Genomic DNA, 456,452 nt, shown 5'->3' with positions numbered 1-456,452 from the left:
GAGGGGAGATGGGGCAAGTACCCTAGAAGTTGACAGTTTCAGTAGCAGCCAGAAAACTAAAAATAAAACTTGCGAGAAATAGCAACTTTTAACACTTGGATACTTAAGAGGCATCTTAATGAGTCATGTTTAAAATCATATCCCCAATTTTCATTGTTTTGTAAAATAGTGTTCATCCTCTAAAAGCAATGGCTTGCAATTAATTTCAGTAAAATATTTTTCATTCTTATTACAGTGATTTGAAGCTTGGGATAATCTGACAGAAAGTTGTTTACTGCACTTAATACTTTCTTTCATGTACAAATCAATAGCAAACAGGAATTCTATAGAAAAGAGAATCAGCAAATCAATGCCTCAGATCACAAACTATTTTCAAGACCGCTCAGGTACTTCTGGAGTGCTTTTCTGTAAAAATAATTGATACAATCATCTGTCAATAAAAGCATGCTGGAAACAATGCAAGTGTCCACTGACAGAAGAATGGATAAACAAAATGTGGTATATACATACCCTAAAAGGTGGATATACTACGGAATATCATTCAGCCATAAAACAAATGCAGTACTGATACACGCTACAATGTGAATGGATCTCGAAAACATTATGCTAAGTGAAATAAGTCAGACACAAAAGGACAAATGTATAATTCCACTTAAATGAAATATCCAGAACAAGCAAATTCATTCAACTCAGAAAGTAGATTAGAAGTTACCAGGGGATCGGGGGGAGGGAGAATGGGAAGTTATTACTTAATGGGTGCAGAGTTCCTGTTTTAAGTGATAAAAATTTTTGGTAACAGATGATGATAATAGCATAGCACTGAAATGTAATTAATGTCATTGAATTGTTCACTAAAAATGGTTAAAAAAGGAAAATTTGGTAGTATATTAATGGGTTATCACAATAAAAAGAAATAAAAAATTTTTTTAAGTATGCTGGATGTTTATATGAAATGCTAGACCTTGAGAATACTATGAAGATGTGATCTATGATCTCAATTATAGACAGGAGACACACTATGTACATACAAATGGTAAACTCTATAAACCCTCCTGTATCAACAGGAGTTTTACTGTGGCTAGAGCTGTCAGGAGAGAACTCCCAGAGAGTTTACTTTGAGTCAAGATTGGACAGGACTTAGACAAGCTTTATAAGAGAAGGTAAAAGTGACTGCAGTTTTTCTCATCTATTCCATAAAGCAGACCTCTAAAGCACTACTGGGCAACATATTATTGGGCCATCACTAATTGCTGAATGTTCTTGAGAACAATAAAATATCATCTCTTTTGAAATAGTCTAATTCAGTTGTGAACTACTTCTGACTGACCCTTCAACTCAATTGTCCAAACTCAAGCAGTTAAACAATGTATACAGTGATTTATTAATTTTTATTGAAAATACAAAGTGATATTTTAAAATTTAAATAAATTAAAACTCATTATCTCCAAACACTAAGACAACGAATTCAATTTTGCATATTACCTTCCACATGCAAAAATTTTTACAAACTCACAACCACAGCATATTATTTTGTAGTGTGCTTATTTTATTTACCATCACAGACATGCCCCAATGTTTCTTCATCATCTTTCAAATAATTATCTTTATTTCTCTGACACATAATCTATTTCCAATTTTTTTGCTACTTTAAATCATACAGATATAAAATTTTCATGCATTTACCAGTTTCTCTTTTGAATTATTCTTTTAGGTTAAAATACTAGTAGAATTGATGGGGCAAAGGACACAGTCATTTTTATGGTTCTTGCTATGTTATATCATTTTGCATTCCCAAAGGGTTGTACCTATTTAAAATGCCATCAGAATGAATGCCTTCAACAGTTTCTTTCCAAAATTTATTATATGTTTGTGTGTGTGGGTGCACGCGCACGTGTCTGTGTTAGGTAGCTTTAAACTTCAGTGTGCCAGTTGGTATGTATTACAACCCCCAGAAAAAGTCATGTTCTTTGATGCAATCTTGTGGGGGCAGACTTATTAGTGTTGATTAAGTTGGAATCATTGGATGAATTTGTTTCCATGGACTGTAGGTGATAACCAACTGTAGGTGATAACTCTGATTAAATAATTTCCATGGAGGTGTAGCCCCTCCCATTCAGCATGGGCCTTGATTAGTTTACTAGAGCACTATGTAAGACAAGGATCTTGCTGCTGCAGCTTACAGAGATGTTTTGGAGACGGCCGTTGAAAGTAGACTTGTTGTCGCTTTGGAGTTACTAGCTCAGAGTTTGCTCTGGAGAAGCCAAGAGAGGATAAAACTACCTCAGAGCAACATTTTGAAGAATGTACAGGAGCTGAGAGAAGAACTGGAACACAAACTGGGATCAGCTGATGCTAGCCCCGTGCCTTCCCAGCTAACAGAAGTTTTCCGGACGCCAATGGCCATCCTTCTGTGAAGGTACCCTGTTGTTGATGCCTTAGACTGGACACTTTTATGGCCTTAAGACTGTAACTTTGTAACCAAATAACCCTCCTTTATAAAAACTAATCCATTTCTGGTATTTTGCATAATGGCAGCATTAGCAAACCAGAACATTCAGTGTTCAAAGTTAAAAATAATTACTGTCTCTTTAAAAAAAAACGAAGAGTTTGGAACAGAGGGTCTTGCAAATTACTACAAGTTTAGATGAGTTTTCTTAAGCAATGTTATAGCACATGCACAAAGCGGCATTGTAGGCAAACTGAGGTAAATGGACAAAGGTGTTTCTTGCCCAGAAGCTTCAGTCCCGCAGGCCTCCAGTCCAGCTACTCCTAGAGCTGAGGTGATCCATCTAGACATCTGTATGACACACAGTGCCAGTTCACATGGGTTGGGAAGCTCTATATCAAGGAAAGGTTAAATTACTCAACCTGAGCTGGGAACTGAACTCAAATTTCTTTATTTTCATCAATGTTTTTTCTACCATATCACAACTGTTATGCATACTTTCTAGTTCTAAAATTCAATTTTATATGCAGATATGTATCTAAAATTAAGAATAAAGAATTTTCTGACATGCTTAAATTAAAGGCACCTAAACTAGAAGTTTACATCAAAGCTGAAAATTAAAAAGTCTTTAGCATTAGTAAACATATGCCTATTTTCCCTGCAATTTTTCAGATTTTCTACTATTTTTAATTGAATTTGTAAATTATTTGAACAGTAATGATCTTTGCACAGTTTGTATATCTCTGGTAGTCAGTAAATATAGAGTAACAACAATTATATACTTTACAAAGGGAAAAAAGCTAGACAAAGTAAGCCCACATTCTAATAACAATGAAGAAAAAATGTTTATTGATTTTATAGAGGTAGAAAAGAGTCCCTCTTTAAATTTCAAATTCCTGATCATTAAATGGAATCATAATATACACTGTCTGTGACATTAGAGTCACAAGAAACATTTCAGTCCATAGAATGATTTTTACCTATACCCAGTGTAAATGCTACCAAGGAGGAAAAGATTCATCACAAGGTATTTCACCTTTTACCAAGAGTCCAATGTTCCATATTAATTTTGAAAAGCAGAGATTTTAGAGGATGACCCTATTGATTCAAGTGTATATTTACATATGTTTTTTTCTTAACCATTAATCACTGGGTTTAGGGGTAATGTGAAGGTTAGGAATTAAAATTTAGTAATCCGCTACTATGTGCCCAGTCACAGTAGCAAGTAAAAGACACCAAACCCTACATTCTTTTCTTCTATGCTCCAAACAGTGATTATTCTATCATTTGTGGATTTGGTCAGACATTATACACACAAACACATCCATGGGACCGCATGGCACTTGGAAGATTGCCCACTATTTCCCACTTATTGAGATCCGGATCATATTTCTCAATGCTCTGAAGATATGTTCCCTTTGAGTAGGAATATCCTCCAGTGACATAAATACAGCCGTTCATGATGACAGCACCACACTCCATCCTCCTTTCCATCATGGGAGCTATCTCTCTCCATTCATTTTGTTCAGGGTCATAGCATTCCGTGATTGTAGTTTGTCCACCAACTAGATAGAGCTTATTTTCAAAGGGAACTGAACACAATCCATATTCTTTTAAAAAGAAAAAAAAAAGAGCATAATTTTATTAGGATAACAAACATAAGAGATACCATAGCATGGTGATGTAACAATCCTTTACAATTTAGCACATAAGAATAAAGTAGAGTGAATAGCCAAAACCATCTTGAAAAAGAACAAAGCTGGAAGATCTGCACTTCCCAAAATCAAAACTTAACCACAAAGCAACAGTAATCAAAACAGTGTAGTACTGGCACAAGGACAGACATATAGACCAATGGAATCAAATGGAAATTTCAGAAATAAACATTCACATATATAGCCAATTGATTTTTGACAAGGTGCCAAGTCCACTCAATGGGGAAAGAACAGTCCAACAGATGGCGCTGGGAAAAAAGGACAGCCACATGCATAAGAATGAAAGTGGACCTCTACCTCACACCATATACAAAATTAACTAAAAATGGATCAAAGACTTAAATATAAAAGCTAAAACTATAAAACATAGGAGAACATCTTCAGGACCTTGTATTAGGCAATGGATTCCTTGACTTTCCACCCAAAGCATGAGCAACAAGACAAAAAAATAGATAAATTGGACTTCATCAAAATTTAAAACTTTTGAGCACCAAAGGAAATTATCAAGAAAATGAAAAGATAACCTACAAAATGAGAAAAATATTCAAGACCACATATCTGATAAAGGTTTACTATCCAAAATAAATAAAGAACTCCTACAACTGAGCAATAAAAAGAGGTACAACCCAATTAAAAACTGGGCAAAGGATTTAATAGATATTTCTCCAAAGAAGATACACAAATGGCCAATAAGCACATGAAAAGATGTGCAATATCATTAGCCATCACAGAAATGCAAATCAAAATCACAAGATACCATTTCACACCCACTAGAACAGCTACTATTAAAGAAACAGAAAATCACAAATGTTGGAAAGGATGTGGAGCAACAGGAACACTCATATATTGTTGATAGGAATGTAAAATGGTGCAGCTGCTATGGAAAACAGTTTGGGGTTCCTCAAAAAGTTAAGACTAGAATTACTGTATGGTCCAGCAATCTTACTTCTAGGTATATACCCAAAAGAATTGAAAGCAGGGACTTAAACAGATATTTGAACACTGATATTCATAGCAGCATTTTTCACAACTGCCAAAAGGTGGAAGCAACCCAAAGTGTCCGTCAGCAATGAATGGATAAACAAAATGAAGTATATACATGCAATGGAGTATTATTCAGCCATAAAAAGGAATGAAATTCTGATGCATACTACAGTATGGATGAAGCTTGAAGACATCATGCTTAGCGAAATAAGCCAGACAGAAAAGAGCAAATATTGTATAATTTCATTTATATGAAATAATTAGAATATGTAAATTCACAGAATCAGAAACTGGAATACAGGTTACCAGGGGCAAATGTGATGGTGGGAAATGGGGAAGTAATGCTTAATTGGTACAGAGTTTCTGTTTGGGGTGATGGAGAAGTTTTGGTAATGGATATTGTTGATGGTAGCATAACATCGTGAATGTAATGAACATCATTGAATTGTATACTTCAAAGTGGTTATAATGGGAAATGTTATGTTGTGTATCTGTTACCACAATAAAAGTTAAGAGACAAAAAAAGAGCAGGGTGACTTATTGGTTCTGGCACACACTACAGCAATGCTGCGGCTAAAAACTCATCCCCTATCACCTGATTTAGATTATCTGCTCCTGCCACATAGCCATTAACCCCCCAGGTTAACCTTAAGCTCACTGTGCAAAATGCCAGGGAGGAAGACACCCTCAGACCACCCACTTCTGGGAATTCTCCCATATAGGCACCTTTGGATTCAATACCTACCTGTAAAAGATGGTAGCAGTAGAGCATACTATGCTCCCTAATCCCTTTCCAACCATTTTACATTCCATTCATATGTTTACTCCCAGGTACTGGAACATATCTGGAACTTTCCCTTCCGTCTTCCTTCATTGGGTGGCTTTCTGCCAGAAAACTCTTTTCTTAAAAACATTCTTCATTAATTGTAGCCATTCTTTAAGGCCTAGATCAGAACACACCTCCTCCTGGAAGCCTTCCAAGATTGCCAGAGTCCTTTTAATTAGACTGAAGCTCTCTCTACCATGAATTCCAACAGCACTTGTTTGTATAGAACTTACTAAAGATCTTCCTGTATTCTTCTTCCGTGTGTATATTTGCTAATAGACTGTGAGGTCCTGTAGCAGTACAGACTACCTCTTAATCATTCATCTGTGTGTGTTATATAATAATTTGAATAGTACACCTTTCCAAATGGAGGGTTTCAATAAATATTACTTGAGTATAATGGAATTATAGTTCCATGTTTTCAACTATACAAAGTTACTTCCCTTAAAAAGATTAAGAAACAAAATAACATTTAAATTTCTTTTTAAATACAAAAGTCATTTCCTTGTAGTCCAAGCTATATCTCCATAAGGTAGATTCAAGACTGGCATTTTACATTCCTTAGGAGGTGCTCCCAAAGTGCAGAGGAAGCATACCTTGCTACAATTCAAAGGATGCAAATCCAAATGCTTTCGAGGGATAGGAAGATAACATAAACTAGTGGAGTGAAGCAGGCTAGGAGTAGAAATGACAACCCACAGGCCCTCAAGGTCTGGCATGCAATGAGAATGGGAGGGACTGCAATGAAATGTATCATGCAAGCCTCATCTAAATGGAACAGCCACCACTTGGCTCCAGAGAATTGCTGCCAGGAAGGAAGAGAGGTTCAAGGTTGCCAGATCTTCTAATTTTTCTGAAGGCCAGAAATCACAATTTTTATTTGAAATCCCCTGACTTTTTAAACAGTGGTAACAAGCCAATTTTAAGCACTGTGAGAGCAAAACAGAACATATTCATGCGGTCTGCTACTTTGATAACTCTGTTTTTAATATCATTTATCAGGAAAAAGTTCAATGCAAATCAAAACTTCATAAATGCAATTATATGTTTCCATGGATTTACCCTATAATTTAACATTTGCCTCTGATTGATTTTTCAATTTGATAAGGCTTTATTACTTTGGCTCAAGCTTCACTACCTTTTAGATTCTCTTTCAAGTAGTTGACATGTTATATGCAACTTAAATTGCATATATGGGACATTTCGTTTTAAAGGAACCACTTTATGAAATATATATTACAACTATAATGTAAATAACCACTCTAATTTGTTAACATGATTTTTCATATATTGGATTTTCTTTGTAAAGAAAAGTCTGCCCACAAAAAAGGCAGAGCAGTATCTAAATCATAAGGTTAACATGATACTCAAATAAGATGCTCAATTATGTAGTTGTTAAGAGCATGGGCTCTGAGCCAGACGCCTGGGTTTGAACCTCACCCCTCACAAGCAAGCACTAGCTGGCTGACCTTGGGACACTTATTTAATGTCTGTGCACCCAAGTGACCTGAAAAATGAAATAATAATAGAACCTAGTTCACAGGATGATTGTGTGATTTAAATAAATTAATACATGTAAAATTATTGGAACAGTGCCCAAAACATAAGCAATCAGAAAATGTTAGTAGTTATTACTGAGTATGAGCTGTTATTATGACTTTGCATTATAACTTCATTGGTCACAAGAAAAAGTGGTGGGGAGTCTGGGATAACACATCTGGGCTTGCAGGAGGCAGAAGTCTACCTATTCCACACTGAAGTCTCTTTTTATGCAACCACCCATGGCATGTGAAGATATATTGCTGGGTTGTGAACATGCATGTGCCCCCTGTGAACAGTGAAGTGAGATACGTGATATATGGGGTAGAAGTAACTGCACTGATCAAAAGCAGGAGAGCCTGGACAATGCCAATGCTCCCTGAAGGAGAGGCAGGTTGCTTGGTGGCCACAGCATAGGTTATAGAATCAGACAGCCTGGATTCGAATCCTGGCTCCACCACTTCCAAACTATTGGCCTTGGGCATTTTACTTACCCTTTCTAAGCCTCCATTTCCAAATAAGTAAAATAAGGCGGCGGGGGGGAACCATACCTATTCACAGGGTTGAAGTGAGATCTGTGGTAATACTACATGCACAGTGGGAAGCCAGTGCCTAACATACGGTAAGTGCTCCAGAAGGTTAGCTATTACTATCACTCCCAGATGGTTCAAGCCTGTAAATTTCAATTACCCTCTCCAGTGACCCACACAGAAGCCTGATGCTAATGGAAAATGATCCAAAGTACTATGTTGATAAGGTGATATGAATCTTTCCTAATGAAAAAAATTTAAAACATACGGCAAAAGTGTAACAAGCTACAGCTTATGCTTTCCTTTGAGCCGTTCACAGAGAGAAAAGTCAAAAAGAAAAAGATGTCATGGAAGGCAAGTCACTCCTATAACACATCCCTTCTATGACTGTTAAGGTAAGGCCTAACACATTGTAGGAGTGAGTGCTTAATAGTTACTGAAACCCAGAAAGAACATGCTTCTGAAAGAGGAACCAATCTCCTGTAAACTTCAATCGTTGGGTAACCTTCCCACTGACTAGTCTTTTGGGCTGACTAGTCTTTTTTAACTATGTCTGTAAAATGTTTTATATAATGCATGTAATAAGTGAAAGAAAGCACAAAACAGAAGAATAAGAAACACAAAAGAACACCTAAGGAGAAATATTTTTTTTAAAACTACCACATTTAACCAAACAGGCTTAAAATGTGTGTCAAGCAAAGACATCAGGGAAAATATTTGTGGAAGTGATCTAATCAGATTGTTGTTTGATAGATATATGCATATTTTAATCATTTTAATTATACCCATGTGTAGTCTACCATAAATTTAGCATTTTCTATCTCCAGCCCGTTTTTAGCCATCTCTTATGCTGATAAGCTGTTATCATGAGATATTTTGAGACAATATTTTGTTACCTGGATGTGGACTGGAGGTGATGAGACTCCATTCATTGATATCAGAATTGTAGCTTTGGACCTTGTCATAGGTGCAACTTCCTCTGTAGCCACAGTGGCCGCCAATGACGTAGATAACATCATGTAAGACACAGGCAGTAGCATTTCCCACACCTGTATGTGAATTAAAAATCACTTCTTTAGATTTATTTTTCATTCTTTTTTTGCAATAAGTACCGATGAGCTAAGCTTATTACTTTTTTAGTTAAGCTTGACAGTAGATTGAAGGCATTGTTATTACGCACTTTTAAGAGTGAGACAGACACTCTTTAATAATTAGAACCCAAGGTACGGAACGGAAGAAGTACCACAAAAAGACAAATGAACAGTTATGAATGTTCAGAGCAAGGAGACATTGCTTTTGACTAGGGATATCACAGCAGGCTTAATGGGGGTGGCAGAATTTGACTTTGTTCTTGGTAGTTACAACGCAGGCAGGCACAGGAGAGGAAGCTATTCTAAGCAGAAGGAAAGGCGAGCGCAAAGGCTTATGGGGCAATGCCAAGTAGCCCAGTTTGACCAGTGCACGTGGCATACAGTGGGGTTGTTGTGTGGGGACTGAGGCTGGAATGGTAAGTTGAAACCACAAGGTAAAGGATCCTATATGTCCAATTAAGAAATGTGGACTTCATTCAACAATTATTAAGGTTTTTAATCAGAAGAAGGGAGGGACTGTAAAGGTGGAAGGACAAGAGGGAGAAAGCTCTTGGTACTGGCCCAGGTGAGAAATATTAAGGGCTCAGATTAGAAGGGGGGCTTGGGTATGGAGGGAAGGGCATGGAGGCAAGAGATCCCAGTAAAATGGACAGTTTTGATGACTGACTGAATTAGAGACAAACAAGACTGATGCTGAAGTCTTGAGCTGGGAAAACTGGGAGATACTGGTGCCACAGAAAAGTAAGAGAAGGAAGAAATGGGTTCAACAGAGGAAGAAGAAAGGAAGGAAGATGAGAAGGCTCACTTTAGTTGAAAATGTCCACTTCCTCTTTCAACCAATTTTTACTTAACACTGCTATGTGCCAGGTGCAATTCCATCTCCTTGCTCATTTCTATTCTCAAATAAAAGTGGGTTTATAAGCAAGGCAGTTAAGACAAGGGGAAAGAAAAGATTTGGGAGTTCCTAAATAGCCAAGTATTTATTTGTTCTTGTTGCATCCTTAAACCAAAAAAGGAAACGAATTTGAAATTTGACTACCATGGAAAGCTGCTAGTTCACTTCATGACTATAAAATAAAACAAACTGGGAAAAATAATTTTACCTGTTGTACAGAAAAATGAAAAACTAAAAAGTCAGCGCGAGTCCACCTGTCAGAACCAGTATTGGTCAAAACAGCACACAACTGATAATGTGTTACCCTTTCCTGAGGTGCCTAGATTTAAATAAGAATCAAGACTTTAAGCTAAAAGTATAAAACTCTGTAAATGTCAGACCCAGCTGGTAGGTAGGGAAGGATTTTGAGATGAGGGTCTCCCACTCCATGCAAGGCTAAGGCAAGAACCCCACACAGCTTTCTTTCAGCATCAATACACCACTGTGGCCTTTTCAGCAATTACTGTTCAAAATATGATAAAAAAGAATTCAGGTACAACCTACTCTCAAACATTGAGAAGATAGATAGACAGATAGGTAGATAGGTAGATAGATAGATAGAGCAAGGGAGGAAAGGAGGGAGGAAAGAAGAAAAGAGAGGAATGGAGGGAGAGAGGAAGGAAGGAAGGGTTGGGCAAATGTGGCAAAATGTTAAAAGTGGTACATATGGGTATTTGAGGGAGAGTTGTTGGAGTTCTTTGTAAGGATTTTGTATTATTTTTGTAACTGTCCTGGAAGTTTGAAATTATTTCAAAATAAAAGGTTAAAAAGAAAGAATTCAGAAAAGTAATAAACTCCCATCCTAAAAGAAATAGAATTTAAACTACAAAACCATTGAGATTATCTTACCATTAAAAAAACAGAAGCAGAAATGTGTATCAATTTATAATAGCTGCTAAAATATCTGAACTTTCCTTGTTTCTTTTGTAGGAAATGAGTAAGATGGACATTCAGAACCACCACCCTGAGAAGGGGTTAAGGAATAAGCAAGTGGGAGTCAAGCTCAGGCGAACCAAGTACCTGGGCAGAAACAGTCATGGGCTTTAAGCTACCTTCTCCCACCCTACCAACTACTGCTGAACTTGCAGCATGTTCTATGCATAGGAGAGTGGTCACGATTTTAAATATGGAAAATATTTCTATCCAATCAAAGCTGGCAAGCTCTTCTATGTTCTTATTATCTGTCTAATGATATCCACAATATCACCTAATATTTACTGAGTGCTTACTCTGTGCCAGATACTGTTCTAAGTGTTTCATGTGCATAAATTCATTTATCCTCTTGATAACCCTAAACTAGGTAAAGTCATCTCCATTGCACAGACGCCAAAACTGGGACACAGAGTAGTTAAGCAATTTGCCCAAGCTCACCAGTGTGTACGGAGAAAGTCAGGATTTGGACCCAAGCAGTTTGGTTTCACAAGCAGCGAGCCTGATCATCAGCCCTCTCAGGCTTTCTGCTTGTCATCCAAGGATCACACCAGGTCAGATTCCCAAACCAGGTCAGATTCCCACACCCTTGCTAGCATTAAAAAAGAAACAGAAAAGCCTGGGAAGAACATTTGGAAAAAAAATGACATAAATTTGGTAACAACTGACCAGTTTTTGTACAACTCCCCAGTACCAGTGAATAAATGTAATTAAATAAGAATCCAGTGTAACTTTTTGCCAGTGAGGAGGCAGAGAAAGGATAATTCATTGCCAAACACAGCAGAAAATACTGTTTATCAGATAGATAGTGAGACCCAGTGGTGCGCCTGGCTCTCGGGCCTTAGGAGGAAAGGCATGGATTCTGTCCCTCTACTTTACTGAAACAGGATTTGACTGACAAAAAGCAGAAGTTACTTGTCTGGAGAGATTGTACTTCGTTACATTCTATAGGATCCAAACTCTTCAAGATTTTAAGGAAGGGCCTCTTAAATGACAGATAATCAAAGCATTTTGAGAGGAAAAGAAGTTTAATATTTAAAAGCAATTGATCTGGTACAGAATCAAACAGGATTAAATTTCAAGAGCAATAAAACAAATACAATAAATATTTAAAACATAAACTGATAAAACCACCCAGCTTTCTCTCTCCATTTAGACCTTGACTTAAATACAACTTCTTAAGAGTCAAAGCAAGATTTAGGCTCAAAATAGGCACAAGAGTAAGTAAAATATGGATTCTATGGTTTTCTTACATAAATATTTCTTTTCTAGCCTGAGTATTGTGTTCTAATCACGTAACTCTGACACGCTATGCTATGATTTTACTTGGAACATTTTGTGCAACATTATTTTTGTAATCCACTATCGTTCTCAGCATTCCAAAGTGATAAATTCTTTTTAAAGTTACTTCTTTAAAGAAGTGAAACCATTGACCTAATCCCAAACATCTAAAAAATACAGAATAAACATAATCTGCACTTACCTTTAATCATGTTTGCAATAGGAATCCATTTCTCTTTTAATGGGTCATAGAACTCGGCCTCTTCTGCTGGAGCCCCTTTTCTATAACCGCCTAAAGCATAGACACAGCCACCCAAGGTGACCGCACAGTGGTAATACCTGGCATTGAGCATTGGCAAACCTTCTGTCCATTCATCACTTTCACTGTTATACAGCCACACTGTGTCAAGAGCTTCTATGTTATCCGTCCTGTAACCCCCAGTTACATAAATGTGGGGTCCCAAACATGTAACTCCATAGCTTTCCCTAGTGTAATCTGGTATTTCTGCTCCTTGAATCCAAACATTTGTCAAAGGATCCCATATGTGAACCTCTGATAAAGGATGCCAGTAATAGCCTCCAATGATGTACATTGTGGCTGTGGACCTCTGGGAAATCTCTTTATGCATGGGATTCAAAGCGTTGTATATTAGAGACCGTATTTTATTTTCGGTTAATAGGCAGCTTCTTTGAAGACCTAAAGCTGTTTTTAAGAATACTGGATCTACATCTATGTTGATATAGCTTAGTAGATTATATAAGCATTCAATTCGGCTTTCTACATCATGAGCAGTCCACTTAATAACTGGCTCTATGATAGCTTCTTCTTTCCAAACACTAAGATTCTTTCTGGACAAGATAAAGAAAAACTTTTCAAGGCTGATTTCCAGAAATTCTTCTTGTTGCCATACTTCCTTAAACCTTGAACAGAGTATTCTTTGAGATTCCTTCTCTAGTTCTGGACACACATGGAATTCTGCAAAGGAGTGCATTCCAATACAATTATCAATATCCAGGTGCCTTACCAAAAACTGCTCACAAGCCTTCTTTACTGAAAGGAACTGTAACAGATCTGCTGCTTCAAGCAGGCTTTGAACATTTCTTTTAGTTATTTCAATTTGGGAAGTGTATGCATAATTTACAAGGCCTTCCAGAATATCATGGTGGATACCAGAAAGTTTGATTTTATTTTTAAATTTTTCTTTCATGTCAGCTGTGAACATTGCCTTAAAATAATTGCTGCAAGCAGCTAAAACAGCTCGGTGACAATGGAAGATTATGCCTGAAGGGCACTGAAGGGTAATATCAGTAAATAATCCATCCAAGTAAAATGTTCTGAATGCATCCAGAGTATCCACTGGATGCGACGAATCCTTGAACAGATAAATATAATCTTCTTGTCCTTTCAGAGCCATGGCTGCAATAAATATGAAACAATAAGCGTGTTTTCAATTTTGTATGTTAACCCAAACAATCAGTGCTAAATATTCCAATCATTTTATTGATTAGCACCTAACATACTCCAAAATGAGACTAAGTTCAGCATTCTAAATAACAAATGCAAAATGTGGACGGACTGCTTTGTAACTGACATAATGGTTAATTTAAATTGAGGGAAGCTCAGAGCTTGAAATGAAGCCCCCAGGTTTCTCAATATTCCTTTTGAGAAGAATTATTGATTTGCTACTCCATTCACCCCGTTTCCGCCATCCGCCCTGGGCTGGCGGTCTGGGAGGAAATCCCACATTTGGCAAGCCAAGTTCCCCAGGGGTTCCCCAACTCAGGGCAGGACCTTAGTAGCCTCTGTTGGCCGCAATACAACCTTTCTCCCTAGCTCCATCTCCTTTTTAAATCACATCGAGATGCCAAGAAAGGGATAGTCGAAATACAGCTGAACAAGAAGAAATCTCGGAAAGAAAGGGAAACCTTGTGCCTTTTTTCTTAAGGAGAGAAAGGAAAACGGCCCTCCCCCGCGGCAGTCGGTCCATTCCTGCACCCCCTCCCCCGCGGCAGCCGCAGGGGTTTCCGCGACGCGGGCCCAGTTTCCCGCCAGGAGACCGCCCCGCCTGGGGCCTGGTGCGGGCACAGGGCTCCAAAGCTCTCTCGGTGCGCCCGCCCGCCTGGCGGTGTCGGAGCGTCCCTGCCCCGGGCTCTGCACAGGTGCTAGGAGAGCGCCGCGGGCGGCCCCGCGCACCGTGCTCGGTCGGCCCAGAGCCCGCGCGGCCATTGTCTCCACGCCTCCACCGCGGAGCGGCAGGGAGGCTCGGTTGGCAGCGCGGCCTCGTTCCCCCGCGCCTGGCCCCGTTCGCTCTCTGCCGGCCGGCCTCGGGCGCGGGCCCACGCCGCACCTACCTCCGGCGGCGGCTCCGGGGCTCGGTGCTGGCCGGCGGGCTAGCGGCGAGCGGGGGCGGGGGCGCCTCCGGACCCTCTGACCATCTTTGGAAAAGGCGCGGCGGAGGCTGTCTGCAAGTGCAGCTCCAGCCCACAAGCGGTTCCTATTTTGGTGCCCCAGCTCTCCCCCGCCTCCAACCAACCCCCCAGCGCGTTCTGGGCGCGGGGCCACTCGCGGGAACTCCCCCGTCACCCCGCTGCCGGGCGGGGGCGGGGCTGGCGGGCGCTGCGGGCCCCCCCTGGAGGTCTCCCCACACTCCTGGACGCAGGTGGGAGGCTTCCTGGAGGAAAATACCCGCGCCCCTGACTTGCTGGTCCCTTCTGTGGATTTCTTTATCTCTTACACACACTCACGTACACACTCGTGCATTTTCTCTGCTAAGCGAACTTTTTAGGTCCGTAATTAAGACCATATGGGGGGAGGAGAGACTTTTCCCCTTCCTCAATAGTTCTCGCCAGGCTGCGCCCTAAGGGTGAGGGGAGAGGTGGAGGAGAAAGTGTAGAGTGAGTGTAGCAAAACTAAAGTTCTAGGGTTAGGGTTGCCAGAAGTTGCGGACAGCTTTCCGTAAACGCCATCTCACCCCCAGCAGAGCAATCCGGGGCTGATTGGCACACCATGGGTTAACCTGGAATCTTTGAGAAAAGCTGGGGCCAGCCAGGGCCAAAGCCAAGTCCCTGTTGTACTAGGATTCAGGTTACCGCATTTAGAGCCTAGAGCCGCGTAACTGGAAGGAGCAGCCTTCAACTTTTCTTCCTAGTGATGGCCAGCCCAATCAGGTAAAGTCGTCCCCCTGCTACAGCAGAAAGTTTCTTTTCTTATTCCAACAAAAGACAAGATCAAATATTTTCATTTATCGACATTCACTCTCTAGCATGGTTTTATTAAATGCTTTCTGAGTGTCTGACAGAACTAAGCTCTGGTAATAGAGTGGTGAGGGATGGCCCATAGCTCTCATGGAGCTCAGTCTAGCCATCTTAAGGGAGGAGGGCTAGATGAAACTACCACGACGGTCAGTGTGTTTCTCAGAGTATGGTCTGAAAGGTAGAATGTGCAAATGGACAATGGCCAACTATATGTGACAACAGAATGAACCATATATGATGCCCAAGAAGCTAAACTACAACCTCTGAAGCAATTGGACCAGAACTGTCAGGACTTGGTCAATACCGCCAACTTCCCTATTTATACCCCTACTTCCAACTCGGGACCAACCAGAGAAAGTCAAATATACTCCCTGAACCAATCACATAAGATGTCCAGCTTCTAGTTAGCTCCTCTGTAGTTTCCCCATGCCCAACAACCTCCAATCAGTGCATATCTAAGACCGTCCCTTTTTTTTTTCACTACAAAATTTTCCCACTCCCCAGCCTGCCTTTGAACCTCTGCTAAAAGCTAAAGATGGTGGCTGACCCTCTTGCTTTGGCAAGCTCTGGACAAAAAGCCTGTTTGTTCTCATTCTAGTGGTCAACACTGAATTCCATAGATCAGACCATCTCAACTGAATTATATGGGATCCTGGTTATGCAGCAGTGCATCCCACTACCACCACCACCCAGATTTCTGAATCATAATCTCTGGGGTGGAGTCCAAGGAATCTGCTTTCTAATAAAGGGCACCAAGTGATTTTTCTGCAGAGTTAAGAGAATGTGTGTTGAGCTGCAAATGGAAGAGAAATGAAAGATTTAACTTCTCAACATCTGGTAAACAGTTTGGTGGAGAAGGAAAGCATATGAGATTTAGTTTCAGGCTGAAAGTTCATCCCTGCCACTCATCTAACATGTAGCCTTGAGCAAGTTACAATATTTTCTCAACCTAATCATAGTTATTGAAAAGATAAAATAAAATGATGAATGTGAAAGCACTTACGGCATGCAAATGTTAGCTATTATAATGAAGGGATGTTTATGCTTAACTCTCCATCACAATGTCAATTTAAAAATCAGTATCTTATTGACATTTCTTCAGAAAATCATGAGCTTTGTAATTAATTGTAACTGTAGACAGTTTAGCCTTCAAAATGGATAGTGATGTTATTGTCAGTGTTGCCATTCAAGGATATGAGCATGACTGATTGAAGATGGTGTTTCTTTCCATTTTTGCCACTGAAATATGGAGATGACTATTATGTTTGTGGCTATAATTGCTGTTTGCCAAGTCTGATGTATAAAAACATTATGAGCGCTACCTAACAGCATAGGGATGTCTAAAACTTACAAGTGCAATAGATGTTTTGTGTGTGTGGTAATGAAGGTGTCAGGGATTGATTTTGGTGATGAATGTACAACTATGTAATGGTACTGTGAACAATCAAATGTACGATTTATTTTGTATGACTGTGTGGTATGTGAATATATCTCAATAAAATGAATAACTTTTTAAATAATAATAAAAGTAATAACTTTTTGCTTTGGCTAAAACTTAGTACTTTGCTAATCTGAAATTGTTCTTAACCATAATTAAACTCTCTTCCCTTTATACAGTGATTTTCCCATATCAGGAATTAAAATAGGAAAAAATAAATGAGGACACTTAACTAAAAAAAAAAGTACAATAGATGATTTTTGAAAATAGAATTCACTTTATTGTCACTTAAGCAGAGTTATTTTAAATTGTTGCAGGGACCAATGAAAACTTTTCCTTCTATTGCCTGACGTTCCCTGGTTGTGAATTATTGCTCAAAGATGTGTATCAGCATATCCTTCAACTTGCTGCAAGAAGAACAGGAAGTGCCAGGAACAGTTCTCTTTACCACATGCTTTATCAAAGAGACTATTGCAAATGCCAGTAAATTTGATGCATTCAGAAACATATAATTAGTATTCATAAGTTAAATAAGTTAATGACAGTGTTCAAGAAAACAGATGTGCCATCTGTGAATCCCAATCTTCAGGAAATAGAGTCACCAAAGAGATGAGACATGAATGACTCTTGGCAGATATTGAGCTTGGCATAGAGTTATATGCTTTGTTGGCAACACACTTCACCTTTTAAAGAACTCGTGGTTTCTAAAAATAACTATTTTATTTATTATTTCTACTTTATTAGTACATCTTTCCACTAAATATAGCCATGTCATTAAATGTTTGATATGCAATTGTGATATCATTATCAACATGTGTAGATGGAGAATATATATAGGAACTTTGTATATTTCATTTACATACTGAATTAAACAAGTTACTGCTAAGTAAAGAAAAAAAAAGTAGGCGTACTTTAAAAGACTACCACATACAGCTGTGTAAGTTGTACATTACACAATTCCAGTGCATGCCACTCAAGTAAAGTACAATATGAATACTGACCTTAGGGACTGTACAACACACAACCAGCATAACTTTATGTGACTGCCCTGGATCTGATATATCTTGGTATGCTTCCTAGAAAATAAGAAAATGAGCATTCTAATAACCAGGTAACAAGTACTTTTCCAAGTCAGAATGTTCCAATTCCCTTCTTTTCAACAAAAATGAAAGAGTATTTTTGAGAAATAAATTGGAATGAATTCAAGAAACAAGTGGCACTGTTATAATAAAACTCCTTCCATTCCGATCTATTTGTCTATGTGAACACATTTTCTCAGGGATTATTACACTGTAAAAATGAAAACCAGGAATCACTGATCCTGAACCCTGTCTCATTCCAGCAAAAAGCAATACTCAGTCAATGTTATATGATCTAAATTAAGCCACTCTGGAAGACAGTCTGGCAATTCCTTAGAAAACTAGATATAGAGTTACCCTTCGATCCAGCAATTGCACTTCTTGGTATATACCTGGAAGATCTGAAAGCAGTGACGCGAACAGATATCTGCACACCAATGTTCATAGCAGTATTATTCACAATTGCCAAGAGATGGAAACAACCCAAATGTCCTTCAACAGATGAGTGGATAAATAAAATGTGGTATATACACACCATGGAATACTACACGGCACTAAGAAGAAACGATGCCGTGAAACATATGACAACATGAATGAACCTTGAAGACATAATTCTGAGTGAAATAAGCCAGGCACAAAAAGAGAAATATTATATGCTACCACTAACGTGAACTTTGAAAAATGTAAAATAAATGGTTTATAATGTAGAATGTAGGGGAACTAGCGATAAAGAGCAATTAATGAAAGGGGAACAATAACCCAATAAGAACAGATAAGCTCTCATGGATAAATTTAACATTCTGGGAATGCCCAGGAATGACTATGGTTTGTTAATTTCTGATGGGTATAGTAGGAACAAGTTCACAGAAATGTTGCTATATTAGGTTATTTTCTTGGGTAGAGTAAGAACATGTTGGAAGAAAAGTAGTTATTTTAGGCTAGTTGTCTTTCTCTTTCTCTTACTTCCTTGTTATGTTATGGTTTGTTTGCAATTTTTTTTATTGTATGTTTTTTTTTTTTTTTGATATAGTTAATTTAAAGAAAAAAGAATTAATTTAAAAAAAAAATGAAAAAAACATGCAGAGCCCCCTTGAGGAGCTGGTGGAGAATGCAGGGGTGCTGGGCTTCCCCACCTCAATGGTTGCTGATGTGCTCACAGACATAGGGGACTGGTGGTTTGATGGACTGAGCCCTCTACCACGGGACTTGCCCTCAGGAAGACTGTTGCTGCAGAGGAGAGGCTAGGCCTGCCTATAATTGTGCCCAAGAGTCTCCTCCCGAATGCCTCTTTGTTGCTCAGCCCTCTGTCTAGCTAAGCTTACTTGGCAGGTGAACTCACTGCCCTCCCCCCACAGTGGAATCTGACACCCAGGGGAGTCAATCTCCCTGGTAAGGTGGAATATGACTCCTGGGGAGGAATCTAGACCCAGCATTGTGGAATAGAGAACATCTTCTTGACCAAGAGGGGGATGGAAAGGAAATGAAATAAGCTTCAGTGGCAGAGAGATTCCAAAATGAGCTGACAGGTCACTCTGGTGGACACTCTTAGGCACAATATAGACAACCCCTTTTAGGTTCTAATGAATTGGCATAGCTAGCAGTAAATACCTGAAATATCAAACTACAACCCAGAACCCATGAATCTTGAAGACGATTGTATAAAAAGGTAGCATATGAAGGGTGACGATGTGGTTGGGAAAGCAATATGGACCACACTCCCCTTTGTCCAGTGTATGGATGGATGAGTAGAAAAATGGGGGGAAAAAAAAGGCACCCAGTGTTCTTTTTTACTTTAATTGTTCTTTTTCACTTTAATTTTTATACTTATTATTTTTGGGTGTGTGATAATGAAAATGTTCAAAAATTAATTTTGGTGATGAACGCACAACTATATAATGGTACTGTGAACAACTGAATGTATGCTTTGTATGACTGCATGATATGTGAATATATCTCAATAAAAATGAATTAAAAAGAAAATAGCCCCAATCTTCAGATGGAAATAATCTTAGAAGTTGTTACTTTCGGTTTAAACATATTTAAGTTGTTTTATCAATTATAATAATTGTAATGTTAATCAAGACCAAATTTTTAAATACTTAAGTATAAAGGATATAAAAGTTTAATTTATGCACATTTTTGTTGCAGAGAAGTTTAAGAGGTGATTAATAAAAGACTTTCATACATAAAAATATAAAGTCAGTCCTTACTTCCAATGGATCTAATATGCATCAGTTTAAGTTACCAAGATTTAAGTCCCCCAACAACATGGTTCAAATAAGTTACCATGGTATATTAATTGTGAGTAATTGCAAAGTACAAACTCTGATGCTACCTCTTCCATCCACAAATTACTACAAAAATAACATAACACATTATGATTGGTGTATCTCTTATTTCAAAGTCTGTCAGTGAGTTGTCCTGCCCATCCCTTATTCAGTTCATATACAGACAGCAAAGCTTATAGTTGTATTGCCTCCTTGTCTGTTAGTGTTTTTTTTATAAAAATAGGTAAAAGAGGAAATTGGCCAACAAAGATGAAAGTGCAGCAAAGAAATGAATGTGTTGATTCTGCAAGTGAAATTTGAATTGAACATAATAAAGCTAAACAAGAAACTGCTGATCATGGTAATGCTGACATGCCATCATTCAAGAGTCTCTAGATGTGCAGTCAGAGGAACTTAGTGAAAGTGAACTTATTAACATAAATGAGGAAAAAGTGGTTGTGGGGAAAAGGATGAAGATGTGCTGGAGGAAGTGATGCTGGCAAAAAAAAAAAAAAAAAATTCACAGTAAAAGACTTTTGAGATACTTCAGGACCTTGAAGTGCAAAGGATAAAATGTTGGAAGCTAATCCAAACTTAGAAAAGAGGATGACAATTCACTTATGCATAGAAAACTGGTCACTCTGCACAGTAAGTTATATGAGAAGAAAGCAAGAACTGTTTTAAACTACTGTCAATGGTTATTTTTATGAAGAAATAAAAACTTTCTCAGTGTTTCTAATGCTTTAAATTACAATATACTAAGTAAACATTAGATATATTATGTTTTTCGCTTCCCTATATATTTATAACTGATGGTAAGACAGTTTTTATGTTCCAACAAAAACTGTCACAGAACAATTGTAATTTTTCCCATTGATTATTAGGATCACTTTGCCCAGTTTCAGCTTGTGTAGTCATTTTTTAGAGTCCTACACTACTATGCAAAATGAGGACTGCCTGTATTTTCAGTAGGATAACATTCTCTGGGAGAAGTAGTAGGGAAATATGAGCTCAAGAAGAAAAAAATAATGAGATAATTTCCCACTCTTAAAAAACAACTGTTTATATATTTTTAAATGGATAATGGTGGGTTTCAAAAGTTAGTTTTTCTTAGATTTAAAAGCGTGATTTAAAAGGCTAGTAAGTCCCAGCCTGCCCAGCAGATGGCAATCTTCGACAACCTATTCCCAGTGGTCCTACAGAGGAAAGCTATTTTTTTAGCCCTCTGTGCCCCTGCTTCTGAAGTGGGTGGAAACAATGGCACCACAGGTGCTGCTGGCATCTGTCCGGAATAGGCCAAGGCTGTGGAACCCAGAGGAGCAATTTTGCCAGCAAACAAATCAGAACTGTGCCAAGTGCCCCCCTGTTCCCAGGTTGTGAGGCCTTCCCTCTCACCATCTGCAGCAGCCTGCCAGGCAGGAACCAGGCTGACCAGAAGCGGCTGGACTCAAGGGTGGGGGCTGGGCACAGGGAGCCACGGCCAAGCGTGTCACTATGACAGTCTTGGGAAGCTGCTTTACAGACCCTCTCCTCAGGGCCCTTTGGAACTGCTCTGCACCCCCTGTGTGGGACCCTGGCCCTGTTTTGGCTGGGAAATAGTGATGAAACAACTGCCGAAAGAGCTTTACATAAACCCAATCAACAACAAAATCTTAGATAAGAGAGGGAAATTAATCTTCAAAATAATTTCATCAAGATAATCGGATACCCAGATACTAGGAAAAAATTACAAGACATACTAAGAAATTAAAATATATAGCTCAGTCAAAGAAACTCAGAGGAGATACAGAATTTGGAACAAATAATCAAAGATGTTCAAACAAATCTCCTATATCAATTCAAGGAGATAGCTAAAGAGAGAAAGGATATGAAGAAGACATTGGGTGAGTATAAAGAAGAATTTGAAAGCATACAAAGAAAAATAAAAGATGTTATGGGAATTAAAGACACAATAGAGGAAATAAAAAATTCACAAGAGACACACAACAGCAGTTTTGAAAAAAAAGCAGAAGGAAGGACAAGCAACCTAGAAGACAGAGCATGTGAATTCGAACAGACAAAAGAGCAGATGGAGAAAAGAATGGAAAAATTTGAGCTGGGTCTCAGGGAAATGATTGACAATACAAAGCTCACAAACATACACATGATAGGTGTCCCAGAAGGGAAAAGGGCCAGAATGAATATTTGAGGGAAAAATGGCTGAAAATTTCCCAACCCTTATAAAAGACATAAATATGCAAATCCAAGAAGCTCAATGTACTCCAAACAGAATAAACTCTAATAGACCCACTCCAAGACACATACTATTCAGAATGTCAACTAGCAAAGATAAAGAGAGAATTCTGAAGGAACCAAGAGAAAAGCAATTCATCAGTTACAAGGGAGCCGCAATAAGATTAAGCACTGGTTTCTCATCAGAAACCATGGAAGCGAGAAGGCAGTGGTCCGATATCTTTAAGGTGCTGAAAAGAAAAACTGCCAGTCAAGAATTCTTTATCTTGCAAAACCGCCCTTCAAACTTGAGGTAGAGTTAAAATTATTCACAGATAGACAGAAGCTGAGAGAGTTCATTAACAAGAGTTCTGCCCTACAAAGAAATACTAAAAGGAGTTCTGCAGGCTGAAAAGAAGGGACAGGCAACGAGAGTGTAGAAATGAAGATTATCAGTAAGGGTAACTAAAAGGATAAAAAGAGAAAAAATAGATATAAATAATAAAATTGTTGAAGTACTGCCTGTACAGTGATAACATAGAATGTTAATAGATTAAACTCCCCAGTCAAAAGACACAGACAGGCAGGATGGGTAAAAAAAATATGATCCATCTATATGCTGTCTACAAGAGACTCCCCTTAGCCACAAATTTACAAATAGGTTGAAAGTAAAAGGCTGGAAAAAGATATTCCATGCAAACAGTAATCAAAAAAGAACTGGGGTAGCTATACGAATATCAAACAAAATAAACTTTAAAGGCAAAAAAATGTATAAGAAATAAAGAAGGTCACTATGTATTAATAAAAGGGGCAATCCACCAAGAAGAAAAAGCAATCATAAATATTTAGGCACCTAACCAGGGTCCCCCAAAATACATGAGGCAAACAATGGCAAAACTGAAAGGAGAAATAGATGTCTCTATACTAATAATTGGAGTCTTCAATACTCCACTCTCATCAATAGATAGAACACCTAGACAGAGGATCAACAAGGAAACAAAGAACTTGAATAAAATGATAAATGAACTAGACTTAACAGACAGATGAATTCTACCAAGAATTCCAAGAAGAATTAATACCATTCCTGTTCAAACTTTCCAAAAAATTGAAGAGAAGGGCAACCGAACACATTCTATGAAGCCAACATCATCCTAATACCAAAGCCAGATAAAGATACCACAAGAAAAGGGAATTACAGACCAATCTCTCTAATGAACATAGATGCAAAAATTCTCCACAAAATACTTGCAAATTGAATCCAACAACACACTAAAAGAATCATACACCATGATCAAGTGGGTTTTATGCCAGGTATACAAGAGTAGTTCTACACAAGAAAATCAATAAATGTAATACACCATATTAACAAATTGAAAGGGAAAAGCACATGATCAACTCAATTGACACAGAAAAAACACTTGACAAAATCCAGCATCCTTTCTTTTTTTATTTTTGAAATAAATTCAAAGTTATAGGAACAGTTGCAAAAACAATACTAACCCCATACACAGAATTCCATCATACCCTGACCCCCCTCCCCCGATAGCTCAATCCACCAACTTTAACATGCTATCACATCGCTATTTCTTTTCCTCCCTCCCTATCTATCATCCATCATCTACCGCTCTGTCTTCTGAACATATGAAAGCTAGTTGCGCACATCCTTGAACATACACTATAATTCACGTATACACTTCCCATGAACAAGAACATTCTTTTATGCAATCCCATTAAGTGCAGCTAAGAAGTACAAGAGATTCAACAATGATACAAAGTTTACATTCTATATTTCCTTTTCTTTATGTCTCAACTGTGTCCCTTTGAGCCACCTGTCCTCTATCCTCCTGTCCCATCCAAGTTCATCCTTGGCATTCAATTGTCATCTATTTAGACTGTCTTTTTTTTTTTTTCAATTGTGGAAACATACATACAGCCTAAATCTTCCCATTCCAACCCCTCCCTAGCCTTCCGTTAGTGGGATTAATCACATTTAGAATGTTGTAATGCTCTTTCCCACCATCCATTACTAGAAATTTCCCTTCACCTCAAACAGCAAGCCTACACTCATCTCTTAACTCCTCATTGCCCCTTCCCCCATTTCTCTTAACCCAAACTCTACTTTTCATCTCTATGGTTATATTCTCTGATAATTTCTTTGTGTTTACTGTGGGGCTTAAAATTAACCTCTTAAATCCATGTCAATCTTGTTTTTCTTTGATATCACCTGCACTTCAATAGGACACATAAACTATGTTCCTATACTCCTCCATTCCCCCACCTTTATATAGTTGTCTAAAATTACATATTTTACATTGAGTCCAAAACCACTGATTTGTCATTAGAGTTTCTGTATTTTATATCATGTAGGAAGTAAATAGTGGAGTTACAGTTCAAAAATTATTGAGTTATATTTGTATTCCATTGTGGTTGGAGAATGTGCTTTGAGTATATTCAATTTTTTTTTTTTTAATTTCTTGAGGCTTGTTTTATGTCCCAGCTTACGGTCCCTTCTGGAGAAAGATCCATGATCACCGGAGGAAAATGAGTGTCCTGGTGATTTTGGATGTAAGGTACCATATATGTCAGTTAAAATTCTCTATATCTCTTTCTCCTTTCTTTGTTTCTCTGTTGGTAGGGCTTCCTTTAGTATCTGAAATAGGGCAGGTCTTTCATTGGCAAAATCTCTCAGCATTTGTCCGTCTGTGAAAAATGTAAGCTCTCCCTCAAATCTGAAGGAGAGTTTTGCTGGATAAAGTATTCTTGGTTGGCAATGTTTCTCTCAGAATTTTAAATATGTCATGCCACTGCCTTCTCGCCTCCATGGTGGCCGCTGAGTAGTCACAACTTAGTCTTATGTTGTTTCCTTTGTATGTGGTGAATTGCTTTTCTCTTGCTACTTTCAGAACTTGCTCCTTCTCTTCAGTATTTGAGAGTCTGATCAGAATATGCCACAGAGTTGGTTTATTTGGATTTCCTCTATTTGGAGTTCGCTGGGCATTTATGTTTTGTGTATTTATATTGTGTAGAAGGTTGGGGAAGTTTTCCCCAACAATTTCTTTGACTACTCTTTCTAGACCTTTACCCTTCTCTTCCCGTTCTGGGACACCAATGAGTCTTAAGTTTGGACGTTTTATTTTATCTATCGTATCCCTGAGATCCATTTCGATTTTTTTGATTTTTTTCTCCATTCTTTCTTTTGTTCTTTCATTTTCTGTTCTGTGGACTTCTAGGACACTGAGATGTTGTTCAGCTTTCTCTAGTCTTGTATGGTGAATATCCAGCATCCTTTTTAATTTGGCCAACAGTTTCTTTCATTTCCATAAGATCTTCTATTTTTTTTATTTACTCTTGCAATGTCTTCTTTATGCTCTTCTAGGGTCTTCTTTATGTCGCTTATATCCTGGGCCATGGTCTTCTTTATGTCCTTTAAATCCTTTGCCATGTTTTCATTCCTCGATTGTAGTTCTTTGATTAATTGTGCGAGGTACCTTATCTCTTCTGATACCTTGATTTGTGTGTTTGGAGTTGGATTCTCCATATCATCTGGTTTTATCATATGCATGAAGATTTTCTGTTGTTTTTGGCCTCTTGGCATTTGCTTTGCTTGATAGGGTTCTTTCAAGTTGTTAAAAAAAAAAATACCTATCTAATTTTCCAGAAACACAGTTTGGTGGTGTACACTTTCTCTAACTAACCAGCAGATGGCATCTGTGAGTCACCTATACCCCTCAAGTCAGTTCTCCACCTTGTCCCCGCGGTGTATGGGGAAATGATTCTTGTGGGGTTCAGTTGGAGAACTCAGTTTGGGTGTGTTGCTGGAGCCATCTGCCCTGAATGTGGGGCGTGTGTACAGGTGGCCAGGAAGGAAGGACAGCTGTAATATTCAAATCCCTCAGGTTCCCGGAGATTCAAGGCCGCCGCAAGAGTCTAAGCCTTCATTTCATTTCAGCCCCAGACCCTCTCTCTCACTGTCCCACAAACCACCGGACTTGGCATAGTGTCCCTGGGTTCTCCGAGTGGGTCCCCCCGCCCAGCCGCGATCCTCCAAGACCTCTGCCAAGGGAATGCCGTGCTATGTCACCAGTGCACGCCATCCCTCAAGGGAAGCCCCGGGCCGCTGTGCCGTGCCGGAGCGCTTTCAGCTTGATGCAAAGATGGCCGAATGGGGTGTCTCCACACCCCCCTCCTCACACAGTTCCTCCTTCCCAGCTCCAGGACAACTGGCGGGGCTCTGGGCTGTGGGCATGGCCCCGGGCAGGAGTTCATCCAGCCCTCCAGGGAGCCAGCTGCTAGCCGCGGGGTTTCTGCTTCCGGCTCTCCCCTCCGTTCCCCCAGCTCCAACGGTATCTGCAGCGGGCTATCTTCCAGGCCAGACACCGAGAGGCCGGCCCAGCCCCCTCTTGCTGTGTTTTATGTGTGGTTCCCACTATCACAGCTGCAGCTGCTTCTGGGTTTTTCCCTTTTTTTTTCTCTAAAAAGAGCCCGTCGGTCTCCAAACAGCAAACCCTGGCTTCCCCAGACCGCCGCACGGCTGCGGGTCTTCCAGCCAGCTCACTCACCTGTTTCAGAATGCAGGCTCCTGGTTTCACCAAGTATATGGCCCCTTTGGAACTAGCAGACCTCGTCCAGCTGGCGCATCGCTGTAACTGGTATTTTGGGTCACTCTCTGGTTTTTATCTAGTCTTTCTCATGGAGGTGTCTTTTTGCCCTGTCTCACCTAGCCACCATCTTAGTTTCTCTCCCCAGCATCCATTCTTAATAAAAACACTTCAAAAGAGAGGAATAGAAGGAAACTTCCTCAACATGATAAAGGGCATATGTGAAAAAACCCGCAGCTAATGTCATACTCAATGGTGAAAGACAGAAAGCTTTCCCTCTAAGATTGGGAACAAGACAAATATGCCCGCTGTCACCACTCTTATTCAACATCCCGGTAGAAGTCTTAGCTAGAGCAATTGGGCAAGAAAAGTAAATAAAAGGCTCCAAATAGAAAAGGATTTTCAAACAAATCTCCTAGAAGTAAAGAAGTAAAACTTTCACTATTTGCAGATAACATGATCCTATATTTAGAAAGTTCCAAGAAATCTACAACAAAGCTACTAGAGCTAATAAAGGAGCTCAGCAAAGTGGCAGGATACAACATCAACACACAAACACTAGTAATGACCAATCTCAGGAGAAAATCAAGAAAAAATCCACTTACAATAGCAACTAAAAGAATCAATTATCTAGGAATAAATTTAACCAAGGATGTAAATTACCTGTATTCAGAAAACTACAAAATATTGCTAAATGAAATCAAAGAAGACTTAAGTAAATGAAGGGAAATTCCATTCTCATGGGTTGGAAGATTAAATATAGATAAGATGTCAATTCTATCCAAAATGATTTACAGATTTAATGCAATCCCAATCAAAATTCCAATGGCTTACTTTGCAGAAATGGAAAAGCCAATTATCAAATTTACTTGGAAGGGCAAGGGCCCCTGAATAGCCAAAAACATCTTGAGAAAAAAGAATGAAGTTGGATGACTTACACTGCCTGACATTAAAGCATATTACAAAGCTGCAGTGGTCAAAAGAGCATGGTACTGGCATAAAGATAGATATGTTGCTCAATGGAACTGAATTGAGAGTTCAGAAATAGACCCACACATTTATGGCTAATTGATTTTTGACAAGGTTATCAAGTCTATTCAACTGGGACAGGACAGTGTCTTCAACAAATGGTGCAGGGGGAACTGGATATATATATACACACACTTTTATTGTAAACTTTAACATATATACATAACAGTGATAATTTTCAAAATATGTAGTTAGAAAACAAATTTCTAAGAAAGTCAACAGTCACAGTTTCACAACTTCAGCTATTTCCATTATTGTAAAATATAATGTACATACAGAAAGGTGTTAACTTTTGATGTACAGCTCAACAAGAAGTTATATAAGTAATTTCAAAAATTGTTATGAGTTACAGTTCCACAGTTTAAGTTTCTTCCTTATTATGCAATATAGGATATATAGAGAAAGGCAAAGACTTTCAAAGTACAATTCAATGAGTGGCCATAGAGCAAATTTCAAAGTATGTTATACATTACAGTTCCACCATGTCATTTATCCCCTTCCAGCTTTTCCAACACCACAGCATCTAAAAATACACACACACACACACACACACACATATACACACATATAAAGTTTCAGTATTCATACACCATTGTTAAATCTCTTGTTTGTTGCTACCCATTCCTCTCACTTAATCTCTTTCTCCATCTTCAGGGATATCTAGGCATTGAGCACCCTAACCTGTTCATATTGAAAGGGGGTATCAACAGTATGGGGAAAGGGGCTGCATCTGAGTTTTGGGACTTGTCTGGCATAGGAACACTCTGGTGGATTTAAGTTTCTGATAGATAAAACTTAGTGAGTGGATCTTTTATAGAATCTCAGGTAGGGGCCCAGGTATTTGGGGACTACATTTGGTAAGAGCCTGGCATACTGTGGCCATTTGGGATATTTAGCTGGAACTTGCCTAACAGAAACCTCCAGGATAGCCTCTCAACTCTATTTGGGATCTCTCAGGCACTGTGACCTCAGCTTGTTACCTTTCTTTTTTCCCCTTTGGTCGAGCATGCATTTTCAATCCATCACTGCCAGGGCCAGGCTCATTCCTGGGAGTCATGTCCCACGTCTCCAAGGAGATTCATTCCCCTGGAAGTCCTGCCCCTCATGACTGCAAAGTAGGTTGTTGGAATTTTGACTGGAATTGCATTGAATCTGTAGATCAGTTTGGGTGAGACTGACATCTTAATGATGTTTAGCCTTCCTATCCATGAACATGGAATATCTTTCCATCTCTTTAGGTCCCCTTTCATTTCTTTTAGTAAAGTTATGTAATTTTCTGTATAGAGGTCTTTTACATCCTTGGTTAAATTTATTCCTAGGTATTTTTTTTAGTTGCTATTGAGAATGGAATCTTTTTCTTGAGTGTCTCTTCAGTTAGGTCATTTCTAGTGTATAGTAACATTACTGACTTATGTGCGTTAATCTTGTATCCCACTGCTTTGCTGAATTTGTTTAATAGCTCAAGTAATTGTGTCATCAATTTCTCAGGGTTTCCAAATATAAGATCGTATCACCTGCAAATAATGATGGTTTTACTTCTTCCTTTCCAATTTGGATGCCTTTTATTTCTTCATCTTGCCAGATTGCTCTGGCTAGAACTTCTCACACAATGTTGAATAACAGTGGTGACAGTGGGCATCCTTGTGTCATTCCTGATCTTAGACGAAAGGCTTTCAGTCTCTCACCATTGAGTACTATGCTGGCTGTAGGTTTTTCATATAGGTCCTTTATCATATTGAGGAAGTTTCCTCTAATTCCTAAATTTTGAAGTGCTTTTATCAAAAAGGGATGTTGGATTTTGTCAAATGCTTTTCCAGCATCAATTGAGATGATCATTTGGTTTTTCCCTTTTGATTTGTTAATGTGTTGTATTACATTGATTGATTTTATGTGGAACCACCCTTGCATGCTTGGGATGAACACCACTTGGTCATGCTGTATGACTTTTTTAATGTGTCTCTGGATTCAATTTGCAACTATTTTGTTGAGAATTTTTGCATCTATATCCACTAGGGAGATTGGCCTGTAGTTTTCCTTTCTTGCAAAATCTTTATCTGGTTTTGGTATTAGAGTGATGTTGGCTTCATAAAATGAGGTAGGCAGTGTTCCATTTTCTTTAATTTTCTGAAAGAGTTTGAGTAGGAATGGTGTCAGTTCTTTTTGGAAAGTTTCATAGAATTCCTCTGTGAAGCCATCTGGCCCTGGGCTTTTATTTGTAGGAAGTTTTTTGATGACTGATTGGATCTTTTTACTTGTGATTGGTTTGCTGAGGTCTTCTTTTCTTTTCTGGTCAGTCTTGGTCATTCATGTGTCTCCAGGAAATTATCCATTCCCTCTAAATTGTCTAATTTGTTGGCATACAGTTGTTCATAGTATTCTCTTATAATTTTTAAAATTTCTTCAGGATCCACAATAATGTCCCCTCTCTCATTTATTATTTTGTTTATTAGAGTCTTCTCTCTTTTTGACTTTGTCAGTCTAGCTAAAGGTTTGTCAATCTTGTTGTTCTTTTCAAAGAACCAACTTTTGGTTTTATTTATTCTCTCTGTTTTTTCCTGCTCCATCTCATTTATTTCTGCTCTAATCATTTGTTATTTCTTTTTTTTATTTGCTTTAAGATTAGTTTGCTGTTCATTTTCTAGTTTCTTCAGTTTTTCATTAGTTCTTTGATTTAAGCTCTTTCTTCCTTTTTAGTATGTGCATTTAGTGCTATAAATTTCAATACCTCAATACTGCCTTTGCTGCATCCCAGAAATTCTGATATGCTGTGTTCTTGTTTTCATTCATCTCTAGATATTTAGCAATTTCTCTCACAATTTCTTCTTTGACCTACTGATTGCTCAGGAGTGTGTCATTTAATCTCCAGATATTTCTGAATGTTCTAGATCTTTGATGGTTATTGACTTCTAGTTGCATTCCATTGTGGTTAGAGAATGTGCTTTGAATAATTTCAATCTTTTTAAAATTTATAGAGGCTTGTTTTATGCCCCAGCATATGATCTATCCTGAGGAAAATTCCATGAGCACTAGAGAAGAATATATATTCTGGTAATTTGGGATGTAATGCTCTGTATATGTGTGTTAAGTCCAATTCTTTTATCACTTTGTTTAGGTTTTCAATTTCTTTATTGGTTTTCTGTCTGCTTGATCTATCAATAGGAGAGAGTGGTGTATTGAAATCTCCCATGATTACTGTGAAAACATCTGTTGCTTCCTTCAATTTTGCCAATGTTTGTCCATGTACTTCGGAGGAACTTGATTAGGTGTATTAACATTTATGATTTCTATTTCTTCTTGCTGAATTGTCCCTTTTTTTAGTATATAGTGTTCTTCCTTGTCTCTTATGACATTCTTGCATTTTAAGTCTATTTTATCTGCAATTAGTATTGCTACCCCTGCTTTCTTTTGGCTAGCTTGCATGGAATATTGTTTTCCATCCTTTCACTTTCAATCTCTTTGTGTCACTGGGTCTAAGATTAATCTTCTGTAAACAGTATCCTGATGGTTCATATTTTTTAATCCGTTATGCCAATCTATATCTTTTAATTGAGGAGTTTAATCCATTCACATTCAATGTTAATACTGTGAAGGCAGTTCTTGAATCAGCCACCTTATCCTTTAGTTTTGATTTGTCATATCTATTTTTTCCCCTTTCTCTGTATTTTCTTTAAGTTACCCTTACTAATACTTTTCAGTTCTGTGCCCTTCTCCATGCCTCTCTCTCCTGTCTTTTTTTCTCAGCCAGTGGAACTCCCTTTAGTATTTCTTGTAGGGCAGGCCTCTTAACAAATTCTCTCAGCATTTGTTTGTCAAAATTTTAAGCTCTCCCTCAATTTTTTTTAAATATTTTTAAAGATTTATTCACACACCATACAATCGTCCAAAATCTACAATCAATTGATCACATTACCATCATGTAGTTGTTCATTGATCACCCCAATCTATTTAACATTTTCCTCTACCAGAAAAAGTGATAAGAATTTAAAAAATATATAGTGAAAAAAGAACACCATAGCATCACCCCCACCCTATATTTCCTTTAGTTTTTTGCACCATTTTTCTACTCATCCATCCATACACTGGATAAAGGGAGGTTTTCAAAATCACACTGTCACCCCTTGCAAGCTACATTGTCATACAATCGTCTTCAAGAATTAAGGCCACTGGGTTGGGGTTTGATAGTTTCAGGTATTTACTTCTAGCTATTCCAATACATTAAAACCTAAAAAGTGGTATCTATAGTGTGTAAGAATGTCCACCAGAGTGACCTCTCTATTCCATTTGAATTCTCTCAGCCACTGAAGCTTTATTTCATTTCATTTCACATCCCCTTTTTGGTCAAGAAGATGTTCTCAATCCCAAGATGCTGGGTCCAGATTCATCCCTGGGAGTCATATCCTGCATTGCAGGGAGATTTACACCCCTGGGAGTCAGATCCCACATGGGGGGAGGGCAGGGAGATCACCTGCCGAGGTGGCTTAGCTAGAGAGAGAGGGCCATATCTGAGCAACAAAGAGGTATTCAAGGGGAGACTCTTAGGCACAATTATAAGCAGGCCTAGCTTCCCCTTTGCAGTCACAGACTTCTTCAAGGCAAGTCCTGTGATAGAGGAAGTTCCAGCAAAATTCTCCTCCATGAAAAACAGTAGGTAAAGGACAGAAAGTGCTCCAGAACAGCAGTTCCAGGGTTTCCTTGGCTGGGCAGGGACTTCTGCACCCATAGTGAGTGTATACTTGGAGAAGCTGAGAGACTGCTTTTAAGACCGGTGAGTGTTTGGCCCAGAACACCGCTGGGGAATAGGCAGTTGGAGCCAGCTGACAAGTGCAGAGGGGAGTGGCCTTTCATGCCTTGGCACTCTCCTCAGCACTTGGCTTAGGTGATAACACTTTGCAGACCTGCAGCCAAGAGCCCCTGTGCCAGGGACCTGCGGTTGGAGCAGGCAAACAAGTGCAGAATGGGGCAGCTTTCCACACCCCATGCAGCCATCACGGCAGTTGGCTGGGGAGATGACTCTTCACAGCCCTGCAGGCAAGAGCTGCCTTGGGGGAATTTGGGATTCGGCAGGTTTATAATGGGCAATTAATCAAAGAGGTGCACAGAAATATCAAAGTCATGGCTCAGGATATAAAGGACATGAAGAAGACCCTAGAAAAGCATAAAGAATAAGATAGGGAAGTCTGGAACTGGATATTCATATGCAAAAGAATGAAAAGAGGACCCCTATCCCAAACCTTATACAAAAAATTAACTCAAAATGGGTCAAAGACCTAATTATAAGAGACATAACCATAACACTCCTAGAAAAAAATGTAGGGAAACATCTTCAAGATCTTGTGGTAGGTGGAGTTTTCTCAGACTTGATACCCAAGGTCCAAGCAACAAAATAAAAAAATAGATAAATGGGACCTCATCAAAACTGAATAATTTGTGCCTCAAAGGACTCTGTCAAAAAGGTTATAAGGCAGTCTACTCAATGTGAAAGAATATTTGGAAATCACATATTCAATAAGATTTTAATATCCAGAATATAGAAAGAAATCCTACAACTCAACAATCCAAAGACAAACAACTCAATTTAAAAATGGGCAAAAGACTTGAATAGACATTTTTCCAAAGAGGAAATACAGATGGCTAAAAATCACATGAAAAGATGATCAATATCACTAGCTACTAGGGAAATGCAAACCAAAACTGCAAGATATCATTTCACACCAACCAGAATGACCATTATCCAAAACAAAACAAAAAACAGAAAATTACAAGTTTTGGAGAGGATGTGGAGAAACAGGAAAACTTATCCACTGCTAGTGGGAATGCAAAATGGTAGAGTCACCGTGGAAGACTGTGTGGTAGTTCCTCAGGAAGCTAAATGTAAAACTGCCATGTGATCTGGCAATCCTGCTACTAGGTATATAGTCAGAAGATCTTAAAACAGGGATGTGAACACATATTCGCACATTGATGTTCATAGCAGCATTATTCACATTGCAAAAGGATGGAAACAATCGAAGAGTCCATCAACTGATGAATGGATAAACAAAATGTGATATATACATAAGATGGAATATCATTCAGAAGTAAGAAGAAATGAAGTCCTTATGCATGCAACATGGATGTTCCTGGAAGACATTATGTTGAGTGAAATAAGCCAGACACAAAAGGACAAATATGATATGATCTCACTAATATGAAGTAAATGTAATGAGTAAACTCATGGAGTTAATATCCAGAATCTAGGTTACCAGAAGACAAAGGAGGCTAGAGAATGGGGAGCAAATGCTTAATTTCTGCATAATTTTTAACAAGGTTGACTGTAAATGTTTGGAAGTGGATGGAGATGATGGTAGCACATTATCGTGAGTATAATTAACAGCGCTGACTTGTGTTTGATTGTTATTGAAAGGGGAAGTTCACAGTTGTGTATGCCACCAGAAGAAAAGCTAGAGGATGAAACATGGGACTGTATAACATATTGAACCCTGTTGTGGATGACAAAGGTGGTTAATAGCACAAATATAAGAATGTTCTTCCATGAACTAGAACAAACTTACGTCACTATTACAAGGAGCTAATAATAGATTGGTACATGGGGAAAAATACACCTGACACAAACTATGGACTATAGTTAACAGTAATGTTATATTCTTCCATCAATTGTAACAAAGGTACCAGACTAATGGTAAGTGTCAATAATAGGGTGGTATACAGGGTATGGGGTTTTTCTTTTTGGAACAAGGAAATTCTAAAATTGACTGTGATGATGAAAGCACAACTCTGTGATTATACTGGCAGCCACTAATTGTACATGTTGGATGAATTGCATGGTGTGTGAATAAAAGTGCTTTTTAAAAAAAATGCACATGGCAGCATCTTCTCCTTTCTCTTCCAGCTTCCATTGCCTTCTAGCTTCTGGGGGCTCTTGTGGCTTCTCTCTCCATCTGACTTTCCCTTTGGTGATAAAAAACACCAGCAATCCAGACTAAAGCCCAGCCTGATTCAGCCAGGCCACACTTAACGTGAAATAACATTTTGAGGAGATCTTATTTGCGATGGGTCCACACCCACGAAAATGTAGACCAAGAACAGGAACGTGCTCAACCTGAGTACACAGTTCAATTCATCACACCTTTCACTCCTAGTTTTCTGAGTGTTTTTATTAGGAAGGGGTGCCAAGATTTGTTAAATGCCTTTTCTGTGTCAACTGAGGTGATCATGCGGTGGTTTTTTTACTTTCTATTAATGTGGTGTATTAATTGATTTTCTTATGTTGAACTACCCTTGCAAACCTGGGATAAATCCCATTTGCTCATGGTGTATAATCCTTTCAATGTGCTATTGGATTCAGTCTGCTAGTATTTTGTTGAGGATTTTTGTATTTATATTCATGAGGGACATTGGTCTGTAATTATCTTTTCTTGTGAAATCTTTATCTGGCTTTGGTATTAGGGTGATGCTGGCCTCATGGAATAAATTGGGAAGTGTTCCCCATTCTTCAGTTTTTTGGAAGAGTTTGTGTAGTACTGATGGTAATTCTTCTTTGAATGTTTGGTAAAATTCACCAGTGAAGCTATCTGGTCCTGGGCTTTTCTTTGTTGGAAGGGTTTTGATTATTGATTCAATCTCTTTACTTGTTATTGGTCTGTTGAGATCTTCTATTTCTTCTTGAGTCTTCATTGTTTTTTTACTTGGTCTAACATTACTGTAAATCAAAGTCTTTTTCGGTCTTTCCTTCCATAATTTCTAATTTGTACTGGCCTCAACAAGTAGGCAAATGACAAACTACTAGTGTAAATGTGTTTCAACATAACGTAACCTATCAACTTTAAAGGAACACAAAGATTTGCTTCTTCAACTTAGCAAAACAGATTAGAGAGTAACAATTTTTCCCAACAAATTATACTCAATCATTTTTTGTGGCTTTCCACAATCTGGAAAAGAAAATCATATTATTATTATTATATACTGGATATTTATGCCTATGACACAATGAGACTTCAGAAATTGGCATGAATTTATGAAATTATCTTGATCAGTTGATATTTTGCTAATATCCCTATATGAAGTAGTCTCTTAAATGTTGAACATGCTACAAATGATACATTTTATCATTCAATACTGCACCACCAGATAGAAATAGCACACATTAAACTAGCACACTGGAGTTTTATTTTGTGATGCTTATATTAATTTAAAATATTTGAAGAACTTTAATTTGTATTTCATTTCAAAAAGAAAGCCTGAAATTAGTGAAAGTCTGGGAAACAGATACTGTATCTCTATTGTTAAGACACACTGATTTATGAGTGGGACACTATATACATTTGGGAGCCTTTTATTCTCATATGAATAAAGCATCAAGCTCATTTTTAAGACATATAACTCTAGATAGGCTTTTGAAATAAATATCTAAGAAAGTAAAATATACAACTATTTTTTCTGGAATAAAAATTATATAATCTACCTATCTGCCACCTTTGGTAGAGACTGCTATTTTCACCTACCTCAGTGCTGTATTCCACTGATTTTTTCCCTTGACATATGACCACCTCAAGTAAAAGCACTAATTTCCAAACTTGGAGGGGAGAATTGTGACTAAGTTTTGGCCAATGGAATTTAAACAGAAGTGTTGGTTCCAACTTCTGGGAAAATTCCTTAAAGAAGAGGGTGTAACCTCACCATCTTCTTTCTTGCTGGCTGGAATGTTAATGTGAAGGCTGGAGTTGGAAAAGCAATTTTGGACCATAAGAGTGTTGGTACAGCAACACACCAGCCTTGAGATATTTACCTCTGAAATTCTTTTAAGTGAGCGAAAAAAAACTTTCTTTTTTAAACCCACTAGTATTTGGGATTTTAGTTACAAACAACTGAGCCTAATCTTAACTGATACACATTTCAATTGTTGGCATATTACTTCTTTATTAGAAATTGTAAATGAGAAATTATTTCAATACCTGAAGACCAAACTACAACAGAGGATTCTACAGGATCAAAATTTTGAGACATTCTGGAAAGAGTTTTCTGCAAAGTATATCCTTTCCGTGGCATGGCAACATCATTGGTCTTTAAAAAGCTTACTGGACAGAAATCATTTCCACCATCACCTATATAAACAATCCGTTTATAATTCACTCCCTGCTGTAACTGTTTATCTACAAATTCTACCAAAACTGCTTTTTTGCAAAGATTTTTTGGGCACCTAGTGCAAGAATGAGAATGATAATTTTCCACAGTGAGATGACCATTATTATCAAAAGAGGCTGGATTTGTAAATACTACATCAAACACATCATGAATATTGGCAGCTTGTAAAACCCAATCTATGAAGATGGAATTTGAATCTGAAATAATGATACAGTCAAATTTATCCTTATTCTTTCTTATAACATTTAAAAGTTCCAGCATTCCTGGAGTGAAAGGCATTGATGCTACTGCTCTTTTCATTTCATCTTCTCTTACACCTTCTTCTCCCAAATACTTAAAGACTCTGCCCATAAATTCTGTCCAAAATCCTTTTTGATAAGAATCTCGTAGTTCAATAGGAAGCTTTTTCTCTGGAGCACACTGTACAATCCAGGTGTCACTATTGTCATTTACAATTGTACTATCAAAGTCAAAAACCAGCAATATTTTCATGGTTCCAGAGATAGATTTGGGTGCCCTGAAAAAAAGAGAAATATTCCCTAAACATTCTCTGCTTCACAGATCTAGCTTCTGTGCTTACTTAATAAACATTACTGAGTGCTAACCATGAAACAGGCAATATGCTAAAACAAAGGAAAAATAAAAACAAGTTAAAGTGATTAACTTTTTTCCCATGAAGCAAAGTTCACATTTGAGTATATTATGTGAAGGAAAAAACAGAGTATCTATGAAGCATAGTCATAGTATTAGTGTTCCTATTGTGGTGATACTTTCAGCTTTCAGAATGAAACTATGGAGCCATCCAGACAGAAAAGATGAAATGTTACTATTCTCTTAAAGTCTAATTTGTACCACTATAATATAAGAACAGAAAAAAATTTAGGTTAATATTTTTTATTATTTATGATTATATTGGCAAGCACAATTATACTTACTTTATCATTTAAAAAATATTTACAATAATCCTCATATCAAATAACAGGTCATGGTCAATATAGATTCACTGTGAACTAATCAAATTCCTGATCAAATTTTTTCCACATGAAATCTTACAAAATGTAAAACAATTTAAAAAAAAATGTTTAGCTTGAAATCAACTTCTAAATGCTAATGTCAGATGAAATGTTATAATTAAATGATTGCCTGATGCTCCACATGAAATTCTAAACAAATTATTTGAACTGGAGATCATTCAATTCCTTCAGACTTGAAATAACTTTTATTAGTAATTTGACATATTCATTTACATGCTGTAGATAGTTTAGCTCTGCACTGGCAAATAATCTGATTATATCTGAGTAATAACATTGCTAATGACTTGACAATTACTTAAATCTCTGTTCTCAATAGAAGATAAGGAAATTCATTAATTATAAATCTGATGCAAAAAGGAAAGAAGATGGTATCAATGAAAATTTTCATGTAAAAAAAGATAAGAAATTTTACAGTATAACCAGGAAATGCTACAATTAATGTGTATAAACAAACAAAAAGAATATTTTGTTTGTTTAAGAAATATTTAATATTTTTGAGGGCTCACTATGTGCCAGGCACTGGGCTAAGAATTTTACAACCATTATCGCATTGAATTGTCATTGCCCTATTAAGTAGGAATTATTATTATCCTCATCTTACAGATGTGCTAGATAGAGCTTAAAGTGGTTAGGTATTATTTAAGTGGCAGAGCTGGAATTTTGCACTCAGATCTGCCTGACTCCAAAGTTCTCACTTTTAAGTCCCATACTACAGTACCTAGGAAACTGAATAAAGACTATCCATCAGTTGAAAAATAAAATATTAAGTAGGTCATTTTGGCAAAAAGATGTTTAATTACATAAAAATATTCATCAGTCTCAAAGTACACAATAACCATAAAACCATAACTGTGATAGTAGAAGACAGAGAATAGAGCTCCTGACTCACATGAGAGTCTCTCCATTTAGAATATCTGGAGAATGACCAACCTAGAAGATTAGGTGAATTTAGATGGTAGATAAATTCCTTTATCTCTAAATGCCAAATACAGGTTTCCCTGCCTGGCTCCTAGAGATATGAGTGCAAAATTCACTTTTCCACATAAACAACGTAATACATAGCAATAAGGCATAGTTGACTATCATATTAGTACCGTACCTTGGCATATTTTGAATTAAACATGCTTTCTTAGTATTCTCAATTCAAGCAATTTAGAAATAAAATGTTCAAATGTAACTAACTCATTGTTGGTTGAATATTGTCTCAAGCCTGGATTTATTTAATTAGCTACAAGTTACTGAAATTCTTGAACTATTAAACTCAAAATAGTAAGATGCATCATAAGCCTGAAGTTAACATGGTTTGATTGCTGACCTACTAATTTCTATCTAAGTGTACGGTTTCTTAATTTCAGATCTGTCTTTTTTCACCACTCAACATTTCTGTTATTTCTCAAGTATGAACACTTTAATCATCACATGAACAGACCTCTATTAAAAATACTTACCCAAAGTAGTATTTCCAAGACAACTAATCTTAGTTCAGTATAGGGCGTTAAGGTTAAACAGTCACAAAAATCTTCACTTTTAAATACTGGTCAGTTGTTCCTAACCAACACATCTCCTGCTCTGTATGTAAGGAACAAAGTCTTCTGGTTTGGAGCAAAGGAATGGAATCTTCTTAACTCCTAAAATTAACAAAAGCATTTAAAAAATTTTTAATTTGTGTGTTCTAATTATCCTGTTTTCTCTTACATCAGAAAAGCATTTATTGGCAATGGGAAAAACAAAATTTTGATTACACAGAAACCTTAAATAAAGACAAAACAGGGAATTTTACGTGAAAACAAGTTGTTATCCAGTGGATAAAATCAACTATTTTACAAGTGTTAGGGTGATCACATTGAAATCTCCAGGCTCCATTTTTAAATTTTTATATGTTAAATAATAAAGGAATACCATCTTTTGTTGCTAATAAATATTCAGGGATTTAGTGCTGTACTTGAAATAAAAATGTCTCCAAAAATTAAGGATGCACAAAGAATTAGTTAGAAGGACATAAATCTATTTTGTAATCAATGTTAAAATTCCAAAAAAGTTATTTAACTATTTTCTCCAAAAGCCTGAGGAATGTATATTCACTATGTCTGCAATGTTTCTATAGTCTAACAATAACCTATGGGCTTTACAATAACGAAACAAGATACTACATAGATACTCAAGAATTAGGAATTAGTTAAATAAAGTATGTATGTCATAGTCATGTAATGGAGTATTATTCACCAATAAAATTAAGACACTCAGTTTTAAACTAAAGAAGCAAGTCACAAAACAGTGTGTATAGTATAATTCATTTTTGCAAGAAAAAAATCTATGTGTATAGTGGCAGGTTTATGGGTGGTTCAATTGTTGTCTATACTTTTTCTACATTGATTTTGTAATAAAATTTTTTTCCAGAATAATTAAACTCTGTATCAGATCAGAGTACATATGCTACCTTCTTAAGTTCACAATAAAGAAGAGAAGGGGGATACAGAGGGACAAATTAACTCTAGATTGACTTGGTTGCAAGGATTCTTGGGTTAGGATTGGAATCAGGCCTTGGAAGTAAAATGATATTTGACCACAATGTCAAATTGGCAAATTACTAACATCAAATCTTATGAGATTCAATACTTTTTGTACCCAATTTAGTTTAAAACTACAGTTCTTTTCAGGAAACTATTCTTCAAGGGTCTCTTGTGGTTCTGCAAGTCTCATGAGCAAGACACTGACTGCCCTTTGTTCTGGGCAACATTTTTAAAGATTTTGTATAGTGAACAGCCTTGAAAGGCAAGCCTCCTCTCAGTATAATAAAGATTCAGCTTCCTTAAGCTCAAGGCTCCTCTCTTGTAATACAACACACTGCAGGTGCAGGTTATGTCTGGCCATCTTTATATGGACCGGTGGGAATTGGGGCTTGGGGAACCGGTGCAAAATTGCTGATACTTGGTTACTACTATTTCTGTAAGTCTCTGACTCAGAAGCCTTGTATCTTCTACCAGAATCAAGTAACTGTGGCAGGCTAACTTGTTAGCTTGCAAGTAGGGTAAAACCTCTGACTCTTCCCTCTTCCTGACACTTTTTTAAAAATGCCTCCAAAAAAGTACCATTGTTGTATGTGCATACAATAATTTCTGTCTACAAATATTTTATTAATCCTTCCATACTTACCAACATCATTATGGTGGGACATCTGATAGAAAAACCTTAAGAAAAATAGTACAACTATGTGTTAGAACTTGAGTTATTAAAAAGCGACTCCAATTTGGTGCCTAAAGTGTACGTGACCCAGCCAACTAGCTTGTAATGAAGCGATGTGCTAGAAAAAGATGTTAGAATAGGATCTTCTGAAACCAAGCTCCCAGGCACTCTTAACAGATTTTAGTATCCTTACAGGTCTGATTGCTCCCCCAAAACATTCTCTCAGTTGAGTATCATCTATTTACCAAACAATTTAAAACATCTTAAAGATCCTAACATAAATATTCTGGAGAAAATATCAAGTTTTAACATTTCTATGTTTAAAAACTTTGCCCCTCAAAAACAAGACAAAAAAAACTTTGCCCCTCATATCCCAGATCATGCTTCCCAATCCAAAGGATTTAAAAGCAGATTTTATGTCAGTTAATCAGCTGGTTTCTAAAGCTAAGGAAGGGCGCTGCCCTTCACATTCCACTCGCGAGGTCTGCGGGACGCACACAGCGAGCCCAGGCCCCGCTCTGTCACACACCTGCCAGGTTCGCCCCTTACTTGAGGGCCTCCCCCGTGAAGCGACCGTCAGGTGGGGACGGGGAAAACAGGGCAGCCCAGGTCCCGGGGACCCCTCTCTGACCCACGCCGGGCACTGGAAGCAGCACTGCAGACCGTGCTGCTCCAGCAGATTCAGTCCTCGGGCCTCGACTCAGTGGCCGCCAGCGACCAGACGTCCCCAACCAAGACAGCCTCCGCTTCCCGCGCAGGCGCAACCTCCCTTCCTCGCCCCTGCGGTTCCGGCCGCGGCGCGTACCTTGTTACTCTGCGTCAACTGGCGTCACTTCCCGTCAGCGTTGCTAAGGGACCGAGCGATTTGAGAAACACTCGGCCGGCGTGTGCTGCTGCTGGGCGCCTGGGACGTCTTTTCAGGTTTGGGAGCGCCATGGGCACCTCGTCAGAGATGCTGGTGCGGTTTGGGCGACGCTGTGGACAGGCGAGGGGAAACAGGGGTAAGCTAACTTGGGCTAAAACGACTCAGAGATTCTTTCTGGTCCCCATGTACGGTTTGAGAAGCCAGGATGGCCAGTGAGGCTTTTATTTGCCCTCTGAAATTGGCTTCACGAAGTCCAAAGCAGCCCCGACAGGCATCACTGGCCAGTGAGGCTTTTATTTGCCCTCTGAAATTGGCTTCACGAAGTCCAAAGCAGCCCCGACAGGCATCACTGGATTCTGTGAAAATTATACAGATTTTCCCTCGATGAGTGAGTGGAAGAGAGAAAGGGAAAGTGAGGGTAGGTTGGGAGAAAGTTTACAGAAATAGGGGTGGAGGAAGACAGACTCTTAACTCATTGGCTGATGCGATCCGCGAACTGCGCATTTGCAGCTCTGAGGGTCTGGGGTTTGCTGAATTTTTGCACACTTAAGCTTTGTTATTCACTAAGTGGATTGGAATACCCTTTGGAAATATCAATGACCACTTTCTAGAGTCTTGATTCTACTGCAAACCTACTGCGTGGTCCTAGGAAAGTCTCTGAAGGATATATCTCAATTTCCCCATCTCTAAAGTCAAATGCCTTGATAGAGTATTAAAAAACATGCTACTTCAGGTATCCAGATAACCTGTTATAAACATTTTGTTTTGTTATAGAAATAGCTTAGTGGAACTTCTAAAAGAGCTTTTTCAATTTCAAATGACAGTTTCTTAAGTGTGTAAATTCCCAATTAATATCCTTGTAATGGTGACAACTAGAACCTTGGGAAATTGGACTGTCTTCATGTCATTGCCCGTTTCTGTACCAATAGAGCCTCTTACCCAGATGCAGTTTGAGAGCCATCCATTCTCCCACCAATGGACACTTGTAGGTATTTGTGCAGTAGAAGCCTTATGAAGTAGCAGCAGAGGGTCCTCTCATGTAGGAGGAAAAAGACAATAATATTGCATGCATAATAAAAATACAATTACTCTCACATTCATTTTTCTGTATATGCAGTTGTTTCAGTATGCTGAAGCTGTGGAAATGCAATGTACCAGAATTGGACTGGCTTTTAACAATGGGGGTTTATTAGCTTGCAAATTTACAGTTCTAAGGCCATGAAAATGTCCAAATTAAGGCATCAACAGGATGATACCTTCTCTGAAGAAAGGCCTCTGGCATCTGGAATTTTTCTGTCAGATAGCAAGGCACATGGCCAGCATCTACTGGTCCTTCTCTCCTGGGTTTCATTGCTTTCAGCTGCTAGCTTCAGTGGCTCTCTCAGTTCCTCCGGGGACTTTCCTCCAAACTTCTCAGGGTGATTCTCATTCTGAGCTTTTTCCTGTCTTTTATCTTTATAAAGGACTCCAGTAAAGGATTAAGACCCGCCTTGATTGGGTGGGGTTACATCTCAATTGAATTGTTTCAATTGAGACCTAATCAGCAGGTCCCACCAATAATGGGTTCTCACCACAGGAATGTATTAAAAGAACATGACCTTTTCTGGGGTTCATAACAGCTTCAAACTAGCACAAAAATACTGCACCAAAAGACTTTAATTTGCTTAATTGGTGTTAAATGCTGTTTTGTTCAACTAGTCCAGAAGTTGCCATCTGAAGTTATATGTCCTTTCCCTCACTGCTAGATAATCTCCATTTGAGGGAGAGTTCAGATATGTAGAAAGTTGTCTGTAATCCAAATAATTATATAAAGATTTAGTGGGGTATTGTCAGCTAGAATGGTTGAATAAGTACCTCTGAAAATCCTCTATAAAATCAGTAAATCACTAGCAAAAAATTGTCAAAATCAACTTTTTCAGAACTCTAACTCAAAGCATGAAAACAATCTGGAGAGTGTTTATTCAAGAAAAATTGCCGAATCTCCATTAAAACAACAACAACAATAACAACAACAATACAACAGTGAGCTTTTGGTGTTTTAACTTGCCTTAGACTCATAATCCTGTTCCAGACCTGTGGTGGCCTGGCAGCTTCCAGGGGGTGTGCTTCCAATGCCCATTTCCCAGATAACTGTCGTCATTGGACCTGGAAAATTCCACTTGCAAGTCTTGCCTTTATTAGACCTGAGTCTTACCTCATCCAGTGTGAACAGCTGTTTTCCCCCGGTGTTGTCAAAAACAATCCGCAGCAGTTATTTAACATTACAACTGCCTGAGGCAATGATAATAGTTGGGGGGAACAACAAGCTGACTGTTCTAGTTTGCTAATGCTGCTGGAATGCAAAACACAAGAAATGGATTGGCTTTTATAAAAGGGCGTTTATTTGATTACACAGTTACAGTCTTAAGGCCGTAGAGTGTCCAAGGTAACGCATCAGCAATTGGGTACCTTAACTGGAAGATGGCCAATGATGTCTGGAAAACCTCTGTTGGCTGGGAAGGCACGTGGCTGGCATCTGCTCTGGAGTTCTGGTTTCAAAATGGCTTTCTCCCAGAATGTTCCTCTCTAGGCTTCAGCTTCTCTCCAAAATGTCACTCTCAGTTGCTCTTGGGGCATTTGTCCTCTCTTAGCTTCTCCGGAGCAAAAGCTTGCTTTCAAAGGCCGTCTCCAAAATATTTCTGTAAACTGCAGTTCCTCTCTCAGCTCCTGTGCATTCTTCAAAGTGTCCCTCTTGGCTGTAGCAAGCACGCTCCTTCTGTTTGAGCTTATATAGTGCTCCAGTAAACTAATCAAGGCCCATGCTGAACGGGTGGGGCCACACCTCCATGGAAATTGTCCGATGAAAGATCTTGCCCACAGTTGAGTGATCACATCTCCATGGAAACATCCAATCAGAAGTCTCCAACCCAATCAACACCAATACCTTTCCTGCCCATACAAGACTGCATCAAAGATAATGGCATTTTGGGGGACATAATACATCCAAACCAGCACACTGACCAAAAAACATGAAAGGAAAAGCTGGGAAATGAGATGCCCATAGGAGACTTTGAAAAGCTCTGGTATATTCCTGAGAGTCTAGAAAGCTGAAAAAATACATAGGACTGTGCACATGCCCAGGAAAGACGTGAGAAGACTGGAAGCTCTCACCTCTGTCTGACTTTGAGGTTCTGTGAGAATAAGAAATAAAGGCTAAGATGGAGTTGCAAACTGCTTTCCTGAGCATTGAAGGCATGCTCCAAACACTCATGGACAGCCCTTCAGCAAATGCTTGGAAATGGTTTAGTTGTAGGCATTTAAGGAAATCTCTGTCCAATTATTTATTAGTTGACCTTTAAGCTAAAAAACAAAGGCTTTAGTGGCTATACACAACAAAGAATACAGACTTTACAGAATTAGTTCAAAAAAGTCACTAAACAAACAGCAACAGCAATAAACAGCAAGAACAATAAACCCTTGGGGTAGAGAGAATCTGACTCCAGATTTGCCACATGATATTATTTAAAATGTCCAGATTTCAACACAAAATTATGAAGTATGCAAAGAGAGAAGAAAGCATGGCCCATACACTGGGAAGAAAGTTTCAATAGAAATTGTCCTTTGAGAAGCCCAGATGTTGGTCTTGTTAGACAAAAACTTTAAATCAGCAATTTAAGATATTTTCAAAAAATTTTTTAAAATGTCTTAAGAGCTATAGGAAAGTATGAGGATTCTCTCTCTCTAAATAAAAGGTATCAATAAAGAGATAAAAATTATAAAAGGGAACAAAAAAGAAAATCTGGAGTTGAGAAGTATAATAACTGAAATGAAATACTTACTAGAGGACTCAAGAGCAGATTTGAACTTGTAGAAGAAGGAATCAGTGAACTTGAAGATAAGCCAATAGAGATTATCCAATGTTTCGGTTTACTAAAATTGCTGGAATGCAATATACCAGAAATAGGTTGGGTTCTACAATGGGGATTTATTAGCTTACAAATTTACAGTTCTAAGGCCGTGGAAATGTCCCAATTAAGGCATCAACAGGATAGTACCTTCTCTGAAGACCAGGTACCAGCAAGCTTGGGTCCTGTTCATTAGCAAGGTACATGGCGATGTCTGATTGTCCTTCTTGTCAGGGTTTCGTTGCTTCAGCTTCTGGCTTCTCTGTGGGTTTTTTTCTCAAAACTTCTCTGGAGCTTTTTCTGTGAGCTTCTTTTAATTTCATCTCTTGGCTTCTGTCTGTGTTCTTCTTAGAAAGAACTCTAGAAAGAGGAATAAGACCCACCTTGAATGAGGTAGTTCACATCTCAACTGAAATAACCCAATCAAAGGGTCCCACCTACAACAGGTCTGGATATACCCACAGGCATGGATTATAAGAACATGACCTTTTCTGGGGTACATACAGTATCAAACTACTACATCCAATTTGAGGAACAGAAGGAAAACAAAGAAAATTAACAGAGCCTCAGATATAATATACCAACATATGTATCAGAAGAAGAGGAAGTAGAAAGGGCAGAAAGAGTATCTGAAGAAATAATTGCTGAAAACTTCCCAACTTTGATGAAAAAAAATCTAAACCACTTTCAGCCCCACCTCAGTCAAGATGGTGGAGTAAAAAGCTTCAGTGCTCCATACCCCCCACAGAAGCTTTGAGTGACCAGCTACCACTGGCAGAAACAGCATTCTCAAACCTCCAGAAAAAGTTAAAGTATAGCAGTAGCAGAGTGAGCACTGAATCAAGAAAAAGGCCACTTAAAAGTGATAGGATCTATATAGAAATTAACTCAAATTGGATCAAAGACCTGAACATAAGATCCAGTACCATAAAATATCTAGAAGAAAATATAGGGAAATATCTTCAAAACATAACGATGGGAGGTAGCTTCTTGGACCTTACACCCAAAGCACAAGCAATGAAAGAAAAAATGAATGGGAAATCCTCAAGATTGAACACTTCCGTGCTTCACAGGACTTTGTCAAAAGGATGAAAAGGTAGCCTACTCAATTTGAGAAAATATTTGGTAAACATATATCTGATAAGGGTTTGATATCCAGTATATATAAAGAAACCCTACAACAATAAAAAGACAAACAACCCAATTATAAAATGGGCAAAAGATATGAAAAGACATTTCTCTAAGGAGAAAATACAAATAGCTAAAAAGCACATGAAAAGATGTTCATCTTCATTAGCTATTAGAGAAACGCAAATCAAAACCACAAGGAGATATCATCTCACACCTATAATGGCTGCTGTTAAACAGGAAACTACAAGTGTCGGAGAGGATGTAGAGAAGTAGGAACACTTATTCACTGTTGGAAGTGTAAAATGGTACAGCTGCTGTGAAAGACAGTTTGGCGGTTCCTCAGAAAACTAAATATTTGAGTTGCCCTATGACCCAGCAATTCTACTACTTGGTATATACTCGGAAGATTGGAAAACAGGGACCGGAACAGACATTAGCACACTGATAATTTATAGTGGCATTGTTCACAGTTGCCAAAAGATGGAAACAATCCAAATGCCCATCAAAAAATGAATGGATGAATAAAATGTGGTATATACAAGTGATGGAATACTATGCAGCAGGAAGAAAAAATGAGGTCCTGAAGCATGTGACAACATGGATGAATCCTGAGGACATAATGCTGAATGAATAAGTCAGACAGAAGGACAAAGTGTATGATCTCACTGACATTAACTAACTGGAATATATAAACTCAGAGACTTAAAATGTAGAATATAGGATACCTAGAAATAGAAGCTAGAGAAGGGGAAGCAGTAACCTAATATGTTCAGAATGTATAACCAGGTTGAACTTAAAATGTTTGGACATAGATATGGGGTGAGGGTAGCTTGTTATTGGGTATATAAGGAATAGTTCTGTTCTGGTTTGCTAATGCTGCCATTATGCAAAATACTAGAAATGCATTGGCTTTTATAAAGCGGGGTTATTTGGTTACAAATTTACAGTCCTAAGGTCATGAAAATGTCCAAACTAAGGCATCAACAAGAGGATCCCTTCACTGAAGAACGGCCAATGGCGTCTGGAACACCTCTGTCAGGTGGGAACACACATGGCTGATGTCTGCTGTTCCCTTGCTCCCAGGTTGCATTTCAGAATGGCTTTCTCCAAAATGTCTCTGGGTTTTTGTCTTATCTCTTCTCTCAGCTCCTATGTGTCCTTGCTTCTTTCTCCCAGGATGTTTGTCTCTGAGCATCTGGGGGTCTTCTCTTAGCTTCTCTGGGGCCAACTCTGGGCTTCATCTCTTAGCTTAGCATCTCCAAATGTCCTTCTGTCCACAGCTCCAAGCATCTCCAAATGTCAGCAAGTGTCTGGATCCATGTTGGCTCTTATCTTCTCTCTTAAAATTTCCAGTGAACTAATCAACACCCACCCTGAATGGGTGGGGTCCACACCTCCATGGAAATAATTCAGTCAGAGGTTTCACCCTGTCAACAGGCTAATCATTCTGCTCCCACAAGATTGCCTTAAAGAACATGGCTTTTTGGGGGACATAATATATCCAAATCAGCAGACCCAAAAAAAGACACTTTCTTTCCAAATGCAAAAATACATTCATTCTATCACAATATAGAGAAATACAAAGTCCTAACATTATTCTTTGGCTGTGGACCCGTAAAACTCAGAACAAGTTATCTGCTGCCAATATACAAAGGAGGGACAGTCATAGGATAAATGTTCCCATTGCCATAGGAAGATACTGGAAGGAAAACAGGGGTCAAAGGTCTGAAACAGTTCCTAAAACCTGCAGGGCAAACTTCATTAGGTTTCAAAGTCTGAGAGTCATCTATAGAACGAAGTTTTATCTTGGGGCTTGAGACAGCAGGAGTCCAACCCTTTTAAAGGGTTGTAATCAACATAGATGCATTCAATTCACTAATGATTTAAATCCATGAAATACCTTACAGTAACAATTAGGCCAGTGCTTTCTTGACCAAACAACTGGACTCCATAACTGAGCCAAACTGACACATGAACTTAACCATCACAGTTGCAGAGTCAAGAAATGTGGTACTGGCATAAGGATAGACATATAGATCAATGGAACAGAACTGAGGGTCCAGAAAGAAACTCATATATCTCTGTTCAATTGATTTCAACAGGGCTGTCAAGACAATGCAATGGGGAATGAATAGTCTTTTCAACAAGTGGTGTTGGGATAACTGGATATCCACATGCAAAAGAATGAATTTGGACCTTTATCTCACACCATATGCAAATATTAACTCAAAATGGATCATAGACCTAAATGTAAAACCTAAAACTATGAAACTCTTAGAAGACAACTTAGAGGTAAACCTTCATGACCTTGAATTAGGCAATGGCTTCCTAGAATATGACAACTTAAGCAGAAATAACCAAAGAAAAAATAGATTTGGAATTAGTGAAAATTAAAAACTTTAGCATATCAAAGGATACTATCAAGAAAATGAAAAGATAATCCACAGAATGGAAACAAATGTTTGCCAGTCGTTTATCTGATAAGGGTTTAGTATGCTGAATATAAAGAACTGTTAAAACTCAACAATAAAAAGGCAAATAACTGAATTTTTGAAATGGGCAAAGTATTTGAATGGACATTTCTTTGGAGAATATATTATGCAGATGGCCAATAACCACATGAAAAGATGCTCGATATCATTACCCATCAGGGAAATGCATAAAAACAAAAAACAAACAAACAGACAAAAAACAAAAACTACCCCATAATAAGATACCACTTCACACTCACTAGGATAGCTATAAAAATTTTTTTTAAAGGGCAATAATAAATGTTGGTGAAGATGTGGAGAAATTGGAATCCTCATACATTATTGGTGGGACTGTAAAATGGAGTAGCTGTTGTGGAAAACAATTTGGCAATTCCTCAAAAAGTTAAATATAATGTTACTTTATGAACCAGCTATTCCACTCCTAAGTGTATATCTGAAAATTGAAAATAAATGTTCACACAAAAACTCATACATTTTCATAGCAGCATTATTCGTAATAGTCGAAAAGTAGAAGCAACCCAGATATCCTTCATCTGGTGAATGGACAACCAAAACATCAAATATTCACACAATGGAGTATTATTCAGCCATAAAAAGGAATGGAGTACTGATACATACTACAAAGTGGATGAACCTTGAAAACATTATGTAAGTGAAAGAAGCCAGACATAAAAGGTCACATATTGTATGATTCCATTTATATGAAATGTCCAGAATTGGCAAATCCATAGAGACAGAAAGTATATTTGTGTTTGCCAGCGACTGTGCAAAACAGATTGGGGAGTGATTGCTACTTGGTACAGGGTTTCTTTTTGAGAGTGACAAAAATGTTCTGGAATTAGATGGTGATGATGATTGCATAACCTTATGAATAGATTTTTAAAACCATTGAATGTAACACTTTAAAATTGAGCAAATGTAATGGTACATGAATTATATCTCAATAAAAAAATTTAACAATCCATGATTATGACAAAACATGTCAAAGATGGCAGGCACATGTGCTAATTTCAAATACCTTTAGTCCATTTGCCACTGCTTTTCTTCTTTTCTACTGCTTGAGAATCTGTAGCTCAATTCTCCCTCATTCTCTCTGTGTGTCAAGTTGAGGTGTCTACACAATGCCTATTGCCATGGACTTTCCCTAAAACCTCAGGGTGTGATTCGTTTGATGTTTCTGGATGTACAGCTTTCAAGGATGACTCTCTGGCCCTCCAGGAGATTCAACAGTCTATCTAAAACCTCTTAATGAATTCCTTTTCTGCTTATACTAGCTATATAACCATGAATCCTGAATGATTAAAAGGGTGGGTGCAAGTTTCAAGGAGAGCTATTGTGAGCTTCCCTGTGTCATTCAGGATGCTTTCAAATTCACATACTTGAATACTCAACTCAATCATGTTTAAAAATAAGGAAATTTATTCACTAATGAAACAGGAGCTCCAAGCTTTAGTTTGGGTTGGTCTAACAGCTCAGTGGGGACACCATTGCCACAAGTTCTTTCTGTGTTTCTTTACAATTCACAGTAATAGCTTCATTCTAAGACTGACTTTTTTTTTTTTATTTTTAAATGCATTTTTTTGAGTTTTTAAAACTTTTTTTTCAATTTTTAGAACATTATGATTACTCCAGAAAAGAAATAAAGACAAAAAAAGAAAACTCAAATCCCCCCGTACCCCTAACCAACCCCCCTTCATTATTGACTCATAGTATTGGTATAGTACATGTGTTACTGTTGATGAAAGAATGTTAAAATACTACTAACTGTAGTATATAGTTTGCAATAGGTATATATTTTTTTCCTATATGCCCCTCTATTATTAACTTCTAGTTATACTGTCATATATTTGTTCTGGTTCATGAAAGAGATTTCTAGTATTTGTACAGTTAATCACAGAATTGCCCACCACAAGGTTCACTGTTTTATACATTCCCATCTTTTAACCTCCAGCTTTCCTTCTGGTGACATATAGATGACTCTGAGCTTCCCCTTTCCACCTCATTCATGCCCCATTCAGCACTGTTCGTTATTCTCACAATGTGCTACTGTCATGTCTGTCCATTTCCAAGCATTTAAGTTCAACCTAGTTGAACATTCTGCTCATGATAAGCAACCACTCCCCATTCTTTAGCCTCATTCTATATCCTGATAACTTATATTTCATGTCTATATGTTTACATATTATAATTAGTTCATATCAGTGAGATCCTGCAATATTTGCCTTTATGTGTCTTCAAGGTTTCTTCCTCAACCCATTTTTTTAAGACAGTTTTGTTTACGCACCATACATTCTGTCCTAAGTAAACAATCGGTGGTTCCCTGTATAGTCACGTATTTATGTATTCACCACCATCACCGTTATCTATATAAGGACATCTCCATTTCTTCCACAAAGCAGGAGGAAGGATCAAAGAAGGTAGAAAGGCAAACAAAAAAGAAAGAAAACAAACAAACAAACATGACAGCTAGGAAGCAACAAAAGGAAAGATAGAATTTAACTGAAATAGAATAAAGAGTCAGACAACATTACCAATGCAAAGAGTCCCATACCCCTCCCTTATGTCCTCCTCTTATATGCATTTAGCTTTGGTATATTGCCTTTGTTACATTCAAGGAAGCATAATATAGTGTTTCTGTTAATTATAGTCTCTAGTTTGCATTGATTGTATTTTTCCCCCAGTACCTCCCTATTTTTAACACTTTGCAAGGTTGACATTCATTTGTTCTCCTTCATGAAAAAACATATTTGTACGTTTTATCACAATTGTTGAGCAGTCTAGGTTTCACTGAGTTATATAGTCTCAGTCTTTATCTTTCCTTCTGGTATCTCACATGCTCCTAACATTCCTCTGTCAACCATACTCACAATCATCTTTGTTCAGTGTACTTACATTGCTGTGCTACCATCACCCAAAATTGTGTTCCAAACCTCTCCTGTCTTTTCCTATCTGTCTGTAGTGCTCCCTTTAGTATTTCCTGTAGAGCAGGTATCTTGTTCACAAACTCAGTCATTGTCTGTTTGTCAGAGAATATTTTAAACTCTCCCTCATATTTGAAGAACGGTTTTGCCGGTTATAGGATTCTTGGTTGGTGTTTTCTCTCTTTCAGTATCTTAGATCTATCACACCACTTCCATCTTGCCTCCATGGTTTCTGCTGAGAAATCCACACATAGGCTTATCCTTTGTATGTGATGGATCGCTTTTTTCTTGCTGCTTTCAGGATTCTCTCTTTGTCTTTCATATTTGATCTGATTATTAAGTGTCTTGGTGTGGCCTATTGAGATCTATTCTGTTTGGGGTACACTGTGCTTCTTGGATCTGTAATTTTATGTCTTTCATAAGAGATGGGAAATATTCATTGATTATTTCTTCTGTTATTGCTTCTGCCCCTTTTCTCTTCTCTTCTCTTTCTGGGACAACCGTGAGTTGTACATTCATGTGCTTCATGTTGTCATTCAGTTCCCGGAGATGTTGCTCATATTTTTCCATTCTTTTCCCTATCTGTTCTTTTCCATGTAGGATTTCAGGTGTCTTGTTCTCCAGCTCCTGAGTGTTGTCTTCTGCCTCTTGAGATCTGCTGTTGTATGTCTCCATTGTGTCTTTCATCTCTTGAGTTGTGCCTTTCATTTCCATAGATTCTGCCAGTTGTTTTTTCAAACTTTCGATTTCTGCTTTATATACATCCAGTGTTTTCATTATATGCTTTATCTCTTTTGCATATCTTCCCTCAACTTTTTGAATTGATTTAGCATTAGTTGTTTCAATTCCTGTGTCTCAGTTGAAGTGTAAGTTTATTCCTTTGACTGGGTCATACCTTCGTTTTTCTTAGTGTAAGTTATAGTTTTCTGTTGTCTAGGCATCTGGTTTCCTTGGTTACCCCAGTCAGGTTTTCCCAGACCAGAACAGGCTCAGATCCCAAAAGGGGGAAATTTTCAGTATCAGGTTTCCCTGACAGTGTGTCTTAGAAGATTGACACACCGTGTGAGGCCTCAAGCTGCTGTGCTTTTCCTAAATTTCCCAGTAGGTGGTGCCTGTCAGCCTGTAGCTCCTGACTGGTGTAAGGAGGTGTGGCCTCCTTAGTTTCTGTTTTTGCTGTTTTGCCTCAGGCTCTGGGATCTTGTTCTGAATGGAAAGTGGGTAGTAGAGTTGGGCATCACCTCCTTCCTCTTAGAGGAGATATACCCCCTAGGGAGTTATCATTTGCATTTAAATAGCTTCTTTGTCTCTCTGATTCTGCTATCTCCACCTTTGTCTGGGTCAGAGAGCTGCGAACTGAAAATGGCTGAGGCTTTCTCCACTGCAGAGTGCTGTGAACTGGAAATGTCTGAGGCTTTCTCCACTAAGCCGCTCAGGTTGAGAGAGAGAAAAAGGGACAGGAAGCCCCTTTCAGGGCCATTCCATGGCCCCCAGATTCACCCATCAGCCAGAGATAGCACCTGGTCTTCTGGGCTCCCCCTCCTGGGACAGAGAAGTCCTCTGGCTATTCAAGGTCAGTCATCACTAAAAGCCTCTCTCTGCTTATTGGGGATTTGTAGCTTGCATTGAACAGTCCACATTTGCCAGTTAAAACCCCAGTGGAGGCTGAAGGTATATTCGCTTGTTCAGAGAGTGCTACTCCCTATCACAATGAGGCTTTGCAGTTTGGGCTGCTGTTGGGGGACGGGGCTCCTGGCTCGGGTCTGCAGTTTCTACTCACAGATTCCATGCTGTGATCTCAGGCATTCCTCCCAATTCAGGTTTGTGCATGATGTGTGGACAGTCACGATTGTCCCCCAGCATTTATTCCAGATCATTTACTAGTTGTTCCTGTTTGTTTATTAGTTGCTCCAGGGGGACTAACTTCCATTCCTCTCTATGCCACTATTTTCTTCCGTCCCTCTGTCACAGTCGGAAATCTAAATGCATTTTTATTATGAACTTTAACATATATACATAACAGTGATAACTTTCAAAGTACAATTTAACAAGTAGAGAGCAAATTTCAAAGAATGTCATGGGTCCCGTTCTACAACTTCAGCTATTTCCATTATTGTAAAATACAACATACATACAGAAAGGTGTTAACTTTCAAAGTACAGCTCAACAAGCAGTTATATAGGTAATTTCAAAAATCGTTATGGGTTATAGTTCCACAGTTTCAGTTCTTTTCTTAGTATGAAATATAGGGTATATACAGAAAGGTGAAGACTTTCAAAGCACAATTGAACTTGTAGTTATAGGGCAAATTTCAAAAATGTTATAGGTTACAGTTCCACCATTTCATTTACCTTTTAGCTGTTCCAACACCCCAGCATCTAAATACATATATATATTTATATAAAATTTCAGTATCCATAGACCTTTGTTAAATATTATCTTGTTTGTTGCTACCCCTTCCTCTCACTTAATCTCTTTTTCCATCTTCAGGGATGTCTAGGTAGTGAGCCCCCTAACTTGTTCATATTGAAAGGGGTGTCGACAGTATGGGGAAGGGGGCTGCATCTGATTGTTGTTCTTAAAGAGGCTGTTGCCTCTGGGTTTAGGACTTGTAAGACTGGCTCCTTTTGTGGTGGTAGGATGGCTGCCTATCTGGCCTTCAAGCTTCCTTTTTCATATCTCACTTGATATATGGATGTGTCTCTCAGGAGAACAAGGAATCAGTTTTCTAAAAATTTTAAATAAACCTCTTCTCATGTTTTTGCCTATTACCAAATTAATAATTTGCAAGGGAGATACAAGTATTCTCTACAGCTCTTGAGACTGTAGTTCAGTCTGCAAATGCATTGCTCTTGCTCAATGGAGGGAAGGGTTAGAGTGGCGTCAATCACAATGTCTACAACTTGAAAAGAGGAACACCCCCAAAGCACTAATAAACTACCATTTAGTGACCTTTGAAAAATGTTTTTATAACAACCCATTAGGGGTAGGTATTACTGATCTCAACTTCACAGATGAGGATACTATGGCTCCAAGAGGTTAAATGACTTACCTAAGTTTACTCAGTAAGGAAATGACTAAGCAAGGGCTCAATTCTGTCTTCTGATTTCAAGGTCTTATGTTCTTTCCAGTGTTCTAAAGAGAACAAAAGATAATTGAATACTTGAAGTAATTTCCAAATATCATGTCAATATAGAAATGTCTGTGAAAAAATTGAATAAGTTAAATTCTTCTTGAAAGCCTTTAATATTCAGTTTTTTAAAAATTTTTATTAGAAAAAAAGACTTCTAAGGAAGATCAAGTTCCCTATCCACCTCTTCTACCTAGCAAAACAGATCTCCGTCAAGTCACCATAATTCCACACGATGAATGGAAAAGGATTCAAGATAGCCTTGACGGTTTGACAAGAGAAGCAGCATGCCTTCGTGCAGAAAGAAAGGCAAAGAAAGAAATGCATTTCAAATCCCAAGAAGTGGTAAAACACTGGACTAATACATATGCAGTAAGTATTAACCATCCAGGAGTACACATGTACCAAAACTTTCTCTTGTTTTTTAGTACTCTTTTATACTTCTTTTGTAAATATTTTGTATATGTAAAATATAAAAATTTTATGATATTATGTAAGATATTGTAACAGCTTTATTGAGGTGTAATTGGCATTCAGTAAGTTGTAAATATTTAATGTGAACAATTTGATAAGTTTTGACATATGAATATAACTGTGAAACCATCATCACAGTCAAGATAATGAACATATTCATCGCTGAAGTTTCTAGATGCCCCTTATCACTCCCTCCCATTCTTCCCCACTCCTTTTCCTCTGTTCCAGGTAGCTTATAGTCTGCTTTCTATTATTATAGATTAATTTGTATCTAATTACATTTTCTATTTTATGTGAATAGAATCATATAGTATATACTTTATATAATTTTTTTGGTCTGCTTCTTTCACTCGGCATAATTATTTTGAGATTCATGCATGTTGTTTTCTGTATTCATAGTTCCTTCATTTTTATTGCTAAGCAGTATTACTTTGCACGGATATACCATAGTTTATTTGTTCACTTGGTAGACATTTGGGTTGTTTCCAGTTTTGGGGTATTACAAACAAAGCTGCTGTGAATATTCATGTACAAGTCATTATATGAATTTATACTTCCATTTCTCTTGGGTAAATATCTAGGTATACAATAGCTGGATCATATACTAGATGTATATTTAACTTTTTAAGAAACTTCCAAACTGTTTTCCGAAGTAGTTGTAATTTAATGTTCCTACCAACAGTGTATGAGAGTTCTGTTTCCTCCACATTGTCACCAGCACTTGGTATGACCAGTCTTTTTTTGTTGTTAACTTTTTTTTTTTTTAATAATTTCAAACTTTCAGGACAGTTGGAAAGATAATACAAACCCCATCATCCAGAGAATTCCAACATATCCCCACCACACCCCCCCCAGATACCCAGATCCACCAATTTTAACATTTTGCCCCCTTGATGTATCATTCTTCCTTCCTTCCTTCCTTCCTTCCTTCCTACCTACCTACTTACCTACCTACCTACCTACCTACCTACCTACCTACCTACCTACCTATTTTATGAACATTTGACAGCAGGTTCCATACACTATACTCCTTAAACACATGATACTTCCATGTACCTTTCCTCCGAACACAGATATTCACTTATGTAATCAGTCACCTTAAGTGCAAGAAATTTATGTTGGTATAAAGCCTACATTCACATTCCAGTTTGTTTCTTATGTCCCAACAGTGTGCATTTGATCTTTTTCTCCCCCATTCTTAGATCCCATCCAGTATCGTTTATTACATTTAATTGTCCTTATCTCTTTATTTTCTCTTTATTATTTTTTAATTGTGGAGAAATATATAACACAAATCTTCCCATTCCAAACCCCTCCCAAGCATACCATTCTGTAGGATCAGTCACATTCACAATGTTGCAGTACCCTCACTACCATCCATTACTATTACTTTCCCTTTACCTGAAACAGAAACCCTACACCTGAAACAGAAACCCTACACTCATTTTGCATTAATGCCCCATTACCTCAGTCCCCCTCCCCTGGTAACCTGCACTCTACTTTCTGTCTCTATGAATTTGCATATTCTGACATTTTTCTTTGTGGTTACCATGGGGCTTAAATTTAACAGCCTGAATCTGTAACAATCTCATTTCTTTGATACACCTTAACGACTTCAATTGCATACATGAACTATGTTCTAAGTCCTCCCTCCCCCTAGCTTTATGTAGTTCTTGTCATGATTTACATGTTTACACATTATGAATTTAAAACAAATGATTTATCATTACATTTTATGCATTTGCCTTTTAGATCCTATAGGAAGTAAAAAGTGAAGTTATAAATCAAGGATACAACGGTATTACTGGTATTTATATTTACCCATGTCATTATCTTTGTCCAAGATCTTTGTTTCTTCATGTGGCTTCAATTAATTGTCTACTGTCCTTTCATTTCAAACTATAGAACTGCTTTTAGCATTTCTGAAGGCTGGTCTAGTGGTGATGAAGTTTTCAGCTTTTGTTTAGCTGGGAATGTCTTAATTCCTCCTTCATTTTTAAAATGAAGTTTTGCCAGATATAAAATTCTTGGTTGGCAATTTTTTGTTTTCAGTGTGTTAAATATGTCTTCCACTGGTTTCTTGCCTCCCTGGTTTCCAGTGAAAATTGGCATTTAATTTTATTGAGACTTCCTTGTATGTGACATATTGCTTCTCTTTGTAGGTTTCAGAATTCTCTTTATATCTTTGGCATTTAACAATTTGATTATAACATGGCATGGTGTGGGTATTTGGTTTATGTTGTCTGATGCTTTTTGAGATTTTCTATGCTTTACTGGTTTTGAGCAATTTGAGTATTCTGTGCCTTGGTTTCATTTTTTCCTGCTTCTTTTGCTTGAGTTTTTTGGTGATTCCTGGATCTGAGGGTTGTAGTTTTTTTCATCATACATGTAAAAACTTTGGTCATATTTCTTCAAGTATTCATTCATCTCTTCCTCTCTCTCCTGTTCTTAAGGGACTCCAATTATATAAATACTAGTCCACTTGAACTTGTCTCACAGCTCACTGATACTCTTTTCTCTCTCCCACTTTGTATTTATATATTGAAATAGATATTTATTTAATCTTTTTTCTCTGTTTTTCATTTTGGATCATTCATATTGCTATATCTTTGTGTTTACTGATCTTTTCTCCTGCAGTGTCTAATGTGACACTAATCCCACCCAGTGTATTTTTCATCACAGACATTGTAGTTTTCATCTCTAGAAGTTTGATTTGGGTCTTTTTACTTCTTCCCCACCTCTGCTTAGCATGTTCAATCTTTTTGTTCAGAGAGTTTGCACAGGATTTTTTAAAAAAGCATTGTATATTTCCTTATATCATTGCTATTTACACTATATTATTGGAAGGGACATAGAAAGCTTATGGTACCTTGCTTTAGGAGAAATGTTCACACTTTATTAATTCTCTTTTTTCTATAATAATGAAGAATTATATAATGACTGACATCATATATGTTATGTAAGACAATCTGAAATAGGCAAAACTAAAGGAAAAAAACACAGATTAATGGTTGCCAGTGGCTACAGGTAGGCAAGGGGTTGACTTAAAGAGGACATAAGGAAATTTGGGGTTTGGGAGGTTGAACTGTTCTATACACAACTGTATGCGTTTGTAAAACTGTGCACTAAATATTCCAACAAACCTGATTTTATAAATAGCCCCTAGCTCATAAAGGAATGGGGGTATGCTATATTTTCTCCATGTTATTTTACATAGAAGTAGCACATTATTCTCAATGCTCTACTCCTCCATGTTGTTTAAGAGGTAGAAGAAGAAAGGGAAGTACATCTTACCAGCAAGACTTACTATAAACCTATAGTAGTAAAAACTGATACAAGCACAGAAATATACAAAATTATAGTTCAGAAGAGAGAGCTTAAAAACAAGTCCATGTTATATATGGGAACTAGACATATGACAGAAATGTCATTACAAATCAAAAGGGAAAAGATGGGATATTCAATAACAGATACTGGGATAATTGGCTATCCATATGAAAAAAATGAAATTCTATCACTTCACTACAGAATACACAGAAATTAATTTCAGCTGGATTAAAGAGCTAAATCTAAATCTAAAAAGCCAAAAAGTAAAACTTTAAATAAATCATAAGAGAATATCTTAAGGGTATCAGAGTTAGTAAGGGTTTCTTAAAGAGATTGCATATGGAATTTGGGGTTGGAGGGAGAGTTTACACTGTACACCTCTATAATATTTTGGGATTTTGAACAATGTAAATATATTACCTATCTAAAAAATTCATTTAAAAATTAGCTCATAAGTGTAACCTCATATTTTATTTATTAATGATAATTGAAAATACAATAGAAAATCATAACAAAAACTCACATTATCACATGACAGTGTTTCATTTTGATAAAACTGAATTGGGAAATGAAACAAAAGATTGCTTTTGTCTTTTTTACAGGGCGTGAAAGAACAGAAACTTGAAGCCAAAAAGAAACGTAATGAAGAATTAGAGGCAGAAAGAGAAATTCTCGGTATGGAAGAAGCAATACACAAACAAGGAGAAAGGAAAAAGGCCATGGAAAATGCAAGGCAAAATCAGTTTTACCAGACAGAAAGAGTGAAAAAATTTCATGTACTACTTCAATTTTCTCTTATTTTGTTTGTTTAGCATATCTATACATAATTAAACTTTATTTTCTTAAAGTACTGCAATTTCTTTTTAGTCAGGACTTCTTCTTAGTCGAGTTATGAAAGAACGTGATGCCCAGCTTGAATTCCAGAAGAGTAAAATAAAATCAGATAAGATATGGGAAGAACAATTGAAACTCAATATAGAAAAAGCTTTTAAGGAAGAGCAAGAAAAAGCAGAAAAACGCCGCAGAGATAGAGTGGCTCTAGCTAATGATCATCTAAAACAGTATGTAACATAAATTACCCTTTTTTTATATCCTCTTCTTTCTCTCTTAATGGGTAAAGCTTTTTTTTTCTGATTATAAAGTGCTGAAATGTTTATGTTAGTTTTCTAAGTCTGCTATGACAACTACCATACAATAGGTTGGCTTAAACAACCAGAATTTATTGTCTCACGATTTGGGAGGCTGGAAGTACAAGAGCACAGTCTTGACATACTTTCTCCCAGAGTCTGTTCTGGTGCTAACTTGCCATAATCCTTGGGGTTTCTTGATTTGTATTTCTGCCTCTAACATGGCCTTTTCCTGTGGTTATATCTGACTTCTGGACTTCTTCCTTTATAAGGCCTCCAGTAATATGGATTAAGGCCCATCCTGATTTAGTTTGGCCACATCTTTGAAGATATGTTCACAAATGAGTCCACACCCTGACTCACCTTAACATATTCAAAGATACTATTTACAAATAGGTTCACACCAATAGCAGTGCAGATTAAGACTTGAACATGTCTTTTTTTGGGGTATCTGATTCAATCCCCGACAATGCTAAAGTACCTTATCAGTAGAAAAATAAAAATAAAAAAAAGTTAAAAATTGCTGTTATCTCCTTACCCAGAGAGAATATATTGGTTACTATTATCACAGTAATACTACATAACATTCACACAATCTAGCGTCATACAACAGTAAAGATTTATTTCTCATGCAGCTGGAGTTGGCTAATATAGACTGACTCAGGTAACTCTTTTTCAAGCTGCAGGGCTGGCTGGGTTTGCTCCTTGCTGGGTAGGGCTCTGATCTGTTTGATGTGTTTTCATTCTGGGGTCCAGGATGAAGGGGATAACAGCCCCCCTCAGAGAAACTTTTCTTATGATTTTGATGGAGGCACAAGAGAGCTAGCTAAAGCTTGTTAGCACATGGCTAAACCCAAAATCCAGGGGCAAAGACGTATACTTAACCCATTGTGAGTCTAGAGTGAGTCACCTGGTCAAGCCCAGCATTGGAACAGAGAAGCAGACTCCCAGGGAATTGGTGGGTGAGGGAGCTAATCTTTTTGAACATTATCTACCACAGGAAATTACTGTGATTTTGGTGTGTATCCATAAAGGCTTTTTTTGGGGGGGTGGGTTTATTGAGATATAATTTACATACAGTAAAATTCATCTTTTAAAAGGCATATAGCTATATAACCACCACCAAAATCAAGACATAGAACACTTCCATTACCTCAGAAAGTTTCCTCTTGCCTGTTTGTACTAAATTCTATCTCCCATCTCTGGCAATCCTTGATCCATTAATACAGACTTTCACCCTTGAGCACATATGCTCACATTTTATAAAATTAACTTGGATCAACAGTGTCATTTTATTAAATGCTTTTTCCACTTACACTCTTACTCTTGCTATGGTACCGGTAAGTACCACTTACTCTTGCTATGACAAGGACCAATCTGATTTTTTTTTCCTAGTTTTTTTTTTTTTAATTCAGTTTTATTGAGATATATTCACATACCATACAGTCATCCATGGTGTACAATCAGCTGTTCACAGTACCATCTTACAGTTGTGCATTCATCACCCCAATCTATTTTTGAACGTTTTCCTTACACCGGAAAGAATCAGAATCAGAATAAAAAATAAAAATAAAAATAGAATACCCAAATCACCCCCCCATCCCCCCCATTTTTCTGATCTTTTTTTTAAAGCAGCTACTATATATATACATTTGTGTGTGTGCATGTGTATAATTTCACTTTTTTTTCTGATTAGCTAATATATGCAAATGATTAAAGGCATAAAAGGAGATTCGGTAGAAAGTCTCTTCCTTATCCATCAGCCACCTGTTTCTCCTGTGTGAGACTACCATTTTCTTTACATTGTAGTTTAAATATGCATACATTGTATGGCTGTGTCAAAAACTTTTAAAATAATATCGATGGACATTTTTCCCACTTTTAAAACAAATTTTATTTTTGTGGCTTAAAATTATACCATTAATATGTGATCATTATAGAGTTAGAAAACAGAGTTAAACAAAAATAAAAATAAATTTAAAATTACCTGAAACCCTGTGAGCCAGAGTAGGCACTGTTAACATTTGATGTACATTCTTCTACTCTTCAAAATTATTTTTTTAAATTTTGCAAATACAAAGGAGAGGCTAGGCCTCCCTATATTTGTGCCTAAGAGTCTCCTCCTGAATGCCTCTTTGTTGCTCAGATGTGGCCCTCTCTCTCTGGCTAAGCCAACTTGAAAGGTGAAATCACTGCCCTCCCCCCTACGTGGGATCAGACACCCAGGGGAGTGAATCTCCCTGGCAACGTGGAATATGACTCCCGGGGAGGAATGTAGACCCGGCATCGTGGGACGGAGAACATCTTCTTGACCAAAAGGGGGATGTGAAAGGAAATGAAATAAGCTTCAGTGGCAGAGAGATTCCAAAACGAGCCGAGAGATCATTCTGGTGGGCACTCTTACGCACACTTTAGACAACCCTTTTTAGGTTCTAAAGAATTGGGGTAGCTGGTGGTGGATACCTGAAACTATCAAACTACAACCCAGAACCCATGAATCTCGAAGACGGTTGTATAAAAATGTAGCTTATGAGGGGTGACAATGGGATTGGAAAAGCCATAAGGACCAAACTCCACTTTGTCTAGTTTATGGATGGATGTGTAGAAAAGTAGGGGAAGGAAACAAACAGACAAAGGTACCCAGTGTTCTTTTTTACTTCGATTGCTCTTTTTCACTCTAATTATTATTCTTGTTATTTTTGTGTGTGTGCTAATGAAGGTGTCAGGGATTTATTTAGGTGATGAATGTACAACTATGTAATGGTACTGTAAACAATCGAAAGTACAATTTGTTTTGTATGACTGCGTGGTATGTGAATATATCTCAATAAAATGATGATAAAAAAAAAATAAAAATAGTTGAGAGGATGAACAAAAGTGTTTTGTCTACTTTAGAGTGCTAGGTAACATCAATTAGTGTTGTTACTAAAATAATATCTTGAGGAAACATTATACAGATACAAATTGTCATGGAATTGTATACTTTCAATACACATGAAATTATTTGGTATGTGAATTATAGCTCAATAAACCTCTTATTTAAAAAAAAATTTTGCAAATAATTTATGAATAAATACTTATTGTTTAAAATTCTAACAACATAGGAAGATTTGGAGTAAAATTTATAACCCTACTTCCTAGATAGCCTTTTTTTTCTTTTTTATGTATATTTTCTATACCATTATTTAGTAACTATAATCTGTTTTTGAGGGAAATTTGGATTTTTCCCTACTTCTTCCCACCCCTACTATTTCTAACAATGCCGCAGTAAGCAAGAGTGTAAATGGAAAAAGCATTTAATAATCTTATATAGGTTGTTTCATATTGATATGTATGTTTGCCATTGATTAATAATTAGTTATTATATATGATGGGTATTAAAAATTTATTAGGTATATTGAACGTATTTCATAATAGTTTCTGAATCATTTTCATTATTTATATTTTCATTTTTATATGCTCAAATCTACCTCTTTTTGTCATTATGGTTTTTTTTGTTTGTATGTTTGTTTATATGTGTATGTATATACATGTGTGAATATTTTAATTATTTCTAAAAGTCACAGATGTTGAAATGACATAAACATCAATTCTCAGGATATATACGTTACCAAATTATGTAAATCATTCTTTAGTTATTTCAATCCTTAATAAAAAGAGAGGAGAAACTTTGGATTTATTGTGATTTTTCCTTTCCCTGTAATCTTTGGAAATAGGTTACAGGTTTAAGCAGGTTTGGGATTTGTTTCTTAGTTGTTTCTTTGGCTTATTTTTGCTGCAGTCTAGGAGATGTTCATTAGACTCTGCAGGAGACAAGTATGTGACCTGTGAAAGTCACCTTTATTTGAGAAATCTCTCATATTGGTCTTTGCAACTCAGACACAATTTAAGGTAGTGGCCTGATCTCCAGCAAGCTCCCTTACAACTCCCAACACTTTCACAGGCCATCTGCCAACCTACAGCCTTTGCATGTAGGCTCTGATTGTGCAATAGGATCCCCTTTCCCTGTAGTCTTTGATAATTAGAGATTCAGACTGGTTTGGATTTTGTTTCTTAATTGTTTCTACAGCTTACCTTCAGTGCAGTCCAGGAGATACTCATCAGGCTTGAGGTCAGCATAAATTCCTTAACTTACTCCTTACAATGGGCTCTAGCCTTATATATGGTAGATGGTGGCCAAGGTGACATATCCTCACTGCACTCTCAACTGCCTCATTTTCCTGAAATTTCTTGAAAATTCACATAAACGGTAGGAGTCTTCTTTAGTTTCGAGTCGTGGTATAGAATTTTCCCAGTTACATTAGTTGCATTATAGGAAATTGGGAATAGATGTTTGGCATGTGCGCTCGGATTGCCAGTTTGGTTCCAGAAGTCCTACATCTCAAATTTAATAAGAAAACAACCTGAGAAAATGTAAATATATTATAAATATTTTTAAGGACATGAATTTACAAAATTATCACCAAGTTGTGTTCTGTTGACTGTTGATTTTTATGGAAGTTTTATAGAACTCAGAATGCATGTTACATTAAATACCGTCAGGAATAGTTATGAGCCCATAAAAAGCTTATTTAAGCCAACAATGGAACTGGAATAGGCGCACTAGTATTAACTTGTGTTTGGAACAGAGGACCATATGACAGAAGAGAGAGAAGAAAGAAAGTTTCCTTCTTCTTTTTTGAATAATAAGGGATTGTTCATGGGCAAAATTTTGAAATAGGCTATTTATTCATTCATTGGTGTATTCATTCATTCAGTTATTCATTCATTCATATAAACATTTATTGTACAACCTCTGAGAGTACAAAGATGTTATGATAATCTTTTTCCTTAGGAATTTCACAATCTGGGAGAGGGGAGTACATAAATGGCGCAACTAGAATATGATGATAAATATTTTGGCAAAGATATGAATGGGTTTCAGGAGCATCTGACCCTGGGGTGATTAGAGAAGGCTTTTCAGAAGAGATTGACTCTTGTACTTAATTCCAAAGAATAAGTAAGAATAAGCCATGCAAAGGGTGGGATGGAGAGGTATTTTAAGCAGAGGAAACAGCATAGGTGAAGGTCCAGGGGTGAGATATAGCCATGGTGGATTTGGGATTACAAGTAGTTAAAATGGCTATAGTATAGAGGACTAAAGAGGAAAAGTCCAAGATGAGGTTGGAGAGGTAGCCTAGAGCCAGATCATGATGCGTCTTGTAAGCCGCCTACCTTAGTGTCTGCCAAAGTTGGGAAGACTCCCCTCTTTGAGCAAAGACCGTATTATAATTCTTTTTATTCACAAACGAATAGAAAGTACAGGATACCATAAGTTTTATGCCTTTTTAATTATATTACCAAGTGCTACCCAGGGATCACCTTGCAGTGGTTTGAAAAATATCCATGTATTTTTTGATGCTTCACCTGTTGGAGGTAGAGGCCTAATTCTTGCCCCTCTCCCCCATCTTGAGTGTGGGCTCTACATAATGACTCCCTTCCAACTAATAGAATGTGGCAGAAGTAATAGTGTATGACTTCTGAGATAAGGATATAAAAGGTATTGTGGCTTTCTCCTTGCTATGTCTTTTGGATTGCTCATTTTGGGGGAAGCTAGCTGCCATGTTGTAAGGACACTGTATTAGGGTTCTCTAGGGGAACGAACAGGAGATATCTGTATTATGAGATTTTTATAAGAATTCTCTCACATGACTATGGAGATGGGCAAATCCAAATTCCAGAAGGCAGGCCTCAAGTTGGGAACTCCAATGAAGGTTTTTCAATGAATTCACCAGGAGAAGCTTGCTGGCTGAAGTAGAGATGGAAATTCTATTCTCTGACTGCTGAAATCATCACTTCTCTCTTTTTTTAAAATATTTTTTTAATTGTAGAATGTAGCATATATATATACATAGAAGTGGTAACTGTCCAAGTGCAATTTAACAAGTAGTCAGAGAACAAATTTCAAAGAATGTTATGGGTTACAGTTCCACAATTTCAGTCATTTCCTTATTGTGAAATATAACATATATGCAAAAAGGTAATAACTTTCAAAGTATGATTTAACAAGTAGTTTTATAGGGATTTTCCAAAAATGTTACGAGTTACAGTACTGTAGTTTCAATTATTTACTTATTGTAAAACATAACTGTGCCAGTTTGGATATATTATTTTCCCCCAAAAGCCATATTCTTTAATGCATTCTTGTGGGGGGCACACATATTAATTTGATTAGGTTGGAATCTTTTGACTGAGTATTTCCATGGAGATGTGACTCAGTCAACTGTGGGTAAAACCTTTGATTAAGTTATTTCCATGGAGACATGTACCCTACCCATTCAGGGTGGGTCTTGATTTAATCACTGAAGTCTTATAAAAGAGTTCACAAACAGAAGTAGCTCAGAGCAGCTGAGAGGGATGTTTTGGAGAGAAGCTAAGAGCTGACACTGACGCTGACACTTGGAGATGCTTGGAGATGTTTGGACATGCTAGCCCAGATGCTAAGAGAGGACCCCAAAGTTTAGATGCACAGGAGCTGAAGAAGCTAAGAGAGACCCAGAAACATTTTGTAGAAAGCCATTTTGAATGCAACCTGGGAGCAAAGGAACAGCAGATGCCAGCCATGTGCCTTCCCAGCTGACAGAGGTGTTCCAGACACCATTGGCCATTCTTCACTTTTTTGGACACTTTTATGGCCTCAGAACTGTAAATTTGTAACTTATAAATCCCTTTGATAAAAGCCAATTCATTTCTGCTATTTTGCATAATGGCAGCATTAGCAAACTGGAACAATAACATACATACAAAAAGGCGATAACTTTCCAATTACAATTTAATAAGTAGCTTTAGAACAGATTTCAGTGGATGCTATGGGTTACAGTTCCACCATTTCAGTTCTTTCCTTCTAGCTATTATTATTATATTCTATTACCCTAGCAACTAGGAAGAAGAAAATTATATAGAAATTCAGTATTCATAATCCTTTGTTAAATTCCCACTTCTTTTAAAGCCTTCAGCTGATTGCCTTCTCTTATTGTTGAAGACAATCTCCTAAATTGATTGTAGATGCAATCAGACATAGATGCAATCATCTTACAGATTATTTAAGACTACCTCACAGTTACAATCAGGCCATCGCTTGCTTGTCCAAACAACTGGGCATCATAATCTGGCCAAGTTGACAAGTGAACTTAACCATCAAAGACACTCAAGCAAGCTTTGTGGAAAGTTGCATATGGCAAGGAACTGAGGCTCCTGCTAGCAGATATGTGAGTGAGCTATCTTGAAAGTGAATTCTCTAGCCTCAGTCAAGCCTTCAGATTACTGCAGACCCAGCTGACATAATTTGACTACAACCCTAGAAGAACCGTCCAACTAAGCCTCCCCATATTCCTGACTCAAAAGTGGTGTCAGATTTAATAAATATTTGTTGTTTTAAACCACTAAGTTTCAGGATAATTAGTTACTCAGCAATGGATAACTAAAACACATTGTACAGCTGCTGGCCCAGTGCCTGAAAATGAGATTCTTGACACACTTTATAGACAATACATGGGCTTCAGACCTGAACAGCCTATTCCACAGTAGGGTTTTGACCAGTAAAAAAGTCCACTTGTAATTCACAGCCCATTGGGCATGACGGGGATAGGGCAAAAAAGGGACACACTATTACAACCTTCTTTTAGATCCTGAGGGACAATATTCTCCTCTCCCCATATTTTCATAGAAAATCTGTTCAGTATATTAAGAGTGAGCAACCGTGATTTCTAAACAGAAGTATTCTGATTAAAAACTATAAATACAGTTAATGAAAAGAAACTTTTAACAAAGTATTTATAGATACTGCATAACTCTCCTTCCTTCTGTAAATTGGTAAGCTTAGTGCTGAGACAGGACTCATAGACCTTGTTTAAGAAAAACTCAACTAGTTAGTGTTAGTTAATTTTATCAGCTTCCCAAAAGAGGAAAAAAAAATATCATATGGTAGTTCACATCGCTTTCCCCTGGATGAGATTATCCAGGGAAAGCGCAGAAAGAGGGAAGAGTGCTTAAGTGATTTGATCCATTCCCAGAGACTTCAATACCATCCTAAATCTGTTCTTGCAAATTTGCAGCTCTAGTCCAGACCACTCCCCTGAGCCCAGCTTCATGTATCTAACTGCCTCCATGATATCTCCATTTGGATATCTCATAGATATCCCAAACTTAAAATGCCTAACAGAACTTTTAATTTCCCCTCTCAAATTTCTTCTCCCCATGGATTTTACAATGGTATGCTTATCCATCTAGTTGCTCAAATTAGAAACTTAGGAATCCACCCTGATTCCACATTTTCCTTTATCTCCCACATCAAATTTATCAGCAGTTCATGTGGATTTTTTTCTTCAAAATGAATCTTGAATTTACTGCTATCATCTTAGTCCAGACTACCCTCATCTGCCATATGGATTATTGCATCAGCCTCTTAACTAGCCTCACATTCTCTCTTACTCCCTAATCCTTTCCCCATCGAACATCCAGAGAGATTTTATTAAACTGAAAATTGATCATATTATTCTCCTGCCTAAAACACTTCAATGGTTTTCCATTCATTTAAAATAAAACCCAAACTTTACCAAATACTGCAAGGCCTTATATAAGCTGGCCTCGCCTGCTTCTCCAACCTCATATCCTACCACTTCTTACCCTTGTTTATTTTTCCTCAGTTACACTGATCTTCCAAGTCCTCAAGCATTACCAACCCTTGTCTGCCTTAGAGCCTTTTCCTATGCTTTTTCTTCTGCCTGGATTTTTACCCTCCTATTCTTCACCCATGGGTTTGACCAGGACTCAGCAGGAAAGAGTGTGGGTTGATTATTGATTATCTGCTTTAGGCACAGGACTTGGAAGTAAAGGAATGAATGTTACATATTTCTTCCCTGGTCTAGAGGATTGCAAATTTCCCTCAACATGTTAACTTGTCGTTAAGTCAGATTAATGGCAGATGGTTGAACAGTCTACCCAAGCTAAGTCTGTACTGATAATCAGGTAATTAAATTTTATTTAATTCTTACAAATTATTATATGTCACTGACAATATTACTTCCTCATTAACAGTAGAGACATTTTTATTCTTCCCATTTATTGCCTTAGAATAGGTAACTTTTTTTTTTGCTAAACCAATTAGTTATCTAATATGTGCATAGATTTAATGTTAATGATTTTCAGATTTGCTAAGAAATGTTCAAAGTTACAGATTTTTTAATATCTTGTTTTTTCCCTTAAAATAGCAATTTAAAAACTTGAAAATTTTTTCTCAAAACTGGATACATCTCAGCCAGAAACAAAGGCAAACACTATAATGCCTCACCGATATGGACTAACTACAATGTGTAAACTCAGAATTGAACTTAGAGCATAATCTAACAGAGAAATGATTATTGTAATGGTCCCTAGATTGTAAGCTCTTACAACAGTCAGCTCTATTCCTGAATTGTAATGGCTATCTCCAAACTCTGAGATGTTGATCCCTTGGTGTGTAATATGATTGATCTCTGGAACATTGGGTATCTGTGTGACACCTGAAACTCAGAGCTAGAGCTCAGCAGGTATGAATGTCAGTATTAACACATACAGCAACTGTTAAAAGAAAAAAAAAAAAAAGCTGAAAAAGAGCCCAGACTTCAATTAGAGATATGAATGAGGCAGATCTCTTTAAGAGTAGGGCAAATCGGGCCAAATGGTAAAGGTTGAAACTGACTGTGTGTTAAAACTTCAACTTCCATGTGAGACCAAGGGAAGAGATGTGTATTTGGTGCAGGATCTATATTTTCTAAACAATATAACTTCTACAGTCAGTTTGTTCAAACACCATAATTACATGGAACTTTGAATAGGAAGTGAGATCTGGTAGGTTTGTATAGGTTTGTGTCAAATAGCGACATAGCCCAGAGAATAAAAATTTATATGCAGGACCCCCCTGAGGGGCTGGGGGAAAGTGCGGGGTGTTGGACTTCCTCACCTGGATTGTTGATGATATTCTCACAACACTGAGGACTGACAGTTTGTTATGCTGAGCCCTCTATCTTGGGGTTTACCCTCATGAGGCTCATTACTGCAAAGGAGAGGCTAAACCTGCTTATAATTGTGCCTAAGAGTCTCCCCCTGAGTATCTCTTTGTTGCTCAGATGTGGCCCTCTCTCTCTAACTAAGCCACCTTGGCAGGTGCTCTCACTGCCCTCTCCCCTACTTGGGACATGACTCCCAGGGATGTAAATTTCCCTGGCAAGGCAGGATATGACTCTGGGGGATGAACCTGGACCCGGCATCATGGGATTGAGAATATCTTCTTGACCAAAAAGGGGATTTGAAATGAAACGAAATAAAGCTTCAGTGGCTGAGAGATTTCAAATGGAGTCCAGAGGTCACTCTGGTGGACATTCTTATTCACTATATAGATAACACTTTTTAGGTTTTGTTGTATTGGAATAACTAGAAGTAAATACCTGAAACTACCAAACTCCAACCCAGTAGCCTTGACTCTTGAAGACGACTGTATAACAATGTAGCTTACAAGGGGTGACAGTGTGATTGTGAAAACCTCGTGGATTGTACTCCCTTTATCCAGTGTATGGATAGATGAGTAGATAAATGGGGATAAAAACTAAACGAAAAATAGAGTGGAATGGGTGGGATGATTTGGGTGTTCTTTTTTATTTTTATTTTTTATTCTTATTCTGATTCTTTCTGGTATAAGGAAAATGTTCAAAAATAGATAGGGGTGATGAGTGCACAACTTATATGATGGTACTGTGAACAGTTGATTGTGCACCATGGATGATTGTATGGTATTTGAATATATCTCGATAAAACTGAATTTAAAATAAAAAAAAAAAAAACTGAAAAAAATTGGATACATCTCTTCTTTTTATAGTGGATACACTATACAGATGAGTCAATTAGGGATCACCTGTCCTGAACTGGCTTACAACAGAGTGAACTTATTGGCTGACATAACTGTATATAGCCCTTCTTGGTACAGAGGAAGGGATATTTTCCTCAGGGACTCTAAGAAAAACATTCTTCAGATCAGGTACATATTAGGAATGAATACTCCTGGTGAACAATAAAGGTTCATTTGTCAGTCATATGTCTGTAGGTGTATCTACCCCATACCTACCTGTGCAGGAGAAAAGAAACTTAGAGTTAGATGGCAGATAGGTTGTGGCCTACACACTTGCTAATTGGCATAACAAAGATGTGTGAGTTTCCCATGGGCTTCAGCTATCTTGCCAATATTACAGAGGGTTGGCTTCCAGATGATGGGCCTACAGCAGCCAGAGTCTTCAGTAAACTTCTGATGGTCATAGCTCCTGGTACTATTAGGGTAAGAAAGGATAGGGGTCAACTGAAGTGGCAGAGCTGGAGCAATACCTCCCAGATCAGGGCTCTGCTGGGTAGGAGTGGGGGGTTCCTCTGAGACCTCTGAAGAACCTACAGATAAGCCCAGAGAGAGAGAGAGACAGCATCTGGAAGCTTATCACTTAGAGGGCATCAACAACTAGTCATTTTTGGCCAGGGAAAAAATGACAACAGAAGTGGCCAATTAGATAAAAATACCTTGTTTCCTCTCTTTCCATTAGACTCCATCTCCCGAAGGGCCATTTCCACACCTTGTATAGCATCATAAGTCCTGAAATTGAGAAGCTAGGATTAGGAATTTTTCTATAAAATAATATTACTATTTCCCTTTACTGTCATTCAGTTAAGTTTTTCCTTCCAAAAGAAAGGAGCACTTGAATCTGGTTAGGACTTGTTTTGATGAAGAATGAAACAAATTTTGAAGAAAGGATAGTATTGGCAATTCTGAGGTAACTGATATTGGATTTGGTTTTAATCTTTGCTATTATAAATGTCTGTTCTTTTCCCCAAAGAAATTCACAATTCTCCTTTGCAACTTCACTTCATCTCAGGTAAGAATCTAATTCATTCCTTAAAAATACATCATTTTTCTGCTTTGGTCTCAATTATAATTATGTTTATACTTTAGAATAAAGGAACATGAAGAGAAGGAAGAAAGGAGGAGAAAAGAAGAAGAAAAGGATGCTGAGGAAATAAAGCAACAGAACTCATTATATGAAATAGAAATGAGTAAAAAGCTAAATAAGAAAAAAGAAGAGATACATGAAAGCAAGAGGCTGTTTTTTGTAAGTTGCAAATATAGCATATCTTCAGAAACTATACAAAGTCAAATACCTTTTAATTTTTAAAAAATAAAAGTTAAGTAGTATAGAAAACAAGTTGCTATTAAGTTGGGTTTCTAAGAGAATACATACTTTTTGAGAGGGCTATATTTGCTCTGATGTAATGTGTGTATACTTTCATGCATGAAAGAAGGCGGAGAATGAATAAAATATGCATGGAATTAAAATACCTAACAGCACCAAATGGCTTAAAAGAAGATTGGCAGTTTTTGCTTCACCCCTGTTCCCTGGAGGCAACTTCCATGTTTTTTTTTAGCTGCTTCTTCTAGTATAAAATCCTATTCTAAATATATCTTAGAAACACATATATTAATTTAGCAATTTTATACATTATTTTCTGCCTCTCTGTTCTGTTGGTTGAGGGGTGAACTCTCTTCTATAACTGCCCTCTCCACTTCTCCTCTCTCTCTGTAAGACAATGTCCCAACTTTAGTTAAATCATTGTTATGATTATGTAAATATTGTTTTCTGCAGAGCCAAGTAATATACTCTGTATGTATTTCTTTGCTTGCATGTTTGTTGCTCTATGATTCAAATTATCTTTTAGTTTACTTTGTTGACTATTACTTCAGTGTTTTCTAAATGTTCCATAAGTTCTGTTAAATATATATTGATATTATTTTTCAAATGGTCAACTAGGTAATATTATCTATTGATTCCATGTTGCTGTTTTTCTTGGAGTTTTCCCTTCCAGAGTGTTCCATCCTTTTGTGGACTGCTTGTTCTTTAGGCCTGCTGCACAGCTATCATTTGGGAACTTCTCAGTGCCGTATTCCTTGACTGCATGTCCTATTTCCTGGATCTTATGTCTTCCTCTTTCTTGTTTTACTTTTTCATCTTGCTGAAATACATCTACAAGCAGCTTCCTGAGAAAAGGTGTATGGGAGGTAAAACTTTTTGAATTCTTATCTGAAAAGATTATCTTCTAGAGTTATACTTGATTTTCACTTTGGGTATCGAATTTTGTGTTCAAAATTCAGAATTTTTGGTTTTGTATTAATCTAATTCTGGTATTGCTATTGAGAAGAATGATGTTATTTACTTCATCCTTTGTATGTGATCTTTTCCTTTCTCTCTCTCTCTCTTTGAAAGATTTTAGGATCTTCCTTTATTTCTGGTGCTCTAAAATTTCACAGTGATGTACCTTGATATAGGTCTTTTCCGTCCATTTTTCTGGGCACTCATTGGATATTTTCAGTCTGGAAACTCATATCCTTTAGTCCTGAGAACTTTCTTTATTTCTTGTATAATTTTTTCCCCTTCCATTTTGTCTATTTTCTTGTTCTAGAACCCCTCTTAGATATATATTAGACTTTCTAAATTGATACTCTAATTTTTAAAAGTCTTTTAATTTATTAGTTAAGAGTAGGTTCAAAAGCATATAAAAGAAAACCCAAAATAATAGTAGCTTAAACAAATACAGGTTTAAAGTACAGTGTTAGTCATTCCAGGACTGACCTTCAGAGTCAACAGGGACTGAAGCACCTTCTCTTTTCTACGCAGCTTTTCTTGAACCATGGATAGCTTTTATCTTCAGCATTGCCTGATGGCCCTGAATAGCTTTGGCGCTCCAGCCCTTATGTCAACATTCCAGGTAGCAAGAGGGAATAAAGGACGAAAGACAAAAAAAGAGTACCCTAGTTAACTATTCTTTTAAGGAGCCTTCCCAGAAGTCCTGCTTTCCAATTTATACTTAATTCTCATTGATCATAATATAGTCAAACCTAGCTGAAAAGAAAACATGGAAATGTAGTCTTTTAGCTGAGCATATTACCACCGTGAGTAAAAATTGGGTCCTGTAACTAAGGAAGAAGGGAAGAAAGAATCGGGGGTAGGCAACTAATTTTCCTCCCACTTCTGCTATTTTTAATTTTTGTTTTTTTTGTTCTTCTTTGAGACTTTTCCTCAACTTTGTCTTCTAAGCCTTCTAATTGAATATTTTAGCTATCAAGATTTTGATTTCTAAGAGTTTTGCTTATAATATTGCTACTCTTTCATGTAATCTTGTTCTTAGCTAAAAGGTTCAAGATTTTTTTCTCTCTTTAAGTCATTTTGGAGTGGGACAGACCTGGTTTTGAATTCTAACTCTGAGCTTGACCTTGAGCTGAGGCTTTCGACTTTTAAAGATGAGAATTAACTCTGTTAATTAACTCCATATTTTTTCCTAGTATAAAAAGTCTATATGAACATTACAATAAACTTGGAAAAACAGTAAAATAATGCTTTTTGAAAACTGCTCAAAATAATCACTTGTTGTAAGTTTGGTGTTTTTATTCGTTTTTCATATTGACTAATGTATCTTCTAAACAAATTCCAGCCTTTTAAAAGTAGCATCCCATAAAATAGAAGAGTACTTAAGATGCTAAGCACATAGATCCTGAGTTGTAAATATATTGGAAGAATGAATGCTATCTCTAACAGCTCATCAGTACAGTTTTCCCCTTGAATTTGTTTCCATTTATAGTAACAGAAATACACGAATATATCTATATACTCAGGCTATTGTATTTATAGGCACCTATTTTTATGATTGCTGACTCAGGCTGGGGTCATGGAACATATGCTGATATTAACAGATTTTTATTTTTTGTTTAAAATAATAGTGACCTATTTTTAACTTTGTTGTTAGAATATACATCTGTATTTGCTTGTATATATATGCAAAAAGAAAGTCTAGACAAGAAACTAGTAACTGTGATTATTTAAGTCTGGTAGGGGGATCAGAAATAGGCAAATAGTGGATAGGGTAGGAAGGGGACTTTATAAATTAAAAAAAATTTGAACCATGTGATTATTAAATATTCAAAAATTAAATGAAAATTGTACATATTTAATGTATTTTTTCTGACTATACAATTATTTTTTATTACATATTTTTAAGGAAATGAGATGTTTGAAAAAGAAATACAGAAAGGCCTTAAAAAGATGTAAAAGTCACCCATAATCTCATAATTGAAAGATAACTACTGTTACATTTGATACATTTATTCCAGCTATATGTACATTGTAAATTTGTATTGGTATATCTTTATAAAAGTGGGATATATTATGTAATGTTTTATATTCTCTCTTTCCTCCCACTTATTGATTATATTATTTATATTTTTCCAACATAATGAGAGTATGTTTTATTTTACCATTTTTCTATTGAATATTTAGCAGTTGTTTCCAATTTTTGCTATTCATAATTTTGATATAAATTACATGGTATATAAATCTTTATGCACATCTCTGATCATCTCTTTAGGATACATTTCTAGGAGAGAAATAACTGTGTCAGAAGTTGTGATCATTTGACAGGTTCTTGTTAGACATTGGTATGTTAAAAGTATTTTCTTTGTGATAGGATAATACACATTTTTTTCCCTAAGGAACACATGGAGAATAAACATATCATCAAAGCCATAGAACAGCAGCAGCAAGAAGAGGACGATGAAAAGATCAGAAATTTTATTAAAGCAAAAAAGCGTCTTACACAAATGGGAAAAGAAAAAGAAGCTGAAACACACAGGTAGGCTACATTTTATATAACTAATGAAGCAGTTTATGAAATTATTTTGTTACAAATTAGAAGTTGTGATTATGAGAGTGGTTTTTAGGAATAGGGAGGGAGCTCATTGTTTTTTATATGACTAGGGTTTTCAGTGACATGATGATTTAAATTTGGGGCATATGGGGTACCCATGTAATATCCAAGACATCTGTTTGGTAGGTGGTTGGAAATATCAGTCTGCTCCAGGAGAAAGGTGTGAGTTGGAGGTGGATTTGGGAACCATTAGTATATAAGTGGTATTTGGAACTGTGGATACAGATGAACTCACCTAGAGAGAGTAGGTAAGAGGCAAAGGTGATGTAGTCTCTAAGGTCTACAATGGATCAAATGGAGAAAGAATATAATATAATGTGAAGAAGTTTCCAGAGATAGGAGGAAAACCAGAGAAATGTCAAGGGAGGAGAGTTTCAGTAAGAAGGGAGTAGTTATCAGTGGAAGATCTATATAGGGTTTAAATGAGATTTTAAGAATGAAGTGTTCATCAGATTAGAGATCATTGCTGTCCTCAGGGAGCAGTTTGGGATGGGGGTTGGGGTGGAGAGAGAAGAGGAGTGGGTGCCAGATTGCAGTACACATTGTTTCTATCCAGATCATTCTGTTCTCTTGTGTAAAAGCCTCTGATTGTTTCACATCTCAGAGTCTTTACAGTGGTCCATAAGGTTCTACCCCAGCTCACTCCAGTCCTATCTCTCAGACTCTGTCTCTTACTATTTTCTCCTGCCTTTTCTTTGCTCCACTCACATGGGCCTTCTGTACCCTCTCTGGAGAGTTCTGCTACCAGAAACCATATGGCTTGCCCTCTTAACTCTTTTCTGGCCTTTGCTCAAACACTACCTTCTCAGGCCTTCCCTGACTATCCTGTATAAAACTGTACCTCTCCCACTCCAATTGTTTATCCCTTTAATTGCTTTCTCTCTTTTTTTTTTTTTTTTTTTTTGGTTGCATGATACAACACCATGTATTTTAATTATTTTGGTTTTTCCCTCTCCACCAACTATAATGAAAGCTCCATGAGGGCCAAGATTTATTTTATTTTTTGATTATACTTTCAAAGTATATTGTATAGACATACATATTCTAAGGTCATAATATTCTAAAGATACATAGAGCTGCAAAGAATTCTAAAATTTCATTCCACATATGCACTGTTCATTGTAACATTGGTAGAATTATTTTTAAATAATCAAACATTCATTGTGGGATAAAGCATCAACTATTTATATTAATATTGCTAGGAATGAAGAGGGCACAGATTTTTGTTCACTGTGATATTCCCAGCTCCTGGAATAGTGTCTGCACATAGTTGGTACCAATAAAAATGTTTAAAATATGGTTTTAGAAAGGCTAAGCGAAATATCATCTTATCCATAAGGCCTTCCTTTCTTCTCCTTTGTCATTTCACTTTATGAGTTTCTCATGGCATTTATCACCCTTTCCCTTGTTAATGATTTGCAGAAATGTCTTCTCCACTTTAGATTCTAGTTTCCTTGGGGGCATGACCTGGGCCCTTTCTTATCATTTCTGCTACCTTGCTTTGCACTTATTCAGTAAATTAGCACTGAATGAAGCATTCATTCAATAAATCAATGAATTTATCACATATAAATTTTTAAGTATTTTTTGCCTAATTTCCCAGTGAATATGCTTCATTCTTTCAAAAAACATGTATTTATTGTTTATGATATGCCAGGCACCAAGCTTGTCCCTGGACTAGAGAGAATACTAGCCAGTCTCTGACCTCAGGATTCTCATAGTGTGTAAAAGGAGATAGACATATAAACTGATTAAGTCAATAAAGGGCCATGAGTAAATTGCATACAGTGTGTAGTAAGAGAATGGATATTTATTCAGGATTTTGATAACTTTTCTGTAGATATTTTCATGGTTTTGTTTAAAGAAAGGCCTTTGATATAGTCACATACCACGCAGTCATACAAAACAAATCGTAATTTCAATTGTTTACAGTACCATTACATAGTTGTACATTCATCACCTAAATCAATCCCTGACACCTTCATTAGCACACACACAAAAATAACAAGAATAATAATTAGAGTGAAAAAGAGCAATTGAAGTAAAAAAGAACACTGGGTACCTTTGTCTGTTTGTTTCCTTCCCCTATTTTTCTACTCATCCATCCATAAACTAGACAAAGTGGAGTGTGGTCCTTATGGCTTTCCCAATCCCATTGTCACCCCTCATAAGCTACATTTTTATACATCTGTCTTCGAGATTCATGGGTTCTGGGTTGTAGTTTGATAGTTTCAGGTATCCACCACCAGCTACCCCAATTCTTTAGAACCTAAAAAGGGTTGTCTAAAGTGTGCGTAAGAGTGCCCACCAGAGTGACCTCTCGGCTCGTTTTGGAATCTCTCTGCCACTGAAGTTTATTTCATTTCCTTTCACATCCCCCTTTTGGTCAAGAAGATGTTCTCCGTCCCACGATGCCGGGTCTACATTCCTCCCCGGGAGTCATATTCCACGTTGCCAGGGAGATTCACTCCCCTGGGTGTCTGATCCCACGTAGAGGGGAGGGCAGTGATTTCACCTTTCAAGTTGGCTTAGCCAGAGAGAGAGGGCCACATCTGAGCAACAAAGAGGCATTCAGGAGGAGACTCTTAGGCACAAATATAGGGAGGCCTAGCCTCTCCTTTGCAGCAACCGTCTTCCCAAGGGTAAAACTTATGGTAGAGGGCTCAACCCATCAAACCACCAGTCCCCTATGTCTATGGTCATGTTAGCAACCATGGAGGTGGGGTAGGCGAATACCCCTGCATTCTCCACAGGCTCCTCAAGGGTGCACTACATCATTTTTTTTCCTTGTTTTTCTTTCTTTCTTTTTTTTTTTTTAACTTTCCCTTCTTTTTTAAATCAACTGTATGAAAAAAAAAGTTAAAAAGAAAACAAACATACAATAAAAGAACATTTCAAAGAGACCATAACAAGGGAGTAAGAAAAAGACAACTAACCTAAGATAACTGCTTAACTTCCAACATGTTCCTACTTTACCCCAAAAAAGTTACATAATATAGCAACCTTTCTGTGAACTTGTTCCTACTATATCCATCAGAAATTAACAGACCATAGTCATTTCTGGGCATCCCCAGAACGTTAAAAAGCTTATCTGTTCTTCTTGGATTATTGTTTCCCCTTCCTTAATTACTCTCTACTGCTAGTTCCCCTACATTCTACATTATAAACCATTTGTTTTACATTTTTGAAAGTTCACATTAGTGGTAGCATATAATATTTCTCTTTTTGTGCCTGGATTATTTCACTCAGCATTATGTCTTCAAGGTTCATCCATGTTGTCATATGTTTCACGAGATCGTTCCTTCTTACTGACGCGTAGTATTCCATCGTGTGTATATACCACATTTTATTTATCCACTCATCTGTTGAAGGACATTTGGGTTGTTTCCATCTCTTGGCAATTGTGAATAATGCTGCTGTGAACATTGGCGTGCAGATATCTGTTCGTGTCACTGCTTTCCAATCTTCCGGGTATATACCGAGAAGTGCAATCGCCGGATCGAATGGTAGCTCTATATCTAGTTTTCTAAGGAACTGCCAGACTGACTTCCAGAGTGGCTGAACCATTATACAGTCCCACCAACAGTGAATAAGAGTTCCAATTTCTCCACATCCCCTCCAGCATTTGTAGTTTCCTGTTTGTTTAATGGCAGCCATTCTAACCGGTGTTAGATGGTATCTCATTGTGGTTTTAATTTGCATCTCTCTAATAGCTAGTGAAGCTGAACATTTTTTCATGTGTTTCTTGGCCATTTGTATTTCCTCTTCAGAGAACTGTCTTTTCATATCTTTTGCCCATTTTATAATTGGGCTGTCTGTACTATTGTCATTGAGTTGTAGGATTTCTTTGTATATGCAAGATATCAGTCTTTTGTCAGATACATGGTTTCCAAAAATTTTTTCCCATTGAGTTGGCTGCCTCTTTACCTTTTTGAGAAATTCCTTTGAGGTGCAGAAACTTCTAAGCTTAAGGAGTTCCCATTTATCTTTTTTCTCTTTTGTTGCTTGTGCTTTTGGTGTAAAGTCTAGGAAGTGGCCGCCTAATACAAGGTCTTGAAGATGTTTTCCTACATTATCTTCTAGGAGTTTTATGGTACTTTCTTTTATATTGAGATCTTTGGTCCATTTTGAGTTAATTTTTGTGTAGGGGGTGAGGTAGGGGTCCTCTTTCATTCTTTTGGATATGGATATCCAACTCTCCCAGCCCCATTTGTTGAAAAGACCATTATGGCTCAGTTCAGTGACTTTGGGGGCCTTATCAAAGATCAGTCGGCCATAGATCTGAGGGTCTATCTCTGAATTCTCAATTCGATTCCATTGATCTATATGTCTATCTTTGTGCCAGTACCATGCTGTTTTGGCAACTGTGGCTTTATAATAAGCTTCAAAGTCAGGGAGTGTAAGTCCTCCCACTTCGTTTTTCTTTTTTAGAGTGTCTTTAGCAATTCGAGGCATCTTCCCTTTCCAAATAAATTTGATAACTAGCTTTTCCAAGTCTGCAAAGTAGGTTGTTGGAATTTTGATTGGGATTGCATTGAATCTGTAGATGAGTTTGGGTAGAATTGACATCTTAATGACATTTAGCCTTCCTATCCATGAACATGGAATATTTTTCCATCTTTTAAGGTCCCCTTCTATTTCTTTTAGTAGAGTTATGTAGTTTTCTTTGTATAGGTCTTTTACATCTTTGGTTAAGTTTATTCCTAGGTACTTGATTTTTTTAGTTGCTATTGAAAATGGTATCTTTTTCTTGAGTGTCTCTTCAGTTTGTTCATTTCTAGCATATAGAAACATTACTGACTTATGTGCATTAATCTTGTATCCCGCTACTTTGCTAAATTTGTTTATTAGCTCTAGTAGCTGTATCGTTGATTTCTCAGGGTTTTCTAGATATAAGATCATATCGTCTGCAAACAATGACAGTTTTACTTCTTCTTTTCCAATTTGGATGCCTTTTATTTCTTTGTCTTGCCGGATTGCCCTGGCTAGCACTTCCAGCACAATGTTGAATAACAGTGGTGACAGCGGGCATCCTTGTCTTGTTCCTGATCTTAGAGGGAAGGCTTTCAGTCTCTCACCATTGAGTACTATGCTGGCTGTGGGTTTTTCATATATGCTCTTTATCATGTTGAGGAAGTTTCCTTCAGTTCCTACCTTCTGAAGTGTTTTTATCAAAAACAGATGTTGGATTTTGTCAAATGCTTTTTCAGCATCTATTGAGATGATCAATTGATTTTTCCCTTTCGAGTTTTTAATGTGTTGTAATACATTGATTGTTTTTCTTATGTTGAACCATCCTTGCATGCCTGGAATGAACCCCACTTGGTCATGGTGTATGATTTTTTTAATGTGTCTTTGGATTCGAATTGCAAGTATTTTGTTGAGGATTTTTGCATCTATATTCATTAGGGAGATTGGCCGGTAGTTTTCCTTTTTTGTAGCATCTTTGCCTGGTTTTGGTATTAGATTGATGTTAGCTTCATAAAATGAGTTAGGTAGTGTTCCATTTTCTTCAATGTTTTGAAAGAGTTTGAGTAAGATTGGTGTCAGTTCTTTCTGGAAAGTTTTGTAGAATTCCCCTGTGAAGCCATCTGGCCCTGGGCATTTATTTGTTGGAAGATTTTTGATGACTGATTGGATCTCTTTGCTTGTGATGGGTTGGTTGAGTTCTTCTATTTTTCTCTGGTCAGTCTAGGTTGTTCATATGTTTCCAGGAAATTGTCCATTTCTTCTACATTGTCCGGTTTATTGCCATACAGTTGTTCATAATATCCTCTTATAATTTTTTTAATTTCTTCAGGATCTGCAGTTATGTCACCTTTTTCATTCATTATTTTGTTTATATGGGTCTTCTCTCTTTTTGATTTTGTCAGTCTAGCTAGGGGCTTGTCAATCTTGTTGATCTTCTCAAAGAACCAACTTTTGGTGATATTTATCCTCTCTATTGTTTTTTTGTTCTCTATGTCATTTATTTCTGCTTTAATCCTTGTTATTTCTTTTCTTGTACTTGGTTTAGGATTGGTTTGCTGTTCATTTTCTAGCTTCTTCAGTTGATCCATTAGTTCTTTGATTTTGGCTCTTTCTTCCTTTTTAATATATGCATTTAGTGCTATAAATTTCCCCCTTAGCACTGCTTTTGCTGCATCCCATAGGTTTTGGTATGTTGTGTTCTCATTTTCGTTCGTCTCTATATATTTAGCAATTTCTCTTGCTATTTCTTCTTTAACCCACTGATTGTTTAGGAGTGTGTTGTTTAACCTCCAGGTATTTGTGAATTTTCTAAGTCTCTGATGGTTATTGACTTCTAATTGTATTCCATTGTGGTCAGAGAATGTGCTTTGAATAATTTCAATCTTTTTAAATTTATTGAGGCTTGTTTTATGTCCCAGCGTATGATCTGTTCTGGAGAAAGTTCCGTGAGCACTAGAAAAGTATGTGTATCCTGGTGATTTGGGATGTAATGTCCTGTATATGTCTGTTAAATCTAATTCATTTACCAGATTGTTTAGGTTTTCAATTTCCTTATTGGTCTTCTGTCTTGTTGATCTATCTATAGGAGAGAGTGATGTGTTGAAGTCTCCCACACTTATTGTGGAAACATCAATTGCTTCCTTTATTTTTGCCAGTGTTTCTCTCATGTATTTTGTGGCACCTTGATTGGGTGCATAGACATTTATGATTGTTATTTCTTCTTGCTGAGTTGCCCCTTTTATTAGTACGTAGTGGCCTTCTTTGTCTCTCAAAACATCCCTGCATTTGAAGTCTGTTTTATCTGAGATTAATATTGCTACACCTGCTTTCCTTTGGCTGTAGCTTGCATGAAATATTTTTTTCCATCCTTTCACTTTCAGTTTCTTTGTGTCCCTATGTCTAAGATGAGTCTCTTGTATGCAACATATTGATGATTCATTTTTTTTGATCCATTCTGCGAATCTATATCTTTTAATTGGGGAGTTTAATCCATTTACATTCAACGTTATAACTGTGAAGGCATTTCTTGAATCAGCCATCTTATCCTTTGGTTTATGTTTGCCATATTTTTCCCCTCTCTCTATTAACATCCTTTATTGTACCCATACCGAATCTCTTTAGTAATGAACCTTTCTCCAAGTCTCTCTGTCCTGTCTTTGTTTCTCTGTCTGTAGGGCTCTCTTTAGTATCTCCAGTAGGGCAGGTCTCTTGTTAGCAAATTCTCTCAGCATTTGTTTGTCTGTGAAAAATTTAAGCTCTCCCTCAAATTTGAAGGAGAGCTTTGCTGGATAAAGTATTCTTGGCTGGAAATTTTTCTCACTCAGAATTTTAAATATATCGTGCCACTGCCTTCTCACCTCCATGGTGGCTGCTGAGTAGTCACTACTTAGTCTTATGCTTGTTTCCTTTGTATGTGGTGAATTGCTTTTCTCTTGCTGCTTTCAGAACTTGCTCCTTCTCTTCTGTGTTTGACAGTGTGATCAGTATATGTCTCGGAGTGGGTTTATTTGGATTTATTCTATTTGGAGTTCGCTGAGCATTTATGATTTGTGTATTTATATTGTTTAGAAGATTTGGGAAGTTTTCCCCAACAATTTCTTTGAATACTCTTCCTAGACCTTTACCCTTTTCTTCCCCTTCTGGGACACCAATGAGTCTTATATTTGGACGTTTCATATTATCTATCATATCCCTGAGGTCCATTTCGATTTTTTCAATTTTTTTCCCCATTCTTTCTTTTATGCTTTCATTTTCCATTCTGTCATCTTCGAGGTCACTGATTCGTTGTTCAACTTCCTCTAGTCTTGTACTATGAGTGTCCAGAATCTTTTTAATTTGGTCAACAGTTTCTTTAATTTCCATAAGATCATCCATTTTTTTATTTAGTCTTGCAATGTCTTCTTTATGCTCTTCTAGAGTCTTCTTGATTTCCTTCATATCCCGTACTATGGTCTCATTGTTCATCTTTAGTTCTTTGAGTAGCTGCTCTAGGTGCTGTGTCTCTTCTGGTCTTTTGATTTGGGTGCTTGGGCTTGGGTTATCCATATCGTCTGTTTTTTTCATATGCTTTATAATTTTCTGTTGTTTTTGGCCTTGTGGCATTTGCTGAACTTGATAGGGTTCTTTTAGGGTTTGTAGACTTATTGAAGTCCTTATCTCTAATTTATCAGGTCTACAGCTTCGTGGAGTACACTTTCTCTAACTAACCAGCAGATGGCCTCCACGAGCCACCTGTTCTCCACAAGCCAGTTCTCCCCTGCTTAGCCTTTTTGGTGAGTGGGGGAGTGAGTCTTGTGGGGCCCAATTGGTGTACCAAGCTTGCGTGTGTAGTTGGTGTTGCCTGCCCTGTATGTGGGGCGTGTTTCTGGGCAGTCGGGGAGGGGGGGTGGCCCTAACAATCAAATCTCCCTGGTGATCCTAGAGTTTTAAAGCTGGTGCAATAGTCTAATCCTTCAGTTCAGTCCTGCCACAGTTTGTCTCTGCCACTGACCCACAAGTCCTTGGTATTGGCGTATGGCTCCTGAGACTTGCAAGTGGGCCCCTCTTCCAGGCTGTGCACCCCGGGTCCTCTGTTGAGGGATGACTGTGCTATGTCACAGGTGAGTGCCGTCCCCCCAGGGCAGTTCTGGGCTGCAGGGCTGTGTAGGGAGGCTCCCAGTCTGCTCAAATGATGGCTGAATGGGGCTTTGTTAATTCACACTGCTCCACCTTCCCAACTCTGGGACAATCAGCTGAGGTTGCAGGGAAGGCTAATGTCCACACCCAGTTTTGTGGTGTGTGCCTGTTATTTGAAGCCCTTCCATCACACTGGGTTGTCTGGGGCAGCTCTGGGCTATGGGGCTGGCGATGGGCAGGTGTGTTTCCTGTCCACCAGGATGGTGGCTGTGAGCGGGCACCCCCGTTTTCTTGGGAAGTTTTGGTGTTTAGTGAATTTTCTCAGCCACTGAATTATTGCCTTTTGTCTCAGAGCTCTCTTAGTTCTGCTCTTGACTTGACATGCCCAAATTGAAAGTCATTGAAGCTTTCTGTATTGGGATTCTTAGAGTAATTGTTTTAGAAAAAGAAAAAGGATTAAAAAAAAAAAAAGGGTCCTCCTCAGAGATCTAATGGGTTATTGAAATGCTAAGAGACAAAGCAACCAGGGCCATTAAGGAAAGGTCCACAGGGCAGAGAGATCAGCTTTTCTTCGGGATTTGCATATGCGCCTTAGGGCCTGAGCTCCGCCCTTCCCCTTTCTGTGTTCACCAGAACTCTAAAAATCCTCTGCTTTTATTTTGGAGTTTTTCGTGTTGTTTTTTTTTTTCTATGCCTGTCTCCTCTCTGCTGGGCTGGCTGCTCACAGATTCTCTGGTGTCTGGTCTCTGTCTATCTATGGTTGGAGTCTGGATCAGTAGAATGAGTTTCCGATAAGAGCAGCCACTGCAGTTCTCCCTTCTCCTTCCCGGAGCTGACAGCCCCTCCTCCCACGGGACTGAGCCTGGCAGGGAGGGGCGCGGGTCCCCTGGCCGCAAAAACTTACAGATTTCGCTGATCTCAGCAGTTCGACATTTTCATGAGTGTTGTATGAAGTATGCCCAAAGACAGATTGCTCTGTGGTGTCCAGTCCACGCAGTTCCTGGCTTTCTACCTACTTTCCTGGAGGAGTAACTAAAACATACAGCTTACCAGTCTTCCATCTTGCCCCGCCTCCCAGGGCATCTCTGATTTACCTTTGTAGTCTAAGCCTTTAATGCTAGAGTAAGCAGGATAGTCTAATAAAGTATTTTAAAATATTTTTCATTGTGGAGAATTTTAATGCACATATTTAAGTAAGTTCATATTATACGTATTATTCCTTTTGGAGTTTTTAATGGCTTTATTGAGATGTAATTTACAGTTCACCCATTTAAAGTATACAGTTCAGTGATTTTTAGTATAGTCACAGATGTGTGCAACCATCACCACAGTCAATTTTAGAACATTTTCATCACCTCAAAAAGAAACCCTGTACCCTTTAGCTATCACCCTCCTAACCCACCCTCTATTATGTACCCCTAGTCCTATGCAACCACTCATCTCATTTGTAATTTCCTCATTCTGAACCTTCATATGGAGGTTCATCCACATTGTAGAATATATCAGTACTTCATTCCTTTTTATGACCGAATAATATTCTGTTGTATGGATGCACCACATTTTGTTTATCCATTTGTCCTTTGATAGACATTTAGGTTGTTTCTACCTTTTGGCTGTTATCAACAGTGTTGCTATAAACTTTCATGTACAAATTTTTGTGGGAACACTTGTTTTCTTTTCTCTTGTGTATATATCTAGGAGTGGAATTTCTGGGTCATACGGTAACTCTATGTTTAATCATTTGAAGAACTGCCAGACTGTTCTCCAAAGTAGCTGTACCATTTTACATTCCCACCAACAGTGTATGAGGGTTCCAATTTTTCCACATCCTCATTGACACTTTTCTGACTTTTTTAATTCTAGCCATCCTTGTAGGTATGAAGGGATATCTTATTGTTTTGATTTGCATTTCTTTAATGACTAATGAAGTTGAGCGTCTTTTCATGTCTTTATTGCCCATTTATATATCTTTGGAGAAATGTCTATTCATATCCTTTGCCCATTTTGTAATTAGGTTATTTTTCTTTTTATTATTGAGTTGTAAGTATTTTTTATATATTCTAGATGAAAATCTCTTATCAGATTTATAATTTGCAATTATTTTCTTCCGTTCTGTGGGTTGTCTTCTCACTTTCTTGATGCTGCTTTATAATTATGAAAAGTTAAATAATTTCCACTTAAAACAATTGATGTATATAAGGAGCAATGGGACTCCTTTTAATTTTTGTGAAAGATTGTAAGATATATCACACTCCCTAATTACATTGTATTGGCTTCATAACAAGTCTCTTCATGAAGATTTGAAAAGTTATGGTTATTTTTGTTATAGGCTAATGGAAGAACGGAGAGAAAGAATTAATAACTTTTTGAGCGAACTAATAAAAGAGAAACTTGACAATGAAGATTTGATTATTGCCAGAGATAGTGCAGAAGCTGAAGCTGAATGGGAAAAAAGAGAAAGAGAAAAATACGAAAAAAACAAAGCGGAATTAAAAACGATTGCAGAATATAGAGCCATTGTGGTAAAAATTCAATTATGACAAATAAACATAAAAAGACAAATTTAAGTCCTTTCCACTGTGCTTTCCATCTCCCTGACCAAAAACTGGAAGAAATTTGAAAAACAGTGCATAAATTATCTTTTTATATTCTTGAAATCAAATCATGTTTACTCTAACAGATGATGGCATGATAATTATAAGTAAGATATTTATAGATGTAAAGTAATAATCTTTGCTGTTTCAGAACCATCTGAAATGGAAAGATTATTAAGACAAACCAAATGAAAATTACCCTATTGTGTTTCTGTATTTCTTAATCTTTCAAAAATTGTCTCCTGGATGATTGACTATTACAACATTTAAATTGAGTAGTTTACAAACCTCATTCTAATTAATCTATCACATACAAATATTTCCCTACCTTGAGAAGATCTTACTTTTGTATTGCTGTATTTTCTTTTATAAACCTATAGAGATTGGTCTTCATCACTCTACTTGTGTTTTCATTGGGTGTTTCCTGCTATTCAGGAAATAGAACAAAGCCAAAGTAAACCGGCCACATGGGAACAAAGCAGGTGCATACAATATTCTACTCCTCCATCACTCCTGGCTGACTCTGGTTGGAGCTTTCTAACTCCCATGCCTTAGAGAACACTGTATGTTAAAACAGGTTTTAATTTTTTCCCCTTTGCCTTTTAACATCTAGATGAAAAATAAAGAGGAAGAAGAAAGAAAAAGAACACTAGAAGGTAAAGAACAACTGCTGGCTATCATGAAAGCAAATCAGATTTTCATGGAGCATGAAAAGGAGAAAAAATGCAAAGTTGATAAAGAACGCAGAGAAATTCAAGATGCCCATATTCAGCAAATGGTAATTATTCCTAAATGTTTATACTTATTTAGCAATAAATACAGAATTTATGCTACTTTTCTACCTCCTAAACAGTCTCCTTTCTTAAGAACAAATGGTTGTTATGATTATGACACAATAAATATGCCAAAAAATGTGGAGAATTAGTTTTGTTATCTGTATTGAACATTCCATACTGTTTGTCTTTTGCACAAGTATTTATCCTTCTGTGTCTACTGTGCTTTTTTAGATATTAAAGAGAAACAAATGCATATGACAAGCCATGAAACTGATCTTTGTTTTACTGTTTTACCCTTTATAACTGTTTCCCAGACACTATGTTGATTGGGTTTTCATAGGTTTCAGATTTGAGATAAGTGGGAGTAACAGCTTTTAAATGTATGGACGATCTGTCATCCATTCATTTATGACTAAAACTTGTTTTCCAAAATGGCTGTGCCATTTTCCATTCCTACCAGCAGTGCATATAAGTACAAGTTGTTCCACATACATACTAATACTTGGTATTATCATCCTTTTTTTGCAGTTTTTTAAAGATATATTCACACTTCATACAATCCTTCCAAAGTATATAATCAGTAGCTGATAGTATCATTGCATAGTTGTGCATTCATCACCACAATCAATTTTAGAACATTTTCATTACTCAAAAACAAAAACATTCCATACCCCCTAATTTGCCCCCCATTATTGATCCCTAGCATTGGTGTGGTACATTTGTTACTGTTGATGAAAGAATATTAAAATATTGTTAACTGTAGTCCATAGTTTACAATAGGTGCATTTTTCCCATTTGCCACTCTATTATTAACTCCTATAATAGTGATATATGTTTGTTCTAGTTCATGAAAGAACATTTTAATATTTGTACTATTAATCACAGTCATTGTCCACCACAGGGTTCACTGTGTTATACAGTCCCATGTTTTATACTTTAGCTTTCTTTCTAGTGACATACATGACTATAAACTTCCCCTTTCAACCACAACCACACACATAATTCAGTGCTGTTAATCATACTCACCATAATGTGCTACCATCACCTCTTCCCATTTCCAAATATTTAAATTCAACCTAGTTAAAAATTCTGCACACATCAAACATCTGTTCCCCATTCCCTACCCAGATTCTATCTCCTGGTAACCTATATTCTAATCTCTGTGAGTTTACTTATTATAATTAGTTCATATTGGTAAGACCATACACTTTGTCCTTTTGTGTCTGACTTACTTCACTCAACATAATGTGCTCAAGGTTCATCCATTTTGTTGCATGCTTCAGGAGTTCATTCCTTCTTACTGCTGAATAATATTCCATCATATGTATTTACCATATTTGGTTTATCCATTCATCGGTTGATGGACACTTGGATTGCTTACATCTTTTTGCAATTGTGAATGATGCCATTATGAACACCAATGTGCAAATGTCTGTTTGCATCCCTGCTTTTGGTTCTTCTGGCTATATACCTAGTAGTGGGATTGCTGGATTATATGGCAATTCTATACTTACCTTCCTGAGGAACTGTCAAACCATCTTCCACAGTGGTTTTACCATTTTACATTCCCACCAAGAGTAATTGAGTGTTCCTATTTCTCCACATCCTCTCCAACACTTATACTTTCCTATTAGTTTAATAGTAGCTGTTCTAGTAGGTATGAAATGATGTCACATTGTGCTTTTGACTTGCATTTCCCTAATAGCTAGTGAAGATAAGCATCTTTTCATGTGCTTTTTAGCCATTTGTATTTCCTCTTTGGAAAAATATCTATTCATGATTTTGCCCATTTTTTAATTGGGTTGTTTGTGGGTTTTTTGTTGTTGTTGTTGTGTTGTGTTGCAGGATGTCTTTATTTATTCTGGATACTAAACCCTTGTCAGATAATGTGTTTCCAAATATTTTCTCCCTTTAAGTAATCTGCCTTTTCACACTTTTGACAAAGTCCTTTGGAGCACAGAAGTTTTCAGTTTTGAGGAAGTTTCATTTATCTCATTTTCTTTTGTAACCAGCACCTATCACAAACATCTTGAAGATGTTTCCCTACATTTTCTTCTAGGAGTTTTATGGTCTTGTCTCTTATGTTTACGTCTTTGATCCATTTTGAGTTAATTTTTATATATGGTGTGAGATAGGGGTCCTCTTTCATTCTTCTGCATGTGCATATCTAGTTCTTCCAGCACCATTTATTAAAGAGACTGTTCTGTCCCAGTTGAGTGGACTTGGGAGCCTTGTCAAAAGTCAATTGATGAGTGAAGTTAGCCAGAAACAAAAGGACAAATACTGTATGGTCTCACTAGTATGAACTAACATTAATGAGTAAACTGTCAGAGTTAAAAATTGATAACACAGGCTATCAGGAGATAGAAAGAGGGTAGAGAATCAGGCATTTGATGCTGAAGGACTACAGAATGTTCAGCAGGATTGATTGTATGGATCCAGAAATAGATAGCATGATACTGTGTGATGGTAGCACAAAGAAATCTGTGAGTAAAACTGAAAGAGGTGGGCTAGGGGCATGTATGACACCAACGGTAAAGACAGATGGGACTGTATAACTTAGCAAAAACTGGAGTGGTCAGTAACTGTGACTAAATGTACAAATATAAAAATGTTTTTATGTGTGGGAGAACAAATGAATGTCAGCCATGCAGAGTGTTGAAAAGGGATGGTATTGGGGAAAAAATATAATCAAAGCAAATTGGAGTCTGTGGTAAACAGTAATGTTGTAATATGCTTCCATTAAATGTAACAAAGGCAATATACCAAAGCTAAATGTATATGAGAGGGGGATGTAAGGGAGGGATATGGGATTCTTGGTAGTGGTATGTTGTCTGACCTTACTATTATATCGTATTATAAGATATTTTATTTTTCTTTTTATTATCTTTTTTTATTATTTGCTAAAAAACACTTTTTTTGGTAGTAATCAATATGTTCAAGTGCTGACTGTGGTGATAAATGCACAACTTTATGATGATACCATGAACAACTGATTGTATACTGTGGATGATTGTATGGTATGTGAATGTATCTCTATAAAATTGTAGGAAAAAATAAAAATAGGGATAAAAGTCCTGAAAAAAACATGGAGAGAGGGATGTACCTATTTACTGTTGATGAGGAGGCAGAATTTGTGTAGCCTTTCTGGAGGTCAGTGGGGTGGTTCCACAAGAAGCTAAGTATGTGGGGGCCATAAGGTCCTGCAGCCTCACTATGGGGTATGTACTTGGAAGGTCTGAGAGCAGAGATATGAATGGACATTTGCACACTGGTGTTTTTGGAGGCAATATTCATGATTTGCAATGGGTGGAGGTGGTGGAGGTGGCCTAAGGGTACATCGACTGAGGAACAGAATGGTGAACTGTGGTGTAAGCATATGAGGAAATATTGAGCAACTACGAGAAGGAGTGAAGCTGTGAGACACGCAATGAGGTGAATGGATCCTGTAGACAGCATTTTGAGTGAAGTACTCCAGAAATGAAATGATAAACATTATAATGTCTCACCAGTATGGACTAACTACAATGTGTAAACTCAGAATTGAATCTTAGAGCACAGCTTATCAGGGGAACAATTGTTGTAATGGTTCCTAGATTGTAAGCTCTTACAGCAGTCATATCTATTCCTGAATTGTAATGGCTGTCTCCAAACTCTGAGATGCTGCTCTCTTTGTGTATAACCTGATCGGTCTCTGGGTCGTTGGGTATCTGTGTGACACCTGAAACTCAGACCTAAAGCTCGGCAGAAATGAATGTCAGTATTAGTGCATACAACAACTGTTAAAAAAAAAAAAAAAAAGCTGAAAAAGAGCCCAGACTTCAATTAGAGATATGAATGAGGCAGATCTGGTTAAGACTAGGGCAAATCAGGCCAAAGGGGTAAAAGGTTGAAACTGTGTGTTAAGACTTCAACTTCCATGTGAGACCAAGGGAAAAGATGTTTATTTGGTGCAGGATCTATATTTTCTAAACAATATGACTTCTACAGTCAGTTTGTTCGAACACCATAATTACATGGAACTTTGAATAGGAAGTGAGATCTGGTAGGTTTGTATAGGTTAGTGTCAAATAGCGACATAGCCCAGAGAATAAAAATTCACATGCGGGACCCCCCTGAGGAGCTGGGGGAAAGTGTGGAAGTGTTGGACTTCCTCACCTGGATTGTTGATCTTCTCACAAACATTGAGGACTGACAGTTTGTTATGCCGAGCCCTCTATCTTGGGGCTTGCCCTCATGAGGCTCATTACTGCAAAGGAGAGGCTAAACCTGCTTATAATTGTGCCTAGGAGTCTCCCTCTGAGTACCTCTTTGTTGCTCAGATGTGGCTTTCACTCTCTAGCTAAGCCAACTGGGCAGATGAACTCACTGCCCTCCCCACTATGTGGGACCTGACTCCCAGGGGTGTAAATTTCCCTGACAACGCAGGATATGACTCCCAGGGATGAATCTTGACCTGACATCATGGGATTGAGAACATCTTCTTGACCAAAAGGAGGATGCAAAATGAAATGAAATAGTTTCACTGGCTTAGAGATTTCAAATGGAGTTGAGAGGTCACTCTGGTGGACATTTTTATATACCATATAGATACCCTTTTTAGATTTTATTGTATTGGAATAGGTGGAAGTAAATACTTGAAACTATCAATCTCCAACCCAGTAACCTTGACTCTTGAAGATGATTGTATAACAATGTAGCTTACAAGGGGTGATAGTGTGACTGTGAAAACCTTGTGGATCGCACTCCCTTTATCCAGTGTATGGACAGATGAGTAGAACAATGGGGACCAAAATGAAATGAAAAATAGGGTGGGATGGGGGGATGATTTGGGTGTTCTTTTTTACTTTTATTTTTTATTCTTATTCTTATTCTTTCTGGTGTAAGAAAAATGTTCAAAAATAGATTGGGGTGATGAATGCACAACTGTATGATGGTATCGTGAACAGTTGATTGTACACCTTGGATGACTGTATGGTATGTTAATATATCTCAATAAAACCAAATTTAATTTTTTTAAAAAAGTTAATTGACCATAGATATGAAGGTCTGTTTCTGGACTCTCAATTTGATTCCATTGATCAATATGTCTACCTTTATGCCAGTGCCATGCTGTTTTGACCAGAGTAGCTTTGAAATATGCTTTAAAGTTAGGAAGCATGACTCCTCCCACTTCATTCTTCTTTTTCAAGATGCTTTTGGCTATTTAAGGACCCTCATCCTTCCAAATAAATTTGATAATTAGCTTTTCCATGTCTGCAGAGTAGGCTGTTGGAATTTTGATTGGGATTGCTTTGATTCTATAGATAAATTTGAGTAGAGTTGACATCTTAATGACATTTAGTCATTAAACGTTTAGTCTTACAATCCATGAACACGAAGTGTCTCCATTTATTTAGGTCTTTTTAAAATTTCTTTTAGCAATGTATTCTAGTTTTCCGTGTACAGGTACGTTACATCCTTTGTTAAATTTATTCCTAGATATTTTATTCTTTTATTTGCTATTTATTGTAAACGGAATTTTTATCTTGATTCCCTTCTCAGATTGCTTGGTACTTGTGTATAGAAATCCTACTGGTTTTTGTGTTGATCTTTTATTCTGCCACTTTGCTGACCTTGTTTTATAGCTCTAGTAGCTCTCTAGTTGCTCTTTCTAAATACAGGATCATGTTGTCAACCAATAGGGAAAGTTTTACTTCCCCTTTCCTATTTGGCTGCCTCTTATTTCTTTTTCTTGCCTAATTTCTCTAGCTAGAACTTCGAGCACAATCTTCTTCCAAGTAAAGTGAGGGGCTGTGTAATAAAATAGCTTTCTGCTGATCTGTGAGGGGTACGACAGATCAAAGAAAGACTCAGCTTGGTGAGAAAATAAGCAGATTTATTAGGGGGCTTGCAGGGGTCCTTGTCCTCAGTGGCAGTAGGAGAGAGCACTTTCTTAGATCAGTTGTCAGCACTGACCAGAGGAGAGGGCAATGTTTTATAAGATTTGAGCAAAGGGAGGTGGGGTTGAGGCATTGGTGCAGTGTGGTTGGCTGTGTATGCATTCAAATTAAGGTTTACAAGTTGGCCTGTCAAGCTTCTCCAACACTTTGTGTTTTCTTCCTGGGCATAACTTCTGATGAAGTGCCAGTTCTTCTACAGGGCATAGTTTCTGACATCACTGCTGTTTTTTCCTCAAGCTAAGATTTACTGCTTTACTGATAGGGGAATATCTGTTCTCTAGGGCTTGTGGGAAAGGGAAGAGGTGGTGGATAATGCAAAAGTTCATTTATGTTACAATGTTGACAGTGGGCATCCTTGTCTTGTTCCCGATCTTAGAGGTAAATCTTTCAGTTTCTCACTGTTGAGAACGATGTTAGCTGTGGATTTTTTTTATATGCCCTTTATCATGTTAAGGAAGTTTCCTTCAGTTCCTCTCTTTCAAAGTGTTCTTATCAAGAAAAAGGATGCTGGGTTTTGTCATATGCCTTTTCTGCACCAATTGAGATGATCATGTGGTTTTTCCCTTTCAATTTGTTAATGTGGTATATTACATCAATTAATTTTCTTATGGTGAACCAACCTTATATACCTGGAATAAAAACCATTTGGTCATGGTGTATAATTCTTTTATTGTGCTGTTGGATTTGATTTGCAAGTATTTTGTTGAAGATTTTTACATTTATATTCATTAGAAAGATGGGTCTGTAATTTTCTTTTCGTATAGTATCTTTATCAGGCTTTGGTATTAGGGTGATATTGTCTTTATAGAATGTGTTAGGTAGTGTTCCCTCCTCTTCAATTTTTGAAAGAATTTGAGCAGGATTGTTGTTAATTCTCCTTGGAATGACTGGTAGAATTCACCTGTGAAGCCATCTGGTCCTGGGCATTTCTTTGCTGGGAGGTTTACAATGACAGAGTCAATCTCTTTACTTGTGATTGGTTTGTTGAGATCTTCTATTTTTTCTCCAGTCAGTGTAGGTTGTGTGTTTCTAGAAAATTGTCCATTTACTCTAATTTGTTGCCTAATTTGTTGGCATACAGTTGTTCATAGTATCCTCTTATGATCCGTTTTATTTCAGTGGTAATGAAACCCCTCTAATTTCTGATTTTATTTATTTGCATCTTCTCTCTTTTTGTCTTTGTCAGTCTAACACTTTGTCAGTTATACTGATTGTCTCAAAGAACCAACTTTTGGTTTTATTGATTCTATTGTTTTTTTTCTCAATTTCATTTATTTCTGCTCTGATCTTTGTTATTTCTTTCATTCTGCTTGCTTTGGGATTAGTGTGCTATTCTTTCTCTAGTTTCTTCTGGTGTTCAGTTAGGTCTTTGATTTTAGCTCTTTTTTCCCTTTTAATGTAGGCATGAGGGCTATAAATTTCCCTCTCAGCACTGCCTTCTCTGCATCCCATAAGTTGTGATATGTTGTGTGCTTGTTTTCATTGGTCTTGCAATATTTACTGATTTCTCTTGCAATTTCTTTTTTGGCCCACTTATTATTTAAGAGCATGTTGTTTACTTTCTAATATAACCTGTATGAGTCAGCTTATTTAAGCAACATGGTTATATGGAACCTAGAATGAAGAATGAGATCTTGTTATTTTGTACAGGTTAATGTGATACCCTGATGCATCCCAGAGTATTTTGGGCAGAAAATAAAAAAGCATTTGCAAAGTCCCCTTGAGGGACTGAGGAAAAATGTGGAAATATTAAACTTCCTCACCTGGGGAATTCCTGATATACTCACAAGCATTAAGGAATCCTAATTTAATAAGTCAAGGCCTCAGTCTTGTGGCTTGCCCTTATAAAACTTATTCCTGCAAATGAGAGCTAAGCCTACTTATAATTATGCCTAAGAGTCACCCTCAGAGAACCTCTTTTGTTGCTCAGATGTGACTTCTTTCAGCCACCTCTGCAAATAAACTCACTGTCTTCTGCCCCATATGGCACATGACTCCCAGGGATGTAAGTCTCCCTGGCAACAAGGGTCGGGACTCCCAGGGATGAGTCTATCCCTGGCATCGTGGGATTGAGAATGATGTCTTGACTGCAAGGAGGAACAGAAATGAAAAATGTTTCAGTGGCTGAGAGATCTCAAATACAGTTGAGAGATCAATCGGGAGGTTATTCTTCCACATTATATAGACATTCCTTTTTAGTTTCTGGTGTATTAGAATAGCTAGAAGGAAATACCTGAATCTTTTGAATAGTAATCCAGTAGACTTGATTCTTGATGATAATTTTATAATTATATAGCTTTTATCTTGTGACTGTTTGATAGTAAAAACCTGGTGACTGACAGTGTGTATGGGCAGTGTCTGGGCAGATCAGTAATAAAATGACAAAAAATATTTTTAAAAAAAGAGCGTGTTGTTTAACCTCCATATATTTGTGAATTTTCCTGTTCTCCACCTATTATTGATTTCCAGCTTCATTCCTTTATGATCAGAGAAAGTGCTTTGTATAACTTCAATCTTTTAAAATTTATTAAGACCTATTTTGTGCCCTAGCTTGTGGTCTATTCTGGAGTATATTCCATGAACACTTGAGAAGAATGTATATCCTGCTGTTTTGGGGTGCAATGTTCTATATATGTCTTTAGGTCTAGTTCATTTATCATATTATTTAGGTTCTCTGTTTCCTTATTGATCCCCTGTTTAGATGTTCTATGTATTTATGAGAGTGGTGTGTTGAAGTCTTCCATTATTGTTGTAAAGATGTCTTACTCCCTTCAGTTTTGCCAGTGTTTGTCTCATGTACTTTGGGGCACCCTGGTTAGGTGCATAAATATTTACAATTGTTATTTCTTCTTGGTGAATTGCCCCTTTTAAAATGTATAATGTCCTTCTTTATCACTTAAAACAGTTTTGCATTTAAAGTCTATTTTGGCTGATGTTAGTATAGCTTCCTCAGGTTTTTTTTTTTTTTTTTGGTTGCTACTTGCCGGGAATACCTTTTTCTAGTCTTTCACTTTCACTTTCAACCTGTTTGTATCTTTGTGTCTATAATGAGTCTCTTGTAAACAGGATGTAGATAGATCACATTTTTTTTTTTAATCCATTCTGCCATTCTGCGCCTTTTGATGGGGCGTTTAATCCATTAACAGTCAAGTGTTATTACTGTAAAGGCAGTACTTCAACCATATTATCCTTTGGCTTCTATTTGTCATATCTATTTTTTCTCTCTTTTTGTCCTTTTTTAGAATGATAATCTTCATTTCTGTACTCTCCTATTAGCCCCTCTCTCCTGTCTTTTCAGCCTGCAGAACTCGCTTTTGTATTTCTTGTAAGGCAGGATTCTTCTTAATAAACTCTCCAGCTTCTGTTTATCAAGGAATATTTTAAACTCTCCCTCATTTTTGAAGGACAACTTTGCCAGATAAAGAATTCTTGGTTGGCAGTTTTTCTCCTTCAGTATCTTAAATATATCATACCATTGCCTTCTCACCTTCATGGTTTCTAATGCAAAATTGGAACTCAGTCTTATTTGGCTTCCCTTGTATTTGGTGAATTGCTTTTCTCTTGCTGCTTTCAGAATTCTCTATCTTTGGCATTTGACAGTCTGATTAGTATGTGTCTTGGAGTAATTCTGTTAGGGTTTATGGTTTTTGGGGTACATTGGCTTCTTGGATTTACTTATACCTTTTTTAAGGGTTGGGAAATTTTAGCCATTATTTCTTCAAATATTCTTTCTGGCCTTTTTTGCTTCTCTTCTCTTTCTGGTACACCCATAATGCAAATGTTTGTGTGCTTCATGTTGTCAATCATTTCTCCGAGACCCTTCTCAAATTTTTCCATTCTTTTCTCCATCTGTTCTTTTGTCTGTTGAATTTGGATGCTCTGTCTTCTAGCTTGCAGACCATATCTGAAGGGTCCTGGGAGAGGGTCAGGAAAGACTCCAAAAAGCCCTTTTATTTTTTTCCTTCCAACTCACCAGGGTGCACATTTTGGCCTGCCCACAGATGGTGCTCTTTGGTTGCTTATTCTCCTCAGCCCTACAAAGACTGGCTGTTATGACTGCCACTTCTGGCTCTGACACAGTCAAAACGATGGAACTTGGCAACATCTGACTGGGACAGGCTGGAGCTTCAGGTTCCCACATTCTAACTTTGCCAGATAATATCTGGCTCAGTGTTGAACTGTGTCCCCCTCTGTATTTGGGGTGGAAGGTCCCTGCAGCTGTCCTAGGCCTCCGCCAACCCCCAGGCAAGGATTGCCCCCCGCCCCCACTGCTTCCCTCTAGAGTGGGGCAACAGCACCCGGAGCTGTGAATGGAATTATTCAGTTTCTGACCATGATTTCTCAGTCTCTTCATCCTGCACTTCCCTGTATGTTGTACAGAATTCGCCTGGTCTCTGGAGCCCTAAAACAGTTGACTCAGATAGTTTTTGCGTGGCTACTCACTGCTTTTGGGAGAGAAGTAGGTTCTGCTGCTCTTCCCCAGTCCTCTGTTTTCTCATCATCCTTTAATTTTAACTATTCTAGTGGCTGTTAGTGGTATTGCATGGCTTTATTTCACATTTCTCTAATGACCAAAGATATTGAACATCTTTTCAGGTGCTTGTTAGCCATTTGTATTCCTTCTGCTGAGAAGTGTCTGTTAAAACCTGTTACCATTTTTCAATTGGATTCTTTGTTTTCTTATTGATTAGTTTTAAGAGTTATTTATAAACCCTAGATAGAAGTACTTTGTCACATATATATTTGCAAATATTTTGTCCCTATCTGTGGATTGCCTTTTCATTTTCTTAATGGCATCTTCCTGAACAACAGTTTTTTATTTGGATGAAGTTCCACGTATCAATTTTTTTATTTTGTGATTTATGGTTTTTGTGTCCCTGCTAAGAAAACTTTGCTTAAACTAGTCATAAAAATTTTATCCGATGTTTTCGTCTAGAGGTTTCATGAGTTTGCTCTTATATAGGTATATTTGATCCATTTTGAATTACTTAGGGTATGAGGTAAAGATAAAAAAAAATATACAAACAGATATTCAGTTATTCCAGCACTATTTAATGAAAAGATTATCAATTGTCTACTGAATTACCCTGGAACTTTTGTGAAGAATCAGCTGAATATGCAACTGATTTATTTCCGGTCTCTTGATTCTGTTCCATTAATCTGTATGTCTAGCCCATACACTCACACCATTACTGTAGCTTTATAGTAAGTTGTTGTAATCAAGTAGTGTAAGTCCTCTGACTTTGTTCTTTTTAAAAATTGTTTTGTTATTCTAGGTGCTGTGAGTTTACATATACATTTAGAATTAGCTTGCCATCTGACTTTGTTCATTTTAAAAATTGTTTGGTTATTCTAGGTGCTGTGAGTTTATATACATTTAGAATCAGCTTGCCAGTTTCTACAAAAAAAAAAAAAAAAAGGCCTGCTGGATTTTGACTGGGACTGCATTATTAACTATATAGATAGAACACTTTGGGGAGAATTGGGAAAACTATTTTGGGGAGAATAATTAGGGGGAATGCTGTAGCAATATTTAGTCTCTATATTCATGAACATCATTTATCTCTGTTTAGTTCTTGAATTTCTCTCTGCAATGTTTGCAGTTTGGGGTGTACAGATCTTTTACATTTTTTGTTAAATATATTCTGGTGTATTTTTATGTCCTTGTGAATGAAATTGGTTTTGTAATTTGGATTTAGATTATTTGTTGATAATATATAGAAACAGTTTATTTTGTGTATTGATTTATATCCCACAGCCTTCCTAAATTCACTTATGACTTCTAGTAACTTTATTATAGATTCTTTAGAATTTTCTACATATTTGATCATGTCATCTGTGAAAAGACAATTTTAGTTTTTCCTTTTCAAACTTATATCTTTAGTTTTCTTGCTTTAATCAACCAGTACAATACTGAATAAAAGGGCAGAGTGACATCTTTGCCTCATTCCTGATCTTTCACCATTAAAATATGATGTTAGCTATTTTTGTAGGTGTTTTTTATCAGCTTGAGGAAATTCCCCTCTCATCCTAATTTGCTGAGTGTTTGTTTTTTTTTCACGAAGCATTTGAATTTTGTCAAATGCTTTTACTACATCTATTGAGATGATCATATGAGGTTTCTTTGTTAGTCTACTCTGTTAGTCTATGTGGTATGTTTCATTAATTTATTTTTAGATATAAAACCAACCTTGAATTCCTGAGATTAACACCAATTAGTCATGGTTTATTAGCCTTTTGATATATTGTTGCATGAATTGCTGATATTTTGTTAAGGATTTCTGCATCTGTATTCGTTAGGAAAACTGGTCTTTAGTTTTCTTGTGATGTCTCTGTCTGGCTTTGATATCATGTAATATTGACCTTGTTCAAGTGTCTTTCCTTCTGTTTTTCCTGAAAGTGTTTGTGTAGCATTGGTATCAGTGCTTCTTGTTCTCTGTGTCATTGATTTCTGCTTTAATCCTTGTTATTTGTTTTCTTCTACTTGGTTTAGGATTAGTTTGCTGTTCATTTTCTAGCATCTTCAGTTGTTCCATTAGTTCTTTGATTTTAGCTCTTTCTTCCTTTTTAATGTATACATTTAGAGCTATAAATTTCCCCCTCATTACTGCCTTTGCTGCATCCCATAAGTTTTGATATGTTGTGTTCTCATTTTCATTCGTCTCTATAGATATTTTGCAATCTCTCTTGCTATTTCTTCTTTAATCCACTGATTGTTTAGGAGTGTGTTGTTTAACCTCCAGATGTTTGTGAATTTTCTAAGTCTCTGATGGTTATTGACTTCTAATTGTATTCCACTGATCAGGAATGTGCTTTGAAAAATTGCAATCTTTTTAAATTTATTGAGGCTTGTTTTATGCCCCAGCATATGATCTATCCTGGAGAAAGTTCAGTCAGCATAGAGAAGAATGTGTATCCTGGTGATTTGGGATGTTGTTCTAGTTTGCTAATGCTGCCAGAATGCAAAACACCAGAAATGGATTGGCTTTTATAAAAGGGGGTTTATTTGGTTACACAGTTACAGTCTTAAGGCCATAAAGTGTCCAAGATAATGCATCAACAATTGGGTACCTTCACTGGAGGATGGCCAATGGCATCTGGAAAACCTCTGTTAGCCGGGAAGGCACGTGGCTGGCGTCTGCTCCAAGTTCTGGTTTCAATGGCTTTCTCTCGGGATGTTCCTCTCTAGGCTTCAGCTCCTCAAAAATGTCACTCTTAGTTGCTCTTGGGGCATTTGTCCTCTCTTAGCTTCTCCAGAGCAAAAGTCTGCTTTCAAAGGCCGTCTCCAAAAATGTTTCCGTAAGCTGAAGTTCCTCTCTCAGTTCCAGTGCATTCTTCAAAGTGTCCCTCTTGGTTGTAGCTCCTCTTCAAAATCTCACCCTCAGCTGCACTGAGTTCATTCTGTTTGTCAGCTCATTTATATGGCTCCAGTGATTTAATTTAGACCCACCCTGAATGGGTGGGGCAATACCTCCATGGAAATCATCCAATCAGAGTCATCACCCACAGTTGGGTGGGGCACATCTCCATGGAAACACTCAAAGAATTACAATCTAATTAACACTGATACCTCTGCCCACACAAGACTACATCAAAGATAATGGAGTTTTGGGGGACATAATACATTCAAACCAGCACAGATGTAATGTTCTATATATGTCTGTTAATTCAAATTCATTTATCAGATTGTTTAGGTTTTCAATTTCCTTATTGGTCCTCTGTCTGGTTGATCTATCTATAGGAGAGAGTGATGTACTGAAGTCTCCCTCAATTATTGTGGAAACATCTATTGCTTCCTTTAGTTTTGCCAATGTTTTTCTCATGTATTTTGGGGCATCTTGATTGGGTGCATGGGTGCATAGACATTTATGATTGTTATTTATTCTTGTTGAATTGTCCCTTTTATTAATATATAGTGACCTTCTTTATCTCTTATAACATCCTTGCTTTTAAAGTCTATTTTATCTGAGATTAAAATTTCTACTCCTGTTTTCTTTTGGCTGTAGCTTCCATGGAAAGTTTTTTTCATCCTTTCACTTTCAATTTCTTTGTGTCCCTGTGTCAAAGATGAGTCTCTTGTAAGCAACATATTGATGGTTCATATTTTTTAATCCATTCTTCCAATCTATATCTTTTAATTGGGGAGTTTAATACATTCACATTCACTGTTCTTACTGTGAAAGCATTTCTTGAATCAGCCATCCTATCCTTTGGTTTCTGTTTGTTAAATATATTTTTTCTCCTCTCTCTCTCTATTTCCTTTAAGGTACCCTTACTAAATCTCTTTAGTTCTGAACTCTTCTCCATACCTCTCCCTCCTTTCTTTGTTTCTCTGTTAGTAGGGCTCTCTTTAGTATCTCAAGTAGGGCTGGTCTCTTATTTGCAAATTCCCTCTGCATTTGTTTGTCTGTGAAGATTTTAAGCTCTCCCTCAAATTTGAAGGAGAGCTTTGCTGGATAAAGAATTCTTGGTTGGCAATTTTTCTCTTTCAAAATTTTAAATATTTCATACCACTGCCTTCTCATCTCCATGGTGGCTGCTGAGTATCACGGCTTAGTCTTATGTTGTTTCCCTTGTATGTGGTGGATTGCTTCTCTCTTGCTGCTTTCAGAACTTCCTCCTTCTCTTCAGCATTTGACAATCTGATCAGAATATGTCTCAGAGTGGGTTTATTTGGATTTATTCTGTTTGAAGTTTGTTGAGCATCTATGATTTGCATATTTATGTTGTTTAGAAGGGTTGGGAAGTTTTCCCCAACAATTTCTTTGAGTACTCTTCCTAGACCTTTACCCTTCTCTTCCCCTTCTGGAACATCAATGATTCTTATATTTGTGCACTTTATGTTGTCCATCATATACCTGAGATCTATTTAGATTTTTTCAATTTTTTTCTCCATTCTTTCTTTTGTACTTTCAATTTCCATTCTGCACTCTTCAAGTTCACTTATTCTTTCCTCAGCTTCCCCTAATCTAATACTGTGTGTATCCAGAATCTTTTTAATTTGATCAACAGTTTCTTTTATTTCCATAGGTTTGTCTATTTTTTTTTTATTTATGCTTGCAAATTCTTCTTTATGCTCGTCTAGGGTCTTCTTCATGTCCTTTATATCCTGTGGCATTATGTTGTTGTTTGTGGTTACTTCTTTGATTAATTGCTCCAAGTACTGTGTCTTCTCTGATTTTTTGATTTGGGTGTTTGGGTTATCTATATCTTCTGGTTTCATCATGTGCTTTAAAATTTTCTGTTGTTTTTGGCCTCTTGGCATTTGCTTATCTGGATAGAGTTCTTTTAGGATATGCAGGCTTTTTTGAACAATTATCTATTATTTGTCAGAGCTACAGCTTGGTGGAGTGTACTTTCTCTGACTTACTAGCAGATGGCGCCTCCAAGCCACCTATTACCCTAAAGCCCGTTCTCCCCAACTTCATCTGTGCAGTGAGTGGGGGTCCAAATCTTGTGAGGGTCCAATCAATGCACCAGATTTCCATGTGCATTTGGTGCAGCCAGCCCTGAAGGTGGAGGGTATGCCCTGTGCAGTTAGGGAGGGAAGGTGGCTTTAAAAGTCAAATCTCCCAGCCATTTCTGGAGACTTAAAAACTGTTGCATGAGCCCAACTCTTTGGCTCAGACTCCCCACAGTCTCTCTCGGTCGCAGGCCCACAAGTCCCTGGGATTGGTGTAGGGCCCTTGGGACTTAAGCCATGCCCTCCGCGTGCCTCCACAGAAGGAAACCTGTGCAATGTCACAGGTGAGCAAACTCTCCTAGGGAAGCTCTCAGCCACGGCACTGCACAGGGGCATTCCCAGGCCACTGAGAAGATGGCTGACTGGGGTGTGGTAATTTCCCTCTTCTGCAGATGTCCACCTTCCTAGCTCCAGAAACATTAACTGCTGGTGTGCGAAAGGCTATTGTCCACGCCAGATACTGGGGCAGGTGCCCAGGACATGGAAGGCACTCCCCACCATACTCGACTGCGTGGCTCTCACTGCTGGATCCACAGCCACTTGGGATTTTTAAACTAATCCATCTCCAAACACCAGCCCCCAGTTTTTCCCAACTGCGGCGTGGCTGCTGTTTCCCCAGCAACCACACTCACTCGTTTCTGAGCGCAGACTCTCAGTTTCACCAAGTGCACAGTCCTTGTGGATTTAGCAGACCTCGTCCAGGTGGTGCAACACTGGAACTGGTATTCTGGAGCACTTTCTGCCTTTTATCTTGTGTTTTTCATGGAGAATTATTTTGCTCTGTCTCTCCTAATCTGCCATCTTGGATCATCCTGGATATCAGTGCTTCTGAAATGTTTGATAGAATTCACCAGTGAAGTCATGTGGACCTGTACTTTCCTGTGGGGCAAAGTTTTTAAATTACTAATTCAATTTATTTACTTGACATGTGGCTATTCAGGTTTTCTGTTTATTCCTGAGGCATTTTCAAGATTTGTGTTTTTCAAGGAATTTGTCCATTTCACCTAAGTGGTCAAATTTGTTCCATAAAGGTTTTCATGATATTCCTTTATTATCCATTTAAAGTCTATAAATTCTGTAGGGGTGATGTCCCCTTTTTCATTCCTAATATTGGTTAATTTGTTTCTTTCTGAGTCATTTTAAGAAAGACAAATCTAGTAAAGCTTTATTAATTGTATTGCTCTTTTCAAAGAGCATTTATTTTCCTCTTTTGTTTGTCCATTTCCTGTTTTGTTGATTTCTGTTCTAAGCTTTATTACATTTTTCTTTCTACTTAACTCTTAATTTCTTTAGAAGCTTATGTCATTGATTGTACACCATTCTTCATTTCTAATATAAACATTTGAATGGATAAGTTTCCCATAAATCCTGCTCCTTGTTAGGATCCCAAAAGATAGCATTTTACCTTTGATGATATCATTTTAGCCTTTTCTTACATTTTCTCTAATCTTATTGTGTCATTTTCTTTCTTTTTTTTTTTCTTCAAACTCCTTGTATTCTAAAACAAATAATACAATTTTGAATTGTGGCAGTAAGGCATAAAACTTTAGTTCATATTCATATGGTTGCTGTATTTCCTTATAAATTTCAATTTATTGTGGATGGATACCACATGTGGGAGACTGTTTATTCCAAGTTTTCGTTACTGATTTTGAACACATTTTAATATCAAGTATATTCATAAGTAGACAGAAATCACTCTAAGATCCTTATTAGTATTATTTTTTTTACAAACTCAGCATTTCTTCAAATGCTAGTATGAAGAAAATTACAGGCTAATTTCTCTTATGAATATAGATGCAAAAATCCTCAACAAAATACCAGCAAATCAAATCCAACAGCACATAAAAATAATTATATACCATAATCAAGTGGGATTTATTCCAAGTATGCAAGGGTGGCCCCAACATAAGAAAATCAATCAAGGTAATGCACATTAATAAGATGAAAGGAAACAAAAACATGATAGTCTTTCTTAATGCAGAAAGGCATTTCATAAAATACAGCATCCTTTCTTGATAAAAGCACTTAGAAAAATAAGAATAGAGAGAAACTTCAAAGGACATATATGAAAAACCCACAGCTAACATCATATTCAATGGTAAAAGACTGAAAGCTTTCCTTCTAAGATCTGGGACAAGACAAGGATGCCCACTGTCACAACAACTGTCATTCAGCATTGTACTGGAAGTTCTACCTAGAGTAATTAGGAAAGAAAAAGAAAGAAAAGGCAACCAAATTGGAAAGGAAGAAATAAAACTTTCTTATTTGCAGATGACATGATCCTATTATAGAAAATCCTGAAAAATCCACAACAAAGCCACTATAACTATTAAATAAATACAGCAAAGTGGTGAGGTACAAGATCAACATGGAAAATCAGTGGTGTTACTCTACATTAGTAATGAACAATCTCAAGAGGAAATCAAGAAACTTGTGCACAAAGGACTTCACGAAAATGAAAAGACAACCTACTTAATGGAAGAAAATATTTAAAGACCACATGTCTGATGAGGGTTTGATATCCAGAATATATAAAGAAATCCTTCAACTCAACAATAAAAAGACAATATGATTTAAAAATAGGCAAAGTGGACCCAGCATCGTGGGATTGAGAAAATCTTCTTGACCAAAAGGGGGAACCAAAATGAAACAAAATAAAGTTTCAGTGACTGAGAGATCTCAAATGGAGTTGAGAGGTCACTCTGCTGGAGGGTATTCTTATGTGCTATATAGACAACCCTTTTTAGGTTTTAGAGTGCTGGAATGGCTAGAGGGAAATACCTGAAGCTGTTGAACTGCAACCCAGTAGTCTTGATTCTTGAAGATGATTGTATAACTGTGTAGCTTACATGGTGTGACTGTGTGATTGTGAAAACCTTGTTGCTCACACTCCCTTTATCCAGTGTATGGACAGATGATTAGAAAAATCGGGACAAAAATTAAATGAAAAGTAGGGTGGTATGGGGGGAATGGAATGTTTTAGGTGTTCTTTTTTACTTTTTTTTTTTTTCTTTTTGAAGTAAGGAAAGGTTCAAAAATTGATTCTGGTGATGAATGCAGAACTATATGATGGTACTGTGAATAACTGTACACTGTGGATGATTATAGGGTATGTGAATATATCTCAAAAAAACTGTATTTTAAAAAATGGGGCAAAGGACTTACGTAGAAATTTCTTCAAAGAGGATATGCAAATGCCCAAAAGCACGTGAAAGAATGTTCAACATCATTAGCTATTAGGGAAATGCCAATCTAAACCACAGTGAGATACCATTTCACACCCACCAGAATGACTACTATTGGAAAAACAAAACAAAACAAAACAAAACAGAAAATGGCAAGTGTTGGAAAGGATGTGGAGAAACAGAAACACTCATTCCTTATTGGGGCGAATGTAAAATGGTGCAGCCACTGTGGAAGGCATTTTGGCAGTTCCGTGGAGAGTTAAGTATAGGGTTGCCACTTAACCCAGCAATCCCGCTTCTAGGTATATACCCAAAAGATTTGAAGGCAGGAACCCAAACAGATATTTGCACACCAGTGTTCATGGAGACATTATCCACTCTTGTGAAAATATGGAAGCCACCCAAGTGTCCATCAACCGATGAATGAAAAAATAAAATGTGTTATATACATAAAATGGACTATTTATTATTCAGCCATAAAAAGGAATGAAGTTCTGCTTTTCCTCTCTGGCTGCTTGAGGATCACCGGCCATCATGAATGACAGGGTAACCATCCGGACCAGGAAATTCATGACCAACCGACTTACTTCAGCGGAAACAAATGGTCATCGATGTTCTTCACCCTGGAAAGGCAACAGTACCTAAGACAGAAATTCGGGAAAAACTAGCCAAAATGTACAAGACTACACCAGATGTCATCTTTGTATTTGGATTCAGAACCCATTTTGGTGGTGGCAAGACAACTGGCTTTGGCATGATTTATGACTCCTTGGATTATGCAAAGAAAAATGAACCCAAACACAGACTTGCAAGACATGGTCTGTATGAGAAGGAAAAGACCTCCAGAAAACAGCAAAAGGAATGAAAGAACAGAATGAAGAAAGTCAGAGGGACTGCAAAGGCCAATGTTGGTGCTGGCAAAAAGAAGAAGTAAAGACTCTTCAATGACTTGATCCGTGATTGTGCAGATTTTACCAGAGGATTAATAAAACTAAAAACTTTGATATGTTTGGTTGTTTGAAATATATTTGAAGTTTACTGGAAGTGTTACAAAATCAGTTCTGCTGTTATGACAGATTTAGATTGATGCTCAGGGTTCACATTATCCCATTAAACATTCCATCATGAAAACTCAATCTAATGATGGGAGAGTGTTTGTCCTTCCTTTAGCTGCATGAAGATCTCAGGTGCAGAACGTTGGCAACATGGGATCATCGAGGCCAGGCTTGTGTGCATACCAGTGTGCACTTGGTCGGTCTCTGAAAGAGATCTGAATCATTTTTGGTCTTCTGGACTCCCAACTTATTGTTACTTAAATTGTCTGCTGATCACAGTGGGAATTAAAATTTCTAGAACACATTTCCATCATTTATCCTGAAGTAAACAGGATGTCAAAATTGAAAAAAAAAAAAAAAAAAAAGGAATGAAGTTCTGATACATGGAACAACATGGATGAAACTTCAAGACATCATATTGAGTGAAATAAACCAGACATAAAAGGAAAGATATTGTATGATCTCACTGATACGAAATAAATTGTATAAGCAAACTCAGAGTTTAGAATATGTGGTGTCAGGGGCCAGGGTAGGGATGGGGAATGGGAAGTTAATGCTTAAATTGTAGCGAGTTTCTATTTATGTTGATTGTAAAGTTTTGTTAATGGATAGTGGTAATGGTAGCACAACATTGTGAATGTAATTAACAGCACTGAATTTTATATGTGAATGTGGTTAAAAGGAGAAATTTTAGGTTGTATATATGTTACTAGAATTGAAATCTTAAAAATACATAAGCATTGAATCCTATTGTAAAAAACACACTCTAGTTAATAGTACAATTATAAAAATGTTCTTTTGTGAATTGTAACAAATGTACCACACTAATACAAGGTGTTAATAATAGGGTGGTATATGGGAACTTTGTATTTCATGCATGATTTTTCTATAAAGCCACAACCTCTCTAATTAAAAAAGAGAAAGAAAAAAGAGTATAGGGAAGTTTCTGTAAACTTAAAACTGCTCTAAAATTAACGTTCATTTTAAAAAATGCTACTATGAACATAAAATGAAAAGTCAACCAAAACTTCATAGAAATCTTAAGCTGTTAAAATCACCTCATCCATTGTAAATTAGCATAAACAACTAAAAGAAACATTTAAAAAATAAATATCAACAGTTAATAGAAACAAATTTTTGTAAAATTTTGATAAATTGGCTTTTGGTAGATTGCCTAACTTCTTTTTCCATCCAGCTCTTTGTTAACTTGTGCATTGGTAAATGTTACTCATTGTTCCAACTTCAAATTCTTTGGGAGAAAGAGTATGTAATGGATTTAATTTACTTCAGATATTCACTACTGATTTAATCTTATGTGGCTGGTTTATATGACATACTGGACTGACCCAGGGACTGTGGGGTTGAGTGAGTCTTAAGAATGGTGGATGTGTGGGGAACAATGATTGGTATATCTTCTACACCAATTGAAGTTCACATCTTATAAATGGTATAAACAGGATTCTAACTTGAGTTATTTGATTTTATCTAACTGAAACTTTTAACTATTTCCCTGTATTATTTAAAGATGCATTACTGAAGACTATTAAGGTAGGTTTCATTGAGCCACTACTTTGAGCATGGTACTATTCTGAGAAGTATGGGATGGGACAGTTTCTGAAATAAATTATAGAATATAGTTGTCAAATAGGTTTTGTAAAATATCAATGAGTTTAGAAAATTATACCTACAATTTCAAATGCTACATATATTTTAAAAAATTGATCTTGTTAACCAGTATTAAAATTGTATTTCCTTTCTTTCCTAAACAGGCCAAAAATCAGTTTAATGCAAAAGAAGCAAAACAAGCAGAAATAGATTATTGTAGACTTACCGAAGCTCTTGCAGTTGAAAAGGAGAAAGAATTTCAGGCTTATGCAAGAGAAGTAATTGAAGCTGAGTCCCAGTCAACAAATAAATATATTTATCCTCTTGTAAAAGCTGCACAGGAAGGACCTGGAGGTGGACATGGACCAGTTTTTGTGGACAGAGGTGGTGTAAGACCCAGCTATCAGACAAATGATATCACTGGAGTCCAGCTCCCTTTTTATAACTCTCATGGATCACAATGTAAGAATTTTCAAAAGTCTAAAAGGCGGCTAGGTTTTACTTGGTAGAAAATTTTTATTTTAAGATTTTATTTAAAAATTTTAAGACTGAGAAAGCAAAGTTGTAGCAAATATGAGCTACAAATGTAAATGAATTATATGCCTATAATTCCTATTAATAAAGGTGCTCTTCAAGTAAGTAAATTTATGTCTGATTTAATTGGTTCTTCACAATATTTCCATTGTGTATATAAAACCCCACATTAATTCATTCAAATTCTTATTTTTATTGTAAAATATGCATAATGTACGATTTACCATTTTAACCATTTTTAAGTGTACAATTTAGTGGCATTAAGTAGATTCACAATGTTGTACAGCTATCATCAATATCTACTTTCAGAACTTTTTTATCATCTGCAAGCAATCACTACTCATTTTCCCTCCCCCAAACCTGGCAATCTTTAATCTGCATGTTGTCTCTATGGATTTATCTATTCTAGACTTTTCATATAAATAGAATCATACAATATGTAATTGTGTCTGGTTTCTCTCACTTACGTTTTCAATGTTCATCCATGTTGTAGCATGTATCAGTACTTCATTTTTATGGCTGAGTAATATTCCATTGTGTGGATATACCACTTTTTTTTAAATCCATTCATCAGTTGAACATTTCAGTTGTTTCTACCTTTTGACTGTTGTAAATAGGGCTGCTATGAACATTTATATACAAATTTTTGTGTTAATACCTGTTTTTAATTATTTGGTGTATTAGGAGTGGGATTTGCTGGGTCATGTAGAAATTCTATGTTTAAGTTACTGGTGAACTGTCAAACTATTTTTCACAGTGGCAGAACCATTTTACATTCCCACCAGCAATGCAGAAAAGTTCCATTTCTCCACATTGTTTCCAAACATATTTTGAAGAGCCAGCAAGAAGTGGCAGAAACATCTTTATTGAAGCTCCAGAAAAGAATTAAAAAGGATTAAACACAACAGGGCAAGAACAGAAGCAAGAAAAAAACCTACTTAAAAGCAGTAGGATCTTGTGGTGCCCTGGCTGGCCCCTCCTGTACCTTTCCCTAGCTCTCCGAAAGTGGATCCCTGGTCCCAGTTCTGGAGGGAGCACAGGAGCCCTTGTGGACATACTGAGAGCATGTATGTGTGGCCCAATCTGTCTGGTGATAGTCTGAGGGATTTTGCTACACAGATCTAAACCTGTGTGTAGGAGGTGACTCATCAAGCTCTATCACAGAATGGTGTAGGAGAGCAGTCAAATTGTGGTGCCTGGGGCAAAATATTATTGGCTATAAGATATATAATGCAGTGCCTGGGACCAATGGGAAATTGTTTCCTAGGAAAGGGGGAACATGTATATCCACATAAATAGAGGAATTTCCAGGGCCTCATATACATGCCCAAAACAAGACACATATGCAGAAAAGATCAGGGAGAACCCTATGTTTTGGCCTGAAACTATTCTCCAAACTCACTGTATGGATAAGCCCTGAAGGAGGGCACTCACACAGGTCAATTTGCTAGGACTGGGAAAGGTGTTTTGTTTTCCTTTTTTCTTTTTCAGTTAGCTCCTAGCATTCAAGGAAATCTCTGTCATATCATTAGGTGGATACAGCTTAAGGGACAGACACCTCAGAATTTAAATTCCAGTGATAGCATATTAAAATACTAAAATGTCCAGGTTTCAACAAAAGGTTACAAACATACAAAGAAACAGGAAGCAATGGCCCAGGCAAAGATCAAAGCATCAGAAACCATTGATGAGGCAGAGCTGGAACATACCAGACTAAAGACTTTTTAAAAATGGTCCTAAATATGCTCAAAGAGCTGATGGAAAATATGGATAATGAACTAACAGAAATCAGGAAAACGGATGAATGGAAAGAGAATATCAATAGAGATGAAAATTAAGAATAGGAACCAAACAGCTCAAGAGCACAATGACAGAAATTAAAAATTCCCTAGAGGGGTTTAAAGAAGATTGTAGAAGGCAGAAGAATCGCAGAAAGTGAAGACATTTGAAATCATTTAGTCTGAGGAAAAGAAAGAATGAAGAAAACTGAACAAAACCTGAGACACCTGTGGACATCATGAAGTATACCAGTATACACTTATAGGAATTCCAGAATGACTAGAAAGAGAGAAAGGGGCAGAGAGAATATTCAAAGAAATAATGGCTAAAAACTTCCAAAATTTAATGAAACATGCATTTACACAGCTCAAGGTGCTCTATAAACTCCAAACAGGATAAACCCGAATAGATCCATGCTGTGGTATATTACAATCAAACGGGCAAATCCCCAAGATAAAAAGAGAATTCTGAAAGCCACAAGAGAGAAACATGTCATATACAAGGGAGCCTCACTGTGCTAGTTATTAGTGCAGACTTCTAATAGGAAACCATGGAGGCAAGGCAGTGAGGATGACATTTACAGTGCTGAAAGCAAAAAAAATGTCAACCAAGAATTCTATATCCAGCCAAAACTGTCCTTCAAAAATGAGGAAAAGATGAAGACATTCCCAGATAAAAGCTGGTGGAGTTCATCACCACTAGATCAGCACCCACAAGATGCTAAAGAGGGTTCTGCAGGTTGAAAGGAAAGGATAATAGACATAGACTGAAGCCACATGAATAAATAAAGATCTCTAGTGAGGGCAATGACATGGTAAATAGAAATGCCAACACTACTGTGTTTTTGATTGTAACTCCACTTTATACTTCCTAAAGGATCTAAAAGGAAACTGCATAAAGTGTAATGATCATCAGTGGTTCTGGACTCATACTGTATAAGTATATTTGTGGTAAGAACTACATAAGGGGGGGCGGAATGGACAGAGAGGTATAGTAATATAGTTTGTGTATACTATTGAAGTTAAGTTGGTATCAAACTAAATGACATTGTTATCGATTTAGGGAGTTAAAATTAAGTCCCACAGTAACTATAAAGGAAATTTTGGAGAATATGGAAGCTCACAGTTGAAATTAAGAGTGGGGAAGAGGGGGAATAGGAAATGCATAATGAATGTAGGATTTGTTTTTGGGAGATGGGAACATTTTATTCATTGAGGTTGTTGAGGGTACAATATTGTTAATATAGTTAGTCCCACTGAATGTTATGCTTGGGAGTGGGATATAGTTTGGGAAAGTTTATGTTGTATATATACTCCCACAATTCAAGACCAACTGAAGAGACAATGACAATTAAATGCAATACATGACCCTAGATGGGATCTAGCAAAGAAGGGAAAAGGGCTCAAAGGGACATTATTGGGACATAGGAAAAAATGGGAAAATAGACTGAAAGCCTTATATCAATGTTAAATTTCTTGAACTTGGTAACTGCACTTAAAGTGGTTACATAACTGATATCTTTGTTCTTAGAAAATGTACATGGTAGTATTAAATGTTTAAAAGCACGATGTATACAACCTACACTCAAGTGTTCAGCAAACAGGTTGACAGACACCTAGACAGAATGATACCACAAACATGGCACAATGTTAAAATTGGTGGCTCTGGGTCTCTGGGGGTGTAGAGATATGCTGGAGTTCTCTGTATCAATTTTGTATTATTTTTGTAATTGTCCTGTAAATTAGAAAGTATTTTAAAATAAAGTTAAAAAATGAATCAAGATAGAGAATATTTTACATGTAAGAAACCACAGGACATCTTTATGGCATCCAATAAAATCAATAATTACTTCATATCATCTAATATCTAATCCTTATTCAATCTCTCCGTATGTCTCAAATGTTTTCAGTTGATTTGTTCAAATCAGGATCCCAACAAGGTCAATATGTTACAATTTTCTTAAGTCTCTTAAATCTCGTTTAATCTAACACCATTCACTCTTTTTAAAGCCATTTATTGGCTGAAGAAACTGGGTCATTGTCTTGCAGAATTTCCCAATTTGTGGATTTGCTGGTATCTTTGTGGTAGTTTTTAATTTGTTCTTACATTCCCTATATTTCCTGTAAATTGGCTTGATTAGTTTCAGGTTCAAGTTCTTGCAGAATGCTTCACACATGGTGTATCACATCAGGAGACACATCATGTCTGGTTGTCTCACTTGATCAGTGGGTTCAGATGTTTTCAGCATGATCTATTCATTATCAAGTTCCCCAACAACTTCTGTCCTAATAGGTTTAGTAGCCACTAATGATCACTACCTAGATTATTTCACTAGAGGTTGCAAAATTTTGATTTTCTAAATCTACAATTTCTGATGCATTACCTAGAATTCTTCCATAATTTAACTTTTCCCTCTCTAGGATATGGTTATCCCAAGACAGTTTGTAGAGGGAAAGCAGGATAGATTATTGATCCATTTTTCAGAAGTTGATACCATAGCAACCTCTACAGGTGACAAATAAGCACTTCGAATATAATAATTATTAATTCATGGGTTTTCATATATATGATGTATCAATCCATTGCAGTCACTATCTTTTTGATGTTTATATTGCCCCCATTTTTGGCCAGTGAAAACCTTTCATGTTGGCTCCTGTGTCTTTAAAAAAACAACAAAAAAACCCCAGCTTGATATAATTCACATACCACAGAATTCACTCAAAGTGTACAACTCAATTTTTAGTATATTCAGTTGTACAACGATCACAATTTTAGAACATTTAGAACACCACCCCAGAAAGAAATCGTGTACCCATTAGCAGTCACTCCCCATTTTTCCCCAGTCCCCCTATTCTTGGCAATCAATAATCTACTTTGTCTCTATAGATTTCGCTATTCTGGACATTTCCTATAAATGGAATCAAACAATGTCATCTTTTATGACTGACTTTTTTCACTTCACAAAATGTCAAGGTTCATCCTGTTGTAGCATGCATCAGTACTTCATTCCTTTTTATTGTCCAATAAAAATTCCTATGGCTATACATTTTATTTATCCACTCTGATGGACATTTGGATTGTTCTTATTGGCTATTACTATTAATAGTTACCACTATCATTTGTGTATAAGTTCTTGAGATCTGTTTTCATTTCTCTTATGTAACTAGGGGTGAAATTACTATCATATGGTAAGTCCACATTTAACATTTTGAGGAACTGTCAAACTTTTCCAAGGTACCATTTTACATTTTCATCAGCAATGTATAAAGTTTCCAATTTCTGCACATCATTGTCTTTTTTATTATGGCAATCCAACTGGTTCCTGTATGATTTAGACATGACACCAGATTCCTTGCTTTAGGTACATGTCCCACAAGTCTCATCTCCTGCTGTATACCTGAATTTATTGGGAAATGTATTCTGGAGACCACAATCTGTGCATTTTAAGTTCTAACTTCTACTGGGTTAAACTGTTTCTATGCTTTTTCAGTGGGAGAGCTAGGAAATACGTATTTTGAGAAAGAGAAAAATGAGTTCAAACTAATTTTTCCAAATCAAGTTAAAGCAGCAATTATTTCTCTTCTCTTCAGCAGAAATTCACATACTTATTGCTTTATTCTTGAATACATAAATACTAGTTTCAAATAACACTACCAATATTACTCAATATTACTGAATGCAACTTAACACGTGTGGTTTATTTTGTAGACTAACTTTCACTAGACATGAGCAAATAACAATATATAAAAATTATTAAAAATTCTACATGTAGTTTTACAGGTTCAGTGGCTTTTGATGAATTGCATTCTTCTGCTCCTTTACTTTTTTAAGCATTTACATGGTCACAGAGTCTTATTTGTTAAAAAAAAAAAAAAAAAAAAAAGTTAACTTTAGTGTTCTAAGCTCATGTACCTCTTACTCCTTCTACATTTAATAGACTGCATTGGGTAGTGATTCTCTCATACCAAAGAAACTGATTCAGTACATATGGGATGAGGATGGGCACTAGTATACCAGTACTTTTAAAAGAGCACAGATGATTATGAGGTCAGCCATGGCTCTGAGCCATATTCTTGGAGGTTCAGGTTTAAAAAAAAAAAAATCTGCTGTAAAATAAATCGAATAAACATGACTTGTCATGAAGTATTAAAAAGAACACTATATACTGATTCCCAAATCGTGTGTCAAGGTGCTGAGTGATGAAGTGAACTCACAAGGTCACAACTGGTAGGATATTTTAAAAATTTGAGGGAGTGATATTCAACATCTACAGGGAGCTTTATTACTAGCTTGAGGTAGTTCAATTCTAACATATTAAATGCTCCATTCCTTTTGTTGACCTATCTTTGTAAAGCTGGATTTTCAGCACAGCCAGGACAAAACACAAAATCAATGTAGAACAGGAAGAGTAGTGGTGTCCAATCTGACTGCAAAGTTTGAGAGGTTGTGCAAGGCCAACAGTTGCACACATCCCATCATTAATTAGTTGTCGCTATTTAAGAATGAAAACAATTTTTTTTTTTTTTTCAAATGGAAGTATTTAATAAACAGAACCATTAGGTATTTCTTTTGGTGCAGGGATGCCATATAAAAACTCCTGAGATGGAAGGGCACAGTGTTACCAAGGCAGTTTGTGAACCTCTGTCATATGCCTTTTCCTTTAAATTCAGTTTTAAGAGTTGCTATTTAAGGGTAGTTACTTCCTTTGGATAAACCATTTTCCCATTACAAAACAGGAACTCTGTTTCTACAAAATGGTTAATTACACAAATTGGTTTTACAATCAATTTAGGCAAGTAAAGGATCACAATTTAACATGAAACAAGTTGGAGAAAAGAACTGGGTGGTAAAACATATTCACAGCAGAGGAAATACAACTGTTCTTATCTAATCTGATAGAAGAAACCCACAGCTAAAAACCTGTGACAAAGATGCAAACTGGAATCAAGACCCCTTGGATATTAAGAGGACTTTGAGGGGGGAAAAAGACATAAAAATTATGGACCAATACTTTAACAATAAATACAATATTAGGTTTGGAAATATGTTCAGGAATGAAACCTTGAAAGCCGTGAAAACAGAAAAAACAAACTGATGCTAAAAGTATTTTAATACTCAATTTGCACAGACCATGGGAAGCACTCACATTTTACATATTCTCCTGGCTAAGGCATTTAAAGAATCCAGAATCTGAGAATTTATTAATAGTCACCTGTTAGCACATACAGACCACTGAGTGGTCAGAATGTTTTTACCCAGCATATATATTTAGTGACTTACTCTCAAGTTAACAAGACATTTTCTCTAAATATATGTAATTTACGTAAAAACAAAGCCAAACCCAAACTAGACCAATCTGTTTTGTAAAGCTGATTAACATTTCTATGGTTTTACAATAAGTGTTATACTAAAACTGGTAGGCACAGGATATATTAGTGTTATCAGAGCTGAGAAATCTGAAGAAACTAAAAAGCAAATCATAGCATTCCAGTACATGGTAATGCAAATTCCAAGTTTAACCTTAAAAGTTTGCCGAGGTAAAAGATACAAAGCAATTTGAAGCATTACAAATAAACAATTGATCTGTAACTTATCGGCAAACCTTCGTCTACAAAGTGTAACTGCTGGCTAAATTCCTACAGAAGCAGGGTACTGTAAAACTCTTGTTCAGTTTTGTCATAATACAAATAACCCTATACCCCCATGGCTAAGACAAAAGGATATTTTAGTTGATTTATCTTCATTTTTTGGCTTCTAATAAAAATAAAGGTTGAATAACTAATATGACAATTTAAAAAATACAAAAAAACAAACTGATTATTATAGCAGTTTTATTTAATACAATGTTTAACTATAAAAGTTAATACACAGTTTTCCAAGTCTAAATTTTGTAAAATGCAGTTTGCAAAAAACAGTTCAACAGTTACTAGACTAATGATAAGAGAAGCAGCATTTTGAAACTAATTTTAGGATTGAGAAGACAATAGTTTTATTTCTAAATTTCATTAAAAAAATATACATCACAGTGACTTTTGAGCTAGGAAAAGGAAGTGCATTAACTTCATTTATGTTTCCTTTCCACAAAGAAAGCAGTCACAGAACCTTTAACATTCCCATGTACAAATAACCAGTTCATTTATCAGTCTTTCAAAATACTATAAACACACAAAAAGGGAAGAAAATATACAGCATGTGCTTTTGGGAACATAGGGAATTTGTTTAAAAAAAGAAGGAACACAAATTCAACCCCACCACTCCCCTTTGCACAAAAATAAACAAGAACCCCCAATGACACCCTTCTCCAATCTTATTGATAGAATTTTCTTACTCATTTTTCCCCTTTATTTTCTTCTTGGGTCACACCACAGACCACAGAGTTTGCATTTACCTAAAGGCAGTCGGGAAGCCCACTATGGGTAGGTATGCCAGCCAATGCTGGGCTTTCTGGGGCTTATTTTTAGATATTAATTTTTATAATAAGTATTTGTAACAGAACATATTTTTTCAAAACAATCCTTGGAAAGTTTATTCAACTGTAGAAGTATGAATCTGAAACTGTATAATTACAACAAAGAAACAGGACCAAAAGGAGATAGAAAAAATATCCATTTTAATGTTCTTTACAGCAGTCAGCTGTATAAAGTACCTTCTGACTAAGGCAAACTAAACAAATTTCAATAGAATTTATTATAAGAAATTTCAAGTGCAATGAAAAATCTTACTACCTGGAAGTTAAGAACATAGAACTACTAAAAAACATACATTAACTTATACCCAAAATACCAGAAACCAAATGTGGGCTGGCCCATAATATAAAATATTTTTCATACCTTCCATTGGGCACAAGAATCAAAGGCCATTCAGCAAAGCCAATATCACACCTGTGTAAAGATAGACTTATCATACTAATTCTTTACAATTTCTATGAGGGCTTCCATTGAAAAACTTAAACTATATTGCTCTATGAACTGTAAATTACTATAAATTATCTTAAAAAGTAATTCACTATAAATTAATTTAATAAGTAGTTTACTAAAAAGTAATTAATAAAAATGTTTTAAAGGAACCCAGTAGCTTCTCCACTGCTCATTTTGTTGATACTTAATCTCTCTGTATCATCAATTTCTGTGGCACAAAGTTTATTCAGGAAAATAATTCACACAAAATAACAATCATGAAAATTCTATATATTGAAAAGAATTTGCTCAGATATTGCCAAACAATAAAAATGAATTTAAATTTTAAAGATATTAAGTCAAAGACACTTTGAAGTAAACTCTAAGCTCAAACATAAAGACCTATGAAATCAACTTGACAGGAAAGAATTAAACACCTGACTTTCAGGAAAACAGAGTATGTTCAAAGTAAAATATAAAGATATAATGAAAGGACCATGTAAGCCATGTTCTATTCAGATGCAAGGACAGAGGTGAAGTACATTTAATTTTTTAAACATTCCTTATGTTCTGAAAATAAAATCTAGTTGATTGTCACCTCTCACCTTAATTCCTTTACCACATCTTGCTATTATAATAGTTAAGAAAGCTTAAAAAAAGGCCTATAAATAATGCTGAGCATAGTGTTACTCTTTTGATAACCAAAACAGAGAATACTGCTTATAGAAATCACTAAATATTTCCCCCTATGGTTACCTTTCAAAACTCTTGGATTTGAAAAGTACTTGCCTGTAATTCTTGGTAGTTAAAGCTCTAGAATCAGACAACAAAGAAATGTTTTTAGTTAGCATGGACTTTTTAAAAACTTTAACTGTTATTACAAATCCTTTCTTAAAATAGCACCGTTCTTGAAACTCAGTTTACACCAAAGATTTAAAATATGCAATTTACTGAATTTAAGACAAACAATAACTAGTTAAAATATGTTACTGATTATATAGCTTGGGCACTCAGACTCCATTATTCGCTAACATGGGGTTGTGGTCAAAGTCCCTAAGGAATCAATCACCCTACATTATAATAAGAATCTATTACTTTTATGATCAGGAAAAAAAACTGGGAAGAATCTACTGTAGTTATTTGTTTCAGGATATTCCAACCAATCTTGGCATTATCCTATTCATTCTGTAAACACCTACCATAATGCTAAATGTATCATTACTGTATTCATCAATAATGACAAGTATTCTGTTAAGCACTGCTTTATTCAGTACAAATAGCACTGAATACTACTACATGTACCAAGAAGCTACCTTGGTAATAAGAGTTGACAGTATATTGACAAATACTAAAGTACAAAACTTTCTAAAGGCTCCTATCAATTTGAATTTTGAAATTTATTTTCAAATGAGGCAGGTTTTGTGTTTGTTGGATATTCAATGTTTTATTTAGAAGGGAAATTACAGGATAAAAGGCACAAAACAGCAGAATACAACACAAAACTTGGTGGACTTTTGGTTATCTTAATTAAAGTTTGCAGCTTTCTACTATCTATGTGGCAATACTATACATGCCAAGTTAAAACAATGTTAACAGTAATGGTTTAAAGCCACCTGAAGAGAAACCAGTGTCAATAAACATGCTATAGCCTATCATGATACATACATTAAAAAGATGCATTTTCCTGCCATTAAAACTCACAGCTATGAGTTAGAGAAGTCACTTCAACTTAAAACACAAGAAAACATGCAGAGTTAACACTCAACTCTATTACAATTTGGTGGCCAAAAAGAGAAATCTTGGAAGTTAGTAAGTCAATACTAATAATTTTTAAAGTCTAGCTTAAGGACCTGCACAAGTGGTATGTTTTAGTGATAGTATTTTCTTTAAGTTTTAGAAAAGGGTAATAATAATAAACAATGTTCCCCAAAAGTAACAATTTCAACTGTTCAGACCAAAAGCAACACAGAATTGAGAATTAAAATATGATTTTTCTAACGTATAGTACCTGTCAAGTGCTGTGTAACAGCAAGTCAAGCTCAATCAGTACATCAACTGAAAAAAAATACTTCTATTTTTATAGACAGTTAAGTAAAACAAAACTGGACAGGGAAAACATTAACATGAAATAAGCTATGGCTTGAACTACAAAGAATCAGATATGCAGTATAAATAACTATTTTTAAAGCACAAATTCCTATAATATCAAAACTGATGCTTTAAGATCTCAAGTTATTAGGATCCTGCTTCTGGGTAATTAAAAGCCACTGCTACAAGCCTCTATTATAGATGCAATCAGAAAATCTATACAAGATATCTTCTACCTGGTGGCTTTTAAAATTACTTTAATTGTTAAAGAAACGCAAGCTTTTGTAGCAATGTATTACAACAATTCAGCTATGCTTGTTTCCATGTGGTTGATCAAACAATTTACAGTATAGTATAGCACATTTGCTATTGGCTGATTGTTTCAACACAAAAATGCACATATGAAATATTAAATACAGCACACAGTATTACACCAAAGGGTTTTTCTCATTTCAATTTTATTAAAACTTCAGCAGTACAAATTATTCAGGTTGCAGATTATCAAAAGATCAACTCAGTGAAGTCCACATTAAAAAAAAAGAAAAAAAAAAAAAAAAAGACAAACATTAAACAACCCAAAACAACAAAAAGAGGAAACAATATAAAGGAGATTCATCAGCAAGTCTCTAAAACTTAAAATTTGAGACAGAATGGAAATAAGTTTATATAACTCACTCATCCACTTTTGTCTTCATCTGTGCCAGGGCTAGATTCATGATCAAATTTTTTATTTTTATCATGTACGTGGTCATTTTCTTGACTCTTTGATATTTGGTTTATTTCTTTTTCCACTGAGGATCTAGTCTTCTCATCCTCCTTATTTTTCAATGTGTCACTGTCCTTACTGCTTTGTTTTATTTTTGAGAATGGACTTTGATCTCTATCAGCCTTTTTTTCCCTGTTATTACTTGAGCTATTATGATCACGATTTTTAGAGTACATTCTTTTCTCACCCTCAGAATTTTCTTTTCTGTGTGAACTCTTACTTTCTTGGTTTCTATATTTTTCTTTGTTTCTGCCTTGACTTTCTTCTCTCTCTGAGCTCCGTGAATCTCTCCTCCTTCTTCTCCGATCTTTACTTCTTGATCTTCCTGGTGTTGCTCTTCTCTCTCTGCTCCGTGACCTTCCTCTTCTCCTGTACTCCCGGTCTCTGTACCTGTGGTACTCTTTGCTTCGGCTGCGATCCCGGTCTTGGCTTCTAGATCGCACTCTTCTGCTCCTGTCCCTACTTCTGCTTCGTTCCCTTGTTCTACTGTTGTAACTGTGTTTGCCTTTAGTTATAGCACGTTCTCTACTCCTAGACTGTGCATGTCTATCCTTATCCTTACTTTTATTATGATCATGCTCATTACTTTTTGATTCACCCTGTTTAGATTTCTCTTTACTCCTACTCCTTTCCTGATCTTTCCCTTTAGAATCAGACTGCTTTTCTTTTTCTTTAACATTCTCATGATCTCTTTCTTTACTTCTTGACCTCATCCTCTTTTCTTCATGTCTACTATGCTTTGAATCTCTTTCCTTACTCTTTGATTTCTCTTTGCTCTTACTCCTACTTTTAGATTTGGTCCTTTTCTTCACTTTGTTTTTATTATATTTATCATCTTTATCTGAATTTCTGCTGATATCTCTGTCTTTGCTGTTAGATTTATGGTCTTTAACTTTCTTTTCCTTTTCGCTTTTTCTGTTGGGACTTTCTGATACATGCCTGTGATCAGTTATTTTTCTCTCTTTTACTCTAACTGGGCTTCTTTGATTTTCTGTTATTTCATTTAACTCACTCCTAAAAAATAAGAAAAATAAAGATGTTAGAAAATTTTATTAGGAAGAGAATGGTGTCCATTTTGAAAACACTATTAAATTTTTCTTAAGGTATTCAGAAACAATTAAAATGGCTGTTAGTAAAATAACTTTATGCACAATAGTAAAAATAATACTTGTCACACATATTTATAATAATATAGTTAAAACTCACTTATCCCCTTTGATCCATCTTTCACCACTTGATACCCTCATTCTTTGAGCTCTCTGCATCTCTTGCCTCCAATGTGGAGGAGTCTCACTACGCCTGAAACGATCCCTTGATCTGGATCTGGAAGGAGTTCGATATCGCTTAAGAAAAAAATGGAAAAAAATTAAAGTATTAAAATATAAAAGCATTACAACATTAATTACAAATTTATCCTGAGGCAAAGAGTATGTATTTCCAGGTTCAAATAAATGTCTGATATTTCTTTGCTCTTTAAAACTGCTAAAATTTCCCAATATGAAATCAATAAAGCAGAAAAACTTTAGTCACATCGCAAGATCCCAAAAAGAAGTATTAGCCACAGAATACTCTAATACCCCATACGTCACCAATCCTTTCCCTGAGAGAGTAATGCGAGAGCATAATATGTGCAATTACCCTTAAAGGTTGCCAAGTTCCAATTTGGGTGTATGTTTACTTTATTAATCAAAGCAACTATATCCCACATTATGAGAAAAACTCTTTGAGTAAACATAAATATGTTAATTTATTCAACCAATATTTACTCAGCCCTTAAGATGGCCAACCACTCTGCCATGTATTCAGGAATCCTTAGTGAGCCAAGACTTATCTGATTTTGCTCCCTTGAAGTTTATATTCTACAGGGCTAAGAGAACACATGGATGGACATAAAATCACACATATTAAACAAATATTCAACTACAATCAGAAAGAGTGCAAGAGGTGAAATAAAAGGTGCTCAGAGAATATGAGACAGAGATCTGATGGGAGAAACATTCAGTTAACTAGTAATTAAAAGCTGAGAACTTTTTTGGATAAAAAGTTTTTGTTTAGGAGGACTTAGCTAGGAAATGGGGAGGAAAAGAGGGTAAGTATAGAGGGTGAGGAAGAATATTTGAAGCATAAGAAATACCGTGTTTGAAGGTCCTGAAACAGGAAGGAACATGGAATGTTTTAGAAATGATTTGCATGATCAGTTTGGTTAGAGCTAAGAAATGTGAAGTAAAGCAGTACTAGATAATACTGATGAGGTAAGCAAGGACTTGATTTTGGAGGCTTTGTAGGCCATGGGAAGAATTCTGGATTTGTCCTAGGATCAATGGCAAAGGAGTGATGTAATCGGATTTTCACTTTTAAAAGATCACTCTGTGAAGCCGAACATGTTCGTAAATGATTGTTTAAAGCCATGTACCCACAGAGTAGCATCACAAACCCAAATAACTGCTAACATGATATACTTACACGGTATGACACTGGTGCAGAGAGTTAACAACAGAGTGGTATGGAAAAACTACTCATTACATATTAAAGACTATGTTTAATAGAAATATCTTACCAATATTATACTAATACTAGGGATGGATAATTAGCAGCTGGTAAGAGTTCTGAGACATATCATGTTATGATAATTGTTTAAGTTGAGAGAGATGAGAATAGCACAACTAAATGAAGATAAGGTAAGAAACTGACTGTTCAGCTTGGGATAGAATAAATATTAAGTGAAATTAGGAATCCACTACTAAATAAATCAAGCCCTTGACTTAAGGCTTGCTCTTATGAAACTTAGGGTATAAATGGAGGCTGACCCCTCCTATAATTATGCCTAAGAGGCACCTCCAGGGAACGTCTTTTGTTGCTCACATGTGACCTTTCTCTCTCTAAGCCCAAATAAATTTATTAACCTCCACCCACCAAGGGACATGACTCCCAAGGGAATAAATCTCCCTGGCGACTTGGGACAAGATGCCCAGGAATGAGCTGGGCCCTGGCAGCAAGAGATTGAAAATACCTACTTGACCAAAAGGGGAGGGGCAGGAAGAAAGGTTAACAAGCTGAGGTCACAGTGGCTGAGAGATCCCAAGTGGAGTCAAGAGGCTATTCTGGAGGTTTCCCTTATGCAAGCTCCAGCTAGACATCCCAATTGGCCACAGTATACCATGCCCTTACCAAAAGTAGTCCCCAAATACCTAGGTCTCTACCTGAGATGCTATAAAAGATTCACTCACTAAGTTTTATCTCTCAGAAACTTAAATCCACCAGTGTTCCTATGCCAGACAAGTCCTAAAACCCAGAAGCAACAGCCTCTTTGAGAACAACAGTCAGATGCACTCCCCTTCCCCATACCGTCAACACCCCCTTTCAATATGAACAAGTTAGGGTGCTCACTGCCTAGACACCCCTGGAGATGGAAAAAGAGATTAAGTGAAAGGAAGGAGTAGCAACAAACATGGTAAGATTTAACAAACATCTATGAATACTGAAACTCTATGTAAATATGTATATGTTTTTAGATGCTGGGGTGTTAGAATAGCTGGAAGGAGGTAAATGACATGGTGGAACTATAACCTGTAACTTCCTTTGAAATTTGTTCTATAGCTATTCATTGAATTGTGCTTTGAAAAGTCTTCACCTTTCTATATATACCCTATGTTGCATAATAAGGAAAGAACTGAAACTGTGGAACTGTAACCCGTAACAATTTTTGAAATTACCTATATAAATTACCTATATATCTGCTTGTTGAGCTGTACATCGAAAGTTAACACCTTTCAGCAATAATGGAAACAGCTGAGGTTGTAGAACTATGACCCATGATAAAATCTGCTACTTGTTAAATCATATTTTGAAAGTTATCACTGTTAATGTATACAAGTTAAAATTCACAATAAAAAATGCATTTAAAAAAAAAGATCATTCTGGCTACTGTTTAAGAGAACAGATTTGATCAATGATTCTCAGAGTATGGTCTAGGAACAATACACTCCAAGACTCAGGGGGTCTGCAAGGTCAAAAGTTCAAAACAATTTTTATACTATTATCATATTATTTGATTTTTTTCACTTCTCATTGTTTCACTATAGTTTTCCAGAGACTCCATGGCATGTTTTGATTTCAGTGCTTTCACAGATAATGTAATATGTCCTTACATATCCTTCTGTTTTGAATACAGTAAATATCAACAGACATGACCCACATCAACAAAAGCTCTTTGGGTCCCCAATAATTTTTAGGAGCATTAATGGGTCCTGAAACAAAAAATTAGAAAACTACCAAGTCAATAGTTAGGGAGCCATTGTTTACTAGTTCAGAAAATATATGATAGTGAATTGAATTAAGAAGGTGGGAGTGGAGCTTGAGAGAGGCATACGGATTTCAGTGCATTTAGGAGGTAGAACTGACAAGATATGCTGATGGATAAGAGAGGTAAAGTATGAAATAAAGGGGGAAATCACAGTGATTCTTGGGCTTCGGGTTTAACTGTATAGATGGTGGTACCAAAGAGACCAGGAATCTTCAAGACGACCAGGTCTGAACTGGAAGTGCTGTATGAACTTCATATATACCAAATTTCAGGTGTGTCTACTAGGCCACTCAATGTCTGTCAAATAAGTTTCTGGTGCTGAGAAGAGAAGATGAAAACTTGACAGTTATCAGCATATAGGTAGCCACCAAAGGCATGGAGTGATGAGTTTTTCTGAGGAGCATATGCAGAGTGAGAAGCATTGGAACCTTGAGGTACTTCAATATTTAACAGTCAGGAAGAAGAATGAACTGGCATTGGAAATTTCAGACACACTGGCCAGAAAGTAAAAGAAAAATGTCATGGAAGCAAAAGGGAAAGAGTATTACAAGGAAGGAGATCAAGTAAAAAGACTGAAGTGTTGCAATGAATTTTGTGACATGGAGCTGACCAAAGGGCAAGTATTTTTTTCAGCAGAATGGTGGGGTAGAAGACAAACTGAAATGACCGAGGAATTATTAGAAAGTGAAGAAATAAGATACTAAATAGTTTTGAAAATACAAAAGATATTTAAATTCTACGGAGCAAAATCCAGTAATGAGAAAGATGAAGACTAATTTTTATTTATTTATTTTTAACAAGAATGGAGATATAGTGGTCAGAAAGCAAGGAGGGGATCCAAGAAACCCCCCAATCCTATACCTCCTGACCCCAAAGAAGGTCTCATGGAGTTTCACTTTGGAACTACCAATACACAGAAGTTTCTGTCATCTATAAAAAGGGAACATACAATTCAATATCCACACCTCCCCTAAATTTCAGTTAATTGTACAGTAAAATAGTATTTAAGAAACATTAAAATTACTTAAGGAAGATAAACGCAATACTATGAGGATTTCCGGAAAAAGAATCACCTACCCTTGGTCCTCTTCCTTTAATCTTCCTGCCAGACCTGGTAACCAAAAGTCGCCTCTGGTACGAAGCAGGCTGGGAGTTAGGTGGATTACTACAAAGAAACAAAGGGAAAGATAAAACATCTTGTTTTCTAAAAATAAACCTGGAGAATATACCGTTATTGATCTCAATTAATACATTTTAAACCCTATATATAATCAGTGGTTCCCAATGAAGAATAATATCAACTGCTAGTTATTTGGAAAAATAAAGAAGCATTTTTAAAAGAAACTGCCAATGACTCTGTGGGGTGGGGTTTGGTGTGGTGTGGGTGGGTGAGTGCTACTGGCACTTAGTGCCCAGGAATTAGAAATGCTAAAAATCTTGTAATGCATGAGAATGAAACATTCTCCTGCCGCAAACGGTAATTGTATCCTGTTGAGAAACACTGCTGTATGATCATTACTAAGATGAAGTTAATCTGATAGTACTAAGGAACATCAACACAGAAGAGCTCAGAGTGGGCTACAGGCTGTTGGGAGAATAATTTTAAGACTTCCTATTTACAAAGTACCTTTTCCTATAAGCAGTTATTCATTGACGATACAAGTATATAAGCATATTTAAGTATAGAAAAATGGAATACGTTATATTAAGCAGGCACAGCTGATGTGAACTAGCAAAAACTTTGTATTATGGTTTATATCAAAAAGGGAAATTGTTTTCAAATAATAAGTTATATAAGTTTAATATCTAATTAGCATATGGACTACACCATGTAAGTGATGTTTCTAATATCTTTGAAAAGTTCATTCTAAAGTAGTTCAAACATTTTCTCCTTAATCTTTGTTTTGCACTTAACACACACCCTTCCCCAATATTAGCGGAAAGGTAAATGCAATCCAATCTACCTAAATTACCCTGTTTCAAATAACTAGATTTCATTTTTATATATTTATTGTATTGTAAAAGCATAGGGGGATTGATAAGAGAAAAACTTCAATTTTTTCTACTTTTGGACATAATTATAAAAATAATTAATAAAAAGTAAATAGAATTACTGATACTAATGATGTGGATTTATTTAGAAAAATTTTCAAAGCACTTGAACATGACAAATTTTCATTACTACAATATTATAACCTGGTAAAGAAAACAGCATTTTTCCTAGTAGACAAATAGAAAAGTCAGGTTTTTTACTTGCCTAAAAGTCTTAATACATACAAACAGTACAATAAAACACTGTCTTGTTTTAAATGGAATTCGTTTGGAACGCCACTTGACATGTAGTTTTTATGTATATGCAGTACTTTATCAAAAAAAAAAAAAAAAAAAAAAAAGGAGCTTTTACTCAAAATCTGCTTATAATTTAAGTCAATTTATCTTTCTAGCTATGTTGTTGGCAAAAATGAGCTTTGTTAACAGCATCCTATAGAAGAGGATTTCAATCTTTGGGATAAGATCACCAACTAAATCTTATCTAGAAAGTTTTTTGTTTTTTCTAATTTTATTTTGAAATAAATTCAAAGTTATAGGAACACTTGCAAAAACAATACAAACCCTATACACAGAACTCCAGCATACCCTGACCCTCCTCCTCAGATACCCCGATCCACCAACTTTAACATGCTGTCACACCACCATTTCTCTTTCCCTCCCTCCTTCCCTATCATCCATCATCTATTGCTCTGTCTTCTGAACATCTGAGAGCAAGCTGCACACATCCTTGAAAAAACACTATAATTCACATATACAATTCCCATGAACAAGAACATTCTTTTATGCAATCCCATTAAGCATAGCTAAGAAGGTCAAGAAATTAAACATTGATACAAAACTTACATTCTGTATTTCCTTTTTTTCTTTGTTTTTCCTTATGTCTCAACTGTGTCCCTTTGAGCCTCCTGTCCTCCATCCTCAGATCCCATCCAGGATCATCCTTGGCATTCAATTGTCGTCTATTTAGACTTTTTTTTTTTTTTTTCAATTGTGGAAACATATATACAGCCTAAATCTTCCCATTCCACCCCCTCCCTAGCCTTCCATTAGTGGCATTAATCACCTTTAGAATGTTGTAATGCTCTTTCCCACCATCCATTACTAGAAATTTCCCTTCACCTCAACAGCAAACCTACACTCATCTCTTAACTCCCCATTGCCCCTTCCCCCACTTCTCGTAACCCATATTCTACTTTTCATCTCTATGGTCGTATTCTCTGATAATTTCTTTGTTTACTGTGGGGCTTAAAGTTAACCTCTTAAATCCATAACAATCTTGTTTTTCTTTGATACCAACTTAACTTCAATAGGACACGTAAAGTATGTTCCTGTACTCCTCCATTCCCCCACCTTTATATAGTTCTTGTCAAAAATTACATATTTTACACTGAGTCCCAAACCACTAATTTGTCATTAGAGTTTGTGTATTTTACATCATGTAGGAAGTAAACAGTGGAGTGACAAATCAAAAATTACTGACTTCTATGTGTATTACACTGTGGTCAGAGAATGCGCTTTGAATATATTCAATTGTTTGTGTTTTTTTGTTTTTTTTTTTGTTTTAATTTATTGAGGCTCATTTTATGTCCCAGCATATGGTCAATTCTGGAGAAAAATCCGTGACCACTAGAGAAAAATGTGTGTCCTGGTGATATAAGGTTCTATATATGTCTATTAAAATTCTCCGTATCTCTCTCTCCTTTCTTTGTTTCTCTGTCTGTAGGGCTCCCTTTAGTATCTGAAGTAGGGCAGATTTTCTATTGGCAAAATCTCTCAGCATTTGTTTGTCTGTGAAAAATTTAAGCTCTCCCTTTGTCAAATTTGAAGGAGAGTTTTGCTGGATAAAGTATTCTTGGTTGGAAATTTTTCTCTCTCAGAATTTTAAATATGTCATGCCGCTGCCTTCTCGCCTCCATGGTGGCCGCTGAGTAGTCACTACTTAGTCTTATGTTGTTTCCTTTGTATGTGGTGAATTGCTTTTCTCTTGCCACTTTCAGAACTTGCTCCTTCTCTTCAGTATTTGACAGTCTGATCAGAATATGTCTTGGAGTGGGTTTATTTGGATTTATTCTATTTGGAGTTTGCTGGGCATTTACGCTTTGTGTATTTATATTGTGTAGAAGGCTTGGGAAATTTTCCCCAACAATTTATTTGAATACTCTTCCTAGACCTTTACCCTTCTCTTCCCCGTCTGGGACACCAATGAGTCTTAAATTTGTACATTTTATTTTATCTATCGTATCCCTGAGATCCATTTCGATTTTTTTCTCCATTCTTTCTTTTGTTCTTTCATTTTCTGTTCTGTGGTCCTCTAGGACACTGAGTCATTCAACTTCCTCTAATCTTGTATTATGAGTATCCAGAGTCTTTTTAATTTGGCCAACAGTTTATTTCCATAAGATCTTCTATTTTTTTATTTACTCTTGCAATTTCTTCTTTACGCTCTTCTAGGGTCTTCTTTATGTCTTTTATATCCTGTGCCATGCTCTCGTTCTTTGATTGTAGTCCTTTGATTAATTGCGCCAAGTACTGTGTCTCTTTTGATATTCTGATTTGGGTGTTTGGGATTGGGTTCTCCATATCGTCTGGTTTTCTCATATCTTTTAAGATTTTCTGTTGTTTTAGGCCTCTTGGAATTTGTTTTGCTTGATAGGATTTCAAGTTGTAAAAAATACCAATCTACTTTTTCAGAACTACAACTTGGTGGAGTATACTTTCTCTAACTAACCAGCAGATGGCGTCTGCAAGTCACCTATTCCCCTCAAGTCAGTTCCTCTCAACTTTGTCTTTGTGGTGTGTGGGGAAATGATTCTTGTGGAGTTCAATTGGTGAACTCAGTTTAGGTGTGTTGTTGGTGCTGTCTGCCCTGAATGTGGGGCGTGTGTCTGGGTGGTTAGGGAGGCAGGGCAGCTTTAATAATCAAACCTCCCAGGTGTTCCCAGAGATTCAGGGCTGTTGCAAGAGTCTAAGCCTTCATTTCAGTTTTGTCCCAGATTTTCTCTGCCACTGACCCACAAGTCCCCGGCTTTGACATAGCATCCCTGGGTTTTCCAAGCGGGCCCCCCTTCTCAGCTGTGATCTTTCAGGACAACTGCTGAGGGAAGGCTGCGCTACTTCACAAGTGCATGCTGTCCCTCAAGAGAAGCCCCGGGCCGCTGGGCCATGCAGGGGTGCTCCCAGCCTGATGCAAAGATGGCTGAGTGGGGCGTCTCCACCCACTCCCCTCTTTTTGCACAGCCCCGCCTTCCCAGCTCCACAACAACTAGCTGTGTATGCACCCAAGTCCACTGTCCACGGCTGAAACTGTGGCGTGTGGGAGGTGCCATGGGATACACTCCCCGTCACACTGGTTTTCCTGGCGCAGCTCTGGGCTGTGGGCACGGCCCCGGGCAGGAGTGTCTCCAGCCTGCCAGGGAGCCGGCCTTAAGCAGCGCAGTTTCTTTCTCCTTTTGGCTCTCCCCTCTGCTCCCCTGGCCTGAGGGAATCAGCAGAGGTCTATCCTCCATGCCAGACACCAAAAGGTTGGCACAGCCCACTCCTGCCGTGCTTCACTGTGTGGTTCTCATCGTCATAACTGCAGCCGCTCCTGGGTTTTTTTTTATTATTATTATTTTTTTTTATTTTAAAGAAAGAACTAGTCCATCTCCAAATGCCAACCCCTGATTTCCGCACACCGCAGCATGGCCGCAGGACTTTCAGCCAGCTTAACTCACTCATTTCAGAACACAGACTCCCGGTTTCACCAAGTGCACGGTCCCTGTGGTTTTAGCAGACCTTGTCCAGCTGGCGCATCGCTGAAACTGGTATTCTGGGTCACTTTCTGGTTTTTATCTAGTATTTTTCACGGAGGTGTTGTTTTGTCCTGTCTCACCTAGCTGCCATCTTAGATTCTCTCCTACAAAGTTTTTAACAAGAAAAGTTCTGATAAAGAGTGTAGGGTACTCTACAAGATACACACATTCACTTACCACTCTCTCTCTCTCTCTCTGTTTTTCCTTTCTTTTTCATCAGGTTTAGGAGGACTTTTTCTCATTAGGAACCTATTTTCAGGTATAGGAGGGATCTCTTCTGGACGGACTGTAGACTGGGGTTGAGCGTCAAGATTTTCAGCCTCACTTTCACTAGATGCGCTTAGTAGACAAAAACACAAAAAAACAAGTTACATTTAGTTATTATTACTTACCCTGTATTTCCAAATGTTGGTATTTCTTTTCTTTATAATAAGGTGTCACAATATTTACTCCATTCAATCCCTTGCAAAATGCTAACACATGGGGAAAATCTTCCTCTATTCCTCTGACAAACCAACTAACCAAAAGGTCAAAATATTTATCACAATCCAACAATTCTCACTATTCCTTTATTCCTCCCATAAAATACACAAACCTATAAAACTAAAAGCTTCTTTGCACTGAATGTTCACAAAATGACCTGAGTGGTTTTGTTGAAATGGAAATGAATCTGCCCAAATTTAATTTACAGATTTTAGAATATCAAAGTGGTCTTATGATACTCTGCCATAAAATATTTCTATTTCAATGTTCCCCAAATAACTGACCTCAAATCCCAAAAGAATTATTTATAAACAGAAGGGAATTAGATTACAGTATTATAAAATTAAGACCTTTTCTTGCTTTTCTTTCTCTTCTTCTTTTCTTTCTTGTGTTTTCGCGAGTTTTTTCTGTGTTTCTTTTTTCTTTTTTTTGATTTTTCTTCAGAAGCACTTTCAGAATCAGAAGAATCAGAAGAGGACTGAGAATCGCTTGAACTTTCTGAGTCACTGGATGATGATGATGATGACGATGATGACTTATGCCTTTTCTTTTCTTCTTTCTTGGCTTTAATCAAAAATGAAAAGGTTTGGTCAACAATTTTTAGACAAACTTCGTAAGCGAAAATTAAATTTCTGCAAATTCTCACTAATTTCCTTATTTAATACTTAGCTCATCCAGCTATTTGAACTGAGTTAAATGAAAAAAGTGATTTGGCTTAAATCACACAGAAAAAGAGTTAAGACATTCATGATTAGAATCCAGATCTCTACTGTCATGGGTTAGAGTTATATCTAATAACAGCCAAAGAAATTTTGAAAATAGATGAATGCGAAACACCAAACTAAGTTACTTATAATTAACATTTGAAAAATGTAGTTTTAAAAAAGGACAGAAACAATATTTAAGGGTCTCAGATTCTAATCTTGTAGTTTTTTGTTTGTTTTTACAATTTCTCTTATTATCAAGACTGGAGGTAGAATTGGGGCAGGGAAATAACAGAAAAAAGTACTCTGCATGAACGTGGAAAGATATGAAACATGACTCCATCGGCATAGGCTTGTTTACATGCCTGAGCATTCCTCCAACTATTAAGAAATTTAGCTTTAGCTGGAGTGCAGACTTACAACAAAGGGGAGGCATTTGTCAATGATGAAGAATTATATTTTGGTGTCACTATAAAAAGTCATTTCAAAGTGAAATTTTATTTTGGATTAAGGAAGTAATAATTATAAAGAGGGACAAAAACTCAAGTGTGTTAAAGACCAGGCAATTATTAAGTGACACTAACCAGGTATAATACACCAGGAACTGGAGGAAGATGACAAACTGGATAGAGCTTGATTCATCTAAAGGTATTCTAATTAAAACCACGATGGACTTGAAGAGGCTGAGACCAAACATGGGACAATACTGATATATGGATAATTATGATGACTTAGAATACATCAAATAAATAAAAATCCATCAATTCATAATTATATTGGTAAATAAAATACAAAGCATTTAAACTGCCTTTCCTATACAAATTGTATCACTGGCTAACCAAATAGTAGGTACGAGGGAAGTTGTTCTTTATAATAAGTAGTCTAGGAATAAATGAAGAAGAAATTATAGTTAGAATATCATCATTTTTCAACTCCTAATGAGGCACTCACTACCAATGGCTACTGCATAGATGACCTTCCTGTGAGACTCCTGCTCACAACAAAGGAATTAAAAATAAAATAAAATAAAATAAAAACTGTATTACTCCTGTAAAGGTTCAGAAATTGATAGCACAATACTGTGTGATGGTAGCACAATACTAAGTAACAAAGCTGAGTGTGAGTATGTTTGAAAGAGGAAGGCTAGGGTAGTGTATGTCACCAGAAGAAAAGCTAGAAGATAAAAACTGGGACTGTATAACTTAGTGAAACCTAGAATGGTCAATGACAGTGGTTAATTGTAAAGATATGAGAAAGTTCTTGCATGAACTAGAACAAATGTACATCACTATTACAAGGTGTTAATAATAGGGTGGTATACAGGAAAAAATACAATTCATGCAAACTAAGATCTATAGTTAACGATAACATTGTAATATTCTTTCATTAATTGTAACAAAGTCACTACACCAAAGCTAAATGTCAATAATAGGGGGTATAATGAGTATGGGATTTTTTTTTTTCTGGAAGATATGAGAATGTTCTCATATTGACTGTGGTGATGAAAGCAGAACTATGTGATTATACCAAGAATCACTGATTACACACTTAGGATGAACTGTATGGTGTGTGAATAAAACTTTAAATTAAAAAAAATAAGGTGAAATTTTAGGTTGTATATAAATTAGAATAAAAATTAGACATATATAGGGCTGTACAAAAAAAAACAGTGAATCTGAAGTTAAACCATGGATTATAGTTAATTGCACAATTATAAAAACATGCTTTCATCAACTGTAACAAATGCATCATGCTAATGCACGGTGTTCATGATGCAGAGTATACGGGAACTCTGTATTTTATGCATGATTATTCTGTAAACCTACAACTTCTCTAACAAAAAAATAACCTTGGGGGGAAAAAACTGCTTTAATCAATTTTCTAGATCTAATTAGCAATTTACAAGAAACGGAAGTACAACAGGAACACACTTAACACAAGAATGCCATCAGTAAAATCCTGTATGTGCACTATGGGAAATGTTACAGGACAAATAACCTAGCTTTTTCAACAAATAAATTTCAAGGCAACATAAAAAGATATGGTAAGGGAACCTATTTAAAACCAACAAACTTAAAAGACCAATCTCTATGTGTAAACCTTATGTAGAACCAGATTCAAACAACAAATTAATTAACATTAATGGAAATAAGAAATTTGAATACTGATAGGATTTCTGATATTTAGGAATATGTGTGTGTGCATGTGTATGTGTGTATGAGTACAGCAGTGGTTATTATTTGAAAAAGTAATTCTTTCAAGATAAATAATAAAATATATACAGACAAAATGTCATGCCTAGAATTTGCTTCAAAATAATAGGAAAGTAAGAAGTAGATGGAAAATAGGTAAAATAAAATTTGCCATGAATCAACTGTTGAAGCTGAGCAATGAACATGGGTATTCATTATACTATTTTATCTATTTCTGTGTAAGTTGATATTTTCTATAATTAAAACAAAAATCTAAGAGGTGCAAAAACTATATATCCGTTGACTATCTAGTTAACAGCTAATTTTCGACTTTCCTCTAGCCTCAGGAACACTGAGCATTTGACTCTTGGCTAAATCTTCCTTGTAACTCTTACCTCAGAATTTACAGGAGTGTACTAAATCCAAGATAAATGAGAGTCTGTTTGAAGTTACTATATACTTGACCAAGGAACTATGGCTCACTATCAAACTGCTAATTTGGTACTGATGAGATGCTGTTGCACTGGAGAATGGGAGCAATGTATAAAAGTTTAAGGGGTCCCAGAGGCAATGGCTTCCCTAAACTGGAGGAGACCTTCTCTCACCAGCTGGGTTTCTAAGGACCACGTACATACCAAGAATGAGATGCCTGGACATATGCAGCTGCGACTGGAAATCATGAGATCTGCGTTATGCTGTTGCTGAACAATCCATGTTGTTACCTGCCCTGTATACTTTCTTAAAGGTAAGTAAACTTAGTGCTGGGTGAAGATTATTTTGTCTCAGGAGTTTGACTGTTAATCTGAACCCATAACCACCGCTGTTGGTGAGGCAGAATGGGCGTTATAAATATGTGTAAACTCAAAAATCCACTTACATATACTAAGCACCTGAGTGAAATGCAGGGGGGGGAAAGATCAACCTTTTAAAGAAACCTAAGGAAAAAAATTTGTAATTCATAATGAATACGAGTTAAATCAAAACAAAAACACAAGACCACATAATATGCAAACAAAATTAAAATATCCCACACGAACAGAATATAGCTCTTAAAATTTGATAAAACAAAGCAATGTTTTCCTCCATGATTAGCAAAACTTTATTCACTAGCTCCAACTTCTACTTATTTTACACTGGAATTCTTTCCTATGAGAAATAAACCCCAATTGAATTTCTTTAATAAACAAGTCCCCCTCTCCCCAAAAAGTATATTAAATATTATTTCAAATGACCATTTTAAAATTTATACAGCACTTTTCATGAAAACATTTGAGTGAAACAAGGTATCATGGGAGTATGGAAGGACAGAAAGAGATTTATAACTGTATTTATGGTAATATAAGCTGCCAGACTATCAGACGACATTAACTATAAAAGGAGAATACACAAACTCTGTTGCAGGAAATGTGCCCTGGATTAGAGCTTAAGAAAGCTCTAAGGTTGAAAAGGTAATCTCTTTTGATGTTTGCCAATATTATTGTATGAGTGAAATTTAATCGATGTGCCCTTTTCCTATGAATTTGCTCACAAAAAAAATGAGGGAGAGAAATGTTTGAGAAACAAATGGCAATTAAAGAACAGAGGGTAAGAAGGTAAAAAATGGAGACCTGAAAATATCAATATTAATTCTAACACAATGTACCCTGAATTTCAAAATCTGTTGACCAAAATTAAAAAATATGATTTAGGCACATTATTAATTAACTGTAATTTTACCCTAATCAAAGTAAAAAACTATGTATAACTGAATAGTATATTTGGATACATACTCAACACAATGCTAGGAGTCTGAGATAAAGACTGTAGAGCATTTGGGGAAGTACCACAGAAAACTTTACATAAGCTCTGCTCTCACAGAGCTTATAATCTGTTTGGGAAAATAAGAAAAACAAATGTGAATCTACTAGTAAACAGCACTGAAAAATATATACTTAAGTAATAAATTCTGTAGAAAAAAACACTGACTATAAATTCTATATGGATTTAAAACTAAGTATGGCCAGTGGGGGCAAGAGTAAAACAGAAAGGTTTTGCAGAAGTACAGTCACTTCTGCTGTAGCAAAACGTGTTCCTAAAAATCACTGTGCTATGAAAAATTATGCAATAAAAACCACAAAGCTTATAGGGAAAATGGTAAAGGGGCACAATACTCAAAATCATTTGTGAGTGACACATTAAAAAAAAAAAAAAGACAGGAAACTAAAGGGCAACACAGATTTATACATGTTAAATGGTTACAATATACATAAATACCGTGATACTTTAATTTGAAAAAGACCCGAGGTTGGTTATGGAAGTGCGTGTCAGAGGGTGTTGCCTTACAAGTTATTGTAGGGTGGTGGAAGAAGGTTTCTATGAAATTGCATGGAAAGTTTTAATACCAGATTGTGGATGGGGTATGGTAAATAATGTTATGTGCTGAAATGAGGTAGTCAGTACGTATTTCAGGCCTGTCTGTGCGTTCCTATGCAGCTCAGTTCAGCTGGATATGGCTTTCTGCATTAACCCAGTGTTTCTTGTAAGAAGATCACACACATGCAAATGAGAAATTGGTGGTATGCTCTAATTGTTTTCTTTTTTTTTTTCACTTTATTTAAATTGTAAATTTTAACATATATACATAACAGTGATAACTTTCAATGTTCGATTTCTCAAGTAGAAAGCAAATCTCAAACAATGTCATGGGTCACAGTTCCACAACTTCAGCCATTTCCATTATTGTAAAGTATACATACAGAAAGGTGTTATCTCTCGATGTACAGCTCAACAAGCAGTCATAAAAGTAATTTCAAAAATTGTTATGGGTTACAGTTCCACAATTTCAGTTCCTTCCTTATTATGCCATATAAGGTACATACAGAAAGGTAAAGACCTTCATGGCACAATTCAACATGAAGCTATAGAGAAAATTCCAAGGGAGCCTATATGTCATTTACCTCCTTCCAGTTATTCCAACACTCAAGCATTCAAAAAGAAATATATAATTATATAAAGTTTCAGTATTCATAGACGTTTGTTAAAATCTTATCTTGTTCGTTGCCACTCCTTCCTCCCACTTAATCTCTTTTTCCATCTTCAGGGATTATCTAGGCAGTGAGCACCCTAAGTTTTTCATATTAAAAGGGGGTGTCAACAGTATGAGGAAGGGGGATGCACCTGATAGCTGATCTTAAAGAGGCTGTTGCCTCTGGGTTTTAGGACTTTCTGGTATAGGAACATTCTAGTGGATTCAAGTTTCTGAAAGATAAAACGTAGTGAGAGGCGGGGCAAGATGGCAGACTGGTGAGCTGTATGTTTTAGTTACTCCTCCAGGAAAGTAGGTAGAAAGCCAGGAACTGCGTGGACTGGACACCACAGAGCAATCTGACTTTGGGCATACTTCATACAACACTCATGAAAACGTGGAACTGCTGAGATCAGCGAAATCTGTAAGTTTTTGCGGCCAGGGGACCCGCGCCCCTCCCTGCCAGGCTCAGTCCCGTGGGAAGAGGGGCTGTCAGCTCCAGGAAGGAGAAGGGAGAACTGCAGTGGCAGCCCTTATCGGAAACTCATTTTACTGATCCAAACTCCAACCATAGATAGACTGAGACCAGACACCAGAGAATCTGAGAGCAGCCAGCCCAGCAGAGAGGAGACAGGCATAGAAAAAAAACAACACGAAAAACTCCAAAATAAAAGCGGAGGATTTTTGGAGTTCTGGTGAACATAGAAAGGGGAAGGGCAGAGCCCAGGCCCGAGCTCAGACCCTGAGGCTCATATGCAAATCCCGAAGAAAAGCTGATCTCTCTGCCCTGTGGACCTTTCCTTAATGGCCCTGGTTGCTTTGTCTCTTAGCATTTCAATAACCCATTAGATCTCTGAGGAGGGCCCTTTTTTTTTTTTTTTAAAATCTTTTTTTCTTTTTCTAAAACAATTACTCTAAGAAGCCCAATACAGAAAGCTTCAAAGACTTGCTATTTGGGCAGGTCAAGTCAAGAGCAGAACTAGGAGAGCTCTGAGACAAAACGCAATAATCCAGTGGCTGAGAAAATTCACTAAACACAACTTCCCAAGAAAAGGGGGGTGTCCGCTCACAGCCATCATCCTGGTGGACATGAAACACTCCTGTCCATCGCCACCCCCATAGCCCAGAACTGCCCCAGACAACCCAGTGTGACGGAAGTGCTTCAAATAACAGGCACACACCACAAAACTGGGCGTGGACATTAGCCTTCCCTGCAACCTCAGCTGATTGTCCCAGAGTTGGGAAGGCAGAGCAGTGTGAATTAACAAAGCCCCATTCAGCCATCATTTCAGCAGACTGGGAGCCTCCCTACACAGCCCAGCAGCCCAGAACTGCCCTGGGGGGACGGCACTCACCTGTGACATAGCACAGTCATCCCTCAACAGAGGACCCGGGGTGCACGGCCTGGAAGAGGGGCCCACTTGCAAGTCTCAGGAGCCATACACCAATACCAAGGACTTGTGGGTCAGTGGCAGAGACAAACTGTGGCAGGACTGAACTGAAGGATTAGACTATTGCAGCAGCTTTAAAACTCTGTGTTAGAGCCACCCCCCCCCATCCCTGACTGCCCAGAAACACGCCCCATATACAGGGCAGGCAACACCAACTACACACGCAAGCTTGGTACACCAATTGGACCCCACAAGACTCACTCCCCCACTCACCAAAAAGGCTAAGCAGGGGAGAACTGGCTTGTGGAGAACAGGTGGCTCGTGGACGCCACCTGTTGGTTAGTTAGAGAAAGTGTACTCCACGAAGCTGTAGATCTGATAAATTAGAGATAAGGACTTCAATTGGTCTACAAATCCTTAAAGAAACCTATCAAGTTCAGCAAATGCCAAGAGGCCAAAAACAACAGAAAATTATAAAGCATATGGAAAAACCAGACGATATGGATAACTCAAGCCCAAGTACCCAAATCAAAAGTTCAGAAGAGACACAGCACCTAGAGCAGCTACTCAAAGAACTAAAGATGAACAATGAGACCATAATACGGGAGATAAAGGAAATCAAGAAGACCCTAGAAGAGCATAAAGAAGACATTGCAAGACTAAATAAAAAAAATGGATGATCTTATAGAAATTAAAGAAACCGCTGACCAAATTAAAAAGATTCTGGACACTCATAGTACAAGACTAGAGGAAGCTGAACAACGAATCAGTGACCTCGAAGATGACAGAATGGAAAATGAAAGCATAAAAGAAAGAATGGGGAAAAAAATTGAAAAAATCAAAATGGACCTCAGGGATATGATAGATAATATGAAACATCCAAATATAAGACTCATTGGTGTCCCAGAAGGGGAAGAAAAGGGTAAAGGTCTAGGAAGAGTATTCAAAGAAATTGTTGGGGAAAACTTCCCAAATCTTCTAAACAACATAAATACACAAATCATAAATGCTCAGCGAACCCCAAATAGAATAAATCCAAATAAACCCACTCCGAGACATATACTGATCAGACTGTCAAACACAGAAGAGAAGGAGCAAGTTCTGAAAGCAGCAAGAGAAAAGCAATTCACCACATACAAAGGAAACAGCATAAGACTAAGTAGTGACTACTCAGCAGCCACCATGGAGGTGAGAAGGCAGTGGCACGATATATTTAAAATTCTGAGTGAGAAAAATTTCCAGCCAAGAATACTTTATCCAGCAAAGCTCTCCCTCAAATTTGAAGGAGAGCTTAAATTTTTCACAGACAAACAAATGCTGAGAGAATTTGCTAACAAGAGACCTGCCCTACTGGAGATACTAAAGGGAGCCCTACAGATAGAGAAACAAAGAAAGGACAGAGAGACTTGGAGAAAGGTTCAGTACTAAAGAGATTCGGTATGGGTATAATAAAAGATATTAATAGACAGAGGGGAAAAATATGACAAACATAAACCAAAGGATAAGATGGCTGATTCAAGAAATGCCTTCACGGTTATAATGTTGAATGTAAATGGATTAAACTCCCCAATTAAAAGATATAGATTCGCAGATTGGATCAAAAAAAATGAACCATCAATATGTTGCATACAAGAGACTCGTCTTAGACACAGGGACACAAAGAAACTGAAAGTGAAAGGATGGAAAAAAATATTTCATGCAAGCTACAGCCAAAAGAAAGCAGGTGTAGCAATATTAATCTCAGATAAAATAGACTTCAAATGCAGGGATGTTTTGAGAGACAAAGAAGGCCACTACGTACTAATAAAAGGGGCAATTCAGCAAGAAGAAATAACAATCGTAAATGTCTATGCACCCAATCAAGGTGCCACAAAATACATGACAGAAACACTGGCAAAACTAAAGGAAGCAATTGATGTTTCCACAATAATTGTGGGAGACTTCAACACATCACCCTCTCCTATAGATAGATCAACCAGACAGAAGACCAATAAGGAAATTGAAAACCTAAACAATCTGATAAATGAATTAGATTTAACAGACATATACAGGACATTACATCCCAAATCACCAGGATACACATACTTTTCTAGTGCTCACGGAACTTTCTCCAGAATAGATCATATGCTGGGACATAAAACAAGCCTCAATAAATTTAAAAAGATTGAAATTATTCAAAGCACATTCTCTGACCACAATGGAATACAATTAGAAGTCAATAACCATCAGAGACTTAGAAAATTCACAAATACCTGGAGGTTAAACAACACACTCCTAAACAATCAGTGGCTTAAAGAAGAAATAGCAAGAGAAATTGCTAAATATATAGAGACGAATGAAAATGAGAACACAACATACCAAAACCTATGGGATGCAGCAAAAGCAGTGCTAAGGGGGAAATTTATAGCACTAAACGCATATATTAAAAAGGAAGAAAGAGCCAAAATCAAAGAACTAATGGATCAACTGAAGAAGCTAGAAAATGAACAGCAAACCAATCCTAAACCAAGTACAAGAAAAGAAATAACAAGGATTAAAGCAGAAATAAATGACATAGAGAACAAAAAAACAATAGAGAGGATAAATATCACCAAAAGTTGGTTCTTTGAGAAGATCAACAAGATTGACAAGCCCCTAGCTAGACTGACAAAATCAAAAAGAGAGAAGACCCATATAAACAAAATAATGAATGAAAAAGGTGACATAACTGCAGGTCCTGAAGAAATTAAAAAAATTATAAGAGGATACTATGAACAACTGTATGGCAACAAACTGGATAATGTAGAGGAAATGGACAATTTCCTGGAAACATATGAACAACCTAGACTGACCAGAGAAGAAATACAAGACCTCAAACAACCCATCGCAAGCAAAGAGATCCAATCAGTCATCAAAAAGCTTCCCACAAATAAATGCCCAGGGCCAGATGGCTTCACAGAGGAATTCTACCAAACTTTCCAGAAAGAACTGACACCAATCTTACTCAAACTCTTTCAAAACATTGAAGAAAACGGAACACTACCTAACTCATTTTATGAAGCTAACATCAATCTAATACCAAAACCAGGCAAAGATGCTACAAAAAAGGAAAACCACCGGCCAATCTCCCTAATGAATATAGATACAAAAATCCTCAACAAAATACTTGCAAATCGAATCCAAAGACACATTAAAAAAATCATACACCATGACCAAGTGGGGTTTATTCCAGGCATGGAAGGATGGTTCAACATAAGAAAATCAATCAATGTATTACAACACATTAACAAGTCAAAAGGGAAAAATCAATTGATCATCTCAATAGATGCTGAAAAAGCATTTGACAAAATCCAACATCCCTTTTTGATAAAAACACTTCAAAAGGTAGGAACTGAAGGAAACTTCCTCAACATGATAAAGAGCATATATGAAAAACCCACAGCCAGCATAGTACTCAATGGTGAGAGACTGAAAGCCTTCCCTCTAAGATCAGGAACAAGACAAGGATGCCCGCTGTCACCACTGTTATTCAACATTGTGCTGGAAGTGCTAGCCAGGGCAATCCGGCAAGACAAAGAAATAAAAGGCATCCAAATTGGAAAAGAAGAAGTAAAACTGTCATTGTTTGCAGATGATATGATCTTATATCTAGAAAACCCTGAGAAATCGACGATACAGCTACTAGACCTAATAAACAAATTTAGCAAAGTAGCGGGATACAAGGTTAATGCACATAAGTCAGTAATGTTTCTATATGCTAGAAATGAACAAACTGAAGAGACACTCAAGAAAAAGATACCATTTTCAATAGCAACTAAAAAAATCAAGTACCTAGGAATAAACTTAACCCAAGATGTAAAAGACCTATACAAAGAAAACTACATAACTCTACTAAAAGAAATAGAAGGGGACCTTAAAAGATGAAAAAATATTCCATGTTCATGGATAGGAAGACTAAATGTCATTAAGATGTCAATTCTACCCAAACTCATGTACAGATTCAATGCAATCCCAATCAAAATTCCAACAACCTACTTTGCAGACTTGGAAAAGCTAGTTATCAAATTTATTTGGAAAGGGAAGATGCCTCGAATTGCTAAAGACACTCTAAAAAAGAAAAACGAAGTGGGAGGACTTACACTCCCTGACTCTGAAGCTTATTATAAAGCCACAGTTGCCAAAACAGCATGGTACTGGCACAAAGATAGACATATAGATCAATGGAATCGAATTGAGAATTCAGAGATAGACCCTCAGATCTATGGCCGACTGATCTTTGATAAGGCCCCCAAAGTCACTGAATTGAGTCATAATGGTCTTTTCAACAAATGGGGCTGGGAGAGTTGGATATCCATATCCAAAAGAATGAAAGAGGACCCCTACCTCACCCCCTACACAAAAATTAACTCAAAATGGACCAAAGATCTCAATATAAAAGAAAGTACCATAAAACTCCTAGAAGATAATGTAGGAAAACATCTTCAAGACCTTGTATTAGGCGGCCACTTCTTAGACTTTACACCCAAAGCACAAGCAACAAAAGAGAAAATAGATAAATGGGAACTCCTCAAGCTTAGAAGTTTCTGCACCTCAAAGGAATTTCTCAAAAAGGTAAAGAGGCAGCCAAATCAACGGGAAAAAATTTTTGGAAACCATGTATCTGACAAAAGACTGATATCTTGCATATATAAAGAAATCCTACAACTCAATGACAATAGTACAGTCGGCCCAATTATAAAATGGGCAAAAGATATGAAAAGACAGTTCTCTGAAGAGGAAATACAAATGGCCAAGAAACACATGAAAAAATGTTCAGCTTCACTAGCTATTAGAGAGATGCAAATTAAGACCACAATGAGATACCATCTAACACCGGTTAGAATGGCTGCCATTAAACAAACAGGAAACTACAAATGCTGGAGGGGATGTGGAGAAATTGGAACTCTTATTCATTGTTGGTGGGACTGTATAATGGTTCAGCCACTCTGGAAGTCAGTCTGGCAGTTCCTTAGAAAACTAGATATAGAGTTACCATTCGATCCAGCGATTGCACTTCTCGGTATATACCCGGAAGATCGGAAAGCAGTGACACGAACAGATATCTGCACGCCAATGTTCATAGCAGCATTATTCACAATTGCCAAAAGATGGAAACAACCCAAATGTCCTTCAACAGATGAGTGGATAAATAAAATGTGGTATATACACACGATGGAATACTACACGGCAGTAAGAAGGAACGATCTCGTGAAACATATGACAACATGGATGAACCTTGAAGACATAATGCTGAGCGAAATAAGCCAGGCACAAAAAGAGAAATATTATATGCTACCACTAATGTGAACTTTGAAAAATGTAAAACAAATGGTTTATAATGTAGAATGTAGGGGAACTAGCAATAGAGAGAAATTAAGGAAGGGGGAGCAATAATCCAAGAAGAACAGATAAGCTATTTAACGTTCTGGGGATGCCCAGGAATGACTATGGTCTGTTAATTTCTGATGGATATAGTAGGAACAAGTTCACAGAAATGTTGCTATATTAGGTAACTTTCTTGGGGTAAAGAAGGAACATGTTGGAAGTTAAGCAGTTATCTTAGGTTAGTTGTCTTTTTCTTACTCCCTTGGTATGGTCTCTTTGAAATGTTCTTTTATTGTATGTTTGTTTTCTTTTTAACTTTTTTTTCATACAGTTGATTTAAAAAAGAAGGGAAAGTTAAAAAAAAAAAAAAAAAGAAAAACAAGGAAAAAAAAAAAGATGTAGTGCCCCCTTGAGGAGCCTGTGGAGAATGCAGGGGTATTCGCCTACCCCACCTCCATGGTTGCTAACATGACCACAGACATAGGGGACTGGTGGTTTGATGGGTTGAACCCTCTACCACAGGTTTTACCCTTGGGAAGACGGTTGCTGCAAAGGAGAGGCTAGGCCTCCCTATGGTTGTGCCTAAGAGCCTCCTCCCGAATGCCTCTTTGTTGCTCAGATGTGGCCCTCTCTCTCTAGCTAAGCCAACTTGAAAGGTGAAATCACTGCCCTCCCCACTACGTGGGATCAGACACCCAGGGGAGTGAATCTCCCTGGCAACGTGGAATATGACTCCCGGGGAGGAATGTAGACCCGGCATCGTGGGACGGAGAACATCTTCTTGACCAAAAGGGGGATGTGAAAGGAAATGAAATAAGCTTCAGTGGCAGAGAGATTCCAAAAGGAGCCGAGAGGTCACTCTGGTGGGCACTCTTATGCACACTTTAGACAACCCTTTTTAGGTTCTAAAGAATTGGGGTAGCTGGTGGTGGATACCTGAAACTATCAAACTACAACCCAGAACCCATGAATCTCGAAGACAGTTGTATAAAAATGTAGCTTATGAGGGGTGACAAGGGGATTGGGAAAGCCATAAGGACCACACTCCACTTTGTCTAGTTTATGGATGGATGAGTAGAAAAATAGGGGAAGGAAACAAACAGACAAAGGTACCCAGTGTTCTTTTTTACTTCAATTGCTCTTTTTCACTCTAATTATTATTCTTGTTATTTTTGTGTGTGTCCTAATGAAGGTGTCAGGGATTGATTTGGGTGATGAATGTAGCACTATGTAATGGTACTGTAAACAATCGAAAGTACGATTTGTTTTGTATGACTGCGTGGTTATGTGAATATATCTCAATAAAATGAAGATAAAAAAAAAAAAAAGAAAAGAAATAATTAGGATTTAAGGCATACACAAAACAGGAAATTTGCCCCTCTTCTTTCTTTATGTGTATCTCCCTTGTGACAGTAGGATTATTGGAGACGGAAGTTTAGTATATTAGTTTGTTTTTGGTGTGCATGCTTTTATGCTTAACTCATTTATTTGTGAAATTTGAGAAGCAGTAGGGATCCTAAGAGAGACGAGTAAGCTGGAAGACAATAAAACTTGAAAATTAAAAAAAAAAACAAAAAAAAAAACGTAGTGAGCGCGTCTTTTATAGAGTATCAGGTAGGGACCTAGGCATCTGGGGACTACTTGTGGCAAGGGTACGGTATGCTGAAGCCAAGTGGGATGCCTAGCTGGAGCTTGCATAAGAGAAACCTCCAGGATAGCTTCTCAACTCTATTTGTTTCTCTCAGTCACTGTGACCTCAGCTTGTTACCTTTCTTTTTCCCCCTTGTTGGTCAAGTAGGCATTTTCAATCCCTTACTGCCAGGGCCAGGCTCATTCCTGGGGAATCATGTTCCACACTGCCAGGAAGATTCATTCCCCTGGGAGTAATGTCCGTCATTGGGGGGTAGGGGAGGTTAATGAATTTATTTGCGAGTTCGGCTTAGAGAGAGTAAGGCCACATCTGAGCAAAAAAGAGGTTGCCTGGAGGTGCCTCTTACGCAAAATTATAGAAGGCCTCAGCCTTCTATTTCAACCTTAAATTCCAAAAGAGCAATTCTCAAGTCAAGGCCTTGATTTATTAAGTAGTGTGTTTCTAACTTGACTTAACATATATTCTATCCCAAGGAAAACAGATTCTTACATTATCTTCACTTAATTATACATTCATCATTCACACATTTAAACAATTATCATATCATAATACACCCCAGAGCTCTTATCAGTTGCTAATTATTCATCCGTAGTATTAGTGTCGACTTGGAAAGATATTCCTATTAAATATAGTCATTAATACGTAATAGGTAGTTTTTTGATACCACTCTGTTGTTAACCCTCTGCAGCAGTGTCATACCTTGTAGGTATATCATGCTGACACTTATTTAGATTTGTAGTGGTACTCTGTGGGTTACTTGCCTTTAAACAACCATTTACAAACATGTTCACCTTCAGTGCATCACTGATATTGATAATCCCATTAACAAACCGCAGTCACACCTGACCATTCCCATATTATTATGATCACTCTCATTATCACATCTGTACAAAATAGATTACTGTTCTCCCTTCACTAGGTCTGACTATCTCTAGGTCCCCTATATTCTACATTTTAAAACACATATTTTACATTTTTCACAGAGTTCACATTATTGGTAACATACAATATCCCTCCTTTTGAGTATGGCTTAGTTCACTCAGCATTATGTCTTCAAGGTTCATCCAGGTATGTCATAGGTTTCACGTTCCTTCTTACTGCCGTGTAGAATAACAGCACGTGTGTATAAACGACATTTTGTTTGTCCACTCATCTGTTGAAGGACACTTGGATTGTTTTCATCTCTTGTCAATTGTGAACAATGCCACTATGAACATTGGTGTGCAAATATCTGTTCGTGTCACTGCTTTCAGATCTTCTGGATATATACCAGGAAGCGAAATTGCTGGATTGTAGGGTAACTTGATATCTCCTTTTCTTAGGAACTGCCAAACTGTCTCCCACAGTGGCTGTACCATTATATAGTCCCACTAGCAATGAATAAGAGTTTGAATATCTCCACATTTTCTCCAGCATCTGTAGTTTCCTATTTGTTTAATGGCAGCCATTCTAATTGGCGTGAGATGATATCTCATTGTGGTCTTGATTTGCATTTCCCTAATAGACAGTGAAGATGAACATTTTTCATGTGCTTTTTAGCCATTTGTAGTTCCTTTTCAGAGAAATATCTTTTCATATCTTTTGCCCATTATAGAATTGGGCTGTCTGTACTACTCTTGTTGAGTTGTGGGATTTCTTTATATATGCAACATATCAGTCTCTTATCAGATACATGGTTTCCAAATATTTTTTTCCCGTTGAGTTGGCCACCTCTTTACCTTTTGAAGAGTTCCCATTTATCTATTTTTTCTTTCGTTGCTTGTGCTTTGGGTATAAGGTCTAAGAAGTGACCTCCTACTATTAGGTCTTGAAGACAATTCCCTACCTTATCCTCTGGGAGTTTTATGGTACTGTCTCTTATATTGAGGACTCTGATCCATGCTGAGTTAACTTTTGTGTAAGGTGTGAGGTAGGGGTCCTCTTTCATTCTTTTGGATATGGATACCCAGTTCTCGCAGCCCCATTTGTCGAAGAGACTATTCTGTCCCAGTTCAGTGAATTTGGGAGCCTTATCAAAAATCAGTCGAATGTAGATCTGGGGGGGGTCTATCTCCGAATTCTCAATTCAGTTCCACTGATAAATATGTCTATCTTTGTGCCAATACCACGCTATTTTGAATACTGTGGCTTTACAGTAAGCTTCAAAGTCAGAAAGTGCAAGCCCTCCCACTTTGTTTTTCATTTTTAGAATATTTTTAGCAATTGGGGCATCTTTCCCTTCCAAATAAATTTGATAACTAGCTTTTCCAATTCTGCAAAGTAGGTTGTTAGAATTTTGATAGGAATTGCACTGAACGTGCAGATCAGTTTGGGTAGGATTGACATCCTAACAACGTTTAAACTTCCTATTCATGAACATGGAATATTTTTCCATCTCTTTAGGTCCCCTTCTATTTCTTTATTAAAGTTATGTAATTTTCTGTGTAGATGTCTTTTACATCCTTTGTTAAGTTTATTCCTAGGTACTTGATTTTTTTTAGTTGCTACTGAGGATGGAATCTTTTACTTGAGTGAGTCTTCAGTTAGGTCATTTCTACTGTATAGGAACATTACTGACTTTTGTGCATTAATCTTGCATCCCACCACTTTGCTAAATTTTTTAGCTCAAGGAGCTGTATTGTCGATTTCTCAGGGTTTTCCAAATGTAAGATCATATCAAATGTAAATAATGACAGTTTTACTTCTTCCTTTTCAATTTGGATGCCTTTTATTTCTTTGTCTTGACAGAATGCTCTGCCTAGAACTTCTAGCACAATGTTGGATAACAGTGGTGACAGCAGACATCCTTGCGTCATTCCTGATCTTAGAGGGAAGGCTTTCAGTCTATGCTGAGTACTATTCTAGCTGTGGGTTTTTCATATATGCCCTTAAGCATATTGAGGAAATTTCCTTCAATTCCTACCTTTTTAAGTGTTTTTAATCAAAAAAGGAAGCTGGATTTTGTTGAATGCTTTTTCCATATCTACTGAGATGATCATTTGATTCTTCCCTTTTGATTTGTAAATGTGTTGTATTATATTGATTGATTTTCTTATGCTGAAACACCCTTGCATGCCTCAGATGAACCCCACTTGGTCATGATGTATTATTTTTTTTAATGTGTCTTTGGATTTAATTTGCAAGTATTTTGTTGAGCATTTTTACATCTATATCATTAGGGAGATGGGCCTGTAGTATTCCTTTCTTGTAGCATCCTAATCTGGTTTTGGTATTCGAGTCATGTTGGAGTCATAAAATGAGGTATATAGTGTTCCATTTCCTTCAATTTCTTGAAAAAGTTTGAGTAGGAATGGTGTCGATTCTTTTTGGAAAGTTTGATAGAATTCCCCTGTGAAGTCATCTTGCCCTGGGCTTTTATTTATAGGAAGCTTTTTGATGACTGATTGGATCTCTTTGCTTGTGATTGGTTTGTTGAAGTTTTCTCTTTCTTCTCTGGTCAGTCTATGTTGTTCACATGTTTCCAGGAAATTATCCATTTCCTTTAAATTGTCTAGCTTGTTGGTGTCTAGTTGTTCACTGTACCCTCTTACAATTTTTGAGATTTCTTCTGGATCTGCAGTAATATCCCCCCTCATTTATTATTTTGTTTATCTGGGTCTTCTCTCTTTTTGACTTTCTCAGTCTAGCTAAGGGTTTGTCAATGTTGTTGATGTTTTCAAAGAATCAACTTTTGTTTTATTCATTCTAACGTTTTTCTCTTCTCCATCTCATTTATTCTGCTTTAATCCTTGTTATTTCTTTTCTTCTACTTGTTTTAAGATTAGTTTGCTGTTCATTTTCCAGCTTTTTCAATTGTTCCATTAGTTCTTTGATTTTAGCTTTCTTCCTTTTTAATATATGGATTTAGAGCTATTAATTTCAATACCTCAATACCGCCTTTGTTGCATCGTGTAAGTTTTATATGCTGTGTTCTCATTTTCATTCATATCTAGAATTTTAGCAATTTCTGTTGCAATTTTTTCTTTGACCCACTGGTTGTTTAGGATTGTGTTGTTTAACCTCCAGATATTTCTGAATGTTCTAGATCTTTGATGGTTACTGACTTCTAGTTGTATTCCATTGTGACCAGACAATGTGCTTTGAATAATTTCAATGTTTTTAAATCTATTGAGGCTTGTTTTATACCCCAGCACATGATGTATACTTGAGAAACTTCCATGAGCATTAGAGAAGAATGTGTATCCTGGTGATTTGGGAAATAATGCTCTATATATGTCTGTTAAGTCTAATTCATTAATCACATTACTTAGGTTCTTAGAATTTCCTTATTAATCCTCAGTCTGGTTGACCTATCTCTAGGAGACAGTGATGTATTAAAGTCTCCCAAGATTTTTGTAGAAACATCTATTGCTTCCTTCAGTTTTGCCAATGTTTGTCTCATGTACTTTGTATCACCCTGATTGGATGCATGAACACTTATGATTGTTATTTCTTCTTGGTGAATTTTCCCTTTTATTAGTATATTATGTCCTTCTTTTTCTCTCATGACATTCTTGCAGTTAGTCTATTTTATCTGCAATTAGTACTGCTAACCTTGCTTTCTTTTCACTGTAGCTTGCATGGAATATTTTTTTCCATCCTTTCAATTTCTTTGTGTCACTGGGTCTAAGATGACTGTCCTATATGCAACATATTGATGGTTCATATTTTTTAATCCATACTGCTAATCTGTACCTTTTAAATGGGGAGTTTAATCCATTCACATTTGGTGTTATTACTGTGAAAGCAGTTCTTGAATCCGCCATCCTATTCTTCATTTTTTTATTTGTTATATGCATTTTCCCTCCTGTCTGTCTTTATGTCCTTTAAGGTACCCTTACTAAAACTCTTCAGTTCTGTGCCCTTCTCCAGAGATCTCTCTCCTTTCTTTTTTTCTCAGTCAGTAGAGCACCCTTTAGTATTTCTTGTACAGCAGGTCCCTAGTTAGCAAATTCTCTCACCATTTGTTTGTGAACATTTTAAGCTCTCTCTCAATTTTGGAGAGTTTTGCTGGATAAAGAATTCTTGGCCGGCAATTTTTCTCTTTCAGAATTTTAAATACGTCATATCACTGCCTTCTTGCCTCCATGGTGGCTGCTGAGCAGTCAGTACTTAGTTTTATGTTGTTTCCCTTATAGTGGTGAATTGCTTCTCCCTTTTTTCTTTCAGAACTTCCTTCTTCTCTTCAGCATTTGACACTCTGATCAGAATATGTCTTGGAGTGGGTTTATTTGGATTTATTCTATTGGGAGTTCGTTGGAACCTTTGGTTTGCATATCTATGTTGTTTAGAAGGGTTGGTAAGTTTTCCCCAATAATTTCTTTGAATACTGTTCCTAGTCCTTTACCCTTCTCTTCCCTTTCTGGAACATCAATGATTCTTATATTTGTGCGCATCGTATTGTCCATCATTTCCCTCAGATCCGTTTTGATTTTTTTAAATTTTTTTTTACCATTCTTTTTTTTTATGCTTTCACTTTCCATCACACTATCTGCGAGTTTGCTAAGTCTTTCCTCTACTTCTTCAAATCAGGTGATATGTGTCTCAAGAATACTTTTAATTTGATCAACAGTATCTTTCATTTCCATAAAATTCGCTATTTTTTTATTACTCCTGCAAATTCTTCCTTATGCTCTTCTAAGGTCTTCTTCATGTCTTTTATATCCTGAGCCATGATATTGATGTTTGCGAGTACTTCTTTGATTAGATGCTACAAGTTCCGTGTCTCTTCTGGTTTTTTAATTTGGGTGTTTGGGTTACCCATATCTTCTGGTTTCTTCATATGCTTTATAATTTTATTTTGTTTTCGTCCTTTGGGCATTTGCTTATGTTCACAGGGTTCTTTTATGAAATGCTGGCTTACTTGAACATTTATCTATAATTTGACAGAGCTATAGCTTGGTGGAGTATACTCTCCCTAACCTACCAGCACATGTCACAAACGGGCCATGTTTTACCCTCAAGCAGTTTGTCCCCAGCTTTGTCTCTGCACTGAGTGAGGGCTCAACCCATGTGGAGATATAGTCACTGCACCAATTTCCTGTGTGTAGTGGGGACCGCCAGCCCTGTGGGTGGGGGCATGTCCTGTGCAGTTTGGAAGAGAGCCCACTCCAGGACACAGTGGTCCCAGCTCTTCCCAGGGCTGCGGATTGAGTACCCTGGGGCTGCAAAACTGTGCGTCTCATTGCCAGTTCTGATTCCCCACAGTCCCTCTCTGCTGTGGGCCCATGAGTCCCTGGGATTGGGGGAGGGCTCATAGAACTTCCGTGCAGCACCCCTACCTCCAGGCTGTGCACATTGTGGGCTTCCATGGAGGAAGAGTGGGCGCTGTCACAAGCCTGCTAAATCCTGAATTCTCTCAAGGAAGCTCTTGGCTGTGGCACTGTGAAGGGATGGATACCAGCTAGCTGCAAAGATAGCTGCTTGGGGCATGGGAACTACCACATTCCGCAAATGTCTGTCTGCTCCAAGGGCCAGTCCCTGGTATGGGGGCTCTTGGCTGTGAGTCTGCAAAAGGTTATCACCCATGCCAATACCCATGAGGGTGCCTGGGGAGTGGAAGGGTCTGGCTGGCTGTTCCCCGGCAGCTTTCCAGGTCGAACACTCATCCGTCTCCAAATGCACCCTCTCGCTTTCTACAAGTACATAGTCACTACGGGTGTAGAAGTCCCTGCCCACCCAGTGGAACTATGGAGCCACTGTTCTGGAGCACTTTCTGTCCTTCATCTAGTGTTTTTCACAGAAGAATTTTGCTCTCTCTCCTAATCCGCCATCTTGGATCCCCTTCTCTAATTGTTTTTCAACATATCATTCATATTGGAAAAAATGTTTTCAAAACAAGCAGTATAGCAACACTGATTATTAGGATTTGAAATAAGGGTGGGAGAAAGTAGTGGAAACTCGTAACTGTAGAGTAATTACAAAGGGCTAAGCATTGTTCTTTAAAAGCGTAATCTCATTTAAGGAAGAATACATTCTGGATAAAAAAGGAAAGATTTTAAAATAAGCTTAAAAACCCGAGAAAAAAGCATAAAGTGGTTCTGGAAAAGATGGAACAGATTCATATTTTCCCTATTCCTTTTAGTACGTACAATTAGAAACCCTGGATGTATATTTTATATATATGTATAAAATAAATAAACACATACATACATACATACGGAATAATATAAACAAACAAACAAACATAAGAAGTCTCAAAGGTAAAAAGAAGGCAAACTAGCCAATGAGATCTGGTTTGAGGAAGATACAGTGGTGTGTTTCCTGGGTTTGTTTTTACCTCCCACATATGCTGGACTGTATGCAAGAGTAGCCTACAACCCAGGCATCCCCACAGACAGAGACAAAACAAGCCCCAAGAAAAGCTTGCTGTCTCCAACAAAACTACCGGTAAAAGTATGCTCTAGCAGGACTGAATCTTTTTGCCAGTTCTTCCCCTACTACAAGCAAACACCACAGAAAAAGTTGTGCACACTTGCAAGTATCAATAAATTCTGGGTGGAGAACTAGGCCTTCCAATCCTCCCCAGGTGAAGCAATGCTTCTCTTCCCTTTACCAGAGTGGTATTGGCAGAGACTATTTTGGGAGGCTGGATTTCAGCACCCTTTCACTTGCCCATCTGCAATGGCAGGTGGCACAGATTTCACAGGGGAGGATCTGGAGAAAGGGATTCTTAAACCTATATATAAAAATCTTGGACAAACCTCCAAGTGTAAATGACCAGAATTAACAATGCAAGAGGTTCAAGAACTAAGCTACAGTGTGGAAAAGCACTCAGGTTTTCAACTTGGCCTCTGGGAGCACACAAATGAAAAAGATCAGAATAGCTCTGCAAGGGTTGTGAATATGAAATTATCATTTGACCCAGGTTTCACAAAAGTAGGCCAAGATCTGCACACTAAACTTCAATAGGGTGACTGCTTGCTAAAACAGAAGCCAGAGTTTCACAACATACTACCCAAATGTGCAAGATACAAAAAAAATAAATAATCAATCATACGAAGAACCAGGAAAATCAAGCTAAATGAGAAAAGACTATCAGGAGGGCAGGGGAAGATGGCAGAGTGCTGAGGTGTAGGTTTTAGTTACTCCTCCAGGGCAGTAGGTAGAAAGCCAGGAACTGCATGGACCAGACACTGGAGAGCAATCTGACTTTGGGCATACTTCATGCAACACTCACGACCCATGTCCCTCCCTGCCAGGCTCAGTCCAGCGGGAGGATGGGCCATCAGTGCTGAGAACGAGGAGGGAGAACTGCAGTTGAGACTCTCACTGAAAACTCAGACTACTTATCCAAACTCCAAGCACAGACAGACTGAGACCAGACACTGGAGAATCCAGGAGCACTCAGCCCGGCAGAGAGGAGATAGGGCTAGCAAAAACAGCAAAAAAAAAAAAAAACTGCAAAAATAAAAACAGAGAATTTTTGGAGTTCTGGTGAACACAGAACGGACAAGGGCAGGGGTCAAACAGAGTCAGGCTCATATGCAAATCCAGAGGGCAAGGTTCCTTGTCTGAAGAGTCTGTTACTCTGCTTTCTTGATTGTTCCTTAATGGCCCTAATCTCCTTGTCTCTTAGCATTTCAATAGCCCATTAGATCAGCAAGGAGGACCCTTTTTTTTTTTTATCTTTTCTACTTTTTCTAAAACAATTACTCTAAGAAGACCATAACAGAAAGCCTCAAAGACCTGCAATTTGGACCCAGAGAAGAGTAGAGCTAAGAGAGCTCAGACACACAAAGCAATAACCCAGTGGCTGACAAAATTCAATAAATACCACAGCTTCCCAAGAAAGCCATCTTCCTGGTGGACTGAGAACACTCCTGCCCGGTGCCAGAGCCACAGCCCAGAGTTGCCCCAAACAACCCAGTGTGACACGTTTTCAGCAACACATGCACACACCACAATATCGGGCGTGGACAACAGCCTTTCCTGCATCCTCAGCTAATTGTCCCTGAGCTGGGAAGGCAGACCTCTGTGAAAACAGGGAAATTAACAGGCCCCATTCAGCCATCCTTTCAGCAGACAGAATATCCCTACATAGCCCTGCAGCCCAAAACCTCCCTTGGGGGATGGTGGTCACCTGTGACGCAGCACAGTCATCCCTCAGCAGAGGACCTAGGAGTGCACAGCTTGGAAGAGGGACCCACTAGCAAGTTCCAGGGACCATATGCCAATACCAAGGACTTGTGGGTCAGCGGCAGAGACAAAGTGTGGCAAGACTGAACTGAAGTATTAGACTACTGCAACAGCTTTAAATTTCCAGGAACACTGAGGAGATTTGATTATTAAAGCTGCCACCTTCCCTACCTGCTCAGACACACGCCCCATATGCAGGGCAGGCAATACCAACTACACACACAAGCTTGGTGCACCAACTGGATGCCACAAGACTCACACCCCCACTCACCACAAAGACAAAGTGGGGGAGAACTGGCTTGAGGGGAATAGGTAGCTCGGGGACGCTACCTGCTGGTTAGTTAGAGAAAGTGTACTCTACGAAGCTGTCGATCTGACAAATTAGAGATCAGGGTTTGAATAAGTCTACATACCATAAAAGAACCCTATCAAGTTAAGCAAATGCCAAGAGGCCAAAAACAACAGAAAATTCTAAATCATGTGGAAAAAAACCAGACAATATGGATAACGCAAGCCAAAACACCCAAATCAAAAGATCAGAGGAGACACACTACTTGGAGCAATTAATCAAAGAACTAAAGATTAACAACAAGAGCATGGCACAGGATATAAATGACATGAAGAAGAGCATGGCACAGGATATAACGGACATGAAAAAGACCCTAGAAGAGCATAAAGAAGTAACTGCAAGAGTAAATAAAAAAAAACAGATGAACTTATGGAAATAAAAGAAACTGTTGCCCACATTAAAAAGATTCTGGAGACTCATAGTAAAGAAAAGAGGAAGCTGAAAAGTGAATCAGCGACCTAGAGGAAGACAGAATGGAAAATGAAAGAACAAAAGGAAGAACGGGGAAAAAAAATCTAAAAAATCGAAATGGACCTCAGGAATATGATAGATAAAATAAAATGTCCAAATATAAGACTCATTGGTGTTCCAGAAGGGGAAAAGAGGGATAAAGGTCTAGGAAGAGTATTCAAAGAAAGTGTTAGGGAAAAATTCCCATATCTTCTAAACACCATAAATACACAAATCATAAATGCCCAGCGAACTTCAAATAGAATAAATCCAAATGAACGCACTTCGAGACATATTCTGATCAGACTCCCAAATACTGAAGAGAAGGAGCAAGTTCTGAAAGCACCAAGAGAAAAGCAATTCACCACATACAACGGGAAGAACATAAGACTAAGTAGTGGCTACTTAGCAGCCACCATGGAGGTGAGAAGGCAGTGGCATGACATATTTAAAATTCTGAGAGAGAAAAATTGCCAACCAAGAATTCTTTATCCAGAAAAGCTCTCCTTCAAATTTGAGGGAGAGCTTAAATTTTTCACAGACAAACAAATGCTGAGAGAGTTTGCCAATAAAAGACCTGCCCTACTTGAGATACTAAAGGGAGCCCTACTGACAGAGAAACAAAGAAAGGAGAGAGAGAGATGGAGAAAGGTTCAGTACTAAAGAGATTCAGTATGGGTAAGTTAAACGACATTAAGAGAGAAAGGGAAAAAAATATATCTGACAAATGTAAACCAAAGGATAAGATGGCTGATTCAAGAAATGTCTTCACAGTAATAACACTGAATGTAAATGGATTAAAATTCCCAAACAAAAGATATAGATTGGCAAAATGGATAAAAAAAATGAAGCATCAATATGTTGCATACAAGAGACTCATCTTAGACACAGGGACACAAAGAAACTGAAAGTGAAAGGATGGAAAAAATATTTCATGCAAGCTACAGCCAAAAGAAAGCAGGTGTAGCAATATTAATCTCAGATAAAACAGACTTTAAATGCAAGGATGTTATGAGAGAGAAAGAAGGCCACTACATACTAATAAAAGGGGCAATTCAACAAGAAGAAATAACAATCATAAATGTCTATGCACCCAATCAAGGTGCCACAAAATACATGAGACAAATACTGGCAAAACTAAAGGGAACAATGGATGTTTCCACAATATTTGTGGGAGACTTCAACACATCACTCTCTCCTATAGATAGATCAACCAGACAGAAGACCAATAAGGAAAAGGAAAACCTAAACAATCTGATAAATGAATTGGATTTAACAGACATATATAGAACATTACATCCCAAATCACCAGGATACACATTCTTCTCTAGTGCTCACGGAACTTTCTCCAGAATAGATCATATGCTGGGACATAAAGCAAGCCTCAATAAATTTAAAAAAATTGAGATTATTCAAAGCACATTCTCTGAATACAATGGAAAACAATTAGAAGTCAATAACCATCAGAGACTTAGAAAATTCACAAATACCTGGAGGTTAAACAACACGTTCCTAAACAATCAGTGGGTTAAAGAAGAAATAGCAAGAGAAATTGCTAAATATATAGGAAGAGTGAAAATGAGAACACAACATATCAAAACCTATGGGATGCAGAAAAAGGGGTAGTGACGGGGAAATTTATAGCACTAGACACATTAAAAAAGAAAGAGCTTAAATCAAAGAACTAATGGATCAACTGAAGAAGCTAGAAAATGAACAGCAAACCAATCCTAAAACAAGTAGAAAAAAACAAATAGCAAGGATTAAAGCAGAAATAAATGACACAGAGAACAAAAAAATAATAGGATAACTAACAGCAAAAGTTGGTTTCTGCGAAGATCACCAAGATTGACAAGCCCCTAGACAGACGGACAAAATCAAAAACAGAGAAGACCTATATAAAGAAAATACAGAGAAAGGTGACATTACTGCAGATCCCAAAGAAATTAAAAAAATTATAAGAGGATACTATGAACAATTATAGGCCAATAAACTGGATAATGTAGAGGAGATGGACAATTTCCTGGAAACATATGAACAACCTAGACTGACCAGAGAAGAAACAGAAGACCTCAACCAACCAATCACAAGCAAAGAGATCCAATCAGTCATCAAAAAGCTTCCCACAAATAAATACCCAGGGCCAGATGGCTTCACAGGGGAATACTATCAAACTTTCCAAAAAGAACTGACACAAATCTTCCTTAAACTCTTTCAAAACATCAGAGAAAATGGAACACTACCTAACTCATTTTATGAAGCTAACAACAATCTAACACCAAAACCAAAGATGCCATAAAAAAGGAAAACTACAGGCCTATCTCCCTAATGAATATAGATGCAAAAATTCTCAACAAAATACTTGCAAATCGAATCCAAAGACACATTAAAAAAATCATACACCATGACCAAGTGGGGTTCATTGCAGGCATGCAAGGTTGGTTTAACATAAAAAAATCAATGTATTATAACACATTAACAAATCAAAAGAGAAAAATCAAATGATCATCTCAATAGATGCTAAAAAAGCATTAGACAAAATCCACCACCCCTTTTTGATAGAAACACTTCAAAAGTAAGAACTGGAGGAAACTTCCTCAATATGTTAAAGAGCATATATGAAAAACCCACAGCCAGCATAGTACTCAATGGTGAGAGACTGAAATCCTTCCCTCAAAGATCAGGAACAAGACAGGGATGCCTGCTGTCACCAATGTTATTTAACTTTGTGCTGGAAGTGCTAGCCAGGGCAATCCGGCAAGACAAAGAAATAAAAGGCATCCAAATTGGAAAAGAAGAAGTAAAACTGTCACTGTTTGTAGATGATATCACCTTATTATCTGGAAAACCCTGAGAAATCAATGATACAGCTACTAGAGCTAATAAACAAACGTAGCAAACTAGCAGGATACAAGATTAATGCACGTAACTCAGTAATGTTTCCATATGCTAGAAATGAAAAAATTGAAGAGACACTCAAGAAAAAGATACCATTTTCAACAGAAACTAAAAAAATCAAGTACCTAGGAATAAACTTAATGAAAGATTTTTGTAAAAGATTTACACAAAGAAAACTACATAGCTCTACTAAAAGTAATAGAAGGGGACCTTAAAAGATGGAAAAATATTCCATGTTCATTGATACGAAGGCTAAATGTCATTAAGATGTCAATTCTATCGAAACTCATCTACAGATTCAACGCAATCCCAATGAAAATTCCAACAACCTACTTTGCAGACTTGGAAAAGCTAGCTATCAAATTTATCGTAAAGGGAAGATGCCTCAAATTGCTAAAAACACTCTAAAAAAGAAAAACGAAGTGGGAGGACTTACACTCCCTGACTTTGAAGCCTATTATAAAGCCACAATTGTCAAAACAGCATGGTACTGGCACAAAGATAGAAATATTGATCAATGGAATCGAATTGAGAATTCGGAGATAGACCCCCAGATCTATGGCCGACTGATCTTTGATAAGGCCCCCAAAGCCACTGAACTGGGACATAACAGTCTTTTCAACAAATGGGGCTGGGAAAGTTGGATATCGATATCCAAAAGGATGAAAGAGGACTCCTACCTCACACCCTACACAAAAATTAACTCAAAGTGAATCAAAGATCTCAATATAAAAAGCAGTCCCATAAAACTCCTAGAAGATAATGTAGGGAAACCTCTTCAAGACCTTGTATTAGGCGGCCACTTCCTAGACTTTACACCCAAAGCACAAGCCAACAAAAGAAAAAAAATAGATAAATGGGAACCCCTCAAGCTTAGAACTTTCTGCACCTCAAAGAAATCTGTCAAAAAAGGTGAACAGGCAGCCAACTCAATGGGAAAAAAATTCTGGAAACCACGTATCTGACAAAAGACTGATATCTTGCATACATAAAGAAATCCTAGAACTCAATGACAAGAATACAGACATCCCAATTATAAAATAGGCAGAAGATATGAAAAGACATTTCTCTGAAGAGGAAATACAAATGGCCAAAAAACACATGAAAAAAATGTTCAGCTTCACTAGCTATTAGAGAGATGCAAATCAAGACCACAATGAGATACCATCTCACACCAATTAGAATGGCTGCCATTAAACAAACAGGAAACTACAAATGATGGAGGGGATGTGGAGAAATTGGAACTCTTATTCATTGTTGGTGGGACTGTACAATGGTTCAGCCACTCTGGAAGTCAGTCTGGCACTTCCTTAGAAAACTAGATACTGAGCTACCCTTTGATCCAGCGATTGCACTTCTCGGTATATACCCGGAAGATCTGAAAGCAGTGACACAAACAGATATCTGCAAGCCAATGTTCATAGCAGCAATATTCACAAATGCCAAGAGATGGAAACAACCCAAATGTCCTTCAACAGATGAGTGGATAAATAAAATGTGCTATATACACACGATGGAATACTACACTGCTGTAAGAAGGAATGATGTCATGAAACATATGAAGACATGGAGGAACCCTGAAGGCATAATGCCGAGTGAAATAAGCCAGGCACAAAAAGAGAAATATTATATGGTACCACTAATGTGAACACTGAAAAATGTAAAACAAATGGTTTATAATGTAGAATGTAGGGGAACTAGCGATAGAGAGCATTTAAGGAAGGGGGAATGATAACCCAATAAGAACAGATAAGCTATCGTGGGTAAGTTTAACATTCTGGGAATGCCCAGGAATGACTATGGTCTGTTAATTTCTGATGGGTATGGTAGGAATAAGTTCACAGAAATGTTTCTATATTAGGTTATTTTCTTGGGGTAGAGCAGGAACATGTTGGAAGTAAAGTAGTTATCTTAGATTAGTTGTCTTTTTCTGAATCCCTGGTTACGGTTTGTTTGAAATGTTTTTTTTATTGTATATTTGTGGGTTTTTTTTTGATATAGTTCATTTAAAAAAATAATAATTAAAAAAAAAAAACAATGGAAAAAATATGCAGAGCCCCTTGAGGAGCTGGTGGAGAATGCAGTGGTGCTGGGCTTCCCCACCTCGATGGTTGCCAATGTGCTCACAGACATAGAGGACTGGTGGTTTGATAGGCAGAGCCCTCTACCACGGGATTTGCCCTTGGGAAGACTTGCTGCAAAGGAGAGGCCAGGCCTCCGTATAATTGTGCCTAAGAACTTCCTCTTGGGTGCCTCTTTGTTGCTCAGATGTGGCCCTCTTTCTCTAGCTAAGCCAACTTGGCAGGTAAATCACTGCCCTCCCCCCTCCGTGGGATCTGACACACAGGGGACTGAATGTCCCTGGCAACACGGAATACGACTCCAGGGGAGGAATCTGGACCCGGCATCATAGGATGGAGGACATCTTCTTGACCAAAGAGGGGATGTGAAAGGAAATGAAATAAGGCAGCCGTGGCGACAGAGGTGGATTTGGCAAATTTGAACGTGGTGGAAACAGTCGCTGGTGTGACAAATCAGATGAAGATGATTGGTCAAAACCACTTCCACCAAGTGAACGCTTGGAGCAGGAACTCTTTTCTGGAGGCAACACTGGGATTAACTTTGAGAAATATGACGACATTCCAGTTGAGGCAACAGGCAACAACTGTCCTCCACATATTGAAAGTTTCAGCGATGTCGAGATGGGAGAAATTATCATGGGAAACATTGAGCTTACTCGTTATACTCGCCCAACTCCTGTGCAAAAGCATGCTATTCCTATTATCAAGGAAAAAAGAGACTTGATGGCTTGTGCCCAAACAGGGTCTGGAAAAACTGCAGCATTTCTTTTGCCCATCTTGAGCCAGATTTACTCAGATGGTCCAGGTGATGCTTTGAGGGCCATGAAGGAAAATGGGAGATATGGGCGCCGCAAACAATACCCAATCTCCTTGGTGTTGGCACCAACGAGAGAATTGGCAGTACAGATCTACGAGGAAGCCAGGAAATTTTCATACCGATCTCGAGTTCGTCCTTGTGTGGTTTATGGTGGTGCTGATATTGGCCAGCAGATTCGAGACTTAGAACGTGGATGCCACTTGTTAGTAGCCACTCCAGGACGTCTAGTGGATATGATGGAAAGAGGAAAGATTGGATTAGATTTCTGCAAGTACTTGGTATTGGATGAAGCTGATCGGATGTCGGATATGGGGTTTGAACCTCAGATACGGCGAATAGTTGAACAAGACACTATGCCACCAAAGGGAGTTCGCCACACCATGATGTTTAGTGCTACTTTTCCTAAGGAAATACAGATGCTTGCTCGTGACTTCTTGGATGAATATATCTTTCTGGCTGTAGGAAGAGTAGGCTCTACCTCTGAGAATATTACACAGAAAGTAGTATGGGTGGAAGAGTCAGACAAACGGTCATTCCTACTTGACCTAAATGCAACAGGCAAGGATTCACTGACCTTAGTGTTTGTGGAGACCAAAAAGGGTGCAGATTCTCTTGAGGATTTCTTGTATCATGAAGGATATGCCTGTACCAGTATCCATGGAGACCGATCTCAGAGAGATAGAGAAGAGGCCCTTCACCAGTTCCGCTCAGGAAAAAGCCCAATTCTAGTGGCTACAGCAGTAGCAGCAAGAGGACTGGACATTTCAAATGTGAAACATGTTATCAATTTCGACTTGCCAAGTGATATTGAAGAATACGTACATCGCATTGGCCGTACAGGACGTGTAGGAAACCTTGGTCTTGCCACCTCATTCTTCAATGAGAGGAACATAAACATCACCAAGGATTTGTTGGATCTTCTTGTTGAAGCTAAACAAGAAGTGCCATCCTGGTTAGAAAATATGGCTTATGAACACCACTACAAGGGTAGCAGTCGTGGACGTTCTAAGAGTAGTAGATTCAGTGGAGGATTTGGTGCCAGAGACTATCGACAAAGTAGTGGTGCCAGCAATTCTAGCTTTAGTAGCAGCCGTGCAAGCAGCAGTCGCAGTGGTGGAGGCGGTCACGGAAGCAGCAGAGGATTTGGTGGAGGTGGCTATGGAGGCTTTTACAACAGTGATGGATATGGAGGAAATTACAACTCCCAGGGGGTTGACTGGTGGGGCAACTGAACCTGCTTTACAGCAGGTCACCCTGCCAAACAAGCTAATATGGAAACCACATGTAACTTAGCCAGACTATACCTTGTGTAGCTTCAAGAACTCGCAGTACATTACCAGCTGTGATTCTCCACTGAAAATTTTTTTTTTTAAGGGAGCTCAAAGTCACAAGAAGAAATGAAAGGAACAGTCAGCAGCCCTGTTCAGAAGGTGGTTTGAAGACTTCATTGCTGTAGTTTGGATTAACTCCCCTCCCGCCTACCCCCATCCCAAACTGCATTTATAATTTTGTGACTGAGGATCATTTGTTTGTTAATGTACTGTGCCTTTAACTTTAGACAACTTTTTATTTTGATGTCCTGTTGGCTCAGTAATGCTCAAGATATCAATTGTTTTGACAAAATAAATTTACTGAACTTGGGCTAAAATCAAACCTTGGCACACAGGTGTGATACAACTTAACAGGAATCATCGATTCATCCATAAAAACTATAAGGAAAAAAACTTATGCAGTAGCCTGCATTAGGGCTTTTTGATACTTGCAGATTGGGGGAAAACAACAAACGTCTTGAAGCATATTAATGGAATTAGTTTCTAATGTGGCAAACTGTATTAAGTTAAAGTTCTGATTTGCTCACTCTATCCTGGATAGGTATTTAGAACCTGATAGTCTTTAATCAAGCCATTCCAGTCATGATGAGGTGATGTATGAATACATGCATACATTCAAAGCACTGTTTTCAAAGTTTAATGCAAGTAAATACAGCAATTCCTCTTTCAGTGTTTAGGCAGATCATGAATTATGAGCTAGCCAAATGTGGGCATACTATTACAGGGAAAGTTTAAAGGTCTGATAACTTGAAATAGGTTTTTAGGAGAATTCATCTACTTAGACTTTAAATGCCTGCCATAAATGAAATTGAAATGGTAGAATGGCTGACCACAGCAATGACCAGCCCTCATTAGGGCCCTGGATGATTTTTGGTCTAATAACGCATGCTAGTGTTGATGTTTTTTGGTCAAGAGGATATGAACAGGATGAATTATGCAGCAGGCTTTATTTTAAATGCCGATTCACATTACTCTGTTCAAGCTGCGTTGAGATGTTAAACTGGCTTACTATAGACTTTGTAAAAGTGGCTCCAGAAGAGTAACAAACTGAAATCTTTGAGATCACACAGGTTGGAAATATGTACATAACTGCACAAGGTGTCAATTCTGCTATACAGTGCAGTTTTAGTCAGTTTTAGTTGCATAGGTTTCCATTGTATTTATAGTCTGTTTATGCTAAATCTGGCCAAAGATGAGCATTGTCCACCACTAAAATGCCTCTGCCACTTTGAATTCTGTGCTGATTTTGTGGCCAGAATGCGGTGATCAAAACGCTCAGTCTTTTTACAGTGGCATAGGAAGACGGCAAAAATTTCCTAAAGTGCAATAGATTTTCAAGTGTATTGTGCCTTGTTCTAAAACTTTTTATTAAGTAGGTGCACTTGACAGTATTGAGGTCATTTGTTATGGTGCTATTTCAATTAGTCTAGGTTTAGGCCCTTGTACATTTTGCCCATAACTTTTTACAAAGTACTTCTTTTATTGCACATTCAGAGAATTTTATATATATGTCTTGTGTGCGTGTCCTTAAACTTCCAATCTTATTTTGTCTCTTGGAGATTGTTGAACGCAGCTTGTCTAGGAAGGGGATGGGACTAGATTCTAAAATTTATTTGGGACCATGGGAATGATAGTTGAGAAGAAAACTATTTGCACATGACAGATTTCTAGATACCTTTTGCTGCTAGTTTTATGTAATATTTATTGAACATTTTGACAAATATTTATTTTTGTAAGCCTAAAAGTGATTCTTTGAAAGTTTAAAGAAACTTGACCAAAAGACAGTACAAAAACACTGGCACTTGAATGTTGAATGTCACCGTATGCGTGAAATTATATATTTCGGGGTAGTGTGAGCTTTTAATGTTAAGTCATATTAAACTCTTAAGTCAAATTAAGCAGACCCGGCATTGGCAGTGTAGCCATAACTTTCTGATGTTATTAAAAACAAATTGGCGACTTGAAATTAAAACATGCCAAGGTTTTGATACACTTGTCTTAAGATATTAATGAAACACTTCAAAACACTGATATGAAATGTCCAGATTCTCAGATGTTTGTTGCGTGAGTTTTGTTTAGTTGTGTGTATTTTTTTTTTCATTGAATGTCTGGCACATTGCAATCCTCAAACATGTGGTTATCTTTGTTGTATTGGCATAATCAGTGACTTGTACATTCAGCAGTAGCATTTGAGCAAGTTTTATCAGCAAGCAATATTTTCAGTTACTAAGGTTTAAAAAATCATGTAAGAATGGATTTAAACTTGCTGAATGTAAAGATTGAACCTCAAGTCACTGTAGCTTTAGTAATTGCTTATTGTATTAGTTTAGATGCTAGCGCTGCATGTGCTGTGCATATTCTGATTTTATTAAAATAAAAAGTTCAACTGCAAAAAAAAAAAAAAAAAAAAAAAAAAAAAAAAAAAAAAAAAAAGAAATAAGCTTCAGTGGCAGAGAGATTACAAAAGGAGCCAAGAGATCACTCTGGTGGGCAGTCTTAAGCACAATATAGACAACCCTTTTAAGGCTGTAATGAATTGGAATAGCTAGCAGTAAATACCTGAAACTATCAAACTATAACCCAGAACCCTTAAATCTTGAAGATGATTGTATAAAAATGCAGCTTATGAGGGGGTGACAATGTGACTGGAAAAGCCATATGGACCACACTCCCCTTTGTTCAGTGTATGGATGGATGAGTAGAAAAACGGGGGAAGAAAAAGAAAAAAAAAGGCACCCAGTGTTCTTTTTTACTTTAATTGTTCTTTTTCACTTTAATTTTTATTATTATTTTTGTGTGTATAGTAATAAAAATGTCAAAAATTAATTGTGCTGATGAATGCACAACTATATAATGGTACTCTAAACAGCTGAATGTACACTTTGTTTTGTATGACTGCATGGTATGTGAATATATCTCAATAAAATTGAATTAAAAAGAAAAAGAAAAAGATAGGCGGGCTCATTCTCGGCCAGGGACACTTATGTTAAAGCCCCAGGTACCCGAAACCACCCAGAAATTCACCTTGGGGATTTGGTATAGGGTCGTCCTGGGAGAGTGAAAACACCACCATTCAAATGATACGCAGGTGGTCATGGGTGATGCAGAATCATCCCTGTACATTTCTCCAGCCTGCATGGGCCAAAACACTTCCCCAGTGCCTGCACACTTGGGGTGCCCTTTACATTTTCAGAGCAGGGGAGCAGCCATTACGTTACAAGCCTGTTGCTTAGCAACCCTGTGCTCAGTGTGAAGCAGCTGGGGGAGCTCCCTAACTTGTGCATGTGCATTCTGAGCACCAGCCAGAATTCCAGGCCGCTTTGGGAACTTGGGCTGACTCTCTCCTCTCCATAGTTTCTAGCTGCAATGGGATTTCTTTCCCGAGGTTTCTTAGTGCTGGGATTTCCTACTATTTTTTTGGGCACAACTTGGTACAGGGATTTCTGTTTGGAGTAATAGGAAAGATTCAGTAACACTTGTGTGTGGAGTATAGCTGATTCTGCACATAAGGTTTAGCAGAGATGTCTATATTTGAAAGTGGGTATGAAGGATGTGAAGTAGGATCATTTTAACTGGATGAAAGTGAGGAAAAATAGAAACAGGGCTGTGCAGGAATACACAAGGCCCATAAGAAAATACATGGCCTGAATGAACAGTACAATTTATAATACTAGAAATCTTCTTAAATCAACTGCATGGAAGATACCACATTAATGCAAACTTGGACCACAATGGAAGCAAAGTAGTTATTTCAGGTTATATGCTTTTCTTAAAATTGCTTTGTTTTGTTTTAAGGTGTTGATTTGTGCTATTTGTGAATTTTTTTAATTTTTCAAGAAAGTTTAAATGAAATAAAATAAAATGAAAAGAAACAAAATAAAATTAAACATTAAAAAAAAAAAGTAGACCAAGATCTGCATGCTAAACTTCAACAGGGTGACTGCTTGCTAAAATAGAAGCCAGAGTTTCATAACATAATACCTAAATATCCAGGATACAAAAATAAATAAATAATCACTCATACAAGAACCAGGAAAATCACAACCTAAATGAAAAAAGACTATCAAAAGATGCCAATGCCAAGATGACTCGTATGTTGGAATTATGTGAGAAGGAATTTAAAAGAGCCATCAAAAAAATGGTTCAAGAAGCCATTACAAACACTCTTGAAACAAATAAAAAAAGTTAAAATCTTAACAAAAAATCTAAAATATAAAGAACCACATGGAAATTTTAGAGCTGAAAAACACAATAATTGAAATAAAAAACTCACTGGATGTGCTGAATAGAATAGAATGTAGAATAGTAGAATGTAGATCAAAGACGAAAGAATCAGTGAACTGAAGAGCGATCAATAGAATTAATCAATCTGGGTATCAGAGAGAAAATACTCTGAAGTGAGCCTCAGAGACCTGTGGAAAAATAACAAAAGATCTAATATTTGTGTTATTGGAAAGAGAAAAGCGTGAGGGTGAAAAGATATTTAAAAAAATAATGGTGAAGAAAAATTTCCCACATTTGACAAAAGGGATTCAAGAAGATGAGTGAATCCCAAAAAGGATGAACCCTAAAAAATTCACACCTAGACACATCAAAAGCAAACTTCAAAAACCTAAAGACAAGGAAAAACTAGTGAAAGCAGGCAGAAAGAAACAATACGTAACCTACAGGAAAACTATTATTTGAATAAGAGCAAACTTTCCATCTGAACCCAAAGATGTCAGAAGGAAGTGGCACATTTTTCAAGTATTAAAGAACTGTCAACCAAGAATTATATATTTATTGAGAATATCCTTCATGAATGAAGGACAAATAGACATTTTTCAGAAAACTGAAATAATCTGTCACTAACAGATCTACCGTAAATTGTGGCTAAAGGAAGTTCTCTAAGCTGAAAGGATATAAGAGAATCAAGTTTGGAACTTCAGAAAGGAAGAAATAACAGAATGGGTAAGCATAGGGGTTAAGAATTAACATATAAAAGGCTCTAAAAAAGAGATGATTAACATAACATTCCTCAAAGACATGCTAATTAAAACCATTTTTTTTACTTATTAGGTTAGCAAGACCAAAAAGTTTGATAGTAAGTCATTTTGCAAAGGTTGTAAGGAAATTTATTCTTCTATATTCTGATTGCAGTGTCTTAAAAAATTACATATGAATTACCCCTCTAATCTATTAATTCCACTTCTAGGACCCTATCTTACATGATAAACATTCCCACAAGTATGGAATGAAGTAAAAAGCTATTGTATAACCTACATGTCAACCAGTAAGATACTGATAACAACCTAAATGTCTACCAATAAAATACTGAAAACCTAAAAGTCTACCAATCAAGAACCAATTACATAAATACTAGTGTATCCACACAAATGAATTTTTTGCAATTTCAAAATAAAACAATGATACACAAGAAACCGATAATAATAGTTGCCTGTGGGGATGAGAACAGAGACGCAGTGATGGGAAAGAGACTTTCCACTATCATTTTATGCTTTTAAAATTATGAACCAAATGAATGTAGTAAATTAAAAAAACAAAGAAATTTAAAAAATTTCAAGTATGGTAATAATTGTTTTAACCCTACCCCTCAAAAAACGTTTCACTTCTTGCCTAACCAATTATACAAAATCCATTTCAAAGTATCTTTTACAAGCACATAAATATAGTTAAGATAAAACAGTACTAAAAAGCAAAAACCACAATGCAGGTTAACAAATCATAATGGATGAAAAGGAAACACAAAGAAAAATACTCAGCTCTTGGTTAGTTCTTTTTTAGATTACATAGTTGTTTATTACATAAAGAATTTCCTGAACCTGTTCACTGACTTTTTTTGGGGGAAGAGAGGGTAATCTTATCAATTAGGTACTAGATTTAGTAGGATGATATTAAGGTTTTTAACAAAGTCCAGAACATTTTACTTGTAAAACCTAAGGCAAGAAAATGCTGCCTTGTTTTTTGAGGCCTACAGACTTTACACCAGTATGAATCTCACTTGAAACCTTAATATTGAAGGAAATTTCTAGGTCACCATCAAAATAAGATCTGAAATAAGGCATAACAGTATTCCTAAAATAGGTCTCCTTTAGACAACTTCATTTCATACTACTCCTCACCTCTTTTAAACAGTTTCTAAGTTTAAGATCCAACTACTTTCCAGTAAAAGTGCCACCAGTACAGGCCACCTTATTTTCATGAATAAGGACACTGAAATGGGCCCGTCATTGTGAAATGAGTCTCTGGTGTTCTTCACTTGTCTCTTGAGTAAAAGATTCATTGGAAGCTTTCTCGACTGTGCTGTTATCCCTTTATTTCCAATCAATCTATTTCCTATGACATACAGGCAAACCTTCTCATACAATTAATCTATTGTCATGATTTCACTCAGCACTTGCGTTTCTGTGTACTCTGTAATAGTGCTTCCATCTCTTGTTGCATGGTGAAGATGGACAGACCCATCCTTAACAACTGCAGTGAACTCTGAAGAGATCATCATGATTCAAGGTCATATCAAACACCTGAAAAACCAGGCAACACATTTTCTGGTGGTCTGTATTCTATCCTCCACTTTGTCCCTCAACGACCCTTTTTTAAGCCTCTGCAGGGGATCCAGTTTTTATTAGCCTTCAGTGCTCCATCTCTGCATCAATTGGAAGGTTCTTCTCCTTGATCCTGAACCCTCCCTGACACCTTTCCAAGAATCACAAAAAAGCAGGATCTCCAGTCTCACAACAGCAAAGGGAAAAAAGCCCAAGAAGATTGCCCAGACTCACCAAGACCATATACAGGTGGGCCCAGACAGTCAGATTTCTTCAGAAGTCTTTTTGTTTTCTTTCAGGAAGTTAAAAAAAAAAAAAAAAAAATTCTGTATTTATTTTCTTTTTAAACTGGGGTCTAAAACTCTCAACGAGGCTTTAAAATCTAATGATGATGAGCACCATAGTGTTGTACAAAGCTTTTTAGATTATCCCTAATTTAAAATTCTTGTAAAAAGGCCATCAAACTTATAAAAAGGATGTAAAACACAGCTCTGTCTAAAATGAAATTACATAGATGCGTTAACAAAACCCACCCTGACCAATGTTCTGCATAGTAACTGGACCGTGGGGTAATAGGTGCTAAACTGATCTCAATCACAAAGATCTTTCCTCTTTCCACAGAGTGATCCAGAACACAGTAGGTATGAGAGGTCTGGCTCAAAACAAATCTGACATGTTCGGAAACTCCTGGGCAGATACAAATAAAGGGCCAAATCTTCCCTTCCTTGAAAATACTCAAAAGAGCAGGGTATGCAACTTGAGCATGAGCTTGAGTGACATATACTAGGATGTTATATCAACCTTCTGCACAACTTTCAACACCACTTCCAAGCTAAATTAGCATTTTTTTCTTCAGATGACAACAAATTATGAAGATGTAAGTATGCATACATATAGAGCTACATTCATTCACTGCCTCACCTTCAGACAAATACTTTAAATACTACCTTTTTAGTACCAAGAGAACCTTACACCAAATTTATTGGAGTCTGTGCTAGTTTGGATGTATTATGTCCCCCAAAATGCCATGTTCTTTGATGCAGTCTTGTGGGGCAGATGTATTAGTGTTGATTAGAATGGAATTCTTTGATTGAGTGTTTCCATGGAGATGTGACTCAATTAACTGTGAGTGAAATGTCTGGATAATTTCTATGGAGGTGTTATCCCACCCATTCAGGGTGGGTGTTAATTGGATCACTAGAGCCCTATAAAGGAGTTCACAGACAGAAGGACCTCAGAGCAGCTAAGAGTGACATTTTGGAGAGCAACCAAGAGTGACATTTTGAAGAGCAACCAAGAGTGACATTTTGAAAAGGAACTGCAGCTAAGACAGGACAAAATATCGCAAGAGCAACATTTTGGAGAACGCCATTTTGAAATGCAACCTGGGAACAAGCAAATACCAGCCACATGCCTTCCGCGCTAACAGAGGTTTTCCGGATGCCAATGGCCATCCTTCAGTGAAGGTACCCTATTGTTGATGCCTTACCTTGGATACTTTATGGCCTTAAGACTGTAACTTTATAACCAAATAACCACCTTTATAAAAACCAATCCATTTCTGGTGTTTTGCAAAATGGCAGCATTAGCAAACTGGAAGAAAGTCTCATACATGCTTTTTTTACCTCTATCTCTTTCTGAATATATAAACCACAGAACATCCTTAATTCTTGTAAGAAGAGAATAAGTCCTAACAAGACTCCTTAAAGACTACAAAATAGAAGAAAAAGAATTAGTTGTCAAGCAGAGAATAGAAGTTAAAGATTTTCTGAATGCCACAGGAAGAAATAATGCCTTAAACCAAAATATTCTAGTGAAACCAGTAACACATCAAAGAATTAACAAGTATCAGTAGGTCTAGGGTCTAAAATTTGCAAAAATTAATATAAACTGCTTTTTAGTGTTTAATTTTTGAAAATGTAAATGACTGCATTTATACAACATTACACAAAGATACTCAACAACACCTCAGTCCTTACTGAATGTAAACAGAAAGCCAGGCTCACAGACACCAAGAAGTTATATAAATCAACCAATTATGAGCTTCAGCATACTACTGCAAATGGTTTACAAGGTATTTATTTGCTATGACATGGAAGAAAATTAATTGAGCAGAATCAAAGTGGGATACAGAGACAAAAATAAAAATAAGCATTCTGCATTTTTTATGCCACCATCTTAGTATTTTTTTAAATTAAAAAACAAAACAAAACAAAATTTTTATGTTTTTAAATGTTACAGAGCAAATCAGTTTACCTAAAAAGTGAGAACAGAATGTTCTACACAGAGCAATTCTGAAAAGAATGTTAAAGATGTTTAAAGTTCAATGTGTCAGTGCCACATAATGGAAAAGGCCATTGACCTGAGGCCAGCATGTGTGGGTTTGAGGTTAGTTCCTTGAAATGGTAAATAATATAATCTTGACTATTTTATCTGTCAAATGAACTAAAAAACATTACAGGGCTATTGTAAGGATCAGCAAAGATCACAGATCACTCTCACATTTGTTAACCATAAGAAACTAAATATCGATATTATTATTCCTAGATCTAATAGGAATTGAAAGAACGAGTCAGTTTAATATTCTATTGCTTTCTACTCAGATTAAAAGGTAATCTCACCCAATTATTTTCAGAGTGACAGACTCAACATCTGTAATGAACGGAAGTAGTCACATATTTATATATAATATACTTAAAGAAAGTTCCTACCATTTCAGAAAATACCATATAAAACCACTGATCATGTCAGCTTCAAATGTTCTGGTCTAAGTAAAAGGTTTCTCAAACTTGCAAGATGCTTCTGAATCTAAGCCATACATGGAGGGGAAATAATTTATTCCCCCAAAGTTTCTTAGTCTTTCTTATACACTTCAGTTTTCATCCTGCTCCATCATCCTCCAAATTGCCTCTTTCCCCAGAAGAGTATGTACCATGTGATTTAGACAACTACGGTTAAAACATACACACACACACACACACCACAAAGTATGAGCAGAAAGGGCAAATTACTGCAAATTAGTTAATAAAGAAGTCAGTTCCATGGCAAATGAACAAAGTAACAAGTAACACAACAAAGTAACACAATTTAAAACATAGAAAAGCTCATATTTAATATTTAGCTTTAGTGTGAATTTTATGCCAACTGTTTAAGGTGTCCTGGCTCATTCTTTGTGCATGTGAATTCTCAGAAATATGTACTCTGTTCTTACCTTTCGATTTGGGAATTAGCTCTCCACAACTGAGTATCCGTACCTCAGCAAATGGTTTGCTAGCTGCATCAGTTTTCTGGTTTTCTATCTCTCTCACAACTTCTTGACCAGAGATCACTTGCCCAAAAACAACATGATGCCTAAAGAGTCAGGGAACGATGATTAAATAAAAGTTTCTTACTTTAATATGAATTTAAAATAGGTTCTAAAATAAATAAAACAGTATTTACCCATCTAAATGAGGCGTTGGTTTAGTTGTTCTTTTGGAAGTCATCACATGGAAGAATAAAAACAGAAAAATTAGCATCTCTAAAAAGGAAAAGAAAATAACTGCATTGGAAAAAAAAAGTTGCAGCAAAGAAATGATCTGCTGAATGGAATCACATTACATTAACCTTAAGTAGAACACACCGCAATATGTTTAAAACATAACATATTTTTAAAAATTTCTGATTGTATAAGTAAAACCAATATGCTACCACTAATGTGAACTTTGAAAAATGTAAAACAAATGGTTTATAATGTAGAATGTAGGAGAACTAGCAATAGAGAGCAATTAAGGAAGGGGGAACAATAATCCAAGAAAGACAGATAAGCTATTTAACGTTCTGGGGATGCCCAGGAATGACTATGGTCTGTTAATTTCTGATGGATATAGTAGGAACAAGTTCACAGAAATGTTGCTATATTAGGTAACTTTCTTGGGGTAAAGTAGGAACATGTTGGAAGTTAAGCAGTTATCTTAGGTTAGTTGTCTTTTTCTTACTCCTTTGTTATGGTCTCTTTGAAATGTTCTTTTATTGTATGTTTGTTTTCTTTTTAACTTTTTTTTCATACAGTTGATTTAAAAAAGAAGGGAAAGTTAAAAAAAAAAAAAAAAACAAGGAAAAAAAAAAAAGATGCAGTGCCCCCTTGAGGAGCCTGTGGAGAATGCAGGGGTATTCGCCTACCCCACCTCCATGGTTGCTAACATCACCACAGATATAGGGGACTGGTGGTTTGATGGCTTGAGCCCTCTACCATAGGTTTTACCCTTGGGAAGACGGTTGCTGCAAAGGAGAGGCTAGGCCTCCCTATGGTTGTGCCTAAGAGCCTCCTCCCGAATGCCTCTTTGTTGCTCAGATGTGGCCCTCTCTCTCTAGCTAAGCCAACTTGAAAGGTGAAATCACTGCCCTCCCCCCTACGTGGGATCAGACACCCAGGGGAGTGAATCTCCCTGGCAACGTGGAATATGACTCCTGGGGAGGAATGCAGACCTGGCATCGTGGGACAGAGAACATCTTCTTGACCAAAAGGGGGATGTGAAAGGAAATGAAAATAAGCTTCAGTAGCAGAGAGATTCCAAAAGGAGCCGAGAGGTCACTCTGGTGGGCACTCTTACACACACTTTAGACAACCCTTTTTAGGTTCTAAAGAATTGGGGTAGCTGGTGGTGGATACCTGAAACTATCAAACTACAACCCAGAACCCATGAATCTCGAAGACAGTTGTATAAAAATGTAGCTTATGAGGGGTGACAAGGGGATTGGGAAAGCCATAAGGACCACACTCCACTTTGTCTAGTTTATGGATGGATGAGTAGAAAAATAGGGGAAGGAAACAAACAGACAAAGGTACCCAGTGTTCTTTTTTACTTCAATTGCTCTTTTTCACTCTAATTATTATTCTTGTTATTTTTGTGTGTGTGCTAATGAAGGTGTCAGGGATTGATTTAGGTGATGAATGTACAACTATGTAATGGTACTGTGAACAATCGAAAGTTTGATTTGTTTTGTATGACTGCGTGGTATGTGAATATATCTCAATAAAAAAATAAAAATAAAAATAATAATGCTAAAAAAAAAGTAAAACTATAAAAGTTATAGAAGAAAACATGGGAGGGAACTTGCTGGGAGATAGGGAACAAGGAAACTTTTTTTACAGTGGACTCGTACTGTATGAATTTGGTACCATGTGTATAGATCACTTTCTTAAATAATTCTTTAATAAAATGAAATAATTAAGAAAAAAAAAAAAAAAGTCAATCCCAGCAGTAAATACCTGAAACTATCAAACTACAACCCAGAACCCTTGAATCTTGAAGACAATTATATAAAAATGTAGCTTAGGAGGGTGACAATGTGATTGGGAAAGCCATGTGGATCACACTTCCCTTTGTCCAGTGTGTATGGATGTATGAGTAGAAAAACAGGGGGAAAAAAAAAGGAACCAGTGTTCTTTTTTACTTTAATTTTGTTCTTTTTCACTTTAATTTTTATTCTTATTACTTTTGAGTGTGTGGTAATGAAAATGTTCAAAACTTGATTTTGGTGATGGATGCACAACTATATGGTGATACTGTGAACAACTGATTGTACACTTTGTATGACTGCATGGCATGTGAAGATATCTCAATAAAATTGAATTATTTAAAAAAAAAAGAAAGTAAAACCAACTCACTGCTGAAAACTTTGATGTCATTAAGGCTGATATTTTGGCATTATTTCTATCCACTTGTGTTTCTTGCATATGAGTGGAATTTTATGGAATATTCAGGGTTGCATATGATGTTATACTATATGCACATTCCAGAATTTATCAAAAACCATTCCACTAGTTTATACATTTAACATTTTAACTCAACATTTATACAATTAAAGCACATATTCTGATGGCCTTCAGGCATGTTCTGTTGGACCCCTGAACAGAATTGGTTCACATACTGTTTTATATAACATTTAAAATGAGATGTTTTCATATAAAAATCCACATTTCAGATCTCTCTGGAAAACCTGGAAGATGTGGCACAGTTATGTGGCAATAAATTGGCCAGAGCTGAGTATATTTGCTTTCTCTAGCAGAGGGATTCACAGTGTAGTTTCTTGTCCCAACGGGCTTTACTTGTTTATGATACTTGTTATCCCTGACAGAAAGTAAACCTCATAATGAAGAGATCTTGATTAAAGCTGGAGAAAAATCTAAAAGCAAAAATTTCTATTTTGCAAATGAATTAATTTTTAAAAATCTTTTTTTTCTCTAGATCGACCCAACTATGTAGTTTCAAAGGCTGCTACTTGAGTAGCCACAAAAACAAACCGGTTAAATAGGATGAAGATGGGCATTGTGCAAGATTTACTACTTCAAAAACTCTTATCAAAAAAGAAATTTGTGAGAAAGAACACAATTTAAGCTAAACTTCCATTAATACACACACAACACCATCAAAAAATTCCTAATACTTAGCAAAATTCCCTTGAGTTTAAAATCAATAACCTATCTTGTTTCCTTACTGTAGCAGGTTAGCTCACATGAACTTGTTAACATCACCGAGAAATGAAAAATCTACGTGTACACTATATATATATTTATATTACATATTTACATTGCATATAATTTGCGTCTAGATATGCAGATTACAAGTAATATTAAAGATACACCTTCCTTATGCCTATCTTTCTAATTATACATTCTTTAAAGCCCCCTCAAATATTTTCTACAGTCAAAAAATGTTATAGCAGAAAGGAACTTTTAGAAATAAACTCAAAATTTTCTCATTTTACAGATGAGAAAACCTCCACAGATGAGAAAGCCTTCCTTCAATACGAGTGAGAAATGATTATTACCTACTTCGAACTCACATAAAATGATCTGTATAATTTATAAGGCATTTACCATAATGTGATTTGTGCCATCACTTTTGGAACAAAAGAAGCACTCACCACATCAAGGAGCATAGTGCACCCTAGAGGTGCTCAAAATGTCTACAGAACACTGAATGAATAAATCAAACCCAGAGATCTTTTGGTCTAGAACTCTTCTCTACACTGGTCTCAAAATAGGTTTGTCATTCTCGATGTCAACTTTAAAAGATTTTTTTAGCCAAAAATAGCAGATTCACCTTACTTAGAGGTTAGATTTTCTAAAGCTGTTGTATAAGGCAATACTTGTGATAGTACTACTTTTCTATTTTCAAGAATGAAGTCTGCTGAAGACTATCAAATTATCTTTCAAGTAGTCCAACACAATCAATTTCTCCTTTGGCACAGCAATCAAATGTTATTTCTTTAACTAAATGCCATTTGATAAAGCAACTGACTTACATTACAGAATGTTATAAAATAAACACTTACTGTTAAACATTAAAATCACATTCAATGTGGCAATATGCTCACCACTATGAGAGGCCCAAAAAATAACTGCACTGGGAGAAGAACTGAGAGAAGCACATTAACATTTTCCATTTTATACACACTCCCAGAATATATGCTCAATGACTAAAGGCAGATGGAGTAGGCAACCAACTTTAAGATATTTTTCTTTTCTCTTTTTGCAGTCGAATTTGAGCAAGATAAACGTGTACACTGGGACGACATACACTGCGAATACAACACAGTTTTGTTTACAAATCTCTACAAGCTCTTTTGTTCTCTACTGGTGTTATCTCTTGCAATTGAGCTAGATTTCCGGCTTTCTCATTTATTAGCTATATGATCATTTGTAAATAACTCAACTTCTCAGTCTCATTTCCTTGTTTGTAAAACTGAGTTAATTCCTTCCTTTGAAATTGTTTTGAGCATTAATACTATACTTCTTATTTATTCTAAACTTGCTTTGCTCAGATTTTAAATCATTTTATACTTTTGATATTCTTTCTTTTTCATTTTTTTAACTTTATAAAAAAAATGATCATATCCTTTCAATATTTCTTTTTTAAAACTAAACTTACAGGGCAGTGGCAAAAATAACACAAACCCCACTCAGAGAATTCCAACATATCACAAACCCCCAGACACCAAGATACACCAATTTGTTGGTGTTTATTTACCTGACAATTTAATAAAATAACACTGCTAGGAAGTAAAACCATAATATCCCCTTCCTGTAGAGTTTGACTTAATAATCATTAATCCAGGAAACTTGCATCTGTTTATTTAAAAGCTTATGCTGTTACTGAGAACTGGCAGTTTGATGTGCCAAGCCTCTATCACGGGACTTCTCGCCCTTATGAAGTTCGTTATTACAGAGGAGAGGCTAAACCTGCTTATAATTGTGCCTAAGAGTCTCCCCCTGAGTACCTCTTTGTTGCTCAGATGTGGCCCTCTCTCTCTACCTAAGCCCACTCAGTGGGTGCACTCACTGCCTTTTCCCCTATGTGGGATCTGACTCCCAGGGGTGTAAATCTTCTTGGCAACACAGGATATGACTCCGTGGGATGAGTCTGGACCTGGCATCATGGGATTGAGAACACCTTCTTGACCAAAAGGGGGATGCAAAATGAAACGAAATGGAGCTTCAGTGGCTGAGAGATTCGAAATGAGTCAAGAGGTCACTCTGGTGGATGCTCTTACGCACTATATAGATAACGCTTTTTAGGTTTTAATGTATTGGATAGCTAGAAGTAAATACATGAAACTATGAAACCGCAACCCAGTAGCCTTGACTCTTGAAGACAATTGTATAGCAATGTAGCTTACAAGGGGTGACAGTGTGATTCTGAAAGCCTTGTGGATCATACTCCCTTTATTCAGTGTATGGATGGATGAGTAAAGAATGGGGACAAAAAACTAAATGAAAAATGGTGGGAAGGGGGGGATGATGTGGATGTTCTTTTTTTACTCATTTTTTTTTTTATTCTTATTTTCACTTTTTCTGGTACAAGGAAAATGTTCAAAAAATAGACTGGGGTGGTGAATGCACAACTATATGATGGCACTGTGAACAAATGATTGTACACTTTAGATGACTGTATAGTATGTGACTATATCTCAATAAAATTGAATAAAAAAAAAGCTTATGTTACTACTTTTCTTTGAAAGATCAAGTGATTCTGTGCAGTCTGTTTCCACTAGTTTAGTTCTTCATGTGCTTGGAAGAGCTCTTTTATCATCAGCATATGTAACTATCATTTATAAAAATGTTAAATAATTCTGAAGAAACTTTGCTCTTTCCATCTGATTCAGAAGTGCCTATTTATTTCCATCCCTTTCTTATCCTGCTGCTAAGTTGATGTGAATGTTTAACTTGTGAAGCTTAGATACGGGAAGTAAATTTTTAAGTGTTTGGGGTGGAACAATCTTACCACCACAATTAACCCAATATCTGTGGGTGTGAAAAGAAAAAAAATTCAACAATGATAAAATCTTCCTCACCTTTACAACAGGGAATTCAAACGTGGCACCTACTATTGTGAAGAAAATGGTTTACTTATATCACTCCCTTAGTACTTTATTTACTAGTCCTGAGAGAATACGTAGGAATCTAATCCAATCAAAGGAAAAATTAGACACAGAAAGAAGTATGGTGAAAAGAAACTTAGGATCAAAACTTAGGAGACCTGACACCCCAGAAACAGCTCTGCTAATATACCGTACTTATGTGTGAGTGAATTATAGGATGTCTTTAAGAACTAAATAGAAGCCTATTTAGTACCTCTATGAAAAGATTGAAGTTCTCTGAAAACTGAAGCTATTTCTATCAAAAAACGATAGAACAAACCAGAAGTAAAGAGGAACGTCTTTTAAAAGAGGTTACAAGAGGGAGAGAGAATATGGCAGCATAGAGAGGAGTGGAAGCTAAGTAGTCCCCCTAGAACAACTAAAAACAACCAGAAACAATTAGTAAATAATGCAGAATAACTGCGGGGGGACAAACGAGACCGTCCACTCATCATACACCAACCTGAATTGGGAGGAATGCCTGAGATCACAGCATAAAATCTGTAAGCAAAACCTGTGGATCCAAGTCATGAGACCCCCTTCCCCATAGCCTGAGCTGCAAAGCCTCATGGTGCCAGAGAGAAGCTCTCTCCCAGCAAGCAAATATAGCTCAGCTGAGCTCCAAATGGGGTTTTAAGTAGCGAGTGTGAACTGCTCACTACGGGTACGAATCCCCCAAAAAAACAGACAAAGGCTTTGGGTGACAACTCACCTTGGAGAGCCGGAGGGTTGCCTTGGACTAGGTCTGAAGGGGACTGTTTCTTTTTCGGCTCAGTGGAGAAAGCCCCAGCCATTTTCAGTTCCCAGTGCTGTGACTCGGAGAAGGGTGGAGACAGCACAAGCAGAGAGAGACCACTGAAATGCTAATGACCTCCCCCCTAGGGGAGTCTATCTTCTCTAAGAGGAAAGGGGTGCGGCCCTTTCCATTCAGAACCAGACCCCAGAGCCTGGGGGAACACGGCCATACATCCTCACATCAGTCAAGAATTATAGGCTAACAGGCGCCACCTGCTGGGCAGAAAAGCACAGTGACCTGAGGCATCACAGGGTGTACCAATTTTCTAAGACACACCCGCAGGGAATCCAGATACTGAATATTTCTTCCCTCTGGAACCTGAGCCTGTTCTGGTCTGGGAAAACCTGATTAGGGTAACCAAGGAAACCATGCCTAGACTACAGAAAATTACAACCTACACTAAGAAAAACAAAGTTATGGCCCAGTCAAAGGAACAAACGTACACTTCAACTGAGATACAGGAATTTAAACAACTAATGCTAAATCAATTCAAAAAGTTTAGAGAAGATTTCACAAAAGAGATAGAGGCTGTAAAGAAAACACTGGGCATACTTAAGGCAGAAATCAAAAGTTCAAAAAAGCAACAAGTAGAATCTATGGAAATGAAAGGCACAACACAAGAGACGAAAGACACAATGGAAACATACAACAGCAGATGTCAAGAGGCAGAAGAAAACACTCAGAAACTGGAGAAGAAAACGCCTGAAGCCTACAAGCAAAGGAGCAGATGGAGAAAAGAATGAAAAAATCTGAGCAACATCTCCAGGAACTTAAGAATGAAACAAAGTACAAGAATGTATGTATCACTGGTGTTCCAGAAGGAGAAGAGAAGGGAAAAGGGGCAGAAGCAATAATAGAGGAAATAATCAATGAAAATTTCCCATCTCTTACGACAGACATAAAATTACAGATCCAAGAAGCACAGCGTACTCCAAACAGAAGAGATCTGAATAGGCCTATGCCAAGATACTTAATAATCAGATTATCAAATGTCAAAGACAAAGAGAGAATCCTGAAAGCAAGAGAAAAGCAATCCATCACACACAAAGGAAGCTTAATAAGACTATGTGCAGATCTCTCAGCAGAAACCATGGAGGCAAGAAGAAAAGTGGTGCGATATATTTGAGATACTGAAAGAGGAAAACCACCAACCAAGAATTCTACATCCCACAAAGCTGTCCTTCAAATATGAGGGAGAGCTTGAAATATTTTCCGACAGACAATGAGAGACTTTGTAAACAAGACACCCGCCCTACAGGAAATACTAAAGGGAGCATTACAGAGTGATAGGAGAAGACAGGAGTGTGTGGTTTGGAACACGATTGTGGGAGATGGTAGTACAGCAATGTAAGTACACTGAACAAAGATAACGATGAATATGGTTGTGAGAGGAAGGTTGGGAGCATGTGAGACACCAGAAGAAAGGAAGAAAGATAAAGACTGGGACTGTGTAACTTGGTGAAATCTAGAGTGTTCAACAATTGTGATAAAATGTACAAATATGTTCTTTTACGAGGGAGGACAAGCAAATGTCAACCTTGCGAGGTGTTAAAAATGGGGAGGCATTGGGGGAGGGATGCAATCAACGCAAACTAGAGACCGTAACTAACCGAATCATTGTATTATGCTTCCTTTAATGTAACAAAGACAATATACCAAGGTAAATGCAGATTAAGTGGGGGAGACAGGGGAGGCATGTTAGACGCTTGACATTGGTGGTGTTGTCCAACTCTTTACTCTACTTTGATTTAAGGTTATTTTTCCTTTTGTTGCTTCCTAGCTGTCATTTTTCTTTTTTTTTCTCTTTCTTTTGCCTCTCTACCTTCTTTGACTCTCCCTCCTGCCTTGTGGGAGAAATGTAGATGCCCTTATTTAGATAGTGGTGAAGGTGGTGAACACATGAATATATGACCATACAGAGAACCATCGATTATTTACTTAGGATGGAATGTATAGTGTGTGAACAAACCCATATTAAAAAAAAAAAAAAAAAAAAAGAAATGGGTTGACGACAAAACTTCAAGGGCAATATACTGAGTGAAATAAGCCAGGCACATAAGGACAAATATTGCAGGGTCTCACTGATAGGAACTAATTATAATATGTAAACTCATAGACATGAAATACAAGGTACCAAGATACAGGACGAGGCTTAAGAATGGGGAGCGGTTGCTTAGTATGAGCAGAATATTCAACTAGGATGAACTTAAATGTTTGGAAATGAACAGAGGTGTCCGTAGTAAGATGTGAGAATAACTAACAGTGCCAAATGGTGCGTGAATGAGGTGGAAAGGGGAAGCTCAGGGTCATATATGTCACCAGAAGGAAAGCTGGAGATGAAAAGATGGGAATGTATAAAACTGAATCCTATGGTGGGCAATGTCCACGATTAACTGTACAAATATTAGAAATCTCTTCCATGAACCAGAACAAATGTATGACAATACAATTAGAAGTTAATAATAGAGGAGCATATAGGGAAGAACTATATACCTATTGCAAAATATATACTACAGTTAGTATTTCAACATTTTTTCATAAACAGTAACAAATGTACTATACCAACACTATGAGTCAACAATTGAGGGGGGTTGGTTAGGGATATGGGAGGATTTAAGTTTCCTTTTCTTTTTTTCTTTTTTCATCTTTCACTTTATTTTTTGTCTGGAGTAGTGAAAAGGTTCTAAAAATTGAACAAAACTTAAGTGTGGTGATAGATGCACTGCTGTATGAGGGTACCAGGGGTAACTGATTGTATACTTTAGATGTTTGGATAATTGTATGGTATCTGAACAATAACAGTAAAAATTAAAAAGGAAAAAAAAAAGTGACTAGAAATGGAAAGACGTAAAGGAGACATCAACATGACTTAGAGGGAATATTCCGTGAATATGTATGATGGATTATGTGAACCTCACATAGAGGTTTTGGTTAGCATAGGATTTCATATAAAAGGGGAAAATAAACGATAATACATTGGTGAGGTTGTGGTGAAACACAAAGCTGATGGTAAACTCTACTTCCATTTGGAAGTCAGTGTACAGTTGATTCTCATTATTCACTGTAGTTATGTTCTATAAAGTTGCCATGGGCACTGAATTAGCAAACACTAAAATACTGGTCCTAGAGAAAACACAGGGTTAGATCCCTGTGAGTGTCTGGTCACAATATTTCCATCAACTGACCAATACATAACCTTTTTTTAAACGTGTGTTTCTGTTCAAAACAGCTATTTTAAATCACCACATCATTAATACTTACATGAAGAACTGTGAACCATTTGTATCTTTCCCTCTGTTGGCCATTGACAAGAGAAATTCTTTATTGTGTTTAACAGCAAAACTCTCGTCTACAGAGAAGTAAAGTTTTCAGTTACTTTTAAGTCACATTATAGGCATAACCACCACCCCACCATTTATTTTTACTTCTCTTCATATCTGGTGTGTTCTTCAGAGTCAGACAAGATTTAGATAACAAAACTAGGCTTTGAAAGAAAGAGAATCAAATATTGGTCAATCTCCTTCCATCTTTTTAGATTAAAATATTTTTAATTTTTTATTCCTTGCTATAAAACCCAAATACTTTTTATCAATCCCCTTTCTTTCCATTTACATTTGACCTTTAAAGTTTTTGGAAATGACAATGCAACTTTGTTTATACACAAAAAAATGGAACTATTAAAAAAGAAAAAAAGAAAAAAAAAAAAAAAAGGAAAGAAAGAAAAAGAGCCCAGATAGGAGTCTTTCATTTTATACTTCACCTGTTTCATTTCTGAGCATAGGGAGGCAAAGATAATATTTAGTCTAGACTAATTAATTTAACGTCAGTCATTGCATCACCTATTGCCAAGAGCGGAATGTATCTTCTAATCTTGGGTTAGACTATGGAAACAAGGCAAGTGTAATCTGAAACAAAATTCCACCGAATCCCAAAAGTGAAGGATGGAAAATTAATACTGAAGTACTTCCACACTGACATGCTTATAGTTTTTTAAATGATCTTCCACATCAATAAAAAAAAATTCCAGAGAGAAAACTTAAGTGTAGAAAACAATTATAGCCAAAATTCAAAGAGATTAAAAGAAAACTTCATGAGAAAAAAGACCTTTTGAAAGTCACTGGATATTGTTACTAGGAAACTGCTGAATTGCTGAATCTCTTTTAATAAAGGTTATTTTTAAGATCAAGCAATGAGAGTTTCTGTTGTAGCATCATAATTCTAAGTATATTGATCACTGAAACCATCAATTAACACAACGTACTAATGGCCAAAAAACAAATAAATCCCACCTTTATAATACCCTATCACAAATTTTTTCATAAGAAAATTAACCTCCAGCTTATTTTAGGATGGCTATATATCAGTATACTATTTAATGAATAATCTTATTGATTAAATAACCAGATGAAAAAAACAAAACATTAAAAACATAATTTAAACGCAAAAGTTTTTACCTTCAAAAAACCCTCCATAAATAGATTCTCCTCCTCGTCCATTTCCTAAGAACGAAAACCATGACTCTTAGAACTCTCAAAACAGTAAGTTCTTTGAAGGTTCTACCTAACATAAAAAGCTTCTTACAAAGTAGGCCCTCAAATGATTTCGAATCAACAAATATTCAAAGGATGAAAGAAAATCATAAAAGAGGTTAATGTCAAAACTGGCAAGATTCCAAATTACCTTACTTCTCTGTAATACAGGGATTCTGACAAAGCCTACTAGAATATGTGGAAAACATAACTTTTAGATTCTAACAATGAATATGCAAATCTATTAGCAAGAATTTATGACTTTTTTTTATAAGTGTCTTCAAAAGTACGGTTTTAATGTTTTTACAATAAAATAGCACAGGTAAAAACGACAACATATAATTAATAGGAATACCTTACTAGTTCAACACAAATAATAGGGACAAATAATTAAAGGTTGAAAAGAGCTATGGGGTGTTTGGGGTCATGAGAATTTTTTAAAAGGGAGAGTGATAAGGACTGTACAACTAAGTGACGATAATGTCAGGCACAGATGGATTGTCATGGATATAACATATGCTATGTGAACTTAGGAACCCCCTATTTTATAAGTCAAGCCCTCGATCTTGAGGCTTGTTCAGGTGAAACTTACGGTTGTAAAGGGGAGGCTAAGCCCACCCATAATTATGCCTAGGAGTCACCTCCAGAGAATCTCTTTTGTTGCTCAAATGTGGACTTTCTCTCTATGTACAACTCTGCAAATAAATTCATTATTCTCCCCATGACACGGGACAGTACCCCCACCCCCACCCCCAGATGAATGAGACTCCCTGGGAATGTGGACATGGATTCGGAGAATGAGCCTAATCCTGGCATTGAGGGGTTGGGAATGCCTTTTTTTTGACCAAAAGGGGGAAAAGAAGAGCGACAAAAGAAGGTTTCAGTGGCTAAGAGAATCCCAACAGAGTAAACATGCTGTCATGGAAGTTACTCCTATGCAAGCTTCAGCTAGATATGCCAAATGACTGTTGTATGATAAGCCCAACTCAACAGTAGTCCCCAAAACCCTAAAGAATACCCGGATCCCAATCTGAGACTCTATAAAAAGTTTCACTCACTAACTTTATTCTTCAGAAACTTAAATCCTCCAGACAATTCCTATGCCAGCTAAGTCCCAAAACCCAGAGGCAACAGACTCTTCAGGAATGTGCCCCCTTTTCCCATAATGTCGACACCCCTTTTCAACATGAAAAATTAGGGTGGTCACTGCCTAGACATCCCTGAAGATTGGGAAAGTGATTTAATTAGAGGAAAGGGTAGCAACAGATGATGGAATTTAACAAAGGATTATGAATATTGAATCTATATATATAATATTCTTTTTCTTAATTGAGAAAGTATTATGTGCCAGTCTGAATGTACTGTGTCCCCCAAATGCCATTATCTTTGTGGTCTTGTGTGGGGCAGATGTTTTGGTGCTGGTTAGATTTGCTTGGAATGTGCCCCACCCAGCTGTGGGTGATGATTTTGATGAGATGTTCCCATGGAGGCTTGGCCCCGCCCATTCAGGGTGGGCCTTGATCAGTGGAGCCATATAAATGAGCTGACTCACAGAGAGGGAACTCAGTGAGTGCAGCTGTGAGTGATGTTTTGAAGAGGAGCAAGCTTGCTAGAGAGGAATGTCCTGGGAGAAAGCCATTTTGAGGCCAGAGCTTTGGAGCGGATGCCGGCTGCCTTCCTAGCTAGCAGAGGTTTTCCGAATGCCATTGGCCGTCCTCTGGTGAAGGTACCTGATTGCTGGTGTGTTACCTTGGACGCTTTGTGGCCTTAAGACTGTAACTGTGTAGTGAAATAAACCCCCATTTTATAAAAGCCTATCCATCTCTGGTGTTTTGCATTCTGCAGCATTAGCAAACTAAGACATATTAGAATAACTAGAAGGAAAGAACTGAAATGGTGGAACTGTAATCCATTAACATTCTTTGAAATTTGCTAACTACTTGTTAATTTCACTTGGATAGTTATCACTTCTATGTATGTATGTTATATTCCACAATAAAAAATATGATTAAAAAAACAAACTACATTATAATAATAATTACCAGTTGTAACAAAATCAAATACATACATACTCTGATAGGTTACTAAGGAGTGAATACAGTGTTTTGCTTGGGTTTATTTTTTTATACAGAAACAAACTCCTGGAAAAAAAAATTCAAGAATCAAAAGTGAAATATTTTTTGAATTGCTTCTTTTTTAAAATACGTTTCTATAAGTACTTATAATTGTTTAAGCAAAGAAAGACTAAACTAAATGAAGTGAGAAGACTAGTCTAGGACCTCTAGGGACTTATCTAACTTTCAAATTTATGATATTTAACAAAGAATATAAATATATAATTTTCTTCTGTGGGAATCAAAATCTTACCTTCACTGAAGTCACCACCTTGAACCATAAAATCCTTGACAACTCTGTGAAAGAGACAACTTTTATAATGTAATGGTTTCTGAGTTGATTTTCCTGTACCTTTTTCACCTGCAGAAAAGAAAATTTAGTAGGATACTTAATAGAAAAAAAATCATGGTAGTAGTATTAAAGCAAAAAAAAAACTAATGAGAATAAATTTAACCTGTATGGTCAGTTTATTCAAACACCATAATTACATGGAATCTTGAACAGGGAGTGAGATCTGGTAGGTTTGTACCAGTTAGTGTGAAGCCCTGATACATCCTAGAGTAATCTGGACAGAGAATAAAAATCTATTTGCAAAGCCTCCTTGAGGGACTGAGGGAAAATGTGGAAAATATTAAACTTCCCCTCCTGGGGAATTATTGATATTCACACAAGCACTGGGGACTACCAATTTAGAAAGCCAAGCCCTTGATCTTGGGACTTGACCTTATGAAGCTTGTAATGTAAAGGAGAGGCTAAGCCTACTTAAAATTGTGCCTAAAAGTCACCTCCAGAGAACCTCTTCTGTTGCTCAGATGTGGCCTCTCTAAGTCCACCCGGCAGGTAAATTCACTGCCCTTACCCCTACGTGGAACATGATTCCCAAGGGTGTAAATCTCCCTGGCAACGTGAGACATGACTCGCAGAGATGAGCTTGGCCATGACATCATGGGATTGAGAAAGCCTTCTTGGACCAAGAGGGGGAAGAGAAATGAAACAAAATAAAGTTTCTGTGGCTGAGAGATATCAAATGGAGCTGAGAAGTCATTCTGGAGGTTCTTCTCATGCAATGAAGAGATATCCCTTTTTAGTTTGTAGTGTATTAGAATAGCTAGAAGAAAATATTTGAATCTGCTGAACTGCAACCCAGTAGCCTTGGTTCTTGAAAACGACTGTACAACTATATAGCTTACACTGTGTGACCGTGTGATTATGAAAATCTTCTGGCTCCTTTATCCAATGTATGGACAGATGAGTAGAAAAATGAGGGCAAAAAGTAAATGAATTATAGGGAGGGATGGGGGGGTATGGGATGCTTTGGGTATTCTTCTTTACTTTAATTTTTATTCTTATTTTTTGTGTAGTAATGAAAATGTTCAAAAATTGATTGTGGTGATGAATGCAAAACTATATAATGGTACTGTGAACAAATGATTGTACACTGTGGATGATTGTATGGTATGGTTTGTGAAATTATCTCAGTAAAATTGAATTTAAAAAATATGTTGAACAGTGAAAAAAAAAAAAAAACCTAATGAGGATATTATTTTGCTTTGTAAAATATACCTTCTTGAGCTATATAAACTTTTTTAAACTATAGAATTTTGACCATATCCAGGAATTTTTAAAAAATTCATCTGAAAACCATACATGTTTTTCTGGAAAGTATAAGAAATCAACCTCAGATAAAATCCCTTACAATTAATATTTCTAAGAAGAACTATTTCCAGATTCTAGTGATTGCTGTATAATCAGCATGTTAAGAAGGAAGTGGTCAAAGAATACGTACAAAGAAACCTAAAATATGGTAAATCAAAAATCAAAACAAAAACAAAATATTGAAACAAGCCAAAATCAAATGGGATACTATTAGGGAAACTGAAAATGTCAACAAACCTGTACAAAGACAACGAAAGTTCTCGCATGTTTTGGGGCACACATCAGAAAATAATTCAAAGACTACTCTTCCAGCTGAAAAAGAAGGTAATTGGTTTAAACCTCTTTATCAATTCAAAATATCAAAAAGCTGTTTATAAATGTTCAACAGGACCATCAATTTTCTTACCAGGTTGATTGTTAATGGCAATGTCAAAAAAACATCGAGGACGCTGAACCTTTATTCCCATGACTCCAATCTATTCAATCTATGAATAAAATATAGTTTCAGGCAAACAGACTTGTATACAACAGCAAAGATTTTTCAGAAATTTCTGAAAAAAAAATTCTGTGGAGCACAAACTAGAAATGTAGTTTGAATTTTGAAATTTACTTCCATGAGATAAGTAACAAACATAAGTGCTTTCATTTTAGACATTAGATTGCATTTTGTGAGGCAAATAGAAAAGATTTAAAAGATTTAGCTATTATCATATAATCAAATTTCTATTTTACCAACTGAAAATAGATTGCCAACCCAAATAGTAAATGATAGTTAAGCCTTTATGATTAGTGGACAACAAATAGATTACCTTTAAGTAGAAAAAGACAAAAATTGAGAACTGATCCAATCCTTTAGATCCTGGAAAACAAAAATGCGAGTTTGATGAAAATGGCGTGTTTTAGAAATAAAAATATTCTAACTCCTAAAGAATACTAAAAAGTAAACCACCAATAAAAAAGAAAATTGGGTATATTAATGATATATATGATACACTTACATTCTGAGTAAAAGTACTTTAAGTTTTATGATATGAGACTACCTTCTGATCATGATCAACAGCCCTTACTGATATGCTAGTGTAGAAACAAAATATACTAAGGAGGGAGATATTCTGTGTAACAACTTCATCTACATAGCAGATAGCTATTATTATTAGTTATTATTTATTCTTTTGATAAGGCATTTATTTTAAAAATGTAATGTAATACTTGGTGTGGGATGACAGGGTAGGGTGAAAAAAGGCAAAGAAATAAAGGTAAATGGCATACAAACTGATAAGAGTATAAAATGAAATTTCATTGGCTCAGAATAGAGACTATCTGAAGAGTATATGCTTTTCTGAAAATCACTGTATCTTAATTAAACTGGTGGTTCAGTAAGCAGTGAAAGATATTTTAGATCTAGTGAGGCTTTGAAAGATCTATACTCTCCATCCTGAATAGATTTCTTTCCTACCAATTTTTAATTGAAAATTTATTGGGATAATTGTAAACACGCATGTAGTTATAAGAAACATAGTAACATCCAGTATATACTTTACTCAGTTTCCTGATAATAAATACACAAAACTGTAGCATAATAGCACAGCCAGGATACCAACAATGATATAATCCACCCATCTTATTCAGATTTCCCCAGTTTTACTTGTACTTATTATCTGTGTCAAAAACAGTCTAGAGTGCTCACAATTACAGTTAATTTCCTACATACCATGTTATCGGAAAAATTCCAAATTTGAAAAGCAGGCAACAGTTACAAAAGCTCAAAAATAATTTCCCTAAATAGACACAACCTTTGAAGATTTTCAGTTTCTCAATTCTAAGACAATCCTATAGTTCTGGGACTCGGAAACTGCAAATGAATACCACCGATTTATGGAGTTAGAAGACAAAATAGTGACTGGAAGAGTGCACAAGACACTGTACTAGGATAGTGGTTACTCTGGTTTTGATCTGAATGCTGTCTACATAAGTGAGTTTACTTTGGGAAAATGTCTTGGGCTACACTAAGAATTTGTGAACTTTTTGATGTGTGATGTTATACTCCAATAAAACATTTATTTTATTAAAAAAACAATTAATATATCCAAAACAAAACTTTTTATTTCCCCATCCCAGTCCCTCAAAAACTCAGTAAAATTATCAATGTTCAACCCAGCAACTAAGTATTAAGTAAAAACCTGTGGAGTCTTCTTTGGTTCCACTCTCCCTCATAAATTGTTAGGAAGTTGGTTGTTTCTAGTTTCAAAAATCATCCCAGACCCAGAAGAAGATGGAGGCATAGAGAGGAGTGGAAGCTAGTTAGTCACCATGGAACAACTAATAAACAACCAGGAACAACTAAGAAATAATCTGGATTAACTGTGGGGGGACAAACATGACTGTCCACTCATCATACACCAACCTGAATTGGGAGGAATGCCTGAGATTGCAGCATAAAATCTGTAAGTATAAACCGCAGATCCAAGTGAGGAGCCCCTCCCCTCATAGCCCAAACTGCAAAGCCTCAACTGTGAGAGAGAGCAGCACTCTCCCAGCAAGCAAAGATAGCTCAGCCCAGCTCCAACTGAGGTTTTAATTAACAAACGTGGACTGCTCATTACAAGCTACGAATCCCCAACAAGCAGAGGCCTCTGGTGATGACTGACCTTAGGGAGCTGGAGGACATCTCTGGGAGAGAGGGGGAACCCAGAGGACAGGTGCTATCTCTGGTTGATGGGTGAAACTGAGGGTGGCCGCGGACTGGCCCTGAAGGGGGACTTTCTGTACCTTTTTTGGCTCAGTGGAGAAAGCTTCAGCCATTTTCAGTTCCCACCGCTCTGACCCAGACAAAGGTGGAGATAGCAGAGTCAAGAGAGACTTCAAATGCAAACGATATCTCCCCAGGGGGTGTATCTTCCCTAAGAGGAAAGCAGTGGGGTCCAGTTCTACTACTCGCCTTCCATACAGAACCAGACCCCAGAGCCTGGGGGAGAACAGTCATGGGCCACACCTCTTTACACCAGTCTGGAGCTACAGACTGACAGGCGCCACCTGCTGGGCAGAAACGCACAGCGACTTGAGGCCTCACATTGTGTATCAATCTTCTATAACACCCTCAGGGAAACAGCATACTATTGCCTCCTTCCAAGACCTGAGACCGTTCTGGTCTTGGAAAACCTGATTGGGGTAACCAAGGAAACCAGACGCCTAGACAACAGAAAATACAAGAAAAACAAAGCTATGGCCCAGTCAAAAGAATAAACTTACATTTCAACTGAGATACAGGAATTTAAACAACTAATGCTATATCAATTCAAAAAGTTTAGGGGAGATATGGCAAAAGAGATGAAGCGTATAATGAAAAAACTGGACGTACATAAGGTAGAAATCGAAACTTAAAAAAAAATGGTCAGAATCTATGGAAATGAAAGGCACAACACAAGAGATGCAAGACACAACGGAGACATACAACAGCAGACCTCAAGAGGCTGACCTCAGGAACTGGAGAACAAGAAACCTAAAAGCCTACACACAAAAGAACAGACAAAGAATGGAAAAATATGAGCAACATCTCCGTGAATTGAATGACAACACGAAACACAGAAATGTACATGTCATGGGTGTCCCAGAAGGAGAAGATAAGGGTAAAGGGGCAGAAGCAATAATAGAGAAAATAATCAATGAAAATTTCCCATCTCTTATGAAAGACATAAAATTACAGATCCAAGAAGCACAGCGTACCGCAAACAGAGTAGATCTGAATAGGCCTACAAGAAGACACTTAAAATCAGATTATCGAATGTCAAAGATAAAGAGAGAATCCTGAAAGCAGCAAGAGAAGAGCAATTCATCACATACAAAGGAGGCTTGATAAGACTGTGCGGGTTTCTCGATAGAAACCATGGAGCAAGACGGAAAATGGGGTGATACATTTAGGACACTGAAAGAGAAAAACTGCCAACCAAGAATCCTATATCCGGCAAAGCTGTCCTTCAAATATGAGGAAGAATTTAAAATATTTTCTGACAAACAGACAATGACAGAGTTTGGGAACAAGATGCATGCTCTACAGGAAACACTAAAGGGAGCTCTGCAGACAGAAAGGAGAAGACAGGAGTGAGAGGTCTGGAACACAATGGAAGCACACTGAACAAAGATGACTGTGAATATGGTTGAAAGAGGAAGGTTAGGAGCATGTGGGACACCAGAAGTAAAGAGGAAAGATAAAGACTGGGACTGTATAACTCAGTGAAACCTAGGGTGCTCAACAATTGTGATAAAAGGTACAAATATGTTTTTACTTGAGGTAGAACAAATGAATGGCAGCACTGCAAGGTGTTAAAAATAGGGTGGGATTGGGGGGAAAATACAATCAATGCAAACTAAACTATAATTAACAGGAACATTGTCTTGTGCTTCCTTTAACATAACAAAGGCAAGATACCAAAGCCAAATGCATATGGTGGGGGGGGGGGCGCATAGAGATGACGGTAGCGCTTTGTGAGAATAACTAACAGTGCTGAATGGTACATGAATGTGGTGGAAAGGGTAAGCTCAGAATCATGTATGTCACCAGAAGGAAAGCTGGAGGTTAAAATATGAGAAAGTGTAAAACAACGAATCTTGTTGCGGACAATGTCCATGATTAACTGTACAAATAACAGAAATCTCTCTCATGAACTAGAACAAATGTATGCCACTATAACTAGAAGTCAATAATACAGGGGGATATAGGAAAAAAAATACAACTACTGCAAACTACATACTACAGTTAGTAGTATTTTAACATTCTTTCCTAACAGTAACAAATGTACTACACCAAAACTATGAAACAATAATGGAGGGGGGGGTGGTTAGGGGTATGGCAGGATCTGAGTTTCCTTTTTCATCTTTATTTCTTTTCTGGAGTAATGAAAATGTTCTAAAAATTGAAAAAAAAATCAACTGTGGTGATGGATGCACAGCTGTATGATGGTACTGTGGGCAACTGACTGTACACTTTGGATCTTTGGATAATGGTTATGGTATATGAACAATCTCAATAAAAAAAATCATTCCAAACATTCGTATTACCATTAACACTATGATTTTTTAATCTGGACTACTGCAATAGCCTCCTAAGTGGTTTCCCTGATTCACTTCTAGTATCATCATGTCTATTTTCCACAGAATAACTAGAGTGATTCTTTTAAAACATAAACCCTATCACATTTTTCCTGCTTAAAATTCTTTATTGACTTACTACCACACTTAATTAAAATGTGTTACCATAGGTTTTAGGGCTCTAAGCCAGTGCAGTCCAAAAGAAACACGATATGACCCATATATGCAATTAATAATTTTTGGTACCCACATTTTTAGACAACATAGCTTTAAATGTTCTGGCTCCTGTTGACCTTCTACAACTTCACTTCCTAACATTCTGCTCAAATTTGCTTTAAGCCACACTAGTATTCCTGCTATTCTGCAAACATCCAAAGGCTCATTCCCTTGTCAGGTCTTTTACATGTGCTGTTTCTTCTACATTTAATGCTCTTCTCCCAGATCTTCACATGGTTCATTCCCTCACTTAAATTAAGTCAGTGCTCAATATCACCTCCTCCCCTAAGGCTATCCCTGACCAGTTTATACAAAAGACCATCCTCCTGTCCTCCAACACTTTATATCCCATGCTTCTTGACATTTTACTATAAATTTAATTCTTATTCTCTTCTTATGGGAATATAAGCTCCATGAAGTCATGAAGTAACACACCTTACAGTCTTGTCCCTCTCTTAATTCCTAGTGCCTCAAACAGTGCTTAGTATATGGCAATAGATCAGTTTTTATTAAATGAATAGAATAAACATGAAGGGAAGGCATGTGTGAGAATTTTTTTTTGCAACATCAGCTGTAATAAAACAACTAAAATTGAAATATCCAAATGCCCCACAAAGGCAGAATAACTAAATTATGATTTATACATGTATTTATATGTCTATATAATACACATACTATATAGCAGTTTAAAAGATCTTTACATATATAAACGAAAAAAACTATTTAAAAAAAGGTAATGTGCACATAAGTATTTTTGTAAACACCATAAAACAACACTTTATTTCTATAGATAAAGTGAAAGGTCTTAAAGGATATTTCCAAAATTCTTAACACTATTTTTGCCAAGGGGATAGAAGTCAATGGAATCTTTAGTTTTAACTCTATGGTTAAAATTTTTGCAATGAGAATATATTTGTGTATTAGTTTTACAAATTTAAAAGTAATAAAATTTAAAAGTTACCTTTATAGAAAAATAAAATGGGAAATGCATGAAAATGTTAGGACACTCTCTAAGAGAATGGGTTATAGATGATTTTTGTTTAGTTTTTAGATTTCTCAAGTTTTCTACAAATACAGATTTGTAAAAGAAACTCTTCAAAAAGAGCAGTCAACCTAAAACTTAAATGATATATTTCTTTTTTAACAATGTCTCACTTTCATGATTGCTACTTGTTTAATATTTAAGTCTAGAAGATCTTAGAAAACATGTTAGGATATGATTTTTCTTTTACAAAATTGTCTACCCCCCAAAAGGAAACTAGAAATAAAAACATGTGACTATCTACCTAAACTCTGGATATTAAATAACTTTTTAGATTTACTAATAATGAAATAAATAATTGAGATACAGATCTGACCTACTGGAAAAAAAAATTTGTTTGTCAAAGGGAAAAATATTTTCAACAAATACAACAATGCATTAATTTTCTTACTGTAGAACAGGGGTTATCAATGGGTCACTAATAAATAGCATTTGACTATGACAATTCTTCATTTGAGTAGGACCATCCCACTCACTGCAGAACATTAAGCCTCCTAGCCAATGACTAGTAAATGTCAGTTGCTGTGACAACCAAAGAAGCTTTCTCTGTACATCTACCCCACATTTGAGAGCCACTACCATAGCATCCATGTACCAAACAATTAAAAGCACAAAGGCCACTCAAGGGAACAAGAACAGACAATTTGCAATAAGTGAAATAACTAAAAATACGGGGAGAAAACCATTTAATCTCATTATTAACCAAAGAAAAGAAAGCTGATAAATAAAACAACTTTTCATGTACCTAATTGCTAGGGAGGGGGGGCAAGGTGAAAATATAAACTGCATCAACAATTCTGTTAAGCAACTTGGACTTATGGACCAGTAACTTTTAATATATTAACATTCATGCTACTCTTTAACACTTTAGTAATTTCTGTAAAGTCAACCATTTGTAAATGATATATTACCCAAGTTTTATTTTTAATCTAAAGCTCAACAGTAAATTATGTAATGTTTACATGATGGCCTAATATACTACCCATCAAAATAGGTGAGCTTTTATAATTTTGAAAAAATGTTTGTTAAATGAAAAAAGATAATTTTATATACTAAAGAGGATTTTAAGTAGGAAAATTCATATATAGTGATTAAACAAGAGGAAGGGGTAGCAATAGACCAGACAAGATTTAACCAACGATTACAAATACTGAATATATAAATATATATATATATTTCAGATGCTAGGATATTAGAATAACCAGAAGAAAATAACTGAAATGGTGGAACTGTAACCCGTAACATTCTTTGAAATTTGCTCTATGGCTACTCATTAAACTGTACTTTGAAAGTTATCACCTGGGGCGGGGCAAGATGGCAGACTGGTGAGCTGTATGTTTTAGTTACTCCTCCAGGAAAGTAGGTAAAAAGCCAGGAACTGCGTGGACTGGACACCACAGAGCAATCTGTCTTTGGGCATACTTCATACAACACTCATGAAAACGTGGAACTGCTGAGATCAGAGAAATCTGTAAGTTTTTGCGGCCAGGGGACCCGCGCCCCTCCCTGCCAGGCTCAGTCCCGGGGGAGGAGGGGCTGTCAGCTCCAGGAAGGAGAAGGGAGAATTGCAGTGGCTGCTCTTATCGGAAACTCATTCTACTGATTCAAACTCCAACCATAGATAGACTGAGGCCAGACACCAGAGACTCTGAGAGCAGCCAGCCCAGCAGAGAGGAGACAGGCATAGAAAAAAAACAACACGAAAAACTCCAAAATAAAAGCAGAGGATTTTTGGAGTTCTGGTGAACACAGAAAGGGGAAGGGCGGAGATCAGGCCTTGAGGCGCATATGCAAATCCCGAAGCAAGGCTGATCTCTCTGCCCTGTGCACCTTTCCTTAATGGCCCTGGTTGCTTTGTCTATTAGCATTTCAATAACCCATTAGATCTCTGAGGAGGGCCTTTTTTTTTTTTTTTTTTTTTTTTTAAATCCTTTTTGCTTTTTCTAAAACAATTACTCTAAGAAGCTCAATACAGAAAGCTTCAAAGAATTGAAATTTGGGCACGTCAAGTCAAGAGCAGAACTAAGAGAGCTCTGAGACAAAAGGCAATAATCCAGTGGCTAAGAAAATTCACTAAACAACACAACTTCCCAAGAAAAGGGGGGTGTCCGCTCACAGCCACCATCCTGGTGGACAGGAAACACTCCTGCCCATCGCCAGCCCCATAGCCCAGAGCTGCCCCAGACAACCCAGTGTGACGGAAGTGCTTCAAATAACAGGCACACACCACAAAACTGGGCGTGGACATTAGCCTTCCCTGCAACCTCAGCTGAATGTCCCAGAGCTGGGAAGGGGGAGCAGTGTGAATTAACAGAGCCCCATTCAGCCATCATTTGAGCAGACTGGGAGCCTCCCAACACAGCCCAGCAGCCCAGAACTGCCCTGGGGGGACGGCACTCACCTGTGACATAGCACAGTCATCCCTCAACAGAGGACCCGGGGTGCACAGCCTGGAAGAGGGGCCCACTTGCAAGTCTCAGGAGCCATACGCCAATACCAAAGACTTGTGGGTCAGTGGCAGAGACAAACTGTGGCAGGACTGAACTGAAGGATTAGACTATTGCAGTAGCTTTAAAACTCTAGGATCATCAGGGAGATTTGATTGTTAGGGCCAACCCCCCTCCCCGACTGCCCAGAAACACGCCCCACATACAGGGCAGGCAACACCAACTACACACGCAAGCTTGGGACACCAATTGGGCCCCACAAGACTCACTCCCCCACTCACCAAAAAGGCTAAGCAGGGGAGATCTGGCTTGTGGAGAACAGGTGGCTCGTGGACGCCACCTGCTGGTTAGTTAGAGAAAGTGTACTCCACGAAGCTGTAGATCTGATAAATTAGACATAAGGACTTCAACTGGTCTACAAACCCTAAAAGAACCCTATCAAGGTCAGCAAATGCCACGAGGCCAAAAACAACAGAAAATTATAAAGCATATGAAAAAACCAGACGATATGGATAACCCAAGCCCAAGCACCCAAATCAAAAGACCTGAAGAGACACACCTAGAGCAGCTACTCAAAGAACTAAAGATGAACAATGAGACCCTAGTACGGGATATGAAGGAAATCAAGAAGACCCTAGAAGAGCATAAAGAAAACATTGCAAGACTAAATAAAAAAATGGATGATCTTATGGAAATTAAAGAAACTGTTGACCAAATTAAAAAGATTCTGGACAGTCATAGTACAAGACTAGAGGAAGTTGAACAACGAATCAGTGACCTGGAAGATGACAGAATGGAAAATGAAAGCATAAAAGAAAGAATGGGGAAAAAAATTGAAAAACTCGAAATGGACCTCAGGGATATGATAGATAATATGAAACGTCCGAATATAAGACTCATTGGTGTCCCAGAAGGGGAAGAAAAGGGTAAAGGTCTAGGAAGAGTATTCAAAGAAATTGTTGGGGAAAACTTCCCAAATCTTCTAAACAACATAAATACACAAATCATAAATGCTCAGAGAACTCCAAATAGAATAAATCCAAAAAAACCCACTCCGAGACATATACTGATCACACTGTCAAACATAGAAGAGAAGGAGCAAGTTCTGAAAGCAGCAAGAGAAAAGCAATTCACCACATACAAAGGAAACAGCATAAGACTAAGTAGTGACTACTCAGCAGCCACCATGGAGGCGAGAAGGCAGTGGCACGATATATTTGAAATTCTGAGTGAGAGGAATTTCCAGCCAAGAATACTTTATCCAGCAAAGCTCTCCTTCAAATTTGAGGGAGAGCTTAAATTTTTCACAGACAAAGAAATGCTGAGAGAATTTGCTAACAAGAGACCTGCCCTACTGGAGATACTAAAGGGAGCCCTACAGACAGAGAAACAAAGACAGGACAGAGAGACTTGGAGAAAGGTTCAGTACTAAAGAGATTCGGTATGGGTACAATAAAGGATATTAATAGAGAGAGGGAAAAATATGGCAAACATAATCCAAAGGATAAGATGGCCGATTCAAGAAATGCCTTCACGGTTTTAACGTTGAATGTAAATGGATTAAACTCCCCAATTAAAAGATATAGATTCGCAGAATGGATCAAAAAAAATGAACCATCAATATGTTGCATACAAGAGACTCATCTTAGACACAGGGACACAAAGAAACTGAAAGTGAAAGGATGGAAAAAAATATTTCATGCAAGCTACAGCCAAAAGAAAGCAGGTGTAGCAATATTAATCTCAGATAAAATAGACTTCAAATGCAGGGATGTTTTGAGAGACAAAGAAGGCCACTACATACTAATAAAAGGGGCAATTCAGCAAGAAGAAATAACAATCGTAAATGTCTATGCACCCAATCAAGGTGCCACAAAATACATGAGAGAAACATTGGCAAAACTAAAGGAAGCAATTGATGTTTCCACAATAATTGTGGGAGACTTCAACACATCACTCTCTCCTATAGATAGATCAACCAGACAGAAGACCAATAAGGAAACTGAAAACCTAAACAATCTGATAAATGAATTAGATTTAACAGACATATACAGGACATTACATCCCAAATCACCAGGATACACATACTTTTCTAGGGCTCACGGAACTTTCTCCAGAATAGATCATATGCTGGGACATAAAACAAGCCTCAATAAATTTAAAAAGATTGAAATTATTCAAAGCACATTCTCTGACCACAATGGAATACAATTAGAAGTCAATAACCATCAGAGACTTAGAAAATTCACAAATACCTGGAGGTTAAACAACACACTCCTAAACAATCAGTGGCTTAAAGAAGAAATAGCAAGAGAAATTGCTAAATATATAGAGACGAATGAAAATGAGAACACAACATACCAAAACCTATGGGATGCAGCAAAAGCAGTGCTAAGGGGGAAATTTATAGCACTAAACGCATATATTAAAAAGGAAGAAAGAGCCAAAATCAAAGAACTAATGGATCAACTGAAGAAGCTAGAAAATGAACAGCAAACCAATCCTAAACCAAGTACAAGAAAAGAAATAACAAGGATTAAAGCAGAAATAAATGACATAGAGAACAAAAAAACAATAGAGAGGATAAATATCACCAAAAGTTGGTTCTTTGAGAAGATCAACAAGATTGACAAGCCCCTAGCTAGACTGACAAAATCAAAAAGAGAGAAGACCCATATAAACAAAATAATGAATGAAAAAGGTGACATAACTGCAGATCCTGAAGAAATTAAAAAAATTATAAGAGGATATTATGAACAACTGTATGGCAACAAACTGGATAATGTAGAAGAAATGGACAATTTCCTGGAAACATATGAACAACCTAGACTGACCAGAGAAGAAATAGAAGACCTCAACCAACCCATCACAAGCAAAGAGATCCAATCAGTCATCAAAAATCTTCCCACAAATAAATGCCCAGGGCCAGATGGCTTCACAGGGGAATTCTACCAAACTTTCCAGAAAGAACTGACACCAATCTTACTCAAACTCTTTCAAAACATTGAAAAAAATGGAACACTACCTAACTCATTTTATGAAGCTAACATCAATCTAATACCAAAACCAGGCAAAGATGCTACAAAAAAGGAAAACTACCGGCCAATCTCCCTAATGAATATAGATGCAAAAATCCTCAACAAAATACTTGCAAATCGAATCCAAAGACACATTAAAAAAATCATACACCATGACCAAGTGGGGTTCATTCCAGGCATGCAAGGATGGTTCAACATAAGAAAAACAATCAATGTATTACAACACATTAAAAACTCGAAAGGGAAAAATCAATTGATCATCTCAATAGATGCTGAAAAAGCATTTGACAAAATCCAACATCCCTTTTTGATAAAAACACTTCAAAAGGTAGGAATTGAAGGAAACTTCCTCAACATGATAAAGAGCATATATGAAAAACCCACAGCCAGCATAGTACTCAATGGTGAGAGACTGAAAGCCTTCCCTCTAAGATCAGGAACAAGACAAGGATGCCCGCTGTCACCACTGTTATTCAACATTGTGCTGGAAGTGCTAGCCAGGGCAATCCGGCAAGACAAAGAAATAAAAGGCATCCAAATTGGAAAAGAAGAAGTAAAACTGTCATTGTTTGCAGATGATATGATCTTATATCTAGAAAACCCTGAGAAATCAACGATACACCTACTAGAGCTAATAAACAAATTTAGCAAAGTAGCGGGATACAAGATTAATGCACATAAGTCAGTAATGTTTCTATATGCTAGAAATGAACAAACTGAAGAGACACTCAAGAAAAAGATACCATTTTCAATAGCAACTAAAAAAATCAAGTACCTAGGAATAAACTTAACCAAAGATGTAAAAGACCTATACAAAGAAAACTACATAACTCTACTAAAAGAAATAGAAGGGGACCTTAAAAGATGGAAAAATATTCCATGTTCATGGATAGGAAGGCTAAATGTCATTAAGATGTCAATTCTACCCAAACTCATCTACAGATTCAATGCAATCCCAATCAAAATTCCAACAACCTACTTTGCAGACTTGGAAAAGCTAGTTATCAAATTTATTTGGAAAGGGAAGATGCCTCGAATTGCTAAAGACACTCTAAAAAAGAAAAACGAAGTGGGAGGACTTACACTCCCTGACTTTGAAGCTTATTATAAAGCCACAGTTGCCAAAACAGCATGGTACTGGCACAAAGATAGACATATAGATCAATGGAATCGAATTGAGAATTCAGAGATAGACCCTCAGATCTATGGCCGACTGATCTTTGATAAGGCCCCCAAAGTCACCGAACTGAGCCATAATGGTCTTTTCAACAAATGGGGCTGGGAGAGTTGGATATCCATATCCAAAAGAATGAAAGAGGACCCCTACCTCACCCCCTACACAAAAATTAACTCAAAATGGACCAAAGATCTCAATATAAAAGAAAGTACCATAAAACTCCTAGAAGATAATGTAGGAAAACATCTTCAAGACCTTGTATTAGGAGGCCACTTCCTAGACTTTACACCCAAAGCACAAGCAACAAAAGAGAAAATAGATAAATGGGAACTCCTCAAGCTTAGAAGTTTCTGCACCTCAAAGGAATTTCTCAAAAAGGTAAAGAGGCAGCCAACTCAATGGGAAAAAATTTTTGGAAACCATGTATCTGACAAAAGACTGATATCTTGCATATACAAAGAAATCCTACAACTCAATGACAATAGTACAGACAGCCCAATTATAAAATGGGCAAAAGATATGAAAAGACAGTTCTCTGAAGACGAAATACAAATGGCCAAGAAACACATGAAAAAATGTTCAGCTTCACTAGCTATTAGAGAGATGCAAATTAAGACCACAATGAGATACCATCTAACACCGGTTAGAATGGCTGCCATTAAACAAACAGGAAACTACAAATGCTGGAGGGGATGTGGAGAAATTGGAACTCTTATTCATTGTTGGTGGGACTGTATAATGGTTCAGCCACTCTGGAAGTCAGTCTGGCAGTTCCTTAGAAAACTAGATATAGAGCTACCATTCGATCCAGCGATTGCACTTCTCGGTATATACCCGGAAGATCGGAAAGCAGTGACACGAACAGATATCTGCACGCCAATGTTCATAGCAGCATTATTCACAATTGCCAAGAGATGGAAACAACCCAAATGTCCTTCAACAGATGAGTGGATAAATAAAATGTGGTATATACACACGATGGAATACTACGCGGCAGTAAGAAGGAACGATCTGGTGAAACATATGACAACATGGATGAACCTTGAAGACATAATGCTGAGCGAAATAAGCCAGGCACAAAAAGAGAAATATTATATGCTACCACTAATGTGAACTTTGAAAAATGTAAAACAAATGGTTTATAATGTAGAATGTAGGGGAACTAGCAGTAGAGAGCAATTAAGGAAGGGGGAACAATAATCCAAGAAGAACAGATAAGCTATTTAACGTTCTGGGGATGCCCAGAAATGACTATGGTCTGTTAATTTCTGATGGATGTAGTAGGAACAAGTTCACTGAAATGTTGCTATATTATGTAACTTTCTTGGGGTAAAGTAGGAACATGTTGGAAGTTAAGCAGTTATCTTAGGTTAGTTGTCTTTTTCTTACTCCCTTGCTATGGTCTCTTTGAAATGTTCTTTTATTGTATGTTTGTTTTCTTTTTAACTTTTTTTTTCATACAGTTGATTTGAAAAAAGAAGGGAAAGTTAAAAAAAAAAAAAAAAAAAAGAAAAAAGACAAACAAGGGAAAAAAAAAAAAAAAAAAGATGTAGTGCCCCCTTGAGGAGCCTGTGGAGAATGCAGGGGTATTCGCCTACCCCACCTCCATGGTTGCTAACATGACCACAGACATAGGGGACTGGTGGTTTGATGGGTTGAGCCCTCTACCATAAGTTTTACCCTTGGGAAGACGGTTGCTGCAAAGGAGAGGCTAGGCCTCCCTGTATTTGTGCCTAAGAGTCTCCTCCTGAATGCCTCTTTGTTGCTCAGATGTGGCCCTCTCTCTCTGGCTAAGCCAACTTGAAAGGTGAAATCACTGCCCTCCCCCCTACGTGGGATCAGACACCCAGGGAAGTGAATCTCCCTGGCAACGTGGAATATGACTCCCGGGGAGGAATGTAGACCCGGCAGCGTGGGATGGAGAACATCTTCTTGACCAAAAGGGGGATGTGAAAGGAAATGAAATAAGCTTCAGTGGCAGAGAGATTCCAAAACGAGCCGAGAGATCACTCTGGTGGGCACTCTTACGCACACTTTAGACAACCTTTTTTAGGTTCTAAAGAATTGGGGTAGCTGGTGGTGGATACCTGAAACTATTAAACTACAACCCAGAACCCATGAATCTCGAAGACAGTTGTATAAAAATGTAGCTTATGGGGGGTGACAGTGGGATTGGGAATGCCATAAGGACCAAACTCCACTTTGTCTAGTTTATGGATGGATGTGTAGAAAAGTAGGGGAAGCAAACAAACAGACAGAGGTACCTAGTGTTCTTTTTTACTTCAATTGCTCTTTTTCACTCTAATTATTATTCTTGTTATTTTTGTGTGTGTGCTAATGAAGGTGTCAGGGATTGATTTAGGTGATGAATGTACAACTATGTAATGGTACTGTAAACAATCGAAAGTACAATTTGTTTTGTATGACTGCGTGGTATGTGAATATATCTCAATAAAATGATGATTAAAAAAAAAAAAAAAAGTGAAAAAAAAAAAAAAAAAAAAAAAAAAAAAAAAAAAAGAAAGTTATCACCTTTCTGTATATATGTTATATATCACAATAAGGAAATTACCGAAATTGTGGAACTGCAACCCAAAACATTCTTTGAAATTTCCTAACTACTTGTTAAATCATACTTTGAAAGTTATCACTGTTCTGTATATAAGTTAAATTTCACAATAAAAAAAGTATGAAAACAAAACAAAACAACCTAAGGCAGATCAAAATTCTTCAGTGCTGCTCACCCTAAGTAAAAGTCCAAATCCTCATAGTGGCCTGCGAGGGCCTCCAGTTACCTAGCTTGCTATTCCTTTTCTGATCCCCTTTCTTCCCCACTGCTCACTCCACTGCACCAGAACAGTTCCCTCTTTCATTTACTGTTCCCTCTGCCATTTGTGTGGTTCAAGCCTTCATCTCCCTCAGGTCTTTCCTCAAATGTCCTATCATTGAAGCTTTCCCTGACCACCTTCTTTAAAATGGCCATCTCTGCCCGCTGCTCATCTATTTCGTTTCTCTGCCTTATTTTTCTTTATAGCCCCGTTTCCATCTGACCCATTGTGTGTGTGGGTGTATGTGTGTATAAAATTCATATACAAGGATTGTCACTGCAGCACTGTTTATAATAGTAAAATAAAAAACAAACCTACTGTACAGTAATAGGGAATGGTTAAATAAATGGTAACCCCATGAAATGGAATATCATCTAGCCAATGGAAATCATAATTTTATGCATTAAAATTACCCAAGGATAACATTTTTCACCTATCAGATTGGCAAAACAAACAAACAAAAATATTGACCTCATACACTGTTTGCTGCTGATAAAGTTTTAACATACATTCCTTTGGCAATTTGACAACATATGTCAATATTAAAAATGTATTAAATACTCTTTGACCAATAATTCTACTTCCAGGAATTTATGTATATATTTATACCTTTGCAAAATGGGGTATGTGCAAGGTTATTCAAGGCATCACTTCTCGTGGTAATAAAATGCTGTAAAGTTAAATGTCCATTAAGAAGGTATTGGTCAAATAAATCCTAGTACATCAGTACAATACATGCAGCTATAAAAAGAATGAGGGAACTGATTGTAGACGTTATGTGAACATATCTCAATAAAATTGCATTTAAAAAGACAAAAAGAATGAGAAAGCTGTTTATGTATTGCTAACTCCAGGACATGTTAAGTAAAAGAAAAGGGAAAAAAACTTCACCATGGTACAGAAGTGTGTACGGCACGCTTTCTTTGTGTATTTTAAACAAGGAGAACAAAGCAAAACAAAACACAACCACCAAAACCTAAAAAACAACCCATGTACATCTTTGCTTTTATAATATATATTATATTGCTTATATAATATAATCTGGTGCGACAGGAAAATGGTAGCTGGGGATGAGCGGTATTGGATTTTTTTTACTGTATAACCTTGTATACCTTTTCAATTTTATACCACATGAATATATCATACCAACTGAACTATTATAAAAATAAAACTGAAAAATAATAAAGACCATTCATGAACATGAGAGAATATTTATAACATATTATGTGAAAAAAGTAAGCAGTATTGTCTATAAGATCTCAATTTTATACATACAGGTAAGCACACAGAAAAAAGTTAGGATTTACACCGAATGTTTACAATGACCAGGTTTGTACTATGGGTATTTCTATTTTCCAAATTTTCCTCAACAAATAGAAAAAAAATTATAATCAGGAAAAATATTTTTAAGGAAACACTAATAAAACAAGGTAATTTTTTACATATCAAAATAGTAAACATCTTTACTATTATCTTTTACTGATAATTACCAGTACATACATAACTAAACAGAAGTGGGAATTAATAATATTACTAGTGGCAGTTTACAACTCCTTTGGAAACATAACAATATGTGAAATTCCTGAGTGTTTAGACTTGAAAGCAGTAAAATCCAACTGCTTCGAATCTATCGTAAGAAACTACCCTAAATTTACAAAGCCTTCATATATAAAGTTGGCCAACTTAGCACTTTTTTTTAGAAACATATAGTCAGAAGCAACCTATTCAGTATTATAAAAAAACAGTTAATTTATGGTCTCTGGTTCAATAAAGTATCATAGTTATTAAAAAAAAAAAAAAAACCAATGCAGAAAGATTAATTTGAAAAATGCTCATAATTTGTTAATTTTAAAAATATATATATAAAAAGTTTATACAATATCATTATATAATCATATAAACTATTCCTAACCCTCAAACCCAAGCAGAGATTTACAAAAAGGTAAAAATAAGATTAAAAGAAAATAAACATTATTTTGTTTGGTTGTGAAACTGGAGAAGGCTTCTGCCCCACTGTATTACTTCCTACTTTTCTTTAACAAACAGAATTGCTATTATAAAGAAAAAAAAAACACAATAAAAAGAAAATACATCGAATCTTCTGAAATTATACAATTATACATATCTGTAAGCAGCTATAAGATGTAGTTACGTTATATCAACCAAAGACATGCTTTTCACAGAAATTGAAATTATCTTAAAATTACAAATCAAATAAGCCTTAAATTTAATTAAGACAAAAGACATCAAATTATTATTAGAAGAATTACACAAACCCCATGAGTATGTAAATTCTAGTCTTAATAGCTAATGAAAAACAATGTCGACACAAAAGATGACTCACATATTATGTCTCTAACATTAGTAAAATCAGGTTTTATCTAATCAGAAAAAGAACACAATGTTTCCTCTGTAATTATCATTTCCTAGTATTACTAAGGAATATTTAAAATCAGTTGCAGATAGACAAAAATCTGGTCAACTTTTCATTTTTCAAGAAAAAATAAAGGGAAACCACGTTGTGAGAGACCAGAAATACAATTCAAGGAAAACTCAAGTCCATCCAATTTTCAATAAAATAATTCACAAATTGCTTAAGAATACTGATATAACCAAAGCTTTCCAAGTGGTAGTCTACGAGTGATCTACTGCAAATTTGTTTAATCTAAGTGAAATGCAGCTACTTCTATAAAATACAGATTTGAATTTTACTTGAAAAAAATCACCGTATCTGTCCTATTCTTGTACAGCAATCAGCATAGCTTGTCCCCATTAGATGAGGTATGTGTGTTCCAGTTTGACAGTTACCACTACTGCCTATAAGCTTTTACCATTTATTATCTACCTGACCTCATGTACTCACCTCATCCTACCTGATCCCTTCAGAAATTTGAGTGTGTGATGCCCAACTGAATATACTTTCTTTGCAATGATAATACGTTTATAAGATAAACAATATAGTTAATAAGCTCACAGAAAAAAAAGAGCATATGAAAATAAAATGTAAATACCCATAATCTGAACACTTAGACATAACTGTTAATATTTTTATGTATATCTTCTACTTTTTTCTAAGCTGCTAGATTACGATGTTTTAAACCTGCTTTTAAATAAGAAACATCAGTCACCTTTGTATGTCAATATGTATGTAATATATTTTGAAACTATTATGATATATACTAGGAATTTATAAACTTCTGTAACAAATATATTTCATTAAAAATATCAGTGACAGGTAACAAATCCTTATGTAAAAACAGTTAAATCTTACAGTTTTGTACATAAAATAATTTCCATATTCACTCTGCAATAATCTGACTGAAGGGTGATGGGAAAAAGAACAAGATAAAAGGGAACTAAGTATTAAAATGTATGATAAAGGACATCATATTTGTAATTAGGCAAAAAGTAACGCAATGACTTTAATATACTCAAAGTATTGTATGGAAATTTCACACAGTATGAAAGAGTCAGCTTAGTGTTGAGGACTGCGTCTTGCAAGTCTCTGCCCCTTCCCACTTCCCTGGCTATTTCCTATCTGTCCTCACAGATTCAACTTAGACAGAGTACACTCTTTTGAGAACTTCACCCTGACTCTGCAAGGTTCCATGTTGAATACTGTTCTCATTATTATAAACGTGTCTGCAAACTCTTCGAACTTAGAACCCCCATATCCTAAACACAAATTACACTGCCTGGCCCAGGACTACATTATCAAATAGAAAGAATGCTAGCTAATCCAGACATGAGCAAAACTAGACTCTCTATTAATAATTCAGTGTTTTTCCTCTTATACAAACAGCTTCTTACATGGGATATTGCTAATACTTATCTCCTGTCAGTAAATTCTCTAGTCTACCACTAACCATCGCCTCTGTCTACTCCACAACTCAAACGGAGCCAATTCTCTAGTTCTGCCTTCTGGGCCTCCATTCTTTCTGTTAAAAAAAACTAGTTTTGGTTTCATTGTTTTTCTGGTTTTTTAAAAAACAATCTACTATAAGAGACAGAGCACCTTCAGTTCAAGACCAAGAAACAAAGACAGGAAGTTCTCACCTGCTGCAGTTAATGATACAGGTGACTTTTATACAAGATGTCCACCTCTAAATGCAATCATATAAATTAAACTAAAATATGGCAGATCTTGAAGATTACTTTCAAGGAAGGCAATCTAACAATTGCTCTACCTCACCCCTAATGTAGTTCACAGAGATCAAATCAGAAATTAAAATGGATTGCTTCAAAAATGCATTTAAATATATTTATGAGTGACAGATTGCTAATGAATTAAATAAAAACAAGCTAACATTTTGAGGTGAGTGTCCAGGAAAGACAACTATGATTTTCCATATAATGTCCCTTTCCTTAGTGTCTCTGACAGATAGTTACAAACCACTGGACTGGTAGAAAACATAATTAACAGTATATGGGCACTTACTAAAATTCTTAAATTGAATCCTTCAAAAGACTTAAAAACAGAAAAGCCACAAAGATGCCAAGTTTGGGTTAAATAAGGATATTATACACTTCCTACACATACAATCTGAGAAACATAAATATATAGCATAGAACTATATTATTATTGAACCAAGAAAGCAAACACTAACTAGGAAATTTATGCCAATACTCAAAATACTCTTATCTCTACAATTGTATATGTTCTCATTAAGATAAATGTATCCCACTGTCTTCAGAGATATATACACCATTCTAGCCCCTTGTTATTCCATCCAGTAATTCCTACAGAAAGAATTACAGACTCCCATAGTCTGAAGAAACTTAGAGACCATCTGGCTCAATATTCTCATTTTACAGACAAAGAACAAGAGGACTAGAGAGCTGAAGTGGTTCAAGGTTAAGGTCACAAGTGGAAAAATAGTTTTCTGATTTAAATTCTATAACTTCACCGTAGAAACTAACTTATTCACAGATATTCCAGATGAGTTATTTATTTTTATTTTCCACCATATGACCACTATGCAATGGTTTAGTTATGAATAAACCTTTAAAGTTTATACATAATCAACAGTAGCTTAATATAAAAAATGTGTTTCATTCATTTTACAAATCAATGAGTTAAGGAATCATTCATGTTTTAAAAACCATTTTAACACTGAACACTGAACTTCAGTTTTAGAAAGTAATATACTGTTACATATAAAATAGAAAAATATATTATAAATATATAAACAGTATATTATAAACAATATATAAACAATATGAGGTTGAAGATCATTTTAACCCACCACTCAAACTAGAATAAAGTACAAAAGTTTTCTTATCTAGTGCCAGAAGCAGTGCCCAAGTCCCAGTTAAAGCAGTTTTCCCTGAAAATTTATAATATTGCCTGTAGTCAATTCCAAGACGTAAGTTTTCCCCTACAGAAATAAAAACATACTAACTGGGAGACCAAGGCAAAACAGTTGAAGACTTAAAGTAAATGAAAGCTAAAAGTTAATTCTAATATGAAAACAAACAAAACAAAACAAAGGTGCAACACCACAAATGTAGCCGAAAGATTTTCAATAAACTCTTCAAATTAATTGAACTAATTATCTACAGATTCTTATTACATATGACAAGACACATTCAATACTCAAAACAGACAACATATCCTGTTGAAATATTCCAGCGGTAAAATAATAAGAGGAAAAGAGTCAGAATGTGTTTTCCTAAAAGGGACAAGTACGGAAGGAAATAACTGCACATACTATTATGGTAATTAATAGAACTAGTTCATCCATCTATTATGAATCGTTACCCATTTACCTTTGCATAAAGAATGGGATGAGTCTGACAGAAAATCTAATTTAAAATATGCAAAATATAAAAAAGACAAAGAATTTATGTCGAGGCCTTTGATACTGCTAGACCACAGTAACAAGCACTAAAAATAAAAGCCTTCAAGAAGTTAAATGCTCTTTACTTCGCTCACGTGAGAACCTCGTGGTTCTCACTGAAAGCTGATTTTACACAGAATTTTTAACAAATTTAAATGTTTAATTTTGAAGTCCAGAGTTGATCACTAGAAATCAAGATATCATTTTACAGATGAAGAAACTGAGGTTCAGAAAGTTAGTTAAGCCAGAAACAACCCAAATCTTCTAATTTAGGAAGTTTTCATACTTGCACACTCCCGACAGCAGAGGAAGTCATCCCTGACAGAGGCTGGCAAAGAAGATTAAAAAACCTTAGAAAGTAAACACAACAATTCAAAAGTACAGACTCCTACTACAAGACAAGACCCATTAGGATTTCAGGGCAGCAATAATACTGCATCAAAGAAAAAGTTAAGCAAGCTACATGCACTGTTAAAGACAGAGAGTATGCAATTTGTTATCTGTTATAACAATAATCCCATCCCACACGGTTAAAAAAAGGGGGGGGGCTGATAAACGGGTAAATTTTAGGATATACAGAAAATTTGAATGAAAGAAGCAGCCATTCTAGATATCTAAGGCTTTTCTGGATTTTATGGCACTATTTCAGAACTTATAAAATGTTCACTAACAAAGAAAAATCATTATTGTTATGAAATAGCAATTACTGGCTATTTACATACCCCCCATAAGGTTTTAGCTACAAAGTTAATATTGAACCCCCAAATGTCCTAAATATCTAACGGTTTGCTGGACGTATTTGTGATCACTATCCCAAAAACGTGTTACTGCACAGAAAACACTGCATAGAAGAGATTAAAATCAATGAACAAAATGGTGTTTTTACAACATTTCCAAAAAGACTTAGCTCCTTAAAAGACTAAAGATACGTCAAGTTTGCGCACTTCTCTTAAGGCACATGGAGCTCCAAAGCCACCACTTTCCTCCCAAGAAGTAATTCCAATATCCTAAAAGGCCTGCGCCACTCACGGCTCCCCTTGGGAACGTGGGAGAACTCCACGATAGCTCAGGGATGAGAAGGTCTTGGGTTTAAATTTTTAGAAGAATTCTTAACTAAAAGACCTGTGTCACTTAACTATGCATGGTAGTCTCTGTGAGAGGAAAAGGTCGAAGTAGAAGTCTTCAATCTAGTCTTAATTCGTGATTCAGTTTTCTCGCTCGCCACTCTCCAACCCTAACCTCTCAGGACGTCAGACTGCACCTCCTCCTCTCCCACTAACTGTCCCATCTACCCCATAATAGTGCTCAGTCTTACGATGTTGAAGCACCAAGAATCACCCCGGCTCCCAGGATTCAGGCCTCCGTCGCTGCCGCCATATTACAGCTTGTGCGGCAAAATGCGTCAGGGAGGGAGGTGTGTGCCGGAGTGAGGAAGGCGGGGGCTGGCAGGGGGTGGGCCGTTGACTAGGCCCGGGAGGTTCGAGTGGAAGCCTTCTCCAGCTGTAAGGCCAACACCGCGGTCCTCAGTGGCCTCCTCCAGGTCCAGGAAGCCCCAATACCTCGAGGGGAAGACGGTTGACTTGGTCGGGCCTCTCTCACCGACTCCGCCCCCTTCCTCGGGCATTTTCCGCTATCGTACCCCGGGACTACTGCAAAGACGCCGCCGAAACTACGCAGCCCTCGCTCCACTTACCTGCACCGGTACAGTTTCTTCTTCCCGGGGTCCAGTCCTTTAAAGCGCTTCAAATCTACCGCCGCCAGAAAAGGCGCTAAAGCTCTCTAACCGCCTCCCTCCCCCCACAGCTCTGTCCCGGCGTGGAGGGATAGCGTCGCGCCGGAAATACGTCACGGGTTGGTTGACGGCACCTCTTGACGTTCCCTTATTGCGTCGCCACCGCTTTCCCTGGAGTCCTAAGATGTGGTTTCTTGGTAAATGCCTAGTTTATAGGTATTTTAAGGTGTTATGTGTGAGTTGGTTGAGAGCTGTTACCATATAGTTAGGTAATGCCATATAGTTCGTGAAATGTAGTACTTCATTTATTGGCCCTTTGCCAGGGTATTGGGAAGGAAGCACTGCTTTAAGTCTGTCCTCCCTAGATAACATTAATGCCCAATCATAAATTTGTCCTTGCTTTCTGACATCTCAGCTGAAGGAAGCCTCTGCTTCCCTAGACCCTCCCCCAAATTCGTCCAACGTCCAAATTCTATAATAGGTTCTAACACTCTAAATGGAGCCGACCCTTGGTTCCCTATAGTATGCATTCTCCCTAGCTAAAACAAATAATAAACCCATCTTATTCAACTGCATGTTCTTATGATCTTTGACTGAAGGGCCTTGACATTCAGTAAGGGGAAATTAAAGGCTATCCTTTATTAACTACTTGCTAGCCCTTGTAAAAGATGCTTCTTGATGGTGTAGAGGATTTAAATCACGAGCTAAAATACAATTCTATGACTGTAGTTTTAAATAACTTGAATTTTGTTCTCAGGTGTTATTTGTATATAAATATGTATGAGTTATGACTGAAAGTAAAGAAAAAAGTCACTACAGTGACTAAACAAAAAGTTACCTTTTTCTCACGCAAACTATTCCAGAGGAAGGAAAGCCAGCAGCACTTTTTCTAAGGCTCCATGATGTTGGGGCTGGGGTTCTTTCATTCACCTTGGCCTTTACTTCATTCATATCCTCTAAGAATTTTATAGTGGCTGTGATACTGCCAGATGCCACTTCTGAGTTCAAGGCAAGAAGATGGCAGAAGGTAAAGGGTACTTAACTCATTCAGGAAGGGACACTCCTTACCCCATCCCTGGCTCTTTGGTGTCCCTTTTCATCTCATTTGCCAGAACTGTTGACTGTTACTACATGCCCACCAATAATAATAGCTAATACTTCTTGAGTGTCTTACACTTGTCTTTATTTCTCATAATGACAGGATAAGATTCTGTTACCAATATGATCCCTGTTTTTTATATAAGGTACCGGAGGCTAGAGAAATTAAGTAACTTGCAAAGTTCACATAGCTAGTAAGGGGTGAAGTCACATTTGAACCAAGACAATTTCACTCATAACTATGTCTGTTGGGTAGGCAATGAACAATGTCTGCCACAAAACTTATCCCATTTTGTATGTGTTCATGTAATACTTATATACTCATTCCATCTCCTTATGAAATCATTATAGTTGGTAAACTAGTAGACTGCTTATTTTGTAAACCCAATTTTTCTTTACTCCTGTTACTCCCTTAACATATTCATGGAAGAGTACTAAGAATATAATAAGTATTCCAGGGAATGTGTGTTAAATTAATTCATACATGCATGTGAATTTTAAAACAATGGATCTTTGATTTAATTTTTAACTTGTGTTGCATTTGTAAAGTAATATAACAACAACAACAAAACTCTCTCCCCTGAATAGTTAGCTGGGGGAGTCATGCTTCAAGTACAGAGTGGCAAGATGATAAGTCATTATTAAGCTCCTCTCTTTCTTGCCCCCACTCCCAACTAAATGCAGCTCAGTTTCCTTAGGCCAGTCTCCTTACAGTTCTACAAACAGGTGAAAAGGAGAAAAGCAGCCCCCAGCAGTGAAGAAACTGGCCTGGCACTATCAGTTACCAGCTGCTTGTCATTCAGAGCTAGGCCTTGGTGATCTCCTGTTGAACATAAAAAGATTCATGTTACATCAGACAAGACCACTTTCTGACTGTGATGGATTAAAACAAAAACCAAGACCATTCTGTAATCATGTCTAAACTCGGGCAAGAACAAGAACGTTGTCCAAATCACAAAAGTTGACCAAACACTTTCCTATTCTGGCTAATATGAGTGACTGTTGTTTCTTTGCCAATTACTAGGTTTAACCTTACCTCTGTCCTCCTGCTTTCTAGAAAAAATTTATTAAGATACCCAATAATAGAAATACACCCACTTCCTCACAGCATCCAATCTATAGCAGAGCCCCTTTTCTTTAAACCCTTCCCCAAATCTCTTAACACAAGGCTAAATCCTATAGTAAGTCAATAAACACAACTTCACTTAACTGTGTGTTCCTGGTGGTATTTGACTGGAGAGCATTGACACAGGTCATGCTAGGTTTCATTACTATACTTTTTCTCGTGTTTGTTCTAAAACTCCTGTGCATCCAGATCATCCTCGTATTCAAATTTATTATCAATTGACCTAGTTCCGAACAACCTAAGTCAGTACTAGCAAAAAAAAAAAAAAAAAAAAAAGGGGGTGGGTGGGGGGTTGACTGCTAATAGGTAAGGGGTTTCTTTTTGGAGTGAAGAAAATTTCCTCAAATTGATTGTTGCTGGTTGCATAACTGTTAATAAACTAAAAGCCAGTGAATTATACACTTTAAATTGCTGAATTGTATGGCATATGAATTATATCTCAATCAAGCTGTTAAAAAAGAAAGTGTAGTCTGTGGTCTGGTGCCTGTTCCCCACGACGGAAGTGCAGGAATTGAGAGTAAGAGTTTTAGATAATTTCTTGGCCATTTAGAATAAGTTTGAATATAGTATGAAGACAATTGCATGTATCTTTCCCATTTTTAAATTCTCTAATTCCAGTTTTATAATTAATTTTATCCTAAATTATAAAAGTATTACACCCCTACGACTGAGGAAAAAACCCGCAGATAATTAAGGAATACTGACAAAAAATCCCACATCTTCTCCAACAGTTTAACAACTGCTCCAACTCCCAGAATTCCCCCTACTACGTAAACGACGTCGATCCCGCCGACTTCGCCGCGATGCCCCCTGGGATATGTAGTGAGCGCCGTTTGCTGTGCATGCTGGTCTCCTCCGGCATTTTTTCTTGGTTTGGGGATCGTTTCCACCTGAGAAAGGTGATGTTTCTCGAGGAAAGGCTAAAAACTCTGGGGGCTGAGGGATAAGCGAGACAACTAACCCTGTCACTTCCCTTGTTGGAGACTGGCAGCAGCTCTGACTTCTAAGCCAACCTTCTCCGGCACCCTCTAGAAGAGTTGTGGCTCAGCGTTGAGGAAGGACCTTCTTGCTAGCAAGTCAGGAGCGGAAAACGGCTGTGCATTTTCTTTTCCTCACCGGTCACATTTCTGGGCCCGAGACACAGAGGTCGGCTGAAAGACGGAGACCCCGTTCCGGGTGGTGTGTTCTCGGAGGAGACCAGCAACCACCGCAGGGCCGCACCCACGCCGGGTCGGGGATCGGGGAGACCCTCATTCATTCGTTCGTTCAGTGCCCGGCATGAGGGATGCCTGTCACTTGCAAAGCGCGGCACTGTTTACCCTTCCCTGCACCTATTCTCAATTGCAGTCCTGTGGTCCTTCTTTTGGTTAAGTAACTTCTTCAAGGTCACTCAGCTAGGGCAGAGCTGAGGACTCCACACCTTTGTATTCGAACTGTCGAGTTGCCTCCACTTTGAATTGTGGATGGACAGAATCTTCAGGATACCTTTGCCTTTGTGCGAGTCTTTTTGTGCGTGACCCAGGTCAGCTTGGGTCAGGATGCTGTTCAGATTGCCACAAATAAGCCCATACGGTCTCACCGTTTCTTCCAAACGGATAGATTGGTATTGCTGTAGAGAGGGACCTGAGGCATACTTTTAGTGATAGACTAAGTAGATGTTGCTTTGTTAATGGAATGTGGCTGTTCATGTTGAAAAAGTGGAAAGAACTGGGTTGTGGTTCTAGTTTCATTAAGTTTCCGTATCTGTTAAATGGAAATGGTAATATCTACCTGGCAAGTTAGTTGAGAGAATTTAATGAGATATTAAAATTCCTTTGTAAATTGTAACGTTGCAGAAGTGTTAGGTGATAGGATTTTAGTCCCAGTTTTTCTAACCATTGCTTCTGAATTTCCCATATGTATTTATAGCATATTTTTGAAACAAAAGTTTTGTTTTTTTTTTCCAGAATTTATCTTTGCTCTTATATTGCTTCACCATGTCTTGCTACATTACTGGATTTCTTAATATTTCTTGATTGGTGCTTTAATCATCTCATTTACTGGTTAAAACATACCTAAGACCAGTAATGCTTAAATTGTTTGAGTTATTAAAGTACAAGAAAAAAGGAGCAAGAAATCACTCTGGAAGCAAATACACCAGAGACCATTTTTCAGAAAAAAAGTGTTTTCCGCTATGGCTGTAATTTAGTAGCTACTCTTCTTAGAAATTTTAAAAGCAATATATTTATTTAAAAATTTTTTGCTCTTATTTAGAAAGGAAGTTCTGAGTGTGAGTTTTTTCCTTTTGCTTTTTTGGTCAAATTTGTTAACTTCATGTAAATGTCAGATTCAGCAAACATTTTTAAAATGTAAAAAAGTACCGAAAGAAATCCCTTCTTCTGAACATTTGAATTTGATTTTGGATGAAATCCTGCTGTCTGGTTCAGATTAAGAACTAAGTTACTAGTTAATGTAGAAAAAATTTAATTTGAATTTCAGAATTAATTTAATATTAATGATACAATCATAACCATGTTAAACCTATCCTTTTACAGAAGCTGCATGTTGGACTGGGATCTGGAATGATCATAATGGAAGCAAAATACTTGAAGGAAAGAGTTATTTTTATACCAGCACATTGCACCTGACTACTACCAATTACAAATGGTTTTCTTACCTAAGAAAATTTGTGATGTAAATGAAAAGATATCTTTTTCCTAGACTCATTCATTACAAATATGCTTCGTCTAAAAGCTCTTTTTCCATTCTCCTGGAGAATATTTCGATTTCGACCTTTAGATTGTGAAACATTAATTAGCCAGATGAATAAGTGTACAGATGAAGAGCAAATATTTGATCTTATTAAAAGAAATAGAGCCACACTTTCAGAAGAACAAGTGGGATATGCATTTAATATACTTTGGCAGTTTCAAAAGCAGAAGACCAACTTGTTAAAGAATGTTGAATATGTCAGAGACCATCCCCAATTTCCTAGTCTTTGTAACTTAACTAGGAGTAAAGTAGAGTTAATGAATGATGCTACCTTGGTGAATGTATTGTACATCACACAACAGTAAGTAATTTACTTTTAGATTTTATGGAAATAATTATAGTTTATTTTTATATTTAAAATTTTGTTTACATCTCTTTAAAATGAAAATAATGTTTGTTTGGTTTTCCTAATAAGAGTTTTCCTGATGATCTAATATTTTGAAGATGTTTGAAGTATATTCTTATACACTTAGTAGTATCACAATTTTAAAACTTGTTATATAACCAGTTGTGAAAGTAGAAATTATTAACTTTGGATGTATATAACTGGATTATTGTGGAATTTTATAGAAATATGGTTAGCTGAAGAGAATGGGATAAGATAGGTAAAAAATTTAACTTCAGATCAATGCCTAAAAAAAAATGAACAGATTAATAAATTGTACCTTTGACCTGTTGCAACATCATGGTTATCATAGTTAAATTGATGGTCTAAATATTTTTTAGAGGTTATTGGTACTATAGATTGTTTCCCAGTAATAGCTCTTAGAAACAAAGAAAAAGGAAGTAGAATTATTTTATAGATTAAATGATACTTGATAACAATGTTTCACAAATTGTATTACATGGATTGTTAACAGGTGTTACATGAAAAAAAATCTTCCTTGGCTTCAAAGGAAAACTCAGCTAAATTTGAGCATTAAGAAAAGAAATTTTTAAAAAATTAAAAAAAAAAAGAAATTGTATATGCATTGTTTGCAAAGGAAGTCCAGCTTTCAGAGAGAACTGGGTTCTCTAAATAAAGGATCAAGCAGATATATAAGGGGAAAAAAGCATACAAAAGCAGGAGTCTGTTCATTATTCTCATTGGTGGAAAAAACAGCAGGTTTTTCACATGATTATCCAATTTGCAAGGGTTATTTTAGTAGCTGCAGGTGTCAGCATCACGAAAGTCAAAGATAAAGTTGTATTAGAGAGTCAGGGTTTACAGAAAAGGAACTTCAGGCTTTGCTTATTTGGGGGACTAGTGTTAGACTGAAAAAGGGTGGTTCCCTTTTTTTGGTGCTTTTTCTCAGGTTGCAAAGTTTCTTCACTCCAGATGCCAGGACAGGTGTTAGTTTTGCTTGTACGGCAGTCATGTTGGTTTGGAAAATGCTGAATCTGACAAAATTTTTCAGAGCCCTTAAAAGGCTAGTGTATATTGTTTATCTGTAAGGTGGGTGGGTGGGAATATCCCAGTCTTATCGGTGACAAAATGTTTGTGTTGAAATCTCACATCTGATGTCCATGAGGCACACAAGGTGAAATGCTGCTCAGTAATGATTTGCCTAAAAACTGCGTTTCTCTGTTTCCCTCCTAAATAGTATTTTAAATTAGGAAGAGATCTCAAGAGTAGAATACAATTTTATTTTCAGGTTTTTTTAAACAGCATGTAGTTAGATTTTGCTTCATGACTCAATCTGAAAATGTTTGAGTTTTAGGAAACAACATAGTATAGCTTGATGTTATAAATATGCAAGTCAGTTAATAAGATATTTTTATACATATATAGTGTATGTGGCTTAATTTCACATATATATGCATATATATAAATATAACATTGTTAGTGAAGGTGTAATGGAATAGTTACTCTTATATGATGCTGCTGGTACAATATGTAGCAAGAACTTTAAAAATTCTCCCTGACCCAATAATTTTGCAAGATTTATCCTAAGGACGTAATCCAAAATACATATATGGCTTCTTATACAAGGATATTCATCGTGGCATGGCTTATAACTTTGAAAAACTAGAAGTCTAGTATTGGTGAATTTTTAAATGATATCACATTGACATAATGGGATAATATACAATCATTAAAAATCATATTTTGAAGAATATTTAATCTGTGGACAAATGCCCACTATATAATGTTAACCTACTAAAAAAAAAAGGCAGGATACAAAAATGTAAATTAAATATGTGTGTGTGTGTGTGTGTGTATATATATATATATATTTATTTATTTATTTATTATTATTATTTTTTAATAAAGAACTGGAAAGATGCTCCAGATGGTAATGGTGACTATTTATCAATAGCAGGGTTGTAAATGGTTTTTATTTCCCTCTAAATGTTTTTCTGTATTTTACAAACTTTCTCCTATAAAATATTTTTATAATCAGAAAAAGTAATAATTATTATGTGTATTTTTAACATAAAATGTATCATTGGACATTTTCATTGTCAGCAGTGGAGAGCATTGAAATGAGCAGATAAAAGGTGAGAAGGGCCTGGAGTAAAGTGTAGATGTTTATTAGACTGTACCAAGAAATCAGAATGCTGAAATGGAAATGAACCAGAAATAAGACTGACTTTGTAAGAGAAAAATTACTTGAAGTTCACTTTTGCATTATAATTATAACTCTACATGTATTTCTAATGATTTTGAAATGTTTATTTATGGAGAATTGTTTCTCTTGTTGTTAATGAGATTTGCTGTTAAGGCCCATGACCCTTTGGTGGAAGCACTAGTGACAGAAGCATGGAGAAGACTGGAAAGGTGAGTACTCTGTGTTCATATTATAAGATCAAGGATTATCCTTTCAGGGTTGGTACAGTGAAATTATGCAGGAAATGAATGGGGAGGTGCTTCCTGTTTATCAAGTTTTGTTGAAAAATATGTATTTAAACTCATTTTAGTTTGAGGGTTGTTTGATTATGTATGTATATTTTTTCTTTAAGAGAGAAAAAAAAGTATTTCAAATCTTCCATCTTTAGAATAAGAGCAGGAAACAGTATGGTTTTCCACATATATAATTGATCAAAATATGGATAAGTAGAGTCACAGCTATATGTGGATTAGCCTTTTTGAGTCTTCCTTTCCAAAAGAGTTCTGCCTCAGAAAGAAAAGAAGCTCTGATTGATTGGCTGCCTCATTAAAAACCTAGAAGGGCAAAAGCCATAAAAGGAGAAAAAAGAAGATACCAGTTCAATAGAAAGGAAGACCATATAATACTGTCCAGGAGCATCTGCAGCTACTTTTCTGTCACTCCGTCTTTATGGAGATGCACTGAACAAAGCTCATAAGTAAACATTAAGAGCTTTTTAGAGAAAGCAAGTTTTAGGTCCTCTACAGTGGATAGTAGCAATTCAGATTTATTTCTTTTACTATATATAGCTATATTTTCAGAATGTCACCATAATTGATAATCATCTAAAAAATGTGAAATGTGTTTAGGGTACCCTTCTTATGAGTATGGAGAAGTCTATTCTATAAATATATATGAACAGATCTCCATTTATAAAAGAACAGAGATAATAGCAGAGCTCATTTTGGTAAACTTTTAGGTATTTCCAAAAGCTTTGAATTCTTTAGCCTAGGGATTCTGGATGAGTGAGGTCCATTATTAGTGGAATAAGGCAAATGTTAGTGAGGAAACAGGGTATATAAATGTGGAAAAGAGGCAGAAGAATTTTTAAAAAACGCATAACTCTCCCTCTAAACCAAGTAGAAATGTAGGGCAGAAAGGACAAGTATTGCCTAAGATATAAGAGAAGTAGCAGGCTATTGTTGACAGAAAGGAGTAGACACTCTCATACTGTGCTTTTTTCTTTTTTTAAAGCATAATGCTTCTTAAAGCTTGAACCATGATAGATTCCTATAATTAGTCATATTGGCAAGCTATCTAGGCCTTTGTTAATTGGGTTGGATTAAATGAAACAGGAACCAAACAATTCTGTGGGCTTAGAAATTATGTCTTCATTTACTAAATTGTGATTTTTGTTTATCTCATAACCTAAACCCATCTGTCTTCTCATCCTCTCTATTCTTGTACTCTCTATTACTATCCTTTTTATTGAGGATAAGCAGAGTAATTCTAATCCTTTCATGACCGATTGGAACTACGGAATCTTTGGTGTTAAATTTGGTCATTGTTAATAATAACTCAAAACTTTTTCCTTCAAAGCAACATTCAGTGTTACTTGTATTATGTAGCTTGAACAAATCAGTTGTAAGCAGATGATTAAAAAAACAAACAGCTCTTAGTTGAACAATTAAATTATAAATGTACAATTGTACTTTCTGGTGAATCAGATACGTTTTTCTTTTTTATTTTTCTTTATTTCAATACAATGACTTTGTTCTAAATGATGACTTTGTTCTTTACTGTTGGCTATACTTTTATTTTTTTATAATGCTAAGTTATAAAAAAAGTTGAAACCCTAATTTGTTTTCCACATGTAGAATTTCTAGTAGTGTCATGAAGTAAGCATTAATTTCTGTTTTTATATTCTTTTAGCCTATGAGGCCTCTGAGGTTACTATAGTAAATTGCTGTTAACCAGTGATTTTGCTAAAATATCTGAAATTATGTTTTATAAATATCATTTGTAATTATCCAAATGTATTTGGTTACTGTATCTCTTTTTGTAAGTAAATATGTTATGGAATGTTTACCTAGTTTTTAATCTTATCATAAAATATTTCATCTGTAAATACTTCAGTATGTATCTCTGAGAGATAAGGACTCTTAAAAATACATATAACCACAATGCCATTATGACACCTATAAAAATAAAAAATAATCCTTAATAAAAAATAATCCATAATAATCACCTAATACCTGACCTGTGTTCAAATTTCCTTTATTGTCCTATAAACATCTTTTTCTAGCCAGTTTGTTTAAATCTGTGTCCAAACAAGGTTCATACATTGAATTTGGTTGCTATAGCTCTTAAACGTTTCTATTTAGGTAAACATTCAATAAAATTGTTTATTGTTTTAGGTAAACATTCAATAAAATTAGGTAATTTAGGTAAACATTTAATATAATAAAAAACATTCAATAGAATGTTTACCTAACTTTAATCCAATCATAAGTATACAGCTTGATAAGTTTTCACAATACTGATCTGTTGTACTGAGATCAAGAAACAAAACATCACTAGTGCCCCAGAAGTTCTCCTCACGACCTCTTCTGGTTATGTCTGCCCACCCTGAGTAAGCACTATCTTCACTTCTAACACTATAAATTAGTTTTGTTTTTATAGAAATGGTTCATACAGTATGTACTCTTGTGTCTAGTTTAGTTCTCTCAATGTGTTTTAAAAATTCATCCAGGATATTGTGTAATTCAGTAGCTTTTCTTTATTGCTATGGAGGGTTTGTTGTATGAATGTGTGCACTTTATCCATTGTATTCTTTCTGATGTATTAAATATTTTATTTTGTTAATAATGCTACATATATTACTTTATTTTTTAAATTAAAAACTAAATTTTTATTGTGGCAACATATACAGTATAAAATTTCCCATTTTAACCACTTTAAATTATAAAATTCAGTAGTATTAATTACATTCACAATGTTGTTACCGCTGTCCATTACAAAAATTTTTCCACCGTCCCAAACGGAAACTATTCCCTTTAAGCATTAACTCCTCATTTCCTACTCCTACCCCACCCCTGGTACCCAGTAATCTACTTTCTGTATCTATGAATTAGCATATTCTAGTTGTTCTTATAAAGTGAGATCATACATAATTTGTCATTTTGTGTCTGGCTTATTTTATTCAACACAGTGTCTTAAAGGTTCATCCATGTTGTAGCATGTATCAGAACTTCATTCCTTTTTATGGCTAAATAATATTCCATTGTTTGAATAAACCTCGTTTTGTTTATCCATTCATCCATTGATCGATTCTTGGCTTACTTCCATCTTTTGGCGATTGTGAATAATGCTGCTATGAATATTGCTCTACAAATACCTGGCTGAGTCTCTACTTTCAGTTCTTTTGGGTATACACCTGGAAGTGGTATTGCTGAGTTATCCATTGTACTCTTGATGGACGTTTGGATTATTTGTAGTTTTTTGCTATTACGTGTAGTGTTGCTGTAAACTTTCTTCTTATATATGTCTTTTAGTGAATTCAAAGTCTTTAAATATCCGTAACAGTTTTCTCTCCCTCTCTTTTGTCTTGCCATTTATTTGTTGAAGAAATTGGGTCATTTCCCTATAAAATTCCCAGGTTTTTCAAAGCAAGGTTTTAGTATTCAGTGTTTGTTTTATTTGTTACTATGCAACTTTGAGTTGAATTGTGCTATAATTCAAATAATTAATAAGTTATGATTTAAATAATTTGCAATGATTTTCTCTTTTTAAATCTTTCTATAATAGTCTGACTTTTTAACTGTTAGCATATGTTACTTTTAAAATAACATTTTACAAAAAGTTCATTTTATGTTAGCAGAGATTATAAATAGCTTTTTCTCTTTTGATTGCTTTTTATTTCACAACTGTATTAGGTGTCTTAAGTGAAAGTAAATACTAATGTTCTCCTTTGTATATTTCCTTTAATAGGTTTGATATTAATGCACTGTCAAAATTTTCCTGTTGCTTAGCAGATCATCATTTGCATTTAAGTCCATTAATGGGAAAAATAGCTGATATTGTCAACAGGAACTTGGAAACCATACAGGACTTAAGGTAAATCTATTTAGGGGTCTTATGTTGTAGTGCAAAGATTCTGGACTTCGAATACAGACTCACCTAGATTTGCCACTTCCTAGCTGTGTGTCTTAGGCTAATTTACCTAACCTTTCAGCCTCATCTGTAAAATGGGGATAGTAATATCTACTTTGCAGCAGCTATAGAACAAATTTCAAAGGGTGTTCCAAACTCTCTTTTACCACAGGATATATAGATCTCACTTCAGAGCTCCTTTAAGTTTTATGTTGTACCTTTCCTCCATTACCTCTTAAATGCTCCTAGCAACAAAAATTACAAAGTAATGAGTTATGAGGAAATGAGTGATATATGAATGGCAAATAATAGAAATTATCTAGGAAAAAGTGGATTGTAATTTAATTGAGATGCAGATATTTAAAATTTGTATGAATGTAGTCTTTGCAAAGAGCATTTATCATTTTTTGACTAAAGTGGAATATGGTTTCATTTATATGTTGGAAAAAAATTCTTAAATATCATTCTTAATATCAAAGTAAAATTTATTTGCTTTATTCAAAATTTAAAATGATAAAATCCTTACTCAGGGATAGGCAGTACATGATAAAACAATAACAAGCACTATGTTTGGGTTTGAAAGATATTGAACTGTGTTATAGCCGGTGAGTGCCCTGGCTATAAAAATTGATTTCTGAGAGGTTGACTTTTTTTCTCTCAGGGTGGATTTAAACATTTTCTTTAAACACAGCAAGCTTTTATGTTTTAGCTAAATGATATCTTTCACTGTGCAATCTCAAGGGAACAACTTTCTAAATTAGGCATTGTCTTTACCTTGAGGAAGAAAATTTTCTATTTCAGTGTCTTTTTATTGGCAAGTTTGACCAAAACAGGTGGTAAATAAGTTTATGATTTTTAAATAACTCATGAAATAATGTAATGGGAACATTTGCTGACAAGTAAATGGCCTCCCTTTGGATTATGGGAAGTTCCTTCTGTCTGATGTGTGTGTGTGTGTGTGTGCATGTGTGTGTGTGTGTATAATTTTTTTTCATATAAATTAGAAAGGGCCTTGTCTTTTACATTTTTTTTTTAATCATCATTTTATTGAGATATATTCACATACCACGCAGTCATACAAAACAAATTGTACTTTCGATTGTTTACAGTACCATTACATAGTTGTACATTCATCACCTAAATCAATCCCTGACACCTTCATTAGCACACACACAAAAATAACAACAATAATAATTAGAGTGAAAAAGAGCAATTGAAGTAAAAAAGAACACTGGGTACCTTTGTCTGTTTGTTTGCTTCCCCTACTTTTCTACACATCCATCCATAAACTAGACAAAGTGGAGTTTGGTCCTTATGGCATTCCCAATCCCACTGTCACCCCTCATAAGCTACATTTTTATACAACTGTCTTCGAGATTCATGGGTTCTGGGTTGTAGTTTAATAGTTTCAGGTATCCACCACCAGCTACCCCAATTCTTTAGAACCTAAAAAAGGTTGTCTAAAGTGTGCGTAAGAGTGCCCACCAGAGTGATCTCTCGGCTCGTTTTGGAATCTCTCTGCCACTGAAGCTTATTTCATTTCCTTTCACATCCCCCTTTTGGTCAAGAAGATGTTCTCCATCCCACGATGCCGGGTCTACATTCCTCCCCGGGAGTCATATTCCACGTTGCCAGGGAGATTCACTTCCCTGGGTGTCTGATCCCACATAGGGGGGAGGGCAGTGATTTCACCTTTCAAGTTGGCTTAGCCAGAGAGAGAGGGCCACATCTGAGCAACAAAGAGGCATTCAGGAGGAGACTCTTAGGCACAAATACAGGGAGGCCTAGCCTCTCCTTTGCAGCAACCGTCTTCCCAAGGGTAAAACTTATGGTAGAGGGCTCAACCCATCAAACCACCAGTCCCCTATGTCTGTGGTCATGTTAGCAACCATGGAGGTGGGGTAGGCGAATTCCCCTGCATTCTCCACAGGCTCCTCAAGGGGGCACTAAATATTTTTTTTTTTTTCCTTGTTTGTCTTTTTTCTTTTTTTTTTTTTTTTTAACTTTCCCTTCTTTTTTAAATCAACTGTATGAAAAAAAAAGTTAAAAAGAAAACAAACATACAATAAAAGAACATTTCAAAGAGACCATAACAAGGGAGTAAGAAAAAGACAACTAACCTAAGATAACTGCTTAACTTCCAACATGTTCCTACTTTACCCCAAGAAAGTTACATAATATAGCAACATTTCAGTGAACTTGTTCCTACTACATCCATCAGAAATTAACAGACCATAGTCATTTCTGGGCATCCCCAGAACGTTAAATAGCTTATCTGTTCTTCTTGGATTATTGTTCCCCCTTCCTTAATTGCTCTCTACTGCTAGTTCCCCTACATTCTACATTATAAACCATTTGTTTTACATTTTTCAAAGTTCACATTAGTGGTAGCATATAATATTTCTCTTTTTGTGCCTGGCTTATTTCGCTCAGCATTATGTCTTCAAGGTTCATCCATGTTGTCATATGTTTCACGAGATCGTTCCTTCTTACTGCCGCGTAGTATTCCATCGTGTGTATATACCACATTTTATTTATCCACTCATCTGTTGAAGGACATTTGGGTTGTTTCCATCTCTTGGCAATTGTGAATAATGCTGCTATGAACATTGGCGTGCAGATATCTGTTCGTGTCACTGCTTTCCGATCTTCCGGGTATATACCAAGAAGTGCAATCGCTGGATCGAATGGTAGCTCTATATCTAGTTTTCTAAGGAACTGCCAGACTGACTTCCAGAGTGGCTGAACCATTATACAGTCCCACCAACAATGAATAAGAGTTCCAATTTCTCCACATCCCCTCCAGCATTTGTAGTTTCCTGTTTGTTTAATGGCAGCCATTCTAACCGGTGTTAGATGGTATCTCATTGTGGTCTTAATTTGCATCTCTCTAATAGCTAGTGAAGCTGAACATTTTTTCATGTGTTTCTTGGCCATTTGTATTTCCTCTTCAGAGAACTGTCTTTTCATATCTTTTGCCCATTTTATAATTGGGCTGTCTGTACTATTGTCATTGAGTTGTAGGATTTCTTTGTATATGCAAGATATCAGTCTTTTGTCAGATACATGGTTTCCAAAAATTTTTTCCCATTGAGTTGGCTGCCTCTTTACCTTTTTGAGAAATTCCTTTGAGGTGCAGAAACTTCTAAGCTTGAGGAGTTCCCATTTATCTATTTTCTCTTTTGTTGCTTGTGCTTTGGATGTAAAGTCTAGGAAGTGGCCTCCTAATACAAGGTCTTGAAGATGTTTTCCTACATTATCTTCTAGGAGTTTTATGGTACTTTCTTTTATATTGAGATCTTTGGTCCATTTTGAGTTAATTTTTGTGTAGGGGGTGAGGTAGGCGTCCTCTTTCATTCTTTTGGATATGGATATCCAACTCTCCCAGCCCCATTTGTTGAAAAGACCATTATGGCTCAGTTCAGTGACTTTGGGGGCCTTATCAAAGATCAGTCGGCCATAGATCTGAGGGTCTATCTCTGAATTCTCAATTCGATTCCATTGATCTATATGTCTATCTTTGTGCCAGTACCATGCTGTTTTGGCAACTGTGGCTTTATAATAAGCTTCAAAGTCAGGGAGTGTAAGTCCTCCCACTTCGTTTTTCTTTTTTAGAGTGTCTTTAGCAATTCGAGGCATCTTCCCTTTCCAAATAAATTTGATAACTAGCTTTTCCAAGTCTGCAAAGTAGGTTGTTGGAATTTTGATTGGGATTGCATTGAATCTGTAGATGAGTTTGGGTAGAATTGACATCTTAATGACATTTAGCCTTCCTATCCATGAACATGGAATATTTTTCCATCTTTTAAGGTCCCCTTCTATTTCTTTTAGTAGAGTTATGTAGTTTTCTTTGTATAGGTCTTTTACATCTTTGGTTAAGTTGATTCCTAGGTACTTGATTTTTTAGTTGCTATTGAAAATGGTATCTTTTTCTTGAGTGTCTCTTCAGTTTGTTCATTTCTAGCATATAGAAACATTACTGACTTATGTGCATTAATCTTGTATCCCGCTACTTTGCTAAATTTGTTTATTAGCTCTAGTAGGTGTATCGTTGATTTCTCAGGGTTTTCTAGATATAAGATCATATCATCTGCAAACAATGACAGTTTTACTTCTTCTTTTCCAATTTGGATGCCTTTTATTTCTTTGTCTTGCCGGATTGCCCTGGCTAGCACTTCCAGCACAATGTTGAATAACAGTGGTGACAGCGGGCATCCTTGTCTTGTTCCTGATCTTAGAGGGAAGGCTTTCAGTCTCTCACCATTGAGTACTATGCTGGCTGTGGGTTTTTCATATATGCTCTTTATCATGTTGAGGAAGTTTCCTTCAATTCCTACCTTTTGAAGTGTTTTTATCAAAAAGGGATGTTGGATTTTGTCAAATGCTTTTTCAGCATCTATTGAGATGATCAATTGATTTTTCCCTTTCGAGTTTTTAATGTGTTGTAATACATTGATTGTTTTTCTTATGTTGAACCATCCTTGCATGCCTGGAATGAACCCCACTTGGTCATGGTGTATGATTTTTTTAATGTGTCTTTGGATTCGATTTGCAAGTATTTTGTTGAGGATTTTTGCATCTATATTCATTAGGGAGATTGGCCGGTAGTTTTCCTTTTTTGTAGCATCTTTGCCTGGTTTTGGTATTAGATTGATGTTAGCTTCATAAAACGAGTTAGGTAGTGTTCCATTTTCTTCAATGTTTTGAAAGAGTTTGAGTAAGATTGGTGTCAGTTCTTTCTGGAAAGTTTGGTAGAATTCCCCTGTGAAGCCATCTGGCCCTGGGCATTTATTTGTGGGAAGATTTTTGATGACTGATTGGATCTCTTTGCTTGTGATGGGTTGGTTGAGGTCTTCTATTTCTTCTCTGGTCAGTCTAGGTTGTTCATATGTTTCCAGGAAATTGTCCATTTCTTCTACATTATCCAGTTTGTTGCCATACAGTTGTTCATAATATCCTCTTATAATTTTTTTAATTTCTTCAGGGTCTGCAGTTATGTCACCTTTTTCATTCATTATTTTGTTTATATGGGTCTTCTCTCTTTTTGATTTTGTCAGTCTAGCTAGGGGCTTGTCAATCTTGTTGATCTTCTCAAAGAACCAACTTTTGGTGATATTTATCCTTTCTATTGTTTTTTTTGTTCTCTATGTCATTTATTTCTGCTTTAATCCTTGTTATTTCTTTTCTTGTACTTGGTTTAGGATTGGTTTGCTGTTCATTTTCTAGCTTCTTCAGTTGATCCATTAGTTCTTTGATTTTGGCTCTTTCTTCCTTTTTAATATATGCGTTTAGTGCTATAAATTTCCCCCTTAGCACTGCTTTTGCTGCATCCCATAGGATTTGGTATGTTGTGTTCTCATTTTCATTCGTCTCTATATATTTAGCAATTTCTCTTGCTATTTCTTCTTTAACCCACTGATTGTTTAGGAGTGTGTTGTTTAACCTCCAGGTATTTGTGAATTTTCTAAGTCTCTGATGGTTATTGACTTCTAATTGTATTCCATTGTGGTCAGAGAATGTGCTTTGAATAATTTCAATCTTTTTAAATTTATTGAGGCTTGTTTTATGTCCCAGCATATGATCTATTCTGGAGAAAGTTCCGTGAGCACTAGAAAAGTATGTGTGTCCTGGTGATTTGGGATGTAATGTCCTGTAGATGTCTGTTAAATCTAATTCATTTATCAGATTGTTTAGGTTTTCAATTTCCTTATTGGTCTTCTGTCTTGTTGATCTATCTATAGGAGAGAGTGATGTGTTGAAGTCTCCCACACTTATTGTGGAAACATCAATTGCTTCCTTTAGTTTTGCCAATGTTTCTCTCATGTATTTTGTGGCACCTTGATTGGGTGCATAGACATTTACGATTGTTATTTCTTCTTGCTGAATTGCCCCTTTTATTAGTATGTAGTGGCCTTCTTTGTCTCTCAAAACATCCCTGCATTTAAAGTCTAATTTATCTGAGATTAATATTGCTACACCTGCTTTCTTTTGGCTGTAGCTTGCATGAAATATTTTTTTCCATCCTTTCACTTTCAGTTTCTTTGTGTCCCTGTGTCTAAGATGAGTCTCTTGTATGCAACATATTGATGGTTCATTTTTTTTGATCCATTCTGCGAATCTATATCTTTTAATTGGGGAGTTTAATCCATTTACATTCAACGTTAAAACCGTGAAGGCATTTCTTGAATCGGCCATCTTATCCTTTGGATTATGTTTGCCATATTTTTCCCTCTCTCTATTAATATCCTTTATTGTACCCATACCGAATCTCTTTAGTACTGAACCTTTCTCCAAGTCTCTCTGTCCTGTCTTTGTTTCTCTGTCTGTAGGGCTCCCTTTAGTATCTCCAGTAGGGCAGGTCTCTTGTTAGCAAATTCTCTCAGCATTTCTTTGTCTGTGAAAAATTTAAGCTCTCCCTCAAATTTGAAGGAGAGCTTTGCTGGATAAAGTATTCTTGGCTGGAAATTCCTCTCACTCAGAATTTTAAATATATCGTGCCACTGCCTTCTCGCCTCCATGGTGGCTGCTGAGTAGTCACTACTTAGTCTTATGCTGTTTCCTTTGTATGTGGTGAATTGCTTTTCTCTTGCTGCTTTCAGAACTTGCTCCTTCTCTTCTATGTTTGACAGTGTGATCAGTATATGTCTCGGAGTGGGTTTTTTTGGATTTATTCTATTTGGAGTTCGCTGAGCATTTATGATTTGTGTATTTATGTTGTTTAGAAGATTTGGGAAGTTTTCCCCAACAATTTCTTTGAATACTCTTCCTAGACCTTTACCCTTTTCTTCCCCTTCTGGGACACCAATGAGTCTTATATTCGGACGTTTCATATTATCTATCATATCCCTGAGGTCCATTTCGAGTTTTTCAATTTTTTTCCCCATTCTTTCTTTTATGCTTTCATTTTCCATTCTGTCATCTTCCAGGTCACTGGTTCGTTGTTCAACTTCCTCTAGTCTTGTACTATGAGTGTCCAGAATCTTTTTAATTTGGTCAACAGTTTCTTTAATTTCCATAAGATCATCCATTTTTTTATTTAGTCTTGCAATGTCTTCTTTATGCTCTTCTAGGGTCTTCTTGATTTCCTTCATATCCCGTACTATGGTCTCATTGTTCATCTTTAGTTCTTTGAGTAGCTGCTCTAGGTGCTGTGTCTCTTCTGGTCTTTTGATTTGGGTGCTTGGGCTTGGGTTATCCATATCGTCTGGTTTTTTCATATGCTTTATAATTTTCTGTTGTTTTTGGCCTCGTGGCATTTGCTGACCTTGATAGGGTTCTTTTAGGGTTTGTAGACCAGTTGAAGTCCTTATGTCTAATTTATCAGATCTACAGCTTCGTGGAGTACACTTTCTCTAACTAACCAGCAGGTGGCGTCCACGAGCCACCTGTTCTCCACAAGCCAGATCTCCCCTGCTTAGCCTTTTTGGTGAGTGGGGGAGTGAGTCTTGTGGGGCCCAATTGGTGTACCAAGCTTGCGTGTGTAGTTGGTGTTGCCTGCCCTGTATGTGGGGCGTGTTTCTGGGCAGTCGGGGAGGGGGGGTGGCCCTAACAATCAAATCTCCCTGATGATCCTAGAGTTTTAAAGCTACTGCAATAGTCTAATCCTTCAGTTCAGTCCTGCCACAGTTTGTCTCTGCCACTGACCCACAAGTCTTTGGTATTGGCGTATGGCTCCTGAGACTTGCAAGTGGGCCCCTCTTCCAGGCTGTGCACCCCGGGTCCTCTGTTGAGGGATGACTGTGCTATGTCACAGGTGAGTGCCGTCCCCCCAGGGCAGTTCTGGGCTGTTGGGCTGTGTAGGGAGGCTCCCAGTCTGCTCAAATGATGGCTGAATGGAGTCTGTTAATTCACACTGCTCCCCCTTCCCAGCTCTGGGACATTCAGCTGAGGTTGCAGGGAAGGCTAATGTCCACGCCCAGTTTTGTGGTGTGTGCCTGTTATTTGAAGCACTTCCGTCACACTGGGTTGTCTGGGGCAGCTCTGGGCTATGGGGCTGGCGATGGGCAGGAGTGTTTCCTGTCCACCAGGATCGTGGCTGTGAGCGGACACCCCCCTTTTCTTGGGAAGTTGTGTTGTTTAGTGAATTTTCCCAGCCACTGGATTGTTGCCTTTTGTCTCAGAGCTCTCTTAGTTCTGCTCTTGACTTGACGTGCCCAAATTTCAATTCTTTGAAGCTTTCTATATTGAGCTTCTTAGAGTAATTGTTTTAGAAAAAGCAAAAAGGATTTAAAAAAAAAAACAAAAAAAAAAAAACGGCCCTCCTCAGAGATCTAATGGGTTATTGAAATGCTAATAGACAAAGCAACCAGGGCCATTAAGGAAAGGTGCACAGGGCAGAGAGACCAGCTTTGCTTCAGGATTTGCTTATGCGCCTCAAGGCCTGATCTCCGCCCTTCCCCTTTCTGTGTTCACCAGAATTCCAAAAATCCTCTGCTTTTATTTTGGAGTTTTTCGTGTTGTTTTTTTTCTATGCCTGTCTCCTCTCTGCTGGGCTGGCTGCTCTCAGAGTCTCTGGTGTCTGGTCTCAGTCTATCTATGGTTGGAGTTTGAATCAGTAGAATGAGTTTCCGATAAGAGCAGCCACTGCAATTCTCCCTTCTCCTTCCCGGAGCTGACAGCCCCTCCTCCCCCGGGACTGAGCCTGGCAGGGAGGGGCGCGGGTCCCCTGGCCGCAAAAACTTACAGATTTCGCTGATCTCAGCAGTTCCACGTTTTCATGAGTGTTGTATGAAGTATGCCCAAAGACAGATTGCTCTGTGGTGTCCAGTCCACGCAGTTCCTGGCTTTTTACCTACTTTCCTGGAGGAGTAACTAAAACATACAGCTCACCAGTCTGCCATCTTGCCCCGCCTCCTACCTACATTTTAAGTTCAGGGAACAGTTTATCCTGGCTACACGTACGTTATCAGTGTAATGCTTTATGACGCTTTAGAAATGCACAGTCTCATTAAATAATAAAATATATACATGACATTTTGTTATTTTAATATCTTAAGATAAATAATCTGAGGGTATGTATTAAAACATTTTAGCATCAACACTAAATTGTGCCTTGTACATCTGCATTGACTATACATGCAAAAGATTGTTAGCTAGAAACATGACCACAGACATAGGGGACTGGTGGTTTGATGGGTTGAGCCCTCTACCATAAGTTTTACCCTTGGGAAGACGGTTGCTGCAAAGGAGAGGCTAGGCCTCCCTATATTTGTGCCTAAGAGTCTCCTCCTGAATGCCTCTTTGTTGCTCAGATGTGGCCCTCTCTCTCTGGCTAAGCCAACTTGAAAGGTGAAATCACTGCCCTCCCCACTACGTGGGATCAGACACCCAGGGGAGTGAATCTCCCTGGCAACGTGGAATATGACTCCCGGGGAGGAATGTAGACCTGGCATCGTGGGACGGAGAACATCTTCTTGACCAAAAGGGGGATGTGAAAGGAAATGAAATAAGCTTCAGTGGCAGAGAGATTCCAAAACGAGCCGAGAGGTCACTCTGGTGGGCACTCTTACGCACACTTTAGACAACCCTTTTTAGGTTCTAAAGAATTGGGGTAGCTGGTGGTGGATACCTGAAACTATCAAACTACAACCCAGAACCCATGAATCTCGAAGACAGTTGTATAAAAATGTAGCTTATGAGGGGTGACAATGGGATTGGGAAAGCCATAAGGACCAAACTCCACTTTGTCTAGTTTATGGATGGATGTGTAGAAAAGTAGGGGAAGCAAACAAACAGACAAAGGTACCTAGTGTTCTTTTTTACTTCAATTGCTCTTTTTCACTCTAATTATTATTCTTGTTATTTTTGTGTGTGTGCTAATGAAGGTGTCAGGGATTGATTTAGGTGATGAATGTACAACTATGTAATGGTACTGTAAACAATCGAAAGTACAATTTGTTTTGTACGACTGTGTGGTATGTGAATATATCTCAATAAAAAAAAATTTCAAAAAAAAAAAAAAAGGAAAAAAAGATTGTTAGCTAGAATGAGTTAGATTCCTTAATTACTGTAAAGTTCTACTTTGTGAGTGCTATAGAATAACTTTCATTTTAAGGTATATTTGCACATTTTTCATGTTACACTATATGGTTGCCTTTGGGTTTTCTGTACAGATTGTTTTTATTGATGTTAAATGGAAATCGTGGGTCTGAAATACACTGTTCTTGTGTGAAGTAAATGATTATAACCTACTATTGGCTAAAAAAGAAAATACAACAGTGCTGATTAATCTTAGGAAAGGGGTGGAAATTTCACTTCTTGTGGGTTTGTAAAAGTAAAGTTAGAGCTGAGAATGTGTGATGATTAAATACTAGGAGGATGTTTAGGGCAGAAAGGGATGGCTTTCAATGCTAGGGCGAGGATCTGAGATGAAAATGAAAGTAGTGATCTAGCACTGAAAGAAGACCAAAAAATTGAATTTAAGCATCATTTAGCTTAATCTCCATGACCTCCTTAGGAGATAAGTATTCATATCTCCATTTCCACATAAGAAACGGTAGCTCCATGAGGTTAAGTGAATTCCCTAAGGTCTCTCAGCCAGTAAGAGGGGGAGCCAAGATTGGAAACTAAATTTTCTGACTCCAAAGAATCACACTGCTTAGAAGTAATAGTTTTTGACATATTGTTTACTGCTTATTCCTACTTGTTTGAAAGTTAAGAAAGTAACTTGGATGAGAGGAGACAATAATGAAAATCTTTGTAAAATAATGTTTTCTCTACATTTAAAAAATGCTCACAGATCCCTTTGAAAATCTAATGAAATGTTTGGCTATTTCCCCACTCTAAACTGCAATCATAAATACGGACTTGAAAAATAACAATTTCAGAGGGTTCATAGTTAAACTAAACAGCAGTAAATATTGTGACTAAAGAAGCTGAAGTATTACATAACTGAAATTTTATTTTGAAATTTTATTTAATTGAAAAGATTGAAGAAATTTTTTCAAAGAAAAATAGAGACATTCCCACTATCCTAATGTTGAGATGTTTTAGTTTTATATTGTCATCCTTTTTTATTGTTGCATATTGTTTTCTAATTATCATCCACAAGCATTTGTTAATGTCTTTTCCATTTTGCACAGTTTATTCATATAAAGGTACATTTCTTGTATTTGTAGTTTTCTCATTTCTGTAGTATCTAAGAAAATAGTCTTTGGGGAGCAGGACCAACTCTTAATTTTGCTGTCTTCTACAGTGATTTTAAGAGTGACTTTTCCTCCTTAACTGTTTATTGAGTGAATAAATACTGAGTGCTCCCTCTTCTTTAGTACTGTCTTACTGTCATGTATATTAACAATGTTGCATCAAACATTAAAAAATATGAAATCATTCATGAGCGGGAAATATTTGACCAAGATTTTTATTAGTAAATTACAGATATGCAGAGGAGGGAGTAACAAAGTGAAGTCTACTTCCGAAAATACAAAACGAGATGCTTAATGCTGCGTTCATGGTCTGTTAGTTGAAAGTGATTTCTGAGTAACTTTCGCTAAAATATTTTCCACCAAAAGAGCGTCATCTACAGAATTATGTTTTACACACTTAATAAAAAAAATTATTTCAATTTTTTTTGTCTAAAAGTGTTCAATTACTAGATGTGAGTTCAAGTCCTACTAGTATTTAAAAGAAAAATTTCCTGGTATAAAATCTATAATATTTTTCCCTATTCTTTTCCATATCTAATCATTTAGTGTAAGAATTGGTCATTATTCTGAAATAATGTAAAAATGTTTACATTTTTTTTCCTCTTTCAGGTCCTTGTCTGTCTTGATGGTCAGCACATCATCTTTAATATCACAAGATTTTCAAGAACAATTAGTGAACAAAACAGAACTTCTTTTTAACACCATAGATTCTTCCCAGGTCAACATTTCAAGAAGAATAGTACAGTTTCTTCGAAATATTAAATATAATTATTACCCACTATTAGAAAGGTGCAACAAAATATTTTTAAGCAATATGAGTCACCTTGATTTGTATTCCATCAGTAAAATACTTGGTCTATACCAGTGTCTTCAGTTTTATAGTTTTGAGTTTACTCTAAAGGCTAAAAAGAGGCTAATTGAAATAATTCCTCTGTATGATCACCCTGCTAGCTTTGTAAAATTGTTTGTAGCATTGGGACCCATCGCAGGACCTGAAGAGAGAAAACAGTAAGTTCAGCTAAAAATGCTTTATTTTTCTCATTGGGATATATGGAGCCTTCAAGCTAGATCTCCTTGAATCTCTGGAAGGCACAAAAATCACCCTTACACTTTGAAAGAGACAATAATCTCTTAAGCTCTTTTCCTTGGTTCTTTCACTGATTATTCTAATTTACATCTCAAACACCTTCTGCTGTGCTCCAAAGGGTGTTCAGTAACCCTTTGGTGCTGACCAACAGGAAAGTGGATGAAAGAGAACACCATGGAGACCACCATGAAGTGCTGTTATTCTCCCTTACTGGCCCATGCAACTGGATTTACACACAGTCCTGAGACTGTAAAACCCCCCTTTCCCCGAGTCTAAGGTGTGGTATATTCAGAATTAATAGTAGTCCTAACAGTGGACCATTTTACTCTTTGTTGTCTTCATTACATTCATCATCAAAAGCATTTATTATGCACACTGGAATATGTTCCTTCGTCAGATTTGAGTGAAATTCATCTGACTCCTATCTTTTAAGAGTTTCTAGTTCTGCCACATATTGATGTAGATATTTGGGATATACAGAGAAACAAATGTTAAATTAATTCTTGATTTTAGGTTAGAGCAAACAGACAAGTATGATTAGTGGTTCTATCAAGCAAGGGTTCCAGGAGTTGCATAATAGAGAATCTGCATTGTTCCTTGGTTAGGAAAACTTCATGGTGCAAGTTTTATTTTTGAGAGTTCTTAGAATTATTTCAAGAATTTAAGGGCACATCTTCAGAGACTGTATCAAGATGGAAATGATGGTTAGATGTAAATTGGAATTTTTTTTTTTTTTTTTTTGGTCGCCAAGTACTGTTAAAATCTCATGATTAGGCAATGCAAAAGTTGAATTTGATAGAATCCTTGCCTTCAAGGGATTTATATTCTAGTTGGGAGAAGAGAAATATCTACAGTAATTGAAATGTATAAATGCCATAACACAGTTTATGAATAAGTACTAAAATTAGTGACATAAATTAGGTGCTGTGGGTAGGCAGAGAAGCTGAAATGGTTGAGAAAAGTCTCGGAGAAGCTGGGTTTGAAGCCTTTCATAAGGTTTGATAAGGTTTGAACAGGTGAAAAGATGGTGTGGAGCTATCCAGCATGAATAGAAAAAGACTTTTATCCTGCTCTTCTCACATTTCATGTTTGGGGCTGCTTTCTAAATTATTCTAAAAGACAAACTTACGTCTTGACACTTTGATTACTGAACCGTTTTGAATGGTATCAAAATGGACCATCTTTGTAAATTTTCAGTTCATAGTATTATAGCAAGAGCTTAGTGCATAAGGTTTCTGTTAATTATGCAGGTTTATATAATACACATTGACTTACTGGTCAGATCTGATTAGATTTTAAAACATTTGAAGACTGTTAGAATATTGATTATTCCTTAGCTCTCTAGTATTGAATAATCTCACTGAATTGTTGTATTTTATAACCAACCATCCTAACCTTATCTTGTTTGAAAATTGTTAATTAAAATATCCTTTATCTTATTTGAAGAAGCATTTTAAGATTAGATTATGGTATGGCTTTAAATGGTTTGGACAAAAAAATAGTATGTATTTTTCTTTATTTAAGCATTTGTAGTATCTCCCAATTACAAAGGGAGAAAATTAGAATTATGTATTGAATTCAGTTTTGTTTATATTATTTTTTATTCCTTATGCAAGAACTGCTATTAAAAACATTTTTATAGGCTAATCATCTATTTTCAACAGATAAATATTTTTCTTTGCTTTTAGACTTACATCAACCATACTATTGATGTCAGAGGAACTGACCAGCCAGGAAGCACTGGCAGTGGTGGGAGCAATGGAAGAGATGGAAAGCAGAAATTCACGTCTGATTAAAAAGTAGTCTTTCCTTAAATTCATCATATTAAATTTGAGTTGTCATTCTTGTGTATCCATTTTTCAAGGGAAAATTGTTTTCTTTTTATAATCTAGCGGATGCTTTTCAAGAAGTAAGGAATTAACTCTTAAGGCATTGTTTAATTATTGTCTAAACAGTTTGTGTTTCAAACTAGAGATGATGAAATTGTTTATGGCATCTTTCATATCATTTACTGCTGTTATACTCAAGCAGAGCATTATATAATCTAGGAAAATGGAGAGCATAGCACAAGGACCTCTACTTTTCAAAGACAGCTTCTGCAGAACAATTAACATCCTTGTGAACTTGAATTCTCTCACAGCACGATTGTTAGCTTGGAATTACAGTGGTATCTATGGTTGTCTGTCACCATCTTGAGCCAAATCTTAAGAACAGAAAACCTTGTCTTATTCGTTGCTGTTACTCCAGCACAGTCTCTGGCATGAAAGAGCTCCTCAGGAATGTATAATAAATGATGAATGATGTGTGAATAATGTTTTATTCTTTTTTAGAATTGCTTCAGTTCTGCATAAACATTTGGATAACTATAAACCGATAGAATTATTGAAGATAACTCGAGCATTGATTTTTTTACATTTTCAAAGTAAAGAGCTTTTTGTGAAACTCAGAGAATTACTGCATAGGTAAGATTAAATGGAAGTGTGTGTTTAGTCTTTAATTTATAATCCAGCCTCAACATTTGTTTTGTTTAATTATGTGCCAAGTTGCTGGAACTTTTTGGAGGGAGAATTTATTTTTTTTAATTCAGTTTTATTGAGATATAGTCACTTACCATACAGTTATCCATGGTGTACAATCAGCTGTTTCCAGTACCATCAAATAGTTATGCATTCATCACCTCAATCAACTTTTGAACATTTTCCTTTACACCAGAAAGAATAAAAATAAGAATTAAAAATAAAAGTAAAAAAGAACACCCAAATCACCCCTCCATCCCACCCTATTTTTCATTTAGTTTTTGTCCCCATTTTTCTACTGATCCTTCATACACTGGATAAAAGGAGTGTGAGCCACAAGGTTTTCACAATCACACCATCACCCCATGTAAGCTACATAGTTATACAATTGTCGTCAAGAATCATGGCTACTGGGTTGCAGTTTGATAGTTTCAGGTATTTACCTCTAGCTATTCCAATATATTAAAACCTAAAAAGAGATGTACATAGTGCATAAGAATGCCCTCCAGAGTGACCTCTTGACTCCATTTGAAATCTCTCAGCCATTGAAACTTTATTTTGTTTCATTTCTCATCCCCCTTTTGGTCAAGAAGATGTTTTCAATCCCATGATGTCAGGTCCAGGCTCATCCCTGGAAGTCATATCCTGAGTTGCCAGGGAGATTTATACCCCTGGGAGTCAGATCCCATATAGTGGGGGAGGGCAGTGAATTCACCTGTGGAATTGGCTTAGTTAGAGAGAGGCCACATCTGAGCAACAAAGAGGCACTTTAGGGGAGTCTCGGGCACAACCACAAGTAGGCTTAGTGAAAGCAGAGTTTTAAAAACCAGAGTAGTGGCTTGAATGAAATTCAAACCAAATTAGTGTAATCTTTTCCCCTTGACATTTCTCACTACTTGTTGGATTTCTTATTATGATTTCTGAAAGACCAGGCATGGGACTCTATACCATATAAAAAGATTGGCATATAGTTGGAAATGATTGTTATAAGGAAGTGATATGCTGTTACGGTTATGAAGGACTTGAACTGAGAATAAGAGGTGGCATTATGTCAGATGAGAGTTTGACATATTAGGTATGTGTAAGAAAGTTTACCCTTTTCTTGTAGAAATAACTTTCATATTATTATTAAGGTGAGTATATGCATGCTTATTGTTTCTTCATCTTTTTTATATTTACCATGGGATACACAGCCTCTGAATTAAAGATGTTATGTTCTAAATTAAATATTGTAAGGTGGCCCCAAGACATGATTTATTTGGTCTGCACAGTGTTTTTTAACAGATTGAATTACATGGTACTGTTTGCTTATAGGTGTGTTAACAGAAAAATAAGTGCGGGAGTGGGAGCATCAAAGGAGATTTTCTTTACCTGTGATGTTTTATTTCCTTTATAAGAAGACTTTAAGTGAATATGACAGGGTTAAGAGTTATTAATTCTGAGTAGCAGGAGTCCTTATTTATCTCCATACTTTGCATTTTTATCAAAAATTTTTCTGAATTTACTAACTTTTAAAAGTTGGGAAATGCTATATTAAAATCATAGATGCTTCATGCTTCCCCAACTACGGTGTAGGCAGTCTCAAGTAGATGTTAGAAGGAATATAACCTAATTGAACTATTGACATAAATGAAACTGTTGTACTGGAATAATGTTTGTTTTCTTTTTTTCAACTTACTGAAATAAAATATACATAAAACGTGTATATATATATATATACACCCTCCTATTCATTACTCATCCCTACCCCACTCCACCCACAAGGGTGACTACTCTCTCTCTGCTTCTAATGACATAGATTAGTTTTGTACTTTTTTGTAATTGATATATATTGACTCACGCAGTATGATTTCTTTTGTCTGCCTTCTTTTGCTCAACATTTTAATGAGATTTAACCATGTTTTTGTTGTATTCTGTTAGAATGTACAAAAACTTATTTATCCATTTTACTGTTGATGGACATTTGATTTATTTCCAGTTTTTGGCTATTTTTAATACAGCTGTTATGAACATCCTCTTACATATCTTTTGGTGAACATATGTTAGGTGAATATTTACTGAGTAGTGGAATTGCTGGTCCACAGATATGCATATGTTCATCTCCTGCCAAACAGCTTTCTAAATTGGCAGTACCAATTTATACTCCCACCAGCAGAATATGAGCGTTCCTGTCCCTCCAATCCTCACCAACACTTGGTACTTTAAAATTTTTGCCATCCTAATGGCTGTAAAGTGGTATTGTAAATAAACAGTGGATACCTAAGATTTGGAATTTGAGGGAGTATCACAAGGAAAAAACATCATCCGGAGGTTGGAGAGATTTTGTGCATTAGTCTATTTTTGGATGAGTATCACAAAATTGGCCAATAAGGTTGAGAGTTCTGCCCCATAGATCAGTTCTTCAAGCAGATGCAGCTTTATGGGGCTTTCTTTTCTTATAAATAAGAGTATATTAATTTTTTATGATTATAAGAATAAAGTATTCATTTACTGCTTATTGAGTATCTCCTATGGGTCAGGTACTGTGCTGAGTTTTATGTAGAAGGTAGTCATTTTGAAAATTTTGGAAAATGTAAAAATATGAAGAAAAGAGTAAAAATCATTCATAAACCCATTCATTTACTGTCACAATTTGGTTTATTTCCTGTGGTGTGTATACACACACACATGCACATACATGTACACACATACTTTTTTGTATAGTTGAGAATCATGGACATACATTTTTTAATCCATTTAAAAAATATTTAACCTTATAAATATCTTCCCACATAATTAACTTTTTGTAAATCTTTTTAATGGCTGTATAATCCCTATCAAGTGGCTGTCCTATGTAATTCACTTAACTATTCCCCACCTTTGGGTATTTAGATTGTTTTCAATTTTTAGCCATATTAAAAATGTGATGTATAGCATATGCACATCTTTGCCCACATTTTAGATTATTTTCATAGATTAGTTTCCTAGATAAGGATTGACCGTATCAAACGATATATTTTTAAGGCTCTTGTGCCATACTGCTACATTATTTTCCAGAAAGGTTACACCAGCTTTTTAATAATAGCACATGAGAATGCCTATACAAATGCACCTGTGCTAGTGCGAATGTTATGATTCTTTTAAAATGTTAATTTAGTATTCAAAAAAGTAATTCCATTTTGTTTTTAATTTAGATTTATTTGATTTTCCCTTTTGACTGTTTCTAAATCTGAATATTCTTTAAAAGTTCCTAGTATTTTATTTGTTTTTTAAAAATTGCTGTCATGTGGAACTCTTGCCCTATGGGTTTGGGAAAGGAGGAGTAGAAAATGGGGTCAATTGGATGCCATGTGTTTTGGGTTTTTAAAGGTTAGATCGCCTATATAGCCAAAGTATGAAGAGAATCAGTTTTATTAAGTGAGCAATGTATGCTAGGGACTGTTCTATGTCATACCAGCTCTTGCCAATCATTTCAGAAATTCAGCCCAAATTCTGCCTCCAGCAGCAGCACTGAAAACATTGTTGAGACACTGACATTTTTTCCAGGGAGAATGGTTTAATTTTTGCATTAAACAAACTTGTGTTGTGCTTCAGAATATCTTGGGCTTCCTTTAATAATCCCTTGTGGACCTGTCATCTTTGAATACACCTAACCCTTCAGAATCAACTCCCATTTTTAAGCCTACCACACCTATTAATTATAATAATTATTATATATTAATAATATTAATAGATTTTGGTTTTTTTGATGATGTATTAATTTTATTCTTTTCATTTTTCTCCCCTTCGTAGTTATTTGAAAATTAGTGTTAGACCTAGTGAGATTTCCGTCCTGGTCTGTGCTATTTCCATGCTTCCTTCTCCTCACCTAGATGAAGTGGAGATGTCCCGAATTGAAGGAATTTTACCACAGTGTGACCTAAATGATCTGAATGTTTTTGCCACATCTGTCTTAAGATGGATTCAGTATGATCATATGAATCTGGATAGTATTACTGGGAAACAACTGAAACTGCTGCAAAAATTAGATCACTATGGTCGGCAGAGACTACTAAAAAGCAACAATTTGGATCAGTTATGGGAGGAAATGAAATCTGTAAAAGGAGACTGGTTTGCTGAGTCACTTCTTGAAGAAACAATTGCTACATTACATCGTTTGATGGATGAAATTAATTACACAAATGTTGCAAGGATTGCATCTTTTATTTCTAGAACTAATTACTTAAGTACTTTGCTACTTGATAAGATAGTCTCAGTGGTCATTCAGCAGATTGAAAAGGTAAAATTTCAATGTTACATATTAATTTTATACAGTTGTTAATTTCTAGTGGCATACTTTTTATGATAAGTGCTTTGAGAACTTGGGATAGAATTTGAATTTTAAAAACTAAACTCTGGTTTCTGGTTTAGCCATTTGTTGTTTCTGCCCTTTTACTGGTCCCTAAAACCGCTTTCTTACCCCAGCATTGCCAGTTTGGGGAGAAATGCAATCATCCTTTGGTTCATTACAATATTGTTAAAGTTCAGCAGTCAAATTCACTGACTAGAAGGAAATACTTAAAAATAATAATAGTACTATTAGGAGATTAGAGTATGAGTGACTTTGTTTTTCCTTTTTCTTATTTTCTATAATCCTGTGATACTACTTTTACTGTTTAGAAACCGTTATATTCAAAAGTGTGAGATAATTGTGAAAACAAAAAATTTATAAGGTATTCTCTGACTTCTGTGCTGTTAAATTGTCCTTGTATCTTCTTACTGATTTATTTCTGGAACTAATCTCTAGAGTGCTGCTTTTTGGAATTATGTGAGAAGAAGCTCACTTAAAAATTTTCTACTTTATATTCAGGATAAGGCTTTTACTTAGAAGAATGTATTTCTCACAAATGAATATAAAAGTATGTCTTGTTTGTTTAGCATAGTGCTTGGCAGTATTAAGTAATATATGAGTGAGTGAATACTGAAACAGAAGAGGAATGAATGAAAGAAAAATATATGCTAATGATAATAAATAATAATGATGATAATAATAAATATTAGCATAGAACTATACGCTAATGAAATAGAAACTTCCTTAATTACATAATGTGATGATTCTGTAAAAGCACTGAGTTTCATAGAAATTAGTTGGGCAGTTTCCTGTTCCTTTTAAATGACATATAAATTCTGAAACAGGATTTTGTACCTAACAAATTGATTTGTAGGTTGTCTGATTTTTTTTTCCTGCATTAACATTTTTAGAATTACTAGTAATTATGGTGTAAACAGCATGGATAGGAAAATTATTCAATAAAAAGATGATACATTCTCTATTTAACTATGGGCTGTTGAAAAAATAATAATTAGGTTAAAATTTTTGTTTTGATTTACTGAAGTTTAAACTACAAATTTTTGGTTTTGTTTATACAGATCCATCCTTTTTCAGTCTCTGCTATTATTCTTCCATTCAGCACCTTGAACTATGATCCACCTCAAAGGGATGAATTTTTTGGAATTTGCGTTCAACACCTTAATTCTTACTTGAGTAGGTATATTATTTGGTATTACATTGACTCAGTAGGTAAGAGGACATGTTGTGACTGGGCTAATGGATATCTTTCAGTTAAAGGATAGCCACAACATTCTTATGCACTATATAGATAACACCTCTTAGGCTTTAATGTATTGGAATAGCTAGAAGTAAATACCTGAAACTACCAAATTCCAACCCAGCAGTCTGGACTCCTGAAGACAATTATATAATAATGTAGATTACAAGGGGTGACAGTGTGATTGTGAAGACCTTGTGGATCACACCCCCTTTATCTAGTGTGTGGATGAGTGGAGGAATGAGGATAAAAACTAAAGGACAAATGGGGTGGGATGGGAGGATGATTTGGGTGTTTTTTTTCACTTTTATTTTTTATTCTTGTTCTGGGTCTTTCTGATGTAAGGAAAATGTTCGGAGATAGATTGTGGTGATGAACGCATAGCTATGTTATCATACTATGGACAGTGGATTGTGTGTCATGGATGATTGTATGGTGTGTGAATGTATTTCAATAAAACTGAATTTAATTAAAAAAAAAAGATAGCCACAATAGCCATGAGTTCTATACCTAAAGGGGAAAAGTTTTCTATTCATTTTTTTTAAATTCAATTTTATTGAGATATATTCAAATACCATACAGTCATCCAAAGTGTACAGTTTTTTACAGTACCATCATATAGTTGTATATTCATCACCCCAATCTATTTTTTGAACATTTTCCTTGTACCAGAAAAAGTGAAAATAAGAACAAAAAAATAAAAGTAGAAAAGAACACTCACATCATCATCTCCCACCCCCTCACCCCCGTTTTTCATTTAGTTTTTTGTCCCCATTTTTCTACTCATCCATCCATGTACTGGATAAAGGGAGTGTGATCCACGAGGGTTTCACAATCGCACTGTCACCCCTTGTAAGCTACATTGCTCTACAACCATATTCTAGAGTCAAGGCTACTGGGTTGGAGTTTGGTAGTTTCAGGTATTTACTTCTAACTATTCCAATATATTAAAACCTAATAAGTATTATCTATATAGTGCGTAAGAATGTTCACTGGAGTGACCTCTTTACTCTATTTGAAATCTCTCAGCCACTGAAGCTTTATTTCATTTCATTTTGCATCCCCCTTTGGTCAAGAAGATTTTCTCATTTCCACAGTGTCGGGTCTAGATTCATTCCTGGGAGTCATATCCCACGTTGCCAGGGAGATTCACACCCCTGGGAGTCAGATCCCACGTGGGGGGGGGGGGCAGTTGGCTTAGCTAGAGAGAGAGGGTCACATCTGAGTAACAAAAAGGTACTCAGGGGGAGACTCTTAGGCACAATTATAAGCAGGTTTAGCCTCTTCTTTGCAGTAACGAGCTTCATAAGGGCAAGTCCCATGATAGAGGGCTCGGTACATCAAACCACCAGTCTTCAATGTTTGTGAAGACATCAGCAACAATCCAGGTGAGGAAGCCCAACACTTCTGCATTTTCCCTCAGCTCTTCAGGGGGGCCCTGCATATATATTTTTATTCTCTGTCCAGTTTACTTTGGGATGTATCTCTGTTTCACACTAACCTATGCAAACCTACCAGGTCTCACTTCCTATTAAAAGTTCCATGTAATTATGGTATTTGAACAAACTGTGTGAGTTAAATTGTTTAGGAAATATAGATCTTGCACCAACTAAATATCTCTTCCCTTGGTCTCATATGGAATTTGAAGTTTTAAAACGCAGTCACTATTGTCCTTTACCCTTTGGCCCGATTTGCCCTAGTCCTAACCACATCTTCTTCAATCATATCTCTAGTTGAAGTCTGGACTCTTTTTCAGCTTTTTTAACAGTTGCTATATGTGTTTATACTGACATTCATATCTGCCAAGTTCTAGCTCTGAATTTCAGGTGTCATACAGATACCCAAAGTTCCGGGGTTCGATCAGGTTGCACACAAAGGGATCAGCATCTGAGAATCTGGAGATAGCCATTATAATTCAGGAATAGATGTGACTGTTGTAAGAGCTTACAATTTAGGGACCGTTACAATAAGCTTTTCCCTGATAAGCTGTGCTCTAAGGTTCAATTCTGAGTTTACACATTGTAGTTAGTCCACACTGATGAGGCATTATAGTGCTTGCCTTTGTTTCTGGCGTACTTCACTCAAAATGCTGTCTACAGGATCCATTCACCTCCTTGTGTGTCTCACAGCTTCACTCCTTATTGCAGTTGCTCAGTATTCCATTGTATGCACGCACAACAGTTCACCCTTCGGCCACCTCCACCCATTGCAAATCATGCATACTCTCTCCATAAATGCTAGTGTGCAGATGTCCATTCATGTCCTTCCTGTTAGCTCCTCCAAGTAAATGCCCCCTAATGAGGTTGCAGGACCTTACGGCACCCACCTGCTTAGCTTCGTGTGGAACTACCCCACTGTCCTCCAGAAAGGCTATACCATTCTGCCTTCTAACCAATGGTGAATATGTACATCCCTCTCTCCTTGCTTTCATCAGGATTTTTATCCCTGTTTATATTTTTCCATACAATTTTATAGAGCTATATTCACATACCATATAATTATTCACAGTGTATAGTCAGTTCACGGTATCATCATACAGTTGTGCATTTATCACCATATTCAGCACTTGAACGTATTGATTACTATGAAAAAAAAAGGTTTTTTTCTATTTGTTTTTGAAACTTTTTTATTATGAAAAATATCAAACTTACAGAAAAATTGATACAACAAAGAACACCTATATATTCACTGTAGATTCAACAGTGGTTAACATTTTGTCCTATTTGCTTTATCTATTTGTCTCTTACTCTCTTATTTTTTTCTGAACCATTTCAAAGTAAGTTGTAGGCATTATGACCTTTCACCCTTTATTATTTTAGTATACACCTCGTAGATAAGGATTTTTTCCTATCTAACCACAATACAATTATCACACCTACGAAAATTAGGGAAAATAATTCCCTAATATCTAATACACAATCCATGTTTAAATCGCCCAGTTGTTCCCTGTTGTATTTCAAAGCTGTTGTTTTGGCCCTGATGGAAACAAAGTTCACTTATTACATTTGATTGTTATCTCTTTAATCATTTATTCTATAATATTCTCTCACTTTTTTTTTCTTTTTTTTTTTTTTTTGGCATTTACTTTTGGGGGAAGCTTTTTGTTTTTTTTCCAGTGTTATTATCGAAGTTCTCAAATGTACAGAAAGTGGAAAGAACAGTATAACAAACATCTGTATGCTGTATACCCATAATCTAGCTGGAATAATTATACACATTTTGCCACATTTGCTTTGTGGTGTGTGTGTGTGTGTGTGTGTGTGTGTGTGTGTGTGTGTGTGTGTGTGTGGCAAACCATTTGAAGTATCACTCCTAAAGAGTTCAGGTTTATAAGGACATTTTCTTTTTAACCAAAATACCATTATCATACCTAATACGATTAACAAGTCCCTAATATAATACTTCATCCATAACCACATTTTCCCAGTTGCCACCAAATTGGTTTTTATAACTTTCATTAAGCAACCAACACTTCGTTATATCACTTTCTCCCCATATTCTTTTTTTTTAATTGACATTTATTTTTTTTTATCTTCATTTTATTGAGATATAGTCACATACCATGCAGTCATACAAAACAAATCGTACTTTCGATTGTTTACAGTACCATTACATAGTTGTACATTCATCACCTAAATCAATCCCTGACACCTTCATTAGCACACACACAAAAATAACAAGAATAATAATTAGAGTGAAAAAGAGCAGTTGAAGTAAAAAAGAACACTGGGTACCTTTGTCTGTTTGTTTCCTTCCCCTATTTTTCTACTCATCCATCCATAAACTAGACAAAGTGGAGTGTGGTCCTTATGGCTTTCCCAATCCCATTGTCACCCCTCATAAGCTACATTTTTATACAACTGTCTTCGAGATTTATGGGTTCTGGGTTGTAGTTTGATAGTTTCAAGTATCCACCACCAGCTACCCCAATTCTTTAGAACCTAAAAAAGGTTGTCTAAATTGTGCGTAAGAGTGCCCACCAGAGTGACCTCTCGGCTCCTTTTGGAATCTCTCTGCCACTGAAGCTTATTTCATTTCCTTTCACATCCCCCTTTTGGTCAAGAAGATGTTCTCTGTCCCACGATGCCAGGTCTACATTCCTCCCCGGGAGTCGTATTCCACGTTGCCAGGGAGATTCACTCCCCTGGGTGTCTGGTCCCACGTAGGGGGGAGGGCAGTGATTTCACCTTTCAAGTTGGCTTAGCCAGAGAGAGAGGGCCACATCTGAGCAACAAAGAGGCATTCGGGAGGAGGCTCTTAGGCACAACCATAGGGAGGCCTATCCTCTCCTTTGCAGCAACCGTCTTCCCAAGGGTAAAACCTGTGGTAGAGGGCTCAACCCATCAAACCACCAGTCCCCTATGTCTGTGGTCATGTTAGCAACCATCGAGGTGGGGTAGGCGAATACCCCTGCATTCTCCACAGGCTCCTCAAGGGGGCACTACATCTTTTTTTTTCCTTGTTTTCCATTTTTTTTTTTAACTTTCCCTTCTTTTTTAAATCAACTGTATGAAAAAAAAGTTAAAAAGAAAACAAACATACAATAAAAGAACATTTCAAAGAGACCATAACAAGGGAGTAAGAAAAAGACAACTAACCTAAGATAACTGCTTAACTTCCAACATGTTCCTACTTTACCCCAAGAAAGTTACATAATATAGCAACATTTCTGTGAACTTGTTCCTACTATATCCATCAGAAATTAACAGACCATAGTCATTCCTGGGCATCCCCAGAACGTTAAATAGCTTATCTGTTCTTCTTGGATTATTGTTCACCCTTCCTTCATTGCTCTCTACTGCTAGTTCCCCTACATTCTACATTATAAACCATTGGTTTTACATTTTTCAAAGTTCACATTAGTGGTAGCATATAATATTTCTCTTTTTGTGCCTGGCTTATTTCGCTCAGCATTATGTCTTCAAGGTTCATCCATGTTGTCATATGTTTCACGAGATCGTTCCTTCTTACTGCCGCGTAGTATTCCGTCATGTGTATATACCACATTTTATTTATCCACTCATCTGTTGAAGGACATTTGGGTTGTTTCCATCTCTTGGCAATTGTGAATAATGCTGCTATGAACATTGGCGTGCAGATATCTGTTCGTGTCACTGCTTTCCGATCTTCCGGGTATATACCGAGAAGTGCAATCGCTGGATCAAATGGTAACTCTATATCTAGTTTTCTAAGGAACTGCCAGACTGACTTCCAGAGTGGCTGAACCATTATACAGTCCCACCAACAATGAATAAGAGTTCCAATTTCTCCACATCCCCTCCAGCATTTGTAGTTTCCTGTTTGTTTAATGGCAGCCATTCTAACCGGTGTTAGATGGTATCTCATTGTGGTCTTAATTTGCATCTCTCTAATAGCTAGTGAAGCTGAACATTTTTTCATGTGTTTCTTGGCCATTTGTATTTCCTCTTCAGAGAACTGTCTTTTCATATCTTTTGCCCATTTTATAATTGGGCTGTCTGTACTATTGTCATTGAGTTGTAGGATTTCTTTATATATGCAAGATATCAGTCTTTTGTCAGATACATGGTTTCCAAAAATTTTTTCCCGTTGAGTTGGCTGCCTCTTTACCTTTTTGAGAAATTCCTTTGAGGTGCAGAAACTTCTAAGCTTGAGGAGTTCCCATTTATCTATTTTCTCTTTTGTTGCTTGTGCTTTGGGTGTAAAGTCTAGGAAGTGGCCGCCTAATACAAGGTCTTGAAGATGTTTTCCTACATTATCTTCTAGGAGTTTTATGGTACTTTCTTTTATATTGAGATCTTTGGTCCATTTTGAGTTAATTTTTGTGTAGGGGGTGAGGTAAGGGTCCTCTTTCATTCTTTTGGATATGGATATCCAACTCTCCCAGCCCCATTTGTTGAAAAGACCATTACGACTCAGTTCAGTGACTTTGGGGGCCTTATCAAAGATCAGTCGGCCATAGATCTGAGGGTCTATCTCCGAATTCTCAATTCGATTCCATTGATCTATATGTCTATTTTTGTGCCAGTACCATGCTGTTTTGGCAACTGTGGCTTTATAATAAGCTTCAAAGTCAGGGAGTGTAAGTCCTCCCACTTCGTTTTTCTTTTTTAGAGTGTCTTTAGCAATTCGAGGCATCTTCCCTTTCCAAATAAATTTGATAACTAGCTTTTCCAAGTCTGCAAAGTAGGTTGTTGGAATTTTGATTGGGATTGCATTGAATCTGTAGATGAGTTTGGGTAGAATTGACATCTTAATGACATTTAGCCTTCCTATCCATGAACATGGAATATTTTTCCATCTTTTAAGGTCCCCTTCTATTTCTTTTAGTAGAGTTATGTAGTTTTCTTTGTATAGGTCTTTTACATCTTTGGTTAAGTTTATTCCTAGGTACTTGATTTTTTTAGTTGCTATTGAAAATGGTATCTTTTTCTTGAGTGTCTCTTCAGTTTGTTCATTTCTAGCATATAGAAACATTACTGACTTATGTGCATTAACCTTGTATCCCGCTACTTTGCTAAATTTGTTTATTAGCTCTAGTACCTGTATCGTCAATTTCTCGGGGTTTTCTGGATATAAGATCATATCATCTGCAAACAATGACAGTTTTACTTCTTCTTTTCCAATTTGGATGCCTTTTATTTCTTTGTCTTGCCGGATTGCCCTGGCTAGCACTTCCAGCACAATGTTGAATAACAGTGGTGACAGCGGGCATCCTTGTCTTGTTCCTGATCTTAGAGGGAAGGCTTTCAGTCTCTCACCATTGAGTACTATGCTGGCTGTGGGTTTTTCATCTATGCTCTTTATCATGTTGAGGAAGTTTCCTTCAATTCCTACCTTTTGAAGTGTTTTTATCAAAAAGGGATGTTGGATTTTGTCAAATGCTTTTTCAGCATCTATTGAGATGATCAATTGATTTTTCCCTTTCGAGTTTTTAATGTGTTGTAATACATTGATTGTTTTTCTTATGTTGAACCATCCTTGCATGCCTGGAATGAACCCCACTTGGTCATGGTGTATGATTTTTTTAATGTGTCTTTGGATTCGATTTGCAAGTATTTTGTTGAGGATTTTTGCATCTATATTCATTAGGGAGATTGGCCGGTAGTTTTCCTTTTTTGTAGCATCTTTGCCTGGTTTTGGTATTAGATTGATGTTAGCTTCATAAAACGAGTTAGGTAGTGTTCCATTTTCTTCAATGTTTTGAAAGAGTTTGAGTAAGATTGGTGTCAGTTCTTTCTGGAAAGTTTGGTAGAATTCCCCTGTGAAGCCATCTGGCCCTGGGCATTTATTTGTGGGAAGATTTTTGATGACTGATTGGATCTCTTTGCTTGTGATGGGTTGGTTGAGGTCTTCTATTTCTTCTCTGGTCAGTCTAGGTTGTTCATATGTTTCCAGGGAATTGTCCATTTCTTCTACATTATCCAGTTTGTTGCCATACAGTTGTTCATAATATCCTCTTATAATTTTTTTAATTTCTTCAGGATCTGCACTTATGTCACCTTTTTCATTCATTATTTTGTTTATATGGGTCTTCTCTCTTTTTGATTTTGTCAGTCTAGCTAGGGGCTTGTCAATCTTGTTGATCTTCTCAAAGAACCAACTTTTGGTGATATTTATCCTCTCTATTGTTTTTTTGTTCTCTATGTCATTTATTTCTGCTTTAATCCTTGTTATTTCTTTTCTTCTACTTGGTGTAGGATTGGTTTGCTGTTCATTTTCTAGCTTCTTCAGTTGATCCATTAGTTCTTTGATTTTGGCTCTTTCTTCCTTTTTAATATATGCGTTTAGTGCTATAAATTTCCCCCTTAGCACTGCTTTTGCTGCATCCCATAGGTTTTGGTATGTTGTGTTCTCATTTTCATTCGTCTCTATATATTTAGCAATTTCTCTTGCTATTTCTTCTTTAACCCGCTGATTGTTTAGGAGTGTGTTGTTTAACCTCCAGGTATTTGTGAATTTTCTAAGTCTCTGATGGTTATTGACTTCTAATTGTATTCCATTGTGGTCAGAGAATGTGCTTTGAATAATTTCAAACTTTTTAAATTTATTGAGGCTTGTTTTATGTCCCAGCATATGATCTATTCTGGAGAAAGTTCCATGAGCACTAGAAAAGTATGTGTATCCTAGTGATTTGGGATGTAATGTCCTGTATATGTCTGTTAAATCTAATTCATTTATCAGATTGTTTAGGTTTTCAATTTCCTTATTGGTCTTCTGTCTGGTTGATCTATCTATAGGAGAGAGTGATGTGTTGAAGTCTCCCACAATTATTGTGGAAACATCAATTGCTTCCTTTAGTTTTGCCAGTGTTTCTCTCATGTATTTTGTGGCACCTCGATTGGGTGCATAGACATTTACGATTGTTATTTCTTCTTGCTGAATTGCCCCTTTTATTAGTATGTAGTGGCCTTCTTTGTCTCTCAAAACATCCCTGCATTTGAAGTCTATTTTATCTGAGATTAATATTGCTACACCTGCTTTCTTTTGGCTGTAGCTTGCATGAAATATTTTTTTCCATCCTTTCACTTTCAGTTTCTTTGTGTCCCTGTGTCTAAGATGAGTCTCTTGTATGCAACATATTGATGGTTCATTTTTTTTGATCCATTCTGCGAATCTATATCTTTTAATTGGGGAGTTTAATCCATTTACATTCAACGTTAAAACCGTGAAGGCATTTCTTGAATCAGCCATCTTATCCTTTGGTTTATGTTTGTTATATTTTTCCCCTCTCTCTATTAATATCCTTTATTGTACCCATACCGAATCTCTTTAGTACTGAACCTTTCTCCAAGTCTCTCTGTCCTGTCTTTGTTTCTCTGTCTGTAGGGCTCCCTTGAGTATCTCCAGTAGGGCAGGTCTCTTGTTAGCAAATTCTCTCAGCATTTGTTTGTCTGTGAAAAATTTAAGCTCTCCCTCAAATTTGAAGGAGAGCTTTGCTGGATAAAGTATTCTTGGCTGGAAATTTTTCTCACTCAGAATTTTAAATATATTGTGCCACTGCCTTCTTGCCTCCATGGTGGCTGCTGAGTAGTCACTACTTAGTCTTATGCTGTTTCCTTTGTATGTGGTGAATTGCTTTTCTCTTGCTGCTTTCAGAACTTGGTCCTTCTCTTCTGTGTTTGACAGTGTGATCAGTATATGTCTCGGAGTGGGTTTATTTGGATTTATTCTATTTGGAGTTCGCTGAGCATTTATGATTTGTGTATTTATGTTGTTTAGAAGATTTGGGAAGTTTTCCCCAACAATTTCTTTGAATACTCTTCCTAGACCTTTACCCTTTTCTTCCCCTTCTGGGACACCAATGAGTCTTATATTTGGACGTTTCATATCATCTATCATATCCCTGAGGTCCATTTCGATTTTTTCAATTTTTTTCCCCATTCTTTCTTTTATGCTTTCATTTTCCATTCTGTCATCTTCCAGGTCACTGATTCGTTGTTCAACTTCCTCTAGTCTTGTACTATGAGTGTCCAGAATCTTTTTAATTTCGTCAACAGTTTCTTTAATTTCCATAAGATCATCCATTTTTTTATTTAGTATTGCAATGTCTTCTTTATGCTCTTCTAGGGTCTTCTTGATTTCCTTTGTATCCCGTACTATGGTCTCATTGTTCATCTTTAGTTCTTTGAGTAGCTGCTCTAGGTGCTGTGTCTCTTCTGACCTTTTGATTTGTGTGCTTGGGCTTGGGTTATCCATATCGTCTGGTTTTTTCATATGCTTTATAATTTTCTGTTGTTTTTGGCCTCGTGGCATTTGCTGAACTTGATAGGGTTCTTTTAGTATTTGTAGACCAATTGAGGTCCTTATCTCTTATTTATCAGATCTACAGCTTCGTGGAGTACACTTTCTCTAACTAACCAGCAGGTGGCGTCCACGAGCCACCTGTTCTCCACAAACCAGTTCTCCCCTGCTTAGCCTTTTTGGTGAGTGGGGGAGTGAGTCTTGTGGGGTCCAATTGGTGTACCCAGCTTGCGTGTGTAGTTGGTGTTGCCTGCCCTGTATATGGGGCAGTATCTGGGCAGTCAGGGAGGGGGGGTGGCCCTAACAATCAAATCTCCCTGGTGATCCTAGAGTTTTAAAGCTGCTGCAATAGTCTAATCCTTCAGTTCAGTCCTGCCACAGTTTGTCTCTGCCACTGACCCACAAGTCCTTGGTATTGGCGTATGGCTCCTGAGACTTGCAAGTGGGCCCCTCTTCCAGGCTGTGCACCCCGGGTCCTCTGTTGAGGGATGACTGTGCTATGTCACAGGTGAGTGCCGTCCCCCCTGGGCAGTTCTGGGCTGCTGGGCTGTGTAGGGAGGCTCCCAGTCTGCTGAAATGATGGCTGAATGGGGCTTTGTTAATTCACACTGCTCCACCTTCCCAACTCTGGGACAATCAGCTGAGGTTGCAGGGAAGGCTAATGTCCACGCCCAGTTTTGTGGTGTGTGCCTGTTATTTGAAGCAGTTCCGTCACACTGGGTTGTATGGGGCAGCTCTGGGCTATGGGGCTGGCGATGGGCAGGAGTGTTTCCTGTCCACCAGGATGATGGCTGTGAGCGGACACCCCCGTTTTCTTGGGAAGTTGTGGTGTTTAGTGAATTTTCTCAGCCACTGGATTATTGCCTTTTGTCTCAGAGCTCTCTTAGTTCTGCTCTTGACTTGACCTGCCCAAATAGCAAGTCTTTGAAGCTTTCTGTATTGGGCTTCTTAGAGTAATTGTTTTAGAAAAAGAAAAAAGGATTTAAAAAAAAAAAGGGCCCTCCTCAGAGATCTAATGGGTTATTGAAATGCTAAGAGACAAAGCAACCAGGGCCATTAAGGAAAGGTCCACAGGGCAGAGAGATCAGCTTTTCTTCGGGATTTGCATATGCGCCTCAGGGCCTGAGCTCTGCCCTTCCCCTTTCTATGTTCACCAGAACTCCAAAAATCCTCCGCTTTTATTTTGGAGTTTTTCGTGTTGTTTTTTTTCTATGCCTGTCTCCTCTCTGCTGGGCTGGCTGCTCTCAAATTCTCTGGTGTCTGGTCTCAGTCTATCTATGGTTGGAGTTTGGATCAGTAGAATGAGTTTCCGATAAGGGCTGCCAGTGCAGTTCTCCCTTCTCCTTCCCGGAGCTGACAGCCCCTCCTCCCACGGGTCTGAGCCTGGCAGGGAGGGGCGCGGGTCCCCTGACCGCAAAAACTTACAGATTTCGCTGATCTCAGCAGTTCCACGCTTTCATGAGTGTTGTATGAAGTATGCCCAAAGTCAGATTGCTCTGTGGTGTCCAGTCCACGCAGTTCCTGGCTGTCTACCTACTTTCCTGGAGGAGTAACTAAAACATACAGCTCACCAGTCCGCCATCTTGCCGACATTTATTTTTTATAAAAGAGATTAGTCATTTATTATAGATATGTCTCATTCTGGATTTGTCTAATTGCTTTCTTTAAAATGTCCTTTAACTTACTGCTCCATTTCCTATATTTCTAGTATACTGGAAGTTAGCTATAGAGGCTTAATTAGATTCATATTAAACATTTTCAGCAAAAATACCTCTTATGTGACACTGGGTACCTTATATTTACATCACATCTGGAGAGACTTAATATCTGGTGGTTTCTTTTTTTAAAACTTTTATTGTGGTAACATATATACAACATAAAATTTCCCATTTTAACCACTTTCAATTATACAGCTCAGTTGTATTATTTACATTCATATTGTTATGCTACCATCACCACCAATCATTACCAAAATTCTTCCATCAACTCAAACAGAAACTCTGTACCCATTAAACCTTCCGTTAGTTTTAATATATTTTTTTAAGCAAGCACATATTTCTTCAGGGTCTTCAGTAGATCTTTATGAATTGTCTGAGGGTTGCTGCTGTGGTGCTAATTATGATCTCTTCAAAGTCTTTAGTGTATCAGTATTGGAAAAAAGCAGAATAGAAATAGTCCTTCCTCCTGTTGGCCTGAGATAGCAGAAGCAGTATGTAAGGATAGCAGAGGCAGGAAATTACTATTTTTTTTCCTTTTCATCCTTTATTTTGGGTCCTGAATTGTGGTTGTGATAGTTTGGCCTTCAAGGAATAAGGCCATATGGAGTGTCTCTTTCAGACCCACACTTCTGATTTGTCAGTGTGATGTGGCAGTTTTAGAAGTAAAATAAATCGGTTCAGTAATGATTGCCTTTTCAGTGAACATTCACCAAGTCTTTGTTGTATGTCTGCCATCTCTCAGGCACTCTTCTCGACACTGGCAATACAGGAGAGCATAAAAACAGACTTTACCCTTAAATTACTTTCTCTTGGGGGGAGACTGGAATAAACAATAAGTAAATATATAAGGTCAGTTTAAGTGATAACTGCCCTCAGAAAAATTAGAGCAGGGTAAGTGTGTAGAATGAAGGATAATGGGGTGGGGTGGGAGATAGTGCTCTTTTAGGTGAGGGAGTTGGGGACCACCACTGAGGAGATTTCACATTTGGTCATGTATTGAATGAAGTGAGAGAGTGATCCATGTCAACAGGTGGGAAAGAGAGAAAATCAAGTGCGAAAGGCCCTGAGGTGAAAGCATGCTTGGTTGTTCCAGGAAAAGCAGTTTCAATTCTGTAGGAGTGGAGTCAGGGAGACCAAGTTGGTAAGAGATGAGGTTGGACAGGCAGCCAGAGACTAGTTGCCTCAGTGCTTTTGCTGTACCTGGAGAGTAAAAGGTACCCAGTCAATCATCCACCGAACCACAGATATTTATTTAGAGATCCCATGTCCATTGTAAGGTGTTAGACTCTGTATAGCCTTATAGAACTTTGGTTAGGCTGGTGTGAACCAGCATAAATATTGATATTTGTATTTGTTAATTATATCAGTATCACACTAATGGACTTTGCTACATTTTTGTTGGCATTTATATATACCCCTTTTTAGTAGCAGAACTATATGTAGAAATATGAAACTTGAAACAGACTGTGCTCCTCATTATTCACTGGTGTGTCAACACTAGAAGGAAATGAAAGTACATTTCTTCCCATATTCTGCAAATGGGGCTTATGTGATTAGGAACTTTCAAAAAAGTGTATACATCCCAAAGTAATTTGGACACAAAATAAAAATATATATGCAGGGCCCCCTGAGGAGCTGGGGGAAAATGCAGAAGTGTTGGGCTTCCTTACCTAGATTGTTGCTGATGTTCTTACAAACATTGAGGACTGGCGGTTTGACCTGCCGAGCCCTCTATCATGGGACTTGCCTCTATGAAGGTTGTTACTGCAAAGAAGAGGCTAAACCTGCTTATAATTGTGCCTAAGAGTCTCCCCCTGAGTACCTCTTTGTTGTTCAGATGTGACTCTCTCTCTCTTTAGCTAAGCCAACTGCCCTCCCCACTACATGGGATCTGACTCCCAGGGGTGTGAATCTCCCTGGCAACATGCGATATGACTCCCAGGGATGAATCTGGACCCCACATCATGGGATTGAGAACATCATCTTGACCAAAAGGGGGATGCGAAATGAAACAAAATGAAGTTTCAATGGCTCAGAGATTCCAAATGGAGCCAAGAGGTCACTCTGGTGGGCATTCTTATGCACTATATAGCTAGAAGTAAGTGCCTGAAACTATCAAACTGCAACCCAGTAGCCTTGACTCTTTAAGACGATCGTATAGCAGTGTAGCTTACATGGGGTGACAGTGTTGTTGTGAAAACCTTGTGGATCACACTCCCTTTATCTAGTGTATGGATGAATGAGTAGAAAAACAGGAACAAAAAATTAAATGAAAAATAGGGTGTGTGGGTGTGTGTGTGTGGGTGATTTGGGTGTTCTTTTTTACTTTTATTTTTTATTCTTATTTTTACTTTTTCTGGTACAAGGAAAATGTTCAAAAATAGAATGGGGTGATGAATGCACAACTATATGATGGTACTGGGAACAATTGATTGTACACTTTGGGTGATTGTATGGTATGTGAATATATCTCAATAAAATTGAATTTTTAAAAAAGTATATAAAAGAAGGGAAGTTAAGTATAGCTTTGATACTTTTGCTTGGAAATTTCTTGGAGATCTTTAAGTAAATTTTAAAATAATGAACTATTAATTTTCTTTATCGTGAATAAAATATAGTTTTGGCAGATCAATTTTGCTGGTGGAGATAATCACAGTTAACCTCATTTATGACTTAATTTTGCTTTATTAAATAAACTCAGCAAAAAATCTAAAAGGAAAGATTCATGGCTTTTCTGTCTTTTGTAAGAATATTGCTGATATTGTTAATACAGCAATATCATCAGAAATGTGTCTTGGATGGGGCAAAGCAGTTAAATAACCTTAAGCATTTTACTCTGAGACATCTTCTTTGCTGCTGAGTGACAGGTACTAGAGGAAGTGCTAAGTCTCAGCTTCAGCCTCGTGTATGTGTGCAGTCAGCCTGGAGATCTGAGTTCTCCGAAGAGCAGCAGTGGTTCGGGCTCCAGAGCTCTGCTCTGGGTTAAATCCACCCACCACTTACTGTGTGACCTTGGGCAAGTCACTTCTCTGTGCCTCAGTGCATTCCTTTATAAAAGGAAGATAATAATCATTCCTACTGCATGCTGAAATGAGGTTTAAATGAGTTAGAGTATTTGGAATGGTACCTAACACATTTGGAACACTATTATATTATTATCACCAATACCTAGAAATTGGGATCACTTCTTTCTACATATATTACCGGTCTTTTGTTTTGGATTTTTTCTCTTTCAAAGAACATTTTTTAAAACATTTTAATAAAGTATCATAATAATACAGAAACATTTACATATCCTAAATATATAGCTTGAATTTATACAAATTGAATCACCCATGGAATTAGTATGCAGGTTAACAAACAGAACATTATTAGTACTCTTCTCTCCTTGTCCCCTTTTTCACTCATTATTCTGTACCCAGCTAAAGGTAACCACTTAACCACTATCCTGACTTTTCAAATATAGGTAAGTTTGATCAAGCCTGTATTTATATCACTTTTTAAAAAAACCTGGTTGTACCTGAATAAAGTACATGCTTATGTATGTGAGGTGGTTGAATGACTGAATGTTTTTCTAATTCTTAATTTTGTTTTAGGTATATTGGATCCTCTCGTGTTAGTGTTTCTTAGTTTTTCTTTGGCCACTCTTGAATATTTTCCAGAAGATCTATTAAAGGCAATTTTTAACATCAAATTCTTAGCCAAATTGGATTCTCAACTTGAACGTATGTTTTTACGTTTTGATTTATTAATTTATCACTTGTACTTTATATCCAGGTTTCAGTGTTACCTATACTGAGGCATTTTTTTTTATTGTGAACTTTAACCTATATATTTAACAGTGATAACTTTCAAAGTACAATTTCACAAGTAGTTAGCAAATCTCAAGGAATGTCATGGGTCACAGTTCCACAACTTCAGCCATTTCCATTGTAAAATATAACATACATACAGAAAGGTGTTATCTCTTGATGTACAACTCAACAAGCAGTCATATAGGTAATTTCAAAAATTGTTATGGGTTACAGTTCCACAGTTTCAGTTCTTTTATTATGCAATACAAGGTATTACAGAAAGGTGAAGACCTTCAAGGTACAATTATACTGAAGCATTTTAATAACGTTTTTGTTTATAAAAGTATTCCATGATTGTTGTAGAAAATTTGGAAAACAGAAAAGTATAAAATAGAAAATTAAAATTACCCATAATCTTACCACACACTTTTAATGTTTTAGAATATTTATTTTACTCTTTCTGTCTCTCCTTCTCTTGTATGTATGTGTATTTTAAAACAAAATTTGGATTATTTATTCACTTTTGTATGATGCTTTTTTCCTTTAACTATATTATGAAGAATTTTCCACATTTAATGTTTTTTCACGTCATGAGTTTTTAATTGGCTACATAATATAACATTATATGAGTATAACAAAGTTTATTTACTTGTTATCTTGTAAGTTGTTTCTCATTCTTCACTATTATAAATGATATTGTTGTACATAAGTTATTGACCTCATCTTTGTTTCCTTAGGATAGATTCTTAAATTTGGAATATTAGGTCAATGAAAATTCTTTGATGATATTTTAACATTCATAATTAATGAAAATAATGTAGGAGTTGGTCCTAATGATGCTACTGAATGTAATCACTTAAAAATATAAGGCATGTGTGTGAAAATAAAGTGAATTTATAATAGGAGAATAAAAGTATCAACCAGTAATGAGGATAAACAAAGTATGAAAAAAATGGGTTGTCTTTGCTAGGTCTAATCTATCAAAATCCATTAATATTTTATTTTTAATTTCAGTTTTACCTTCATCTCTAAATAGGAGGGTCCAGTTTCGTCTTATGGAATTAAATAGAGCAGTCTGCTTGGAATGCCCTGAGTTTCAGATTCCATGGTTTCATGACCGTTACTGTCAACAACAATTTAATAAAGGTTTGAGCTTTGTTTTAACCAGATAGCAAAATTTAAGTCTAAAGTAAGTTGGTAGGTAATAATGATTATTTTTGTTAAACCTATACAAGACAGCAGACTTCTCCAGAGAGTGATGGCCTCGTTTAATAGAACAATTTTGTAGGTGAGATGTTAAGAATTTCTTAATATTTAGCTCAATAGAGAACAAGAACTTGTCTTGTATTGAATTTAATGTCAATGATATTACATTGAAGCTCTTGTTTATTTTAACGAGGTTCCAAAGATAATAGAAGAATTAAGTTTTTACTCAGCAGTTGAAACAATTTGAGAAGTTACTCCTCGTGTAATTTGGGTTGTTGGAAATATTAAACTTTATTTTTCAGTTTGTACAAATAGGATGATTTTTATTCTAAACCCGATCAGCTTATTTTAAATGAACTAATTATTTCTCTTTTCGTAAAGATATTGGCAGCATGAATGGAGCGCAGCAGGCTTATAAAATGTTAGTAGAGATTCTAGGAGGAATTAATTGTGTAAAAGCCTCGGTTCTTACACCTTATTACCACATGATAGGTAAGTCCTATAGGATGTTTTGAAGGAACATAAGCTTGATGTAAACTAACAATGTAAATGGTTAACAAAAATCAAACACCATTTTAAACAATATTAATAATAGTAACAAGGAAGATGGTAGTTCCACACTATTGTCTTTCAAATACATCTTAATATATTGTATTTTTTTTGTTTTTGAATATTGCATTTTATGAGAGACCATGACAAGTAGGGTTTAGAAACAAAGGAGGACAGATATGGTGGTGAAGGATCCAGAAATCATCTTTTACAAAGAACTAGAGAAGACTGGGACTGCACAGATTTCAATCCTTGAGCAAGTTTCTAAACCTCTCAACCTTATTAGTGTCTTCATCTATAAAATGGGGATAATAATGCCTGCTTAATAGGATTAACAGACATATTGCATGTAACACATTTAGCAGTACCTTTGGAACATAGTAAGAGTTCAATAAATTTATTACAAAAATTAAAAACTAGGGATGTTTAGTCTGAAAAATGGAACTCTTGTGGGAAGCATAACTGTTTAAAAATGTTTGAAGGATTGTCTTACAGAAGCACAATTATAAACCTCTATTTCAAGGATTAAAAAATGGTAAAAAAAAAAATAAAAATAAAAAAATAAAGGAAGAAGATTTTAACTCAGTATAAGGAGAATTTTCTGAAAGACTTGTTGAAATATGAAATAATGGACTGCCTTGTGAAGAAGTAATAATGGTCAGGCAGAGGCTGGAGTGATGAGATGATGTGTGATTTCTGCCTGGGCAGGAGGCTGAACTAGATAGTCTTTAACACCTTCATCTGCACTACAAAACACATACTCTTAGTCATTTGGTTTTATATTAGTCAGGATTAGATTTGGCTGTGAGTGACAAAAATCTACAAATAATAGGGATTTAAAAAATTAAAAGTTTATTTCTTTCTCCCATACATGTAGGAAGTCCAGGGCTGAGATGCCAGCTCTATAAACTTTAAAGTCCCAGGCTTTTTCTATTTTGTTATCTCTAGCATCCTCAACATGTAGTAGTTTAAATTTTATGGTCCAAGATGACTGCTCTAGCTTCAGCCAATTCATCTCAATCCAAAGAGAAGATGAAAGGGAAGGAAATGGAAGTAGGGGTGTCCCTTTAAGCCCAGTTCCCTGAAGCTTCACATACTATTTAAAATTATACCCCACTAGACATATGGCTACCACACTTGGCTGCAGGAGAGTTTAGAAAATATGGTTTTTATTTTTGATGGCCATGTACCCAGCTAAGGTTTAGGGGTTCTGTTATAAAAATGAAGGCAAGAATGGGTATTGGGGACAACTTGCAGTCTGCCAGACGGTTGTTTTAAAAAATAGATATACTCCTGTTTATTGTAAAAGTAATGCTCACAGAAGGAGCATTACTTCTTAAAATAAATAAGAAAATAAATTCATTAAATAATTCATTAAATAAGAAAATGAACATGATCTGTAATCCAACTCAAAGAGGGTTTTAAAACAATCTAAAATTATGGAGCACCTACATTGTGACAAGTCCCATGGATTCTATTCCTACTATCTCATTTCATTCTTTTTGTTTACTTGTTTTGTTAAAGTTTCTTTCAAACTGGAAACAATGCATATCCATTATAGAACATTTGGAAAATAGAGAAAACTAAAAAGAAGAAAAAAATCACTTAAAATAACCTATCCCAAAGTCACACATATAATTAGTAGTGAAACTAGGATTATAACAACCAAAGCCCACTGTATTTCCAATTCATATTTGCACCTACTCTTGAAAAGAGGCTTATCTTTATGTGGAAATGGATATAAATAATTAAAAATAAGATTTAATCAGTAATATTTGTTTTATTAGGATACGGTATGATTAAGACAGTATATAGTAATAAAAGCATGATCAGAAAGAAGCATTGCTTAAGATATTAAAAAAAAAGAAACTCACTTAAAAAATTATGATACATGCCATCATAGAAAACTAGAAAGGGCAAATAACCAAAAAGAGAAATTACCACTGTTTACTTTTGATGTCTGTTTTTCTACTTCTGACTCTTTTTTAAAAACCAAAAATGGGCTCATTCTATAGTATTTGTAATTTCTTTGTTTATATATCTTGAATACTTTTTATGTCAGTAAACTTATATACTTGTACAACATCATTTTTAGTGACTGCATATATTTCATTGAATAAATATACTGTGATTTATTTACTCAATCCTTAGGAATTTTTTTTCGGTATGTGCATCTGTCAAAAAATGTTGCAATTTCATATAACAATAACAACAATAATAATAGCATAAGTTTTTATATTGCCTTCTATGTGTCAGACACTGTTTTAAGGTCTTTATGTATAATAAACTCATTTAATCCTTATAACATCCCTACAAGATATATAAATTATCCCATTTACAGATGAGGAAACTGAAGAGCAGAGACATTATTGCCCATGTAGCTGCAAATGGCTGTGCAAATGGCAGAGCCAAGATTTAGAACCCTGGGTATTCTAGCTCCAGAATTCATTTTCTTCATGTTTCATAATTAACTTGAAGAGGCTTCAGTGCCCCAGCTTTCCTTATATGTGAAAAATAATTAACCCTGTTCTTTCTCCTTTATATTCATTGTTTCTTTATCCTTTCGTTCTTTTTTGGTTTAAATACTTTCATGATTGCTTTTATTAAGGAAAATTTTCAAACATATACAAAAATAGTATAATGAACCCCCATCCAGAGTTAACAGTTAATCAGCAGCCACTCACTAGTCCCACCTGATTCTTTTCAAGCAAATCCCAGATAACATCATTTCAGCATGTATATCCAAAATATAAGGACGACTTAGAAAATGTAACCATAATGCCATCATCACACCTACAACCATTAATAATTTCTTAATATCATCACATAGCCATTTAATGTTTAAATGATGTCAATTGTCTTTTATATGTTTTTATTTTATAGTTTAGTTGTTCAAATTGGGATCCAAGCATTTGGTTGACTTGTCTTTTTAAGTTCTGTTTTTTTTTTTTCCTCTTACAATTTATTTATTGAAAAAAATAGTCTTTTCACAATCTGGATTTTTCGTATTGCAACTCTGTGTTGCCATTTAACATGCATACCCTGTATTTCCTGTAAAGTAGTAGTTACATCTAGAGGCTTGATCAAATTTAAGTTAGACTTCTTGGCCAGACTACTTCATAAGTGGTGTGTACTCATTGCATCATATCAGGAGGCACACACTGCTACTTGACTTCTTTTTATATTAAGATTAATCAGTGGGTTTGTGTGTCATCAGCTGCTTCATTTTAAAGTTTCCCCATCAGGTTGCACCTACTGATTTTAGCTGCTTTTATTGCCTAAATGCATCATTCATTAGCGGTAGTAACGTAGTGATATTCTCTGTCATCCCTTCTGCATGTATTAACTAGAATTTGTCTAAAAAAATTTCCCTTAGCAACTATTTAGTTATCCTTAGGTACAGTTCATACAGGAAAGGCAGGATAAATGCTTGATTCTTTCTCTTTACTTGTTTTCATGATGAGTTGGTTTAGCTTCCTATGAAGGTGACTGAGAGACTTAAAGGGGATTAAAATAAAAATCTTTAATGCATTTGGCCTAGCCTAGTGCTAAATATACTTTAATAATACTTTCTGGTTGATTTTTATTAATTGGTTTTTAGAGAGGCTCCATTGAATCAGATCGTATATAATAAGGTGGATAATCTGGGAAGTAAATAATTCTTTCTTAAATATATTTATATATTTAATATATGTAGTTTAAAATATATTAATATATCTTAACTTTTGCCTGTAAGAATTTGCCAAATTCATGTCTTTGATTTCTATACTTCCTTATAGATTTTGAATGTGTCTTAGATAAAAGGAAAAAACCTTTTCCTTATGGAAGCCATAGTATAATTTTGGGAAAACTGCCAGAAATGTACTGGGAATCAGGTACCCAGATAGTTGGATCAAGGCTGCCACCAGGAGCTGAAAGGTTTCATAGTTTTACATTTTTATCTGCATGTTAAATTTGGCATAATTTAATGAACTCAGTTATTAACAGTTGATTTTGTGAAAACTGCTCCTCATATATCTCATGTATTCTATCCTGTATCTTTGCTTTTCCTGTGTCTTCTGCCTGTAATGTCCTTTCTTCACCTGTCCAAAGCCTAGCAATCTATCTACAGGGCTACCCTCCTAGTTGTCCCTCAGTTGAAAGTAAATAGTATCCTCTTCTTTTGAGCTCCCATACCGCTCTACTTTTCTGATAGCACTCAGCCACCCTCTATACTGCATTATTATTATGTTCTATATATCATATATTCTCTGTTAAGGCTACAAGCTATGTCGCTTTATCTTTGTATCCCTCACAGTGCCTTATATATAGTAGGTGCATAATAAATATATTTTGGATAAAGAAGTGAATGGATGAAAGCATGGAGATAGTTACTATAATTTGGTATAGATTCTACTTAATTTTAATTGTCATCAACTATTAATTTCTTAAGTATAAAAATAATATAATTTCTTAAGTATAAAAATAATATACTCATTTCATTTAGCTTTGTGAGTTTATAAAGCTATACTCTTATATCTTGTATTGAAAGGCTTGTAATTATTCAATATTTCATTTTGATTTTGGAAGTAAATATTTATTTTTATCTTATGTAGGATTGCTTTGGAATTTTTGGATTCAAGAGCTTTTTGTAGAAACATCCCTCACTTAAAAGGAAAATCTGCCATGAAAAAACGACAATTGGAAATTTTGGGCTATCAAGTAATTCAGGTATAAAATACTCATGTAATTCTGACTCTAAAAAACCAAGAGACACTGACTATATGTGTGTTTCCTTTTAATAAGAAAGTTGCAGAATTACCTTTTTAATACATTAAAATATCTCTGATATATAACATTGCACCCCACCCCACCCCCAATTTTTTTTGGAAGTAGAAGAAGAAATAAAAATGATCGTTCCTTTTTTTGTCTCTAGGCTCCCTTGTTTTGTATATTATCTTACTAGTGAGAGAGGTATTATGGAGGTGGGAAGGGTTGATAAGAGAAAAAGGCTACTGTATAACGATAGAAGGGTATGTAGGAAAAACCATCTGTTGTTGGTATTGTAAAAACAGGAGAATAAAAGGAGCTGTAAGGCAGGAAAAGGTCTTCAGGGCATTGCTGGGGAAGAATGACCCATTTGGCTTCCAAAGAGGATTCAAAGTCTATGCTTACGTGAACTAATGTCAAAGGATTCCTACAGCTTGGTCAGTAGTTCTTACAAATCTTTTCTGATGTTTTAGTTGTTGTTGCTTTAAAACTCTTATTCAAACTACATTACTTTTTTAGATACCTCATTTTGAATGGAACTCTATGGCATTATCAACAAAAGATGCTCAAATGGACTACCTGAGAGAACGTATATTTGGAGAAGGCAAATCATGACTGTAATTGTAATTTAAAATTAGTTATCATTCTGTGTCATACTTGGACTTATTTTAATTAAAATAGTGTAGAATTTACTGGTTTCAAGGTTATTTGAATACCTCTTACAGTAAGTAGACATTAAAAATTTTTAAATGGAATACTTTCTCTACTATTTGGTTTGGAAATTGTTTAACATTCTTAATATGAAATACACATAACTTTTTAAAAATTTAAATAGTTTTCCATTCCTTCTTGGAATATGTACTATGTACCAGGAACTATTTTAGGCTTTGGGGATACTACATATCTTTCTGTGGGTGGAGTGAGACAACAGGCAAAATAAATGAATAAAATATACCTTAGATGATATTAAGTGCTATGGAGCATAATCCAGAAGGGGAATAAGAATATTGTGGGGGGTGCAATTTTAAATAGGATAATCTGGGAAAGGCTGGTTGAGGAGGTATTTGAGTAAAGACTTCAGGAGGTGAGGCTATCTGTGGGTAGAGTATTCCAGGCAGAAGGAAGAGTAGGTATAAAGATCCTGGTGTGTTTGAACAAAACAAGGAATCCAGTGTGGCTGTAGCAGAACAAGTGGAGGTGGAGAGTGAAATAGGAGAAAAGGTGAGAGACATGAGTCAAAATATATAGATCCTGATGGCTTCTCTGAGTGAGATGAGATTTTGGAGAGTTCTGTGCAAAGGAATAATAGGTACTCACATTTGAACTCACTCACTCTTGCTACTCTGTTGAGATAAGAAAAGACTGTGGTGAGGCAAGAATGTAAGCAGGGAAACCCATTCGAATAACCCAGGCAAGAAACAGATGGTGGTGTGGACAGAACAGTAGTGGTGGTGGTAATGAGAAGTGGTCAGATTTTTGGATATATTTTGAAGGTAGAGGCAACAGAATTTGTTCACTGATTGTATATGAAGTATGTAAGAAATAGAGTACTCAAGGAAAATTCTAAATTTTCATCCTGAGCAACTGATAAAGGGAAGCAAGGTGGGGTGGATGGGAGGATCACGAGTTTGGTTTTAGACATCTTGAGTCTGTGATGCCTTTCAGACATCTAAGTGGAGATACCAAGTAGATAATTCAAAAAATGAGTTTGGAGCTCAGAGGAGATCCAGACTCCTGAAGTTCTCAATGGTACTTAATGCCATAAGACTAGATAAAATTACTAAGCTGTGAATATAGAAGAGGTCTGAGGCCTGAGCTCTGGGGTACTCCAACAATACGAGGTCAAGAAGAAGAAGAAAGACTGCAAAGGAGACTGAGTAGGGATGGCCAGTGAAGTAGGAGAAAAAATCAGAAACAGATGTAGTCTAGAAGCCAAGTAAAGAAAGCATTTCAAGGAGGAAGAAGTGAGCAGTTATATCAGATGCTGCTAATAGGTCAGGTAAGATAACTGGGACATGTCCATCAGATTTAACAACATGAAAATCATTGGTAACCTTGAAAAGAGAAGTTTTGATGAAGTGGGTATGAAAACCTGACTGGTTCAAGAAAAACTGGCAGGAGGCAGAATATGAGTTTCCGATGATGGTATCCTTTCAACTCTAAATTTTTCTCTAGGAGTGATAACATTTGTGCTCAGCAGAAAGCCATTTTGTATGTAACTACCCTCAGGCCACCTGACGGGGCTGGAGGGAACTGGCCATCTGAAACTTGCTATCTTCTGACTCCATGACCCTCTAAATTCATACTGTCCCCAAATTAGTTGGCCGCCAGAATGCCTTCATCTTTAAGAATAATAGCTTTAAAATGTGTTCTCTCCCAAAGCAAATGATAGATTCTAATATGGTTCTCATATATAAGTATCTTAACAAGAACTAATCCCCGGGAAAGGGTAACATATTTTACTTTGAAACTTTTAAAATTAAATGATTAGACTGATGAGGGTTTATAAATTTTTTCCTCTCCTTTGGATATAAATAAATGAAAGTCTAGTTGCTCTTTACTTTAGATTCATTGAAATCTTGACTCAGTGACCCCCTGAGATGTTTTATACATATTGTTACACATAATCTGACTTTTCATGTACCATATTTCTTACTCTCCTTTCTCTAGGCTGCCTCTCCCTCTGATTCAAATGGTTTTCTTTATAAATAAATACATACACACACTTTTTCTTTGATGGTTTTTCTATCTAAATTACTGGGATTGTTAAAAACAAAAGCATTCTTTTTTTAATTAAGATATAATTCACCTACCTTTTAAAGTGTTCAATCAATCAGTGATTTTTAATACATTCACAAGGTTTTGCAACCATCACCACTGTCTAATTCCAGAATATTTTCATCATCCCCAAAAGAAACTTCATAAAAAGCATTATTTTTACAACTTGATTTTATGTCTACCTAAGTCAGCATTTTCTCTCCCAAAGTAATCAGGATTCTATTTCAAAGATCCAAAGTAAAACTAATTTTTGTTCAGTATATTTCAATATTTATGATAGAGAAAATAAAGCTGTATGAACAGGTATTCATGGAATGCCCCAAAATAGTTCCAAATTAGGCTTCTCAGAAAATACCATGTATGAGGAAAGAAGTCAAATATGTTTATGATAAGTGAGGCTGACAGATGGCATGTGACTAAGATAAAAATGATTTGTTGATGGCTTGCATATAGCTGAATGCGATATCCATGGACAGACAGGCGTCACTCTAATTATATATACTAAGAACAAAGAGCCTGAACGTAGGGCCCTGACATCCCAGACAAAAAGAATAATACAGTCACCTTTCTTGCCATCAGAAATTTTCAAACAGGTAGATCTTTCACGGAAACTATAGCTAAAACTTAAACCAATGAATAAAAACCATGCACCCTCTGCCCCCAATTCCTGTCCCAGAAGTTTTTAAAGAATCAATACATTTCTGCTCCTGACCCTCCTGCCACAGATGGTTGTAGTTAATAATGGCTTGAAGACTGTGATTTACTGGAAATCACAAACAGAATACACCAGTAAAAAGAATGGAGAAAAAAGAAAGACCATTTGAATTTGATTATTTTACTTAGAGAGTTTTCCCCTTCAAATGATACCCGTCCTTAAATAGCATTTCCAAAGTCTTCTCATGGCATGCAATCTTCTTTGCTAGAATGCATAGGATTCCTACCATATCTTGAAGCATTAGGGAAGATTTTTGATGTTTTTAATATATTCTTTAAAATGCAGTGTACAAATTTCATTCTCCAATTTCATTTGTAATAGAAAACGAGGGTAAAGGCACCTTAACAATGCAAATGAAAGGATCAGTAAACAAATTTAGGTACTTCTACAATCCAATAAGTGAGACAGATTAACAAATGAACAAAAAGAAATAATTTGTTCAACTTAGTATTTAATATCTTATCAGAAACCAGTTTTAAATGCTGATCGTTAACATTGAAAATTCAATGACTATGAGTTTTTGATTCCCACTGCTAATCTCTAAGACAACTTAGTGAATAATAGATTTCTACATGAATCTCTGTATAGGCTTTAAAAAAAAAAAAAACAGAATAAATCAAAGCCCTGTTATCCAAACACACCACCTCCCAATCTACTATGTTTTGTCACCTTCTTGTCTATAGTTTAGACAGTTTGAAGAGATTTAAACGTGTTGCTAGGCAACTAGCTCCTGAAGCATAACGTATTTCCTTCAACATCCCAGCCCATTCTTTTTTATCATCTTCAAACCTGATGGAGGAAAAAAATAAAAGTAATCAATAAACAGTTTTTAAGTAGCTTTTTAGTTCTACAGTCCTTCCTGGGTTAAAAATACAAATGTGGATCTTTAATAAGTACTGTGACCATATGGCCTTACAACCTACTAGCTGTTTCCCAGAGGAGGATGCACCTGCCTGATACAATAATATTTGAATTTCCCCTAAAATATGCATTGTCTGAATGAGTGTATGCTCAAACTACTGCCATAGTAATCAGAATGCCTAGGCTGTAAAGCTTTCTCTGGGAATCAAAGACTGTCCACAGATGAAGAGTAAGAGACAGTTAAGCAGTCATTCACCTTGTACGATAGAGATGGCTGGTCTCTATTAGTCAAGGTAAGGAGACTCTTCTTAAGCGTAAGAATTACGGGAGAGGAGCTGACTGTTAGTATCCTTAATTATGATTTCAACTCTTCCCCTATACAAGTGCCTAGCAAAACACCTGGCACATTCCTCTTCCCCTTTATTTTCCTGTTTGAGAACTACTCTTAGATTTATGCACTCTACTTTAGTAAGAACTGGTCCTTATCTCTGAATATTCATTGTTATAAAGGTACAGATAACATTAATTCCTTTGAAACCTATGTGCCTAATAGATACATTTCCTCTTCTTAGAATGCTCTCATGTCTTTGCATGAGAAACTCTCAAAAGTTGCCTTCTCTTTGAAGCGTTTTTGCCTTCCTCAAGCAGAGTTTGTTGCTTTCTCTTCAGTTTCACATACACTTTTATATATCATATTATCTATTATATCAATTATCACTACTATAATTCTTTTCCTGTATCTGTATTGTCAACAAGCCCAAAACTCTTTGAAGATACAGTCTTGTTACCTTGGTATTTTCCCTCCTCCAGAAGTTATCAATATCTAAATCATTCTATGAGCATGAATGAGATTTAAAATAATAATTATTAAAGTTAGCTGGCACCTACAGAAGATATGCCCTATCTGACTGAATTTCCTCAGTGTTCCAAATTTAACTCCCTTCAACAATTGAACTGTGCACTGAGTGATTTTTATATAGAAAAAAGTAGACAAAAATATTTTACCACTAATATAGGGAAGAATCCTAATCATATAAAATTCAAAGCAACAGGGTAAGACATAAAGAATGTTTTTAAATGTCCTAAAGAAAAAGTGACCATGTTTAAGCAATAGGAGGTTGAGGTTAAATAAGGCTTCAGAATGTTTGCTTCCTGGCAGTTATTATACTTTCAGCTAATAACACATGACCAATCGTAAATTATGGAATAATTTCAAGAAAAAATAGAAGTATGGATTTATTTTTTTACACATCACAGTAAGAGAGTCTACAAGTTTAAAATATGTTATACTGTTTGCATTGTCATCTCTTCACAAATGTGAACAGAGGTTCATTAGGAAATTGAGGGAAGATAGGCTTAAGACTCTGGCTCTCAACTGTAGTGCACATCAGAACCTGGAGGCTTGATAAACACAGATTGCTGGGCCCAACTCCTAGAGTTTCTGATTCAGTGGGTCTGAGGTGAGGCCTGAGAATTTGCATTTCCAACAAGTACCCAGGCAATGATGTTGGCACTTTGAGAAACACTGCAGTAGATCACTGATTCCCAAAATCGACTGCCCATTGGCATAACCTGGAAACATTAGAAGATATGGAAGCCTGGGTCTCATCCTCAGAGACTAACTTAATTGGTATGGAGTATTAACCTGGGCATCAGGATTTATAAAAGCTCCCAAAGTGATTCTAATATGCATCAAAGTGTGAGAATCATAACTCCAGATTATATTACCCAAATGGAAAATACCAGTACTTAATTTAAAATTTTACAGCCCCAAGCAGATGAATATCCTCCTCTTGCCTTTCCTGCATCAGTGGTTCCCAAACTTGTCTGCATATTAAAATCATCCTGGGATCTTTCAAAAATTCCAAAGCCCAGGCCAAACCCAAGACCAATTAAAATCACAATCAATGGGGGTGAGACAGAGGCATCAGGACGTTTTGAAGCTCCCTAAATAATTCCAATTTGCAGGCAAATTTGGGAACCACTGCCCTAGTTGCAAAATAAATTGCAATCAGAGAGCCTCCCTCTTCCAAGTTCTCCTCCGCAACATAAGGGCTATTTTTAGCAGGATATGTTGTATTTTCCTTTGTGCCTACCACTTACTCCTTCTGGAGCAGCTTGGCTTTTGACCATCATTAGGAATCAGGCTGGCTCTTGTGAGGTTTAGCTATTGATATCACCATTCCTTAACACCAGTGCTTCTCAACCCTGGATGCATTACAATCACCTGGAAATGTTTTAGAAAATTACTGATAGCCAGGCTCTACTCCAAGAAATTCTGATTTAACTCATCTGGATTAAGGCTCAGGCACTGGTACATTTTAAAAGCTCCCAAGTGATTGTAAAGTGCAGCCAGGGTTGAGAATCAATGGTTATTCACCTTTGTATCTGGCCCTGTTTTCCAAACCCTAACCTTTCCACTGCTCTATTATTTCATCCCCTTTTTGTAATGCTTCTAGCCTTTCCCCATCTCATTCTCTTGCTAATTTTAGCCTTTCTGGAAATCTCCAGGTTTTTCCTCTTCCTCCCTCTTTTTGGGGGTCGGGGGGTAGGGAGGTAATAGTTAATTTCCTTTTATAGCCACTTTTTTCTGGCCTTTTTGCTGGCCAAGAATAAAAGGAAATGAGGCCCATGCACAAAAGAATTGTTTGGTTAAGCAACCAGCCCTTTAGCCTTCCAGTTAACCAGCTGGGAATAAGGCATCTGGTTCAGGTACAGAACAAATCATATCTAATTTTGCCCTCAAGTTCAGTGGTGTGCTTTCAATGATCAGGTAGCAGTGATGCTCTTCCAAAACTGTACTCAAATGTACAAAAAATCACTTGGGAATTTTGTTAAAATGCAGATTCTGATTCAGTGGGTCTGGGGTAGGGCCTGAGAGTCTGCATTTCTAAGAAGCCCCCAGATGCCAATGTGCTGCTGGTGCACAGACAACACTTTAAGTAGCAAGGGTCTATGCGATCCGGTTACAAGCTAGATAAGAGAACATATATTTTGCATTGATGTTTGCTGCATCCAACCTTGGATCATGTAGCCTGGCTGACAAAGAAAGCATCAGCTTGGCAGTTTCTGCATGAGTGTACACCATGAGCTAACTTATAATCACTTTGGGCACCCACGACCTACCTCCTGTAAACTTCAGTAAGAAAGAGCAGTGCTTGGGCTCAAGGCAGACACATGGGATATCCTGATGGTTATCAGACATCTAGACATTAAGCACTGCTTCTGACTACTCTGTTACTTTGTATAACACAAATTTAAACTTCTGTTGCCAAGATTTCCTGGATACACCTTAGTGTCATGTGACATGAACTGCATTAGTAACTATGGTAAAATCCTCTTTAAAAAAAACTCATTTTTAAGCCTAACTGTAAAATCATTTAATTGTATAACAATGGCAAGTGTCATACTTAGGGAGAACTGCCCAGCACTTATCTGGGAGGTAAAATGGATTGCTTTTACTTTTTTCTTTTTAAAAAGCTTTTTGTTAATTTAATCTTCAAACAAGTGGAAACCATTAAAATTAGATTCAAAATATGACTAATGAATTCATGGAAAATTCAAGAGGTTAAATATGTTTCTTCAGAACTCAAACAACTTTGATAGAAAGGTAGTTAGTTTGGAAGTAGCCTTTGCTTTACTGGATGTCTAGAGCATTAGACTTTTAGAGCTGGAATGGAGCTTACAGGGTCAATAGTTCAACTCTCACTTACTGATTCTTTCCCAAGCCCACAGCTAATTAGAGGCAGTACTTGATTAAGTAAAAGTGGCATGTGCAAAAGTTCAGTTTGGTTCAAAGAGTGTTTATGTTACAACCAGGAAGGAACTTACATGTTGGGAAAGTCTAGCTTATTACTTACTACAAAATTGTTTGTTTTATAGATTATCAGAAAACTGACGAAATACTTGGTTAAGAAAATTGGAGTGAAAAAAACTTACTTCCATATGTCATTGACTTCAGTGGGTGCAAACTCTTTAGACTCCAGTTGAATCATAGCAAAACCACCAATGGCATACAAGGATCCAGCTAGGCTGACCAAACTGATGGAGCTTCTTTCTTGGGGAAATTCTTGCATTGCTTCCCATCTAAGTAGTATTGAAAATATGGTCAAATATTGAAAACATAAAGAAATGCCAAATGTATTTATTGAACAATTATAAGGAAATTATAATTTAAAAATTCAAATAACAGGCACCCCAAATTAGAAGACTAAGGGCAGTTTGCTAATGGGAAATATTTAAATATTCCTTCATTTGAAAGATATAACCACATTTAGATATAAAGCCCTCAATATGTCAATCCTAAAATACTTCCTTTCATTGATTAGCACTTTAACAGTGGTTTTCAAAATGTTTGCCACAAACTGGGTTCCTGGGCCCCCAATGTGCTTACTTTGTTAGATTTCATTTGAATGCTAATACAAAATTTTAAAACTCTGATATCCAGCATACTCAAGAAATTGCCAATTCCTTTGCAATTGAGATAATTATAAGGATAGTTTAGAAAATGGGAATATAAAATTTCTTTTTATTCTTATATTTCACCTTTTTCATAAAGGTTTTAAGGGAAATTTTTAATGTTAACAGCCATATGAAATAGGTCAACTAAAATTAAAACCAATCAAATTAACAGAAATATCAGGATTCTAAAAAGAATTAGTCATGTTGGAGGCTCTCTATTCCATTACTGCGACATTAAAATTGAAACTGTAGTTTTTCTTTAAAACATCCTATTTTTCTAATTATAAAAATAATATATACATTGCAGAAAATCTAGAAAGTACAAAAAGGCATAGAAGAAAACACATATCCCCCATGAGTCTCCAGATGTAATCGCCAGCAACATTTTCGTGTGATTTTGTCATTTTTAAAAAAGCCTTTAAACTTATAGATAAGTATTCATACATATGACCAAACTAAGAACACAGTGTATTTCCAATTTTGTATGCTGCTTCTTTAACTTCTATAGATCATGTAGTCTTAAAAATATGATTCTTAACAACTATTTAAAAATCATTCCTTAAAAGTTCCTATTGATTTTTGGATAACTAAAGTCTAACTTGTAATAAGGTATACATGTTTCCTTAAAAAAATGGTGCTCCAATTTTTTCTTCATTTGTAAACCATGAGTATAAAAGAATATGGTCATCCAGATGTGTAAGCTCAAAAATTTGACAAACAGTAATTTTACATAAAGAATACCTATCAAATATCTTTTCACATTAACTTTAAGCCAGTAAAAGCATAAAAGTGAAAATTTTAAGAAAATTATAAGGTGCATAAAATAATTAAACTTCTGAAGCTTTCATAATTTACAAATTTCAGTCATAAACAAGCTAAGGGAAGGTCTGTTGATCCTTAAAGAAACCACATATCCACATATTTCAAATCAATATAACTCTATAAAGACATGTATATCCATCTACATATATACAATTATTCAGAAATATTACCTTTGAATGACTAAATTTACAAAGTTATTACATTAATAACAAGCAAGGGTAAATAGATCAACTCCAACATTAACTTGAGGGTTCTGTGCTCCAAATAACAAACACATGTGATGCACCAAAATATTAGGCGTTTCACACCCAACAATAGCAGCAGAATCCCAGATGAAACTACTTCCTCTTTAATCTTCTCCCCATGTCCTAATCAGAAAGCTTAATTTTTTCCTCCAAAATGAAAAATTAAAATGTACACTGATTCATATGCTCTGGTAAGATGAAACAACTCACTTATTGGTTGTGAGGTCAAAAGCTTCAACTGAAGCCGAAAGACCGTCTTCAGTGACACCTCCTGCAATCACAATTTTGCCTTTATGGATGGCTACTCCAAACATGGAACGAGGGATTTTCATTGGAGCCAGATCCTTCCAATCTCCTTTTTTTGGGTTGTAGATAAACACCCTGTTTGTACACTTTCTGTAAACATAAAAGGCAATAAAATGTTCCTTTTAGAACCTTCATAGAGTTTTTGAAAGAAGTAACCTATTATTAACTAATAATTTAGCTTTGCTTCTCGTATGAAACATAGTGTGGCAGAAGATCACAAAAACTCCAAGGTATTCTTAATTTCACATATGCCACTAAGCAAAGGACAATTCCAAATGACAGGACCAAAACTATTTTTTAACTTAATTACACTACTGGAAGCTAGGGTACCTTTACTTCTAAGCAACTGCCTAGATAGAGTAGATTTTAATCCTATTTGCTCCTAAATTAAAAAAAAAAGACATGAATAGAGTAAAAAAAAAAACATAAACCCTTTATTGTGTCCACTAACAATGTTAAGTTTATTATTTGAATATACTTAGTAATGAATCAGTTTAATAAAATTAAGTATGAATGTACCTATTTTTAATTTAACTATGTAAAATGATCATTCCATTTTACTCTACCACTAATATTTCCATGCATTTTAAGAAATCTGGGATGACAGATTAGACAACCAGTCATCTAAGCTTGATGAGTAATGAGACAAACCTGGACTCATCTGCATTCTTCTGAGTATGTTCCTTCTGGTTCCTTAAATTTATCCATAAATTAGAAATGGGAGTTCAGAATTCCAAATACTAATTGATTAACTGGTAAAAACCCACAACTTTTTTGTGCAATTTTTTTCTTTAAATAAATAATTATATCTGGTTTAGAAGAATTTCCTCTAATATTTGATTATGGGTATCACTTTAAGTAAAATTAGATAAAAGCATGTTGAATTCTGTGGTAGTAACTAGTGCAATTCAGTGCCTTCTTTTAGATAATGACTCATTTCAAAGTTTTGAATTTGGCATTTGTCAAGCAATGCTATCCTGACTATTCACATTCGCAAGATTAATATATTCTTACGGACAAAACCTGTATGCTTCTTACTGACATATCAATTTCCTAGTTACTAATACTAATTGAAGGAAACAATTTAAATTATTTGGCAAGGTTCCTATGTTTTAGAAGTCAGAACACTGCTTAAGACAGATAGATACTCCATTCCATTTACTCAGGAAAAATGCCGGAATAACACTTTGGGGGTTTATAATTTACTTTGCTTAAAATAATCATTTGATGGAAATAGCTGGGATTAAGGAGGATATAGAAATTTCAGAATATATTAGCTTTGAATATGAATAGATTATATTGAAACTACTGCTTTCTAAAACCACATTTTCTGTGCTAATTTATCATTTTTATTGAATAATAAACCATTAACTATCAACTCCAGAATATAGAGGGGTTTACTTCTAGCACATTTCCATACTTTACTCATCTTCCCTGCTTTGTCCTTACAATTCTCAATTCTGGCTCTCTCTCCAGGATTAGACCTCTCTATTAATTAAACAGGCTGGGCAAATGATGACAAGCCAAATAAGGCCACTTTCAGGGGCAGGAGGTTAGTTCTGTTCACAGTCTAACCGAAAACGTTTATTTTACCATACCGGTTATTGGCTTACTCACTAACTTCTGGAGCAGTTTGAAATTTCTCCTCCCTTTGAATTGTAAGGTCTCTTTCATAATTACTTATCCCTTGAGAACTGCCCAGCAATCAAGTTATGTTTATATATGAAACTTGGTGTTTTTTTTGTCACAAGAGAGTGGGTATACCAGGGAGTATCTGTCCTGTTTGATCAGTGCCTTTTTCTGAATGTTTGTTAAATATTTTGAATATCACCTGTGCCTAGGAGTGAAATGTTAATGAAAAAATAGCTGCACTCTTTTCAGTCACCATGCTTTTTGGTTTCAAATTCAAAGTTCCCTTTTATGGATGTAAAGTATTTTTTATTTTATATGCTATTGTTTAAGCAATTATATTATAAATTATATTTTAAAATTATATTAAAGAGATAACATTTAATTTTTATGTATGCATGGCTAAATGAATAAGAAAACTCATTGGATTTAATGTAGTAAAGTACAGTTACAAATCAGCTAAATAAAAGACTTTATTATCTCTTAAATACTGCTACTCCACTGTAAAACTGCTTATAATGGAAATATTATGCTTGTTTCCTAGCAGTATACATTTACTTTAGCAACTTTTAAATTTTAGTTTTCCTTTAGAAATATTTATAATATCCTCCAATAACTTTTCAAAATTTTATTTTGAAATTATACTTTCAAAATATTATTGGGTAGGGACCAAATTTCATTTCATTTTGAAGAGTCAAATGAAAAGAAGCAGTCCTTGTAATAAAAAAAAAAAATCATTTGTCTAAATCATAAGGAAATTCCAGGATACTTACTTATCATCTGTTTTTCCTCCCAGACAATATATCATCCCATTATGTGAAATCACATTATGGCCATAGACTTTGATAGGAAGCTTTTTTACTTCGTTCCATTTTACAGCCCTAGAATTAGAAGACAATAGAATTTATATGCTTTCAATAAATACCAGGTTCTAAAAATGCAAATATATTGTAGGCACTCATACAACTGATGCTTAGGGAGCAGGAATGTCACACCAACTTACACAGGGTCATAGCACAATACTGAATCCAGCGAAGCCTCTGTTTGAAGGTCTTTGCCTGCAACTACATAGATTTTGTCATCTACCTCTCCCAGACCAAAGAGACACCTGGCTGAGGGCAGAGGAGGAAGTCCAATCCACTCAGATGATACGTTGTCAAGCTGAAAAAGTATATGAGGAATTGTGGAGTTTGTTAGGAAAAAAAAAGTCACAGGTGTATCAAAAAATTTACACTATACTGTATGTGTTGTTTAAAATTTATTGAGATAGTCAACTATCTGGCAAGTAAAATAAAACTACAATTCAAATTTAACATATTTCAGCTCTGACTTACCAAGAAGAATAAGAAAACCTACGTGGCTTACCAAAACAGCTAAAATTACCGAAATCTTCAAATTTTCTTCCCATGTTGCCTTGTTCAGCTTTGAAGCAAGGAATCTTAATATTTTTAGGACACTGGGGAAAGAGAGATTGTCACAGCAGGGGGGGGTCACAGTATGGGAGTAACCTCCGCATACTATATTTAACATGCTCCCCAAGGCGGCACCAGGACAGGACAGGACAGCTGGACCTGTCGCTCAGTCCACAGACAACTGGGAGGTTAAGCAATATCTTTTTTCTTTCCTTTTAAATTTTTTAAGTTCTCTGTTTCCACTTGCAACTCTATGACACCAAAGCACAAGAAAACTTTTCTGAGGGAGTGCAGCCACAGATCGGTTCTCTCTGGTGCTAATTCTAAGTAGCAGAAGAAAAATTAATGGATCCTAGAACCACTAGATACCAAGAATAGATGCCAATATAAAAGGTTGTGGTATAGAACATAATTGACAGCATTGAATTATATATTTGCATATGGTTGAAAGGGGAAGTTTTAGTTTGTATATATGTTACTAGAATAAAAATAAAAATAAAAAAAAAACCATAGGACTGTACAACACAGTGAACCCTAATGTAAACCATGGACTACAGTTAATAGCACAATTATAAAAATGTTCACTCATCAATTATAACAAATGTACCACATTAATGCAATGTGTTAATAATAGTGTGGTATATGGGAACTCTATTTTATGCATGATTTTTCTGTAAACTTACAACTTCTTTAATAAAAATATTTTAAAGGATTGTGGTATAGGGAGGGGTCTCTGTAGAAGTCTGTTTATAAGTTCAGTTAAAGCAAAGCACTAAAGATGAATAATCAAGATAAGTGATTTTATCCCCACATGTGCATTACTAGTTTTGCATTTCCTAATTTCAACATCTAGATTATAATAACTAATATTTCCATTTAAGAAAAAAATTCTTGGATCAAGCGGGTGAAATGTAGTATAGGAGAAATAAGAATGAATATTTATGGATTTTGACTCTGTGATAGGGTCTGTACTCAATGCTTTACACATATCATCTCATTTTGTTCTCCAGGATAGGTACTTTCCTTGTGCCCATTTTACAGATGAAGAAACTGAGGCACAGAAAGGTAAAATAATGTGCCCATGGTCACAGAGCTTTTAAATAGAATTCAAATCCAAGCTATCTAAATGCAAAGTTTATTATCAAAAATGGAAACAGCACCCATCATAATCTCAAAACTGCAGATTTAATCCCCACATTGTACAGCATTGTCTACCTTCCCGTAATATCCCTTGTGGGACACTTTTTACAGCAGATGGAACAGTAGGCTGCCTGCCAGGCTCTTCTATAGACGGGCCGTGTGATCTTGGCCAGGCTAGCTAACCTCTCTGGGTTCCAGTTTCCTCATCCTTAAAATTAGGGTTTGGACCTAGATTACTTTAAGATCAGGCACTGTTCAAAAATTCAATGAATCTATTAATTCTGTGAAAAAAATTCACTTACTTAGATAAAGATACTCATAATCTATGTATACTGTGCAATGAAAGGATAAAATACTCCTAAATTAGACAAATATGATCAAGCTGAAAAATACAAAACCTTCAATCTGCATACAAATATTTTCTTATGAGTCATAACCCTCCTTCATAGATCTTATTCTGGTATTTTATTCTTCTATGTGCCTATAAAAACAGCAAGGCATGGGTAGTAACAGGGAGTTAACACAGCAGTTGACCCTTCCCACTTTGTATAACTGTTCTCGTAGCAGTGAAGAACATAAAGCAGGTTTCTTGGACTAGAAATGAGAAACCATGTCAATAAAAGTAATGGTAGTAACAGGATGGAAGAGAATAATGATAAAGATTAAAGTGAATACTTGAAAGTAAACGATTTGGGTTGTGGATGTATTTAATTAAAATTAATTATGTATTGCAAAGTATGGACTATAGGTAACAGTAATATTTTAATACTCTTTCATCAACAGTAACAAATGTACTACACCAATATTATGGGTCCATAATGGGGGTGGGTAAAGGATATGGGGAGATCTGGGTTTCCTTTTCTTCTATTTCTTTTTTGGAGTAAAGAAAATGTTTTAAAATTGATAATGGGATTGTATGCACAACTATGTGACACTATGAGCCAGTGATTGTACACTTGAAATGGTTTGTATGGCATGTGAATATATCTCAGTAAAACTGTATTAAAAAATTAAATATGAAATGGAACAAAAAAAACTTATAGGAGTTTTCTGGAATTATTCCATAGCTATAACTATTCCCTGGAGCTACCATTTCTAGGTAGGTATATATCCATCCATTTATCTATCTCTCTCTCTTGATGTCCCGGATGGCAGTTATCATTCAATTTATCCTTTCTGAAATTGATCTGAATTTAAAATTAGAGCTTAGGAAATTTCCTGGCCTGCATTCAAACACTTAGGATTACAGCTACTATTTTATGTTTTAATTCATAATTAACATTCTGCACTGAAATTCTAAAATTAAGAAACATGATTAACATGTACAGTTACATACATTTTTCAAGACAGAAAAAAAGCTGATTAATGGTAGTATTTTTTGTACACAGTATGTCACACACGTTGAGAGCATACTGTTATAGTGGCACAACATTCTACACTTACTTATCTCTGGCCTTTCCAACACAAGTGCCATAAGCCCCAAGCCACAATTAGCTATGACCTAAAAACTCTTCTGAGCTAGTTCTAAGCCAGAAAATACTGATATTCACATTATTGAAGAAAAAGGTTAAGCTACTGATTCCTTCATAAACTGATAAAGTATAATTCATTGATAATATGGAACAAATGCTCTTCAAACAAATTACAGAGAGTCTTTAGTTTAGGATTTGTTTTCTTGGAAACTACTGTGTTTTCACAAAACAGATTGTTAATTCTAATAATGTCTTAGTACAACTCTGATCCAAATAAATATGGTCATCAACAAAAACTTCTAAATATAATTAATCAATTTAAACTAGTGACACTCATGTAGACAGTTTTTCCTGGCAGGTTATCCAAAGTATGTGGAATACATACATGAGCTTTTTTCATTTTCAACATTATATTTTAGGCAGTAACCATAAAAAATGATGAAATACTACTGCTAAGAACTTCAAATTAGTTCAAGGAAACTTAGAAAAAGGTAAAAAATCTAACCAATTATTACTTCTTTGTAATGTGGTAAGTACTTTCAGGAAAACACATTAACCTACTTTTCAGTAAGAATATACAAGATTAAATTTAGTTTTTATTAAAATACTGGGGTTTGAGGGATTATGGTCATTATCAACTATAAACATGGCATTTGGGGTAATAAGAGTATCGAGAAAATCTGAGTGATCATTTAAGGATTAATTAGAACTTCATTCTTCACCAAACCTTTTATTAACTATTAACAAGCAGCCAAATTAAGTGATCTAGAATATTCTCTGTCAACCCTCTAAGTAGTGTACGTGCAAGGGAACTGGAATAAGACGTCAATTAGAATATAATGCAAGCAGCCTGAGTAATTCACAAATTGGTAACTAAATGGTACCATCCTTCCCTTCATACCTCTATTTATTTGAAAATAGTCTTTCTTACCTGGAAGAAGTAAGACTGTAGAGGTTGATCTTTATTCTCTTCATCCACATATAGTCCTCCTACCACGTATACCTGATTTTGTTTGGTAACAATGCTGGAATGATTTCTGGGAATCTGCTCGGCCAGTGCAGTAAGGTAGCATTCATTTTCTGTGGGATCATAAGCTACTGCCGCTGTGTCATTAACTAAAAGAATGAGGTCTTTGACAAACATTCCATGCCTGGGAATGTCATTCAGGTAACCAGGAAGTAAATCTTCATCACCAACATCACCATTCACCTCAGCAGCCCCAGTCTTCTCTGCATTTTTGCTAGGTTCTGGGAGTTTGCCTGCAAAGGCATCTTTTAGAACTTTGATTTTTTTCTGGATTTCAGGGTTGCTTTTAATGATATCATCTTTCTCAACACGATCTTTAAAATATTTTTCTGTCATAAGGCGAAAACGGATGCAATCAAACACTTCACTGAGGTTTTTAACCCTGTTTTCTTTGTCTGTTCGTACCCATTTCATTACTGCCTCATATACCGCTTCTTCCTTTTCTACATTTAGGCTATCATTTGAAATGACCGAGATCAGTTCCTGTGGAGAAAGTTGCATAAAGTCCTCTTCCTTACAAATCTGCACAAAGCGATCAGAAACAAATTCACGGGCAGAAATGGCAAGTCTTGGGCAGTCAAGAAGTAGTCCTAGTCTTAGGATGGCCAAACAGTTACCAGGAGCAAGTCTTTTTTGAAGATAAGAGACGCAGACAGTGAAAACTGAGGGGATCTGAAAACGGCTGGCCAATGCAAAAATATCTTGCACATTTCCATCATTGAGATCAATACTGGCAGAGTACAGGTATTTGATGATTAAGTCAAGAATAACAGGATCCACATTATCTAGTACTACCTCCTTTTTTTTCTCCTCATCAATTTCAGATAAAAAATACTCACGGAAGTAAGGACTACAAGCTGACAAAATCAATCTGTGGCAAGGAAGACTTTTCTCACCTGCTTTTAGGGTGCAATCGATGAATTTTTTCTCTTCCAGGAGATCTTTTAGACCATCCTGAAGAAGCGTGGATTGGTAAAGCCGCAGTTCCTCTGTGAGTTCCCGCTGGGAATCCATTTTGTGAGTAACCTGGGTGAGGAAGGGGACACTGAAGTCCTTAGCTCCTTGTAGCACACAGGTCTAGCTGTAAAAAAGGCAGATCAGTGTACTCTGCCCAGCTTGAAGCCTTTGCAATTTAATCCCATTAGCTAAATATAGATACCAACTCTGACAACGGGAATTTAGGAGAGCTAGTTTGGAAAGGAGTTGTTCTTGCAGCTGTTACAGATTGAAAGGAACAACTGGAACTTTTAATCACCAAGGAGACAGCTAAGAAACAAGACATTTAAGTGAAGTGGAAAGTTTTAAAATTGGTAAAGCATTAAGAGATAGGTAATAAAGGCTACCTCAAGAAAATGTTTATTGAATTAACAGAATACTGAATCATAAAAATGAGTCAGTTCTCTAAAAATGGTCTAGTGGCAAGTTACTTGGCTCCTTGAGTTAGTGATGCAAAGGTCAAGAATATGAGGTGAGCTCATTTGAATACTCGTAAGCAAGATCCCCTTTCCAATAAATGTTACACATAAACTTGTTTTCTACTTGTAAGAGTGGGATATATATTTTTCTTTTAAAAGTAAGAAACTTAAAGACTTTAAACAATGTACTATAATTACAGGGTTTTTTTTTATTGTGGTAACATGTATGTAACAAAATTTCCCATTTTTCATAGTTTTTTAAAACCTTAAAATAATAATACCCCCAACATAATTGAAAAAATAAATGCAGAGAAACTGCTAATCTTTTCCTATTCTTAAGTGGGGAAAAAAACTATAATTAGTATTGAATTAAATAATAAAATAATTTTAATTTGTTCATATCCGGCCTTGTTCTCTAAAGGATTTGAGGTGGCAAACAATTTTTTTAAAAAGTAAAATAAAGGCAAAACAATTAAAAGGAATCATAAAGGCCAGCAAAAAAACCCAGAAATAGTTGAAAGTCAAGACAAGGGAAAGAAAACCCACACACATATAAATGTGATCACAAAAATGTTCTGTAGTTTTAAATGTTGAACATTATGTTTCATAAACGTTAAAAACAGAACAGATGTGATCCAAAGAGAATAATGTTATCAATAGAGCATAATCTAATCAGGATGAGGTGCTATATTACCCATACAATTTTGAAAACAAGCTTTTGGAAAAAACAGGAATATATAATTAGAATCATAATGTAAGTTGTTGATTCTAGCAATACCATATTAATTATGGAATGCAGAAGTCATGATTTGAAAGAAAACCAATCATTTATATAAAGATGGCATTCTATACTTCTTCATGAAATATTTTATTACATAATCATATTGTCACATTTTCTGAACTCATTGGGCTCTATGAATACTGTAATTTCACAAGTTAATATTCTTAAACATGGCTGCAGAAACTAAGTTCCATGAAGACAGGAACTGTTTATGGTTTTTTGTTTGTTTGTTTTTTGTCTGTTATGTTCAGTGCTATAGCCCCAGTGCCTAGGAGGTGCTCCATAAATATCTGTCAGATGAATGCCCTCAGATCAGATAGTCAAATATTTTTTTAAACTTTAAGATCTTTATCCATGAGTAACACTTTTTTCTTTTATTTTACATCACAATGAAGTCAATGGTACTGTCAGCTGCTAAAACAGCTGAAAGAAGAGCTCATTAACTCTTTTTCCATTTATAGATGCCACCAAAGGTTTTAACACACTAGAAAAAGCTAACAGCTGCTCCCTTGTTTAAACAATAAATGACTCATTTCTCTGGACATGCAGCACCTAACATTTGAAAAGATAAATGAGTCAGACGCAAAGAGTATGGTACAACATTTGAGATTAGTCCTTAATACTCAGCAACTTTATAGTTTCTTTTGCTTGAAAATAGTATTTAAATAATATTCCTGGCAGTATTTTTTTTGTGACTGGTACAACTTTTCAACCTTTTTTCCCTAATACAGTTATAACTCCCTCCTTTAAAAATGCAGAAATCAGTCTCTGTTTAAATGAAAAAAAAAAGAAACCAAAACAATTTCTAGCTTTTGTAGATTGATTTTTAACAAACCCAGGTTAACACATGGATTATACCATGTATTCATGTTTGTTCATACAGCTGTACCTTATTTTAGATGTTTTTACACACTCTTTTCCTTTAGAGAAAGAACCATCTGGCTAATTCAATTATTTGATGAAAGTTCCTTACAATATTTCTTATAATCGCAGTGGCATAAAACACTGAATGATACCAGAGAGGTTGCCCAATTTTACCTAAAGAATTTATGAAAACTTCAAAGAAGTCTCAATGAATACAAAGAGAAAGTCAATAAAGGAATAAAACTATTTCCTTACAACATAAATGTATTATTGCCAAAATTACACTGCAATTATTTACAAAATAGTGACCCAGATTCTACATAGGGGCTAATATACTTTGGAGACTAAAATATTTAGTTTACAAAAAATGACCCTCTTAAAATGACAGGTTTAAGGGTCATAATTTGTATTATAGCTGGCTTACATTTGGAACTATTGACAATATATTTAAACCAGATTTTTATAATAAAAAAAGCAGTTTGATTATTCCATAGGAATAGTCTTATTCTTTTAAATAATACTTTCAAAGCATTAAATGGTGCTGCATAAATTTTTTATTAAAACCACCATGATACAGTCATTTAATATCCACACACTAATAATTTACAAGCATTATATATAAAATAAGCATAATATCCACAAACTAATAATTTATAGATATTTTATATAAAATAAGCATATTTACAAACTAGATACATTTAGATTACAATTTTAAATACAATTTTTAGAAAACTGGCAATAAAATCTGGGATAAATGAGTTTTTCCCATTAAAAACTCTTGCTTCAAAGCTTGTTCTATAAATATAAAAACTATTCTGTGCCTTATACAAGGCTACTAGTAACTTTAATCTTGAGATATCTTTAAATAGAAATCCAGGTCAACTCAAGATCAACTCATTACTTCCCAAAGTCCCTGTAGGGTGAATCCATCCTTCAATTTCTCTATTGCAAGCCCCAGTTCTTCTGAAAATACAGGTTCGTGATCTTGTTGCTTTTTGGGAGATAAGAGGATGAGATGGGAATAGGGCAGGTAGGCAAGGAAGAGGGAAAAAAAAAAAATAGGTTTCACGTAAGTTTGTGAATACTAAAGTTGAAATATAGAAACATTTTTCATAGATGATAGGTAAAATGTTCTTACCTTATTGCCATCAGCAAAATATGCCTACAAGATAAAGAAAACTATATTTCACATACCCCATATATATTGTGGTTTAGATTAATGAGCTAAGGAACAGGATGATTTTGTAGCTAAAAGTATTTCATAATCCATTATCGTGTGTTAAATGGTCTTCTTACCTCTTTCTCTACAATGAGAGTAGCAAAATTCACTTTTGTCAATTTTACTAATGTCAGTAAGAGTAATGCTTTAAGCTCTATAAAGTGTGCTTTGGAATTAATGTATAATTACAATTGTAAACTTGAAAGATTAAAAAAAAACTCAGAAGCTATAAAATGTCTTCCCTACTCTTGGTTTAGAAAATAATGTTGACAAAAAAAATAAAATTAAGCCATCAATTCATGCTCCAATGTGTCAGCAAATGCATAATGTGAAGTAGTAATAGTTAATTTAACTTTTCATACTAATATCACATTTTTTTCCAAAATATTTGTTTTCAGAGAGGTATTCTGGTCAGATTAATAGACTACAGTATGGAGAAGGCATTATGATTATTATTATTTTGGCTATTAATTAAATAATACCAATTTGGAAACAGTAACATTTATTTTTCAAATGCATATCCTTCAAAAAAAATCTATAAATCATAGGGAGTCCATCTCATAAAGATTAAACATGGAGAATGTGGATTTAAAATTAATTAATTATAATCTTTAACATATTTTGTTCATGTAAGATATGAAAAAAATTTTCAAACATCTGGAATCCTCTGAATAACTGAATTCTCAAACTATTTCCAAGTTTGGTAACTTAAAAATATTCTTACAAAAGAAATTCCTTCATTTAAAAAAAATTACCCTTGAACTCATGTTTAAAATATTCTCAAAAGTCTCAAGTTCTATGACATTTTACTGAGTTAAATCATGATTTAATTAAACATCACTCAGATAAAATTCATATGATATTCAGTAGCTCTCTGTTATGCTCACCACAAAAGCATCTGTGTGATCATCAGCATCTATTTCTACATCATCTTGAATTTGTTCAACTGTCAGAGCTTCAAGGGGCTGTGGCTGAAAATTAGTCGATGTTAAAATGCATCAAAGATACAATATAAATTCAACAAATCATTCTTGTAAAACCTGCTTTGAAAATTTTCTTTACCTACAATAACTAAGGCTTATAAAACCACTGCATAATTGATATATTTCTATTAAAACCAACTTTAGTAATAAAATCAGTCCCTTAAATCCAAGCTTTGAAATTTGAATATAATCAGAAGAATCAGAATAGCAAATTTACATACACTTAATATGAAAGATATATTCTTAAAGAAAAAAACTCTCATTTGACTATACAATTCTTTTTCACATAGTTAGCAAAAGTTAAGTTCTCTATAATAGCATGTTTTCAATTTCCTCAAAATAGTTATTAAATAGGATTTGTGAAAAGTAAAAGGACTAAGATTTTTACGAGATATTCTCAAGGTAAAACAGAATAAAACTGAACTCAGACTTGCATAGGATTCCATATAAATGATGGAACTAGAATTAAAACTCAGGTTTGTCTGGATTTAAAGAGCATGCTTATTCTACATTATTTTACAAGCAAAAGTAGTAACTGATTGTAGTTCGAATGGAGAGAAAGAAAGGGATAGGAACAGGGAAGAGACTGGTATGCTCAACAGAATGTGTAAAATACGAAAACGGAAAAAATAAAAAAGGAAAATGCCACGGTTTTGAGCACAGGTGACTTTGACAACAAAATTAATTAATTAATTAAAATAAATGAAATCAGCAGGATGTTGCTTTTGTGAAAAATGATGAGGCCAGATTTAGGCACACCAAGCTTGAGACACTCATTCAAGTCCTTGTGTATTTCACTGACTTGGGTTATTATTAACTTAGTGAAATTACTAAGATAAAGTTTGAAATAGAGAAATTGAACTGATGTTTTGTGGATGCTCATCTGTGGGAAAATACTCAAGAGTATTTGAAACCACGATAAGCTGAAGAATTTGTCAAGATGAGAAAGACTGGGGAGTCACCCACCAAAGTATAAGTTGTAGAAGCTAGAGGATCAGGTGATTTTACTGAGAAATACACAGAGAAAGTTGAGTGAAAGATTGAGTGTTTTAAAAAAAGTTCATGTTGGGAAGAAAACAGAAAAGGATTGTTAAAGAGAAAACCCAGAGAAAAGTTTCAGCTGGAAGGGACATGTAAATTTGCCAGACAGAAAAAAAATTTAAGTATAAGGAGCACTGGCAGACAACAAGGGTCTGGCTGAGGTCAGAAGGCATGAATTTGTACTTAGCTGCCCAGTCTTGCTTCCTAATCCTTTCTGGTTACAGTGGCTGTGATATGGCTCAATATGTTGAGTACCAGCCACAGCACTGATGAAAAGGTGGATGGCAAGGGCACTAGCAGTAGAGTGAACAGTGAGGATATGCATGATAGGGAGGATAGTGGGGAAGAGGAGACAGTGAGGGAGGATAGTGGGGAAGAGGAGACTGTAGATAGAGCAGACAGGGCCCCAGCCAAAGAATAAAACAAAGAGGAACCTCAGACAGAACAGTCAGTGACCATTTCAGTGACAGAGTGGATAGCAAGGGCATCAGCAATAGAACAATTGGTAAGGGGACCGCTGACAGAATGGATGGTAATTGTACCAGTGAAAGAGAGAAGAATGAGGACACTGGCGGTCAAGAAGACAGCAAAGGCACCAGCAATAAAATGGCTAGCAAAGGCAACAGAGATAAAGCCACCAGCAAGGGTACTGGTGATAAAGTGGATTACAAGGACATCTCTGAGAGAGTGGCTTGTGAGGACACCGGTAAAACCTCAGATAACAAGGGCCTCAACTGGAGAGGCAAGTGACGTCAAAAGAGAGCTGATTTACCTGGTGAGCAAGGATTGGTGTGGCAACCAGAGATTATGAGGAAGGCAAAGAGCAGACATGTGGGCATGATACTAAAAATATTTAACTGGCATGGCAAAGGCACCAGTCAATAGGAATGGACACAGGCCATACTGCTGGAGCAGAGTCCTGGAGTTGCTAGATTGTGGGGGCATTGACGGAAGAGGATGGCAGCCACAAGGACTGTAATGTTTGTCCATGCTAAATGAGAGGCGATGTGGAATAAAAATAAAGCTGACAGAATGAGAGACTCAAGTCTGCCTACTTTAGAGAAGCCATGTGCACGGAGACTTTTCTGATAAGCCTGGATAAGCAGATATGGATGGCAGGAATAACGAAGAAGCCAGTTAGGAGACAAGTGATAGGCACAAATTTGTGATGGTTCAGGGGTCAGACTCAATGAGCTGTCTGTGTATTCATCATTTTGAACACAGGTTAAAATTAAAGGATACATGATGTATTTACGTCTGAATTTGACAGATTTGTAGAAAAGCAATTCTGCAAACTACTTCACACACTGAACGAATTACCTTTTCTTCCATCTCATAATCCACTCCAAATATAGGACTGGCAGAATAAACTTTGTGAAGTGAATTGATTTCCTTAACTGATTCTCGTAATTTTTCCACAGGATCTATTTTAAAACCAAGAACATAACCTCCACTCTACAGGAAAAAATAATGAAAAAACAAGAAACAAGACTGAGGAATGGTATTTACAATGTACAATAAATGATAGATATAATTGTCTTAATTTTAGAGCACAAATATCCAAGTTGATTTTTTAAATTAAGCTTTTTGTTATGGGAAAGTTCAAGCATATTCAAAAACAGAAAGAAGAGTACAATGAACCTCCACGTAGCCATCATCCAGCTTTAATGAGTAACAAATCGTGGCCAACTCTATTTCATCTATGACCTCCTCCCTGCCCCTCTGCCCTAGACACACACTCAGGAATATTATGAAGCATATCCAGATATTATATCATTTCAAAAGCTGAATTTTTAAAATTAAAAATACACTGTAGATTGTAAAGGCCAAGGAAACTAGTTTTTCTTAAGATAGGACCTGAAAAGAAGGAATAGACCAAATATTAAAAGAAGAGAAGCAACAGCCTATCTGAGCTTTCTCCTTGAAGAACTAGGAAAGAAACCTGACCATGATAGATGGCTGGAGAAGAGTGTTACATCTACTATAGGTAGACAAAAATAAAGACGCGTACTGTAAAAGATGAGAGCATACACTCTGGGTTAAAAGCACATGCTTTTGGGTTCGAATTCTGGTTCTGCAACTTACTTCCTAGCTGTGTGATGCTGGGAAATGTACTTCCCTTTTCTTTTTTTTTTAACATAACATTTCCATTGCCAGGAGGAAATGTTGCTCTTTTATAGCCACACCTATTTCCCCCCAGCCACAACTTAACTCTGGTAACCACATATCTGGTCTCCATTTCTATAATTTTATAATTTCAAGAATGTTATATACATGAAATGATACTGCGACCTTTTGTGATAGACTTTTTTCACTCAGCACAGTTTTCTGGCAATACATTTAGATTGCTTGATTAACAACAGTGCTTTCCATTTCATTGCAAAATAGTATTTCATGGTATGGACCATTTGTTTAACTATTCATTAGTGGAAGGACACTAACTTTTCTAAGGCTCAATTTTCTAAACATAAATGGTTAAGTGATTGTATTAAATGAGATGAATGACACTTGGTACAATTTCTGGCATGTAGTGAACTCTCAGTAAAAGAAGTAGACATTCCCATTTAAATTTAGAATTTAGAAGAGAAGTGATTTCATAAATAAGTGTTTTATTTAAATGCATTTCTACAAAAACCTGGCATCAATGGGGCATAGAAGTCTATAAATAGATACAGTATACTCTGTGAGTGTAAAATCTCAAACTCCGTCTACATGTTTATGTGTGTGTATTTGTGTATATCTGTGTTTCTGGGAGACAGTCTTAGAAGTCAGTTATACCTGGAATCAAAATCTAGTAACTCCCTACCCTTTTACCTCCCACATTACTAGCTGCGAGACCTCTCTAAGTTTCCTTAAATGGGGAACAAATGGTAACTTTAACATAGGGTTGTGTAAAGACTGAGATAATGCATGAAAATCCCTTAGCACAGTGACTTGACACTGTCATTAATAATAAAAAATGATGGTCATAATGATAATGCTAACACCTGTCCAACAAAAAGACATAAGCAGAGATTCTACCTATGGGGAAAATTACTGTAAGACTTCAAGCCTTTCATATAACCTCATATTTTAACTTATATTGTTCTTGGTTGTAAACTGGTTACTATATAAATACAAATAAAACCAAAAATCTAGACTGTCACATAGTTTTTAAAATCTATCAAAGGCTAATAAAAATGTAAATTATCTTACCTGCTGAGAGCTCTCTATGACAAGCACTAAACCAAATTTTGAATCTCTAATCTTTATTGAACGCTAGATGTAAAATGAAAGAGAAAAAATGCACATCTTTATTATCTGGTAGTAGTGTTTCTTTCACACAAGTTTTTACACAGTAACTATTTTCTGATATGATAAACTCAATGACATGTAAAAGAAAAGAATTCTCTGTCTTTTATTTATTACTCTCCCACAGAGATACAGTAAATGAACCAACACTCATACTGAAAATAGGCAGCAACTTATACAGCAACAAAAAGAAGACAACTCTGAAATATGCACAAAATTCTCTGAATCAAATATTCCCCATTTCCAGGGAGTCAACAACTTTTATGAGTATTTTAAACCAAGGGCCAGCAATCTTTTAGTTATGGAAAGCCAGTGTCTTTTGTGGCTCTGAAATCTGGGTTAGTTTTCAAAGTCACATGTGCCTTCGATTTATCACATCATAGGTGGCTGAATTCTTAAAGAACCTCTTTTCCATTTATTTTTAAAAAATAAGTTTAAGGGCATTCAGTCATTATATTCATCATTTTTGGTTAGTTTTAAAGACAAAACTTATAGTACTATTCCTAAGGGCAAATACAAAACAACAAAAACATCAATTTCATTAGTAGGTGAAAACTGCAAGAGTTCAACTGCATTTTATTTTTCTGCTATAATAACTGTAAAACATAAAAATGTTTTTGCCTTCCAAGATTTTCACAGGATATCAAGGAAGGCTGAGAAAGATTGAATATAATTATTAACAGAAAAATGTGACATGAGAATTAAGAAGACGGACAGTGGCACCAGTCACTAAGGAGAAATAGGGAGAAGTAGAAGCACACTGGAGGTAGGACCTGGAGAAAGTGACACAAAATGTACTTGCTGGAGGGGTAAGAGGGAACTATGGAGGACTAACATGACTATCAGACCAAAAGCCCAAAGAAGAATAATTTGTGGCTGATAATAGCATATCACACCTTCCATACAGATAGGTAGGCTGATAAGGCAGAAACCAGTAAGAAGCTGGTATATATATATAAATGGGTGGGTCCAGGGCAATGGCTGAGGCTTAGAGCTGAAGTTAGAATATGACTGCTGTAGTGTATGATGATATCAGATTGCAAGTTGTTTGGGCCAGGCTGAATTCATTCCAGAGGCCATTTTGGCAACTCTTTCTTAAATAACAAAATATATCCTACTTGAAGAACAGAAAGGGCTTGGTTGTTTACTACTCAGTAATTATTCAGCATAATAGAGATTAGGTTAGGCAAGCTATCACACATGTAAATACAATATAAAAAAGCAATTAATAATAAAAACACCAATTTATCAAACATACCAAGCAGACTCTGCTTGTTACATTTTCCTGGCCCCTGATTATAAATTCTTATATTTCTTCAGATGATTAGAAAGAATTTTCTTCCTATCAGACTCTATGATTTTCTGTTTAATGTGTAGCTTTTCCCCACTAGACTGCTTCCTTGATGGCCGGAACTGTGTACTGGTTCATGATTTTCATGATTGTATCTCTAACACCTAGCACCATATTTTGCATATGAATAAATGATCAGATATTTTAAAGTAACTCAGAAATCAACAATTTAGCAAAAGATAGGCTTGGGAATATTTTTCAAAGAATTAGTCTTCTCTTGGGCCAAGAATTCTCTTATACATAAAAAAAAGATATCTTCCAGATATCACATACATTGTATCCACTCAATAAATATTTAAGAAGGCTATTTAATTTTAAAACTACTTATACCCTACAAAAAGGGCAATTATCATAGAATAACCTTACAGTTTTTCATGAACTATTTTTATGTTCCATATAATTTGCTCGAGAGTCCAGTAAGTAGTTTCTTTATGTAAAATGAAATTCTTCAGTTTATTGGCATTTACGATTTGTTTCACTGAATCACATACTTAACATAGCAGCAGCAGAGTAAAAAGAACCACTTTTACTTACTTCCAAAACAAACTGGTCTCAGATATAGTTAGTTCTTATTCTGGATTTTATTAGCTTTAATTGGATTTATTCTAAAAGCAATATCACTAAAAAACATCATGATTCCTTTCATTAAACCTGTAGTATAAATCCAGCTTGCATTACAGGCTGTATCTGAATCCAATGAAAGCAGTTAATTCATGGAATTAATGAATTCATTCTGGTTTTTTAAGAATTTGGAGCAGAAAGTGACAAGAGCTCCAAGATAAACCATATGGATCAGTATGCTAAAGCCATGCCAAGGGACCACCATATCCTCATGGAAAGGTTATGGAAAAGTTCAGTAACCAACACCCTTTAAACGGAATCCAAGAAAAACACACCCTACTCTAGAAAACTATTTTAATTTTTAGAGTCCAATATATTTTTCTCTTAACAAGCAAGTTGATAATGGTGCTATTTCCATTGAATATAAATGTAATTGGATGTTTTCTAAGTTGAAATAGTAAATTATCAATATTTTAAAGTATACTGTCAGCTAATAACTGCTCCCATTTAAAAGAGATAGAGGAAACTCATTACAAGTCCTGTTAACTACTGAATGGAAATTATCTATTCTATGTTAAAATAAGGTCACCAAAATGCATGTACTTACAATCTGCAGATATGGTATACTGACATTAAAACTGTCGTTCATATTTGCATGCCACACAATTCTCACATTGGTAATAAAAAAGGTTCCTAAATTTCCCTGTAAGAGAGAGTACCAAGAAATATATCAATAATCACTTGTTTGGATATTTACTCTTTATTTTCTATAAACCATTAGAGTCCTAATTATCATAGCAGGAGACAATACCAAATTGAGTATTATGGAGTATCAGTGACTTCATCCTTCATTAGATGACATTACAGTTAGATGATTGAGAGCATGGACTCTGGAGTCAAGCAGCCTCATCACCTATACCTTCAATACTTCCTAGTTGTTTGACCACGGGCAAATTTATTCCTTGGTGTAGTATGTCAATTGTAAAACAGAGATTTGATTAAACAATTCATGTAAATAAAGTTCTTAGCACAATTCCTAGCACAATAATATGCATTCTGTATGTGTCAGATCTTACTATGATTATTATTCAAAACGTGGGATAAGTCAAGGCAAAGGAGTTGTGGCAAGACACAAAATACGTGATAACACCCATCAATCCACAAGACGTATTTTATGACTCTTAAACACTAACTACAGAACAAAACTCTTCTCCTGTTACCACATGACCCCTCAATAGCTATTCAAAATTACCCCAGTATAATTGCTAAAGGGTCTCAAAAAATCTACAAGACCTAATAAAATGACAGAAATTATCTGCCTCTTTCATTTATCTGTCATTATCTATTTTCTTCACATACTCCCAGAGGAATTTATTTTAGACTTTGAAACTGGACTTAATACATTAACTTACAATCAAGCCCAGAACCTAAAAAGCCCTTTACTGGGATGACCAGATTTGAGTGGTTCTTGTTCAGTACAGGCTGCATAAGTAGCACATAGAAGGAAACTTTCAGAAAATGACATCTAAACTATAACTTAAAGCAGGGGTCACTCTACCACCTGTTTTTGTATGGCCTGCAAGCTGAAAATTATTTCTATATCTTAAATGGTTAAAAAAAAAAGTAAAAAAATAATATATTGTATGGATAATGTATGAAATTTACATTTTATGTGTTCATTAATTTTTACTGGAACACAGCTATGTTCACTTGTTTACATATTGTCTACGGCTGGTTTCGTGCTACAAAACCATTCAGTAGTTGCGACAGAGTGTATGGCCTGCAAAGCCTAAAATATTTACTACCTAGTCCTTTACAGAAAGTTTGCTAACTTCTTACCTAAAGGATGAGAAGTTATTCAGATGGGGAGCTGTCTATATCCTATATCTTTATCATAGTTTAAAACTAGAACTTTTCAAACAAGCAAAGGGAGTCATACATTTACAATTTAACTATATGTTTATGATTCAATGTTTAACTAGCAAGAAGCTCTTCATTCAAATGTTATAGCTCTACCACACTGGTTTTCAGTCTAATCAAGGTTATAACACACATAAAGCCTGGAAACCATTCTTGGTAAGTTAAATTTTTCTCTAGAAATTGATGTTACTGATTCCAAGTGCGAGTTGCTTACATATTTTCAGTTGGTTATAGTTTTATGAGAAGAAAAATTTCAATGATGAACTTAAGTCAACAAATGTGTAATATGTTTAGTTCCATAGAGACCAGATTGAAAGGCTTCTGTGATTTTGCACACCAAGCCTCTCCTCCACCAGCGTAAGTAATCAAGACTGGAGGGTATTAACATTTAGGGGGAAGACTATGGCTCTGGGACAAATTATGCGTGTAAGGTCACTTAACTCTTTTGGGTCTGAGTTTCTTACCTGTAAATGAAGGAAGGCTGAATTAGATAATCTCTAAGGTTCATTCCAGTCTAAATTCTATTTAGAACAAAAGTTGTTTAAAAGACTACAAAACCAGAAAAATATGAAAATCAGAATATTATTTCATATCAAGAGCTATACTGCTGATTTTAACAAGAGTTGAATGATGAATGGAAAATTGGCCACAACAGCACTGCCCCAAAAGGTTCATTAGTTCTTTGCACAATACCTGATCACTGGATAAATTCCATACTCCACTGATTTTATCATAAACATGTTCTTGTGGTAATAATCTTAGTTGCTTATTTTGAATTAGTGCACTTCTTAATTTAAAATCACGATACATTTTAGAAGTTTCATAAGCTCTATGAAAAAGAACAAACAAAAAACCAAGCCAAATTGAAAATATGGTTTACAGTTGTATTTATCTACATCTCACAAAAATTATTATGGTAAATTAAAAAAATTTTATTTACAATGTATTTTGGTGATTATGGCTTTCTGTAGACTTTCTTTACTGGTTTGCCATTTTAGTGTTGTAATTACACATTTTACCTCAGTAATTTCTTTTTTGGATATATAATACATATATATGAAACTGATAAAAAAATGATTGCATATAGTAGGAATGGAATTTGTTTTTCCTATCAAAATGCTTCCCTTTCTTTATTTCTGTTTTAGTCAAAGGCACATTATCCCTTTTTTTTTTTTGGCTTTTTTAAAAGGCAATTTTATGGAGATATATTCACATAACATACAGTCCTTCAAAGTGTACAATCAGTTGTCCATAGTTGCATAATATCCTTTTGACACAAACAGGAGTCCTATTACTTTTCTCACTGCAACTAAAAACACTATGCTCACATTTGTCATTATATAGAAAACAGAATGAATCTGTACCAAATCCAAATGGGCCCCTGGGAATGTGTATGTGTGTGTGTAAAATCTCTATGACTTTTTCTTTCCATATTTCTCTTTTGATAAAGAATAAATACAGAAAAAAAAATTCTGGCAAATATTTTTAAGCTAATTTTATTCCACATAAAAAGAGACTACTTTACTCATTTAGTAAGAGTAATTAAAGGATTTTCTTAGCCTTAACAGTTTTAGAATTCATTTAAATAAATTATAATATTTGTTGTTAAACTTCTGGTTTTTAGTTTTATTAAACTTCTAGTATGTAAACTATGTGAAAAAGCAGTATTTGAGCTGTCTGCCTATAAATCTAAATTTCTTTTAGTGCTGTTCTCATTTATACTTAACTGGTGGGAAAAATGGAAACTATTTATGCTGTAAATTACTTTGGAGGAAACACATAACACTTTTATACTATAAAATGATAACAGTTCCAGGCTGCCTTCATACTCCATTTAAAACTTCATTTCATAGCCCTTCTCCAAGAAAAGTGAAATAAAAAGCTACAGTATAGGTCTATGTCCAAGAGAACTGAAAATTATGTTTACACAGAAACAAATGTTCATAGCAGAGTTATTCATAATAGCCAAAGGGTGAAAACAACCTAAATCCCAATCAAACGATGAATGGATAAACAAAATGTGGTATATTCATACAATGGAATATTACTCAGCCATACAAAGGAATGAAGTACTGATACATGCTATAACATGGATGAGACTTGAAAGTATTAAGCTAGGTGAAAGAAACAATACCACATACTATATGATTCCATTTACAGTAAATGTCCAGAATAGGCAAATTCATAGAGACAGAAAGTAAATTAGTGGATTCCAGGGGCTGTAGAGAGGGGAGTAATGAGGAATGACTGCTAACAGGCATAGGATTTCTTTCTGAGATGATGAAAATGTTCTGGAATTGGATAGTGGTGATGGTTGTACAACCTTGTGAAAAGACTAAAAACCACTGAAGTGTACACTTTAAAACAGTGAATTTCATATGGGAAATTTTATGTTATATGAATATCGCAGTTTTAAAAATTAAATCATTATATAGATCAAAAATCAGAAGCAAAATTTAAAATCAAATAAATTAGGAAACAAGGAAATAATATTTGCAAGGGCAAATAAGCAAGGGCCCAAGTAAGAAATTTACAATAGAAAACTATAAAGTCAGTAAATATATGAAAAACATTTGAAAAATATCAACATCACTAGTAATAAAAGAAATGAAAATTAAAACAATGAGATGAGTAATTTTTTTTTCCTGTCATCTTAGTCAAGCCTTTTTTAAAAAAATCATAGTACTTAGAGCTGGTTAAAAAAAAAAAAAGAGCTGAGGTAGTGAAAAAGAGAAGTTAGCAAACAAAAAAACAACAAAACTTTAAGGAAAACACCCAAACATGCTTTCTACACTGATAGAAAAACAATCTTTTTAACCTTTTTAATTAATGAGTTATCTGACTTGGTTATCTACATTGAATGACTTTACCTATCTTGGTGGTAGCCAATGTGACAGAATTTCCAGTAGAAATTTCTTTGAATCTTTGGTAGTGTGCCAGTTTGAATGTATTACGTCCCCCCAAATGCTATCATCTGTCTCTCTGAACTACAGTAATTCTGATAGTTTTATATATCAAAACATGGGCAGGTTATAGGATAATGAGCACAATAGTTCCAGATGATGTAATTACAGGTGATCTAATTATTGAGCATGTGCAGACTGATTACATGCTTAATCACAGAACCTTTGTAAGAAAATGGCAGCCTTAATATGATGATGGTTGTGATTTTTAGTATTATAAGGAGATACAGATCACTGTGCCAGTTTGAATGTATTGTGTCCCCCAAGATACCATTATCTTTGATGGAATCTTGTGTGGGCAGACGTATGAGTGTTGATTAGATTGTAATTCTTTGATTGAGTGTTTCCATGGAGATGTGACCCACCCAACTGAAGGCGATAACTCCGATTAGATAATTTCCATGGAGGTGTGGCCCCGCCCATTCAGCGTGGGCCTTGATTAGTTCACCAGAGCCCTATAAAAGATCAGACAGAAGGAGCGACCTTGCTACAGCCAAGAGGGACACTTTGGAGAAGGCACAGGAGCTGAGAGAGGAACGTCCTGGGAGAAAGTCATTTTGAAACCAGAACTCTGGAACAGACACCAGCCACGTGCCTTCCCAGCTAACAGGTTTTCCGGACGCCACTGGCCATCCTTCAATGAAGGTACCCGATTGTTGATGCATTACCTTGGACACTTTATGGCCTTACTGTGTAACCAAATAAACCCCCTTTTATAAAAGCCAATCCATTTCTGGTGTTTTGCGAAAAGGCAGCATTAAAAAACCAGAACAGGTAGTCTTATACATTTTATAAATACCTTCAAAGTGTTTACTGAATGATAATGAAACACGTTCTTTTTTTTCCTTTTTTCATATTTACACTCTTTTTTTCCTAGAAAGTTCTGGGCTTACAGAACAATCATGCACAAAAACCAGGATTCCCATATACCATCCTATTTTAACACCTTGCACTGATGTGGTTGAAAAGTGTTCTTTTTTTTTTTTTTTTTTTTTTTTTTTTTTTTTTTTTTTTTTTTATTGAGATATATTCACATACCACGCAGTCATACAAAACAAATTGTACTTTCGATTGTTTACAGTACCATTACATAGTTGTACATTCATCACCTAAATCAATCCCTGACACCTTCATTAGCACACACACAAAAATAACAAGAATAATAATTAGAGTGAAAAAGAGCAATTGAAGTAAAAAAGAACACTAGGTACCTTTGTATGTTTGTTTGCTTCCCCTACTTTTCTACACATCGATCCATAAACTAGACAAAGTGGAGTTTGGTCCTTATGGCATTCCCAATCCCACTGTCACCCCTCATAAGCTACATTTTTATACAACTGTCTTCGAGATTCATGGGTTCTGGGTTGTAGTTTAATAGTTTCAGGTATCCACCACCAGCTACCCCAATTCTTTAGAACCTAAAAAAGGTTGTCTAAAGTGTGCGTAAGAGTGCCCACCAGAGTGATCTCTCGGCTCGTTTTGGAATCTCTCTGCCACTGAAGCTTATTTCATTTCCTTTCACATCCCCCTTTTGGTCAAGAAGATGTTCTCCATCCCACGATGCCGGGTCTACATTCCTCCCCGGGAGTCATATTCCACGTTGCCAGGGAGATTCACTTCCCTGGGTGTCTGATCCCACGTAGGGGGGAGGGCAGTGATTTCACCTTTCAAGTTGGCTTAGCCAGAGAGAGAGGGCCACATCTGAGCAACAAAGAGGCATTCAGGAGGAGACTCTTAGGCACAAATACAGGGAGGCCTAGCCTCTCCTTTGCAGCAACCGTCTTCCCAAGGGTAAAACTTATGGTAGAGGGCTCAACCCATCAAACCACCAGCCCCTATGTCTGTGGTCATGTTAGCAACCATGGAGGTGGGGTAGGCGAATACCCCTGCATTCTCCACAGGCTCCTCAAGGGGGCACTACATCGTTTTTTTTTTTTTTTTTTTTTCCTTGTTTGTCTTTTTTCTTTTTTTTTTTTTTTAACTTTCCCTTCTTTTTTCAAATCAACTGTATGAAAAAAAAAGTTAAAAAGAAAACAAACATACAATAAAAGAACATTTCAAAGAGACCATAGCAAGGGAGTAAGAAAAAGACAACTAACCTAAGATAACTGCTTAACTTCCAACATGTTCCTACTTTACCCCAAGAAAGTTACATACTATAGCAACATTTCAGTGAACTTGTTCCTACTACATCCATCAGAAATTAACAGACCATAGTCATTTCTGGGCATCCCCAGAACGTTAAATAGCTTATCTGTTCTTCTTGGATTATTGTTCCCCCTTCCTTAATTGCTCTCTACTGCTAGTTCCCCTACATTCTACATTATAAACCATTTGTTTTACATTTTTCAAAGTTCACATTAGTGGTAGCATATAATATTTCTCTTTTTGTGCCTGGCTTATTTCGCTCAGCATTATGTCTTCAAGGTTCATCCATGTTGTCATATGTTTCACCAGATCGTTCCTTCTTACTGCCGCGTAGTATTCCATCGTGTGTATATACCACATTTTATTTATCCACTCATCTGTTGAAGGACATTTGGGTTGTTTCCATCTCTTGGCAATTGTGAATAATGCTGCTATGAACATTGGCGTGCAGATATCTGTTCGTGTCACTGCTTTCCGATCTTCCGGGTATATCCCGAGAAGTGCAATCGCTGGATCGAATGGTAGCTCTATCTCTAGTTTTCTAAGGAACTGCCAGACTGACTTCCAGAGTGGCTGAACCATTATACAGTCCCACCAACAATGAATAAGAGTTCCAATTTCTCCACATCCCCTCCAGCATTTGTAGTTTCCTGTTTGTTTAATGGCAGCCATTCTAACCGGTGTTAGATGGTATCTCATTGTGGTCTTAATTTGCATCTCTCTAATAGCTAGTGAAGCTGAACATTTTTTCATGTGTTTCTTGGCCATTTGTATTTCCTCTTCAGAGAACTGTCTTTTCATATCTTTTGCCCATTTTATAATTGGGCTGTCTGTACTATTGTCATTGAGTTGTAGGATTTCTTTGTATATGCAAGATATCAGTCTTTTGTCAGATACATGGTTTCCAAAAATTTTTTCCCATTGAGTTGGCTGCCTCTTTACCTTTTTGAGAAATTCCTTTGAGGTGCAGAAACTTCTAAGCTTGAGGAGTTCCCATTTATCTATTTTCTCTTTTGTTGCTTGTGCTTTGGGTGTAAAGTCTAGGAAGTGGCCTCCTAATACAAGGTCTTGAAGATGTTTTCCTACATTATCTTCTAGGAGTTTAATGGTACTTTCTTTTATATTGAGATCTTTGGTCCATTTTGAGTTAATTTTTGTGTAGGGGGTGAGGTAGGGGTCCTCTTTCATTCTTTTGGATATGGATATCCAACTCTCCCAGCCCCATTTGTTGAAAAGACCATTATGGCTCAGTTCGGTGACTTTGGGGGCCTTATCAAAGATCAGTCGGCCATAGATCTGAGGGTCTATCTCTGAATTCTCAATTCGATTCCATTGATCTATATGTCTATCTTTGTGCCAGTACCATGCTGTTTTGGCAACTGTGGCTTTATAATAAGCTTCAAAGTCAGGGAGTGTAAGTCCTCCCACTTCGTTTTTCTTTTTTAAAGTGTCTTTAGCAATTCGAGGCATCTTCCCTTTCCAAATAAATTTGATAACTAGCTTTTCCAAGTCTGCAAAGTAGGTTGTTGGAATTTTGATTGGGATTGCATTGAATCTGTAGATGAGTTTCGGTAGAATTGACATCTTAATGACATTTAGCCTTCCTATCCATGAACATGGAATATTTTTCCATCTTTTAAGGTCCCCTTCTATTTCTTTTAGTAGAGTTATGTAGTTTTCTTTGTATAGGTCTTTTACATCTTTGGTTAAGTTTATTCCTAGGTACTTGATTTTTTTAGTTGCTATTGAAAATGGTATCTTTTTCTTGAGTGTCTCTTCAGTTTGTTCATTTCTAGCATATAGAAACATTACTGACTTATGTGCATTAATCTTGTATCCCGCTACTTTGCTAAATTTGTTTATTAGCTCTAGTAGGTGTATCGTTGATTTCTCAGGGTTTTCTAGATATAAGATCATATCATCTGCAAACAATGACAGTTTTACTTCTTCTTTTCCAATTTGGATGCCTTTTATTTCTTTGTCTTGCCGGATTGCCCTGGCTAGCACTTCCAGCACAATGTTGAATAACAGTGGTGACAGCGGGCATCCTTGTCTTGTTCCTGATCTTAGAGGGAGGGCTTTCAGTCTCTCACCATTGAGTACTATGCTGGCTGTGGGTTTTTCATATATGCTCTTTATCATGTTGAGGAAGTTTCCTTCAATTCCTACCTTTTGAAGTGTTTTTATCAAAAACGGATGTTGGATTTTGTCAAATGCTTTTTCAGCATCTATTGAGATGATCAATTGATTTTTCCCTTTCGAGTTTTTAATGTGTTGTAATACATTGATTGTTTTTCTTATGTTGAACCATCCTTGCATGCCTGGAATGAACCCCACTTGGTCATGGTGTATGATTTTTTTAATGTGTCTTTGGATTCGATTTGCAAGTATTTTGTTGAGGATTTTTGCATCTATATTCATTAGGGAGATTGGCCGGTAGTTTTCCTTTTTTGTAGCATCTTTGCCTGGTTTTGGTATTAGATTGATGTTAGCTTCATAAAATGAATTAGGTAGTGTTCCATTTTTTTCAATGTTTTGAAAGAGTTTGAGTAAGATTGGTGTCAGTTCTTTCTGGAAAGTTTGGTAGAATTCCCCTGTGAAGCCATCTGGCCCTGGGCATTTATTTGTGGGAAGATTTTTGATGACTGATTGGATCTCTTTGCTTGTGATGGGTTGGTTGAGGTCTTCTATTTCTTCTCTGGTCAGTCTAGGTTGTTCATATGTTTCCAGGAAATTGTCCATTTCTTCTACATTATCCAGTTTGTTGCCATACAGTTGTTCATAATATCCTCTTATAATTTTTTTAATTTCTTCAGGATCTGCAGTTATGTCACCTTTTTCATTCATTATTTTGTTTATATGGGTCTTCTCTCTTTTTGATTTTGTCAGTCTAGCTAGGGGCTTGTCAATCTTGTTGATCTTCTCAAAGAACCAACTTTTGGTGATATTTATCCTTTCTATTGTTTTTTTGTTCTCTATGTCATTTATTTCTGCTTTAATCCTTGTTATTTCTTTTCTTGTACTTGGTTTAGGATTGGTTTGCTGTTCATTTTCTAGCTTCTTCAGTTGATCCATTAGTTCTTTGATTTTGGCTCTTTCTTCCTTTTTAATATATGCGTTTAGTGCTATAAATTTCCCCCTTAGCACTGCTTTTGCTGCATCCCATAGGTTTTGGTATGTTGTGTTCTCATTTTCATTCGTCTCTATATATTTAGCAATTTCTCTTGCTATTTCTTCTTTAACCCACTGATTGTTTAGGAGTGTGTTGTTTAACCTCCAGGTATTTGTGAATTTTCTAAGTCTCTGATGGTTATTGACTTCTAATTGTATTCCATTGTGGTCAGAGAATGTGCTTTGAATAATTTCAATCTTTTTAAATTTATTGAGGCTTGTTTTATGTCCCAGCATATGATCTATTCTGGAGAAAGTTCCGTGAGCACTAGAAAAGTATGTGTATCCTGGTGATTTGGGATGTAATGTCCTGTAGATGTCTGTTAAATCTAATTCATTTATCAGATTGTTTAGGTTTTCAATTTCCTTATTGGTCTTCTGTCTGGTTGATCTATCTATAGGAGAGAGTGATGTGTTGAAGTCTCCCACAATTATTGTGGAAACATCAATTGCTTCCTTTAGTTTTGCCAATGTTTCTCTCATGTATTTTGTGGCACCTTGATTGGGTGCATAGACATTTACGATTGTTATTTCTTCTTGCTGAATTGCCCCTTTTATTAGTATGTAGTGGCCTTCTTTGTCTCTCAAAACATCCCTGCATTTGAAGTCTATTTTATCTGAGATTAATATTGCTACACCTGCTTTCTTTTGGCTGTGGCTTGCATGAAATATTTTTTTCCATCCTTTCACTTTCAGTTTCTTTGTGTCCCTGTGTCTAAGATGAGTCTCTTGTATGCAACATATTGATGGTTCATTTTTTTTGATCCATTCTGCGAATCTATATCTTTTAATTGGGGAGTTTAATCCATTTACATTCAACGTTAAAACCGTGAAGGCATTTCTTGAATCGGCCATCTTATCCTTTGGATTATGTTTGCCATATTTTTCCCTCTCTCTATTAATATCCTTTATTGTACCCATACCGAATCTCTTTAGTACTGAACCTTTCTCCAAGTCTCTCTGTCCTGTCTTTGTTTCTCTGTCTGTAGGGCTCCCTTTAGTATCTCCAGTAGGGCAGGTCTCTTGTTAGCAAATTCTCTCAGCATTTCTTTGTCTGTGAAAAATTTAAGCTCTCCCTCAAATTTGAAGGAGAGCTTTGCTGGATAAAGTATTCTTGGCTGGAAATTCCTCTCACTCAGAATTTTAAATATATCGTGCCACTGCCTTCTCGCCTCCATGGTGGCTGCTGAGTAGTCACTACTTAGTCTTATGCTGTTTCCTTTGTATGTGGTGAATTGCTTTTCTCTTGCTGCTTTCAGAACTTGCTCCTTCTCTTCTATGTTTGACAGTGTGATCAGTATATGTCTCGGAGTGGGTTTTTTTGGATTTATTCTATTTGGAGTTCGCTGAGCATTTATGATTTGTGTATTTATGTTGTTTAGAAGATTTGGGAAGTTTTCCCCAACAATTTCTTTGAATACTCTTCCTAGACCTTTACCCTTTTCTTCCCCTTCTGGGACACCAATGAGTCTTATATTCGGACGTTTCATATTATCTATCATATCCCTGAGGTGCATTTCGAGTTTTTCAATTTTTTTCCCCATTCTTTCTTTTATGTTTTCATTTTCCATTCTGTCATCTTCCAGGTCACTGATTCGTTGTTCAACTTCCTCTAGTCTTGTACTATGAGTGTCCAGAATCTTTTTAATTTGGTCAACAGTTTCTTTAATTTCCATAAGATCATCCATTTTTTTATTTAGTCTTGCAATGTCTTCTTTATGCTCTTCTAGGGTCTTCTTGATTTCCTTCATATCCCGTACTAGGGTCTCATTGTTCATCTTTAGTTCTTTGAGTAGCTGCTCTAGGTGTGTCTCTTCTGGTCTTTTGATTTGGGTGCTTGGGCTTGGGTTATCCATATCGTCTGGTTTTTTCATATGCTTTATAATTTTCTGTTGTTTTTGGCCTCGTGGCATTTGCTGACCTTGATAGGGTTCTTTTAGGGTTTGTAGACCAGTTGAAGTCCTTATCTCTAATTTATCAGATCTACAGCTTCGTGGAGTACACTTTCTCTAACTAACCAGCAGGTGGCGTCCACGAGCCACCTGTTCTCCACAAGCCAGATCTCCCCTGCTTAGCCTTTTTGGTGAGTGGGGGAGTGAGTCTTGTGGGGCCCAATTGGTGTCCCAAGCTTGCGTGTGTAGTTGGTGTTGCCTGCCCTGTATGTGGGGCGTGTTTCTGGGCAGTCGGGGAGGGGGGGTGGCCCTAACAATCAAATCTCCCTGATGATCCTAGAGTTTTAAAGCTACTGCAATAGTCTAATCCTTCAGTTCAGTCCTGCCACAGTTTGTCTCTGCCACTGACCCACAAGTCTTTGGTATTGGCGTATGGCTCCTGAGACTTGCAAGTGGGCCCCTCTTCCAGGCTGTGCACCCCGGGTCCTCTGTTGAGGGATGACTGTGCTATGTCGCAGGTGAGTGCCGTCCCCCCAGGGCAGTTCTGGGCTGCTGGGCTGTGTTGGGAGGCTCCCAGTCTGCTCACATGATGGCTGAATGGGGCTCTGTTAATTCACACTGCTCCCCCTTCCCAGCTCTGGGACATTCAGCTGAGGTTGCAGGGAAGGCTAATGTCCACGCCCAGTTTTGTGGTGTGTGCCTGTTATTTGAAGCACTTCCGTCACACTGGGTTGTCTGGGGCAGCTCTGGGCTATGGGGCTGGCGATGGGCAGGAGTGTTTCCTGTCCACCAGGATGGTGGCTGTGAGCGGACACCCCCCTTTTCTTGGGAAGTTGTGTTGTTTAGTGAATTTTCTCAGCCACTGGATTATTGCCTTTTGTCTCAGAGCTCTCTTAGTTCTGCTCTTGACTTGACGTGCCCAAATTTCAATTCTTTGAAGCTTTCTGTATTGAGCTTCTTAGAGTAATTGTTTTAGAAAAAGCAAAAAGGATTTAAAAAAAAAAAAAAAAAAAAACGGCCCTCCTCAGAGATCTAATGGGTTATTGAAATGCTAATAGACAAAGCAACCAGGGCCATTAAGGAAAAGTGCCCAGGGCAGAGAGATCAGCCTTGCTTCGGGATTTGCATATGCGCCTCAAGGCCTGATCTCCGCCCTTCCCCTTTCTGTGTTCACCAGAACTCCAAAAATCCTCTGCTTTTATTTTGGAGTTTTTCGTGTTGTTTTTTTTCTATGCCTGTCTCCTCTCTGCTGGGCTGGCTGCTCTCAGAGTCTCTGGTGTCTGGCCTCAGTCTATCTATGGTTGGAGTTTGAATCAGTAGAATGAGTTTCCGGTAAGAGCAGCCACTGCAATTCTCCCTTCTCCTTCCTGGAGCTGACAGCCCCTCCTCCCCCGGGACTGAGCCTGGCAGGGAGGGGCGCGGGTCCCCTGGCCGCAAAAACTTACAGATTTCGCTGATCTCAGCAGTTCCACGTTTTCATGAGTGTTGTATGAAGTATGCCCAAAGACAGATTGCTCTGTGGTGTCCAGTCCACGCAGTTCCTGGCTTTTTACCTACTTTCCTGGAGGAGTAACTAAAACATACAGCTCACCAGTCTGCCATCTTGCCCCGCCTCGAAAAGTGTTCTTTTAAAGCAGGCTTCAGAATATTTCACAATAGAGCTTGGAGGTAGATAGCATCACCCTTCTAAATTTTATCCTCTAAACTTTTATATTGTAGGATTGCCTTAAAAATATCCAATAATCCATAAAGTATTACTATACCTGTGTACTGCAATCACAGAAGTAAAAAGTCTAGGACTTCCAGGAACCACATTTGTGAATATAAACTCAAAACGAGTATTGTTACATTTTGTTAATATATAAAGAGCTTCAGTTTGGCCTCGTAATTTCTGTAAGGACAAATTTATTTAAAAGTTCAGATTTTAAGAGTAACTTTTTATTACAGTGAAAATAATTGTTAAGCTCAAATATCTAATGTTTCTTCATTATAGATATGTATTTTAATAAGATTTTTCATACTTACAGAGTTAGCAGTTCTTGTAGTAATATTCAATACACAGTTGTAACCAACAGCTAAAAATCAAAAGCAAAGAATTTAAGGCACATGATACAGTAAATTGAGAAAAAATAATTTTCTAAAAATCATATATATAGAACTTTTAACAGTTTAAAAATTAAATATAGAGAGAAATGCAACTTTTTAAAAAGTTTATGAAATAATTTAAGTTAATTAATTAAAAGAAATGGAGAGTCAATTTTATCTACTTGAATGAAAACATTCTTAATATGGGAAAGAGGAAGTTTTCTCTAAAACCTATACATTATTTTATTTTTTAGTTTTTTGGGGGGGGCTTTTTAATTCATTTTTTAAAGCTAGATAGTGTGCTGCAGAAAATTAAAATTTTGGACAAAATAAACATTGCCTCCTTTGATCTCACACAGAAGTTGAAGTTTTAAAATACAGCCAATATCATCCTTTACCCTGTATTCTAATTTATGTTAGTCCTACCAGGTCCATTTCAATTATATCTCTAATTGGAGTCTGATCTCTTATTCAGCTTCTTTAACAGGTGCAGTATGGAGTAATGCTGACTTTCAGAGCTGGAGAATTCTAACTCTGAGTCTCAGGTGTCACACAGATACCCAATGTTCCAGGGAACTACCAGGTTATATAAAAAGAGCACAGCATCTCAGAATTTAGAAAAAGCAGTTAAAACTCAAGAATAGAAGTGACTGCTGTAAGAGCTCACAATCTAGTAACCTTTACAATGAGCCTTATTTGAACATTCTGTACTCCTTAATCATCCCTTGCCCAATCTCTGCCCATTTTCTATCCCCTGATAACCTATGCACTTGAATTCAATTCTTAGTATCTGCTCATTCTAGTTAGTTTATATTCATAAGCCCATACATTACTTGTCCCTTTGTTTATTTCACTCAATATAATGTCCTCAAGGTTTATTCACCTAGTTGCATGCCACTTGACTTCATTCTTTCCTGCAGCCTCTCAATATTCTGTTGTATGTATACACCATGATTGGCCCTTCCATTCATCAGTCAATGCACCCTTAGGCCATCTTCATTCATTGCACACCAGGGTGCCAATGCCTACTTGTGTCCCTGCTTTCACCTTGTCTAATAACAAGGTTCAGGATCATGTGGCAATCCTGTACTTAGCCTCCTGTGGAACCACCACACTGACCTCCAGAGGGGCTGCACCAATTTACTTCCCCACCAATAGTGAATATAAAACCTATACATTATTGTTCACTGAAAATTTTGGCACCATTATGTCAAAAGAAAAAGTCTATCTGACTAATCTAAAACCTCATTTAACACAATGAAAAATTTTACTTTTATGTGTTTAAGTCCTAACCCTCAGTCCTGTGGATATGAACTCATTTACAAATAGGATCTTCCAAGAGCCTATTAAGATGAACCAAACTGAATCAGGGTGGGCCTTAATCCAATATGACTGGAGTCCTTATAAGCAGAGGAATTTGGACACAGTGAGCAGAAGTCAGGAGGAGATAGAAGGCTATGTGATAGGGACAGAGATTGAATTATGAATTGCCAGAAAGCCACTATTAGAATGCTACAGACTTCAGAGAAAGCATGATTGTGCTGACATCTTGATTTTGGACTTCTAGCCTTCAAAAAAGTGAGACAATAAATTCCCATTGTTTAAGTCAACCAGTCTGTGTTATCTGTTACAGCAGACCTGGAAAACTAAGATATATGTAAAAGCTCCAATGTTTCATGTCCAAGAGACAAAATGGAACAACGGAAAAGATAATATGGGTCATCTTTTGCATTATGATGCAGAATGCAGTTACTTTAGGATTTCTGAAGCTTTTATCAATTTAAGATTTCCACATATTTCACGGTATAGCTTTTTCAGTATCAAAAGCCACTGTGCAAATATAATAGTTCACTTGACAAAGGATTTTTTTCTTTATAGTTATCTAACAAAGATACTTACAAAGATTGACTCTGGGTAAAGCCAAAGAGTGCCAAATAATTCTTAAATTTGTTACTAAGAGTCTACCTAAAAATGAAAAAGCAAACAAACAAACAAAAAAAAAAACAGGTTAGCTTAAGTAAGGTTTACTATAGTACACCATGAAGTGGATATAGAACTTCTTGCCCAGTATCAGCAGCAACACCCACAGATATTTTTCATATATTTCTTAATCCAAAATATTTATTGTACAGAAACAAACATCTGAGGGTTACAGAAGGGATACAACAGGTATTTACCACCAATAGCTTAGTTTGATTCAAACTGACCAAGGAAAGATTTGTGTACTAGTCTTTTGTCTTGGTACAAGCTGCTCTGGGGGTTCTGGCAAGTCAAATGTTTATACCTGAGAATGAGTATGGGATAGAATAACTACAAAGCCATTCATTTAATCATACTTTTCAGATTCTCACATACATACCCATTCTAGCTCTATGAGTGTTCTCTGACAGTTTTCACTTAAATAAACATATACTTATATACCCAATTTTGCTATGATCAAATTTTTTTGTTTATATGAAGGTATGGCCAGGCTGACATCTATTTAAGGCTTTGTGCTTTTCATTCTTAGCATCAGACTGATATTGATCTACTATACTAAGTTCTTACATTGAAATACAAAGTTAGATAAACTTCATTTCTCAAACTGTGTCCTGTGGAACAATTATCCCTGTAGATGCTCCAAGAAAAAAAAGGCAAATAAATCTGAGCTTGGTAAACTATGTGTCTTAGATATTTATAATATAAGTAGCATATTAAAAGCATTGAGATTTCCTGAAATAATAAAACTTATTAACTTTGTTTAATACATTTCTACAACTAATTAAAATCATAGGATTCTTTGATGAGTAACCTGTAGCTAGGTCATATGCTCTCTTCCATGAAAACCCCTAAAACATCTAAAATCAGGGAAATTAAAACTGCATAAATACTGGAGTGACATGGGATAGAAAAGGAGGTTCCAAAAATAAAGGAAGACTTTCTAAAGGAAGAGTATGGAAAATCACAGGACATGTTTGAGGAATAAAAAGTAACCCAGCATGGCTGGAATGTAAGATCATAGATGACTGGGCTCTGCATCCATCAGTCAGGAGTCCAACAGAAAATATATGGCACACTCAAATTAGGATATCTGAGGTTTATTTACAAAAGAATTTATTACAAAAGGGTTATTACAAATGGCATGTTGAGAACCATAAGTGATTATGCAGCAGATGTGCCACTACCTCAAGTCCAAAGGGACAAGAGGAGGGAACAGTTACTGAAATCTGGAAGGGGTAAGAGTCCGACAGAGCTAACTGCTTTGAAAGGAAAGACATAGGCAGCTTCTCACTGGGAGAGAACAGAACCCTCACCTTACTCTCCTGCTTTCCTTTCATCTACCATGGCTTCCCTAACTAGAAGCCAGGCTTTTTAAATTCAGGCTTTTTGATGTAATCTATACAAGTCATCCTCCCATGGCAAGGAGCAAAGAATGGACAAAGATGCTGGATCTGGAAAAGTGTGATACAGGCAAGAAAGGTTGTCTGTGGCCAAACTAGAAATTCTTCAATGCTAGACAAAGAAATTCAGACTTAGATCTATTAACAATGGAGATAATGGGATGGGGGTTTGGAATTGAGATTGGGGAGGACAGAACTTATTTGAGAAGGGAATAATGTGATCTTAGCAATTTAGAAAGCAATGTAGGCAGTTTGGCTCATCACTTAGTAGCTACGTGACTTTAGAAAAGTTAATTAATCTTTCTGTCCTCAGTTTCCTCATCTGACAAACCAGGATAATAATGCCATCTACTTCATAGTTTTGTATTATTATTGTTAAATGAGATTATATATAATAATATGAAAGACCTAGAACAGTGTCTGACAAATGCTAACCACTACTAGTATTTTTAATATTTTAATATTTTAATTCTTTAAAAACACTTTTTATGACATTTTGCTATTGTGGATACTGTAGTTTGTGTTTCTTTTTTATGCCACTTCAACTAGGCACCTTTAGGTCTCTAAAACTGGGCTATGAGCTAAGGGACAAGGACATCTATCAACTCTTTTATATTTTTCTATTAGAGGATCCCAGGAACAATTATGCAGTGGGAAAAGCTTGCCTTATAAAACAACCTACCAACTCTGTTTATCTCTTCTGCTCTTAGTACATTTCCTACAAGTCTCTAGAATTCTCATGCTGCCTCGTTTCTGCTAAAACATCTATCCCATAGCCCCAAACTCAGCATTCCAGACATGGATTTTTCTCTGTCCTCCCCAAACACAAAAATACAGTTGTTCCTATTTCCCCTAGTCTCTCAAGCACTGAAATATGATTGTCCCTGTTTCATTCTCATAGGGCTTCAATGCACAAACCTAATCTGGTAATTTTATTTCAGGGTATTTATAGTTGAAAATGGATTAAATGTGCTAATCTTGGGTATTTATAGTTTTAATTTGTGGTCTCCTGAACTTGGCAATACCCTACCTTGGTCATTTTCAAACTGCCAGATTGGGAGAGAAAGAAGAGGGCTAGAAGACAGGATTCCCTTTTCCTTTTCCATCTCCTTAGCAACTGGAAGCTCTGTAACCTCCAGTAAAATTTCATCTGAACAGAGGTTTCTGAGGTGTGCACACAAAGAATTATTTTTATTCATGGTAAGATTTCCAGGCACTGTGGCAATTTCTGGCCATAGAGGCTTTTGGTCTTCCCTGATCCAAAGCATCAATGCAGAACTCTTCATTCAGAGAGTTTTTAATGAATCAAAAAATGCTTTATAATTCATAGTCTTTGTTTGGACTGGTGGGTGGACTGACACATAAGACTTCGTGCCAATTCAGATGAGAACAACCAAGCTTGCTTGTCCTGGGCATCCTCAAATTAATTCTCATTTTGGCAAAATAGGGCTATCTAGAGATTATTATTCTCCGCTTACTCCTCTTTCCAACAAAAGAGATTTATGTCTCCTCTTAAACATCCTTTCCCAAAGAAAATCTTTCTAGATACACCAAATTGCCCACTTCCTATTGCCCATTTTTTTTCCTTGAAGATCAGTAATAATGCTTCCAAGCCCTGTAGATTGCTGGTCACCAGATCCATGGAAAGCTGCTGTATGCAGCCTAGACTTTTTTAAAGTTCCAGCCTAAGGGAAATTTGGTTTAGGAAGAACTTCGGGGTTCAGCTTTGGCTGCTCCTCAGTGACATTCAAAGAGGTCTCACAGGATTTTCCAGTATTTGACCAACAAATAGACTTCATAATACACCAGGATATTTGCTCTCCGCATGCCCATCTCAAACTTTCAATTTTAGAGGACTGTGCGTTACTCCTGCATTTCTTACAAGGAAGCATGGTTCCAGATACCATAGCTATGACCTACTTATGTTCCACAACCCAATATCCTTTTTGTCAGAAGGGAGATCTAAGAGTCAGAAATACACCATGCCCCTTGTGAACAGGGATCATAGGGTTTTTGTTTTATTCTGTTTTGTTTATTTTAGAGAAGATGTGTGTTTACAGAAAAATCATGGATAAAATACAGGATTCCCATATATCATCTGATTATTAACACCTTGCATTGGTGTGGTAGATTTGTTGCAACTGGGGCTTCTAGGGTTTTAACAGTTATGATGAAGAAAGCTGACGTCAGAAGAAGAACTTACTGACAGTTCAAAGTTCTGAGGGAGAACCTGTGCTCCCTGACTACCAGTTTATTATCTACTCTTTCTTCTGTTAAGTCTTAGAAAAGTCTTATATGAATTGAAATCTTACATTCTCACATTACATTTACATATGATGCCATTTCATATCTTATTCTCCAGCTAAAATGTTTTGACATTTGTAAATTAAACCAGAAATATAAAATACTTTAAAAATGTACTTACCTCTATCTCCATTATTTCCTTTGGTGTCTTCAACTGAATCTAAACAATCAATAAGGACTTCCCCAGGTCTTGTTTTCATTTGCCTAAAATAAATATAAAGGCTTTAATTTTACGGCTACAATTATAATTGCTTACAATCTAGTTAGGGAGAGAAGAGAAATATGCATATAAAACAGCAAACATTATAAATGGTACCATAGCAGATGCTCATGCATTTGAAAATAAAAACTTGGAGAAACTGGAGATCAGTGGAGCCAGGGGAGACCAGGGCCACTTGGAGTAAGCCAGAACTTGAGAGAGGGGTAGGATTTGGAGAAATAAAAGGGAGAGAGAGCAGATTCCATGATTGAAGACCAGAAGTAAAAAAAAAATGGTAAGGGCTGATGGGAAGACTGGTCTGGATGGAGAAGAGGGTCCATACTGAGAGGTAGGGAGAAACGCAGTTGGATAAGTATGGAGGATCCAGATTATGGAGAACCTTGAATGCTAGTCTGATAGGTATGGGTCTTATCCTGTGCATAGTGCAGAATCCCTAGAAGTTTTTGAATAGAGGAAAGGAAACAAGGCAGTTAAAGGAAGAATAGGTTAGAAAGAGATGTATTCAGAGAATCACCAGGACTTAGTGAACAACTAGATAGAAGACACAAAAGGAAATAAAGAATGAAGAATAGTTTCCTAACTGAAAGAATAAACTTAGAGGATCAAAAACAATTAGCAGAATATCTGATAGAACCTTCTAACATGTTCTTTATACAGCCAACTCAATTACTACTGGAAATACAGATGTGATCACATCACTTCCCTGCTTAAAAGCCTTCCATGTCATCTCACTGACTAGAAGATGAAGTTCAAAACCTTCAGCAAAGCATTTCACAATCTGGTCAATCTACCTTTCCATTTGCAACTCCACCTTCTTCCTGTCACAAATCCTGCCTTCTAGCCAATGAAGTTCATACCTCCAAGACTTTGCTTGTAGTTCTCTTTTATTCCCTTTTTTCCTGGAATACTCTCTTCCCGTCTACCCTGGCAAGGCCCTGTCCATCCTTCAGGGCCCAACTCAAATACTGTTTCTTCTGTGAGTTATTTCCCAGACAGAATTAACTGCTTGTTTTTTTTTTTGTTGTTGTTGTTCATTTTGGGGGGGATCGCACTGACTATGTTTATGATAGTTTGCCATCTATGGTATCTTTTGCACTAGATTAGGCTTGGGGGGGGAGGGGATCATTTCCTATTATTTTTATATCCCTAGGTATGAGAACAGTAAGCAGCACATAGTAAACATTTGATAAACATTTAATAAACCAAAAACGTTCACAGAATAGGTATTTGTTTGGATTGAGAACCCTCCAAGGATGACAGAAAAAGTCATAGAATGTATGCAATATGTAACTATAGTTTTTAATTTTACAAATTCTCTTCCCTCACAGTGTCTTAGAGAATCAAATACTATGTTAGTATTAGGTCTCTAGCCACAACTAAGCCAGGGAAATGTATCAATATTTCATTTTTCTATCTAATAAGTTGCTGTCCATGATAGGGAACCATAAGAAATAGCTAAGAAACTCTATTCCATTAACCCAAGACTCTTAGCTTTACTGTTATTTCCAACTCTTAAGACCCTAACCAGGCAGTTTTTTTCTGTATCTTCTGGACAGGAGGTTTCCAACAATTTTTTGTTTTTTGTTTTTATTTTTTTTTAATTAAGATCTATTCACATACCATACAATCATCCAAAGTATATAACCCATTGATCAACTATATGATGGTAATGTAATGAATGTGGCCAACTATTTTTAAAATAGAGTTTAGAAGAGCTATTTTCCAAAAACAAGGTTTCTGTTTGAGAAGCTTCAAAAGGGGGCTCCTTCCTGTTGGTGATTCAGAGGAATAGCTAGAAATAAGCTTACTATAGACATAAAGTTTGTGTGGCTAGGAGTTTTGCAGAATGTTTACTCCCACCTCCCTCATTTTACAGAAAAGACAAGCTTAGAGTGAAGTCATGTATCCAAGGACCTGCAATGTGCGGTTAACCCAGCCCTGATTTTAGGGCCCTTATTTCCCGAGTCCCTGCCCTACACTTCTTCCACCACACGAAACTGGCACCCCAAGCTCACCTGGATGTAACTGACACCCAGGCCCCGGGCCGCGTTTGGGTTGAGCTTCCAGATAGCCCCACCCCCACCACTACTCCGGTTTAGGACAGGGCCGGGGCTAACTGCATAGGACCGAAATTCGGTAATCTCGATACGTCCCTGCTGAGGCGCGGATCTCCCAAAGGCCACAGTTCCAGGGCCTGTCAGGGGGTTCCCGAACAGCTAACAAGTATCGTAAATCCCCTCCCACCCTAGAGAGGGCTGCCATCAGCGGCGAGGCCCAGGCCCTGCACGCAAATCCCGAATTCGCGCGGCGACGCGTTCTACAGGCTCCAGGACCCTGCGTAATCCCGGCGACTCACTGAGAGGACAGGTCGAAGCGGATGTCCCGGTCCTCCCAAAGAGCATCCAGCACCGACATGGTGACCGAGGCCCGCAGGCCGACGCTTTCCACAGAGGAGGAAGCCAAGAGGCGTCTCGCCGGCGCCAAGGCAACAGGCCACCTCTGTCACGGGTCTACGGCGGGCCGGGAGACCCAAGATTTCTCCAGGTAGCGTGCTCGCTTTACCCGCCCTGGCCCTGCCTCTCGCGTAAATAAGCCTGACTGCGAGGAGTCGGAGCCGCGGTGGGACGGCCTTGGGACGGCGACTTTTCTCGCCGTCAAATAGACATCCTTAAACCATTTCAGTCCCCTCCCTCCCACTCCTGCCCACCCATTTCTGCACACCATCAAGAAATTGGACTTAAAAACTCCAAATTCCTTCCCGATCTGCCCCTGCTTGCCTGCCTGACCTCATACTCTTTACACTCCAGCCAGGCAGGGGTTGGAGCCTTGGGAGGGCCTGTTTTCTCTGTCCTGGGCGCTGTTTTCCCCAAATCTCTGCATGACAGGCTCCTTGTCAGTCAGGTCTCAGCTCAACTGTCAACTCAGGCCTTCCCTGATCTTTACATCCCTCTCTACCGTAAACTTCCGCTTGGACCAGTGCCTGTACATAGCAGGCACTCAGTCAATACTTTCTGAATGAATGAAAGTGCCTTCCTTTCCTCAACTCATTACAATTCTTTAAAACAGTGGTTCTGACAGTATGTTCTGGGAACTCTAGATGCTCTCCAAGATACTTTCAGAGGATCCACAAGATCAAAACTATATTCATAAAAATATGAAAATACCATTTCCCTTATATACTCTCACTCACTCCTGAATGTACAGTGGAATTTTCCAGAAGCTATGTAATGTGTAATTGAATGTGGAAGCAGATATGAGAATCCAGCTGCCATTTATTAAGTCAAACATTAAAAAGACTTGCAAAAATGCCAGTGTTACTTTTCTCACTAATTTTTTTTTGGAAAATGTAATTATTTCAAAAAATGTTATCTATGTTAACATATAATGAGTTTATTATTACTTTTTAATGAATACATATTTTTTAAATGACTCAGCAAATGTTGATAGATATAACCCATGTTTTAAAAAGCTCTTTTAGCCCAGACTTCAATTAGAGATATGAATGAAGCAAATCTGGTTAAGACTAGGGCAAACCGGGCCAAAGTGTAAAGGTTGAAACTGACTGTGTTAAAGCTTCAACTTCCATGTGAGACCAAGGGAAGAGATGTTTATTTGGTGCAGGATCTGTATTTTCTAAACAATATAACTTCTATAGTCAGTTTGTTCAAACACAATTACATAGAACTTTGAATAGGACTTGAGATATGGTAGGTTTGTATAGGTTAGAGTGAAATAGCGACACATCCCAAAGTAATTTGGGCGGAGAATAAAAATATATACGCAGGGTCCCCCTGAAGAGCTGGTGGAAAATGCAGAAGTGTTGGACTTCCTCACCTGGATTGTTGCTGATGTTCTCACAAACATTGAGGACTGACGGCTTGGTATGCAGAGCCCTCTATCTTGGGGCTGGCCCTTATGAAGCTCATTACTGCAAAGGAGAGGTTGAACCAGCTTATAATTGTGCCTAAGAGTCTCCCCCTGAGTGCCTCTTTGTTGCTCAGATGTGGCCCTCTCTTTCTAGCAAAGCCACTCGGCAGGTGAACTCACTGCCCTCCCCCCATGTGGGACCTGACTCCCAGGGGTGTAAATCTCCCTGGCAACGTGGGATATGACTCCCAGGGATGAATCTGGACCTGACATCATGGGATTGAGAACATCTTCTTGACCAAAAGGGGATATGGAATGGAAAGAAATAAAGTTTCAGTGGCTAAGAGATTTCAAATGGAGTCAAGAGGTCACTCTGGTGGACATTCTTACGCACTATGTGGTAAACATTTTTTAGGTTTTAATGTATTGGAATAGATAGAAGTAAATAACTGAAACTATCAAACTGCAACCCAGTAGCCTTGACTCTTGAAGACAATTGTATAACGATGTAGTTTACAAGGGGTGACAGTGTGATTGTGAAAACCTTGTGGATCACACTCCCTTTATCCAGTGTATGGACAGATGAGTAGAACAATGGGGACCAAAATGAAATGAAAAATAGGGTGGGATGGGGGGATGATTTCGGTGTTCTTTTTAACTTTTATTTTTTATTTTTATTCTGATTCTTTCTGGTGTAAGGAAAATGTTCAAAAATAGATTGGGGTGATGAATGCATAACTATATGATGGTACTGTGAACAGTTGATTGTACACCATGGATGATTGTATGGTATGTGAATGTATCTCAATAAAACTGAATTTAATTAAAAAAAAAAAAAAGCTCTTTTGGGCCCTCAATAATTTTTAAAAGTCTATAAAGGGATCTTGAGACAAAAGTTTGAGACCATAGTTTAAAATTGTTATCTAGTGCTCCTGTCCATGAGACTCTATGTCAAAAACTGGAGATGCTGATGGCCATAAAGAATTTTTCTCAGGTTGAAAAGGGTAGTGGAGACAAAGTAACATATGGTGGACACATCCTAACATGGCCCCCAATGAGTTCCAATCCTCTTCCCTTGTGAGTGAATGGAAACTGTTTCTTGCTTCTAGTCAATAGACTGTGGCAAAGGTGATGGGATGTCATTCCTTTAATTAGTTTATGTTATATTACAAAGATGATGGGATATCACTGCCATGGTTATGTTATATGAGACTCTGTATTGGCAGACTGGAGACAGAGAATGTTCTAGAACATCATATAAATAAAGCAATACCATATGAATTGTATGCACATTTTTGTGTCTGGCTTCTTTCATTTGGTTTAAGTTTTTGAGGTTCATTCATAGGTACCAATAGTATGTTCCGTTATATTGCTGTCTCCTATTCCATTCAATGGATGTGCTATAATGTGTTTTACCTGTTGGACATTTGGGTTGTTTCCCGTGTATGGCTGACATGAATAAAACTGCAATGAACATTTTGGCACAAATCTTTTCTGGACATATGTTTTCATTTCTCTTGGGTAAATACCTAGGAGTGGAATTACGGGGTCCTATGGTAAGTGTATGTTTAATTTTTTAAGAAACTGCCAGCTGTTTCCACAATAATTTTACCATTTTACATCCCTGCCAACAATGTATGCGAGTTCTAATTGCCGCACATCTTCACCGTCATTTGTCAATCTTTTTAATTTTAGCCATTCTAGTGGGTATGTAATGGTATCTCATTGTGGTTTTAATTTGTATTTCCCTGTGACTAATGATGTTGTGTGGCATGTGCTTATTGGCCATTTATAAATTTTTTTTTGGTAAAATGTCTGTTGAAGTCCCTTCACATTTTTTATGGGATGTTTATTTTCTTATTGTTAAATTGTAAGAATTCTTTATACATTCTGGATACAGTCCTTTGTTAAATGTATGTACTGCAAATATTTTCTCTTGGTCTCTAGTTGCCGTTTCAATTCTTAATTTTTGTCTTCCAAAGAGCAGAAGTTTTTAGTTTTTAATGTTGATGAAGTTTTGCTTTTCTGTTCAATCCTTTTTTGTGTCCTGTCTGAAAAATCTTTCCCTATCCAAAGTCAGAAAGATTTTCTCCTGTGTTTTCTTCTAGAAATCTTACAATTCTAGCTTTTCACTTACATTTATGATCCATTTCAGGTTAATTCTTATATATGGTGTGAGGAAAGGCAGAGGTTCATTTTTTCCTATTTATTCTTTTATAAAGTTCATTTATTTTCTGTGTGGATATTCAGTTGTTCCAGTACCATCCTTTGAGCTACACTCTACTTTTTGCCTGCTCGCTCCTTTCAAGAACACCTTTTGATACTCATCTTAGTTTTCCAAGGTGGCTATAATAAATCACCCCAGACTGGGAGGCTTAAAACAACACAAATTTATAGTCTAATAGTTCTGGTGGCTTTAAGTCCTAACTCAAGCTGTTGGCAAGACCATGTTTCCTCTTGAACCTGTGGGGAAGAATCTGTTCCATGCCTCTCTCTCTTGGCTTCTGGCAGTGGCTTGCTGGAAATCCATGGAGTTCTCTTCCTAGTTATCACATAGCATTCTCCCCTCCATCTCTGTCTCTCTCCTACTGTATACAAAATTCCTCTTCTTGGGAGGACACCAGTCATACTGGACCATCCTAATTCAGTTTGGCCTCATATTAGTTGGTAACATCTTCGAAGACATGTTCAAGTCCTAACCCATGGTCTTGTAGGAGTGAACCCATTTATACATAGGACCTTTGAAGATACCATTATTAGTTTAGGTGTGGACTCATTTGTGAATAGGATCTTTGAAGATCCTATTTAAATGAGGCCAAATTGAATCAGGGTAGGCCTTAATTCATATGATGAAGTCCTTATAAGTGGAAGAAATTCAGGCACAGACAAACAGTAGCAATGAGTAAATAGAAACCAGGAATCAGTAGACATCAGAGGAGCAGATGCAAGGAGTCATCACCATGTGATTAAAGAGTGCCAGAATGTTACAGATTCTGGGAGAAAACAAGCCCTGCCAAAATTTGATGTTGGACTTCTGGCTTCCAAAACCATGACACAATAAATTCTTGTTGGTTAAGCCAAGCCATTGGGTGGTGTTTGTCAAGGCAACCCTGGAAAATGGAATTTCATTTTAGTTTTGGATATGGCATAGTGATACCTCCAGTGAAGAGGTTCTTCATGAAGGGATGGCCTATTCTGTCTTAGTTGCGGAGTGGTCTGAGAAAGAGGTAGAGAGATGAACGGAAACTTGGAGAGCTGGACAGAGCAAGGACGTCAGTAACATTCAGCTCAGCACAGCTGTCAATGAACCAAAAGGCTATTAAATTCCTTTTTAAGCATCTCAAATCCATGGCCTAACAAGAAAAACCTTTTCAACTAGGTAAATACCAATTAAATGGAATAAATTAAATTTATACATAGAATGACTCTTCATTTCTATTAAACATTCCAATATTGTTTATACACAGCCAACTACTTATTTTTTTTTAAATGTAGACTTTTTAAAAGTGTTTTTATTTATTTTTTATTAGAGAAGTTATGGGTTTACAGAACAATTAATAAAATACAGGATTCCCATATACTACCTGTGCCGGTTTGAGTGTATTGTGTCCCCCAAATGCCATTATCTTTGTAGTCTTGTGTGGGGCAGAAGTTTTGGTGCTGGTTGGATTTGCTTGGAATGTGCCCCACCCAGCTGTGGGAGATGATTCTGATGAGATGTTCCCATGGAGGCGTGGCCCTGCCCATTTGGGGTGGGCCTTGATCGGTGGAGCTATATAAATGAGCTGACTCAAAGAGAGAAAAGAGAGTGCAGCTGGGAGTGATGTTTTGAAGAGAAGCAAGCTTGCTAGACAGGAACGTCCTGGGAGAAAGCCGTTTTGAGGCCGGAGCTTTGGAGCAGATGCCAGCTGCCTTCCAAGCTAGCAGAGGTTTTCCGGACGCCATTGGCCATCCTCCGGTGAAGGTACCCGATTGCTGAGGTGTTACCTTGGACGCTTTGTGGCCTTAAGACTGTAACTGTGTAGTGAAATAAACCCTCATTTTATAAAAGCCTGTCCATCTCTGGTGTTTTGCATTCTGCAGCATTAGCAAACTAAAACAGATTTTGGTACCAGAGAAGTGGGGTGCTTTTGCTGCTGGCTTTGCAAATACCAAACATGTTGGAACGGCTTTTTAAGTGGATAAGGGGAAGATTCTGGAAGAATTGTGAGGAGCTTGATAGAAAAGGCCAAAACTGCTTTAAAGAGACTGTTTGTGGAAATATGGACTCTAAAGATACTTCTGATGAGGCCCTGAGCAGAAATGATGAATGTGTTGTTGTGAACTGGAAGAAAGGCAATCCTTGTTTTAAAGTGGCAGAGAATTTGGCAAAATTGTGTCCTGGTGTCAGATGGAAGGAAGAATTTAAAAGTGATAACCTGGAATACTTAGCTGAGGAGATCTCCAGACTACATGTGGAGGATATACCCTGGCTTCTCCTTGCAGCTTATAGTAAAATGCGAGCAGAGAGAGATAAACTTAGAACTGAACTCTTGGGTTCAAAGAAACCAGAAGCTGATGGCTTGGAAAATTATGAGCTTCCAGGGGGTGGAATCCCAGAAGCTACAGCCCAATGTGAGGATGTAACCAAACATGGAACCCAGCCGCCATTTCAGTACAAGCCAAGATTGGAGATGGAATTATCCAGAAAGGATTTGTGGAAACTCCTATTGTCTGATGGCTTTGACCCCTGTGTGCTTCATGCAAAGCCAACAGAACTTTTGCGAGAACTTTATAGACAGAGCCACTGCCAGTCTGGACTGGAGGAGACAGACAAGGAACAAATTGCAGGAAAAATTTCTTCAAAGACAGAGCCATGGAGGTTGAGGTCTGGAGTCAAGAGGCCTTGGGCTGGGAGAGTGGAGCAGCCCACACACATGGAAAGGGTGAGTTTGCCCCGGAGGTCGAGGGTGGGCATTCCACCTCGATGCTCTGGAAGAGTTTTGCCACCCGAGGTCCCAAAGAGGGTGGAGCACATTCCCAGGGAATTGGGGAGAGCCTGGCTGCCACCCCACTGTTTTGAAGGGGTTGAGCGTGTGCCCCGGAGATGGAAGGGAATTCGGGAGCTGCCCCAATGTTTGAGGAGGGTGGGGCCGAGAAGGTGGTCTCCCCAATGTGTGGGTATGTTGGAGCACTCACCTAAGCGTTTGGAGAGGAAAGGGCTGCCGAAAAGGCCCTTAGGAAGGGTTGGACTCCCACTCTCTCAAGCCCCAAGGATGCAACGTTGTTCTATAAATGACTCTCAGACTTTGAAATCTAATGGAGTTTGTCCTGCAGGTTTTAGGAACTGTTTTGGTCCTGTTATGCTTTCTCCTTATGGCAATGGAAATGTTTATCCTATGAATGTCCCTCCTTTGTATACTGGAAGCATATAACTTGTTCTAAGTCCACAGATCCAAAGCTAAAGGAGAATTGTGCCTTAGGACCCACCACGCCTGTAATTGATTTTGATGGGATCTTGTACTTAACTTTTGTTACTGAAATGGTTTAAGTTTTTGTGATATTGTGATGAAATGAATGTATCTTGTATTTGGAAAGATAATGTCATTTTGGGGTCCAGGGGGTGGAATGTGCCGGTTTGAATGTATTGTGTCCCCCAAATGCCATTATCTTTGTGGTCTTGTGGGACAGACGTTTTGGTGCTGGTTAGATTTGCTTGGAATGTGCCCCACCCAGCTGTGGGTGGTGACTTCGGTGGGATACTCCTATGGAGGTGTGACCCCACCCATTCAGGGTGGGCCTTGATCAGTGGAGCCATATAAAACATGCTGACTCAAAGAGACTGGAGGGAGTGCAGTTGTGAGTGACGTTTTGAAGAGAAGCAAGCTTGCTAGACAGGAACGTCCTGGGAGAAAGCCGTTTTGAGGCCGGAGCTTTGGAGCAGATGCCAGCTGCCTTCCAAGCTAGCAGAGGTTTTCCGGACGCCATTGGCCATCCTCCGGTGAAGGTACCCGATTGCTGAGGTGTTACCTTGGACGCTTTGTGGCCTTAAGACTGTAACTGTGTAGTGAAATAAACCCTCATTTTATAAAAGCCTGTCCATCTCTGGTGTTTTGCATTCTGCAGCATTAGCAAACTAAAACACTACCCTATTATCAACACCTTGCATTGTTGTGGTACATTTATTAAAATTGATGAAAGTACATTTTTATAATTGTACTATTAACTACAGTCTATGATTTAACTTGGGATTCACTGTGTGTGTAGTGCAGATCCAAGGATTTTTTTTAGATTTTATTTTAGGCTATTACCATATATACTGCCTAACATTTACCCCTTTAACAACATTCAGATATATATTTCAGTGCTGTTAATTTTTGTTCACAATGTTGTGCTACCAATCACTACCATCTATTACCATAACTATTCCATCAACCAAAATAGAAACTGCATGTTAAGCATTAACGCCCCATTCCCTTCCCCCATCCCAGCCTTGGTAACCTATATTCTAGTTTCTTACTCTATGAATTTCTTGTTCTGATTAATTCATATCAATGAAATCATACAATGTTTGTCCTTTTGTGTCTGGCTGATTTCATTGAACGTGACTTTTCTTCAAGGTTTATCTGTGTTGTCACAAGTATCAGGACTTCATTCCATTTTATAGCTGAATAATATTCCATTATATATTATATGCCACATTTTGTTTATCCATTCATCCATTGACAGGCAATTGGGTTGCTTTCATCTTTTGGCAAATGTGAATAATGCTCCTATGAACATTGGTGTGAAAATTTATGTTCGAATCCCACTTTCAATTCTTTTGGGTATATACTTAAAAGTGGAATTGCTGGATCATATAGTAATTCCATACTTAACTTTCCCAGGCACCACCAAATTGTCTTCCACTGTGGTTGCACCATTTTACATTCTCATTAACAAGGAATGAGTGTTCTTATTTCTCCACATCCTCTCCAACACTTGTCATTTTCTGTTTTTTTAATAGTAGCCATTCTAGTGGATATGAAATAATATCTCGTGGTTTTCATTTGCATTTCCCTAATGGCTAATGATGTTGAGCTTCTTTTCATGTGCTTTTTTGGACGTTTGTATTTCTTCTTCCGAGAAATATCTATTCAATGCTTTCACCCATATTTTAATTGGGTTGTTTTATCCTTTTGTTGTCGAGGTGTAGGGTCTCTTAATATCTTCTGGATAGTAAATCCTTATCAGTTATATGGTTTCCAAATATTTTCTTCCATTGTGTAGGTTGTCATTTTTATATTTTTACTTTCATGATAATGTTCATTGATGCAAAAAAAATTTTTTTTAATTTTAAGGAGGTCCCATTTATCTATTTTTTTTCTTCTATTGCTTATGCTTTGGATTTATAGTCTAAGAAACCATTGCCTAACACAAAGTCCTAAATATGCTTCCCTATGTTTTCTTTTAGAAGTTGTATAGTTCTGGCACTTATATTTATGTCTTTGGTCCATTTTTGAGTTGATTTTTGTATATGCTATGAGGTAGGGTACACCTTTATTCTTTTACATATGGAGATCCAGTTTTCCCAGTACCATTTGTTGAAGAGGCTATTCTTTCCCAATTAAGTAGACTTGGTACCCTTGTCAAAAATCAGCTGGCCATAAATGTGAGAGTTTATTTCTGAACTCTCCGTTCTATTGCATTGGTCTAAATGTATGTCCTTGTGCCTATACCATACTGTTTTGAATACTATGGCTTTGTAATAAGTTTTAAAATCAGGAAGTATGAATCCTCCTGATTGGTTTTTCCATTTCTGAAAAGCAGGCTATTGGAATTTTGATTGGGATTATGTTGAATCTGAAAATCACTTTGGGGAGAATTGACATCTTAACAATATTTAGTCTCCCAATCATGAACATAAACTATCCTTCCATTTATTTAGGTCTTCTTTTAGTAATGTTTTGTAGTTTTCTGTGAAAAAGTCCTTTATGTCCTTGTTTAGTTTTATTCTATATATTTAATTATTTAATTGCTATTATAAATGGAATTTTTCTTTATTTCCTTTTCAGATTGTTCATTACTAGTTTATAGAAACATTACTGATTTTTATGTGTTAATCTCATACCCTGCCTCTGTGCCACTTTGAATATATTGTGTCCCCCAAACACCATTATCTTTGATGTAATCTTGTGTGGCCAGATGTTATCAGTGTTGATTAGATTGTAATTCTTTGAGTGTTTCTGTGGAGATGTGCCCCACCCAGCTGTGGGTGATGCCTCTGATTGGATAATTTCCATGGAGGTGTTGCTCCACCCATTCGGGGTGGGTCTAAGTTGAGTCACTGGAGCCATATAAATGAGCTGAAGGACGGGGGAACTCAGTGCAGCTGTGAATGACATTTTGAAGAGGAGCTACAGCCAAGAGGGACACTTTGAAGAAAGCATAGGAGCTGCAGATGAGAGACAGTTTGAAAATGGCCGTTGAAAGCAGACTCTTGCTCTGGAGAAGCTGAGAGAGGACAAGTATCCCAAGTGCAACTAAGAGTGACATTTTTGAGGTACTGCAGCCTAGAGAGGAACGTCCTGGGAGAAAGCCATTTTGAAACCAGAACTTTGGAGCAGATGCCAGCCACATGCCTTCCCAGCTAATAGAGGTTTTCTGGACACCATTGGCCATCCTCCAGTGAAGGTACTCAATTGCTGATGTGTTACCTTGGGCACTTCATGGCCTTAAGACTGTAATTATGTAACCAAATAAACTCCCTTTTATAAAAGCCAATCTATCTCTGGTGTTTTGCATTCTGGCAGCATTAGCAAACTAGAACAGCCTCTTTCCTGAATTTGTTTATTAGCTGTATTAGCCTCGTTGTGGATTTTTTAGGATTTTCTGTATATAGAGTCATCTCATCTGAAAATAGTGAAAGTTTTCTTTCTTCCTTTTCAATTTGGATGCCTTTTATTTCTTTTTCTTGACTAATTGATCTAGCTTGAACTTCCAGTGTCAAATAACTGTGGTGACAGTGGGCATCCCTGATCTTAGAGGGAAAGCTTTCAGTCTTTCACCATTAAGTATGGTGTTAGCTGTGGGCTTTTCATATATGCCCTTTATCATGTCTAGGAAATTTCCTTCTATTCCCAGTGTTCTAAGTGTTTTTATCAGGAAGAGGTGCTGGATTTTGTCACATGCCTTTTCTGTGTCAATTGAGATGACCATGTGTGTGTGTAGTTTTTTTTTTTTTTTTCCCTTCATTCTGTTAAGTACAGTATTACATTAATTTATTTTTTATGTTGAACCACCCTTGTATACCTGGGATAAATCCTACTTGGTCACAGTGTATATTTGTTTTAATGTGCTGTTTTAATGTGCTGTTGGATTTGGTTTGCTAGTATTTTGTTGGGGACTTTTGCCTCCACATTTATCCTTAGATCTGTTTTTGTTTTTGTTTTTGTTTTTTTTTGTCCAACCGTCTATTTTTTTTTTTAATAAATTCAAAGTTAAATGAACAGTTACAAAAACAATACTAGCCCCATACACAGAATTCCATCATACCCTGACCCCCCCTCCCCCGGTAGCTCAATCTGCCAACTTTAACTTGCTGTCACGTTGCTATTTCTTTCCCTCCCTCCCTCCCTATCATCCATCATCTATTGCTCTGTCGTCTGAACATATGAGAGTTAGCTGCACACATCCTTGAGCATTCACTATAATTCACATATCACTTCCCATGAACAAGAACATTCTTTCATGCAATCGCATTTAGCGCAGCTAAGAAGTACAATAGATTCAACAATGATAAAAAGCTTACATTCTATATTTCCTTTTCCTTATGTCTCAACTGTGTCCCCTTGAGCCACCTGTCCTCTATCCTCCCGTCCCATCCAAGTTCATCCTTAGTATTCAATTGTCATCTAGTTAGACTGACTTTTTTTTTTTTTTCAGTTGTGGAAACATATATACAGCCTAAATCTTCCCATTCCACTCCCTCCTTAGCCTTTCATTAGTGGGATTAATCATGTTTAGAATGTTGTAATGCTCTTTCCCACCATCCATTACTAGAAATTTCCCTTCACCTCAAACAGCAACCCTACACTCATTTCCTAACTCCCCATTGCTCCTTCCCCCACTCTTAACCCAAACTCTACTTTTCATCTCTATGGTTATATTCTCTGATAATTTCTTTGTGTTTACTGTGGGGCTTAAAATTAACCTCTTAAATCCATATCAATCTTGTTTTTCTTTGATACCACCTTCACTTCAATAGGACACATGAACTATGTTCCTATACTCCTTCATTCCCCCACCTTTATATAGTTGTCTAAAATTACATATTTTACATTGAGTTCAAAACCACTGATTTGTCCTTAGAGTTTGTGTATTTTATATCATGTAGGAAGTAACTAGTGGAATTGCAGTTCAAAAATTATTGACTTCTATTTGTATTCCATTGTGGTTGGAGAATGTGCTTTGAGTAAATTCAATGTTTTTTTTTTAATTTCTTGAGGCTTGTTTTATGTCCCAGCTTATGGTCCCTTCTTGAGAAAGATCTGTGATCACTAGAGAAAAGAGAGTGTCCTGGTGATTTGGGATGTAAGGTACTAAATATGTCTGTTGAAATTCTCTATATCTTTCTCCTGTAGGAGAATCTGAAGTAGGGCAGGTCTTTCATTGGCAAAGTCTCTCAGCATTTGTTTGTCTGTGAAAAATTTAAGCTCTCCCTCAAATTTGAAGGAGAGTTTTGCTGGATAAAGTATTCTTGGTTGGAAATTTTTCTCTCTCAGACTTTTAAATATGTCATGCCACTGCCTTCTCGCCTCCATGGTGGCTGCTGAATAGTCACTACTTAATCTTATGTTGTTTCCTTTGTATGTGGTGAATTGCTTTTCTCTTGCTGCTTTCAGAACTTGCTCCTTCTCTTCAGTAGTTGACAGTCTGATCAGAATATGTCTTGGAGTGGGTTTATTTGGATTTATTCTATTTGGAGTTCGCTGGGCATTTATGCTTTGTGTTTTTATATTGTGTAGAAGGTTGGGGAAGTTTTCCCCAACAATTTCTTTGAATACTCTTTCTAGACCTTTACCCTTCTCTTCCCCTTCTGGGACACCAATGAGTCTTATGTTTGGACGTTTTATTTTATCTATTGTATCCCTGAGATCCATTTCGATTTTTTTTTATTTTTTTCTCCATTCTTTCTTTTGTTCTTTCATTTTCTGTTCTGTGGGCTTCTAGGACACTAAGATGTTGTCGGCTTCCTCTAGTCTTGTATTGTGAATATCCAGAGTCTTTTTAATTTGGCCAACAGTTTCTTCTATTTCCGTAAGATCTTCTATTTTTTTATTTACTGTTGCTATGTCTTCTTTATGCTCTTCTAGGGTCTTCTTTATGTAGCTTATATCCTGGGCCATGGTCTTCTTGATGTCCTTTAAATCCTTTGCCATGTTTTCATTCCTCGATTGTAGATCTTTGATTAACTTTGCGAGGTATACTGTATCTTCCGATATTTTGGTTTGTGTGTTTGGAGTTGGATTCTCCATATCTCCTGGTTTTATCATATGCATTAAGATTTTCTGTTGTTTTTGGCCTCTTGGCATTTGTTTTGCTTGATAGGGCTCTTTCAAGTTGTAAAGAAAAAGGGATATCGATCTAATTTTTCCGGAACACAGTTTGGTGATGTACACTTTCTCCAACTAACCAGCAGATGGCGTCTGTGAGTCACCTATATCCCTCGAGTCAGTTCTCAACCTTTTTTCCACTTTGTGTGGGGAAATGATTCTTGTGGGTTCAGTTGGAGAACTCAGTTTGGGTGTGTTGCTGGAGCTGTCCGCCCTGAATGTGGGGCGTGTGTACGGGTAGCCAGGGAGGAAGGGCAGTTCTAATGTTCAAATCCCTCAGGATCCCGGAGATTCAAGGCTGCCGCAAAAGTCTAAGCCTTCATTTCAGTTCAGCCCCAGCCTCTCTCTCTCACTGATCCATAAACCACCGGACTTGGCGTAGCATCCCTGGGTTCTCTGAGCGGATCCCCCCTCCCAGCCGTGCTCCTCCAGTAGCTCAGCCAAGGGAAGGCTGTGCTACGTCATCAGTGTGCACTGTCCCACAAGGGAAGCCCTGGGCCGCCGGGCCATGCGGCAACGCACTCCCAGCCCAAAGCAAAAATGGCCGAGCGGGGCATCTCAGCCCCCTCCTCCTCGCACTGTTCCTCCTTCCCAGCTCCGGGACAACTGGCAGGGCTTTGGGCTGTGGGCATGGCCCTGGGTAGGAGTTTATCCAGCCCTCCGGGGGCTAGCTGCTAGCCGCGGGGTTTCTTTCTGCTTCCGGCTCTCCCCTCCATTCCCCCGAACCCAAGGGTATCTGCTGCAGGCTATCTTCCCGGCCAGACAGCAAGAGGCCAGCCCAGCCCCCTCTTGCTGTATTTTACTGCGTGGTTCCCACAATTGCTACTGGAGCCGCTCCTTTTTTTTTTTTTTAAAACAGCCAGCTGGTCTCCATACACTGAACCCTGGCTTCCCCAGCCCGCCGCGTGGCTGTGGGTCTTCCAGCCAGCTTACTCACTCGTTTCAGAATGCCAACTCCCGGTTTCACCAAGTATATGGACCCTCTGGAGCTAGGAGCCCTCATCCAGTTGATGCATCGCTGTAACTGGTATTCTAGGTCACTTTCTGGTTTTTAGCTAGTGTTTTTCAAGGAGGCGTTTTTTTTCGCCTTGTCTCAGCTAGCCGCCATCTTAGTTCCTCCTAGATATGTTTTTTTACCCTTACTTGCTCTGCCCTATATCTCAAGGCAGCTGACCTCCATAGAGTGTGCTTCCCAGAGTCCAGTGTCGGCTGGATACCAGTTGGTGTAAACCAATTGGTGGTACTAGCGGCAGATTGGAGCAAGGGGTTGGAAGGGAAAGGAAAAGACATCAAGGTAGATTTCTCTCTCCTTTTTTGCCTCAAGAGGCTTCTTTGGCAGTAGTCAAGCCTCCTCCATGCTTCAGCTCCCTCCTTACATGTTCACTGTGGTTCTAGCTTCTGTTGGTGACCCTCATCTCAGGTTTCTGGTAACAACCCCTCCAGTAGAGGGGTGATTGTTAAATCCCCAATTACCTGTTTGCTCTTAGCAACTCCATCACCTGCATAATTCTCTGAATCCAAATCCCTCTTTTGTAAAACTTCAAATAGTTTCTGTTGGATAACAAATGAATTGTTTCTGTTTGGTAGTAAGTTGGGCTCCAGCCTAAACAGGAATTCTGACAACGTCTCATCTTGGTGTATTAATGTTGTTTATTGGCCAAGATTTTTGGCTAGAACATGAAACATGCAGCTACAGATATCCAGAGTGATTCTTCCTTTAACACTAATGGATACACTGAGTCCTTATTAAAAATAATCTCTAAGCACAGATATTGTGTGATTTCAAGTATGTGATATTCCTAGAATATGCATATATGTAGAGACAGAAAGTAGCATGCAGGTTGCTGAGTGGGGAATGGGGAATCAATGAATGATGGGTGTAGGTTTCTGTTGGAGGTGATCGGAAAGTTCTGGTAATGGATGGCGGTGAGGGTTGCACAAGATTGTGAATGTGATTAATCCTAATGAATGGTATGCTTGGGATTGATTGAGATGGGAAAGTTTTTTTTGTATGTAAGTTTCCACAATTAAAAACAAAAAAGAGCAACTAAAAAGACAATGACAATTAATTCAATACATGATCCCACACTGTAGGAGAAAAGATTCAAAAGGATATTAACGGGACACAAGAAAAAATTGGCATATAGACTGAACACTTTATATCAATGTCAAAGTTTTTGAACTTGATTACTGTACTTAAGATGGTTACATAAGTGATTATCTTTGTTCTTAGGAAATGTACATGGAAGTATGATGTGTCCAAGGAGCATGAGGTATACTACCTACTTTCAAAAGTTTAGTAAACTGATAGACAGATAGATAGATGGATAAATAGAATGATGTAGGATGTATGGCAAAATGTTAAAATTGGTGGATCTAGGTATCTGGGGGTATACTAGAATTCTCTGTATGGATTTTGTATTATTTTTCCCTCTGTTCTGTAAGTTTGAAGTTATTTCAAAATAAAAAGTTTAGGAAAAAAAAATCCCTATGAGTACCTCCAAATAGGGTAATCCTTCAGCCTATATTCTTTGAGCTCACCTCAGCCCATTGGCTTCCTTCACTACTTGGTTAGATCTTGCTTTTCTTTCTGGTTCCAAAAATACTTTAATTCTATTCCATCAGATCCATCACAATTACACCCATGAGTAATTTTTAAGTTTACTGCTTTATTTTGGAAGATAAAATTACATTCTCTCTTCATGTTTTTTCTATCTGATAAGACCACAACTCATGGTTGATTTTAAAATGACATCTGATCGGACTCTGCATATCACTGACATCTTTGTCATATAAAAGACATGCCAAGAATGAGTCCTTTCTCCTTAACTGGGCTCAGAAGGCCTTCATTTGCCTACTTGAATAGCCTTGTTTCTTCACATTCTCTTCCTGGTAATGATACTGCAGCCATGTTGAGCTTCTCTCAGTGCCTTGTATGTACAGTGCCCCTTTGCCTCTTAGTTTTGAGGATTTATTAATCTGCTTTCCACTCCCACCCCTCTTTACCTAGCTAACTCCCATTCTTCCTTCCTAACACCACGCCTCTGAGAGGTCTTGCTGGCCCCCTCACCAAGGACCCTGAACAACTCATATCACAGCAAGCTTCCAACTTTATTAAAATTATTTATGTAAAATACTTAAAATTTAAATTACAAATGAACAAGTGATTTCAACCATACATAACAATACACACAATAATATAACCAATATCAATGTACTGAAATATTAGCATTATGCTGTATTTTCATCAGTTTTTTCTTGTAAGGAAATAAAATAAAATGTAAATAAATAAAATGTAGACCCGGCATCATGGGATGGAGAACATCTTCTTGACCAAAAGGGGGATGTGAAAGGAAATGAAATAAGCTTCAGTGGCAGAGAGATTCCAGAAGGAGCCGAGAGGTCACTCTGGTGGGCACTCTTACGCACAATTTAGACAACCCTTTTTAGGTTCTAAAGAATTGGGGTAGCTGGTGGTGGATACCTGAAACTATCAAACTACAACCCAGAACCCATGAATCTCGAAGACAATTGTATAAAAATGTAGCTTATGAGGGGTGACAATGGGATTGGGAAAGCCATAAGGACCACACTCCATTTTGTCTAGTTTATGAATGGATGAGTAGAAAAATAGGGGAAGGAAACAAACAAACAAACAGACAAAGGTACCCAGTGTTCTTTTTTACTTCAATTGCTCTTTTTCACTTTAATTATTATTCTTGTTATTTTTGTGTGTGTGCTAATGAAGGTGTCAGGGATTGATTCAGATGATGAATGTACAACTATGTAATGGTACTGTGAACAATCGAAAGTACGATTTGTTTTGTATGACTGTGTGGTATGTGAATATATCTCAATAAAATGAAGATTAAAAAAAAAATAAAGGGGATGATCTCTTTCTACCTCATCCCCCTTCTTCCCTCTCCAGAGGTAACCATTATCCTGAAGTTAATGCATGTCTTTTCCTTCCATATTTTCATAGTTGTACTAGGTATGTAGCCATAAACAATGCATAATATTATTTTAGGTGTTTAAAATTTTACACAAATGCACATTCTATTTTTGAAACTTAATTTTTTTTGACAAATTAGGTTTTCAATATTTATTTTTATGGAGAGATGATGATCTAGTTCACTCATTTGACCACTGTGTGTTATATCATTGTATGGATATACCATAATTTATTTCTGTTACTGTACTGATGAATGTATAGTATATCTAGAATTTTTTTGCTATTACAAACAATGCTGCATTTAACATTATTGTTTATGTCCCTTTGAGCTCATAAATGAGAAGAATTGCTTTTCAAAGTGATTATGCCATTTTATATTTTTGGCAACATAAATTCTCATTTCATTAATTGAACAAATATTTATTAAGCACTGTTCTTGGTGCTTACAGCAGTAAACAAAACAGAGTCCTTGTTTCTCTGATAGCCCTACATGCCAGTGGGGGAAAAAGAGTTTAAAAAGGAAAGGAAAAAGGAATATGGTAAATGCAATGTTGAAAAATTAGGCAGAGTAAGGGACTAGACAGCGGTGGAGGATTTTATTTCTGGATTAGGTGTCAGAGAAATCTCTGATGATGGTATTTGAGTGGAGGCCTGAACGATGTGAGAGAAAAAGACATGAAAACTCCTATTCTTGTTATTATCAGATATTAAAATTGTTCCAGTTGAACAGATGTGAACTGGTATCTTATTAAGTTTTAAATATTTTTTATCACTGGTGTTACATATTTATTTGGCCATTCAGCCATCCTTTTCCTTCAGTTGCCTGTTTATCCTTAGCCTACTGGAAAAGTAGCTTTCCATTTTCATAATATGTGAAAAAAGTTTATATAATTAGGGTAATAATCTTTTTTTTTTTTTCAGTTATTTGTGTTGCTAATATATTCTCCCAGTCTGAGGCTTATTTTTTACGAACTTTGTTTATGGTGTCTTTGGTTATAGAGAAGTCTTAAATTTTAATGTAGACAAATTCATCAGTCTTTTCCTTTCTGGTTTATGCTTTTCTTAAATCGTGCTTAAGAAATCTTTCCCTATTATGATCCATAAAGATGTTCTCCTGTATTTTCTTCTAAAAGTTTGTTTTTAAATGTTGCTTTACATCTACATTTTAGGGGTGGGTGGGTACTGTTCTTTACTGACATGGGGAGAGTGCCCTTAGCCTCCAGGAGCATGAGGTATGTCTACTGGGCCAACAGCTCACACTTTCCCTGGGTCTTTCTTCAATGTGACAGTCCTGTTGAAGGCAAGCCATACTTGACAGCTGTCTGGATGTACACAAAAGTACTAAAGCCACCCAAACTGGAACTTGTAGAAGGGCTTTGCCAGGGCCACAGAGGAGTCCACTAACACTGCCTCCACCACTTGTAGCAATGCTGGGTTCAGCATCCACCAGGCACCTGATGAAGATCCTCAGGGTTCTTGTGCTGGAATAGTCCTCATGGACAAATCTTCATATCAGAGGCTGTAACACCCAGTGCATGAAGGCCTTGGGCTTCTCTCCAGCATCTGCCTACCTGCAGGTCACCTTCAGACTCTCTACACACCTACTGGGGCTTTTAACAGTGTGCTACAGTTCAGTGACATAGCCTGTGGGCCTCAATCCCACAGGCTGGCCCCATGCCAGGTGCTTATAGCCTGGCTCCTGGCTCCTCTGGATAAAGAGAAGTTGACAAGTGTTACAGGAATCTGGTGGAAACCCTTGGTCACATCAGAAATTGGGCACCTGGACATTCAAGGACTTGGCAGCAGGCAAGTGGGTGATGATGAACCATAGCATAACCATGACTTGTGGTGCTGTGTCATTCAATACATGACGCACCAGCCTTCTAGCAGATGTGGCTACATTGTTTTCTGTGCCACCATCACCCCCACCAAGATTGTATGGCTTATTTATAAGTCTTGGTATCTGGTAAAGTGTTCTTCAAAATTGACTTGACCATTCTTGTTTTTTGTGTGTTTTTTGTTTTTGTTTTTGTTTTTGTTTTGTTTTGTTTTGTTGTTGTTTTCTATTTGAATTTAGCATAAGCTTGTCAAATTTCATAAAAATGCTTTTGGGGATATTTAATGGAATTTATGAATTATTTTAGGCAGAATTGAGTCAATTGTTTATTTCATTATCTACCTTTATCCATGAAGCCATTAGTTTCATGACATATGACTGCCTTTTTTACAACCATATCCTTTATGTCTGATACAGTGCCTAGAACCTAAGGGGAGCTCAATAAATATATGTTGAATGAAAGAATAGATGAATGAGTTTTGTGGGACTCACGAAGAAAAATTTGAACAAGCCAGTTGGTAGATATTTGTAAAAAATTTATTACTTCCAAAATTCTGCTACAGCTTTGGTGTTAAGTGTTGAGCAATACCCTGCCTCTACCTCAAAGTAGAAGAATGCTGGGGCCACAGAAGTAAGAACTTATGGCATTATCCAGATCATTCAAACCAAACAAATGACCCCTTTGGCCTAAATTATGTACATATTGGTTGAAAATGGTTCGGAGGGATCCATACCACCCCTCCTTCCTTGGTCTCTTGGGGAGTTATTAACTTGACACTAAATCCTTCTAGGAAAGGCAGCAACTCAGGTGAACAGGATGAACTATGTAGAGACTGCAGGAGAAAACACGGGTCTGAAGACAGCACTTCTAGTCCGTTCTTCCACCAATTTGGTCTGTTCTTCCACTGACAGGTAAGTAAGTAAGAGCCTTGCCTTTAAGGTGTCAGCATTCAGTTGAGCCCCCATGTTTTAAGGCTAATGATGCCTCTTCCAAAAGGTCTAATATGTAAAGGATCTGAAAAAGTTAAAGTTCTATGCAAATGTAAGGTGCTTTGGTTGAAAAGAGTTTTTTCATTTATGTATAAATGTATTATCCTTTGAAAAAAAATAAAATGGACATATGTAAGAGATATATTAGGGTCATTTTACACAATGGTTAAACATGGTTCTTAAGCTGACTTGGGTCAAAACATATAATATATACAGGGCAAAAATTTTACTTTAAATTGTCAGTGAGTCTTACATTGATTCTGATATCACTGAACAACGTGGTTATCTAGTCTAGAATTTATATAACATAAAATATGCTTCAGTGCAAATATTTTACTCTTTGTTCAGTAAGGTGGCAGCCCACATGGATTGACTTTTCTATCTTAAAACAAAATTATTGCTCTTAGAAACAACTTTCCAAGTCTAACTACTAGAAAATGATACTAAGTGAAACACCTTTAAGGGGAGAAGTAATTACATTTTTATGCTTCTAAGTGTTTGCTCTATTTCCTTAATACTGAACTATATAAAGACAATTAATAAATACATGTCACAAGTTCCTGAGTAGTGTTTATTGCAAACTATTTTAAAATATAAAAAGAGATAATAGAGAGTTTTAATGTAACTATGAAAATTTTATTTTAATGTACTTAAGTTGCTAGTGAAATGTTGAATTTATTGAATGTATTTTGTTGTTGTTGGAACAAAGGTTTTCTTACTATAAAAGAGTTGTGCAATCCATTTAAAGGCTTCAAGCGTATGTAAAATGAAATGAAACATAACCATTTATGACAAGATATTAGGATGTACTCCTAGACATCACAGATGCTGTATTTAAAAATGATGTTTTCTTGTATCACTGAAAGAACTGATGTATTATTACTCATACAACTGAATGAAACACACCCAATTCTCAGTTTGTGACTAAACTCATCAGCAATTAATATACACTGTTAAGAACAGTATGCCTCATTGAATGCTCAACCATGTGAAGATACCGTGAGCCATCAATCGTATACTTTGAATGGATTGTATGGTGTGTGGATACATCTCAATAAAATTACATTAAAAAAAAAAAAAGAACAGTATGCCTCACTATGTTTGTTTTCTTAATGTAGCACATCTAAAGTAGATATAATCTTGCTCTGGTAAATTGAGTTGATATTTAGTGTAAAATGTTTGCAGTTTCAATGCTTCTAGTAATGGAAAGAACCAAGCCTCTTCTCTTCCTAATGTCAATAGCCCCATTGAGCTCCTGTCTGGTCAAATTAGAGACAAACCAATGATGACTAAGTGGACCCCTCCCCACACACCAGTTCCACTCACCACACTCAATGTCTCTTCCCTAACCTTTAAACGGTTAGATTCTCTATATAATTATTTTTATCATTATTAATACAGAATACCCACAGAATTCTAGCCTTACATTTCATATTTAGCCATAGCCAGATATTCTGACCTATTGAACCCCTAACTCCCCGTATACACCTGGACTTTCCTTTATACTACTCTCTGCATGCACTCACCCTCCTCCTCAATCTAAACCTGTCAGTCCATCAAGCTATACGTCTAATTTTGTATTTATAATTTTAAACTAACCTCCATTTAAGAAAGGTTAGGCCTTAATATACCATTGACAAAATGATTACCATTTCTATGGCACCCATCCTACAATACTAAGCACATGTGTATCAATATGTTAGTACCATTGTATTACACACATAGCATGGCTTTGATCTAAGTCAATCTATATCATAGCTCCTGTATATCTTTTGTATAGAAAAGAACCAAGGAAAATATCTGTAATTGTGCATATTCCATTATTAATCATTTTATAAAACATTTCATAAACACTATTTTCAACTCATACCTCCAACATAGATCTACTATAATGCCAAAAGGTATTTTAATAGCATGCCATTAATAGTACATAATAACACATTTGGAAGGTTATTATTTTTGTTTTATAATAGGATTATACATTCAAATTGGGCCTCAGTGCTCAATGGGCTGATAAAATTGCAACTCCTTGCAGCATTAAACATAAACATTATTAATGGAATGGTTTAAATCATTATCATTCTTTCATGAAAATTCAAAACACTAAAAAATCTGATGATGTTGGAACTATTTACAGTACATAAACCATCAAGTTAACTTGTAAAGATTAGAGAGGTTATAGAAAAAATAAAAAAATTATTGCCTATTTCTTGGAATTTCTTGTATCTACTTATTATAACTAGTAAAATCTAGAAATTCCATTTTGTAAACGATAATATTATGTGCACTAATAAAAAAGCAAACAGTAAATGATTTCCAGAAGGCCATCATCTTATGTACTTTGAGGATACTCATTTTGTGAGGGGAGGGAAAGAAAGGAAGGGAGGCCAGCCGAGTAGCGTGGAGAGGAGGCTGAAGTAGAAATGGCCATTTCAAAACATGGCAGAAGGTCATTTTAATGACATGGACATCTATCTCTCAATTTAAAATTATCTGCAGTACTGTGAGGTAAACCCCATTCATCTCACAAAACCTCAAGCAAAATCTGTTGTAAAAAGAAAGGGTTTGAAGAGGCAGGGCAAGATGGCTGTGTAGGCAGGTGAGAAATTTAGTTAGTCCTCTAGAGAAACTGGTAAATAGTCAGGAACAACTAGTAAATAGTCTGGAACAACTGTTTGAAGGACATCCGTGACTGGACACACATCGTACACCAGTCTGGAATGGGTGGAAGGGCCGAGACTGCAGCATAGAACTGTAAGTAAAGCCCCCAAAACTTCAGAGGCAGTGCCCCTTTCCCACTGGCATGGCAGGCTGAGTTGGAACACTTTCCTGTGGGAATAGGAAGTGGTCTCTGCTGAGAACATGGGATGGTAACCCAACGAAGCACAATTGCGGTTTTAGTTAACAAATTTGGACTACTGAATACAAGCTATGAGCACAGACAAACCTGGAGCAAGCAGGAAAGGAACCCTGAAGTCTCTTCTGGCAGAGAGGTGGCAGGCCTGATGGAAAAATAAAAATAATAATAAATAAATAAAAACAGAGGCTTTTGGAGACAACTGAGCTCAGAATACTGGAAAATGGCTGTGTCCCAAGAAAAGGGGCTCCTAGAACCAGGTACCAACTCTGGCTCTTGACTAGAGAAACTGGAGGCCTGGAGACTGGCTCTGAAAGAGGATTTCTTTCTTTTTTCTTCTCTTTCTCTCATTTTAAGTAGCTCACTAGAGAAAGCCTCAGGCATTTTTAGTAGTCAGCACTGACTCAGGCAAGGGTGTAATTAAGATAATCAGAGAGACAAAAGAAGAAGTCAAGTAAAGGAGATAATTCCCTAAAGGGCATAACTTCCCGAAGGAAAGGGGGATCAGGGCCCAGCTTAAGTGGCTACCTTCCCTCAGAGAATTCAGACCCCAGGGCCTGCGGGGTAAGGGGAACAGAAACAGCTTAAGCTTGGCTTCTGACCACCCTCATCCAAAGCAGGGACAGGGACTGCTGAGAATTAAAAGCAACCACATCTTTATGCCAGTGGGGAGCTGCAGGCTGATAAGTGCTGCCTGCTGGGCAGAATAGGAACAGCACAGAGTCCAGAGGCCTCACAGGAAAGTCTGACCATCTTCTGGGGCTCATCCTCAGGAAAACTTGATACTGATTACACCCTTCTCCTGAGACCTGGGCCCATATGGACTGGGAAAATCTAACTGGGGTAATCAAGAAACCAGATGCCTAGATAACAAAAAATTATGAGTCACACTAGGAGAAACAAATATATGGCCCAGACAAAGGAACAAATTTACACTTCAAATAAAATACAGGAGTTGAAACAACTAATTACAGATGTTCAGACAAATATGCTAAATCAAATCAATGAGTTGATGGAAGATATGGCAAAAGAGATGAAGGATATAAACAAGACATTGGGCAAACATAAGGAAGAACTCAAAAGTTTGAAAAAAACAAATGACAGAACTTATGGGAATGAAGGGCACAGCAGAAGAGATGAAAAATACAATGGAGACATACAACAGCAGATTTGAAGAGTCAGAAGAAAGAATTCATTAACTGGAGGACCAGACATCTGAAATCCTACACACAAAAGAGTGGATAGGGAAAAGAATGGAAAAATATGAGCAGCATCTCAGGGAACTGAATGACAACATGAAGTGTAGGAATATATGTGTCATGTGTACCAGAAGGAGAAGAGAAGGGAAAAGGGGCAGAAACAATAACAGAGGAAATAATCACTGAAAATTTCTCATCTTTTATGAAAGACATATAATTACAGATCTAAGAAGTGCAGCATACACCAAACAGCATAGATTCAAACAGACCTACTTCAAGACATATAATAATCAGATTATCAAATGTTAAAGGCAGACTTCCGGAAGATGGTGGTTAGGAGAGACAGGGCAAAAAAAATCTCTGTGAAAAATACTAGATAAAAGACAGAAAGTGACCCAGAACAACAGTTCCAGCAATGCACCAGCTGGACAAGGTCTGCTAAATTCACAGGGACCATGCACTTGGTGAAACCAGTATTCTGCATTCTGAAATGAGTGAGTGAGCCTGCTGGATAACTGGCAGCCATGCTGCAGTCTGGGGAAACTAGGGGTTGGCGTTTGGAGTTGGACTCTCTTTAAAAACCCAAAAGTGGATGTGGATACAGCAGTGAGAACCACACAGTGAAGTGCAGCAGGAACTGCATCCCCACAACCTGTGGGCATGCCTCAGCATCTGGCATGGATGATAGCCTTTCGTGCACCTACAGCTAATTGTCTCAGAGATAGGAAGGTGGAGTTTAGTGAAAAGGGGAAATAACCATGCCCCATACAGCCATCTTCCTGGTGGGCTGGGAATGCTCCTGCCCAGTGCTGCAGCCCAGAGCTGCGCCAAACAACCCAGTGGTACGGGAAGTGTTTCCAGCCACACATGCACATACCATAATATCTGGAGTGGGCGATAGCCTTTCGCACACCTGCAGCTAATTGTCCCAGAGCTAGGAAGACAGAGGTCAGCGAAAAGGGGAAATGACCATGCCCCATAAAGCCATCTTCCCGGCAGGCTGGGAAAGCTCCTGCCCAGTGCTGGCGTCGCAGCGCAGAGCATCACCAAACAACCCAGCATGACAGGAAATGTTTCCAGCAACATGCGCACACACAATAACTGGCATGGATGATAGCCTTTCATGCACCTACAGCTAATTGTCCCAGAGCTAGGAAGGCAGAGGTATGCAAAAACAGGGAAATTAACAAGCTCCATACAGCCATCCTGACAGCAGGCTGGGAACACCCCTACATGGCCCTACAGCCCAGAATTTCCCTTGGGGGATGGCACTCACTTGTGATGTAGCACAGTCTTCCCTCAGCACAGGCCCTAGGAGGGCATGATTTGGAAGAGGGACCCACTTGGAGGTCCCAGAGACCATACACCAATACCAAGGACTTGTGGAACAGTGGCAGAGACAAACTCTGGTGAGACTGAACTGAAGGTTTAGGCTCTTGCAACAGCTTTAAATCTCCAGGAACACCTGGGAGGTTTGATCATTAAAGCCACCCTCCCTCCCTAACTGCTCAGACACACACCCCACATTCAGGGTGGGCAGCACCAACTACACATGCAAATTTGGTGCACCAATTGGACCCCCACAAGATTCAGACCCCACTCACCACAAAGACAACATTGGGGAGAACTGGCTTGAGGGAAAAGGGTGGCTCAGAGGCACCACATGCGGGTTAGAGAAAGTGTATGCCACCAAACTGTAGATCTGACAAATTAGAGATTAGACTCTGAATTAGCCTGCATATCCTAAAGGAACCCTATAAAATTAAGCAAATGCTAAGAGGCTAAAACAACAGAAAAATTGAAAGCATATGAAAAAACCAAATGATATGGATAACCCAAACCCAAACACCCAGATCAAAAGATCAGAGGAGACACAGTACTAGGAGCAATTAATCAAAGAACTAAAGATGAACAATGAGAGCATGGCACAGGATATAAAGGACATGAAGAAGACTCTAGAAGAGCATGAAGAAGAAATTGCAAGAGTAAATAAAAATATAGATGATCTTATGAAAATAAAAGAAACTTTCAACCAAATTGAAAAGATTCTGGATAGTCACAGTACAAGACTAGAGGAAGCTGAACAGTGAAACAGCAACCTCAAAGAAGACAGAATGGAAAGTGAAAGAACCAAAGAAAGAATGGAGAAAAAAATCCAAAATAATCAAAATGGACCTCAGGGATATGATAGATAAAATAAAATGTCCAAATACAAGAGTCATCAATGTTCCGCAAGGGGAAGAGAAGGGTAAAGGTCTAGAAAGAGTATTCAAAGAAATTATTGGGGAAAATTTCCCAACCCTTCTAAACAACATAAATACACAAATCATTTATGCCCAATGAACTCCAAATAGAATAAATCCAAATAAACCCATCCTCAGACATATTCTGATCAGACTGTCAAATACTGAAGACAAGGAGCAAGTTCTGAAAGCAGAAAGAGAAAAGCAATTCACAACTTACAAAGGAAACAGCATAAGACTAAGTAGTGACTACTCAGCAGCCACCATGGAGGCGAGAAGGCAGTGACATGACATATTAAAAACTCTAAGAGAGAAAAATTTCCAACCAAGAATACTTTATCCAGCAAAACTCTCCTTCAAATTTGAGGGAGAGCTTAAATTTTTCACAAACAAACAAATGCTGAGACAATTTGCTAATAAGAGACCTGCCCTACTTGAGATACTAAAGAGAGCCCTACTGGCAGAGAAACAAAGAAAGGAGAGAGAGATATGGAGAAAGGTTCAGTACTAAAGAGATTCAGTATGGATATGTTAAAGGACATTAAGAGAGAGAGGGAAAAAATATATCTGACAAACATAAACCAAAGTATAGGATGGCTGATTTAAGAAATGCCTTCACAGAAATAACATTGAAAGTAAATGGATTAAACTCCCCAATTAAAAGGTATAGATTGGCAGAATGGATCAAAAAATATGAACCGTCAATATGTTGCATACAAGAGACTCATCTTAGACACAGGGACACAAAGAAATTGAAAGCAAAAGGATGTAAAAAAATATTTTATGCCAGCTACAGCCAAAAGAAAGCAGGAGTAGCAGTATTAATCTCAGATGAAATAGACTTTAAATGCAAGGATGTTATGAGAGACAAAGAAGGTCACTACATACTAATAAAAGAGGCAATTCAACAAGAAGAAATAACAACCACAAATGTTTATGCACCCAGTCAAGGTGCCACAAGATACATGAGACAAACACTGGCAAAAGTAAAGGAAGCAATTGATGTTTCCACAATAATTGTGGGAGACTTCAATACATCACTCTCTCCTATAGATAGATCAACCAGACAGAAGACCAGTAAGAAAATTGAAAACCTAAACAATCTGATAAATGAATTGGATTTAACAGACATATATAGAACATTATATCCCAAATCACCAGGATACACATTCTTCTCTAGTGCTCATGGAAATTTCTCCAGGATAGATCGTATGCTGGGACATAAAACAAGCCTCAATAAATTTAAAAAAATTGAGATTATTCAAAGCACATTCTCTGACCACAATGGAATACAATTAGAAGTCAATAACTATCAGAGACTTAGAAAATTCACAACTACCTGGAGGTTAAACAACACACTACAAAACAATCAGTGAGTTAAAGAAAAAACAGCAAGAGAAATTACTAAATATATAGAGACAAATGAAAATGAGAACACAACATATCAAAACCTATGGGATGCAGCAAAAGTGGTACTGAGGGGGAAATTTATAGCACTAAATGCATACATCAAAAAGGAAGAAAGAGCTAAAATCAAAGAACTAATGGAGCAACTGAAGAAGCTAGAAAATGAACAGCAAACTAATCCTAAACCAAGTAGAAGAAAAGAAGTAACAAGGATTAAAGCAGAAATAAATGACATAGAGAACAAAATAACAATAGAGAGAATAAATAACACCAAAAGTTTGTTCTTTAAGAAGATCAACAAGATTGACAAGCCCCTAGCTCGACTGATGAAATAAAAAGAGAGAAGACCCAAATAAACAAAATAATGAATGAGAAAGGCAACATTACTGTGAATTCTGAAGAAATTTAGAAAATTGCAAGAGGATACTAGGAACAACTGTATGCCAACAAACTTGATAATGTAGAGGAAATGGACAATTTCCTGGAAGCATATGAACAACCTAGACTGAGCAGAGAAGAAATAGAAGACCTCAACCAACCAATCACAAGCAAAGAAATCAATCAGTCATCAAAAAACTTCCCACAAATAAATGCCCAGGGCCAGATGGCTTCACAGGGGAATTCTACCAAACTTTCCAAAAAGAACTGACATCAATCTTACTTGAACTCTTTCAAAACATTGAAGAAATGGAATACTACCTAACACATTTTATGAAGCTAACATCAATCCAATACCAAAAACCAGGCAAAGATGCTACAAAAAAGAAAGACTACAGGCCAATCTCCCTAATGAATATAGATGCCAAAATTCTCAACAAAATACTTACAAATCGAATCCAAAGACACATCAAAACAATCATACACCATAATCAAGTGGGGTTCATTCCAGGCATGCAAGGATGGTTCAACATAAGAAAATCAATCAACGTAATACAACACATTAACAAATCAAAAGAGAAAAATCAAATGATCATCTCAGTAGATGCTGAAAAAACATTTGACAAAATCCAACATCCCTTTTTGATAAAAACACTTCAAAAGGTAGGAATTGAAGGAAGCTTCCTCAATATGATAAAGAGTGTATATGAAAAACCCACAGCCAGCATAGTACTCAATGGTGAGAGACTGAAGGGCTTCCCTCAAGATCAGGAATGAGACAAGGATGCCCCCTGTCACCACTGTTATTCAACATTGTGCTAGAAGTGCTAGCCAGGGCAATCCAGCAAGACAAAGAAATGAAGGCATCCAAATTGGAAATGAAGAAGTAAAACTGTCATTATTTGCAGATGATATGATCTTATATCTGGAAAACCCTGAGAAATCAACGATACAGCTACTGGAGCTAATAAACAAATTTAACAAAGTAGCGGGATACAAGATTAATGCACATAAGTCAGTAATGTTTCTATGTGCTAGAAACGAATGAAGTGAAGAGACACTCAAGAAAAAGATACCGTTTTCAATAGCAACTAAAAAAATGAAGTACCTAGGAATAAACTTAACCAAAGATATAAAAGACCTATACAAAGAAAACTACATAACTCTACTAAAAGAAATAGAAGGGGACCTTAAAAGATGGAAAAATATTCCAAGTTCATGGATAGGAAGGCTGAATGTCATTAAGATGTCAATTCTACCCAAACTCATCTACTGAAATGATTAAAGTTTCTTTGATATTGTTGTGGGATGAATGTACTTTGTATATGGAAAGAAAATGTCATTTTGGGGTCTGGGGGTGGAATGTGCCCATTTGAATGTATTATGTCCCCCAGAAAAAGCCATATTCTTTGATTCAATCTTGTGTGGGCAGACCTATCAGTGTTAATTAGATTGTAATTCTTTTGAGTGTTTCTGTGGAGATGTGCTCCCAGCTAACAGAGGTTTTCCGGACGCCATCGGCCATCCTCCAGTGAAGGTACCCAATTGTGGATGCATTACCTTGGACACTTTATGGCCTTAAGACTGTAACTGTGTAACCAAATAACCCCCCTTTTATAAAAGTGAATCCATTTCTGGTGTTTTGCATTCCAGCAGCATTAGCAAACTAGAACTGATTTTGGTACTGGAAGTGGGGTGCTGCTGAATTTGCAAATACCAAACATGTTGGAGTGGCTTTTTAAATGGATGAGGGAACGATTGTGGAAGAATTGTGAGCCGCTTGATAGAAAAGGCCTAAACTGCTTTGAAGAGACTGTTTGTGGAAATATGGACTCTGAAGATACTTCTGATGAGGACTTGAGCAGGAATGATGAATGTGTTGTTGCGAATTTGAAGAAAAGCTATCCTTGTTTTAAAGTGGCAGAGAATTTGGCAAAATTGAGTCCTGGTGTCAGATGGAAGGAAGAATTTGAAAGCGTCAACCTGGAATACTTAGCTGAGGAGCTCTCCAGGCTACTTGTGGAGGATGTACCATGGCTTCTCCTTGCAGCTTATAGTAAAATGCTAGAGGGCAGAGATAAGCTGAGAAATGAGCTCTTGGTTTCAAAGAAATCAGAAATCGATGGCCTGAAAAACCCTGGGCTTCCAGGGGGTGGATCCCCAAAAGCTATAGCCCAACATGAGGATTTAACCAAACATGGAACCCAGCCACCATTTCAATACAAGCCAAGATTGGAGATGGAGTTATCCAGAAAGGATTTGTGGAAAGTCCTATTGTCTGATGGCTTTGACCGTTGTGTGCTTCATGCGAAGCCAACAGAATTTTTGTGAGATCTTTATAGACAGAGCCGCTGCCAGTTTGAACTTGAGGGGACAGACAAGGAACAAATTGAAGGAAAAATTTCTTCAAAGACAGAGCCATGGAGGTTGAGGTCTGGAGTCAAGAGGTCTTGGGCTGGGAGAGTGGAGCAGCCCACACACATGGGAAGGGTGAGTTTGCCCTGGAGGTCGAGGGCGGGCCTTCCACTTTGATGCTCAGGAAATGTCCTGCCAGGCCAAGCCCCAAAGAGGGTGGAGCACATTCCCAGGGAATTGGGGAGAGCCTGGCTGCCACCACACTGTTCTGAAGGGGTTGAGCATGTGCCCTGGAGATGGAAGGGAATCATTCTGTAAATGACTCTCAGACTTTGGAATCTAATGGAGTTTGTCCTGCAGGTTTTAGGAACTGTTTTGGTTCTGTGAATGCTATTTTCCTTACTGTTTCTCCTTATGGCAATGGGAATGTTTATCCTATGAATGTCCCTCCTTTGTATATTGGAAGCACATAACTTGTTCCAAGTTCATAGATCCACAGCTAAAGGAAAATTGTGCCTTAGGACTGACCATGCCTATAACTGATTTTGATGGGATCTTGTACTTAACTATTGTTACTGAAATGATTTACATTTCTGTGATATTGTTAGGGGATGAATGTATTTTGTATATGGAAATATAATGTCATTTTGGGGTCCCGGGGGTAGAATGTGTTGGTTTGAATGTATTATATCCCCCAGAAAAAGCCATATTCTTTGATGCAATCTTGTGGGATAGATTTATTAGTGGGGATCAAGTTGGAACGCTTGGATTATGTTGTTTGCATGGAATGTGCACCACCCCACTGTGGTCAATGACTCTAACTGGATAATTTCCATGGAGTTGTTACCCCACCCATTCAGAGTAGGCATAATTAAATCACTGGAGCCATATAAATGAGTTGACAAACAAGGAACTCAGTGCAGCTGAGAGTGACATTTGGAAGAGGAGACGCAGCCAAGAGGGACACTTTGCAGAAAGCATTGGAACTGAGAGAGGAGCTTCAGCTTACAGAGACATTTTGGGGATGGCCTCTGAAAGCAGACTTTTGCTCTGGAGAAGCTAAGAGAGGACAAATGCCTCAAGAGCAACTAAGAGTGACATTTTTGAGGAACTGAAGCCTACAGAGGAATGTCCTGGGAGAAAGCCATTTTGAAACCAGAACTTGGAGCAGATGCTAGCCACGTGCCTTCCCAGGTAACAGAGGTTTTCCAGACGCCATCGGCCATCCTCCAGTGAAGGTACCCGATTGTTGATGTGTTACCTTGGACACTTTATGGCCTTAAGACTGTAACTGTATAGCCAAATAAACCCCCTTTTTATAAAAGCCAATCCATTCCTGGTGTTTTGCATTCTGGCAGCATTAGCAAACTAGAACAGATTCAATGCAATCCCAATCAAAATTCCAACAACCTACTTTGCAGACTTGGAAAAGCAAGTTATCAAATTTATTTGGAAAGGGAAGATGCCTTGAATTGCTGAAAACACTCTAAAAAAGAAAAGTGAAGTGAGAGGACTTATACTCCCTGGCTTTGAAGCTTATTATAAAGGCACAGTAGTCAAAACAGCATGGTGCTGGCACAAAGACAGACATATTGATCAATGGAATTGAATTGAGAATTCAGATAGATCCCCAGATCTATGGCCGAGTGATCTTTGATAAGGCCCCCAAAGCCACTGAACTGGGACATAATGGTCTTTTCAAAAAAATGGGGCCGGGAGAGTTGGATATCCATATCCAAAAGAATGAAAGAGGACTCCTACCTCATACCCTACACAAAAGTTAACTCAAAGTGGATCAAAGACCTCAATATAAAAGACAGTACCATAAAACTCCTTGAAGATAATGTAGGGAAACCTCTTCAAGACCTTGTATTAGGCAGTCACTTCCTAGACCTTACACCCAAAGCACAAGCAATAAAAGAAAAAATAGATAAATGGGAACCCCTAAAACTTAGAAGTTTCTGTACCTCAAAGAAATTTGTCAAAAAGGTGAAGAGGCAGTCAACTCAATGGGAAAAAAATTTTGGAAACCATGTATCTGACAAAAGACTGATATCTTGCATATATAAAAAAAATCATACAACTCAATGACAATAGTACAGACAGCCCAGTTACAAAATGGGCAAAAGATATGAAAAGACAGTTCTCTGAAGAGGAAATACAAATGGCCAAAAAACACATGAAAAAATGTTCAGTTTCACTAGCTATTATAGAGATGCAAATTAAGATGACAATGAGATACCATCTCACACCAATTAGAATGGCTGCCATTAAACAAACAAGAAACCACAAATGCTGGAGAGGATGTGGAGAAATTGGAACTCTCATTCATTCATTGTTGGTGGGACTGTATAATGGTTCAGCCACTCTGGAAGACAGTCTGGCACTTCCTTAGAAACCTAGATATAGAGTTACCCTTCGATCCAGCAATTGCATTTCTTGGTATATACCCGGAAGATTGGAAAGCAGTGACATGAACAGGTATCTGCATGAAAATGCTCATAGCAGCATTATTCACAAATACCAAGAGATGGAAACAACCCAAATGTCCTTCAACAGATGAGTGGATAAATAAAATGTGGTATATACACAAGATGGAATACTATGCAGCAGTAAGAAGGAACGATGTTGTGAAACATATGAAAACATGGATGAACCTTGAAGACATAATGCTGAGCGAAATAAGCCAGGCACAAAAAGAGAAATGTTATATGCTCCCACTAATGTGAACATTGAAAAATGTAAAATAAATGGTTTATAATGTAGAATGTAGGGGACCCAGTGATAGAGAGCAATTGGTGAAGGGAGAACGGTAACCTAATAAGAACAGATAAGTTATTGTGGGTAAATGTAACATTCTGGGAATGTCCAAGAATGACTATGGTTTGTTAATTTCTGGTGGTTATGGGAGGAACAAGTTCACAGAAATTTTGCTATCTTAGGTTATCTGTCTTTCTTATTCCTTTGCTGGGTTATAGTCTGGATATTTTCTTGGGGTATAGTGGGAACATGTTGGAAGTAAAGTAGTTATTTTAGGTTAGTTGTCTTTTTCTTGTTCACTTGTTTTGGTTTGTTTGAAATGTTTTTTATTGTATGTTTTTTTCATTTTTTTTGTTATAGTTAATAGTTAATTAAAAAAAAACAAAGAAAAAAATATGCAGAGCCCCCCTGAGGAGCAGGGGTGTTGGGCTTCCCCTCCTCCATGGTTGCTGATGTGCTTGCAGACATTGGAGACTGGTGGTTTGATGGGCTGAGCCCTCTACCACAGGACTTGCCCTTGGGAAGACTTACTGCAAAGGAGAGGCTAAACCGGTGTAGAGGGCGATTAAGGTAGCATGCATGAAGCCCACCTTCAGCTATGCCGGAGATGTGCAACATGGCTGTCAGGGCTGATACAATAGCTTAAGTTACCCTCATCCTTCTTTACGGAAGTAGTTCGCGCCAAAAGTGCTAGTTCGCGCCAAAAATGCTAACCCTACATCTGCCATCCGCCCTAGCAACAGCAGCCACCAATCCTAGACCGCCACGAGCCCTTGCTAGCCACTTCCCCTTCTCCTAGAGTATATATGCTCTGCCTCTTCAATAAAGTTTTGCAGCTTGATCAGAAACCTGTCTTGCTGTCATTCCTCGTGTCTCTTGTCCCATACCATTCCTCCCTCACAGGACTCGGAGCCTCCGTTGAACGTCCCACGGGCCGGGACAAACCGGCTTATAATTGTGCCTAACAGTCTCTCCCTGAGTGCCTCTTTGTAGCTCAGATGTGGCCCTCTCTCTCTATCTAAACCAATTTAGCAGGTGAAATCACTGCCCTCCCCGCTCTGTGGGATCTGACACCCAGGTGTGTGGATCTCCCTGGCAACATGAAATATGACTCCCGGGGAGGAATCTAGACCTGGCATTGTGGGATGGAGAACATCTTCTTGACGAAAAGGGGGATGTGATATGAAATGAAATAAGTTTCAGTGGCTGAGAAATTACAAAAGGAGCTAAGAGCTCACTCTGGTGGGCACTTTTACATACAGTATATATAACCCTTTTTAGGTTTTAATGAATTGGAATAGCTAGCAGTAAATACCTGAAACTATCAAACTACAACCCAGTACCCTTGAATCTTGAAGACGATTGTATAACAGTGTAGCTTATGAGAAGTGACAATGATTGGGAAAGCCATGTGGATCACACTCCCCTTTGTCTAGTGTGTGGATGGATGAGTAGAAAAACAGGGGCAAAAAAATAAATAAATAAAGGAAGAATGGGGGAGACAATTTGTGTGTTTTGTTTTTACTCTTGTTTTTCTTATTTTGCTTTCACTTTTTCTGGTACAAGGAAAATGTTAAAAATATAGATCGGGGTGATGAATGAACAACTGTATGATGTTAATGTGATCAATGGATTATATACTTTGGATGATTGTGTGGTATGTGAATAAATCTTAATAGAAAAAATGTCAAGGCAAAGAGAATTTTGAAAGCAGCAAGAGAAAAGCGATTCATCACATACAAAGGAAGATTGATGAGTCTATGTCTGGATTTCTTAGTAGAAACCATGGAGGTGAGAAGGCAGTGGTATGATATATTTAAGATACTGAAAGAGAAACACTGCCTACCAAGAATTCTATATCTGGCAAAACTATCCTTCAAAAATGAGGGAGAGTTTAAAATATTTTCAGACAAACAGACTCTGAGAGAGTTTATGAACAAGATACCTGCTCTACAAGAAATAGTAAAGGGAGCACTACAGGCAGATATGAAAAGACAGGAGAGAGAGGTTTGGAAGGCTAGGGGCATGTATGACACCAGAAGGAAAGATAGAAGATAAAGACTGTGTGCCGGTTTGAATGTATTATGTCCCCTAGAAAAAGCCATATTCTTTGATGCAATCTTGTGGGGCAGACAGAATAGTGGGGATTAAGTTAGAACGTTTGAATTAGGTTGTTTGCATGGAGATGCGCCCCACACAACTGTAGATGATAACTGATGGGATATTTCCATGGAGGCATGGCCCCACCCATTTGGGGTGGGCCTTGATCAGTGGAGCCATATACATGAGCTGGCTCAAGGAGAGAAAACTAAGTGCAGCTGTGAGTGACGTTTTGAAGAGGAGCAAGCTTGCTAGAGAGGAAAGTCCTGGGAGAAAGCCATTTTGAAACCAGAACTTTGGAGCAGACGCCAGCCACGTGCCTTCCCAGCTAACAGGCTTTCCGGACGCCATTGGCCATCCTCCAGTGAAGGTACCCGATTACTGATGTGTTACCTTGGACACTTTATGGCCTTAAGACTGTAACCGTGTAGCGAAATAAACCCCCATTTTATAAAAGCCTGTCCATCTCTGGTGTTTTGCATTATGCAGCATTAGCAAACTAGAACAGACTGGGACTGTATAACTTAGAGAAATCTAGAGTGGTCAATGATGGTCATAAAATGTCTAATATAAGAATGTTTTTACATGAGGGAGAACAAATGAATATCAACATTGCAAGGTACTGAAAATTGGATGGTGTAGGGGAAAAAAACAATCAATGCAAACTAGAGTCTGTAGTTAACAGTAACACTGTAATATGCTTCCATTAATTGTAACAAAGGCAATATACCAAAGCTAAATGTCTATAAGGGGGGGATATAAGGAAGTGGTATGGAATTCTTGGTGTTGTTGTATGACCTTTTCATTGTATTGTATTGTGTTGTATTTTTTCCTTCTATCTTTTATTTTTTTATCCCTCTTCCCCCCCCCCACCTTATTCCTCTTTCTTTGAGGTAGAAATTGAAATGTCCTCATATAGATTGTGGTGGTAAATGCATAACTATGTGACTATACCAGGAATAATTGATTGTTTACTTATGATGGCTTGTACGGTGTGTGAATAAAACTTTTTAAAAAGTTTTAAATTTTTAAGTTTTAAACTTTTAAAAAATATCAGAAGGATACAAGTGCTGGAGAAAATGTGGAGAAAGGGATGTACCCATTCACTGTTAGTAGGGACGTAGAATGGTCCAGCCCATCTGGAGGGCAGTGTGTTGGTTCCACAGGAAGATAAATATGGGGTTGCCATATAGTCCCACAACCCTGTTATTGGGTGTATACTTGGAGGAACTCAGAACAGGGACACGAGTAAACATTTGCACACTGGTGTTTCTGGCAGCAGTATTCACAATTTGCAATGAATGGAGGTGGCCTAAGGGTACATTGACTGATAAACAGAGTGGTGAACTGTGGGGTATACATACAAGGGAATAGTGAGTGGTGGCAAGAAGGAATGAAGTTGTGAGGTATGCAACTAGGTGAAGGGAACTTGAGGACTGTATGTTGAGTGAAATAACCCAGAAAGGAAAAGACAAACATTATAAGACCTCACTAATATGGACTAAGAATAATGTGCAAGCTCTGAGAATTGAATCTGGGAGCATAGGTTATCAGGGCTAGGCTTATTATAAAGGTTCCTAGTTTGTAATCTCTTACAGAAGTCACATCTATTCATGAGTTGTAGTGGGTATTTCTAAATTCTGAGATGCGAGCTCTTTGTGGGTGACCTGGTTGGTCCCTGGAACTTTGGGTGTCTGTTTAGCACCTGGGACTCGGAGCCAGAGTTCAGCAGCTGTGAGTGTTAGCATTGCCCCCATGAAATAACTGGTAAAGAGGCTGAAAAGATGATCACACTTTGATTGGAGATATGAATGAAATGGACTTGGTTGAGACTGGGGTAGATCAGACTAAAGGGTAGATATAGGATAATATTGACTGAATTTTACAACTTCACCTTCTGTGTGGGATCAAAGGAAGAGATGTTTATTTGGTACAAAATCTATATTTTCTGTAGCACACTATATACTTTAACTTGTATGGTTAGTTTACTCAAATAACATAATTACATGGAAACTTGAATAGGGAGTGAGATTGGGTTGGTTTGTACATGTTAGTGTGAAGCCCTGATACATCCCAGATTAATGTGGGCAGAGAATAAAAATATTTGCAAAGCCCCCTTGAGGGACTGGGGGAAAATATGAAGTATTAAACTTCCCCACCTGGGGAATTTCTGATATTCTCAAAAGCTTTGGGGACTACCAGGTTAGTAGGCTGAGTCCTCGATCCTGGGACTTACCCATATTAAGCTTGTTACTGCAAAGGAGAGCCTAAGCCTACTTATAATTGTACCTGAGAAAAGTTAAAAAAAAAAAAGTAAAACAATGGAAAAAAATATGTAGTGCTCCCTTGAGGAGCCTGTGGAGAATGCAGGGGTATTGGCCTACCCCACCTCCATGGTTGCTAACATGACCACAGACATAGGGGACTGGTGGTTTGATGGGTTGAGCCCTCTACCATAGGTTTTACCCTTGGGAAGACGGTTGCTGCAAAGGAGAGGCTAGGCCTCCCTATAATTGTGCCTAAGAGCCTCCTCCTGAATGCCTCTTTGTTGCTCAGATGTGGCCCTCTCTCTCTAGCTAAACCAACTTGAAAGGTGAAATCACTGCCCTCCCCCCTACGTGGGATCAGACACCCAGGGGAGTGAATCTCCCTGGCAACGTGGAATATGACTCCCAGGGAGGAATGTCGACCTGGCATCGTGGGACGGAGAACATCTTCTTGACCAAAAGGGGGATGTGAAAGGAAATGAAATAAGCTTCAGTGGCAGAGAGATTCCAAAAGGAGCCGAGAGGTCACTCTGGTGGGCACTCTTATGCACACTTTAGACAACCCTTTTTAGGTTCTAAAGAATCGGGGTAGCTGGTGGTGGATACCTGAAACTATCAAACTACAACCCAGAACCCATGAATCTCTAAGACAGTTGTATAAAAATGTAGCTTATGAGGGGTGACAATGGGATTGGGAAAGCCATAAGGACCAAACTCCACTTTGTCTAGTTTATGGATGGATGTGTAGAAAAGTAGGGGAAGCAAACAAACAGACAAAGGTACCTAGTGTTCTTTTTTACTTCAATTGCTCTTTTTCACTCTAATTATTATTCTTGTTATTTTTGTGTGTGTGCTAATGAAGGTGTCAGGGATTGATTTAGGTGATGAATGTACAACTATGTAATGGTACCGTAAACAATCGAAAGTACAATTTGTTTTGTATGACTGCGTGGTATGTGAATATATCTCAATAAAATGATGATTAAAAAAAAAAATAAAAAAAAAAAATTCACCTGGTAGTGGAGGGAGCTCCAGGGTGGCCTCAAAATAAAGGTAGCCATCCTCTGGAACAGTTGAAATTGAGGCAGGACTCAAACTTGGCTGCCCGTGACTTAGGGAGTCTTTGAAATCTCTGATGCCCAGGCTGCACTCCATCCGAATGCAATCAGAATCTCTGGGGGCACAGTGGTTTTTAAAGCTCCACAGGTGATTCCAATCTATAGCCAAGGTTGAGTAGTACAGCAATAAGAGAGAGTGCCCTATGTGTTTACAGAAACAATAGACCTTTTAAATGCACAGTCATGTAGTGACAGGTGTTCTAAATTGTAAGTGTTGACTTCTTATTGTGTTTCTACTTGCGTGATCAACCCTATACAGCATCTCCAAGGTTACAAAGAGTGGAGATTTATTTATATGATGACTATTAATTCTCCAGAATATTCCAGGGAGGCAAACACAGAGAGTTATGCAAATGTAGACATTATGCATTTTATCAAGAAAACTTAAAATTTGTGGGCCCTTTTTATGTTTTAGGGAGCAACATTTTTTCTTGGAGTTCCTTCTCCTGGAAATCTAGGCTGACTTATAGGACCTAAAGGACTTAGTTCTCTCAAAACAAAGACATTTGCCGACAAAGCCAGCAGTGGGGACCACAGCGTCAAAGATCCTCTGGGTTGCAATGAAGCCTCTGAACTCAAACAGTGCTTAATTGTTTTGCACTTGGGACAACTGTATAATACTATGAAATATATGATGCAATACTTTTAGTAGAGCATTCAGATGCAATGAATTATATTAAAATTACATTTATTAAATTAAAAAAATAAGCCCCTGGGATAAAAAACCAATGCCCTTCCCTAATCCTCCTCCTACCACACCTGTCCTCTTGAATTCAGTTTAAGCTTTTCTCAAGAACAACAGAGACATCCTGTGGCCAATTCTTATCATAGATTGTATTAAACAGAGTGGGTGTGGAGTCACTTCTTGAAGGCAAAACAATACTATTGGCCAAATTAATCAGACTTCAAATTCAACAAGAATTTATGAGTGCCTACTATACACAGGTGCTATGCTTTCATGGATAATGTTTCTTTCTATTATTTCATAATTCCCCCAGAAGACCAAGGGCTAAACTAATTCTGCATGTATCTATGTATGAATGCTTAGAATTGTATGCAAAATGCTGTGTGCATGCCTATTTTTCATGCGGGATGGATCTTTTGCTTCTATAATATGCTCTCGTGGGTTCTGTGACTCCCCACAATATCTGGCAATTCCCCACAATATCTGACATTGCCACCTTAGAGCGTATTTCTAACAAAGCCATCATGATATAGTTTGGACTAGCTTCATCAATCTCTATTTCTCTAGAGGTTGCCATTTCTTCTGGCAAACCATGTTCACCCTAGGTTAAAAAAAAGATTTGAAATAGAAAAGGAAAGAAAAGCAAAGAAAACAAAAAGACAAGAAGAATAGGATTAGATAGCATCACAACATGGTATAGGGAAAGAGCTTTGCAATATGACAGTCCCAAATACATTACTTTCTACCCATCTAAGTTCAGTCAAGTTGTTACTCTTTGAGTCTCAGTTTCTTCCTCAGCAAAATTGAGATAATACCAGAGAATCATTATAAAAATCAGTTAATGGTGATGAGTTTTTAGATACAACACCAAAAGTAAGGTTCATGAAAGAACAGTAAGTTGGACTTTATTAAAATTAAAATCTCCTCCTCTGCAAAAGACACTTAAGAGAACGGAAAGACAAGCCACAGACTGGGAGAGACTATTTGCAGCACACATGTCTGATAAAGGACTTGTATCCAAAATATACAAGGAATCAACTGAGAAAACTTATGCTTATAAGTTTGAAAATGATAATGTACTGTGCAAACATAAGATTTTAATTTATAGAACTTAAACTTTTTCTTTATTAAAAATTAATACACAATCACCATGGAATATATGAAAATGAGAAAAAATACAAAAAAAAAGTCCAAGTTATCTCACCACTCAACAATAATAACCATTAGTGTTTTTATGTGTTTCTTTCTTTTCATGAAACATATATATGATACACATATGGTATCATTAGTTATCTGTTGTTTAAGGTTATTCTCTTTCTTTTGCCTCAGGGGGCCTAGAATTCTGAAATAAAGGAAACCTCTTCAAACACTGAGGTGTAGAATGTCAAGCTCTGGTAGCTGCAACTAGGTCAGAATAGGGAAAAGAAGGCAAATACACATCTCTGGATTGTACTTGCTGGCCTTTCTGCCTTTGAACAGATGTTTTTTGTGTTTGGGTGTATGCACATGCACATAGACTGGGAAAGAAAGAAATGGGGCTAAGAGTCAAGGGCTCAGTCTGGGAGATTACCTTGCTGCTGCAGCAGTGCTGGCTTCCCTCTAACCAGGACTCAGCAAGCTGCTGCCCAGGGCTTTATCCTTATCTTTGGAACACTTTTTCTAAAGTCTACTATAAAAACACAAAAGTGACAGACACTAGAGGAGAACCTAAGATGGTGACTAGGTGAGACAGGGCATAAAAACACCTCCATGAAAAATACTAGATAAAAACCAGAAAGTGACCCAGAACACCACTTCCAGCGATGCACCAGCTGGACAAGTTCTGCTAAAACCACAGGGACCATGCACTTGGTGAAACCAGGAGTCTGCATTCTGAAGTGAGTGAGTAAGCCAACTGAAAGTCCCTTGGCCATGCTATGGTGTGGGGAAACTGAGGGTTGGCGTTTGGAGACGGACTGGTTCTTTTTTTAAAAAAAAACAAAACAAAACCCAGGAGTGGCTGCAGATACGGCAGTGAGAACTGCACAGTAAAGCACTGCAGGAGCAGGCTGTAGCCAACGCCTCGGTGTCTGGCATGGAGGATAGCCCTCCCCACACCCACTGCTGATTGTCCTAGGGCCAGAGGGACAGAGGGGAGAGCCAAAAGGAGAAAGAAACTGCGCCCCTTGCAGCCGGCTTCCTGGCGTGCTGGCGACACTCCTGCCCGGGCTGTACCCACAGCCCAGAGCCGCACCAGGAAACTCAGTCTTACAGGGAGTGTATCCCACAGCACCCTACATACGCCACAATATCGGCTGTGGGCAGTGGCCTTGGATGCAACCATAGCTAGTTGTCCCAGAGCTGGGAAGGCAGAGCTGTGCAAAAAGGGGGGGGGGGTTGAGACACCCCATTCAGCTATTTTTGCATCAGGCTGAGTGCGCCCCTGCATGGCCCGGCGGCCTGGGGCTTCCCTTCAGGGAAGGTGCGCACTTGTGATGTAGCACAGCCTTCCCTCAGCAGAGGTCCTGGAAGATCACAGTTATCAAGCAAAGCAAATGCCAAGAGGCCAAAAACAACAGAAAATCTCAAAGCATTTGATAAAACCAGACGATATGGAGAACCCAATCCCAAATACCCAAATCAAACGATCAGAAGAGACACAGTACTTGGCGCAATTAATCAAAGGACTACAATCAAAAAATGAGCATGGCACAGGATATAAAGGACATGAAGAAGAACATGGCACAGGATATAAGGGACATAAAGAAGCCCCTAGAAGAGCATAAAGAAGAAATTGCAAGAGTAAATAAAAAAAAGATCTTATGGAAATAAAAGAAACTGTTGGCCAAATTAAAAAAAACTCTGGATACTCATAATACAAGATTAGAGGAAGCTGAACAACAACTCAGTGTCCTAGAGGACCACAGAACAGAAAATGAAAGAATAAAAGAAAGAATGGAGAAAAAAATTAAAAAAATTGAAATGGATCTCAGGGATACGATAGGTAAAATAAAACGTCTGAATTTAAGACTCATTGGTGTCCCAGAAGGGGAAGAAAAGGGTAAAGGTCTAGAAAGAGTATTCAAAGAAATTGTTGGGGAAAACTTCCCAAACCTTCTACATAATATAAATACACAAAGCATAAATGCCCAGCAAACTCCAAATAGAATAAATCCAAATAAACCCACTCCAAGACATATTCTGATCACACTGCAAACACAGAAGACAAAGAGGAAGTTCTGAAAGCAGCAAGAGAAAAGCAATTCACCACATACAAAGGAAACAACATAAGACTAAGTAGTGACTACTCAATGGCCACCATGGAGGTGAGAAGGCAGTGGCATGACATATTTAAAATTCTGAGAGAGAAAAATTTCCAACCAAGAATACTTTATCCAGCAAAACTCTCCTTCAAATTTGAGGGAGGGCTTAAATTTTTCACAGACAAACAAATGCTGAGAGATTTTGCCAATAAAAGACCTGCCCTACTTCAGATACTAAAGAGAGCTCTACCGACAGAGAAACAAAGAAAGGAGAGAGAGATATAGAGAATTTTAACAGACATATATAGAACCTTACATCCCAAATCACCAGGACACACATTTTTCTCTAGTGACCATGGGTCTTTCTCCAGAATAGACCATATGCTGGGACATGAAACAAGCCTCAATAAATTAAAAAAAAAAACAAAACAAAACAATTGAATATATTCAAAGCACATTCTCCAACCACAATGGAATACAAATAGAAGTCAATAATTTTTGAATTGTAACTCCACTATTTACTTCCTACATGATATAAAATACACAAACTCTAATGACAAATCAGTGGTTTTGAATTCAATGTAAAATATGTAATATTTGACAAGCACTATATAAAGGCGGGGGAATGGAGGAGTATAGGAACATAGTTTACGTGTCCTATTGAAGTTAAATTGGTATCAAAGAAAACCAAGATTGTTATGGATTTAAGAGGTTAAATTTAAGCCCCACAGTAAACATAAAGAAATTATCAGAGGATATGACCATAGAGATGAAAAGTAGAGTATGGGTTATGAGAAGTGGGGGAAGGGGCAATGGGGAGTTAAGAAATGAGTGTAGGGTTGCTGTTTGAGGTGAAGGGAAATTTCTAGTAATGAATGGTGGGAAGGTGATATCATTACAACATTCTAAATGTGATTAATCCCACTAATGGAATGCTAGGGAGGAGGTGGAATGGGAAGATTTAGGCTATATATATGTTTCCACAATTGGAAAAAAAAAAAGAGACAGTCTAAATAGATGACAATTGAATGCCAAGGATGATCCTGGATGGGATCTAAGGATGGAGGACAGGAGGCTCAAAGAGACATAGTTGGGACATAAGGGAAAAAAAAAAAAGGAAATACAGAATGTAAACTTTGTATCAATGTTGAATTTCTTGAACTTCTTAGCTGTGCTTAATGGGATTGCATAAAAGAATGTTCTTGTTCACGTGAATTGTATTTGTGAATTATAGTGTTTGTTCAAGGATGTCTGCAGCTTGCTCTCATATGTTCAGAAGACAGAGCAATAGATGATGGATGATAGGGAGGGATGGAGGGAGGGAGGGAAAGAAAGAAACGGTGGTGTGACAGCATGTTAAAGTTGATGGATCGGGGTATTGGGGGAGGGGGGGAGGGGTATGCTGTGTTTGGGGTTTGTATTGTTTTTGCAACTGTTCCTGTAACTTTGAATTTATTTCAAAATAAAATAAAAAAAAAAGTGACAGACACTAAAGAACAAATATTATATGATCTCACTGAAAAGAAATAATATTAGTATAATAATATTCTAATAATATTAGAATAAGCAAACTCATAGATACTGAACCTATGAGTTTATTTAATGCTTAAATTGTACAAAGTTTTTATTGGGGTTAATCATAAAGTTTTAGCAATGGATGGGGGCGATGGTAGTACAACATTGAGACCATAATTAACAGCACTTACTTATATATTGTAATGTGGTTAAAAGGGGAAATTTTAGGTTGGATATATGTTACTAGAATAAAAATTTAAAAAAACAAAACAAGACTGAACAACACAAACAGTAAACCCCATTGTAAATAATGGACTATAGTTAATAGTACAATTATAAAAATGTTCTTTCATGAATAGTTCACAAATGTATCACACTAATGCAAGGTATTAACAATAGGGTGGTGTCTGGGGACTCTATTTTTTGTTTTTTTTTGAGAAATACAAAATTTAATTGTATTTTAGCCATTGAGAGTATCGTGGCTTTGCAACAGGGGAATGCTTCCACACTTCCAGAAAATAAACACAGTATTTAAACTAGTTCATATCATAAATTGTGTGGGGGGGCAACTGTATAAAGCTCATCTGGAGATGCTCAAAGTGGAACTCTGTATCTTATGCATGATTTTCCTGTAAAGCTACAACTTCTCTCTAAAAGAAAAAATACCCCCCCCCCCCCAAAAAAAACAGAAAAAGTAAGCAAATCATAAATATACAACTAGAGGAGGCAGGGCAAGATGGTGGACTGGTGAGCTGTATGTTTTAGTTACTCCTCCAGGAAAGTAGGTAGAAAGCCAGGAACTGCGTGGACTGGACACCACAGAGCAATCTGACTTTGGGCATACTTCATACAACACTCATGAAAACGTGGAACTGCTGAGATCAACGAAATCTGTAAGTTTTTGCGGCCAGGGGACCCGCACCCCTCCCTGCCAGGCTCAGTCCTGTCGGAGGAGGGGCTGTCAGCTCCGGGAAGGAGAAGGGAGAACTGCAGTGGCAGCCCTTATCGGAAACTCATTCTACTGATCCAAACGCCAACCATAGATAGACTGAGACCAGACACCAGAGAATCTGAGAGCAGCCAGCCCAGCAGAGAGGAGACAGGCATAGAAAAAAACAACATGAAAAACTCCAAAATAAAAGCGGAGGATTTTTGGAGTTCTGGTGAACATAGAAAGGGGAAGGGCAGAGCTCAGGCCCTCAGGCTCATATGCAAATCCCAAAGAAAAGCTGATCTCTCTGCCCTGTGGACCTTTCCTTAATGGCCCTAATTGCTTTGTCTCTTAGCATTTCAATAACCCATTAGATCTCTGAGGAGGGCCCTTTTTTTTAATCCTTTTTTCCTTTTCTAAAACAATTACTCTAAGAAGCCCAATACAGAAAGCTTCAAAGACTTGCAATTTGGGCAGGTCAAGACAAGAGCAGAACTAAGAGAGCTCTGAGACAAAAGGCAATAATCCAGTGGCTGAGAAAATTCACTAAACACCACAACTTCCCAAGAAAAGGGGGGTGTCCGCTCACAGCCATCATCCTGGTGGACAGGAAACACTCCTGCCCATCGCCAGCCCCATAGACCAGAGCTGCCCCAGACAACCCAGTGTGACGGAAGCGCTTCAAATAACAGGCACACACCACAAAACTGAGCGTGGACATTAGCCTTCCCTGCAACCTCAGCTGATTGTCCCAGAGTTGGGAAGGTGGAGCAGTGTGAATTAACAAAGCCCCATTCAGCCATCATTGCAGCAGACTGGGAGCCTCCCTATACAGCCCAGCAGCCCAGAACTGCCCTGGGGGGACGGCACTCACCTGTGACATAGCACAGTCATCCCTCAACAGAGGACCCGGGGTGCACGGCCTGGAAGAAGGGCCCACTTGAAAGTCTCAAGAGCCATACGCCAATACCAAGGACTTCTGGGTCAGTGGCAGAGACAAACTGTGGCAGGACTGAACTGAAGGATTAGACTATTGCAGCAGCTTTAAAACTCTAGGATCACCAGGGAGATTTGATTGTTAGAGCCACCCCCCCCTCCCTGACTGCCCAGAAACATGCCCCATATACAGGGCAGGCAACACCAACTACACACGCAAGCTTGGTACACCAATTGGACCCCACAAGACTCACTCCCCCACTCACCAAAAAGGGTAAGCAGGGGAGAACTGGCTTGTGGAGAACAGGTGGCTCGTGGACACCACCTGCTGGTTAGTTAGAGAAAGTGTACTCCATGAAGCTGTAGATCTGATAAATTAGAGATAAGGACTTCAATTGGTCCACAAATCCTAAAAGAACCCTATCAAGTTCAGCAAATGCCAAAAGGCCAAAAACAACAGAAAATTATAAAGCATATGAAAAAACCAGATGATATGGATAACCCAAGCCCAAGTATGCAAATCAAAAGATCAGAAGAGACACAGCCCCTAGAGCAGCTACTCAAAGAACTAAAGATGAACAATGAGACCCTAGTACGGGATACAAAGGAAATCAAGAAGACCCTAGAAGAGCATAAAGAAGACATTGCAAGACTAAATAAAAAAATGGATGATCTTATGGAAATTAAAGAAACTGTTGACCAAATTAAAAAGATTCTGGACACTCATAGTACAAGACTAGAGGAAGTTGAACAACGAATCAGTGACCTAGAAGATGACAGAATGGAAAATGAAAGCACAAAAGAAAGAATGGGGAAAAAAATTGAAAAAATCGAAATGGACCTCAGGGATATGATAGATAAAATGAAATGTCCGAATATAAGACTCATTGGTGTTCCAGAAGGGGAAGAAAAGGGTAAAGGTCTAGGAAGAATATTCAAAGAAATTGTTGGGGAAAACTTCCCAAATCTTCTAAACAACATAAATACACAAATCATAAATGCTCAGCGAACTCCAAATAGAATAAATCCAAATAAACCCACTCCGAGACATATTCTGATCACACTGCAAACACAGAAGACAAGGAGGAAGTTCTGAAAGCAGCAAGAGAAAAGCAATTCACCACATACAAAGGAAACAGCATAAGACTAAGTAGTGACTACTCAGCAGCCACCATGGAGGCGAGAAGGCAGTGGCACGATATATTTAAAATTCTGAGTGAGAAAAATTTCCAGCCAAGAATACTTTATCCAGCAAAGCTCTCCTTCAAATTTGAGGGAGAGCTTAAAAATTTCACAGACAAACAAATGCTGAGAGAATTTGCTAACAAGACCTGCCCTACTGGAGATACTCAAGGGAGCCCTACAGACAGAGAAACAAAGAAAGGACAGAGAGACTTGGAGAAAGGTTCAGTACTAAAGAGATTTGGTATGGGTACAATTAAGGATATTAATAGAGAGAGGGGAAAAATATGACAAACATAAACTAAAGGATAAGATGGCTGATTCAAGAAATGCCTTCACGGTTATAACGTTGAATGTAAATGGATTAAACTCCCCAATTAAAAGATATAGATTCGCAGAATGGATCAAAAAAAATGAACCATCAATATGTTGCATACAAGAGACTCATCTTAGACACAGGGACACAAAGAAACTGAAAGTGAAAGGATGGAAAAAAATATTTCATGCAAGCTACAGCCAAAAGAAAGCAGGTGTAGCAATATTAATCTCAGATAAAATAGACTTTAAATGCAGGGATGTTTTGAGAGACAAAGAAGGCCACTACATACTAATAAAAGGGGCAATTCAACAAGAAGAAATAACAATCGTAAATGTCTATGCACCCAATCAAGGTGCCACAAAATACATGAGAGAAACACTGGCAAAACTAAAGGAAGCAATTGATGTTTCCACAATAATTGTGGGAGACTTCAACACATCACTCTCTCCTATAGATAGATCAATCAGACAGAAGACCAATAAGGAAATTGAAAACCTAAACAATCTGATAAATGAATTAGATTTAACAGACATATACAGGACATTACATCCCAAATCACCAGGATACACATACTTTTCTAGTGCTCATGGAACTTTCTCCAGAATAGATCATATGCTGGGACATAAAACAAGCCTCAATAAATTTAAAAAGATTGAAATTATTCAAAGCACATTCTCTGACCACAATGGAATACAATTAGAAGTCAATAACCATCAGAGACTTAGAAAATTCACAAATACCTGGAGGTTAAACAGCACACTCCTAAACAATCAGTGGGTTGACAAAGAGATAGCAAGAGAAATTGCTAAATATATAGAGATGAATGAAAATGAGAACACAACATACCAAAACCTATGGGATGCAGCAAAAGCAGTGCTAAGGGGGAAATTTATAGCACTAAACGCATGTATTTAAAAGGAAGAAAGAGCCAAAATCAAAGAACTAATGGATCAACTGAAGAAGCTAGAAAATGAACAGCAAACCAATCCTAAACCAAGTAGAAGAAAAGAAATAACAAGGATTAAAGCAGAAATAAATGGCAGAGAGAATAAAAAAACAATAGAGGATAACTATCACCAAAAGTTGGTTCTTTGAGAAGATCAACAAGATTGACAAGCCCCTAGCTAGACTGACAAAATCAAAAAGAGAGAAGACCCATAGAAACAAAATAATGAATGAAAAAGGTGACATAACTGCAGATCCTGAAGGAATTAAAAAAATTATAAGAGGATACTATGAACAACTGTATGGCAACAAACTGGATAATGTAGAGGAAATGGACAATTTCCTGGAAACATATGAACAACCTAGACTGACCAGAGAAGAAATAGAAGACCTCAACCAACCCATCACAAGCAAAGAGATCCAATCAGTCATCAAAAATCTTCCCACAAATAAATGCCCAGGGCCAGATGGCTTCACAGGGGAATTCTACTAAACTTTCCAGAAAGAACTGACACCAATCTTACTCAAACTCTTTAAAAACATTGAAGAAAATGGAACACTACCTAACTCATTTTATGAAGCTAACATCAATCTAATACCAAAACCAGGCAAAGATGCTACAAAAAAGGAAAACTACCGGCCAATCTCCCTAATGAATATAGATGCAAAAATCCTCAACAAAATACTTGCAAATCGAATCCAAAGGCACATTAAAAAAATCATACACCATGACCAAGTGGGGTTCATTCCAGGCATGCAAGGATGGTTCAACATAAGAAAATCAATCAATGTATTACAACACATTAACAAGTCAAAAGGGAAAAATCAATTGATCATCTCAATAGATGCTGAAAAAGCATTTCACAAAATCCAACATCCCTTTTTGATAAAAACACTTCAAAAGGTAGGAATTGAAGGAAACTTCCTCAACATGATAAAGAGCATATATGAAAAACCCACAGCCAGTATAGTACTCAATGGTGAGAGACTGAAAGCCTTCCCTCTAAGATCAGGAACAAGACAAGGATGCCCGCTGTCACCACTGTTATTCAACATTGTGCTGGAAGTGCTAGCCAGGGCAATCCGGCAAGACAAAGAAATAAAAGGCATCCAAATTGGAAAAGAAGAAGTAAAACTGTCATTGTTTGCAGATGATATGATCTTATATCTAGAAAACCCTGAGAAATCAACGATACACGTACTAGAGCTAATAAACAAATTTAGCAAAGTAGCGGGATACAAGATTAATGCCCATAAGTCAGTAATGTTTCTATATGCTAGAAATGAACAAACTGAAGAGACACTCAAGAAAAAGATACCATTTTCAATAGCAACTAAAAAAATCAAGTACCTAGGAATACACTTAACCAAAGATGTAAAAGACCTATACAAAGAAAACTACACAACTCTATTAAAAGAAATAGAAGGGGACCTTAAAAGATGGAAAAATATTCCATGTTCATGGATAGGAAGACTAAATGTCATTAAGATGTCAATTCTACCCAAACTCATCTACAGATTCAATGCAATCCCAATCAAAATTCCAACAACCTACTTTGCAGACTTGGAAAAGCTAGTTATCAAATTTATTTGGAAAGGGAAGATGCCTCGAATTGCTAAAGACACTCTAAAAAAGAAAAACAAAGTGGGAGGACTTACACTCCCTGACTTTGAAGCTTATTATAAAGCCACAGTTGCCAAAACAGCATGGTACTGGCACAAAGATAGACATATAGATCAATGGAATCAAATTGAGAATTCAGAGATAGACCCTCAGCTCTATGGCCGACTGATCTTTGATAAGGCCCCCAAAGTCACTGAACTGAGTCATAATGGTCTTTTCAACAAATGGGGCTGGGAGAGTTGGATATCCATATCCAAAAGAATGAAAGAGGACCCCTACCTCACCCCCTACACAAAAATTAACTCAAAATGGACCAAAGATCTCAATATAAAAGAAAGTACCATAAAACTCCTAGAAGATAATGTAGGAAAACATCTTCAAGACCTTGTATTAGGCGGCCACTTCCTAGACTTGACACCCAAAGCACAAGCAACAAAAGAAAAAATAGATAAATGGGAACTCCTCAAGCTTAGAAGTTTCTGCACCTGAAAGGAATTTCTCAAAAAGGTAAAGAGGCAGCCAACTCAATGGGAAAAAATTTTTGGAAATCATGTATCTGACAAAAGACTGATATCTTGCATATATAAAAAAATCCTACAACTCAATGACAATGGTACAGACAGCCCAATTATAAAATGGGCAAAAGATATGAAAAGACAGTTCTCTGAAGAGGAAATACAAATGGCCAAGAAACACATGAAAAAATGTTCAGCTTCACTAGCTATTAGAGAGATGCAAATTAAGACCACAATGAGATACCATCTAACACCGGTTAGAATGGCTGCCATTAAAAAAACAGGAAACTACACATGCTGGAGAGGATGTGGAGAAATTGGAAGTCTTATTTATTGTTGGTGGGACTGTATAATGGTTCAGCCACTCTGGAAGTCAGTCTGGCAGTTCCTTAGAAAACTAGATATAGAGTTACCATTCGATCCAGCGATTGCACTTCTCGGTATATACCCGGAAGGTCGGAAAGCAGTGACACGAACAGATATCTGCACGCCAATGTTCATAGCAGCATTATTCACAATTGCCAAGAGATGGAAACAACCCAAATGTCCTTCAACAGATGAGTGGATAAATAAAATGTGGTATATACACACGATGGAATACTACGTGGCAGTAAGAAGGAACGATCTCGTGAAACATATGACAACATGGATGAACCTTGAAGACATAATGCTGAGCGAAATAAGCCAGGCACAAAAAGAGAAATATTATATGCTACCACTAATGTGAACTTTGAAAAATGTAAAACAAATGGTTTATAATGTAGAATGTAGGGGAACTAGGAATAGAGAGCAATTAAGGAAGGGGGAACAATAATCCAAGAAGAACAGATAAGCTATTTAACGTTCTGGGGATGCCCAGGAATGACTATGGTCTGTTAATTTCTGATGGATATAGTAGGAACAAGTTCACAGAAATGTTGCTATATTAGGTAACTTTCTTGGGGTAAAGTAGGAACATGTTGGAAGTTAAGCAGTTATCTTAGGTTAGTTGTCTTTTTCTTACTCCTTTGTTATGGTCTCTTTGAAATGTTCTTTTATTGTATGTTTGTTTTCTTTTTAACTTTTTTTTCATACAGTTGATTTAAAAAAGAAGGGAAAGTTAAAAAAAGAAAAACAAAAACCAGGAAAAAAAGATGTAGTGCCCCCTTGAGGAGTCTGTGGAGAATGCAGAGGTATTGGCCTACCCCACCTCGATGGTTGCTAACATGACCACAGACGTAGGGGACTGGGGGGTTTGATGGGTTGAGACCTCTACCATAGGTTTTACCCTTGGGAAGACGGTTGTTGCAAAGGAGAGGCTATGCCTCCCTATGGTTGTGCCTAAGAGCCTCCTCCGGAATGCCTCTTTGTTGCTCAGATGTGGCCCTCTCTCTCTGGCTAAGCCAACATGAAAGGTGAAATCACTGCCCTCCCCACTACGTGGGATCAGACACCCAGGGAAGTGAATCTCCCTGGCAACGTGGAATATGACTCCCGGGGAGGAATGTAGACCCGGCATCGTGGGACGGAGAACATCTTCTTGACCAAAAGGGGGATGTGAAAGGAAATGAAATAAGCTTCAGTAGCAGAGAGATTCCAAAAGGAGCCGAGAGGTCACTCTGGTGGGCACTCTTACGCACACTTTAGACAACCCTTTTTAGGTTCTAAAGAATTGGGGTAGCTGGTGGTGGATACCTGAAACTATCAAACTACAACCCAGAACCCATGAATCTCGAAGACAGTTGTATAAAAATGTAGCTTATGAGGGGTGACAATGGGATTGGGAAAGCCATAAGGACCACACTCCACTTTGTCTAGTTTATGGATGGATGAGTAGAAAAATAGGGGAAGGAAACAAACAGACAAAGGTACCCAGTGTTCTTTTTCACTTCAATTGCTCTTTTTCACTCTAATTATTATTTTTGTTATTTTTGTGTGTGTGCTAATGAAGGTGTCAGGGATTGATTTAGGCAATGAATGTACAACTATGTAATGGTACTGTGAACAATTGAATGTACGATTTGTTTTGTATGACTGCGTGGTATGTGAATATATCTCAATAAAATGAAGATAAAATATATATATATATATATATATATATATATATACAACTAGAATTTTCAAAGTGAACCCACCCATGTGAGCAGCACCCCAGAAGCCCCCTGTGCTCCTTGCCAGTGATTATCTGTGCCATGGGAAGACCTTACTTCTAACACCACTGACTATTTTTTGTCTGTCTATAATGGACTTGATTGAGGGAACTACAGTAACTTCTTAAGCACCCTGGAAAGAGTAAACTTGCATCTGATGTAAATAATTTGGACCAGAGTTCCACCAAGTGATGGAGCCAACCAGGTAGGACTGTGGGCTCTGATGTGGGAAGGCTTCTTTCCAGCTGGGGCTCAGGCAGCGCAACGCTCCCTTGGAATCGCTGGGGTGCCGAAAATCAACCATTTTTAAAGAAGCTCAAGAGGAGAGATATTTTACTTGTCATTTATCTATTTTATTCACCATTTCTGTTGCTCTTTTCTCATTCCCAACATTCCAAGTTTCCTTCTGATATCATTTTATTCTATATCAAGAATGTCCTTTAGCAATTCTAGCAGTTCTAGAACTTGTCTTCAAGAAATAATTTATCTTAGTTTTCCTTCATTTCTTCATTTCATCTCCATTCCTGAAGGATATTTTGGTTGGATATAGAATTAGATCAGTTCATTTCTTTCAGCTTTTTAAAAATGTTGTTCCTCTTCTTTCTGGTGTCTGGTTTCTGGTGAGAAATCTATAGTCATCCAAATTATTATTCCTTTATAAGTAATGTGTCATTTTCTTTGGCTGATTTTATTTTATTTTTTTTCCATTGTCTTTAGTTTCAGCAATTTAATTATGATATGTCTGGGCATGATTTTGTGGTGGTGATGAGGTTTATCCTGTTTGGGTTTTCTGAGCCTCTTGAATCTGTAGGTTTATTCCTTTTGGCAAATTTGTGATGTTTTCAGCCATTATTTCTTCAGGTTTTTTTCTGCACCTCATTTCTCTTTTCCTTCTGTGATTTTGATGTCATAATGCTAGACCTTTTAGTATTGTCCCACAGGTCCCTGAGGCCCAGATCATGGTTTTAAAATCTATTTTCTCTGTGTTGTTCATACTGGATAAATTCTATTGATATATCTTCAAGTTCACTGACTCTTTCCTCTGTCATCTCATTCTGCTATTGAGTCATGAGTTTTAAAATGTTCATTATTGGGTTTTTTCAGTCTAAAATTTCCATTTGGTTCTTCTTCATATCTTCAATTTCTTATTGAGAATTACTATCTTTCCATTGATTCCTAGAGTGTTTTCCCTTGCTTCTTGGAACAATTTTTATAATAGCTGCTTTTTTTTTTTTTTGAGTGCTGCAAAATTCAGATAATGACTTTATTTTTTCAGTTAACATGACCAGCCCACAGTACAGCATACTAAATTATAAAGACTTTTAGAAGTACAAATCCAAAGAAGGTAATATCTTTACTAAGTTACAAAACTTTGGCAAATCAATGCAGTACTCTTTTTTTTTTTCTAACAATTCATTATTTTTTTTCTCTCTTTTTTTATTATTATTAAATTCCGTTTTATTGAAATACATTCACACACCATACAAGCATCCATGGTATACAATCCACTGTCCACAGTACGATAACATAGTTACGTGTTCATCACCACAATCTATCTCTGAACATTTTCCTTACGTCAGAAATAACCAGAACAAGAATAAAAAATAAAAGTGAAAAAAGAACACCCAAATCATCCCCCCATCCCACCCCATTTGTTCTTTAGTTTTTATCCCCATTTTTGTACTCATCCATACACTAGATAAAGGGGGTGTGATCTACAAGGTCTTCACAATCACACTGTCATCCCTTGTAATCTGTATTATTATATAATTGTCTTCAGGAGTCCAGACTGCTGGGTTGGAGTTTGGTAGTTTCAGGTATTTACTTCTAGCTATTCCAATACATTAAAACCTAAGAGGTGTTATCTATATAGTGCATAAGAATGTCCACCAGAGTGACCTCTCGACTCCATTTGAAATCTCTCAGCCACTGAAACTATTTCGTCTCATTTTGCATCCCCCTTTTGGTCAAGAAGATAGTCTCAGTCCCACAATGCCGGGTCCACATTCATCCCCGGGAGTCATATTCTGCATTGCCAGGGAGATTTACAACCCTGGGAGTTGGGTCCCACGTAGTGGGGAGGGCAGTGAGTTCACCTGTCGAGATGGCTCAGTTAGAGAGAGAGGGCCACATCTGAGCAACAAAGAAGTACTCGGGGAGACTCTTAGGCACAATTACATGCAAGTTTAGACTCTCCTTTGCGATAACGAGCTTCATAAGGGCAAGTCCCATGATCGAGGGCTCAATGCAGTACTCTTTTAATACAAGAAAATCATATTTTTATTGGAGTCATATATTACTTTAGTGATAATTTTCACTCCAAAAATATCACTTAAGTACCAAATCTAAATACTCCAGCTTTTAATGGTTGTTTAGAGCAGAGCAAGTTTTTTTTTAACAAATTAACATGCTTTTAAAGTTACAATTTCTCCTTTTGAAGTGAGTTCCCATGTAAACTGTTGAAATTTAATGCAGTAGGGCAATCATGTATGTATACAAAAAAGTGGTTTGCTTTGTTCTGGGGTTGGTTCAAAGCCACATAGAGTTCCAATGCATGAAAAGCTTTAAAATTCTACCTTGAGGAGATTCACTATGCCAATATCAATTTCAAATACTTTTTCAAAAATTGTAAAATTTTAACATAAATACTGGAACACTTAAAATCAGATGGTCATTTCAAATAACAGAAATTTCAAATGGTCTCTTTTACTTAGAAGCCCTGCACCTCTCTTTATTTTCATCAAAAGTCACATACCCATTCTCCACCTTATTACAAACATGTCTACCTAAAATGTAATTGTGTTTCTTTTTTTTTTTTTAAAAATAACAAATAAGCCTATAGCCAACTTGGAAAGACCTAGGGGATATGATGTTATACACTGATTTTCATTATCATTTCTCCACAAATGCTGCCACTGCCATTGGTGTTCTTATGCTTCCTCTTGCTGAAGCCGTCAATTCTTCAATCTCAGCTTTTAATTTATGTACTACCCATTACATTGCTTCTTGGCCTTTATTAGCATTTGAAGAGATTGTACTTGCCATCAGTCCTTTCAGGTATCTGCTGAGGCTGACTCCTTTCACAGTGATTATGGCTTCTTGAGTCCAAACAGTTCTTTCTGGGTCTTGAGAATGTGCTTTGTATGTAAGTCTCTCATATACTGAACCATATTTGTAAATGAAATATTAGTAGATTTAAGTTCCATTGTTCTCTCTACAGGATCAACTACTGAATGTTCCTGAACATGTTTTGGTTCTTGCTGCACCAATAAGTGATTTCACAATGGAAGGCAGTGTCCACTCTGTGCTGAGAAGTCTATAGCTGTGCAACTCTCCAGAGGGATCTATAAGTCTGTCCAATACATCAACTCCAACCACACTTGGGTTCATAGGATTTGGGTGTTTCCGCATTGCAGCTGTTGTAACAGTTTCCCACGGGTGGTCAAATATGTGCTCTGAAGTCCATATCATCATGGTGCCAGCAATGGGTGTGATGCCTCCACTTTTTGGACTATGTCTTCTCTGATTCCAGAGGAAGTTTCTGCACCTCAGGGTTTTAGACACCCATAGCTTCTGCTGCCACCATTGTTGGCATGCAATTGTCTGGGTACTGAGGCATGATAGAATAGCAAAAAAAAAAAAAAAAAAAGGAAAAAGATGTGTCCCTCCCCCTCCTCTCCAGTGGTAGGAATTTCCCTTCCTCTCCTTGGGCCATGTGCCAGTTTAAAACTCTTATGGACCCCAGAAGAGCCATGATCTTTTAACCCAAACTTAAGGTGGAACCTTTTGGTTGAGTGTTTTCATGAAGCTGTGACTCACCCAACTGTGGGTGATAACTCTGATTGAATTATTTCCATGCAGGTGTGGACCCACCCCCTCAGGGTGGGTCTTGATTAGTTCACTGGACTACTTAAGCAAGCTCAAGAGCCAGCACAGACACTGATGCTTGGAGACGCTTGTAGATGCAGATAGAAGGATGTCTGGAGACCTCTTAGCTAAGTTAAGAGAGGAAGCCCAGAGTTTGTCCTGGGGAAGCTAAGAGAGGACTCCCAGATGCTTAGAGAGAAATGCCCCAGCAGAACCAAGCAGAGACCTGAGAGAAGCTAAAGAGGTGGAAGGCCAGAGACATTTTGGAGAAAGCCATTTTGAAATGTAACCCAGGAGCAAGGAACCAGCAGATGCCAGCCACGTGCCTTCCCAGCTGGCAGAGGTGTTCCAGATGCCATTGGCCTTCCTTCAGTGAAGATATCCTCTTGTTGATGCCTTAGTTTGGAAACTTTTATGGCCTTAGGACTGTAAATTTGTAACCAAATAAACCCCCTTTATAAAATCCAATCCATTTCTGGTGTTTTGCATAATGGCAGCATTAGCAGGCCAAAACTAGGGAATCTCCAGGAGCACACTTGTTTCACTCCCAGGGGCCCACTTTAGGCTGCTTTAGTCCAGGCCAGGAGATACTGGAGGGACTCAAAGGGGAAATTCATTGCTGGTTTGGGGACACTTAAACTTCTAGTATTCTTTTCCAATCCAATCCTCCTCCTTCACTTCCTCCTCCTCCTCCCAGTACTACAAATTTTCAGTATTCTCAAATAGCTTCTGAATACATTCTGTCCAGGTTTTATAGCTGTGTAGCTCAGGTGGGTGATGGTCTTGGTAACCATGATATCTTTTTAAAAAATAAATTACTTCGAGCCAAGAATGTTTTTATCCTTCATTTGTGCACATTTTGAACATAGTTATATTAAATGTCATATTTATGTCATATTTATATATTGATCTATGTCCTTTTCATCCATTGCATTTCATCTATCCATCATTTTCACATATGTACAATTGAAATAACTAGTAGTCTTGTGTTTTCATATGTCTTGATACAAGTCATTGAGTAAAACTTTGTCAACTGATTTTTGATAAGGCCCCCAAATCCACTGAACTAGGACAAAACAGTCTCTTTAACAAATGGGGCAGAGAGAACTAGATATCCATATCCAAAAGAATGAAAGGGGACCCCTACCTCACACCCTATTAAAAAATTAACTCAAAGTGGACCAAAGACCTCAATATAAGAGACACTACCATAAAACTCCTAGAAGAAAATGTACGGAAACATCTTCAAGACCTAGTATTAGGAGGTTGTTTCTTAGACCTTACACCCAAAGCATAAGCAATGAAAGAAAAATATAGATAAATAGGAACTCCTCAAAATCAAAAGCTTCGGTACCTCAAAGGAATTTGTCAAAAAGGTGAAGAGGCAGCCAATGCAGTGGGAGAAAATATTTGGAAAACATGTATCTGATAAGAGATTGATATCTTGCATATATAAAGAAATGACAATCGTACAAACAGCCCAATTATAAAATGGGCAAAAGATATGAAAAGACAGTTCTCTAAAGAGGAAATACAAATGGCTAAAAAACACATGAAAAAAATATTCGTCTTCACTATCTATTAGGGAGATGCAAATCAAGACCACAATGAGATATCATCTCACACCAATTAGAGTGGCTGCCATTAGTAAAACAGGAAACTACAAATGCTGGAGAGGATATGGAGAAATTGGAACTCATATTCATTGCTAGTGGGACTGTGTAATGGTACAGCCACTGTGGAAGACAGTTTGGCGGTTCCTCAGAAAACTAGATACCAAGTTACCCGTGATCCAACATTTCACTTCTCGTTATATGCCCAGAAGATCTGAAAACAGTGATGTGAACAGATGTTTGCACACTGATGTTCATAGAGGCATTGTTCACAATTGCTAAGAACAGATGAGTGAATAAACAAAATGTGGTATATATATATATATATATATATATATATATATATATATATGATGGAATACTGTGCAGCAGTAAGAAGGAATGAGATCATAAAACATATGACAATGTGGATGAACCTTGAATACATAATGCTGAGTGAAATAAGCCAGACACAAAAGGAGAGATATTGTATGTTACCACTAATGTAAACTCCATGAAAAATGTAAAATAAGTGTCTTATAATGTAGAATATAGGGGACCTAGAGATAGACAGAAGCTAGTGAAGGGGGAATGTTAATCTAATATGTACAGATATGCTAATGAGAGTGAACTTAATGGTACAAGAATGGTCAGGTGTGATGTTCTAGTTTGCTAATGCTGCAGAATGCAAAACACCAGAGATGGATTGGCTTTTATAAAAAGGGGGTTTATTTGGCTATACAGTTACAGTCTTAAGGCAATAAAGTGTCCAAGGTAACACATCAGCAATTGAGTACCTGCACTGGAGGATGGCAAATGGCGTCCGGAAAACCTCTGTTAGCTGGGAAGGCACGTGGCTGGCGTCTGCTCCAAAGTTCTGGTTTCAAAATGGCTTTCTCCCAGGACGTTCCTCTCTAGCAAGCTTGCTCCTCTTCAAATCATCACTCCCAGCTGAACTGAGTTCCTTCTGTTATGTCAGCTCATTTACATGCCTCCACTGATCAACTTAAACCCACCCTGGATGGGTGGAGCAACACCTCCATGGAAACCATCCAACCAGAGTCATCACCCACAGCTGGGTGGGGCACATTCCAAAGAAACTCTCAAAGAATTACAATCTGATCAACCCTGATAATGTCTGCCCATATAAAATTACATCAAAGATAATGGCATTTGGGGGACACAATACATTCAAACTGGCACATTCCACCCCTGGCCCCCAAAATGACATTATCTTTCCAAATACAAAATACATTCGTTTCATCACAATATAACAAAAACTTAAATCATTTCAGTAACAAAAGTTAAGTACAAGATCCCATTGAAATCAATTATAGGCATGGTCAGTCCTAATACAAGAATTCCCCTCTATCTGTGAAACTTAGAACAAGTTACCTGATTCCAATATACAAAGGAGGGACATTCATAGGATAAACATTCCCATTGCCATAAGGAGCAAGAGTAAAGAAAACAGGGTTAACAGGACCAAAACAGTTCCTAAAATCCACAGGACAAACTCCATTAGATTTCAAAGTCTGAGAGTCATTTACAGAACAACGTTGCATCCTTGGAGCTTGAGAGAGTGGGATTCTAACCCTTCCTAAGGGCCTTTGTGGCAGCCCTTTCCTCTCCAAATGCTTGGGTGAGTGCTCCAACATATCCACACATTGGGGAGACCACCTTCTTGGTGTCACCCTCCTCAAACATCGGGGCAGCTCTCAGATTCCCTTCCATCTCCAGGGCACATGCTCAACCCCTTCAGAACAGTGTGGTGGCAGCCAGGCTCTCCCCAATTCCCTGGGAATGTGCTCCACCCTCTTTGGGGCTTGGCCTGGCAGGACATTTCCTGAGCATCAAAGTGGAAGGCCCGCCCTCGACCTCCAGGGCAAACTCACCCTTCCCATGTGTGTGGGCTGCTCCACTCTCCAAGCCCAAGACCTCTTGACTCCAGACCTCAACCTCCATGGCTCTGTCTTTGAAGAAATTTTTCCTTCTGTTTGTTCCTTGTTTGTCTCCTCCAGTCCAGACTGGCAACGGCTCTGTCTGTAAAGATCTCGCAAAAATTCTGTTGGCTTTGCATGAAGCACACAGGGGTCAAAGCCATTAGACAATAGGACTTTCCATAAATCCTTTCTGGATAATTCCATCTCCAATCCTGGCTTGTACTGAAATGGTGGCTGGGTTCCATGTTTGGTTACGTCCTCATGTTGGGCTGTAGCTTCTGGGATTCCACCCCCTGGAAGCTCATAATTTTCCAAGCCATCAGCTCCTGGTTTCTTTGAACCCAAGAGTTCAGTTCTAAGTTTATCTCTCTCTGCTCGCATTTTACTATAAGCTGCAAGAAGCAGCCAGGGTACAACCTCCACACGTAGTCTGGAGATCTCCTCAGCTAAGTATTCCAGGTTGTTGCTTCCAGATTCTTCCTTCCATCTGACACCAGGACTCAATTTTGCCAAATTCTCTGCCACTTTAAAACAAGGATCGCACTTCTTCCAGTTTACAACAAGACATTCATCATTTCTGCTCAGGGCCTCATCAGAAGTATCTTCAGAGTCCATATTTCCATAAACAGTCTTTTTAAAGCAGTTTTGGCCTTTTCTATCAAGCTCCACACAACTCTTCCAGAAACTTCCCCTTATCCATTTGAAAAGCCGTTCCAACATGTTTGGTATTTGCAAACTCAGCAGCAAAAGCACCCCACTTCTCTGGTACCAAAATCTGTTCTAGTTTGCTAATGCTGCCAGAATGCAAAACACCAGGAATGGATTGGATTTTATAAAAAGGGGGGTTATTTGGCTATACAGTTACAGTCTTAAGGCCATAAAGTGTCCAAGGTAACACGTCAGCAATCGGGTACCTGCACTGGAGGATGGCAAATGGCATCCGGAAAACCTCTGTTAGCTGGGAAAGCACGTGGCTGGCGTCTGCTCCAGAGTTCTGGTTTCAAAATGGCTTTCTCCCAGGGCGTTCCTCTCTAGCAAGATTGTTCCTCTTCAAAACGTCACTCCCAGCTGCACTGAGTTCCTTCTGTTATGTCAGCTCATTTACATGCCTCCACTGATCAACTTAAAACCCACCCTGGATGGGTGGAGCAACACCTCCATGGAAACCATCCAACCAGAGTCATCACCCACAGCTGGGTGGGGCACATTCCAAAGAAACTCTCAAAGAATTACAATCTGATCAACCCTGATAATGTCTGCCCATATAAAATTACATCAAAGATAATGGCATTTGGGGGACACAATACATTCAAACTGGCACATGTAACTATGGTTTGTTAATGGGACTATAAGTATCAGTGATGCATTGAAGGCTGTTTAAAGGCATGTAACCCAGAGAGTAGCATCACAAACCTAAATAAGTGTTCTCATTATAAGGTATGATACTGGAGCAGAGAGTCAACAACAGAGTGGTATATGGAACAACTACTCATTACATATTATAGACTGTATTTAATAGAAATATCTTACCACTACACTAATACTATGGATGAATAATTAGCAGCTGATAAGAGATCTGGGATGTATTATGTTATGATAATTGTTTAAAGTTGAGAGTGATGATTTACAACTAAGTGAAGATAATGTAAGAAACTGACCATTTATCTTGGGATAGAATAAATATTAAGTCAAGTTAGGAATCTAGTACTTAATAAATCATGCCCTCAACTTGAGGCTTGCCCTTGTGCAACTGAGGGCTGTAATGGGAGGCTGAGCCTTCCCATAATTATGTAATAGTCACCTCCAGGGAACCTCTTTTGTTGCTCAGATGTGGCTTTCTCTTTCTAAGCCCAGCTTAGCAAATAAATTCATTAACCACCACCCCCCACCCCCCAACGAGGGACATGACTCCCAGGGGAATGACTCTCCCTGGAGACATGAGACATGACTCCCAGGAATGAGCCTGGTCCTGGCAGTGAGGGATTGAAAATGCCTACTTGACCAAAGGAGGTGAGGTGAGAAAGGCAACAAGCTGAGGTAACAGTGGCTGAGAGATCCCAAATAGAGTCAAGAGGCTATCCTGGAGGTTTCTGTTATGCCAGCTCTAGCTAGACACCCCGAATGGCCAGAGCATGCTGTACCCTTACCAGAAGTAGTCCCCCAAACACCTAGTTTCCTACCTGAGATTCTATAAAAGATTCACTCACTAATTTTCATCTCTTAGAAACTTAAATCCACCAGAATATTCCTATGCCAGACAGGTCCTAAAACTCAGAGGCAACAGCCTCTTAAAGAATAGCAATCAGATGCAGTCCCCTTCCCCATACTGTTGACTTCTTTCAATATGAACAAGTTAGGGTGCTCACTGCCTAGACACCCCTGAAGATGGAGAAAGAGATTAAGTGAGAGGGAGGGGTAGCAACAAACAAAATAAGATTTAACAAAGGTCTATGAATACTGAAACTTTATATAAATATATATATATATTTAGATGCTGGGTTGTTGGAATAGCTGGAAGGAGGTAAATGACATGATGGAACTGTAACCTATAACATTCTTTGAAATTTGCTCTACAGCTACTTGAGGAATTGTGCTTTGAAAGTTTCCACCTTTCTGTATATACCCTATATTTCATAATAAGGAAAGAACTGAAACTGTGGAACTGTAACCCATAACAACTTTTTAAATTACCTATATAACTTCTTGTTGAGTTGTACATCAAAAGTTAACACCTTTCTGTATGTATGTTATATTTTACAATAATGGAAATAGCAGAAATTGTGGCACCATGACCCATGACATTCTTTGAAATTTGCTCTCTAACTACTTGTTAAATCGTACTTTGAAAGTTATCAGTTACGTATATACGTTAAAGTTCACATTTTTAAAATGCATTAAAAATAAAAAACTGACAAGATTAAAGCTAAGAAAAGAACCTTGTGAGAATATTATAAAAGACCTACATGTTCATTTATTCATTCATTCATTCATTCATCAAATTTTATTAAGTGCCTACTATGTGACAAGTGCTCTATAATGTCCTGGAGATATGGAGGTAAATAAAACAAAATCTGTTGACACAGATTGAGAAAATAATGTGCTTTGGATATTGCCTTCAATCATCAGTAAATGCATCTAACTACAAAGTTTTGGGGCCTGGATCAGGCTCTGTGCTCTCCCAAGGAGATACAGTGGCACAAACATCAATCACAATCTCTACTCTTCAAGCTTTTAGTATTATCTATTCTGTTGTATTGCCTACATTTCTCAGTTTTGTTGATCAGGCTAACTTGAGATTTTGTCACATAACTTTCTTTTTTTTAAGTTAAAATTAGTATTTATGAGAGAATAAACTGCAATAAATAAAAAATTTTGAAAGCTTACACATACCACAAACATCAGAAAATCAAGGTAAAAACATAATATATTAACTGTTTGACATGCTTCTACAAGATTTTCCTACCTTTTTTAGCTGCATAGTCTTGATTATTTCTTCATACAGCAACAATTTTGTTGTATGAGTTTCCATAGTGAGAATAAAATTTAGTCTTTCCTCTAATATAATTTATGAAAATTGTTTTTTTAAATTACTGATGGTTTAGAAATAATTCTCTCAACTTTAAAACTCTTACTGGTATTTTTTTTTAAGTGTTTAGATTTGCCTTCAAATTTAGGAAACTATCAGGTTTATTTCATATATGAAATACGTGATTTCAGAATATTTTCATATACAATGTCTAATCTTAAATACTTAAAGTCCCTTATATGAGAGGAATTTGAGATATAAGAAATAATATGAGCATTAATTATATAAATTATATCAATAATGTATTTGTCTTTGCTATGTTGTAAACAAATTATGTGTAAACAAATTACTTTTTTAATCATATTTTTTATTTAATCATAAAAATATGATTTATTTAATCATATTTTTTATTTTTTATTGTATATAGCATATATACATAGAAGTGATAACTTTCCAAGTGCAATTTAACAAGTAGTTAGCAAATTTCAAAGAATATTATGTGTTACAGTTCCACAGTTGCAGTTATTTCCTTATTGTGAAATATAACATATGTTAAAAAAGGTGATAACTTTCAAATTACAATTTAAGAAGTAGCTATAGAACAAATTTCAAAGGATGCTTTGGGTTACAGTTCCACCATTTCAATTCTTCCCTTCTAATACCCTAGCAACTAAGAAGAAGAAAATTATATAGAGATTCAGTATTCATAATCCTTTGTTAAATTCCATCTTGTCTGTTCCTACCCCTTCCTCTAGTTTAATCACTTTCCTGATCTTCAGGGATGTCTAGGCAGTGACCGCCCTAACTTGTTCCTGTTGAAAAGGGGTGTTGACATTAAGGGAAAAGGGGACACTTCTTGTTTGTGTTCTTTAAGAGGTTATCGACTCTGGGTTTTGGGACTTAGCTGGCATAGGAGTTCTCTGGAAGATTTAAGTTTATGAAGAATAAACTTAGTAAGTGAAACTTTTATAGAGTCTCAGATAGGGATCTGGGTATTCTTGAGGGTCTTCAAGACTACTGTTGACTTGGGCTTATCATACTATGGTAATTTGGCAAATCTAGTGGAAGCTTGCATAGGAGTAATCTCCAAGATGGCCTCTTGACTGTCAAATTCTCTTAGCCACTGAAACCTTTTTTTGTTACCTTTCTTTTCCCCTTTTTGTCAAAAAGCTTTTCTTAACCCCTTGATGCCAGTGTCAGGCTCATTCCCAGAATCTATGTTCCATGTTGCCAGGGAGACTCATTCATCTGGGCGTCCTGTCCCATGTTGGGGAGAGGGTGTTGAATTTATTTGCTGAGTTAGACTTAGAGACAGAAAGTCCACATTTGAGCCAAAAAAGAGGTTCTCTGGAGGTGACTCCTAGGTCTAATTATAGGTGGGCTTAGCATCCCCTTTACAAGATTGAAGGCTTGACTTATAAAGTAGGGAGTTCCTAAATTCACATAGCAGATGTTATATCCACAATAATCCATCCATATCTCACATCACTTAGTTGTACAATCCTCATCACTCTCCATTTTAAACAACTCTCATGACCCAAAACATCTTGTAGCTCTTTTCAGTCCTTAATTATTTGTCCCTAGTATTTGTGTGGTACTAGTATGACATTCCTATTAATTTTAGTCCCTAGTATGCAATACGTAGATTTTTTTCCCTACCAATGTAGCTCTCCTATCAGAAAAATAAAGAGGTTAATTTGTATAATTTTGCTCTTAGATATTGCCAGTTTCCTTTCTAAGTGCTAACCAAATCTATGCATAAGCCTGGTTATATTTTCTGGAGTTTATATAAGCTTGTTGACAGGATTTAGAGTCCTTTTTCTTTTCAAAAAAGCAAGATATTTGTTTATCTTTAACTTTAACTACTCTGCCAATATAAACTTCACCCAACCCATTTTCCCTCTTTACACACCCCTTTACCTTCTATTGTCCATGTTGTCTCTTATTTGCCTCCACCCCCTCCTTTTTCCTCTGGTTACATTATCATTTACCCTTCTTGGAATCTCCTCTAAGAAGTCAGATCAACTGGTCTTTAGAGAGAGTGGGAGAAAGAGAGAACAAGAAAGATGATGAATCCTGTTTCTCTTATCTGTGGGTAGGCCTTATTTTTAATGTAGGTGTATGATTTAGGACAGATATTCATTAGTAGTATGTACACTCTGGGTTTGACCATGTTTCAAGGCTAGGTAGGTAAATAAACATAGGACTATTGGCAGAAATTATTTATTTCAAGACACAGAATGATGAATGATTTGAATAGAAATTATTTACATTTTCAAAATATGATAGTGCCTGTTCCTATTGTGGATAATTTCTCAGTGCTTCTGGAATCCAGGTGTTCTAGTTTGCTAATGCTGCCAGAATGCAAAACACCAGAGATGGATTGGCTTTTATAAAAGGGAGTTTATTTGGTTACATAGTTACAGTCTTAAGGCCATAAAGTGTCCTAGGTAACACATCAGCAATCGGGTACCTTCACTGGAGGATGGCCAGTGGTGTCCGGAAAACCTCTCTTAGCTGGGAAGGCACGTGGCTGGCATCTGCTTCAAAGTTCTGGTTTCAAAATGGCTTTCTACCAGGATGTTCTTCTCTAGGCTGTAGTTCCTCAAAAACATCACTCTTAATTGCTCTTGGGGTGTTTGTCCTCTCTTAGTTTCTCTGGAGCAAGAGTCTACCTTCAATGGCCATCTTCAAACTGTCTCTCATCTGCAGCTACTCTCTCAGCTTCTGTGCATTCTTCAAAGTGTCCCTGTTGGCTGTAGCAAGCCCATTCCTTCTATCTGAGCTTATACAGTGCTCCAGTAAACTAATCAAGGCCTATGCTGAATGGGTGGGGCCACACCTCCATGGAAATTATCCAATCAGAGTTATCACCCACAGTTGGGTGGGGTGCATTTCCATGGAAACAACCTTATCCAAATGTTCCAACTTAATCCCCACTAATATGTCTGCCCCCACAAGATTGCATCAAAGAACATGGCTTTTTCTGGGGGACAAAATATATACAAACCGGTAACCAGGAGAAACTCTAAATATGGAAAAAGTAATTATTTTTAAAGCTCAAAGCTCCTCTTTCCTTTCTTTTAATTATAGCATGATGCTCTCTATAACAATGAGAGTTGATTAATACCTTCTTCCCTTGGATTCCAATGACAGTAACTTCGAAGGGTTCTGGTAAATCTGGTGATCAAAACAGCCTTCCATGACTGATACAACTATTACCCTACAACAAGATATTTTATAACAACACAAACAACAGCAATAAGAACAATAGCAGCAGCAACAAAAAGTCTCTTGCAAAATCCTGATTCCACATCTATGCTATAAGTCATGCAATTCAATACTTCCAAATAACTGTGTTACTCGGTCCTCCCTTTCTCTCTCATTTCACAATGAAGGACTTTCCCACTAGCATCAGTTACTCTGACTCAGCTCATGTTTTCCTATGTTCAGGAGTTAGAATGGTTATGGATAGTTAATTAGCCATAAATCCATCTCTAAAACTGAATACGTCAGTTGCTTCTGTAAACCCCTGATGTCCCATTTTGCTTCAGTGCCTTTTTTATAAAACTAATTGTGTAATGCACTGGCATATTTATTGCTCACCTTTTCATTCTTTACAGTGATCCCTGGCTGCCCATGAGGTCTTTTCAATTGGTGAAAATCACAGTCCCCTTGTGTAGAAAGGTCACATTTACTCTGACAATGGGAACCCGCAGCCATGTGTTGCTTCAGCGTTGGTCACCAAGGGGCACATCAAAGCAGACTGTGACTTGCAGGCATCCCTTTTGATTTTTTACTTTCCCGGTTTCAGACACAGTGGCACCAGGATAATTTCTTTTTATTTTGACTGCTGCTTCATTATGAGCTCTGAGAGAGAAAATAGACTGTCTTTATTATAAAAATATCTTTTTTTCTCCTCTTATGCACATAACTTTTCTGCACATGACTCAGGACAGTGGGAGTGTGGACAAGTATGAGAATTTAGCTGTTGAGCTCCCTGTTTGAATGGCAGAAAAAGTGGGAGATGCAAATTTTTCCACATGCTAGGTAGTTTGTTCACGTATCCATCCATCCATCCATCCATTCATCCGTCCATCCCTTACTTTGTAAAGATGTTAGAATTAGAGTTCATAAACTCAAATGCCTCCAGGATATGAGCCAGGTTTAAGGACCTATGGGAGATGGACATTTTGGTGAAATGGAGAACACAGGCCTCATCTAAAGTAAGTGGCCACTACTCAGCTTCGGCAGTGCAAAGCCAGTGTGGCAAGACCTTATGAATATTCAAGAGAAGCAGGAAGTCTAGATTTTTATGAGAAATTTCCCAATTTTTAAATGTTAGAAATAACTAACTGAAAGTTTTACCATCACTATGCAGAATGGATCTGCAATCTGAATTTGGCTAGTACCTCAGGGTGTTGAAAGCTCCACTGTCCTCCAGAAGCTTAGAGTAGAGCTGGGGAGGTCAGAAGTGAGTACAATACAAGCCATTGGGTGGTGAGGGCCAAATGGTAGAGACAATCGGTGATGGTTTCAAGGAGAGACTAATCTAAGCCGGGATAATCAAGGCTTCTTGGAAAAGGTGGGATTGATCTAGGCCTTGAAGAATAGGTAGAGGTAGACTTTTGACAGACAGTGATGGAATGAACATTAGAGACTGGGCAGAAGGCATAAATACAGTGCAGAAATAGGCAATCTTGGGGTGAGTGTGGGGTACAACACATAACCAAATAGGAGTTTGTGTAAATCTGGAAGCGTAGATTGGAGCTAGATTAGAAAGTGTTCTAAACCCAGATTCAGAAGTTAGATTTTATTAACATTCAATTTGTAGTTGGGAGGCATTGATGTTTTTCAAAAAGAGAAGTACAAGGAGAAAATGTTGATATCAGTGTGTTGGATGATTAGAAAGGGAGAGAGATTGGAAGCAGAAAACCAGAGGTGAGTACAGCAATCCAGGCATAAACTAGAAAGGAGGCAGTAGTAAAAGAAAGAATGAGATGGATGGGGAGAACCCTGAGAAGAGAGTGTGAGCAGGACTAATGTTATCTGAAATATGCCAAGTCTACATCTGAGATGTTTCTACCTTCTCTAGATTTCTGGCCCTCCAGTAGCCGAGGCAGGATGTGTGATGTGGATTCTGAGGGTGATGGTGGTAGAATGTGGACACGAAGTAGGGCGAATGAGTAGATGGTCCATAACCTTGCTAATTCTACTGCTAGTGGAATCTGTCCCGGGCTGGTGGGAGTCATGTGGGAGTAAAGGATAAGTATGAAAGTGACAGGTAGGGTATAGCAGAAGTCTGGTGGAAACCTGGGTGCCCCTTCCTGGTCAGCAGGGCCCACAGATCTCAGGGCCAGAATCTCAGGATGGATAATGCCAGCACACAGAGTTTACAGGTATCTGTCCCTGCATTTTTAGAATGAATGTGTGAATTAGGGGTCAATCATGAGAGCACTCTACATACTATTAAAGAGTTTCTTTTGAGGGCTTGGGTAGTCAGTGAGATTTTGAATGGCAGATGTCAAAGTCCAAATGGACTTTGATCTGGTAGGGTATTGAATAGGATGTTCCAAGAAAAGGAGACAAAATTTATATACATAGTCTGGTATTAACTTGTCCAAACAACTGTCCCTATTTTTCTCTCTGATTTTTCTTATCTTTTCTCTTTCTGGTTATCTAAAAATTTAAAACTATTAAGATATAATGCACATACCATAAAATCCACCCCTTTAAAGTGTACAATTTAGTGGCTTTTAGTACATTTACGGAGTTTTGCAACCATTGCCACTATCTAATTCCAGAACATTTCAACACCCCTAAAAGATACCCTGTACCCATTCACAGTCATTCCTAATTCCCCCCTCCCTGCAGCCCCTGGAAACCACTAATTGACTTCTTGTCTCTATGGATTTTCCTATTTTGGGCATTTCATATGAATGGATATATACAATATGTGCCTTTTGTGTCTGGCTTCTTTCACTTAGCACAATGTTTTCAAAGTTCATTCATGCTGTAGCATGTATCATGGCTTCATTCCTTTTTGTAGTTAAATAGTATGCCATTGTATATTTGTTTATTCATTCACCAATTAATAGACATTTGGGTTGTTTCTACTTTTTGGCTATTCTGATATTCTGAATAATGCTGCTATGAACATTCATATACAAGTTTTTATGTGAACATAGTTTTTGATTCTCTTGAGTATGTACCCAGAATTGGAATTACTGGTCATATGGTAATTCCATGTTTATTGTTTTAAGGACTGCCAAAGTGTTTTCCATAGTGGCTGTACCATTTTACATTCCTACCAGCAATGTATGAATGTTCCAATTTTACCACATCTTTTCTGACACTTCCTATTATCTATCTTTTTATTATAGCCTTCCTAGTGGGTGTGGAGAGTTATCTCATTGTGGTTTTATTTGCATTTCCTTAGTGACTAATGATATTGAGCATCTTTTCATGTACATATTGGTCATTTGTACATCTTTTTTGAAGAAATGTCTGTTCAAATCCTTTGCCCATTTTTAAAATTGGATTATTCTTATTCTTTTTGTTGTTGAGTTACTTTGGTACAAAAAAATTGTCTTTTGGCAGATATTGCCAGTGAATTCTTTCCTTTCGCATGGTGAACTGACCAATCAAACTATATTTGGCATATTGTTTAGGTCTCTACCCTAAGAATAGCGGTTGGTTTCAGTTTTCAGCATCTTTCACACTCCCTGAACCTCAGAGGTATCAGCACCACATAGGAAGCACCTTTTCCTCGGAGGTGTGAGTCCCAGCTTTATGAAGCCCCTCCAAATTTCTAAGTTTTAATAATGCCAGCCTTTTCCCTTTGTTTCTCCAGCTTTAGGGATGGTGGCTGCTTCCTGTAGTTTCTGTCTCTGTTACCTCAGAATTCCCATTTTGCCTTTTTAGTCTTCCAAAATTGGTTAAACGAATTCCCTATATTAAATTCTCTTTGTTGAAACAATCAATGTGGTTTCTGGCTTCCTGACTGGATCCTAGCTGATACCATTGGTTCAATTTGGTAAGTGACTCTCCAACTCTAGTTCAAGATGCTAATTCTGGTTCTGCTGAGCTAAGCCTCCACTTTCAGTGCAGCAGTTGTTTTTTTCACAGAGAAAGTTGTGTTGACTGCTATGCCCTCTTGCTGCCTAAAATTAAACATATGTTTTTAAATTATTTTGGACAGGAAAATACATAAAATAAAGAATGTCGAAGCCTAACAGCTTACTCAGTATTACGTACTTATTAGACACAAGAAATGGACTTTGCTTGGAATGAAATCAGCACAGAAACTTTCAAATTGGGTTTATTATGCCTCAGTTGTGAAGAAGACATTCCTTAAAGGACCTGAAAGTTACCAATCACCATATAGGAAAGGGTAGCCTAGTTTTTCCTGAGTCACATGCTCACCGCAGCAAATGTGATGGAATGAACAGCTTTTCTGGAGAAGGAAAATGCTGTTTGAGACACTGACTGATAACCAAGTTTATTGCCTTTACCTCACACATAGGCCCAACAGGGAGGGATTACTCTGTGTGATAGGAACACAGAACTTAGAGCTCTACCCTAGGAGACAAGCTGCTGACTATGCACAGCCTAGAAACCCCAACACTGCCCAGGTGGGTGCAGAAGAATGTCCAGGGTAAGGATCCAGGAACCTGAGCAACCTTGGCTGTGGTCTCCCAGGGTCTCTACCTTCAGCTCCTTACCTATTATATATAACTTCCTTCAGGCACAGGAGGAAAACTTCCTAGCACTCCCTTCCCCTGGCTTCCTTTCCCTTCCTCGGGTTTGCTCCAGATTGTTCCACTGTCCCATCTAAGATGGCTTGGAGGATGCACTCCAGATTTCTCTGGTTTTCCCTGGCTTTCATAGCTTCCATAGAAAGCCCTGTTCCTCAGCCTCAGAGGCTCCTCCACCAGCTTTCCAGTCAGGTGTTGAGGGCTAGCCTGGAGCCCTGGAGATGCCTGCTGCCCCTTCAGCATACCTTCTGCTTCTTGAGGGAGGAACCCTAAGGGGTGGCAGGAATGGGTTGGAGACACACTGGGCCTGTGGGGTGAGCAGATGGTAAACTAAGAAAAGGGGATGGTGACAGGGTTTTAGGGCCACAGGAACCCTGATGCAGAGGCAGAGCCCTGGAACGTGTTTTCCTAAGAAGAGAAGAAACTCTTTCTCAGTCGGCTTTTCAGAAAAACAATAACTAATCTGAAATCTTAGCAGACATCAATTCTCTACCCTGGAGGCTTGGAGTGAGAGGCTGGGAAAGAGTTAGTCCATTCTGGAATTCCATGACAAAGAAATCTTTTGCTCAGAGTATTTTATAAAAATTTCATTTTATTAATTAATTAATTAATTAATTAATCAATCAGAATATTTTAGGACATTGTATATAAGGCATGATGTTTATGTTCTTGTCCAGCTCTATGTCAATATACATACTCATAAACTCACAAACAAGCCAGCTTCATGGGCTCTGCAGCCTTACACTGATGAGAATATTGTCATTTTTCACTGTATTTGTGTGTGCTATTAAAGTCCATGGTTTAACTTAGGGTTCAATGTCTGTGCAGTATAGTTCCATGGATTTTTTTTTTTAAATGTTAGTCTTTTACCATATATATGCAATCTAATATTTCCCCTTTTAATCAGACTTACATATATATTTCAGTGCTGTTAATTGCATTCACAATGTTGTGCTACCATTGCCACTATCCATTACCAAAACATGTCCATCATTCCAAATAGGAACCCTGTACGTTTTATGCCTTAACTTCCCATTCTCTAGCTACATCCCATTTATCCTATCCCCTGGTAACCTATATTCTAGATTCTGACTCTATGAGTTTGATTTATTTATTCTAATTGTATAAAAACAACGAGAACATAAAATATTTGTCATTTTGTGTCTGGCTAATTTTAGTCAAGGTTCATCCATATTGTCACATGTATCAGAATTTCATTCCTTCTTACCACTGAATAATATTCTATTATATGTGTATACTGCATTTTATTTATCCATTCATCGGCTGATGGGCACTTGGGTTTCTTCCATCTTTTGGCAATTGTGAATAATGCCACTATGAACATTGGTGTGCAAATATCTATTCAAGTCCCTCCTTTCAATTCTTTTGGGTATATACCTAGAAGTGGGATTGCCATGTCATATGGTAGTTCTATACTTAGCTTCCTGAGGAACTGCTAAACTGTCTTCCACAGTGGCTGCACCATTTGTCATTGCCACCAGCAATAAATGAGTGTCCCTATTTCTTTGCATTCTTCCCAACACTTGTTATTTTCCATTTTTTAAAATAGCATAATAATGGGTGTGAAATGGCATCTCAATGTGGTTTTGATTTGCATTTCCCTAATGCCTAATGATGTTGAACATCTTTTCATTTGCCTTATGGCCATTTGTGTATCTTCTTTGGAGAGATATCTATTCAAGTCTTTTGCCCATATTTTAATTTGGTTGTTTATCTTTTTGTTACATTGAAGGATTTCTTTATATATTCTGGATATTAAACCTTTATCAGATATTTGGTGTCCAAATATTTTGTCCCATTGTGTAGTTTTTGTTTTTTTTTTATTTTCATGATAAAGTCCTTTGAGACACAAAAGTTTTTAATTTTGATGCTGTCTCATTAATCTATCTTTTGTTGCCTGTGCTTTGGGTGTAAAGTCTAATAAACCATTGCCTAACTCAAGGTCATGAAGATGCTTCCCTATTTTCTTTTAGGAGTTTGATAATTCTAGCTCTTATATTAAGGTCTTTGATGAATTTTGAGTTGATTTGTGTATATGGTGTGAGGTAGGGGTCTGCCTAATTTTTTATTGAGTTATATATTCACACACATACATATCATACAGTCTATCCAAAGTGTACAATCCATGACTCACAGTATACTCAAAGAGTTGTGTATTCATCAGCACAATCAATTTTAGAACACTCTGATTACTCCATAAAGAAAAGCCCCATATCCTTCATACCTCCTTATTATTGACACTTAGTATTGTTGTGGCACCTTTGTTACAACTGATGAAAGAATATTAAAATATTACTATTAATTATAGTCCATAGTTTGCATTAGGTATGTTTTTTTCATATACCACTCTGTTATTAACACCTTGTTATAGTGATATAAATTTGTTCAAGTTCATGAAAGAACCTTCTTATGTTTGTATTATTAACCCCAATCATTGTCCACATCGAGGTTCACTATGTTATACACTCCTATGTTTTATCCTTTGGCTTTCCTTCTAGTGACATGCACGACCATAAAGTTTCTGTTTCACACCAATAATTCAGCTGTTGATTACTGTTCTAGTTTGCTAATGCTGTGGAATGCAAAACACCAGAGATGGATAGGCTTTTATAAAACGGCGGTTTATTTCACTACACAGTTACGGTCTTAAGGCCACAAAGCATCCAAGGTAACACCTCAGCAATCGGGTACCTTCACCGGAGGACGGCCAGTGGTGTCCGGAAAACCTCTATTAGCTAGGAAGGCAGCTGGCGTCTGCTTCAAAGCTCCGGCCTCAAAACGGCTTTCTCCCAGGACGTTCCTTTCTAGCAAGCTTGCTTCTCTTCAAAACATTACTCCCAGCTGCACTCTCTTTCTTCCCCCGGAGTCAGCTCATTTATATAGCTCCACCGATAAGGGCCCACCCTGAATGGGCGGGGCCACACCTCCATGAGAACGTCTCATCAGAATCATTGCCCACAGCTGGGTGGGGCACATTCCAAGCAAATCCAACCATCACCAAAACTTCTGCCCCACACAAGACTACAAAGATAATGGCATTTGGGGGACACAATACACTCAAACCGGCACAATTACACTCAACTTAATATGCTACCATTACTTCTATCCATCTCCAAACATTTACAATAAACTTAATTAAAAATTCTGCACAGAGACATGAATGGACATTTGCACACTGGTGTTTATGGAGGCAGTATTCATGATGTGCAGTGGGTGGATGTGGCCTCAGGGTACACTGACTGAGGAACAGAATGGTGAACTGTGGTGTATAAAAGCAATGGAGTATTAAGCAACTAGGAGAAGGAGTGAAGTTGTGAGACACACAGGAGTTGAATGGATCCTGTAGATGCATTTTGAGTGAAGTACACCAGAAACAAAGGCAAAAACTATAATGCCTCACCAATATGGACTAACTACAACGTATAAACTCAGAATTGAATCTTAGAGCACAGCCTAACAGGGAAATGATGCTTGTAATGGTCCCTAGAAGTCAAATCTATTCCTGAATTGTAAAGGCTATCTCCAAACTTTGAGATATTGATCCCTTTGTGTACAACCTGATTGGTCTCTGGAACATTGGGTATCTGTGTGACACCTGAAACTCAGAGCTAGAGCTCGGCAGATACGAACATCAGTATTAACACATACAGCAACTGTTAAAAAAAAAAAAAAAAACTGAAAAAGAACCCAGACTTCAATTAGAGATATGAATGAAGCAGATCTGGTTAAGACTAGGGCAAATTGGGCCAAAGGGTAAAGGTTGAAACTGCCTGTGTGTTAAAACTTTAACTTCCATGTGAGACCAAGGGAAGAAATGTTTATTTGGTGTAGGATCTATATTTTCTAAACAACATAACTTCTACAGTTTGTTGAAACACCACAATTACATGGAACTTTGAATAGGAAGTGAGATGTGGCAGGTCTGTGTAGGTTAGAGTGAAATAGCAACACATCCCAAAGTAATTTGGGAAGAGTGTAAAAATATATATTCGGGCCCACCCTGAGTTGCTGGGGGAGGATGCGGAGGTGTTAGACTTCCTCACAGGGATTGTTGCTGATGTTCTCACAAACACTGGGGACTGTTGGTTTGACATGCTGAGCCCTGTGTCTTGGGGCTTGCCCCTATGAAGCTTGTTACTGCAACGGAGAGGCTAAACTTACTTATAATTGTGCCTAAGAGTCTCCTCCTGAGTGCCTCTTTGTTGCTCAGATGTGGCCCTCTCTCTCTAAGCCACCATGGCAGGTGATCTCACTGCCCCTCCCCCCCACGTGGAACCTGACTCCCAGGGGTGTAAATCTCCCTGGCAACGCAGGATATGACTCCCAGGGATGAATCTGGACCCAGCATCGTGGGATTGAGAACATCTTCTTCACCAAAAGTGGGATGTGAAATGAAATGAAATAAAGTTTCAGTGTCTGGGAGATTCCAAATGGAGTCAAGAGGTCACTCTGGTGGACATTCTTATGCACTATATAGATAACACTTTTTAGGTTTTATTGTATTAGAATAGCTAGAAGTAAATACCTGAAACTATCAAACTCCAACCCAGTAGCCTTGACTCTTGAAGACAACTGAATAACAATGTAGATTACAAGGGGTGACAGTGTGATTGTGAAAACCTTGTGTATTGCACTCCCTTTATCCAGTGTATGGATGGATGAGTAGATAAATGGGGACAAAACCTAAATGAAAAATAGGATGGGATGGGGGGATGATTTGGGTGTTCTTTTTTATTTTTATTTTGTTATTTTTATTCTTCTTTCTGGTGTTAAGAAAAATGTTCAAAAATAGATTGGGGTGATGAATGCACAAGTATATGATGGTACTGTGAACAGTTGATTGTATACCATAGATGATTGTATGGTATGTGAATATATCTCAATAAAATTGAATTTAAAAAAATTCTGCACAAATTAAGCATCAGCTCCACATTCTCTACCCTCATTCTATCTACTGGTAACCTATATTCTAGATTTTAACTCTATGAAATTGGTTATTTTAGTTACACCATATTAGTGAGATCATACAGTATTTGTCCTTTTGTGCCTGCCATATTTCACTCAATATAATGGCCATCAAATTTCATCCATGTTGTCTGATGCTTCAGATGCTTACAGATGAATTGTATGTATACAACACATTTTATTTATCTACTCATTGGCTGATGGACACTTCGGTTTCCTCCATCTTTTGGCAATTGTGAATAATGCCACTATGAATATTGGTTTGAAATATCTGTTCGAGTCATGCTTTCAGTTCTTCTGAGAATATACCTAGTAGCAGGATTGCTGGATCATATGACAATTCTATACTTAGCTCCCTGAGGAGCTGCCAAACTGTCTTCCACAGCAGCTGTACCATTTTACATTCCCACACCCTCTCCAACACTTGTAATTTCTGTTGTTATTTTTAATAGTGGCTGTTCTAGTAGATGTGAAAAGATAGATTTGTTTCAAAGTGCCCTAGGGAGGAGACCAAGAAGGATGCCAAACTTCTCTTTGATGCCTCCCTGAATCTGTGCTTTCATGGCCTGCCCAGAAGATGGCAGTCTTCAGCAAACTATTCACCGCAGTCCTAAGGTGACACTGTGCTTTTAAGTCTCAACCAACTGTGCCCCTGTTGGGGTTGTGGTTGCAATGGTGGCTGCCAGCTGCTTTTTTCCCTGGATGGGTTGAAACACTAGCACAGAGCTGGGGCCCAGCAATTTGAATTTGCTAATTAACAGTTGTTCTAGTTTGCTAATGCTGCCAGAATGCAAAACACCAGGAATGGATTGGCTTTTATAAAAAGGGGTTTATTTGGTTACAAAGTTACAGTCTTAAAGCCATAAAGTGTTCATCAACAACGGGTACCTTCACTGGAGGATGGCCATTGGTGTCCAGAAAATCTCTGTTAGCTGGGAAGGCACCTGGCTGGTGTCTGCTCCAAAGTTCTGGTTTCAAAATGGCTTTTGCCCAGGATGTTCCTCTCTAGGCTGCAGTTCCTCAAAAATGTCACTGCTAGTTGCTCTTGGGGTGTTTTGTCCTCTCTTAGCTTCTCTGGAGTAAGAGTCTGCTTTCAACAGCTATCTTCAAACTGTCTCTCATCTGTAGCTACTCTCTCAGCTTCTGTACATTCTTCAAAGTGTCCCTCTTGGCTGTAGCTCCTCTTCAAAATATCACTCTCAGTTGCTCTTCAAAATGTCACTCACAGCTGCACTGAGTTCCTTCTGTTTGTCAGCTCATTTATATGGCTCCAGTGATTTAACTTAGAACCATCCTGAATGGGTGGGGTAACACCTCCATGGAAATTATCCAATCGGAGTCATCACCCACAGTTGGGTGGGGTGCATCTCCACGGAAACACTCACAAGATTATATCAAAGATAATGGCATTTGGGGGAACATAATACATTCAAACTGGCACAACAGCCATGAATAGTGCTGGGCCATAATGTAGTAATGTCCTCATTTTCATTTCTGGTTTTCATTATTTGTTATCCCTTCTCTTTTTTTCTTTGTCAGTGTAGTTTAAGGTTTGCCAATTTTATCAATCTTTTCAAAGAACCAACTCATGGTTTTGATGATTTTTCTCTCCCTCTCTTTTTTCTATTTCATTTATCTCCTCTCTAATCTTTGTTACTTTTTCCTTCTGGTTACTTTGGGTTTAATTTGCTCTTTTTTCCTAGTTCTTCCAGTTTTGAGGTTTGGTCTCTGATTTGCAGTCTTTCTTCTTTTATAAGGTAACCATTTAGAGCTATAAGTTTCCCTCTCAGCTCTGCCTTGGCTGCATCCCATAAGTTGTGGTATTTTTAAAAATTTTTCATTTCATTTTTTTCATTTTCATTCACCTCCAGATTATTTCCTAATTTTGCTTATGGTTTCCTCTTTAACCTGTTGTTTAAGACTTTGTTGTTTAATTTCCACTTATTTGTGAGTTTTCCATTTCTCCCTCTGTAATTGATTTCTAGCTTCATTCTGTTGTGGTCAGAGAATATATACTGTATGATTTCAATATTTTTTAATTTATTGAGATTTGTTTTGTGGCCCAACATATGGTCTATCCTGGAGAATTGTCCATGTGCACTCAAGAAGAATGTATATTCTGTTTTCATTGGGTGCATTGTTCTATATATGTCTGTTAAGTCTAGTTGGTTTAGTGTATCATTCACATCCTGTGCATCTTTACTGATCTTCTAACTAGATGTTTTATCCATTATCGAGAGTGATATGTTAAAGTCTCTTATTATTCATGTAGAACCATCGGTTTCTCCCTTCAAATCTGTCAATATTTGCCTTGAATATTTTGGGACTCTGCAATTAGGTGCATATATATTTAACCTTATTACATCTTTGCATCGAATTGTCACCTTTATCAGTATACAATGACCATGTTTGTCCCTCATAACTGTTTTTGACTGAAAGTCTGTTTTTTTGGACATTAGCATAGCCACCCCAGTTCTCTTTTGATTACTACTTGCATGGTATATTTTTTCTATCCTTTCACTTTCAACCTACTTGTATCTTTGACTTTAAGGCGATTCTCTTGCAGACAGCATATAGTTGGGCCATGCTTTTTTATCCATTCTGCCAATCTCTGCCTTTTGACTGGAGAGTTTAACCCATTTACATTTAAACTCTATTTACAGGGGTTGGGTTGTCCCCTTTGTTTCCCAGGAGACCTCCCTCTTCTGGGTAGTTGATTTCAGCAGGCCTTTGTCCCAGACTGTCGGCCGCTATAATTTTTTACTCTGCTTTTTTTTTTTCAAATTTATTGAGATATATTCATACACCCTTCAAACCATCCAAAGTATACAATCACTGGCTCACAGTATCATCACATAGTTGTGCGTACATTCCCATGATCAATTTTAGAACATTTTCATTACTCCAGAACAGAAATAAGAATAAAAAATAAAACCCAAATCCTCCCATACCTCTTTTCCCCACCTATTTTTGACCCATGGTATTGGTATGGTAAATTTGATAATGTTAATGAAAGAATATTGAACTATTACTATAAACTATTGTCCATAGTTTGCAATAGCTGTATTTTCCCCATATCTCTGTTATTATTATTATTTATTTTTACATTTTTAGTAGTTCATGCAAGAACTTATTTATATTTGTAGTGTTAATCAGTGACATACATGACTTTGAACGACTTTCAATCAAATTCACCTACAGTACAGCATTACTACCTATAATCCCAATAATGAGCTACCAAAACCTCTATCTGTTCCCAAACATTTAAATTCAAACTTGTTAATAATTCTGTACAAATTAAGTAACTGATTCCCCTTCTCTAGCTTCTGTCTCTCTCTAGGGCCCTATATTCTACATTTTAAGACTGTGAGTTTACATGTTCTAGTTGGTTCATATTAGTGAGATCATACAATATCTGTCCTTTTGTGTCTTGCTTATTTCTCTCAGCATTATGTCCTCAAGGTCCATCCATGTTGTCACATGCTTCAGGACTTCATTGCTTCTTTCTACTGCATAATATTCCATCCTATGTATCTACCACATTTTGTTTATCCATTGATTGGCTGATGGACACTTGGGTTGCTTCCATCTTTTGGCAGTTGTGAATAATGCCACTACTAATATTGGTGTGCAAATGTCTGTTCAAGTCATGCTTTCAGTTCTTCCGAGAATATACCTAGTAGCAGGATTGCCAGATCATATGGCAATTCTATACTTAGCTTCCTGAGGAACCGCCGAACTGTCTTCCACAGTGGCTGTACCATTCTACATTCCCAGCAGTAGTGAATAAGTGTTCCTATTTTTCCATATCCCTCCAATATTTGTAGTTTCCTGTTTGTTTAATAGCAGCCATTCTTTAGGTGTGAGATGATATCTTATTGTGGTTTTGATTTACATTTCCCTGACAGCTAAAGAAGATGAACATCCTCTCATGTACTTTTTAGCCATCTGTATTTTCTCTTTGGAAAAATGTCTATTCATATCTTTTGCCCATTTTATAATTGGGTTGTTTATCCTTTTATTATTGAGTTGTAGGATTTGTTTATATATACTGAATATCAAACATTTATCAGATATATGGCTACCAACTATTCTCTCCCTCTGAATTGGTTTACAATTCCTTTTGTTGTCTCACACTGCTTTTGCCTGGAGGGCAAATTATGGGAGATTGGTCACCCTGGAGAGGACTTTCCCAAGTCAGTCCTTCCCTACCAAAACAGGGCCAGGAACCCACAAAGGGAGTGCAGACTGGTTCCAAAGTGCCCTGAGAAGGGGATCAGGAAGGGCGCCAAAACTTTCTTCACCAATGGCTCCCCAAAGCTGAGCTTTCCTTGCTTGCCCGGCAGATACAGCCTTTCGGCTAACTGTCCCCTGAAGCCCTGAGGAAATGCTGAATCTTTGAATCTCCACTGCTTCTGCCCCTCTCTGGGGAGAGGTGAAACAATGGCTGCCACTACCTTTGTTGGGGTGGGGTTTAAAAACAGCTGCCCTCAGAGCTGGTACCCAGCATTCTGAATTCACTAATCAAAAGCTATGCCCACTCTTGTTCTTGGGGAAGAGGATTTTTACATCCCTTTCTGTCACCAGCAGCTAGGCAAGGTCTGGACCCCACAGCAGCCTGCTGTAAGAGTGGGGGATGGGAGCCAGTAGCAAGTTACAGTTCTTTACCATAATTCATGGGCCTCTTCCTCCTGCTCTTACCTGGATGCTGTGCAGTGTTCTTCTAGCCTCTGGATTTTCTGAATAGTTGTTGCAGAAAGTTCCTTTCTGTTTAATAATTCTTTGGCGGAACTTCTCTGGAAGACCTCTCTCTCTCTTTTAAAAAACTTTTTATTGTGGTAACATATATATAACATGAAATCTCTTGTTTTAACCACTTTCAACCTTCTCTCCCCCTTGTTCAATACTAGGTTCCCAGCTGGGCAACCGAGAACAGTCTCATTGGAGAGAATAGTGTGGCCTTTTAATTTATCACCTCTGATCTATGATTTGTTTTTGAAAGTATCTGATTTGACTTGAAGAGATTGTGAGACTATGCATTATGATTTTCAAGAAGAGTGTGGATTTTTTAAGAGAGTAATATTTTGTATCCTACTTTGAATTATACATTAAATTTCCTAGAAATTTAATATTTGTTCCTTTATTTACTTGAAGATCATGATTGCAATTCCACTTTTAAAAGTTTGTGTCTGTCTAAAATTAACCCATTTTAGTGAGACATTTTAATTTAAGGCAATTTATTTCCTTTTTGAGCAGCCTGATGTTCCTGCAAAATAAACCTCTGCTCTCTGGCTATTCAACTTGGTCAAAAAGTATTAAGCACATTTATTAATTATTACAAATATTGCCTTTTTTAAACAACTTATGTCAATATAAAGTTATAAATAGGTCAATAATTTATATAGAAATTACAATGTTAATATTAAAGTGATAGATTACAGCCTGAAAATGAAGCTGCTACAGTACCAAATACTTTAATCAAATGAGGTAAGCATAACTATTTAAAAATTAATTACTTGAGGGTGAATGTGGGAAGACGGTGGTGCATGAAGTTCCAGAAATCAGTTCCCCCACCAGAACAGAACAATTAGACAGGCAGGAACTGCCTGAATCAACTACTTTGAAACTCTGGAGTCTAGTAGAATACTGTGCAGCATCCAGGGAAAAAGAGAGGAAGAGGCTGGTAAGTTGTGGTAGGTAACTGGTGAATTTCACTCTTCTTGCAGTGGCTACCATCCCTCATCCCCCAGCCCCATGGCAGGTAACAGTGAAGTACCCCGCTTCAGACCCTGGTGCAGCTTGCTAGTGCCTGGGTAAGATAAAAAGACCTAGTTCCCCAAGATCCAGGGGTGTATGGTCTGATTACTGACCACTGCTTTTGATTAGCTACTTCACGTTGCTAGGGGCCCAGCACTGAGGGCGGCCATTATTCCAACCTATCTCAGGCAAAAGTGGCAGAAAATGGTTAAAGGGCTGCATTTACTGGACAAGTGCCAAATCTAGAAAATACAGCTTCAAAGAACCATTGGCACACTTGATGGTCCCCCACCCCCTTCACAGGGCCCGGTGGAGCCAGCTGTGCTCCCTTTGTGGGTCCTTGGCTTTGTTCCAGCTGGGAAGGACTCTGGGATTTAGCCCCTGAGCTGTCTGTTTCTTGAATTTGTATCCAGCTGGTGATATGACACAGATTTTCTTGAATTCCAGGAGCTAACAAAACAAAACAAACCAGCAAAAAAGACAGTTTTCACAGTCTTTGCAAATTGGCTTTGTGTTGAGTGGGGCTCTCCTTCAGCATTCAGCCCTCCTATCAGCATTTGAGGATAAAGCTCAGTGAAATTTATTCAGAAAATATACAATTCTTATAATATACATGGCCATAGAAATTAAATTAGATTTATTGTTATGAGGGTATGAGTAAAGACTGGTTCCCACAGTCAGAAAAGGAATGTCCATTGTACATTAAATGAAGGCATTAACATATAATTAATCTGAAGAACTCTCATTTGCATGCATTTATTACGTTTCTCTGTCTAGAAAAAATTATTAGCCATATAAGAAAGCATTTTCTTGAAACAGAGAAATGTAATGAATGTACACAGAGGAGAGTGACTCCAAAATAATCTGAATCAGAATTCAGTCATTTTACATATTTATATTTGCAAATTAATTAAAAGAGAAACATTAGAAAATTATTCCACAAAAAATATTCAATCAAGAACCAGATATTTTGAAAAGCTTTTTTTTTATTTAAAATGTATAAATGTACATGCTAAAAAATTCTAACACAACAAAAAGGTACAGAGTGAAAAGAAATACTTGGTCTTGTCCCAGGCTCCAATTTCCCACTCTTACCCTACCAGAGGTGACTTCTGTTACCAGTTGCTTATAAATCTTCCCAGATATATGCATGAGTATATCCTTAAAAAAATAAAAAACAAATGGGGTAGTATTATATACACAAGTTATATATTTTATTTTCTTCACTTATGTTTCTTGGATATTATTTTTTAATCAGTATATTGATAGCTATCTCCTCCCCTTTTTAAAATATTTATTTATTTATTTATTAATAATCCAATTTTATTGAGATATATTCACATACTATGCAGTCATATAAAGCATACAATCAGTTGTTCATAGTACCACCACACAGTTGTGTGTCCATCACCAAAATTAATTTTTGAACATTTTCATTACCACACACACAAAAGTAATAAAAATTAAAATTAAAGTGAAAAAGAACAATAAAAGTAAAAAATAACACTGGGTGCTTTTCTATTTTTTTTTTTTTTTTTTTTTTTTGCCCCTATTTTTCTACTCCATCCATACACTGGACAAAGGGGAGTGTGATCCACATGGCTTTCCCAATCACAGTGTCACCCCTCATAAGCTACATTGTTATACAATCATCTTCAAGATTCATGGGTTCTGGGTTGTAGTTTGATAGTTTCATGTATCTACTGCCAGCTACCCCAATTCATTAGAACCTAAAAAGGGTTATCTATATTGTGCAAAAGAGTGCCCACCAGAGTGACCTCTTGACTCCATTTGGAATCTCTCAGCCACTGAAACTTATTTCATTTCATTTCACATCCCCCTTTTGGTCAAGAAGATGTTCCCCATCCCATGATGCCAGGTCCAGATTCCTCTGCGGGAGTCATATTCCATGTTGCCAGGGGTATTTACACCCCTGGGTGTCAGATTCTACGTAGGGAGATGAGCAGTAGTTTCACCTGCCAAGTTGGCTTAGCTAGAGAGAGAGGGCCACATCTGAGCAACAAAGAGGCATTCAGGAGGAGGCTCTTAGGCACAATTATAGGGAGGCCTAGCCTCTCCTTTGCAGCAACAGTCTTCCCAAGGGCAAGTCCGGTGTTTGAGGGCTCAGCCTATCAAACCACCAGTCCCCAGTGTCTGTGAGCACATCAGCAACCATCGAGGTGGGGAAGCCAACACCCCATCCCTCCCCTTCTCTTTTACTGCTCCATAGTGTTGTAGTATATTGGCATACCATACTTCAAAGTTTTCTCTATTTTAGGGTTTAAGCAAAATAGTGAACATCCTTGTACATGTATTTTTGCATAAAAATGAAAATATAAATATATAAATGTAAAATAAATTTTTCGGTGTGAAATTTTTGGGTGAAAGAGTATATGTATTTACATTTTGCCAAGTTTCTTGCCTAAAGACTGCTAACTCACACCAACTCCTACAGGGGTCGTCCCATACTCTTCTCATCACAGTGTTATATATATATATTTTTTAACTTTTCAATTTGATAAGTATAAAGTAGTATTTCACTATTGGTACATATTCACTATGATGTTTACCATGTTCATTTATTTATTTATGAGTGAGGGTGAACGTTTTTTAATAAGTTTAAAACTCATCTGTTTTCTTCTTTCCTATTATTCAACAAATGTTTATTGATCACATACGTCATGCCGAGGTACTATATTGGGATAGGTATTACAAAACTGAACAAAATGCACACAATCTGTGTGCTCAAGGAACTTATTGTCTAGTGGGAGAGGCAGACATGAAACAATTAATTGCAGAAATAATTATTTCATGTGGGGTGTTATAAGAGTGTATAACAAGGGGACCTATCCTAGTCTGTAGGACAAGGAGGATTTCTTGGAGAAGAGAGTTAAACTGATGACTGGAGTTAGTCAGCAGAAAGGAGGAAAGGAGTGACCCTGGGAGAAGGGCTGAGCTGTCCCCGCAGAGGGAAGAACTTGCCTGAAGACCCTGAATTTAAAAGGGGGCTGCAGACTGGTGGTTTGATGGGTTGAGCCCTCTACCATAAGTTTTACCCTTGGGAAGATGGTTGCTGCAAAGGAGAGGCTAGGCCTCCCTGTATTTGTGCCTAAGAGTCTCCTCCTGAATGCCTCTTTGTTGCTCAGATGTGGCCCTCTCTCTCTGGCTAAGCCAACTTGAAAGGTGAAATCACTGCCCTCCCCCCTACGTGGGATCAGACACCCAGGGAAGTGAATCTCCCTGGCAACGTGGAATATGACTCCCGGGGAGGAATGTAGACCCGGCATCGTGGGATGGAGAACATCTTCTTGACCAAAAGGGGGATGTGAAAGGAAATGAAATAAGCTTCAGTGGCAGAGAGATTCCAAAACGAGCCGAGAGATCACTCTGGTGGGCACTCTTACGCACACTTTAGACAACCTTTTTTAGGTTCTAAAGAATTGGGGTAGCTGGTGGTGGATACCTGAAACTATCAAACTACAACCCAGAACCCATGAATCTCGAAGACAGTTGTATAAAAATGTAGCTTATGAGGGGTGACAATGGGATTGGGAAAGCCATAAGGACCAAACTCCACTTTGTCTAGTTTATGGATGGATGTGTAGAAAAGTAGGGGAAGGAAACAAACAGACAAAGGTACCCAGTGTTCTTTTTTACTTCAATTGCTCTTTTGCACTCTAATTATTATTCTTGTTATTTTTGTGTGTGTGCTAATGAAGGTGTCAGGGATTGATTTAGGTGATGAATGTACAACTATGTAATGGTACTGTAAACAATCGAAAGTACAATTTGTTTTGTATGACTGCATGGTATGTGAATATATCTCAATAAAATGATGATTAAAAAAAAAAAAAAAGGGGACTGCAGGCTCTCTCTCTCTAACTAACCCATCTTGGCAGGTGAACTCACTGCCCGCCCCACTACGTGGGACCTGACTCGGGTATAAATCTCCCTGGTAACGCAGGATATGACTCCTGGGGATGAATCTGGACCCAGCATCGTGGGATTGAGAACATCTTCTTCACCAGAAGGGGGATGCGAAATGAAACAAAATAAAGCGTCAGTGGCTGAGAGATTTCAAATGGAGTCAAGAGGTCACTCTGGTGGACACTCTTACGCACTATATAGATAACCCTTTTTTGGTTTTAATGTATTGGAATAGCTAGAAGTAAATACCTGAAACTATTAAACTCCAACCCAGTAGCCTTGACTCTTGAAGAAGATTGTATAACAATGTAGTTTACAAGGAGTGACAGTGTGATTGTGAAAACCCTGTGGATTGCAGTCCCTTTATCCAATGTATGGATGGATGAGTAGAAAAATGGGGACAAAACCTAAATGAAAAATAGGGTGGGATTGGGGGGGGTGATTTGGGTGTTCTTTTTTTATTTTTATTTTTTATTTGATGAATGCACAACTATAAGATGGTACTATGAATAGTTGATTGTACGCCATGGATGATTGAATGGTTTGTGAATATATCTCAATAAAACTGAATTAAAAAAAATCTGAAGGAGAATAAAAAGGTGGGGGGGAGGGTTGCAGGGCCTTCTTAGACCTGAAAGTTGGTAAATAAGGGTAGAGGTAAGATATGTTCAAGGACAACTTCTCCAAAACAATACTTCTTTTGGTCTGTTGCTCACATGAAAAGCATAGGCTTTAAAACAAACACTTTTTGTCTATATTTGAATACAGCAGTAGTTACTAACCTTGAGGCATCATCTTAAATTTAATCTTCCAAAGTCAACTAAATTGTTTTGCCTGTCCAGTTGTCTTCAGGGAAAAGAGTACTTTGAAAGTATTCAAATTTGCATTCTCATTTTAGAATTTCTATGTAATAAAATGAACACATGGATACTTTCTGTTAAAATTTGTTTATTAAATATCCTTCGTCTTGTTTACTTTCTTCATTGCAAGAAATCAGATAGCTGTACCAGCTATTCTCTTGCATTGAGAAACAGCAAATAAGCAGCAAATAAGTGCAACCGATATCAAATCACAACTTTATTTCAGGATTTATGATAAATTCTGTACTACTGAGCTCTCAGGGATTCACTTTTAATTTTGTGGAGATTGATTCTCATAAGCTTAATCTAGCTTTATAGGCAATAACTATAAAATCTGTTTATGATGAGTGTATTAGCTTCTTGAAGATTTGTTGGTTTATTTTGGGGAGGGGGGGAATGTCAATAGCTACTTTGATAGCCATATGGGGAACGCAACCTTTGTTTACAGTGGCCTTGGGAAACTACTCAAATTTCTGCATTTTTGTTTGCCTGTTTATTATAATTACTTTTTATTTTTATCAAAAGAATCATGCACATGGTTAAAAACAGATAGCATTACCAGATATCCCTACCTCAGCCCTCTGCCACTTTCAGTTCCCTGGAAACCCTCGCTCTCCACTATTGTAGAATTTGCTCTGAACATTCACCTCTGTGTTTTTAAATGTAGGACTTGTACCGCTATATCTTGATTTACCAGTTTTAGATATTATATATTTCCTGCTGTGGAAGACATGGATTTAGCACTCTTACTACCTTTCCACCCCCACTCCCACCTCCCACCCTTGAAATAAGCAATTAAAATGCTTTCAAGTGAGGAATACAGAAAACTACTGGCTTAGTAAGGAAAATTTTCACCTCCCTTACATAAGTCTGAAGATAGTGCCTACCTAGGGTTGGATAATTCGATGATATCATCAAGACCTAAGTACTTTTGAGCTTTCTGCTATCTTTAGGCAGCAAATTTAGTTCTTTTCCACACATGACAGCACCCAGAGGAAGAAAAGGAGAATGATTTTTCCTTGCATTTCTGTTTAAAAAGTCCCCTCCCTGGACCAGAGACTCCTGTCACATGCCTCTTTCTAAAACAATCACAAGAAAAGGGAATGGGATTGTCATAATTGTGACTAATCAGGATTTCTCCTTGGGGCTAGGGTTGGGATTGGCCTTCTCTAAAGCACATTCCCATGCAGAAAATGAAACCTGACGAAAATATGGGTGGAGGAAGGTGGGGAGGAGGGCAGGAATGTGGGATGGGCAACAATATCCAACATCATAATACAGTGATATCCCAGTTATGGTTAAATTGATAGTCAATGATAACAATATAATTCCATTAGGCATATTGTTTACTCCAGAGTCAAATATTATATTATGATTTAAATTTCCTGCATACAATACTCGTGTTTGTTTTTCCTGCGGTTGCTGATTGCAGCATTTTTTTCACTTGCATACTTCTCTATATGCTTAGGGCAAATCCATAAGATTTAGCAAATACCTCCCAATAGTTTTTCAATGCAGGAGCATAACCTCACTTGTTTTTCTGAGAATTCCTCCTGAAGCCCTGTGGTGCTGACTTGGGACTGGTTGTTCTCTAGGTCTGCTACCATCCTGGAACCAATTTTTGACTCATTACTAAATTAGATACCCTATTTCCTGGGATCCATGATTTCTCTTTTTCTTGATTCATTTGTTCATTTTTCTGGAGCATGTGTTAGCTTTCTAAGAAAGGAAGTAAATTTGGTTAGCCTTGGTGTGTCTGAATATGCTTTTATTGTACTCTAAAGCTCGACCAGGTCTAAAATGTTAGGTTAAAATTCTAGGTTGAAAGTCGTTTTCTCTTGAAATTTTGAAGACACTCATCTCTTGTCATCTATTGTCAGGGGTTCATCTATTGTCTGAGACGTTCAAGGCCATTCTCACTGTAGTTCATTTGTTCATGATCTTTTATTCTCCCTTCTGATGATTTAGAGGATTTTTACTTTATCCAAGATAGTAATTTTATGGTGCTGTCCTTATGGGACTTTTAAAATTAATTGTTCTGGTTACTTGGCACATACTTTCAGTCTGCAGGCTTGAACTATTTCTTAGATTATTACTCTTCCCTTTCATTTTCTTTTTTTTCCCTTCCTGGAACTCAGAAGTATAAGATGTTTGACAATGATAATTGATCTCGTAATTTTATCTCCTGTACTTTTCATTCCTCCCCCTGACCACTCTTTTTTTCTACTTTCTATGAAGACTTTATTTTTCCAACCACTCTAATTTTTAAAAATTTCAGTGGTTGTATTTTTAATTTCCAAGAGCTCTTCCTTGTTCTTGGATTGTCTCTTTTCATGGCACCTATTCTTTTTTTCGGCATGTACCTTCTCTTATTTCTCTGAGGCTGTTCTTTGTTTTCTTTTTTAAATTTTTTTTTCTTTCCTGCATCATGTCCCACCCCAACCCACCCAGCTCTGAGTTTTTGAGCTTTTCTCTTCCTTCCCTGCCTCCTTCTCTCCTTCCTTTGTTTTCATATTGCTTGATTGTTTTGTTCCCTTTCTTCTATGCTGTTCTCTTCCTGAAATGTCTGCTGATCCTTGGACACTTGTTTATATTCAAGGGTGGAATCCTAAACAGTTGGTTGGAAGCTCCCGTGTGTAGCCACTTCTATGAGGTTTTACATGACTCCTCTAATGTATGTGCCCTTTTAGCCTTTTAATCCGTAAAGCACTCAGAATTTCTCTTATGGCATTCACATTCTGCTGTACATCATAGTTACCTTTAATCTAGTCTTATAAAGAGTAAACTCTCCTGTGAGATGCATAATCATTGCCCTGGGATAAGTCACTTCAAACCAGCCTCGAATGATAACTGGAGAATTTTGGTCTCTTCCATTTCACTGCCAGTACTGTTTATCATTGTTAATTCTAGTTAATCAGGAATATGGTTGCAATTCCTGGAGTATTTTTGCATAATCTGGTAAAAGCAACCAAAGATTAGTTTGTCGAATTTACTAAATAGAAGCTATAGGTTTTTATCTTTTTACCTTTTCATGAATTTGTGGGCAGGGTAGCTATTTCCCAAGTTGTTGGGCTCCTTCCTTTGTTAGAAGGAGACAAAGCCTGACAATGACCAGGATCTGCAAATAATCAGGGAGCAGCCAACAACACTCAAGAAGCCACAAAAGGGGGCTTGCTCAAAACTGGAGCTATTTGTATGCATCTATGATATCTAAATATTTAAATAAGTCCCTTTAAAAACAAACAAAAAATATTATCAGAAAAAGAATTCCTTATAGGGATGGGAAAGATCTTCTAAGCAACATAGTGCTTCCCAAGAACAGTGTAAAGGTTAAAGAAAAAAATATTTCAAAGTGAATCAAGTTTTCTCAACTTCCTTAGCAATAGTCATTAGTCTCTTAGTTATTGACAATATATTTTTAAAAGAATATAAGAATTATTTTATAAAGAATGTTCTATGGACAATTCACCTAGAAGCATTGCTTATATAATTGCATGTCATGAAATAATGGCTAGTGTGAAAATTAATGGTAATTTTTTTAAAAATATAATCAACAGATGAATCAGTGGATAGCTTGCTAAGTTTTTCTGAAAGATGAAAAAATAAGAATGCTTAATTTATGTTGGTGGTGTATAAAGATGAAGAATTCGAGATTTGCCTTCCTTCTGCAGCTGAAATAAAATTGATTCTGGCACTTTTCTATGAATCTTAAACACAATAAAAAAGCATGTTTGCTTAATTAATTCCCTGTGTGTGGTGTGTATATGTATATATGTGCTTGTGTGTGTACCTGGTCAGCTGAGGAGATGGAAGGGAAGGAAAGCTAGTCTCAGAAAAGCCTACATTTCCTTTCCTGGTGACTCAAAATAGGGAAATGATGACAAAAAAAAAATAGATGTACCTTTAGTACATTATTATATACATTCAAGTGGTGGTGAAGGAAGACGTGGTTTTTAAAAATTGGCTGTAACTCCTTTGACGCTTCTGCCACCAAAGAGGAGGTGTATATCACCTGCCCTTGAGTTTCAGGTGGCCCACTTGTAATCAGTAGAATGCCTCAGAAGTGAAGCTATGTGAGTCCTGAGGCTAGGTCAGATTCACCTTGTTCTCTGGGATGTTTGCTTTTGGAGCCCGTAGCCACCGTGTAAGTTCAGCTATTCCCATGCCACTGTGCAGTGAGAATATCCACGTCACAGGAGAGGCCATATGTAGGTGCTCAGTCCCAGCTAAGATCCCAGCTGACAGCCAGCATCACCTGCCGGACATGTGAACAGAGACACCACGTGACCTCAGTTCTGGCCATAGACTCACTCCCAGCTTTGAGTCTTCCCATCTGAGACAAGTTATTTTCTCTATGAGCCTAATAAAATGGTTGTTTTGAGCTGCTAAATGTTGGTGTACTTTTCAACAGGTCAATAGTAAGTGAAACAGGAGGGATTGAAGGGAGTAGATTTGTCAGGTTCAGGGGGAGAAAACTGGGTCAGGAGAGTATTATGTTGAGCAAAAGTAAAATTTCTAAACTCACAGGTAGGGAATGAGCAAGCCTTCTTTTATTGCTATTAAACCACCCTGGAATTCCTTTCATGTCTATTACTTTAATAGACAAACATAATAATGCAGAAGAATTAAAATATTGGTGTTCTTATATTCTGAACAGTCTTTCATGAGTTCATCCAATTTTCATGCAATACTGCTAGGTGGCATTATTCCTCTTTCCTAGCACTCTTGTCACACCTGAAAACAAGGTTTGTAGTCTTGACATTAAGTTACGTTGAGGTTTAATCAACAGAACCATATGAAACATTAGGTGGATGGACTTCGCACAACTGATACCAAACTGTACAACCCAGGTGTCTTATTTGCAAGTAATACAACTTAATTCCTCTTGTAGGTGAGTATTTTAGCCCCTGGGCACTTTCAGTTCTGTGTTCAGTTATCCAGCATTTTCTGAGATACCCAACAAACAGCAAACCTTGTAAGTCAAAATTTTATTTCACGTTCATTCCAGTTGAACCATCATCTCTCTTTACTGTTGCTCCTGACTCCACTTTGATTTAGCCTGTTGATTTCACGGAAGCTACAGTAGCCATCAACTGACTGAATTACTTTCTGTACTTCTTTCTTGGGGTGGCAGAACTATTAAAAAAAAAGAAAAACTTTTTCTAATGTTGATGGGAGAAAGGAAACTCGACCTTTTTTTACAGATGGTTGCCAACTCATTTATGCCTTTGCTTTATTGCTTTTCTTTTCTTGAGGAGAGAGTTGCTTGTTTTCCTGGGCTTCCTGTTTCCCTAGGTTCCCTTCTATTACATTGATGTGTTGCACCCAGGATAAATAATAATAAAGTTAAGTCAAAATTTAGTCATATCTTAGATGTGTTAAAATTTAATTTTATATTTTTCCCTCTAAAACTGAAATCACCTTGTTCATGACTCCTCATTTTCTCTAATAGTAGAAAATGCCTGTAACAGGATGTGTAAATGGAAGTTTCAGCTAGCATCCTAAAAGGACAAATACCGGATGCTGGAGTGGATTTTGAGATCATCACCCAGTAGGATTTGCAAAATTTCAAGGGAAGTTTCTATACCTTTCTCTTATAGAAATTCTATAGGATAGGGTTGGAAATGGGCAACAGGATGTCTTTGAAGGAGGCTGTCCCTACCTCTTTGGGGCAGTGTCTCAAGTCTGGTGAGAACTCTTCAGAGATCTTGACACATGTATCATACAGTCAGGGGGGCTTTGTGGACTGGTTGAATGGGAAACATAAAAGGCAGGAATGGATAAGCAGCTGATCCACAGTGAGAGCAGAGGAGAGGATGCTGTGGAGTAGGTAGCCAGCCAGCACTCTCAGAATTTGGGGAGCAAAGGATTCTTGATGCTTCTCTGGACCAGATACGGCCTTATGGGAGAAAGAGCAGGCCTGGGGCTCTTTTAAATCCTGTTCAAACCTGGACCCATGATGGAACACCAAGAGAGAGAATGGACTCTGGAATGCTGAGGGTGAAGCAGCTAGCCAGAGGAAAACACATACTTCATCACTAGAAATGTAGTTGAATGTTCCCAGTGAGGACTTCTGAAGGTGCCATTAGTTGAAGAGCCTGCTTTAACCATCTGCCAGACTAGGAAGCAAGGACCATTTTGTAACTGACACGTTAGGATTTAAGAGATAATTATGATTACTGAAACATTATACATTCTTTTTTGCTTTCTGGTATATTAGAGTAGACAGAGGGAAATACCTGAAATCTCTGAACTGTAATCCAGCTGCCTTGATCTCTGATAATGACTGTACAGCCTTTGATTTGTGCCCTTGTGATTGTAAAAAACCTTGCGACTAACCTTTACTTGTACCCATTTTATCCAGTTTTTCAACTTTAGAGTCTTATGATCACTAAAGATAGCCCCTAATGTTCATAACGAAGGGCCTTGAGTCAACCCAGAACTAGCCCACCCCAATTCCAAGGCTATTTTGATAAAGGAAGCTGGATCTAACCAAAATAGGCCTACTTGACATGTGCAGTAGTTTAGACTTTAACCTATAAGTGACCTATACCTCATTATAATACTAAAAATCACAACCATCATCATATTAAAGCTGCCATTTTCTTACAAATGTTCTGTGACTAAGCATGTGATCAATCTGCACATGCTCAATAATTAGATCAGCTCTAATTACATCATCTGGAGCTATTTGTGCTCATTATCCTAAAACCTGCCCATGTTTTGATACTATAAAACTATCAGAATTACTGCAGTTCAGGGAGACAGATTTTAAGCCAATAGTCCATCTGATCTCCTGCTTCGTGCCTAACGATAAACTCCGTCTTTGAAACCCTGGTGTCTCAGAAATTAGTCATTTGAGTGCATCGGGCAGAGAACACACTGCTTTTGTTAAGTGTCAATTTTATGACAGTCTCAATCAAGTAATAACTTTCCTGTCCCCCTGCTTTGACCCTGGAGGAGTCTGAAGAAGCACAGCTAGCAAGATAGCAAGATAAATGAGAACGGGTGGATCCCAGGGTGGGAAAATAGGCTCATGCTCCATGTTTAAATTTACTTACCTACAAAGTCAAGAGAGGGAAGTTTAACTGTTAAATCACATTCAATGTGTTGGTAATTACTTGCAGTTGGTCACTTCCATTTCCTGAATTGAGATTTTATTTGCAATTTGAACTGACCGTTTGGACTTTTTAGTATCTAGGAATCACCAGGAAAGTCATGGGTCTGCCTAAATCTCATTCAGGGTGAAGGAAGGAAGGAGCCAGGGAGCAGACCCTTCACTTGCATTTGAACTTCCCCCCTTACCCCAGGTCTTCTATTCCCTCTGTGGGGTTAAAAATCTGCCCTGATGTTATCTGGCGCCATATAAGTTATAATTGCTAGGGCTAATATAAAACTCTATGCTTAAGCCTTAATTATTTCAGGTCAAATCCTGTTGGAATTCAAAACAAAACCATCACTGTATTTTTCTCAAGTACTTGTAACTCAAATCCTTTTGTTTTGCTTTCAGACTGTGATGTCTTCTGTGACTTGAAAAACTGATGAGACATCACAAATGGCTTCTTTGTTCCAGGCTACTTGGGTAGAAAGCCTCAGGACAACTAGGAATAACTAGGGATTATGAGGCCCAAACTGTATCATTATTATTATTTAAAAATATTATCCTTCCTCACACCACTATTAGGTAGGCCCGTAGCATATATTTCCACTGATCTTCACTTGACTAACCTTGCAACAAGCAAGGAGTGGGGAGTCTTTTGTAAGTTTGTCTTTGAAGTATATCAGCAGGTATTAGCTCCATTTCAATAATTGGTGGCTAAAGAGGAATTATTGTTATGGGGACTCATGATATCTCAGTTGGTGGTGATAAATAAAATAAAACTAAGTGAAAATCAAAGCTAAATGGCAATAGAGGAGATGCTAAAGCGAAGTCTTCATTACTGGTCAATATGGCAATTCTAAATGCTAGCCTCAGCTTGTGACATTGTATTGTCATCACTGTCACAATTAAAGTGCCAAGGGCTCCTTTTCTATGCATTTCCACAAATCCTACTCTGCGGTAAAAGAGAGTGAAGTGTAGGTGCTAGAGTGATGTTCCAAATAAACAGCTTTGAGTTCTAGAACCACAAGAAGCCTAGAAAAAAATAGATGAAGCATCTGGAGATCAACTATATGTGCCATTAAACACATAGTTATATTTACTGCTATTGTTGAACATAGGGTGACATTTTAATAATAGCAAACCGGGTAAGCCTTATTGACCAAAGTCTTAGAAAGGCCTTTGTTAATTTCTATCATCCTTTCAGACTATTTACTTGGACAACAGCTTGGATCAGTTATTTATTCATTGATTCCTTAATCTCAACTTGGTATAAACATAGGTATTGTAGGGAAAAATTTATACTTCAGTGGAAAACTATGCACTGTTTGAAAGACATCCCTCCAAGTTATCTGATACTGATTCTATGGAAGCTGTTTTACAATTCTGTAAATTTTAGAGATCTCATGGCAATGTAAAATAATTCTTGTCTATAGATATGCAAACTCTGTCCTGTCTAGTTTTGGTTCAGTTGCCTACCCTCTTCACTGAAAAAAGAAGCTAGTTTTGTCTCCCTTTGCACATTCATTTTGACTTTTCTTTATATCATATAAAGTTATGCTTTTGTTTTTTTAATTCTCCTTTGAATTGGTTGTAACACTTCGCCAGTTTCCTCACTGAATTAAATAAAATCTTTAACACATATTCTTTCATTTTAATATATGTGTGAGTCATGATTTTGCCTTTTTTGGGAAATTATCCTTTAATGTTTTCACAATATTAGTGTCTAACAAATTGTGTGTTGCTAACTGTGGTAGATTGAATCATACCCTCCACAAAGACATGTTCAAGCCCAAACCCCTGGCCCTATGGGTGTGAACTCATGTGAATATGGGATCTTCGAAAATCCTTTTAAGATGAAGACAAACTGAAGTGGGGGAGGGGGTGCTTAATCTAATATGACTAGACTCCTGTTCTAGTTTGCTAATGCTGCCAGAATGCAAAACACCAGAAATGGATTGGTTTTTATAAAAAGGGGTTTATTTGATTACACAGTTACAGTCTTAAGGCCATAAAGTGTCCAAGGTAACACATCAGCAATTGGGTACCTTCACTGGAGGATGGCCAATGGTGTCTGGAAAACCTCTGTTAGCTGGGAGGGCACATGGCTGCCGTCTGCTCCAAGTTCTGGTTTCAAAATGGCTTTCTCCCAAGACATTCCTCTCTAGGCTGCAGTTCCTCAAAAATGCCACTCTCTTAATTGCTCTTGGGGTTTTTGTCCTCTCTTAGCTTCTCCGGAGCAACAGTCTACTTTCAACGGCCATCTTCAAACTGTCTCTCTTCTGCAGCTACTCTCTCAGCTTCTGTGCATTCTTCAAAGTGTCCCTCTTGGCTGTAGCTCCTCTTCAAAATGTCATTCTCAGCTGCACTGAGTTCCTTCTGTTTGTCAGCTCATTTATATGGCTCCACTGATTTAACTTAGACCCACTCTGAATGGGAGGGCTAAAACCTCCAGGGAAATTATCCAATAAGAGTCATCACCCACAGTAGGGTGGGGCGCATCTCCATGGAAACACTTTAAGAATTTCAATCTAATTAACACTGATAGGTCTGCCCACACAAGATTACATCAAAGATAATGGCATTTGGGGGTACACAATACATTCAAACTGGCACAACTCCTTATAAGCAAAGGAAATTTGGACTCAGAAACCACAGCAGGAGACAGAATGAGATAGATCAACATGTGAGGTGGGCAGGGACGGATTGCCAGTGAACCACCACTGGAACCAAAATCAATACCTTGATTTTGGCCTTCTAGTCTCCAAACTGTGTGTCTACAAATTCCTGTTGTTTAATCCAATCAGTTTGCGGACTTTGTCATAGCAGCCCTGGCAAACTAAGACACTAACCAATGATGTAAAGCTTGGTTATTTGTAGCAGAAGTTTGATATGGAACTATGAATTTTTTAATCAAACTTTCCAGATCTTTCCTTTGGAAAATTGGTGGCTTTGATGATTATACTGTGTAGCCTGTTATATATGGGCAACAGATAAAAAGGTAATGAATGTGCAGGCCTGGGACAACAGAATCCCTTATGACTACAAAACTACTGTGGCGTCTCAGCAACTCCTTCCTCCCAGTCCCCTGATTGCTGAACTAGGGGACAACAGGAGCAGAAAAGAACCAGCATTTCAACATTAACTGATGACAGGCACTGCCACCTGTGACTTTCTGTGCTCTGGGCATCCAGAATGGTCTCCTTCTGATAACATCAAGCAGAGATCATCTCCATTAGAGGCTTAAGTACATGTTAAAGGCCAGTTTCCATATTTAATTGAAAGACTCTGATGATTCTTGGGATTGCAAATTAAAAAGAAACAGAGTGGTTCCTTGGCATGAAAATCTTCTATGAACACACAATATTATTATAGCAACAAGTCATGAAAAAAGCCTGCTGCAAGATGACATCTATGACCCTGTCAACATTGATAGGAACTTGTGTGGAAACCAATGATTGTCCTCTTTGAAGTCAAGTTTTGAATAGACTCTAGCTGTTTCCCTAGGGTACTGACACTAATTATTTCTGATCTCTACATTTTAAGTTTCTCTTAGCAATTTGGCAATTGCACAAGTACTGTCAGGAGTATGTGCTACTGTTCCTCACAAATGTGGTAGAATTCATAGCTTTACAGTTCCCAATAGAAGTAAAAAAATGCCACCTCAGTCAAGCACAGTTACTGGTTGAAGCACAAGCACTGTAAGAGAGCAAGTTTTTCCCACCCACCTCTCCTCACTGAATCATTCCTGCTCAGAGAAATTCCACTTTTGATACTAGTTCAGTCTCCAGGAAGAAATGGGGAAAGCAATCTTGTGTGTGATCGGAACTTTAAGTCTAATTAGAGCAAAGGTAGCATATGGACTGACACATTTTCTGGATGCTCTCTTGGTGATGAAGACAGGGTTATTCCCTGTCTAAACTGGATAATAGTTGTTTACAGAAATTGTTGCACAGTTTCTTCATATGAAACTCATTCACATTTTATTTTTTCAATCTAGGAGTTGTAGCTCCTTTGTAGGCTCCTGTGCCTACCTTCTGTTGTTGGGCTGAATTTTGGTAATTTCATTCTTAAATTTACATAATTGGGATCATAGTTAAAACTCCAACTTTGAAGACAGCTTTATTGGCTAGAACATAAAAAGTGTCAAGTATTTCTTTTAAATCAGGGCTTTAAGTCTACAGTAAAGTGACCTGTACCAAAAGCATGGGTCTTTTCCATTCTGTAAGATTTGCAAATCTCAGTTTTAGGATATCATAATTAATTTAGGGTTTCTAAATATTTTTTTTCAAATGCCTGTAAAAACCCAATTGCAACGCTTTCTCCATTTCTCAGAATTTGGAGAATTATAGTAGACTAATTAAAATTTCATGTGGCTTATTGCCCTCTTCTAGGGTTTTACAGCAATATCCCTGAGTTTTAAAATGGAGAAGGGGTGAGGTTGGGGAGGGGAAGAACACCATCCCACTCTGATCCATGCATATCTATATAGATTATAAGGATTTTTGATTTCTTAATTCTCATAGTAATACTCAATTCAAGTGACTCAATTTGAAAGACAAATATCTGCTGTTGCAGAATTGTGTTTTTTTCTCTCTTATTGTTAAATCACAAGTATCCATCCAAACAAAATATGGTATTTCCCAAGGTAGTGGATAATTTGTCAATTTCTTAGGTCATTGTTCTGGGGAGATAATACAGGTGTTGTATCTGTTGTAATTGAGACAGGCTTAGATGTGAAGCACACCAGAACCTCAGGAACATTAGCCTGAGGAAGCTGGGAATGGGTTGAGAGAGAAATGGACCAATGTGCATGTGGGGTAGCTGGGAACTCAATGCTCTGGGCTTAAAGGGTACAGCAATATGAGCTCGCCATGCATTGAGTGAGTCAAGGTACATACATATGAAGGGAATGCTTTGGTGGGCTCCAATATTTATTCTTTTTAGTAAGTTAAGTCTAGAAGCAGGAGATTCCAGATGGTGGTGGATGCCAGCCCAATGGCTCCTGGCAGGACCTCTGCCAGGGGCTGGAGTGTACGGATCCAGAATCAGGGGTTGGGCTTGGCAGGAACTAGACAGGGTTTCAGGACGTGAAATGTTTTACAAAGCACATGTGATTTGGCATCAGACTTAGCTGGTTATCCTGGCATTTCTCCTTTGTGGTTGTGTGACTTTGGTAAGTTACTTAACTTCTCAAGTCTCAGTTTCCATAACCTCACAGGTTGTTGTAAAGATTGGCAACAATGTATCCAAAACACCCAGCACAGTGCCTGGCACATAACAGAACCATGATATGGCATCTATTATTAGCTAATTATTGATTTCAGGGTAAGGCATCTGTTATAATAAAGTACCAGAGCTCCAAACAGGTGAGTCAAGGCAGATGCTCAGTCTTAAGGACTCAGAGGACTTGGTCAGAAAAGGTCACATAGGAAATGCTATAAGCTAGTTACCTGGAATTCCAAGACTCATGCCAGTAAACTATATACCTTATCTATAGATGGAGGCACTGGGGTGGCTGATAAGGAGTAGCTCAGGATGGGCACAGACCCAGGGTCAGCTCCTTTGCAGGTCAGAGGACAAAAAGGGCAGCCAGAGAAGGAAAGAAATGCCAACGTTTTTTGTTGATGAGACTACCTGTGGCCTAATGGAGCAGTCCTTGGTGTCTTCTCTAAAGGGACAAGGTCCTTTGGCTGGGAAAATTCTGAATTCTCATGTGTGTCTATGTACATGTGCACGTGTGTAATTCTACTGTTCTTTTTGGGGGACAATAGCAATAATGTTTGCTATTTGTAGAATTCTTTCACTAACCTGTATTATTGCATGCTATCCTTGCAACAAGTACGGATATTGTCATCCCTTCTTAACAGAAGAGAAAAATAAGGGATAGAATGGTCAAGCGACTTGTCCATGTTATAACCGGGACTAGAACCTAGGCAGCACTGATTCTTCAAGACTGGAGCTTTTTCTATTGCATAGATTTTTAAATGTATTGAAGTTCAGCCAACTCTGCAAATAAACTCGTTACCCTCCCCACTGTGTGGGTCATGACTCCCAGGGATGTACATCTCCCTGACAACATGGGACATGACTCCCAGGGATGTGCTGGGCCCTGGTTTGTAGGACTGAGAAAGCCTTCTTGACCAAAAGTGGGAAAAGAAATGAAGCAAAATAAAGTTTCAGTGGCTAAGAGATTTCAAATAGAGTTGAGAGGTCATTCTGGAGGTTATTCTTATGCATTAAATAGACATTCCTTTTTAGTTTCCGGTGTATTAGAATAGCTAAAAGGAAATACCTAAATCTGTTGAACTGTAATCCAGTAGACTTGATGCTTGGTGATGATTGTATAACTATAAAGCTTTTATCATGTAACTGTGTGAATGTGAAAATCTTGTGACTGATACTCCCTTTATCCAGTGTATGGGCAAATGAGTAATAAAATAAAGACAAAAATATATAAATAATGGGGGGGGGATAAGGAGTATGGGATATTTTTGGTGTTTTTTTATTTTTATTCTTTATTTTGGAGTAATGAAAATGTTCTAAAATTGATTGTGGCAATGAATGTACAACTATATGATGATACTGTGAACCATTGATTGTATTCTTTGGATGGATTATATGGTGTGTGAATATATCTCAATAAAATTGCTTTTAAAACAAAAAAGAAAAGAAATGTATTGAAGGGATTTGGGGTACTGGTAATAGGATATGTTTTCCTCTATGGCTTGTGGGATTTTTTTTTAACCATATAGTAGCAACAATATATGAATAACTTTTTATTGTACCCCATGTAAATTACACAAGGAGTAAAATGTAGGGGAAATTTTAAATCCCAGGCAGAATTAAAATTCCCAGCCTCAGGGAAACCTTGTCTGACAGCACACTTTTTGAAGCAGCAAACAGTTTAGTAAAGAGAACATGGTAATCCTGGATTTGTCGGTGGCCAACTGGATGGCTTTTTTCAAGACTCCCAAATTTAAAAATCTGGGAGATAGGATCTATCTAGTCTTAGAAAGTGACCTTTGCAAGCTTCTTTCACCTCTACTACTAATAATAGTACCATGCTCCAAGCTTTATGGTATTTTCTTTTGTAAGTATCTTCACTCTCCTTTAAGGGGAAAGGACTGGAGACTCCGTGAGACTAGGAGATTTGCCCAAGGCCATAAATGGCCTTGGGCCATAATGGAAAAGCAGTTCCTTGGGCCATAAATGGAAAAGCAGTTTTCAAATGCAGATTTGAGGTCGTCAAAACTCTTGCTTGTTCTGCTGTGCTAGACCACCAACTGGTTCACCTCTCACCCTTTTACTGGTGAGGAGTCAGAACCGTTAGAGTAATGGCCTCCACTTTGATGTATATTTATCTCATACTTTAAAGATTTCTATTTTAAGGGCATATTGTATAATGTACATAACAAGTAGTATAATCAGGCATGTATATGATTTATAAATAACTCAGGTTACATATATCATAATATGCAGATTTGTAAGGACTGCACTAAACTTTTTCTGAAAATGTATAGGGAAGCCTGAATTTCAATGTAATTTTAATTTTTGTTAAAAAATGATTGTGAAAGTAAATAGGTCATAAAAATAATATTGTATAATATAAACCCAGCTGTAAATGATTTTATTTGGATTATTTGATCTTTTGCATTATTTACATTTTTAGATTACCTGGGCCACCATTCTCCTGCATCAAAGCAGGTACTGGAAAGTTGATTTGAGGAGATGTCTGCTTCATGTGGATTTGACTTTTGTAACATTTTTGCTTTTTCTGATATTGTGGTAGTAATAATAGCTACTGTTTATATATTTATGTGCCAGGCATCATGATTAATTTGCTTCTCACTTAATCCTCACAACAGGAAGATTGTTGTAAAACAGGAGCAATATTTTCATATTACAGATATGGGAATTGAAATTTAGTAATATTCAGAGACTTGCTGAGATTAGCCAGCTAGAATTTGGACTTTGACCTTTTAGATCCATTACTTTCCCAGTTTGAAATCTGTGTTAAACATGTTAGATGTATTTGCTTAAAATTTTATTTCACCAAAATCAAGGCTTACTTTCTCTTTTTTAGTAAGAACTATAAAGACGGATGCCACAATACAAATGTTCATCTAAACCTCATCCAAAACTTCCAAATGCTCATATAAGAGACTGTTCTACCAAATTATATATTTAATTTTTCTTTTTTTGCTTCTTTTCAAAGAAAGGTAAAACTCAACTCTGATTTCTCAAATTGAATAATTATATCACCCTCAAGACTTGAAAATTAAAATTATTAAAATGTTTAATTATTGCAAATAGCTTAGCTATCAGAAATGGGTAATTTTGCTATTTGATATAGGCAAAGTTATGAGTATAAGTTGTCTGATTGTCTAATTAGCTTTTCTACATTATTTCAATTTATTCCATTAGTTGCTACCAGAAATTGAATACATTGTATTGTTAACTGAAGGCAGATTGCTTTTTAATGTTAGGTAAAAAATGCAAACTAAGAGGATACAGAAATAAATCTATTAATTATGTGTGAAACAATACTTAACGAATTTACTCTGGCTCTGTAAGATAAAGTTCACTTTCAGTAAACAAGTCGCAGATTTAAATATTTTCAATCTAAAATAAATGAAGATGTATTTTAAAAAATGGGTTTATCCACATAGGAAGGGAAGTTCAGTGGGAAAAAAAGGACTAAATTTGTCCACTGGGTGTCAATCTTGATCCATGCTCACAGGCAGTTAGGGAAAGGGATGTCTTAAAGATCTCCAGCTTAGTTTCTTAATTCTCTCTCCAGAGAGTTAGGAGAACGTTTTAAATTAATAGCTAACACAATGACACATTTTCTCTTTTATAGTCTTTCTGTTTTCTGTTTCACAACTTTGAAGATTTTAATCTTTAGAAAATCTGAGGAATAATAAAAAGATGCTGAAATAAGAAGCAAGGGAAGCAACTTTGAAAACAGTTGACTGGCGTTTGCACTTTTTAAATCTTCATATGCTAAACGAGATTAGCTGTGTAAGACATTATTGGGTGACTTTATTTCTGCACAGTTCTCTGACTTGTAAAATCTCAAACTCCCACAGCTCAAATATTGGACTGGAAAATATAGCTTTATTGGGGGAAATGGTGTATTTTATTTTATTATTTTTTTTTTTCAAATTAGGTAAAACACAAAAGGTTGAATAGCATAGGGAGACATCTCAGTCCTTCTCTAATTCTTTCTAAGTGTTTCCTTCTAGAATCCAGATACAGTTTATGCATACAAGAGCATTTATGTATATCTATCTCTTCCTTTTTTATACACAAACGACTACACACTATATGTTCCATTTTTAAACTATTGTTTTAAATGCAATTTTATTGAGATATATTCACACACCATATAATCCATACAAAATATACAATCAATGGCTCACAGTATCATCATATAGTTGTACATTCATCGCCACAATCAATTCTAAACATTTTCATTACTCCAAAATAAAGAAAAAAAATAAAAATAAAAAAGAACACCCAAACATCCCATACCCCTTATTCATCCCATTATTTATATAATTTTTGTCTTTATATTATTACTCATCTGTCCATACACTGGATAAAGGGAGTGTCAGTCACAAGGTTTTCACAATCACACAGTCACACAATAAAAGCTATATAGTTATATGATCATCATTAAGAATCAAGTCTACTGGATTACAGTGAAACTATTTTTAAATAGTTTAATAATATTTCTTGGATGTTGCTTCCTATATATATATCAATTAATGTAGACCTGCCTCATTCTGAATTGAGATGGTATTTTTAAAAATTATTTTTTATTTTTATTGTGAGATGAGATTTTCTAAAAGATAATCAATAGTACTGTTGTGTTCTTATCTCTTAGGATTTTAAAAGTGGCACCAAAAGGCAAGAATTTGGTCAGACTTGCCAATCCAGATTAGAGGAAATGGAAAGCAGTGAAGTTGGATGTCTTCACTTTTGATGGTCTGCAAGTTTTTGATGGCCCTTCTCCTCCCCCTCCTTCCAAACCCTTCCAACAATCCGAAACATACCTCTGACTTCTGTTTATCTTACTCTTGTTGATAACATGCCTTAGAGATTGGTGGTCCACTTTAGCCAAGCCATAGCCATATCACGGCCTCTAAGGCATACTGCAACATTTTAAGGACCCAGAAGAAAACTTAACATAAAATTAGAGAAAATTGGGTATTTGCAAATAAATTTTTTTAAAGGACTCTCATTTGATTAAACTAACATCATTTGATTTCATTTATGTCTCAGCAACTTAACTGGATTGGGTATGTTTTCATTTTTTCAAATTTGGTAGCTTAAGATTTAAATCTGTCATCTCATAAACAGAGCTGTGTCAAATGAGCCTCTATGGTTATTGTGCTGTGGCCCCAAATTCACCCTTCCATTATGTTGGACTGACATTGAAACCATTCTAGACAAAATGCCAGTAATCTTTCTAAAACCAATGTAATCATTATGTGCTGAGATATGGCTTCAACAGGTAACTGATGATTTCTAACTTTCTAGAGTTGCTCTATTCTGCTGTTGGCTTTCCACATCTCCTTTCATCCCAAGCACTGCAGGAGGCTGTACTTTGGTTTTGAATTCATTTGGTTTTGAGCACTTTCTGAGTATTGCTTCATATCCTTCAGGATCATTAGGGATGCCCTGGGATGTTATGTGCTGGAGGATGCCTGTTACCAAGCTGTGTTCTCTCTGTTAACACAGTATTTAGAAACTTTGTTTAGTAAATGGCCCTTTGAAAGGACTCAGGGTCTGTAACTCTGCAAATTTTATAAACAGACCCCCTTTACAGTAAGTTCTGTGGTGCTGCCTTCTAAGGGTTGAGAGAAATGGTGTTTTTTGGGTCTGGCGGGGAGAGCTGGATGTTTTATGCCCTTGTTATGACATCCAGAGACTGCCCTTGATTTGTAGCTGAAGTCCCTGTTGGTACAGACTGTCATTACCTCACAAACTTCCATGACACCACGGCTGGGAATGATTTTGTGTCAGGGGCTGTTGGGCAGGTTGATCTGCAGGCTTTCCGGAGCGGTATTTCAATGCACCTCTAGAGCCTTGCTGCTATCTCATTTTTCAGGGCCTTGAAAGAATTAAAGTGGTTTCTTAAAGAGTCCAATTTAAACACCAGAAACAAAACAAAAAAAGAGTGGCTATTTTTCCTTGGCTCTTGGGCTTTTACCACCAACAATCCAGAAAAATGAGCTCTTTTCCTGGGGCTGCTCTGGGGGGAATTTAGACCTCTAGTTTCTAATTTTGCCTTTGACTGGTAACTGCTGCTAAACCCAGGGTCAGATTGGTATCAGAAAGAAAAGATGGAATTTAGTGCCATTTGCTATGTATCCTCGGGCTAGATATTAACAGTTTCCTAATCTGTGAAATTAAGAATGATAATAACGTAATAACCCATAACATTCTTGGAAAATTTATGTATATCTACTTTTTAAATTGTACTTGGAAAGTTATCACTTCTATATAAATATGTTATATTCCACAATTTAAAAAATGATAATAAGAGTGCTTGCTGCCTGATTGCATTGTTACATGACATAAATAAGATGATGTATGTAAAGATCTTGGCACAATGTTGGCCCATGGTAAGTGCTCAATAAATAGTGTCCATTAATATTAGGAGAGATGATTGCATTAGTGGCTACCTGTATATTGTAATCTTAGTTGTTCCTTGTGAAAGAGGACCTACCCTCCTAACTCTCTGATTCATGATCTGTAACTAGAAATTCACTGCTTAAAATCAAAATGTCTTGACAAATGCAAACATTTCCGTGATGGAGAAAATTCAGGCTTGGCAATCATTTACACATTGGTGAGAATAAATTAATTTTACCAACAGACTTAGATAAGGATAAGAGATGAGGGCACCTAGCATTCTGGGAAAGTGGAATCATCCCACTGAGTAGAAGAAAAGCAAAGATGAGAAAGGCTTGGGACATTAAGGATAAACTTCCTCTACTTTAGGGTTCTTTATAGAGCTGACTCTCCTGTTAGGTAGGGATAACTGAGCTTCTCTATCACCTTGAATTCTGTGTCCCTTTGGGAAGAAATGTTATCTAATGACCTGTATGTATTAGTCCCATTTTTAATAGTCACCGTTATTAGTAACTCATACATTTATTTCTTGGTTTAAGTTAGTGAAAGACTGAATACATTATGAGAGCAGGAACCCCAGTTATGCTCTCACTGCTGTATGTATCATGCCTAGTACTTTGCTTGGCTATTGTAGATCCTTAATGAATATTTGTCTTTGAAAGAAGGTACATAAGTATAGCATTATGTAAGTAAAATTGAAAATGATGTGTAGTTGAAAGTATATATCCTTAAAATTTCCATTCTAATGAATGTATTCTTTCAGGAGAGAACTGTGGCTTTTCTAGTTAAGTTTATTAGTTTTAAAAAGAAGTAATCTAAGGGCCGGAATAGGGAAGTGACTCCCTCTAGAACTCAAAACTAATCGTTGGCAGAGCAGCAACTAAATCTGAGGCCTTTCATTCCAAAATGGTATTTACTATGTACGCAATGTAGTCAAATACTGAATGCCTGGGACAGCTGGGTTGGTTTCATGCATACTGCAGATTTTATCCGGAGCCAAGTACACAAAGAGATACAATTCAATTGCTTTAAAAATATATTTCCTAAAATGAATCTGCGTGGTTAGAAGCCAGAATCATGGTTACCCTTGGAGGAGAGTGACTGCAAGGGCCATGAGAGGAGCTTCTAGGACACTAGTAATGCTCTGTTTTTTATCTGGGTGCTGACAACATGGGTTAATTTGTAAAAATTAGTGCTTTGTGTATACATTTTACTCTTTAATTTTAAAAGTTTACTTATATAATATATAACTATATATAAAATATATAAATATAAACATATACATATATAAATATACATAAATATATATAAATAAATATATGTGTGTGTGTATATATACATATATAGATATGCTAGATGCCATCTGTTGGTAAGGCATTGAGGTGCTTTACTCACCTTAAACTAAGAAACAAATACGGGTAGAACAGAGATTCACATTTTCCAGTGGTCATATTAATCCTGCATCTTGGTTCTTTCATTCTTTCCTGAAAATCCAGTTTCTCCTTAATAAGCAAATGCCTTTCAGAAATGCAACAGATAAAAATTTACCCCTTGGCAATCTTTTGCCCAAGTTGAGGAGGAGGACAGGGGATGGGGTGAAGTAAGGGTGGGTGGAGTGGGGATTGCAGATTCTGGCCCAGGGTTAGAAATGCTTGTGCCCTGTTTGGTGACTGTATAACCTTTTTATGTGTGCTTATCTGATCTTCTTTCTACCGCAGGCAGTAAAGGGGATGATAATCCCTTCGGCCTTGCAAGGACATGGTAGGTGGATGGAGGAGGGGCAGAGGTGCCATATGCACAGCTGAGCTGAGCAGAGCTGTTTCAGATGTTCATCATGTTTCTATGCTTCTGCTCCTTGAGATGAAAAAGGCATGTGCAAGGCCAGCCCAAGCATATTTTTCTTGAAGTGAATGTTAGCGCATGAGGGAGTGGGAATTAATGGGTTTTTATCAAGAAATAGGAGGAGGCGGCTGGATGCTGTTGATGTAGAATTGACTACAGCTGGTCATCTATTTTTTACTCTTTGATCTTCTGCCATGATTTCCACCTTTAAAAGTTTTAATTAAGGGGTTCACATGGAAAATATGATATCCTTTTAGGCCTGTCAGGGTAAATGCAGCTCTTACAATTTTATAGATTTAAAAATTAAATTAATTACAGAAAACTTGGTCCATTTTATATTTAAAATAATGATCAGCTTTCTAGAAACATCATGGCAGTTGTCTCAGGGATCTGCATTCTCACATACTAGGTACTTTTTAAATTCTTAAAAATGACAACTCACAATATAAAACTGCTTTTTTCTTTGCATGCAGAGTTCAGAATTTCTATTAAAGTATAGTGGCAATACCTTCAATTTCACTTTCTCTTTTTTCAGTGAAATAAGAAAAATATTAATTTTAATAGGTAAGTGAACTTTAGGATCTAAAAGGGTCTCCTTATCTAAACTGTCAGAAATGGAACGACTCTGTCAACATTTTAATTTGGTTCATGTAATTAGTCACTGGTCCCTGGTTCCCTATATAAGATGTGATGAACTCCTGGGTATAAGATGGGCTGAAACTCCTGGGTCTCAGCTCCGTGCATCTCAGGCCAGGAGGATCTGGGACAAAAACACCTATGAAGCTAGAAAAATTCAAATTTTACAAAATTTCCTTTGTCATATAGTTCAGCAGTCCCACTATGTATCAAGCAGTCCCACTATGTATCAAGCAGTCCCACTATGTATCAAGCTATGTATTCACTATGTATCAAGCTCCATGTTGGCCATTAAACATAATAACTAACTTCTAAAGTTGCATTTTGATAGAAGGGGTGTGATTCTTCCTCAACTTGAGCGTGAAATCATTGTATTAGATTTAAATTCAAAAGGAAAATGGGTTTTTGAGTCTTATTTTGTTCTGCACTTTTACTCTTTGGATCTTTCAGTGTATATTATTTGAAAACCATGTCTTTGCAAATGCAATGATGCACCCAAAATAATTTAAGTTTCAAAGCTTCAAACATATAATTGAAAAATTATACGTAGCTGAGAGGAGAAAATAAAAACAAGGAGACAAATGAAAATACTCTAGTCACTAATTTATGTGGCTGGTCTAAATGAAATGGAGACACAAGTATTAGTTCAATACTTATTTTGGGGCCCAGAAATTATATATATATATATACATATATATATATATATATATTTTTTTTTTTTTCCATTGAATGATATTGGGGTATTTCTTTTAAAAATGGCATGCTCAGAAGCAGATCCATTGAAAAGATTCCACACTACTACTGCCAGTCTCCATCCACATTCCAGTCCTATCTCTAGCTCAGAGATCTGAGAGTTAGAGTTAAAGAGAAATTTTAGAAAATAGGATTTTTTCTCTGTAATTCCAACCTGAGGGCTTTTCATTTAAGTTGTCATTCCTGGGGGGGGGTGGGGGTGGGGGTGTGGCACAAAAACCTGCCTTCAAACTTGATAATGCTTCCTTGGTCAGCTGTAGATAAGAGAAACTTTGCCTTAAAGGAATGAGCTGAATTTGATTTAGCTTAAAATTACTCCAGGTGAATTTGTTGTCAAAGAGATACGTATAAATTTCATATAATATTTATATTTTCAATAATTAGTACTCAGCATTTCAATATGCTAACTCTTGTCCTCAAGCCATAAAGTGATTTAAGATTGCTAAACGTTGTTTCAGGGTAGATATATGAGATTCTGATTAATTAATGAGCTGATTTTTTTTTCCTACAGCAGTCTCATGGACATTGCCCTTCTCTCTTACTGCGTTGTCTAGAAAGTCGTTTACCTGTTCCTAAATCAACTGATGTTTATCAGACACTTAAAAGAAAATTGAATGAGTCCTTTTCTCCCCAAATTACAGCTATAGATAGGTTTGTTTAGCCTGTACAGGGTTGTTCCATACCCTGTCCTTTAAAAAAATAGTAAAATTTATTCCCAATATTTGAAAATTAAGGTGTTTCTCACAAAAATCTGGATCTCTGTTTTTCTGTTACAAAATTAGGAGATCTAATAATATTAGGACCTACTTCTCTCAGGGCAACAATTGGCTGAGGCTGAACATTAGCCAAGTTATACACTTTAGAAGAATGGGTTTTTTTCCTTAAATAGAACTCATATTAGTTCATTTGTGTTACCAGCCTGGCCCTGGTAGGCCTTTGAGTTTGAGATTCCTGTTTGAGGCAGGGCTTGGGTTAGACAAGACTTTGAAGGGAACAAAGGATTTCTGGTATCATTTTTCAGAGAGCTAGAGCTTCGTGGCCAGGAGTCTAGACTTTGGATCAGACAGATCTGGGTTCCTTCTCCTAGATACTGGCACTTGACACAAATTGCTCAAATCTTAAGTGGCTTCCTCCTGTATAGTTGGAGCTAATGACTCTCCCTCCTAGGGCTGTAGTGAGGAGTAAATAAGGTACTTGGTGCAGAGCCCTCGCACTGTGTCCAGAGCATGGGGAGTTCTCAACATAAGGGATTGCTACTGTACTAGTTAATGATGTGGGACAGAGCAAGAACTGCACTTTCAAGATTGATAAGCAGTTGGTGCACACACTCAAAGTGCTGTTGTTTAGAGAACAGAGAGAAAGGTAGTTTTGATTATCTGCTGCAATTATCAGGGAAGGCACTGGACTAAAATGACTTCTAAAATGCAGTCCTAGCTCAGCCACTTACCCGCTTATTGTGGGTAAATGGGACATTTCTTTGGAGTGCAGTTTCCTCATCTAAAAATGAAGAGGATTGCACAAGATCATCTTTAAGGTCTCTTTCAACATCCCAAATCTTGGTCTATAAATATAGGTGTGCCTTCCTTTATAGAAGAGTTCATGATAGTTGCCTATTTGTAAGTACTACTTCATGCCAGACACTGATACAGCATCTATATTGTCTCCTCTCTTTTAGGGATTAAGACTGGGGTTCTGAAACTAGCCTGTCTGGGTTCAGTTTTGGCTCTACCACTTATCAGCTGTGTGATCTTGGGCAGGCCTCTTCACTGATGTGTCTCGGTGTCCTCATCTGTAAAATGAGGATAATAATTTTACCTAGCTAATGGAGTTGTGGGGAGTAAATGAGTTAATATATGAAAAGCATTTAATATGTATCTGCTATTAGTCAATTATTTACTGTTCAATCTTTATTACCCAGTGAGGTATGTTTTAGCATTCCCATTTTACAAAGGTGCAAATCCTTATCTATAAAGTTTAAGCAATTTGTTTAAATAGATTAGTTGGGATTTCATATTAAGATTTCTTTACCTCTAAATCCCTTGCTTTTTATCCATGAGGCCAAACTGCCTAGAGTGATGTGTAAATGATTTCTATATATGAATATTTCAAAAGTCTTTGGAGACTCCAGAATTTAAAATTTTATGTTGAATAGTTTTATAGTGCCCAAAACTCTCAATTTATATGACTTATAAATCTAGATTTTTTTTTAACTTCTCTATTTTCTTGAGTCTGTACTTTTTTTCAAAAGAAAAATCATTTGTTTTTCTGATTATATTGGTATTGACACTTAGAACAACTTTAGGTAACTATTAAAGTGTGCTTTAAAAACTCAACAAATATACCAGAGATAAAAATATAAAACAGATATATTAGAGACTGATTATTCCCAGTACAGTAAGTTTCACTAATCAAGAGATCCCCTAGCTACTTTTAAGAAATTGTTTACATTACATTCACTATCATTCTGAGAAGGGCCATACATTTTCATATTTTAGATGCTCATCTACACATTATCTAAATTATCAGATTAGTCATAATCAGTTAAGTAATGCAGGATTGACATTCCACGTCTTCCAGTCAGAGTTTTAAACCTCTCCTCCTTTTAACTCTTCCTGGAGAGTCACAGTGGTGGTGTTCATGTTGAATAAATCTTCCTGCTTTGTTTGGCTAGATTTCTGCATTCACAATTACCATGCTTAAAAGTCACTGTAACTTCAGGGGTCATTGCTAGGGTGGACAATAAAAGAAATATTAAAAAGTGAAAAAACAAAAAACAAAGAACAAAAAAACTCCAGGGAGGGATTAAGGATCCTTTTTTGTAAGGAACAGGGTTAAATCAATTTCTCAGGACTGGAAAAATGGACTTAACCTAGAAAACCTTTTACAAATGAAACTCTTAACAAAGTCAACAGGAATCTTAAAATGATTGACTGAAAATTCAGCCTTCTTCGTACAATTCTTTTAATTACCTGTCTGTACAGTTCTATAAAATGATTGCTATTTTTCTAGGTAAGAGCATCCCCAAGATCAGTTATTCTCAAGCTGGATGCACATCAGGTTGGAATCACTTGGAAGATTTAAATAATTAGCAATGCCCAGGCCCTGATTTAATTGGTCTGGGCTGGAGCTTGGGCTTCAGGATGAGCTTCTGTTCTCATGGTTTTATGCTAGCATTGGGTGCTTATGGGGAAAGGGAAGGCAACACTCAAAAGAGCACAAACCTGGCCAGATCTGTTTTTGTTATACCAACTTCCTATTCCTGACATCCGTAGAAGTTCCCTTGTTGGCTGCAGCAAACTAAGCCTTCATCTACTTGAGTGCAAAGGAGAGAGATGATGTGGAGATTTGTGGTCAATCAATACTCCAATAAAGGAAAGAAGGTCCATGCTAAACATGTCTAACAATAACTATAAGAGTATTAGAAGTATATATCTCATTTGGTCATACCAGTAATCTTTGAGATGGATGTTATTATTATCCATACTATATGGGTGAGTAAAAGAATCTATAACAGGTATGAAGTTCTCCAAAACTTGTCATATTTTTAAATTAAATTTTTATTGAGGTTATAGTCACATAACATAACATTAACCATGTTGAATGGCATGTAGTACATTCACCATGTTATGCAAACAACTCCTCTATCTAGTTCCAAAATATTTTCATCACCTCAAAAGGAAGCCCTGTACCCATGAAGTAGTTACTCCCCATTTCTCCCCCTCCTAGTACTTGGCAACCACCAATCTGCTTTCTGTCTCTATGGATTTATCTATACTGGATATTTCATATAAATGGAATCATAAAATACGTGACTGTGTCTGGCTTCTTTCACTTAGCATAATGTCTTCATGGTTCATTCTGTCATATTGCTTTGATTTTTGAAATAAAATTGAATCTATTTCTGGATTCCCATTTGCCAAGGTCAATAAACAATCCAATATAAACCACTCAGGTGCCGTTGGCTTATACAAGAACCCCGGTCTGTGGACATGGTGGGGAGGGCCAGGTCATTGAACTACAGTGGTCACCAGCATCAATCCACTCCTCCAGCTTCTTGCTGGCCCTGTCATGCCTTGGTCCTTTACTGTTCATTAGCCACCTCTGCTTCAGTTAGGTCACAGAGATATACTTCACTGAGGTCCTCTCCATTGTCTGCAAACTTGACCATGGACAGCCTCATTGCTATTCCCAAGGCTCTGGTTTCTTACAGTCATCCATGTGTCCAGCCCCCTTTCAACATCCAGGGGACCTAGTGTAGGCTCCCCTTCTTCATAGAATCCTATCACTCTCCTCTCCCAACCTTGCAGGGATCCAGCAATACCTGGGAGGCCAGGTGAATTATCACCTCCCTTCCTTGGAAGCATAGAGCCTTAATATCATTTCCTTGGTGGGACTGAGCCTTCCCAAAAGAAAGCTTAGGAAACACGTAAAACAATGTTCTCTCTCCTGAGGCAATGGAGCCCAGAATCTAGAACCCAAAGATCTCACAGTATTTCTTGATCAGGAAATGGGAATGTTGCATTCTCTTTCTTTCTTTCTTTCTTTTTTTTTTTTTTTTTGTTGATTAGTCCACAGCAGCCAAAAAGACACAAATTAATTATCTATAATCCACTCTGTACCAATGCTAGAAAACTTTCAAAGCAAGTGAGGCTGCTTTCTGAAAGGTTTCTCTTTTCATCAGAATTAATCCACTGACTCAAATGGGTCTTAAACACTTCAGAGGTCCAAAAAATGACACATTTACTGAAGATGTTTGAAATTAGACACAATATCAGGTCTTTGATAAGTAAGGACAAAACCTCAATCTTTAATGAGTTTCCTCTGAACAGTTGACTTCTCCCAGACAATTCTTAAACAAATGACCCCCTCCTCCTTACCTTTATTTTTATGAGAGTTCTTGAGTACTAAAAGTTTGTGGCCTTTCCCATTGATTTTTATCCTAGCAGTCACATACCTAGTTCTCGAGTCAGAGAAATACTTTATCAGTTTAGTCAAAACTGGGGCTTACAGGTCTTTTGGGACTCTTGGAAGTTCTAAGGGTATCAGAAGTTCCACTCTTAGCTGTGGAGACTTCGGCTATAAATATAATGCCATTCAGATGGTCTTTAATTTGACTTGGAAGGTCAAATCTAAGAGTTGCATATTAAAAGGCAGACCTTTCTGAAGCTGAAATTATGGTATCTCACATAGGACCTCAGTTGGGTCTGAGGACAGGTAGTAAGCTAAGAAAGTGCACAGAAATGAAAGTTTATCCTATTTGGTGAGAAACGTGGGGTCATTAATAGAATGGACTGTTGGGGACAATTAAGGTAGCATATATAATATTCACCTTCAGCGATACCGGTAACATGCAACATGGCCGCCAGGGCTGATGCAAGAACAGCCTAAGCTATAATTAGCCTTCTTCAAGGAAGTAACAGTAGTTCCCGCCTAAGCAGTAGCTAGTTCGCGCCTAAACAGTAGCCGCCCATTGGCCATCCACCCCAGCAACAGCAGCCACCAATCCTAGACCGCCACCCGTTCTTACTAGCCACTCCCTCCACCCTTAGAGTATATATACCCTGCCTCTTCAATAAAGTTTTGCAGCTTGATCAGAAACCTGTCTTGCTGTCGTTCTTCGTGTCTCTTGTCCCATACCATTCTTCCTTCGCAGGACTTGGAGCTTCCGTTGATCGTCCGCGGGCTGGGACAATGGACCCTGGGGAAGGCTGAGGACTCCTTGCCAGGAAGAGAAGTGTTGTGCCGGTTTGAATGTATTATGTCCCCCAAAATGTCATTATCTTTGATGTAATCTTGTGTGGGCAGACGTATCACTGTTGATTAGACTGTAATTCTTTTAGTGTTTCCATGGAGATGTGCCCCACCCAACTGTGGGTGATGACTCTGATTGGATAATTTCCAAGGAGGTGTGGCCCTGCCCATTCCGCATGGGCCTTGATTAGTTTACTGGAGCATTATATAAGCTCAGACAGAAGGAGTGAGTTTTTGCTACAGCCAAGAGGGACACTTTGAAGAATGCACAGGAGCTGAGAGAGGAACTGCAGTTTACAGAGACATTTTAGAGATGGCCTTTGAAAGCAGACTTTTGCTCCAGAGAAGCTAAGAGAGGACAAATGCCCCAGGAGCAACTGAGTGACATTTTGGAGAGAAGCTGAAGCCTAGAGAGGAATATCCTGGGAGAAAGCCATTTTGAAACCAGAACTCCGGAGCAGATGCCAGCCACGTGCCTTCCCAGCCAACAGAGGTTCTCTGGACACCATTGGCCATCCTCCAGTGAAGGTACCTGATTGTTGATGCATTACCTTGGACACTTTATAGCCTTAAGACTGTAACTGTGTAACCAAATAAACCCCCTTTTATAAAAGCCAATCCATCTCTGGTGTTTTGCATTCCTGCAGCATTAGCAAACTCGAACAAGTGGGTATGTAGATTTTCTATAGAACTCATATTTGGAGCCTTCAATAATGATAACTGATACTTATTGAACACGTAATCCTCACAAAAACCCTATGCAGGAGGCATTATTATTAGTCCCATTTTGCAGATGAAGAGTCTGAGTCACACATAGTTTAAATGACGTGGAGTTTACACAGTTTGGGGGAAGAGAGTTAGGATCTGAGCTCAGGCAAAGTAGCTCTTAACCATGGAATTTACCTGTGATGACTCATGAGAGCTTTATTATTGGGGACTTTGCTGAAAAAATCATCTCTTATAACACAAAATCCCAGCCAGCCTCTCCTGGGAAGTGCTGCTGGGCCCTGGAATTTTTAAATGCATTTTAAATGCCCTTACATTTTTTAAATGCAGTTTTATTGAGATGCATTCACATACCACACAATCCATCCAAAGCATACAATCAATGGCTCACAATATCATCACACAGTTGTGCATTCATCATCACAATCAATTTTAGAACATTTTTATTACTCCAAATCCTTACTCTTTTAACACGTAAAAGGGAAGCAACAAGAGCTAAACATTTCCTTTTCTAACTGGTTTATCAAGTAAAACAGTTACCTCAATCATCTCAGGGTCCAAGGGTTGGAGCTTTGCTTTTTTTCTAACAGAAGATTTTCTGGGAAGTCTCCTCACTAAGAAAACACCTTGGCAGAAGGATGAAAACTTGACTACTTAGTGACCATCAAGCTGGGGGGGCTCATGACCTTTGGATTATTGACAAAGTTCATCTACTTTTGTTGATGAAAGAGTTTTTGTTTGAGGAAATCCATAACCTTGGCCTCCAAAAACATATGCAAGACAAGAACTTGGATAGAAATAATAATGGAGATCCCAGATAGAAAAAAATACGTTATCACATAAGGCTGTGGAAAACTCTAATGCACTAAATAACTGCTTATGTGCCTCTTTCCTCATTGTCAGCCATATGAATTATTTATCTTTCAATATTCAGCCTGTAGATTTTCTTCTCTAACCCTTCTTTTTCTCTCCCAAAGCAAAAATAGGTGCTGTCTCCATTGTGTTTCCATAACACTCTGCCCTCACAAATATCATAACATTTACCAGGCTGTATTGTTTTATTTAGACCATAAATTCTTCAAAAGGAGGGGCAAAGTTTTATTTATCTCTGTTCTCAGTGCCTGGAACATAGGCATTCAGTAAAACTAGGTAGGCTAAGCATGGCCTAACAACTTTAACCATCTGAAAAGTCCTTCATGGTTTGCATTCAGGATTTATTTACATATTCTGTGAAAAACTGTCTTTTTGCCCTATAAAATTTTTGTAAGTTTTTTTCTGAAAGAAATAATTGTCTCTCATGAAGAATATATAAAATATATACGCAGGTAGAATAAAAGACCTAACACCTAAGCAAACTTGTTAAAAACCTCAGATTCTTTACTCATTCTGACACCATGAATTCAAAAAGTCTTTGTTCTCCCCATTAGAAGTATCTTCCTGAAGGGTCACATGGCCAGACCAGGCTGATGAGGGCGCTTGGTGACTGCCATCTGCTATTGCTATGGATCAGGACAGTTGTAAAATGGGTGAAGAGGGGAGCAAAGTATCCTAATGCCAAAATCAGTTGTAGCCTGCTGAGAACTTAAATTGAGAACTCATTAACATTCTCTCTTTCACTATAATGTGTCCATTGCCAATCTGTCACCCAAGGAGAGAAGGAATAAATATTTTCATCCTTTCCCTCCATTAAGGTGCCCTGTTTTTAAGACTTTCATTGATCACACCAGACGGAAACCTCATACCTCTTAAACATTTGTTGCCCATTCTGCCCTCTCCCAGCTTCTGGCAACAACTAACCTGCTTTCTGTCTCTTTGGATTTACCTGTTCTATTTCATATAAATAGAATCACGATATATGACCTTTTATGTCTGTATATCTGGCTGCTGCTGCTGCTTTTTTTTTTTTTTTTGGATGCTGTAGACAAACATCTTTACTAAAGATACTACCAAAAGTTTGGCAAACATTTCAAAACAGATTTGTCAACATAATGCTTCCCTTTTCAACTGGCAACACTTTGAAAAGACAATACAATAAGACAACACAACTTGAATTGACATTAGTTCAAAATCCTTACATTTTTGACCACACAACTTATGTTCCCACATGATAAAACAAGTGATAGTTTGAATCAAAGCCAACAGTCAAACTCCGTGCAATGCAAGTTTGTGCTGTTTGGTGACTCTCAGTATGATATGGTTAAATATATCTGTTCTTTTTATATTCCTGGCACCCAGGATGAAAAAAATCTTTAAATATACATTTCATGTTGGTGATAGCTTCTTTGCATATCTCTCTTGAAAAAATATTTTATAGCAGTTTATAAATAGGTTACCTACATGTTTAATTTTACAATTTTGCCCAAAAACTATAGCTCTGTTTAATTTTAATCATGTAATGACTTTGCCCAACATTAATAAAACTGACAAACTGTTGAAATGGAAATGCTTTTGCCTTATACAATAGAAGTAATAATTTGACAGAAAAAGATCTACAGTAACACTCGTTAATTGTTTAACCTGAGTGTTTGGCCTATTTAGGATAGCAGCTTTTTTTCCCCTTTGTGCCTGCTCACATCAATGCAACCTCTGCACACACACAGTTTGAGCACACGCTTCAGACGTGGTAGGCCATAGTGTGCTTCCCATTGCGTTATCAAGTGGGAAGCAGTGTAGCTAATGATTAACTACACTATGTACACAACTAGCAAACACCTTAAGGCAACTATTGCAATAGGGCATTAACTTGCAGGGCAAATTTACTGTTCTAGATCAAGTCGGCCTGTATATACAAGTGTGTATGTATATCTATGATGTACATATACACTTTTCTATTTCTTGACCCTCCAAAACAATGTTTTAATTTTTTTTTTGTATTTTGTGCAAATTTCTAAATATTCTACCAGTTAAGGCAAAGAGTTTGCATAAGAAATGTCAGAAAATACTTATATTCATCCAAACTGTTTCACTTTGCACATTACTGTTTTGTTTTTTTTTTTTTTTAATTATGCACACAACTTTGAAGTGTGGACACTGGGCCCCCAATATCTTAAAAAATCACATCTAACAACAAACATAAATTTTTGGGGGAAAAATGATTTGAAGTATAGATACTGAATTTCCAATACCTATCTTAAAAAATCATTTCTTATTGACAAACACAAGTCTTAAGGGGAAAAATGGACCAGAAAAAGCAACTTCAAAATGCAAGGAAGCAAAGTAAAGCGAAAAAAACAAACAAACTCAATTTTACTAATAATGAAACTTTCAACAGGCAAAGTTTCATCTTTTTAGAATCTTAGAGAAGCTCATTTGGAATTTTAAATAAATAACCTTAAGTTTATTCACACCTTCTGGTCGCAGCCAAGTTCTAGTGCCATGACTCTGCCTGCTGTTGGTCGAACTCACCTACTGGTCTTTGGATGTGAGCCAGCTTGTTATGAAGTTTCTTGCATCTATATTTTCCTTCATGGTAATTGGGACTAGATTGCTTGATCTTCTGATATTCTTGTAAAACTTCTTCATGAATATTCTGTTACTCTTTCAAGTCTGGAGAAAGGCGCTTTTGTTGAGCATCCAGTTTGATAAATGTTCTAGCTGCAGTCTCCATCCTGGCATGCAAGGCCCTGTGCCCGTTATACTCAGCATTGAAGTTAGTCTTGTAATTCTGGCATTGTTCATAGGAGACATCAGCAATATATTTTATCAAATAATCTGGGAGTTCGATTGTTGAATAAGGATCTGTAAAGGCATTGCAACTTTCTTTAACTCCTTCACTGGAATTTGGACTGGAGTTATTTAGCTTGGCAATTTCCTCTTCTCTTTTAAGGTCCTCCTCCCTTTCCTCAACAGGCTCAGTGTCATCCTTTTTTATCTGGTCCTTTTCCTTGTGTTTTTTAGATTTCTTTTGGACTTTCTGTGAGATATTGAATGGTTTTCCTCCATAGGCTTTGGAGACGTTAGATGTTAGTGGAACTGAACCAGGGGTATATTTGTCTTGCTGGTCCTCACAGACATTAGTGTTTTTACCAAAACTGTCAACAGATAGATCTTGAGTCCCCGCCCCCCCCCCCCCCCCCTTCTGGAGTTAGAATTTAGTCTGAGGAGGATTTGAGACTGGCAGGTGGGCTGAAGGCAGTGACGGAGGGGTGGGGACGGCAGCAGCTGCAGGGGGCAGCAGGAGACCTGCAGCAGACTTTTCACTGATGGGATTCAAATCACCATTCAGGGTTGGTGGTACTCTTTGTCAGGTGAGATATTTGAGCTTTTTTTTTATTTAAAGGATCAATGAAATCCAAATCCAAAAGCCATTTAGGAAGAGGAGAAGATACTGTGTTTCTACTAGAACATAGGGGAGATTCTGAAAGGCTGTTGCCAGCAGCATTCTGAGATGGATTTAGTTTTCTAGCGAGCACTGCAATGATCACTTCAATGACTGTCTATTTCACTGTATCCAGGCCAGTCTCTTTGAAGCTATTTAAAAGCATAATTCTTTGAGGTATATGGGAGATCCTTAGGATTCAGATTAGCTAACTGTTGCAGAATTGGTCCAAGGGAGTTCTTGTCTGTTTGATTGATGCCATCTTTCCGCAATCGAGCAAGCAGCTCAGTTTTCTTGTAGGCCTTCAGTGCTAGTAAGTGAATCACTCGGTCCCTATATAGACATTGAGAAACACTGCTGCTGCTGTGCGTCTTTTGAATCGTATTTGCAGGGTCCATGGGAGTTGACCTTTTCCTCTCAGGCACTGCATCTGAAACAGCTTGAGGTGTTTTCTGAATTTGCATTCTTTTTTCCTACATACGGTCTTCCAGGTTTGATAACTTGTGTGCTACGGTTGCAAGATTCCTCCTCTACCTGGGTCCTTCTTTCTTGTGTCATCTGATTGGAGTCATTTGTTGCACGAACTGTTATTTTATCTTGTATAAATCCCAGGCAATTGAGCTGGGAGGCTTGCTGGATGCAGTCAAAGCTTCCTGGAGGGTTGTCCTTACCCACTTTGATGAATAGAAGTTAGTGTTATGTACTTCATTGGGGAGATCGTTTTTGGGAATTTTCACGAGCTCTTGGAGCCCTTGGAATTGAACTGAAGGTCGAAAAGGTATTAAATTCTTGTGGCTCTGGTAAGTCTTGAGCACCTGGGTGGCCATCTTGGGAGCTTCACTGGCAGGACAGTGATGTGGTCCTGTCCCAGCCATCTACATGATCGTCTTGGTGAGCTTCACAGGCAGCATGGTGATGTTGGTCTGCCCCAGACAGCCCAAAGCGCTGCTCCTCCCTCAGGCCTGCCGTCATCTTAGATTCCTTGGGGGCGTCGCCCTGGCTGCTAGGACTTCTGCCATCCTGCTGCTGATGTACCGTGGTATCTGGCCTCTCTTACTTAGGGTAGTATTTTGGAGGTTTGTCCATGTTGTACCATGTGTCAATATTTCATTCCTTTTTATGGTTGAATAATGTTCTGCTGTATGCATATACTATAATTTGTTTGTCCATTCACCTGTAGATGGACAGTTGGGTTGTTTCCACATTTGTGGTATGGTAAATAGTGCTGCCATGACCATGCGTGTGCATCTATTTGTTTGAGTACCAGTTTTCAACTACTTTGGGTATATACCTAGGAGTAGGATTTCATATGGTAGAAGGTGCCCTATTCTTCATCTTAGGCTGGATTTATATGAAGGGTCTTGTGGCTTACAGAACACAACAAAAAATGGGCAAACTGAAGGTAACATCTTAAGTAGAAAAACTCAATCCTAAAGGTCTGTGTTTGTCAAGGAGATTTATTATGAAGAATTGGCTCATGCAACCATGGAGGCTGGCAAATCCAAACTCCATATGGCAACCTGCAAGGTGGAAATTCTGATAAAGGTGATGCTGAAGTCCTTAGTCCAAATTCCCCATAGTAAGCTGGTTGGCTGGAAATTTTGGCAAGAGCCAATTCTAAAGTTAAGTCAGAAAATCTTTTGACTTCTGAAATTCTCAGTTCTGGCTTTTAAGACCTCTAGCTGATTGGATGAGGAGACTTCCCACATTGCTGGACCCATGAATCCTTGCTATGGGAGAAACAGCACCACAGATTGCACACTAATGTAGAGTACATACAGACTCCTGAAGAACATTACCGCCCAGAAGCTTCCATAATTAAGGCTTCCAAAGGCCATTATATCAATCCAGCTGCTTCAGGATGATGGGGAATGTGGTAAGACCAGTGAATTCCATGAGAGTGAACCCATTGCCACATTTCACTTGCTGTGAAGCAAGTTCCTTGATTAGAAGCAATGCTATATGGAATTCCATGACTGTGGATAAGGCATCCTGTAAGTCCATGGATGCTAGTTCTGGCAGAAGCATTGAGTACAGGGAAGGCAAATATTTTTCTAGATTAAGTGTCTATTCCAGTGAGAACATAACACTGCCCCTTCTATGATGGAAGTGGTCCAATATAATCAACCTGCCATCAGGTAGCTGGCCAATCACCTCAGAGAATGGTGCCATATTGAGGACTGAGTGTTGGTCTCTGCTGCTGGCAAATTGGGCACTCAGTAGTAGTTAAGCCAGGGTGGCCTTTGTGAGTGAAAGTCCATGTTGCTAAGCCCGTGTAGTCTCCATCTCTACCACCTTGGTCACTTCATTCATGAGCCTACTGGACAATGATAGCAGTGACTGGGGAAAGGTCTATCTATATATCTCTCCCCTAGACCTCCTTGTCACCAATTTTCTAATCATCTTCCTTCCACGACCCTGACCATCCAGTCAAACCATTGGCCATAGCCCATGAATCAGTATACAAATGCACCTCCAACCATTTCTCCTTCTGAACAAAATGAGCAACCTTGTGCACTGCTCAGAGTTCTGCCCACTGGGAGGATTTCCCTTCACCACTCCCCTTGAGAGATGTCCCAGAAAGGGGCTGTAGTGTGATAGCTGTCCACTTTTAGGTCTGTAAACTAGGACCAAGTTTTCTCTTCCTCAGCCAACTAATCATAGGGAACCCTCTATGAGGCCATAACTGTGGGCTAGGAAAGAGAAAATAATACAGCAAGAGTGAGGGCTGTGGACATTTGGGCCAATTCCTCATGTAACTTACTTTTGTCTTCAGGGCTTGCTTGAGCCTGATCTCATATATACCACTTCTATTTTATGATAGAGTGCTCCTGTGCATGCCCAACTTTATGGCAACACCCAATTCATGATAGGCAACTCAGGTCTCATGGTAACTTGGTGACCCCTGGTTAAATGCTCAGGCTCTACTAAGGCTCAGTAGCAGGTCAAAAGCTGTTTCTCAACAGGACAGTAGTTATCTGCAGAGGATGGCATATCTTTGCTCCAAAATCCTAAGGGTCTGAGCTTTGAGTCTCCCATAGAAGCCTGACACTGACACTTACAACACAATTGGATCCCTATCTGCCACAGGTTGGGGAACTAATGTGGGGATTTGGCCAGTTGCTGAGTATGTCTAGTCTGATTATGCATTCCATAACAGAGGAAATAACCACAGGATTAGTTCTTGGCCCCACTGGACCCATTCTGAGACAGAGGAAGATTCACTTCCAACCCAACACTCAGAGAGGGTGGGGCTGCCACTCCTGTAGGCCCAGAGGACAAAACATTGAGCCACAGATTGCTCTGCATTCTTGACATCTGTGGAATTTGACCTGCTGGATTTCAGACTTGCTTGTGACACATGACCTCTATTTTCCTTCTAATTTATCCCTTCTGGAATGGGAGCAGTCTATCCTATGCCTGTCCTACCAGTGTATTTTGGAAGCAAACTTGTTTTCTAGGTTTCACAGGTCTAAAGACAGAGAGGACTTTTGCCTCAGGTTGGACCACACCCATGACTGATTTGGATAAGCTTTTGTATACAGTCGGTACTGAAATGGATTAAAGCTTTTGGCATGTGGGGATGTGGGTGGTGGTGGTGAATGTATTTTGCATGTAGGAAGAGCATGTCTTTTGGGGGTACAGAAGACAGACTGTTATGGATTGAATCATGTTCCCTACAAAAACATATTTAAGACCTACCCCCAGTCCTGTGGGTGTGAACTCATTTGTCAACAGGATCTTTGAACATCCGGTTAGTTTAGTGAGGTCAGGCAGAATCAGATTTGGTGTTAATTCAATATGACTGGAGCATCCTTATCTAAAAAGGAAATTTGGATGTGGAGAAAGAGGCAGAAGGAGCCAGAAGACCAGCATGATCCTGCTGACACCTTGGTTTTGGACGTCTAACCTCCAAAACTGAGAAAATAAGTTCCTCTTGTTTAAATTAATTAGTCTGTGGTACTTTGTTACTTTCAAGAGAAGATCCTTAGGGTCATAAAATGCCAACCCAGGAACTTTTAGGGAAGAGCGTCTTCCAGCTTCCTTATGAATCCTGGCAAAGTCAATTTCTACTGCATCCAGGTTCTATTACAGTGTCATGCAACAGTAAGAACAGAGTAGGAACCTCAGCTTAACAGCCAGAATATCTAGATTTGGGTTCTGACTATGTTACCTCCTTGTTGGTAACTTTAGGAAATTCTCTAAATGTTCTTCAGCTATGAAGAGTAAGATAGATGATCAGATAAAGTTTGGAAACCATATTATGGCCAATAAATATAATTTAATTTTTCCCTTCTTCTCACAAAGATAATGTGTTCACTGTAGATAATGTAAACAATACAGATAAGTTTAAGAAAGAAAGTAATCATCCCTAATCCCACCATTTGGAGCTAACCTCTCTTACTATTGCTGTGACCATTCTTTCAGACTAGAACTCAGTCTTGGCCTTGATCTCATAAACGTCTCGCATGTGCATTCACACATATACAAACACACCTATTCAATTCAGTTACTTTGAAAATGGATTTTTAAATATTACTCCCAAGATAAAGATGATGTTTAGTATTTGCAACATTAACCTTTAATTTAAAATAACTGAAATGACATGGCAAGTAAGTTGAGTAGAGTTATAAATAAGGGGTTCTGTGAAAGACAAAGTTTTTTTAATATTTTAATTTGTAAGGTCCTAGTTCTAATACCCCCCCCCCCTTTTTTTTTAATAACTGAAGCAATTGTCTAATTACTGGCTGAAATACTCAGATGAGCAATAAGGGACAGCTGAGAACAACCTTTTCATGGCTGATGAGTGAAGACAGGAGCCCAGATGAAAACCAGCCAACTTTGAGGCAGTAAAGGCAAAGGCACTCAAGTACGGAAAAGAGCCTTATCTTTATCCGCCCCCTGGAAGGGGGCTGTGCTGGAAGAAAAGAATTTGCAGGGCTCTTTTCTAAAACCTGTGTTATAAAGCACCTCCAATCTTCCAGTCTGAGAAATAATAAGCATTTTGACTATAAGTTAAAGAGTCACATAACTGGCAAATCAGGTTTAAAGAACAAGTTTTGGAGTTACTAGACCAAAAAAGTTTTCTGTCAATTTATCCACAATTATTCTCTCTTTTTCTTTAATTCAATTTTATTGAGATATATTCAGAAACCATACAATCATCCATGGTGTACAATCAATTGTTCACAGTACCATTACATAGCTGTGCATTCATCACCACAATCAAATTATGAACTTTTTCATTACCACACACACAAAAAATAAGAATAAAAATTAAAGTAAAAAAGAGCACTCAAAACATCCCATACACCCCACCCCTCCCTATAATTCTTTTACTTTGTCCTCATTTTTCTACTCTTCTGTCTGTACATTGGATAAAAGGAGTGGGAGCCATAAGTTTTTCACAATCACCTGGTCACACAGTGTAAGTTATATAGTTATGCAATCGTCTCCAAGAATAAAGGCTACTGGGTTGCAGTTCATCAGTTTCAGGTATTTCCTTCTAGCTATACCATTACATTAAAAACTAAAAGTGGATATCTATATAGCGCATAAGAGTAACCTCCAGAATGACCTCTCAACTCCATTTCAGCCACTGAAACTTTATTTTGTTTCATTTCTCTTCCCCCTTTTGGTCCAAGAAGGCTTTCTCCATCCCATGATGCGGGGCCAAGTTCATCCCTGTGAGTTCTGTCCCACGTTGCCAGGGAGATATACACTCCTGGGAGTCATGTCCCAGATAGGAGAGAAGGCCTGCCGAGTGGGCTTACAGAGAGAGGACACATCTGAGCCGCAAGAGAGGATCTCTGGGGGTGATCTCGGGGTGATATCTGGTCCACAATTATGAGTGAAATCAGATGGTGGCAGGTGAATGCCCCCCTGCTACCCATACTCCCAAACACTGTTAATGGAGGATCATAGGTTTTTTTAAATTTTAATTTTTAAAGACTTCTCTCTTTGGCCTAACTTGCCTTTTAGATTGAGGTATTTCTAGTGTTAAATGTTACTTTAAAGCTGTGTGTGAACTTCACATTGACAAAATGTTCAAATTCTGAAGAACATATGTAAATTTTCATGATACATCATGCAAATGTCTTACAATATATTCACATGTAGTGTTTCTTTGGACATATTTGTTATTAAAGGGGTTGTTGTAACAACAAAGGGCATTGTAATAATTTCATGAGCATATAATCCTAATAATTCTAAAAATGTTTTCCAATCAGTTTCTTCTTTTACATTCTAACAGTTTGATCCTCAAACTTTTGTTCTCAGGGCCACTCTACACTTCCTAAAAATTATTGAGGCCCTGTGCCAGTTTGAATGTATTTTGTCCCCCCAAACGCCATTATCTTTGATGTAATCTTGCGTGGGCAGACCTATCAGTGTTAATTAGATTGTAATCCTTTGAGTGTTTCTGTGGAGATGTGCCCTACCCAACTGTGGATGATGACTGATTGGATAATTTCCATGGAGGTATTGGCCCGCCCATTCAGGGTGGGTCTGAATTAAATTACTGGAGTACTATATAAGATCAGACAGAGGGATCAAGCTAGTACAGCCAAGAGGGACACTTTGAAGAATGCACAGAAGCTGAGAGAGTAGCTGCAGACCAGAAACAGTTTGAAGAGGCTTTTGAAAGCAGACTTTTGCTTTGAAGAAGCTAAAAGGACAAACATGCCAAGATCAACTAAGAGTGACATTTTTGAGGAACTGCAGCCTAGAGAGGAACGTCCTGGGAGAAAGCCACTTTGAAACCAGAACTCCGGAGCAGACACAAGCCACGTGCCTTCCCAGCTAACAGAGGTCTTCTGGACACCATTTGCCATCCTCCAGTGAAGGTACCTGATTGTTGATGTGTTACGCTGGACACTTTATGGCCTTAAGACTGTAACTTTGTAACCAAATAAACCCCCTTTATAAAAGCTGATCCATTTCTGGTGTTTTGCATTCTGGCAGTATTAGCAAACTAGAACAGGCCCCCACAAGCTATATCCTTACTATTTACCATATTGGAAATTAAAACTGAGGATCAAAGCATTTGTTTATTAATTCTTAAAATAATAATAAATCCATTACATATTAACATAAACAACATATTTTTATGAAAAGTAATGAAATTTTCTAAAACAAACAAAAAATAGTGATAAGACTGTAATTTTTCCCATATTTGAAAATCTCTTTAATGTTTGGCTTATTAAAAAATAGCCAGATTCTCGTATGTGCTTCTGCATTCAAGCTGTTGAAATATGTTGCATTGGTTGAAATATATGAAGAGACTGAATTCACCAGTCAGTTTGCTGGAAAAGAGAGGAGTGTTTTAATTGCCTTTTCAGATAATTGTGTCTATTCTCTGATAGTACACCAAAACTGGACAAGTCATAGTTTCTTAAAGGTTAATTTCACTATAGAATCTGAAACCATATCAATGAACATTTCATCCTTGGTTACATTAAAATTCATTGGTCTATCTTTCACTTTGAATGGATTTTGTAATATCATGCACTGGTCATTTGGAAAATGTTAGTTCCTCTAAATGGTGACGTATTTCATTATACCAGATAAAAACAACATGTTTGTTCATATCACAACTAAACTCATCAAAAAAGTATTTAGTCATTGTAAGGTTGTCAACCTCCCAGGGGCAGTTTTTTCTAAAATTCTAATTTTTCACTTGAAAGTTCAAATTTTGTCACAGGCAACAAATATTGTCAGTTGTTTTCCTTGAAGTGAGAAGCTCACTTTATTCATTTTGATAAAATGTTTGCCAAATACCCAAATATGGATAACCATAGTGTGTCAGCGATTCCTTCCATTAAAAATTGTGTTCCATGGAAAAGCAGCTAGTTTAGCTTGCAAAGTCAGCAATCACATGAGCTTTTCCTCGGGGCAACCGTCAACTTCAGCATGCAGTAAAGGGCCTTATGCACGCTACCCATTTTATCACACAGAATCCTAAAATGACATGTCCTCCAGGGTCTATATTTAATATTTTTATTAGTTTTTACTGCCTCACCAAGGACATTTTGTAGTAAAACTGGCATTTAAAAAAAACCCATTATCAAAGACATTCTTAAACGTAACTGGCATTGTTTTTACTGTGAGTGTGTGATAGAAAAGACTACAATGACTACTAGTACAGTTTGGTGCCACTGCCTTGATTTGTGCTAAGGGGCCAGTGTTTTTATCCGCCACTGCTTTTGTGCCATCAATGTAAACTTTCAACTCAGGGAAAAGGGCAAATCATATCTTACCATTATTATGAAAATAGTTTTAACTCTATGCACCCTGAAAGAGTGTTGGGTACAACTGCCACCCCTTGGGTTCCATGGGTCACACTTTGAGAATCACTTCTAAAACATCATTATTGTGTTGGTGGATGGGAAGCATCCCCAGCAGGTTTTTCAAGTTTAGTTCAGTTTTCACTCATGCCATTTGGGAACCAGGAGAAGAGCTGTAGCAACAAAGATTGTAACATCTTCTCTCTAACCTGCTTCTTTCCCACTCAATATTGTCAAGAATTACATATTCCACTTTACATCATCATTTTATAGCTCTTTATTATAATATTATATAAATGTTTACTAATGTGTTGAAAAAATTTCCTATTGATAGATATTTAGGTTGTTTCAAATTTTATTCTGTTATAAAAATGGGCAAATATCCTTTTGTACAGGGAAGGAAAAAATGCTGCTACATATAAAAACAAAACAATCAAGACAAAACAAAGTCCCCATTAACCTTCTACCACCACCATTATTATCATCTCAGAAGCCTAAATGTAGCTGTTTCTGCCTTCTAACAGGGGCTGATATTCCTACTGAGGGAGAAAGTCTAGCAGAGAATTTGAACTGATTTATGTTTAAGGAAAAACTGTAAGGGCCACATTTCTGTGATGCTTTGTGCATCACATCATGAGGGAGCTCTGGAGTGGGTGATCTTCATATAGTGGAGTAGCCTTTTGCATTTTTGACTTTCAAAGGTGGGCCCAGATAGTTTGGAGTAGAGGCTGGAGATAGTGAAATTGTTCTAATAATAAAGTGGAAGGAATGTTTGTTTTCTAAGAGGTATCCAAGGTGCGGGTGAGAGAACTTAGAATGATGATGGGGAATGTCACTTTCTGTGTGGGAATGACCAAAGAGAAGCTTTTTTGTGTAAATGAAAAGCCTAATATTTAATTTTTGGTTGTTAGCTGTACTACGATGCAATATAACCCCTTCTAGTGATCAAGAATTATATTAATTCATTCATTCAACAAATTTTTAGGGAGTATTTACTCTATTTTAGGTACTGGGGATACAATAGTGTAGAAGAGAAGATGATTCTCATGAGTTTATTTTTGTCAAAGGCAGAATCTGAGAAAAACAAGTATACAGACAAATAAAATCATTACAAATTCTGATAAGTGTATGAAAGAACCAAACAAGAATCTGAGAAAGAGGATGAGACTGAGGGATAGGGGATTTCTTAAGCTGATATTTAAGATGAGAGCCAAAGGGTAAAAAAAGGACAGTCTGTCAGGAATGATAGAAGGGTGTCCCAGCAAATTCAAAGTCCCGGTCAATGGCAAGAACATGATTAGGTCAAGGAATGAAAGAAAACCAAGGTGGCAGAAACACTTACGAAGAATGAAAGGGATGAGAGAAGAAATGATCAAGGACAAAGCATGAAGGGCATGGTAAGGAGTTTGGATTTTATTCTAAGTGTGATGGGAAGCCATTGAAGAGTTTTAAGCGGGGCAGTGACATAATCGATTACTATTATTACTGGGACAAAACACACACACACACACTTTAAACAACATTTCAAATTTAAAGTACAGCTTTTCCCCCCAGAACTCTTTGGGAGTAAGTTGGGATATGATATCTTATATTAGTTATCTATTGCTGTGTAACAAATTATCCCCAAAATTAGCAACTTAAAACAACAAAAAGTTATTGTCTCACAGTTTCTGTGGGTTAGAATCTGGCTGGGGATTAGTTGAGTCTTTGGTCTTAGAGCTACCAAGGTGTCGGCCAGGGTTGCAATCTCACTTGAATGTTTAACTGCAGGAGGGTTCACTTCCACCCTAGTTTATGTGGTTATTGGCTGGATTTATGTCTTGCTAGGTTATTGAACTGAGGACTTCAGTGTCTTGCTCCAGGCTGTTGGCTGGAGCCTCTCTCAGTTCCCTGCCATGTAGGCTTGCTTCTCCACAGAGCAACTCGCAATGTGGCAGCTGGCTTCTCTCAGAGTGAGTGAGTGGGAAAATAAGAAAGAGTACCTAAGAGGGAGCTACATTCTTTTTGTAGCCTAATCTGCAAAGCGATATCCCATCACTTTTATCTTACTCTATCAGAAGTGAGTCACTAGGCAGGACCAAGGGGAATGGATTATCCAAGCCTATGAAAACCAAAAGCAGGGATCATCAGGGCCATTTTAGAGGCTGCCTCGTACACTTTATAAGCAAAGATGTTCTTTTACACAACCAAAATACAAGCATCAAAATTAAGAAATTAAAAAATAGGTTATTATCTAATTCTCAGACCCTATTCAAGTTTTGCCAGTTGTTACAATATATACTTCATAGGAAAAGGATCTAGTCCAGAATGCTTTGATTTTTGTTTTCATATCTCTTTAGTTTCCCTCAATCTGCTATGGATTCTTGGTTTTTACTTGATGGTCATAATCTTGACACTTTTGAAGATCACAGGCTGGTTGTTCTGTAGACTGTCACTCAATTTGAGTTTTTCTAATGTTACTTTATGATTGGATTTGAGTTGTGCATCTTTGGCAGGAAGACCGTAGAAGTAGTGCTGTATTCTCATTATGTCTTATTGGGTGTTCCATGTCTTTGATTGTCTTATTCATTACTGGTGATTTTGACTTTGATCACTTGTTTAAGGTAATATTATGAGGTTTTTCCACTGGTAAAGTTTACTGTCTCCTTTGTAATTAATAAGTATTTTGTGGAAAGGTACTTTAAACCTACATAAATATCCTGTTCCCCATGAAACATTTGATGTATTCATTTATTGATTTATATTAGTATGGACTAATAGATTCCTGAAATCTAAAAAAATCCTTTGTTTTTTTATAGAGACAACACTATCAGTTCTTTCCATTCTGGATCATGGGCTTTCTGTCTTATGTAGGCAAGCTTTCCTACTCTAAGATTATAAAAGTAAAATGTAATAAAAATTATTTTCCTAGGCAATTCATTAGAAACAAGATTTATTCGGTTACCTGGCTTCCTAGTTACCTGGCACTTGCTTGATGTCAGTAAGTGAATGTATGCATGTAAGATTCTTAGCTTGATGTCTGGCAAGTAGTGAATGTTCAGTACATTTTAGTTATTAATTTCATTATTCGTAAGATGAAGATTAAAAAGAAGACTTTGACTGATCCTAGGACCGTAGCAGGAAATACACCAGATAAGCCTGGAGCATCCTGTGGTGCCAGAAAGTGAGGAAGTGCTCAAAAGAGAAACAACAACAAAACACTCAACCATAATAAGTGTATGTCAAAGGAACACAGGAGCCAACTGAAAGAACTCCCAATGGCCAAAGCTGGAACAATTTGAGAAATAAAATGAAGAAAGTAGTATTTGATTATACCCCAAGTATAAAATAAATATCTATGAATCTATACTGAAATAAATAAATGATTTAGTAAATAAAGGGTAGAAAATGGTCAAACTGCCCATGCAGAAGAATTCCAAATAATTTATGTAGAAACTTCTTCCACAAGGAGGTGGAGGAAACTTCCCAATCCTTAAGTATGGACTGTGCATAGTAACTTCCTTCCAAAGAGTACACTATGAAAAAGTGGAGGAAATGAGTGTCTTTACAGTGGAGAAAGCCTGCAAACACTTCCTCTGCCAGTGACAAGATTAATATCATCAGTGAAATCATGTTGATAGTATGAACCCTTGATGTGATGTGATAAGAATGGCATTTGCAGCCATGGTCTTGCCCCTCAAACCCAAAACTCTAGTCTAATCATGAGAAAAACATCAGGGAAATCCCAATTGGAGGACATTACACAAAATATCTGCCCAGTACTCCTCAAAACTGTCAAGGTCATCAAAAACAAGGAAATTCTGAGAAACTGTCAAAAGAAGGCTAGTGAGACACGATGACAATGTAATATGGTATCCTGGCTGGAATCGTAGAACAGAAAAGGGACATTAGGTAAAAACTAAGGAAATCTGAATAAAGTATGGACTTTAGTTAGTACTAATGTATCCATAATGGTTCATTGATTGTGACAAATGTGCCATACTAATATAAGATGTTAATAAGAGGAGAAACTGGGTGTGGGATATATAGGAACTCTCTGTACTATCTTCACAATTTTTCTGTGAATCTATCATAAAATAAAAAGTTTATTAAAAAAAAGTCCTTGAGAAGTATAAAGTTTAATGGGGGGATGAATATAATGAAAAAATTTATACCAAGTGATGAGAATGATAAGGAAGATAAGCATTTGCTGGAACGGAAGTACAGAATAGAACGAAGCTCTCCAAGAGAGGTGGAGAAGATTTCACCACAAAGGAGAAAATCTTTGAGTGGGGGCATGGGTTGAAAATAGCAGTTGGTCAACCAGAGAGGAGAGGGGAGAGAAATGCTTTTCTTGTTTAGTTTGCATTTACTTAAACATCACTGAAGCATAGGAACTGATATGGGCGTTCTCCATTTTGAAATTCTTCTTGGCATGCCCCATATTAATGTCAGTTTATCTTGACTGGTCCCTGTCCTACTGAATTATATTCCTTTTCTTTAGGCTTGTCCAGCTATTAGGAAGATGAAGTTAGCACAAGTGGTTTTTAAATGGATTTTATGATGTTTTTCTTGAGTTTAAGGTCTGAAATCCAATTTAAAGATTTCGTTGTCATAAGTCATTTGATTGTCCTACTTTAGGGTTCACAACCTATTGAAATCTGGGGCCAGATAAATTTTGTTGTTGGGGGCTTACCTGTACATTATAGGATATTTCGCATCCTTGGTCTCTACCCACTAGACGACAGTAGAACAACCAAAAATGTCTCCAGACATTGCTAAATGTCTCCTGGGGGGCAAAATTTTCCCAGTTTGAGAACTACCATTCAATTTTAACTTAGATTGAAAAGTTAAATTATATGCCTTAAAGCCAAGTATTGCTAAAGAGAAGATAAAACTCTGAAATACCCTAAGAATGCTTTCAATGGTATTCAAGATCTGAAGATCTCTTCACCATAATGTGTATCCGGTACAGTCACTCTCAATATTTAGATTCTGATTTGGGTGAAATGCTAGAAACTGAATGCGTTTATGCTGCTTTCTTTCTTCCTTTGTTTCTCCCTCCCCCTCCCCTACCCCCCTCCCCTCCCCTTCCCTCGCCCTCTCCCTCTCCTTCCTTCCTTCCATCCCTTCCTCCTTCATTTTTTCCATTCATCAAATATTTACTGAGAGTCTACCATGTAGTAGGTTCCATGCTAGTTTCTGGGGATTCGGTGGTGAACATAATAAACCTAGCTCCTACGATGCGGAGCCTGGCTGCGTTCTGATGCAGACAGCCAAATTTATGGACATTGAAGACTGGATTTACATCTAATGGTGACACTGAAGTAATTGTCCTAATTGAGGTAATTACAGAGCTAATCATAGACCCTGGTTTTACATAGCACCCCTTATTGCACACCTTTCTACAGTCTCCAGCTCTATCAGTCCCTGAGACAAGAGGCAGACTGTACATCTGTTGGAATTATATTTGTCTTTTGACTCTCAAAACTCATTATCCAGCAAGATATTTTCACTGATCTTTTCCTGCAGGAATTGCTCCTAAGAGAGAGGAATTTAAAAGCATCGAAGCTAACCATTTTGACCTTGCTATGGCCTTCCTCACCATACACTATGAAATATCGCAGCACCTGTTCTGGACTCTGTTGCTTGTGATACTGGCCTGATGGGAACATTGGTGCCTGCCTTGCTCCAGTTGACTCTCAAGGCTTCCTGAGATGATGGCTTTACATCATGAGTTTTTTCAGGAAAGTCTTGATTTTGTGTAACTTTTTCAAAAGTGAGACTTTAAAACATTTCTTTAAAACATTGCCAAGACTTTTCATGTGGCTATATTGCAAATCAGGAGGATTCCGTGGTCATATTGTATCTGATGTTTCCATTATTGGTTTGGAAAATATCACTGCTATACTAGCTGTCCCTTTGGGTCTTGCTGTGGCTTTCCTGGCCCTGGCTACCCAGCAGGCACATGCAACTGATGCATGACCTGGGACCTGGTCCTGAGGCTGGCAAGTCAAAAGTTGTAAAAAGAAAGGAAGGGAGGAAGGAAGGAAAAGAAAAAAGTCTTCACGTCAAAAAAGTGCCATAAATACAATGCTCTTCCCTGGTGGATTGCTGGTGTTGTTGCATCGGAAGTCTGCTGGGGCTGCCTTGTAGGTAAGATGCCTTATGATGTCTATTTTTAAAAATTTTTTAAATTCAATTTTATTGCAATATATTCACATACCATACAATCGTCCAAAGCATACAATCAGTTGTTCATACTACCATCATATGGCTGTGCATTCATCACCCTAATCTAATTTTTGAACATTGTCCTTGTACTAGAAAAAGTGAAAATAAGAATAAAAAATAAAAGTAAAAAAGAACACCCAAACCTACCCCCCACCCTATTTTTCATTTAGTTTTTTGTCCCCATTTTTCTACTCATCCATCCATACGTGGACAGAGGGAGTGTGATCCACAAGGCTTTCACAATCACACTGTCAGCTCTTGTAAGCTATATTGCTATACAATTGTCTTCAAGAGTCAAGGCTACTGGGTTGGAGCTTGATAGTTTCAGGTACTTACTTCTAGCTATCCCAGTGCATTAAAACCTAAAAAGGGTTATCTATATAGTGCATAAGAATGTCCACCAGAGTGACCTCTTGGCTCCATTTGGAATCTCTCAGCCACTGAAACTTCATTTAGTTTCATTTCGCATCCCCCTTTTGGTCAAGAAGATGCTCTCAATCCTATGATTTTGGTTCCAGATTCATCTCCAGGAGTCATATCCTGTGTTACCAGGGAGATTTCCACCCCTGGGAGTCAGATCCCATGTAGTGGGGAGGGCAGTGAGTTCACCTGCCAAGTGGGCTTAGAGAGAGAGAGGGCCACATCTGAGCAACAAAGAGGTACTCAAGGGGAGACTCTTAGGCACAATTATAAGCAGGTTTAGCCTCTCCGTTGCAGTAATAAGCTTCATAAAGGCAAGTCCCATGATAGAGGGCTTGGTACATCAAACCGTCAGTACTCAATGTTTGTGAGAACATCAGCAACAATCCCTCGGTACATCAAACCGTCAGTACTCAATGTTTGTGAGAACATCAGCAACAATCCAGGTGAGGAAGCCCAACAGACCTCTGCATTTTCCCCCAGCAACTCCGGGAGGCCCTGCATACATATTTTTATTCTCTGTCCAAATTACTTTGGGATGTATCTCTATTTCACACTAACCTATGCAAACCCACCATGTTTTTTTGATGGTTTCAGTCTGGCTCTGTGATTTACAAGCGGCTGAGATCCACTCAGACTCCCTTAAGCAAAAGGAACATTTCTGTGAGGATGTACTAGGTTAAGAAGCATAACTGAAGAGCTGTGATGAATTTAGGCAGCTCCATCAACCTATGTATCTTTCTCCTAGGTTTCTTAATGTCACCCTCAAGGCTGGGAAAGCATATAGTGTATTTGAGGGACTGAGTGCAGGCCAATGTGGTTGGACTGTCCAGTGAGGTTTGAGAGGTGGTCAGAGACCATATCTACAGAAGCTCGTAGACCTTGCTAACATTTTTGGATTTTATTCCAAGAGTAATGGGAATGTTTGAAGTGTTTTCATCAGGGGAATGATATGGTTGCTAAATGACTGCAAAATGATTATTATCCAATCCACTATCTATATTGAAATGCCTCTGAGTTTTCCAATAAAAGTCATTTAGAGCTATTTCTTTTCTCTTAGTCCAAGATTTCTTAGGCCACACATTGCATTTAGTTGTTGTATCTCTTTTAGTCTCCTTCAGTCTGGAACAGTTTCTCAGCCTTTCTATGTCTTTCACGATCTTGCCATTTAAAAAAAAATACAGGTCAGTTATTTCATAGAACATCCCTCAAGTTGGGTTTGTGTGATGTTTTCTTTTGATTAGATTCAGATTATGCATTTTTGGTAGGAATGCCACAAAGTGCTGCTGTTTACATCTCCTTCACAGTACCTCATATCAGGAGGCACATGATGTCAGTTTGTCTCATGTTAACTTTGTTATATTGACTTTGATTACTTGGTTAATGTGGTGTCTGCTGGCTTTTTTCACTTAAAGTTACTATTTTCTCTTTTTAAATTAATAAGTAATTTGTGGGGCTATACCTCAGTTTTTTTTTTTGACTGAGATGTATAATAAATATATTTTAGATAGTTACGCAGTAAAAATGGAACAATATATATCCTCTCCACATGAAAGGTATTTTAGTTTCTATTTTGTTGTATTTCATTAAAAAACAATTCTGGTCTTGACCTACTAAACTGATTTCATAACTCTCTAATAGGTAATGACCTCTGTTTGAAAGCACTAGTCTGGTGAAAATACTGCTTTAGATCATTATGGTTCCAGAAGGAAAATAGATGGGAGGGAGCCAGAGTGACAAGAAGGAGCCCATTATAAAGATCTTGCCATAATTCAGGTGAGAAAAGTTGATAGCAATTGGTAAGAGAAGTGAGTGAACTGAGCAATTTGAGTTAACGGAATTTCATGATTGATTGCATATGTGTGAAGTGGGGGGAAAGTGGGTAGATTCAAGAATGACCATGAGTTGCCTGGTGGTTGTCCTTACAGAGCTCAGGAAAACTGGAAGTTCACGGTTCAGGCTCCATCATGTTGAGTTCCAGGTCTTGGATACGCTGGATTGGAGTTGTCCACTGGGCAGTTAGTAGTTTGGGTCTCAGGAAGCAAATCTGGGTTGGTCAAATAGTAAACTGAAGTTGGATTTTATCCACGATGATTATACAACTTCATGCCCACTTGAAGCAGGAAGTAGAAGCTGGTTCATAAGAACAAATGTTCTGCAAATCTTTCCAATAATTGGTTTTGAGATGAATATGTAAAGTAACAGAGACAAGCCAAAAACATATGAAGTCAATTAACATAAATTTACTAGAATAAACTTCACTTTTCAGCATTTCTCCCTGTGACTCTTTTACTAAATTGCTCTGTTACTCTCTTTCATATATATAGAGAAATTTTAGTGGAATCTAAAGAAATTAGGATGCTGCCTTAAATCACAACTGCATTAGGAATTAACCTGTTTTCCCAGTTGCTGGTTCATATGTTTAATTTCTTAAATAAATATGTGAAAGGCACAGGCTGCAGAAAATGCCTGTTTTTTAAATGCCACGAGATTGGGAGTGCGTTGAGAGAATGGGATTTTTCTGGTGGCAAAGACCCTGAATGTGTGAGTTAACATACACTGCTGAGAAGATCGGAGCTTACTCCGTTAGTGGTCCCCATGCCCACCCTTTTTCTGTTCCCCTCCCTTCTGCCCTCTCTTCCCTCCCTTCTGCGTTATTCTAGGATTAACCTCAGGATAGGCCCCATACACAAACGCAGCTGGCTGGTTCGGTCAGCCTGAGCCCTGCTGTGCAACCACGTCAGGAATTCCGGTAAATTGGCAACACTGGAGCACAAAGACAACAACAATTAGGAAAACCCTTCAGTGCAGAAAGGAATGTTTGGAGCCCTGGCTGCTACACTGAAAGGACACACACACACACACACACACACACACACACACACCCGCACGCGAGTGCCAGAACAGCGCCGCACTCACGCCTGCGCGCACACTTTCGCCGCACCCCCTCGCCTACGCGCTCTTGGAGGGAGACCTGCCTCTCCCGGGCGCAGGGTCCTCTCTCCAGCCGCCCGCCCATCTGCGCGAGCCTCACTAGCGCCAGCCGTAGCTCTTTGTAACTGGGAGGTGCAAAGAAGCTCATTGACTATGCAGCGCTGCCCCGGCGGGCGTCGGAGCGGCCTGACCCTGGCGCGGTCTTGTACCAACGTCCCGGTCTCCTGGAACCTGCATAAATCACCCGCGGACATTGGAGTGCAGCATCTCGCCCCTCACCGCTTCCCTCCTCCTATCCGGTCACCCTTCTTGCTTCCCAGCCTTCTGCTCCTCGGGTCCCGAAATCCTGCCTCCTCCTCAGCACCGCACGGCACCAAACACTGTGCAAGAAGGCAAGTAGCCTTCCAGGCACTTTGACCAGAGCAGAGAACTCTGGATTTACAAATCTAGCCAGGAAATCTCTCCCGCTTTCTCATAACCCTACATTTTAAAGTTTTGGTCTAAAGCCTCTCTCTCGGTCTTTCAAAGTAGCACTACCTCCACCCCCCCGCCCCCACCCCCCCCAGTTGTATAAGCCCACGAAAGCCCACGGACGCCCACGGATGCTGCGCGCTTCTGACAGTTGGGGTGAGCAGGAGCACCAGAAGATTGGTGTTCCGGGGAGAAGGGGTAGGCGGTTCCCGGCAGGTCCTCACTCCTGGGGAGGTCTAGGCGGCGGGCCTCTGCCGGGAGACCACGGGTAGCCAGGGCTATGGGAAGACATCTGACCTCTTGCACCAGTGCGTCCAGGCCCCGCTGCCGAGCCGGTGCAGGGGCCGGGGTTGGAAGCTCTGTGACGACCCTAGATCTGCAAGCACCCTCTCCTCACAGAGGGCTCCCAGGGCCGGGAAATAGGTTTCACCAACCGTACTTCTTTTGGCTCTGGTGTCACGTACTCGGTAAAGGCGTTGCTCTGAGGGTAAATGTAAGATTCAATCACAGTGTTTTTGGGGGCCAGACCGGGACTCTCTGAACCTACTGTGTTTCTCCCTCATATAAAGAAACACGGGCACCATGGCGATAATGTTCATTCTTTTCAATTTTACTTCAGAATGAATTGCTCTGCAAATGCAGAAGCGCAAGCCGGCCATGATATCTGTACATGTGGTGCTTAAAAGCCAAACAAGGATCCAACCCCTTCCCCAACTTTTTATTTTATTACAAAAGTTGTAGGTTTACATAAAAATAAAAAATACAGAGTTCCCATATACCACCCAATTATTAACACCTTGAATTAGTGTGGTACATTTGTTAATTCACGAAAGAACATTTTTATAATTGTCCTATTAACTACAGTTTAGCGTTTACAATAGGGTTCACTGGTTGTACAGTTATACGTTTTGTTTTAAAAAGTTTTATTCTAGTAGCATATATACGACCTCACATTTCCCCCTTTTAAACCACATTCAAATATATAGTTCAGTGCGGTTTCACAATGGTGTGCTACCATCACCACAGTCCATTTCCAAAACTTTACCATCAACCCAGGCACTGTACAATTTAAGCATTAATTCCCCACTCCCAACTTTTGAAAACACAGGGCATCCCATCTCAGCTTTCTCAAACCTACCAGGGGAAGTCCGAGTATTAGAGGGAGCCTAGAGATTTCAGACTAAGGAATGAAGGTGACAAATCTCTCCAGCGGACTCTTATTTTCTTCACTTCCGTTTCCCCTTTCTCTTTCCCCTCCCTTCTCTTTCTTTCCATCTTCTCTTGTTTTTCTTGTTTTTCTTTCCTTCTTCATCCCTTCCTTTTTTTCCCTCTTTCTTTTTCTTCTTTTTCTTACTCTTGACTTTTTTTCTCTGCATTCCTGTTTGGTGTTTAAGACTGTGTCGGGGCAGATTACCCCATGCAGTCCAGCTGGCTTTTGTGCTAGGGCAAATCCTGCAGAGAGGGGAGGGCTGAGCGTGCCTGCGTGCGAGTGTGCCAATGTGAGTGTGTGACTGAGGCGTGTGCATGCACGTGGAGTCACTGTTAGTGTGAGTGTGAATGAAGTGTGCGTCCGCGTATAACTGTGATCACTGCGTGCTTGTGTGACAGTGAAGAGTGTGCAACTGTGAGTGCAAGTGTGAGCCTATCAGCACATGTATGTGGGC

General features: G+C 37.3%; 9 protein-coding genes and 2 pseudogenes across 18 annotated transcripts; 4 read left to right on the top strand and 7 right to left on the bottom strand.

The window, feature by feature from the left end:
• Positions 1-2,474: 2,474 nt before the first annotated feature.
• On the bottom strand, positions 2,475-39,904 carry LOC119544213 (kelch-like protein 23). 2 transcript variants are annotated; one of them, XM_037849452.1, is made up of 5 exons: positions 39,777-39,904; positions 17,971-18,045; positions 12,479-13,693; positions 8,937-9,089; positions 2,475-4,056 (listed from the first exon to the last, which is right to left on the bottom strand). In XM_037849452.1, exons 3-5 carry the CDS (start codon positions 13,689-13,691, stop codon positions 3,746-3,748), a joined length of 1,677 nt encoding a protein of 558 aa, XP_037705380.1. In that variant the 5' UTR covers positions 13,692-13,693; positions 17,971-18,045; positions 39,777-39,904; the 3' UTR covers positions 2,475-3,745. The 2 variants fall into 2 exon arrangements, with proteins under 2 accessions (XP_037705380.1, XP_037705381.1); XM_037849453.1 differs by lacking the exons at positions 17,971-18,045; positions 39,777-39,904 and adding an exon at positions 14,629-14,801.
• On the bottom strand, positions 37,053-39,910 carry PHOSPHO2 (phosphatase, orphan 2). The gene is made up of 2 exons (XM_037849455.1): positions 39,777-39,910; positions 37,053-37,811 (listed from the first exon to the last, which is right to left on the bottom strand). The coding sequence occupies exon 2, from the start codon at positions 37,784-37,786 to the stop codon at positions 37,061-37,063; it is 726 nt and encodes a 241-aa protein (XP_037705383.1). The 5' UTR covers positions 37,787-37,811; positions 39,777-39,910; the 3' UTR covers positions 37,053-37,060.
• Positions 39,911-42,363: 2,453 nt separating this feature from the next.
• CCDC173 (coiled-coil domain containing 173) lies at positions 42,364-110,590 on the top strand. The gene is made up of 9 exons (XM_037849454.1): positions 42,364-42,512; positions 56,077-56,303; positions 60,335-60,508; positions 60,600-60,793; positions 72,867-73,023; positions 76,452-76,591; positions 87,582-87,774; positions 88,460-88,624; positions 110,040-110,590. Exons 1-9 carry the CDS (start codon positions 42,446-42,448, stop codon positions 110,382-110,384), a joined length of 1,662 nt encoding a protein of 553 aa, XP_037705382.1. The 5' UTR covers positions 42,364-42,445; the 3' UTR covers positions 110,385-110,590.
• LOC119544217 (40S ribosomal protein S24-like) lies at positions 107,783-108,217 on the top strand. Its single transcript, XM_037849456.1, has one exon. The coding sequence runs from the start codon at positions 107,817-107,819 to the stop codon at positions 108,078-108,080; it is 264 nt and encodes an 87-aa protein (XP_037705384.1). The 5' UTR covers positions 107,783-107,816; the 3' UTR covers positions 108,081-108,217.
• A 6,702-nt stretch (positions 110,591-117,292) lies between the features above and the next one.
• On the bottom strand, positions 117,293-212,440 carry PPIG (peptidylprolyl isomerase G). 4 transcript variants are annotated; one of them, XM_037850516.1, is made up of 15 exons: positions 212,308-212,440; positions 189,751-189,800; positions 189,348-189,426; positions 189,179-189,253; positions 187,538-187,645; positions 185,096-185,140; positions 183,903-183,990; positions 173,882-173,911; positions 173,652-173,791; positions 132,918-133,131; positions 132,265-132,423; positions 129,986-129,992; positions 127,319-127,408; positions 123,145-123,281; positions 117,293-122,952 (listed from the first exon to the last, which is right to left on the bottom strand). In XM_037850516.1, exons 3-15 carry the CDS (start codon positions 189,406-189,408, stop codon positions 121,848-121,850), a joined length of 2,259 nt encoding a protein of 752 aa, XP_037706444.1. In that variant the 5' UTR covers positions 189,409-189,426; positions 189,751-189,800; positions 212,308-212,440; the 3' UTR covers positions 117,293-121,847. The 4 variants fall into 4 exon arrangements, with proteins under 4 accessions (XP_037706444.1, XP_037706446.1, XP_037706447.1 ...); XM_037850518.1 differs by lacking the exon at positions 212,308-212,440 and adding an exon at positions 211,930-212,291; XM_037850519.1 differs by lacking the exon at positions 212,308-212,440 and adding an exon at positions 211,751-211,872.
• On the top strand, positions 162,138-164,469 carry LOC119544934 (ATP-dependent RNA helicase DDX3X-like). Its single transcript, XM_037850521.1, has one exon. It carries the CDS (start codon positions 162,369-162,371, stop codon positions 163,794-163,796), a length of 1,428 nt encoding a protein of 475 aa, XP_037706449.1. The 5' UTR covers positions 162,138-162,368; the 3' UTR covers positions 163,797-164,469.
• On the top strand, positions 212,149-266,937 carry FASTKD1 (FAST kinase domains 1). Of its 4 annotated transcripts, none has more exons than XM_037850514.1 (16): positions 212,149-212,315; positions 215,302-215,469; positions 217,105-217,622; positions 220,014-220,082; positions 223,882-224,007; positions 235,797-236,195; positions 237,963-238,073; positions 238,605-238,736; positions 242,562-243,048; positions 244,179-244,293; positions 259,395-259,523; positions 260,607-260,738; positions 261,180-261,290; positions 265,127-265,265; positions 265,943-266,057; positions 266,616-266,788. In XM_037850514.1, exons 3-16 carry the CDS (start codon positions 217,288-217,290, stop codon positions 266,709-266,711), a joined length of 2,496 nt encoding a protein of 831 aa, XP_037706442.1. In that variant the 5' UTR covers positions 212,149-212,315; positions 215,302-215,469; positions 217,105-217,287; the 3' UTR covers positions 266,712-266,788. The 4 variants fall into 4 exon arrangements, 3 of the variants coding, with proteins under 3 accessions (XP_037706442.1, XP_037706441.1, XP_037706443.1); XM_037850513.1 differs by having other exon boundaries at positions 215,302-216,092; XR_005218966.1 differs by lacking the exons at positions 212,149-212,315; positions 215,302-215,469 and adding an exon at positions 266,402-266,533 and having other exon boundaries at positions 217,302-217,622; positions 266,616-266,937.
• A 3,164-nt stretch (positions 266,938-270,101) lies between these two features.
• KLHL41 (kelch like family member 41) lies at positions 270,102-284,121 on the bottom strand. The gene is made up of 6 exons (XM_037849988.1): positions 282,869-284,121; positions 278,917-279,074; positions 278,687-278,794; positions 276,189-276,374; positions 274,390-274,536; positions 270,102-270,378 (listed from the first exon to the last, which is right to left on the bottom strand). The coding sequence occupies exons 1-6, from the start codon at positions 283,976-283,978 to the stop codon at positions 270,267-270,269; spliced, it is 1,821 nt and encodes a 606-aa protein (XP_037705916.1). The 5' UTR covers positions 283,979-284,121; the 3' UTR covers positions 270,102-270,266.
• A 2,477-nt stretch (positions 284,122-286,598) lies between these two features.
• BBS5 (Bardet-Biedl syndrome 5) lies at positions 286,599-317,061 on the bottom strand. 3 transcript variants are annotated; one of them, XM_037849989.1, is made up of 12 exons: positions 316,910-317,061; positions 314,455-314,537; positions 310,549-310,614; positions 308,590-308,639; positions 308,328-308,455; positions 297,084-297,219; positions 295,078-295,173; positions 292,463-292,525; positions 290,588-290,722; positions 288,131-288,214; positions 287,163-287,186; positions 286,600-287,015 (listed from the first exon to the last, which is right to left on the bottom strand). In XM_037849989.1, exons 1-12 carry the CDS (start codon positions 316,966-316,968, stop codon positions 286,914-286,916), a joined length of 1,026 nt encoding a protein of 341 aa, XP_037705917.1. In that variant the 5' UTR covers positions 316,969-317,061; the 3' UTR covers positions 286,600-286,913. The 3 variants fall into 3 exon arrangements, with proteins under 3 accessions (XP_037705918.1, XP_037705917.1, XP_037705919.1); XM_037849990.1 differs by lacking the exon at positions 310,549-310,614 and having other exon boundaries at positions 286,599-287,015; XM_037849991.1 differs by lacking the exons at positions 286,600-287,015; positions 287,163-287,186 and adding an exon at positions 287,200-287,328.
• A 55,310-nt stretch (positions 317,062-372,371) lies between these two features.
• Positions 372,372-372,953, bottom strand: LOC119544882 (annotated as a pseudogene).
• Positions 372,954-435,514: 62,561 nt separating this feature from the next.
• LOC119543742 lies at positions 435,515-437,437 on the bottom strand (annotated as a pseudogene).
• Positions 437,438-456,452: the final 19,015 nt, after the last annotated feature.

Source organism: Choloepus didactylus, chromosome 9 (genome assembly GCF_015220235.1).
Source record: "Choloepus didactylus isolate mChoDid1 chromosome 9, mChoDid1.pri, whole genome shotgun sequence".
Classification (NCBI taxonomy): Eukaryota; Metazoa; Chordata; class Mammalia; order Pilosa; family Megalonychidae; genus Choloepus; species Choloepus didactylus.
Note: the sequence above shows the minus strand (reverse complement) of the source record. Positions and strands in the feature narration are given on the sequence as shown.

Excerpts from the sequence above, each read along its gene's own strand:
- LOC119544213 (XM_037849452.1), bottom strand. The coding sequence starts at position 13,691 with ATGGCTCTGAAAGGACAAGAAGATTATATTTATCTGTTCAAGGATTCG. Across the intron at positions 9,090-12,478 it reads TATTGCAAACATGATTAAAG|GTGTGGGAAATGCTACTGCC; the intron begins GTAAGTGCAGAT and ends ATTCACATACAG. Across the intron at positions 4,057-8,936 it reads CACCTCCAGTCCACATCCAG|AATATGGATTGTGTTCAGTT; the intron begins GTAACAAAATAT and ends TCTTTTTAAAAG.
- PHOSPHO2 (XM_037849455.1), bottom strand. The coding sequence starts at position 37,786 with ATGAAAATATTGCTGGTTTTTGACTTTGATAGTACAATTGTAAATGAC.
- CCDC173 (XM_037849454.1), top strand. The coding sequence starts at position 42,446 with ATGGGCACCTCGTCAGAGATGCTGGTGCGGTTTGGGCGACGCTGTGGA. Across the intron at positions 42,513-56,076 it reads ACAGGCGAGGGGAAACAGGG|AAAAAAAGACTTCTAAGGAA; the intron begins GTAAGCTAACTT and ends AATTTTTATTAG. Across the intron at positions 88,625-110,039 it reads ATGCCCATATTCAGCAAATG|GCCAAAAATCAGTTTAATGC; the intron begins GTAATTATTCCT and ends TTTCCTAAACAG.
- LOC119544217 (XM_037849456.1), top strand. The coding sequence starts at position 107,817 with ATGGTCATCGATGTTCTTCACCCTGGAAAGGCAACAGTACCTAAGACA.
- LOC119544934 (XM_037850521.1), top strand. The coding sequence starts at position 162,369 with ATGGGAGAAATTATCATGGGAAACATTGAGCTTACTCGTTATACTCGC.
- PPIG (XM_037850516.1), bottom strand. The coding sequence starts at position 189,408 with ATGGGAATAAAGGTTCAGCGTCCTCGATGTTTTTTTGACATTGCCATT. Across the intron at positions 185,141-187,537 it reads AGGTGGTGACTTCAGTGAAG|GAAATGGACGAGGAGGAGAA; the intron begins GTAAGATTTTGA and ends TTTCGTTCTTAG. Across the intron at positions 133,132-173,651 it reads GCTAATTCCCAAATCGAAAG|CCAAGAAAGAAGAAAAGAAA; the intron begins GTAAGAACAGAG and ends TTTTGATTAAAG.
- FASTKD1 (XM_037850514.1), top strand. The coding sequence starts at position 217,288 with ATGCTTCGTCTAAAAGCTCTTTTTCCATTCTCCTGGAGAATATTTCGA. Across the intron at positions 236,196-237,962 it reads GGACCTGAAGAGAGAAAACA|ACTTACATCAACCATACTAT; the intron begins GTAAGTTCAGCT and ends CTTTGCTTTTAG. Across the intron at positions 265,266-265,942 it reads CTGCCACCAGGAGCTGAAAG|GATTGCTTTGGAATTTTTGG; the intron begins GTTTCATAGTTT and ends TATCTTATGTAG.
- KLHL41 (XM_037849988.1), bottom strand. The coding sequence starts at position 283,978 with ATGGATTCCCAGCGGGAACTCACAGAGGAACTGCGGCTTTACCAATCC. Across the intron at positions 276,375-278,686 it reads GGAGGAAAAACAGATGATAA|AAAGTGTACAAACAGGGTGT; the intron begins GTAAGTATCCTG and ends TTATGTTTACAG. Across the intron at positions 274,537-276,188 it reads TTTGACCTCACAACCAATAA|ATGGGAAGCAATGCAAGAAT; the intron begins GTGAGTTGTTTC and ends AATACTACTTAG.
- BBS5 (XM_037849989.1), bottom strand. The coding sequence starts at position 316,968 with ATGTCGGTGCTGGATGCTCTTTGGGAGGACCGGGACATCCGCTTCGAC. Across the intron at positions 310,615-314,454 it reads AGGAAATAATGGAGATAGAG|GTAGACTCTTAGTAACAAAT; the intron begins GTAAGTACATTT and ends TTTCATTTTTAG. Across the intron at positions 290,723-292,462 it reads TCATAGAGAGCTCTCAGCAG|AGTGGAGGTTATGTTCTTGG; the intron begins GTAAGATAATTT and ends TTTTTCCTGTAG.